We start from the raw sequence: 443,368 nt of genomic DNA, 5'->3' as shown, positions 1-443,368 counted from the left end.
TGCGTTGTGTTTGAGTGTTGCCAAAGCTCAAGGGTAACTTGAGGTCCCGGTAAAGGTATCAGAAAAGAGGAGGAGAAACCAGCTTATTTTAGGCAGAGACCACGTAGATTGTCATTCTTACCTAGCCACTAACCAGAATGGAATTAAGAAAATTTCCGCTTCATCCATGTTCATGTATCATCTAGAAGGGAACTCACTGGCTCTGTACTTAGGGAGTAAGTCACTTTGGAGGCAACTGCCGGAACTCAGCTGGCTTCGGTCCTTCTTTCCAGATGATAAACCCAACAGCCAAACCGACTTATGTTTGAAATCATGCTCTGTTCCTCACAGCCATATGAAAGGCAGGATACACTGATCAGTGATACCAGAAGCCCTGGATGATTTGCATTTAAGAAAAAAGGCTGTTTCTCGTGGGAAAGAGTTGCCATTTTATATAAAAGAAATAGAAAAGCACAATTTCAAGTCTGTTTGGAATAAGGCCAATTCTTCGTAGGTAGAAAAATAATTTGTGCTGGAAATAACTGCAGAAGTCTTGCATCATGGTATCTTCGAATCATCCTTATGATTCATTCTGTATATGTGAGTAGAAAATTGGAAAGGTAAGTTATGTGCAGCCATTTTTGATTTTCTGGACCTCCTAAGTACTTACCCACTTGGAACTTATACTAAAGGGGACAGAGCTCCTTACACGACCACACACATGCAGGCTCACGGTCATCAACACGTAGGGATTCTCCTTGCAGGCAGTGCCTGTGAGCAAAAAGTGACAGCCCCACAGTGTGCCTTCCACAACTTCCCAAATTCTCTCTGCACTTTGCCTCCTTGCATCTGCTCCCCAGGGACCCAAGGAGAGAAATGGGCCTGGTGAGAAGAGAAAGGTGGCTCAGTTCTCACTGCTACCTATGTGGCCACATCCATTCCCGGCTTCTTCACCTGGAGGACAAAGACAGTGGCCTTTCCATCTCTAACACTCTCTAATTCAATGACTGCAACCTCCCATGACCAGCCCTTTTCCCACCTCATTGTGAAAAAAATCCAAGAAGCAAGGCTCCTCACTCATTTGTCTTTACATAATGAATATTTTCTTAATATTTATTGTCAATCCTCCATCCCATCTTCAACTCCATCCCCTGTACACACTTGATGTCATTTATCAAAGAGGGGATTAGGGATATTGGTGACACCAATCAAAGCTATTCAGGGTCCCAGAGGAAGATTAATTTGAAGGGGCCAATTTGCTAAGACAATTAACCTCTTAAAACCCCAAACCAGAGGGATACCCATAGCCCTTTCCTCTGTGGCGTGAAAAAGAATAGAGAGTCTACAGGTTGAACAGTCGTGCTCCCAGGATCTTCCTTCTTCCCAATGGATGGAGTGTTGATCTTAGGAGACTGACTTGCCCAGCGATGGGTCTGCATTTCCCATTAACTGCTTATATATAAATATATTTAATATTGAGTGGTTCCATCTAGTTGTGGCTGAATAAACCTTGACCTTCCTAAACCCTGTCAGTGTGTTACGGATTGATTGCATGCTAGCTATAAGAAAAAACTGGGTATTTTACCATGCTATTAAAGCTTGGACTGTTATCAAACACACTCATTGTGTTGTTTAAAAATTCATCTGCTTCCGACCTCCTGGGAGTGCTTGGGTACTTCAGGCTTCCCAGGCCCTTGAAGGCTGTATTTAGCCTGAATGCCCTGGTCCCTAGAAAGGCTGTGGGATGGAGCATCAGGGCAGCCGGGAGCCTGCATCTGAAAGGGCGTGATGACATGTCACTCTGTGCTTCGGGACACTCGGCCCAGCATTTGTGCTGTGCTCACTTGAAAAATGCTCATTCCAGCTTTCAGATTTAATTATTTCAGCCCGTGAGAATGATGGGACATTTTCACACTGTGCCAACAAAACGCCCCATACCTGTTCTGGTCCCGGATCTTTTCGGAGCACTGCCCGACCCCTCTAAGTGCACTGTGATCTTCCCCTGTGGTGTTTAGGATGTCGACCAGGGTTCAAAACGAGAAGCAAACCCCATATTATGAGCCGTGTTCCTACTGAGAGATGAAAGGGTCAGGCCCTTCCTGTGGCTTTGAAAGCACTTAGCGCTTCATGCCCTGGGCCTGGGTCTTCTGATTCAACAGCAGGAGAAATGGGTTTGCCAAAATTGGCAGTGGTGTCCTCGGCGCTGGGGCTTGTGGTGGTATCTGCAGGGAAATACTGGAACCCGAGCCGTGTGGGGTCCCTGGCGCAGCCCTTTGGTGGGTGCAGAGGTGATGACGGGCTCCCCTGTGGGTCTCAGAGCCTCCCAGAGCCCCACCCAAGAAACACTTCTCTGTAACTTAACTGCTCCCTTCCAGAGCTCAGCCCACAAACCATACTCTTCACCAGCAACCCCGTGCTTCTCCGCCTTGCCTTATGGTTTTTGAGTTAGCTGAAAGGCGTCAGGGGTTTGAGCGAATAGTATAAGGAATATACTAAAGTTAGTTGTCTTTTATTTATCTACACTGGTTAGCCCGTTTAGTTCTTGATCAGGTAAGAGAAGAGAGTAAAGGGAATAAATGTTAAATATAGTTTTCTAATGAATGCCTTACAAGTGTTTTGAAGCTGAGCCTAAATCAAATCGATGTTTACATTTTTTATTAAGTTCCTGTGAGTCTTGCATGTTCGTGTCCAAATGAGAGAGCCTTTCAAACGAATTCTTAATTCTGCTGGTCCCCCTGCACCTGCCCCGGAGGCATGTGTATGGCGTTGTGTGTTGTTTTCCATGTTACCTCGTTAAAAAAAAAACTGCCTCTCATTTGTTCTCTTGAAATGTGTGTCTCTCTCAGTCTTATAAGAATAAGTTATCATTGGAATATCAAATAAGCTGAAGCATTGTTTTCTTGCAAAAAAAATGTCAAAGATACTAACAGTTTCGTAAATCGGTAAATCTTGTCTACTTGCCCATTGTACGTGGTCCTGATAATACAGCCAAGATGGATTTTCAAATACAAGTGGTTAGTACATTAATCCAGCGATTAAAAATAACTGGGAGGTTGGAGACTGGATTGTTTCTGGAGCAACCGAATTTGCAGCTGCTGCACAACTAGATAAATGGCCTCAACTGGAATTATTTTATTTTTTCAATCTCGTAAACCCCAGGAGTTACATACAGAATGGATTGGAAAGTGAGCATCTTGTGCTAAGGCAAAGACTTTTCTTCCATCAATTGTTGACTTTTTAAAAGGTACTTGGTATTGCTTATGAAGATATGAGTGAAAAACTCTAATTGCCCTTGATATTTTAAGATGGATTGTTAAATCAAGAGGCTGTATGGCATATCTAAAGAGACATGTTTTCTGGGTTCTATATAAATGGAGATGGTTTTAGCCTGCAGTTTAAAAAAAAAAAAAAAAAGAGTTGAAGCCTTGCTAATCATTTGCCCAGGGCATTCTGGGTTAGTATTTCACAGTAGTCAAACATTTTGGCATGGAAGAAGAAAAAAAAAGCAGTTTAAACTCTAGTGGATTCAAAGCCCTAAATCTAAACAATGTTGAACACAACATAACACACAACATTGCATGTTTTCAGAGATAATTATGCCTATTTAAATGCCTTTCATGTTTTAATCAATGTTTGCAGAATTGATCTTAAACCTGAAATGAATTAAGAAAGTATTTCCTCCTTCAATAAAAACTGCTAATGGCATCAAATGTAAACCTCAGTCTTCATAGGATAAACACTGGGTATTCAACAAAGTGTATGGGAGAGGAGGATTGACTTGCACTAATGAATTTGCACTGTGTAGACACCCATCTGGATAATACATGTAATGGGGTTTTCTGATCATGGATATCCAGATTGGTTTCCTACTGCTGTGATTCTCATATTTTTATATTTACTAATGACTTTAGAACGATGCAAACTTCAAACCCCGTAATCTACTTGTTCAATGTTCCACCTTCTAACACACACACATACACCAACTTTCAAACTCACCATATAGGAATCGTGTTTGGCTCTTAGGAACAAAACCCCCCAATAACAGTGGCTTAGACAAAAGGATGTCTTTCCTGTCATGCAAAATAAGTCCAGAGGTAGGCAGTGCAGGGTCAGAGTAATGGCTCCACAAGATCATCAGTGTCCTGACTTATTTCTCTTTCTGTCTTGCCATTCTTAGCACTGGCTTTCAGCCTCAAGGTCACCTTGTGGTCACAGAATTTCTGCTGCAGCTCCAGCCATCAAAGCCATATTCCAGGAAGGAAAGAAGAAGAGAGGGAGCAGAACAAAATGGACACATGAGACTTCAGATAGCTCCCTTTAATGAACTTTACTAGAAACCCACTCTGATTTCCCCATGGCCAAAGTTGAGTCACATGACCACCCCCAGCTGCAAAAGAGGCTGGGAAACGTGGTTTTTCAGCTGGGCACATTGCTGCCCCAAATAATATTGGGGTTCTGTTAGTAAGGAAGAAGAGGAAATGAGTATTTGCTACATAATCACAATAGATAACCTTGCTTCCCCCTCCAGCTTGAGCTCTCTCAATGCTTCTCCACCAAAAAGAGCTCTGTCTTCATCCACTTTGCTCTCCCTTTAGAGAGAGTTCCTGCTTGACAAAGTAGGCTTGACCCCTCTCTTCCATGACCTCTAGGATCCAGCCCCTTCTCTCTTGCATCTTCAATTTCTTTCTATTAGTTGCTTTTTCTACGCCACCAAATCATCTCTTATTTTAAAACAAACAAACAAAACCCAAAAAAACACCCAAGAACCTCTTCCTTGACCCTCATCCGCAGCTTCCCTGCATGGCACACTTCTGAGATGTGGTCTCCAGTGGACAAACCCAGTGGCCTCGGTCTGCGTTCTCTAACATCTCGGAGGCCCCTGAACCTCAGCGCGGCATCAGTGGGGTGAACCGCATGGGGAAGGCAAGCACACGGTGGGAGGATCTCAAGGCTCCTTCTCACGCAAGCCCTCTGTGCTTCTCCACGGGGCTCCCGCCCTTTGGCTCGGTGACAGGACTGTCTTTATTCCAGTTGGCATCTCCTTGCTCTCTGCTTTCTTCTCATGCCCCCTAAACGAGGACACGTGGCAGGCTTGGTCCCCGCCCTCTGCCCTTTGCCCTTCTCCCGTCATTCCCCTGCAGGGACTTCCCCGCCGCCATGCCTTTTGCTCTCGCCTCTGCTCTCGCCTCTGCTGTGGATTCCAAACTCCGCATCTCCATCTCGCCTCCCCCGGAGCACTGGCCCCGCATCTGAACCAGCTGCCTGGTAGGAGAGAGAGCTTCAGATGTGATTCTGGCTCCAGCGTGTCTACAACTAGCTCTGTAACCTTGGGCAAGGGGTAGAGCCTCTGAGCCTAGTTTTCAGATCTGTGAATGAGCTGCTTCTGCGTCGCCATGCTGTTGTTGGCTCAGTGCCCACTTAGTGTCTCCTCATCACCCCAAACCCAGAATGCCTAAAACTGAATTCAACGTCTTTGCCCCGAACCAGTCCTTAGTTTAGTTGCTCCTTTCCTAGTAGGGACCACGGCTGAAAACGCTGGAGTGGCCTTTGACTCTTCCGTGCTCTCCATATGCAATCAGGTATCAAGTCCCGTCGGCTCTTCCTTTACAATATCCATCAAATCTATTTTCTTTCCCGCTGCATTTCTACCTTCGCTGACTACCCCCAGAATGTTATGATGGCTGCCAAGAGGGCTCCTACTCTTAAATCTTTTCCTTTGCTTGTCCATCCCGTAAGACCCAGGCAAATTAATCTTCCCAAGCCATTGCTAGGCTCGCGTCAGTTCTCAGTGTTTTATAGAAAAGCCATTGAGTATACAGGTAATCCACAAGAAGCTTCAGAAGCTGTTTGACAATAGACTCCATTCGGAGATGATTTGCGTGGTGAGAAAGGAAGAAAATGCATTTGAGGGGACTAGGTTAGCCGCAAACCAAGGATGAGGCCCTCAAGTCATCCCAAGTGGAAAACTTTCTTAGTAAGACTCAGGTGCACACTTGGAGAGAATCAAGTGTTGATAATTTTTCTCAATTCACAGACCTGGGACGTCACTGACACACACGTAGTGGTGATGAGCAGTGAAGATCTCACGTGAATATCTTGGGTTGTTTTTTTTTTTTTTATCTTTATTGGAGTATAATTGCTTTATAATGTGTTAGTTTCTGCTGCACAACAAAGTGAATCAGCTATATGTATACATATATCCCCATATCCCCTCCCTCTTGCGTCTCCCTCCCACCCTCCCTATCCCACCCCTCTAGGTGGTGACAAAGCACTGAGCTGATCTCCCTGTGCTATGCGGCTGCTTCCCACTAGCTATCTGTTTTCCGTTGGGTAGTGTATATGTGTCAATGCTACTCTCACTTCATCCAAGCGTCCCCTTCCCCTCTTGTGTCCTCAAGTCCATTCTCTACATCTGTGTCTTTATTTCTGCCCTGCCACTAGGTTCATCAGTACCGTGTTTTTAGATTCCATATATATGTGTTAGCATACAGTGTTCGTTTTTCTCTTTCTGACTTACTTCACTCTGTGTGACAGACTCTAGGTCCATCCACCTCATTACAAATAACTCAATTTTGTTCCTTTCTATGGCTGAGTAATATTCCACTGTATATATGTGCCACATCTTCTTTATCCATTCATCTATTGATGGATATTAGGTTGCTTCCATGTCCTGACTATTGTAAATAGTGCTGCAATGAACATTGTGTTACATGACTTTTTTTGAATTATGGTTTTCTCAGGGTATATGCCCAGTAGTGGGATTGCTGGGTCATATGGTAGTGCTATTTGTAGTTTCTTCTTTTTTTTTTTTTTTTTTGGAATTTTTGAATTTTATTTTACTTAGTTTTTTATACAGCAGGTTCTCATTAGTCATCCATTTTACACACATCAGTGTATACATGTCAATCCCAATCTCCCAATTCATCACACCACCACCATGACCCCACCACTTTCCCCCCTTGGTGTCCATACGTTTGTTCTCTACATCTGTGTCTCTACTTCTGCCCTGAAAACCGGTTCATCTGTACCATTTTTCTAGGTTCCACATATATGCGTTAATATACGATATTTGTTTTTCTCTTTCTGACTTACTTCACTCTGTATGACAGTCTCTAGATCCATCCACGTCTCTACAAATGACCCAATTTCGTTCCTTTTTATGGCTGAGTACTATTCCATTGTATATATGTACCACATCTTCTTTATCCATTCATCTGTCGATGGGCATCTAGGTTGCTTCCATGACATGGCTATTGTAAATAGTGCTGCAATGAACATTGGGGTGCATGACTCTTTTTGAATTATGGTTTTCTCTGGGTATATGCCCAGTAGTGGGACTGCTGGATCATATGGTGGTTCTATTTTTAGTTTTTTAAGGAACCTCCATACTGTTCTCCATAGTGGCTGTATCAATTTACATTCCCACCAACGGTGCAAGAGGGTTCCCTTTTCTCCACACCCTCTCCAGCATTTATTGTTTCTAGATTTTTTTGATGATGGCCATTCTGACCGGGTGAGGTGATACCTCATTGTAGTTTTGATTAGCATTTCTCTAATGATTAGTGATGCTGAGTATCTTTTCATGTGTTTGTTGGCAATCTGTATATCTTCTTTGGAGAAATGTCTATTTAGGTCTTCTGCCCATTTTTGGATTGGGTTGTTTGTTTTTTTGATATTGAGCTTGCATGAGCTGCTTATATATTTTGGAGATTAAACCTTTGTCTGTTGCTTCATTTGCAAATATTTTCTCCCATTCTGAGGGTTGTCTTTTCGTCTTGTTTATGGTTTCCCTTGCTGTGCAAAAGCTTTTCCGTTTCATTAGGTCCCATTTGTTTATTTTTGTTTTTATTTCCATTACTCTAGGAGGCGGGTCAAAAAGGATCTTGCTGTGATTTATGCCATAGAGTGTTCTGTCTATGTTTTCCTCTAAGAGTTTTATAGTATCTGGCCTTACATGTAGGTCTTTAATCCATTTTGAGTTTATTTTTGTGTATGGTGTTAGGGAGTGTTCTAATTTCATTCTTTTACATGTAGCTGTCCAGTTTTCCCAGCACCACTTATTGAAGAGGCTGTCTTTTCTCCATTGTATATTCTTGCCTCCTTTGTCAAAGATAAGGTGACCGTATGTGCATGGGTTTTTCTCTGGGCTTTCTATCCTGTTCCATTGATCTATGTTTCTGTAGATTATACTCTGTAGATCTGTACCATACTCTCAGCTTCTGTAGATCTGTACCATACTCTCTTTTTTATTGTTTTAAAGCTTTTTCTGCATCTATTGAGATGATCATGTTTTTTTTAATTAATTTATTTATTTATTTTTGGCTGCATTGGGTCTTCGTTACTGCGTGCAGGCTGTCTCTAGTTGTGGAGAGCAGGGACTACTCTCTGTTGTGGTGCACGGGCTTCTCATTGTGGTGGCTTCTCTTGTTGCGGAGCACGGGATCTATGCATGCGGGCTTCAGTAGTTGTGGCACACAGGTTCAGTAGTTGTGGCTCGCAGGCTCTAGAGCACAGGCTCAGTAGTTGTGGCGCACGGGCTTAGTTGCTCCATGGCATGTGGGATCTTCCCAGACCAGGGATCAAACCTGTGTCTCCTGCATTGGCAGGTGGATTCTTTTTTTTTACATCTTTATTGGAGTATAATTGCTTTACAATGGTGTGTTAGTTTCTGCTTTATAACAAAGTGAATCAGTTATACATACACATATGTTCCCATATCTCTTCCCTCTTGCGTCTCCCCCCCCACCCTCCCTAGCCCACCCCTCCAGGCGGTCACAAAGCACAAATCTGATCTCCCTGTGCTATGCGGCTGCTTCCCACTAGCTACCTACCTTACGTTTTGTAGTGTATATATGTCCATGCCTCTCTCTCGCTTTGTTACAGCTTACCCTTCCCCCTCCCCATGTCCTCAAGTCCATTCTCTAGTAGGTCTGTGTCTTTATTCCTGTCTTACCCCTAGGTTCTTCATGACATTTTTTTTTTCTTAAATTCCATATATATGTGTTAGTATATGGTATTTGTCTTTCTTTTTCTGACTTACTTCACTCTGTATGACAGACTCTAGGTCTATCCACCTCATTACAAATAGCTCAATTTTGTTTCTTTTTATGGCTGAGTAATGTTCCATTGTATATATGTGCCACATCTTCTTTATCCATTCATCTGATGATGGACACTTAGGTTGTTTCCATCTCTGGGCTATTGTAAATAGAGCTGCAGTGAACATTTTGGTACATGACTCTTTTTGAATTATGGTTTTCTCAGGGTATATGCCCAATAGTGGGATTGCTGGGTCATATGGTAGTTCTATTTGTAGTTTTTTAAGGAACCTCCATACTGTTCTCCACAGTGGCTGTATCAATTTACATTCCCACCAACAGTGCAAGAGGGTTCCCTTTTCTCCACACCCTCTCCAGCATTTATTGTTTCTAGATTTTTTGATGATGGCCATTCTGACTGGTGTGAGATGATATCTCATTGTAGTTTTGATTTGCATTTCTCTAATGATTAATGAAGTTGAACATTCTTTCATGTGTTTGTTGGCAGTCTGTATATCTTCTTTGGAGAAATGTCTATTTAGGTCTTCTGCCCATTTTTGGATTGGGTTTTTTTTTTGTTATTGAGCTGCATGAGCTGCTTATAGGCAGGTGGATTCTTCACCATTGCACCACCAGGGAAGTCTCTACCATACTATCTTGATTACTGTAGCTTTGTAGTGTAGTCTGAAGTCAGAGAGCCTGATTCCTCCAGCTTCGTTCTTCTTTCTCAAGATTGCTTTGGCTATTCGGCGTCTTTCATGTTTCCATACAAATTGTAAAATTTTTTGTTCTAATTCTGTGAAAAATGCCATTGGTAGTTTGATAGGGATTGCACTGAATCTGTAGATTGCTTTGGGTAGTAGAGTCATTTTCACAATGTTGATTCTTCCAATCCAAGAACATGGTATGTCTCTCCATCTGTTTGTATCGTCTTTGATTTCTTTGTGTGTGTGTGTGTGTGTGTGTGTGTGTGTGTTACGCCTCTCACTGTTGTGGCCTCTCCCGTTGCGGATGCACAGGCTCAGCAGCCATGGCTCACGGGCCCAGCCGCTCCGCGGTATGGGGATCTTCCCGGACCGGGGCACGAACCCGTGTCCCCTGCATTGGCAGGCGGACTCTCAACCACTGCGCCACCAGGGAAGCCCTTCGTCTTTGATTTCTTTCATCAGTGTCTCATAGTTTTCTGCATACAGGTCTTTTGGCTCCTTAAGTAGGTTTATTCCTAGGTATTTTATTCTTTTTGTTGCAGTAGTAAATGGGAGTGTTTCCCTAGTTCCTCTTTCTGATTTTTTGTTGTTAGTGTATAGGAATGCAATAGATTTCTGTGTATTAATTTTGTATCCTGCTACTTTACCAAATTCATTGATTAGCCCTAGTAGTTTTCTGGTGGCATCTTTAGGATTTTCTGTGTATGGTATCATGTCATCTGCAAACAGTGAAAGTTCTACTTCTTGTTTTCCTATTTGGATTCCTTTTATTTTTCTTCTTCTCTGATTGCCATGGCTAAAACTTCCAAAACTATGTTGAATAATAGTGGTGAGAGTGGGCACCCTTGTCTTGTTCCTGGTCTTAGAGGAAATGCTTTCAGTTTTTCACCATTGAGAATGATGTTGGCTGTGGGTTTGTCATATATGGCTTTTATTATGTTGAGGTAGGTTGGGTTTTTAATTTTTGTTCTAAGGCATAAAGGAAGAAGATTCCCATGCAGTGCGGTCATAGAGAGCTGAGCAGCTATGAGCGTCTTAGTCCTCAGAGCTCTCCCAGCCAGCCCCGAGAAAGCCATTTCCCACTTCTCGGCTCACTTGGCCCCAAGCTCAGACACAGGGGAGTCTTGTTCAAGGGCCCTGTGGTGGCAGGAAGTCACTTTAAAGACCACCTAAGGCAGTGTTTCCCACCTCACGTTGGGTTCCATGAGCAGGTCACTGAATCAGTTTAGTGGCTCTGCAACCGTGGGTAAGCATCAGGTAAATTGATTTCACCTGTAACCTGCCTGCACTAATCAAGGTCCCTTTGCATGTCCTCCAAGCAGCAAGTGGCCGAAACAATAAGATGTTTGCCTGAGTCCTTTCCCAGGAACTTGGAGTCAGCTGCGTCTAGTTCAAGCTGAGCTGGTTAAGACTGGTTGGGACCACTGACCCTCCAACTGGGCATGCGCGAGTGTCCTCTTGGTGACCTTTTGACGTCAGCGCCCCCCCCCCCCCCGCCATAGCTTAGTTACACCTGCGCAGAATAACAATTATTGCACCTTTTTCTAATCACCTTTTCCTACACTCCCCATGCTCCCCGCACCCCACACACCTCAGATCGCCCTGCTGCTTTGTTCTTCATCTCATAAATATCCCAATCCCCTTTGCGTTCAGAGACGTGAATCTGAGATATGTTCCCTGTCTCTGCACTTGGCTGCCTTTTGAATAAAGTCTCTCTGCTGCAAACCTCGGCATCTCAGCAGTTGGGCCTGCTGTGTGTGGGGCAAAACGAACCTGGTCCAGTAACAGATCCAGACTCACTTTTCTTTTAGGTGGAATGGATGAGACTAGAAAGATTAGACCTGGAAGTGTCAAATTGCTTTGCCTGTAACAAGAACAAGCAATGCACTGGACCTGTACATCGATATAGATATTTTCTCACCGTGGGCCCCATAATGACTCCACAAACCTACCACATCTCCCCGCACACAGGCCGTAGCACCTAAAATTCCGTGTTGCAGACACTGATGTCCTCTCTCATGGAGCAAATACGTTATCTGACCATGACAGGAGTCACAAATATTTTAGCAAACGTTTTATTAAATTATATTAACTGGCAAAGAGTAAGATGCAGAGGGCAAATAGGTTTTAGTAGGAAAATGAGGGCCTGGCAGGATAAACTTTTTGGAGGTGTAAGACTTTAGAAATTTGGGAGTTTTGAGAAGAAAAACATTAAAAAAATAAACCCAGAGCAAATGTAAATAAACATAATGCTGACCCTAAAAACCTTTATACACCTAGACTCATTTGTTAGCTTAAAAAAAAAACACATGAAGGCTTCCCTGGTGGCACAGTGGTTGAGAGTCTGCCTGCTGATGCGGGGGACACGGGTTCGTCCCCCGGTCTGGGAAGATCCCACATGCCCCGGAGGGGCTGGGCCCGTGAGCCATGGCCGCTGAGCCTGCGCGTCCGGAGCCTGTGCTCCGCAATGGGAGAGGCCACAGCAGTGAGAGGCTCACGTACCGCAAAAAAACAAAAAAACACATGAAAACATTGCATGTACCTTGGTTTGTTCTTAACAACTGTCAAGTTTAACATATTTAGAAATATAAAAGAGTAGGGGGAATAAAGGCAGTTGTTTGGGGTTTTTCCTCCCAGTTTTCTAGGGAAAATGATAAAATCCTCTTTAAAAAAATAAATTGTTGACAATGTAAAGAGGTGTTGCAGGCCTTAGCGTTTTAAGATGTCAGCTGAGAGGAAAGAGCAGAGGGGCTGCGTCCGGGCAGATCCCGAACTTGGGCAGGGGGAGGTGGGCCCACAGCCGTGAGTCCAGGGCCGCACGTCGGTTCCCTTGAGGCCACTTTTTGCAAACCACACCTGTCTTCCTCTTGTTGCTCGGAAACGTGGCAGCTTGCTTGGCTGTAAACTGATGGCCAGGCCACACTCAGTGGATGACGCCTCGGAACCTTGCAGGACGCACACGGGGAAGACCTGTGTGTCACCTGTACAGTCCGCTCGCGTAGGGAACCGCTTCTAATTCCAAGGGTCTCCTTCGGGAACTGAAAACTTCTGTTGTGACGGTCACGCGCCAACGGCAAGGAACGGGGGACACACGGAGGGTAAAGGCAGGTGAGGCGGGAGTGCACGGGGCGCTTTCAGAACTCCCTGTGATGGAGAGGGAGCGACCTCCCTCAGTCTGGTTCTGTATAACCACTTCCTGGCTCCCCTCTGCCCGACTCTGATGGCAGCGAGCCGAGCCGGAGATGCTGCCACAGTCCTTTACAGCAGCACCTCTCAAATTTCCGGGGGGGCACCAGAATCCCCTGGAGAGCTGGATGGAACACAGACTGCTGGGCCCACCCGCAGAGTTTCTGACTCTGGGTCTGGCGTGCAGCCTGAGGATGTGCATTTCTAGTAAGTTTCCAGGTGATGTGAATGCCATGGCTCTGGACCACACTTTGAGAACCGCTACGCTGAAGTCTGGCTGGTTGGTCTGTTTCTGGGGAAGGGGTGAGGGATGCCAGGAATCAGAGCGATGAGGAGTCCACGGAAGAGAGGAGAGCAAAGGGGATGGACTCCAAAGCCACTTAAACCCACCGCCAGCACAGCTTCCACCCGGTGTCGCCAGTGTGCTGAGATTGTGTCGTCATGAATCGGGTGTCAACAAGTGCTGGGCGAGCAGGACTTACATTTACCAGTCATGTCTTTGTGCCCCACTAATCCCTGGAAGAATTCACAGCAAGATCAAAGATGATCTACAGGGTGTAAAACAAAGTGTTTTCTTCTCAATTCTTTGTCGTGCCAACGCCCTCCACTCATTGTGTCCATGGTCCCTCCAGGGGATCCTGGCACAGCCCAGAGGACAGAAGTCAATTCTTTTGTTGTCTTTTTCTTGGCCACGCCTTGTGCGCAGCATGTGGGATCTTAGTTCCCCGACCAGGGATCAACCCCGCGTCCCCTGCCGTGGAAGCGCGGAGTCTTAACCACTGGACCACCCGGGAAGTGCCCAGAAGTCAGTTCTTATCCTGGAGCTTCTACACAGACTTCCGCAAGGCCAGGCAGAGAAAATAACTTGAAGAAAAAGACCCACTGCGTCCAGGTATAAACAAAGGTTTAGGAGGATACCAACTGGCCAGTTTTTTCCACCACAAGGAAAAGCGTTTAGAATTCTGTCTGGACTGAAGGAGGGAGATTTTTGAGCAGTGGAGGGCAACCCTTGGTGGGGTCTCAGCACAGGAAGCTGCCCCTGTCCATGGCTTTGGGGGGAATCTGAGGGCAGAGGGGACCGGAACCTCGCTCCTTGGGTCAGCTCTAAGGAGACAGCTGGTCTCTGCCGGTCAGCATAAGAGCAGCTAGTGGAAATCGCAGAAGGTCCTCAAAAGCAGAGACACAGAGAGAGCCCCGTGCCCTCACTCCAAGGCCCCACTGGAGCACAGCGAAGCAGCTGGGTGTGTCCTGTGCCCCCAGCCAGGTGGAGCATCTATGCATAGATCAGGAAACGTGCCTTCAAGACCCATTTCTTCCATCTGTTGGGGAAATTCCTGATAACCTGGGTTTTGCAAGAAGACAGCGTTTTAGTGCCATATGCCACAGATTCTTCTGAGCAAACACATGGATCTGTAATGTTTATGGTGTGATCGTGACACTAGGGTGGCAGTGGCCCTCCCCGTGGTCAGATGGGGCGACCGCGAGCCGATACAGCCAGAGGCAGGGGCCACAGCCTCACTGCTGCTGCTGGAGACGCCAAAGACACCTCGTGGGTTGGGGGGGTCACATCTCTGCAGAGACATGATCCAGGACCAGAGGCTTGTTCCCAAGGTCCCCGCGACTAACGCCGCACAGATTCTAGAGGAGCTCCAGGTACTTTCAGTGGGATCGCTGTGGGCTCGAAGTTGGAAATTCGCTGTCTTACACCCCGGTTTGTGACTATGGCATCCGTACCTGCCACAGAGAGGGACTTGGTTCCCCCCCACGTGGAGGTGCTGCCTCACTGGCTGCAGGGCAACCCAGGGACGAATAGGCTCCCTGCCCAAACCCCCTGCCTCCTGGCCTTGTTCTGGTGACACAGCCTCTCCTCCTTGGTCCCTGGGCTTGGGACCCCACTCCCTCAACTCAAATCACTGTCTCTAAAACACCCACCCCATCAATCACCAGCCCCTTGCCTTGCTATTTAAATTTTTCATAGCAGTTTTTGCTTCCTGACGTTATGTTATATATGATATTGAAGTGGTTTATATCCTGTTTCCCCCGATAGAACATAACTTCCATAAAAACAGGGCCTGTGTCTTGCCCACTGCTGTATTCCCAGTGCCCGCAGCAATGCCGGACATGTAGTAGGCGCTCAGTGTTTTTAAACGGCTGAAAGGCCTTCACGTGGAGGAAACGCCACATCACAGCCACAGGAGCACAGACCCCAGAGCCCATCCTTCGGAGGCTGCGCTCACTGTGTTTGTCCCGCTGCCCTTGGCTCTGGCCTCAGAAGGCCCGTCGATGTATAATTTCCCGACTGACTGCAGGAGAGTTTGAGAAATACAACATCCTGCGTCTGGGGGGAGATTCTACATTTCTCTCCTTTGTGGATCTTTAGCACAGTCATCATAATTGCTGGGCTTAATGGTATGTAAATGCTGCTAGTTCGAGTTTAAAAAACAAAAACAAGCAGGCAGTGGGGGCCATCTCCCACCCTAAAGCAGGATGAAGCTCCCCGCCATCGTCCTCGCGTGGGTCCCTCGTGACGGCTGTTTATGGCCATTTCACGACTCATTGACCCTCCACCAGAGCGTGAGTCAGGGAGAGTGGAATCAATAACCCGAACCCAGCCTCTTAGAAATAGCTTGTCAGCAGCTCTTGGCCAAGCTCTGAGAGTGAAGAGAAGAGGTTTAAATTGTCCCTGAAGCCAGAGTTTGGATAATCTGCTGCTAGAGCAGAGGCCCTCGCAGGGCAGGGACTAGTGCTTCGTAAGCATTTGGATAAGGAACGCTGGGCCCGTGATCTGCAGATCCCACCCTCCACACCTACAGTTCCCTGCCTGCTTGCTCCGGAATAACAAACCCAGCCACGTCCTTTCCCTGTTTGAACCCTTGCTTCTGCATCCTCGAACCGGAAACTCCAACAGGCCTGAAATAGCAACCTCCAGCCTCTAGCCGCTAACCTCCCTCAGGGCTCTGGGCTGCCTCCTGCCAGGCCCGCCCTGTCCCCTCCCCTCTTCTCGGATTATAGCCCCTTTTTGAGGCTAGCACAGCACTCCCCTGCCACATACCCCTTAGGTGCTAATTGTCACTCCATTCTGGTCCTTCTCCCCCACTGGGCTGTGAGCTGCTTGAGGACACAGAAAGCATCCTTTATCTGAGCATCCCCAGTGCCAGGTCACTCAAAACCGTATTTGAGTAGTCAGTGAATGATGGACGTCTGAGTTAGTTCTCTTACACTTTTATTCAAGATGATCCCACTGCAGCATCCAAAGTCAGAACCTGAAACATTGCCCAAAATGTAATTAAGAGGAAACGCTGGCCTCCTCTTCATACCTATTAGGACAGCCAGTATCCAACACACTGACAGCAGCAAAGGCTGGAAAGGATGTGGAATGACGGGAACGCTTAGCATTGCTGGTGGGAAGGCAAAATTGTACAGCCACTCTGGAAAAGAGTTCGGTGATTTCTTACAAAACTAAACATACCCTTACCATAGGATTCATCAGTTACGCTCCTTGGTATTTACCCAAATGAATTTTAAACTTATGTCCATGGAAAAACCTGTACTCATATGTTTATAGCATTTTTACTCACAATTGCCAGAATATTATTTGGCCCTGAAAAGAAATGCGCTTTCAAGCCGTGAAAAGACAAAGAGGAAACTTAAATGCACAGTACTAAGTGAAAGAAGACAATCGGAAAGGGCTACATACTGTATGGTTTCAGTTATATGACATTCTGGAAAAGGCAAAACTATAGACAAAGTAAAAGAGCCAGTGATTCCCAAGGGTTGAGGGGAGGGAGGGAAAAATAGAACACAGAGGAATCTTAGGGCAGTGAAAATACTCTGTACGATATTATAATGATGGACACATGACATTATACATTTGTCCAAACCCACAGGATATACAACATAAAGAGTGAACCCTAAGGTAACTATGGACTTTGGATGTTACTAACGTGTCTGCGCAGGTTCATCTGTTGTAACAAATGTACCACTTGGGGCCGGAAGTTGATAGTGGAGGAGGCTGGGGAGGTCGGGGCAGAGGGATACGGAAAACCTCTGTACTTCCTGCTCATTGTGCTATGAATTGAAAACTGCTCTAAAAACTAAAGTCTAGCAATTAAAAACCAAAACCCAAAAACCGACAAAAAGACAAACACTGGCCACATCTTCAAGAAATTAATGATAGGCTATCAGTGATCAAAGCAAATATATACAGAGTGGATAAATCACGAAGCCGGCAAAGGGCACTCCCGAGGGCCTCTCCACGCAAAGTCACGGCAGGTACGAATGTCCCATCAGATGGCCTCGGTCCTGCGTCAGGCCCGTAGTAGCACCAAGAGGCTCTGTTTCCCATGGACTAGCCCCATCTCCCCACCCCCCGGCTAGTACCTAGTTCCTGTCTGAAGATGGGCTGGTGGATGGGGTGTCTCTCTGGGGAGCTGCACACGTTCACCGCATAAGCGAGCAGTCAGGAAAATCGGCTCAGGGTTTCCTGCGTTGAGGCTATTTTAGGCTCACTCTCCGGCGCTTGGTTTCCTTTGCCGAGTAAAAGCTCTATTTAGCCTTGTGCACATCCAGCTGCCTGATGTAGCAGGACTTCAGGGCATCTTAAGAGGAAATGTGTTTGGAAAATGTGACGACTCTATTGCTCCAAGAGGAAGAAGGAACTGAGCCGAGACTTCCCGCCTCTGTGTGTGATGATCTCCAAAGACCGCGAGGAAGTGAGGGCCTTCCTGCCCCTTTGCAACTTAGGCCTCCTTAGAACAGTTTTTCTAGAAACTTCGTAGTACAGAAATACACTCTCTTCTACAAATGACTCGATTTTCCTAAATCCCTAGCAAGGGAGTAAGACGTCCTCCAGTGCTGTGCTTCCCGCGTCGTGTCCTGAAAGTCCCTGCTTCTCAGAGGCCACAACAGCGTGAAAAGACCACCCTTAGAGCGCGTGGGGCTCAAGCACCGGGGGTCCCGCCCTGCGTGCGTTCACCACCCACATGTGTGGACGGACGTTCATTCTGTGGGCCTCAATTTCTAATCCAGTGTCTCTGACTTCAAAACAAGATAAAATGGTTGTGTAGAGTAACAGGAAAATCGTGATGAAGAAACAAGGCCTTTACAAGGTGAACTGTGATTCTAGCAAATTCCTCTGGGTGAACCCCTCCCTCCCCAAGGATCTGCAGAAGATAACTAGAGAGATGGAAAAGAACCCGAAAGAGCAGTTTGGAGCCCCACGGTCCCCGGAATGTGCAGTTCCTCCCTCCAATTATGAGCAAGGTGAGCACATTAGCCAGGACGTAAGTTAAGGTTCATTGGTTGCAACTGACAGAAACCCAAGGCAGAGTTGCTTAAGCAAAATCAAAGGATTTACTGCTTCACAGGGATAATCTAGTGTCAGACCAGCTTGAGCTGAGGGCCCAGTTGACATCATAAAGACTTGATTTCTCAACCTTTCTCTCTCTTTCCATCTCTCAGAGTGGTTCAGCAAAGCAAAGTCAAGGTGCACTGCCTGTGGGGCAGACAAAACAGCAACGGTCCCCTGCACTCCCTTATGTACAGCTGCGATACTAGTGAGTAGAAAACTTCAGGGATGCCGCAGCTTAACCAGTCTAACTTGGACTAGCCAAGACTGACGCTGGGGCTGAATAAAGAACAGGAGCCTGCAGAGCAACCAAGCCCCAAACCTGGCATCACCTACCTCCCTGACCCTCACACTCGGCCAGCCGCTGAGTTCTCTCAGCCTCGGAAATAACTCTGCTGTCCGTCCTTCCGTCTCCATCCCCCCCCCCCCCCCCACTGCCGAATCAGCCCTTCATCACCTGTATCTGTTTCCTAGGGCTGCTGTGACTGAGTACCACAGACCTAGAGGCTTAAGACAACAGAGATTTCTGCTCACAGTTCTGGAGACTAGAAGTCCGAAATCAAGGTGCCAGCAGGGCCGTGTCCCTCCGAGACACTGGGTGGAATCCCCCCGTGGCTCTCCCAGCTTCTGGTGGGGCCGCCAGTCCTTGGCCTTCCTTAGCTTGCAGCTGTATCACTCCCGGCTCTGCCTCTGTTGTCCCTCGGTGCTCCCCTGTGTGCTTGTATCCTCACATGGCATCTTCCTCTTCTTATAAGGACACCAGTCAGGTTGGATTAGGGCCCATCCTAAAGCCCTGATTCTAATTATCTGCAAAGACCCTATTTCCAAATAAGGTCACGTTTACAGGAACCAGAGGTTAGGACTTCAGTATATCTTAGAGGGACACAATTCAACCCACAGCATCACCTCCTGCCTAAATCATAGATGGCAACCTCCTCATGGCCCTTTCTCATCACAATCTTATTCTCTCCAATCTAGTCTTCAAACTACAGCCAGAATGGATTTCATAGAACACAAATCTGACCACGTTCCTCCCCTTCTAAAGCCCTTCACTGGCTCCCCGGCATCTACAGGGCAAATTCCAAACTCCTCAGGATGACATGTGTGTGGGATTGTCTATGAACATTCCCTCCCCTCTGTTGACATGAGCAGCTCCCCCAAGAAGAGGCACGGTCTTCCACACCTCCCCTTGAGTCTGCGCTGACCCTGTGACTTGCTTTAACCAACATAAGGCACCCAAATGGACACTGCCCCATTCCAGACCTTGAACTTTGGAGGGCTGGCAGCTCTGCTTTTGTTCTCTTGGAGCCCTGAGCCACCGTGCGGGAGACTGACTTCCTGATGGAGAGAGAGGCACAGTAAGCCCCAGCAATCCAGCCCCCCGCCAAGGTACCAGACACATGACTGAGGCCATTTAGGTGTTTCAGTTCCACCTGAGGCCCCAGCTATAGGCAGTCAGCACCACATGGAGCAGAAGAACCTGCCTTATGAGCCCGACCAACCCACAGAATTATGAAATACAATGAACCATAGTTATTTTATGCCACTAAGTTTTGGGACAGTTTGTTATGTAATTGAAACTAAGACAACATATAGGTCCTGCTTCTCCAGCTTCATCCATTTCTTGCATTTCAAACGCTCTTTGTTGGTTCCTCACTGGAGAATAATCACTTGTACATGAGGTAACCAGGGGAAGAAGGAGGTGTTTCTCTTACTCATTCCTTCCTGAACTCTGCTGGGCTCCCCAACGTTTCCTTAACTCCTGCAGATTTAAAAGACTAAAGGAGGTGCTTCCCTGGTGGTGCAGTGGGGTTAAGAATCCGCCTGCCAATGCAGGGGACACGGGTTCAAGCCCTGGTCCGGGAAGATCCCACATGCCATGGAGCAACGAAGCCCGTGCACCACAACTACTGAGCCTGCGCTCTAGAGCCCGTGAGCCACAATTACTGAGCCACGTGCCACAAATACTGAGCCCACGTGCCACAAATACTGAAGCCCGCACGCCTAGAGCCTGTGCTCCACGACAAGAGAAGCCACCACAATGAGAAGCCCGCACACCGCAACGAAGAGTAGCCCCTGCTCGCCGCAACTAGAGAAAGCCCGCGCACAGCAACAAAGACCCAATGCAGCCAAAAATAATAAATAAATAAAAACAAAACTTAAAAAAAATAAAAGACTAAAGGAACCTCTGAGACCTTGAGACTAGGTTATGGCGGACACTGCCCACGCCATGATAACCAGAAAGAGGTTGTCTAGTGCCCATTTCTTGTTCACTGGTGGAGGGGGAAAGAAAGACAAAGCAAGTATGAGGCATAGTGGGGAAACCTTGCTCAAAATAGCTCACCCCAAAACATCCCTTCCCTAGAGGAGCATCTCACTGGATGGTGCACCCTGATTGGCTAGCCTGGATTGATGGACCAATCACCGACAAGCAGCATGGGGTTACCATGATTGATTAGGTTTATCAGAATCCTCTTCTGAGACTGGATTCTGTTAGGAAGGAGGGAGGGAGCATGGTTGTTGGGCAGGTGACTGACAGTGTCTGCTGCCCAATCATGGAAGCCGCCTCAAAGCTGAAGGGAGTTGCCTGTCACTGAGCAGGAACTTGTGATGACCAGAAGAGACCTCCCGTGCAGGGTGGTCTGTACCTAGGAGAAGTGCCGTTGGGTCCGGGTTATTTGCACTCATGGCAGGGAATGCAATGTCAGGGTCAGGGACTGGTCTGGCAGACTCTTGGGACTAAGCCCGTTATCATCACCCATAGCTGCTGTGCTGTGCACAATACCTGCTGCGCCAGGAGGGGCGAGGAATCAGCTGTGCCTGGACCTGCTCACCTCTCCCTGTCTCTCATCCTGTAGTCCCCCCATGCACACTTCCATTCACCTCTGATTGCTTGTGGAAGCTCAGCCCTGGGAGAGAAGTTCTGCCTGCCAAGGGCTCCACCAGGTCAGCCTCAATCTAAAAACGGTGCCAGAGGACAGAGTGCCCAGCCCTGGGAGCCCTCAACACCGTCATCCCAAATGATAGCAGATGCCTGCTTCCTACCTGAATGAGCTTTGCTTTGATTGGCCTGTATTATCTTTGGAATTGTAGTGGCCTAACTAATTGGGAATGCATGACTTCAGAAAACAATTTCATCAACTCCTCTCTAAAATGGTTTTCTGGGTCAACTGCTATGTGAGAGCAGCTGATGGTTTGTGTATTAGAAGAGGATAGGTCATTCTGTACCCCAAGGTAGCTGATAACATCTCATCAATCCAGGCTCACATGATGGTCTGGCCTTCAGGGTAGTGACTGAAATTCATCCCTGATGTCTACACTGAAGGACTGTTGGTGACTAGCCAAAGGATTGGGTTGAGAAGGATTCTGAGGCTGCACCAGAAAGAGTGCTGTGTGCCATTTGCAATGTCTGCCATGAGCAAAGCATAGGAACAAGGCATATACCGTGAATTTGATATGCCTGGTCTAGCCTGCTACCTTCAATGGGCCTCCACTGTACATTCTAAGCCAAAGGAAATAGGTGCTCATATCCCAGCTGGATAGAGGCTTCCATTGAAACCACCCTTGCCAAGACTGAAGGAACTGTGACAGTGAATAAATGTTCTCTCCACATTATGCTTTTCTCATGCCCAATGTCTGTATCAAGAATGCTTTTCTGGGGCTTCCCTGGTGGCGCAGTGGTTGACAGTCCGCATGCCGATGCAGGGGACGCGGGTTCGTGCCCCGGTCCGGGAAGATCCCACATGCCGCGGAGCGGCTGGGCCAGTGAGCCATGGCCGCTGAGCCTGCGCGTCCGGAGCCTGTGCTCCGCAACGGGAGAGGCCACAGCGGTGAGAGGCCCGCGTACCGCAAAAAAAACAAAAACAAAAACAAACAAAGAATGCTTTTCTGCATTAAACCTCTTTCTAAGCCTTAGGGTACGACTGCCATAAAAAAAAAAAACCCTATCTGTATCTGTTTTTGTTATTCTCTTTTGTCAAGACTATGGGATAAATGACCCATAAACAGAAGAAAAAAATCAAGATGAAGTCTGAAAAGTAAGCATCCTGTCTGGTTTTGGTCAGCTCTTCTGTTTCTGCCGTGTGACTCATCTGTGAGAAAAACTCCAGTTACATTAAATTCATGAGTAACTCGATAGTGTGTGACCAAGGAATGAAGAAATCTTGCAACACAGCTTTGTTTTCCACAGCTGAGTGGACCAAACAGTGAGCTAGAACAACCCTCATGACCAAACTGACCAGGCCCTGCAGAGAGAACCCTGGGCTCTGAGCATCAAGGGCGGACCTCTGCTGTTTCAGCCTGGAAAATAGCCCCACCCAGCAAAGGGAATAGGCCGCCATTCCCAAAAAAGGAGACTGGGATGCTGGGAACCCATCCCCTGTCCAAAGCGTAACTGAAACCAGAGCAGGGTGGACCCCTCCCCACTGGGAATATCTCCGCAAATGACAGGAAGTCATCATGTGTTTTGTTATTTAATGAAGCAGAGACATTCCTTCGTGGGTTTTGTCCCTCTCATAGAAAGGAGGGAAGGCAAGGTAAGAATAAGGCAACAATGGCTGCCCCTGTTCTCTCGCCAGACAAGAGGAAGAAGTGGGTAAGGGAGCAGGGGACCTAAATTTAAAAACAACCATCATGATGGCTGCCATGTTTTCAGGAAAGGGCTGTCTTAAGTCCTTTGTAAGCTTTTCTCATTTATCACGTTTATCATAATCACAATTGCCCTTTTTTGGTCCATTGGATGGATGAGAAAACTGTGGCTCAAAGACAGAGCCGGGTCACTGCAAGGCGGCCGTGTCCTTTCCGCAGCTCCTGTAGGTGAGCTCTGAGTCTGATGATGGAGAGACCAGCCATCAGACAAGTGGTCAAGGCCTCCTAACGAGGAGGACGGAGAGCTCTCAGCTTGGAGGATTTTACTTCAAAAATGTTCAAAGCTCGTGCACTTTGCTGGAGGGATTTCCCCCTGCTGATGCCTTACATTCTAAATTCAATGCCCTAGAAGATGTCGAATAGACGGGACAAATCCATTCAGCTTGTTGATTTATGGCTTTTCAGCGTTTAGGAGCAGCGGCTTTCGGTGTGAAATTGGTTGCATGCTGCAGCCTATTTTACAAATTTGTCTCCTTTTGCCAGTAAGTGATTTATGCTGTGCTTCCATTATTGCCTCTTTTTGGAAGGAAGGAAAAAAATATCAACACAAAGAATCCGATGTCCAGTGTCTTTGTGAATCTTGCCCGACACCCCCACGGCCCATCTCGGCGTTTCACTGACGGAACAGTAATAGCTGAGGCATCACGTACATGGTCGACCGGAGGGCTCGAGCCGGGGTCCATCCACTAACGCCCACTTTCTTGAGTTCACGAGAGGAGAGCTTAGGGGATTGAACCCCCGTTGTGGCAGGCAGGGTATTGGAGTTACTCTTTATCATTCCTACTCATTTGGCGAAAGCAGCTTGTGCTCTGCAGGGCAGGCCTTCCTTAAGTCCAAATGCATGCCCTGCCCTCCTCTCCATCACCAGCCTGGGGAGGGAGAAACACACTTCTCTCCCCTTCCACACCTCCCCTGTCCCCCTGACAGACTCAGTGGTCGCTCCATCCTTGCACTGTTATTCCATTTGCCGCCTGGCGCTCCCTAGATGGGGAACACCCAGAAGGCGGCAGGTTTGCAAGGAACAGTCGTGCCTGATGTGAAGCCCTGCACACAGTAGGTGCTCCAGAAACGTTTTGTTAAAACAACAGGTCAGTGCTTCCCTGGTGGCGCAGTGGTTAAGAATCCGCCTGCCAGTGCAGGGGACACGGGTTCGAGCCCTGGTCTGGGAAGATCCCACATGCTGTGGAGCAACTAAGCCAATGTGCCACAACTACTGAGCCTGCGCTCTAGAGCCCGTGAGCCACAACTACTGAAGCCTGTGCACCTAGAGCCTGTGCTCTGCAACAAGAGAAGCCACCGCAATGAGAAGCCCGCGCACCGCAACAAAAAGTAGCCCCCGCTCGCCACAACTAGAGAAAAGCCCGCACGCAGCAACGAAGACCCAACGAAGCCAAAAATAAAATTAATTAATTAAAAAAAAAAGAAACAGGTCACATGCAAGTAATTGAGGCTGAGTGGGATGGAGCTGTGTGCCTTAGCTACAGAGATGCCACTTGAGTTTGTCACGGGCTTCTTTGAACTCAAATCCTGTTTCCGATAAAATTTAGACAGGTTTGGCATCACTCGTACTAGGCATGGGTAGCTAACTGTTTCATTGAACAAGCTTAACTTAGTATTGAACACTAAACAAATATGAAATTGAATTGCTTTATTTTTCTCATACATTTCCGGTCCTTTAATGATACTCTTCTGATTCCTTATATCTCTGATGACACAGGGTTATTTTATTTATTTATTTATTTATTTTTAATTTATTTTTGGCTGCGTTGGGTCTTTGTTGCTGCGTGCGGGCTTTCTCTAGGTGCGGTGAGCAGGGGCTACTCGTCGTTGCGGTGCACGGGCTTCTTATTGCGGGGGCTTCTCTTCTTGTGGAGCACGGGCTCTAGGCACACGAGCTTCAGTAGTTGCGGCACGCAGCCTCGTTAGTTGTGGCTCGTGGGCTCTAGAACGCAGGCTCAGTAGTTGTGGTGCACGGGCTTAGTTGCCCCGCGGCATGTGGGATCTTGCCGGACCAGGGCTCGAACCCATGTCCCCTGCTTTGGCAGGCAGACTCTCAACCACTGCGCCACCAGGGAAGTCCCAATACAGGGTTATTTTAAAAAACACAACTCTTGTCCAACCCATGTTTTTTTTGTTTTTGTTTTTGGTGGGGGTGGGGGCTTGTGAGATCCAGGGATCGAACCCCGGCCCCGAGCATTGGGAGCACAGAGTCCTAACCACTGGACCACCAGGGAATTCCCTTGTCCGACCCAAGTTAATCCACTTCTGTTTCACATCTGCACCTCCTTCTTGCCAGTAATGACAAGGCCCTTGCTTCAGAGATCCGGTGTGAGGATGGGCAGTGCTGGCTCTCTCCCCATCCTGCCGCCTTGCCCGTCTTCTTCCAACGGCTGTGAAGTGAGGAAAGAGGCAGAGGTGCCACCGTAACCCCCCTTGGCTGTCGGGGCTGCTGCGTGGCGGTGCTTCCTCTGAAGTCCTGCAGGGCCTCCTCGCCCCCAGCCCCCCCTCCCCCGGGCCCCCCCCCCCCCCGGCTTGGCCCACTGGGGACCACCCCCCAGGCCTTGCCCCCAGGGCACATCCTGCAGCCTCCTGCTTCCACGGCAACAGCAAAAGGGCTCCAGTCTGGCTGCCTCTCAGTTGTCCCTTGACCCAACAAAAATGCTCACCTGTTGGCTGGAGAGCAGAGACCCCAGCGTTGACCTCTCCTCCTCTGGCCGTTCATGTCAGGTGGGCACAGCTAGAAGGATGATAAGGCAAGATTTTCCAGAAGTGGCTCTGGGATCAAGAAAAAAGCGTTGCCTTCAACCTTTTCCAAGCTCAGGGTAAAGCTGTCTAATTCTTCCCCCCAGATTATGAGGTTATAGCTGTTGTATTAACGCACAAGGGCCAAAAGTCAGAAGATACAAAATCATGGTCAGTCCTAAAGCGCTTACGTTTCATTTTGGAATTAAGTCAAGGATTCAGAGTCAGAGGCAAACACATTTAGATACTGATTCAGGTTTGTCTTTTCCTGACCCAGTCTCAGTGTCTCCTGGGACCGAGAGAAGAAAATTCATTGAAGAGAACGTTGTGAAGGCAGAGTCACTATTAGGGCTAAAATATATACCATGTCAGGAGCTCAGTGATGCCGAAACAATAGAAAGAAAAACGCAGAAGTGAATTTCAGCTTCCAAAATGAATCTGAGTCGATACTTAAGTCTCCTGGTTCTTGAGTGTTCTTGAATATTCTTGAGTATGTCTGTTCACAAAGATTTGCTAACGAGATATATCATGAGGAATTTTGTTGTCCTTTAAAGAGCTCTCCCCTTCCAAAACGCTACAGTAGACGTGAGGGCAATCTGGCCGCAACATCTGTCACCCTGTTGGTCGCCAGGGTTGATTCAGCTGATCTGGCTGGCCTGCAGGTGTCCCTTCCCTCCCCCCCTGCTCCGTTTGCTTCTTCCTGAGGCACTCAGTCAAAGAGGATGACCTTCGCCGAAAGAGAGGGGCCGTCCTCTGTCCAGGGTAGTTGCTAGGACCTCCAAACAAGCTCCTCCAAACTCCTCGACGACAGAAGAGTCCTCCTGTCCTAATGTCTTGTGCGGGCCACCTTTGTTGATCGCATCTGGAATCCGTCCTCCCCTTTTGCTTTTGCTAAGGGAATTCAGATTTTCATCCTACCTCATGCAGCCCAGGGACTTTGGGAAAGGTGGACCCCCAAATAAGGAGGGCCCTGATTAGTCTGAGACAGAGAATGGGACAATTCTATCTCACGCCCTGCAGTTGTGGGTTCAGGCACAGAGAGTGGCATTCAGACAACCACGGCATTGGTTCAGCAGTGGCCTGTGACCCAGTTTGGGCTAATGAGACACGAGCAGAGATTTGCCGGAAGAGACCGTCTCTCTGGATGGTGTGTTGCGTGGATGGGACTCTGAGACAGCTGTGACAGTGTTGTCAGCCGGAGGGAAGCCAGGCTGTGGGCAGTGCGCACCCTCTGCGAGGCAGAGTAGAGACACAGGATGGTGAAGACACCATGGGACCAGGTTACAGCCAACCCTGCGGCTGCCCTCTCCCTGGCTGTCTCGGAAGGAGAGCCAGGAATCGCCCTTGCCGGCGGCAAGCTGGTCTGTTTGGTGTTCCGTAACAGCGATTAGAAACATTCTACCAAGAGCGAGCATATAATCCATTGCCCAAACTCATCCACTTTCGAGACTAAAAGAGGCACTCTTAACCTTCATACCAGGACCACAGATCTAAACGGGGACTGCTGTAGGCAAACTGGGATGCAGGGTCACTCTGACCCTAACTGATAAAAACCACAGCATTATCCAAATAAATCACTTAAGCTTGAAGAAGTAAAATCAGAGGTATTCAAAGGAATCAAGTAACCCGATTCAGGCCCTTCTCTAATTCATTCTTCAAACTTTAGCCAAAGTGATCTTTCCAACACCCCGATCTGATCATACCCTCCCCTGCTTACAACACTGCCACGGTGTCCCATTACCCTTGGGATGAAGCCATAAAGCCCTGTGGGGAGTCTATCCTCTCCATCCTCCCCGTGGGCTTTGCGAACGCTCGGCAGGGAATGCGGTCCCTCCCACCATTACCTCCCCTTCACGCTACAGCAGCCCTCCTGCCGGAGCGCCTCACCCCCAGGGCGTTCTGCCCATGGACCCCAGCCTCCAGCCCAACCCCAGCAGTTCCGGCTCCTGTGCTGTAGGACTCGGTGGACCCCGTTCTTGCGCTTCCTAGTGCTTCTCTTGGCTCTCCAGTGTGGTGACAGTGAGCAGGGATGTGTCTGTTCTCGTTCCTGGTGGTGTGAGCCCCTCGCACGATGCCTGGTCACAGAGAGATACTCAAAACACATGTGCTGATTGAATTAACGAATCCTAGGAATGCAAAGACCGAGGCAGCGGCAGAAATCCTGGAAGACCCAACTTCAGAGATCAAAGTGGTCCCTCCCTGTTCAGTGGAGCCTTTCCAAGTTCTCCAGGAGGACAGATCAGCTCTCCCCAATTACGGCTGTGATTCCAGGCACTGAAATTTGCAGCCTCTCCCTGGCAGCAGTGCCTGCGAGCCCACAGTTTCAAAGGCTCACCTGCAGGGAACAGGGCACTGGTGGAAATCCTTTACAACCATCGAATCTGATGATGCTTGAGACTCAAGAGGTAAAGTATTGTGATGTTTTCTTCCTATAACCTGAGCTGCAAAGGGTCAATTTTTTCTTATACTTTTAGTTATCCAGAGGTCAAATCTATTTCTCCAATAATTACCTCCTTTTTCCTGGCTGGTGTAAGTGAAGGTAAAACCATTTGTGTTACCTCCGTTGGCTAATGAGCTCCCTAACCAGGATTCCTTTAGAGGAATCAGTGTCAGCTCTCTAGACAAAAAACTTTTAAGTTTTGCCTGAGTCTGTGGTCACCATCTTAAATCTGTATTCTGGGAGTAACAGGGCTTCACATCCTCTATAATGACTTGTCACAAATTCACTTTTCTCTCCTTGTTCTCTTAACTCCAAGGATTACTGTCAGCTCCTCCTGCAGCCCTTTTTTTGTTGTTCTCATCCAGCAATTTTAGCAAAGGATTTCTCTTTGCCTTGTGAGATTGGCAGGGGTGAATGAATAAAAGCTCAGAGAAGGAAAGAATCTGTTCATCTTGCAAATTAACACCAAGGCTCGCTCAAGTTTTCTTTGTCTATTCTTTTTTTAAGTTTTTATACCTTTTACCAAGTGGCTGCAATGACATTATTGAAGCTACTCTCCAATGCCCCTCATATGAGGAATAAGACCCCCCAAAAAACCTCAGAAAATTCAGTGCCTGGAAAATATTCATCTCTCCAGAAGGTTTTCTCTAATCAGGCTATATGAACTGCACAATCTGTCATGAACACCTTTATGTCCTGAATTAGTAACTTCTAGAATGAGCACTAAATTCATCCACCTTGCCCTTAGCCCCTGACTTCTGAGCTTCTTCTTATCTCTGTTTTCACTGCCCTATTTTATACATGCTTTAATATTTTAAGCCACCTCAAAAACCCTTTTAAGGGTTTCCCTGGTGGCGCAGTGGTTGAGAGTCCGCCTGCCGATGCAGGGGACACGGGTTCGTGCCCCGGTCCGGGAGGATCCCACATGCTGCGGAGCAGCTGGGCCCGTGAGCCATGCCCGCTGAGCCTGCGCGTCTGTAGCCTGTGCTCCACAACGGGAGAGGCCACAACAGTGAGAGGCCCGCGTACCGCAAAAAAAAAAAAGTTTTCTTAATCTTATGAAACCACATTCTCTTAAAAGAGTGGTTCAGAATCACATTGTTTAAAAACCCCTGGGAGAGCTAAAGTCTCCCTGTGAACTAAGAACTTCAGGTCTGCTATGCAGCAAACTCGGTTTCTTGTCATTTAATTTCCTCGGACTCTGGATTTGCGTCTCCTGTACCAGATCTATCATTCGGGCTCAGCCTCGGAGGTGTCCTCCAGGCACCAAGAAAACCAGCATTCCAGAGGCTGCTCACAGCCTGGCAGGCTTTCCCTCTTTTGGTTTGAATGAATATTTTATACAAAACCTCTGAGCACCCTGCATAAACTGAGCCCAAGGACTCAAAGTCGAAGGAGAAAGGAGATCTAACTCCCAATACAACCCAATGACAAGGACATGTGTAGCTTTCAGGAGGTTCAAACTGCATCTAGGACAAGTACCCATGGGACACCCCCACCTTGGGGACAGAGGCTAGGTCCCTGCCTGACGGTCAGAGTCCAGGGGTGAAGCCTTCCAGGATGCTGACCATCTCCAGCTGGTGGTAGACGCCACACTCATTACGTCCCATCAACTCAACAGGATTGCCTTGAATTTTTAAATCAGTAATTGGATAATCATGCGACATGGGTAAAAGAAGTTGGAGCACGTTCAGTCAGAGCTTGTTATAATCAAAACTTTAATGACACAGTCTTGTGATTGTGTAATCATTATTATGCTTCTGGTCCTACTGGACTGTAAGCTTCATGAAGACAAGATTCTTCCCTTTATCATTCACAGCAAAGTGCATGGCACCTGGCGAACAGCACATGCTCAATATGTCTTTGCCAGAAAAGTGATCATGGTCATGAGCAGACGTAGTCATTGGTTCTCTTATATCACTATAATTGGTATTGCTTTTCCACAGTATAACCAAATGTTTAGTTTGTGTCCTTTTTTTAATCTTTTATATCTATAAATGGTACCACTGTTGATAGATTTCCTGATGCTAGAGACAGGTTGATTCTACACAGTCACTGACCCAAGTACACAGATACTCAGTAAGACATAAACATCTTTGATACATTTCCCCAGTATTCAGCATTCCAGGTCATCCCACACCTCCTCTTCTAAGTGGCCTGAGTTGACATTCCCCAAGCTTCACATGCACGCACCCCCTTGTTCAGCATAATCATTATAAACACAGACTGGGGCCAGATTGCCTGGGTTAAATCCTCTCTCCTGCATTTACTAGCTGTGCAATCTTGGGCAAGTTATTTAACCTGCTACTGTTTCCTTCCCTGTAAAATGAGGGTAATCACAGTACTAAATTGCAGTGGGTTGCAAAAATGACCACAGATTCTTCTCCCTGCACCTGCTTTGTCAGACCCTCCCATATTGACTCCGGATCCGGCCACATGACTTACTCTGGCCAATAGGATGACAGCAATAAAGAGCAAGCAGAGACTTGAAAAGCACTTTCCCACCGCGGCTTGCCCTCTTGCTGCCTTGGACCTCTGAGGCCAGGAGAGTCTGCTGGAGACTAACCCCACTCATCCCAGCCATCCTACCAAGGCCACCAGACACCAGCGAACCCCCAGTCAACCTGCCAGCTGAGCAGAGATGCACAGGTGAGTCCAGCCAACGTCTGCCAAGCCCAGCTCAGACCACACAAACTGCCCGGCAGAATCGTTAGTTAAGCTGAGACCACACAAACTGCCCGGCAGAATCGTTAGTGAAACGAACAGTTGTTATTTTAAGACAGTGGGTTTGGGGTTATGTGGCAGTGATAGAATATGGCCTCAAAAGTATTTGACAGGGCTTCCCTGGTGGCGCAGTGGTTGAGAGTCCGCCTGCCGATGCAGGAGACGCGGGTTCGTGCCCCGGTCCGGGAAGATCCCACATGCCGCGGAGCGGCTGGGCCCGTGAGCCATGGCCGCTGAGCCTGCGCGTCCGGAGCCTGTGCTGCGTAACGGGAGAGGCCACAACAGTGAGAGGCCCGCGTACCACAAAAAAAAAAAAAAGCATTTGACACTCTTCCCATTAGAGGTGGGGTCTACATGCATTGAATCTGAGTAGACTTTTGACTGTTTCAACCAATGGAATCCCGGAAGTATGATATTATTTCCAAGGCTAGTGTACAAGCAGCGATGCAGCTTCTCCTTCGTTCTCTTAGAATGCTTGCTCTCAGCACCCTTCCGTTAGGGATGCTTCCTTTGGGAACCCCAGCTGCCGGGCTGTGAGGACCCACGTGAGAAGCCACATGCAGGTGCTCCAGCCAACAGCCCCACCTGAGCCGAGACTGCGTTCCCAGCTCAGGTGTAAGACAGGAGTGAAGAAGCATTCCCAGCCCCCAGCCATTTGAGTTTTCCATACTGAGATCCAAGACATCATGGAGCAGAGACGAGCCATCCCTATGTTCTGTCACATAGATCCCATTCCCAGAACCTACACTTTTATTCTTGTGTAGGTTCCTATTTCCCTCTGGTATTTTTTTCCCTTCTGTGTGGAGGATATCCTTTGACACAGCACAGGTACACTGGTGATGAGTTCTGTTACTTTTGTGTCTTTGAAAGAATCTTTGTTTTGCCTGCCTTTTTGAAAGATATTTCACTGGGCATAGGATTTCTGGTTGACAGATTTTTTTTTCATTTAATACTTTAGATGTTGCCCTATTGACTCCTAGCTCGCATTGTTTCTGACAAGAAATCTACTTTTATCTTATCGTTGCTTCTCTGGACATAGTGTGTCTTTTTCTCTGGCTGCTTTAGGATTTTCTCTTTATCACAGGTTTTGAGCAATTTGATTATGGTGTGTTTTATTTTCTTCTTTTTTTTTTTTTTTTTTGTGCTTGAGGTTTGTTGAAATTCTTGCATCTATGAATTGATAGTTTTCAATTAAGTACCTTGATAGTTTTAATGTTAAGTACCTTTGTTCTCCAAAGTACCTTGATAGTTTACTCTAGGTGGGAAGTGAGGCTTCAGTTGTTCGTCTGGAAGAGGCAGTGAAAAAAACAGAGCCGAAGTGCTCTGCGTAAGAGGTTAGGAGACTTTTGGGTAAAGTGGAGAGAAGTGAATTCAGCAAGGGGAGAAGGTCAGGGAAGGGTGACGGCACTGAAGTGGGGAGAAATATGGGTGGTGAGACAGCCCATAGAACTCTTGATGAAATGGACAAAATACCAAATCTGGAATGTCTTATATTCAGTTCTAGATTTAATTTAGATTTGACTTCAGATTTAGACTGAGATGCTGATATAAAACTCTCAATGCTGATATAAATCTCTCAATGACCTCAAACTGTCAGCAAAATTCAGCTACATACACAGCCTTGGTCGACGGCATTTTGGAAAACAAAATTACCCAAATCACGGCCAGTTAGGGCAGGGAGGTGCAAGCTGGGATGAAGAGATGTTTCATAAACTGAATTGATTTTGTGGCATTGGGATTTCAAAGCTGTGGGTGACCAGGGGAAATGTAATACTTACAGCCCTAACCCTATGAATTCCTCAAAAAGCCTGAAAGGGATACTAGGTCTCCAACTACACTCGGGATGGAGGTACAAGTCAATGTCACTCAAAACTTTAAGCATAAAGCCATCTCCAGTTGACCTGTAGGTTAAACATAATTAATTCTCAAATTAGTGGCCTCAGCAATGAGCGGTGGGAGATCAGAGAGCATCTGTCGCTCTGACATGGTTTGGCTGCCTTAATCTGTATCTGAACGACACTTTTACCTTTGCCTTTGCATCTACCCTGAGAATGTTTTTTTAGCGTTTGCAGTATATAAATTCATGATGTTATCTGTTCTGCACGGCAAATATGACACCTGCACAGCAATATTATCTTTTCTCCCTCATGGTTAGATTGCTCCTGTAATTCCTCACTCCAGTACGAGTCCTGGATTCACTGAGATTTGTTTAGAATGTTGCGTTGCTATTTACAGAAGGCAGAATGGTTTCTTCTAAAAGGGACCTTCGTTGTCTTCCCCACAGCCCCTTAGCGTTCTAAGGAAGGCACAGCTGACGCTGGGCTTCAAGCAGGTTTTAAAGGTCTTCCTGCCTGTTAATCAGTGATCCTAGCAACAAAGTTTCAGCTGTGCCCTTGGTTGTTTTTCCTGGTGAAGATGAGGGACGTTGAGGCTACTTCCTCTTGCCTACTAATCTTCTCACCCCTTCCAAAGGTGATTGCTTTAAAATGCTCTATTAGAAGCCTGAGGTTAAAATTTTCAGTGACTTCAGGGGCTTCCCTGGTGGCGCAGTGCTTAAGAATCCTCCTGCCAAGGCAGGGGACACGGGTTCGAGCGTTGGTCCGGGAAGATCCCACATGCCGCGGAACAACTAAGCCCGTGCGCCACAATGACTGAGCCTGTGCTCTAGAGCCCACGAGCCACAACTACTGAGCCCGCGTGCCTAGAGCCCGTGCTCCGCAACAAGAGAAGCCACCGCAATGAGACGCCCGCGCACCGCAACGAAGAGGAGCCCCCGCTCGCCGCAACTAGAGAAAGCACAAGCGCAGCAATGAAGACCCAATGCAGCCAAAAATAAAAATAAAAAATAAATAAATTTATTAAAAAAAACCAATTTCAGTGACTCCAGTGTTTACTGAGCCTTGAGCAACCTACCTTCATGCTGAAGTGGTTCGAATCCCAGCACAGAAGACACGATGCAAAATCCTTCCCTGCTTTGCCTTTCTAATTTTAAAGTGGGAACTCTCTTAACGAGATAGCATAGTGTTGATATATATTCTGGAATTTAGAATGTAATAAAGGTAGAATTCCCATCATTCAAGAATCAAAGGTGCGGAACTTCCCTGGTGGTGCAGTAGTTAAAAATCCGCCTGCCAATGCAGGGGACATGGGTTCGAGCCCTGGTCAAGGAAGATCCTACATGCTGCGGAGCAAGTAAGCCCGTGCTCCACAACTACTGAGCCCGTGTGCCACAACTACGGAAGCCTGCACGCCTAGAGCCTGTGCTCCGCAACAAGAGAAACAAGAGTAGCCCCTGCTCACCGCAACTAGAGAAAGCCTTAGTGCAGCAACAAAGACCCAACACAGCCAAAAATAAATAAAACTAAATAAATTTTAAAAACAAAAGAATCAAAGGTGTTAGGAAAATGGCTATTTACATGGATCAAAACAAAGTTGCATTCCTAAGTCAAACAAAGGTTTAAACACTAAAACAGTGAAAGGGTTAGAGGAAAAGGTAATAGCTTCTTTTAATAAACTGAGAATGAGGAAGGCCTTTCCAGGCATGACCTCACTACCCCACCCCAATGCTACAATATGGATGGACCTCAAACACATCAAGCTAAGTGAGAGAAGACAGCCATAAAGGAGCACATCATGTATTTTTGACATGACATATCCAGAATAGGCAAATCTATAGAGACAGAAAGTAGATTATTGTTTGCCTAGAATTGGATGGGAGTGGGGAGTTGGGAGGTGAGGGCTAAGGGGTGCAGGGTTTCTTTTTGCAGTAACGAAAATATTCTAAATTTGATTGTGGTGACGGGTGCACAACTCTTGAATACACTAAAAGCATTTGAATTATACATTTTAAATGTCAACTACATCGTACATGAATTATATCCCAATTAAGCTCTTTTTAATGGTGGGATATAAACCAGATTATCAATAGTGGTTACCTCTGGGTAAAGGACATGGATGAGTTTCATTTTCCTTTTACTTATCAGTATTTTCAAAATTTTTCTGTAATAAAGAGGTGTTAATTGGGAGGGAGGGAAAGAGGGAGGGAGGGGAAAGGGAAGGTGGTTTCTTTTCCTAAGAAGCAAGAAGTGGGAATTTGATCTGAGTGTGCTCATGGTTCTGAGGACGACCTTCTTGTTTTGTTGAAGAACATGCTTCTTTAAGCATGTAAAGAACATGGTTCTTACATGCAACTAGAGTGATTTCCATGTTCAGTTTACAAGATGTTGTAAGAAGCTGTTCGCTCAGAATAAGTTACTACTCACAAGAAGTATAAGTGGGACCTCCAGGGATGCACCTGGTGGTCAGATCAAGTGGTTAGACTTAGGGATGATCCCTATTCGGTTTAAATCCCACGGATTATATTTAACCCGTCTTCTAAATGTTAGGTTTTGCGACATCTATTGTGAAATTCTAGAAAGGATATCCTTCCCTCTCAGAGATATGCTTCCCGTGTCCTGTGTTTAACTGGGCCCTTACAGCTGGGAGGCCGACTAGGTTTCCTAATGGAAATCTCAGTCCTATGGATGGAAATCTAATCAGCTGTGATCCCTGACCTTGAGGAACTCACAGTGTGGTGGAGATACAGAAGGAACCCAATCACCACGAGTGCCAAGGTGAACATGTGTACCTTGTCCTTTGTCAGCTAGGCTAGAAGGGCCCTACTGAAGGGTTTCAAGGAGAGACGTCCTGTTTATGTTTGAAAAGACCATCTTGACTCCTGGGTGGAGAGATGGATTGGTGTCAGGTGAGCCTGGATGCAGGGAGGGAGGGAGGCCACTGAGAAGTTCCAGCACTGAGGTCAGGTTGCAGATCGCTACAAAAACACCACATGTTCAACAGCTGAACGTCGCCAGTTCCTTTCAGCAGCAATATAGGACTTCACAAAGCAGTTCTCGTAGCACTTAGCACCTTCGAAGATTCTGTATTTACAGCATCCTCAGGGACTGAGGCTGGGCTGCCTGTCCAGCTGAGGCTGTTAATTCCGAGAGGGGGTCGGGGCCTTGCTGCCCAAAAGGGACCTGGGGTGCTGTTTCCAAAACAAGGGGCAGTCATTGCTGGTTAAACAAGAAAAGAGAAGTGTTCACTATAGAGGCTGAAGAAACTGCTCTTCTGTTCTAACACAAACCTTTTTTGAAAGGTTTCTAGTCTTCTTGGGCCTCTCCTGGTGGGGACATCTTGGTTCCCCAGTCTCCACCCCGGGCTGCTGGAGGGAATGGTCCTTGGTGTTTCCCGGCCATCATTCGTTCCAGGTTTTCCTTTAAAAATTCCAGGACTTGGGACTTCCCTGGTTGCGCAGTGGTTAAGAATCCGCCTGCCAATGTAGGGGACACGGGTTCGAGCCCAGGTCTGGGAAGATCCCACATGCCGCGGAGCAACTAAGCCCGTGCGCCACAACTACTGAGCTTGAGCTCTAGAGCCCGCGTGCCACAACTACTGAAGCCCGCGCACCTAGAGCCCGTGCTCCTCAACAAGAGAAGCCACCGCAACAAGCAGCCCGCGCACTGCGACCAAGAGTAGCCCCCGCTCGCCGCAACTAGAGAAAGCCCGCACACAGCAACGAAGACCCAGCACAGCCCAACATAAATAAAATTTTAAAAAGAAAATATTCCAGGACTTTAAAAGTTCTGAAGTTGGTCAAGTGGGCAATGCCCTCCCTGTGTCTTGCAGTGCAGCTCCAACCCTGTCTGGCCCCCTGAGGGGACTTAGAAAGTTTCCTAAGACTCAGGCCGTCCTAGAACAGACACCCAATGTGCACGTTTGTGGGCAATGGCTGCTCCCAGGCTTCCAAGTTGACTTAGAAAAATATTTGGAGGTGCTGGTGGTAGGTAATATTCTTTATTCCAGGTAATAAAGAGCAGTTCCTTTGCCTCCAAGCTTATTTAGAAAAAATGCAGAATCTCAGGAGGGCCAAGGGGACCATTCACAACCCCTCCAAACCTGCAGGAGCAGTTCCTGGGCCCCAAGTGGACCTAGGAATTTTGTGTTGGAAAGATTTGTCCTAGGAGGCCCTCTCTTTGGCTTGTAGGCCTGCATACTCTGTTTAATACAAGCGAACAAAAAAGTTCAACCGAGTAAATTTGAAGATCTAATTGTCTTTATTAGGTGATTCATGAATCAATTGGGCATCATCCCATCTAGCAACTAGAAGGTACTCCAAGGGATTATGCAAAGTGGAAGGTTTTTACAGGAAGAAGGGAGGGGCAAGGGAGCTGTTAGGGAAAGAAAAGAATTGTTTTTAGGTTGGGATGTGGGGTGGGCAGAGGGTAGGGGCTCCGGACAGCAAGGATTTTATCATGCAGATGCCTCTTCTTCCTCTATTGGTGCCGACCAGAAAATTCCAGACTGGCTGATTAAGATTACATTTCTTTCTTTCTTTCTTCTGTTTTTTGAAATTGGTTTTATTTATTTATTTGTGTATTTATTTTGGAGTATAGTTGATTTGCGATGTTGTATTAATCCCTGCTGTACAGTAAAGTGAGTCAGTTATACCTATCCACTCTTTTTTTTAGATAAGATTACATTTCTGGTGAAGGTCAAAACTGCAGTTAGGTTATTAAATCTAGGTTTTGTATCATGGGTTTTAGCACAAGTGATGCCATTTGGGGGCCTTTTTGTTTTGTTTGGTTTGACAATACAGTTGCTAGGATCATGAGGGGAGGGGGCTTCTAAATGTTTCCATAGGCTCAGGAAGGGACACAGCATCCCAAGTCTCTTCTGCAAGCATGAGGTGGCCCGTCTCCAGAGGAACCTGGAATATTTCAGGAGTCTCAACCTTCAAAGAGAACACCAGTTGGTACAGTGACAGACAGGGACCCGTGATGTGTAGCTATGTCTTAGGGGAAGCCTCCTAATCATCTTTGTTAAATCGGGTACCATTTCTGCACAGAGAAACTCTACCTAATGTTGTATAACAACCACCTCATTAATTATCTATGACAAGAACAATAATAATAAAAATAATGATGAGTAACAATAATAGTCATAATAATCATAAGTGGTAACAACTTTAATGGTGATAAAATATTAAACCGAGGAGATGGAAAATAAATGAGTAACTACTCAGCAGTCGTCCCCTCTGGGTGTCAGGATTACTTTGGTTTGGGATTCCCTTTGCGTATGGGTCCTCTCTGATGGTTTGCTCATTCTCTGCATTAAGCGTGTATACTGGCACTAATGGGAGAGGAAATTTGTATTTTTAAAAACCATTTTAAAAATCGTTTGCTACATTGTATTATGTTCAAGGAAAGCAGTCAGCATCTTTCAGAAGAATTTCTAACCTGGATTCAGGCTGAGAAACTACAGCAGTCTGGCAGAGGCCTGCCAGGAAGTGGAGGGTCGGGTGGGGGTCAGGGAAGGTTCTCTCCGTGGCGGCACAGAGATTCGCAGACCTCCTGCCCTGACAAGGAAGCTGGCTTTTCAAGATGAACGTCTTGAGGAAGCCGACAATTAAAGGCCGAGGGGAAATGAGGAAAGCGGAGAGCCGGGGTTTGCAAGTCTGGGGCGGAAGCTGAGCTCGCTGCCGGCAGAGGCTGGACCGGTCGGCCAGGGCCCAGCTGCTCCCTTGTGGGCCTTGCTGCCTGGAACTGCTCCGTGCTGGGCAGCCAGGGTCCCGCCAGATCCTCCCAAAGATTCCAAACGCAACATGTTTGTCGTCTCAGGAGAGCTTCAGGGTAAACTAACTGTAGGAGACTCCAGAACTTGGCAGTTGTTACATAGAGAGCAACACAGCTGAACCAGAAGGCCTACTTACCGTGCCTACGCAGTCTGTGTTTTCAAATCTTCATTCAGTTGACGTTAACATGTAAACCTGGGATTGGAAGTACCAGGAGATGCAAGTTTCAGGGAAACCCTCTCTCCACGCACAGCCAAGCTGCCCAACTCCAGGGGGGCGCCCTTCGCCTTGCTTTCGGGCTGAGCAGTATCCCTCGTGCAATCCCAAGGGGCTCTGTCCACATAGAATCCCGTGTGCTGGCGCCCCCTAGTGTTGTGCAACGTAGTAGCCCAGCCTCTTCCTATGGAGCAGCTCGAACGGCTTTTGGCAAGAGAGCCAACAGAAATCCCTCTCAGAAACCTCCCGGCAGACTTTCTCTCTCTCTCACTGACAAGAACTGGGTCACTTGCCCACTGCTGAATCACTGGCAAGCAGGATGGAATTCCCAGTGTAATTTAGCTAATTAGGAGTGACGCACCAGGGCTGTGGTGGGACCCTGTCCCTCCGTGAAGCACACGGTCACCCGACACTGGGAGGGGAGCAGACGGGGGTTGGATGGGTTCCCAATAGCATCTGCACACTCTGCTTCTACTCCTCAGAGTTTCCGAGAAAGACGGGTGTCCAGGGTCAGCTAAAGCACCCTGTCCAGTAGGGAGCATGGACTCCTGGGAGGTGTGAGCCCCCCACGGTTAAAAGGAGAATAAATACTGAAAAAAATACAGAGAAGAGAGGTCACAACTGCCATACCTCCCACAAAGTTAGAAGGGGCTCTCCCGCCCCCATTCCATGCTGTCTCTGTGACCACAAATATCACGGGCCACTTCAATGGCCTGGCAGACGTGGGACCTCTGTGGAAATGCGGGGGCAATTTGGAAAGGGCACAGGCTTTAGAATTAGGTGGATGTGGATTTGACTCCTAGCTTTCCCACTTCCTAGCTATGCGACCTTCGAAATGTTATTCAACTTCGCTAAGCTTTAGTTGAAAAGGGGAGATGATAATATCTACTTCATAAGCTTGTTTTGAAAATTTTTTTCTAGTAAGATAATGTCTCTAGCACATAATAGGTCCTCAGTCAAGGACTCTTTGGAATTCTTAAGAGTTACCTGAAAGTCTAGCTAAGCATGCAGATTCCTGGGCCTCACACCCCAGACATTCCAGGGGCACCTGAGCCCAGTAATCTGCATCTTCAACAACCACCCCAGGGGATTCTGATGTTGTTTTTTTTTTAAACAAATACTTTTATTGCTCATTTATAAGATCTGCATTGTCGTAGTAAGTGTTTTTCCCTCCCACGATTCCCTCATTAATCTTAAAATTTGGATACCCAATTTGGAGCCTTTTAAAAATGACCCACAGGGGATATTTCTCTCTCTACATATACATATATAGAGAGAGATTTTTTTTTCTTTTTACAAACCCACATCCCTTATTTTTTTTAAAGCAAAAAAGGGGAGGGGCATCAAAATGTTCTTCTGGGCCAGCCGCAGCCTTAGCCATGGGTTTTGACAATGTTCAGACACTAGAAATCACTGGCGCACAGCACATCACGGCCGGTGGTGTTATTTGTGCAGTTATAAGGCGAAATCTGAGCATGCTGAGTAGCTCACGCAATAAGAAAATTCATCTTAATTTTAATTATCTACCTATAATTCCATTACATTAGCTGCATCCCATTAAAAATAATGAAATCTGCAGTTTCTGAGGTATGCCATGGGCCTGTTGGTAAAGGCTGAATAGTTCCAGAGTCATTCTCCTTGCACAAGTCAACCGAGCACAAGGACCTCGAGGGCGGAAGTCCTCTCCCAGGGGAGAAAGGCAGTCACCTCGACCTTTGCAGCCAAAATAAAACTCTTACTAAAATTACCAAGCATCACATTTCCAGCAGACAACCTCCTTCCAAACTCCAGTCTGGAGTAGTAAAGAGTCGGGCCCCACCTGCCTCTAAAATTCTGTCATCCAGTTCACTTCCTGCCCAGGAAAGGGTGAAGTATCTGGAAGAGCACAGGCGAACCTCTCCCTCCCCCTCTTCCCTTCCCCCCACCCCCAACAGCTTTGGCTCTGCTGATGGTCTCAGGATATAACACTGCTTATTTCCTGTTTCCAGTCTCTTGACCTCCAGCAAGTATAGAGCTCTTACCCCGAAATCCCTGCTACTGCCCGTTATTGCAAAACGGGAATAGAAAACATATTGCAGAAGCTGTGACTTGGAACAAAAGAGCAGGCAAGAGCAGAGACGGGCCAGCCAGCATCTGAGAGTTGAGCAGGAAATTTAAGGACAGTGCAAAAGATTTGGTGGGGAAGGGCGTGTTGGGACGTAAATTCTTAGGGATTGGGAGGGCTTGAGAAGGAAAGGGCTGGAGACAAAGCCATGTCTGACTGTTATGAACGGCATTGGGCTTGCCCTACCTGGCTGAGAAAGACTTGGCAGCAGTCAAGTTCATGAAGAAATGACATTTATTCAGCTGTTCTTTTCCAAAAGGGCAAACCAAGGACAAAATGAAATGAAATGAGAGGGGGAGGAGCTCTGGCTAAAGTCCTGTGGTTGCCAAACCTCGCCTGTTAGAATCATTTGGGGCCGGTTAAAATACCCATTCCCAGGCACCACCCCGACTCTCTCCCCAGCAATTTCAATGACCGAGCAGGTCTGGGAACCACCGATTTCGTGGTTCCCAGAGGTTCCTGGCTGGTGGCCTTTGGGGCCAATGGCATTTCTTCTGTAGATCTTTCCAAGTACTTAATGCATTTTTCTACAATTCACTTATCACATACGTAAAGCCCTTAATCCTCACAGCTCCAGCCATTTTAAGATCACCCGGGGTCCTCAGACTCTGAGTTTTGGAGCTTCCCACATCACATACTGAAATGTACCCACATCCCACTTTAAGTAGAATTTTATCATATTACTTTGAAAGTTTTTGTTTTGCTCAAGTTATTTAATTTAGGGTCAGCAATCATTTCTTGGAGATCATCTAGATACTCAGGAATTTCTGCAAAGTAAAAAAAAAAAAATTTAACCCACAACTAATTTTCTAATGTACTGAGAGTTTCAAAAACACTAAACTTAACTACTAAAAAAGTTAAGCTAGGGCTTACCTGGTGGTGCAGTCATTAAGAATCCGCCTGCCAATGCAGGAGACACTGGTTCAAGCCCTGGTCCGGGAAGATCCCACATGGTGCGGAGCAACTAAGCCCGTGTGCTACAACTACTGAGCCTGCGCTCTAGAGCCCACGAGCCACAACTACTGAGCCTGCGTGCCACAACTACTGAGCCCGTGCTCTAGAGCCCGCGAGCCACAACTACTGAGCCTGCATGCCACAACTACTGAGCCCGCGCTCTAGAGCCCACGAGCCACAACTACTGAGCCCACGTGTCACAACTACTGAAGCCCGTGTGCCTAGAGCCCGTGCTCTGCAACAAGAGAAGCCACCACAACGAGAAGTTGGCACGCTGCAACAAAGAGTAGCCTCCGCTCGCCGCAACTAGAGAAAGCCCGTGTGCAGCCATGAAGACCCAACACAGCCAAAAATAAATAAATTAATTTAAAAAATAAAACAATAAAGATCCCGCGTGCCACAACTAAGACCCATTGCAGCCTAAATAATAAATAAATATTTTTTTAAAAAATTAATGTTATATTTTTCAGGCATTTAGTTATATTCTTATTAAATTTGATTTCAAAGCAGAGATGGGCCAGCCAGCATCTGAGAGTTGAGAAGGAAATTTAACGACAGTGAAAAAGATGATATTTGGTGGGGGCAGGGTGTGTTGGGACGTAAAGTCAGTTGGCAGTTAAGTCAGTGGGGATGCCTGGACTGCCCAGGGGGAGCATGGACCATGAGAAGTGAAGATCAAGCCCTGGAAACCCCGGCATCTCAGTTAAGGACAGGACAGAAGCAGAGGACCCTTCCTCAAAGAAGAATCAAGAGACTTGCTCAGAAAGTAGGAGAACAAGGACAGAATGTTTTTTAAAGTCAAGGAAGTTAACCTTTGCAGGAGGATCGTTTCTTACCCTCAGCATCTGTTCTCTTTTCTTCCGTTGCAATTAAGTTTTTCAACAAGGCACGTCGCCGCCCGAAATAAAGGCTGCATTTCCAAGCTTCTATTACAGCTAAATGTTGCTCTATGATTGAGATCTGGACATCAGGATAGAAGTGATTGCAGTGGTGTTGCAATTGGCAATACTATCAAAATCAAAAACACGTAAATCCATTGATATTATATATTTTTAATAATAAAAGATTGGGAACAACTAAATATATGCATCATTAGGGGACTAGATAAACAACTTATGGCACACCCAAACAAAAACATACTTTAGAACAAATTTTTTTTAGGGGAGATTCACGTGTACTAATGTGGAATGATTGCCAAGTGTTAATGTCTAAGTGAAAAAGCAAGGTCCTGGAGAGGATGTCCTGGAGAGACAGATGATATAGAATCCCAAACAGGAGTCAATAAAAAGGCACCAAATATCGGAATTAACAAATGGGATCCGGAAATCCAGTGTGCTGGGAGTTACTTTTTTTTTTTTTTTTTTTTTTGCGGTACGCGGGCCTCTCACTGTTGTGGCCTCTCCCGTTGCGGAGCAGAGGCTCTGGACGCGCAGGCTCAGCGGCCATGGCTCACGGGCCCAGCCGCTCCGCGGCATGGGGGATCCTCCCGGACCGCGGCACGAACCCGTGTCCCCTGCATCGGCAGGCGGACTCTCAACCACTGCACCACCAGGGAGGCCCCGGGAGTTACTTTTTAATTTGCAATTACATATCTTTTTTTTTTTTTAACATAAACCTGTAAAACCCTGAAACCTGTGAGGCGCGTTTCACCTAAAAGCTGAAGTATTCTAAGATTGCGCTTGTATATAATATTTATGGCACAAGTTGTTTCTCTTTCTTAAAAAAAAAGCATTAAAAATTCAAATATATAAAACAGGTGGTTTGTGGTAGTCAAGGAGAGTACGGAATGCTGGCATAAGCAGTTAACAGTCACCCTCCTGGGCTTCTGTCTCCAGGCACAGTGCTTCATATTATCCTCAAATACTGAGTATCAAGGGGCTGTGTTTCTGCCCATTGGGGTAATCTGTTTTCAGGAAGTTACTCTTCCTACCAAATGGAGAACAACAAAACACCCTCCCATCCTTGGCCCGGGGTGAGACTCAGAGTGAGGAGGAGGCTGGCAAGCAGGAGAGTGGGGAGCCTTTCCAGGTGGACCCGTAACAGCGGCAGACATTTCTGTAGAGTTTTTGGAGGGAGCCAGAGGCTCCTTGGTGATTAGATTAATAAAGACTGTTATTTGACATTTGAACTCTGAGAAAGCATATTCTCCGAAACACAAAATAAAGGCCAACCTACAAGACAGTAATGTCCTAGCACAGAACAGAAAAGGGTCTGAGGGAACTGGTCAAAACGAACACACAGGGCTTCCCTGGTGGCGCAGTGGTTGAGAGTCCGCCTGCCGATGCAGGGGACACGGGTTCGTGCCCCGGTCCGGGAAGATCCCACATGCCGCGGAGCGGCTGGGCCCGTGAGCCGTGGTCGCTGAGCCTGCGCGTCCGGAGCCTGTGCTCCGCAACGGGAGAGGCCACAACAGTGAGAGGCCCGCATACCACACACACACACAAAAAACGAACACACACATCATTTTTACTGAACAAAAATAGTCTATTTCTTAGCCACACCTGACCAAATAATGCCTTATCGCAATTCCACATTTTTTAAAAAGTGGTCAACAAATTCCGCCTTCACAAGCACACAGGGTAGAATTCAGTGGTCGGTGCCCCGACCTTGAAAGCAGCCAGGGTTGTTTTTTTTTTGTTGTTCCCTCTTCATTTTATCAGTTTGCACTAAGTACAAGAGTAAATAGGTAATGAAAAGTTATTCTTTCATTAATTCCAGCAATAATTGTATTAACTACTCGAGTGAGGGCAAATTTTAATACTGCTGTAAGTTTAGCTTATTTTCAGAAGACAAGGCTGTTTTACACTGTTACTGAGGGATGCCTCATCAACATTTGCACCCAAGGATTATTTGCTAACAGAGTTTGCTTAAATATCGGGGTTGACCATCTTGAATTTGAAAACAAAGTATTGAGGTTATTAATTCCATACAAAGCACACTTATGGAAAATAGGAATCTTCTCAATTAGCATTAATGAAGTGAGACAAATAACATTAGTAATAGCAACTAACGTTTATTGAGCCCCTATTATGTACTAGACGCTGTGCTAAGTAGTTGACAGATTTTACTGTTAGGGCCTAGGGCAGGTGCCCCCAAAATATGCCTCAATGGCATATTTTTCTCCCATGGGAAAGCTGCCCTCCCTGTACTAGGAGGTAGAAAGACATCCTTGTTACAAACAAACCTTGTCGATTCTTCACTAATTTATTACCCAAGCCCAAACTTTGCTTAAATTCTTTACTAATTAAGCACCCAAACCTCAATTTCTTTGTCCTGTCGGTTCCTCTCAAATTCATTGTTTCTTTGTCTAAAAAGTATAAAAGCTGCCTGCTTTGGCCACTTCTTAGGTCCCATTTCTATGACACCTCTGTGGGCACGAATTAAACATTTTTTTTTTTCTCCTGTTAATCTGTCTGGTGTCTATTATTAGTCCAGCCACAGAGCTCAAGAGGGAGAGAGAGGGAAATTTCCCCCTCTCCAACATTATCATCTTTAATCTTCACTAGAACTTTCTTCGATGACTGCTGTTATTATCTCCATTTTCCTGTTAAAAAAAACACAACAGAATCTCAGATTAAATAACTTGCCCACAGTCACATAGCTGGTAAGAGACAGAGTTGAGATTTTAACCCCGTCTGAGTCTAGAACTGGAACTCTAAAACTTCTAGAGTCAAACAAGAGTTTTCCTCTGTCAAACTTTTATTTCAACAAAACAACATCATCCATCATATTAAATTAATGTTAGTAGTCCAAATTTTATTGGTTTGGTCATTTCATTTTTACCGAATTTGTAAGTTTATCTCAGTTTTATAATTATACTAGATCTTCCAATATAAGGTCTCTGTACCTAGGTTTAATTTGTTCATATTTAAGTAACCTAATAAAAACTAATTTGTGTTGACACAGGATATCTGTAAGAAATATTTACTTTAAGAAAGGGTCCATCCTTTACACATTTTACAAACGCCTCTGTACAGTAGGAACAATGGCCCCTTACTTCACACAGCCTTGTCTTCTGTCCAGTGCGAAATCTTGTGCATTAAAGAACTTTTGGCCAGTAGCGGAAAATTCATCTGTTTTCTCATTCTCATTTTCACAGAGCCTTTCCTCCTGAGCGTTTAAAGAGCCGTATGGAAATTTTTCAACAAATTAAGATGTTCCATTACACTATGAACAGCGTAAGAGTTGGGAGGAGTTATTAAAATCACATTAACAGTGGCCTGGCTTTCTGTAGTACTTTTCCTCTCAATATTACAAAACGCTTTTAGATAAATTTTATCACATTTATCTTCTCATATCCTGAGGAAGTAGCCCGTGGAAAGTCTCTTTGTCACAGCCTCACAGATAGAGGCTCTAAAGTACAGAGAGGGTCGATAAAACTCACAAGAGAATTCATGTGGAACTGGGAAGTTTATATACTCTAATTACCTTTAGAGTCTAATTAGATTTCACATCTCCCGGGGAACTTGTGTATTGAGTCTGAGAAGCCACTGGGTGAAGGGGCCTCTGCCCCAAGCCGGCCTAGTGTTCCCACAATTAGTGAGTCGGGGAGAGTTCAGGGTAATGGACACGGGTGTGGCCAGTCTGGTTTGACCCTTAGCTCCGTCACTTACTAGCTTTGAGACCTTGGGAAAATTACTTAACTTTTATGACCTTCATTTTCCTCGTCTATCAAATGGGAATATATAGTCCCTACCTCATGGGGTCTTTTCGATAATTAACTAAGATAGTGTATGCAAAGGGCTTAGCGCTGGTCTCATACCGAGGATATGCTGAAGAAATGGGAGTAGTTACCATTAGTGGTGACAGTGGTGCTCATGTGTATTTCTGTTCTTCCAAGTGGGCTTCAGGCGTGGAGAACCCCTACATCTTAGAAAAACTGCTGTGTTGGAGGGTAGAAGAAATGATATAGGGGCAGAGGGATACAGCCACCTATGAATAGAGACAAGAGCTAATTATGGATTATTTAGGAAGCTTTCAGATTTAACTCAGTACGGTCTCAACAAGGATATTTAGTCTCGTATGACGAGAAGTTCAGAGGTAGAGCCGGTAGATTGATTCGGCAACGCAAAATTCTCAAGGACGCAAGTAATTTACATTTCTCTAATCTGCCATATTCAATAGGTCTGTTTTGCCCTCGGGCTGGTTCCCTTCATCTTCACAAGATGATTGCCGCATCCTAAGATTACAAATAAAATAGGTATGACAAAGTCTAGAGGAGGATGAGAGTTTATCTCTTTCTATGTCTGTTTTTTAAGAAACAAAGAAACCTTTGTTTCTTAACCTTCCCAGAAGCCTCCAGATTTTCCCCCATGTCTCACTGGCCAGAACTGGTCATATATTCACTCTAACCCAGTCACTGGGATCACTGTAATTGTCCCAGAGTCATAAAGATTCTGCTTCTGTGGCTGGAAATGGGAAACACCGGACAGAGACCTGGGCACAACCACAGTTCTCTTAGCAAAGAAGAAATAGGGTTGGCAGTTGGGTAGGCTACTTACTAACAATGTCTGCACTTAACAGATGCCTACTCTGACTTGAAACATAAAAGTGCTTTCTTGAAACGGGGCCTATACATACATAGCATGAAATGTGAAATGTTACGTGAAATGGGCATAACTCTGCCCTATGCATTTGAATATCTATAGCAAAATTTCTGAATAAGAACTCTGCCTCATAACTCTACAGCTGTCAGAACCTCAAAGCTTCAAATGCTGTAGTCAGAATAAGAGTGCAAGGGGACAAGGGGACATGCAGCCATCCGAGAAGGTAGACATACTGCTAGGGGCCTGTTTTAAAGGCTCGTCCCTTGATAGACTGAAGCCCAAGACCACCAGAACTGGAAGGACCGACCCAGAGGCAAGACTCAGGGAATTTCTTCCCCTTCTCCCACCTGGGCTGCCAACAAGCCTCACTTCTGCCCAGCGTTAAACATCTCCACTGGTCTGACTGTTCTCCAGTTACAGCTTCCTTCCGGGAAATTAGTTCAGGAGGCGAAGGCATTTCCGGAAAGAGTAAGAGTCTCAGGGAAAGGAAGTGCTGCCCCGCGCCTGATTCTTCTGAACCGCAGGGACCTCGCTTGTCTCGCCAGGCAGATGGATCCCGGAGAAAACAAACGCTAATTGTCCTGCGTTCGGCGGCTGCCCCTTGGAAAGTAAGGTCAAAAGGTTCATTTTACTTAGAACGTTCTTCTGACCCCACATCAGAGGACTTTGATTTTGGCTGAAAGTTGAAATCTGGGTTGATTATTCGGGCAATATCATTATGAGCCCCAGGGGCTGCCCAGATGCCCTGAGAGGATCTTTCCGCTGTTACGGAGAGTCATGTCATGGCGAGAAACCCAGCAAGCATTCTCTCTCCTGCTTGTTGTCCAGAGGGCTCCTGGAATTGAAGATTTTCCCCATGAGACCGTAAATTGTCCACATGCATATAAAGGGTATGTCCTGCTCTTCAAATCTGGAGTACGAATGTAATTGTGTCTCTTTTTTGGCTTTCATTTAATCACCAAAGACCTTCAATAAGAAGCGGAAAGCTCTCTGATCTGCCTAAAACCAAACAAACTTCTGGTCTGGCTACCAGTGTTTCCAGATACAGTATCCAAAATGGTGGTTAACTCCCCAATATCCATTCTACCCCAAAAGAATTGTCCAGTCCACTCACGGTAACCCATTTCCCCTGGCCACTGGGTGGTTTAGCAATAGACATGAAATGACATGTGATGCAGCCCTAACCACTGAGATGTAAGGGAAGCCGGGGGGCTGCTGGGAAAGGCGCTTTCTTTCCTGAAAATTAAGAGTATCTCACAATCTCCAGGGAGAAATTCTCTCTCTCAGTTGTCTCTTTCCTAGCGGCCTCTCTTGGCACCGTGTTCCTGAGTGTTAGTCATTCCTGGTAGGGAAGAGAATGCATCTGGGATAGAAAAACACCAGCTCAGATTTTGTGGCGATTTCTCTTTGAATGTGTGGAGCAACAGAGACTGCTGACGGACTGGCACAATTTCGGAGTTTGCCCTTGTTTTGGTCAAAGATTAAAGGAGGAAAAGGACCTTTCCCCACTCTTCGATTTAACTCACTCAAATAGATGATAATGTGACAAATGTCAACTGTGATTTAAGCTTGAATGTGAGGAATTTAAAAGCAGTTGCTTGAAAAAAGTTGTATTACATCTTAAAAAAACGCTTCGGAATGATTTTGATTTTCCATTCCTTTGAAGAAGCAAAGTTGAATGCCTTTCATCCTGAAAATGCCCTTTCATAATTTCTAGGATCCTGGTTGCAAGACACAAATTGAAAATCACCCACAGGAAACCTCTCCAGTAATTGCATCTATCTATACCCCACGCTTTGATCTCAGATGTTCCTGGTGAGGCGGGTAGAAAGCTCAGGTGCTACGGAAAGATAATGCTGGTGAGTCATATTCATGGGATTTTTTTCCTCTGAAACTAGACTGTCTCGTGTGTGACCTTTGGGATGAGATGTAACATCAGCTGACTGACAAGACGGTTGTCAGTAGCCACATCTGATGCTAGCGTGTCGGTCTATGATATTTTATCTCTACCATCCTCACTGGTGTGGTTGACAGGGTTAAATGAGAAAACGTGTGCTGCAGTTCTCTGTTAATTGCAAAGTGGTACATGAATACAATTCTTTGATCCATGCAGTCTCCCTCTAGGCACAGTAACTACATTGTACGGTGGGGTTCTTCTGGTTTTCGGTTCTGATTTATGCTTTTCCAAGATTATCAAAGTTCCTACCGCCTTGAACGTGGACATCATACCTTAAGGGTAGGCATCACTTTGGTACCCCTGCAGTTTCTAACAGCGCACAGGTAGGAGATAGTCCAGCCAGCGAGGAAATATTTATTGAAACTTGGGCCTGATCCATAAGGGGGCAACATAGTCAAACACATTGGGGAGGTCTGGCTGCAGCCAGCAAAGGGCAGCGACGATGAAGCCGAGCATCTCAGCAATGACGGAAGTGGTGCCAATATGCAAATGAGGCCGGGCTCCATGCCCTAAGGCTTGGGAATAGAGGGATAATTCAGGTGCTTTGACGGCCTTTCCCTTGGCTTTTAGCTGTCGTGTCTATGCTACATTACCTCACACATCACCACACTCAATCACACATCACCACACTCAATCACACATCCAACCCCGCCCCCATACACACACACACCCCGCCCCCATCCCCACCCTAAGAGCCAGCAGTTAAAAATACCTATAACATCAGGATTATGCCGCTTCTCTAGTGAAAATCAGGAAGATTAAGATGATGACAAACACGCCGATGAAAGGAGTCCATAAAAGTAAACTGAAAAGCACAACACAGAAGCTACTGAAGTGCCTAAAAATATTCAGTCGTTATAATAGTTGCCGTTTATTACCTACGTGCGGAGCGCTGGACAACCACTTTTGTCTCATAAGCCTCACACTCATGGTCTGAAGTAGCTGCTTTGTGGGGCGCTGTGCCCCAGTCACTCTACACGGGAGAGGCTGCACCAGGGTTCACTTGGGGTCCCGTGCCCTTGGCCACCTCACCGGGTTAACACTGTCACACTCGTTCATTCAACAAGAGGTTACTGATCGCTTACTGGGGCCCTGCACACTCCTCGTTGCCAGGAATTCAGAGATAAAAGACACAGCGTCCTCCGGCAAGAGCTCGTTTTCCAAAGAAGCATGGAGACTGGTAAACAGATGATTACCGTATGGCATGACACAGACTTGACAGAGAGAGGAGTCACCAAACACAGCCTGGGAGGGCCAGCGAACACCTCCAGGAGGAGGTGACAGGAGCAGCCCTGTGGAACAGCCATAGCGGCACACTTGCATCGGAGCAAGTTTGAAGGATGAGTAGGAAGAGCAGGCCGTCAAAGAAGGGACTGGGGATGGGGTGGCATGGGCGGGTGGAGGGATGCCAGCACAGGGAAGGGTCTGAGAAATGTCCCAAGGGGAACGGGGACAAGCAGACCAAGAGGTGGACAGGGCCCAGGTCACATGGCCTTTTCATGATGCCAAGAAGCATAGGATTTGTTCTGCAGGCTAAGAGGGTGTTTGGGAGAATGTTATACAGGGCAATGGCCATATCGTAAGTGTGGTTTCAGAAGTATTGTTAGGCCAGCGTAACAGAGAAAGGATTCGAATGCAGCAAGTCTCTGGATGTAAAGACCAGGGAGGGGCTCCCTGCATAATCCAGGAGAGAAATGATAAGGACCTGAGAAGACAGCCATGGTGGGAATGGAAGAGGAGGACAGGTTCCAGACTTGTTTAGGAGGAAGAAGAGGTTAGATTTACTGACCAAATGATAGTAAATAAGTGATGCGAGAGAGGCAGGGTCAAAGATGACTCCAGGGTTCTGGCCTAGGTCACTGGGTGGATGGAGATGAATAAGTTCCACGAGGACTGTGGCTTATTCAGCAGGTGGCACCGTGACTAGCGTGTAGTAGGTGTTCAGTAAATATTTACGGAACCAATGATGGCATGAATGCCTGGGTGAGGAATATAAAGAAAGAACAAGTAGTTTGGGGGGAGGGGTTGGAATGATGGTACATGCTGAGTGTGAGATGCTTATGAGATGGTCAGATAAAGATGTGCTGCAGACATTTACATCTATAAGACTGGAGTTCAAAAGAGACATCTGGGCCAAAGGTATGGATGTGGGAAACATCCACATTCACATTCAGAATAAGGAGACAGGAAGACCAAAAGGAATCATGGTCAGAAGCATCAACAGTTAAAGGGCCAGCAGAGGAAGAGGAGCCCTCAGAAGAGGTTTTAAAAATAATGGCAAGAAAGAATGGTGTCGAATTTCAAGATGGATGGGGTGTCACAGGCCCCTGGAAGGCCAAGTAGAATAACAGCTGGAATTTATGCCTTGAATTTAGCAACCGGGAGAACAAAAGTCACATGGCCCTGGCTAGAAGGAACACTGAGATTCTGCAGACTGCTGGCAGGGTGAGATGAAGCACAGCTGGAGCCGTGGGAGGGTGAGGCCCACAGGCACGGGGGAGTGCTGTGCAGCAGCGGACCCCGGACAGGAGCAAGCGAACCAGCTGTTACACTTGCAGGAATTCTGAGAGCTGGTATTAAACATAGCCGTTATTAAAAACTAAATTATATAAACCTGAAAATTGAATAAATTATACTAAAAACAAAAGTTATAAACACAGAAAACTCGTCACTTCCTGATTATTTACATTTTACTGTTTTCTCAGCTGTCAAGGTTATTAACACCTACGACATCTGGATGGCAGAAATACCGTATAACCGTGCGCTGCTGTACATACCTTCCCTACCCCGCGTTCAGTGATGTCATGGTGATGGCCTGAGACTGGCCGTGGTGGGAGTATTTATACCGGGTGCAAGTGCTACAGTTCTGGCTTCTTTTCTTCCAGAGAGCTGGTTGTTGCCACTTACCAGCACGCCACTGAAACCGGGCCAGCGGCTGCCTGCCCCCGGGCTTCCCCTTCAGGGAGTGGTGTTGATCCAGTCACCACAGTGAGGCTGGCGTAGGGGAGGCGCTGACCTCAGAGTGTTTAGACAAGGACAGTTCTTAGCGTCAGGGGGACGCCCGTGTCGCCTTTCTAGAGAGTTCTCTCCAGGTTGGTATAGGGGCCAGCCAGAGAGGGTTCAGAGGATTTGGGGGCAGGGAGGAAGTAGGTGGCAGGGATTGGGGTGCCAGTAACTGTCCTGACACTCAGGGCTGGATTTCAGGGCCAGAAAAAACCCAGGGTGGGGGCAGAGGCCCGCATGGTCGACTGGTCACCCACACTGGCTCAGGTGCAGATGACCCCAGCCCTGAGGGTTTTTCAGTTTTCATTGCCTCAGGCCTGGCTGACAGAGGAGCCTCAGGGCAGCTGGGGGAAACGAGACTAGGGAGGGCAGGATCTGGCAGCCAAGCAGGGGGAAGTGAGATTTATTTATTTAAGGGGAAAAAAGACCAATTAAAATAATTCCGAAAAAAATCCCATCTGATGGGTAACATGAATCACGGGTTACACTGGGCGGTGTACCGGGGGGGCGGGGGGAGCCGTGGGTGCTGGGGTGCACTGTCTGTAGAGAATTAACAAATAAGAGGAAAACCAACTCATAGGCCTGCTTATTATTATCGCCAGATGTGGCAATTCTAAACAACGGCAGTGATAAAATACACCTCCTTTGGGGCAGACTCCTCCCACGCACCCTCCACACATGTATTTTTGAGAACCTTCTATGTAATCAGTTGATTGTATTCGAACAGCTGACACATACTTCTTTAGTTCCTTTTTTGCGGTGTTTGTTTCATAGAATCACTTATTTTTAGAGTGTTGGAGGCATGTTTTGTTTTTCCATTCAGACACCAACATATATCAAGGGTCCCTGAGGAGCTGTCAGTTACGCTTGGAGTTTAAGGGCGTTCGGAACAATGTAATATGGTCTTCGGAAGAATCGGGAGACAGCCTTGTTTTGTATGTGCCGTGAGATAAGTCAGAAGTTGGTTATGAATCACCACTTTCCTATTATTCTAGCATTGTGCCCTGCAGAGCAGAAAGAGCTTTTAAGCATAAATATGGTTTTCTAAAAAGACATAAGCAAACAGGATGTAGAAGGTTTGACCTAGAAGCAAGTTCTCTTGCATTTCAACTGTGTGACCTTAGAAGTATTCTACTCAATTGCTCTGAGGCTCAGTTTTCCTGCTCGTAAAATGGGGTTAACAGTACCTGACCAGCTTCTTCCTGGGGCTGGTGAGACCAGGTGTAGGAAGGGGTGAGGCACCTCGTAAAGCTTGGTGCTGCGTGAGTTCCTCAGGATCCAGGAAGGGGGAGCGTGGAGCCCAGAGGGAGCCTATCTGAGGAGGTTAAATGAGGTTTAGATCGGCAACTTCAATTTCCACTGCAGATACAGTGTGCTCAGAAATGTCTGGGGACATCAGAGTGAAAACTGGAACTTGGAAACTGGGAAAACAGGTCAGTGGGGAAAGGAGACAGGTCAGGGCTCTCCCGGAGTGGGGCTCACCCCACGCACCCCACGCAGCCGTGATCACGTAGTAGGTCAGCACCTCGCACCGGCTCACATCTGCGATGTCTGGTCGGGAAGGAAAAGTCAGGTCTAGAAGCGGCTCTGGGAGCAGCAGTCCCAACACCACTTGCCAACTGGCAGATTCGATTTGAACCAGAAGCCTCTTCTCTTTTCATTGTCTTGGCTGCATTTTTGAAGAGTGGATGGTTCTCCTAGAAAGGAGGGTGGTAGAAATCCTATGAACCCCACCAAATCTCCCAAATCAAATGGAAAAGAAAACAAACAAAATGCCCAGTGGCCTCTTTGCAGCTCACTCTACACAGATTATATGCAGCAATGTAAAACACGGGCTTTTTCTTTACTACCTGAAAAGGGATGGAAAGTTATTTCCCGAGGGTGCTGATGTTGGCACGGTGACGAAGGATGATATACTGTCGCCCCTCCCAGGCGTGGTCCATCTGCCTACTTTGATGCTGAGCAGGGGCTGGGGTCTTTAGCCATAGGACAGGGAGGGAGGAGGGCCAGAGAAGCTGCCCAGTGCTCCCAGGTCAGACCCTCCCAACATGAAAGAGCTTTTCCACGTAGAGCTCTAATATTCCTCTGTGGAATTTAAATAACTAAAGGCAAAGACAGAAAAGGGTTTCCCCTTTCTATCTAATGCTTAATAAACAGGGTAAAGCTGAGAAGGGAACAGGACAAATCAGATTAGAAGAAACAAGCCTTTGAGACGGTCCTGGGCTTCAGATGGTTGGCCCAGGAGCAGGTCAGGCCAAGAGCTGTGAATCTAGTGTTGGGACCCAGGGCAGGCTGCCCCCAAAGTATACCTCAATGGCATATTGATTATTTAGAATTAAAGTTACTTAAGAAATGGCCAATGCAAGAAGGCCACTCTGACCTTCCTTTCTTTTCTCCCTGAAAGCAGAAAATAAATCTTTCATGTGAAAGGTGCTCTCCCTGTATCTGGAGGTAGAGGGACACTCTTATCGCCAAAGATAGGGAATTCAGGCCCAGAAGCCTATATAAACAAGCCTGTTACTTCTTTAATTTACTACCACAGCCCAAACTCTGTTTAGATTATTGACCAATTGAGCACCCAAAACCTAAGTTTCTTTGTCCTGTCAATTCCTCACAAATTTATGGTTTGTCTGAAAAGTATAAAAGCTGCCTGCTGCCTTCTCTGGTTACTTCTTAGGTCCCATTTCTTTTTCGTTTTTCTTTTGTTTTTGCTGCACTGCACGGGTTGCAGGATCTTAGTTCCCTTACCAGGGATTGAACCCGGGCCTGGCAGTGAAAACACAGAGTCCTAACCAGGGGACCGCCAGGAAATTCCCATAGGTCCCATTTCTATGAGACCCCCTTGTATGTGATTAAAATTATTTCCTTCTTCTCCTGTTAACCAGTCTTGTGTCAATTTTATTATTAGTCCAGCCACAAGAGGGGCAAAGGGGGACATTCCTCTCCCTGGCAGTAGTGACACACTTTTCCTACCTGGAGAGACACCAGATAAGATCCGCTCCCAGGTGGAACCCTGCCTTCTCCACAAGTCACCCCCCTCTACCCACCTGCCTGATTCCAGCAGCCCAGCCCACCGTGCCAGTTAACAGCCTACATTTCCCACAGGCCTGACAATCTGTATTACCGGCAATTCCTCAGAACACCGAGGTGAGGTAGTATGAAATTTTTATTTATTTATTTATTTATTTTTTGCGGTACACAGGCCTCTCACTGTTGTGGCCTCTCCCACCGCAGAGCACAGGCTCCGGACGCGCAGGCTCAGCGGCCATGGCTCACGGGCCCAGCCGCTCCACGACATGCGGGATCCTCCCGGACCAGGGCACGAACCCGCGTCCCCTGCATCGGCAGGCGGACTCTCAACCACTGCGCCACCAGGGAAGCCCAGTATGAAATTTTATCCTGGCAAACTTTGCAGGTTAAGAAACATGACCAAGTACCCCAATTAATTACTAGCAAATCTAGACTCACACGGTCTTGTGGGTTACACAAACAACCAGCCACTCTGCTTCTTGTTCTCCAAATATAGTATCTATGCAGCACGCCAGAATCTCACCAGGCAGGATTTTTACGGCAGAGGAAGAAAACAAAGCAGGTGTCAAGGGTCATTAACCTCACCCTGGTCTCTTTCTGAAAATCAGCACTCTGACATGTCCAGGCTACCTTTAAAGCGCCATGTGTATATGATGTAAATTTACGCTTGCTTTGCATATGCATTTTGGGGTCTGTTTTGAGCCAGTTGCTGCACTGAATCAAGATAGCTTTCATTCTGGTATTCTGGATCTGAAATAATGTGCTGTGGCATTCCCCATCCCTGTGCCCTCTCTGAACCTATTTCCAAACCATTATTTTGCTCGTGCTCATTGGCCTTCAAAGTTGGAGTGGCCAATGGATGCAGAGAAACACAACCTTCACATTTAACTGAGGCTAAGAAGGACTTTTCCTTGGTGATACTGAGGGGAAAGTGTAAATTACAGAAGCAATAACCAGAAAACAGACCTTCTATCAGAAGCTGGCTCTCTCCCCCAGCCGTGTCCAAAAACCTTCGCTATGAATGTATAGAGGAAGTAAACCTTAACCACACTGAGGCTTAAAAAAATTACACTGGTTTCTGTATGTGGCTTTTGTAAATCAGTTAAGTTACATCACATTTCCACCTCGAACGTGTGATAATAAGGTCAGGGTTCCCCGGTAGACAGCAGAAAAAACCATATGGTACCTTCCGACACAGTCTGCTTTTCCCTTCAAGCTGAAAATGAATCATTTGTTGACATCAGTGGGGCCATCACATGGCAGATACGAAATGTGAATAAATGTGCCTGGTGGAGCAGTAGTGTTGCTGGAGTGGAATGACCCTGGCACCTCCTTGTGGAGGCCAAACGTGACTAAGTCTCTTTCTCTGTACTGTATGGAATTAAATAACCACGTGTCAAAACCCAACAGCTCCTGCCTTGCAACCCTAAACCTGTAAAACATGCTGGCGGCGCCTAAAACCTCTTGCAGAATCTAATTACAGATACCAATGCTTTGAGACTTTGGACATAATCCAACTCAACTTAAAATAGTAACAAAGGCTCAGTGTAAAACCTGTGACATAGATTCTCTGAAAAGGGGCCAGGAGTCAGGCCAAGGGCTAATAAGCCCTTTAGGATCTGCTCCATTCAACGACAGCTGACCCTCCAACTCTGACCCTTCTCTCCACAGAGAATTAGATCTGAGATCCCTAAGGGCAAGTATTCTTGCCCATATTCCCAGTCCAACCATTGCAGAAATGAACTGAGGTGCACAGCTACAACCGTGGGAGCTTTGAGGTGTTCATTTCCTAATTTGTTTATCATTTGAATGTAGCTTGGTAATTTCCTGGAGGGAGAGGATCTGGGGTAGATTGGGCAGCACCCACCATCAGGAGACAAAGATTTCACAACTGCTCATCTTCCATCCTGACTCTCTTGCAAAAAGACTGTAATATTTATTCACAAGGGAGCTCTGGAAGCAAGTCGGCTCTTATCCGGGAAAGTCTATCGCGGCAGACTCCTTTGTACCAAGAAACTGGCACAAGGTCTTGGGCCCACCTTCGTAGCTGATTGTGAGTTGGGTTAGCACATTTCCCCACTATATTATCATTACAAAACTTTTGTGAAATTTAGAAACAGTTCATGGCAAGAATAAAGACAATATTTATAGTACATATTTTCTGGAAGATTTGGATGAAATAAATAGTTGATTAAGTATCTTGTCAGTAATTCAGGCACCACTTAACTGTGCCACGGTAATTGTCTAGATGTTATTATAATGCTTCATCCTAACTTCATTTGAATTCTGACACCTGGACACATGCTGGATCATCTGTCCAGTTTACAGCGATGCCCAGTTCTCTGGTAACCCTCATCCCTGTCCAAGGGGTTGGGCTGGTCTTGTTTGTCCTATGTCCCCCGTCCCCTGTCCACAGCAGTGTGGACCAGAGGTGCCCACCCCACATAGGCTTACTCACTCCCTGGCCCTTCTCCTGGAAAATGAAATGGAACAAAGAAATCTTTCCCATTAGCTGTACTTAGAATGTATAAAACGTGGGTACAGCCAGGGACCATGTCCCACCCGTGCACTGAGGAACAGGGGAAGTCGGTCTGCAAAACCCAGAGAGAAAGCCCTGATTTCTCTCTGTGTGCACTTCCTCCCCAAGGCCCAGCTGCAAGCTCATTCCTGACTCTGACACTCCTGAAAGCTTACATTTTCCCTGCTTGTTTAACTCTGGATGATTTCTGTCCCACACAACCAAATGATTCCTAGCTGGTACAAATTCCTATCTGGGAATCACATCATGTCATGGGGCTTTGGGCTCCAGGCTGATTTGCATCTAAAGCCTTTGCAGCATCGCAGGGTCACTGCCTCTGAGTTCTCTGTGCAGAGGCTTCTGGCAACTTGGGTATGAGTTCTGGGCCTGTTCATTCTAAGGATGTGAACTCAGCAAGTCTTCTAGCCTCAGTGCAGCTTAGTTTCCACACCTATAAAATGAGAAAAACTAACTAAACATTGATAATGTGATAAAGCACACAAATCTTGAGCTTTGGGCTTCCCTGGTGGCGCAGTGGTTGAGAGTCCGCCTGCCGATGCAGGGGACACGGGTTTGTGCCCCGGTCCGGCAAGATCCCACATGCTGCGGAGTGGCCGGGCCCATGAGCCATGGCCGCTGAGCCTGCGCGTCCGGAGCCTGTGCTCCGCAACGGGAGAGGCCACGACAGTGAGAGGCCCGCGTACCGCAAAAAAAAAAAAAAACTTGAGCTTTGAGGTGACTCTTGGGTTAAAGTCCTAGCTCTGTCACTTCTCAGAGCCTCAGTGTTTTCATTAGATTGTTTTAAAACTTAGGGGAAAAAAAAAAAGGTAAATGCTCCTGACATGAGACAAGTCCTGTGTAACAGGCACTTTTATTATTACTATTTCTGTTATTACTACTCCTGCTCTCCTTCTTCCCAACGAATGTGAAAATTCTCCATAATCTACAAAGAACAATTCCCTAAAGAAAGGGTATACTTAGAGAATCTTTCTTGAGTAATAACAAGCAGTTTCTGACATCTCTCTTACTCAGCCAGAGGTGTTCAGCTCTCTGACAATATAACTTCCCAGCTCTGATTGGCTGATCTAGCACGAGAGCTAGAAAACAGGAAGGAAATGGATGTTTTCCCCTCTCAGGAAGAGGAGCTGCAGCCTGGCCATAGCGGGAATGCTGCTGACTCTGGACACGGCCAGGCCTGGATGCCTGTCCTCAGGCCACTTAACTTTCTGAGTTTTATCTTGGTAGAACCAGAATGAAAATGTCATCTACTCCATGGGATCCTGAAAGTGTTGGAGGTAGTAGGTATGAAGTGGTACTCAACACAAATTATTTTTAGGACAGTCCTCACTTAGAACTTACCCTAACTCTCCGATCTTCCACCTAGAGCAGCAGAAAGAGAAAAATCATTCTGACAGCCATGCGTGTTTTTCAGCAATTTTCCTATTAGGTCATCATTTTAGGAAAATAGATAAATCAAACCTCCTTCCCTTAATATGAGTTGCATTATTTGGATTTTTTAGGAACTGAAATTTGCATTCAGTGCAACTTAAAGAGAACGATTTTGACAGTTCAAATGTATTAGAATTTCAGTTCAGACCAGGATCCTATTTTCTCTTTAATCACAAATCATTTTAAAACAAAGCTAAAGGGGTTTCATTCTAGAAAATACAAAACAAATGACATGCTAAAGATAAAACTAGGGTCTGGGTTCCCAACTTCAGGCCAAAGTTGATTCTCAAAATGGCTTTGGAAAGTGGCAGTGCTGTGAGGTCCTCAGGTGGAGACTGGGGAGGATACTGAGCCACGTGGCATCACAGTGGGGGCATCACACAGTGGGCCGGGCCTGGGAGATGCATGCTAGAACCACAGGCCATCAGGTGGTGGTAGGGTGATCAACTCATCCTGCTTTGTCCAGGACCACCTCAGTTTTACGCCCAGGGACCATATAACTCCTCAGTCCTGGGCAAACCAGGACCGTTGGTCACCCCATCAGGGGCTGCTCTGACCTGCCTCATATGCATCTAACCCTTTAGCCTTCCTAGACATTCTGATCCCTGACTAATCTGTTCCATAGATTTTTCTTAAATTTTCTTCCTTATTTTTTCTTATCTGTAGAGCAGAAGACAAACATAACAGGAGGGGGAAAGTGTTTGAGGACAGATAACCAGTGAGGCTATTAACCATTGCTTATATAGCCATGACCTTGGACTAGAAGGGACTTGCCCTCAATTTTCTCACAGCTCAGGACCTCAGAAGCAGGAAACACCATCCCTGGTGACCAGAAGCACTCATGTATGGCTGTACTTTTACATCAATTTATTAAAAGAAAATTGGCAACATCGACACTAGAGTTAACTTCCTCTTCATACCCTTTCTTTGGTGATGTGTGGAGCAGAGACGGAAGGATGTCTTCCCTTTCCCACCAGAGGAAATAGATTTGCAAAGAACATGAACCCCCAAAGGAAATTCCTCTTGCCTGATACTTTTTTTTTTAAAGCAAAAGTTGCTGGAGAGGGGTGGTTCCTTATGATGATCAAAGTAATACATGCATATTGTCACAAACTAAAAAAACAGAGGAGGAATAAAAAAAGCACACATAATCCCAGAACGTCACCTTTTAAAACACGCCGAATAGCAACACAAACAGTGGACGTATTCAATGAGCAGGAATTGTTCAGGAGGGTCACACTGTCATTCAACAGAGCCGCCAGCTGCGCTGAACATTCTCCTCTCTGCTGCCTTTTACACGGTAGCAGCAACAGCAAGCCCGTTACTAAATGACAGTACACAGTCTTCTTCCTCCAGGATGCTGAATTTGTGAGAGCCCATCTACCAACAAATACTTGTAAAGTTTCTACGACAGTGCAGGTACCCTGGGAACAAGGCAGGGGAGGACCCACACCCTCACGGACAGAAAATACACTGGGCAAGTGTAATGAATTATGCCAACTGGCAGAGAGAGTGCCGGGTGAGTGGGTAGCCAGGGGATCGCTCTTGTCTGAGAGGCAGGGAAATCTTCCTAAGGATGTTATACGTAAGTCAAGACTCGATGGCATCTACGAGTGAGGCAGGTGAAGACAGGAGGAAAGACGTAGGCCAAGGGGGCAGCCCGTGGGAAGGCCAGAAGTGGGGGCGTCCTATTTGAGGGGCAGCGGGGAGAGGGCCAGGTGACTAAACCACCCAGGGCCAGGGAGAACGAGGCATGAGCCACGGATGCTGGGGAAGGAGCAGGGACAGAATGGGTGAGGTCTGGAGGTCCATGTTCTGGTTCGGGGGCTTCCACCAAAAGCAACGAGAAGCCACCCCATGCTGGTCCATGGGGGCAGGATGGGACCTCTGCTGTGAGCAGGGTAGGGCTGCAGAGAGCAGGGCGGGGGTGTGTGGAAGGGGGTAACTGGAGGGAAGAGAAGTCTGGAGAGGGAGATGGGGAAATGGGCATGTTTGCGAGGTATCTAGGTGACAGAACCAGTAGAACTTGGTGACTGAATAAATATGGTGATGAGGGGGCCCAGATGGTAGGCTGCAGAAGGAAGGGTCTGAAAGCTGGAAGGACAGCCCCTAAGGCGGGGCTGGCTTCATGGGCATGTGGCCTGTGCAGTGGCACAAGCCTGTGCTTGGAAGGGCCCAGCACTTGGTCGAAGGCTCTGCTGTCACTGTCTTGAAATACTTCAATCATTTTTGCACAAGGGGCCCTGCCTTTTCATCCTGCACCAGGCCTTCAGATTACATCACCGGTCCTACGGAGGGCTAAATGTCTGCTACGTGTGTGTGCAGCATCTTCACTTGGCTAATGCGACCTGGACTCCATCCAAGGCTATTTATCCAAGATAAATCGAGATTGTCGATTTATCCCGTCAGGCAGGACACGAATCTAAAGAAGGCTTGGTGGGTCCCAGTCAGTGCAGTTTGTGTCTGCGAGCACATCAAGAAAGGTCTGTGGTTAAAGTTCATGAGAGCGAGAAGACAGAAGGCACACTGTGTACGAGCCTTGGAGACAGTCAGGAGACGGAGGGCATCTTAATAACGTGAGCTCCAAGCTTGTTGCTCGAGTGAAACAGGAATTTCCCTCACCCGAGTTTCGTTTAGTTTAGTAATGCAAGCTAAAAAATTCTGTCCGTTCAAGCCAAAGCTAAATGGGTATACCGTTTGGCAGAAAATAGTTTTTCAAATGAGTGGTTTATTATTTTATTTGGCTAAAAGTCTCAGGCTACACTAAATTTGTACTTAAAAGAAAATTATTATTGTAAGGGTTTAAAAGAAAATTTATGAATATTCCTATGCTTGAACTTCAAGAAAAAGAAAAAGGCAGTCCTTTACAAAATTTAAGGTATAACACCTTTAACTGATTATTCAAGGAACCATCTACAGATAGAATTGCTATGAGAGTTTATAGGCTCTGGACCAAATAATAATTATTACTTTCACTATTTTTTAAAATTTTATTTATTTTTGGCTGCGTTGGGTCTTCGTTGCTGCGCGCGGGCTTTCTCTAGTTGCAGCAAGCAGGGGCTACTCCTCGTTGCGGTGCGCGGGCTTCTCATTGCGGTGGCTTCTCTTGTTGCGGAGCATGGGCTCTAGGTGCGCGGGCTTCAGTAGTTGTGGCACGCAGGCTCAGTAGTTGTGGCTCACGGGCTCTAGAGCGCAGGCTCAGTAGTTGTGGTGCACGGGCTTAGTTGCTCTGAGGTATGTGGGATCTTCCCGGACCAGGAATCAAACCCACGTCCCCTGCATTGGCAGGCGGATTCTTAACTGCGCCACCAGGGAAGTCTCTACTTTCACTATTAAATGAGAAAATAAAGTATTAAGAATAACTGAGCTATAGATCACCACTCTGAGTTTCTTTGGTGTCTTATATCCACTTACAGCAGCAAATTTCTAAACAAATACTAATATTACAGGAAGAATAGGAGAAATCTGGCAAGCCCTTCCAAATATTTACAAGGCTACATCTTTTGAAGTTGACTTAGTAATACGCTTAAAAGGAAGGGCTTTGATGTCAGATGGTTTCGGTTTAAACCTCGGATCTGTCTTGGGAAAGTTGTTTAACCTGCCCGAGCCTCAGTTTCCCCACATGTAAATGGAGGTCATTCCTACTTGCTGTTTGTAATTTTCGTGTTGTTGTCATTCAACAACGTGTATTTTTTTAAGCTGTATTTTTAAAATAGCTGCTAACGGATGATTAAATGCAGTTATCTGCATGAACCTCTGTGTATTTCCTTAAAAACAGCCTCAATTCCTTTGATACGTCACTCAAGTGACTCTGAGGGCAGGAGGCAAGGCTAGGAATCGGCTGTACTGTTCTGCTTATGACAGAGGGTGAAGGAGTTGGTGTCTGTCCCTCAGAAGAGAAGAGGTAAAGAGAGGGGCCGAGGTCGGGGCACGGGGGAGGGAGAGTGGGGCCAGTGACCTGGTGTCACCGGCGGGGTTCACGGCGGGGAAGCGGCCTGGGACACATCCAGAGAAGCGGGCTGCCCATGGGTCTTTCAGGACCAAGATGCGTTTGCCTTTCTTTGATGTAAGCCAGTGTTTCCCTAAATGTATCTCACAGGTAAAGTGATACTGTTTGTACCACATCTGTATTTGCTTCTTGGGGCTTCTGCAACAAAGCACCACAGACTAGGGGGCTTACGACAGCAGAGATTTACTCTCCCATAGTTCTGGAGGCCAGAAGTCTGAAGCCAAGGTAGCGGCAGAGTTGGTTCCTTCTGCAGGCCCTGAGGGAGGCTCTGTCCCCTGTCGCTCCCCCAGCCTCTGGTGTTTCTTGGCCTGTCAAAGCAGCCCTCCGATCTCGGCCTCCATTGTCACACAGCCTTTTCCAGTGTGAGTGTTTCTGTCTCTTCACGTAGCACCTTGACATTTTTTGAAAATCAGGACCCAAACAGGCTTGCACTGGTCAATCTTTCTCCTCCAGGCCAGGGCCGGTGTTGTGAGACTTGGGCCCACTCCCCTCCGAGTCTGCACTCCGGTGGCCAGCACCCCGTCTCCTCCTGAAGTGGGATGGGCTCCCAGGGCAGCTCGGGACCCAGCTGTCAGGGTCATGCTCACGTTTCATCCTAGTTCGGAGGTGTGCTAACCACCGACCACATGTGGGGAGGCCAGGCCTTACCCAAGTCAAGGAGCCTGTTGTCTGGCTGCAGAGATAAAAGAAACACCTCCCTGTGTTCGTTTCCTTTTGCTGTCATAACAAATGACCACAACCTCCATGGCTTCAACCAACAGAAGTTTACTGTTGCACAGTTCTGGGGGTCAGAAGTCCAAAGTCAAGGTGTCATCAGAGTCACGTTCTCTCGGGAGGCTCTAAGGGAGACTCCTTCCTTGGCTCACCGTAGCTTCTGGTGGTTGTCAGCAATCCTTGGCCTGAAGGTGCATCCCTCCAGTGTCTTCCTCTGTTATCACACAGTGTCCTCCCTGTGTATCTATGTGTTTGTGTCCAAATTTCCTCTTCTTATAAGGACGCCAGTCATTGGATCCACTTAGAATCTATTCCAGTATGACCTCATCTTAACTTGATTACATCTGCAAAGGCTCTATTTCCAAATAAGGTCACATTTACAGGTACCAGGGGTTAGACTTGAACATATGTTTTTTTGGGGGTGGGGGCACAATGCAACCCACCACACTCCCTAGTGAATATGTCTTGTATTTACGAAAAAGAAAGCGAGGAAGCGAGGACTGGGTGCCACAGGGGTAAAATTCATTTTAAATCTAGATAAAGGGGAGATTGTCTTGAGCTGGTTGAAGGAGTAGGGGATTTTGAAGCATGGTTAGGAATTAAATAGAGACAAGGCTAAGGGCATAATAATAAAACCATTTATTGGTCACCTGCTCTGCACCAGGCACTGTGCTGGGTGTTTTAAATGCATGATCTCCAATCCCCCACTGTCTCTACTCTATTAGAAAATGCATTCTCCACGTAGAGTGTCTTTCCCAAAGTCACACAGTTGGGCAGTGGCAAAGAGAGTTGGAACCCAGGTCCAACGGGTACAAAAGCAATCTGGCTTCAAGCCTGGTCCACTGCACTGTACTGGCGCCTAGGAGGAGACAGCGGGCTGGAAGTGTGGGGGTGGGTTGTGTGGGCATTTTGTACAGGATGGACACCACCTGTCTGGCCTGACTGAGAGCTTCCTGCAGGGAAGGTAGGGAACGAGGATGGACGGGTTGGTCAGCGGAGAGTGGTGGGGGCTTCCATGTCACACCAGGAGTCGCTAGAACAAGGGAGCCCCTGACAGTGAATTGGCAGAGAGTCTTATCTCCAACTGTCCTGGGACAGGGCGTAGGAAACATATGTGAGAAAAAATGTGCATTACTCAAATTGCAGATTCGGGACAATTGCTGTAATTTTCTCAACCTTTTGACAAGGACATGGCTAGAGTCAAAAGATGTGTTCTGGTCCCATCTCTGGCCCTTGTGACATCAGGCAAATCCCTTAATTTTTCTGCAGATAAACTTCCTATCTCTCAAAGGAAGATAATGACACCTGCTCACTGGTTTTGTTGGGAGACCTGCCACGATAATGTTTGGGGAGCATTATTACACAGCTAGGAGCTTTGGCAAGATTCTCTAGGTGGCTGTGCGTGGCCCTTGCCCTGAGATTGCTTTAGAATTCACGAAAGAGACAAAACAGACAAAAATTAACTTAAATAGTATTAGAGGGACTTTCCTGGTGGCGCAGTGGTTGAGAATCCACCTGCCAGTGCAGGGGACACAGGTTCAAGCCCTGGTCCGGGAAGATCCCACATGCCGCAGAGCAACTAAGCCCGTGCGCTACCACTACTAAGCCTGCACTCTGGAGCCTGCGAGCCACGACCACTGAAGCCCGTGCACCTAGAGACTGTGCTCAGCAAGAAAGAGAAGCCACCGCAATGAGAAGCCCGCGCACCGCAATGAAGAGTAGCCCCCGCTCGCCGCAACTAGAGAAAGCCCACGCGCAGCAATGAAGACCCAACGCAGCCAAAATTAAATTAATTAGTTTTTTAAAAAATAAAAAGTAAATAGTATTAGAAAAGTCAAATAATTTAATTAGACTTGAGTGTACTGATTTTTTTCCCCATATGTGGGTGGAAAGTTCTACTCAGAAAATGGTACATGCACTACAGTCAGGCAGAGCCTGCGCTTGAATCTCACCTTCTCCACTTAACAGCAGTGTGCATCTCCGAAATGTCATGGACCCTCTGAACTTAAATCTTGCAATCAATAAAGTGGGGACAGTCAGTACATGCAGACTTGTTGCAAGGATTAAATTCCGTCAAACATGTAAACTGCCTGACATAGGAGATACTCAGTTAATGCTCTTCATTATTCCAGATGGGACAATTTTGCTTCTCTTATTATCTTCCTTTTCCAGGCACTGACAAGAAAATTCACAGCTGCTTGGGGAGAAACAAAGGGTCGGCAAGGGATCCCTTCTCTGGGGAAAAAAATCTGCCTTCAACAGTTCCCTTTCTACATCTTTTTGTTCTGGTCTATTTTATTTAACAGCGAAGGGGCTGTTTAGAATGTGGCGTCTTCACGGGTTTCAGAGCATCTTCTCTCTTCCTCTTCTCTGATTTTTATGTGGGCTGTCTCGTTGCTAGGGCTGGCTGTGGGTGAGCCTGCCGGCCGACCCACAGCACAAGACTCCAGGCCCCGCCTGCGCTCTCCTGCCTGGCCTCTCCCTGCTGGCTGGGCTGCCCTGTGAGTCAGCTTCCCCCTCTGTCCCTGTTTACTTCATCGCAAAATGAGGATAGTAGAATTATTTACCGACCACAACAGGGTGCTGTGGCAATGGACAAATGAGTGATTATAGAGACACTCATACATGAAGCCCCTGGTAGAGCTAAATGTTATTTTTATAGGCACTCTCAGAAGGAAGATTTTCTTGACTAGCGTCTGGGGGGTGACTCTCCGAGTTGCTCATGAACTTGGCCTCCCAGCTGGGTGTGCTTCTTCCTCCCAGGAATAGGACTGTGAACATCCAACTGGAGGCCCATTTCCCTATGAGGGTGGCCTTACAGGGCCAGAATTCTGTCCTGTTTGGCAGCACTGAATGGAGACCATGGAGTTGCCAGTTAAATTTGCCAGGACTCGCAGGTAAACTTAAATTTCAGGTCAATGCCATACAATTTTTTTAGTATAAGTACGCTTCATACAATAGTTGTAAGAGAAGCAAAACACTTATACTAAAAAATTATTGTCTGTTTATCTGAAATTCAAATTTGACTGGGCATCCTGTTTAAATTAATTCATTTGTTTGTTTTGGCTAAATCCGGCCACCCTAGGGTTCACAGTGTTTTAGTAGCACCACCTCAGGACCATGATATTTAGACATCACAGCCGTCAGCTCCTGCCTTCAAGAGATCACAAATATCTATTACTGGGGCTCATGTTAACGTGTATATATACCTACCTCAACAGTAACACCAAGTGTGTGTGAGAGGTGTGTGTCTGGTGTGTGGCTGTGTTCCAATAAATATATTTACAATAAGAGGCGTGGGGCTGGATTTGACCACAGGCTGAAGTTCGCCACCTCTGTTGTAGAAGATAAGACTGCACAAGCTTGGGAGCCACACTGCCTTGGTTCAAGTTCTGACTTTGCCATTTACTAGCTGTGTGACCTTGAGCAAGTGACTTAGCATCACTGCGTTCCCTCATCCATGAGATGAGAGTAATGATAGTACGTCTTCATAGGGTTGTTGTGTTAAATGAGTTAATAAACGTAAAACTCTTAAAACCCTGCCTGGGGCTTCCCTGGTGGTGCAGTGGTTGAGAGTCCGCCTGCCGATGCAGGGGACACAGGTTCGTGCCCCGGTCTGGGAAGATCCCACATGCCGCGGAGCGGCTGGGCCTGTGAGCCATGGCTGCTGAGCCTGCGCGTCCAGAGCCTGTGCTCCGCAATGGGAGAGGCCACAACAGTGAGCGGCCCGCGTACCGCAAAAAAAAAAAAAAAAAAAAAAAAAAAACCCTGCCTGGAACAGACTAAGTGCTCAAACAATGTTAGTTGTTAACTTAAAGCCAGTTACACCACATATATCAGTTAGGATTAGGTCTGAGTAACAGAAAACCCAAAATGACAAAGGCTGAAATAAGAGAGACTTTATTTGGCCCTCTGGTCAATTATGGCAGAGTCGCTAGGGCAGCTCCACAACTGGCCGGGACCCAGGCTCCTTCTAGCTTGTTGCTTCACCAGCCTCAACATCTGGTCTCACTGGTGCTTGAGTTCTAGCATCTTGCCCGTATTCCACATTACCGCCAGCAGGAAGCAGTAAGGAAGGGAGGAAGGGGATGTTCTCTCCCTTTGGAGATACTTCCCCGGAAGTTGCGTGCACCACTGCCGCTTATTTCCCATTGGCCAGGACTTAGTCACATGGCCACAGGGAGCTGCAAGGGATGCTGGGAGTTGTAGTCATTATTCTGGGTTTCCCCTGGGAGTTCTAGTACTAAGGAGAAAAAACATGTATGAGGGAAAACCAGCGGTCCCTAACACAGCAGTGCTTTCTAGAACCTGCTATATTAAAATCAAAACCCTTGGACTTCCCTGGTGGCTCAGTGGTTAAGAATCTACCTGCCAATGCAGGGGACACAGGTTCAACTCCTGGTCCCGGAGGATCCCACATGCCGTGGAGCAACTAAGGCCGTGTGCTACAACTACTGAGCCTGTGCTCTAGAGCCCGCAAGCCACAACTGCTGAGCCCGCATGCCACAACTACTGAAGCCTGCATGCCTAGAGCCCGTGCTCTGCAACAAGAGAAGCCACAGCAATGAGAAGCCCGCGCACTGCAATGAAGAGTAGCCCCTGCTCGCCACAACTAGAGAAAGCCCGCGCGCAGCAACGAAGACCCAACACAGCCAAAAATAAATAAATAAAAATAAATAAATCTATTCAAAAATTATTAAAAATAAAATAAAACCCCTTAATTTAGCAAAATCTCCTGATAGCCAGTGTAAAAAGGTGGCTGATAGAGAAGGGGAAATTTGAAACAAGAAGAGCACAACAAAGAAGAGAAGAGGCAGACTAAGGCCACATAGGTGGTTTCTTGGACTTTGTTCATTTGTGGTCTGCTTGTTGTGAGGTTGACAGGGAGGGTTGGGGCCCAGGAATCACGTCCAACAGCCTTCCTTCTCTGTCACCATTTACAAAGGAGTACGAGACATTGGCATCGAGACATTGGCATCTCCCCAGCTGCGGGTCCTCTCTTCCCGACCTAACCCAGGGCGGCAGTAGCTAAGCAGGAGTGGGTGTGGCTGCGGCAAGGAGACTCCAGGGAATGGCCTAGATCTCAGAGGAGCGGCCTGGCCCTGCTTCTGAGCTCTGCTTCCACTGTGCACTTGGGGCTTGTCTCTGCAACCACACCCCACCCCCAGCCAGTTGTGCCACCGATCGCCTCGCCCTGCCCCTCGTCCCTGTCCACTAGCAGCGGGGGGTGGGTCGTGAGGAGGAAACTCTGCCTTTCTGGCTCTCTCTCCACTCCCTACGTGGCGTGGCGGCAGCTTGCAGAGTTAGGTGCTTCAAAGGGTGGAATAGTTAGATCAGTTTAAACTCTGTTGGTTCTAGCTCCTAATCCTTTCAATAATCATTGTTGGATCCCTTTGGGAAACCATAAGATGAGAACACATTTTATTGGAGTCACTTTGATGTGTTTTAGGTCCATGATTGTGGGTTTTTTAGTAAGATTTTTTTCTCTGTCATTTTGTTTTGTTTACAAACAGACTTTTTAAGTGAGCATCTATGAGTTCTTACTTATGCTGCCAAACTACTTTGACATCATCTATAATTCTTCACCTTCCCAAACTGCATGTGCAGTTTAAATTAATTCAGTGAGTCTAAATTACTGATAACAATCTTCTATTCCTATTGTCTGTTCTATTGAGAAGAAGTCTCTGTAGTCTTAGTACATGCAATGGGAATTGCTTTTCCTAGTAGTGAAGCAAGAAATGAATTTAGTCTCTGTCTTTGAATGTCAACCAGTCCCCTCTAGGACTATGCAATCAGTCTCCTGTTTGGATTGACTGAGAACAACGAAATAGTCATAAACCATAGCCCTTAGGCCTGGTCCCTAGTAGGTTTTCAACTACTTTTTGAATAAATAAATGAGAATCATGATTATGCTAATTAATGTTTTTGAAAAGCTGTGCCTGTCTTCCTCAACAAATACTCGTCCAGCATTTGGCGATGTGACACCTCTCTTCTTGGCACAAACTGTGGTGATACATCAGTAAGGTGACAGCTGGGAGTCAGTCCACAACTATCAGCCCACTTCAGGGAGACACTTGATATGACCAGCAGGACAAGCTCCTGCAGCGCATGGGGTAGTGATGGCTTTTCTCTTTCCACTTTCTTAGCTGAGAGTCAGCACCATGTAACATCAACAAGTAACTAATTACTAAAATTTCCGGTCACCGTAAGAGATATTTATTGGTATGATTGGGAAGGAATCATTTAACAAAAGTCTTGGGAAAAAATAATCCAACAGAACTCTAACCCAACTGAAGACACCTGAACACTAGGTTATTTAATTTGGATTATCTGAAAGCACAAAAGTAGAAAAATTCCTTAATGCTATAAACCCTTCAATGTCCCTGCTTCTTAAAAGAGCATTTATTAATTTTTTAAATTACTGAATGTGTAATGTGTTTGTTTTGGCTTCAACCTTGCCAAGAGGATGCTCTGAACTTTCTAACTTCCAGCTATTGTTCATATCTCCACCCAGTGCTAGCCTGATGACACTAGTATCACTTTTGATTAACATCAAAGAGTTGCCTTATCAGCCTCAAAATATTGAGTTATGGTCTTCATACCGAAGAGGTCCCTTTCTCAAGCCCACGTATCTTAGCTTCAGGAATATTTTCTTTTCTTTTTTTGTTTTTCTTTTTTTTGCGGTACGCGGGCCTCTCACCGTTGTGGCCTCTCCCGTTGCGGAGCACAGGCTCCGGACGCGCAGGCTCACCGGCCATGGCTCACGGGCCCAGCCGCTCCGCGGCATGTGGGATCCTCCCGGACTGGGGCACGAACCCGCATCCCCTGCATCGGCAGGCGTACTCTCAACCACTGTGCCACCAGGGAAGCCGCAAGCTTCAGGAATATTAATGTTATGCTGAAGATATTCCCATTCCCCAAAGTTTTCATTCATTCCCTTTGATGGTTTTGTGCTTGTTTCCCCTCTCCAACCAGATGGCCAGTTTCTTAACAGGCAAGAACTTTTATTCATCTTAGTCCCCACGCTGCCTTGGCAACCCCAACGCCCAGGTGAGTTCTTCATGTAAGCAGCAAATCTGCAATAATGCTCACTAAGTAAAAGAGAAGATATGGCCACCAGGTAGTCGTGCTTATTTTATTGTGTGGCTTGTAAGCTGATTCTGAGAATATTTACAGAAATGCTTGAGGAGTGGCAGCATCAGGGAAAACATTTCAGGCTCCAAAGGGCCTGCTCTGAAGACAACCCTCATTGGATAGCCTAAGACCTGATATATTTGTTGGAGGGACAAAAGGGTTTCATTGTTTGTCAGTTACCTGGTATTATGAAATTATAGAATGTTACCTGTATAGCTTGTCTATCAACTAGGCCAACCTTCCTTACAAAGAAACCATGGCTTAGGGAACTTACAGTACTTATTCAAATCATTAGTTCATCGTAAAGGTGGGACTAAACCCAGGTCTTCTACCTCTCTAAATCTCTGCCAGTATTTTATTTTCTACCACTATCACGTTGTCTCTAGAGACTGCTAAAAACAAACAATATGTTTCTCTCTCGCGCGCGCTTTTTTTTTAATTTGATTATGTATTTTTTTAATTTTTGTTTACAATTAATTCTTAATATTTTTCTTGTATTTTACTCTGAAAAATCAGTTTGTTCGGTTTTTTTTTATAATTGTGTTTATTTATTTTTACTTGTTGACAGTTTGCTTTATTTATTTATCGCTGTGTTGGGTCTTCGTTTCTGTGCGAGGGCTTTCTCTAGTTGTGGCAAGCGGGGGCCACTCTTCATCGCGGTGCGTGGGCCTCTCACCCTCGTGGCCTCTCTTGTTGCGGAGCACAGGCTCCAGACGCGCAGGCTCAGTAGTTGTGGCTCACAGGCCCAGTTGCTCCGTGTCATGTGGGATCTTCCCAGACCAGGGCTCGAACCCGTGTCCCCTGCATTAGCAGGCAGATTCTCAACCACTGCGCCACCAGGGAAGCCTCGAAAAATCAGTTTTACTGTTATCTAATTTTGCCTTTTTTTTTTTTTTTTTTTTTTGTGGTACATGGGCTTCTCACTGTTGTGACCTCTCCCGTTGCGGAGCACAGACTCTGGACGTGCAGGCTCAGCGGCCATGGCTCACGGGCCCAGCCGCTCCGCGGCATGTGGGATCTTCCCGGACCGGGGCACGAGCCCGTGTCCCCTGCGTCGGCAGGCGGACTCTCAACCACTGTGCCACCAGGGAAGCCCAGCAACTTACTCTTAAATGGTTCAGGAGCAAAAGTTCTTTGTGCTATTTTTATAACTTTTCTCTAAATTTAAATAAATTTCAAATATAAAAAAGCTAGAGACAGATGGTGGTGATGGTTGCACAACAACGTGAATGTCCTTAATACCACTGAACTGTACACTTACAACAGGTAATTTTTATGTTATATGTATTTTATCATATTTTTTTAAAAGCTAGGAAAATGGTAAATGAAAAAGAGACTAAAATGGTTGCTCAGACTAAAATGCAAACTAGTTTGTCCTCCACACCAAAATTGCACCTGTGTGTGTGTGTGTGTGTGTGTGTGTGTGTGTTTGTAAGGATTTGTTCACGCTGGTGCTTGCCCATGTCCTGCAGAAGGAGTTAAATCAACTACCCTACATAGTTGTTATCCTTGGGGCAGCATCACCCTTGAGGGCTGTTTGGAATTTTGTGGGGACGTTTTTCTGTTGTCACTATTACTGGGGAAGGGGTGCATTACCGGCATTCAGGAGGGAGGGCTGGAGGTGCTAGACTTCCTGCCGTGTGGGGACCACACCCTGAAATACAGAATTGCCCCCATGTCTCCGTGAATCTCAAGTGTCCCACCAGGTGTTCATGAGGAGAAAAAAGCTTTTTGTAAATATCTGAGCCTAGAACTCCACTTTGCACATAAACGCAAAGTACTTTTCCCCCACAGTTTCCACATTCACTGAATTTTCCAGTCATGCATCCACCATGTAAATTAAGAGAAGACTGTGCATGTTTTGTTTGAAACTTTACCCAGACGCTGCTTGCTATTTGGGAAAAGTGAGGTCACCTATATCAATGCTGCCTGCCCATGGTATTGGAGTAGCCAATATACACACGTCCATCACTCTGCTTTTGCCATTTTCATATGTAGCTATGTCACTGAGCTGTCTTGAGTCTGCTTTTAAGTGCCTTACAACGAAAGCATTATTAAATTAGAGACATTAATTCAAAGATCCAGTTTAATTTCTCTAAAAGGATTCTTTCAGAATATTTCAAGGGATTTTTATCATGTGTATATTGATTTTTTTTTCACTCAGTGATAATAAACACACTGTGGATTTGCATACTGAGAGGATTTATTCTTTAGCTGCCCATTATTTTTCAGTCTCCCTCTCCCACTGTCCCCAGGGATCTACCTCAGGGCCTCTCTGTCCCCTCTACTGCTTCTCTTTCCAATCCAGTCTCCCTACCCATTGTCTACTGAAGCCTGAGTTCTCCAAGGCTCAGTTACTACAGAGTGAATTTATTTTGAAGTATAATTGATTCACAATGTTGTGTTAGTTTTAGGTGTACAGCAAAGTGATTCAGTTACATATATATATATATATATATATATATATATATTCTTTTTCAGATTCTTTTCCATTACAGGTTATTATAAGATACTGAATATAGATCCCTGTGCTATACAGTAGGATACCTTGTTTATCTGTTTCATATATAGTAGTGTGTATCTGTTAATCCCAAGCTCCTAATTTATCCCTCCCGCCTCCTTCCCCCTTTGGTAACTATAAGTTTCCTTTCTATGTCCTACAGAATGAATTTAAGGAGATCAAAATAGGAGATTTATTTTTGGCAATTCACTGTCCCATGTCAAAAGGCAGGAGTTTATTCTGACAGTACACTTACAGGCAAATTCACAGCTTGCCCGTGAGAATATTATACTTCCTCAATTTCACCCGTCTATAATTTGTTATGCCACATATCATGACTTTAAATAAGGCTTTTCCCTCTTTCTTTCATCATATTTAAATAATTTTGGCCTTTATTTGTCTAGTACATTCCTGTCCCTTTACTTTTTCATTTTCTGTACTTGTTCTGCAGAGGGTCTTCTAATCTTCTCACTCCTTATGAATACAAACACTGATTATAAGGAGGTGCAAATAACCATTTCATTATGTCTTCTAATGTAGCTATGCCTAAATATGTACATGTTATTTTTTCATAGATTACTTTCCTTTTATTCCTCCTTAATCTTAATTTAAGTAGGACATTATATTTGTTTTAATTATGTGTGTAGATAGCTGCATATATATATTCATATATACAGCTGTATATTATATATATACATATATATATATGAACTTTATTTATTGAGAGTAGGGGAGGTGTTACAGAATATTTGTGGTGAGAAGGAGGTGGGTATTGGGTCTGATAAAGATCAGATATTGTACTCTACCGTAAATAACTGATTGTCACATCAAAGATGGCTCCCACCATCTGAGGCACATTGTTAAGATGGGAAGCAGGATGACGGGGACACTTAAAAAACTGGGGGACAGTTGAGGGAATTGAGGATGCCTAGTCCAAAGCAGCCACAACGTTGGATCCTCAAATACATCAAAGGTAGTTGCGCAGACTGAGGTTTAGATGGGCTCAGGGTGGCCGCGGGGGACAGAAGACTGACCAGTGGGAGAATTGTCAGAGGCAGAGTTGAGCCCAATATACAGAATGATTTGCTGAGTTAAGGCTACCCAAATGGGATCATCTTCCCCCTCCAGCCACATTTGAAGATGTTCACATAGATGCTGGAGGCCATAGCGAGGGTGACCCCTGAGACGTCGTCTTAATCTGGATGACTGAGTATGGTACAGGTTAGGGGTATCAGCTCTGGAACCAGGCTGCTGAGGTCCAGATTCTGTGCCTGCAACCTCCAAATGGGGTGCCAATGGGACAACTTAACTTCTGTCTCAGTTCCCTCATAGGTACAGTGGAGATGATAAAAAATAACTTTCTCCAAGGGCTCTTGTAGCATAGACTAAATAATCAGTAGACGTCAACAATTTCTATTAATCATTATGAATAGCTGCATCAAGAAATAGAAATAAGAAACGGAGAGTCCTAAGAACTCTCCGTTTCTGTATTAAAACCCAGTTACCTTTTTACTCTTGTGTTCCATGAAACTCCTGTATTCTATGATAGTTCCTTTTTTTTTGTTTATGCTAAGTCAAGTTAGTTTTAGTTATCTGCAACCAACGAAGCTTGACTAATACACATGAAGAAAGTCTAAGAATCTAAAATAGCCTCTGAAAATAAGGCTAAGAAATTCAGAAGAGCTGACTAACACAGTGCCAGCAGTTGGGGGCAATATGGTGGCAGATCCCAGTGCTTACTTGTGAGACCCTTTCTGAACTTCCCACTAGAATATTTCTGAATGTACCCAAAAATATGTGAACCGGCAACACCACTGGACATTAAGGGGGAAAACCATGGCCAGATGTGGGGGAATTTCCACTATCTTCAGAGTGGATGAGGTTGGGTTGAAAATTACCCCTTTGAATCACACCTCTGTGTCCTCTAAACCAGCACAGTAACGGATGGCTGGAAAAAAAGTGGGGAGGGTCTGACTCACCTCCATTAGGAGTTCCTATTAATAGCTTGAGAACACGTCTCTGAGCAAACCAGCTTGTCATTCCTATGTGAAAGCAGCAAAGATGGCCTCAAATAGGCACAGGCTCAAAAAATACACTATCACATACCTTCCTGAAAACATCATTCAAAGAACATACATCAGTATTGGGTAAGACTATTAAGTGTCTGCGGTAATAGACACCCAGCTCACTGGTAGTCTGTGAGTTGAAATTTGTGATTTAAACATTTTATTGGAACTCCACACGCACAAAATTAATAAAGGCATGTTTATCTCTTTCATCTGACAATTAAGACAGATAAAGAGCCAAAACAGTGTCGGCCTAAAATTGAGCTACTCTGTAACTATTCGTCATTTTCAAAAGAAAAAAACAAAAGGCATCTCTTTCTCTTGGCTTCCTTTTCTGCTCAGTGTGGTAAATCCATCATGTAGGCTTTTTTCTGTCTCCTTATTTTCATTTCTCCATTTCTACATATGCCCTAGGTTACTGAGTCACTTGTCTTCAACAGATGTAGCCATTACTCAAGCTCTCCAAAATATCTGATAATTGTGGAGACAAGCACATTTGTGAAACATTATTCCATGGGTATAATCTTGGCTATGTGACTTTTAGAGGGAAAAATAAAGAAAATATCCTAAAGTTTCTGTCTAGACACCCAACAATCTCCCTTTTGGAAATATAAAGCAAACCAAACATCCTTCTCTACTAAATATTCTTTTAAAAAATATTTACTTAGTTGAGGTGTAGTCGATTTACAATGTTAGTTTCTTTTTTTAAACTTTATTTTATTTATTTAATTTTGGCCGTATTGGGTCTTCTTTGCTGCACGCTGGCTCCCTCTAGTTGCAGCGAGCGGGGGCCACCCTTCCCTGCAGTGCGCGGGCTTATTGCGGTGACTTGTTGCGCAGCTCGGGCTCTAGAGCACAGGCTCAGTAGTTGTGGCACACGGGCTTAGTTGCTCTGCGCCATGTGGGATCTTCCCGGACCAGGGCTCGAACCTGTGTCTCCTGCATTGGCAGCCAGACTCTTAACCACTGCACCAACAGGGAAGCCCTCTTTTTTTTTTTTTTTTACATTTTTTATTTCTTTAATGTTGTATCTATTTTATTTATTTATTTTTGGCTGCATTGGGCCTTTGTTGCTACATGCGGGCTTTCCCTAGTTGCCGAGAGTGGGGGCTACTCTTCGTTGCGGTGTGCAGGCTTCTCATTGTGGTGGCTTCTCTTGTTGTGGAGCACGGACTCTAGGTGTGCAGACTTAAGTAGTTGTGGCATGTGAGCTCAGTAGTTGTGGCGCATGTACTTAGTTGCTCTGTGGCATGTGGGATCTTCCCAGACCAGGGCTTGAACCCGTGTCCTCTGCATTGGCAGCCGGATTCCTAACCATTGTGCCACCAGGGAAGCCCCTCTACTAAATATTTTTTAAAAATGGCAGCTGGTAGCAACTACACTAACACTTTGTTTTGATGTAGTTGGAAGTGGGTTATTTGAATCAGTTGCCAAACATTTATTTTCTTTCTGAAATTTAAACTCAGATTGTGATGGCAACAGAACATTTGTATGATCTGAAGATTGGGACAACTAAATTTTTGGACCCAATTGCCTTCTTATGTTAATCTAAACAAAACATCCTTTTTTGCTTCTGCATTGGCAGAGCCCAGTACAATGTCTGCAAAAATGCTGTTAATAATCACCAACAATGAGAATTTCTATAGAGAATTAACTAGCCTTTCCAATCGGGTTCCTTTACGGTTGTTCCAAATACGTTCCACTGCTCCCTGCTTTCCGCCTTGTATGGTCAGGCTCTTCAAGATGGCTGTTTTCTTGCTCTCTGTCTGTCCTGCCCGAAGCAGTGCTTACTTCACCTATACCTACTCACATGACTGACCTCACATCTTTGCCCCAGGCCCCAGCTAATGATTGTTCTAGCTTTAGATCAGAACATCTCCACTATGATAGCTTATCAAAGGGGTGGCGAGGGGCATTCCCCTCTGCTGGTTTCCCTGGTAACTAATGAGCCAACTTGAAATCAATTCCCCTTATAACTGATAGCTTCCCACACCCCCACCCCCTACCAACTTTCCAGAATCATTTTCACTGGAATCCATCTTGGCTGAGCAATGCATGCGCCACCAGGAAGGACCCTGAGTCAGAATGATTGGCCAGAGACAACCCGGAAACCAACCCCACTACCATAAAACCCGAGACTGCGACCCGCATGGCCCCTCCTGGGTTTCCTGACCCTACTGCTCTCTGCTCAGGTGCCCCTTCCCCATAAAGTCTCTTGTTTTGTCAGCACGTGTGTCTCCTTGGACAATTCATTTCCGAGTGTTAGACAAGAGCCCACTCTCGGGCCCTGGAAGGAGTCCCTCTTCCTACAACACCTCACCATCTTTAAATCTTGACTCTTGCAATATCATTCTAACTGATCCTCTATCATGAATCACTTTCTTCTAAAATTCATCCTTAGATCTACCAGAGTTACTGTAAAATAAATTTGATCATGTCCCTCTCTGGCTTAAAATCTTCAGTTGTAAATTCCAGAAGGATGAAAGATCTAAAACTCAGTTTCCAGAAACATGGCAAATTGAGCTGATGTAGACCCCACTCCTAACTTACCTCATTTCCACAAACACATACAACCATTAAAGACAATATAACAAAAAAGTACTGATGTTTAAAATGCATAAATGGGTACAAAAGCTCCAGGTTTCAAAGTGAGTGGGAAACTTATAACTTGAGATCTCACTATACCGTGAAGTCAGGAATTGATCTGGATACAGGCCCTGAAGATTAGGGTGAGATTTTAACACTCACGCAAGGGCAGGAGATATAGTCTTGGGCCCACATGAGGAAACAAGCTGGAACTAGACCCTTAAATAGACTAAGGTCCTGCATGAGCTGTTCTTTCATTAAAAGGGGCCCTAAAATTCTCTCCCTGCTTTCCCAAGGAGGCAACAATAAAGGGTACCCTGCCCAGGGTCCTGGGAGGAAAAACACCTCCCGTGAACTATTGAAATTCCAAAGCTACACCATGCAGGGGTGTGGAGCTGGAATTTACAATACCTCCATTGTGTGGGAATTTCCACACTAAACTTTTAGTATGAAAATTGTCTCAGACTGGTTAAATCTCCAGTTGCCTAGAAGAAGAAATACAAACTACTCTCCAGGGATATTTTCTTAGTCAAAAATGCAAGTGACATGCTTAGAAACAGAATCTTAAAGAAATGAACTCACAAACAAAAATTATAAACCACAGGAGGAAATGACTCACCACAGACATGGATATCCTCATGACATAGCAGCTGGAATCCAGAAGAGAGAGAGAGAGCTATAGAGCACCCAAGATGGAAGCCACAGACTTTTTATAACCTAACTGTCGTGGTGGCGTCCATCCCTTTGGTCCTCTTCTGTTTAGTAAAAGCAAATCAATAAATTCAGCCCACATTCAAGGGGAGGGGATTATACGGGGGAATGAATACTAGGAGAAGGGGATCACTGGGGGCTATTTTAGAGGTCTAGTGGATTCTCCATGAATATGTGTTCAATGAATGAACAAGGTAGGAAATAGAGAAAAGGGAGTGAAACTGGGAGAAATTTTTGTAAGATGGGTTATGTATTCAGTGTTGGCATATACTGTTTTGGTCCCAGTATGTGATTATGACAGAGGCTGTGAGTTTACCAAACCCATTTCCTTTTTCCTTGGGCACACACGGCTGCATGTCCAGCCTTGCTTGCAATTACATGAGGCCAAGTGCTTGAATTTGGCCAATATAAAGTGGGTGTAAATGTGTTCCCTCCTCCCCTACATGCCAGGCAGATGCAGAGGACCCAGTGGGCACGGTAAACCCACTCAGTAGAAGAGCCTGAGTCCCTGACGGACTATGCAAAGCAGATGTGCCCCAAACTCCCAACTAACCCATACCTTGGTGAGTGGGGAAAGTAAACTGTGTTAATCCACTGAGATTTGGGGGTTATTTGCTACAATAGATGAGATGATATTGTAAAAATAGAGTAGCTAAGACAATGTGGCATTGAAATAGAGATAGAAAGTACACCAAGAGAATGGAATAGAGAAGCCAGAAACAAACCCATGCATGTAGTGTGATGGAGCTGGCACTGCAGATCAGAGAGGAAATGATCTCCTAGTCAGTGAACGGTGATTAACCATATTTAAGAAATTGAAAATGAATTCCTGCCACCATGCACAAAAGCAATCTCACAGTGACCTAAATGTTAGCACAGCTATTGTTTGTTAGGGACCACAATGATCTGTGTGCCCATCTACTTTTCCAAGTCTTCCTTGCAATTAGATTGGCCATATAATTATTTCTGGCCAATGGAACATGAGCAGAAGTAATATGTCACTCCTAACAAGATGGTTGAGTATTTGGTGGGCATCCCCAACAGTTGTTCTCCCCATCAGTTAGATGGATGATAGTGACCTCAAAGCGACAAGAGGGAGAAACCCCAATATGAGAGCAGCCTGGGTCCCTGAGTCACACTTTGAGCAGATATGCCTTGGAGAGCTACCCAATCAGGATCTTTCACACTGGGCTTTGGGTGAGCAATACATAAACTTTTATTGTGGTAAATGCCTAAAATATTGGGGCTTACTTGTTATTACAGTGGAGCATAGGATACCCTGACAAACACAAATATGAGAGGCAAAACTTTAAAGCTTTTAGGAGAAAATACAAATTATGACGTCAGAGTAAGGAAGAATTTCTCAAACAAGACACAAAAATCATAAACTGTAAATGAAAAAGCCAGATAATTGGAGCACATTAAAATTAAGAAATTTTATTCAACCACAGTTATAGAGTGAGAAACAAGCCCACCTTGGATCGAGATCTGTAACACATGTGACTAAGAGATGATTCCCAGAGTAAAAAGATCTAGTGTGAATCAATAAGAAAAAAGCAAATATCCCAGCAGAAAAATGGGCCAAAGAAATAAACAGGAATTTCACAGAAGAGAAAATATGAATGGCCCATAAACAAATAAAAAACATGGTTATCCTGATTTGTATGAGGGAAAAATGAAAAACACAGTTATAATACTGTATTATACCTATCACATTGGCAAAAATCAAGTAACTGGACAATACTAAGTGTCAGAGGCAATAAGAACTCATACAATCCTTTTGGGAAAAAAAATTGGTATTTCCTGGTAAAATTGAAAATATGCACATTCTGGAACCCAACAGTACCAGGCCTAAGTATATACATGTACAAGAAAGTTCAAAATAGTACTGTTTATTACAGCAAAAACTAGAGACAACCCTTGTCCATTCACAGTAAAGTTAATAAATACATTGTGGTATATTCAATGGAACAGCATATAGTAGCGAAAATGAATAAGGTATAGCTATGAATGAATTTCAAAAACATTAAAAAAATAAAGTCACATTAGAAAACATATATTTCATTTATTTAAAGTACAAAAACCAGGCAAAAATAAACAATATATTGTTTAGAGATACCTACCTAGAGTGAGACTATAAAAAGCACACATATGTTTACATATGTGTTTACACGCCAAAAAGGGAAAGCAGAGGATGTACTTGGGATGAAGCACATAGCTTCAGAGTGCTGGGAATGCTCTGTTCTTAAGCTGCGTGGTGTTAGCTTTTAAGCATTTTTTAATTTTCTTTTTTTTATTGTGGTAAAATACACATAACATAGAATTAGCTGTCTTAACCATTTTTAATTGTACAGTTCAGTGCTATTAAACACATTCACCTTGTTGTGCAACCACCACTGCCATCCATTTCTATAACTCTTTAGGTTTTTAAAATATTTTAAATTAAAATGCACATATATATTATACTCGCTCTTTTGCATACTGACACAGTTCTCATTTTTAAAAGGCAAAAAAAAATCATTGTAGAACTATATTTATTGTTCTGAAACTACATCCATTGTATATTCTAAAGATAAAATGGAATGATGTGGTGGTATGTATATACATACAATAAAATGTCATCCAGACATAAAAAAGAATGAAATTCTGATATGCACTATAACTTGGGCAGACCTTAAAAATATTATGCTGAGTGAAATAAACCAGACACAAAAGGACAAATATTGTATAATAACTGCACTTATATAAAATATCTAGAATAGGCAAATGTATAGAGACAGAAAGCAGATAAGCATTTACAAGGGACTGAGGGGGAGAAGAAAATGTGGAGAGATTGCTTAATGGGTACAGAGTTTCTATTTGGGGTTAGGAAAGGGTTTTGTAAACAGATAGTGGTAATGGTTGCGCAGCATTGTGAATGTAATTGATGACACTGAATCAAACAAGTAAGAATAGTTAAAATGGAAATATTATACTATACAGTATTGCTGCTGGGTATTGAATTCTGTTTTAACAGGCGATTTCTTTGCCACTTTAAAAATGGCGCTCCACTGATAGCTGTCTTATTTATGTTGAGACCTTAGGTATCAGCTTTTTTCTTGTTAATTTTCCCTCTGTAGTCTCTAAAGTCTTTCTTGCTATCTTCGGTTTTTAGACCATAGTTTGTGTAGCTCGTTACTGTTTCCTGTGTATTTACTTTGCTTAGGGGATGCTGAGTTACTTGAATCTGTGGATTGATGTCTTTCATCAATTTGGACCATGCTTGTGATTTTCACTTCTAATATCAATTGCTTTCTACATTCTCTCTACTCCCTTTTTAATCACATCCCACTTTTCTTTTAAATCTGTCCTGAATTTTCTGATGTTGTTCACCCTGTGCTTTTGTTGAGACATTTGCCCTCTTTTTTTAGCTTTATTTTTAAATTAAAATTTTTTTCCAGCTTTATTGAGGTGTAATTGACAAATAGAAATTATTTACATTTAGGATGTACAACATAATGATTTAATATATGTATACATTGTGAATCAGTGCTGCAATCAAGTTAATTAACACATTCATCACCCCACACAGTTACCATTTGTGTGTGTGTGTTGAGAACACTTAAGATCTACTCTATTAGCAAATTTCAAGTATACAATACAGTATCATTAACTGTAGTCACCATGCTGTACATTAGATCACAACAGAACACATTCAGCTTATAACTAAAACATCTCCTCATTCTCCATCCCAACCCCTCCCCAGCCCCTGGCAACCACCATTTTACTCTGTGGTTCTATGAGCTCAACTTTGTTAGATTCCACATGTAAGTGAGATCATACAGTATTTTTTTTCTGTGTCTGGCTTATTTTGCGTAGTATAATGTCCTTCAAGTTCATCCATGTTGTTGCACATGTCAGGATTTCCTTCTTTTCTATGGCTGAATAATATTCCTTCATATCACATTTCACATGTCAAAGAACATTTGGGTTGTTTTCATTTCTTGCCTATTTAGAATAATGCTACAATGAACATGGAAGTGCAGATATCTCTTTGGGATCGTGATTTCATTTCCTTTGAATGTATATTCAGAAGTGGGATTGCTGGATCACATGGTAGTTCTAATTTTAATTTTTTGAGGTGCTTCCATTACTGTTTTGCATAATGGCTGAACCAATTTACATTCTCATCAATAGTGCACAAGGGTTCCCTTTTCTTTACACCTTCACCAGCAGTTGTTATTTCTTATCTTTTTGATAATAGCTACCCTAAACAGTCTGAGGTGATATCTCATTGCAGTTTTGATTTAAATTTACCCACTGATTAGCAATGCTAAACACCTTTGCATATACCTGTTGGCCACTTGTATGTCTTCTTTGGAAAAATGTCTACTTAGACCCTTTGTCCATTTTAAAGTCAGGTTATTTGGTTTTTTGCTATTGAGTTGCATGAATTCCTTATATATTTTGAATATTAACGCCTTATCAGATATATATGGTTTGCAAATATTTTCTCCCATTTCATAGGTTGCCTTTTTCATTTTGTTGGTAGTTTCCTTGGATGTACAGAGCTTTTCAGTTTGATATAGTCCCTGTTCTTTATTTTATTTTATTTTATATTTTTTTGGCCATGCCGCAAAGCTTATGGGATTTTAGTTCCCCAACCAGGGACTGAACCCGCGCCCCCTGCATTGGAAGTGTGGAGTCTTAACCACTGGACTGCCAGGGAAGTCCCTCTTTTGAAATTCATAATCATTTTTGAACATTTTCCTTTTGATCTTGGACCTGCAAATTATGTAGCCAGGCCTAAGAACAGTGCCCACTGAAAGAGAACTTGGATGCCTGTTTCAGGTGACCCAGTCCTGCTCAGAGCACAGATACCTGATTTCTAGCAGAGTTAGTAACCGTGTTACAAAATCATTCACTTCCCCTTCATTTAAATGACTTCTATCTACTGAATATTTATCAGGTTGGTTTTACCCACGTTACCAATAGTTCCTTAATCCTCCCCCAAAACAATTACATTTTCAAAACAACATGCTAAATTAGTCTCTCATTGTCCCAGTGGGAGACAGGGGATGATTGCAAAGCACACCAGCCCTGGAGTGAGAGTATTAGGGTTTGAGGTCGGAGCAGTGTGGTTTGACTGACTCCCCAAAATTGTTCTGCTTTTCACAACTTTTCCCCTCTTTTTACTTCTGAAACCACAGCTTCTCTAAAACACAGGCATTTCTCCCAGTGGTTCTCACGGCAATAACATGAGAGTATTGTTTCTAGGAAGGAGCAGAGGACATTTGTCCAGTAAGAGTGAATAGAGAGCCAGGACTATGTTAGGGCCTCAGAGTGTGGTAGCACTTGTGATCTTTCTTGTGGTGTATCCTTGTGCTATTTCAAATTCTAGGGGAGCACAAAATGCATTTTTCATAACTTTGAGTTTATCTACCGCAACTCTTTGCACATAGCTCTCAATAAATATTTTTTGAATGAAATAAAAAGCAGCTAATAGACCAAACTAGCTCTAAAAAGAGCCACTGCTTCTTGAACACCTAGCGTGTGCCATGCGCTGGGCCTGGCCTCTTGTGTGCATTACTCCAGTCAACGACCTGACAATCGCCCCCTGAAAGCCACACCGTTACTTTACAGATGTTGGCATGGACAGGTGACTGGTAGATAGCGACTATTTATGAGAACCACATGTGTTTCCAAACAATTCTTTATTTAATACTTAAAAAATTTAAGCTTGGAATGTCTCCATTCCTACAAAGTATAACATAAAACTGGTTACTTATTTTGAAACTAACGCAGAGCTTATAAGAATTGTGAGTTTTTCTGTGCACTTATTTACTTAAAAGAATATTTTGCATTTTGACATTTCCTGACTTAATCAGAGATTAATGATCTTAAGAAGCAGAAAATTGCTGAGGTGCCTGTAAAAATTCTGAGAAACTAGGGTAGAGATGCTAGACACATTAGGGAAGAGATTAAATGTATCACATGACTAAATGAAACACAGTGAGGATGAAGAAAGAGAAGAATGACTGGGAAGGCAAAGAAGACAGAAGTGCTATAGGAGTCGACAAAGACAGGTCCTGGATGTGACTAATAAAACAGCTGTAATCATTGTGGGTCAGCATATTAGAATATTCATTATAGATCTGAGAACCACAATAAGAAATTGACACCCAGGAGTGAAGACCACCAAATGCATAGGTATTGATAACTATTTCACAGAATCTGCTAAGTAAGCTGCAGGGCAGTAACAGTATAAATGAGAAAATTCAGGATTGAGATGAAATAACCTGCTCAAATTCACACAGCTGGTGAGCAGCAGAAATGAGCTTCAAGCCAAGGACTGTCCAAGTCCAGGGCCATGTGCTCACCATTCAGCACTCAGCAGCGGTGGCCTTTCTGATCAAAGGCCTGGGGGAGAACAGGACTCCAAGGGACAGAGGCTGTAATTCACAACACCCGACTCTAAATAAGGGTAGTAGTGGCAAATGTCCTGCACTTGTGTCTCACAACCACTGTCACTAGAATTGCCTTTCACAAAGAAGAAATATAAGAGTGTGTGTTTGTGTGTGCTAGTGTGTTAGGTGGGACTTTAGCTTTAAAGTAACTCTGCATAGCCTGTGACTTGAGCAATGACACATGAGCTAATAAAATGTCCTTTGCCACCCAACTATTCCTACTCCCACTGTTGTCTACTTTGTGCCCAGTCACTGAGTGTAAGTTTGTTTCTGAGGACTCACACCAGAGTCCGTCCGTAACAGGTCAGAAAATCAAAGCGACATCCTAGGGTAAGGTTTTAGGGAACACCATTGATCCTGGAGGCTAGGAGCTCATTTGGGAAGCCAACTGGTTCGCCAGTCTTACCATTACTACCCTGATTTCATTCTTCTGTCCCAACCTTCCTTCTGGGAATCAGGGCTATCCAAACTGAGCAGTCTTTTATAGATCCCAGAGCAAACAGTCCCTGCTGAGGCCCAACCCTGGCTGCCCGTGCCACCCCTGCCATCTGTGCAGCCTCACCGACCTCCAGCCTCTTCCCGCCATTACCTTCTGCCCTTTCCTGCCTGCTCAGATCTTAGCAATCCGACTCCCACTAAATCTTCAGTTCTGGACACTATGTCCCATTATTATAGCATGGATTGAGTCTTCCAAACAGTGAAGAGAGAGAAGTGATGTAGTCAAAATGAAACAAAAATTAAAACCAACCCATCAGCCAACCAGCCAAAACAAAACCCCAACATTTTTATTCATACCTTGGGCTATCCTAACACCAAAGGCAAGCCTTCTATCAATATAGAATAACCTCTCCCACTTCTCTTTATATCCTTGCCTGGCTTGATTTTTCTTCAAAGGACTTGCTAAAACACCTGACATGTTGTATACTTACTTGTAGTTTATTGTTTTCCCCGACCCTCTGCAGAGCGTAAGTTCTAAGGGAGCAGGGACTTTTATCTCTAACACCTGTAACAGTGCCCAACGCTGGGTACAAGGTGAAGGCTTAAAACATTTATTGTGATTGGAAAAGCACCTGTTGCACCCCTTTCTGCTGTTTATTTTCAAGGCCACCCCTGAGGTTCACTTTAACCTCATTTAACTCATAAAGTGGGAGAAGATATATCCGTGTGCCGGACCCAGGCTGACTCTGCGGTCCGTACTATTCTCCACTCTTCCCATCCTCCAACATGTACAGTAGGTGACCATCCTGTTCACATTACTTTTCACAGTTTCATATTCCCACATTACTTTCACATTATTTGACTGTCGGCTGAAGAAAATTGCACAACCAGAAAGTTGTGAGTTAAGTTTTATTTGGGACCTTACTGAGGACAATAGCCTGGAAGAGAGCCTCTCAGATAGATCTGAGGAACTGCTCCGAAGAGGTAAGAGAGGAGCTGGGACGGAACCGAGCAGAACCCTGTGCCCCTCCCCCGACAAGTACAAAGGCCCTCCATGTCCCCTGCCTCTTGTTTGTAGAAAACTGAAGCCTCCCAGGCCTCCCTGAGTCCCAAAGGAGCAGGCTCAGGCACCTAATGATTAGGACAATAGAGTCCCAGACGCAGTGTCTGAGGCACACTCCTGAACTGTTTTACAGATACTGAAACTGCCGCCACAGGGAAAAAACGAACTGCATGATGACCAGACTGCAGCCATGACATAAGCGGCTCCATTGTGAGCAGTACTGAGTCCATGGGTAGCACAAGTCCAAAAACTGGCCTTAAGAGAATGGGATAGGGCTTCCCTGGTGGCGCAGTGGTTAAGAATCCGCCTGCCAGTGCAGGGGACACGGGTTCGAGCCCTGGTCCGGGAAGATTGCACATGCCGCGGAGCAACTAAGCCCGTGCACCACAGCTACTGAGTCCGTGAGCCACAACTATTGAGCCCACGTGCCACAACTACTGAAGCCCGCACGCCTAGAGCCCGTGCCCCGCAACAAGAGAAGCCACCGCAGTGAGAAGCCCGCGCACCGCAACGAAGAGTAGCCCCCGCTCGCCGCAACTAGAGAAAGCCCGCGCACAGCAACGAGGACCCAACTCAGCCAGAAAATTAATTAACTAAAAAAAAAGAGTATGGGATTAACACTCGTAATAATCTCTTTGTGAGCATCAAAATAATTGTAGCTTGTTCTGCCTGTATTTGTAAGCAAGCAGGCAACTAAAACTGTCAGCAAAGAGATGCTTCAACTCCATTTCTATATCTCACTCTAAGACCTCCACGCTCCTTCTCAGCATGAAGCAGTTACAGAAGATGGACCTTCATCCCTAATCCCAGAGAAATGGAATGATAGCTGATGGGGGGGATTTGTAAGCAGCTCTTTGCAGGAAACTGCTCTCAGAAGGAAGCCCCTTTTCTCGTCACTTCAGCAAAGCTACATTGTAACTAGCCTCAAACCAGGCGCCCCCCCACCCCGTGCTCTGCTCATCTCTGGCCCAAGCACACTTTTCAAATCTTAGGATCACACAATACCTTGCCTAACCTGTTGGTTCTTTCCGTAGATCAAAGAAGTAGAAATGAAGAATAAGTAATTAACAGATCTCTTCCCTAGCTTCCCCTTCAGTAATATCACGAACAGACTGTGTGAAGAAGATAACATCTAAAGAAACATCATGAGGAGTCGACAAGCCCACACGCAGTGGTAAATGGCTAGGAGTTTAATCCCCCGTCTCACTGATTAACTGAGATTACTTCCCCCTTCCCATTTAAAAACTTTCATGGCTCAGCAGAATCTTCGGAGTTGGTTTTTGGGGGACATGAGTCTGCCTTCTCCTCAGATTGTTGGCTTTCTGATTAAAAGCAACTTTCCTTTCTACCAACATTTGTCCCTCAGGTATTGATTTTTGAGTGGTGAGCAGCTGGACCTGAGTTCGGTTACAAGGATATATAGGAGTTTTTGCTGGGAAAAAAATCAAAAGATTACTGAAAAAAAAAATTACTGCTAATCACAAATAACAGGTGTTAATGATTAACATCTGTTAATCAAGTTAATGATTTTAGTGCTTTATGTATGGGAAGATGCAAGAGTGTGGATTCATTGATATTATTCCTTAGATATGTGTCTTATCTGGGCCAGTATCCAGGGCATAGAATGCTTCCTGTTGTTCTCCATCCTGAATTCCCACCAGGGCGCATCGTGGAGGGGTGAGGGCAGCTGCAGTGGCTGAAGGCTTGATGGCAGTAACATTCCTTGGTTAGTGGAATGGCAGGCAACATTCCCTTTCCACATGACCTAGCACTTAGTTGGGCTTTGAGTTATTGGAACATAAGGACAATCTAATTATGACATAAGAAAGAAACAAGAAGAATTATAACTAATATTTCTTGAGAGCTTATTCTGCTAAGTCCTATGAGCTCATTAGCTAGTTTAACCCATACAACAAAGCCATGCAGTAGGTACTGCTGTTACCCCCTTTTTATAGTTCAGGAAACTGAGGATGAGAGAAGTTAAGTCATGTACCTAAGGTCACATGGTATATAAGTAACAGAATCCAGATCTGTTGACACCAAAGTCTGGGGTCCTAAGGAAAAAAGAGAGAAGGGAAGTGGGATGGGGACTGTACTTGTGGTTTGCTGAATCATCATAGTTGTATCTAAGAAACTTCAAGTTCTTGAAAGATGACTTTTAAAAACGATCCTTTCAATGTGAAAAGCAACGAGTTTGGGGCTGGAGAGTTTCTGAGCTTCAACAAGGAAATTAATATTAATTTCTGCAGTTAAAACAAAGTGCTTTAACTTCCTAAGTGTATAGTCATAACATACAACCGTTACTGAACAAACCCATCGCCACCAGCTGTGTCACTAGCACAGGCTTCCTAGGAATACTTATCACTCCCTTTTCCTGGGCATAATAAAAAGAGCGCAAAGCCCAAACAGAGCGGCTCTGTTGCTCTGGCTACAGCTCTTTTTTCTTTTGATGGTGCAATCGAGTTATAACTGAAAGCGTCCGCAGATGCAAGTCAAATTCCTTAACTAATCAATTGTGTTCTCATCCCTAGGAGTAAAGGAAATAACTGAACTTGGCTGTAAAGGAAATAACTGAACTTGGCCTGTGCCAGGCTCAACGCCAGGGTTCTGGGATCTGAGGGCCAGGATGTAAGGCACCACCTCTGAGGAAGGTTGTCTAGGGAGGAGGAAGGGACAGAAGAAAGAGGTATGAATGGGTGATCAAGGTAAGCAGAAGAGGAAACCACCTACTTCCCAGCTTGGCCCAGGGCTCTTCATGATGATCCTGAGTGCAGTCAGCTTTCTAGTTAGGGAGAAGCTCCTGTCCCACTGGGTGGCTGGGCTCCATGAGGTGAGAGGAAAGGATGCCACACCTCCTCTGTCCTGCTAGTGTGGGTGGGTGGCTCCTACCACAGCTCAGGAGTCCTTGTCCTGTTTTTAGCAGTGACTGCCTTGACTGTCACAAAACGCCCTTCAAACCTCTTACCTAAAATATTTTTAATTTGAAAATGACATGTTTTGGAGACCTGTGATAAGAGAATTGGGCTCTTGTCTCCGCTCTGACTTAATTTGTGGCCATGGGTAAGTCATTTAACCGCCCTGGTCGCATTTTTACACCCATAAGTGAGAGGATTGCCATTTTATCATTTCATGTACGTGGTAATTACATCCAAGACAAATGCCAAGCAATAACTAGAAAGTACACAGGAGATGTGCACTTCAATGATGTCACACTAAAGAGTATCTAAAGAGTATTATCTTGAATACAATTTAATCTTTATTTATTTCATTTTAAATAATGAATTGGGTACTCCATCTCCAGTAAATACTACTTAATTTAGCATTTTCATTTTCAATTATAGCAATCAAAATCAACATTACCTTATAAAACATTGTCGTAGAGGATTAACACTTCTGAAGAGTATTTTTTTTTCTTTTTTTTAAAATGAATTTATTTATTTTTATTTTTGGCTATGTTGGGTCTTCATTGCTGCGCACGGGCTTTCTCTAGTTGTGGTGAGCGGGGGCTACTCTTCGTTGCGGTGCACGGGCTTCTCATTGCAGTGGCTTCTCTTGTTGCGGAGCATGGGCTCTAGGCGCGCAGGCTTCAGTAGTTGTAGTGCACGGGCTCAGTAGTTGTGGCATGAGGGCTCTAGAGCGCAGGCTCAGTAGTTGTGGCGCACGGGCTTAGCTGCTCCGTGGCATGTGGGATCTTGCCGGACCAGGGCTCAAACCCGTGTCCCCTGCATTGGCAGGTGGATTCTTAATCACTGTGCCACGAGGGAAGCCCTATTTTTTCAAAAAACACGATATCGAGTAATAAAACTTTCAGAAAACTTGTATCGTGTAATGTTTCACATTAACTTAGGTAATGATAGAGACGGTGGTTTTCAAACATGTTTCGTAGAATTCTATGAGTTGTTTGAAAGTAAACGCAGGCATTTGTGATTATTATTTGTGATTTGCAGCCCCTCTCATCCATTCATTTATTCATTCATTTCACAAAGTATTAGTGGGGGCTTACTCTGAGCTTGCTGTGATGCTAGAGGCAGGTGCAAGACAGGGGTACCGGGCCTCCTCTCCTTAACTTACAGTCTGATGGGGGAGGCGGGCAAATGGTCGCTCTAACGAATTACAGACTGAGATGTTTCCAAAGGCAAGGAAACCAGTACCATGAAAACTTATATCAGAAAACTTCTATCAATAGAACTTAACTTAGACTTGGGACAGCGAAGATGTCCCTGACAAATGTTAACTGCTGTGACAGTTCTGGGGAGCTCTGAAGGATGAGTGGAAGGTTAGCAAGGCGTGTGGGTGTGGTGGAGGGGGAGTGGATGGTGGATGGGTGGCAGGTATTTCAGACAAAGAAACAACATCAGCGACATAATTTGAGAGTCCCAGTGCAAAATGGAAATGTGAAGCCCCTTGTTCAAAACTATTAAGAATCTAAAGATGGCACAGGCAGAGCATTAACGCAAGGATGGGGCCCTGCGAGACTGCACAGGTCACACGCCCCAGAGCCAGTCCTGGTCCTCTCCGTGGAAGGGAGTGTGAAGGTCAGGAGTCAGGAGGAAGTGAGAGGCCAATGCGTCGGAGGAGAGCCCCAGGAGGGTGGTAGCAGATGGAGCTGGAGATCAGGTTCACTTGAGGATTATGTCAGTGACTACACCTCAGTAACACAGGTAGTGATCTCACCTTTATTTAAATACTTACATTAATTTGCATTGGTCATTCTCAGTTTGATGTCAATCTGGTTACTTCTTTTTTTTTTTTTTTACATCTTTATTGGAGTATAATTGCTTTACAATGGTGTGTTAGTTTCTGCTTTATAACAAAGTGAATCAGTTATACATATACATATGATCCCATATCTCTTCCCTCTTGCGTCTCCCTCCCTCCCACCCTCCCTATCCCACCCCTCCAGGCGGTCACAAAGCACTGAGCTGATCTCCCTGTGCCATGCAGCTGCTTCCCACTAGCTATCTACCTTACGTTTGGTAGTGTATATATGTCCATGCCTCTCTCTCGCTTTGTCACAGCTTACCCTTCCCCCTCCCTGTGTCCTCAAGTCCATTCTCCAGTAGGTCTGTGTCTTTATTCCTGTCTTACCCCTAGGTTCTTCATGACATTTTTTTTTCTTAAATTCTATATATATGTGTTAGCATATGGTATTTGTCTTTCTCTTTCTGACCTACTTTACTCTGTATGACAGACTCTAGGTCTATCCACCTCATTACAAATAGCTCAATTTCGTTTCTTTTTATGGCTGAGTAATAGTCCACTGTATATATGTGCCACATCTTCTTTATCCATTCATCCGATGATGGACACTTACAACCTGGTTACCTCTAAAAATGAAGCCAGGGTTACAGAAATTGTTCAAGTAGGGAAAGCTTGGACTCTCCTCCTGCTTTCTTTCTTTTCTTTTTTTTTTTGCCACACCACGTGCAGCATGTGGGATCATAGTTCCCAGCCAGGGATCAAACCCTGGCCCCCTGCATTGGAAGCACGGAGCTTTAACCACTGGACCGCCAGGGATGTCCCTGGTCCTGCTTTCTTGGTGCTGGGTGCCTAGGCTGATGGGTTGTCTAGAACTTGCATGCAGAAAGGCATAGGTCACAGGAGTGAACCTGACTTTGCACCTTCCTATCAAAATATGCATTGTTAAAAAAAAATGCATTGTTGAACTGTGGCAGGGAGCTGTAGCCAGCTTTCAAATTTAAAAGAATAAGGAAAATTCATTACTTACACTATTACCCAAGTTCAAATCTTGGCTTTCCCACGTACCACTGTGTACTCTTAGTCAACATATCTATTTAGTTGTTAAAATATAAACTTGTTTTTTAAGATAAAGTAACACATATACATATTCAAAAATTCTGACATTAGCCTCTGGTGAATCTTTTCAGCAATTTCCTAGGCATATACAATGTATTTTCATATTTTTTACACAATGGATTGTACTATACCTAATGTTCTTTTTACTTTTATTAATACCTCTTAAAATGTTAGCATTTTTATGGACTTCCTAGTATTTCATTTGTATGGATATACCATATTTATTGAAACCGTCAGATTAACAAACATATAGGTTACTTTCTGTTTGGGGTTATTATAGAACAATGCTTTACTGAAAGCACCTTTGCTCACTTAGACAAGTGTGCTGGCAGAATAAATTCCTAGAAGTAGAGCTGCTAGTTCCAAGGTTATGGTCATTTCTAATTTTGTTAAGTATTACCAAATCAGCCAAGTTATTTAAGTGAGACTTGATTTCTTCATGTCTGTAAATAGTGACCAACAACGACTTTCTCAAAGGTTTCCTATAAGGATCAAGTGAGATTAAGGCATGTTAAAAGTCTACTACATAGCAAGTAGGTTGTCAATAAATGTCAGCCTGCAACTTTACTTTTACTTAGAAAGACAACTATTTATGAATATTAGGATGATTATAGCTGTGGCCCTGAGCTCAGCAAACACAAAAATTCACAGAAAACATTGTAGTATCATATCCATTTTAAACCCCATTGTTGGACATAACCAATGAAATCTCTGGAAGTCAGAGTATTTTTGAGAGGACACAATTTGACATTAAATACCGCTTTCCTGGCCTGAAGTTGATTTTTGATAGTTGCCTATTTAAAAAATATATGTATATATATTCCTGATGATAAAAACAAGATTTACTGTGCTAATATATCCATCAAGATGTGTCTTCCAGTCATGGCTTTTGTACTTGAGTGAAAATCTTGCTGCTCATTTTAAGTCATTCATTTATTAATAAAGCCCATACATCCGACTCTGAAGAGAAACCTTTTGATAAGAAAATGGAAAATTTTAGACCTCTCGTTTCCATTTCAAGAAACCTGTTGTCTCCCCCAAACCTCTGGGGCCCTGAGACATTTTTAAATTTATCAACAGCCCAGAAGGAGGTTAATGGGGCGCCTCAGAACGAAATTCCCAAGCGTCCGGGCCCAGAAGCCCCAGCCGGGACCACAGCCCGCGGTCAGCTGCAGGCTGGAGGCAGATCCTCCTCGGAGGGCCAGTCGGACTAGGAAGCCATTGCTCCGCTCCGTGCCGGCTGTTTATTGAACACTCACTTCACTCAGCCCAGAGCTCGACCGGCCCCACAGCCATCCCGACGCGGGACAAAGATCCCGTCGGTGACTCGTGCCCGCGGGGGAACGCAGAGCTCTGGTCGCACCCCCGTGCATCTCGCACCGAAACTTCAACCGCGGTGGACGGCCGGAGGCGGTCGGGACTCGGCTCCCCGGGCAGGCGTTCCCTCAAAGCGTGTCCCCAGTCCCCTTCACCGTCCCCACGGGCGGCCAGGCGGGGAGCGGCCGGGGGCCGTGATCCGGCCCCAGCCGCCACTCGCGGACGCGGCCCGGAGCGCTGGAACAAAGGGCGCCCGGAGGCGCGGCCCGGGGCGGAGGCTCCGGGCGGGGGCGGAAAGTGGGAGAGGAGGCCGGGCCGGCCGAGGGCACCGGGCGCGCTTCCGCCGGCCGCGCCGCGCACGCCGCGGTAAATGGGAGGCTCGGCCGGCGGGGGCGGGGGCCGCGCAGCCGGGGAGTTTCAGGAACTGGAGGAGCGGGCGGCGGCTGGAGTCGCCCAGAGCCGAGACTCGGGGCCGAGGCGGAGCCGCCGCCGCGCCGGGGCCCAGCCGTAGCCGCCGCTGCCTTCGCCCTCGTCCGGCCGACTCGGGCCGACAGACGCGGCGCGGGAGAGGAGCCGGCCGTCCCGGGCCAGGGATCCGCCCGCCATGGCCACCAAGGTGAGGGGCGCGCGGCCCAGGCCCGGCCGGCCGGTCGGCCCAGCAGCGGCGCGGGAGGGTCGTGCCCGCGGGCACGGGCGGCGGCGCCGCCGGGGAGGCCGAGAGGTCGCGCCGGGGCCCACCCGGCCCCCGCAGGGCTCGGGTTACGCGGAGCGGGCGGGTGGCCGGGGCTCGGGCGCCCGGGGGCTCGGCTGGCGGCGCGGGAGGGTCTCGGGGCGGGACCCCGGCCGCTTGCGGCTCCGTCTGCAAAGTTTGCGCCTGAGCGTGGGCCGCGGCCGCCGGGAGAGAGAGAAGTTCCCGCAGCCCCGGCGCCCGCTCCGAGGAGCCGCCTGACAGCCGGGAGCCCCGACTCTTTCCCGAGTGGAGTCCACTCCTCACCTCCCCGCGCGTCCGGCCGCCGCGGGAGCAGCGTCCCCTCCTTCCGCAGAGGGTGGGACCCCGGCTCCACGGGCCGCTTTCGGGGGCCCGACCCCCGCCGGGGAGGACTGAGAATTTAAAATCCAGGCCGGTGAACGAGGGTTCCCGGGGAGGGAAAACGACAGTGGAACGCCCCGCTCCTCCACTTCCCTCAGTTTTCCTGTTTTTTTTCTTTTGTTTTGCTACCTTTTTGGTTTGAATGTTATTTCCAGCATGAATAAAATGCAAAGAGGGAAATGACTCTGCTTTCAATTACGTGTCTGCTTAAAAAAAGGGCCAGGCCCGAATTACGTGGTGGAACTTTGACTAGCGCTTGGTAATTGGCCAGGAGTGCTGATTTGCTTATTTTACGGTATTGTCGGTGGAATTAGCGGTCACCCCTTGCTACCTGAGTCTGCAGGAGCGTCCATCTCCCGCTCCCTGGGCTGGGGCGTTTTCTTTAGTTCTAGATGTCACCTAGTAATGGGAAAGCCACGCTCCCCTCCACGAGCCAGTGATGGGGTTTGAGTTGACTTTTTTATTTGATTGATTTTTGCAAATAGTTTTAGTAGTGTCCCCTTTATAAACATCAGCACCCTCTACCATATTTACTTTTGAAACCTCGAAGCTTCTCTTGGGTTGGTGAAAACCTTAGATTGTTGTTGTTGGGTTTTTGTTTTTGGTAGAGAGAGAACTTTGAAAGCTGATAAATTTCAAATCCCTTTGAAAGATCAGATTGATATTTCAGTCCGTGGAATTTTGTTCTGTATCTGCCTAGGTGTAGTGTTTATTTTTTTTAAAGTGGAGATTTTTAAGGGAACCTGTTGCCTGCTGTTACTGAAATAATTACCTTCTTGTTAATATATTATTGGCTATGCTCTTCCTTGGTTTTATTAGGTGTGATAGAACTTGCTGCCTTTTTAACGTATATCATTTTGTGTTGATATTTTTTAAAACAAAACTTAAGCCAGGGATTTCTAAGGAAATTTGATTTTGAGGTTTGTTGCCAAACATTCCAGAAATTACCAGTTACACATCCTATTTTATACTCATCTTGCAACCTTAAAAGCTGTTTGTGGTCGATACCTATTCAGAGGTGGTCAGTGTTTTGGTATTTTGCACCGTGATCTACTGATGCATATTAGATAGACTGTCCTTTGAGTGGGACCCAGCTTAGCAACTAGTGCTGGTATATGTCATGAAAATTTTATCTGATACTTAAACCTGAACTTAGTTTTTCTATAAAATTAGAAAGGAGAATAGTTCTTGTACTAAACTTGAATTGCATCTGTCCTCACTAAGCACAAGCCTTAAAGCATGTGTAAGCACTTCCTACTTTTTTTTTTTTTTTGCGGTACGCGGGCCTCTCACTGTTGTGGCCTCTCCCGTTGCAGAGCACAGGCTCCGGACGCGCAGGCTCAGCAGCCATGGCTCATGGGCCCAGCCGCTCCGCGGCATGTGGGATCTTCCCGGACCGGGACACGAACCCGTGTCCCCTGCATCGGCAGGCGGACTCTCAACCACTGCGCCACCAGGGAAGCCCGCACTTACTACTTTATTGTCTGCTCCTCCAAAGGCAGATTCCAGTAATTCTGAGTCTTGGTTTCTTTCACCTTTATAATCACTATTCCACACGGTACTCCTTTCCATATTTACACTGTGACAAACCACTTCTGGTTTAAAAAAAAGGAAGAGCAGAGAAGCACTTATATAGGAACCTTCTCAGTTCTCTGGTTTTCCTACTTCCTGATGATTCTTACATCAAACCAAAGTCTCATTTTTTAATTGTTCCCAGAGAGTAAATTTGTCCTTATTTTGTTACACCCCCCCCCACCCACTTCCCATCCCTGCCCTTACCAACATCTGAGTAGTTTGGGTTTTTTTCTTTAATTTAATCGGGTAGGTACTTTTTAGTAAGAGAGAATATACATATAGTAAGTAATAACATCTAACTTTTTTTAAAATTGAAGACTCATATGGCACTCAGGCTCCTGCTACAAGCATTAAGTGATAAGAAATAAATACGATATCTGGATATGTTAGGTAGTGTTGGGTTTCCCTTTGAATTAACCAGAAAATACCTTCAGTTCTCTTCAGATATAATTTTCTTATGTATTGCTCTTACATATTTTCTTGAAGATGCAGTTATCTTTGAACTATCATCCTTTTTAAAAAACTGCACTGGTATATTCACAATAGAAAGAAATTATCTTTTAGAAGAAAAATGAATTAGGTAGTTCTTCACTGCCAAAGAAAGTTAATCAGTAACTGCACATTTTAAAGAAATTATCTGTTCTTTGTTTCTAATCATTACTCAGGAGAATGCTGAATTCGCTTTGAGTCCCAGTCTTGTCTCATTTAGTAAATACAACGAAAGGCTAATATGAGTGTGTAGCCTTGACTTCCAATAGGAACTACAGGTTGTATTTTTACACTGTCATATGGTGCACTTAGGAATAAATTATTTATTTACTTATTAAGTCTTGGGAAAGGAATTCTTTTTTGGGGGGGCTAGATATAGCAAAAGGGACAGGAAGGAACTAGTTAACGAAGTTAATCCATAGCTATATAATTTAGCTGTAATTTCCATGTCACCGTTAACCTTTGGTAACTAATTTAAATCCTTTTGTGCTTAGGTAGTCACTTTTAGGAGTAATCATTAGAACCAGATTCTAGGAGTCCCTGATGCTTTTTTTTTTTTTTAACTTTTCTTTCCATCTCCAATGTCTAAAGTTGTATATTTGTGTTATAGTGCTTGTCTGGTTGAATGAAGTGAGTGTGGAATGTTGAAATTAGCGGTAGGAAAAGAGTGAATTGCTCAGGAGTGTTCCAATGATATACATTAGCGAGAAGAGTTTAGAAAGCATACTTTGTAGTCTTTCCTGAGCAAAAACCTCTTTTTTGAAGAGGTTTATTGAAGAAAAGAGTAGAAATATCTTTCTAAAGCGTCTTAAAGATTAAGTTGTTTTTGATAGTTTTTTTTAACAGTATGGAAAATGGTAGCATTCAGTTTAGCATAACAGTAATATTTTTTAAGTGTCTTCATAAATAGAATATCTAGACAGTATTTCTGTAGTCACAGAAAAATTCTATGACAGTAGGAACACCAACCGATTTCTTATTAAAGAAGGAATAGATGAGAAAGCATAAAAATTCTGCAAAGTTTTCTACTATACCCTGCTTCTGTGTTGACCATCTGAAAATTAGTTTTTTACTCTGATTGCCCACCAAAAACTTTGTAACTTTGCATATGCTGTTCCTCTTTTCTGGAATGCTGTTCTCTGGCCTTTTCCCCTACATACCTTCTTTTACACATTATGTCTCAGCTCAAAGCATTACTTCCTACAGAAAGCTTTCTGATCTCCCAGACCCCTGTTACAGGGTCACATCATACGTGCAGACTGCCGTTTTACATGTGTTTCTCTGCCCAGTGGCTGTCTCCTTTAGGATGCTGTCAGCCGCAGGAGGATGGACTGTGTGTTTGCTCCTCTGTGTATCTTATGTGACAGGCACAGACCAGGCTCTTGATAAACTGTTATTCCATGAATGAATGTTGATTTTCTTGTCCCTATTCCTCCCTCTCCAGTTTGAAAAAGCAAAAAGATTTTCCATTGAGATAGGTGGCTGTTAAAACTATTTAGCTCCACCTGTAAGCTTGTTTCTTTTAATTGTGCATTTTAGTAAAAACTTTTTAAAAGTGTGCATGCACAATGGAAAATAGACATCTACAGCTCAGTTATTGGCAATGTTTTTTAAATAAATCAGTTTTACTAATTATTACTTGAGAAATTGGTTATGTTTTAAGGTAATTGGAAAAAACTTAATGCTTCTGAGATTTTAAAAAGAGTTATCTTTGGGCTTCTCTGGTGGCGCAGTAGTTGAGAATCTGCCTGCCAATGCAGGGGACACGGGTTCAAGCCCTGGCCTGGGAAGATCCCACATGCCGCGGAGCAACTGGGCCCGTGAGCCACAACTACTGAGCCTGTGCATCTGGAGCCTGTGCTCCGCAACGAGAGGCCACGACAATGAGAGGCCCCCGCACTGCGATGAAGAGTGGCCCCTGCTTGCCACAAGTAGAGAAAGCCCTCTCACAGAAACGAAGACCCAACACAGCCAAAAATAAATAAATAAATTTTAAATAAATAAATAAAATAAAAAGAGTTATCTTTAACCCATGAATTGTTAGAAATGTGTTTAATTTCCAAAAGTATAGGGTTTTTCTATTTATCTTTTTGTTAATGATTTCAAACTTAATTTCATCATGATCAGGGAGTCTGATTGTTACTAATAACCATACCTGAAAATTTGTTGAGGCTAACTTTGTACCCAGTATATAGTCAGTTTTTATAAATGTTCCACCTGTGCATAAAAAGAATATATATATTCCCTAATCAATGTATGTATATTTTCTGTATATGTCCATATACACTTATTAACTATGCTGTTCCCATCTGTATCCTTACTAATTCTACTTGATCTGTTGTATCTTAATGTCTTTTGGTCTACTTGACAGAGATGTTAAAATGGTGAATTTAAAAAATCTCTCTAAGGTTAGGATTAGTATTATCTTCCAGGTGAATTGAACTTTTTATCATTATTAAATGACCCTCTTTATAGTGCATTTTTTCTCAAAGACGGTTTTGTCTAAAAGTTAATGTGGTTTCACTAGCTTTCTTTTGGTAAATATTTTCCTGGTATATAAAAGCCTGTAACTGAATTTTACCTTTTCGTCTTGTTTGGCGGTCTTCGTGGCTAGAGGGTTTTGTTTGCTTTATTTGTGTTTATTGATGTGTTTGGATTTCTGGCTACCATCGTATAGATTCACTGAGGATTCCCGCCCCTCAACTTTTTAGAAGGTTTAGTTCCTTACAGGCATACCTCAGAGATGTTGTGGGTTGGTTCCAGACTACTGCAGTAAAACAAATCGCATGGACTTTTTGCCCCCCAGTGCGTTTGAAAGTGATGTTTACACTATATGGTAGTCTGTTAAGTGTGCAATAGCATTATGTCTATAAAACAATGTATATACCTTGATTAAATAGTACTTTATTGCTAAAAATATTAAGAGTTACAGTAGTAACACCAAAGTTCGCTGGTCACCATAACACATACAATAATAATGAAAAAGTTTGTAGTATTGGGAGAATTACCAAAAGGTGACAGAGACACGAAGTGAGCAGGTACTGTTGGAAAAATGGTGTGTCAGTGGACTTGCTCTGCTCAGGGTTGCCACAGACCTTCAGTTTGTAAACACTGCAATATCTGCAAAGTGCAATAATGCAAAGCAAATAAAAGGAGGTATGCCTGTATGTCACTTTTTTCAATTGGTTGTCGTAAGCGTATATGTTACTATTTGTACGTTAAAGTCCAAAAGTCCTCACTATCATTACCCTCCTCCTGGGTTACAGGGACTTTAAGAAGCTCGGCTCCAGTCATCTCTCCCAACACACTTACTGCCCAGGATTTTCATTCTGTCTTCTCTACCACAAATTAGACATTATTTTTGTTTTTTATACAGTTAATGTTTACTTAGATTTAATCAACTTTTACCATATCTTTGCTTCCTATTCCTTTTTACGTTTCAGTTCTTTCCGGGATAATTTTTCTTTTGCCTGAAATGAATTCTTTGGAATTTCTATTAAGGAGAGTTTTTTGTTGGTAAATCTCTCATGTGTGAAAATGTGTTTTGCCCTGTGCTTGAAAGATAGTTTTCTAGGTATGGAGTTCTGTTATTTCCCCTGTTTCCTACCGTCTTACTGGGTTACTGCTCAGAAGTCAGCCATCTAATATTGTTCCTGAATAGTCTGATACTTCCCTCTGCCTGTTTTTAAGACCTTCCCCGCGTCTTCAGTATCTTACAGTTTCACCTTAGTATCTTACAGTTTCACCTTACAGTTTCATGTGTGGATTTTATTTATATAGCCTGGGATTTATGGGCAGCTTGGATCTTAGGATGGATGTTTCAGTACTTCTGCACCAGTGCAGTTCCGTAAAATAAACTTCCTGTGATAATGGAAATAATCCTACATCTGTGCAGTCCCGTGTGGCAGCCACCTGCCACGCATGGCTAAGGAAAACTTGCAGTGTGGTTAGTGTGACTGAGGAACTGTGCTTTTCATTTTAGTTTAAATAGTCACACGTGGCTACTGGCTATCATAGTGGGGAGTGCAATTGTAGAAAATTCCCAGTGATTGTGTTTCACGAATATTGCCTCTTCCCTGTTCTGTCTTTCTGGAACCCTAATTAGCATGAAAAGGTCCAACAGACATCTAACTTCCTAACTTTCAACTGCTGTGTTTTCTTTGTGCTGCATTCTAGATAATTTCTTTGACTCCTACCTTCAGTTTACTATTCTTTCTTTAGTTGGGCCTAATCTGTTCTTTGATCCATTTAATTTTCAATTATATTCTATTTTTAGAAATTGTTATTTGGTTTTGTTTCAAATCTGCTTGATCATTCTTTATATTCTCTAATTGCTCATATCTTTAAGCTTCTTTTAAGCATATTAAACATTGATTGTTTGTGTCTGTTCTAATGTCTGAGGTCTAGTTCAGCAGTTGTCTCCACTCATTCTCACTCATGGTGCCTTGTTTTCTTGTGCGTTTTGTGATTTTATTTTCTTCTGTGAGTTGCTCATTTTCCTTGGAACTTCATCTAAGGGTTTTGATCCCTAAACTGAGTTATATTCGTACACAGAGAATTTGTCCTTGCTTATGCCAGTCTCTTGGGGACACTACATCCTTGGGATCACTGTAACTTTAATTCCTGGCTTAATGTTTTTCCAGCCATACTCTATAGCATAAATATGGACCTCAGATCTCAGGGGAAATCTCCCTTATTCCCCTACTTTGGGTCAAAGATAAGACAGGTTTCCTTGCTGTTCCCTTCTGTACAATGTGTTCTTTTTCCTTATGTTGAGGTCCTTTTGGGGTCCAGCTTCGAGCTTAATACAGGAGTGTTCGTCTGTCACCTCCCGCCTTCCCCAGGGCAGCCTGCAGAGCAGGACCCAAACTCAGGCTCTCCGGGACATAGAGGAGACTCCTGGGGTGGAATCCTATCTCAGAACATTTTCCTTCCAGGGTTTCTGCTCTCATATCCTCTGACCTCTCTAGATCCTTTCCTTTTGTGCTGACTCAGCAGTGTGTGTTAAAAGGTGTTTGTGTGCTTGGGTGTGTCTTTGCTTTTAATATTTTATTCAGCACTTCAGTGTTTCAGTCTGGTGGTGGTTCATGGTATCAGCCTACCGTACGTGCTGGAACAAAATCCCAGTCAGAGCATCTTTATAACAGACTGTAAAGTGAAGGAATGGAATATCTGCACACAAAGTGTTAATCTGTTTTTTGGAGGGAGAAAGGTGGAAAAGCAAAGTTGTTAAGCATTTTAGTTGAAACCAAACCTTAAGCCATCAAAATAACAGGCTGGGCATTTCAGTTTCCAATTGGTATTTTTATTTTTGCTCCCCCTTTGATTATCAGAAACACATGATCGATTTAGCCCATCTTATTCATTTTTAGGTGTTGTAAAGACAGTGCTTGAGGATGTTATTCAGTATGACTCAATTTTTCTAAGCTATTTTTAGTATCTGAAAACTGAGTCATAGAGTAAGTAGTATTACCTGCAGAGGCAGGATTCAGAAGTTACCCGTTTGTGTCACGGGGGACAATAAGTCAAAGGGGCATGTGACTTTAGACATTAGTTAACTAGGCGAAAAATGGACTTTGTTCTGGGAACCGTTACCCATCATCATTCACTGACTGCTTCATTTGAGTATCGAATGAGCTCAGTGCCGGGTCTTCTGCTCCACGATGGAGTGTCAGTCTGAAAGGCCTGTCCTTACCCTGAAGCTCTATTGTTCTAGCTGAAGGTAGGTCTGCTGCAGGGCGCGGGGGCCTCCTGCTGCAGCTTCTCAGGCCAGCAAGGCTTTCCAAGGAGCTGAGTCTTGAAATGTATATTTTTTTCTTTAATTCGTTGAGTGAATTTTAACCCTTATCTGATCACATCAGTCATTTAAAAAATACTTAAATAGTACATCTTAACAGTCTGCAAGTCCAGACTTTGTCTTGTAGGATCCGATAATCAGTTTGGCAGACAGTTTTAGCGGTTCCTGTGTGCTTCTCTTACGCTGGATGTAAGGCTAAGATTTGGATCCTTGCCTAAGAGAGTAGACATTCAAAAATTAATGAGCTATTTAAAATGTACCAGTTAAATGCCATTTTTAATGTATATCTAATGCAAATTCACAGAAGAGGACTTAAAAATGTAAATTTGTGTGTTAATAGTAGTTGTCTATCTCACACTTAGGAACTTCTTTTTCATCTTTAAGCCTGTTTTGTATTCTCAAGATTTTGAGTAATGAACATTTATTGCTTTTGTAATAAGGAAGAAAACAAGTTAATTTTTTTTTAAACTTAAAAACGTATTGAGCTTCCCTGGTGGCGCAGTGGTTGAGAGTCCGCCTGCTGATGCAGGGGACACGGGTTCGTGCCCCGGTCCGGGAAGATCCCACATGCCGCAGAGTGGCTGGGCCCGTGAGCCATGGTCGCTGAGCCTGCGCGTCTGGAGCCTGTGCTCCGCAGTGGGAGAGGCCACAACAATGAGAGGCCCCGCGTACCGCAAAAAAAAAAAACAAAAACAAAAACTTATTGTCATTAGCCAGGCCTCTCAAGCAGACTCCTAAATTTATCCATCTTCTGTTAATTTCCTTTGAATTATGCTAAGATGAAAAAAAGGTTTTAATTAATGCTTATACATAGTAAGTGGCACTTTAATAGGAAAATGCTAATGCATTCAGTATTACAAAAAGAAACTTAAAATTTATTTTTCTTCCCTCAGCACCATATTTTCTTCTTCCAAAGGAGAAAAAGTATGCTTCTTAAACTTTTAAAAATACCTAAAAACTTACTGAATAACCAGCACTGAACCTGGAGTTCTTGAAAATTGCTCTTTTAAATACATTTATGTTTTACCTGCCTCTCTGCACGCGTTCCCTCAGGAGCTCAGAGGACTCCTTCGTGAGTCAGCAGCAGTTTCATCACTCTTGTACTTTCCCCACCTTCATAAGATTTTAAAGTCAGGAGTTGAATTTAAGATTTTACAGCCTTTTTGTTGATGTGTCAGGCTTACTTTGTCTCGTGATTGCTATTACCAGTAGGTATATTCAATTTCTTATAACCAATAGGCTTTCGACTACTGAGATCTGTAGTTACATCAGATTGATCCATCTTAATCGTTTAAAGCCATGATGATACCAAAAAATATGGAGATTGTTTTTTAAAATTCTAATATTTAAAGCTACTTCTGGTTCTAGTCTTTACCACTATATTTATAGTTTTTTAAAACCCATTTCCCTTTTTGATAAGTAAAAACATCTCATGCTTTTCCTGTAGTTTGTATTTAACAAGTGATAGATGGTTCTCTAAAATTTGAGTGCTAAATATGTTCCCCTAAACTCCCCTCTTCTCTGACGCGTTAGGAATCTCTGCTATAAGGAAGATGATGGCAATGGTAATAAGCTTCCATCTAAGAGAGAAATTGGACTCTTACTAAAGTGCATCACTATTTTATGAGTGGTGATCATGTTTCCTGAGTTTAGGCATTAATGGTGGAGCTGAGGTACCCCAGCTGCATCACAGTCCCCCGCCTGGAGAGCTCGTTAAATCACAATTGCTGTGCGATTTCTGAGTTTCTAGTTCAGGAGGTGGGCCCGGAACATGCACTTCTGCCAGTTTCAAGGTGATGCTGAGGCTGTTGGTCTAGGGACCACACTTGGAGAACCAATGTTGCAGAAGATTGAAAAAGAAAGTAAGAACCTGGGTTCGGTCCTAGGTTCATCTCTGGAATCTGTGGACTATAAAATTGGTGGGCTCTGACACACTGTGTGTAGTGAATACTTCGTTCTTGCTTAAAGTATTCTAATCTAACTGAGCTCAAGTGATGCTGAAAATTTTAAAAGCTGGTATTCTCAAAAACTGTTAAGCTGCTCATCAGCTTGTGGTTTTCAGTGTTGTATTGATTGGTTATTTGTGTTACGTGCAAAATGGCTTAATCTAGTAGAGTCTGATTATTACGGTGGTGAAGTGACTGTGACTCGTTATTACTTTTCCTGTTGCTTTTTGGTTAGCCAGAAAACATGCCCTACAATTTTGAATATCATTATAGTTCACAGTAATCAGTCCAGACTTAACGTGCTTTGTATCACATGTTCCTAAAGTGGTTGTATAATGAGAACAATTTTTTTTTTTTAAGAAGATATTGGGGGTAGGAGTTTGTTAATTAATTTATTTATTTTTGCTGCGTTGGGTCTTCGTTTCTGTGCGAGGGCTTTCTCTAGTTGTGGCAAGCGGGGGCCACTCTTCATTGCGGTGTGCGGGCCTCTCACTATCGCGGCCTCTCTTGTTGCGGAGCACAGGCTCCAGACGCGCAGGCTCAGTAGTTGTGGCTCACGGGCCTAGTTGCTCCGCGACATGTGGGATCCTCCCAGACCAGGGCTTGAACCCGTGTCCCCTGCATTAACAGGCAGATTCTCAACCACTGCGCCACCAGGGAAGCCCATTGAGAACAATTTTAATTCACTAGGGAAGATTATTATGTAAAAGAATCCTGTTTTTTAATTATTTTGTAACTTAGATAATCTATGATATTTGTGTAAATCCAGTTTTTTATCTTACTTGTGTGGTATGCACCTATACTTAATTTCGATGAATTTAAATTTCACCAGATTAAACTTTCCTGTTTGCCCACTTAGATGCCTCAAAGAAGTAAAATGACAGACGTTTTTAAAGCCAGAGAAAACAATGAATATAGTCCCTAAACTAGAAGAACCTACCTTTGAATAATTAAATTGATCTAGGACTCATGTATGAAGGCAGGGGTGTGCTTTAGAAAATAGCCTGTATTCATGCAACTTGCCTATGCACTATCAATAAGAGTTAATGTATGTCTGTATATGAACAGTGCAGAAAAATATTTTGAAATCCTTCTTGGCATTTATACCATTCAGAGTCTTTTTGTTGGTCTATAAATGGCATACACTGTTATGGAAGGAATACATTTGATTTTCACATTCTGTCGTTAACATCAGAATATTATTATACATAAATATCAAGGGTTATTTACGGGAAATGTTAAGTATGCTACCAAAAATCAAAAGCATGTTTTTTCATTCGACAGTCCCTCTCCAGAACTGATAAATACTGTAAGTGAACAGAGCATGCATTTTTCTTCTCTGAAAGAATTTGTAGTCTAATGGGGGAAACAGGCACTTGAATCTCTTCAATTCAGAGTTCTCGTTGCTGTGGTAGAAGTACATGCGATGTCCAGTGATGGCACAGAATCTAGGGTTGGAAATGAGACCCTTTCATCTGTTTTGCTGCATTTACTGTCATTGGAAACTTAAGAGTAAAACTGAGTTTATGTCAGTAAAGAGGCCACAGTTTGAAAAACTTATGTAAAAATAAAAACTAGTTAATTACTCTGACATACGTCAGCCATAGTGTAGAAGATCATTTCTCTGCTTGAGATGAGGGCGTAGTATTACATAAGTGAGGGCACATTTAGTTTGAGGTCTTTCAAACAGTTCCTTATCATAGTGACTGCCCTTGCAGGACAGAAAGTACATTTCAGAGAAGGCATACATTTCCAGTATGCCTAGTTGTGATCTAAAATTTTATCTGGGACTAGACACGAAGCCACTTTTGGGAACCAGTGAACAACACGTGCCATGCAGATAATGTTTCTATGACGTGGCTCCTTCTAAATCCCTGTGGCCTTGGACACAGCATCTGCGAATGGTTAAAACGGATCTGCTCCTTTCGATTTCCCCGTTAGCAGTTCAGTTAAAGTATTTGGAGTGTTTCATGTGCCTGGCTTGCAACACCTAGAGTTTATTCTAGATTAGAGATTCCCAGCTGGTGAGTTTTCAGGGGGTCTTTAAATCTAAATGAGCAAACATTGTTACAGACTGTTTATCTTCCTCACATTTGCAATACTGTTTTTAAAATATATGTAGATTTTGTTAGTAATAAAATACAGATACATTTCAAAATGCTAATGACTTCATAGTACCTCTTTGGCATTAAGTATTTCTCAATAAATTGTACTTTTATATGTTTACTGTTGTTTGTGGGGCGACATATGTATGTATGTAATGAATTGATCTTGAGGTTGTTGGCATTCTTTAATTGAAGTTAGCTATTACATAAAAGCTATTACATTTCCGTTATTGCTGTTTGATTTGCCTTGAATTTTACATTTGGAAAAGAAATTTTGTCATGTCTTCTATTAGAGATGCAATGAATGAAAAAATTAGTTCTATGTGATTATTAAATTTATGTATTTCAGTGCAGTAGTGGTGGAATAGCACAGAGAATGGGAGTCTGGGTTCAAATCCCAATCAAATCCAACTATATCACTTTGGCAAGTTACTTAATGCTTCGTTTTCCTCATCTGTAAAATACAAGTAATAATAGGAACTCAGGTGTGAGTTCCATTGCACAATCCAGGTAGGGCAAAAGAACAGAATTTTATTTTTCTGTAACAATTTACAGCGAATTATGTCCTTATCCTACTGGGAAAGTCAGCTATAACCTGTAGCTCACCGCCTCCTCCTCGTGCCCAGGGTTAGGTATAATTTGAGGGTGGGGATCCTTACATAATGCCTTGGGCGGAGGGTCGTGTCTTGCCCTGCAGCCGCCTCTCCTGCAGTCTGCGCCCTCAGGTGGGGAGTTCTGTCCCACTCCCTTGCTGTGCCTCAGGGAACCGGAGCCATTTTGCTGTTGTCCTGCTCTAGTGGGACACAAAGCTGCAAAACCCAGACACTTTCCATCCTAATGCAGTACAAGCTGTACCCCCTCCTGTCGATTTGTTGTTTCACCGGGGTTCTGGCACCGGGCTGAGGGCTCTCTCCAGGTCTCGCCATTGCCTCTGGCCTCCGCTCTGCACTTCCTCACTGTCTTTTCCCCCAGCTCAGTTCCTCTGGTCCAGGCTTTGAGAGTGGAGGTGGTGGTGGGAGAAACAGAGGCCACGCTGTGTCTCCCCATTGCAGTATTTCTCACCAGTGCTTTCTGTCTGGAGCCCAGAGTTCTCTCCATTCTCAGGGCCTTTGGAACTCACAGCCAGGAACCCTTTACAGTGTTCTCTCATGTCATAACCTCTCCTGGGACAGTGGACACAGTGGGCACTGCTGGTTCGGGTTGGGGAGGTGGGAGAAAAGGGGAGAAAACCCCCTAAAGATGAAAAAATAACATTTCAAAAATATTATCTCTACCAGATTATCTCAAGGAGTAAGTAAAAATTTATGTAAAGGGCTCACCGATGTGTCTGACTTTACAACAGGGGATAGTAGCTATGGTTGGATGGTGTTATTCGTATTATTATAAAAATAAACTATAAACTGGGATCTGTTAGACCCCAAGATCTAAGGTCTACCTTAACTGTGTTCGCGGAGTTGTAACAACTTTCTCCAATTTCAAGTTACTCTTGCGGAGGTGATGAACTTTCTATCTGCTTCTTACTTATCCCAGACTTTGTTAACCTACTTTTCCAAATCTGGGTGTCCGGCAATTTGAGTTTGATTCTTTCTGCCATTGCCTCAGTGTGCCTTGTTTTTTCTGGTAAATTACCTTTCATACATGAAAACAAGATAAAAACAAGGCAGAATGTTAGAGGCGTAGACAAAGGAATGAGATTTAAAAGCACCTTAGCATTGCTGGAAAGTCTGTGTTATAAAACCACTACATGTGTTTAGCAGATCTGTTTACTGAGGTCACAGATAATACATCTCATTGGATCCTCATGTGGTAGATCATTGTGTTGTTTTGTTACCTTCAGTAAATCGTTGAGCCCCTATCATGGGCCAGAAACTGTTGGACCACTAGGAATACAGCATTAAAGAAAATAATTTTAAATCCCTGCACTCAGACAAAAATCCCTGCTCTCATGGACCTTGCATTCTAGTGGAGGAGATGGAAGTAAACAAGGTCAATAAGGAGAAAAATAAAATAAGGAGAAACATACAGCTGGGAGAAGAGACCTTGCTAAGGGGTGCGTGCACGTGTGTGTGCGCGCATGTGCTTGCACACACACTGTTAGATGGGGTGGCCGAGGAGGCCTCTGAGAAGGTGACCCTCAAGTCCAGAGCTGAGGGAAGGTTGGTAAGTTGCACCTCTGAGGAAAGAGCATTGCCCTCAGGGAGAGTGTGCCTGGAGGTCAGTGAGGTCATGGAGGCCAGCTGAGCTGTGGGAGTGGCGAGGACCCTCAGGTCCACACTCACAGAGTGTGCCTGATGAGGAGGGCTTTGGCATTTATTACGAGATGTGAGACCACTGGAGGGTTTCCAACACACCAAGAGCAACTGACTCTTTTCTTTCCTTTCTCTCTCTCTTTCTTCCTTCCTTTCTTTCGTTTCGTTTCGTTTCTTTTTTTTTTGAGTTGAGCTTACCTTTATTAAGCCAAAGCTAACTGTAGGGAGTTAATGCTCTATTCACTTTTACATTGGACTGAAGTCTTATTTGATCCCTTCTTGAAACTTAATTGATTTTTATCTAATTAAAATCATGCTAGGAAAATCCTGTGCTCCACTTAAGCCAATCAGTGCACAAAAGGATCAGTAGATTATCCTTTTATATATGTATATATAAATATATATATATATGAATATCCCAATCCAGTCATTTGAAAATAATTTTTAAATAAAATTTAGAGCATCTCTAACATACTGAATTTTCAATTCTATCTTGTCTCCTGGTTATACTGAAATTAAATACATACGCCTATCAGACCATTTGCCCCTTTGGCCTATAAAGCAGTTCGTTTGGCTTTCACCATCCTGTTGACTTGACCGGTGTTCACCCAGAGACTAAGTAAAATAGTTCCAGACTGGCAGATTTTAAGCAGGTATAAAAATATTCATAACCAATTACAGCCAACTTCATTCCTTTTTTTTTTTTTTTGCGGTACACGGGCCTCTCACTGTTGTGGCCTCTCCCGTTGCGGAGCACAGGCTCCGGACGCGCGGGCTCAGCGGCCATGGCTCACGGGCCCAGCCGCTCCGCGGCATATGGGATCTTCCCGGACCGGGGCACGAACCTGCGTCCCCTGCATCTGCAGGCGGACTCTCAACCACTGCGCCACCAGGGAAGCCCTTCATTCCTTTTCTAACTGGAATCACTGCTTGCTAAAGCAGTTTCTTATGTAAACTTTGCAAAGCCTCAGCAATTTTGAGAACAACAGTGTAAGAAAGCAACTGGTACACTGAGAATTGGGTCAGAATGTTCTCATGGGCTTAGAAGAAACGGCATCGTCCTGGCCTAGGATTTCGAGATTCAGTGAATCTTTATTCTTTTCCTGGTTCCGTTAAGTGTTTCCGTTTTTTGTGATTTTTTTGGGTATGAAATATATTAATGAAATTTCATATTATTTGGGCTTAAAAACTCCATGTCTGGGAGGTTTAAAGATAGTATCTGGATAGCTTGGCATAATTCAATATTTTTTATTTTAACTTTTATTTATAAAAATTCCAACATAGACAAAAGAAGAATAGTACAGTAAACCCCCTATGTACCCATCGCCAGCCTCAGCAATTACCAGCTCCTGGCCAATTTTGTTTCCTCTAACCTTCCTCCCCCATTTTCCCCTTCCAGACATATTGTTTCATGATAAACATTTCAGTGTATATCTCCAAAAACAAGATTTTTAAAATACCAATACATAACAATTCCTGTTATCCTACTTAAAAATTCAGAATAAATCTTTAATATCTTGAAATATCCAGTCTGATGGTATGCAGTGTAAACATTTTCATAAATTAATAGTTGCTGTATTTATGTGGCTTGATATGCATTAAGGTAAAGACAGTGCCATCTAGTTTAGTTAGATGCTTAGTTGATGATGTTTAAAACTGTTAATAATTGGCATTTGTATGAATCTGCCAGTGTTGATGTAAGACGAATCTTGCCATAGGTAGTACGACTACAGCTAACGTACCTAAAGGTTTTAGGGTATGTGTGTGTGTTGCTTTCCTCTTGCCAACTACACACTTAACCAAAATCCTCAGCAGACAAGGCCCTTCTGAAGCCTGTCTGTGCAGTGTGGTTGGTGTGGGCAATTGGAGGACGCTTAGAACTAGTGCTGAGAAGAATGGGGTTACGTACGCATTTATCAGAGGTGAGAAGGACATACCTGGCCTTTAGCCTCCAGATGGTACCCGTAGTTGGTTAAAAAGTTGATGAAAATGAAGATTGAAAAGGAAATACTAACCATCTTATTTTAACTTAAAATATGTAAATATACATTTATTTATCAATCCTTGATAGGAAGCCAAGGTCTTTTCTTTGAGTATGTACCTAGTTCAGAGTGGTCCATCTTGTATACTGTAATGCATTGTCTGTGGTTTCCGTTTCTTTTAAAGAGTTTAAACAATTTAAAAACAATTTCAAAGTACCTGTGAATACGAAATCTTAGATTTAAAAAACTTGTTGCTTCCCATTTGTCTCAACTGTTGTCTCAGCTGCGCCTACTTTGACAGGAAGCTTTTTAGCAACTTATTTTTTTATCAAGGCTCCTCAAAACATTCAATTTAGTTTTCTTAGAAATAATTACTCTTTTTTCACACTCTTGTTTCATTGGCTTATGTAATAATTCAGTTGCTTGGCTACAGCAGTTAAGTACAGCTGCAACTGGTGGGATCAGAACTGCCCCTGTATATTAGGGAGTAGCCTGCTAAGTGCAAGAGTTCATTCAGCATGACACATGTTTTATACAGAGCACAGAGGGTGTCAGTAAACCTGGCACATGGGTTGTGTGGAATACAGGCTGCATGATACTCTCCTATTAATAAGTCAGATTGTTGATATTTGTGGCTGGTTACCTGGGATTGCTTAGGTTAGAGTATGGTTCTCATGGACCCATCTGGCTTTGAGGAGAATTGATGGTGGGTGATGAATTCAGTATTTGTTCCTTACTATTTTAACTTGGTCAGCTGCCTTTAGTAAATCAGTATCCTAGTGCCACATCACGATTTAAACAATTATCAGAAGTACTTTTGTAACATTTTCAGTGAATATGGATATTAGACAATTATCTAAAAAATAACAAAATGTAGTTTACTGAAGTAATGTGCCAGTTTCTGTTTTACAAAAGAAAATGGTATCATAACTCTTTAAATTTAGAGGATCTTACAAGAGTGGAGAACTTACAAGTTACAGTTTCTTTGTTAATCTTTCCTTCTACCCTAGAAGTAGGGAAGACTTAATCCTTCGGAACCAATATATTCTGCTGGTGGTAATGGGACATGATCTTTCTCTGCATTTCAATTTAGCCGATGTTCAGTGCTTATTATAATTTGCAACTGAAGTAACTAGGTTTACCATAGAGGCTGTAAAAGAAGTAAAGACAAACGTAGCTTCTATTCTTGAGGCCCTCGTGGTTTTAGTATTTTAAAAAACAAGTGTACGTACTCAATGGGAAAATAAAAGATATTGGCCAAATCATTTAAGGCTCAGAATACCCTCTCTCTGGCTTTCTCGGATCTGTGCCTCCCTGCCGACACCTCCTGCCCTGCCCACAGCTGAGTTCTCTGCCCGCTGTGCTTCTGTTCTACCTGTGCGTCCTCTGTCTCACACTGCTGCTGTTGTAACTGTTGCTCTTTCTGACTAGCCTTTGAGGGCAGTGGCTCTTCCTTGTTTGTTTTCATATCCTCATGGAGTGATTGGTAGTGGATATTCAGTAGATGATTTTTTGAGTAAGAGCTGGGAGCCTGCAGGGTGTACTGGAAAGGACAGTGCTGGGTTGCAGTCCCAGCTCTGCTATTATCTGGTTCTGTGACCGTAAGCAAATTAACCATTCCAGGCTATGGTTCCTCATCTGTAATTATGCCAGAGCCTATCTTATCCCTTGCAGGGATATTGAACTTTTTATGACTTGCAGGATAGTCCCAATGTGAAGAATTGTCCTCCCCTTGCCCCAGTGCTAACTGCACCACTGTGGAGAAACACTGGCTTCAGCTAATCAGGCCTAGATCAGTCCCTAGAGCTAGACATAGGGTTACCTTACCTGACTCACAAGAGGGAGGGATGAAAACCTGAACAAAAGGGTTTTTTTTTTTTTTGTTTTGTTTTATTGCGGTACGCGGGCCTCTCACCGTTGTGGCCTCTCCCGTTGCGGAGCACAGGCTCCGGACGCGCAGGCTCAGCGGCCATGGCTCACGGGCCCAGCCGCTCCGCGGCATGTGGGATCTTCCCAGACCGGGGCACGAACCCACGTCCCCTGCATCGGCAGGCGGACTCTCAACCACTGCGCCACCAGGGAAGCCCAAAAGGGGTTTTTTTAACCCCCCAGTGAAGAGGGAAGCGGAGGGCGTGAATGTTGCGAGCATTCCACCGTGCTGATTCCAGCGGCGTCTTACTGGGTGAGAGAAGAGAGTGGACTGGCACGGGTTTGGTGTTGCAGAGTGGGAGCCAGGGTTAGCTTTTTAGGGTGGAGTTAGATTATGGAGGATGGTGAATGCCAGGTAAATGGATCTGAACTTGATCCTAGGGAACAGGAAATCATTGGGACTTCTTGATACGTGACGTGATGCCAGTTTTATCGAGAGAGCCTCTGGCAGCGGTGGGCAGGATTGACTGGCCGAGAGGAAAGACTGTGGCAGGAAGATCAGTTAAGGGGCGGATCCGACCTACTCCAGGGTAACTGACATCACAGAAGGCGCAGAGCAGAGTGCTGGGTTAAAACTGCATTTCTCCCATTTGTCGGGCGTTCTACCTCAAGACAGGTTACTTGATGTATGTAATTGGTATGAGCTGCTGTTTCTCCTGCAGAACTGAGTGATACCACCATTGAGGGTTGCTTTGAAAATTAAGGAAGGACATATGTGAAGTACCTCCTGCCTCGAAACAGTTAGTCCCACCTTACCTTTCTCATCTGCCTGGTTTTCTCTTTTTGTAGTGTTTTTTAGGTTGCAGGAAGGACCACCTAGAAAGAGAAAAGAGGATGCTAGCAAAAACCTGGTTGGAGGTACATTTCCTGTGTCATAGAAGGTGTCTGGTTAGAAGGTTTCTGGCTTCTCCATTTTCGCATGTGATGACTCCCTCGTTCTGCATTTTTCCCGTCTCTTGGTCGCTGATTAGTCTAAATCTCTTCATTGGACTAAGTATGATTCAGTCTTCCATTTTTTGGTGTGATAAACACTGTCAGCTCTTCAAATTACATTGTATCTCCCTAACTTAATTCTCCTTGGCAGTCTTACTTTGCTGTATCTTTAACTTTACACTTGTGATCCCATGAAAACCAGCTGTAGTTCTGTGGTGAGTTATATATTAGCTGTATGAATTTAGAAGAGAAATTGCCCTGAAGAGGAACCACTGATGAAAATAAATCATAGTTAAGAGTACTGGCCTTCATCCAAGTGTCAGTTAAAAGCAGACACCCATGTTCCTCCTGTAACCCAGTTGTATGTGTGTTTATGTAGATGACTTTAAGAGGAAACATCATTTTGAGGAGTTTAATTTTAAAGATATGTACATTTCACTTAAGTATAGTAGTGTCCTTTAAATAGATTAAGATAGTTAATTTAAATTCTTTAAATAGGCCCAAAGGGACTTGCAGGTTGTCCTGTCATTTTTCATGTGTGAAAGGTGAGACCTAGAACTAGAAAATAAGTATCCAGTGTCTTCTGTCTTATCCAATAATACATGGTTAGGACGGAGACTCTGAGTCATTAAGAAAAGTCATTAAGAAAAGACTTTTCTTAATGAATTATACTTTTAATCTTTTTGAAACCAGGAAAATGTATCACACTTATAAAAGAAGCACCACGAGGCATACAGTCTTCAGGAGTTTTCTAACTTAAAAATTTTTTTTAAATTTTATCCATTTTGATTATTGAACTTTTAGGACAGAGATGGCAAGCAGAAGCTGCTAGGAGGACATTGCTGGGAGGGACTGAGGCCCTGTACAGACAGTGCTGATAGATTAGTCATTTGTACCAAGGGCCCAGGGAGAAGGAGGGAAGCCTACATAATACTACACGGCTTCTGCTCTGGTTTTAGTAGTGCTTAATTCCTATAACTCTTTTTCAGTATATTTTATTCATAGTTTATATAAATTATATACTTTTTTTTCTCCTGAATGCTAGTTTATTTACATAGACACAGCAGAGAAGCCTTGCTAAAAACAAAGCGTTAATTTTTAAAACTCTTTGTAAATGTACCTTTGTATTATTTGACCTCTGATTTGTATTTTTACCCTTGGCTTTGCATGGTGCTTCCTCGGGGCCTTTGCACTTGCTGCTCCTCCCATCGTACCTGGCCTTGCATCCTCCCACGGTCCCTGTTCTTCACCAGCTGGCACCCTCATTCGTAGGTCTCAGGTCACATGACGCCTCCTCAAGGTGACCTTCCCCAGCAACCTCATTTAAAGTAACCTCCGCCAGCCCCTTACTCTATCACATCACCTGACTAAGCTCTTTACCAGCACCTGCCACCACCTGCAAATACCTTGTGTGTTGAGTGGCTGTCTCCTCCTCCTAAAACAAGCACTTCTGAGGGAAGGTAGGCGCCTTTAGGCTTTTCACCACTGTGTCCACCTACGACGGAGCCCGGTGGTAGTAACTGCCTGTTACATATCTGTTGACAAAATGAATGCGTACCTGCCCCCTAGCTTCGGTCTGGTATCCGGCCATCAGCTTTAGCGACCACAGAGCATCCCAGGAGAGTGCAGACTCTAAACATGGCCTCTGATGGCTTTAACCAGAAAAACCTAGGATGCTGGAGGGAAATTCTTCCCCAAAGTCATGGTAGAGATTTAGGAAAAGTATAATTAAGAAACGTTCAGGATAAGCATTGGCATTTTGCAAAACAGAGTTTAGTTTATAAACTTAAGAGATGTATGATTGTCTGTTAAATGGTTTTTGGTTCTTAAGCTGGGGTGGTAAACCTAGACTAAATGAAGTTTTTCATCCCAAGAAAACTATGATTTCTATAATCTCAAAACTGAAATAGTGAGATGAGATTTATTTGGAAATGTTAACTTGAACATTAACTTGAACATCAGACACCTAGTAGGTAGTAGATACCATACTATGTGGTAAATGGATTTGTAATTCATTCATTTAACAAATATGCATTTGAGTGATTGCTGTGTCAGGCACTGTGCTGAACACTATAGAGAAGGAACTTACAGTTTAGTAGAGAATGCACCACAGGTAAACAAGCAAAAATAACACCGTGTAAGTACAATCATGGGGAAGTACGACGTAGGCCCAAAGGCAGGCTGTAGGAGAGATCCACAGCAGATGTCGGAGGTCACAGAATGTTTCCTACAAGTGAAATCTAAGTGAATTAAGGGGCATGAAACATGAATAGGATTTGATCAGGTGAAGAAAGAGGGAAGATATGTACAGGTCTGGGATTCATCAGTGTAAAGATGGCAAGTGGAAGTTGTCAGGGTGAATATCATGCAGGAAGAGTGTGTCCAGTAAGAAGAGCACAGGATCCTGGGGAGCATAAACTTTTATAGGGTGGCCTGTCTCCAAAAAGAAGCCTGAGAAAGGAGAGAAGGCAGAAAACCAGAAGAGGTCACGTGTGGCGAAACAAAGGGAAGAGTGTTTCAACAAGAAGTGGATGGCGGTGTCCTTTGCAGCCAGGAGGTGGAGTGAGCTGAGGGCCACGTAGGTCCACTGGGTTGGCCCCCACAGGAGGGTTGCTAGTGGCCTCGGCAGAGCCATTCCAGCAGGGTAACGCGGGCGAAGCTCAGCTGCTGTGGGGTGAAGAGTGAGTAGCAGATGAGGTCGACACAGTGAATGCGGACAGCGCTTCTTAACATTGAAATTTCTTTTGAATGGATAAAGAAGATGTGGTACATACATACAATGGAATACTACTCAGCCGTGAAAAAGAAAGAATGCCAATTACAGCAGCATGGATGGTCGGGATAGAGATGATCATACTAAGTGAAGTCAGTCAGGAAGAGAAAGACAAAGACCATATGCTATCACTTATATGTGGAATCTAAAATAAGACACAAATGAACTTATCTACAAAACAGAAACAGACTCACAGAGAGAACAGACTTGCAGTTGCCAAGGGGGTGGAGGGGTAGGAGAGGGATGGATTGGGAGTTTGGGGTTAGCAGATGCAAACTATTACATATAGGATGGATAAACGACAAGGTCCTACTGTAGAGCACAGGGAACTATATCCAATATCCTGTGATAAGCCATAATGGAAAAGAATATTAAAAAATTATATATATGTATAACTGAATCATGTATAACTGAATTTTTCTGTACGGCAGAAATTAACATTGTAAATCAACTATATGTCAATAAAAAAATAAAATAAATTGAAGTAATAAAAAAATTCAAATTTCTTAGAGATGTTAAGAGAAGGCATTGGTCAAAGGAATATTTGGGGTTGAGGTAGGAATTTTTTCTTTTTAAAGATGTGATGGACATGAGTGGTTTAAATGCTAATGGGAAGGAAAGAGCAGAGAAGTTTAAAATCATGGAGTAGTTAGAAAGTGTATCTGGCTGAGAGCCTCCCAGTATACAGTGTAGGGTGTGGTTATCTTTGTAGTTTGCTGAGGGAGTTTTCTCCTGGCCTCTCTCCTTTCTTTCTCTTCTTTTTGTTTTGTTTTTGTTTTGGCCACACTGAAGCTTGCGGGATCTTAGTTCCCCGACCAGGGATTGGACCCTCGCCCTCAGCAGTGAGAGCTTGGAGTCCTAACCACTGGACCGCTAGGGAAGTTCCTATTTTGTCTTTTGAAGTTAGAGCCAAGGTCATGTGCTTACATGTAACTCCCAAAAGCGCCCTAAAGCAACAGATTTAAAGTGGTTTTACAATGTGAAGCTCATCACATCTGCTCTGTTTGCTTGGCGTCTATATTTAAAGTATTTTACTTTGCTTAAGGCTTCTGGCAGAGCACTTTTGAGATCATATCTTTGTTTCTTTGACTTTTCAACCCGTATTACTACTAGCTGCTGGTGGCTGTGAATGTGTTTGGGTGTACCGTCAGCCACAGAAGGCTAATTCCGTAGAAGGAAGCCAGTGGAGTTAGCGTACCATTATTATTCTTTTTCCACAATTGTATTATTTATTTGTATGGACCTTTAAAAATTATGGTAAAATATATATAACATAAACTTACTATTTTACAGGCAATCATAAATCTCTTGAATTTATAAACTAAACTCTGTTTTGCGAAATGCTAATGTTATCCCAGATATTTCTTAATTACACTCGTGGAGGTTGTCCTACCTGCTCCTTCTGGTGGTTCTTCCTTGGGCAGTTTATTTGCTGCATGTGCTGATCAGGTCTCAGTTGGAGACTCTGAGGGAGGGTCCCTCTGCTGCAGATCTCCAGAACAGTGTCTGTGCAGCTCTTTCCTCTCCCACACTCCTACCTTGTGAGCGCTCACCTCTTGGGCCTCCCCTCACTCCCATCTTTGCGTCCGCAGTGCCGAGGTTGACAGCCTTTGCCTGGGTTTCCCTTCCCTGAGCTTCCGGAAAGCTGTGGCAGTTCTTGGGCTCGCCTGGTTTTCCCCCATCTCTCAGGGATCGCTGTCCTGTGCTGCCTGTTGTCCATTGCCTGAAAACTGTTGTTTCATAGATTTTGCTCAGTGTTTGAGGCATTTGAAGCTGGAGAGGATATCCAATGCCTGGTGTACCATTTCTTTCTGACATTGAAGTTTTGCCCACTATCTATTATGAAATTTTTGTCTACTTCCTGAAGTGTATATATTTTGTTAACTGGACCCAGAAAAAGGCCAACTTATCTTCAGAAAAAAAGGGCTCCAGTGTCCTTCTTCCGTCTTCACTGCTCACCCTTTCCTGTCTCTCGTGTGGGGTAGTTTTGTAGTGACACCTACCTGCCTGCTTCTTCCACGCACATCCAGAGTCAACTGTGCAGGCGTTCAGACATCCTGGATCTTGGTTCTACTATTAGGCATGTATTTGATGCAGTCACCCTGCCAGCTGGTGGTTCAGTCCTGGTGGAAAGTCTGCGTCCACTTCCTTCTGCTGCCCCATCCTGTATCCTAATGTGAGCTAGAGCCCCAGCAATAGTACTGCCATCTCTTCTTGCCTTTCATTCCTTTACTTTTAAGTCTTCTATCTCCTTATACTTAAAGTGCATTTCTCACAGATAACATATAGGCAGGGTCTTGTTTTTTATCAAGTTGACAATCTCTCTTTTAATTCGAGTGTTCAGACTACGTTTAATATAACTGTTGATTTGATTTTGTTCGTGTACCCTCTTGCTGTTTGTTTTTTATTTATTTGCCCCATCTATTCTTTGTTCCTTTTTTTTTCTTGCCTTCTTTTAGATTAGTTAATAGTATTCCTTTTTGTCGTCACCATTGGCTTACACATACATGTTTCTTCCCTCCCTCCTTCCCTCTCTCCCTCCCTCCCTCCCTCCCTCTCTCCCTCCCTCCCTCCCTCCCTGTGAGTGCCCTGAGGTTCATCGAATGAACTGGTTATCTTAACACATTCTGACTTCAAATAACATTACAGCACTTTGCATATAAGAACTCTGTAACAGTATATATCTCTTTCCTGTCCTTTGTGCTGTTTTTTTGTTGTGCATTTTATTTCTCAATATTATAAACCCCACAATACACTGTTGTTATTCTTGTTTCAAAAGTCAGTTATCCTTTTAAAGTCAGTTATCTTTTAGGGAAATTAAACAACAAGCATTTTTTTTTATATGGCCCACGTACTTTCATTTCTGATGCTCTTCTTTCTTTCGTGTAGATTCAGGTTTTTATCTAGTATAATTTTCCTTCTGGTTAAAGAGCTTCCTTTAACATTTCTGGTAGTGTCCGTTTGCTGGTGACAGATTCTCTCAGCTTCTGTTTGTCTGAAAATGTCTTTCTGTCACCTTTAGTTCTGAAGGATGTTTTTGATGGATGTAGAATTCTAGGTTGATATTTTTGCTGTTTTTCACCACTTTAAAGGTGGATTTTGTCTGTATTGTTTCTGATGAGAAGTCTGCAGTCATTCTTTGTTCATGTAGCCAGCTCCCGCCTCCACCTTTGGCTGTTTTTAAGATATTTCTCTTTATCGCTGATGTTCTGCAATTTCATTAGATCTCTTTGTGTCGTTTTTTGTTGGGTTTTGTGGGATTTATTCAGCTTCTTGGGTCTGTGGGTTGTGTTCTCATGAAACTGAAAACGTTCTGCCATCGTACTTCTTCCTTCTGTTCTGCCTCCCCACCCCTCTGGCATCGCAGTTGCATGTATGTTAGACTGCTTTCTGTTGTCTCACAGGCCACTGCCCAGGTTTTTATCCTCTTTTCTTTCTGCTAATAGTTTCAACTGCTGTTCAAGTTCACTGATCATTTCTTATGGAGTATCTAATCATCTTTTAAGTCCATCCAGTAAAATTCTTTCATTTGAGAAATTATAGTTTACAGTTCTGGTCATTCCATTTGGTTCTTTTTTATAACATGCATTTTTCTCCTTGTTATGATCATGTGTTCCTTTAAGTCCCTGAATATATTTATCATAGTTATTCTGAAGTGTCTGCTGGTTTTCTTACGTCTGTCATTTCTTGGTTTGTTTCTATTGACTGATGTTTTTGTCCTGTGTTACATTTTTCTGTTTATTGGCTTGTCTATTAATTTCTTGTTGATACTAGACATTGTGTTGGCATGTTGCTGAGTGTCTGGATTTTGCTGTCTCCCTTTAAAGGGTGTTAAAGTGTGTTTTGGTAGGCAATTAAGTTACCTTTGAATCAGTTCGATTCTTTCAAGGCTTACTTTTAAGTTTTGTTAGGATGGGTCCCGAGTAGCCTTACCCTGAGGTACATTTCACCCTACCCCAGCCTGAATGGGGTCTCTGCCTTGAATGCTTTGGGTGTATTCAGTGGAATTTCCCCACTCTGGCCAGTCAGAGCTCTAGTGTCTTGCAGTTCTGCCTGACCTCTGAGAATTTTTTCAGCCTGCGGCTCCCCTGGAGTTGTTCTTTGCTCAGCCTTAAAGCAGTTTGTCCAACTGTGTGCAGTTCAGTATCTATCAGCAGACTCAAGGAGACCTTTGTGCAGGTGTCTAGAGCTTTTTCTCTGAGTAGCTCCTTTCTGGTAGTTTGTCCTCAGGTTTCAGCTGCCTTAGCCTCCTGGAATTCTGGTCTCTGTCTCTTCAAGTTAGCAGGACCTATGCTTTCTGCTTGGAGCTCCCTGCTTCTCCCAGCATGTGTGTCAGAGAGTGCCACCAAGCAGAAAGCTGGAGCCTTCATGGGGCTCATCTCATGCTCCCCTTCTCTCAGCGTTCCCTCTCCCGTGCGGCCCTTTTGCTCAGTATCTGGAACCTGTTATTTTGTGTATTTTTCCCAGTTTCCTAGAGGTTTTTGTCTGTATGAGGTAACCGAGCAAGTCTAATACCAGTTACCCCATTGTGGCTTTTGCTCTTTGATTTTAATTAGTTGTTTTGGCTGTGCTGTGAGGCTTGTGGGATCTTAGCTCCCTGACCAGGGCTTGAGCCTGGGCCCTTGGCAATGAAAGCATGGAGTCCTAACCACTGGACCGCCAGGGAGTTCCCGTGATTAGTTGCTTTCACTACTAGATTTTGATGTATCACTTATTCATTTTATGTTCTAGTTTTTCTCTTCTCTTTTGATTTTAGTTGGTCTGTACTATAGCCTTTTTAACCCCTCCTTTTAATAGTTTTATCCTAAAAGGCCCTCGGTTGATTCAGGTTACACAAGGAAAATGATGAAGTTCTAGGGCACAAGTTTATTTTTTTGCCATTTTGCATATGTTCAGTGTTTCACAGTTTATCCACAGGGTCTCCAGATAGCAGTAAAGACTGCACTGTAGCGTGGACCCCCTTCCTGTGCTTTCCCCGGCACACAAGCGAGCTTTCTGAGACTCGGTATTGTTTGAAAAATATGGATTTAGGGGAAATTTCAGTCCACGTAAGGCATTTGAAGCACTGAGTATAATAGAATATTTTGATAGATTCCTTTGTGGGGACTTATTTCTCTTAACTTTTATGAGATAGTGTATTTTTTTCTACATGGGATTGTTGGAATATTCAGTACAAAGTAATCAGTGTAGTAAAGGGCTAAGTAGTACTTGCTGGTGATGACTAGCATAAGAAAAAGGAGACTAATAGCTAAAGCAGGAATTTGTTTTATGGGACAGTTTAATCTTTCAACCTAATGAGGAAAATAAGTAAGGTACTTTGTGCCATTTTGGAAACTATGCTGAGTTTGTATTAAAGAGCTGGATGAAAATGTTAAAAATCTGGGCTTCCCTGGTGGCGCAGTGGTTTGAGAGTCCGCCTGCCGATGTAGGGGACACGGGTTCGTGCCCCGGTCCGGGAAGATCCCACATGTCGTGGAGCGGCTGGGCCCGTGAGCCATGGCCACTGAGCCTGCACATCCGGAGCCTGTGCTCCGCAATGGGAGAGGCCACAACAGTGAGAGGCCCGCGTACCGCAAAAAAAAAAAAAAAAAAAAATAGTTTAAAATCTTTAACATACGGTCTCTGGCTATTGATTTTTGTTTGTGGCCTTAAAGTGCAGAAAATGAAGTTTTGTCATTCTTTGTTTTTCAAGTCATGGTATGTTTCAGGTACCCTTTTTTAAGTGAGCAGAATACATTTGGGACAAGTTCATTCACAATTTCTCAGAAAAAAAATCCCCTTGGGATTTTAGATGAAACAGCATTATATTTATAGACAGACATCTTTATGGTGTTTTACCTTTGTTCTCAGGAACACGGTGTGATTTATTGATAAGATTTTCTTTACTAAGGTTCTTCATGCTTTTGGTTATCGCTTCTGCTTTGTATTTTTTTGTTGTGGTTGCTCTTGGGAATAACCCCCAATTATTTATATATTTTTATATATATGTTTTTTAAAATCAAGTTATTATTTAGAGAGAGACTATTGATTTTTGCCACTTTATTTTAAAATTGGTCTCCTGATTGAATTTCATTATTCTAATATTTTTTCAAATGCTCGGGGTTGAGGGATTCCTCGTGGACCACCATCAGCATTACTGGATCACCCCTACCTTCATACACAAATTACACATGGGGGGGGTGCTGTTTCTGGTTGACCCCCCTCAGGTGGGTCTGGTTCTCATATAATCTGGTGCAATAACAGACTCCAGAACCGCCTTTTGTGGGAAAAAGTAACCTGACACTCAGCTCTTTCCTTTGAGCTTTCAGTCCAGTTCTAGAACCCATGGTGGGCTGGAAAGAAGACACAGTTAGGCAACAATTTTTAGCACATGCAGAATGTATATATAATGTTCAAAAAAGCCAAAGGTCATGATAGCTAACATTAATTGAGCCCTTTGTGTCACAAGGCACATGCTGTTGGCCTCATCATATTCTTGAGGAATCTGAGACAGAGACTTGAAGAAATTGAGCCAAGTTTACAAGGCTGGTAAAACGGTACAGTGGGGAGTTGAACCTGCATGGTCTGGCTCCAGAGCCAGCTCATAATTGTTGTGTTGCCAATAATTACATTTCATCCCCCTTTTGGGGGAGAAATGAAAAACATTGTCAACACACAGTGCTGGGCGGCAGGGGTGGCAGGGACAGACACAGTTCCTGGGAATGTTTATGTTTCCTACCTGTTGTCTCTGAGGTTTGGGATTTGGGGTACTGTTTGCTGTTAAACTTTTACCTTTTTTTCTACAATGCTCATGTCATTTTATAATCAGGAAAAACAGTAAAGCTATTTTAATTTGGAGTGGGGGTGAGGTTATTTTCTTAACCACAGCTAAGTAGGTTTTCCTGTGCTTTGCCCTGGAAGTTGAGTAGTAGATTGGTAACCTTGCAGCTGTGATAAAGAACAAGGTAGGGGACTTCCTTGGTGGCGCAGTAGTTAAGAATCCGCCTGCCAGTGCAGGGGACACGGGTTCGATCCCTGGTTCGGGAAGATCCCACATGCCGCGGAGCAGCTAAGCCCACGTGCCACAAGTACTGAGCCTGCACTCTAGAGCCCGTGAGCCACAACTGCTGAGCCCTCGTGCCACAACTGCTGAAGCCCATGCACCTAGAGCCCGTGCTCCGCAACAGCTCATCACAATGAGAAGCCTGTGCACTGCAACAAAGAGTAGCCCCCGCTTGCCGCAACTAGAGAAAGCCCACGCGCAGCAACGAAGACCCAGTGCAGCCAAAGAATAAATTAAAACAAAAAAAAAGAACAAGGTAGATGTGCTGATATGAAGAATCCTAAGATTGAATAAAACATGAAATGTAGAGGCGAACGTGAAATATAGAGGCTTACGTGTACTGTGGTTCTGATGGGTTCTGTGTGTGTGTGTGTGTGTGTGTGTGTGTGTGTGTGCGCGCAAATGCACATGTCAAATGCAGAACATTTTGAAGGATACTTTCAAATCTATTAGTACTTGTGCCCTTTGGGGAGAAGAGGAATATTTTCTAACTTTTCCTTTTTTAACTTCATTATATTTTTTTTATTGTTGTAAAAGTGCCTGTGAGTGTGTGTGGGTGTGTATCTATATATATAGTGAAATAACAGTACTCAGAATGAGAACTCCAGAAATATGTAGATTTTAATACAGATTCGGATTGCCCTTTTTTTTTTTTTTTTGCGGTACGCGGGCCTCTCACTGCTGTGGCCTCTCTCGTTGCGGAGCACAGGCTCCGGATGCGCAGGCCCAGTGGCCATGGCTCACGGGCCCAGCCGCTCCGCGGCATGTGGGATCCTCCTGGACCGGGGCACGAACCCGTGTCCCCTGCATTGGCAGGCGGACTCTCAACGACTGCACCACCAGGGGAGCCCTCGAATTGCCTTTTTTTGCGTTAAACTCTGGAGCATTTTGTGTTCTGTTGTAACTGGGGAAACATTCTCCAATAGAGTGTGGTATTTTCAACAAGATTATGAGCTTCCTGGGTAAAGATACAAGGCAGTGCTTTTAATTATTTTTTGACTAAACAATAAGTTCATGTTAAGAAAACACACACACTTAAAAAGGTATTGATATGAAAAGGATAACACTGAAAATTCCTCTTCTGTTCCTCCCTTCCCGCAGCCAGCTGTCTTCTCAGAGGCAGTGTTATCAATTTCTTCTATATCCTTACAGAGATATCCTATACATACACAAGCAGGTACATTTTCTTCCTTTTTTTTTTTTTTAACACAATGGTTATACCTTGCTTTATTTTCTCACTTAATATATGTACATTAGAGATGATTCCACATGTGAAAAATAAGCAAACCCTTCTTCTTTTTTGTTGGAGTACATGGTATTCCGTTCCATGGAGGTGCCCTACTTGACTAACCAGTCCCTACCTTTCAGGCTGGGCCTGGTCCTTTGCTCTTGTAAACAGTGCTGCAGTGAATAACCTTTTGCAAATGGGTATTTCTAGAGGAGGAATTCCTGGAGGTAGAGTCTCTGAGGAAGAGAGTTTGCGTGTTTGTGATTTTGATAGGCGTTACCAGGCTGCCTCTCACTGCCATCAGCACTACGTAAGAATTCCTGTTTCCCTGCACCTGCACCCTCACCCACGCAGTGTTGTGATCAGAGCTTTGGTTTTTTGCCAATCGATAGATGGGAAATATTTGTTTTATAAGAGAGGTTTTACATTTTTAAGAGCCTTTTATTTCTCACTGATTTGTAGTTACCCTTCATAGAGTAGGAGAACCAACCTTTTGTCTGTGATAAAAACTGTAAATATTTTTCCTGGTTTGTCATTTGTTTTTTATCTTGTTCACAATGGCTCTTGCCGGGCAAGGCAGGTATGTGTTATTTTGGGAGAAGAGGAGTTTCTCCATCTCTCTCTTTTAAGGACTTCAGGATTTTGTTCTGTACTTAAAGTCCTCCTCCACTGCAAGATTATGTTAAAAACTCACTTAAGATTTCCTTTGGTTCTTTTTATAGTTTCCTTAAAATCCTTTTTATTATGGAGAAAGTCAAACATACTCAAAAGTAGGATAGTATAATGAAGCCTCTGTACCCATCCCCCAGCTTTGGCAACTGTTGACTCACCTGGTTTTGTCTAGACCCCATCAGCTTCCTTTGCTCTTGCATTACGTTTGAAGAAATGCCAGATACTTTATCACTCCATCTGTAAATATTTTAATGGGTATCTCTAAAGATGGGAAGTCCTTTAAAAATATAACCACAATACTATTTTGATACTTGAAAATTGACTACTTTAAAATATCTCAGAGCCCTTAAGTGTTCAAATTCTCAATTGTCTCAAATATTATCATCTTTTTTGCATTTTGTTGGACTTAGAATCCAAATAAGGTGGGGAGGGACAAACTAGGAATTTAGGATCAACAGATACACAACACCACATATAAAATAAACAACAGGACCCACTGTATAACATAAGGAACTATATTTAATATCTTGTAATAACCTATAATGGAAAATAATATGAAAAAGAATCTCTCTATATAACTGAATCACTTTGCTGTACACCTGAAACATTGTAAATCAACTGTATTGCAATTTTAAAAAATGAAAAAACGAGTATGATGAAGAGAAATAGATTTAAAAAAATAAGAGTCCAAATGAGGTATATATAGCAGTCATAATCAATTGTCTAAGCCTCTCAATTTATAAGTTCCCTCACTTCCCTTCCTCTTTGCCCCCATACCTGGGCTTGTTTTTGTCTTTGAGATTTGTTTGTTAGAGAAAATGGGTTCTGTGATTTCCTACGTCTGGATTTTCTTACTGCATCCTCATTGCAGAGTGTAATATATTCCTTTGTATGTCTTGTAAATTGGTACTAGGATCTAGAGGGTCAATAAGATTCGAATTCTTTTTTCAAGTATGTGACTGGCATTGTATTCCATCAGAAGGCAAGTAGTGTCTGGTTGTCTTTTGGATGCACTGTGCTTAGATGCATTAAATTATTAAGGATTGAAAAACGATGTTCTAATTCTATTATTCCTTTTTCATTTATTTCATTTATTAACTGTCCTTCAGGATCATCCTTGCTTTTGCATATTGCACTAAATAATAACCTTGTACACACGTGCACAGGTGCAGCTAGAGAATGGATTCGCAAAATGCGACTTCTGGATCTAAGGGTAAATGTATCTTGAAAACTCTGTTGAAGTAGAATTTCTCACTTATAAGATGAGCAGAAATGCAAAAGTTGGGTAATTGATTCTGTTTGTGAGACTGCGGAGAACCATTACATTCATATATATTGCTGGCAGAGGTTTAAATGGTACAGTCCCCAGTGGAGGGAACTGTGGCTACATCTACCAAATTAATTTGTCTTCCTTTATGTGTGGAATTGAGCATTTTTTTCACACATAAATGGTGTAAGGGCCATTTATATTTTTCTATGAGCTGTGTATTCCTCTGCCCATTTTTTCTGATGGGTTGCTGAGCTTTTTCTTGAGTTCTAGATGCTTTTTAAGATTAAAACTTTGTGATAGGAATTGCAAAGATTCTTCTGTAGTTCACGTTTTATATATTTAGTGATTTTTGGTGAAAGTGATGGTATGTGTGATATGGCCAGTTTGATGCCACCACATCAAATAACTAATGCTTTCTTCTGATTATTCTTCTATAAAACACATAAAGAAGCTTTGATCTGGGTGAGTTTGGGTAGAAAGTTTCTTAAAATCATCCCAACCTCCAGCTGCTTGATTACAGCATGGCCTCAGTTCGGAGGATTCCCTTGGTCCAAGTATTCCCAGAATCGTTGTGCATGAGTGGAATAGAGGCTGGGAGGAGTAACATGGAAGTGGATGGTACAATTTGATTGGTTTATTGTAAGTATTCAGGATTTCTTCCCCCTTGCGATTGTATAATTGCCCTTTGTTACACACAGATTTAAGATTATTCTAAATGTTTCTTGGAAATATATTCCTACACTCAGTGAATTTCTGTTTACATTTCTGTTTGCCTTGGAAGTTTCTCAAGCTACTTGTCTGGTTGACCAGTTAGAACATTCCTCTAAGTGCATCATATTTCAGGATGACAGATACAAACCCATTTTAGGAAAAACATTTTTAAAAGAACATATCGATTTTACTGGTAGTTTTATTCTTGAAATTTTTACATAAGAAAATTAATTTTCAGCCATTCTTGATGGGTGCTACCGGTTCTTTTTTAGAAAATTCTTCTACTGGGAAAAGATCTTTTACTAGAACAACTGTTAAAATAAAACCTTCGTAGAACTCAATCATCTTCACTCTAATCCTGAATAGTTTATCAAGCACATTGCTTGTAAACATTTAAGGAAACAAACCAAGTTTATTTCCTTACTTGGAAATTTTAAGAGCAACATGCCCAAAACATAATTAATTGATCCATGTCTCCTTGGAAAGAGTTTTTTTATCATGTGCAGCTGTCTTGGACCTCAGCCGTGCCATATTTTAACAGTTTACTGATGGCACAGGTGAAACTATGGAAAGCATGCTTATCAGGCTTTCTAATGTCTCAGCAGAAAAGGATAAGGGATAATTGGATGGTGGTTTAGGAATTCAGAAAACTCTTAATAGGTTGGAGCAATGGGCTGAATCTAACAAGATGAAATTTTACGGGGATAATTTAAGATTCTTTATTTGATTCAAAATAACAAGGGAACAAGCACAGGCCAGGATTTAGCAACGGCTGTTGAAATCACAGATTGATAGAAACTGAAGAGCATTTACGCCTTAACCACTTATAAAAAAGACAAATACATCTACATATATCAGTGGTATAATAATGCTCTCAGGGTCTGTTAGAGTGAGTTCTGTTTCTTCTGATGATCTTGTGGATTAGGTAGAGACAAGGTATAGGAAGTCATTAAATATGTAAATTTTATATAAAGTGTCAAGAGTATCTTTAAGTAAAACAAGCTTGCCATTTAAAAAGATAAATTAATTTTATAGAAATATCACCTACATGCAAAACTTCAGTTCTCAAGGGTGTCAGATTAATAAGGGATCCTTCAGTCCCCGAATTTCTGAAGGTTTACATATTTTACTCATTTTTTTGATTGAGTGTCTCTGCTTTAAAGATGGGAGAGCTGCATCGCTGAAGGTTTACTGCTTTTTCCCAAGATTTAATTGTGATTTATGTGAAAGAAGCAGATGTGTAAGAATGGGAGCTTGTCTTCTAACCCCCATATGAAATTTTTTTGCTGCCAGTTTTTTTGCTATTTGGAACTGTTTAATTCTCTATTATTGTACATTTTAGGTTTTATTCTTCAAAATAGGAAATACAGCAATGAACTTATGTACAGTGTTTTTTTATTTAGGATGTTTTCTTAAAAAATTCTTTGGTTTGGGATTATTGGTTTGTATCAACTTGGACTCTCTAGATTGCAACTGACAGTCTGAACTCATAAGCACAAAAGGAGATGCACTCGTTACTGTGAGTGAACCGTCCACAAGGGGAGAAATGGCTTTGGGCTTGTCCTTCAGGTGCTCTCATCAGGATACTGCTTCTCTTCCTCATTCCATTCTGCATTCCCCCCACTTCATTCTTCAGACTTGTAGCCGCCGGCAACATTTTCAGAGAAAAAGACCCACTCTCCCAGCATCCCTGTCACATTCTGATTTTCCCTGTTTGGCTTATATGCTCACCAGTCATTTGGAGCCAGGCAGGAAGTTTCCAAAAGGAAGGGATGTGGAGCAAAGTAACAGATGTTTAAAGCATGGGTCCGAAAGAATGAGGTATGTTCAGGATGATGGGTTCTGCACACATCAGACAGGTGTGTGTGGCATACTTAGAATTCTGGAACGCTTAGCGCCTGGAACACTTAGATTAAAGCTGTGAATCCACTGTTTATCTTACTATATCTAGATGAAATAACTTATATATAGGATTGCTATCTACCAGCCATTCGCTTCCTCTGTAATACTTTTTGAAATCGCTGTTTGAAGAGATTAATTGTGGTTGACGGTATGTATTCAGTATACGGTATGAAGTTATCTACTGTGTGGAAATTTAGCTCTTGGATATACTTGGAGTCATTTTTTAATGTACAGCTAACATTGGAAAAGGCGGTGTAGAAAAATGACCTTTTCTTTCAAAGACCACATCAGAAAATAGTTGGGCAGATTGGCAGTTGAGGTCGAGGTCAGCATCTTTATCTGTGTGGGTCCTGTAGTGGCGGTGAAGGCAGGAAGGTGAGGAAACCTGGAAGCCAAGGAGGGACAGGAGAGAGAAGGAGTGGATAATAGGAGGGTGCCGGAGGTTTCCAGTCTGGCCTAAACTTTGTAAGAAGAGTTACTCTTATAGGCTGAATGGCCTTTTTTTTTCCTTCCTGTTGACATTCACGCTCATTTGGGGACGTGCTTTTTTTTTTTTTTTTTTTTTTTTTCCGGTACGCGGGCCTCTCACTGCTGTGGCCTCTCCCGTTGCGGAGCACAGGCTCCGGACGCGCAGGCTCAGCGGCCATGGCTCACGGGCCCAGCCCCTCCGGGGCATGTGGGATCTTCCCAGACCGGGACACAAACCCGTGTCCCCTGCATCGGCAGGCGGACTGTCAACCACTGCGCCGCCAGGGAAGCCCTTAAATCTTTTTGTTCTCCAAAGTTAGTCTCAGTTATAATTCTTAAGAAGCATCTCTAGGTTAAAAAAAAAAAGTCCTAAACCAACGTGTTAAATAAACCTATAGTGTTTATAGACATTTTCCACGGGTAAATGTTCAGTAATACTTAAATGTGTAAGGGAGTTTCCATTTTTTAATTTTTGGCTTGTTTCACATTCTGTTTCACCAAGTTGTAACTTTAGTAAAAAGAGGCTTTAGTTTTCTCTATCTGCGGGTTAGTTGGGTTTAACCCGATCAAAAAAGTTGTTAACCAGGATTCTTAAGGAACAGGAACAAAAAGCAGGTTCCTCATCTGGCTCTCCTCAGCTTGCCAGGCCCCGCCCCTCCCCGGGAAGCTCGCTGTCCTGGGGGGTGAGTCCTGGCCTGGGGACCCCTGTCTCCCTCCTCAGGCGTTTATCTCCTATCTGCCCTCATTGCACGAGGGATTGAGGTGGGTGTGGCATGTTTTAAAAAAATAGTCCCCAACGTGGCAAGCAGAACTCTTATCTACTTTTGCAGCTGTGTGATGAACATACCTCGGCTTCGTGTCGTTGTCCTTTGTAGTGACCTAAGGAAAGCTGGAATGCTTCCAGAATTCTCACTGTCCCTGAGCCTGGCTTTCAGTCCCCCTTCCCAGCCTCCCAGCCTATAGCAGTAAAGGATCTAATGCTATTTCTTTCTTTTTTTTTTTTTTTGCGGTACGCGGGCCTCTCACTGTTGTGGCCTCTCCCGTTGCGGAGCACAGGCTCCGCACGCGCAGGCTCAGCGGCCATGGCTCACGGGCCCAGCCGCTCCGCGGCATGTGGGATCTTCCCGGACCGGGGCACGACCCCGTGTCCCCTGCATCAGCAGGCGGACTCTCAACCACTGCGCCACCACGGAATCCCTGATGCTATTTCTTGACTGACAGACTGTACACTACCATTTGTTTCCTTCCAACATTTTATTATGAAAAATTTCAAGCATGTAGAAAAGTTGAACTCATTTTCCATTGGGCACTGTAAATCCACTATCTTGTAGATTCTATAAATAACATTTTACTTACTGTACCTGCTTTATCACATATTCCTCCATCAGTTCATCTTATTATTTTTGATGTATTTCAAAATAAATTAGTATTGGGGATTTTTTTCCCCCTAATCTTTTATCACAGGAGGTGAATCCTTGATTCCTGTTATAAGGATTTCAGACTCATTAAGCAGGTGTGGAGAAAGAGCCCTGGCCAGCAAAAGGGCCAGCACAGTTCTTGCCATATGGTCGGTGTGCAGCAAATACTTGTTAAAGGAATGCAGTTCCATTAGGCTAGTTTGTCTAGCCCTGTAGGCAGACTTCATTTTGCCTCATAGGACAATTACTTTTAAAACAAACCATGTTAGCTAGGTTCATGTGGCCTCCAATTTATAAGGTGGACTTGCTTCTATAAGATAGTCCATGAAAGACAGTTATTTAGAATTTGAAATGGATTAAATATATGTAATATATTTGTTATATATCATAAAAGTATATGTAAAGTATTTGTATTTTTACAACAGTGGTTGTCTCTCTTGGAATACGTGCCTGGCAGTTATTCCAAGGAACCCACATCTCTGGGTTGGTGCCTCAAGGATCCGCTTCAGGAAGACCCTGAAAGGGCAACCCCACCTCACATCAACCAGAACAGCTTCCCTTTAGTCTGTTTTCTATGAAATTCAGATTCCATTGCAAGGAGAAGTGTGAAAATCACAGCTGCTCAGGTTACCCGACCACTATACCAGAGCCCTAGGTAAGTCGTCGTATAGTAGGAAGTATTCTGGTAGAAGAGTATGGATGTATCTTGCTGCCCACATCTTACATTTCTGCGTTTAGCTGGCCAGGGATGCTGCACTCTCAAAATTTATCCTAGATAAAGAACAGTGAGAGTTTTCATAGCAAGGGATTAATCTGAAGATGATGAATCTGATGTGGGTACATATTTATGTGTCCGTGGAGATCCCTCAGGCCCTGAGATTGCGTGTTCCCAGAATGAACAGTATCTGTATTTCTACTTCTTACCTCCTAAAAGAAAGGCCATGCTCTTTTCCCCTTGATGAAATGGGTTTATTTTCAGTACGTTGGGGGCCGATGTCTAAATGCAGTGTGGGCAGCTACCAGAAACCTTCCCTGTTTCCAGAGCAGAGCAGGGCTCTCACCATTGGTTTCATTCTTCCTCACAGATAGGGCTGATGAATCATTTTGGTACTATGTCTTCCTTTCTTGCAAAACAACTGCAGTCACGGTCATGATGTGTTGTTCACACCAGCACACTTACGAAGTGAACGGTATAGGTGGTTCTTTTTTGACTGTTACGTTTACATTTGTAACTTCCTCTTTTCTTCTCTACTTCCAATAGGCTCGGGTTATGTATGATTTTGCTGCTGAACCTGGAAATAATGAACTGACAGTTAATGAAGGAGAAATCATCACAATTACAAATCCGGTAAGAGAACTGTTAGGTTTAAATCGGTCCCTTAAGGACTTACTTTTAAGATTTTATTTTTTTAACAGGTTGATCATTCAGACCCACATGAATTTCTTTCCTGTTGCTTGTGAAGTATTGATATTGAAGTAATAATCTATTACATAAACACTGAGAACAATTAAGACCCCCTAAAAAAAGCTGGATGGGGCTCCATCAGGCAGAACTGGAGCGACATCCGGGACAGATCCCAGCTGGACACAGGTATAGGGATCAGAAAGTGACCAGTGTTGGTTAGCAGCCTCAGCTACCATTTATTCATGGCCTGTGAGCCAAGTGTTTGGCTAAGTACTATGCATATATTTTTTGATGTATTTTCTCTGTGAACTGTGTGAGGTAGGTATTTTTAATCTCTTTTTACAAATGAGGGTAATGAGCCTTAGAGAGGTTAAGTAACTCGACCAAGACCCTTCTGCTTGTAAGTGGCAAAACGGGATTCAAAACCACATCCACTGGCCTGTAAGCCCTGCTTTTTCTTCTCTGCAGGGGACACTGCAAGTAAACAAGCGTCCCAGGAATACAGGTATATATACGCCAGTAGGAGATGGGCTGAGAAAACAGGCTCTTAGAGCCAAACAGACAGGACCTGAAGCCAGGCTACAGCCTTGGATTTCATTTGGGAAGCAGTGGATTCACCTAAGGGTTTTGCTTGGTTTTATTGTTGATATTGTTGTAGGGAGGTGACATGATGAGACCTGCACTTCAAGGAAGTTAATCTAGCGGAGGTGTATTGAATGAATTGGTGTGGCTGGAGCCTAGGATCATGACCTTGGGTAGTAGCGATAGGAGTAGAAAGAAGATGGATGCAGGAGGCTCTGGAGAGTCAGACCAGGAGGACTTGATGCCTCATTAGATACTATTGGTGAGAAATAGTCGGGGATCCCCCTGAGGTTTTTGGCCTTCACACCCAAGAGAATGGTGCAAATGAATTTATTAAAGTACGTAAGTCAGGAAGAAGAGCTTATTTTTTAAATGTTGAGTTTAAAGACTAATAAATAATCAACCCTGTCCTATAGCTTTGCATCAGTTTAGAAATAGAATTGCAGAGCTAGAGCTGAGGGCTGGAGATAGGCTGGCTCCCTGGACATCTTTGAGCAAGCATGTCAAGAAAGGTACCAGGAAGGCCAAGGAGACTCTGGAAGAGGAAGGAAGAGATGCACCTGTTCCACCAGGTGGGAGGGAGTGGGGACTATGGCAGCACAGAGACCAAGGAAGGAGAACAAGGAATGACCAAGAGGATTGCGGTTTCTTAATGTTGATAGTATTTTTTTAGACCTATTTTGTATGTTTTAGATTAAAAAAAAAATGACTGGTTATAAAAAGTATACGTAGTTTTATATAATATGCCAGGTATATATAAGTAAATAGGTTCTATTTTTAATCATAGAAGAGATTAAAGATTCTTTTATCTACTATTGATTTTTTTTTTTAAATGAAGAAGCATTCTTCATTTCTTGGTAAAATAGTATTTAAGTTGCTGTTGTGGTCAAGAAATGGACAAAGTTGTGGCTTAAAATGGCTTTTAAAAAGAATATGTCATCTAGATTCAGGTAGGTATTAACTAATTAGGGTATGATTCATGAATTTAAGATAACCCTTACTATTTTAAGAGGAAAAAGTAGGACTTTGCTGAAGTAACGTTGAAAACTGGGAATCCTGTTATAGAGTATGTTATTACTGATATTTAGTTTATTAATATTACTTATCCAGGAGAGCTAAGGGAGTATGGACCAGTTAGTTTTCCTAAACAACAGGCAATCCCAGAGCTTAGCGGCTTAAACAGATAATCGATGGCTGTTGCTCGGGAATCCACAAGTCAGCGGGTGGTTCTCCTCACCTGGGCTCGCCCGCCCGTGGGTCTGCAGTCACCCAGTGCAGGGCGGGGGCAGAGTACTCCAACATGGCCTCATCTGTTTGGCATTTCTCCTGCTGGGGGTTAGCTGGCAACGGGGAGGTTGGGCCTTGTCTCTGTCATCATCTGGCAGCTCACATTTATCCTCATAGTAGCTCTTTGGGAAAGAAGAGCGAGCTGAAGTGTACAAAGCTTCTGGAGGCCAGCTCTGAACTCACCCCATATTATCTCCACCTCATTCTGTTGGCCAACGAGGTCACAGAGGACAGCCCAGACTCTAGAAGCAGGGTGTGCATTCTATCTCTACCCCTTTGCTTTCTACCTCTCGACAGTCAGAGCTGCAAACCATTTTTGTGATCTACCACAGACCAGTAAATAGAAAGGAACTACAAAATGATGGCGTTCTATTAATAGACTGTTTTTCAATTTTTGATCGGTTGTTCAAGTTTGAGTTTTCTTTTTAGATTATATCATTTTCTGATGTAAAGAGAAGGCTTAAGAATTTAAAAATTTGAACAACGTTAGCTCTGCAGGAATGAAAAGGTTAATATTAATTACTTTTTTTAAAAAAATAAATTTATTTATTTATTTATTTTTGGCTGCGTTGGGTCTTTGTTGCTGCATGTGGGCCCCCTCTAGTTGCAGCGAGCGGGGGCCACTCCTCACTGGGGTGTGCAGGCTTCTCATTGTGCTGGCCTCTCTTGTTTTGGAGCACGGGCTCCAGTCGCGTGGGCTTCAGTAGTTGTGGCACGTGGGCTCTATGGCGCAGGCTCAGTAGCTGTGGCGCATGGGCCTAGTTGCTCCGCGGCATGTGGGATCCCCCCGGGCCAGGGCTCGAACCCATGTCCCCTACATTGGCAGGCGGATTCCTAACCACTGCGCCACCAGGGAAGTCCCTACTTTTTTATGTATAACAATTCCCAGAGCAAAATATCTGCAGGAGGGCTTCCCTGGTGGCACAGTGGTTGAGAGTCCGCCTGCCGATGCAGGAGACATGGGTTCGTGCCCCGGTCCGGGAAGATCCCACGTGCCGCGGAGCGGCTGGGCCCGTGAGCCATGGCCGCTGAGCCTGCGCGTCCGGAGCCTGCGCTCGCAATGGGAGAGGCCGCAACAGTGAGAGGCCCCCCCAAAAAAAAAAAGAAACTGCAGGAAATTCCAACTATAATCTTTTTTTTTTTTTTTAACCTTTTTGAGGATGTTGGTGGAGGATGGCTGGAAGGAAGAAACAGCAAAGGAGAACGAGGGCTTGTTCCCACAGACTACGTTGAGGTAAGAGCTTACTGTCATTTATTAATTAAATCTGGTCGTTGTCATATATCTTTTTATGAATTATCAACTTAAAGGACAGGACTGGAAGATAATGAAAAAATTCCATTGTAAGAGTAATACATGCTGATTATATAAAATGTAGAAAATACATTGAAGTAGAACCAAGAAGAAATATTACCTATAGACTTAGGCTCCAAAGAGTGACTTCAAATATTTAGATTAAGTTCCTTCCAAGGATAGCAACTTTTAATTATTCTGAATAAAAGTCTCTATTTTTCCCTTTGCTAATATTTTGTAGCAGCTGCTGCCTACAATACTGTTTACTGTAGAATTGATTCACAAAGTTTAAGTAGCAGACTGTTTGAAGTAGCTTTCCTCTCCCTGTGCTAATTTAGGACATCTCTCTCAGTTCCTTCTCCCACTCCCAAGGACGAAGGGTCTTGGATGGGCTGCTGTGAGCTATTGCCTGGTTTAAGCTCTGTTGTGATAGATGCCAAGGATAGTGCACAGCCCCTGAATGAGCCCTCCCTGCCTGGGACACACCCACTCAGCTGACAAACCCTCTCTGAGTCAGCCTCCTGGCACCCCCTGCTGGTTGTCCAGAGGTCACTGAGCTGAGTCCTGGGTACATGGTGAGCTTGCCTCTCATCCTGGGTGATAGAAAGAAACTAAGGCTGTCTGGTGCCCTGTGAGTAAAGTTGGAGTGAGATGAAGAACAAAGTTGCCTTGAGCTCCCCTCTAGTAGAGAGAAATAGTGCCCTGGGAGGATGTGTGCTGGGCACTGCCTGCAGAATGGGGAGGCTGTCTGTTGCTCCTGACTGAGAGTTGGCTGGGGGAGTTTTGAACACTCCGGAGAATCTGATGAAATCTCAGACACCCCACCTTTTCCAGACAGTTTCAGAGGGTTCCCAGGCCCCTGAACCCAGTCCACGTGTCTCATGTTTATGTCGTGTTTGACCTCTGTGCACTGTGCATTCAGGATCCTAAAAATTAACAAGAATGAGGAAAATGGGAGAATTTAAGTTGATACTGGCATAAGTTGCATTTCTAGAATTCTGCATACTGACAGAAAGGAATTATGACATCTTCTTGGGCTTGCTAACCCTTTAAGAATAGAAATCCCTTTTCCATATTAGTTGACAGTTCTTGCTTGCCCTCAGGGGCTCTAACTCTGAAATAACTCTCATCTGTGAAGATAACTGTGGTTCTTTCTCATGTTCAGATTTTGCCCAGTGATGGAAAAGATCAGTTTTCTTGTGGAAATTCAGTGGCCGACCAAGCCTTCCTCGATTCCCTCTCAGCAAGTACAGCTCAAGCCAGCTCATCAGCTGCCAGTAACAACCAGGTAACTCTTACCCCGTCATCCTGCTGGATGCGACTGGCTTTACTGAGCGCAAAGCACGTTTGTGAAAGCTTTTGCTGCATTATAGCTATTGCCATTCCTTGAAAGCGTAAACAGAGTAGCTGTTGACGTGTTATTTGTGTGGCATTTCTTGCTGGGTTTTAACAAAGACTGTTTTTAGAGTTGATGATTAACTAGAAGGCGGGGGTGTTCATTGAGAGTTGCTTGTAAAAGTCTGGCATGGTATGAATACAGACCCCATAGATTGCGAATATCCTCTCACTTGAGGGCGAGGAAGGAAAAGGGTCCTCTGCTGAGGCGCAGCGGTCAGGGTCAAAGGTCTGGCTGGAACAGGACCTGATTTCTGTGACCTTGGCACGTTACTTGCACTCTCAGCTCGAGCCCCCTCTTGCAGATGCAGTGCATGTACAAGTGGCTGTAGATCCAGCAGTTGGTACCGTTATGGTGCTGCTTCTAGAAAACTGAGAAGAATGGGATAATTTGAGAAAACTATGCTGCAAGTTCACAGTAGTTTTAAGGAATTTGACCAGTTCAGGTGACTCTGCCTGGTTCGGTTATTGCTCAGTGATTATCCAGAGCCAGTGTCTGTAAGAAAATTGAGAAGATGGATATGGAAGTGTTACTGCCTCCTACATCTTTAGAAATGAATGGCCTTTAGGAGATGTTACTTCTTGACATTTTTAACTACATAAAAGGCTTTAAATTAGGTAAAGCCTAATAATCATATCACTTATGATTATTTGCTTACAGCATATTTATATCTTAACCTTTTAAGAGAGTTTTTCAAAGTACTGTTACCATATGTTAACTGCAGATTTTATACATTTTTAAATAGCTTTTGTGGACATCCTAAATTACACATTGTCTGGCTCGGATATTTAAAATTCAGAGGCGAGGTTATCACCAGAGTTGAGCATTCTCCCATATTTTGTTAATCTGTAATACGTAAGGATATTGGTCAGTGACTGGGGTAGAGGTAGATAATGTGGCTGCATCATCCCAACCCCCATTATGATAAAGGGTGAAGAAATAGTAGCTAACCCTTACTTGGCGTTTTACCAGGGATTCTTAGCCTGGGAGCTGTTAACGTTTGGGGCCTGATGCTCCCTCCCTGTGATGACTAGCTGCGTCTCCGGCCTGCACTCACCGCTCTCCCTGCCTCCCCCCACCGCTGCCCCAACCCCGGTTCCAGTCACCAAAATTGTCTCCAGTTGTTGCCAAATGGGCAAAGTCAACCCAGCTGAGAGTCACTGAGTTTTACAAAAACATCAGTGAAAGGGTTTGCATTAAGTAAAAATGACATTTCAATGGAATTATAATGAGATGATCATAGAATAAGTGAAGGAAACAAAAGATGGGAATATTCATCTTATTTTAATTCGGGGCCTGTTGCAAATATCTCAAGGTAGACTGAAGTACTTTAGCTCATAAACACAAATTCAAAATCAGGCTCAAATTTTATGTTACGAAGAAGATTCCTCAGTATTTAAATGTAACAATATAAACTGATCAGCGTAAGTGTAATTTTTTTCTTCCAGGTTATCTTGAAGAAAATATAACTGACTTTTTTTTGAGGTTAGGTTTTACTAATCCAATCTGACATTAAATCTAATCAGATCCTTTGAAAGCAAAGAAAAAAATGAACCAAAACAAGGAGTAACAAAATACAGAAGGCATGACCATAATGAATTAATTAAAACATTTGAATAAAAATACTTTCAGCAGCCGTCTATGCTCTCAGTTATCCGGGATGTGAGAACAACTTAAATGGGCCAAAACTGTGGTACGTTCTATAAATACCATTATTAATTGGCAGCTTTTAAAAATGTGGCTGTCAGGTGTGCCCGTTATTTCATTTTCTGAATGTCAGTAAGAAAATACTATTTTTGTTCCAGGGATACGCCTCTTGGGCCTTTCTAGTTAGTCTGGCGTTGTGTTAGTTCCCAGAGGACAGTTTTATTTGGAGATAAGTGTGTCAGAGGAGCCAGGCCTCTCCTCTCTGCCGTCAGGCAGGCAGGGCCCCCCTTCAGCTCGGTACGCTGTGCACACTCTCTAGTCAGTATCCCTTGAGTCTCCTCAGCACCACTTGTTTTCAGTTTGGCCTTCTTCCTGCACAGGCAGGTTAAAGCCTCACATTCAGCTACTGGTTATCCAGCTTTCTGACTGTTGTATCTTTTAAACCGTATCTTTTTAGAGAGGTCTCTCTAAAAGGTAACATCCGTCTGCAGATGTTCTTGAATAACTTATTTTGAGCCTGTTATTTTTTGATTTGTCTGAGTCTTCACTGACTTTGTATTTTTAAGCTATACTGCATTTCACAGTAATTAGTTCATACATTTATTTATAACTTAATATGTAAAATAGCACTTCCTTTTGTTTTTCTTAAAACTCCTAATTTCAGGTTGCTTGGGCTACCTTCTGGTTCTAGCTTCTTACTGAGCAGTCACAGAGGTAAGTGCAGTGACTGGTATAGAGGTAGATAATGTTGGTGCATCATCCCAACCCCCGTTATGATCTCTTTCTTTCCTCTCTAGTATGTACGGGAACCCTTTACCTGTAAAACACAGTCCAGCCACTTGGCTGAGGTAGAGACGAGAACTGTAAATGTCAAAGGAGTATAATGCATTATTCTTTAAATGTGTTGGAACAATTTAATTTGAAAAATGATAGAGCTGTTTTATTTTTTTAAGTACTTGGAAAAAATATAGGTAACATTTTTTTTCATTAACTTTGGAATATAGAAGGTCTTTCTAAGCACAGCACAATTTCTAGCAGCCATTAAGGAAAGAATTGATATATTTAAGTCAAAAAGCAAGGGGCTTCCCTGGTGGCGCAGTGGTTAAGAATCCTCCTGCCAGTGCAGGGGACACGGGTTCGGGCCCTGGTCCAGGAAGATCCCACATGCCGCGGAGCAACTAAGCCTGTGCGCCACAACTACTGAGCCTGCACTCTAGAGCCCGCGAGCCACAACTACTGAGCCCGCGTGCCACAACTACTGAAGCCCACACGCCTATAGCCTGTGCTCTGCAACGAGAAGCCACCGCAATGAGAAGCCCATACACCGCAACGAAGAGTAGCCTCCGCTCGCCGCAACTAGAGAAAGCCCGCGTGCAGCAACGAAGACCCAACACGGCCAAAGATAAATAAATAAAAATTTTTTTAAAAAGTAATGTTCAACTAGGAAAAAAATTTCTGACATGCCAGAGATGTCAGCTAATTCTGTTAATATACAAAGAACTCTTGTAAATCTGTAGGAAAAAGGTAAACAACTCAGAAGAAATGGGCAAAGGATATGAACAGACTTTTCATTGGAAAAGAAATACGAAGAGCCAATAAACATAGGAAAATGCTCATTTTGAAATTCTTCTATCAAATGAGCAGAGAATTAATATGTTTTCACTCCTAGTGTGAAGAAAGGCGTGTTCAAATAGGCATTCTGGTATGAAGCTGGTAAAGGATAAATCGATGAAGCGTTTTGGAGGCCAGGTTGATAATATATATTAATATTTGAGGTGCATCTGCTCTTTGACCCAGCACTCTGAGTTGATCTTACAGCTCTACTCTCAGAACACAGCCATCTGGGCAGCAGAAGAGGTTTCCTGCAGCACTCTTGTAACAACAAAGCCTAGAATGTGTGCCTCATCAGTAGGGGCTGGTCAGATAGACTACAGGACAGCCACACCATGGGAAGCAGGGCTGCTTTTAGAAGAATGAGGGTAGCTTCAGATATACAGATATGGATGAATGGGCTTTTAAAAAGGCGTATCACTATGTGTAATGTTATCTTTATTGTGTTTAAATATATACACACCACAGATGCAAATTGTGTAGAAAAATTATTGAAGGATATCCAAGAAATGAGTCAGGTTCTTGTTTTCTTTTTCTATTACACATTTTAAGTTGGATGAGGACAGCTATTGCAGTACCTTTAGAAAAGAAGAATGGTTTTTAGTGGTTATTACTGGTTTCATTATTAGGCATTTATCTGATATTTTGCAGTTTCAGGAGCATTTCCTGTTAGTAGCTGTGCCGCTAGAATGAATTAACCCGCTGGTGGAAATGAATCTCAGGCATTATTACCAAACATGTGTTAATAGCCGTCCTCATTTGGGTTTTCTCCCAGCTATTAGTGTTTAAATTATAGCATTGATTATAAAAAGGTTCTCAGTGTAGATTTTTTTAAAGACTCTTAGATTACTGCCTCTTTGCAGAACTTACTTTTGAGAAATTAATGGGAAGTTTTTGTTTGTACCTTTAAAAGAACAATGGGGCTTAAACATTAATTGAAAGTTGTATAAACCTAGATGTTTTTTCTGAAGGTTTTTGACTTGAGGGATTTATTTTTCTATGCTTTTTAAACTAGAAAGGTGTACATACTTGGAATAAACTGCTTCTCCTTTTGTTAAAATTCTTGTTGCTTTCTTTATCACACTGTATCCCAGTTGCCCTTGGCTATATCTCTGTTCTTCTGTTTCACGGTTTCTCATCCCATCCTTCCCCCTCTCCACGTGGGTTGGTGCGGTGGGAAGCCTGGTGTAACGTTTGGTGTTAGAGCTGGGTTGACAGTCTGGCTGCACTTCGTAAGAGTCGTGGCTGCTTCCTGAACTATCGGAGGACCAGGCCACTGGTATAAAGTGGTGTCAGACTCACGGAAGACATTTAAGAAATATTTCCTTCTTTTTTCACCTCTTCCCTCTCCATGGAACAATCTCAATCCACTTACCCTTTTTTGTTCCAACCTGTCTCCTTCTTCTACCCTCTCTAACCGTGCAGAAGATTCCCTTAGAAATATCTCTCCAATGTTGAATTTTCTCTGCAGTTTGCTCAGTCTCCAGCTTCTTGTTCAGCATCGCTATCTGCCTGTCTCCTCTGTATCTCAGACTCTGCATGAACAGAATCACTCATTATTTCCCCACAAATCTAGTTTCTCTTCCTGACTTTCCCATTTCTGTTTCTCTGAAAGGTTGCTTTTTTTCTATGCTCTCTTTTTCATTCCACTTTAAAACCCTGAGTGCCTTTGCGAGCCATAGTTATTGATAGGAGTGTCCTGCATCCTTTAGATGTGTAAGGGCAGGAAAATGCTCGGTTTTAATCCCAGACCTTGCCTAGATTTTATTCCCGGATCTCATACTTGCTGTGTGACTCACAGTGAGCTTCTTAGCTTCTGTGTGCCTCAGTTTCCTCATCTGTAAGACCTCAAAGAATTGTTGGAAAGAGTAAATGGAAAAAAGTTCTGAAGTGTTTAGAACAATACGTGGCACTTAGTAGGGGTTTAATTATTTTTAACAGTTTGGATATTAAACAAATGCTCAAAGTTAAGTGGGTATTTAGGGACATAACATCTTTTTGATTATGTAGAGATTTTCAGTGTGATGGTATTTGTTATGAAGGAACTTTTATTTATTAAGGAATGAGAAAGGAAATAGTAATTTTATGTTGGAACTACATTTTGCTTTCGCATTTCTCAAAAAAAAGTCCATTTTTAGGCCATTTTGTAGTCCATTTAAAAATAAATCAGCAAAAGAAAACTTCACAAAGGCTTATTATTTCATTATCTCAAATAAGGTCTGTAATGCTGTGGACTTCTCATAATTGCTTACTGAGACTTTCTCTTTACAAAACCCCTGTTGCAAAGGTTCTCTCCATTTCCCCACCCTGTCTCCCAGCCACACAGGAATCCCTTTTACTCAGTTACAGGGCATTGTAAGGAACCCTCCTTACACAACCCGTGCTCATCTGTATACAGGATTTGTTGACATTTTTCTTCAAAACTGAATGAGGCTGGTGATGTTAACCTTCCATGCTTTCCTGATCCCAGACCCTTGCCTTACATAAGACAGCTTTGTGCATCTGGGACCCATTCAAAAATACACACTGGCGAAATTTATTTTTTAGGATGTTTTGTTGCTATTTGGCTTTATCTAACAGGAAACAAATGACAAAAGCAAAGGGTTTGTTTTGTTTTTACCTTATAACTGCCCTGGTGAAGGGCCAGTCAGCATTCTTATACGCCCAACCCATCATCAGAGGAATGTCTATAAAAGCCCATTTCACGTGGACCTTTATTAGACAGATCTATCATATTGTCTTCTGCTACTTATAGCATTATCCTGTTTGGCACATAAAGCTACCTATTTTAAAACTTTGTGCTAAAAAAATAAGTAAATTCTCGAAGCTAGTACAAATATTTTCCATTTTTTAAGGCAAATCTTATTCTTTTAGTTTTCTCTATTAAAAAAATAAATACCTGGAATTGTCATCTGTGGGTTCAGAATGTGAATTAATAAAGGATCTGTTAAGTCATTTAAGCTTTTTGGGAAGTAGTTTCCAGTCAGTAGTATTGATGTGACTGGCTACAAATTGATTTAATCTGTTGTGATCTAGCCTTATTTTTTAAAGAATGTACAAGTTTTATATTTCTATAAGGGGTTTTTTGAAATCAGTAGAGGTTCATCTGTAGAATTAGATGATGTGCTTTTAGCAAAAGATCTATAAATAACAAAACAGGAAATTTTACAAATTCTGTCTGTATTTTGAGCTGAAATAATTAGGCTTTTCACATAAGACAATTGTATACCTTCTGTAGGCCTTTTTGAGAACGAGAAACCTTTGTCAGAAACTGATTGAAATGTTCTCGGTTTATAGAGGAATCCCATTATTTGCTTTCTAGTCCCACTTCCTAACACAATTGGCACATGGTTATTAAACATTTCATGAATGAGAAATGTCAGATAAAGACAGTTATGCCTCAGTCATGCAGATAAGGTTCAGAAAACAAACAAAAACATCATAACCTCAGCTTTCACAAAACCAGTAACTTTCCATTCATTTTTGTTGTTTATCCCTGGCCAAAGTCTTACTCTGGAAGTTCCTTCCCTCCTTCTTTCCTTCCAAGCGTATATATTAGGGAATGGCAGTGTAATCGACCGTAGCAACATAACCGATAGGGTGTAGATGTATGTGACTGAGGATTTCCTTGTGTGGTAATAAGGGGGGCCCTCGAATGAGGCTTCCAGAGCCTTTCCCCTGAGAGGATAATACGCAAGGTAGTGAGCCCGTGATCAGCAACTCTTCTTACCTGGTAGACTTGTCAAACCGAATGGTCCGTGTTGACCTGTATTGAACTTTGGGCATCCTCTGTCAGGAACCAGGTGGGCAGCGGGAGCTCTACCTACTCATCAGTATCTTTTGAACCTTTATGTATTCTTTGTACTCTTGTTTGCTGGTTTGGTAGAACGCCAAACAGAAAGCAACCTTGATGAAATATAAGTTAACTTTCTCATTAATTCTCAGACCTAGATCACCCTTGGAGTCTGAACTAGTTCAAGTGGGCACAGAGAGAAATAAAGGCTCTGTTGCCCATCTCTCCATCTGCCCCCAGCCTCTCCCAGTGTTGTCTCATGATGTGTGCAGTGAAAGTTCTTCTTAGACCATGTCTTGAAGAACTGGGAAACCAGAAGAACTTATTTCGCCTGAAACCAGCAGAACATACTGGGAAACCAGTGAATCAAGTCGATCTAACTGTCGTTTCCAAACAGGCCCTTGCCCAGGTCTTACTGCATTTTCATTGATGCCTATTGTCAGAAGTAAGAGTTTGATTCTTACTCATCCTGGTGGCCCAAGGATGTCATATAAGAAGCAAAGTAACAACAAAGTAGCAAAATATAACAAAACCAGACCTATTGTCTTTGTGGTCAGCAGTTGCAGACTAGTGTTTTGTTTTGTTTTGTTTTTCTTTAAAAGAAAGTTACTTGGAAACAGTTTAATTCTTTCAGTTTAAGCTTTTTAGAGTGGGACCAGAGCAATGCTCAGTCTAGGGATATTTTTGCCTCTGTTGAAGCAAAAGCCTTTTCAGCGCTGTACCTGCTGTCACCCTTATGAATCATGAGGTTTTCCGTTTTGGCTGGTGAGAACCATCCTACTAAGGGGTTGATACTTAACCTTTCATATGGCAGCTCCCTCACGTGCGTACGCTGATCAGTACTCACCTAAGGCCCGGGGTCCCGTCCCGCCCCCCACTCATCTCCGGAGGTCTCTGTGTAGCTTTCTGCTTCTCAGTACTCTGCCCCAGACTCCCAGCTCTGTCTTCTTAATTCACAGAGACCAGTGGTCTCTGCATGGGTTCCCCGTCCCTGATCCATGGCCTGGAAAGTCTCTCTAGGCAGAGGTCAGGTCCTTTATTGCCTGACGTCTAATGATCTGAAGACAGTTTCACATATTTTGTCTTTTTTAGTTTTAAGTGGAAACGTAAACTGGATCCCAGTTACTCCATCTTGATTGTCTTCTTTGTGTATTACTAGTTGATTTCCAAAAACAAGTTTATTTACATCTACAAATGGTACAACTTTCTTCACAAGAAAGTTGTACATGAAAAGTGCATTCTCGTAACACTATATAAATGTTAATAGTAATGACTTCCCTACTAGAGAGTTGTGGGGCTGGGATTCGAAGCCTGGAAATTGGGCTCCAAGGTTGTCCTCCTAATAGCGATGCTGATTTGGCCATTGCCTAGCTCCACAGGGTGTATCAGTTATCTGTTCTCATGTTGACACTGCACACCAAGCCAGTCAGCTCAGGAGCACACAGAGTTCACGACCTCGCGGACTGTTCTGTGCTCTTAGCCGGTCTTGGTAGGTTCTCCGTGGCTCTGTGGTTCCAGGAAGCTTTGCTCATCTCACATGTCTGGTGGCTTTGAAAGCCCTGGTTCAACATTCTAACATTTTTAAAAGCTTGGCTATGTTTTTCCTCTGGAGTTTTTTTTCATTGGCTGTATGACTTGCATGATATTTGTTCCATTCCTTCTGTGCTGCTTATAATTATTTTTAGTGCTTCAGTGACACTGTGTTATGACAGCAAGAGTCTTTAGAATATATACTAATGCGCTGAAGACAAACCACTGCTATACAGGAAGGGCTTTGCTTTTTGCATGTAATCTTGGTGCATGGGTGGCATGCTGGAATTTTCCGGTGAACTTAGCCCTGCTATGCACTTGCTGCTGTTAGCTTTGGTATATACTCTTTTTTTCCCCTTCGTTTACCGAGCACCTTTTCTTATTTTAAGGTGGATATTTTGGCTCAGATTGGTTGTATTGAAAGTCTCAGCCAATCACCACCTACTTCATCTTCTCCTTCTCCTTCTTCTTCCGTAAATAAGGTAAAATTCAAACTTGAATGAAAGAGGAAATAAACATTTAAAACCCCTAGAAGTAATCCTTTTTTCCCCAAGTGAGGTGATTGTTTCAGCTAAAGTATCTTACTAAAGCTCTTCTTGGGGGCATGGCAACATAGAATGTGGGACGTATAGGAGTTGGAAGGGCAATTGGGATTTATACTTTGGAGACTTTTGATGAGACTCGATTGATGGATTTATTCCATGGACAGCAAGGTCTAATGAAGGACTTTTAATCACGGAGTTTACAGAATCTGGTTGGCTTTGGTACCGTAAAAGGTGGGGAAAGAAGAGAATGATGACATTGCTCAGTAGAAAGGAGGGGGCGGGGCTGGGAGAAGAGGATAGGAGAGCTCCCTCAGAGTTTGAAACCTTAGCGGAGGGACATAATGCATTATTGTGCGACCAAATGTCTGCAGGTGAGGGACAAAAGGGGTTCTTGGAATTGACGGCAAAGAAGTCAGAGGCCGAAGGATCATTAAACCAAATCGTTGTGTAGCTCAGTTTGTTGCAGTGGGGGTTAGGCTTTGAAGAAAAGCAAGATCTCAGCATTTAGCACACAGAAAATGTGCCAAGACCCCCAAGAATTATGAGTTGCTTTGGAACTTTATGGCAAAACAGTTCTGTCTTCTTCCCCTTTCTCTTATGTATCTGAAGGAAACAGATCTTTGGCTAAAATAGAAAGTATCCTAAGTGCCTATAATCACTTATTTAATTAAAAGTTTCTCTATTAATGTGATCTGTCATTGAAGCCATGTGGAAATATAACTGATCTTTTCCTTTAAAGCATAAACTAATGGGGATTTACTCAAAGATGACCAGTCTTCATTCTTCTCTGTATACTCTAGATGAGCCCCCGTGTCGTAAGGTAACCACTACTGAACGCATACCACGTGCCAGATATTGTTAGGTGCTTTATATGCATTACGTCATTGAATTCCTACAGAAATCTTATGAGGAAGTTTATGATGTTATATCCATTCTATAAGAGTGGAAACTAAGAGAGATGGAGTACATTGCCCAAGTTCATACAGCTAGTAAGTGGTAAAGCTGGGATTCAAACCCGGATAGACAGCCTCGAGAGCTTCAGCTCTTAACCGTTGCACCCGTGAGAAATTTACGTCAGTCAAATTTCTACAGTTTCATAAGGGATTTAAAATTCAACCAGTGGACCAATGTTCTTATCCTTGCCCCCTTTTACCCCATACTATGTATTTGTAAGATGCACAGCTTTGCTACGATTATCTCAGGAATACCCTTCTCTCCCCACCCCTCCATGGCCGCTCAGACTCCGTTCTCTGTCTTCCTGCTCTACAGGCTCCTTTCAGCGGATACATTCAGATTGTCTCATGATGTAAAGACAATGTAAATGTATTTCTTTGTTTTGTCTTATGAGGTTAGGATAGCTTTTAACTTTAGAGTGCCAGACGTAGAGAATGGACTTGAGGACACGGTGTGGGGAGGGTAAGCTGGGATGAAGTGAGAGAGTAGCATTGACATATATACGCTACCAAATGTAAAATGGATGGCTAGTGGGAAGCAGCCGCATGGCGCTTTGTGACCACCTAGAGGGGTGGGATAGGGAAAGTGGGAGGGAAACGCAAGAGGGAGGGGATATGGGGACATGTGTATGCATATGGCTGATTCACTTTGTTATACAGCACAAACTTAAGGAGACACTGTAAAGCAATTACACTCCAATAAAGATGTAAAAAAAAAATGAGAGTGCTAAAGGAGCAAATGTGTTGACTGCATGGCTTCTGGCATTAGGGAGTATTTAATTTAGTTAGAGTGGGAGTTAGGGGGCGAGTCGGACATAGTCAGTTCCAGTGCAAGGCAGGTGAAAATCCATTCATAATAGAGATCCAGACAAACACATGAGTGTTTGTGAGTGGTTTAATTTAGCAAGTAATTTACTAAACGCTTACTAAGTGTAGGCCCCATGTTCACAGGCAACAAGAAAGCACTGGTGAGCCTGATGGGCACAGACCTTCTCTTGTCCCTTGCATGCATCCTCATGGAGTTCAGAAGACGATGTTTGTACGTGCAAGTTTTGTTTGTTGGATTTTCCAACATTTGCTAAAACTTAAAGCATAGGAAAGTTAAGTGAACTTCATAGCGAATAATCATATACGCGCCTTCTAGATTTTACCATTAACATGTTACTGTTCTTCATCACACATATGTCCGTCCCTCTGTCCATCTGTACCTGTCAGCATCTTGCAGCTTTTCTACAGGGTACTGATAAGCTTTCATAACTGGGAAGGCACTGTTATTTTAAGAGCGTATGGCAGTGCTGAAAATCACTTATTCTGTGGTCGTCCACAGTGGTTATTTTCCTAGAAGAGACTCAAGTCAGTATACGTGAGGAAAATCTGATTTCCCTCTTTGTGAAATAATAGTAATGTCATGAAGGTTAGATGCATATCTAAAGAATCATAGATATAATAATCTATTATTATTAGAATAATACCTACTTCATACAAATGACCAAGAGGATCACAGTTAGCCACTTTAAGAAAAATAAAAAATTTGAGTCTTCGCCACTTTATGTAAGGCACTTTGAGAATCTTTTAGGGGAGATGTTTGCCCGTGACTTGCTACTGGGAATGACTAACCGATACGCCAATAACTCTAACGGAAGGCTAACTTTGGGAGAAAGTGGAAGGATGTGACTGAATGTCAGCCAGCAGGCGGAGGCCAGCGCCCTCCGTGGGGTGGGACTGGGCCAGAATCTAGGAAGGTGAGGTAGAAGGCTTTGCATGCAGATGGAGAGCAGAGCCTGAGCAAAGGCAAGGACACAGGAAGGTCTGGGAAACTGCGGGCTGAAGCACAGAGTGAGGGTTAGTGGCAAGTAGTGAGGACAGGCAATGTCATGGAAGGAAAAGTTAGGATCTTAATTGATGGCCTAAGGAGTTTGGAATCTGTTCTGTGGTCAGTGAGGTCTAATGAATGGTTTTTAATTAAAGTGGTTGATAGAATCGGGAGGGGTTTGGTGCCCTGAAAGGAGGGGAAAGAAAAGGATGAAGACATTGAAGGAAAGCTGGAAGAAAGTAGAGAAGAGGCGTGGACTATTGTGTGACCAGATGCCTGCAGTTAAGGGACAGACAGGTTATTGGGAGTTGAAAGCAAAGGAGCCAGAGGCCGAAGTGCAGGAAGGGTGGGTTCAGAGAGAAGCAGACCATGAAGGCTTTGTGAGCTGGTTGTTAGTTATTGATATTAGAGGAGGGACCCTGGAGGTCACCTGAGAGAGAGAGAGTGAGTAAAAAGTCAATGATAGAAGCTGGAGAGATTGCCAGTTGGTCAGGGTTTGAAAGATTTATCAGTAGGAGTCAAGTGGAAACAAAGTAGAAGGAATGTTCCAGGAAAAAAAACAGAGAAGCAAAGTTATTAGATTTGCCAACAAGGATTTCATAACCCAGGTAGAGAGCTAAGATCGTACACGTAACCAAATAAGATAGCAATTATTGTAAACAATGTATAGACAAAGTAGTTTTTAAAAGAACTATCATGTTACGTGTTTCTGTCCTAATAAGTTTTAGTTTTTTAAGGTTACTTGGTGATGAATTTCATATCCCATTTCTTCCTCAATATTGATGAAAACCTTCTTTGACAGTTTGCTAACACGATCTTACTGTCATGGCAGTGCTGAACTTTTACTCATCCTGTTGTTCTAGTTATGGCCCTTCTGTTCCTTTTCCTCAGTAGTTTATAGAAATGCTAGACAATGAATGCCTGTACTTACTGTCATCTTACTATCCAAAATTTCTGTACCTTTTGAAGTTTTTAATTGTAAAAACAAAACCTCATAGTTTAGTTTGGAAAGCACAGAGTATATATATTGCTGAATAAAACACCCCTACTTAAAGAAAACTATGGAAGGAAGGGCTTCTCTTAAATGAAGCGTGATTGTCAGGCCCTCAGCACGGCAGCCTTCATTTCCAGTCTGCCCTGGAGTGGCTTGAGAGTAACTCCTCATCAGCCGTATGTTCGAGAAATCCACAGTCATAAGGATGAATGTCTTTCTGCTATTAATATTTGACTTCAGGCAGAATCACTAGTAACTTCATTAATATTTCTTGAAGGTATAGAGATGTTAGAATGAAATCATAGTTCCTTTTGTAAAACATATACTGTTTTTGATGCTTCTGGTAGGTGGCAGGCAGTTATCCACCCTGTATGTCAATTGATGAAGAGTGAAGAAAAGACCAACCATGATAGCATTCTAAAACATTAGAGAGGTGTATGAGGCCGTTTGGGTAATTTTCTTACAAATCTCAATCTCTCTCTCTCTCTCTCTCTCTCTCTAACTAACCCCCAAATTTTTATGTGAGAAGGAAGACCTGAGTAAAGAGAAAAATTTGCTATTCCATGTTCTTGAATAAAATACATTCAGTATTGAAATTATTTTAAAGGCACTATTTGTTTTCCCTGAGTTTATCTGTAAATTTAAGGTGATTCAAATGAAAATCAGCACATTTTTTAAACTTGACATGCTAATGCTAAAACTAAAGATTGTTTTAGTTTTAAAACATGAAGCTGATGCTAAAGTTCACGTGTAAAAATAAACCAATAGAAGATGTTATGGTAAAGTACTAACGGTATTCTGTCTAGTGGACTCCAAAGTAGCGTGGTACTAGTATGAATAGATTCCTAGGATGGAATAGAGTCCAGAAATAGGCCCAAGTCCAGTATACGATAAAGGTGAATTTCAGATCAGTGGAGGAAAATGGATTGTTCATTAAGTGATGTCAGGACAACAGAATGACTACAGGAAAAAATTAAGCTGGCTTCCTATATTATTTCATATACTGAAGTAAATTCCATATAGGTTGAAGATTTAAAATTTAAAAATTAAGGAAACAAAAAACAAAAAAAACTGGTTGCCTCAGGGCTGGGTGAGCCAGGGGTGAGAGGTGGGTTACAGGTACTCTTACTGCAGCACTCCTTGATATTGAGTGCCATGTATTGCCCATTCCAAAATTTTTTTATAATATTAATAATTAAACTATAAAATTATACTAAGGAATAATGGGAGAAAATATTTTAAAAATAGTTTTGGAGTATGGTAGCCCCATTTTATGCAAGACAGCACCCCTTGGCGTGTAGAAGGAGTGTAGGAATGTGACTGTACAATCTCCTTGGAAAGCAGTTTGACAGAATCTATCCATTCTAAGTGCACACTTGTGTTAGCCCAGCAATTTTTCTTCTGGGAATTTCACATACATCTATTGGACATGTGAGGAAAGATTGTGCACTGCAGCATTATTTACAGTAGCAAAATACGGCAAACAAGATAAATGAGCATCAGCATATGCTGTTTAGATGATGGGAAATAAATACAGTGGAATTCTGGGGAGTCATGTAAAAGAATGATGTCATCCATGTGCTGCTGTACCTAGGAGAATGTTTTAGGCTATTAAATAGAAAAACAAAAGAAAAGTGCAGAGCAGAAAGTATAATTTGGGCTCACATAATACGTTTAAAAGCAAAAAGGCTCTCTCTGCATGGCATGTTTAAGTATATACAAGGAATTTGTTAGGAGTCATTATCTCTGAGAGAATGACTGGCCTTTTAAGGTGGTAGGAATATTTTTTAAATTTCATATCTTTTTATACTATTTGAATTTTTTTCTTACTGGGAACATATTACCTTTTCAAATAAAAATTAAAACAGTTAAAAATACAACTGATTACTATCAAGCAGTTAAAGTGAATAAAACATATTCTTACCAGCAAGTATAATCTCAAAAACATAATGTTAAGTGAAAGAAAAAGACAGCTTGCAAAGAGTTACATACAGTACAGTGTTGTTCAGGTCAGTTTGAAAAATATAAAGCATTTGTTATTTATGAATACGGTACATATTCCATTACATACGCAGTGGAAGTATAAGAACATGCACAGGAATGAGAACAGGTTCAGAAAAGTAGTTACTTGGGGGAAGGAAAAAGAAAGGGAGTTTCTTTGTTATTGTTGTAAAGTTCCTAAGCAAATATGGCAAACTGTTAACAATAAAATTCGGTTGATCCTGTCTTTTGTGCTTTCCTACGTGTTTCTAAAATTTTATTATTTAAATTGTAAATTGTTTTAAATTTCTATCAGTTTTTTCAGCACCCCAATTCAATTGTTATGTGATTCCTACTGAATTGAGTAATGCTTTCTAGAAGTCACGAATACTCTCTCCTTTTTTACCCCTAACATCAGGTCAGCAGTGGCAATGACCCCTGGTCAGCCTGGAATGCTCCCAAATCTGGAAACTGGGAAAGCTCGGATGGCTGGGGAGCCAAGCCCGAGGGGACTGCAGCCCAAAGAAACACCTCCAACAATTGGGACACTGCCTTTGGTCATCCCCAGGCCTACCAGGGACCAGGTGAGGAAGAGGGCTCTGCTGGTGATGGAGCCCACCCACCCTTAAAGGGCATCGGAGTAAAATAGATTTAATCAAAGGAACTGTTCTCAGGTGCTCTTATTCACTAATAGCAAACTCATTTTTCTGGGTCAAAATGTAGGTAGTTTTTAGTTACGGTCTTCAGTTCACTCTCAGTTACCTGTCAAGGAGTCCCAAATGCAAACGCTTGCAGTGGCCAGGTTCATAAAGCGGAACAGCAGCGCAGCCCCGTGGGGCGGGGCTGCGGAAGACGGAGGTGGGCAGCTCTGCTCCAGCCGGCGGGTTGATGCCGTTGCAGGAGAACTGAGCTAGTGCTCCTGGACCACCACAGTTCCAGAGAGAGTAGAAATCTCGATTTTCATCTCCTCTTCCCACTTTAACATCTTAGCTACTAACACACATTTGGGCCCCAAAAATGTGCACACGGGTTGAATATGGTTCATCGCCACATTCAGTGGTTTATGGCCACATGGTTGGTGACCTCTAACGTAGCTGTTCTGTCTTTTCCTTAACTACCTGTTTGACTCCCAGGTTCTTAATGGAAATACTGAGGCAAAAGAGGAATTTCTAAAAGGAGAAACAATTCAGGAATTAAGAAAGGCGATTTATGTCTGTTCTGAAATTAAGAGCTCCACCCGTTATTTTTTAATGATCCCTGTATGAGCAGATTTTGCCAAGAACTGAATGTGCTAAACAGCAGGAGACTTGCATGCAGGAGCCATAAAGGGCACAGGTGCTGGTTTCCAGCTCCCACTCCTGGACAGGAGCTGGGCTGCTGCAGGACCAGGAGTCGTGGGTAGAAACGTTGAGACTAGACTGCTGACTTCTGCTTCTGTAGTAACTTGGCGTGGCTCCGGGACTCTTGGCCCAGATCCTTCTAATACTTTCTATTCTCTTCTTTTTTTCGTTTTGGCATTTGTGTCTGGGCTTCTCGTGGTGGCACTCTTAGGGCAGAGATCCCAGGGCAATTTCCTGCCTAATGCTAAAGGGACTCCTCAGGCCATCAGAGGTGGGAGACAGAGGCACAGAACAGTGGAAGAAGAAAGGAGGGAGGGAGGAAAGCTGGCAGCTCCTCATCTGACACAGAGCTTGTTGTTAGAATATTAGGCTGCTCATGCTGGTCAGTTACTACTTATCTCTCGTTTCTTTCTCTTTCTCCTCCACCCCCTTGTCCTTCTCTCACCTTTATTAGTAGTAGTGTTAAACAATTCCTTTTTTTTTTTTTTTTTTTGCGGTATGCGGGCCTCTCACTGTTGTGGCCTCTCCCGCTGCGGAGCACAGGCTCTGGACGCGCAGGCTCAGCGGCCATGGCTCACGGACCCAGCCGCTCCGCGGCATGTGGGATCCTCCCGGACCGGGGCACGAACCCACGTCCCCTGCATCAGCAGGCGGACCCTCAACCACTGCGCCACCAGGGAAGCCCAACAATTCCTTTTTAAAACTCTTATCACCCTTTTGTCCTCCCCAGTCTCTTGGCTTAAAGGGTATTTGATCTGCTTAGTTGCAAGTGTATAAAGCTAGATTTATCAACGTAGAGGCCTCTAGAAGGCCTTCCCTATATACCACAGAGTGTTTTTATAGTTGGCATTTACCTGAAGTTACTTGGACTAACAGCCCTCTTGAAGTTGTTTCTAACTTGTCTTTTGTGCTAAAAGGCCGAATCGTCAAGCCCCCAAACTGTCTGACTATAGAGCCTATATTCTTCACATCTTTATTATAATCCTGACCTCCCCAGAAGGTTAAGTCATCCCATCTTTCTTTTGTCTTTCTTTACTGACGATCTTCTGTGCCCACCTCCAGCAACTGGTGACGATGACGACTGGGATGAAGACTGGGATGAGCCCAAGTCGTCTTCTCCCTACTTCAAGGATTCAGAGGCAGCGGAAGCAGGCGGTGCCCAGCGAGGAAACAGCCGTGCCGGCAGCTCCTCCATGAAGCTGCCGCTTAACAAGTAGGTGTAAGGTAGTTGGGGCAACGTGAACACTCTGTAGAAACAGATACAAGATACAAAGAGGCTTTTTCTCTTTTCAGTGATCTACAAAGCTTGGGGTGCGATTTGATCATGTTTATTTTTTATTTGGCTCCTAGCTTGGAAGCTTCTTTTAAAAAAATTTTTTTTCATTTTAAAGTGAAATATATGTTCCATTTAATCATCTGCTAAATACTGTTTTTTACCTTTTTTAACTCATGACATATTAAGGTTTTTATTGCTGATGTCACGGGAAAGCTAAAAATAATCCTGATAGCTTCCTTTTAAACGTTTTACTGTTTATTGATCTTTTACCATGTGCCAGGCTTTGTGCAAAGCAGTTTGTGTGTGTTCTCTCATGCGACCCTCATATCCCTTTTGTGGTACATATAATCTCTGTTTTCTCTGGGAAAATGAAGCCCAGAGAGGTTAAGTAACTGCCCAAGTTCACACAGGTGGTAAGTGATCTAGTCGGGATTCCAGTCCAGTCCCTCAGCTTCCTGAGCACACTCTCAACTACTATGTTTAATGTGTTTAGGACTTTGTTTTCACTTAGATTATTCATATATATATATATATATATATATATATATATATTTTTTTTTTTTTTTTTTGGTACGCGGGCCTCTCACTGTTTTGGCCTCTCCCGTTGTGGAGCACAGGCTCCGGACGCGCAGGCTCAGAGGCCATGGCTCACGGACCCAGCCGCTCAGCGGCATGTGGGATCTTCCCAGACCGGGGCACGAACCCGTGTCCCCTGCATCGGCAGGCGGACTCTCAACCACTGCGCCACCAGGGAGGCCCAGATTATTCTTATATTTTTTTAAAAAATGTTTCGAACGGTCCTTGTAGAAACAGTGCTTAGCAGGAAAGCATGTGGGAAAGGTGAATATGGACACAGCCCTATGGAATTCCCTAGTAGAGAGTTCTGGATGCGTCTGTAGTTTACACCAGTGTAGCTTGAAGGAGATGTAGTTTGTGACTTCCATATGATTTATCTTCAAGTACTCTTCTTACAGCAGTTATATTTAAAATAGTTTTTCTAAAATTACTCATACTTTTTCTCAGTGTTCCAAGTTCATGATTCCAAGCAGATATCAAGGAATGTTAATCTATGTCTGGAAAAAAATTGTAAACATGTTTGATATCTATCTAGATACCAAGTTTCTAGGTCTCGATGTACATGTGTATAAGTTTAATGAGCCCTGCAAGTTCTCCTTTAGTATTTAAATGCCGTCTGGTAATTAAATGAGTTATCTTTTAGCTCACACGTCTCCTGCATTTCTGTCCAGTTTCTTCCGTTGTGTATTTTCGTACTCAGTTGCATGCATAGTACAGTCAGTCATTATTGACTGTATCCTGTTTCTTAAAGTGAGATTTGAAGTTCTCAGTATGATCTGTAGTGACGTACCTTACCCTCAGTTGTTCTTTAAACCTAAATACAAAGTATATTTAAAACCCATTTTAATATAATGTATCCTTCAGCCCCATTTTGAAAATGAGGAAGCAGGACCCGTGAGACAAATACGGCTAGCTGAATTTTTGAGTTTTCGTAGCCAGTTCGTGAGGTTCTGGCTTGCGCCAGGCCTGTGACTCCTCTTTCCTGTGGTTTCCACTGCTCCATGCTTGCTCTCTGGCTTGCTATGTGATCATGGGGAAGTTGGATGACCTGTTTCAAACTCAACTTTCTTCCTCTCTAAAGTGAAGGATTGGCTTTAATTAAGAATTCTTTCTGCTCTAAAATTTCAGTCTAGGTTGAAACCAAATTGAAGGAGTCCTAACATGCACCTGCACCTTGGAGGCATCCCTCGCTTTCTGTGGTGCTGGGAGCCGTTTATACCCTACATATTTTTATTTAACTAGACTAATGTATAAATGACTTACTTATAACAGTTGTAAAAATTTTTTTAGTATTAACACTTTTCAGCGGTTAATCCATTTTATATGACAGCTATATTCCAGTCATGGAGCCTAAACCTTATGCTAGAAACAGAGATCAGACATTTAAGTATACTTGAGCATTACAAGAATACATCTTGATAATACTGAAAGGATTAATCAATTGCACTGCTGTTCAGTAAGTATTAAATGCGTTCATAGTCAGCTCTAGAGTTTTGCTGTGGTCACTAGGATACCAAAAGAAACATGACATGTGCTCTCTGCACTCGGAAGCTTACAGTCTAGTCAAGGAATTGTTGCTATGTGCAATGCCCCAATTTCTCCATCAGCGTTTTCTAGCAAAAGTGTAGGTTCTTTAACAAAAGTGTTCCAGGTTAGCCCATTAATTCATTAAGCATTTAGTATATTCCCATAATTCCTCTAGGTCCTGGAAATACAAATGCTTTCTCTAAGGTGCTTCTCGTCTGCTGTGATGTGCAAATGGATCATGGCAGTTGCAGCACCATAAGCTGAAGAGCAGAAGTGTGCTCAGAACACTGACGCAGCACAGAGAAGGCTGCACCTGAGGCTGTAGGGAGCACTTCCACAGAGCCGGTGGCGGCATTAGAAATCATTTTAATTTCTGAGTACGTACTAGGGCCTTTAGATTTATATAGATAACTCTTTACTTAAATCTTTTAATTCCCTTACCACCTTAAAGGTAGGTCGTATTGGTCCCATTCTTCACATAAGAAGACGCACTCTAAAAGTCACATAGCTATGAAGTGTTGGACTTGAAATTCAAACCCAAGGCCATCAAGCTCCTAGACACCCCTTTTACTCTGTTGTAGGATCTGTGTTTTAAAGCAGGTCCAGGGAAAAGAGAATGGAGGGAGGTCAGTCCAGAATGAAGGTAAAGATATGAGCCCCTGAGAGCATCACATTGGCCTTTAACTTGGTATAGGAATGAAATCAGAAGTAAGACAGCTGGTTTTTGTAGAAATAAGATTTCTTTTCCTATTTTAGGTATTTTGCTTTCTGAGGATTTTTTCCCCGTTTATTAAAAAAAAAAAATTCTAAAACCCAGATTAATCTTGTCTTCTTTAGAAGTAGCGCTTTGGATGGCCATGCATTTATTTCAGCTTTTCTTCAGTTTTAGAACTTCGCTTCGGATGTAGATTTGATTTCTGGAAATGGCCAAGTTTCTTATGTTTAGAGTCTCTTTACTAAGGAGACTGTTTTTTTGTTTGTGTCTCATAAACTGGTTCTCAAGGCAGTTCCCAAAGAAAATGGCACGAGCATTTATGAACAGTGGCGGTTTCTTTGGGATAATTGTGGCCACCCGAGGGAGAATGTTGAAAGGCAGCTTTAATTTGAATATAAAAATGCCAGCGTGTGGCCTTCACCCCATGTGGTCACCTCAAATTGATGCGCTCAGTACTTTCTACCTCTGTACCTGGGGGACATTTTCTAGTCTGCCCTTCACTCTTCATGTGGTGATAGAGTGTCTCAGATCAAGCAAATAGAGTGCCCATAAATATCACACCTTCTGGAGTCAAACTGTCCTCTTACCAGATAAAGCTTAATTAAATGACTAATTGGCCATTGAACAATCTGATTACATTAGGTTTCATTTACCATAGTTTCCTAGTTCTAGTACATGTGAAAGACAGAACAAGTTCAAACTGTCGTATTAAGTAAATGTGGATGAGCGCTGTAGAATCCTTATAAGGAAAAGCATAAGACTCACAAGCATTTATCCTCATGATTAGATTTCCTGGATTTGCAAAACCTGGAATGGAACAGTATTTGTTGGCCAAGCAACTAGCAAAACCCAAAGAGAAAATTCCTATCATTGTAAGTTTGTTCTTTTCTTTTTTTTTTTTGGCTTTGTTTCTGATTAAGCTCTTTTATAATACCTTAAAGCTAAGAGGGTTATTAGTCATTTGGAAAGTTTTTTGTTTTTGGAAAGTATTTTTAAACACGTTTAATGCTCGAAGTAAGTAACTGACAGTGTGTATTAGTATTTTAAGAGTACTAAAAATAATTGGCATGAATTAATGCCCATTATTATATTGTTTAGATATTCTTTACTTTTACCTTTCAGACTGTTAGTAATTGAACAAACAACACCCATAGTACATACGTATTTTTAATAATTTTTCTAAACTATCTTGAAGTATCGTTTACATGCTGTTTTTCTACTAGCCATACATATTTAGCTAAAAAACCCAATTCAAATATTTAGGTTTCTACCTTGACGAAGTACATGCATGTTATCAGAATAAGTTGCCTTTTCCACTATGTTGGTAATAGTTTTCTTTCAATAAACCAGCTGTCGAGTCGTGATAAGGAGCTAGTACGTAAAAGCTGGGAGTCAATGGCACCATTAAGTATATCTGTCTTTGAATAGCTTATTACATAACATGACACAGGCTCTGTGGTTTCACCTAAATGTTGATTGCTGATAGATTTTCTATCTAAATGTTATCTAGCTGTATATTTCCAGATGAAATTCTGGCAAAGAGAACTATAGCTATCTTCTGACCCTGTTGATTTAATCCTGTAACTGTAAGTTGGGGGCAGGGCAGGAGGGTAAGCGGCCTTGAATATAATCACCACGGACTCAAACAAGGAGGAAAGATCTGGTCTTATTCTATAATCTTTGGGTCCTGGGAAACTCGATAAAATTGCAAGAATGATACTGAATTTTTTATATTACTTGTTCCTACTTCTTTGAAAAGCTTGAAATCCTAGAAAACTCGAGAGAGAAGGGTTGTGACCCAGAGCCCTTTTATCCTTCTTCCCTCAAAGCAAACTTGGGATAATTATCTTCTGAGTAGTTAGGTTAGAGATTATTTTAGTTTTTTCCTTTAACTCACAGAATTAAGAGCCCATGGCCCTGCCCCTCAGATTCTCACAGGGGACTTTGTCATAAGCAGGAGAGTCCTGGAACAGAGCTAAAAGACCCCCGTGTTTGAGTTGTCCCGCACGTTTTAGGTGAAACTGGACCCATAGGCAGGCTTGCCTGTGTGGGCTTCCTGTGTGGAAAAGGAAGCTGAGGAGAGCCATTGAGCCTTCAGAAAACCAAGAGAAAGTAGAGACCTGGTCCTTTGCTTTTAAGGTGCAGTCCCCTACCCACTAATAAAATGTGACCCCGTGGGTATTGGGCCCTGGTTGATCAGACTCGCCTCTCTTGGTCCCAGTCACTAAGGGAGGTTCCCAAGAGGCCCCTGTTAAAGATTCCTGCTCTGCAGCTTTAAGAGAGTTTTCTGGATCTGGGCTCCCTCTTGGAGAATTATAATAACTTGTTGTCAGAGATCTTTAGTCCCTTACTAAAATTCTCTGGGCCTCAGTTACCGTCCTGACCTAGTAGCCTCTGAACTTTCATACCTCACCTCACTTTTTTCTCCTTTCACCTTTAAGAAGAATTAGAACTCTATAAAGAATTAGGTATACAGAAAATGAGAGGAAGTGTAGAGGAAGTTTGACGGCACTTTGGCATGGCTGAGACATCCAAGTGTGTAATTTTATATCTCACAGAACTCTTAGTCTGCAGTAGATTTGAAATTTTAAAAAACTAGCCCCTCATTACATATAACTAAGACAGCTGGACTAGAGAGAGATTGTGTTCCATCACTCTAGAGGAAAGGCAGATCGGCATCTCTCTGTGGCCTGCGATGCCCACATGGGAGCAGAAGGGCTTCTCCCATTAAGTGTTTTCTTTAAATATAACCTTAGTAGGAACAGAGAGCATTTATGTAAATAACTTCTCAAAGAAGAGCAAAAATGACCCTCCTAGGGACTTCTAGTCCTAAAAAGAATCATTTGATGATTTATATCAATTATACTTACTATTTTTCCATGTAACAAAATTAGCTCTCCCCGCAATGTTGTGTAGGTTGGAGATTACGGCCCGATGTGGGTTTATCCTACCTCTACATTCGACTGTGTGGTAGCAGACCCCAGGAAAGGCTCCAAAATGTACGGTCTGAAGAGCTACATTGAGTATCAGTTAACACCTACTGTAAGTATCCAAGTTCTCAAAGCAGAATCATGCTTGCATCGCTAGGAACAATTTGCTTTTTTCATTTCCTGTAGTTGGCATTGGTAACGTTTTTCTCTTTCCTTATTTTGTAGAACACTAATCGATCTGTAAACCACAGGTATAAGCACTTTGACTGGTTATATGAGCGTCTGCTGGTAAAGTTTGGGTCAGCCATTCCAATCCCTTCTCTTCCAGATAAGCAAGTCACAGGTGAGCATGTGCGACACTGCACTCAGGACAAGTAAAAAGACTCCAGTTAGAGTACCCTAACGTAAATCAGAAACAGCATTGTCCATCCTCTAGTGGAACAGGATGTAGGGGTTTGGAAACAGCAGCTAAAGATAGCCATATACATATATATATATGTATTGTACATGTATTTGGAAGTTACCTGAACACCTAACAAGAATATGTCATAAAATTTTCTGTTAGAGTTCCTGTATACATATGTATCTTTTTTTTTTTTTTTTTTTTGGTACGTGGGCCTCTCACTGTTGTGGCCTCTCCCGTTGTGGAGCACAGGCTCCGGACGCGCAGGCTCAGCGGCCACGGCTCACGGGCCCAGCCGCTCCGCGGCATGTGGGATCTTCCCGGACCGGGGCACGAACCCGCGTCCCCTGCATCAGCAGGCGGACTCTCAACCACTGCGCCACCAGGGAAGCCCTGGGAACTTTGTTTTTAAAGAACTTGTTTGGATTTTGATTTTGTGGAGAAAACTTTTCAAAACTTTCAAAGTGTCGTAGCAGAACGGAGAGTGGGGACTACGTTGCCAGGTTGGCAGACACATCCTCACCCTCAGATGGGGTGACTCCCAGGCAGTCCCTCTTGGAGCTGGGGCAGCTGAGTGGCGGCCCTGTCGGGGTGGCCTGGTTGGCGTAGATGGCTGCCTCCTGCCACTCGTGTGTCACCCCCACCCCTGCTTCTGTTCAGATACTCACTGCCCCTCCTTTCTGTCATCCTTATTGTTAAGTCACAGCTTCCTTTTTAAAAATTTAGATTTCTTTCCATGAAAACTTAAGTTCTGCCTTTCTCCACATTTTCAAATTTCAGACTGTCTCCTGAATTTTAAGCTCTCCTTTATCAACTTGATTAGCATAATATGTTCCCCGTGGTGTTTAAATAAATGGATTGATGAGCTGTCTTAGAGTCGTGGAGGTTTCTCCTGTTTTTTAGGTTTTAATACATTGTTTATTCGGAATCAAATAACCCAGGACTATCTGAAAGCATCATAGAGTCACAGTTCTCCCACAGTAAGGTTTGTATTTTTTTTAAAAAAAGGTCAGGACTGAAGCCAGGAGGATGTCATAGAAAAGCAAGGAAGCAACAGCTCCTCAGTCTGAAGAAAGTTGAGCTTTGATTCACTGACTGGGACGTGTGCCGAGGAAACTGAAAAGCCCAGGAGCCACTTTATTTCCCCCTTCTCTTGTTTGCCTCCTGCCTGAGATGCCCACAGGATCATTATTATATAGGTTCCTGTCTCATTTAAATCCTGGAGAAAAGAAAAAGGAATGCCAAATAGATGATGTCATGACATTTCTGTGGACTTGATAATCCATCCATGAAAAGCTTACAGCTAAGATTTTTTATTTGTTTATAGATTTTGTTCTTTGTGGAATAATAGTGAATGAATCTGGTTTTATTTCTGGCTGCCAAACTGATATATTCCCATACTTAGTGAAAACCTAAGTCAGGGTCCTAGAAAATGGGGAGATGGAAATCCCTCTTCTCCCTTTTTTATTTAGTTTTATGTATTTTTTTTTTTTTTTTTTTTTGGCTGCATTGGGTCTTCGTTGCAGCACGCGGACTTTCTCTAGTTGCAGTGAGCGGGGGCTGCTCTTCCTTGTGGTGCGTGGGCTTCTCATTGCGGTGGCTTCTCTTGTTGCGGAGCACAGGCTCTAGGCGCACAGGCTTCAGTAGTTGTGGCTCGCGGGCTTAGTTGCTCTGTGGCATCTTCCCAGACCAGGGCTCAAACCCGTGTCCCCTGCACTGGCAGGTGGATTCTTAACCACTGCACCACCAGGGAAAAATCCCCTCCTCTCCCTTTTTTTAATTCTCTGGAACCTGATAGGAAATTCCTAACAAGCACAAGGTAACATCTGAAGTCACAGTTTGTAAATAAACCAGCTGTGTCAGAAAAAGCTTCAGGAGGAATAAGAGTCAGTAATTAATTAATTCCAACCAATGAGTAGGTTATAAACTCTTGGTATAATTTACTTGCTCATAATGGGGAATTCAGTATAGCCCTTAGGTCCGTGCTGACTTACAGGGTCTTTTCTGTCCATGAGGTAGGCCATCTTCTGCACAGCTTACGCTTCTGTAGTGCTTAATCTCTACCCCTAGTAAGTGTAGAATTTGAAGTGTTTTAGTATACAGGAGGGTCTAGACCCCTGAAACTGTCCGATGGCCACTTTTTAGGAGTTTTTTGTTTGTTTGTTTTTTTGCGGTACGTGGGCCTCTCACTGTCGTGGCCTCTCCCGTGGCACAGGCTCCGGACGCGCAGGCTCAGCGGCCATGGCTCACGGGCCCAGCCGCTCCGTGGCATGTGGGATCTTCCCGGACCGGGGCACGAACCCGCGTCCCCTGCATCGGCAGGCGGACTCTCAACCACTGCGCCACCAGGGAAGCCCAGGAGTTTTTGATTTATGTGGATTTATAATACTCTTCTCATTAAAGGAAACTTGTACTTATTTGTACTTGCAGTTTCTTAGGGAAAATCCAGGCTGTGTTTTTTTGTTACTTATGTATAGTAAGTTCACTCCTTTTGGTGTACAGTTCTAAGAGTTTTAACAGGTACCACCACAGGCCTATCACTACATTCAAGGTACAGAAAGTTCCATCACCTCCCCCAAATTTCCTTGTGCTGTTCCTTTATATTCAGCCCCTCCCCCTAGTCCTAACCCATGGCAACACTGATCAGCTCTTTGTCCCTATAATTTTGCCTTGTCTAGAATATCCTTATAAATGGAAGCGGATAGTGTGTGTGTCGTCGGGCTTCTGGGTCTTTTGAGTCTGGCTTCTTTCACTTAGCATAATGCCTTTGAGATTCATCTCTCGTTGTGAGTATCAATAGTTTGTTTCTTTTCATTGCTGAGTAGTATTTCACTGTATTGGCTCTACCATAGTCTGCTTATCTACTCACTCTTTGCAGGATGTTTGGGTTTCTAGTTTTGGCCATTTATAAGTCTGCTATAAACATTTACATACAAGTTTTTGTATCAATATAAGTTTTCATTTCTCTTGGATAAATTCCTAGGAGTGGAATGACTGGGTCATATGGTAGGTGTATACTATTGAACGTTTAAGAAATTGCCAGGCTGTTTTCCGGAGTGGCTGTGCCACTTTGGGATCCCTGCCAGCAATGGATGGGATTGTCAGGGGCTCCACATCCTTACTTGCACTTTTGATAGTGTCTGTTTTTCTTTATTTTAGTAAGTATAATAGTCTAATGTTAGCGGTGTTGTCTCTTCATGGTCTCAATTTGCATTTCCCTAATGACTGGTGGTGTAGAGCATCTTTTCATTTGCTTATTTCTTTTCCATAAATTTTCTCTGGTAAAGTATCTTTTCAAATCTTTTGCCCATTTTTTTATTAGGTTGTTTTCTTATCATCGAATTTTGAAACAAGATTCTTTATATATTCTGGAAACATGTCCTCTCACAAATAATGTGATTTGTGAATAGTTTGTCCCAGGTGTGGCCTTTCTTTTAACAGTGTCTTTTGCATAACAACACCTTTTAATTTTAACGAAGTCCAGCGTGTCAGTTGTTTCTTTTATGGACTGTGCTTTAAGCATCACGATTAAGACCTCTTTGCCTAACCCAAGTTTACACTGATACTTGCTTCTAAAAGTTTTGTAGTTTTAGGTCTACGATACATTTTGAGTCAAGGTTTGTATAAGATGTGAGGTGGTAGAGGTATATGTTATAATACGTCTGGTTGTCTAGTGGTTCTTGCACTATCTGTTGAAGAGCGTATCCTTTCTTTATTGAGTTTACTTTGCATTTTGTTAAAAAATCAGTCGAACACATTTGTGTGGGTTTATTTCTGGACTCTGTTCCATTGATACATGTGTCCGTCCTTTTGCCAGTACCACACGGTCTTGATTAGTGTAGCTTTATAGTACAGTAAGTCTTGAAATCAGGTAGTGTAAATCCTTCAACTTGGTTCTATTTCAAAATCGTTTTTGGCTGTTCTTTTTCTTTTGCCTTTCCGTGTAAATTTAAGAGTCAGCATGATTGTTTCTAGTCAGATATCTATTAATAATCATGCTGGGATTTTTACTGGAGTTGCATTGATTCTGTAGACCAATTTTGGGAGAATTGAAAACAATGTGCATTCTTCTAATCCAAGAACATACATATATCGTATTTGATTTTCATATAGGGTTTTGTAGTTTTCAGCGTACAGATTCTGCACGTGTTCTCCTAGATTAATATGTAAGAATTTCATGGGGAAGGTTCTCCTGTAAATGGAATAGAATGGAATAGAGGGAGAGGGGTGCAGCCCCAGGCCAGAACGCCACAGATTCCCACTGTTCTGGCCTGAAGTTCAGCTGTTTGGGAGCGTATACACTTCTCACGTGGCTGTTTGCCTTTGGTTGATTTCCAGAGCCTTATATTTGTGGATTTTGTCCAGCTTTATAGTTGCTTCTGGGGACTAGGTTTAGCAATTAGCTAAATTAGTTTTTGTTTTAAAAAAATTATTATTTTGTTTAAAAGCAAGGCATGCTTGTGATGACTCTGTAACAGACTAATTTGGGTTGTTGAAGCTGCTCCTGGGTTCCACTCTGTCCAGTAATCTGGGATCTCTAGGGTTTTTTTTTTCCTTTTTTGGGGGGGGGGGCAGGGGAGTGTGTGTGGGATTTGCTTTCATTTAGTCGTTCTTTTAATTCATTAACCATTGGACAGCCCTTAAGGGGAAGAGGACGGATTGATTCCACATTCCACTTCCTAGATCTAGTTTAGAAAACGTGTTCCCCACCTGGTGCTCTTAGGAAGGAGTGTAGTAAACGCCTCATTTAATAATATACCCCTTTTTTTTCTTCAACATATTTATTGGAGTATAATTGCTTTACAGTGGTGTGTTAGTTTCTGCTGCATAACAAAGTGAATCAGCTATACATATACGTATATCCCCATATCTCCTCGCTCTTGTGTCTCCCTCCCACCCTCCCTATCCCACCCCTCTAGGTGGTCACAAAGCACCGAGCTGATCTCCCTGTGCTGTGTGGCTGCTTTCCACTAGCTATCTATTTTACATTTGGTAGCGAATATGCTCCTCTTTGAAAGTTGCCTTCTCTCTCTACCCTTGAGTAGGTCCAGTGTTTGATCAAACTCATGAAAGTGGGTGGAACCTGTCTTGCCCCTGCTCTGCACTCAGCTGTAGCCAGTATTTCCACCTCCAGAAGCCTTTTAACTGATAGTGATTTTGTTTGTTAGGCTTATAAAAATTCTCATTGTTCTCTTGATGTTTGGTATGTCAGGTTTGTTAAGCCGATTTTCCACTTTTAGAACAGAAATATCACCCATTAAGCTCCGTTTTTACGATGGTCATTAAGTTCTGGGATCACTTTCGTTTTTGCATTCATGGAAAAATTGCTTTTTCTGTTTTTCATTTAAGTAGTTTAAAAAACAAAACAGGAAAAAAACCCTACAGTTCTGAGTTACTTTTCAGAAATACTAAATTTAAATTTGTATGTCTGAGATTATGTTGCATTTAGGCACATTTTTATAACTGTAGAGATCTCACGTACTTTGTAAGAATTGCTTATTAATTCCCATTTTTATCACCCCTTTCTTGCCTATAAGGCTTCATGTGGCCACATAGGCACTGGCTTGTTAGTTTATAAGAAAGAAACGTTTTCATATTGAGATAAAATTTTCTTTCAAATTTGTTGGTTACCTTTCCTGTGGGCCTTAGAGCTGCACTGTGTTGTGTGTTTTTAGCTTAGTGAAACATTGCCATGATTTATCTTTTACTGAATAACTCTCTACAAGTGGCCAGCAGCTACATAAACAGTCTTTCAGTTGGGGTAACAGCGATTCGTCTTTGACAGAGCTGCACATCACTCTCGGGCGTGTCTCTTGCAGGTCGCTTTGAAGAAGAGTTCATCAAGATGCGCATGGAGAGGCTTCAGGCCTGGATGACCAGGATGTGTCGTCACCCAGTAATCTCAGAAAGTGAGGTTTTCCAGCAATTTCTAAATTTCCGAGATGAAAAGGTAGGACATTTTGTTGTGATCATCTTAGAGGATGTTGAGAATTATCACATTCACACCAATTTTTTGTCTAAAAGGAGTTAAGTTGTGTTGGTTAGTTGGTTGTTTCTAAATAATAGGAAATCAGCCCAGTGAAGGCGGGGCTGAAGGATATGATAGAATAAGGGACTTTTTCCTAGATGCTTTTAAAAATGGGATAGACCCAAAACTGTGTAGCATATTATCAGCGTGAAGTCAGGGAAATAGTGTGAATGATTTCCTATGATCACATTTTGACCTTGCGGTGTAAATAGTGTAATGAAGGGAAAGGTAGATTCAGAATTGAACCAGCTTTCTCAGAGCCACGTTGTTTTTCCAGTCCAAGTCTGCCCCTGCCCCGGCCCCATGGGCAGTCATTCTGCCAGTAGTTATCTGTTCTTTTTTGCAAATCGGCAAGAAATTGGCTGCTTGTCACCTCACTGATGTTATCTGCTTTGGAAATAGCGGTGTGTCACCTTAGGCTTCCACTGTATGTGATCATTTGTTTGGTCATGCCTGGTGTAATTTATAGGTTAGAGATCATTCCACGTAAACATTTGTAGTCTTTTTGCATTTCGTGGTGAATGATACATGTGAAAAAGTAATAGAGTTACAAGAACTACGGGGAACCCTGTCCAAGTTGGTGCCTTACTGCTTACCCATAGCTCTTTAACAAGGGCTTGTTCGATTGATTTGTCAAGGATTCTATTTAGGAAGCAATTCTAAAGGTTGTGTTTTATGCAGAATATTATTATTAAAAATAATAAATCTAGACCTTTTTTGGTGTTTTTGATATAAGAGAAGAAAGAACGAACTTGGGGCCAGGGCACTCAGTTTTAGTCTTGGGTTTGCTTCTAACTACCTCTGTGACCTTGACCAAAGCATTTAATGTCTTTGGGCCACAGTTTCCTCATCTGCTAAATGACAGTATAAAACTAGGAAGTTATGAAAACTTGTGATTCTCTGGGCAACGGTAGCTCACATAGATGGTTGGACGTAGAAAATCCCAAAGAATCTACAGGAAAATGTAGATCTACATAAAAAACTATGAAACACTGTTGAGAGAAATAAAAGAAGACCTAAATAAGTGTTCCAATACTGTGTTTCGTGGATTGAAGAACTGAAAAGATGTCATATGTAAAAAATTAAAGCTCCAAGAATAGCCAAGCTACTCTTAAAAAATGATGAAGTGGGAAGAGGACTTTTTTGGATATTAAGACTCATTATAAAGCTAAAATAATTTTAAAAGCAGACCAATAGAACCGAATAGAATGGACACTTGATTTATGACAAAGATGGTGCTCAGTACAATGGGGGAAGAGAAAAGAGCTAGCATTTCCGAAGCCCCTGTCCTGACCCTTCCCAGTCACTACCCCTTCCGTCCCCTACAAGGGTGACCATGATCCCCTCCTTTCTGGTTATCATTTCCTCACTTTATAGAGTTTCACCATGTGAGCCCCTGCACCATGGTTTTGCTCGTTTTGTGAACTAGCTGAGAACCCACCCTAAGCATTCTTTCGTGTCGGGCCTCTTTTGCTCAGCCTATTGAGTCAGCGGTGCTCAGTCAGTTGGATGGCATCACTGGGAAGAATGAAATGTGGTCACTGCCTCACAACAGTCTGTTGATTTTGTTAGGTTTGATATTGTGGTTATGTTTTTAAAACATGGCCTTATCTGTTAAAGATATATAATGAAGTATTTACAGGTAAAATGATATTATATCTGAGATTTGCATTAAAATAAACAAGAAAAAAAAGTAGGATGGGGGAGACTAGATAAAACAAGATTGGTAAAAAGTTGATAATTTTTGAAGCTGAATCTATAGGGGTTTATTAAAGTACTTTTCTTTCTACTTTTTTTTCTGGAAAGTTTCCATTGTATTAAGTTTAAAAAAAAATTAATTCCAGATGGTTCACAAGTCTAAATGTGAAAGACAACACAATCGAGCTTCTAGAAGGTAACGTAGGAGAAAATCTTCATACCCCTAGTGTAGGGAAGGATTTCTGAAATAAGGCACAAAACTGACTAACGGTACAAGAAGAGACTGACAAATTAGACTACATTAAAATTAGGAACTTCTGTTTATCACAGTAAGTCATTAAAAAAGAAAAACAAGTCAAAGATATGAACACGTATAACGAGCAAAGGGCTGGATTTTAGAAGATGGGCAAACCCATACAAACTGATAAGAAAGGTACACCAGTAGAAAAATAGGGGATTTGGTAACGTACCTCACAAAAGAATCTGAATCACCAATAAATGTATAGAAAAGTACCTATCTCATGAGTAATAAGAAATGCAAATTAAAACCACAGTGAATACACTTGCCAGAAGGCTAAAATTAGAAAGACTGACTGTACCAATTGTCTTCTTGGTGAGATGAGGAGTTTCTGGGACTCACGCACACTGCCGGTGGGTGTGAAAGCTGATGAGACAAGCTTGGAAAACAGTTTGGCATTATCTATTTAAACTTGAACAACTTTCCACTCCTGGGTAAATGCCTACAGAAACGCATGCACACATGCACCAGGAGACACGTACACAGCAGCTTCATCCGTAACTTGGCCAGGAGTGGGGGTGGCTACCAGTAGTAGAAAGGGGTAAATAAATCGGGGAACAGTCATTCGATGGAATATTATACAGCAGTGAAATGAATGAACTGCTGTGTAACAACAGTGTGAACGTAGCGTCTCAGCGTAGGCTGAGCAAAAGAGGCCAGACACGAAAGAATGCTTAGGGTAGCGTCTTAGCTAGTTAATAAAACTAGCAAAACCATGGTGTAGGGGCTCAGATGGTGAAACTCTATAAAGTGAGGAAATGATAACCAGAAAGGAGTGGATCATGGTCACCCTCGTAGGGGACGGAAGGGGTAGTGATTGGGAAGGGACAGGACAGGGGCTTCGGAGATGCTAGCTCTTTTCTCTTTCTTGGCTTTGGTGGTAGTTACACAAGAATTCACTTTGTGAGAATTCGTTGCAGTGCGTATTTCTGCTTTGGGTACTTTAGTGTGTGTGTATAACTTGCAATAATTTTTTAATAGTTTATAATATTGGTTCCTATCTTATATTATAGAAAAGCTTTAATCTTTTTTTAAAAACGACCTAAAAACTTGAGGCACTTCGTCGCATTCGTGGATGTGTTTATATGGGTGGGCCTTGGGAAAGGAAAGGTGCTGGGTCACCTCACTCTGGAAGGACTTGGGTTCATAAGGACCGTTCTGTGCAGTGACACTGTTTACGTATGAGATGACGTTGGAGATGTATAGGTGCCTGGCGCGTTTGCAGAGGGAGGTGGTGTGGGCGCTGCTTCCTGAAAGTTAGAAGGATAAAGATGACAGTGAGCCGATCCTAGGCGGGAAGTTTGAAAGACCAGTGTGGCTCTGCTCTGCACTTTAACATTACAATGTTCCTATTTACAGGAATGGAAAACCGGGAAAAGGAAGGCTGAGAAAGATGAGCTGGTGGGAGTTATGATATTTTCCACCATGGAGCCAGAGGCACCTGACCTGGACTTAGTAGAAATGTAAGAGATGCTGCCAAACTTCCCTTCTCCCCAAACTGAGTCCGCCTCCTTTGCTTACAGGTCTCGGCCAGTCGTCAGACTAGAGTGTGTAAAATGAGTGGGGCTTGTAGTCAGATGACAGGAGAGCATCGTTTGTTCATGAAACACTGTCTCTCTAACCATAACATCAGTTAAAGTCTGCTTCCCTTTTACCTTGAAGTCAGTGATTTCATAGTTGACATTGTGGTTAGGAGTTATTTCCAATAAAGTATGATGAGACAGGGTGGCACCCACAGAATGGTCCACGAGACAGAAATCTCTCTGAACATCGCCTTGAAGGGGGCAATCCCAAACCTGATTTTTCTGTTTTTTTCCTATCCTGTTTTTAATCTTGTCATCTTCTTTTTAATGTAGGCTTGGTTGAAAATCTGGAGTAGTTCCTTTGCTGCGTAAAGACTAAAAAGAAATCTTAGGCTTTTTTTTTTAATTTTAAGAAGCTTTTTTCTTAATGTAAAATCATTGCTTATGTGTTACCAAATATATAGATAGTCTTATAACTACCCAGAGAGAAAAATCAATGCTAATATGTTGACCTAGGTCTGTGGTCTTCCAAACCTTCCTCTGTTCATTTGTATCTGAAGGAAAAATTGTTTGTTTAAACGAAAGTGACCTCACACTATGCATTCTCTTTTATAATCTGCTTTTTTCATTTAAAAGTATATTGTGATGATTTTTTCAAGTTGGTGAAAACTTTTTACATCCTTAAGTACCTGGTATGTTCAGTATCACTTAGATGCTATGCGTCTGGGGTATTTTCTCTGACTCATTAAAGTACTTGTTGGAATGAATGAACAACTACCATTAGCAACCTGTACTATGTTTTTATAGATTCAGTGGTACCTGCAGTGATTGAATTTCACTAAGAAAGATACTCAAGAAATGAAGATTTTATTTACTTTAGAATAATTTTAGTTAAAATTCACAAGGAATTGAAGGGGGAAGGAAGCAGAGTTAAAATATAAATGGCAGATTTTGAAGTAGTTCATTAAAAACCAAATCCAGCCTGTTTTTTTGTTTGTTTGTTTTTTTGCGGTACGCCGGCCTCTCACTGCCGTGGCCTCTCCCATTGCAGAGCACAGGCTCCGGACGCGCAGGCTCAGCGGCCATGGCTCACGGGCCCAGTCGCTCTGCGGCATGTGGGATCTTCCCGGACCGGGGCACGAACCCGTGTCCCCTGCATCGGCAGGCGGACTCTCAACCACTGCGCCACCAGGGAAGCCCCAGCCTGTTTTTAAGACTGATTTAGTTAAAGTGCAGTTGTTATAAAGCAAGAAACAAGTACCCGTGGTCACGTTTGGTGTGAACTCCCCTGACCACATGAACTTTTCTCCTTACACCTCATACTGTTTGGATGTTTGATAGTGAAGTCAAGGACCCACCTCCTCATGTTTTTGCCCCACAGAGAACAGAAGTGTGATGCTGTCGGAAAATTCACCAAAGCCATGGATGATGGCGTGAAGGAGCTGCTAACCGTGGGGCAGGAGCACTGGAAGCGGTGCACGGGACGTAAGTGCCACCCTGGGCCGCGGCTGGCTTCTGTAGGTGGGGGTGCGGCCTCCGCCACGGCCTTTGTCACCCTGGGGAAGCTGACCACCTCAAACAGAAATGCGCTTAGTGAGCCAAAGTCACGTCATACCCACAGCTCTTGGAGGAACCTCACTTCTCAGCCCTCGTTAAACGACAGAAAACTGGCTCAAGCAAAGCCAGTTCAAGAGCTCCTGTGGAAAACACCATGTTCACTTAAATATTTCCAGTTATTTGGGGTTTGTCGTCTGTGGAAGATTAATCTTTTCTGCATGTTTAGAAAGTGCCTGTGGTTATTTTTAATCTCATGATTTTAGTTTTTAATATTCATCCGTTTGGTAAGATGGATGAATGTTAGTAAGTTGTATATTTGACTAAAGCTCTAATTTTTAGGCAAAACCAGTGGTAGGTGATAGCAGAAAGTGCGTACATGGGTCAGACTCGCACACTGCTGAGAAGAAAGTGGCGCTGTCACCCTTGCTTTCTGCCTGCCGTTCCACATCCTCAAGAACTTCCTGTCCTCCCTCCCTTCCCTTTGTTTGCAGACCGTCATTCTGCTGAACTGGTTTCCTGTATTCCCCAAACCCACGCCGCCCTGGCGTCAGATAGGCCGGGAGAGAAGCGCACACAGTCACGTGTCCAGCTGTGGGGATCAGGCCTTGGCTACTGTCACGTTGAGGGTGGCTGAGTTGAGTACTTTCAACAGAAACCTGCCACCTGGCAAAGCCTGAAATATTTCCCGTCTGGCCCTTTGGAGGATAAAGCCAGGCCTTACACTGAATGGCCCTCCACCATTCACATGACATTTTATATCAGCAGAACCATTTGTCGTGTACCAGCTGTTCATGCTTGAGGGGCAGACACCAGGAGTAATAACAGTTGCTCCTTTCCCAAGGCAAAGAAGTACTAAAAATAGAACTGAGCCTGAAAACATAACGTAGACAAATGCAACAGCAGAAAACAAAATCCGTTTCAAGCCTTTGGTCCCAGGGAACAACTCATGGGCCAAAAGGGGAGTGACACTTCTCTAAAATGTAAATGAAGTAATTTAATTTTTAAAATAATTTTAACTGTAAACTCAGCTGTTTCCCTTTTTTTTTAAACATCTTTATTGGAGTATAATTGCTTTACAATGTGTTTCCCTGTTTTTAAGAAAAATTTAAGTGAGTGCAAATATTACAATAAGATTTTTTTAAGGAGATCACAAAAAATCTGGGATTATGCCTTCTTTTAAAGAATCAAATCCCTTATGTCTAACATCTGGTCAGCTCCATGTCCTGTAAAATCCATGGGCCAAATTTATGAAATAGTAGTAACTCTAGGCTGCTCTCTTTTGCGGGGAAAGGGGGTGGAAGTATTTTGTTTAGAATTTGATTCAGGCATAATTTCTTTTTTCTCACAAAAGAATTTTTTAAAATTCCTAATCTGTGAAGTGAGAAATGTAGCACACACTCTGGTGAAGAAGAACTCTAGCACACACATGGTGAAGCACATGACAAGTATTTTTTAACCCCTGGTATGGAGGCAAAAGCTGAGTTACAAAAGGGTGAACAATTTATTAAAATCAAGCTGATATAGTTTGAATTTGTGTTTCCTGATTATTACAGCTTATAGACTATATGTCAAGTTTCTCTGGCCTAGATTCTTTTAAAGAAACATTTGAATCATTTTTCTTTATTAATATAACACTATCTTCAAATGAAAGTAATGGTTTCTTTTGAAAGGCAGCAGATGTGTTTCAGGGGACTATGTATAGATGCAAAAAAGGTAGCCTAAGATACGAGACTCTTCTCTAGGAAGTCCTCCAAAGTGATCCCAGAAGCCTAGAATTTTAGCACTAGAAAGAACCTTAGAGATGATTTAGTTAATCTTATTATTATACAGATGAGAAAACTGAAATCCCTCCTCCCTGATCCTGTGAGGTGCCACTGCCATTTTTCTGCACACCCCATTGCTTTCAGTTTTGTTTTTGTTTTGCAAATAATCATTCATACATACATAGCAGAGTGGGAAAAGCAATGGATTAGGAATCACAAGTGCCAGATGCACCATTTAGCCATATGACCCTTATTCTCCTAACCCATGAAATGAAGATGGTGTACCTGCGTTGGTAGAGGAGGTTGTTGTGATGATCAAGCTGGGGTGGTATACGTGAAAGGACTCTAACCTAGACGTCATCTTCTAAGTGAGCTCCTGGTGCACTTTGAGTTCATTCAGTGAATGAGAATGTGGGTGGTGGTGGTGTTCATAATAATAGTGTCCGCCATTGATTGAACAATTGATTAATTTAAAACTAAAAACATTAATTGAAGAAACAATCATTAATTTTTAAAAACAATCATTTTACATCAATATTTTATTAAGAATATAGACTATTTTGAATCGTTTCAAATTTCTTTTATTGTAATAGTACTTTTAGAAAATAATTGGATCCATTTCATTTTGCTCAGAGGACTAGTTAATGATTTATTCCTTTTTCTCTTTCAGCATTACCCAAGGAATATCAGAAGATAGGCAAGGCCTTACAGAGTTTAGCAACAGTCTTCAGCTCTAGTGGTTATCAAGGTACATCTTTATTTATTTATTCTTTGGGCCTTGAGTGTCTTATCCACACAGACTGGCCTCCTCAGGCTCTTGTAAACAAACAGTAACTGCAGTTAAGCACCCTCGTCAATGAAGTTTCATCTGCTCCACTGAGGACTTTTGCAACCTCACCTTACTACTTTTGAGAAAAGTGGTGGGTTGTTATAATTTGTTTTTTCTTACTAGCTTCTTTGCCTTTCTTGGGCTCAGATAGCTCTTGTGTTTTAGTAAAACAGGCCACTATGGTATGTGACACTCTGCCCTTGCTTCGTCTCTCTGCCAAACTCTGAAGTCAAGTCTGACTGTCAAAAGCCAGATCTTATCAAGGTATTTGGAGGAAAAATTTTTACTGAGTAACAAGTTCATGTTGCTTTTTGTCTCTCCATAACTCATAATTGCTTTCAACTTATCCCATATCGTATGTCTTACTTGTGGTATTTTGAGTTCATTGTGCATTTCCATTGACAACACTTATAAGAAGAAGTTGGCTGTTTTCTTTTATATTTTGGTTTATGTTTTCTTAATTTGGCCTGTGGAGCAGATAGGAAGTAAAAGTATTTGCCAGGTGAGTGACACCTATTCAATTTGAGGGCATCCTATCACTTACAGAAATGATAGACTTAGTATTTTCACCGTAGTGTTTATCCTGATACCCAGAGAAGGCATGTCTTTGGAGGTCAGTGTCTGAGTATTTTCAGGAAGAAGAAGTTAGTCTCTAACCAAAATGTAAGATCTGGGGCTCCCATATATGAATATTTCTTGTTGGCCTGGCTGAACTGTGTCTTATAATCAAAACTTTTAGTCTGGGTGGGAGTTTAGAGGATTCGTTAGCCTGGTCCCTCATTTTCGAGATGAGGAACCCCAGGCCTAGAAAGATAAGCATATCTTGTGGCCAACAGGCACATGAAAAGATGTTCAACATCACTAATTAGAGAAATGCAAATCAAAACTACAATGAGGTATCACTTCACACCAGTCAGAATGGCCATCATCAAAAAGTCTACAAATAATAAATGCTGGAGAGGGTGTGGAGAAAAGGGAACCCTCTTGCACTGTTGGTGGGAATGTAAATTGGTGCAGCCACTATGGAGAACAGTATGGAGGTTCCTTAAAAAACTAAAAATAGAGTTACCATATGATCCAGCAATCCCACTCCTGGGCATATATCCAAAAAAGACGAAAATTCTAGTTCAGAAAGATACATGTACCCCAGTGTTCATAGCAGCAGTGTTCATAGCAGCACTGTTTACAATAGCCAGGTCATGGAAACAACCTAAGTGTCCATCGACAGATGAATGGATAAAGAAGATGTGGTACATATATACAATGGAATATTACTCAGCCATAAAAAAGAATGAAATAATGCCATTTGCAGCAACATGGATGGGCCTAGAGATTATCATACTAAGTAAGTTAGACAGACAAAGACAAACATCATATGATATCACTTATATGTGGAATCTAAAAAAGCAATACAAACGAACTTATTCACAAAACAGAAACAGACTCATACACATAGAAATCAAACTTACGGTTACCAAAGGGGAGAGGTGAGGGGATAAATTAGGACTTTGGGATTAACAGATACACGCTTGGCTGTGTTCACTGGAAAGGCTTAGAAACAATTATCCAATCCAGTAACGAGAAGCACCCCTAGCACCACCCACATGGCGGTTTCTAAACATTATGTTCCCCTGAAATAAACGAGAGCTCCTAGCAGAACTCAGATGTCAGTTTGAAGAGCCTTCTGCTGTCCAATGAAGAGAAAATTTGAGCATTAGTGAAAATAATAACTGCTGTGGAATGTAGCATATCAAATATGTTTAAATTCAGACTTTGCAATGATACTTTTTTAAAACGCTAATCTCAGTTACATTTGGAGGATAGGAGAGAATCAACTTACTATTCTGAAAACTGTAGAGAGGAAAAAGCATTTAACCTGCTCTTCCTATTGCTATACCTGAAGGTAACCAAAAAGTTGATAAAGGGAAGTTTCTCTCTATAGAAGTATTTCAACTAATAAAGAAGGAGTGATAGAAGTAGAATAGCACCAGTTTGCAGACCTGTACCAAAATAAAAGAGCTAGGCAATACAGGGAGCAGAGGATTGTGTTATCACCACCGAGACTCAGTCAGCAAAACCCAGACTGTGGTACCAAGGTACACGACCTGGCTTATACACCTCCCAAAAAGAAATTTGCAAGAAAAAAGGATGGAGGAGAAAGAACTTATGTAGGAAACACATCAGCTCTGTGCCATGTGGGCTGTCTTTGCATCTTGATTCAAGCAGCCAACTTGATTGGAGATACCAAGCAGCTACACACTGGCTGGACAGTTTATACCAGGAACAATTTTCTTTTCTTAGGTGTGAGGTTGGTATCGTCCTTATTTTTTTTTATTTCTTATTTTTTTGTGGTACGCGGGCCTCTCACTGTTGTGGCCTCTCCCCGTTGCGGAGCACAGGCTACGGACGCGCAGGCTCAGCGGCCATGGCTCACGGGCCCAGCCGCTCCGCGGCATGTGGGATCTTCCCGGACCGGGGCACGAACCCGTGTCCCCTGCATCGGCAGGTGGACTCTCAACCACTGCGCCACCAGGGAAGCCCTGTCCTTATTTTTTAAAGAGTCCTTATCTTTTAGGTAAAATGTATGGATGAAGTGTTAAATGACCAGTGAAAGGGAGAGGTAGGGAGGAGACTAAAAGCTTGGCCGTGAGCCGTTAATTGGGACGTCGGTGATGGGTAAATGGGACGTCGGGTGATGGGTAAATGGGGGCTCGTTATACTATTCTGTAGATTTTAAAAGTTTGAAGTTTTCCATAATAAATTTTTAAAATAAAATAAATGAAAAGGAAATATAAGTTATAACCACTCATATAACTGTAATGATTTTCAGGTGAAACAGATCTCAATGATGCAATAACAGAAGCAGGAAAGACTTACGAAGAAATTGCCAGTCTTGTGGCAGAACAGGTATTGACATAACCCCACAGTTCCAATTAAGACTTTATGCTACCTCATCCACATATTTAACTTAAAACCTGTTTTAAGGCAAAGTTTCCAAATGGCTGTTCTCTTCTCTCCCTGTGTATCTTTGTTAATTACATTGGGTAATAGTATTTCTTAGGCCAAGCTAAAGTGATGGATAAATTCATCATCATGAAACCTAAATACCTTCCAGTGTTGATGGTTTGAATCCATTCTCAGCCATGAGGGGATTAAAACATACAGGAAAGCTTTGCTCAAGTCCCTGTTTGGACTCTTGCTCAGCCTGTCTGAGCCTTGGTTTCCTGGTCTGGTAAATGACGATGGCAGCACCTACCTGGAAAGGATCTCAGGCTCCAACAGCTAATAAAGAGAAAGCCCCTGGTGCAGTTCCCAGTATGGAGCAGGTTTTTGTTACAGACACATGGCTTTCATTGGAGCTTTTAATAGCCTGATTTCAATTATGTTCATCGATAACAGATAATAAGTTTCCTTAAGGAGAATAACCATCCAAGTTGTTTCAAATCCCTAAATTTAAAAACCTTTTTTTCAGATGATGACTTGAAATATATGTTTGTATGCATGTACATTCATGTGGTCATTAACTACTCTCCTGATACTTGTAAAAAAAAAAAAAAAAGATACATTTTTAGAATTGTGCATACCATAACTATTAAAAATTAAATCTAGAAAAATAGAAAAATTTAAAGTTGCCACTTTTAATGGTTACCACATTTTTAATAATTATTTTTATTCTCTGCTAAAATTTAGACATTAAACTATCTAAGGTCTTATTTGCTCGTATGTAAACGTACAGTATTAACCAGTTTTTTTTTGGTCTCACAGTGTTGTATTTTGGGCCACCTCAAAATAGCTAATTTTACCAACCAACCTAAAAATTTTCTGTTTTATCATTTTCTTCACAACCTGTGATGAGAGTATAGTTCTTGGGGATTATTTTCTTATAGGAAAACTAAGCTGAATGCTTGACACTCAGTAACTTAATGTAGTGCCTGGTGGATTTGGCTGATACAGTCCTCAGATATAACAGTTTTCTCTTCCTTGATTGTCTGAATTCCTCCGCCAATAATAACCAGTCTGTGTCTTGTTACAGCCAAAGAAAGATCTCCATTTCCTGATGGAATGTAATCATGAATATAAAGGTTTCCTTGGCTGCTTCCCTGACATTATTGGCGCTCACAAGGTAACTTGATCATAGAAGTTCACAGATGACATCCCGGGTGAATCAGAACCCGGGCGCACCGCCACCTGCCTGAGGCTGACCCTTCAGTGCCCCGCAGTCAGGAGCTGGTCTCTGAACCAGCTGGAACGGCTTGGAGTGTTTATAAATAGTGAGGTCCTAACATGTTTAGATACATGGATAGTTTTTTAGTTTCTTTTATTCCGTAAAAAGATTATTTTGAGAGAACCTAAAGTATGATAAATATTCCTTTATGGATATACTTGGGTCAGGTATCCAGCATAATCATCGTGGTGTTTGGTATTCAAGTCAGTGTCAGGAATGGTACTTTCCCTCATCAGTGAGACCCTGTGTGCTGGGTGGGCAGGTCCTCAAAGGTCCTTTCCTGTCCAGATGAAGTAAGTTGTTCTGTCCCCGAGCCTGACGAAGGGTCTCCCAATTAAAATCAAAATGGTCAATATCAATTTTATATGTTTATATTAATAAAAAGGAAACTATATCATTCCCATCATAAAGGTTTTTTAAACCTAAATAAAAGATTGGTTTGGGGTGTCCTCAGATTTTGATTCTTGTGAATTTTTCTCTCTTTCAAAATCTGTGTACTGCTTCACTACTGTGGGTACTTTATCAACTGCAGTACTCTGGAGTATTGCGACACACTTGGGTTTATTAAGAGATTCTCTACGAAGGCCTGGTCTGTGATCCTAACAGTCCTGGCAAGTGGGCATTTTAGCATTTGGCTTTGTAATTGAAGTATCATGAAGGGGTAGCATAGGTAAGTAAGCTTTATGCAACTTCAAATAGCTTAGTATAGAACTCACTTAGTATAGAACTCACTTAGTATAGAATCCACTGATTCATCAACGGACACTTAGGTTGTTCCCATATCTTGGCTGTTGTGAGTAATGCTGCCATGACCATGGGAGTGCAAGATATCTCTTTGAGATAGTGATTTTGTTTTCTTTGGATATATACCCAGAAGTGGAGTTGCAGGGAAAGTAGATCTTAAAAATTCTCATCACAAGAAAAAAAACGTTTGTGACTCAGTGAGGTGATGGATGTTAACATACTTACCATAGTAATCGTTTTGCATTATAAATATGTGTCAAATTCATGATGCTGTACATCTTAAACTAATACAATGTTATTTGCCAGTAAGACTGGCGGCGGGGGGAAAGGGGGATAAAATAAATAAAATGAAAACGAAAATCTCAGGAAAAATCTGAGAACAGTTAGCATGTTGTAGGAGTTTGCGCCTGCCATCCGAATTCTAGGCGGGGAGCCTGGCTAATACTCTCCAGACAGTGCCAGCAAGCAGTGCGCTGAGACGGGCGTGGGAAACGTTCGGCAACTTTTACACTTGTTTCCGTCTAAGTATTAATTTAAAATTAGTTCAGTGCCTCTTACAGAAATCACAGTAAAGCTTATGATCAGCCCACTTAGGCACCAGCTTATGAAGTATTCTACCTTGTAACAGAGACACAGTGCCCCAGTGCCTATGCTAGACTCACCTGGATCGGATGACTTCCTGAACCTAGTGCCTGTTTTCCCATCATGTACTACTCGTATCATGGCAGTGGCTTATACGTATTACAGAAGAGAGTGCTGTTTAGTTTTCTGCTGTGTGGTAGCATAAAATTGTAGCTTTCAGCTAAGTTATATTTTGCAAGAATAGCAACATTTTTGTCTCCAAGTGACTTATAGGAAGTTACATGTAGATGCTTACCTTATGTTCTTATTTTGTGGGACATTTTCCTATTCAGTAGCAAGTCAGTTATAGAATATGTTAGCTTTGTTATATTTTAAACTAATAATTGATCTTTTTAGATTTGTTTTATTGATACCACTGCATTTTGTATTTCACAGGGAGCAATAGAAAAAGTGAAAGAAAGTGATAAACTCGTTGCAACCAGTAAGATCACCCCACAGGACAAACAGAACATGGTGAAGCGTGTTGGGACAATGTCTTATGCTTTGCAAGGTAAGAAGGAAAGGTCTGTGGCTAACTAGTGGAGGTTTTTTCCTCAGCAAATTTTCTATCTTCCTTGCTGGAGAGAAACTCAAATGTGAACAGCAGTTAAATTAATAAGAACTGGGCTTCCCTGGTGGCGCAGTGGTTGAGAGTCCGCCTGCCGATGCAGGGGACACGGGTTCATACCCCGGTCCGGCAGGATCCCACATGCCGCAGAGCAGCTGGGCCCGTGAGCCATGGCCGCTGAGCCTGCGCGTCCGGAGCCTGTGCTCCGCAACGGGAGACGCCACAGCAGTGAAAGGCCCGCGTACCGCAAAAAAAAAAAAAAAAAAAAAATTAATAAGAACTGATTCAAAATATCTTCGTAAGCCTTTTGTTTGCAGGATCCCAGTGTTAATGAAAAGCTGTAATATTTATTTACTTTTTCACGCATTTACGTGACATAACTATGAATGACAGCTTGATTAAACCTGTACATTTTTATTATTTCTTGGAGACCTTGAAGATTCCTTTCATAACCTTTAATATCAGCCCCTATCCAGATTAGATTCCAGCGTTCAGCTTTCAGCAGCATGTAACCTCCCGAGACCATAGAATGTGAAGGGAGTTTGAACATGGCATTTTTGGCATAGTTTGACTGTAAATAAAGAGAAAATATTAATGTTTTGAGTGTTTTCCAGCAGATAGGAGCAGTGAATGGATTTTTCTTTTGGTGGATGGATAGAACATACATGGGCAAAGGAGGAAGGGGAAGGATGTTCCAGTATGAACAAAAGCACACAAAATAATGGTACCAGATTAGGTCATTGGCCTTTGGGAATGAAACACACTTGGAGAGTATTAGGGGAAAAATTCTGGTGATTGTGGAGGGCCTCGAAAGCCAGGCGGAAGAGTCTAGGCTTGCTGTGGGCATTAAAAAGCCATTAAAAGGTTTTGATGGAAAAATGAAACAAACAAAAAAGCACTGCTCAAGGGAGAGGGTTTGCTAGTGAGTGGGGGAGGGCGTGTGCAAATCGGGGGCTGACGTTAGTCGGACAGCCCGACCAGAGACCTGACTCCTGCCATCTGAGATTTTGAGAACCCGAAGAAGATGAGGTGCTAGGGGAGAGAATGAAGGGTATTTGTGGGCTTTTCTAAAGGACATCCTTCGGGACTAAGGAAGGTGTGGGAGAAGGGAAGAATGTGTGAAAGGCGTCCAGAAGTAAACAGGGAAGCCTGACTGAAGCTTTGGGCTTTGAAGGGTTTTGAACGGGGCAGTTGGTTTTGAACTTGTGTTTGGGGTTATCCAAATCAATAAACGAGAGGCTTTGTACAACTTTTGTAACAACATAAAACTCAGAACAGTGAGCTTTTTGTAGGAATTTATGCAGGCGGTTGGCTTTGTAGGTGTGGAGTATAAGTAAGGGAAAAGACGGGGTGCAGGGGGGTAGGCGATCAGGAGCCCTGATAAGGAGGCGTCTCCAGAGTTGGTGATGGGGTGAGGGTGCTGAGAGGCAAAGTTAGAGACGGGATTCATTTGCTGAATCGGTACATTCAGCAAACAGGAAGGATGGGCGTGTGACCCTCTGCCTGGAGAGAGCCTGAGTTCTGGCAGCCCTGGTGCTCAGCGGCACCAGGCTCCACTCTGAAGAGGGCCTTGCTCACGTCTCACTCCTCTGCCCAGCTTTTCAGAGTCCCTCAGGAGACCTGCCTGGGCAGTCTCTGTGCAGGAGGGGACATGGCAGCCAGCGGGCGCCTCGCTAGGTCCACTGTAAACAGACTTGACGTTCTGAGCTGCAGTCATCTGTAGACGGTGAGACCAAGTCGGTTTCCTGCTCAAACAGGAGTTGCCATTTGGGTGATTATCTGTATTGGGCTTTATAGGATTTTATTAACGTGCCAATCAACAGTAATTGTCCATCTACTGGAAAGCGTTGTTTGCCATTAACTGTTCAAATTGTTTTTCTAGGCTCTCTCTAGCATTTTGTCAGGAACTGTCACGGGCCAACCGGATTAAATCGGTTGATGATTAATCATAACCAAGCAGAGACACCAGTTGTGGCCGTTTGAAGTCCGGGGGGCACTGACTGTTGTCTTGGTTTTGGTTGTAGCTGAGATGAATCACTTCCACAGTAACCGGATCTATGACTACAACAGCGTCATCCGCCTGTACCTGGAGCAGCAGGTGCAGTTCTACGAGACGGTGAGTCGGCCCTGCTCCCAGGCCTCTGTGCACACGGGGAGGGCAGGGTTCCTGCTCACGTACGTTGACCCTATGAAGTTAATCTGCTTGTATTTTTTAACCCTAACTAATAAACCAAAGGTGGCTAAATATTGGGCAGGGGTTTTTCCAATCTCTTTTAATCAAATCCGCCTTTTCCTTTGAGTAACACTGGGTTAAAAGGGGGTTTATTTTTTTAAGAAGAAGATTATTGGATGCTGGTTGTGAGGCCCCAAGAAGCCCTTATTGTGTGGTCCCTTTCCCTCCCTCCAGCCCCTCTGTGCACAGGGAACACTGTGAATGAGATGAGGTCACCCTGCCGTCCCTGCCGGCTCTCAGCTGGGGAAGGAGCCTGGCACCATTGCAGGACAGCACAGACTGGCTTTGTTTGTGAGTGAGGTTTTCGCAGTGTACCAGAGGAATCTCAGAAAGAAAACGAAAACGAGAGGGAGGGTGAAACCATAGATATTTTCACTTAGGAACCAGTAATGAAAATGTTAACTTTTGTGCCTCAGCATAGCAATTCTGTTATTTACCAGAGTGTACAGAAAACAGAGATCTGGCATGTATTGAATAAATGGAAACTCAGACATCGAAGACAAGTTCTGTAACTTACACAGTGACCGTGTGTTGGCTGCCATGTTTCTTACTAAGTTTTCCACTGTTTCCATGGTGTCATCTCATGTATGTTCAGGGATAATGATAGGCAAGCCCCAGGCCCACATCCATGCACGCATCATCTTATCTTTGGGTGGACACTGCCACACGTGTCTCTCCAACAGTCATTCTTGGAAGGGAGCTGTGGCTGATGTGCTCTGTGCATATTGTCCATTGCGTGTTGGAAACAGTTGGTTTCCGAGACGAGCTGAAGGCGCATCCTGTCTCCACACTGTGTAGCAGCAGCTGGGCCCCGTGGGGAGCCGCTCGCCCGCCGAGTCTCAGGAGTTCACAGGTGTCCGCGAGGGCAGGGGAGTCTGGGCCAGCACGGAGACCGGATCCCCCGGATCCCTGGAGGACAGGCGGATGGTCTAGGAACGATGCTGCACAGCGTGGCAGCAGCTGCGCTGTGGGAAGGAAGGAGCGGGGCTTCCTGCAAGCCGGGCACCACCGCGACCGGGGTTTAGGAAGGCCTCTCCACTGCCCGGAGGCTGGGTTGGTGCTGGAGAGACTAGGAGCATCGACCAGTTCAAGGATTTGAAACTTTTGCCGTGTTTAACTCAGAAGACGTGGAAATGATAGAGTGCCATGAAGTCACGGTGGGGGATGTCTCACAGTTGTTCTGTTTTTCACCAGATTGCGGAAAAGCTGAGGCAGGCCCTCGCTCGCTTCCCGGTGATGTAGAACAGAACGAGCGTGAAGAAACGCGGAAGTGCTTCCTTCTGACTCGGGGCGACGCAGTTTAATTTTCTCCCTCCGTCATCCAAAAAGAAAGAAAGAAAACCAAAAAGAAATAGAGTTGGAAAAAACTGCATTTCCTTTAAGCGCCTAAATGCATCAGTGCTTTAGGGATAGTCTTTTGTTCACTTCCACATCCATTATTTAAACCAATGGAAGGAAATTGTCTATTTTTGGAAAGTACTCAAAGTTTGTCAGAATTTTGAATGGAAAATTAGGGGTTTCCCCAGGGATATTTTACATAAAAATGTAATCGATGAGTCACCCACGACCTTCCAGTTCTTGCCCAATGTCAGATAATTACTAATTGCTTTCTTAAAAATAGGAAATATGCCAGAGTAAAAAATATATATGTTTGTATATTTTTATAACTCTTTTCAGCCCTTTGGGATTCCTGTCTATTTAGGAAGATCTACATGCCTTTCGCTGAGATATTTATGACTCAAGTGCTTACATTTTCTGGAGAGAGAAAGCAAAGAGGGGCTCCCGGGGCTGCGGCCCCTCACATGCCCGTGACGCACGTGTCCCTTCAGAGGACAAAGCTTGGCCGAACCCCGGGATCAGAGCCCCTGTGCCCACTACCCTAAAGTGCCGTCTGCTGGGAGGAGCGCCTCCCTCCTCAGGCTTCTTCCCGAGCCCCGGCAAGGCTGGAAGAATTCACCGAGAAAGCTGGGGACGCCCTCTGCCTCTGCTCCCGGGGAAGGAGCGGCCGTGCTGACCCTGCACCCGGGAGGGCCGGCCCTGTGGGCAGACGTACCTCCCGAGCTTTCCACTCATTTTTAAGTCTCGAGGTGTTCGGTGAGACCTCGTGAAACATGCCAGGGAAAGCGAGATTTGCCGCTTGACCTGATTTAGACTAGCGGGCCAGTGGGAATTATCTGAAAAGATAAAGCACAGGTTAGCAAACCTCTCCCGGCCCCCCAAATGGAAGGAGTTTAGGGGCTGAGGAGGGCGGCAGCCCGCATAATGTGCGGTCATCCCGAGCTTTTATGTTTGAGAAAAAGCACAGAGCGATGTTATTCCTGACGGTACCCTAAACTTCAGACAGAATTTTCCTGATCACTAATACTTCCCTGAATGGCATAAAGCCAAACAGGATCTTTGCAAAGCGTCAGCTTTAACTCTGGACACTCGCAGACACGGTCTCACTCCTGCAGATGTCGGCGTCCTGCACAGCTGCCTTACTGCATCCTCTCCACCTGCTTTCACTCTTCTGACCTGATAGTTACATGATAGAAAATGGAAATTTTGGGCCAGCACAAATAAAGTGAAACCAAAAAATAAATACCAGAGGAAAACAAATCAACAGGAATATGAGAACTTCTTGCTCTTCAATATCACGGGTTTTTTGTTAATGTTTTATAAGAAATTTTCCCTACTTGATTTTTCTTTTATAAAATCTCATAGAACAGTGTTTATGTTACAGCCATTTAATGTATGTACAAATTGTAAAGAATATGTATAAATGTTTTACACAAATGTAAGAGCATGTAGAAGCCAACATATAAATAAATTGTTAAAAAACTGTACAGTAAATTCTCAAGCACTTTTTCAAAACACTTTTTGGTGTTTTCGTGTTTTTTTTTTTTTTTTTTGATAATTGTTTCTTGCTGCCGGCTGCTGAAAAGAGTGCAGGCAATGAGTTTTGCCCTAAAACTTATTGCTCCTGACATGAATTAATAATGCTAGTTCCTTAAATCAGAGTTATCAACCTGGGAAGCATGTCACAGTCACCTGGAGAGCAGTAAGAACACTGCTTACTGCTGCCCAGTGTGTTAGGGTTCTCTAGAGACACAGCACCTACGGGGTGTGTGTATTCATTCTTTACGTGAGGTTTACTTCTCTTGATACTCCATATCTTAATTCTGTGGTGTAAATTCCGTCACCTTGTCCTTCAGGGGTGTCCAGGGAGGGGCTGTGGCTCTGCAGCTGTCCACTGGGGGGGCGGTGTCCGCACATCGGGCAGAGCCCAGGCCCGTCTTCTCTTCCTCGGCCGCTCATCGCGGGGAGCTCCCCGTGAGGCCTTAGGTGCGGGCTGGGAGGAGAAGGCAGTGTTGCGGGAGTGGGGGCCGCGGCATTCGGCCACTTCCTCGTGTCACTTGAGCCTTCAGGGCCTTTAGCTATCACAGAAGAGCTTTAACTATAGAATAATTTATAATTTTTATAAATCTTGACAATGTAAAACTAGTAGATGAATGTCTGGAGGGGAGAGGTAAAGGCATGGTGGAGGAAAAGGTCAGTCCACTTGTCGATCGTGTGACACTGGTTGCCCATCCCCAGAAGCACCAGGTCCAGGATGTCAACCCCCTGTAAGGTTTGCAGGTGTTGAGGTCACCAAGAAACACACAACTCACACAGGCTCTGGATGGAATGTAAAGAAGAGACAGAGTAAGACCAGCCTCAGTGATGAGCGTTGGTCCCCATGACCAGCGGGAGATGGTCTGTACCCACCCCTCTACTGCAGCAGGTGACGGACTCCAACCCTCCTCACTGGGAACAGCTGGAGCAGTGGGACTGGCCAGGCGATTGAGCAGAACAAAGAAGCACACGTCCAGCCCGGAACAGGGTAAGACATTCCTGAGTAAAGAGGCTTGCCCAGGCTCTGAGGGCTCTTTATCTCCATGTATGGCGATGTTCCAGGCTCACTCTCTTGTGGCCACGCAGGAGTGGAAAGACTGTGCCCGGGAGACTCTGCCTTTCCCCACACTCCTGTCCACATCCGCAGTGGAGGGACTCAAGAGATCCTGTCTTAAAGGTTGGGAATCCAAACTATGAATGTCCATTGTTTAAAGTAGTAAAAGCACTCGAGTGACTATGTTTATGGCTGAGTAATTGCTGAGTGGAACTAATGACAATAATGAGGGAGGAAGGTACTTTTTTCCTATGTGTGTTTCTTAATTTTTTTCAGCCTGTTTGATTTAAAATCCTTTTCTCCAAGAAAGTAAGAATAATTTGAGTTCCTTTCCCAAGGTCCTCTTGCTCTCCAGCTGGCTTTGCCAGCTATGCCAAGAATGCAGAGTCCTCACTGCTTTTCACCTAGCCTGATGGTCAGCACTGTTGGCAGCAAACAGCCTTGGTGGATGAGGTAAAGGTCTTCTAGGAAGAAGAGCAGGTGTTCCTACTGCTTGCTATAAAATGCGGGTTTCCCAAGCTCCAGGTTCCTTTCCACAAGAAGGCGTCCCTCAGGCGCCCCCTAGTTGCCCCTGATGGACTTGCAAGGCAGGAAGGGGAGAACCAGCCTGTCAGCTGAAGCTCCCCGGCCGGCTGTGCCGCTGGAAATTGAATTACCCATTGTCTCTCACTCAGGGGTTTCATTCTTCTGCGGGCATCCATGAAACAGCAACAGACTAACTAATTTGCTTGTAAATAGAACAAAATCAAATCCCAGACCCAGTAGTTACTTCTGTAGGAAAACTTTTTTTTTTAATTTATTGAAGTATAGTTGATTTACAATGTGTTAATTTCTGCTGTACAGCAAAGTGATTCAGTTATACATATATACATTCTTTTTCATATTCTTTTCCATTATGGTTTATCACAGGATATTGAATATAGTTCCCTGTGCTGTACAGTAGGACCTTGTTGTCTATATATTTTATATACAGTAGTTTGCATCTGCTAACCCCAAACCCCCAGTCCATCCCTCCCGCACCCATCTCCCCCTTGGCAACCACACGTCTGTTCTCTATGTGAGTCTGTTTCTGTTTTGTAGATAAATTCATTTGTGTCGTATTTTAGATTCCACATATAAATGATATCATATGGTATTTGTTTTTCTGACTTCACTTAGTATGATCATCTCCAGGTCCATCCATGTTGCTGCAAATGGCATTATTTCATTCTTTTTTATGGCTGAGTAGTATTCCATTGTATATATAAACCACATCTTCTTTATCCGTTCATCTGTCTGTGGACATTTAGGTTGTTTCCATGTCTCAGCTATTGTGAATAGTGCTGCTATGAACATAGGGGTGCATGTATCTTTTTGAATTATAGTTTTGTCCAGATATATGCCCAGGAGTGGGATTGCTGGGTCATATGGCAACTCTAGTTTTAGCTTTTTGAGGAACCTCCATACTGTTTTCCATAGTGGCTGCACCAATGTAAAACATTTTTAAAAACAAAGAATAAGAAACCCAATCCAAAAATGGGCAAAAGACCTAAACAGACATTTCTCCAAAGAAGACATGTAGAGGGCCAAGAGGCACATGAAAAGATGTTCATCATCGCTAATTATTAGGGAAATGCAAATGAGAACTACAATGAGGTATCACCTCACACTGGTCAAAATGGCCATCATTAACAAGTCTACAAATAACAAATGCTGGAGAAGGTATGGAGAAAAGGGAACCCTCCTCCGCTGTTGGTGGGAATGTAAATTGGTGCAGTTGGGAACAAACTACAGTTCTAGCAAAGCAGAAGGAGATTTTTTCCCTAGCTTTATTGAGCTATAATTGACATATAAACTTGTGTGAGCTTAAGGTGTACAACGTCATGATTTGATATGTGTGTATATCTGCAAATGATTGCCAAGCTTAGTAAGGTTAGTGAACACATCGATCACCTCACATAGTTATACTTGTGCGTGTGTGAGGTGGGAAGTTTTAAGATCTGCCCTCTTACATAGCTTTCATATATATAACACAGTATTTTAACTGTACCCATGCTGTGTGAATGCTGTTGACAATTCAAAGGCCAACAGTGGGTGAGATTTTTTAGCTTCTGAGTCAAGAGTAAGTTCAAAGGTCTTTAGGTGGGAATACACGTCCGTATCTTAAGCCCAAAAAAAAGTTATAAAGTTCAATTAAGCAATCAGTTTGTAGGATTTTCAGAACTCTTTGAGGGGGAGAGAGAGAGAAATGTGTGTACCATGAAGCAGGAACCTGGGCCATGCACGACCAACTGCTTTTAAGTTTGAAGCACTGGTGTTTTTGGTTTTGGGATTTTTTTAATGGTTGAGGGCTTCTCACCTGGCTCATGTCTGGGAGCTGCCCTGTAGAGGGAGTGCCTGGAGCAAAGTTGGGGAGGCCCAGGGGGTGGGGTTGGTGGTGAGTCATCAATTCCAGAGAAAAGCCACTGACATAACTGAAAATGATGTTGGTTCACCAGAAAGCCAGAGTCCTGCACTTCTCTGGGTATAAAACAGTGTCGGGGCATGTGGTGGTGAGCATGGACATGGCGGCCGCCCACGGTCAGATGCCTGGGCCCAGAGGGAACACATAGCCCTGCCACTTGTCCTGAGAGCATCGGTTCTCAGTCATAGGTAACATTGCCCTCAGGAGACATTGGCAGTTCCTGGGGACATTTACTGAGGACTTACTGTCATCTGGTGGGTAGAAGCCAGAGCGACTGCTGAACACCCTCCAATGCACAGAACAGCCCCCATGAAAAATTATCCACCCAAAGTGTCAACGGTACGCAAACTGAGAAACGCTGCTTTAAAGCAGACACAACTGTGATTTGCCTTGGGACCGATAGGTGTTTTCAGGACACAGAGATGGCACTCAACAAATGCATGTGGATGAGGATAAAAACCTATTATCAATAAAATCTAGGAGTGCCCAGGGTAGTGCTGGAATAGAGCGTGCCCAGAGAGGCTTTAAGGCCGAGAATGCAAAACCTGAACCAGGAAGCAGCACATGGGCTGAGACTGAGCTTCTCCAGCGGTTCTTTGGGGGTAAGACGATGAGTGATCTTTATATAAGATTACATTTTTCTGAGTTTTTTAACGATGATCTTGTATTATAATTCAAAACAATGTAGTGAACCACATGGTAGCTCTAGCTAACACTGCTGTATGATATACCAGAAGGCTGTCAAAGAGAGTAGATCCAGAGAGTTCTCATCACAAGGAGAAAGTTTTTTCCTTTTTTCTTTTCTTTTTATCGTGTCCATATGAGATGATGGATGTCAGCTGAACCTATTATAATCATTTCATAATATGTGTAAATCAGGCTGTACACTTCAAACTTATACAGTGATGTGGGTCAATTATTTTTCTGTAAAACTGGGAAAATGAATAAAAATTTATTTGACATCACTAAAAAAATTTTTTTTGTAAGCTGTTAGAATGATCTAGTTTCCTAAACCATCTGTTTCCTGGGCAGTATTAGCACCACCCATTAGAAATGGGCTGATTCTCGCTGTATGTGCAGACCTCAGTTCATCTGCTAGTTCAACCTTGTGAGGTGGGAATCATCGAAAATTTGAAGACCTTCCTCCTGGTGAAGGAAACCCTTGGTAACGGAAAGAGGTCTGAATTATGAGTCGGATCCCTGGGCTGTGGTCCCAAGTCTGACACATCTGTCACCTTGAACAAGTCACGTGAGCTCTCTTGGACCCTAGTCCCCTCAGCCATGGAGTGGCTGGGCTAAGAACAGATGTGTCCCAGAGCCCTTCCCAGCCCTGGGCCCTTCTTGAGTCGCCCACACGAGGGCAGCGTGTGGGCGTGGGCCCACAACCCCGTGGCTTCAGTGGGGTCAGCCACCCCTGGACTGGCTCCCGAGTGACCCTTTGGGACCCAGTCCCAGTGAGTTTAAGGGGAGAGCAGCGTGTGTCCCAAACTTCATCACTCATCAACCCTGCCAATTCGAAAGCAGGACCTGGCCCCAACTTGCACCTGCTGCTCTAGGCACATCTCACCTGGCAGGAGACAGAGGTGAGCTCATGAGCAGATGCGATCCAGGGTGAGTGTCGGATTACCCTCTTTTTTTCCTACAAACCTTCTTGATCTCAAAGTGGTCAGCCAGAGTGAATCGACTCCACAGCAGTTGGTGAGGGGAGGTGCAGATGTCGATTCTGTCTTCTGTAATGGTCATTGTCACTGTCGTCACACATGGGTACATTGAAGTGCAGGAGTGACCCCCTCTGCTCCTGCCATGCACTTTCTGAGTTCCGAGCATCAGTCAGCACTCACTCGTGCCCTTTGCCTCGACAAACCCTGAGCCTTCATGAAATGATGAGCCTCTAAACTAATGAGGGAGTTCTGTAATCTTTCTGTTTCCTAGTGTGGGCGTTAGTTTGGCTACGAGAGAGGAGACTGGTTGTCTCCAAGGCTTTAAAAGTTATTGCTGGTGCTTCGGCATGCAGCTTCCTTCTAAGCAGCACTGTCTCTCAGAGAATCTTGGAGACACTGTGAGCTTATTATTTGAACATTAAATCCAATATCATGTGATGCACTTTGGCTGGAAAGCTAACGTGAGGCATGTGACAGGCCCGGAGTGAGGCCTGCGGCCTTGTTGAAATCGAGCCCGGGGCTGGGGGCAGGGCCCATCCCTCCTCCCAGCTGAGTGGTCAGCTCACCGCTTCTCACTCCTGCTGCCTAATGTGGATTGTTCTTTAAATCGATTCTGTTCTCCGAGTGGCACCCATACGTTTTTGGCTAATAGTGACTTTCTATTTTGCTTTTTAGCCATCAGATGTAGCTAATTCTCAAGTGAAGAGGGGAAGGGGGGCAGTTAATAACGGAAAGTCTGGACTCAGGGCTGCCCCTGGAGTTGCACGTAGGCTGTTCCCTTGGTCCAGGTCAACCTGCTCCCTAGCTCCTTCCCACGCAGATACAGAAACATCTCAGGCTGCATTCAGTTCACTCCTTCGTTTAATAACGTTGGCTGTTGTGATTACTGATTCACCTGGACCTCGAGGAGGTGCTGTGCCTTAGCCCTAGAGGACCTCAGGCCAAGGGACAGCAAGCAGAGAGGCCGCAGGCAGGCAGAGCAGGCTGGACGCACAGAACCGAAAGGCTGTGAGCAGAGGGACGACACATGGCCTGGCTCCGGGCTGACCATCCCGGCCTTGCTTCTGGAGTAACCGGAGCTCTGAGTGGACTTGCGTTTTTGACGCTCCCTCCAGTCAAGACGGGAGACTGGTCGTGGAGGACGCGCGTGAGCCCCTGCTGAGGGGGTGCCTTTCTGAGGACCCTGCCAGATGCCTGAGGCAGGATGTCGTCCCACTGCAGCTGCTGCCTCTCTGACCTATTCCCAGCCCCGTGTGAGTCCTGGGAATCGTTTGGCCCATTGATTTCTGCTGGTTGCATCACTGTTCTCACGTGGTGTCCTCACAGGGGTGCGTGGGGCAACGTTCAGCGAGAGCCTTGTCTCTAGGGGCTGGAGACAGCTAACAGCTGCAGCCGTTCTGCAGCTCTCCAGAACACAGTCTCTCTCTGTAGCTCCCTTCTCTCCTGAACTCCGCCCATCTAATCCTAGCAGCCTTCCTCTCCCAGAACTCTGATCTGTCTCTTCAACTCAGTGAGACCACGGAACTCTATGTGGTTCCCCCCCCGTACTGAGCCTAGAATCTGCATTCAGGCAGAATTTGGGGCCATAACGGGGCTCACCTATTTCTCTTCTCTCAGTGGTCAGAGTCCCGTGATGCCTGTTGTCTAAAGTCTGAACCCATTTTTCATATATTCTGTTTTTCTCTATTTAAGGAGAGGTAACCTGCCCTCTGTTACTTCATCAAGGCTGGAAGTGGAAAGCCTGTCATTTATTTTTAAAGTCTGAGGTGAGGGTAGTTCCCCATCCACAGAGAACATCTCAGCACACGTTCCTCAAAACGTACTTTAATTTTCAGCCATGTTCTAGCGGTCCCTGCACGTTACACCTTCATCATCATTTTGTTCTCATCTTCCTCTGCGCCCGCTGAGGGATCACGCTTCCCCATCTCCGTAGAATTAGGCATCACTGTGTGACTTGCTTTAGCCACAGAAACGTAGTTGGGAGCATCGAGGACACTTCCTACTGCTCATCTCTCAGCTCCTATTTTCCGTCACGCGATGACAGCGGGAGTAAGTGTTGACATGAGGGGGCTGAAGAGTTGAAGCACACAGAGGAGAGGTGGCCTGGAGAGCGGCTGGGACCCACAGCAGAATTTGCACGAGCAAGGAGGAGACTCCTCCACGTGGAGCCACTGAGGTCTGGAGCTGTTTTTTGTGCAGCATGAACTACGCCAGCCTGACCTGCCTGAGATAATCCCTCTTTATTGAGCCGGAGTATGCGTCCACCCTGACCCTAGACACGTGTCTACAAATATGTTGGTTTAATGAAGCAGGAGTTTTTGAAAACGTACCCTTTGGAAAACTATCAGTCCACCGGAAAATGAGGAGCCAGAGGAAGCAAAACCAAGCAAAACTGCAAAAGGAAACAGACCATTGTTTTGAGATTGAGTTCTTTGGTTGATGTGTTTAAATCACTTCCAGACGGATCGATCCATCGTAATTCAGAAGGATTTCTACTTCCCTTGCCACAAATCTAAACAGAATGGAAAACAAATTAGCATAAACTATAGGTATTTGTCTACAACAGGAGACTTGGCCCTGGTGAACTGAAATTTTCCTGTGAGGCACCATCTGTCTTTGACCCTCTTCTATTACATGAGGTTAGCTTTGCCTTTTTCAGGCGCCAGAGGAAATGCCTTCGTGGTTAAGATTTACTTCCCAACCACCTGTAGAGGTGCTTTTTCCCCCAGTTATATTGAGATATAATTGACACATAACACCGTATGAGTTTAAGGTGTACAGCAGAATGATTGATAAACGTGTATATTGTGAAACCATCACCAAAATACGTTTAGCTAACATCCATCACCTCACATAGTTACCAATTTGTTTTTTATTTTTCTTGTAATGAGAACTTTTAAGAGATACTTTTGGTAGCAGCTTCTTCTAACTTGCTTCCGAAAGAGGAATTCTTAACCTTTGGTCCATGTATTACTGGGGTGCGTGTGTCAGTGAATCACATGCGATTGGAGGCATATTATGTGTGTATTTTACATTTTTTCTGGGGAACAGGATTTGCACCTCTCCTCAGATTCTTAAAGGTCTAGGTGACTCACTTTAAAGACAAAATCAATTTCCTCACCTAAACAGAATCTCATCCCACATTTCATCAGCCGAGTCCTGTTCTTTTTCTTGTAATTGATTCTCCTTCTCTTTCGTTTTTCTTATAATACAGGAAATGAAGGAATGTCCTGAAGAGGGAGGGATGAGTAGTTTCACAAGTGGACGGGAGGTAGTTTCCACTTAGCCGTCGAGGTTCAGGCTGATCACCCAGGTCAGCTGTCTGAGCGGGACACAGGATTTTAATCCGAGCCATCGTCATGCAAAGTCCTCAGGGGCTCTTGAAACTCAGAACCACCGTGGTAGGTGATGGCAGAGCAAAGACCTACTGTCTCCCTTTGGCCAAAGGAGGGGAGAAATGGAAAGTCACCGAGCCTTGAGGAGAGAGGAGAGGAAGTCCTTCCTCTCACAGCTGACTGCCCTATTTGGTTCAGTGTGGAGTTTTAGATTTTTGTATAAAGCGTTTTGGAATGGGCAGGAGAAGTTGTGGCAGAGAGAATGAAAAGAGAGGAGAGAGGAAGTTATAAATATATCCTCACTACTTCCCGGCGAGTCCTGGCACTGAGAGGCAGAGAAAGCTTATTAGACTAACTGTGAGCAAACTTCCGGATAGAAAGAGACTGAAAAAAGTCTGGCTGTCCAGTCAATATTATTGTCTAAATAACTACGTGCGGGCCCCTGGGGGTCCGCAGGGCATCAGGAGGCAGCAGGCAAGTCCAGCTGAAAATAGCCACTGTGACTGAAGACCCTCTGTTCCCTTGGAGGTGACTTCGGAGCCTTCTGCCCACACATCACAAATACGCCTAAAAACAAAACACTGGGACATTTTCGTAGTACAAGAGCCATGTCCTCATGGAGAATCAAGCAGAATACCTTTTCTAATCTTAAAGTCATATAATGGTATCTGTCAATTCTATCTCAATAAAATAGTGGTGGGGAAACTTAACTACAAAGACATTTCCTCTGGCACTAAAAAAATGCAGAGCTAACCTCATGGAAAAGAAGAGGATCAAAGACAGATGGTGCCTCACAGAAGAATCTCAATTCACCAGGAAGCCACAGAAGTAAGGACTCCTAAGATGGGGATGAGCCAGGTGACCTGAGGTGACAGCTCCTTTATTCTTTCTATTGTGCTCACTAAACCGTGGCAGGTCCATTTTTAGTTACCGTTTTTTGTCACGTCTTACGTAGATTCGTGTTCACTTTTGTGGTTGAAATAGTCACACAGCTTGATCTGCAAAAATTCTGTGATATTTTTTCGGTTGCTGTCAGCTTTTTATGTGACTCCCCCTTTTTCTTCTACACTCCCTGTGGAAACCTGTCCATGGGGACAGCGACAAGTTGGCCTCCAGGCTCCAGAGCTATGCTGAAAATACCGGTGATCTGTGCGTTTCTCAGCAGACAAGGAAAACCACCTAAGCCTGCTAAATTTGTCAGCAGCCTAGTGGAAAAACAAGTTCACTCAAATAGATAAAATATGAAATTAGAGAGTCAGAGGCAGTGTAGCCAACAGAAAAAACTGTGGGTGAGAAGTTTGGAGACCTGGTATCTAATAGCAAGTCCTATCGGGACTTCAGTATTCAGTGAGCAAGTCACTTTCCTGTCCTTTCTATTTCACCATGATTGCCTTGGGAGGAGATACATGACATAAGGAAAAATTAAAATAATTTATAACTTTCTAGGCAGCATTAAGCCTTGTGCTAAAACAACAAGACAATCAGATGCTGGCTGTGCTAGACATGGCAGACATTGCTGGTCATCCAACCCAAAACCTGTTCCTTCCCAGCCCCTTTCTGTCTTGTCCATTTCAACTGAAGAGACTGGAAAAGTCTCTATTGTAGCTAATGGGGTTCACATGACACAGCTCTGACCAGTGAGTCTTAAGTGGAAATTTGTTCAGGGTGTCTGGAGAAGCTTTTGCCGTTTTTTGTTTTTTGTTTTTTTCAATAAAAGGGACACATGCAGCTGACCTAGATTCCTCTCTTCTTTCTACCTTGAATATTGGTGCAATGCCTGGAGCTGAAGCAACCATTTTGTGATTGTGAGACAACAGGGCAACACGTTAAGAATGATGGAAGAGAAAGAAGGACCTTGCCTTGATCTTTGATGACATTGCTGAGCTGCTACCCCAGCTCTAGATGACCTACCTTGAGACTTCTTGTTTATTTAAGACTTTTATAGTTGAGTTTTCTCTTACTTCCAGCCAAAGCATTGCTAAGTACCTATGATACACTGGCTATAATACGTTGTTACTAAGAGATTTAACTAAGTTAATTTTATTCGAAAGGGAATCACCATGTAGTAATTTAATTTTTAAAACTATATAAAAAAGCAAAATTTAAGAGCAAATTTTTTTTAATTTGTATTTTGATAATTTTTAAGCATTCAGAAAAGTTGAAAGAACAGTTTATTTTAGATGTATATTTTATTTGTAAAATTTGTATTTTATTTAAAAGTTATATTTTATTATATTTTAATCCATTAAAAATTTATATTTTGAAAGTTTTCAAATATACAGAAAAATAGAAACATAAAGAAAGTATCTCCTTTCTCACACTTCCACAGGATGGGTTCAGTATCCAGCCTCTGCCTGCATCCCTCCAAGGATGGGGAGCTTACATTTACACAGGCAGCCTTTTTAAAAAAACACACACAGAAAAGACAAAACTATTACACACATCTAGTTGCTATAAAGGTCTTCTGGATGTGGAACCAAAACTCACCCCTCTGTAACTTTTTTCTCCGCTCTCTGGAGTGACAATGTACAAATCTTACTATTAAACACTTGGCATTTTCTCCATCGATGGGTCTTGTACCAGTGGTCCCCAGCCTTTTTGGCACCAGGGGCCGGTTTCGTGGAAGACAGTTTTTCCACAGATGGCGGGGGGTGGGATGGTCCAGGTGGTAATGCGAGCGATGGGGGGCGAGCGTTAGGACCGCTACCGGTCTGCTGCCCCGGGGGTTGGGGACCCCTGTAGTAACCCACTCAGCAAAGGGGTATTTCTGGAGAAGAGTCAAGGATAGAAGGGGAAACAGGCCTCCCCATCCTGAAGTGGGAGCCCATTCGGGAGGCCTGCTCTTCCTCTCGTGCAGGAACGCTGGGGAGGAGGGACTTGGCAGCCATGCCCCCGCCCCCCCGCCCCCGCTCATCTATTGGCCCAGCTCTTGTGCAGGGCTGGGGCGTGCGGGGGACAGAGCTTCGCCGTCAGAGCTTGTTTAGGTGGCCGGACAGCCAGATTATTCATTAGTCTGAGCAATCATCCCACCCCTGGTAGGTTCTCCCTGAGTGTGGAATTGAACTGAACAACAGACCAGCAGGCCCTAACTGTTCTTGGCATGGGAAAGGCCCCGCCCCTGACCTGTGACAGCTGTGCCTTGGGTTGTTTTTACAGTTGGGGCGCTGAGTGCGGCCCAAGGCCCGGCTGGCAGCTGCCACACCTGTGTGTGGAGCTTGGTCTTGGCCACAGGAGTGAATAAAGCTCCCTGACCCCCAGGGCCACAGGTGCCCCCACGAACCATCTTTGTATCCACCCATCTAACATCAGGGGTCGCTGGCTTTCAGTAGGAGACCAGGAGGAAGGGCAGGCGCCACACAGACACACGCGAGATCCTGCATCACTGTGGCTGCTGGAGCTGCTGAGCTCGCCACGTCTGCGGGGTCGCCCAGCTGCTGGGCACACTCTGCTGGGCGTTCAGTTGGTGCCTGGGAGGCTCGGGTGCAGCCCTCCAAGAGGTCATGGTCTTGGGTTATGAGGAAAGCTGATGAGAGCCTGGACCCAGTTATCCTGACCTGAGGTCGTAAGTCCAGTCATGTGTGTGTGTGTGTGTGTGTGTGTGTGTAGATACACAGATCGGTGCCTCATGCTCCTTGTTTACAAAAGAAATTCCTTAATAAAATGAACTTCAAGGCCACCCCCCTATTAATGGTGCCCAACACCCGCCACGCAGCCCAGGCCAGCAGAGCCAGGCAAGCTTCCCCGGGGAGCTGAGCCAGGTGACTGCAGACCTCACCTGCACCGCGGGGCTTCCCAACCCCGGCAGGATGGACAGCGGCCAACACATAGCTGTTTCTGTGATGGTGACACCAGAGAGCTAGAAAGGGCCTCACAGCTGGGCAGCCCTGTTCTCCTGGGCGGGGAGCTGCCGGCCACAGAGAACACAGACCAACCTCCCACTCCTCCCATGACTGTGTCTGCTCTGTCTTTCTCTTGTGTATTTCAGTTCTAGCCTCTGGGAACGAAAGGGAAGGCCTGTATCACCCGAGCTGCCGTTGGCCCAGCGTCTGCGTAAGAGGCTCAGTTTCCCGGCCGGCTCCACACAGGTGTCCACATGTCCTTCATTCCCTCACTCAACAAGGACTCCAGGATGCCAGGTGCTGGACATCCAACAGTAACTCTACAGACGTGGCCCTGAAGCCTGTGGGACAGTGGGAGAGCGGGGTGGTGACTAACGCCAGCGTAGTCCCGCCGCGGGGCAGGCGCTGCCCCGCACCCTTTACGTGTATCTTAATGCCCACAGTGTCCTTCAGTCTCACATATAAAACGTGAGGAATCTGAGGCAGCAAGTTACGTATTAAATTGCTCAAGGTCGCCCGGCGTGGAAAGCGTGGCTCCAGGATTCGAACCCAGGCCGTCAGGCTGCCGAGTCCTGGCGTTTAACTCCTACAGGATTCTGTCGGAGTGACAGTAACCAGGTAAAGCACAGATGTGTGAAGGATTCAGACGTGAATCCCTGCTACCGAGGGAAAGAATAGGGACACCTGCTAGGGAGGGTAATAGTGTGGTGGGCTCCTCCTGAGGGGTCCCGTGGAGGCTGAAGAAAGCAAGCTGAGAAGGACGCAGACAGTGGACGACAGTTCACACTGGCTCCTTGACTTGGGGCTTGGTGTGGTCAGGGGACCGCTCGAGGGTGGCATGCCTCCTCGGGGGAGGAGGGGCATGGGTGGGAGGACGGCAGGGGCAGAGGGGGGACCACACTCAAGTGCCGTCAGAAGCCAGGACGAGGGGGTGACACGCCTCACCCTGCATGCTGGAGGTGGGGTGAGGAAGCAGGCCGGTTACTGCCATAGTCCAGGGAACGGTGGTCGCAGTGGTCCGGAGGAGAGGTGGGCCCAGGTGAGACTTACCTGTGGAAGCTGGACAGCTCCAGCTTGCTTCAACACCCCTGAACCGTGCTGAGAACCCCCCCCCCCACCCAAATCCTGCAGACTGGCTTCGTTCGAAGTTCATGACCTCTGAGAAGGGCCGTGGTAAGGGAGACGTGGGGTGGAGGGAGGGTCTCCTCTTTACAGTGGGAGACACTGGAGCGCATTTGCACCCTGCAGGGAACGATCCAGGAGAGAAGGGGAGATGGGTGACCTGGGACCGTAGGGCTAAGAGAAGGAACAGAGTCCTTGGGAAGGGAAGGTGGACGGGGTCTGAGCACATGGAGGGAAGCAGGGACTTGTATTGATGTAGAAACTCTGTTTTCCCCCCAAGACACTATTTTTGCAGCTGTTTGAAGTTCGTATATTTTCCGTCCTGCAGAGCTTATTGAGAAGGACGTAAGTTCAAGTTTTCCTCCCTGTCACTGCAGGAAAGAAGACGATGGGGAAGCTTCGGTGATGGAAGATGAGGGAATTCTCTTCTCGTGGCTCTACTCTCTCTAGGAGGTATTGAGGCCTAAACTGCTGAGAGTAGGGAGGGAAGGAGATGGGGTGTGTGAGGGAGGAGAAGGTTGAAACAATTGTCTTAGAGGAAATGAGCTTAACTGGGTGAAACTGTCCTGGATTAACAGGTAGTTAAGTTATGAGATCATGAGGCTAAAATTTATAAATGACCAACTGTGGTCTTGAGATTCCTTTTTCCACCAAAAAGAATCAGGGCTTCTTGAAGAAACGATTAATTCCAGGTCTTAGGAGTAAAAAATGTACAAGATGAGCTTGATATGGTCACACGAGAAGGCAAGGAACCAATCAATCCCAACCAACTGGGGTCCTGTCAAGAGGACCCTGGAACCAACTCCCGCTGGGGTTGGTTCCATCCCACAAAGATGCTCCCACTGGCCAAAGAGGGAACGTTTTGAGCATCAATAAAGATAAGACTGCGACGGACTGGGACACATCAAGTCCGTTTAAACTCAAATATGAGTTCGTAATGAAAGTGAAAAATGAAAAAACGAATTGGTCTCCATTGGAGGATGTTAATGGACCAATTCACTGAGCTCAAAATGACTCATTATTTTGAACACTAGTAAATAAAGGAAGAGATTCCTATTCTACCTCTCTTGTTTGCGTTACCATCGGGTAAACAAATAGTAGATGGGAATTTTCTGTTCTTTTAGAAGAATTTTAGCTACAAATGAAGAAAATGATAGAATAGAGCATGACTGTTTTGCAAAGACTATGGCACTGAGGCTCGATGGCTGCTACATCACAAAGAGAAAAAGTCAGACCTGTGCTTCCTGACGGGAAGAACACACCCACCCAGGAGACAGAATCTGCTAGAGCTTCTGTCTCCAGCCACTGAGCTGTATTATAGGTCATGCAGAGAGCAAGGGAACACGCTAAACGATACCACAGGGACACTCAGCAGGACGCACTCTGTGAGGGCTGCTACCTAGTTTTCTCAGTAAATAAATTGCAAGGGAAGAAAGAAATGAAAGGGAAACCTATGTATTTAAAGGAGGTTAAGAGACACATCGGTCTCATTGCATAAACGTTACTCGTGTGATGCACACAGACTATGGAAAGCGATTGATGACATTCACGAGACACTTAGAAACGTGAACACTAACAGAATATCTGATGATATTAAATAATTATCGTTTAGAAAAATGACACCAGTGTGCAAGCTTATGCAATTTCTTCGGTGACGTTGAGGATTCAGAGTTAAGGGAGTGAAAGGCCACTAAACAAGTTCATGGGAGATTGCAGTCTGGGTAAATGAATGAATTAGTTAATTAATGACTTGAGAATATTAGCTTTTAGCTTTACATATTCAGTGTCATTAATATCTAATGAAATACTGCATGTGAAAAGTACTTTGAAAAACGTTCAAGTTTTACTAAAACTGAGGGCTAGAAGCTTTGAAAGCCAGCCTGTCAGTACACATAGGGATCAATACAGCTCACCTTGCTGACGGGCTGATTTGCTTTGCCACTATACTTACGGTGATCACATTCTTCTGAAATCCCTAAAAGGGCGTGTGGTCTGACAAAAGGATATTTTCCAATTTGTGAATGCATTTAATTGAAAACTTGTATTAAGATATCAAATTTAAGTCATATTGTACGTTTAATGAATCCCTTTTAAGGAAAGTTCAAAGGTACATGAAACTGAAACGAACCCAGGAAAATCCTATTATCATCACCTTAATTATGCGTGAGTCAGTCACTTAATTATTACATGAGTCAGAGCCCTATTAGAGAATGGTGTCCGGTGTGTGCCACACTTTCAGAGGCAGGAAAACTGGAAGACGGTCCAAGTGTAATTAGAGCGATGGAGTGTTTTACGGGGAGAAGCTGAGAGGGTTCAAAATCACGGTCTCAAAGTGTATTGCATGCTTTTAATCACCTGGAGTCAATACCTAGATCCTTGACTGTACAAAGGGTCATGCAAGAAGAAACGGGCTGTAAAAAAGAACGACTTGTACCCCCTCCCATGTCCCAAAACTGCTCTCATAAGGGGCAGCCATGACCTCCATGTGACGAAACTCAAAGGACCAGTCCTCGTCCTACTGGACCCAGAGCAGCCTCTGGGGCCCCCTTCCTCCCCTTCAGTGCCCCAAATCAGAGCACCCGTGGGCTCAGCCCTCACTCCCTTTTCTGACTAGCACTCAGCCCTTGGTGAACTCACCCAGGCCATCACCATCGGGATGCTGAAAGCTTCCACACTTACTTCTCTGCCCAGACCTCGCCCTTGGACTCCAGACTTGCGTAACTTACTGCCCACTCAGCACCTCAACCTGGATTTTTAACGGGCATCTCAAAATTAACATGCCCTAATCTGCCCACCCACCCAGCCACCTGCTCCTCCCACGGCTGCCCTTATCTCAGATGATGGCAGTTCCATCCTTCCGGGTGCTCTGGCCAAGATCATGGCATCATCCAAACTCCTGCCTTTTCCTCTTATGCCACATCTGCTCTAACGGCAAATCCTGTGGGCTCACCCTTCACAGACCTATACCGAACCCAGCCGTTTCTCTCCACCCCACTCCCGATGCCCTTGTCCACGTACCGCCAGCGCCCCCGGGTTGTCAAAGCTGCCCCCTCCCTCTCTGGCGCCACTGCTCCCTCAAGTTTCATCCAGCAGCTAGGATGATCTGATATAAACATCATCTAAGCAGGCCTGGTCCATCTTAGAAAGGTCTCTTGTCCCTTCTGCCCACCATCCTATTTATTTTGTGATTTTTCCCAGCCAGGCTTCCAGAGTCAGCAGACTACGCTTACTGCCCCCATTTCTTCCTTAATTCTTTTTTTTTTTTTTTAATTTTTATTTTTGGCCGTGTTGGGTCTTCATTGCTACGCATGGGCTTTCTCTAGTTGCGGTGTACTCTTTGTTGTGGTGCGTAGGCTTCTCATTGCAGTGGCTTCTCTTGTTGTGGAGCACAGGCTCTAGGCACATGGGCTTCAGTAGTTGTGGCTTGTGGGCTCTAGAGTGCAGGCTCAGTAATTGTGGCGCACGGGCTTAGTTGCTCCACAGCATGTGGGATCTTCCCTAACCAGGGCTCAAACCTGTGTCCCCTGCATTGGCAGGTGGATTCTTAACCACTTCGCCACCAGGGAAGCCCTCTTCCTTAATTCTTTGCAAGCTTTTTTCCCAACCTCTAATTCAGAGGTCGCCATTACCTCCTCACCAAACCAAGGCTCTTTCCTGAGCCCTCATTGTTAGGGACCTTTCTGAGGGTCTCAACCAGTGACCATCCTGCTTCCCAGAGCATCCCCTGCCACACCTGGGCTTCCTTAATCTCAGGCCACTTCTTTCTAGTCTTTTCTTCCTGCCCCTCCCACACTCAGACTGGCCTTCACCCCCCAACCCCCTTTCAGAGAGCTCTTGCCCTCACAGCCTCCACTCTTCATTTCTGGCCTTTCTTGCTGGCTGACCCACATCATCTTAAACTCAGCACAAGCCAGACCAGGCCCACTTCCCCACCCCTAGTTCCTGTCTCTGGTCACACTGGCTTCCTCCCTCATTCTCCTGTCTCTGTCGATGGGACCACCACCTCCCCATTCTCTCAACGCTGGGCTCCTTTCTGACTTCTCGCTGTCCTTTTGCCTCTCATGCAATAGGCACCAGGTACAGTCTTTCGTGTGTCTCTCCCCTATTTCTCTCTCTGCTTTGATAACTTGCTGGGCTCCCTGGCTCCCCAGGTCCTGGCTGACTCCCCGGGCCACAGCCCCGTTGCATTTCCTGCCGTTGTCTACTCCAGGGGTGATGGAGCTGGCTTTTCCTTCCCGCCTCACCTCCTCCCCCTCCAATCATAGACCGCCAAGAGCTCTGCATCTCAGGAGTGGGATGTGCTCAAGCTTTCGCCACTCACATGGGTCCACTGGTCTTCCCAGGTTCCACTCATGGTTTAGGTATCAGAGCTGACCTTTTTCTCTAATGTCTCAAGATCTGATACTTTCTCCATCTGCTAAACGTGCCAGTGCCTGAATGACCCTCAGCCTATCAAGGCAGTGTGTATGTAAGGAAGGGGCTTCCTCTGCTGCCCCTGTGGACCATCCCACTCCAAACCATGACCTGAAAACACAGCAGGTGCCAATTCTCAGAGGCAGGGGAACACCCATTATTGGTGTCTAAGATGCACGTTATAGCATTGCTGAAATCAGGGCATTGCTAACGATTTAATTACATGGTTTAATTGGCACCATTTTTTCCTTCTCAGTGGTACATAAAATAGTGGTTCATCTTATTGTGTCTTAGATTCCATAAGCTGTAAAGCTCAAGTGCTGGTCTGGACTATAGGAAATTTTCTAAAATATGTTCAGCATGCCACTGTGCAGAGCTGTAAATTATGTGATACTAGGAAAGGCAGGAAAGAAGAGGAGAGAGAAAATTTTAAAAGACTTGGTCCCCTTCCTAAGATCTTATGACCTAATTTGTGAAACAGGGCTAAGAGAAATCTAAAAACACTTCTCAAGCAACATATGAGCAGGTGAGAGCTGAAGTGGACACCTGTGAATCTGAGGGTACATAAACACTGTTGTCTGGAACCTCAGCATCCCAGGAAGGCTTCCTGGAAGAAGTGAGCTTTGCATCTAAAAGGAAAGAAAAAATGGGCCAAAGGCTACTCTGCCTCATTTAATGGGCACACTGTTCTCAGAAGGAAATAATGTCTCCATTTTACAAGTGTTTGGATAGCGTATGAGCATCATACCCGGGATATCCACCACATAATTGAATTTGTGGCAAGGGGGCAGGAGGCTCAGGAATGACTTGAATCTCTGCTGTTGTTCACATTTCCTTTATTTCCCAAATCACTCCCTGAGAGGGTATCCACAGAGGATGGAATGTCTGGTGGTTCCTGGTCATTCTTTTTTTTGGGGGGGGCACCCCAAAGGGAAAACAGGTTTATTGCAGCTGTGGTCAGGCAATCAGTGGTTGAACTAGGCCACACGTTCCAGCTCATCCTTCTTGATAGTGTAGGAGTTGGAGGAGCCCTTGGCGGCACTGATGAGCTCGTCTGCCAGGCACTCGGCAATGGTCTTGATGTTCCGGAAGGTGGCCTCACGGGCACCTGTGCACAGCAGCCAGATGGCCTGATTCACACGGCGCGGCGGGGACACGTCCACGGCCTGCCGCCTCACTGTTCCAGCTCGCCCAATGCGGGTCGAGTCCTCCCGGGGGCCACTGTTGATGATGGCGTTCACCAGGACCTGCAGGGGGTTCTCGCCTGTGAGCAGACGGATGATCTCAAAGGCGTGCTCGATGATGCGCACAGTCATGAGCTTCTTGCCATTGTTGCGGCCATGCGTCATCATGGAGTTGGTGAGGCGCTCCACGATGGGGCGCTGCGCCTTGTGGAAGCGCTTGGCCGTGCAGCGCCCTGCACTGTGGGGCAGGTATTTGGCATACTTCTCCTTCACTGCGATGTAATCCTACAGGGAAATGCCATGGATCTGCACATCATCGGTGCTCCACTTCCCAAAGAGCTTGATGTCGGGGGTCTCTGCTACTGCAGGTGCAGCTGTCTCCCACTCCGTCATCCTGAAGGCGCAGCCGAGGCGTCTCGGCCGCTCGGCGTGGACCACGCGCGCCCTGGCACAGATGGGAAGTGTTCCTGGTCATTCTTGAGTGTTCTGCAAGGGCGCCACCATCCTGCTTGCCAACCGGGGGCTCTGCTCCTTCTGGAACTTGCCCGAGAGACAAATGGCTTACCCCACAGCCTTCTCCATGTGAGCAGAATGGGTGTGAGAGGAACCAACTGGGTGTGGGGCCTGATGGGAACATCCTGACGGAGGTCTCAGGGCCATCCATACACATCCCTTACAGGAGAAGGAAACAAGGCCCCCCAAACCCACCCAAAGGGCGATTCCAGGGAATCCCTCTCCTTCCTTCTCTCTCCCCTCCCCTGCAGACCATTCCCGACATCCTGGCTAAAACCCAGTGCCAAGAGGGGCCCTGCATAGCTGCCAGGTCCACGTACTCCAGTGGAGGATGCAGGGATATGTGCTGCTGTCCACATGTCTGAGTACAAACTGGCTTGTTGTAGTATCTACCCTTAAGTCAAGGACTGTACACACTCACCAGAGTGGGAGGAGGGGTTGCAAGATGGAGGGAAAGGGCGCGGGCAGGGAGAGGGAAGGGCCCCGCCCTGGCGCACCCACACCCATCAGCGTCTCACAGTTGGCCCTGCGCGTTACTCCCGAGCGTTAGGCTCCTCCGCACCCATCCTGTAAGCCGGTGGGGCAGGTGCCGGTCACCATCCGACAAAGGAGAAAAGCGGGCTCAGAGAAGTCAAGCTCACACGGTAAGTGGCAGGTCTAGAGATCAGGGTCTCAGTTCTCTCCGAGAAAACACACCTTTGATCCTCCCAAATTCTACCTGGGCGGGGGACAGTGGACCGCAGTACCCTCCGTACAGAAAGCTAGTAGAAGGCAACACTTACGGAACACTTTCCACTCGCCAGGCACTCACCAAGCCCTTTACACGAATTAACTCCATCCTCACCGCAACTTTACGAAGTAGGTACAGTTACTAATCCCGCTTCACCCGTAGGGCTACTGAAGCCCAGAGAAGCAGGGACTCGTCCAGGGTCGCAGAAGTTGACGAGAGAGGGAGGCGTGAGCGGGACTGGGAGGACCAGGGAGGACAGCGGAGGGCCCGGTGGTTTCCAGCCTCGCGGCGCCGGCCAGGCCCCGGCTGCCCATATAAGGCCGCGGGCGTCCTGTAACGTTTCAGGCGCATTAGGGCGCCCAGCAGACTGCAGCCTCCTCCGCGCCGAGGAATGTGTGGAATCCTCCTTCCTGACTGCCGCCCACCGCAGGGGGACTTCCCCTCCGCACCCGGGCCCCGGATTAGCCCCCGAGCGAGCCCGGAGGCCTCCCACCACTGCCTGGCCGCTGGGGGGAGCGCGGCGCCTCGGCGGAGCCGGCCGGGAGGCGGGGAGGCGACCGCGCGCCCTCACCTGCCCGGGGCGGCGCGCGCGGGCGCAGAGGAGGCGGCGGGGCGGAGGCCGGGGAGGAGCCGGGGAGGAGCCTGCGCCGGGCGGCGGCGTGGGCGCGAAGTGAAACTCCTGGAAGTTGCGGGAGCGCGGGGAGCCGCGGCGGCGGGCCGCGCGCCCATGGCTTTAAGCAAAGGGCTGCGGCTGCTCGGGCGGCTGGAGGCCTCGGGGGACAGCAGCATCCTTCTGGAGGCGCGCGGCCGCGGGGACTGCTTGCTCTTCGAGGCCGGCACGGTGGCCACGCTCGGTGAGTGCGGCAGGCGGCGCCGCCCGGGGCTCCGGGCCGGCGACTCCGCAACGGCGCCGGGGCTCGGGCTGCGCCCTGGTCCCCTGTCCCGGGGAGGATGCCGGGAGGGAAGGTCGCCTGGTCGCCGACCAGTCCCGGGCGGCGCGGAGGTGGCGGAGGCGTGGGCGTCGCACGCGCAGGGTGGCGGGTGGCCAGTTTGAATGAAGTGACGCCGGGGACGCCAGAAGACACGTGTGGCTGCTCCCGGGTGCACAGGGGTCTGCGGTCTGCGCGCCTGCCGGCGGGGTCCGTTCTTGGAGAGCCGCCTCTGGTCCCTTCTGCCCCGCGCTCCCCTGGGACCCGTTACAGATTCAAGATCATCCAGGAGGGGTGACTTAGGAGGCGGTCCGACCAAGTGCCTGGCGCTGTTTTTCTTTGGCACCTGTTGATGAAACCAGTGAATGCCCGTTCCCTTGTGATGGCCTCCTTCACTCCCGGGGAGCGGGGGGGGGGGGGGGGGGGGGGGATGGGGACGAAAGCACCGTAACATAGACTCCGGAGAAAGCGCTGATGGCACTTTTGCCTCATGTAAATACTTGGCTGAGAAGCATCAGTACTGCAAAGTATAGAACTTGGAGGCAAAAAAAAAAAAACCAAAAACCAGTGCTGGGTGTATTTGACATTAGGCGGTTGCCAAGTCAATGTATTTCACCTGTGAGCTCCAGGAAGTCTTGACACTAACATTGTGTCAAGGGCTTTAGAGACCATCTCATTTAATTTTCACAATTCTACAAAAGGACTAGTATTATCCCCATACTACAGAGGAGTAAACTGAGGCCTGAAGAGGCTAAGAAACGTGCTTGCCCAAGGTGACAAACAGCTCTACCTGACTTCCAGTGACTATTTCTGTATTGTTGTACAGTGTGCGGCTTCTTGGAATCACCTTGTTTTGTGGCTAACATTCATGATGAAGGCCAGGTAACAAAGGGAGCGAAACCAGGTAGAATTGTTAGAACTTCAACCTGAACAGTAGAGAGTAGGCTTACAACTGGTGTCCATCATCTCCCCTGTTTGTAGCTAAACAAAGCTCAGAGGAGGTTCACCAGTCCTTTAGGTAGATGACCTGTGCAGTCACGCCCACCACATTTTATAATTGAATCATCTTTTTTTTCAGATTGTATGCATCAATTCTTCAATTAGATTCTTCAGTATACATCTTGGAAGGACCATCTCTTCTCTTTCTGCTTCCCTAATCATTTCATTAGCATATAGTTATCTGGCTTGTTTTCAGTCACTTGGTTACTAAAACACATCTCCAGTATTGTCAGCACCATAAGTGTGCAGTAATCATGGATTAAATTATTATCAGATTATTCCAGTTTGTGCTCTGTCCCGAAAAGTCCAAGTTTGGTCATTTGCTAAGGTCTTGAAAGAAAACCACAAAAATCTCCATTCCATTTTAGATGTCTACTTCATACCACATGTATCAGAGCTGAGAGATTAAATTGCATGGTACAAAACTACTGCTTCATCAAAGAGATTAAAATATTATTCAGTGGGATGACAGCAACTTTAAGCAAGGTTCCTATATATTTGAATTCCTTTCAAGCCACTGGGATAAAAAGACTTTATTTTTTCAAAAGTGAAGATTTTAAAATGATTAATGAAAGGAATGCAATGCATATTTTCCGTTGGAAATTAGGTTTGGGCTGAAATCATGTACATTATGTTGGTGATTACAATAGTCTGGATTCTAGAACAGAGGGCGTAATGACAGGAATGGGCCTCAGCTCACGTGCAGTCCACATTTGTCACTTAACCTAGCATTCAATTTTCAGTAGACTTTGGGCTGAATACTTAACTTGTGAAGTCTTCTTAAATTAAGTGAAACTATTTTTATTTTGATTTATTTATTTTTTAAAACATCTTTATTGGAGTATAATTGCTCTACAATGGTGTGTTAGTTTCTGCTTTGTAACAAAGTGAATCAGCTGTACATATATCCCCATATCTCCTCCCTCTTCCGTCTCCCCCCCACCCTCCCTATCCCACCTCTCTAGGTGGTCACAAAGCACCAAGCTAATGTCCCTGTGCTATGCGGCTGCTTCCCACTAGCTATCTATTTTACTTTTGGTAATGTATATATGTACATGCCACTCTCTCACTTTGTCCCAGCTTACCCTTCCCCCTCCCCGTGTCCCCAAGTCCGTTCTCTATGTCTGCGTCTTTATTCCTGTCCTGCCCCTAGGTTCTTCAGAACCTTTTTTTGGTTTTTGTTTTTTTAGATTCCATATATATGTGTTAGCATACGGTATTTGTTTTTCTCTTTCTGACTTACTACACTCTGTATGACAGACTCTAGGTCCATCCACCTCACTGCAAATAACTTAATTTCATTTCTTTTTATGGCTGAGTAATATTCCATGTATATATGTGCCACATCTTCTTTATCCATTCATCTGTCGATGGACACTTAGGTTGCTTCCATGTCCTGGCTATTGTAAATAGAGCTGCAGTGAACACTGTGGTACATGACTCTTTAAATTATGGTTTTCTCAGGGTATATGCCCAGTAGTGGGATTGCTGGGTCGTAGGGTAGTTCTATTTTTAGTTTTTTGAGGAAACTCCATAGTGTTCTCCATAGTGGCTGTGTCAGTTTACATTCCCACCAGCAGTGCAAGAGGGCTCCCTTGTCTCCACACCCTCTCCAGAATTTATTGTTTGTAGATTTTTTGATGATGGCTATTCTGACTGGTGTGAGGTGATAACTCATTGTAGTTTCGATTTGCATTTCTCTAATGATTAGTGATGTTGAGCATCCTTTCATGTGTTTGTTGGCCATCTGTATATCTTCTTTGGAGAAATGTCTATTTAGGTCTTCTGGCCATTTTTGGATTGGGTTGTTTCTTTGTTTTTTTGATATTGAGCTGCATGAGCTGCTTGTAAATTTTGGAGATTAGTCCTTTGTCAGTTGCTTCATTTGCAAATATTTTCTCCCATTCTGAGGGTTGTCTTTTTGTCTTGTTTATGGTTTCCTTTGCTGTGCAAAAGCTTTTAAGTTTCATTAGGTCCCATTTGTTTATTTTTGTTTTTATTTCCATTTCTCTAGGAGGTGGGTCAAAAAGGATCTTGCTGTGATTTATGCCATAGAGTGTTCTGCCTGTGTTTTCCTCTAAGAGTTTTATAGTGTCTGGCCTTACATTTAGGTCTTTAATCCATTTTGAGTTCATTTTTGTGTGTGGTGTTAGGGAGTGTTCTAATTTCATTCTTTTACATGTAGCTGTCCAGTTTTCCTAGCACCACTTATTGAAGAGGCTGTCTTTTCTCCATTGTATATTCTTGCTTCCTTTATCAAAAATAAGGTGACCATATGTACATGGGTTTATCGCTGGGCTTTCTATCTTGTTCCGTTGATCTATATTTCTGTTTTTGTGCCAGTACCGTACTGTCTTGATTACTGTAGCTTTGTAGTGTAGTCTGAAGTCTAGGAGCCTGATTCCTCCAGCTCTGTTTTTCTTTCTCCAGATTGCTTGGACTATTCAGGGTCTTTTGTGTTTCCATACAAATTGTGAAATTTTTTGTTCTGGTTCTATGAAAAATGCCATTGATAGTTTGATAGGGATTACACTGAATCTGTAGATTGCTTTGGGCAGTATAGTCATTTTCACAATGTTGATTCTTCCAATCCAAGAACATGGTATATCTCTCCATCTGTTCGTATCATCTTTAATTTCTTTCATCAGTGTCTTATAGTTTTCTGCATACAGGTCTTTTGTCTCCTTAGGTAGGTTTATTCCTAGGTATTTTATTTTTTTTTGTTGCAATGGTAAATGGGAGTGTTTCCTTAATTTCTCTTGCAGATTTTTCATCATTAGTATATAGGAATGCAAGAGATTTCTGTGCATTAATTTGTATCCTGCTACTTTACCAAATTCATTGATTAGCTCTAGTAGTTTTCTGGTAGCATCTTTAGGATTCTCTATGTATAGTATCATGTCATCTGCAAACAGTGACAGCTTTACTTCTTCTTTTCCAATTTGGATTCCTTTTATTTCTTTTTCTTCTCTGATTGCTGTGGCTAAAACTTCCAAAACTATGTTGAATAATAGTGGTGAGAGTGGACAACCTTGTCTTGTTCCTGATCTTAGAAGAAATGGTTTCAGTTTTTCACCATTGTGAATGATGTTTGCTGTGGATTTGTCATATATGGTCTTTATTATGTTGAGGTAAGTTCCCTCTGTGCCTACTTTCTGCAGGGTTTTTATCATAAATGGGTGTTGAATTTTGTCAAAAGCTTTCTCTGCATCTACTGAGATGATCATATGGTTTTTCTCCTTCAGTTTGTGAATATGGTTTATCACATTGATTGATTTGCATATATTGAAGAATTCTTGCATTCCTGGAATAAACCCCACTTGATCATGGTGTATGATCCTTTTAATGTGCTGTTGGATTCTGTTTGCTAGTATTTTGTTGAGGAGTTTTGCATGTATGTTCATCAGTGATATTGGCCTGTAGTTTTCTTTCTTTGTGACATCTATGTCTGGTTTTGGTATCAGGGTGATGGTGGCCTCAAAGAATGAGTTTGGGAGTGTTCCTCCCTGTGCTATATTTTGGAAGAGTTTGAGAAGGATAGGTGTTAGCTCTTCTCTAAATGTTTGATAGAATTCGCCTGTGAAGCCATCTGGTCCTGGGAGTTTGTTTGCTGGAAGATTTTTAATCACAGTCTCAATTTCAGTGCTTGTGATTGTTCTGTTTATATTTTCTACTTCTTCCTGGTTCAATCTCAGAAGGTTGTGCTTTTCTAAGAATTTGTCCATTTCTTCCAGGTTTTCCATTTTATTGGCATGTAGTTGCTTATAGTAATCTCTCATGATCCTTTTTATTTCTGCAATGTCAGTTGTTACTTCTCCTTTTTCATTTCTAATTCTATTGATTTAAGTCTTCTCCCTTTTTTTCTTGATGAGTCTGGCTAATGGTTTATCAATTTTGTTTATTTTCTCAAAGAACCAGCTTTTAGTTTTATTGATCTTTGCTATCGTTTCCTTCATTTCTTTTTCATTTATTTCTGCTCTGATCATTATGATTTCTTTCCTTCCGCTAACTTTGGGGTTTTTTTGTTCTTTTTTCTCTAATTGCTTTAGGTATAAGGTTAGGTTGTTTGAGATTTTTTTGTTTCTTGAGGTAGGATTGTATTGCTATAAGCTTCCCTCTTAGAACTGCTTTTGCTGCATCCCATAGGTTTTGGGTCATTGTGTTTTCATTGTCATTTGTTTCTAGGTATTTTTTGACTTCCTCTTGATTTCTTCAGTGATCTCTTGGTTATTTAGTAGTGTGTTGTTTAGCCTCCATGTGTTTGTAGTTTTTACAGATTTTTTCCTGTAATTGATATCTAGTCTCACAGCGTAGTGGTCGGAAAAGGTACTTGATATGATTTCAGTTTTCTTAAATTTACCAAGGCTTGATTTGTGACCTAAGACATGATCTATCCTGGAGAATGTTCCATGAGCACTTGAGAAGAAAGTGTATTCTGTTGTTTTTGGATGGAATGTCCTATGAATATCAATTAAGTCCATCTTGTTTAATGTATCATTAGAACTTGTGTTTCCTTATTTATTTTCATTTTGAATGATCTGTACATTGGTGAAAGTGGGAAGTTAAACTCCCCTGCTATTATTGTGTCACTGTCGATTTCCACTTTTATGGCTGTTAGCATTTGCCTTATGTATTGAGGTGCTCCTATGTTGGATGCATAAATATTTACAATTGTTATATCTTCTTTGATTGATCCCTTGATCATTATGTAGTGTCCTTCTCTGTCTCTTGTAATAGTCTTTATTTTAAAGTCTATTTTGTGTGATATGAGAATTGCTACTCCAGCATTCTTTTGATTTCCATTTGCATGGAATATCTTTTTCCATCCCCTCACTTTCAGTCTGTATGTGTTCCTAGGTCTGAAGTGGGTCTCTTGTAAACAGCATATATACAGGTCTTGTTTTTGTATCCGTTCAACCAGTCTATGTCTTTTGGTTGGAACATTTAATCCATTTACATTTAAGGTAGTTATCAATATGTATGTTCCTATTATCATTTTGTTAATTGTTTTCGGTTTGTTATTGCAGGTCTTTTCCTTCTCTTGTGTTTCCTGCCTAGAGAATTTCCTTTAGCATTTGTTGTAAAGCTGGTTTGGTGGTGCTGAACTCTCTTAGCTTTTGCTTGTCTGTAAAGGTTTTAATTTCTCCATCGAATCTGACTGAGATCCTTGCTGGGTAGAGTAATCTTGATTGTAGGTTTTTCCCTTTCATCACTTTAAATATATTCCGCCACTCCCTTCTAGCTTGTAGAGTTTCTGCTGAAAGATCAGCTCTTAACCTTATGGGCATGCCCTTGTATGTTATTTATTTTTTGTTTTTCCCTTGCTGCTTTTAATATTTTTTCTTTGTATTTAATTTTTGATAGTTTTATTAACATGTGTCTTGGCGTGTTTCTCCTTGGTTTTATTCTGTATGGGACTCTCTGTGCTTCCTGGACTTGATTGACTATTTCCTTTCCCATATTAGGGAAGTTTTCAACTATAATCTCTTCAAATATTTTGTCAGTCCCTTTCTTTTTCTCTTCTTCTGGGACCCCTATAATTCGAATGTTGGTGTGTTTAATGTTGTCCCAGAAGTCTCTGAGACTGTCCTCAATTCTTTTCATTCTTTTTCTTTATTCTGCTCTGTGGTAGTTATTTCCACTATTTTATCTTCCAGGTCATTTATCCGTTCTTCTGCCTCAGTTATTCTGCTATTGATTCCTTGTAGAGAATTTTTAATTCCATTTTTTGTGTTGTTCATTACTGTTTGTTTGGTCTTTAGTTCTTCTAGGTCCTTGTTAAATGTTTCTTGTATTTTCTCCATTCTGTTTCCAAGAATTTGGATCATCTCTCCTATCATTACTCTGAATTCTTTTTCAGGTAGACTGCCTATTTCTCTTCATTTGTTTGGTCTGGTGGGTTTTTACCTTGCTCCTTCATCTGCTGTGTGTTTCTGTGTCTTCTCATTTTGCTTAACTTACTGTGTTTGGGGTCTCCTTTTTGCAGGCTGCAGGTTCGTAGTTCCCGTTGTTTTTGGTGTCTGCCCCCAGTGGCTAAGGTTGGTTCAGTGGGTTGTGTAGGCTTCCTGGTTTAGGGGACTGGTGCCAGCGTTCTGGTGGATGACGCTGGATCTTGTCTTACTGGTGGGCAGGACCACATCTGGTGGTGTGTCTTGGGGTGTCTGTGGACTTATTATGATTTTAGGCAGCCTCTCTGCTAATGGGTGGGGTTGTGTTCCTGTCTTGCTAATTGTCTGGCATAGGGTGTCCAACGCTGTAGCTTGCTGGTCATTGAGTGGAGCTGGGTCTTAGTATTGAGATGGAGATCTCTGGAGAGCTTTCACCATTTGATATTATGTGGAGCCGGGGAGGTCTCTGGTGGACCAGTGTCCTGAACTTAGCTCTCCTGCCTCAGAGGCACAGGCCTGACACCTAGCTGGAGCACCAAGACCTTGTCAGCCACATAGCTCAGAAGAAAAGGGAGAAAACAAAAAAGAAAATAAATAAACAAAGTTATTAAAATGAAACATTAAAAAAATTATTAAAAATAAAAAAATTTTAAAGTAATTAAAAGAAAAAGAAAGAAGAGCAATCAAACCAAAAAACAAATCCACCAATGGTAACAAGCGATAAAAACTATACGAAAAAAACCCCACAAAAAACAGACAGACAGAACTCTAGGACAAGTGGTAAAAGCAAGGCTATACCGACAAAATCACATAAAGAAGCATACACATACACACTCACAAAAAGAGAAAAAGGAAAAAAGAATTATATATATATGTTAAAAAAAAAAGGAAGAGAGCAACCAAATCAATAAACAAATCTACCATTGTTAATAAATTCTAAATACTAAACTATGATAAACACAACACCAGAAACAAATTAGATGGAGAAAGCAAACCCTAAGTCTACAGTTGCTCCCAAAGTCCACCACCTCAATTTGGGATGATTCATTGTCTATTCAGGTATTCCACAGATGCAGGTACATCAAGTTGATTGTGGAGCTTTAATCCGCTGCTCCTGAGGCTGCTGGGAGAGATTTCCCTTTCGCTTCTTTGTTTGCAGAGCTCCTGGGGTTCAGCTTTGGATTTGGACCCGCCTCTGTGTGTAGGTCACCTGAGGGCATCTGTTCTTGGCTCAGACAGGGCGGAGTTAAAGGAGCAGCTGATTAGGGGGCTCTGGCTCACTCAGGCCGGTGGGGAGGGAGGGGTACAGATGCGGGGTGAGCCTGCACGTCGCACTAGCCTGAGGCGCGCCATGCGTTCTCCCAGGGAAGTTGTCCCTGGATCCCGGGACCCTGGCGTTGGCGGGCTGCACAGCCTCCCGGGAGGGGAGGTGTGGAGAGTGACCTGTGCTCGCACACAGGATTTTTGGTGGTGGCAGCAGCAGCCTTAGCGTCTCATGCCCGTCTCTGGAGCTCGTTTAGGCAGTACTCTGAATCCCCTGTCCTCGTGCACTCCGAAACAATGGTCTCTTCAAGTGAAACTATTTTTAAAAGGCAGCTGTAGCATTTGGTGATGTTGCTGGTCCAGAGAAGGATTGTGGGAGCCTTCTGTTACTAGAAAGCTGTTGTCTCAGACTTTTAGAGTATTCTAAACACATCACAGTTGGATAGACCGGCTCTGAACTTGAAATTCCCATCTGTGTTCTAAAGGTCTAGCTTTTTGCTTTCCTTTTCTGGATAAGGTTAAGAGTGCTTTCATTTTTTTCCCCCAAGAAGGTTGCAGTCTCTACTTTTGCGAGGGGCAGTACACCTCTGGCAGCTGGCAAAGCTGGCAGTGGAACCCTGGCCATTCCATGAGGTTCAAGGTTGGGGGCAGCTTACTTTTCACATCAGCTGTGGTTTCCTGTGATGGGTCTCCCCAGTGAGGAATGAGAGGTCAAGCGGACTTAAGTCGAGGGTTTATTCCCACTGTCGAGGGCAGTGGTTTCTCCCTGGCCCCCGAGTGGTCCTAAATTCTGTGCAGCTGTGCGGCAGGTGCACGTTGCTGCTTTTACGGGGACTGGCGGGCGAGCTGGGTGGGCCCAACAGGCATAAGCACAGCTCTTCAAGGCACATTTCAACCCGTAAGGATCATACCTTGAAAAGGCTTCCCAGGGAAAGGGGCTCACCTTTGCTTGATGTTTTCAGGCAGTGCTGAGATAGGAGCTTGGGTTGGGTGGTGAGTTTAGGAAAAACTGATGATCGTTGATTGGCCGATTTCTAGGTTAGTCCTATTCCAACGTGACTTAGGCGGCCACCCTAAGGGTGCAGGTTTGCTGGAGGAATACTTCCAAGTTCCAGCTTCTAAAAGAATTAGGTTGAGAATCTGTCTTTAATGTGGATCAGCGGGAACAGGAATTCCAGAGGCAGAAAAGCCAAACAGGTTGGCACCAATTTCAAAGGTTTTTATAAAGTTTTCTCGATGACCTGATTCAACGGTAGGAGGCATCTCAAGTATAGATACAAAGCCAGAGCCTGGAACCGTTCCCCTGGGTCTGCCGTCCACAGTTAACACACAGATGTTCTCTTATTTGTGTACTGGGACAAAAAGCGCTTGCCGTCTTGTCTCTCTTGGTCGCTTTTAGACGTCGTGCAGACCAGATGAAGGGAACTGTGCCTGTTGTTCATGCATTTCGTCCATTTTTAGAGCCAGCAGCAATGCTCCAGAGTTCTCCAGACAGCCCCCCAGGAAGGGTGGTCTGCAAGTGCGTGTGTGTTTACACGTGGGTGTGAGTCGTGCAGCCCTGCCTCTCCCACCCCCAGCTGTGCATGCCGTGAAGCAGGGAGCGGGATGGGCAGGAGGCTCCGCGAGACTTAATGAAGCTAATTAGTGAGTGTCCCGAAATTACCTGAGCTGCTGGGGGAAGAGGTCCCGTGTGAACACGGGCCTGGGTTCTCCCAGCTGCTGTGGGAGAGGCCACAGTGTCAAGTTTTGTTTGACTTGGAGACGTGGCCATGGAGCCGAGCAAGGCTCTGTGTAAACTGCCACCTTGGCCACTTTGTCAGGCTTCGTGGCCTGGGTTTATTCGGTCCGTGACTTGAAGTTTGACCTGCCTGAGGGCATCTGAGAGAGTCGAGCGAATCCTCCTGGGTGACATCCTGCTGGGGGCTTCCGGCTCCGGTCTTGGGAAGCCTGGGTGGTGACCCCAGGTCGCAGCGGCCTGTTGTGTCCGTGGCTCACGAACAGGCCTTCCCCAGGTGTAGATTTGCTCCTCGTAAGGTTGACAAGATGGCAAACTGAGCAAGTGTGCTTCTGCCTGGCTTTTTTTTTGTAACTCACCAGGAGGAATGGGATATCAGATCTCGCCAGGCTCCTTTTTTGGGCTGCGTGGCTCCAAAACTTTTCCTTTAACTGTGAAAATGTTCAGATGTACACAAAAGTGGAAGGAAAAAGGAATCTGCTGTACCTGTCACTCACTGTGGATGGCTATCAGTACAGTTCAAGTCTATGTCACCCGTCCCTGTATTTTATATGAAAAATAAATTTCCTGAAATTTAGTTGGTGTATTGCCAGCAAGGTTTTAATTAATTTGGCTTGGCTTTTTTTTTTTTTCTTCCTGACTTGCATTTGTATGTGTGTAAGTTCAGATTTACTTGATGGATTGAAATGTGACCAACAACAGAAGTGGGGGTGTGAATTGATTCTGAGACTCTGGCCAAGATACATTTTTTTTTTTTTTTTTTGTGGTATGTGGGCCTCTCACTGTCGTGGCCTCTCCCGTTGTGGAGCACAGGCTCCGGATGCGCAGGCCCAGCGGCCAAGGCTCACGGGCCCGGGATCTTCCCGGATTGGGGCACGAACCCATGTCCCCTGCATCGGCAGGCAGACTCTCAACCACTGCGCCACCAGGGAAGCCCCAAGATACATTTTTAAGAGTGAAGTGATCACACGGAAAGAGTAAACCACAGCCTGGAAGAGCCGGGTGTCCCCCCTCTTGGGACAGCATTGATAGGCTCGAAGGAGATGGTCTGGACCCAGTGGAAGTACTGCCCCTAGACCACGGCAAGAGGGGGGGCTTCCCTGGTGGCGCAGTGGGTGAGAGTCCGCCTGCCGATGCAGGGGACACGGGTTCGTGCCCCGGTCCGGGAAGATCCCACATGCCGCGGAGCAGCTGGGCCCGTGAGCCATGGCCGCTGGGCCTGTGCGTCCAGAGCCTGTGCTCCACAACGGGAGAGGCCACAACAGTGAGAGGCCCGTGTACCACAAAAAAAAAAAAAAAAAAAAAAGAGGGGGCCTTGCCCTGTGCCTCTCACCAGAATGAGGAGTTGGGCCAAGGGGCTGTGTCCCGTGCTGTTTGTGGCCCTCTCCCTGACTACCTCTGGACCACAGTCCGGGTACACAGGATCCTGGAATCTCCTGCATAAATGGTGCCCAGCCTGCATCCAGCCTGCTCTGGTCTCCTCCCAGGGCCCCCGACAGACTGTGCAGTGGGTGTGTCTACCCAGGTCTGGAGGAGGGGTAGCAAGGGTGCAGGGTGTGAGTGGAAGTGGACGCACAGTTGCTGGGGTGTCCTCAGGTGTGTGCACGAGGCCCCTACAAGGTGGTATGAAGCCCAGAGGGGGCTGGGATCGGTGGAAGGAAAAGGGGGCCAGGCTGGGGGCGGCTCTCCCTCCTGGGCGCATTCTGGGCCTGGCCTTCCGGTTAGTCCCGGGCGTGTCCTTCTCAAGCCAAAGAATAAAACATATTTTACTTAACAGTTTGTGATCTTGATTGAAACCTTACAAATAGCTCCACGCAGGGGGTGCAGGGCTCCGACGGTACCCGGCTCAGACCCTGGAGGTGTGAGGCCAGGCGTGCCGAGGTCTTACTCTGGGGCGTTCCTTGGGCACCCAGGCACCCCTTTGTGATTTGTGGTTGCTCAGCTTCTGTTGATGGACGGTGTCACCTTTTCACCTGAGGATGATGTTTCTTTCCCCACTCAAAGTGTCCTTAAAGCCCTGGCAAACTGCCCCAGGCTCAGACCTGGGAATTAGATTGGGGTCCCTATTATTAGGGTGTGTGTGGTGGCCAGCCCATCTCCAGGGGAAAATCAAATCAGGCTGGCAAAGGTGCGTGCACCAAAGTAAGCTGAGGGCTTGAAAGCGAGGCCCTAGCGCTGCGCTGGCGTCTCCAGGCTGCAGTTACAGTGGGCGCTTTGCTAGATGGCGGATTCTCAGCGAAAGTCAACACAAAACAGCCCAGTTACAGGCATTTCCTGTTTCAAGGACTTGCTGGAAGGAGACCTGGGACCCTGTTACGTAAATGTAAGTCATTTTTGAGGACACTTTAATGAAACCCTTAAAAACATGCCCGTCCTTGATCCAGTATTCTATGGGTAGACTATCTCAGGAAATACACACATGAACTCATTTTGCTTCAAGGATACGTATTGCAAAGTGTTTTGAATTTTCGGCTGGTCAGGTAAGCGTTGGTTCACTTGGTCATAATAGCTAACACTTGCGCTTACCACGCACCCGGCACTGTTTGTGGTTTATATGTATTGACTTATTCAGTCCTCACAAAGAGGCAGGTCCTAATCATCTCCATTTACACTTGGAGAAACTGAGGCACGGGGAAGTGTAAGAACTTGCATGAGGTTCTGTTTCTAGTTAGTGGCCGAGCTGTGATTTGAACAAGTCCAGGAGGCTCCAGAGAGCAGTCTGTTTGCTAAAATCCCATGCTTAGAAAACAAGAAATTTCAGTGTGTGTATGAAAAACACCAGCAGTGTCCTGTTGTCTCTCTGCTTATCTTGGGTTTCAAAACACACGTGTAGTCAGTGGAGAGAAGGGCTGCCGGTGAGTGTGAGCATCACATGGCATCCCGACTGGCTTTCCATCTGACACCTTTTTATAGCGGGGTGTTCAGGCTTGGGGAAGCAGTCACCCACTTTGCGAGCAGTGCGTGTGATATTACAAGGGGGAGATCTTCAAGAGAAGTGTGTGGGCTTCAGTCCTGTGTTCTAGCAGAGCTGAGGCTTGTGTCGGGGCTTGTCCTTCTGAGTGGATGTCCCGACACCTAGAACAGGGCCTGGTTAGGACTCAAGGCTCTGAAGGAAGTGCTGGGTTCCTCGGTGTAGAGGTGGCAGTGGACCCCAGGCTCCCCAAGGACGTGCATCTCGATGTGAGGACAGTCAAACAGATGACACGTTGGTGTCGTCCTGAACCTCTCCTCAATTTGGAGTGGGGAAAGGTTCCTGAGTGAGTGTGCTGGGCGCCCTGCACACTTCCTGTCCTCCTGTCCTGTATCTTCCTGTCCTCTGTTCTGGGGCCCTGAGGACGGCTCTGCCACGTGGGTGGATAGACTGCTTTGCACCCAAGGTGGGCACTGGGCACATGTTGTGGAGCACAGGGCCCCGTCCAGGAAGGCTGGATGCATCTGGCCAGGTGCTGGGGGGCAGCAGTCTGAACTCGGGGCATAGGAAGCTGGAGGGTTGCCATTTGCTTATATAGCTTCTTGGTTCAGAAAATGACTCCGGGTGGGAGGATTCACTGAGCATATTAGCTGTGGAGGGTGGGCAGAACAGCTCCTTCCGGTGGCCCAGTTCATGCGAGCAATTCCAAAGTATGAATGCAGAAGGCTGAACTTAATTTTAAGGCAGTTTTTTGAGGATATGGGACTCTCCCGGCGAGGCTTCTGTAACATCACGGGAGCTGGTACTTAATTCTGTTCCTGCATCTGTGCCCATTTCCGCCCCTCCACCCCCCCTCCCCAGGCTGCTGGGGCGTGATGGGGCCGTCCCCCCGGCCCACCTGCTGGACCCTTGTGCTCTACTCTCCGACTCTTTCTTGTGTGTTTCACTGGAACCATATCCTCCCTGAGAACAGGGCATCGTCTTCTGCCACTTCTGCTCTTTGACAAGGTCTGAGGTGATGCCCAGGGCAAAACACGTGGTAAGAAAGGAAGAGGGACTTTTCCTATGCCCTTTAAAGCACTGTGAGGTCTCATGGAGCAGAACTTGGGCCACCAAATGCTCTCCCACTTACCGTGTTGACGTGGGATTTGGGGGTGGGGTAGGGAGAGGGCAGCGTGTTCAGGACTGATGCTCAGACCCAGCGGAGGACTGGGATGGGCCGGTCACCCATCAAGAGCGAGGAAAATGGCCACATTTAAGGTGAGCATAATGTACGGCTTATCTCCGCTGGCCGGCTGCCTTTTTGTATTCAACTTGTACCGACATTCCTGACAGGTGGTAGTAATCTGTACTCAGAAAAAGCAAACTCCTTTCCTCAGGTCTGACCCTGGAATGTTCTAGTGATAAGTCCTCCAAACCCTTCATCTGTTCCCTTACCTGAAGACCTGAATTCTAGCCCTGACTCCTTAAGCTCTTCCTTAGCTGGGGGAATTTAGTTAATTCCCCCAGGCCTCAGAATCCTAATCTGAAAACAAATGCATGACAACCTCTTCTGGCTTCCCTACGCTCAGATTCCATGTGTCTTTAAAAAAACAAAACAAAACAAAGAGTTAAACACTAAGCATGAGCAAATAAGAAACACCCCTACTTTACACACCTAGTTAAAATTATAAACCACCCAGAAATTTGAGAAATGACCTGGCAGAGTAAGATCTAAGATGGCTCAGATCTAAGTCTGAGCTAAACTTAGGAATCTGACGCTATACATTTTTTATTGGAGACTTATGAATTAATTAAAATGCATGAAATTCTCTCTCTTGATTCTGCCCCTTTACTGTAACCAGCCCCAAAAAATTTTAAGCCATAACAATTTAAGCTTAAATTAGGAACATACGGTATTTATTGAACTAAGCTATGCTAATTGAGTAGCTCTTTTAGCAGATTCTTATTAGTATCCACTGGCATTCTGAAAATCACACCTTTCCTCATACTGAATAACATGTTTTTAACAATCTGGATTGGAGTGGGGCAAGTGGTGCGTCTGGGGGTGAGTGGGCTTGTTTGTCTGTGTTGATTGCCTATACATTGCATGGACTTCGCTTCACCATGAATCTTATCCGTGGCTGATAAATATTGTATGTTGGAAAAACTCTTTAATCAGAGATGGTCCTCTGCCGCTCCTGCTTCCCGACCAGGCAGAGCTGAGGTCAGGCGGAGCTGAGCTGGATCCTGCTGGCGGAGGGGAGTGATGGAAGGCTATCAGTTGCAGCAGCAGTGCACAGGCTCCAGCTTAACAGAACAGTGACACTCGCCTCACGGCCTGTGTCAACAATGGACTTGTTTGTTTTCATTTAAATGGTGTGGATAGAGAAAGGAATATTGGAACACGAGGGCTGGAAATAACTTGCCATCCACTCAGGCCTGAGCCAGGCACTTATAACAATGTCCATCTGCCTAGTGGCACCTGCTTCTCTTTTCACTGGGACCACTAGGAGGGGAGGACCCCTTGGACCAGGGAGGAGGAGCCTGTGGACCAGGAGGGGAGGAGCCTGTGGACCAGGGAGAAGGAGCCTGTGGACTAGGAGGGGAGGAGCCTGTGGACCAGGGAGGAGGAGCCTGTGGACCAGGAGGGGAGGAGCCTGTGGACCAGGGAGGAGGAGCCTGTGGACCAGGAGGGGAGGAGCCTGTGGACCAGGGCCCTATGCTGCTGGACGAGGGGGCAAGAGCCATGGTTAGAGCACATCTGTGGGGGTAACACAAGAGGGCCAGCAGTAGAGCTGCAGGAGTGGAATTCCATGTTGAAACTGTAGGTCTCTGGAGTGGACAAACAGAATCTTACACTTCCCATTTCTAAGGGCTACTTTCTGCTTTCTCCAGACACAGTGCTTGGAGTGAGGACTCAGAGATTTCGTCTGATAGTATAAACTGATTTTAACCAGAAGTAACAGAACTTTATTGCTATTATTCTTTAAGTTTTGCTGTTTGTTGACAGGGAAAGAGGTATGATGTCCATTAGGGTGTTAAGAATATTGACATTTGCAAAGACCCCAGGAGTCTGGGATGGGAACACAGGGGAAAGGTCCAGGCCTCCGTGCCAGCTTCTGGGGTGAGGTGGTGAGGTGGGAGGGCTGGGAGAGGCGGGCTGAACTCCTGTCCCCTCCCAAGCTCCCCTGCTTTCCAAGCTGCGACTGTGGGTCTGAATCTGTCCAGAGGGGACGCTTTTTACTAATTCACAGAAAGGCACCATGCCAGCTGGAGACTGCCCTGGAAAAGTGGACAGGTCACGGCCTTTTCTAACTCATGTGGTAGTGATAAAATTTTAGTCCAGCCACAGAACTGGAACAAATGACCTCAGACACATATATGGAGCGAGAAATTGTAATGAAATACCACTGCCTGCACAGGGATGGCTCCAAGACTTCAGGGGTTTCTGGGTGTGTGTCTGATTTCAGCAGCGCTCCCCCTTTAGGTTTCTGGGTTAGTTTGCTGTTAGAAAAATTAGGTTACTGAGAGCTTATTAGAATTTTGTCTTACAAGAGAAAATAAACCCAGAATGAAAACTTGAGGAGCGATCCTGTGAGGAAGGTTTGCGAGCTGTAGAGGATGAACTTTGTGACTTCAGTTTGGTCCCTACCTTTCTCCTGGGTCTTGCAGGAAAGTCGTCACATTTGTGGCTTCTGTCTTCCCCTCTCCTGAACACTCTCAGGTCTTTGGGTGTGGATGATAAGATTGTGCACTTAGGAAATCCAGGAGACAGTCCCTGAAGTCTCTGTGAGTGCAGCAATATCACGTCTGGCACTTGTGTGGCAACCCTCCAGGAGACAGACAGGTGGACTCATGTGCACACACACAGTGGGGACACAACAGGTGAAATAAGATTGGGAAAATGTTGATGCCTGTTGGAGCTGGGTGATAGGCAGGTGATAGTTCATTAGACGTAGTGAATTAATAAACGAGCTGCTTTTCAAGCTCAACAGATGAAAATCGGTAGTTTTCCCACATACCGTCATTAGTCAATTAGAGTATGTAATAGGAAAAACAGGTTCCCCTCGCAGTGACAGCAGTTTCTGGGAATAAACATAATCAAATATGTAAAGCTATAAAACTTTATGGCTGCACTGAAGTGGAAAGGTACAGCGTATGCTTGGGAAAGGAACATCAACATTGTGAAAACGTTCTCAATAAATCTGTAAATGCAAGTACCTATGAGTAAAATGCAATCGACAGGAGTGTTTGGGTTTTTTTTAATATAAATTTACTCATTTATTTTCTTTTTGGCTGCATTGGGTCTTTGTTGCTGCACGCGGGCTTTCTCTGGTTGTGGTGAGTGGGGGCTACTCTTCGTTGCGGTGCGTGGGCTTCTCATTGCGGTGGCTTCTCGTTGCAGGGCTCTAGGCGCACAGGTTTCAGTAGTTGTGGCACGTGGGCTCAGTAGTCGTGGCACGTGGGCTCAGTAGTCGCGGCTCGCGGGCTCTAGAGCGCAGGCTCAGTAGTTGTGGCACGTGGGCTCAGTAGTTGTGGCTTGTGGGCTCTAGAGCGCAGGCTCAGTGGTTGTGGTGCACGGGCTTAGCCTGTTTTGAGTAATGGCAGCCCCCCATGGGTGGGCCTGTTGCTCCAGACAGAACCTGTGAGTCATCCAGATCCCTGTCTCCTCCTCAGTTCCGTCCAGTCCACCAGGACCTCCAGACCACTGCCTCCAAAATACGTCTGAATCCACCGGTTCCCCTGTTGCAGTTGCTACGGCACTAGTCCAGCCACTGCTTCTCTCCCTTGGACCACACGCCACCTCCTAAGTGGCCTCTTGGCTGCCACTCCCGGGCCGTCCCCTTGACCCCAGACAATGGCTTGACCGAGCCTGCATGGCCTGTGTCCTCTGCCCCGGCTCTTCCTCCAGACTGTCTCCCCCCTATTTCCCGGGCTCACTCTTCTTGAGTGACCCTGACCGGTTCCTGCCTCAGCGTCTCTGCACTGGCTGTGCCCTCTGCCCACAGTGCCCTTCCCAGACCTCTGCCTAGCCACCTTGTCCTCATTCAGGCCTAACTCGGTGACTTTGGCAAGACGTTCCGGACCACCCTTAGCCAAACCAGCCCACGGCCTCCACGCCTCAACTGTCTCCGTTCCCTCACCTGTTTTCTTGTCTCTATAGCACGTGTCACTGAAATTACCTTATTTATTTGCTTGCAACATCTGTTGGGTCTTAAGCATGCCAGCTCCTTGGGAGCAGGATGTTGTAGGTTGCACTGTCCACCTCAGAAGGATATGTTCAAGTCCTAACCCCTCTAACTGAATGTCACCTTACTTGGAAATAGGGTCTTTGTCGCCATAATTAAGGTGTGAATTAAGATTAAGGTCATCCTGAAGTAGGGTGGGCCCTTAATCCTGTAGGACTGGTGTCCTTGTAACAAGAGGAGACACAGAGACAGGTACTTACAGAGGGGAGAATGTCATGTGAAGACACACACACACAGAGGGGGGATGGCCACATGAAGACAGGCGGAGATGGAAGTGATGCTCCCACCAGCCAAGGAATGCCTGGGGCTCCCAGAAGCGGGAACAGGCAGGAAGGATCCTCCCTGGAGCCTCCAGAGGGAGCCTGGCCCTGCCCACAGCTGGATTTTGCAGTTGACTAATCAAGTGCGAGTTGCTTTAATTCTCCAGCTTGTGGTATTTTGTTCGGCAGCCCCAAGAAACTAATACGGGGGGGGGGTGTTCTCAACACTGTCTGACGTGAGAGGCTCGGGAAACACTGCCAAATGATGAAGAAATGGCCAGAATAGCCAAGAAGATTTTGAAAAAGATCAGGACAGTCTTGATCTCCTAGACAGTGAATCATGCTATAAAGCCTAAACAATGATCTAATAGGCAAAAATCAGTAGACTAGAGGAGAGGGCTCAAAGCAGACTCATGTAAATAGAGTAATTTAGTTTATTATTAAGGTAGCAGTTTAAATCATTGGGGGAAAAGGTGGACGCTCAGTAAAGGGTGTTTGTGCAGCTTGGCACTTGCTTTGTTCAGCCAGATATTTCAGAGCAGGTCCGCCTTGGCTGTCTGGTCAGAAGGGAGAAGGGCTTGCCCGCAGGTCCATGCCGGGCGGTTCCTCTTCCAGGGAGTGAGTGGTCTTTGCCGCAGGTCATGCAGGTGACTGTTCACACAGCTGTCTGTCGCTAGCTAGCATCTCGCCAGCTTACAGCCTTGTGCCCGCAGGAGCTAGGATCCCTTATAAAACCGCCATAGGTATAGTTTCCGGGGTTCACAAAGGGGCGTGCTCGGCTACAAAAGTTGTCACACTTAAGGAAGTGGCGTCCCCACTGGGGCTTCCTCATTCATGAAGTTCATTTTGACCATAAGCAGTGTTATCTAGTGACGTGGTTTACGTTCTACCGTTATGGGGTTCCCAGGAAACCAGAGCTGGAGAGTCAGGAAAAGGTTTTGTGAAGCCCATGTGGACACGAATTAAGTTAGAGCCCTACATGAAATCATATATAAATTCCAGAGATACTTAAGAGTTAAATGTAAAGAAATCCCACTTTTAAAGTTTTAGAAAAAAACATAGGAGAGGGCTTCCCTGGTGGCGCAGTGGTTGAGAGTCCGCCTGCCGATGCAGGGGACACGGGTTCGTGCCCCGGTCTGGGAAGATCCCACATGCCGCGGAGCAGCTGGGCCCGTGAGCCATGGCCGCTGAGCCTGCGCGTCCGGGGCCTGTGCTCCGCAACGGGAGAGACCACAACAGTGAGAGGCCCGTGTACCGCAAAAAAAAAAAAATAGGAGAAGCTTCCACAGTGTAATGGTACAGAAAGCTCTTCTAAGCAAAGCATAAAACTCAGAAGTCGTAAAGGAAAAAATAACCTGAGAGATTTAAGAACTGTTTTTTATTGAAGTATAACATATACATAAAAATGAACAAATCCTAAGCGGACAGTTCCGTGAATTTTCACCAAGTGAACATGTCGCATAACCAGCGTGAAGATCTGGAAACAGCGTTTCCCTAGGGCCTGTTTCCCTGGTACCCTAGGGCCCCCTGCTCCTCCTTTACCCCGTGTCAGACTGATAGATTTGACTACAGAAACATTTTAAACTCTGGGATATCAAAAACGCCATAAATATAGTTAAAAGACCAGCAGCAGGCTGGAAGGAAACTATGTCCAGCCCTTTGCAACATATACAGGGACATATACAGGACTGACGACCATTGTAGCTATAAAAACACGCCTACGGATCACGAAGAAGAAGGACCAATCATTCGACAGAAAAATTGGCAAAAGCCACACTAAGTAATTCTCAAGAGGAAAAATACAATGGTCCAGGCAGTGGAGCCAACACTGCCAGCTCTGCTGAGCGCCGTCATCCACGTTAGATGGATGAGTGCTTTTCTCTCTCTTGCTCCACTTCTCTTGCCTTCTCCCTCCTGAGGTTCAGTGGGAGCCCCGGGTGACAGATAATGTACTTCCTCAGCATCACCCCTCCTATCCACCCCTCCCCCCTGGCCTGCAGCTGTGCCCACATACCTGTCCGTCCCCTTAGGCTCATCCCTCTCCCAGCAGATGTTTGGTTCTCATGACTGGCTCCCCAGGTCAGCCCCGTGGGCTCCCAGACAAGCCCAGATTTAACTTGTCCTCTGGGGACACACCTGCCCAGCTCAGTGCTGGGAACGTCAGGGCAGGGCTCAGGTGCTTGGGACATGAACAACGGCTGTGGCCGGGCCAGGAGTGGCAGTAAGTAGGACGGGGCCACCATGGCCGGGGGTTGGGGCTGGTGAGAGGTGTGGCACCTGTCACAAAAAGCCAGGGTTGGGGAGGACAGAATTGGCCCCTGGAAGGAGTGTGGGACAGGCTTCAGAGGCATTCTGTAAAGGCAAACTTCCCCAGAAGGGATTTTGTGGCAAATGACTGGGGGAGTCTGGACACGGCGACCCCTTGGAGATGTCCAGCATTGAGTTAGCGTATGAAAGATGGCCAGGCCCTGCAGTAAAGCCACCTACTGAGACAGCCCTGCCTTCCCCAAACACCTTTGACCTTTAGTTCCAGAACATACATCAACACCTGCCGGTGACCAGTGTCCCTAGGGTCCACTTGGGGAATCCCTGCTGTGAGGGGATGAAGATTCTAAGGCCAGGTTCTGAGCCAGCCACAGGCTTCTCTGTTAGGAGACTAGAGCTAATTCCAGGTACAGAAAGCATTTGGCTGGAGGGTAGTTTGGAGGAGACAGTTTCCAAATCAACAAAACAGTGTAACTAGGTTCATTTGAGAAGGTTTCTTCCGCCCTTTTGTTAAAAAAAACAAAAAAACCTGTGACCGTTTCCTGTTGTTGTTGGGTGGGGGCCTCGTGAGTAAGCAGGTGTGTTTAGTTAATAGACGTATATGGAGAAAGAGGCCACACCTGTCACAAACTACGCCCCCAGATATTACCTATGGGTGGGGTGTCAGTAATAAAGCGATAATAACGTGTCTGCGCTGAGTTGAACTTCCCTCATCTTCCCTGGACCTCCGTGCTCCCGAGTTTGTCAGAGGTCAGAGGTCCCCAAAGAGCGTGGCTGCAGCGCTGGTGACAGTCTCTGAGCATCTAACACAGGTGAACAAACTGCTCTGTCAGATCCCTAATGAATCTGACCAAACAAAGAAGTTTTTAAATCAGAGAAGCCTAGGAAATGAATTATCGACTGTTGTCTGGATTCTGGATGAAAATAGTAGTAATCGACCTTGGGGAGGTTGATCAACTCTCACCCCAGCCTCCTGGAACTGTGTCCCGACCTCACCTTCATGCATTCCCCCAAACCCGGCGGCCTTGCTGGAGGCGGGGTCATTGTCTGTGTTCCTCACCGCTGCTCCCCCCCGCAGGTCCCTATCCCTTCCTGGAAGACTGCCTGCCTCTCTGCCATGCTCCCATTCATGGAGGGCTGGGCTCCTGGCTCACCCAGTTCTTCCGCCACCTCTCCTGTCCCATCCTAGCTATGGTCGTGCCCATTAGCTGCTCTCACCTCCTCACTGCCAAGTCTTTCCTTCCATCCCCCTTCACGCCGCCGGCCTTCTCATCACCAGTCATCATACCGCCCTGGAAGTGCAGCATCAAGCATCCTCTCTGCCACCTTCTGCCCTCCTAACCCGCTCAGGACCCCTACTCAGACCTTGAGTCTGTGGCCCGCGACCCTTCCCAGCACCTTCCCTCCCCTCACATCCTCTCTTGCCTCCTTGTCCTGCTTCGATTCCCATCCATGCTGATCATTCCTCTTGCACACGCTCTCCCCTCTTTCAACCACGCTCTCCTTCATACTTGCCAGGCAAAACCCCTGGCCCTGAGTTAGTCCTCTCCCCCGACTACGAGAACACCCTCATGTTGCTGGGCGCAGCTGGAGGAAAACCCGACCACACTGATCTGTCTGTCACAACTTCCTAAGGGTCTCCAGTGCTGGTTCGGTGGCCTGGTTGCATCTGCCTAGCCAGGTTTCTCTTCCGCCCTCCGGGATGACTGTTTCTCATCTCAGGCCTTCAACACCTTGTCCCTCTCCACTAATTTCACTCCCTGTTTCACTGAGAGAATGAAAGTAACTAAAACAGAACTCTGACAAACCCAGTCACCTCCTCCGCCTGCCCCGCGTCGGCGGCGCCGCCCCCCTTTGTTAGGGCGCGTGCCCTCTCTACCCCTTCTCTTCCTCCTTTGCTCTGCTCCCGTCCCCTCTCACCTCTGAAGACTCTGCTCCCCGGCCTCCTCCCTTCCCTTCCTAGCTGGATGATTTCCACCGGTACAACAGACAGTTCATGTTTAGAACACCCTCTCAACCCCAACGCCCCGCCTCCTTTCTCTGCTCCGTTCCCCCACGTGAAGGGGCTGTCTCCGCTCTCCCTCCTCCCACTCTCTGCGACGCAGTTTCAGCCAGGCTTTGGTGCTCGCCCTTTGGTACTCTGAAGCCCTCCATCAGGGTCACCAGAGATGGCTACCTTGCCGGATCCCACGCAGGTCTGCCCGTAGCATCACCCAGGTGATCACACCTGCTTCCTGAAGGATGCTTCTCCTCCTGGTCATATTCCTGCCTCACTGCTGCTTCCCCCAGTGCCTGGCATACAGTAGGCATCTAGGCATCTAGCGTCCATGTTGAGTGATGGGATTGAAGTGTGAAAGGGTGTGACTTTCCCCTTCTCTCCCCCTCCCTCCCTACACCTCATGTGGCATCAGAAGGTGTATGTGGATCACACGACAAGGTTTCTAAAGGTAAGGGTGTGTGTGTGGTTCTGTGTGTGTACATGCATGGAAATGGCTTCTTGGTGAGGGACGAGGCACTCCAGTGGGGTCGTAGCAGGGCTGGGAGGGGCACTCAGGTAGAGTAAGGAAGTACTTCTTCCTGAGTAAGGAAGAAAAGGGGAAAATAGTCAGCAACTGGCTGGGCTGGTCAGTTAGAGAAGAAACTGGGAAAGTAGCTGAGAGTGGAACCTTCAGCACCCAGCCCAGGCCTTGGGTCTAAGTTGTTAGTCAAGGGAAGCACACTGAAGGGTTTGTTATAGGAGGGAGTGACATGTTGGGACTTGCCCCGGGGGGCGGGGTCACTTTGGGGGCCTGGGAGGGGGACAGGAGGCCCAGGAGTGAGGTCTCTGGTCAGCCCGTGAACTCTGCCCTGAAGGATCTACCTCTCCCCCACGTCTAAAGATAGCTTGCACGCATTTGTGGAAAAGGGAATAATTGATGCTCATTCTTTTTTTTTTTTTTTTTTTTTTTTTTTGCGGTACGCGGGCCTCTCACTGTTGTGACCTCTCCCGTTGCGGAGCACAGGCTCCAGACGCGCAGGCCCAGCAGCCATGGCTCACGGGCCCAGCCGCTCCGCGGCATGTGGGATCTTCCCGGACCGGGGCACGAACCCGTGTCCCTGCATCGGCAGGCGGACTCTCAACCACTGTGCCACCAGGGAAGCCCTGTGTCAGTATGTTTTAAAGGCCCAGATCCCTTCTTTTTAGGGAAAAAAAAGACTCAACTCTAAAGGCTCAGTGTCCAGCCCAGCACTTGCCCCCTTGTCCGAGGAGCCGGCCTCCTCTTCCAGGCTGGTCACCTCAGCCACTGCTGACCTTGGTGCGGGGAGGGGAGTTTATCCAGCTGCTTCTCCAGCTGTGGCCGCAGCTGAGACCATACATTGTCTTCTTACTTCCTCTGGCTGGGTGGCGCACGTATGCACAGCCTTGCTGGGAGACAGTGCTTCTGCTTAGGTCGTGTTTTTGGGGTGCACTCCCCAACCCGCCCTTCACGTGGCTTGGACTTTTGGGAGAGGGAGAGGTGGTGGGGAGAGCAGGAAGGTTTCTTAGCGGGACTGATGTGTCTGCCCAGTTGGCTTTTGTCTGGGCTCTCCAGCTTCTGTTTCAGGCTGGTGTTTTGATTTCCACGTTGCTTAGCAACCCTCCAGCAGCCTCCATCCACCAGCCCGCCTGCCCGAGGAAAACCATTGTCTTTCTGGAGATCTGCTTTAGCTCCCAACTGATAACTCTGGAAGGAACGGCCACAAGCCAGTCTGAGCCGAGCTCAGAATTAGCACATGAAGAAGTCGTTGACCTTGATCTTGATGATTCTGTCCTCTTGAGACCTTGAAATAGAAGAAGCTGGTGTAAGGTCGGGCACAAGAACGCAGCCACAAATGGTACCTCAGACTTGGGCCGTCTGCGTTGTTAAATTGACCTACTTATTTTTCTGACCTGTGGGCTGGGCTTTGATGGAATTTCCTTAAGGGGCGTTATTGTGGAAAATATTATGGAAGAAAGAAGCACGCGTGGTTGGTTTGATTATTGATCCAGACTGCTGGCCTGCTGACCAGGAAGCCGGCCTGCTTGGCCTGGAGCAGAGCAGACTCTCGCTCAGCCTGTGGCTCCCACAAGACCTGCCCCGGCCCCCCAGCTCTGTCTGATGACAGAGGTCTGTCCTGAGAACCAGAATCCCGGGCCAGCTTTGCTCTGCTTTGGGGCAAGCACTGTCCCCCCTGCAGTGGAGCCCTTTCTCTTCCACTCCTCTTGGCCCACTGGACCCGGGGGTGGGATGCATGTCCCCCCAGGCTCCTCTTTGCTACCTCCAGGCCATCCTCCTTCCCTCCACCATAAAAGCAGTCAACTAGGAATATCATGTCCAGCGCCCACCAGGAGGTCTTCCTAGGCCCATCTAAACATCCAAACTGTCAGCACCCCACTTGGCATCCAGGACAGGAACCAGAGCTCGCTGGCGGGGCTGCACGGAGCGCTCTTCTCTGGAGTCATCCTCACAGCAGCTCTGTAAGGTCACTCACGGGGTGTGGACGCTGGGGAGGTGTGGATGCCGGGGCTGCCTTGCTGAGAAGCCTCACTCCCCGATAGGATCTAGTGTCGGTGGTCAGCTGAGCTTCCAGGTTACCTCAAAGGACAGCTCCATCCAAGAGTGTCCTGTGGCCTCATCGTTGTTCTGGTCACCTGTGGTTCCTCCCGGTCCAGTGCCTGCTACCAGACAGGTCTATTTTTATCATAAGCCATCTCATCTAGTATTGTAGACAGGGTTTATCAGGTTACCAGGGAAACAGGACTTGGAGGTTAATCTAGGGTCAAACTCTCTTGCAGGCTCTGTTGACCCTTTGTCCATGCACACCAAGGAACCTTGTTGCCCCCTGGCCCTCCTTGAAATTGCCTGGTTCCTTGACGATTTTACCTTCTTCCCTGTCGGCCCAGACACTCCATCCACCCTCTGTGTCAGACATCCCACTTTTCATCCTCCACCTTCATCTTTCCAGCTCATCCCTCACTTCCCCAATTCCAACCACCCTGACCCTGCTGGGACTGCGATCCCGTGAACCTGCCACCTCTTTTAAAATGTTGTTTTACATATACATGCATTCTTTTTCATATTCTTTTCCATTATGGTTTATCATAGGATATCAAATATAGTTCCCTGTGCTATACGGTAGGACCTTGTTGTTTAACCATTCTCTATATAATAGTTTGCATCTGCTAACCCCAAACTCCCAGTCCACCATCCATGTTGCTGAAAATGACATTATTTCATTCCTTTTTATGGCTGAGTAGTATTGCATGTGTGTGTGTGTGTGTGTGTGTGTGTGTGTGTGTGTATATATGTACCACATCTTTATCCATTCATCTGTCGATGGACATTTAGGTTGCTTCCATGTCTTGGCTATCGCAGACAGTGCTGCTATGAACATTGGGGTGCATATATCTTTTCAAATTAGAGTTTTGTCAGGGTATATGCCCAGGAGTGGGATTGCTGGATCATATGGTAGCTCTATTTTTAGCCTTTTGAGGAACCTCCACACTGTTTGCCATAGTGGCTGCACCAACTTACATTCCCACCAACAGTGCAGGAGGTGAACCTGCCACCTCTTCCAGTCGCTTCCCGACCCCCACGCCTCTCCTCCCTTCACACACCACCCCTGCCCTCTCCCTCCCACCCCTGTCCCTCTCTTGCTCGTTACTCACCTGGTAAGCCACTGGGTAGGTCCTCCTCTCCTCACCTGTACCTGCCTCTGTGTGGCTGGAAGTTTCTGGAGACAACCCACTACCACACCACCGGGTCTCATTGCCCCTTCAGGGTCCCCAGGCCCTTCAGTGATGCTCCTATATCCCGTTCACCCTCCCGCGTCCCCAGACAGCTCCTGCACACCTCCCCCTGCAGCTCTGCCTCACCCACCTACCATATCTGTCCCTGTGTCCTCCTTCTCTCGTGTTAAGTGGATGGACTCTGTGTTAAGGCAGCCCCCATTCACACATCGCCAGTCCAGGGCACTGCTGGCGGGTCCCCTCTCTCTCCTCCTCCAGCAGCTGTTACCTCCCTTGCATCAGTTCTACCAGCGTGCAAACCTTCGGGAAATCTTGAGACCCTACTTCCCGCTCTACAGCCTCCCATTTCTACACACACACACACACACACACACACACACACACACACACACACACACGTTCCTCAAGGAATTGTCTCTACTCACAGTCTCTGTTTTTTCTCTTCCTCTCCATTCAGGTTTTTGTCCCTCAACTTTTCGGAAACTGCTCTTTCCTGGTTCACCTGTGTGTACCTAGAGTGATGAATGCTCAGTCCTGGTGGGACGGGACTCAGGGCAGCATCCAACCTCACTGACCCTTCATGCCCCCTGTCAGCACTCTCCTCCGGGCTCCTGACACCACACACTGCTGGCTTTTCTTATATCTTTTTGGCTTCTTTTATATATATATATATATTTTTTTTTAAATACAAATTTTTTAAAAATTATTTATTTAATTTATTTATTTTTGGCTGCGTTGGGTCTTCGTTGCTGCGCGCGGGCTTTCTCTGGTTGCAGCGAGCGGGGGCTACTCTTCATTGTGGTACGCGTGCTTCTCATTGCGGTGGCTTCTCTTGTTGCGGAGCACGGGCTGTAGGCGTGTGGGCTTCAGTAGTTGTGGCGCGCATGCTTCAGTACTTGTGACACGCAGGCTCAGTAGTTGGGGCGCACGGGCCCAGCTGCTCCGCGGCATGTGGGATCTTCCCGGACCAGGGCTCGGACCCATGTCCCCTGCATTGGCGGGCGGATTCTTAACCATGTGTCACCAGGGAAGCCCATTTTTGGCTTCTTCTCCTCCGTCTCGCCAGCCTTTAGACATGCTGTCCCCTCCATGCACTCCCCAGACCATCTCCCCCACTCTCATGATTTTAAGTACCTTCTGTTTGCTGGGGGCGTCCAGTTTGTATCTTCAGCCGATGTCTCTGTGTAACTCCAGATGGCATGACTCCATCCTCGAAATCTGGGGCCTGTCTGAACTGAGCTCCCAGTGCCTTTCCGAGACCTGGCCCATCTGTCTTCACAGACACCGGGGGTCATGGCCACGCCATCCTGTCAGTTGTTCGGGAGCAAGACTTGGCGTCATCCTTGAACCCTGTCTTTCTCTCATGTCCCACATGCGGTCTGTCCACAGATCCTCTGGTTCTGCCTTCAGAATATCTGCAGATGTTTGATGATGTTAAGGAATTACGGTTACATTTTTTTTTTTTAGATTTGATCATGGTATTGTGCTCCCTTTTTAAAAAGAACCCTTTTCTTTTAGAAATTCGTACAGAAATATTTATAGATAAAATGACGTGAAGTCTGGGATTTACTTGGAATAATCTTGGGCAGTGGTTCTCACCCAGAGGACTTGTGAAAACACAGATTTCTGGGTCTTAAGGCCAGAGTTTCTGATTCAGTAGGGCCGGGATGGGGTCCCATAGTTTTTATTCCTGACACTGATTGATGCTTATTGTCTGAGGCCCACATTAGGAGACTGATCTGAGGTGTAGGAGAGTGGGTGACGGGTATGAATGAAGTAAGGTTGGGCGTGACTTGATAGCAGTCGGAGCTGTTGGATACGTAGGGTTTATTACACTAGTCTGCTCTTCTTTGGAAGTTTCAATAATAAAAAAGTGTGTGTGTGTGTGCGTGCATGTGCGCATGTTACCAGAATTTGACCGTTTCCCAGCACCTCTAGTCCTACCACCCTGGTCCAAGCATCCTCTCTTGCCTCGATCGTTGTAGGGCCTCCTAACTGGTCTCTTGCCTTTCCTTTGCCTCTCTAGGATCTGTTTTCAACAGGATAGCCGGAGTGATCCTCAAAACCCTGCAGTGCTTCCCTCTCGCTCAGAGTGAAACCCCAAGTCTCTTCATCACCTAGAAAGCACTTTGCAGTGTGTCCCCGACTCCATTTCCTCTGTCAGACACGCTGACCTCGCTAACCCTTGCATATGCCGAGAATGCTTCTGCCTCAGGACCTTTGCATGTGCTCTTCCGGACCCATCGTGCTCCCCGACTGTCCACTCAGCCATCTCTCTCTTTTCCTTCATCTACGTTCCAAGGTCGCCCCTGCAGTGAGGCCTTGTCAGACCCCACTGTAAAAGTTCACACTCCCCCACTTCCTGCCCCTCTTCCCTGCTCCCTTCTTCTCCTTAGCTCATATCACTGTCTGTATTGTGCTACGGATCTGATCTGTCCCCCTCGGCAGGAAGCTTGTGTGGTTCCTGGCACCGAGTAGGTGCCACCGCTCCACCACCTTTGTGGCAGCCTCGTCAGTGCCGCGGCTCCCAGCCCCGCCGGGTTGGCCTCCACTGTCATCGCTCATCCGTTCATGACATGTGTCCCTTCTTTGCCGCTGCCCAGCGTCTGCCTCGGCTGACTCTGGCGTAGGTGGGTTGGGGTCTGTTTGGATCCCTGCTGGGTCCCTGTGCCTGGGACAGTGCCAGCCGCATTTGGCTCTCAGATACATGCCCACTGAACGAATGGCTGAATCCCTGGGCAAGAGGTGGACGAGGATGAGGGTGGGAGTGTAAACGAGAGGACTTTCTGGAAAGTCATGGCCAATGTGGGGGCGGGGAGGGGGGATGTGGGTGGGGGAAGCAAAAACATTCTCACATGGAAAAACTTACCGGAAATGCAAAAAAGTGTGGAAGACAGGCGTAGTCTATTTTTGAGACATTAAGTAAGGAAGGACAGAAGTTGCCAACGGGCAGATCAAATACGGTCTGCAGAGGTGTGCAGCCCACACGGTGCTTAAAATAAATCTGGACTGGTTGCCAACACTGAAAAATCAGAAGTATCCTATTTCTCTTGAAAAACTGGAGGCTTGCTGGCGTTGTGCTGGCCTGTCCTCCTGGGGTAACAGGGTGGGAACGGACCGTGAGCCCCCATCAGCAAGGGCGTGTGTCCTCTGGTCGCCCAGGGCCCCTCCAGCAGCTTCACTCGTTCATTACCTGCCTGAGGCCTGTATGTATCTGATTTGTGAGCTCCCTCTTGAAGAGCAAAATGGATTTCTTCTTCCTTCGACACTAAGTGAGGAAACAGTTATTTGGGGCAGGCGGCATGTTGGGCAGTTTTAGAACAGGCTGCCTGGGAGGCCAGGCCTCCGGGAGTGCTGCAGGTGGGGCTGTGAGGGCCGCGAGGGGGCCTGCGTCACAGGGATGGGACGCATCCTGCTTCCACGTTGCAGGGGTCAGAAGGGGCCTCGGAGAGGAGGGCGTGGAGAAAAGGAGAGACGGTTTGCCGGGAGTCTGGGCTTTAAGAGGGTACCCCGGAATGTGACCTTATTTGGAAATAGGGTCATTGCAGGTGTAATTCGTTAGGTTGAATTGAGGTCATCCTGGAGGGGGCCCCAAATCCGGTGTGATGGGTGTCCTTACAAGAGGAGAGAGACACAGAGCCACACGGGGAGAAGACAGCCACGTGACGATGCAGGCAGGGGTTGGAGTGACGCAGCGGCAAGCTGAGGAAGGCCAAGATGGATGGCCACCGCCACAAGCCAGGACAAGGCGAGAGGACCCTCCCCGGGGGCCTCCAGAGGAAGTGTGGCCCGCTGACACCTTGCTTCCAGACTTCCAGGCTCCGGAACCGAGAGCTGCGAAAGTTCGATGTTTCAGGCCACCTGGTTGGTTTACCGTCAGTCTGTTTGTGGTGGAGCAAAAGCATCTCCCAGGACTGTCACGTGCACTAAGGTCGTGACCTGCCATGTGAACCACGTGTGAACGTCGGGGATAATGGTGTTGATTATATATTCAGGAGTCAATCATTTACAGGATTTGAATGGGACAAAGTGGCCTGGTGGCGTTGTGCTTCTTTGTTTTTAAAATAGGATGAAAAGTCTTTTTTGTTTGTGTTTGTTTAATTTTCCCAGCGCAGGGGTGGGGGACATGGTGTGCGGGCTTGTCCTCTGTGATCCAGCAGGGCAAGGGGTCAGTCTGTTTCCACGGCTTCTCCTGAAGCCCTGTTCCCACCTCTGAAGTGTGGATTTGACCACATTAACTTTGGCTGGCAGTTTCCCGGGGTTTTGTTTATTCGGTCGGGACTATTTGCAGAGGTGCGTGAATGCACAAAGACCACCATGCTTTAGGGTCAGCAAAGTGAGACCCAGACGATACTCCGGCTTCAGGGTTCTGTTCAAAGGCTTTGTAAGTCTCTGAGGGTTAAAATATGACTTTTTCGTGTCAGAATTATTCTCTTGCATTGAGTAACTTGTCCCCCGAGGTGAGGACCAGGCCTCTCCCTGGTTAGACTGGGAGACACCATGCGTGGCCCCGAACAGGGCCTGCAAGGGGCAGTTCGCTTCCATCTGTGGGGTTGGGATTTCACAGGCTTTACCTGTCCTAGGGCTTCACGTGTCCTAGAGCAGGGAGCAGGCCACTTCCAGGAGGGCTCCGTGGCCCAGGGCCCAGGGCCCGTCCCTTAATGGCGGGTTTGTCACCACCCTGGGCAGAGAATAGACTCGGGGAGGAGAGGCTCCAGGAACTGGGTTGTATCCATCTGGGGCCCCTCGGATGTCCACACCCTAATCCCCAGTTCCTGTGAAAGTTACTACACGTGGCAGAAGGGGCTTTGCAGATGTGATTACGTTAAGGGCCTTGAGATGGGAGATTGTTTGGGGTCATCTGGGGGCCCAGTGTACTCACAACGGTCCTTAACAGATGGAAGAGGGAGGCAGGAGAAGGAGAGAGAATGAGGTATGAAGATGGAAGCAGATATCAGAGTGATGCGATTGCTGGCTTTGGAGAGTAAGGAAGCAGCCAGTAGCCAAGGACTGCAGGGGACTCTAGAAGCTGCAAAAGGCAGGGGGATGGCTTCTCTTCTAGGGCCTCCAGAGGCAACCCCATCCTTTTGACCTCTCGATTTTAACCCGGTGAAACCCATTTCAGAGACTTCGGACAAGCAGAATTATAAGATCACAAATTTGTGTTGTCTTGGGCCACTGAGCATGTGGTGGGTCATTTGTTACCGCGGCGGTGGAGACTAATACATCATTCCACCGCCTCCCAGCCGTCCCGCATCCTCTGCGGCAAGTCGATGGAGTCGGCAGGGCTATGGTAGTTACCTTCAGGTTACTCTTCTCCCTGATCCCCCCCACCAAAAAAAAACCTAATCAATTAGAAAAATTCACATGACCGTTGGAGGAAAATGTCATTTATTGAACTGGTTTTTAACCCTATAACTTAACCATGTAACTCCTTGGAGATTCTGATGAAAATTATGGATCTAAGCCTCTTCTGAGAAAGGGGTACAAAGGCCTGGCCCCTGTAACAGCCAACGGCATCTCCAGTGGCGTCTGTGGCATCATCGTCAAGGTTCAGGGCTCCCTGCTTCTAACAGCCTTTCTCTCTGTCAGTTTTTCTGCCTTCGCTTTTGCACCGGGCTGGGTCTCGCCCTGGGCGTTCCCAGTAACTGCTGAAGACCCGGGGCCTCTGTTCATCAGCCTGCCTTGGGGTTCACTGGCCCCAGGCCTCCTGCTTAGCCCCCATGTGTTAGCTGGTCCCTGGGGGCAGGTGGGCACTTGAACAGCAGCCTCCGGTGGACGATAGTTAAGAAGGACGGTCCTCCCCATCAGGGAGTGATGACTCACTGCTGTTCCTGAGCATGTGGACTGCGGCGCAGAGGGACGGGGCCGGCCTGCAGCAACTGGCCCGGGCTCGAACCCTCACACTCACGTCTGCCAGCCGGGGACTCCCCTCTGCCTCTCCAGCCCGCAGGCAGCTGTCGGAGCTTCCAGAGAGCAAGCTTTTGGTGGGGAGGTCTGAGTTACTGCAGCTCAGTGATTTGCTGATCCTCAGACCTCCACAAATATTACTTGGGGCCGAGCTATTGTCTCTGCGTTTTCTTTTCCGAGTGGGTGGGAGCTGCATTGGAAGCTGCAGTGAATGAACTCCAACAGGAGGCTCAGCTGATGCTGTCTGTGCTGTGTTTCTTCCCCAGCTCCAGAAGAAAAGGAGGTCATTAAAGGCCAGTATGGAAAGCTCACTGATGCTTATGGCTGCCTGGGGGAGCTCAGGTTGAAGTCCGGTGAGTACCCACTCCGAGGGGCAGCAGCTGTCAGACCCCCCTGGCTAGATAGATTTCTGGTGCCGGGCAGAGCCTCTCTTATGTTAGTGTGGAAAGACTGTGGGATTTAGGCGTTCTATTTTAACTGTTATCATCCTTTAAAATGTTTCTTTCGCCGAGCCAGCTCCTCTGGGCAGGAGGTCCAGGTGAGCGCAGCCTGGTCCTGCCAGGGATGCTTCGTGCCCTGGCTGCAGAGGAAGCTCACCTTCATCGCGTGCCCACCAGGATCTAAGGTTTTCCAGCCTGGTCTGGAGGTGGAGGGCTCAACCCAGGGGCTTGTTTGTTGTTTACAAGAGATCTGTGTTCCAGACCGGGTGGCGGTCAGAGGCCCGGAGCCCCTGGACTTGCTGGGTGTGTCTTGAGGGAGAGGAGCTGGGACGGCGCGTTGTTGGCTAGGAGAGAAAAGCCACCAGCACCTGACTGTCGGGCACCAAGGGTGGGTGTGAGCGAGAGCAACGGAAAGAGCTTCAGAGCTGGGCTGTGTAGTGTGACTAGAAGGGACAGAGAATTACAGGAGCAAGTGGGCATCCTGCTCGGCGTGATACTCTAGGGGCGGAGCCGTAGGCTGGGGTGGGGTGCCACCGCCTCCGTGTGGGACCCCTGGCTCACCTCTGCGCTCCTAGACCTCTTGGGAGCCCTGGTGCACTTCTGGGGCTGCAGCCCCCGTGTCCTTCCTCCCCTCTCGGCTGCCTCATTTACAGCTGAGTGTCTCCGAGGACTTACGGGGCCAAGACCAGAAGAGGCTGTGAGTTCACCAAACGCAGGCTCTTCCCGAGCTGAGCGCGTGCATCTCCACGTCCACGGAGCAGCTGTTTTCCTGGATTGAGGATTTTGAAAGCTGACAGAACAGCCCTGTTGTTTGCTGTTACTTTTCTGGTCTTTTCTTTAGTGGGATGTTTTTTTTCTGAACTATGATGATGACATTGATCATCTCCCAACAGTGTTTAGGAAAAGCATTCAGTACCCTCGTGACAAAATGCACTTATTCAATGTCTATTTTGTGCCAATGGCTGAGTATACATTAGATTCTTTAATCCTAAAAACAAGTCAGTGTGATACGGCATCTTTATCCTCGTTTTCAGTAAAGGAAACAGACTCAGAGGGTAAAAGGAGCTTGCCTAAGAAGCTTAGGTAGGATTCAAACCTGGATCTAGCTGCCTCCAGACCCTTGCTTTTTTCATGAAGATGTGCTGCCTGCCAAGGGTTTCTGCAGATTTTTTCCCCTGCAGCAGTTTTTTTTCTGAGGTTATGAAAAATTCCTGTGGCCTTTCCTCAGTCATGAGGATATGAGGATGACAGCTAACCTTACATGGTGCTCACTCTGAGCTAGCACTGTTTTAAGTGTTTAAATTTATTAACTCAGCTCTCCCAACAACCTATGAGGTAGGGACTGTGACCGACAGAGAGCTTAAGCGTTGTATTTCATCTATGCTGTGACACAGTTTTTATATTACAACACCTGGACATTTAAGATATGTTACAGTTGTTGGCATCCTAGTTATACTTGGCAACATTCTTCCTGTACATAAATTAATGGTCCATTTCTCATATGTCACTAGCCCGAAGTCGGGCAGTCCTCAAGTGGCGACTGGGGTTTAAACTCTTGCTTTCTGGCTACAGCGGCTTCCTTCAACCACTAGGCTGTTCTGTCCTGGAAGGAACAGAAAGGCTGAGATTTCAAGGCCAGGAAGGCAGTACCTTCCCCACATCCCAGGGCAAAGCTTTTCTTCCTGGGCTATGATTTGAGGTCAGATCCAGGGAACTGGTCCTAACTGGGAAGGGTGGCAGCCCCCAGAGACATTGTCAGAGTGAGCCAGGGTGTCTGCGGGTGCCCAGCTGCAGCAGGCTCATCCCGGGGCAGGGAGTGGAGGGAGGTGACCAACTCCTAAAGCTGCCCTGGGCAAGGCCATCCTCCCCGCCTGCAGCCCTCCACCCTCCCCCGAGGGGTGAGTGAGCACAGCCTCTGGTCCCCAGCCCCCATTTCTGGTGTCCTCTGAATCCCCTCAGCCCTGCCCACCAGTGTCACCCTGCAGGGTGGGCTGTGAAGGTCCCCGAGCATGGTGAGAATGCGTTTGACTTTTGGAATGTCAGGATTATTCGGCCTTTCTCAACACATTTCTGAAAGTGCCCAGGGTATCTGAAGGATGGAAGGATTGGGCCTTGTTATCGAGTTTTTCAAATTCCCTTTGGCTGCACTGAGGAGTGTTTGGCTTTAACTTGAATTTCTTTTCCCACTGCAAGTCCCCACCCCAGGACTATGGTCTGTTTTGTTTTTTTCCCCCACCTGTGGAGGGTGTCAGCAGCACAGAGTGAAATTCCAACTTTCATTTGCTACGGAGACAACCAGCCCGAGTGGCAGTCGGCCGCCCCTTTTGATTTTCTTAGGCTGAAGGCCTCTGTACAAAGAGAGAGACTTCCCCTCAGGCTCTTAACTTGGGGCAGTTGTTCAGTTTCAATCTACCTCAGTGAAAATAGCCTCTTATGTTAGAAATTAAGAAACATATACAGGTTTGTAGATTTTCGTGGAGAGCCAAAGTCCCTCCTTCCTCTCTGAAATGGCAGCAGGAAGCGGGTGGAGCCCCCGCAGTAAGCCCCGGAGCTGGGCTTCCTGACACATACACAGTACAAAGCATAGAAAGTGAGAGTATAGCTATGGAAAGAATTTATCCCAATGATTATAGGGATTTAACTCCCTTTTCACCTAAGCTCTCAAGGCCTCCCTATTTCATAGCCTCAGGAGTTGAAGAAATTGAGGTCTCTAATGAATTGTGTCTCCTGGAGTTGTGCAGTGCACAGCCTGTGAAACTGTACATGCCCGTCCTGTAAACCTCCTGCCAGATAGCCCTCCTCAACTAGTTTCGGCTTCTCAACAGACTGACCTGAGTTAATTTAATTTCTAATTTCCTCTAAAAGCAGGAAAACTGCCTCAAGTCTATCTTACATAGTTCTGAAGGGGCTTACATGAGAGAATGAACATGGACTGAACTTGGGTACTGAGTGTTGGGGGAGGCTGTCCTGCAGGGGTTGGGTCTTTCTGGGAGAACTAGGTATGTGGCCCAGGCTGAGTGCCTTCCGGTCAGGGACTCCTGGTGGTGGTTAGTCTGCCCAGGCCAGTCGAGGGCTGACTTCTCTGGGCAGTCACCGCAGAATGGAACGTCTCTGGAGAGGGAATTTTGAGTCTCTGAGCCTTTGAGATTCGGGGAAGGCCGTGTCCTCCAGCAAGTCTTGAAAGGGGATGGCCATCAGTTGTAATAATTTATTTTAATCCTTACACCCAGTGGTGTGCTCTCCACTGTTTGACTTCCAGCTCTCTGGGGGGAACTCCCTGACAGGCCGCGTTTGCCAATTTCTGTGGTGTAAGTGCACCCACCGCGGCTGACTTCAGGCCAGTGTGGAATTGGGCTGTGATGTGCTCCGCTGGCTCCCGGGAGCTGGTGAAAGCTGCCAGCGCACCGCTGCCTTCACTGCTCTCATCTTCTTGGCAGGGAAGGATAAAGAGGTACTTGAGATGAGCAGGTGGATACAGATCATTAGAATTCTGAGCTCGTTGGTAAGGGGTAGGGGCGGGAGCTCCGGGCTCCTCCGGCCGCAGCTCATCACTTCACAGCTGGGGAAGCCTAGGCTCCCTGAGTCCCATGTTCACGGATCTGAGAGTATCCTCTACAAGCAGACGAGTAGGTAGGACAGTTTGTAGGCACCCAGGGTTGAGATCAGTACGCACCTGGCCGGGGAGAGAACTCCGAGGCCGAGCAAACACAGAGAAAACCCGGCACAGAAAATGCCCAGCCTTGTCCCTGAATGAACCATTGTGTCTGCCCCTGACTCATCGGGACTCCAGCGCCCGCCCTTCCCAGCCAGATGATGGACAACGGGTGGCCACAGAGGAGGCTCGGACCCTGGCACTGCAGGGGTCGGGGTTTCTCCTGGGCAGCTCTGACTTGGAGCTGGGCTTTGAGGGAGAGGATTTCTACATCGATATTGAGGTTTTGGAGGCTTTTTAAAATTGGGGTAAAATATTCATAAGATAAAATTTACCATTTTAAGCAGTTTTAAGCGTACAGGTCAGTGGCATGAAGGACATTCACATTGTTGTGCAACCGTCACCACCATCCGTCTCTTGAACGTTTTTCATCTTCCCAGACTGAAGCCCTGTCCCCGTGAACAAGTATATATATCGAGTTGGTTGCATTCCGTTGCCCCACGCTGCACACTCAGGCTGCCTCTGTGTGCGGGTGTGACCTCTCCTGGTTGTGGTGTGTCTTTTTGGCCTGTGACCCATTTCTTGCCCTCACCCCCTCCTCACCTGACTCTGGCCGGCAACCTCTCACCCAGGCATGGTCTTGCTTGGGCCAGAGCACTGGAATCAGAGTGTTGGAGCTGGAAGGGACGGGGAGCCCATCTGGTGCCCAGAGAGGGCCTGGGACTTGTCTGAGGCCCCAGAGGCCATTGGAGGCGTGCAGAGCCCAGAGCCCCATCTTCTGAGGCCAAGGCAAGCTTGGCTTTTGTCTTTGCCTTGCTACAAGGCCCTAACTGGTTTCAAGCCCCTGGACTCAGCCTTGACTAATGACTTCTGAGACATCCCCACCCCCGTCCCAGGCCCAGTTTACTTCTGGGCCGTGAGAAAATTGATCCTGGGTTACTGGAAACACAGCTTGGATCCCGTGCTCAAGGTGACGGCAGAGGGGATTTCTCACACGCCGGGGTGGGGGGTGGGGTGGCGCGTCCCACCGGCCTCACTTTTACCCCTAGAGACGCCTTCTGTGTGGGATCACAGGCTAACAGCATCCTCACGGTACCACCCCCAACCCCTGTCTCCTGCAGTGCATGAGAGCACAGGGGCTGTTACACAGATGGGTAGACGGGGTGATGCCAGGGCTGGAGTGACCCCTGCCAGGCTGAGCAGGCCGGGCAGGTCCCCCTCCTGGAGGGACGGAGGCCTAGGGCTGTTCTTCTGGGGGTCACAGAGACAGTCCACAGTGCAGGACATGGTTAGATCTGAGGAGAACAGTTTCCAAGCCCTCCTCTCCTTCCAGGAATCGGTTTGCCTAAACATGTCCTGTGATGAGGGGCCAGTTTCTCACCCTCTCTGTTCCATCCACAGCCACCTGTCTGCTCTCTTACCTTTCCCCTGCCCGGAATCTCACTGTGGTGAGCTGCTTCAGAAGTAAATGCCTCTAGGGTGCCAAACACAGGGACAGTTCAGAATACTGTCAGCAGTTGAGGAAGCCAGTCACCTCAATGACTAGGTAGCAGATTTGTTGACAAGCCAGATGATAGTCAGTTGTTTGCCTTCCACAAAATGGAAGTAGTTGGGGCATCAGCTGACAGCATTAACAGTAGCTTTGTTGATAGAGTATTGTGATTTCTTTTTCTTTAACGTGTAGCTCAGAAGGATTTTGAAGGGTTGAGTGACATTTCTATAATGAAGCTCTTTCTGTTCCCACCTATTAATGTAAACGAGGTCTCTTAGTGTTTACTGCTATAAAAATGGAAAATAGAACTAGACTTGCTATAGAATCTACTGATAGTTTCATTCCATCAATAAATAATATTTATCCACGAACTGTAAGTCCCATCCATCCCATTAAGAGAAGCCTTTCCGACAAATCTTTACTTTTTCTATTAAACAATTATTTAACAAAAATGTTTCGTTTACATCGTTTGACCAATCGTGTACTAAACATCATTGCCTGAGTGATAACTCAAGCCAAAAGCCACTCTTTTTGGAGACGTGGAGCTGCAGAATCAAATTGCTGTACAATATGGTCAGGTGAAGCACAAAATGTTACGTTAGGATGAAGCTCTGTGGGGAGAGTGGACTGGAAATAGGAGGGAAAATCCCGTCTGTTAAAGAAGATCTTGTTCATGGATTCCTTTAAACAATAGATGATGAGAGTACGAATCACCGTCTAGATTCCACCGGGTGCTGGTAAAGAGGCCCACGACGGTTTTACATGTCAGCATTTAGCACATGATGGAAAATGTATCACAACCATTTAAACTAATAGCGAACCCTTCTGGTGTCAATTTGAAAATGAGCGAGAGGTGCATTGGTCAATCACAGTTCTTAGAGAGACAACAGCCGAAGTTGTTGAAGGCCGCTGGACCTTATGGCCAGATGGAGCCTGGGCCAAGGTGAGACCCACATTTGCATCTTGGTCCAACACAGACCAGCTGTGCACCGGGCGGGTGATTCAGCTCCCCGGGGACAGTCTCTTGTGTCAGATAGCAGCGCTGCTAGGCAGGTTGGCCATACTTCTGCAAGGACACGGTTAAGAGCACCGGCTCTGGAACCAGACTTGGCTTGAGTAACTTGCCCGGGTGGGATAGCCAGAAAGTGGATTTGAATCCCACCTCCCCGCTGTGCCACCTCGGGCAGGCTACTCACCCTCCCTGTGCCTCTGTCTCCTTTCCTTTGAATGGGGCTAAAAATTGTACCTCCCTCATGGGGGTGCTGGGAGGAAGTGTGTGGAATGGTGCCCGGCACACGGTAAGCATCGCCCTGAGGATTAACTGTCGCTAAAGCATCTGCTTCCCGCGTGCTCCCACACGGTGGCTCTTCTTATTCTTCACCCTCTCCTGAGCCCCTCGTCCCAGGACTCGGGAGCCCGACGCCTCGGTGGCGGCGGCCCCTTCCCTTTGCTCTCATATATTTCAAGAGCCTTTTCACGCCTGCAGTTGCATGCCCGCCCCACGCCTCCCCAGGGCCACTGCCCTGCGCAGGAAGTGCGTGCTGTCTTCGGAGCACCCTGGAACTCTTGCCAGGGACTCGGCCCCCCGACGCAGAGGCTGTTGAGGAAATGGTACCAGAAACCCACTTCATGACTCGGAGGGAGAGACGTAAAGTAGAATTTTCCGTGCCGCCCCTGGAACCCACCCCCTCCAGGGTCTAATCTTGGGCTCGCAGCCTAGCCCACCGGGCTGTCCTCTGGCCACTGCAAGGGGACAGTTCTCGAACTCTGCTTCACCCCGTGCCGAGCCCACCGGAAGAGGCAGGTGGGATGCGTGGGCCTTGGTTCTAGGCTGGGGTAGTATTTGTATTTGTGAGGCTGAAATTTGAGGATGTCAACCCCACATAAACCCCACCTGTCTTCCAGAAACGAGGCCTGTTCTGCTTAAGAAACTCAGCCCCCTGACACCTGGCACTGTCCACAGCATAACTGCCTTATTCTTGTTGTTTCAAAATGATTTCCTGATCATGTGACTGGAGACGTGGGATACGAGCCAGTATGGTTGCCTATTGTATGTGACCCCCAACCCCCGGTAGGCCTGGTACGAGTGGTGACCTGTTTATCAAATGAAGGGCTCTTTAATAAAAACCGGATGTTACCCGACCCCCAGCAGGACTCTTTTTCTCATTCAGTGTGAGGAAGGAGCCTAGCATAAGTGAGCAGTGGAGTTGGCAGTCTTAGGGGTCTTAGCAAAATGTCCAGAGATCTAAGGACGCTGACCACCATTGCTCTGGATAATGACCACTGAACATTTGGAGTAGATCTGGGTGGGATCGGGTCCTTTAAACCTCAGTAGGCTGGGAGGAGTGTGCTCTGGACCAGAATCACACCAGCCCCTAAAGGCTCGTTACCCAACTTATCTCCTGGGCCTTCTCCTGAGAAAGGGGACTATGGGGCAGTGTCCCCACTGTCTCCAGAGTAAAGCATTGCCTTGGAACAGAAAACAGCCATGGATGGTGTGGTGGCATCCCCGGAGAGGGGTGTGTCCTCCTCCTGGCAGTGGGGTCCGCACTGGTTGGGGTAACCTTTCACCGGGGGAGGGGAGGCTCGAGCTGCTCTCTCATTGGCCTATTTAGGAAGTGTTCGTCAAACACTTGCCGTATGCAATGCCAGGATGCTGGGATATGACAACCAAACAGAGCCCTGCCCTTAAGGAACCCCCAATCTACTGGGGGACACACGCAGGGAAGGAGGCTGTTAGCTTTGTGTGTGACAAGGGCTACCACTTAGCCCTTAGAAGGGACACCCAGCAGTGTCTTGGGAGAGCAGGGAAGCCTCCCTGGAGGAGGTGCTGCCGACCTCACCCCAGGAGGGCGGAGAGGAGTTCTCCTGGGAAGGGGTCTGGGTAGAGGCATTGGGAAGGCTCTTGCTGGTCTAGAGGCTGAGGGTGGGAAGGTGATTGGGGAGGGAGCTGAGGAAGGCCTCGCTGGCAGAGGCCCAGGGGTGCAAGGGCGCATTTGAGGAGCTGCAGAGACGGCCTGTAAAAGCTGCTGGACCCTGCGCGCTGTGTGTGGGAAGGGGCAGGAGGTGGGCAGGAGGTGGGCAGGAGTGGCTCGGACCTCCCAGATGTTCCCACTTCAGCCTTGTGGGCAAGTGGGAGCCTGGAAGGATTTCAGCAAAGGAGGAGGTCTGCGATCAAGCGGGTTTGGGAGGCCGCTCCAGCGATGGAGCTTGGAGGACTGACTCCGGCTGGGGCCCTGAGGATTCGTGGGGAGGGTGGATTTGAGAGGCTTGAGGTGTGGGGCTGGGAAGGCTCCAGGCAGACTCTGGAGGGCAGCAGGACCACCTGGGCTTGGTAAGCGCAGCCTGCTGGCCCGGCCCCAGAGGCCTGGGTGGTGCCGAGAACTCACATTTCTAACAGGCTGCAGGTGACGCTGCCGCTGCTGGACAGGGGCCGGGCTCTGGAACCACGGCTCCAGGCTTCGGGCTCAGGTGACAGGGCGGACCCCTGAGCCACGGAGTTTAGGAAGGCGAGGTCTGGGGGATGCAAAGGCGAGAACAGGAAGTTGCGTGGTTGCAGCCGAAAGCCCGGCTGCCCATCACCCGCGTCACCGCCCGCCGCTCTGCCGCCCGTGATCCTCAGCCCCCACGTCTCACTCCCTTCCAGGTGGCACCTCCCTGAGCTTCCTGGTTTTGGTGACGGGCTGCACATCTGTGGGCAGAATTCCAGAGGCCGAAATCTACAAAATCACCGCCACCGACTTTTACCCACTTCAGGAAGAGGCCAAGGAGGAGGACCGCCTCACAGCCTTGAGGAAGATCCTCAACTCAGGGGTCTTCTACTTCTCGTGGCCCAACGATAGGTCTTGCTTCGACCTCACTGTCCGGGCACAGAAGCAGGGCGATGACAGCTCCGAGTGGGGCAACTCCTTCTTCTGGTGAGGCCCTGGGGCCCGGGCTCTCCTGCCCACAGCTGACATGGAGGGCGGGCTCCGATGGGCGCCTGCATCCTTGATCTCCACTTCGCACCATCCCCGGCACCTCGGTCACCTGTGAGAGCTGTGATCTGTGCCCGCTCACTCTCCGCACAATGAGAGGCGAACAAGCCCCACTCCCCACCAGGGGTCGGGGAGGGTGTTCAACATGGTTTAATGCAGACTTAGGAAGGAAAATCTGCTCCATAAGTAAAGAGCACAAGTGGCAGCATCTCTCGGTTTCTCCCAAGTGCCTGGGCCTGTGCTCAGTGCTTCCCTGGCCCCTGGGCCCCTCAGTTCTCCTGGCTACCCTCCAGCCTACAGACATTTACCACCGACATTTCTGAAGCACTGTTCTAAGTTCTCTGGGGGTCATAACTCACGTAATCCGCATAGTAACCAGTGAGGTAGGGTCTGTTATCCCCATTTTACAGGTAAGGAGACTGAGGCTTGAATAACAGAGGGAATTTGAACCCAGGCATCTGGCTCCAGATCCCACGCTGTTAATCACGAAACCAAACCAGTTGTATCAACGGCAAAACTGAGTCATCCTGCCAAGGTGGTGTGCAGTAGTGTGATAAGACAGACCAGAAGCCCAGGCAAAAGTGGTTGGGTTTCTGTATGTTTAGGGTCATCTGGGCGCTCCTTCAGGGACTAGCTAGTGTGGATGACCCTATAAATATGTAAATTATCTCCCTTTCTGGGCTCCAGGGGTCATGACCCTCACCAGTCCTGTGAAAGAGCCAGGGGGGTACAGCGATTCACATGCAATGGAGCTGTTCCCCTCAGATTTACCAGGAGATAAGAGTCAGAAGCAAAAGTGATGAAAATCCCGCTGTAGAAATTGTTCCAGTACACCTCACATAATGAGGCGTTCCTAGATTCCAGTGTTGGCCTTTGGGGCTACCCCAGTTTCTAGCCCTGAGTCAGGACTGATGAGGCTTCTTTGTGCCCTTTATTTATTCATCCCTCCCTTACCCAAACAGAGGAGGTCATAGGTTTCCATCACCAGGTAAGTGTACTTAGCTTGGTGCTTGGACTCCCACGAGTGAGTTCCTGACTTCCATTTGGAGAAAGGGGGTTCGCCATATCCTTCCATGTGTCCCCATACTCCCTGCCCCACCAAATCTTCTTAGGTTCTCTGGTTTTGTTGAGTTTGGGGGGCAGTAGCATGCTCAAACTTCAAGCGTGTGAGTCTCCTGCTGATCTTGTTAAAATGCAGATTTTGACGGAGCAGGGCTGGGCTGGGGCCCGAGACTCGGCATTTCTAGCAAGGAGCCAATGGTGACGCCATTGCTGCTGGTTTGAGGACCACACTCTGAGTAACAGGTGCAGGGGATGGTGTGTCTGTGAATCACTAGTTCCATTTTGCAGGTGCACGTGCCCCTGAAGGCAGCCAAGCTTAGGGACGCAGGGGCTGTGGGGTATGAGGGGTCTTTCTTAGGCCGGGGGCTCCTTTTCAGCTGGGACTGTCTGATGAGCCGAGGCTAGGGGTCTCAGAGGCTGTAACATTTGTTGGGTGCCTGGATTGCCCTTTGTACCTGCTCTTCTCAGGCCTCCTGATGCCAGCTCTGTGGTTGGAGATTTGAGATCCCCAAAGAAGACAAAGCAGAGAATCACAGGGTGAAGGCGGAAGGGGCTTGGGGAGCGGGAGGCCCCAAGTGCACACTAGACTGTCTTGGGCTCTGGAGGTGCGAGGCTGCTGGGCCATCCCACACTCCAGGGCGTGGTGTTTGGGCTCAGGGCGGCACCCATGGAGCTGACCACAGCTGAGTCAGCCCCAGCTTGCGTGGTCACGGGCTTGATGGCCTGAACCCACCATTTGGGGTGCGGTGTTCAAGGTCTGAACCCACATCTGGAGTCAGATGGGGTCAGCGCTGAACGTGGCTGGTGTACAGCGGGGTGAAGGCATTTTTCTGGGCTGGTTACTGTTCCCCACCGATCGTTGCTTCCTAGTACCATCCAGTCCTGGAAGGAGACGCAGGCTGTTTTCCTTTGTAGGTTTGGGTTTCTTCCTTCAAGGATGTGAGCTGTCCTCCCACAGGGGATCAGGCCAGTGTGACTACAGACAGGATTATTTAGAGCTGTCTGTTTGGCAAACGGTTCCTTCTCCTGACCCCTAGTGACTGATGGCAGCCATAGCCGTGTGGCTGGAAGACCCTGGAATATTCTGGAGGCCTTCCTTTGATGCTGATTTCATATGGGGATGACTAAAGATGGTTTATCATCTGAATTTTAGAGAGGGTTTCAGAAGAGGGGAAGGTGTTTTTGTAAAGTAATGCTTCATGCTCATCATTCTTTAGGCAGACCAGCGCCCTGGTGTGAGAGGTCAGGCATGGCCCTGCTCCTGGGGCGGGGGGTGTCTCTTAGTGCCCACGCGGTCACGTCGGGGAGGCTGGCCTGAGAGCAGGGAGTGGCTGCCTCTTGCCACTTGGAGAAGCCGCCTGAGACGTCAGAGCTCACGGCACACTTCTCCAGAAAGGAGAGAGCTGCTTAGGGCAGGAATCGTGCTGCCTTTTTTAAACAAATAGGGCATTGTGACCTAGATTAGCTTGCTACCCTGTGGTGGTTCCTGCCTCCTGGGGAGCGTGTTAGGGGCCTCGGAACGGCACTGCTTGGGTCCCCTGGGTGAACTGTGTGGAGCCCGGAAGAAGCCTGAGGCCCGTGCACGCCCTCCGAGCCCCACTTCTCAGAGCAACCACTTGCCTGCTCAGTAAGCTCCAGTGGGCGCTGGGGAGGCCGAGCGAGTGAGAGATGAGAGCAGGGTGTGGCCATGCACAGGTGCAGCTGTCAAGGTAGGGCCTTCAGCAGGAGAGGCTCGGGGTGAAGAGCACAGCTCCAACTCCATGCTACCGCTTCCTGGCGCTGTGACCTTGGGCGAGTACTTCTCTTCTGTGCCTCAGTTTCTTCATCTGTAAAATGGGGTGAATGATAACACCTGGTACACAGGGCTGTTTCAAGGATGAAGTGAGTTGATCCGTCCCAAAGCACGTAGAACGGTGCTCGGTGCCCTTGATAAACGTTGGCCTTTATCCCCATGATTATCACCGTGGATGCCAGGGACCCAGAACAATCCACTGGGTATGGGGAGGAAGTACTAGAACTTTCATTAGGTTTTATGTTCCTCTCATCCCATTTATTTATCATCCATTGCTTTGTAATGCTCTCATTACATTCACCTTGTGGGACCTGAATATAATTTAAGTAAGCATGTAAGCATGCATATATTTAATTATTTTATGATTTGTCATGTTATCATTTATCACTATCCTGTCATCGTAAAGCATGATTAAATTTTTACTGATGGGATTCATTATCAAAAACTGCAGAGGCCACCAGTGTAAACAGAGGCTTCTCTGAGATTCCCTGAAAGGCCTGTGACTGACTCACACCTGTACCTGGATTCCATTCACTGATACTGACGCCTGGGAGTAGCTTCAGGAAAGGACTCCTAGCCCTTTCCTGCTGCACGTGTCTCCGTGGCCCTGCCGTTTGGGGTGTCTCGGAAGCACACGCACGTCCTAGGCTGTGTGTCCCGAGTGTGGAGTTCATGGGGAGTGTGCAGTGTGGGAAGGCAGCCCCTGGGCACCTCCTCGACTTGCTTTGGGCACGGTGTTCCCTCGAGGATGTGAGGCGGCCTGAACCGCTGTGGGGCTCTGTTTTGCAGGAACCAGCTGCTGCACGTGCCCCTGAGGCAGCACCAGGTGCGCTGCTGTGACTGGCTGCTGAAGGTCATCTGCGGGGTGGTGGCCGTCCGCACGGTGTACGCCTCTCACAAGCAGGCCAAGGCCTGCCTCGTCTCCCGTATCAGCTGCGAGCGCGCCGGTGCTCGCTTCCACACCCGAGGCGTGAACGACGACGGCCATGTGTCCAACTTCGTGGAGACGGAGCAGGTCAGTAGTGCCTAGGCCGGCCCGTGGCCCCCGCTGGTTCAGAGCAGAGGAACCTGTGCAAACTTGTTTCCGTTGGAGGCGGGGGTGCTGGAGGCGTTTTCGTGGCTCCTCGCTCTCCCAGGAGCACATAGGGCTCTGTTTCCAAATGTGGCCTCGGGTTTGCATGCTGTATCTTTTCTTTTAATACATTTATCTATTTACTTATTTATGTATTTTTGGCCGCGTTGGGTCTTCGTTGCTGTGTGCGGGCTTTCTCTGGTTGTGGCGAGCGGGGGCTACTCTTTGTCGCTGTGCGCGGGCTTCTCATGGCGGTGGCTTTTCTTGTTGTGGAGCACGGGCTCTAGACACGTGGGCTTCAGTAGTTGTGGCACACGGGCTCAGTAGTTTGTGGCTTGGGGCTTAGTTGCTCTGCGGCACGTGGGATCTTCCCGGACCAGGGCTCGAACCCGTGTCCCCTGCATTGGCAGGCGGATTCTTAACCACTGCGCCACCAGAGAAGTCCCTGCATGCTGTATCTTTTTTGATTCTCTTCTCACGCTGGAAAAGCGTTGCTTACCCAGGGGTATTTCCTAAAAAGAAGAAGGAATTTTTGCCGTGATATCACGAAGGGTGGTGGTTATTCAGAGAGCAGCTGACAAATGAACCAATAAGGTTTGAAAATCTTTTTAAGACAAAAGTAAGTAGCTGAATAATGGCAGGATGAGAGAAGGAAGTTATTTTTCATTCTAGATCCACTGAAGCTTCCTCCTGGAAGCAAGTCTTAGCAGCTGGGAGTTGTGAAATCTGCATGTGAGGCAGCAGCTCCGTGGAATAGAACCTTCTGCTTAATTTCTCATTGACTTTTTCCCCCCTAAATTCTGTTCTCATTCCCAGAGATGCTGTCCTTACAGCTGCTTTATTTATTATTATTATTATTTTTTTGCTAACAGGTGATTTTTTTGCGAACATGCTAACATGCGATGTTATCCTACACAGTAGGATAATACCACCGTGTAGACTAACTGATAGAATAAATCAAAGGATAGCCCATGAAAGGCACAGCTGTAGTATTGCCGTGGGTGTCAAGCTGCAAGCAGCCCGTGTTTGTTTAGTGCTGATGGGACTTTGCATCCCCTCTTACGGCTGCAGCTGCGACAGGTGTTTCCTACCAGGGCTTTAGCCAGTTTAATTCAGCACAGATTTGAGCACTTGCCTTCCGTGTGTGAGCTGGACCTGCCTGGGCTTTCGGAGGGCACAGAGCGGGGAGGGTCCTCTTGGGGTCAGATGCTGAGTAGGGGGATGCCAGTCAGCAGCCTGAAGATGAGCAGAGGGGCAATTTCTTGCCTGTGACTTCAGCTCTCCTGGACATAGACGCGGCTGGTAAATAAACACCTGGTTAAAAATGACAGAGAAAACGCAGCCCCCAGATGGGGGCCTTCCTCACAGTGTTCCATCCCGGTCTTTATCCTTGTGTCATTAGTCTTTGCACCATTCAATTCATTCCACAGATCTTAATTACTTTTCACCTGCCACAGGCTGAGCGCTGTGCTGGGAAGTGGGGGCCAAAGATGCAAAGCATTTTTGGACGAATCAAAATACCAGAGACCCTGAACCTGGTAACTGAGCGGGATTTAGGAGGTTTCCGGGGGCAGCCCTGGAGCGAGCCCCTGCGGTTCAGCCTTCGCCTCGTTCCCCATCCCGCCCTCGGGCAGAGAGTACCTTGTTTAGTGCCCCTTAGATTTTTTTGGATTTCAACCAGTTTTTTAAAAATTGGGGTCCCATCTACTTGTCAAGCAAGTCATTGATAAAGCAACTGTCCTCCTTATCACTGTCTGTTCCTAAACGATAAGACGTTTTAACACTGAAAATGTAAGAAGACGTAGTGGTTTCCTGGAACTGCTGTAACGAGCACCGCAAATGGTGGGAGTGGGGGCAGTGCTGAAAAGGACTGAAATGTATTGTCTCCCAGTCCTGGAGGCCAGAGCCCGAGATCAGGGCGTGCGCACCGCCGCGCTCCTTCTGAAGCCTCTGGGGGAGGAGCCTTCCCACTGGCAGCTTCTGACGCCCCGGCGGTGGCAGCGTCACTCCCATCTGGCTCCAGCACCACGTGGCATCTTCTCCCTGCGTGTGTGTGTTTCTCCCCTTTACATAAGGACACCAGGCATATTGGATTGAGGGCCCAGCCTACTCCAACCTGACCTTTCTTAACTAATTGCATCTGCAACGGCTCTTATCTCCAAGTAAGGTCACATTCCCAGGTGTTGGGGGTTAGGCTTTCAACATACTGTTGTTTTTTGCGGTACGCGGGCCCCTCACTGTTGTGGCCTCTCCCGTTGCGGAGCACAGGCTCCGGACGCGCAGGCTCAGCGGCCATGGCTCACAGGCCCAGCCGCTCCACGGCATGTGGGATCTTCCCAGACCGGGGCACGAACCCGCGTCCCCTGCACCGGCAGGCGGACTTCCCGACCACTGTGCCACCAGGGAAACCCCTTCAACATATCTTTTTGAGGGGGGCCACAATTCAATCCAACACAAGGACATAACCTGACATTAACAGGTCAGGACTGTGCTTTCAATGCAGCGCGTTTAGCTTTATGAACAATCTCCCTATTGTCCTTGCTCTTCTCGTTTTTCTACAGACTAGGGTTGGGCCTCTGCTCTGGTTGTTCTAAGTGTGCCTGGTGACTTGCGCTTGTCTCCTGCCTGCCCCGTGTATGTGCTCGGAGGCAGGGACCCTGTCCCCTCCAGCAGCGTGCGGCCGGCCCGCGAGGCCTTAGAGCCCGCAGCGCCCTGCCCCCTCCCCCCCACCCCGCTCCTGCAGCCCACCCTGTTACTTAAATTGCCGGCACCTGCCTCCCTTCTTGGGCGCGGGGAGGGGTTTCTTGGCTCCTGTGAGCTTTGTGGGCTTCCGGGTTTGTGCTTTTCCTCCCTTTCTTCCTCCGCGCTGCTCTCGGGATGAGGCCCTCGCCCCGACTTTGCTCCCAGGAGCAGCGGATGAGCTGACAGTCAGCCAGACATCACCAGCTGCTGTCCTGCCGGGACCCAGAGGCTGCAAGTGAGCCCCACGGTGATTTCGTTTTCACAGACACACATGGGGCAGGAGGTCGTGGGCTTGCACCCAAAGCAGTTCCTCGTGGGGCGCGTGCGTTTCAGTCTGCTCCCAAGGGACCCCGTGCTCTCCACCACGGGAGGGAGGAGCCGGACGAGTCACACCAGCAGGGCCTCCAAACAGCGTGACCGCCCTGGCGTGTGGAGGAGAAGGTGACCCCAGGGGAGGGGTCGTTTCCCAGAGCCGATACAGGGGTGTCCTCGTCGGCAACACAGATGCACGTCCTGAGCCCCTCAGCTGAGTCTGAGCGGGAGCCTGCCGGGTGGGGTCACAGCAGGGAGGAGACAGACCAGCTGGCTCTCGGGGGTGCCTCCCACGGTAAGTGGTCAGTGCTCAGCTGTGAGCCTCCTACCTGGAGAGAGAAGGAAAGACAGCAGAGCAAGGGAGGGCAGGGAGAGGCCTGTGTGCTAGCGGAGGACCCTGCAAGGTGGGGAGTCTTGGAGGAGGGCCCTGGGAGGTGGGGAGTCTTGGAGGAGGACGCTGGGAGGTGGGGAGTCTTGGAGGAGGACCCTGGGAGGTGGGGAGTCTTGGAGGAGGACCTTGGGAGGTGGGGAGTCTTGGAGGAGGACGCTGGGAGGTGGGGAGTCTTGGAGGAGGACGCTGGGAGGTGGGGAGTCTTGCAGGAGGACCCAGGGAGGTGGGGAGTCTTGCAGGAGGACCTTGGGAGGTGGGGAGTCTTGGAGGAGGACGCTAGGAGGTGGGGAGTCTTGGAGGAGAACCCTGGGAGGTGGGGAGTCTTGCAGGAGGACCCAGGGAGGTGGGGAGTCTTGGAGGAGGACGCTGGGAGGTGGGGAGTCTTGGACGAGGACGCTGGGAGGTGGGGAGTCTTGGAGGAGGACGCTGGGAGGTGGGGAGTCTTGCAGGAGGACCCAGGGAGGTGGGGAGTCTTGGAGGAGGACGCTGGGAGGTGGGGAGTCTTGGACGAGGACGCTGGGAGGTGGGGAGTCTTGGAGGAGGACGCTGGGAGGTGGGGAGTCTTGCAGGAGGACCCAGGGAGGTGGGGAGTCTTGGAGGAGGACGCTGGGAGGTGGGGAGTCTTGCAGGAGGGCCCAGGGAGGTGGGGAGTCTTGCAGGAGGGCCCTGGGAGGTGGGGAGTCTTGGAGGAGGACCCTGGGAGGTGGGGAGTCTTGGAGGAGGACGCTGGGAGGTGGGGAGTCTTGGAGGAGGACCCCGGGAGGTGGGGAGTCTTGCAGGAGGACCCAGGGAGGTGGGGAGTCTTGCAGGAGGACCCAGGGAGGTGGGGAGTCTTGGAGGAGGACGCTGGGAGGTGGGGAGTCTTGGAGGAGGACGCTGGGAGGTGGGGAGTCTTGGAGGACGACGCTGGGAGGTGGGGAGTCTTGCAGGAGGACCCAGGGAGGTGGGGAGTCTTGGAGGAGGACGCTGGGAGGTGGGGAGTCTTGGAGGAGGACGCTGGGAGGTGGGGAGTCTTGCAGGAGGACCCAGGGAGGTGGGGAGTCTTGCAGGAGGACCCAGGGAGGTGGGGAGTCTTGGAGGAGGACTCTGGGAGGTGGGGAGTCTTGGAGGAGGACGCTGGGAGGTGGGGAGTCTTGGAGGAGGACCCAGGGAGGTGGGGAGTCTTGGAGGAGGACTCTGGGAGGTGGGGAGTCTTGGAGGAGGACCTAGGGAGGTGGGGAGTCTTGCAGGAGGGCCCTGGGAGGTGGGGAGTCTTGGAGGAGGACCCAGGGAGGTGGGGAGTCTTGGAGGAGGACGCTGGGAGGTGGGGAGTCTTGGAGGAGGACGCTGGGAGGTGGGGAGTCTTGGAGGAGGGCGCTGGGAGGTGGAGAGTCTTGGAGGAGGGCGCTGGGAGGTGGAGAGTCTTGGAGGAGGGCGCTGGGAGGTGAGGAGTCTTGGACGAGGACGCTGGGAGGTGGGGAGTCTTGGACGAGGACGCTGGGAGATGGGGAGTCTTGGATGAGGACGCTGGGAGGTGGGGAGTCTTGGATGAGGATGCTGGGAGGTGGAGAGTCTTGGAGGAGGACCCTGGGAGGTGGAGAACCACGGAGGAAGAGGAAGACACGAGGCGTCGCCTGCTTCGTGACCTGGCATTTAGAGAAATGGCAGGATCTGAAACCTCATGTCTGCACCTGAGGGTGCAGGCAGCAACTTGAGGACATTGGTACTGAGCCCGCGGCAGGAAGGAGCATTGGCTGGGGCAGCTTGGCCCCTCTTGTGTTGCCTGCAGGTCACCTCCAGCCTGTGCCCTCTGCTAAGGGACTGAGACCTCAGCCCCTGGGGAGGGGAGGTCCTGTAGCAGAGGCGCGAGGGCGGCTGACGGGCTGCTTGCCTCTGTCATTCAGGCCAGCGATGGCGCGAGACGGAGCAGGCTGGATCCCTGACGTGGAGACTAACTCTCAGGGAGCCAGAAAAGGGAGGTGTTTTCAAACCATCCACTCCTGCCTTGCTTTTATGTTTTTCCCTAAGAGAACAGTCTTTCTCCTCCAAGGCAGGCTGTGTATGTGTGCCCGTTTGTGGGTAGGGGGGTTTTGTGTGGGCGTGCAGGCATATGTGTGTTGTGTATTTGCTCGTGTGCACACACGTATATGTTGTGTGCACATTTGTGTTGTGTAGATGCATGTGTGCGCAGGTGTGGACGGCATCTTGGTCTCCCTGGGCGGAGTCTGCAGTCTTTTCGGCTCTGCTGGGAGTCCCACCTGGTGGGCTCGCTCTGCCGCCATGACTCGCGGCACAGAAAGTCCCCTCATTTACCCAAAGAAAACAAAAGATAACGATTTGGCTACTGAAGATAAGGCCCCTGGTTCATCAGGGAGGTTAGGATGACCGTGAGTGTTCTCCCGGGAATGCAGACCTGGAAGGAATTGGTTTGCAAACACCTCATCCTGGACCAGAAGTTCAGCAAAAAGCCTTGTGGAGAAAAGTGTCTCTATCCAGTGGCGAGGCTTCCTGCTTTGTCCCTTTCTCGTTACGGTTGTTGGGCTGCTGCTCCCCCACTCTGTGAAAGGGGCACGCTCGGTGCCAGGCCTGGCCTCGAGCCACACGCCGCGGTGGCTCCCCCTTCCTGAAGCCCCTCCTGCTCTGCGTTTCCCTCCCACCTCTGTCTGTCCCCTCCTAGATCCCCTCTCCTGCCCGCGGCCTGAACCCTGTTCCCATGTTCTGCGGGGCAGGAGGCTTTTCCGAGCTGAACGGGAAGGAGTGACCGCCCTGGGCCCCAGAACGCTCCCTCCTTTGCTTCACGGCACGTCACCCCTCTGTGATCAGGTGACGCTAACTCCGTTGAGAGAGGGAAACCGAGGCAGGAGGTGGTTAAGGAACAGAGCCTGGGTCACCCCGCTGGGCAGAGGGGAGTGGGACCCGGGTCGGCGGTGTCCCAGAGCTCACGTGCTGACCTGCGTTCACTCTCCATCCTGTCCCTCCCCCCCCCAGGGCCCCCAAGTGCCCTCTGTTAAAACTGCCTCGGTGAGGTCAGGCCAGGTGTTGAAGCTCCCGCTAGTTTTAAAACCTGTGTTCTTTCGCCCAGAAAGGAAAGCACTTTAAATCCATCACTACTGTGTGATGATGGGGGTGGTCCTACCACCTCGGGAACAAAGAGGTGGGTGTTCCTGGTGATAGGGTGGGCACAGAACTAGAATATTTTCATGTGGGAGGAGGAATAGAGAAATCTGGAGGCATCTTTTCTTTCTGCCCCGGGGGTGGGGTCCGGAGTGCTGGGACCGCTTGTCGGTGTTTTTCTGAAGCGGGTTCTGTGTTAAGTTCCAGCTCGAGAGGGGCGTGGTCTAATGCCGGAAGTAGCGCTTTTAGCACGTATTAAGTAAAGTGAAGGGTAATCGTTCCTTAGCTTCCGTCAGGTCCCGGGCACTGTTATGAGTTGTCTTTACATAGGGATATTGGCTGAATTGGTGACTCTCAGCAATGTGGACACAGGCAGGGAGGCTGTATACCTTTAATCTCGCAGTAGCCTGTGCTCCCCGCAGTAGCTTACATAGCCGCCACTTTCTTCTGCTTTTGTCAGTGGAATAATGGAGCGTAACCAATTTGCTGGTGATCAGTATCTGAAAACAGACGAGTTCTTCACCCAGTACATTTTTTTCCTTTGGAGATTAAAGGATAGAGTTTCAGCTCAACATTATGACTCCCAGGCTCATGTAATTCCTGAAGTTCAGGGAACCTTCAGGTCTAATATTCAGGTCCTCCACTGCAGAATTACTAATGCATGTGTGATCTGAGCGTGATCTAGCCGCATGGAAAGCTGCCCTGTAAGGGAGCAGGCCGCTAAGAAATGGAAAGGGCCAGTAGCATCGCCTGAGGCCAGCCCTGCCAGGCCAGGGTAGAGTTACTCAGATAAAGGGCAGCAACTGATAGCTGCCGCAGCCCTCACCCTCGTGATGCTGGGGACTGTACTTTTTGTCCCTTTAGACCTCCCTGGCACTAGAGCATCAGTAAGGGCCTGCAGACGGGTGAGGAGTTGGTACAGCCTGGAAGAACTGTGTGTGGGGTAGGAAGGAGATACATTCCTTAACTTGTAAAGGATGGTCTGTGTCTGTGCAGGTGCTGTCACCCTGGAAGTTTGTGGAGGCTGTGTGTGTGTGTGTGTGTGTGGACTCCCTGACACGTTCAAGAACACAGTGGTGTAGGGCCAGGACCAACTGTGAGTTCAGGTCAAGTCTTGACTTGCATTGTCAAGTGCAGGACCGACTAGTGCAGCTAACTAGGGCTTTGGGCTACAGCTGGTTCATTTCATTTCCTCCAGTCCCTTTCCAGTCGCTGTCTGCTACTTCGCCAGTTGACAGGGTGACAGTAGAGGGCTCCCAGGAAGGTCTTAGTTAAATCCCAGAGCCCATTTGCCTCTGTTCCTAAAATTGGTGGGGAGGGGACTGCTGGGCTTTTCGGGGAGGTCGCTCAGGTTGTGGGATTTCCATCCACCCACACCCTCCTCCTCGGAGGCTGGGGGGCAGCGGAGCAAGCCTGTGAGCGCCAGCCTGCGGGGCGGGGAGCCGCTCGGCCAGGCTGGGAGAGGGGCAGAGGGCGCTCAAGCCCGCCGTCGCCCTTCGCTCTGGCTGGTGTCGGGTCTCAGGCAGCCGGATCCCGTTACCGGCCCCAGGACATTCGGTTTCATTGAAGAATACCTTTCCCTTTCTGTCTCCTTGTGGTGTAGATGATCTACATGGATGATGGAGTGTCGTCTTTTGTTCAGATCAGAGGCTCCGTTCCGCTGTTTTGGGAGCAGCCAGGGCTTCAGGTAGGTAATAAAAAGCCTGTCCGCGTGTGTCTCTTCTCTTCTAAACGGCTGTGAGTTGTTTCTTTTAGTCATATTTCTTTCATGGCAGTTTCTGGTCTTTTTCCCCAGCCCAGTTGGATTGAGCTGAGTTGTCACAGTGTGTGTGCACGTGTGTGTGAGCGTGCACGTGTGTGTGTGTGTGCGCATGTGTGTGGTGTCGTACGCAGAGACATACACGTTGTGTGATTTTCCGATCTCGAGCTCACTGATGACACTGGTGAGGTGAAAGGTCTTTGCAAGTAAGTGGACCACATCGTGTGATTGCAGTTACCTTCACTTAGACCCAAGTTCAGTGTGTTGAGAGCGTGGCCTAAGATGTCTTTTTTTTTTTTTTTGCGGTACGTGGGCCTCTCGCTGTTGTGGCCTCTCCCGTTGCGGAGCACAGGCTCCGGACGCGCAGGCTCAGCGGCCATGGCTCACGGGCCCAGCCGCTCCGCGGCATGTGGGATCTTCCCGGACCGGGGCACGAACCTGCATCCCCTGCATCGGCAGACGGACTCTCAACCACTGCGCCACCAGGGAAGGCCCCCTAAGATGTCTTTAGAGAGTCGCGACTCTCCTGGAAAGCTTTGAAAGGTTTTGGGGGCCCCAGCGGCCGTGTGGCAGGTCTGGCGTTTGGAGGTGCTTGTTGTGGGACCGCGTGCCAACTGCGCGGAACTTTCATGTGATTTCTAAAAATACTCCTTGCCGTCCCAACAGGGCACTGGCCGGTGCCAGAGGTATTTGGCCTTCTGTCTCCTGGGACGAGTTCAGGGTGTGGGTCCAAGAGCACGTCTGTCGTCAGTGGAGGGGCACACTGCTTTCCTACCTGGGAGGGTCACGGCCGAGGGGACCTGATTCCTCCACACCAATCCCGGTGTTCCCGCCTGGCTGGAGGGGACGTGGGTGCCCTCAGGAGACCCCTGTGCCCAAGCCTGCGTCGCCTTGGCTCTCCTTCCCGAGCGCTCTGTGTGACGGTGGCTGGGTCACCAGCCGGTGGCTAGAGAGGCCCAGGGCCACCTGCCAGGCTCTTGGAGTGTTTGACGCGCTGGGTCTCACCCGCCCTTGACTTGACCCAGCCTCAGCCGTGGGCACTTTGTCCTCATGCTGTCATCGTGCGGTTGGAAGCCGTGGAAAGGAACCTTGTCAGCCCTTAGGTGAGACGGGTGGATGAGTGTCTCAGTTCTGTGGGCAAAAGCTCAATTAACATTCATTGTTTCCACGAGAAAGGAACAGCTAAGACGTGTGCAGCAGCTGATGGCATTAAGTGGTGGCAGAAGGGTGCACCCCTGAGGATGGGTGGAGATCTCCTCTGGAGGCCATCCCAAGAGAGCTTTGTTTTTAAACAGCTCTACTGAGATATAATTTGCATACCTAAACCTCACCCATATAAAGTGTACAATTCTATGGTTTTTAATGCATTCGCAGAGTTGTGTAACCATCACCATCATCTAATGTTAGAACACTTTCATCACCACTAAGAAAACCATGGGCCCATCAGTGGTCACCCCCCATTCCCTCCCCGAGGCCTGGGCAACTGTTCTACTTTCTGTCTCTATAATTTGCCTATTCGGGACATTCGCAAAGGGGTTTTGAAACTTGATTTTCTTTAGATTTGGAGTTTTCCTTTGATTTGTAAGAAACCCCCAAACTGGGAGATGGTTATGATAGAGTATTAGAATTTGGGAAGGACCCTTTGAAATTCATCTGTTTTACCCTCACGCAGTTTGGGATGGCTCCATTATTATTATTATTAGCTAGTTTCTCCTTGCTTTGCACACCGTCTGTCTCTACAGGGTGTTCCAGGGGACGTGCCACACCAAGTCTGAATTCTCAGACCTTCAGGAACCTTCGTGGTTCCCCCTTTCTCCATTTCGTCTTCTCCAGGGCCTTCCTTTGGCCATTTCTGTCTTATTTCTAGGACTCTCCACACTCTGGTCTCCCTCTTCTAAAAACAAGACAAAACTTGTCAGTCCCCTCTTTAATTTTGGTCTCCAGCTTGACTCCTCTGGTGCTCCAGACACAGCCTGACCCTGCATGGGAACACCTGTCCCCCAGTCTGACTTGGGTCCGCATGCATGGACCTTGGGTGGCTTGCTTTTCTGTAGCTGTAGCATCTTTTAGACTCATAACACTTGTTAAGCCTCTTCCACAGCCTCCGTGGTTTCTTCAAAATAAGTTGCAAAAGGCTTTAGCGTTCATGAATCTTAAGGATTTGCTAACCTTTGGGTTTGATACCCGTGTTTATCCTCTAAATACAATCCCTCATCAAAGAGAGATGAGGTCATCTTCCTAGGGCACAGGAGGGCAACTTTCAGTCACCCTACCCGAACTATCAATAGCAAGCCTGAAGAGCAGTTCTGGTTGTTTTTCTCTATTTTGAAAAATTCCCCCTCCTTCTTCACTTAGGTTAGATGAAAAGTGCAAAGATTTGGGGGTAAATAGCTGCTTTTTAAGTTGCAGTGTTGCGCCTTCGCCCTTTTGCAGTTACCCCAAGGGAGTGGATGAGCCCCGCCGGGGTTGGGGCACGGAGGTGCGCAGAGAGGACCGTGGGATGATGATTTGTCTGCACGTTATCACGGGCGTAGTGCCTTCCTTACAAACTCCTGGATCCTGACTGCATTTCCAGCAACCATGTACCTTTAGCAGTTCATCTTTATCTTGTTAATAGGTTGTGCAGATGATAAATAGCCTTAGTCTACTCTTCTGTAAAATGGGATTGACGATAACAATCTCCTAGGGTTATGGAGAGGATTAAATATCATAGGATGTATTAGAATTTAGCTCAGTATCTAGAATCTAAAAAGTACTAAAAAAGGTGGCTCTTAGTGGTATTAATAACGTAAGTTATAGCATGTAAGAGACAAAAAGCACAAGTTGGCATTTGCATCAGGAGAAGCACGGCTCTTTGCGTCCTGCAAGCGGAGTAGGAGTTTCCTGTGAAGGCCCCACGAGGACACCATGCGGTGTAGTGACAGTGTCCTCACGTTTTTGCATTCATGTGTGGCACAAGCACCAGTCTTCTAGGCTCTTCCACTTCCCAGCCCTCATACACACCCCGGGGAAGCCATTTATTCATCCTACAGACACTCATCACCTGGTACATGTAGGCACCTGACATCAGATGTCGCCCCCAACTTCGGGGTGGAGGTGACAGGACATAACAGTGTTGTACGAATAGAGCTGGGAGAGAGGAAGGCTGAGATCCCTGTGGCAGCTCTGGGGACGGACAGGCCACTCAGGCTGCAGGGGTGGGTGTCTGAACTGACCTGAGAGGGATTGGGTGGAATCACCCAGGCCAGGAAGGCAGCCTGCAGAGGGAACCACAGATGCAGGTGTTGCAACTGCTGCGTCAGAGCACATCTGGGGACCTGTGCTGGCTGTGCTCCCTGCAGCCCGGGCATGGGGGACAGGGGTCCTGGTGAAAGGTGAGACTGGAGAGGCTGGCGAGGCCCAGATGAACATGGGTTTTGTATGTTACGCTAAGGAGTTTGACTTTTACCCCGGTGGTGCCCAAACTGCTGCACATTAGAATCACCTGGGCAGCTCATAAAATTCCTGGCACTCGGGGTGCATGCCATCCCAGGTACATCAGCACGTCTGCAGGTGGGAGCAGGCATCAGTACTGTTCTGAAGACCCTTAGATGACTCCAATGTGCAGAAGGCTTGGGAATCACTCAAGGTTATGCTGGTAAAACAGTTTTTTTTGGGCCAGGATGGAGAAGTTTTGGTTTGTAGCATTTGCCCATTTCTGTGGTGTAAATACTCCCATCAGAGCTGATTTCAAGCCAACAGCTTGAACTCGGAGCTGGGAAGAGGTGTGCGTACCGTGGCTTGTGAGCCGGGAGGAGCTGGCTCTGCGCGCTCTGGACGCTGCGCCAAAGGGTTCAGGGGGTGGGTGATGAGGCCTAAGTAAGCTTTGGAGTTTGGAGGAAGAAGATGGAAGGTAAGGGCACCAGGTAGGACGGTGGCATGGATCCAGGTCAGAGATGCTGCCGGCTTTAACTAGGGGAGGCCGTGGAGGGGGAGGGAGAGGTTCGGAGATGCCGTCTGTGGCCCTGGGACCCTCTCAAGTGCTCAGGGAGGCTCTGTGTGGACTCAGCCAGGCATTCTTCTTCCAGCCACTCCCTCCGGCTCAGCCTGGAATCTTTGGGATTGAACCTCTGACTTCAGGGACCAGACAGGAGTGAGTGGCTGATGTCCACCTGGCCGGGGGAGGAGGGAGACTAAAAAAAGCAGCGCGGTCAGTTCCTGAGTGCCGGGGCCAGCAGCGGTTTCATTTCAGCCCCGCGTGAAGCTGCTCCCTGAGGCTCTGACAGACTGTGGCCTCAGGACTAGGTGACACCAGAGAGGAGAGATTCAGGTCAGTGTCGGGACGTGCGGCCTTAGGCAGCTGGACTAACGGGTTGTCGAGCTGATGGACGAATGACCTCCCGGAGAGTGTCCGAGGCCCCCCTTCTGCCCACGCCCCGTCCACTTAGGAGGCGGGGGGACATGGCTGTGGGCAGGGTGCCCCGTGTGCGGGTGTAGACACAGACCCCCGGGCTGCTCTCGTCCCGCTGCCTTGTCCCCTCACAGGCATTCAAACCCCCAGCAAAAAGGGAACGACGACGATGATTAGGTAGAAACCAGCACCTCTCAGACCGTAGCATGGGGGGCGTGTGTGTGCATATGTGAGCCACCTTGTGCAGGAGTCACCTGGGTACTTGTTAAAACACAGGTTCCTGGCCCCACCCCCGGAGACCTTCATTCAGTAGGTCTGAGGTGGGCCCTCAAATCTGCATTTCTAACAAGCTCTCAGGGCACACTGATGCTGCCGGTCCGGGGACCACACTTTGAGAACCACTGGAGTCAGGGATCCTTTCTGCCCATTTACTGCCCTGGTCATTCACTGTGGGTGGTGCCCTTAGTGTCATCAGCAGTGACGTTGGACTGACTGCTGTGGGGATGGGAACACGCCTCCAAGGGTCCTTCCTTGCCCTGTCCACGCAGAGAGTCTGGGTGAGGGAGAAAGGGCCGAGGCATCCGAAGGGCCGTGCCCTGTCCCAGGGCTGGGCCGTGTCCTCTCCTGCTGTGGGCTGCTGCCTCCTGACTGGCCCCCAGCTTCCCCGAGTCCTGCAGATGCAGTCATGCAGACTCGTTAGAAACACTTACGTGTGTTTTGGGGTCTTTGCACAGCGACCCAGTTGGTGGGAGTCAGCCAGGGACGGGAATTCAGGGTCTCCCGTCCCTTTGCCATCTCCACAGCACCCAGTGCCGTGTGGACCCAGGTGTCAGGCTCACTAACTCAGGCCTGCATGGGTTATGCAGTTCGTAACGGGACTTAGGTAATTCTTATCTCAGGGGAAGTTTAGAGCCAGAGATGAAGCTTCTGAGCCCCGAACCATTTTCTGATTCTCTTACTTGCTCCCATGGGAGTGAGTGTGAAAACAGCCGCACCTTCTTCCTGAAGCCAGGGGCGATTTCTTGCGGTGACTGACAGGCAGACGTGGAGCAAGTGGCCCCCGGGGCTCAGGGTCCCCTCAGAGGGTGGCTGGAGGAGCGTGGACTCGCTTTCCGCCGGCACCTTCCTTGTAAGTTCAGAAGAAAGACGGGCTGACCTGCCTTGGGTGCAGGACATGACCGTCTTCTGGGAGCCCAGGGGCTGTGATGGTTTTGGGGGTTAAGTAACTGGCATTTCGTCAGCCAGGTGTCAATGGCCGTCAGGAAAGGAGGGCAGAATACACACAAGATGAAGGTGTTTGGGTTGAGCCTTTCTTAGGAGCACCCACAGTTAAGAGCAAGATGCCTCCTTTTCGATGCCTTAGTTTACTGGCTCATTTCCTTCGTGACCAACGTTTCTTAGGACCAGAAGGGACTACAGACTTTATTTGTAGAGTCATTTATGTGGACAGACCTAATCCCAGTAATTTCTAAATCTATTGCTGAGACACTAGTTTGCTAGATGGGTACTTTCCTCACGTATGGAGAGGGACAGAGGTATTATCTGCAATGTTAAGGGTCATAAAATAATGCTTCTCCCATGTTCAGTAATATCTACATCTGATGATATGGATGAATCCAAGGACACCACTTTACAACCTTCAATACCAAGCAAAACTGAGCAGTACCTTTGAAGAAACTTTTTATCTTGAAATGATTTCAGACCTACAGAAAAGTTGTAAGAACGGTGGAAAGGACCCTTACACATCATTACCCGGATTCACTCAATGTTAACATCTTGCCACACACACCTATGCTTTATTTATTTCTGAATCACTTGAGAGTAGGTTGCATACATCTGTTTAGTCTGTTTACTTGTTAATGTTTCAGGATGTTTTCCCAAGGAGCAAATATGTTCTCTTACATCACCACAGGGTAGGTACACATTCAGGAAATTTAACGTGGACACAGGACTTTAATCAGATCTGCAGCCTGTATTCCAGGTTTATCAATTTTCTCAGTAATTAGTGTCCATCGTGGCTCCTTTCCCCCTTCAGTCCAGGATCCAGGCCAGCATCACATCCTGCATTTAGTTCTCACATTTCCAGTCTCCTTTAATCTGGACCAGTTCCTCTGCCTTTCTGTCTTTCCTGAAGTTGATGTTTTTGGAGAATGTAGGTCTTCTTTTTCTGTAAATTGAATGTTCCTCATCTGGGAGTTTCCTGGTATTTCATTATGACCAGGCTCGGGGTACTGATCCCTGGCCAGAATGCCGATCGACCGTGTCCTTCTCAGAGGTCCTTCCCATCTGGAAGTCCCCAGTGTCCCTCTGCCCCTCATTAGTGATGTTAGTTTTGAAAACTTGGGCAAGGTGTTCTTCAGTTTCTCCACTTATGCTTAATATGTGTTGTTGTTTTTTTGCGGTACGCGGGCCTCTCACTGTTGTGGCCTCTCCCGTCGCGGAGCACAGGCTCCAGACGCGCAGGCCCAGCGGCCATGGCTCACGGGCCCAGCTGCTCCGCGGCACGTGGGATCTTCCCAGACCGGGGCACGAACCCGTGTCCCCTGCATCGGCAGGCGGACTCTCAGCCACTGCGCCACCAGGGAAGCCCAATATGATTTTTTTTTTTTTTTTTTTTTTTTTGCGGTACGTGGGCCTCTCACCTCTGTGGCCTCTCCCATTGTGGAGCACAGGCTCCAGACTCGCAGGCTCAGCGGCCATGGCTCACGGGCCCAGCCGCTCCGCGGCATGTGGGATCTTCTCAGACCGGGGCACGAACCCGTGTCCCCTGCATCGGCAGGCGGACTCTCAACCACTGCGCCACCAGGGAAGCCCAATATGTTTTACTTTTCAACTAACAAGTGATTTATGGAGACACTTTGAGACCATGCAAGTACCCTACTCCTCATCAAATTTTCCCCCAAGATTTATGGCCAATGGATGATTTTTGCTGAATAAGTTTTTACTATGATTGATATAAGATGATGATTTTCCACCATTCCCTCCATGTTTATCAGTTGGTATTTTCCGTAAGGAAGAACCCTCTCTTCTCCCTGTCCCACACGCGCCCCCCGGCTAGCCATCTACCCAGGTAGCCACCTACCCATGCACCTGCCCACCCATCCATCTGTCCATCCACTCATCCACCCATCCATCCAGCTCTCATCTGTATAGATTCATGGATTCCTATTTTATTCATCAGGTCATAATCCACTGCTGTTCTTACATTATTTATTTATTTTTTAACATCTTTATTGGAGTATAATTGCTTTACAATGGTGTGTTAGTTTCTGCTTTATAACAAAGTGAATCAGTTATACATATGTCCCCGTATCTCTTCCCTCTTGCGTCTCCGTCCCTCCCACCCTCCCTGTGTCCTTACATTATTCGATGTTCAGATTGTCCCAGATCTGTTCAGAGAGAGTCCCCTCAGGCAATAACAATAAGTAGTTTTAAGTTTGTTTTTTAAGCTTCCAGTGTTAAATAGGTAGTTCTAAACAATAAGGCAAGGTCGTTTGCAGGTAGTCATGACAGCTCAGATTTTAGGGGCAGTCAAGATCCCTGGAGTTGCAGAAGAGACTGGAAGCGGTTTCTTTCTCCCGGTTGGCTTAGCCTTACCTCTGCACCACAGAAGCGTTTGTGGATCTGATGTGGGCCTCATGGTCTTACCCTGAAGTTTGTCTTCTGTTTGTAGAAGAGCCCAGCCGGCGTGGTCCATGCTGCAGTTAGGACGGGGCTGAAGCAGAGCCAGACGCAGGCTGCGGGACCTGCATTCAGGGCCCGGCCGTCCTGAGCTGTACATTGGCCATGGAGGGGCCGAGTGGCTCCTACGTGTGGCCTGGCTGGCAGCAAGAGGGCGAGTGGGAAGGCCATCGCGTTCTGGGTTCGCAGGGCGGGAGGAGTCACCGGTGTCCTTTCTCTTTGATTTAGGTGGGTTCCCATCATCTGAGACTCAACAGAGGCCTGGAAGCCAACGCCCCTGCTTTCGACAGGTAGGGTCCTCCGGCCGCATCCGGAGTCTGTTGTCTTTCCTTCCATCAGACAGTAGTACAGGAGCCAGGGTGCCATGGGAAATGGGAGACCCCAAATCTGGAATCTGAATCTGCTTTTTACTTTGGTTCTTTATACAAAAAGGCAGCTTACAAAATGGAATGTTTACTTGCTTTCAGTTTTCCGTGAAGGTTCATTCATAAATGCTCAGGTAACACTTTGCAATTATTTTATCTTATCAGTTCCTTCTGCATTGAAGCTTTATCCATTTGTCCTGGTTAATAAGGGATCATCTAAACTATAGGATATTTCTAAGCTGGTTTGTTTGTGTTTTTAAGGTAACATATTCCCAGGCTTTAAAAAGTCACAGTGTGGAAAGGTATAAAGGAAGACGTAGAAGTACCCTAACTCTCAATTCCCACTGTTAGTTAGTTTTCTATATATAGTTCTAGAAAAGATTCTGACTTATACATAGTTCTTTTTTGTTTTTTTGGTTTTTTTTGCTTCATTGGGTCTTCGTTGCTGCGCGCGGGCTTTCTCTAGTTGCGGCGAGCGGGGGCTACTCTTCATTGCGGTGCACGGGCTTCTCATTGCGGTGGCTTCTCTTGTTGCAGAACACAGGCTCAAGGCGCACGGGCTTCAGTAGTTGTGGCGTGTGGGCTCAGTAGTTGTGGCTCGCAGGCTCAGTAGTCGTGACGCACGGGCTTAGTCACTCCGCGGTATGTGCGATCTTCCCGGACCAGGGCTCGAACCCGTGTCCCCTGCATTGGCAGGCAGATTCTTAACCAATGCGCCACTAGGAAAGTCCCCATAGTTCATTTTTTAAAACACAAATTGGATCATTACACACTTACTGTTTTACAACTCGCTTAAGAAAAGCCATCGCTAACCTGAACTCTTGGTAATTTGTACTTGAAATAGTTAATAGCTTTTTAAAATATTTGTTTTTTTACTCTAAATGTTAATTTTAAAATAATCTTAATGGGTGTAAAATACTTGTCAAAGTAATTTTTTTTTTAATTTACTTTATTATTTATTTACTTTTGGATGCGTTGGGTCTTCATTGCCGCGCACGGCTTTCTCTTGTTGAGGCGAGTGGGGGCTGCTCTTCGTGCGGTCCGCGGGCTTCCCATTGCGGTGGCTTCTCTTGCTGCAGAGCATGGGCTCTAGGTGCGCGGGCTTCAGTAGTTGTGGCTTGTGGGCTCTAGAGCGCAGGCTCAGTAGTTGTGGCGCGTGGGCTTAGTTGCTCCGCAGCATGTGGGATCTTCCCGGACCAGGGCTCGAACCCGTGTCCCCTGCATTGGCAGGCGGATTCTTAACCACTGCACCACCAGGGAAGTCCTCAAAGTAATTTTTTAAAATGTTAGAATCCTTCTAGCCGAAGCTTCATTTGGACTTTAAACTTGCTTGCAGCCTTCTTATTTACCTTAAGATTGGTGACACCAGCCCCCCTCATTAGCATGTTACACACAGGGCACACTCAGCGCTGAGCAGCTCAGACTCCCCACCTGAGCAGGGCCTGCTCTGTCTGCACCTGTCAGACCTCAGGCCAGGATGCACCTTCTCTGGGGAGGCGGAACCAAAAGAGCCCGGAGGGGCCAGGCCACACACGTTGTTTCTTCTGGCACCTTCCCCCGGGGCTTCCACATAGCATGGCTCCAGGGGCCGTGCACAGCCTACCGGCTGTGAGGAGGCCCTGATCTCCCAGATTTGACCCAGCCCTGCATCCTCCCCCTGGGAGGGACTGCAGACAGGACAGGGCTGCCAGGAGCATGGCCCTGGGAGAATGCTTCTTCATGGGGGCGGAGCTTGTCTCCAGCTGTCTGCAAAGGGACATAAACTGCCCACTTCAGGATCCACATTCCTCTGCGCAGTGCTGTCCCTCCGAGTTAGTAAGAGAGTCCCTTTTTCTCTTATTGGGCTAAAAATGGTTCTTTTGTGATAATTAACTTTAAAAAATTCCATTTATGAGACAAACATGTTACTGTAGAAATTTGGAAAGTACAAAAAATGTTTAAAAGAAGGAAAGAACTTAAAATCACATGAAATTCTACCACTTTTAACATTGTGGTGTGTTATTTTTTTCTCGTGTTAGATGTTAAGATTGCAGTATTAAATTAATTTTACATTTGCTTTTTGCATTGTGTATTTCCCCTTTTTAAAAAAGCTACATTTGAATATTTCTAACAGTATTAAAATTATAAAGTTACTTTTCAAAAGCTGCTGGTAAAAGACAACTATTAGAGTCTCTCCTGCTATTTCAACGTATGTATTTAAAAATAGTCTCTGGTATACAGAGAATTTTCCTAAAGACCGAAATTTCCTTATACCTTCTGGTTGAGGTTAAACATCATGAAGTGCAGCACTTAGATGAAAAACTTGATGAGGTTGATGCCTCTCCTCCCAGTTTTTCTAGTTCTGAGAAGGTACCAAGTGAAGTGGGTTAACTTCAGAGATACGCACGTCACATTTCTGAGGCCCTGTTAATGAAAGGCCAGGTTAGCTGTTCTGGGTTTAATGGAGGACTTTACAGAAAGTCCAGCGTATCCTCCACCTGATACCATGTGTGTTTAGAAGTTTGATGTGCTGTGTACTCTTGGCCAGTGCCTTTCGTGGGGAACAGCTCATCCAGGACCTCCAGTGCCTGGCAGGTCCCCTCAAGGGCGGGGCCGTCAGCGTGTGTCGCGGGGACATGGCATCATGCGTGGCCCTGCTCTGTTGCAGGCACATGGTGCTTCTCAAGGAGCAATATGGGAAGCAAGTGGTCGTGAACCTGCTGGGGAGCAGAGGCGGAGAGGAGGTGCTCAACAGAGCCTTCAAGGTAACTGGCTTCCCCGCCTGGGAGGGCAGGGAATGAGGGAGCCGAGGGGCCCCTGCTCAGGGTGGGCTTCCATGGGGACGGGGGACAACAGCCCTGCTTTCCCCACGTTGGGGGAGGCTTTTTCCATCAGAGCTTCCGCATCAGGTGATTTGGGCTACTGACATGCAGTTTAATTTTTGTGAAGCAATGGTTGGGAGAATTTGCTCAGAATGAAAACAGAGCATCTCCCATCTCCAGCTGCACTTCCTCCACTGCTCCCCACTGGGGCATCGACCACTCAGGACGGCCGGGCCTTTCCCTGGCTCTCTTGGACGGACACACACACGCGTGAACGCACACATGCATGCACGTGCACGCGTACGTTTGGGCTTCACCCCACACATCCCTGACCTGCTCGGGGAGCCAGAGTTCCCTCTTCCCTTGTTGGTCTGGCCCAGCTGCTGGCCAGCACCTTGCGGCACGTTCACACAGACACCCGCAGGGCACTTGTGCCTACGTGGCTCTTCAGAGCCCCTGCTCGCTTTAAAGCAAGCAACCCTAGATAATTTCCTCCGGTGAACATGGAGCCTTCAAGTCATCCATCCTTGTGTGGGCTGCCCCTGAGAGCTGCTTCCTGTGTCCAGCTTTCCGTGGGCTCCCCGCGGCTTCCGGCACACGTTCAAGGGAGATGCGTGGAGAAACCCTGGGCGGGGAGGGAGCCGTGAGCAAAAGGCTCCGCCCACCTCGCCTGCATCTCTCCGTTCCCAGTGCTCCCACGTGTATTTGGTCTACTGTAGGCCAAGCTGCAGAATGAGCTGTGGGCTGTGGGCCTCCACAGTCCTTTCCCAGCAGCCCATGTTCCCTGCTGAATGGGAAAAAAAACCCTGTGGTTGTTCAGAGCTCAAGGAAGCCCCTTATGGAGAGAGTTTGAAGTCACACCTCACTTCACGGAAAGAGTGTTCCCTGTGGTCCTGGCCCCTGGCCAGTAGAAGCTGAATCCAGCTGGGTGCTTATTTCCCTCTGTTTAGGGAAGCCATGTGCTTGGAGCTGAGACTTGCTGGTGGCCAGTTTCACTTGGCCAGACCTGCTTTTCCTGTTTGGTTTGTTGCTATTGGCAACAAGCTCGCAAAGCATCTCCACTGCCACCCATCTTGGCAGCCGTGTGGGCAGTTTATTTTAAGGAAGAAGAAGGGGAAAAAAAACCCTCAAGAATTTTTCCCCTTTATGCCTTGATGTTGGGGAGAAGGTGTCCTCAGCACGCCCCCATCAGCTGGTGGGCCCCTGCGCTGGAAAGGCAGGAGGTGACTGCAGGCCTCTGGCCCAGCAGGGGAGACCAGACCCCTGGGCAGGTAGGAGGTAAGAGGTGGACCTTACCTGGAGAGACCTGGGTCGAGATGACTGCAGGCCTCTGGCCCAGCAGGGGAGACCAGACCCCTGGGCAGGTAGGAGGTAAGAGGTGGACCTTACCTGGAGAGACCTGGGTCATGGTCCCAACTGGGGTATCACATAGAAGGCGCTCCCTCAGCCTGTCAGCTCTGCCACGCTGAGGGCCACGCACAGGCAGCCGGCCTGTGACCCGTGGTTATCAGGCCACAGGGGGCCAGGCACTTGCTCCAGATCGTGAAGCCACCGAGTGTGAATGCTTCAGCCTGGCCGACTGCTTCCCAGCAAGACCTTCTTGATGACGGCAGCGGAGCGTTGACTTGCGTTCTAGCGCAGGAGGGACGGGCGCTCAGAGTCCTCGGGACCAGATGGCCTGAAGCCCTTCTAGTCCTTCAGAGTCACTCGTCTCTGGCTGGGCAAATGCTGGACAAGGCTGACCTGAAGCCGCACAGGAGGGTGTGGTTGGCGGCCCGAGGCTGGGTGCCCTGGGAAGGCAGTGGTTCATCCTCTGCCCCGGGGCTGCCTGGTGAGGGTGCTGAGGAGTTGCTGGCTGGGGCTCCTGGTGTGGAAGGCAGACCTCGGCCAGGGCACCATGCCTGCCAGGCACCCACCGGCCGTGCTTCCTCATGTCTGGCTCCGCCTTCAGTCCAGCTCACGTGCTGGCCCCGGGCCCGAGTGGGCCCTGAGCCCCTGTCTCCCCCACCCTGGAGTTTCACTGGGCTGCGCCTCCCCTCACTGGGCGGCCTGGAGGACTTGCCGAGGGACCTGGCCGCCTCTGAGCACACCCTCCCGGAGTCTTGCCTTGTCAGGGCGGGACTGGTTACCAGGGCAACAGGAGCTGGATTATGAGCTCCGCAGCCTGCTGTGCTGCCCTGTACCTGGTGTGCCTGTGGCACTCGGGTGCCTGCAGAACAGAGCAGTCCTTCCCCGTGGGCGTCCTCCAGAGAGCCCTCTGGGAGGTGATGTTGGTGCAGGGCCCTGGGCTGCCCCGGGGAGCCACACCCACTCTGGCTGTCTTTTGTCCAAGGTGGACCTTGTGCCCTTCAGGCAAGATGCTCTTTGTGGTTTTGGCCCCAGGGCCTTTGTTCTGTGCTGCCCTTTCCGGGTCGGGGCTGGTAAACCACAGGGTCCACCGTAAGCCTTCAAGCTAAGCCCTGCACCGTGTCGAGTGACACAGTTGGCCGCTCAGATGCCCTGCCACCCTCTCCCTTCCGTCCCCTTTCAGAAGCTGCTCTGGGCTTCTTGCCACGCTGGCGACACGCCTATGATCAACTTTGACTTCCATCAGTTTGCCAAAGGCGGGAAGCTAGAGAAATTGGAGAACCTGCTGAGGCCACAGTTGAAGCTGCACTGGGATGACTTTGATGTGTTTGCCAGGGGCAAGAATGTAAGTCCACGGTGAGTCTCACCTGCATCTTGTCGTCCCGCCGGGTGAGCTGCCGAGTGGCAGGGGCTCTGCTGGGAGTGCGCCCTCCCTCGCCGCTCCTACACTTGCAGTTTCTGGGGCCGCGGGCTCGGTGATATCGGGCATCTTGGATTCTGGCCTTCTCCTTTCCCTTCCCACAATCGGAGATGCTTGTGAATTTTGTGAGCAGATGATAAATCATGGTTTTCTGGCAAAATGGACTGATGGCGGGGACCGGGTTAAATGGTGGAGCCGTGGTGACCATATAACTTATCATCTGAACTGTGATGAAAATTAGCAAGAGTGAAGCGGGGGCAGCTGGCATAAACCCATTGCCTAAGGGAACTGGGATGTGGATTCCCTGCTCAGAGTGGAGGAGAAGGAAGTCCAGTTTCCGCGATTCCATATTTGCAGATTTGCCCACTTGCTGAAGTTTATTTGTGACCCCAAACTCCTGGAGCGTTCACGGTCACTCACCAGACCTGCTCAGAACAGTGAGAAAGTCGAGGCGCCTGCCGTGCACGTTCCCGGCTGAGGTGGGGCCGGGCCCCGCTCGGCCTTCTTGTTTCAACTCCCCTGCAAACAGGTGTTCCCGTACTGTCTGCAGGGTGCCGCGTCTTCGCTATTTTGTGCATCTTGTCGGAGATTTCACTGTTTAAAATGCCCCCCCAGGCGTGGTGCTAAGTGCTGTCCAGGGTCCTAAGCCCAGGAAGGGTGTGACGTGCCTCAGGGAGAGAGTACGTGTGTTCGTTCAGGCACGAGTTACAGCGCTGATGGCCAAGACTTGATTGTGGATGAATCAACAATATATATTAAATTAGGTGTCTTTAAACAGAGACACACATAAAACAAGGTTATGTATGGATTAGTCGATGAAAATACGCGAGTAGAGGCTCACGGGAACATAGCCCCCCAGGAGCAGTGGCTCCGCGGCTGCTGCTTTGCTGACAGTTCAGTTCGCTAACGGTTCACGCAACTTTCTAGAACGTAACTAGGGTGACAACGAGATTTGACTGTCTTTGTGACGGCCCTGGTGTGCAGGCTGCCGAGAGCGCGCTCTGGACTCGGCCACCCCTCCAGCAGTGCTGGGACCCACCGCGCCGCGTGCCGTTGGGGAGCCCCCGCTGGGGTTTCCGTGGGAAAGACAAACAGCTTAGGATCCACCGGGCTGAGTAATCTGGTGGCTTTGGGCTGCCCGGGTGGGCTCTAGTTGGCAGGCGGCCTCCCAGGGAGGAGGTGAGGGGTTCTTTCTCGGGACGAGGCTCCTTGGGGGCCTGCAGTCAGATGGGCCGTTGTGCCACGGGCAGTGCTCCTTCCAGCAGAACTTGTAACTTGTGTGTGTTGTTTCCCAAAGTTTTCAGAAAGGCACTTTGCGGATGAACTGTCTCGACTGCCTGGACCGAACCAACACGGTGCAGAGCTTCATCGCCCTCGAGGTCTGTCTCTCGGGCCGTCTGTGTCCTGTCCTGTGCCTTCAGGGGGATGGGCTGGGCTCAGCACCCTTGTCGGCAAGATGAGGGAGGCCTCACTGGGCTGGCGTTCCCACTGTGGGGAGGGGACAGTGACGTGTCCGGCATCTAGAGAGAGGTCTCCCTGGGTAGCTGGCTTGCCGATGCCGTGAGATGCCTTTGGCCTATCACAGGCACACTTTCACACACTCTTTGGAATGCACCCCGGACATGGTGGCCCAAAGGTGCTACCATGGCCCAAAGGAGAAACGGTAGCCGTGGGTAGTGATTATTGTGAACGTTCCCTTAGAGGAAGGCAGGGTGAGACCGCCTGAGATGAGGCTGGGTTTGAAGCCTGGGAGGGAGTTTGAAGCCTGTGGTCTGCTGCCTGGGTGGCCTGTCCTGGCTGACCGCTGGGAGGAGGAGTGGGGTCCGCGCCGCCTGCCGTCCATCCCTTGCTGTCCTGTTTTGCGGGTAGTATGGGGGAGGGAGGGGGAGGGTGTCAGAGGAGGGCTGGGTGAAGTATAGGTAAAGTTGGGTGAGCCGTAGAAGCCCCATTCTCTGCTGCGAGGGTGCCCTGTCCTCTGGGGGCACAGAGTCACCCACAGCAACCCTCTGAGTAGGAACTCATGGGGATGGTGCCTGGTGGTGTCCCCTGGGCCTCTGCGGGGCAGCTTCCGGGTGAGAAGTTAGTGACCACTGTCCGCTCCTCTCCCAGGTCCTCCACCTGCAGCTTGAGAGCCTAGGGCTGAATTCAAAGCCCATTGCCGACCGCTTCGTGGAGTCCTTCAAAGCCATGTGGTCTCTGAACGGGCACAGCCTGAGCAAGATGTTCACGGGCAGCCGGGCCCTGGAAGGGAAGGCCAAGGTAAGGGCAGGCCGCGGGGGCGGGGGGCGGGTGGTGCCCGTGTGGGCCCCTCTCACGGCCTGTCGTCCGGCCCGTGGCAGGTGGGGAAGCTGAAGGACGGGGCCCGGTCTGTGTCTCGCACAATCCAGTCCAACTTCTTCGACGGGGTGAAGCAGGAGGCCATCAAGCTGCTGCTGGTCGGGGACGTCTACACTGAAGAGTCTGCGGACAAAGGAAGGATGCTGCTGGACAACCAGGCCCTGCTGGGTGAGGGGCTCCCGCTCTGCCTGGGGAGATCCAGAGGGCGATGGTTGGGGGGTGCTAGCCAGCCTTCCCACCCCTCACGTCATCCCAGATGGTGGGTGGCAGGCGCCTCCCTGAGCTGCGGGGCAGCGGGAGGGAGCTTCTGTGCTCAGATCTGATCCTTGACTGTTCTCAGAGTGTCCATGTCTTTGAACGTTAACCCATCCAGGAATCTTTCTCAGCTTGAATGCGTTCTTGGTCCCATTGCCAACCCTCATTTAAGGAGTCTTCCATGAGGGTGGCCTGCTGTTTCTATTACGGCTCCAGCGTGATCAGTCTCATGGTCTGACCAGCTGATCTAAGCAAATGCCGCTGTGTTTCGTATTTTAGGAGATGCTCAGCTGGGTGCAGCCCCACGAGGAGGCAGAGGAGAGGCTCAGGAAAAAACAAAGTTAATACACTCACAGGTCCTAGAAATGCCACTCGGGACCACATGGCAGACGCCAGGGTGGTCAGGAGGCAGAAGGGCACTTAGGCCACAGCCTTGATTGGGGTTTCCATAGGGAAGGCCGGGCAAGGTGTAGGCATGGCTAGTTGGAGTAACCGTGGGGCTTTGGGCTAGGGATGGGCTCTAGTTGGACGGGACTTGGTCCTAGGATGATTAAGGCAGAGGAACGTCCCCTCCGGGGTATGCGGCCAGAAGGAGGAGGTACGGCTCTGGGTGGCTTGTTTGCGTGTAGCAGGCTCTGGCTGGGTCTGAGAGTTGGCTTAGCCCCGGGAGGGGCAGTCTCTCCCCAGCCAGCAGGTCAGACACCACAATATACAGAAGATAAAAACGTGTCCCCAGGGCTTCGCTGGTGGCGCAGTGGTTGAGAGTCCGCCTGCCGGTGCAGGGGACGCGGGTTCGTGCCCCGGTCCAGGAAGATCCCACGTGCCGCGGAGCGGCTGGGCCCGTGAGCCATGGCCGCTGAGCCTGCACGTCCGGAGCCTGTGCTCCGCAACGGGAGAGGCCACAACAGTGAGAGGCCCGCGTACCTCAAAAAAACAAACAAAAAACAAACAAACAAAAAACTGTGTCCACAATACCAGCTGTCACTGTGGTTCCCGGTGCTTTCTGGACTCACGTGAGAGCTCACTCTTCTACTTTCTTAATTTGCACCATTTCCAAACCGAGAGGCGGGGAGAAGTGGAGAAGGGTCCACTGGGGTCAGAGTCGATGTCTTTGAGTGTTAACTCATCCAGGAATCTTTCTCAGCTTGAAAGGGTTCTTGTTCCCATTGCCAGGTATCATTTGTGGGGAGTCTTCCATGAGGGTGGCCTCCTGTTTCTGTTCTGGCCCCAGAACCCTGTAGAACTCTCCCAGGGATGAGGACACCTTCCACTCTCAGGGGCAGGACTGTCATGATTCCCTCAATAGCTAGAGGTTTCCTTTTTTCTTTCTTCTTTACTTGAGATATATTTGATATATAGCATTACATTAGTTTCAGGTATACAACATAATGATTTGATATTTGTATATGTTTCAAAATCATTAGCACAGTAAGTCTAGTTAACATCATCACCACACACAGTTACAGTTTTTTCTCTTGTGATGAGAACTTTTAAGAACGACTCTCTTAGCGCCTTTCAAATATACAACGCGGTATTGTTAACTGTAGTCACCACGCTGTACCTTATATTCCCAGGACTTGTTTAACAGGAAGTTTCTACCTTTTGACCACCTTCACCCACCTCGCCACACCCACACCCCAACCTCTGACAACTGTTCTCTGTATCTATGAGTTCATTGTGTGTGTGTGTGTGTGTGTGTGTGTGTGTGTGTGTGTGTGTGTGTAAGATTCCACATGTAAGTGAGCTAGAGGTTTCTTTGGGGAAATTTTAGTGGCATCTTATCCCGTAGAGCCTGTAAACATTACAGGGCTCATGGAAAAGAAGGGGAGACCCGCCATTTTTCCTTAGAAAAATGTATAACTCTTGGTTTAGAAATTTTTGGTGTTTTTGAAAAATTAGTTTGCCCGTGCTTAAAATGACTTCACACCCCTTTTCTACTTTTTTTATTTTTTATTATTTTATTGGGGGAACTCCTGTTTGGCTTCTGGTAGCCCAGGTGACATTTGTGTCAGCCCTGGAGACAAGGCCAGCTCAATAAGTGTGGAAAGAAGCTCTGAGTAGGACAGAGAGTCTTGTTTCATAGCAAAGTAAATGTGATAGATATTTGGGCTAAGCCCCTAGTTTAAAAAATGGACTGTATTTCGGCCATCTAAGAGGGTGGACTTGGCTCAGAGTAATGATTTTTAAAGGTCTAAGGTAAAACAAAACATTTCAGGCGTGCGGATTGGTAGGTGGAAAGTGCAGAGGTGGGTGTCAGACCCTTAAAGTCCCGTGTGTGTATATTTAATATGGAAAGTTGCAGTGTCCCCTTGATGAAATTCCCACGGGATCGTGCGTGCCCGCCGAGGATGGGATTCCCTGTGATCTGACGTCGCAGCCTCTGTGGCTGTGTTGGGGGAAGGGTGCGGAGGGGACATTATGGCAGAAGTGCCACAGGAACGTGTTCGTGGGTGGCTTTTAGCCTCTTAGCACCTTTATAAGGAGCACCCATTGGTCCATATAGATGGGATCGTGCATCCCCCTCTGATGGAGAGCCTGGCCATGTTTCGGGGGGAGGTGCGTGGGGATAGGGGTGCAAACATGGCCTTTCTGTGCCCCCAACAGTGACTCCCAGGATCCTGCAAGCCATGTCGGAGCGCCAGTCGGAGTTCACGAATTTCAAGCCGGTGCGCGTCGCCGTGGGCACCTGGAACGTGAATGGAGGGAAGCAGTTCCGGAGCAACCTGCTGGGCACTGCCGAGCTGGCTGAGTGGCTGCTGGACGCGCCCGTGTCTTCCGGAGTCTCTGGATCCCAGGGTGAGTGTGGCCAGGACAGGGCGACAGGTGCAGACCCCCGGCCGCCATCTCGCCTCGTCCGAAGGTGGACTTGGCAAGTTGGGTATTTGGCCTTCTTGCTCCTTGGAATGTTTAGAAAGCTCTGTGGAAGGTTAGATCACAGACACTTGGTTTGTTTTTTTTTTTTTGGGCCGCGGCTTGCGGGATCTTAGTACCCCGACCAGGGATCGAACCCAGGCCCTTGGCAGCGAAAGTGTGGAGTTCTAACCACTGGACTGCCAGGGAATTCCCTGTGTACCTTTTAAGAATAAAACAATTCCAGGGTTGACACCTCACCTTTTGTCTTCTATCGTGCAAGGTAATATTTAGTGGCCTGAGAACTCAGGATTCGAACATGTACTTTTTCTCCAGTCAGCGTTTACGTAGGGGTTTCGCTTTTTCCCGCTTGCTTGGATTCTGGAAAGACTCGTGGTCCGGTTCCCTGTTGATGTGCGGTGGAGGGCGGGGTCAGCTCTGCTTACGTACCTTGATCGACAGCCGTCCGGGTCGGTGCCCAGAGCCCCGTCCCCGCTCTCTGTGCGCTGTCCGCATGTGGCAGGGGCTTGGGGGCAGCGTAGCTCGAGGACCTGGTTCCGAGTCCCTGGGATGCCTCAGGCAGCTAAGCGTCAGGACACATCGGGAGGCAGGCAGCAGGTGGCTGCAGGGCTTCTATTAACCTAAGATTCCCTGTTAAAGGGGACAGAGAGAACGGATGAGCAACCCTTCTGCTCGCTGTGCTTCCTGTAAACCAGGCATTTCTGGGGCAGATTTCATCCGAGCGGGTCCCAAGCAGGGCTGGATGTCCCCTTCTCTGACCACCAGGACAACAGTGCCCTGGGACAGGACCACGGTCAGACATGATCCCAGCAAGGCTGGCCCAGCGCTGTGAAAAGTGCTGAGGGACACAACCAAGTATGAGCCAGTTCTGCCCCCTGGCAACTTAGGGTCTGGTTGGGGGGGGCGGTGTCTGCTGCGTGTGGGAGTTATCGGTCCAGGCACTCTACACGTGTTCTCTGATTTACGCTTTACGACCACCCTGCGAGGTGGCCGCTACCGTCCCTTTTGCAGAGCAAGCAGCAGAGTTTGGAGAGGTTAGTGACACGCCCAGGATGTAGCCAGGGAAGAGCCGTGGGCACAGTGGGAGCTGGAAGGAGGTTGGCGCGTGGAGCTCACCACGTGGTCTGAGGGGTCCCCCAGGCCGTGGGCCAGCACAGGCCTCCGTGGGTCTGACTTCCCTCGTCTTCTGCTTGTTCTGCAGATGACAGCAGCCCAGCTGACATATTTGCCGTGGGGTTTGAAGAGATGGTGGAACTGAGTGCAGGGAATATCGTCAATGCCAGGTAGGCGGCCAGGCGCGGTGGGGTGGGATCCTGAGCCGGGAGTTTCTGCATTCTGACTGTGCTCCCACCACGACCTCACGGACATACGCCTCTCCCTTCCTCTCTCTTTGCTGATTAAGGAAATAGAAGGAAGGGTGGGATAGGCTCAGTGCTCCGTGGGTGCTGCTGCCTCGGCCACGAGTCCAGGCTGATTCACGCTGCGAGCTGGCATGTGTGAGCCCCGAGGGCATGGGCCGGGCTGGGCGGGGGCTGACTCACGTTTCCTGTGTGTGAGTGTAAGAAAGAAACAAAGGAAAGAAAACCACTGGATTAACATTTGGTGTGAGGCCAGCAGGACTCTTTCTTTCCTAGTCCATTTCAAGGTACTTTCTGAACAAATAATAAAACCTGGTTCTATGGAGGTCTTATGAGCAAGGCCCTGTGCTGGGGGTTCAGGTGGCAGGGGTTGGGTGGGGCACATGTTTGATGTGTACAACACAACCAGAAATATGCGGATAGCCCATTGCAGGGATTAAGGCTCACATGGCACTAGTGCAGGAGCGCAGGCAGCATGACGTCAATAAAGACCCAACTAAGGGCTAGAGGAGTTTATAGGTGGGAGAGCCTGCTTCCAGCTCACACTCAACAGCATCCTTCTTTTCTCCAGTACCACCAACAGGAAGATGTGGGGGGAGCAGCTTCAGAAAGCCATCTCACGCTCTCATAGGTACATTCTCTTGACTTCGGCACAGCTGGTGGGCGTCTGTCTTTATATCTTTGTACGTCCGTACCACGTCCCCTTCATCAGGTAAGAACATTTCGCTTACGCACATCTGGGGGAACACGGGATTGTTTGATTCTGACTTCCTTCCCCCCACCCCCTTCCTGCAACAGGAATCAGGACCTGCCATGATTTTAGATAAATGTAGCAAAACCCCCAAGGAAAAACCGAGCTGAATAGAATATTGTCCAGCATTTAAAAAGCCACGGTGGGAACCTTCTAGCTCAGGAAGCTGGACCCTTTTAGAAAGACTGTTTCATGATCGTTGTTACCCAGGCTCAGTTTTGCACAAGGAAAGGGATTCCTTGCTGAAATGTTAGACAGGAAACCTCTGACCAAGAGCTGGGTAACTCATCAGGAAATGCCAATTCTTTTGTCTCTTTTTAAAAGAATTCTAAATAAGATGTGTGGGCAGAAAGCCTCTACCACTGTCACCCCACTATTGGGTCTCCAAAGTGACAGTTTTGTGAATGTCAGAAAGGGGAAAAGCTTAGGAAAAGCGTGTCTTTTAGGAAAGCCCATATGTGTGTGTGTGTGTGTCTGTGTGTGTGTGTGTCTGTGTGTGTGCGTGTGCGTGCGTGCACGCGTGTCTGTGTGTGTGCGTGTGCGTGCGTGCACGCGTGTCTGTGTGTGTGCGTGTGCGTGCGTGCACGCGTGTCTCTGCGTGTGCGTGTGCGTGCGTGCACGCGTGTCTGTGTGTGTGCGTGCGTGCACGCGTGTCTCTGCGTGTGCGTGCGTGCACGCGTGTCTCTGTGTGTGCGTGCGCGTGCGTGCACGCGTGTGTGTGTGCGTGCGCGTGCGTGCACGCGTGTGTGTGTGTGCGTGTGCGTGCGTGCACGCGTGTCTGTGTGCGTGTGCGTGTGCGTGCGTGCACGCGTGTCTGTGTGTGTGCACGTGTGCGTGCGTGCACGCGTGTCTGTGTGCGTGTGCGTGCGTGCCTGGGGATTTTAAGGTTTGGGAGGAGCACGCATTGCTCCCTGGTCTCATTCATGTTGTTGGAACGTCCTCTGGTCTTTGCCTTTGCCTGCACCAGACAGATACTTGGAGAGCAAGACTGCGCTCTGTGCTCATAATCCTCTTCTGTGGCCTTCGGGAAACGTTAAAGTCTTTGTGCCCCAACTGTTCGCTGCGACAGTCTGGCAGTGTCCACAGTGAGTGGCTAAAGTCAGTTACGGTCAGAGTAGAGGAGAGGTTAGGGTCAAGGTCAGAGATACAACATGAAGAAGGGAGTGAGGCCGAGGGGCTCCGGATTTCCCGGGTGCCAACGAAGGTCCCAACACCTGTGTCCCTTTAGCCTCAAGCTCACACACTGTGGCAGGTTATCCCCATCCCTTGTCTGCTGGGTGACAGTTGCTTCGGCCCCTGGTCCCGTGGACCTACGCGCTCACCTGTGTGCATTGTAAGCTGGCATTTTAACGCCAGGCGTCTGCTTGGAAACCACCCGCCCAGCCCAGCATAGAGAACTGGGTGGTTTCTGTTGTTTCAAATGCGTCGATTACCTGATGGCAACCCCTATACCTTGCAGAAGAGCCGTGTGGGATGGGGCTGGGGGCGGGGAACTCCACGCTGTTTCTGCCGCAGCAGCGAGATGGGCAGCGGAGGGCCGTGTGGGATGGGGCTGGGGGCGGGGAACTCCACGCTGCTTCTGCCGCAGCAGCAGCGAGACCGGCAGCGGAGGGCCGGGGTGGAGGTGATTCAGCTGCTTTGTGGGGTGCTCATGTGAGCACCTCGGAGCTGGGGCCGTGGAGAGGATGCTCCAGCCTCTCCCACGGGGCAGCTGCCCACGATGAGAGGAGGGTCAGGAGTGATGCGGAGCTGATGGCAGTCGCGCTGTCCCCGTGCGGCCTGGCCGCTGAAGATGGGATGAGCCAGCCTCTGAGCCGATGTCTTTGAGGCTCTCAGATCCGCAAGCCTCGCGCTGCCGCCCGGATCTTCTCTGTAGCAAAGCTGCTCATGCTTTGCCTTCGGAGCCACTGAGAGGCCCCCCCGCGTGTGCATTCTCTGTTCCAGGGACGTGGCGATCGACACAGTGAAGACGGGCATGGGGGGAAAGGCGGGGAACAAGGGCGCCGTGGCCATCCGCTTCCAGTTCCACAGCAGCAGCTTCTGCTTCGTCTGCAGCCACCTGACGGCCGGGCAGTCCCAGGTGAAGGAGAGGAACGAGGACTACAGGGAGATCACCCAGAGGCTGAGCTTCCCGATGGTGAGCAGCGAGGCAGTGGCGTGTGAGGGCCCCCTGCTCGGGTCCGCCCCCCACACGGTATTCTGAGCTGCTGTTACGGGCAGGCGGTGGCGATACGACCGTAGGAGGGTCCCTGCCCCTGGGGGCTCAGCACTGGTGGCAGGGAGATGACCAGGGGTGCTGCAGTAGCGGTGAGCAGGGAGTCCGGCTCAGGAGCGTTCTGCCTCCTGTAACTCTGTGCGTTTCCGGAATGTCCCGACGTGCCCTGCGTTTTCTTATTCTAATTCAACTGTATGCAATGGGGAAAGAAAACCAGTGCGTCCATGCTTTGTCCAAGTTGGTGAAGAACATTTGAATCCAACCAGTATAAGACTTGGTTTTCTTGAGACTCACGCATACATTCTGTTGTGGCTCAGAAGAGAATACACGTTTTTGAAACCAGTGAATTCTTGGCTCGGGAGCTCTGGGTCCCGGTATGGTCTCGCGGTTGCCAGTACCATGCGTCGTGCCGCCCTCTAGTGGTGGTCCAGAGGCTTTCATTCTGAAGCCGGGGGATCTTTTTGAATTCAGATTTGAATGTTTTCCTTTCTGTGCAAAGATGATGGTCCCGCACACCTTCACCCTGGTGCAGACACCTATTTCCCAGCAGTGAGGGTAGACTTTAGCCGTTCCTGCCACACATTCTGCGCGTGCCTGAGACAAGGTTGGCTGGGTCACGGAGCTCTTCCCTGTGAGGCCAGATCCCTTAAAACTGACACCCTGTTCGCTGGGCTACCCTCAAGGCAAAAATTCCTTAGTTTTCATTAAGAAGTGCTGTAATCCTTGTTGGAGGTTTTATTTCTTGGATTATAAAATAAATGAGTTGGGAAATTTGCAATTGTAGTTTTCCAGATTATGTAGGACTAATATTTTCTTTCTGGGTCTATGTAGTTAAAAAAGAAAAGTCCAACCCTTCTCACTTAAAAAGTGCTGTTTCAAAGTAGCAAACGTGGGACACATTTAAAATAATTAAAGGGTTTATACTATAGCTATTTTCCACAGAAGTATTGACGGTACCTATAAGTTAATACTCTGTACCTGTTCAGTAGAGTAGCCACTAGCCACAAGTAGCTATTTAAATGTAAAATAACTCACATTAAATAAAACTAAAAATCCCTCGGTCACACTGGCCACATGTCAGGTGTTCGATGGCTACATGTGGCTGGTGGCTCGTGTTCTGCACAGCACGGGTAGAGAACATGTCCATCACTACGGAGTGTTCTGTTAGGCAGTGATGCTCTGCACATTCATTTTATTGGGCTGCGATCATTTCAGCCTTTTGTATAACGGAAACAGATTTTGGAGCTTGGCAGATCTGAGTTCATGTCTTATCTTTATCAGGTACTAGCGGTGTAACCGTCAGCAAAGTTTCTGCACTTCTTTTTTTAATCTGTAAGAGCCATTAGTGTGTGCCTCACAGGGCTGCTGGGAGAACAGTGTGCCGCAGAACAGAGCCCAGCATTGTAGACAGCTGATATCGTGCTGCTGCTGTTGTCGTGATTCCTGGGGAAGGGAGGGGAAGATGCCACAGCTCTCCAGGGCTGCCCTGGGCAAGGTGGGGGAGGGGGAGAGAGAGAGGTGGAGGGTCACAGGATGAAAATGTATGAAATCCACCAGGTTTTACGAAGTTGCGTGTCCTGAGCGTTTATATTTATTTTCTTAAACCGCGTTCTCGTAACACTGAATGTTTGGGCAATGCGTCTTAGGATACAGACATAACAAAGCAGGGGTACATCCTGATGGCTGAGATCCACTCGGCAGAGTGAATACCAATATTAGTAGTCATGCTTCCTCTGTTACAGTTGGAGCTTTCTCCAAACCACTCGAAAACACTATTTAAAATTTGAAAATTAAGCCAATGGAAAGTCCCTCAGTAAGTTTATGGGATTAGTGAAAAATGAGATGCTCTAGCAGACTTTTCTTAAGTAACATTTTAAGAAAAACACATCTGCTTATCATCTGTACGGTGAGTTTATTTTTCTCCCTTCTCCCACCTTCCTTGCAATGGGCCGAATCAGCTTTTTTTTTTTTATGACTTAGGGAAGAAACATTTTTTCTCACGATTATGTGTTTTGGTGCGGAGATTTCAACTACCGCATTGATCTCACTTACGAAGAAGTCTTCTATTTTGTTAAACGCCAAGACTGGAAGAAGCTCCTGGAATTTGATCAGCTACAGCTACAGAAATCAAGTGGAAAAGTAAGTTGTGCTTTTAAAATAGTTTTTAACACCTGCTCCAACATGGAATAGCTTCTGCTAAATGTACATGCTAGCATTCGCAAATTAAGCTTCATGGGTGAATTTAACTGATTCTGATAATGGTAAAAAAAAAAAGGTGTCTGGCGTAAGAAGTTAGAGAAACGTGAGCGTCCATCCGCACTCACGTCCTGTTCCTCCTTTCGGTGGCCACGGTCAGGGTCTGTGTCTTCTCATGCCCAGAGGGGCCATTGCTCTATGAAAGGACACTGGACACACGTAAGCCACCGCAGGAGCTCAGGGCGACAGGATCCTCTCTGCGCACACTCTGTGGTTGGAGGGGGGGCCAGCTGTCCCTTCCTCCTTCGCACAAGCTGAGCCCTGGTCCAGCTGTGCCCAGTTTGAGTCCAAGCTGCTTCAGACAGCCCCATGTCAGCATCTGAGCACATGGCCGGTGAGGCTGGTGGGTGTGATGTACGCAGTCCACGTGCCCTGTATGCAGGGTGACGCTCGTAGGGACGGCTGTGTGTCAAGTACACTAAACCAGCAAGTGACACGCTAGATTCTGCTCAAAACATTTTATTTTGGTGATATCTCTGTTTCTTGTTAGTGAACATACTAACAAATAAATTAATACACTAACAAGATCTAATACACTTTACACACCAATTTGTACACATAATCCTCAAGACCATCCTACAGATTAGGTATCACACCCATTTTATAGATAAGAAGACTGAGGCCAAGGTCAAACACCGTGTCCAAGGTCACACAGTCCGTAAACAGAGGCATGACAGAGCCCAAGACTGTCACGCTTCCGATGAGACTTCCCCTCCCTGACCTGGTGTGGTCTTTTAGTGCCTCCTTAGGCCATGATGTAATAGGGAAGATTCAACTATAGAATCTGTCCTCAGTTCTTCAGGGTCACACTGGCTAGCCCCCACATGACTCAAAACTTATCTTCTCTCCCACCTGAAACTGTTTGTTGTTTTGGTGCCTGTTTGCTTCCTAGCAGGACAGGCTGAGGGGAGGGAGGCACAGCTAAGTTCCATCTACCTGGTGAAAATGCAGTGGGTTAGATGGTGCAGGCAGGGAGGTTAAGGCTCCTCCTGCAGTGAGACCTGGATGTTCCTCGAGGTTTTCTGTCGTCCCCCCTCAGTGACACGGGTCGCTGGGGGTGGCCAGAGGGCAGAGTAGCCACACTACTCCTTCCTGCACAGGGTCTCTCTCCCTCCTGCCAATATTCTCCACACCCTTCCCCTCGGGCGCTGAGTGAATGTCTGTTCCTGGGTCTTCCCGCAGCATCAGGGCTGGACCAGGGCTAAGTGAAGACGGAGGAGGGCCGGACTTCAGTTCTGGGCTGCTTTTTACCCAGTTGGTTTTGTTAACAAATACGGATCAAGGCCTTGCTGGGGCTGGGCCAGGCGTTCCCCTCGGCCTGTGCGTGTCAGTGTCACACGGGCGCTGACACAGGCGTGTGACAGATGGGGTGCTGAGGTGGTGGGAGACCCAACGGTGTGTAAGTCAGCAGAACAAAGTGATAATCATCATTATTTTTGCCAATTAAGAGGCACACATATGTCCAGTTTTTGATATATTTGCAAATACGATATAGCTTCTGTTACTTTAGGAATAAAAACCACTCTGGAACGTGCCTTCTATTTGCATGTAATGTACGTGATCTAGGAGAACTAAGAGGGTCCTGTGACTTCTCCCAACAGATTTTTAAAGACTTTCACGAAGGCACCATTGACTTTGGACCCACCTACAAGTATGATGTTGGCTCTGCTGCCTACGACACAAGTGACAAATGCCGCACCCCGGCCTGGACGGACAGGGTCCTGTGGTGGAGGAAGAGGCATCCTTTCGACAGAACAGGTGCCTGAGATGTGTGCGCTTTCAGAGCTGGAAGAGGGCAAGTGATCAGTACCATAGAAGGAAGATCACTTTTCTTTAGTCCAGCGCTCTTTGTTATATAAATAGCAATTCTCTGGATAACCCAGAACTACTCAAAAGTCATCCCGGATGTTAGCCCTAAGCTTTGGGAGTTGCTCCTGGCTCCCGCAATCCCTGCCTCACGGCTGTCCCCCTGCACCACCCTGCCACCTTCTGTTCCCGGCAGGGGTGAGGAGAGAGGCTACAGCTCTTCCTCTCCGGCGCTTCTGCCTCTCACGCTCGTGCCTTTTCTCCAGCCCATTTTGCTCAGCCGAACTCTATCTGCTTAAAGCCCCGATTCCAAACCAAATATGAGCGAGACACAGGAAAGATGAGAGGGTTTTTTGTTTGTTTTTTTGTTTTTTTAATCAATTAGTAGTCTATCATGTTTTGAACAATTATTGATACCCAGCTAGGAAGTGCAGTTTGTTTAAAATTTGAATGCCTATAAACTAATACATAAACAACTAAGCTTTTCTGGCGAGACGGATGCTGAGATTTCAAGGCCCAGAAATCTCACCCGCAGATTGAGAAGATGCGTATTTGTTCAGATCACTTTTGTGGACGTCTGTGCAGGAGGCTGGATGCCCTCAGGTTCTTAGTCTCTGCATCTCCTGCTGTACAAAGAGCTGCACATCTCCTGCTTCCCCTGGGCCTGAGGCAAAATCCCCGCAGCAGCGGTTTCTGTGTTCTCACCCAGTTTGCCCGCTGGGGTGGAGTTTTCACCCCAGGCCCCAGGGCCACTTTGACAGGGTTTCAAGCCCAGGGGGTTAGAACGACTGAGTCTGAGACAGGAGGTGGTCCGTGACGCAGCTCCCTGGTGCACGTGTCTGTAATCGGCCTTCATGAGTGTTGATACAATTTTGTGTTGTATGTGTGTCTCTTGATTGGAATCCCCGTGAGTAGCTGGAGAACTCAACCTTCTGGACAACGATCTGGACGCTGACACCAAGGTCGGACATGCCTGGTCTCCTGGTGCCCTCAAGTATTACGGCCGAGCAGAGCTGCAAGCGTCTGACCACAGGTACGGTCCTGGCTGCCGTGGGCACATCCTCTGCTGAGGAAGGCGGGGTCAGCTGCTCCCCGCAGAGAACGGCCCTGGCTTCCCTATCCGAATGCATGTGTGTGCGTGTGTGACACACAGTAAAGAGCAAAGAACAGTATGATAAGTAGCTGTGTACTTGCCACTAAGAATTAATCACTGTTAACACTTAGTCATTGCTCCATGTCACAGGTAACATCTATTATGAAAATTGCGAAGACACAACCTGTGGTATTTTATGTCTTTTAAATTCTGATACATTATGTCATCGTGCAACTTGCTTTTTTTGTTACTTACCATTTTTGAGATACAGTCACGTCATTACTAGAGATCTGACTCTTGCATTTGTAACCGCTGTCCGGTATTCCGCTGACTCTATCCACGTGATTTGCCCATTCATCTACCGATGAATATTTTTCCCAATGTTTCATTGTTACAAACACCATAGGGTTTTACAGAGTTGCATTCAGGGTTTTGGATGCTCTGAGCTGTTGCTTTGGCCTAGTGCCTTGTGGATTAAGGATGGAACAGAGCAGCAGAGGTCTGTCAGCTCGGCATGCACTGGGACTGGCCACAGAGGGAGGTTATTCTTGTAGAACACCTTTAAAGACAGAAGATGGCATTTGACCTTCCCAAGGCTGCTGCCAAAACTATCATGTCAGTTTCAACTTTTACAAGAAAAGAAATTAAGAAAGAGAGTTGGTGGTGAGCAGTTGGTCAGTCACTAGGTCGAAATCTTTCCATGTTTCTGATTTCTAGTTGCTGTTGCAAATACATACCTAGAGATGAGCGTGGGGAAATCTACAGATGTATGACTTTCAGGTTTGCTAGTTCAGCGAGTATATTTAGAAGCATTCATTTAACCAGTATTTATTGGGGGGCCTTATATTGATATATAGGCCCCGTTCCTGGCACTGAGGAAAAGCAGTGAAAACAGATGATACCGTGCTCTCAAGGAATTTTCTAGTGAGGACAGACAGACAAGAAACAGAAGTGTCATGAATGAAAAAAAAAGTAGTGGCCGGGGTCAGTCAAGGGGTTGGTGCTATTACACACCCGGTGTTCAGGGAAGGTGCCTCTGGTGACCTTGGAGCCGAGACCTGAAGGAAGTGAGAGTGGGAGCCGTGTGGGTATGAGGGAGAGAGCATTCCAGAGCGGGAGTGTGGAGTGAACATCTAGGAGTTCGGAGAAGAGAGAGGCTGGAGAGAGAAGAGTGAGGGGAAGAGTCATAGGAAACGAGGTGAGATGAACAAGAGTCAGCCTGCGTGGAACCCTGTGGGCCATAAAAAGGGCATTGGGCTTCACTCTGAGTGTGGTGGCATTGTGTGGCCAGGTTAGAACAGAGTCACCTGAAGAAACTCCAGCGGGGCCAGCATGGAAGGAGGGAGGCAGGGAGGAAGCTAGGGACGGGGTGGCTTTGGGCCAGGGTGGTCGTGGGTTGCCATGGTGAGCAGTGGGGGGTTCTGGATAGGTTTTGAAAGTGGAGCCTGCAGAACTGGCTGATGGAGTGGATGTGGGGTGTGGGAGAGACGAGGTGAGGATGAGTCCAGAGTTTCTGGCCTCAGCAGCTACCAGGATGAAGTAGCATTTACTTAGCTGGGAAGACTGGGCAGTGCGGATCTGAGCATCCTGGTCTGAGACGCATCTCAGACATTTATTGATTTTTCTAATTACAAAACCAGAACATCTTGGTTCTTGACACTTAGGGGAAATATACACAGACAAATCGTCCATAGGCCCAAGCCCGGAGACCATGCCTGGTGACAGTTCGTTATGTGTCTTTCCACCGCATTTTCCACGTACATTTTGCACCGAAACGTTAACCTGTGTGTAGTGTGTGTGCACGTGCACGCAAGCTTGTAGATGTTTAAATGTGGGTAAGAAAATTAGGACTATGTTATGTGAACTGTTAGCATTTGCTTTCTTACTTGCTACATTAGTTTTTTTAATTAAGCTTTTGACTGTGAGGTAGTTACAGACTCGCATGCAGTTACAGGGGATAATGTAGGGATCCCGTGCACACTTCACCCAGCTCCCCACAGCGGTAAGGCCCTGTAATCTACAGCGCAGCCTCACACCCAGATGTTGGCTTAGATATGGTCGGGACAGAACGTCTGTCACCACGGGGACCCTCGTTTCCCTCCCTCCCACACTCCTTCCTAACCCCTGTCAACCACTCGTCTTTTCTCCTTTTCCAGCATTTTGTCGTTTCAAGAATGTTATAAAATGGAGCAGAATTGGGGCACCGGCTTTTTTCTCTGGAGCTTCTTCCAGTTGCTGGTGTGTCAGTAATTGATCCCTTTTCATTGCTGAGTGAGTGAGGCTGCCTTCCCGTGTCCGTACCCACTTTCATCAGAGATGCTCCGCTTCTAACACATGAGGCTCCTCGGGAAAGTTTTTCTCCCACAAAAAGTTTTTAAAAAACCCTCAGCGCATATTCCTGTGTCAGATTTTTCTCCGTCTTCTTTTTTCTTGCTTCTAGAGGCAAAAAAAAATCTAATAGTAGTAATATGAATTTGGGGGGGTACGACGGATTTACCACCCATATCTCTTCATTTTTTCAATGTTCCCTGGCTTTAAAGGTTGCCACCGTATTCTATGCTATTTTGTATTATGCTTTGTTTCCACCTGATATTGTAAATGTCTTCAATAAGATTACATAATCTTCATAAGAAAGGATTTTCTAAATTTTTTGTAGAGTAAACCCATCCCTGTATAAAAATTACAACAAGGTTTGCATTATTTCCTGCTGATCTGTTTTTCTGTGTATGTCAGATTTCTACAACATTATTCGTAATGAGTGCATGGCATATGGTCGTGTGGCTGCATCGTAACCTAACGCATTCCCTATCCTGGGACAGTTAGATTGTTTCCCCTTTGTCCCTTCCATCAGCAGTGCTGTAGTGATCAACCTCGTGTATAAATCTTTGTCTGACCGTCTGGTCATTTCCTTAGAACAAAGTTCTAGAATTGAGAGTCGTTGGTCGAAAGATGAACATTTTTGAGTTTCCTAACACAGGTTGCCAAACAGCCCCCCAAAAAGCTTGAACCCCTAGCCCAGGGAGAATCCCCTCTTCTCGGCAGTCCTGGGGCTGCACGTAAAGAAGCTTTGCTCATGGCTGGTGTGGTTTTCTCTCACATCATCCGTAGATAGAAATGCCGAGAGAGTAAGGTTGGGGAAAGACAGACTGAAACCCCGGGACCGGAGAGCTTAGTTCCGGGGACCGTGGCATGGGGAGGGGGCCACATACACAGGCTGTGTCATGGTGTAGGTTTACTGTTGACAGTGGTGTCAGGACGGAGCCAGGGCTGGGGGATGTCTTGTCCCGAGTTAACGGTGCCCCGTCTTCCCTCCGTGTCTGACGCAGACCCGTGCTGGCCATCGTGGAGGTGGAAGTGCAAGAAGTCGATGTGGGTGCTCGGGACAGGGTGTTCCAGGAAGTGTCCTCTTTCCAGGGCCCCAGGGACGCCACCGTCGTCGTCAACCTTCAGTCGCCAACCTCCGAAGAGAAAAACGAATTTCCCGAGGACGTGCGCACGGAGCTCATGCAGACCTTGGGCAGTTACGGGACGATCCTGCTTGTCAGGTAGGGACGCGCGCATGGCGGGGCTGGTGCGCGCCTCGCTGGAGGGCACACTCCCGGGGCTGACCTGGCAAATCTCATTTCTCCCAGGATCAACCAAGGGCAGATGCTGGTGACTTTTGCAGACAGTCACTCGGCGCTCAGCGTCCTGGATGTGGACGGAATGAAGGTGAGTTGTGCTTGGTCACCCGGGGAGCGGGGCTGCTTGTCCCCGTGGGCTTCTTGTGCTTTCACGTGGCCGGGTCTGCGGGTGTAGACGCCACAGGAGGGTGGGAGCTGGGTCTCTTCATGCCGGCATCTGATTCTGGTAGCTTCGTCGAGGTGTCTACTCTCCAGCCCTGGCTCCTCGCAGAACTGGGGAGAAAGAGCAGGTTTGGGAGCACAGCCCCGCCGTGTTACTGGGTCTGTCTGCGCTCGCACCCTCCCATGGGAGTGTTGTGAGCCTTCTCTTCAGAGCACGTGGTTTGGGACATGCAGCTCATAGGTAGTTTCCATTTTGATAATATCGTGGTTTTAAGTTCACGTGGAATGAAAAGTGACAGTTCAACTTTTCTTCGGGCCAAATGTGAGCTGTGCTGGGCCCGCCTGAGGTCTAGACCCTCGGCCTTCCTTGGCAAAAGTGAAGGTGGGCCAGGCTCCCGATGCATGCGTTGGAGCGAGAAGCACTTTGGGGTCAGAGGGTCTGACGTCTGCGCTCATTCACAGGCGGCCTCTCTGTCCTCACAGGTGAAAGGCAGAGCTGTGAAGATTCGACCGAAGACCAAGGACTGGCTGCAAGGTTTGCAAGAGGAGATCATTGGAAAGCGAGACAGCGTGGCCTCCGCCTCCCCCACCGCCAACTCCTGTCTGCTGGAGGAAAACTTCGACTTCACGAGTCTGGACTATGAGTCAGAAGGTGAGTCATCCTGCGAGTGAGGACTTCCCGGTGCGTGGGGTGAGGCGGGCAGGCGAGACGTTCTCCCAGCAGCCGACACGAGAGCCCCAGGCTCCGTTCTAAGACCCGCCCTCGGGAAGATCAGAGAGGATGCTTAAGTTCAGGCTGGCTCTCCATGCCAGAGCTGGGCGGTATTCACACGTAGGAGTGGTGCACGCGATGACAAGTAAGATGGGAGGCGTCTAAAATGACACTGAAGGCAGTCTGGAGATGTCAGGGCTGTGGGCTTGTCCTGTGTCTCAGGCATCCGTGGAACTGGGGTCCCAGCCCTGCTGCCACGTGGGTGCCCTGGGCCGCTGGCGGCTAGGCCCTTTCCCCCTAACTGTTCGCTGTGACGTTTCCTTCTCCGAGGGGATATTCTCGAAGACGACGAGGACTATTTGGTGGATGAGCTGAGCCAGCCCGGGGTCTCAGATAGTGAAGCGGGCGGAGACGAGCTCGCCGACGCCCCCAGCTCCATGGCAGTGGCGCCGCCCAGCCGGTCACCGGCACTCACCAAAAAGAAGCAGCATCCAACCTACAGAGGTAGCTTGGACCTTCCTTTTCTAAATCACCTCTGGTGTAGCGATCACTCTCTCCGCAGCCGGGCATCCCGTAATGCCGATCAAGTATGCATGGCCCACAAACCAAGGGGTAAAAGAGGTCACAGCAAGGGGTGAAAACTGGGCTCGGAGAAGGAATCCAGCTGCCGCCACACTCATTTCCTCTAGTGATTTAAGTTTTTTCCAACAGCTGGTACCCCTATAATGTACCGGATTCATGATCATTAGTTTCCTCTGTGCAATTTAAACTGTCATAGCTCTGAACTGGTTTTACATTTGTGATTTTTTTCCCTCTCCAAAACTTTTCTGATTCAGTCCCATAAGAGGCATATTCAATATCTGTGTCCTGAGTTGCTGGTGTCTGGTTATATTCATATAACATTATATTATTATACAGTAATAGTACACCTTAGCATCCTTATGTCATTTTAGACTTAAGAGGGACTGAAAGTCGTTGGGATTGAACTCCAGGTCCCTAGATAATTAGAGTAGTTCAGATTCCACATCAGACTGTTCAGCTCAGTTTCAGCCACAGCCACGAGTACCTTCCAGCTGCTGGACATTGTGTCTCCCCCTTGGAGGAGAGCAGGTGCAGGGGCTTAGCCACGTGTCAGGACCCTTTGAGCTGCGGCTGAGAACAGAGAACAGAATTGACAATAAGATGCTTCCCAGGAAAGGTACTTCACTGGGACAGGTACAAAGAACCCCCAAGCCTTTTTGACTGTATTTGGTCCCAAACCCGGTCCGTAGCCTGGCTGCGTTGAACCAGAGGGGCCTTTTAAACTTACAAGTGGCTGAGCCCCGTCACAGAGATGTGGGTTTGGCAGGTGTGGGCCGGGACCCTGGAAATCTGGCAACTCATGAAGCTCCGCAGGTGACTGGGAACACATGTCCAGGTTTGGGGACTGGATTCATCAGCAAATCCAGGGGGTTCTGCATGTTGCACGTCCAGAGGGCTCCTGCCCCGGAGTGAAAGTGGCTGGAGGGATGTGCTCTTGAGACAAGAAGCAGTCCTCTTCTCCAGCGTGGCCATCATTCAGGCATCCTCTCAAGGGCTGGGCAGATGCGCCCCTTGGAATGAAGAATTCATAGAGCAGCATGGGGCTCTCACATGTGAGCAGCCTTGCCCCCTGGTGGACGTCAAGGGAACATCTCCTCAGTGCTGTAGGGCGTTCAGGCACTCCCTTCAGAAGGAGAAATCCTGCCTGTCCCCAACAGAACGCCAGAGACACATGAGGTTGAGTTATTGGATTTGAGGGATGGGGTGTATGAGCCAAAATGAAATGAATCAGAGTGTGTCGTAGTGTGGGAGAGAAGACCTACAATCGTCCTGAATTTAAATGTAACAAACGTACACGTAATAAAACAGAAGCCGTCACCTCCCCACACCCCTCTTAGCCTTAGAAGGACTTTGCAGGGCGAGTCAGGACGGCGAATGCTTGGGCAGTAGCTGGCATGGGCTGGAGGATTTGGGGTTGAATGAGCAGGGCCGCTGCATGCTGGGCCTTGGCAAGGGATCGGCAGGCTGCCCTGCTGGCAGAGAAGTGAAAATATTCTCAAGTTCAGAACTCTTGTCCTGCTTCAGAATGAGGTATTAAGAGTGAGGGGCTCTGGTTTTCAACTGTCTGCTCTGTGTGGAAGTCTTGTGGATTATTTCAGAAGGAAGCATGCCTACACTTTAAAATATTTCAGTGTCTCTCGTGTCTGGACAGCACACCTTGTCCACGGTTCACTGAATGTTCCAAGCAGGCATTGGGTACCCTCCCCCCGCCCCCCATGCCAGCAGAGAGGGACCCTGAAGCTGTCCTGTGGGAGGAGTTCCTGCCACTGCCGGGTCCCTGCAGACCTGAGTCTGACTCATCTGACTCACGCCCTGCCATGTCCTCCAGATGATGCTGACCTGGTGGTGTTAAAGCAGGAGCTGGAAGCAGTTGGGGACTTCCGCCACCGCTCTCCAAGTCGGTCTCTGTCGGTTCCCAATAGGCCTCGGGCACCTCACCCACCGCAGAGACCCCCCCCTCCAAGTAAGACTTCGCTTGCTTTCCGCTCACCACGATGCCTGCTGGGAATAATTGCGTACTTCCTGCTACTGCACAGACGGCTCTAAATCTAGCCTTTGAGTTTCCACAGTGCTTTTTTCCCCTCCTCGGGCTCCTTTTTGTCTTAAATCCATGGCAAGTTTGATATCAGAGATAGCTGTGTTTCTCACGGCAAATCACGTGAGTCCTTTAGAAAGCTGTTCTTCGTCCTCCCGGAGCTGTGCTTTTGCTTTAAGCTGCTTTCAGTTTGAAACCTTATGGGATGGAAAACTTGGGGCCACAGACAAGCTAGGGACATTTTGAGCTCCTTCCTCCGCCGCCCGCCATGGCTTCTTTCCACGTCTTCTCTCCTGGACTGCTGCCCACCCTCTCTCTGCATATGAGGACTCGAGTAAGCCCAGGTGCTCTGACCCATAAGGTGACCACACGCCCACCTCTAAGCAGGAGCCGTCCCGTCTGTGAGCCCGAGCCTGCTGAGAACAGCACCTCCTAGCCCGGGTCTCAGGATAGCACTTTTCTTCCTGGCTCCTCAAAAAAAGCAGTGCTTTGTCCCTGAGACATTCCTTGGCAATCTGAAATAAAGTCATGCCGTGCTTTTGATCAGTTTCTGTTTACCTCCACTGTTCACTTCTCCCCCTCCCCCACACCCCCAGTGTGACGGTAAACATTTTTCTAAGACTGTACTTTCAGAATTGGGTTCATCTTGGCTTATATCACAATAGTAATCAATGGCAAGCCAGAAACACGTGACTCGTTAAGCATATTTTTTTTTACTTTTCTGAGTTGATACTCAGAAAAGAAAATATTAAATAAATAAAAAACAAATTTATGTCCTATATGATTGTAGAGATTTACAAAGAGATAAATCTAAACAATAAACGTTTTAATTTTACCTACCTAGAGATAATAGTTGTTAACCAAAAGATTTCCATCCTTTTTCCAATTAGATATATCTATATCTACACACAATTTTTAAAAATTAATTAATTTCTGGCTGTGTTGGCTCTTTGTTGCTGCGCGTGGGCTTTCTCTGGTTGCGGTGAGGGGGGGCTACTGTTTGTTGCGGTGCGCGGGCTTCTCATTGCGGTGGCTTCTCTTGTTGCGGAGCACGGGCTCTAGACGCGCGGGCTCAGTAGTTGTGGCTCGCAGGCTGTAGAGCGCAGGCTCAGTAGTTGTGGCGCACGGGCTTCGTTGCTCTGCGGCATGTGGGATCTTCCGGAGCAGGGCTCGAACCCATGTCCCCTGCATTGGCAAGCAGACTCTCAACCACTGCACCACCAGGGAAGTCCTCTATACACAATTTTTCATTTTTTTTTTTTTTTTTTTTTTACAGAATTAGTGTCCGTTTTGTTTGGTCATTTGTGTTTCATCTAATGTCTCTGAATTAACTGTTGTTGTAAAACATGACTTGTTAATGGCTGCAGGTATTATTTAATCTAGCTTATTCCCCTGCTTTGGGATTTTTTTTTGTTAGATTTTGCCCACAAAGTCTTTTAAAAATTTGGTCCTAATAATAGTAGTGTATTTTAAACCACTTAAAAATGATTGATCAGAGTTTATATCAGATTTAACTCCTCCAGGATGTTAGATTAAAATTTTCATTCAAACAGTGCTTCTCCAGAGAATCTACATTAAGAAGCCCAGGTTATTAGAGAATCACAAGAGAAACTCAGTAGCGCCTCTGAATCCCCAAAAGCCATGGATGTACTGAGACCCTAACTGTGACCTTGCTCTCAGTTGGCTGGGAATTTGCATCGAAGCAGCTGCGACTTCACTGAGATTGAGACTCTGCCCTCCTTGGTCTTTACAGCTGGTCTAATGGTGAAAAAGTCAGCCTCGGATGTGTCCATCTCCTCTGGCACCCACGGGCAGTATTCGATTTTGCAGACCGCAAAACTTCTGCCAGGAGCACCTCAGCAAGCAGTGAGTTCTCCTGTATTCAGATCATAGTGAAATGGGTCAGCATTTCAAACCCAAGAGATTTGCCCCGTGGTTCATCCTCAGCCCCTAACATTATGCGGGATCACCTCTTTTCAGTGAATATATACATGTCTGTCTCTTTAACCCTCTGCCTGTCCACCATTCATCCCCAAACCCCATAACTTGGTACCAGGCCCTTTATAGGGTTTTTAAATGGTCGTACAGAGCATGAGAGAGAAAATCACGTTTGATGAAAACTCCCAAGTGCCCCTTCAGGGAGGGAATGTTGGTTTCCAGACCCACCTGCTTCTCTCCCCTCCGATGCTTGCCTATGACCTTGGTGTATAGAGCAGGGGCTGACAGAAGGGGAAATAAGAGAAGTTCAGATCAGTTGTCTTGAGAGAAGAGGCTAAAAAGAGATCTAATGGGGCCTAAATAACGCAGTAGGGACATTACTAATCATAACAGTCATGTAGGGTTCTGGATGGCTGTGAGACCTAAAGAAGACGGTAGGTGAAGGTCAATGGACTAGAGGTGAGGGAGGGGGGAGGTGCAGCAGGGGGCTGGGTGGAAGCTAACGTGTCCCAGGAGAGTGTGTAGAGCTGGGCCAGCCTATGGTCACGGTCACTGCAGGAGTAGGCGGTTGACTTCACCTCAGTGGTTTGTAGTAATGAAAGCAGGTTCTCAAAGGCGACCCAGAGGTCACAGTTAAGAGGCGGCAGAAAAGCGAAGAGGTAGAAAGAGCACTTTTGAGAAAACATCTGGAAAAGTGTTTTAATGACTCCGCTGGACCATGGAAGGAGTAGCTTCTGACTGTGTTTTCTGGCTTTTACCTGATTATTGAAATAAAGATAGAGGATGGTTTGTTCACGTTGCAAAATCCTGGAATCGTCCAGTTTAGGAGACGAGGGTCGTCTAAACTTTATTGTGTTCCCCCCACGCTTGATATGTGAGTGCTGGGCGGGGGGAAGAGGCTTGAGGGATGCGGTTTGGGTTGAAGTTGTGTTTTGATCACCGTCTGAAGGAGCTCTGTCAACTTCACGCTCCTGTACAGATGGGTAGGCAGAGAACTCACCAGGTGAGGCTGTTTCCTACCTGTGCTAATACGCTTTTTTTCCTGATTTTGTCCTCAAGCCTAAAGCTAGGACTGGGATAAGTAAGCCTTATAACGTCAAGCAGATCAAAACTACCAACGCTCAGGAGGCGGAAGCAGCAATCCGATGTCTCCTGGAAGCCAGAGGAGGTGGGTGTTCCCCTGGGGCTCTCCTGCCAATTCTGCTTTTCTATTCATCTTCCTACTAAAAGGGGCCTAGAAGAGAAAAACACTCTTTTTTCTGGAGGCAGTATTCAGCGAAAGTACCCTTGAGCAACATTTTATAAAATTCAGCTACTAAGACTTATTGTCCATTTAAAACTATATATTTAAAATTCAGTAAGTATGTAAAAATAATCCCAATATTATTAGGCAGCATTTAAGGGAGAGACTGAAATAAACAAGGAGAGACTGAAATAAACAAAAACGAGTTTTAGAAGAGGTTGGTGCCCCAGGCACTAACTCATTCTGCTGGCTCTGTAACTAGAGATAGGTAGGTAGGCGTCCTCTTTCAGGCAAAACATCTGTTTTTTTAAATCGCCAGCAATTGTAGATTCTCTCAGGCAGGGACACTGTCAGGCAGGGACCTCTTCGTTGCCGTACTGCCTATTAATTTTTTGTTGCTGTTACTTCACCTAACCCATGTTAACCGTGTTTTAACTTGGAATCTCCTCTGTGCATTCAAAATCACTGGTTATTAACATATTTTGGTTTTTCGTTGCGATTTTATTCTAGAATCTCTTTTGCAGAGGGAAAATTATGCCCTCTGAAAAGCCAGGTGCAGTTACAGTTGCCTGATTTGCTTATAGCGCAGGTACTTAGTTTATCTGGAATTCCCAAACAACATTTAAGGAGGGCATGGACTAAGAGATTGAGAAACACTGTTGTAGGATAACACCGTGGTTTCTTTTTTATTAAAAACAATAACTCAAATTGTATGGATGTAACAACCCAAGTGTCCATCAACTGATGAATGGATAAAATGGGGTCTATCCATACCATGGAATATTATTCAGCCATTAAAAGAATGAAGTACTAACACATGCTGTATCATGGGTGAATCATGAAAATAGTGTGCTAAGCGAAAGAAACCAAACACAAAAGGCCACGTATTGTGTGATTCCATTTATGTTCAGTGTCCAGAGTAGTCAGGTCTAGACAGAGAGAAAGTTATAGTGGTTTCCAGAGGCTGGAGAGAGGAGGGTGTGGGGAGTGACTGCTATGGGAATGTGCGGGGTTTCTTTCTGGGGTGATGGAAGATACTCCGCTGATTAGATAGTGGTGATAGTTGTACAACTTTGTGACTACACTAACAACCACCAAATTATATCCTTAAAAAGCATAGATTTTACGGTATGTGAATTATATTGTAGTAAAGGTTTTTTGTTTTTTGTTTTAAAGTCTATAGATGCAGAGGTTTGAGGTTTGAAATCTACCCAGGGTCCCAGCTTAACATTTTCGTGGTCATGGGCCCTGCTGAGATTTTGAGTTTTGCATCATCTACCCTGAGAAACACAGGGACACGTTAAACTTTGCACGTGATGTCAGGGCCTCACTGCTCCTCCCCTCCACAGACCCTACATCACCATCCCTGTTGAGAAGGTGGGAATGAGAAGCTGGGGGCCAAACCTAGCTGGTTGGTCCTGACAACCTTGAAAGATTTATTTTTAGATAGCAAAGAAATACATTGCATTAGTAAATTATCCTTAGAATAAGGATAATTCGATGCCTTGTCCTTTACACTTTAGCTGTGCAATTGTATGTTTCAGGCGCCCCAGGAGAAGCCCTAAATGCCACAGCCTTGACGGACCAGGGATCTTCCAAACCAGAGCCCACAGCGGGGGTGGCCCCACTCCTGCCCCGTCGGCCCGCACCCAGAGTTCCTGCCATCAAGAAGCCAACCTTGAGGAGGACAGGAAAGGTAAGAACCTGGTTGCACAAGCCTGTTGCTCCTGGGTTGCTCAAATGTCTTGTTAGATAAGAATTCCGTCTCCGATGGGTCTGGTCTCTTTACACATGTTCACGAGTCCCAGACACAGCCCCATCCTTGAGGAAAATGCCCAGCAGTCGCTTTCTTCTTCGCATTCCTGCTGCTTCTTGGCTCAAGCTGAGCAGAAACATTGGGAATTTCTCACCAAGACAGGAAGAGCTTGGCGGTATCACGCCGCCCAAATGTTCCATTTCAGTTCCCAAACCGAACCACCATGGGGTGCTTTATTCCAGGTGTCCCAGTGATTCCCATTTGTGTGTGGTCTGTGTCCTATGCCCACGGTTTGACTTGTACAGACTTTTATTTGCATTAGAAAAACAATCACCGGTTCCTGGATTGGCCATGTTGACAAGCGCTTGTGCGGCCCCGCACCCTGGAGGCTCGACAGCTTTTCTTGCCACTTTTCTTGCAGATTGTTTTTTGCTCTCGCTCTCAAGCTTCTCAGCCTTGCTTGCTGCTTCAAAGACATGAGTTTGTCAGGACAGTAGCAGCCCAAAGACTGGCACCTCTAGAGGCATCTGGATCTTCCGTGTGAGCTCAGTGTGCTAGTCACGGACACCCGGTAATCCCTCGGCTGGTCATTACAGAATGGCTGCTTTTCCACCTGTACAAAGCATGAGCGTGGTTTGGGCGTGTGGTTCTTACAGAGCCTGCTCTGTGTTTTTTGGGTTGCTCGCTGTCCCACGTCTGCACATGCATCTGCCTATTTTCCACGCCTCCTTACACAACACACCTCTTTCCTCCTCTTCTCTATTCTCGGTTTGTCTTCAAAGCCAGGGGTAGAAACGGATTCAGTTTCCCCACCCACTGCCCAGGAGCTGCAGTTAAAGGCCATCGGAGAAAGGGTTGTTTCTGCAGCTAGTTTTCTAAAGAACCAGCGGAAATACTGAAATGCGGATGCTTAAGCTACCGACAGCCGTGTGTGTACAAAAGCTTCCTCTGGCCTCGTGCAGTTGTTTTCTTTGTGATCCTTTTGAATCAGAACCAAGGAAGTGAAGTTCCTGTATGAAATTTTCCATTCTTCTATATTTAAATATCAAAGATTCAAGGAGCAAGTGTACCCATTAGTCCTTCTGTTAGCTTAATGCCGTGACAGAAGCTACTTCATCTTAGTGTGGTACAGACTGAATTATCAAAGCTGCGGCCTCGAAGAAAAGTTTTCAGAGGTTCGCTGTTAATAAAGGAAGAGCATCACCCCGTTTCCTAGGTAACAGAAACTTGTTTCAGATTGTTCACGGTGGCCCTGGTTTGAAAGCTCCCACTCATATTTCATCGGACCTGCTGGTCCTCCTTGATACGTGTGTTTCTCCCATGCTCCTTCCTGCCTGGTCACACTCGCGCATCCCAGACATTCTCAAATCCCGAATTTGCTAGAATGTCCGCTTGTCCCCTCCTCTGTTCGCCTGTGGACAGCGTCTGTGTGCTCTGATTCCCAGCTCCCGGGGGCGGGCTGCTTATTGACGCTCTTTGTCGTGCCTTTTCTTAGCCCGCGTCACCAGAAGAACAGTTTGGGCATCAAGCTGTCCATTTTACAATCGGGCCCCCGGAGACGAACCTTGACACCCCTCCTCTAGCAACAGTCCCTCCCGTTCCCAAACCGAGAACACTTCAGCCCGGGAAAGGTGCCGCTGCCTCCGGGAAGCCAGCGCCAGATGAGGCCCCGACCGCGGCCGCCCCGCCCCCTCCGGAGGCCCCGCCCCTCGTGCCCCAGGTGCCCCCGCGGAGGAAGAAGTCGGCGCCGGCGGCCTTGCACCTGCAGGTGCTGCAGAGCAACTGCCAGCTTCTCCAGGGGCGCCCCTGCAGCAGCCCCAGCAGCGACTGTCCGCCCGCACCCCTGCCTGCTGGGGGCGCGCTCTTCCCCCAGCCGGCTTTCCTTGGCCCTTCATCACTTGCAAGCCCTGAGGCTGATGGCACCAAGGACACGAAGTCGGAGGCCACGCCCCTCCTCGGTGATTATCAGGACCCCTTCTGGAGCCTTCTCCACCACCGTAACCTGTTGAATAACTCCTGGCTTCCCAAGAGCCCTGACCCCCTGGACTCGGGGAACAGGAACCTCGGAAGAGCACACGCAGCCCCCCAGCAAGTCAGTGCCTCACCTGCCCAGGAGCCGCCACTGGAGCACAGAGAAAAAGACTTCGGTCACTGGGTGACAACCAGTGACAAGGACAAGAGGACGGTGCTGCAGGTGTTTGACCCACTGGCGAAATCATGACTGGGAAACTCCGACAGCAGCTCTCCCACAGGATGTGTGCCTTCTCCCCCTGGCCTCACCTTAACAGGGGAAAGCCCATTGGTCTCAACTCCCCAGTTGAAAGAGACATCTAGTTAAAGGCACACTGAAAAAACATTGATACTCTTGTGTAGTTTACAAAAATTGCGTCTCTTATTCAGTCAGATTATTATTCAGTCACCAAAATATGTTTTATTCCAGACTTGTGCATGTTAAGTTTCCTCTCAGGGTGTGAGAAACCTCCGGGTAGATTCAGTATGCGGATTTTAGGAAAGAGAATCTAGCCGATAATGCTCAAGAGGTTCCCTCCCATTGAATTTTAAACGGTTGTTCAAGTTATGTTTGTATGTGGTGAGTTTGTTTTTAAATATTGTTTGTATTTTACAGACTTGGAATAACTTTTTGGTGACCCACCTGAAGGTTGATGCATAATGTAAGGATTCCACTAAAAGGTGGTTGGGACCACTAAGAGCTGTACCTGGCCGCTGACACCAGGTTAAAAAAGATATCAGAGTAGGAAGCAGCAAATAGGTCAACCAAAAGGTTAGACTGTACATCCCTGGGGGCCCTTGTGTTTATTTATGTACGTGTATATTAGCCGTGATTATGTGTGCGTCCCGGGGGAGATGGTGTCATTCCCTGCTGTGGTTCCGGAGCGTATACCATTAGCTTCACCTGAGCTCCAACTGCCTAAGTCTCCTGTACCATGTCTTAGACTTTGCATGTCCCGTAAATTGCTACAGTCCTGAGCTCTGGTGTGCTACCAGTTTTCACACACTGTCTGTTCCCTATTAAATAAAACCTCATGGCTTTCTTTTTCTCCTTATATTCCATATTCAGAAAAAGCATAAAATGTGAAAACTCATACGGGTACATACAAGTACTGATTTTCATTATTATAATTTGAAGAATATCTGTTTTAGTCTGGTCTACCTAGCTGTGGCTTCAGGAAGGAAAGTTACCACATGTCCCCATATATAAGAAACCTCAGGCTATTCTGAGTTAGCTTATCTACAGTTTTATTAGGTTTTGTTTTCCTGTACATTTCCAACACCACTTCTTACCTATTCAGTCTTTAAAAAAGACATCACCATACTGCTTTACATTTTTAAAAGAATGTTATAAGGCCTAGAACTCATTTGGAGCAGATATCATAATTTTGCTGATAAGAAATTTACTGGCAAAATCTCAGTGTGCCACTTACTATGTTTAGGAGTCTTTCATGTCATAGAATCATACAGCAATGGTTCTGTGTTATCCCTAATGTGACCGGCGAACTCCTGTACTCAAAGCTAATGGTTAGGATGGCAGGCTCCTTTTACTGATCAGACCTCTGGGATTTCAGAATTAACTCTCATTGCCACTATCAAGATACATTACAGGTTATACAAAAACAAAACTGTATCTCACTTCATCTGAAAACTAATAAAAGAAAAAGATATTAGTGACCCATAGAGATAAATAGATAATACGAGTAGTTAACCAGTAGTAAAAGATGGTGTTTTTAGCCTTAGCTGATTAGGACACCTTCTCTAGCACTTACATGCTTTATATCATTTTTACCTCTCTGAGAAATGCAAGAAGTAAACAGCGTGATCCTTGAAAGCGTTAGGAGGAGAAAGGAAGCAAGATGGGTAAGAGGCTCTGGAAAGGTAAATCATTTACCAGGATTCGCGTCACTTCTAAAGGGCATAGTTGGGAATGGAATCGAAGATTTCTTAATTTAAACACTCTTTTCTCCATAACCTCTTTTCCTACTAAAAAGGAGGTGAATTTGAAGGCATATCTATGTAACAGTGAGTCAGAAAAGCAGGGGGAAAGTAAGCACCACAAAAGTTGCTTCCAGTGCTTAATTTTCAGGTTTCTTCTTTGTTCTAGATAGCGAATAGCCAATAAATGGTACACAGAACAGAATTTCATTTAAGATAGCTGTTCATCACACAAATAGTTCTTAAGAATCTGACAGTAAGTATTAACACACAGAACTGTATTGAGGCAGGTCACAGGAAAAATTACAAGTAGTTTAACATTAAGAAATGAATATTATTTGCTCACGGCTGTTGAGGTTTAATGAATAACAGAGACTGGATTTTGAGTTGATAATATGTAAGGTTCTTGTACTAACATTCACTTTTTTAAAAAAAAAAAGGACAATTGGAATTGCCTTATTTTTTTAAATCAGTGCTTAACAGTGGGTATCTTTCCTAGGTTAGCAGTAGAGTTGGTTGAATAATCTCGACAATGAGCAGCTGCTATCCTGGGGATTTCATTCCGTGGTTTTTATTTTTAATCTTTCTCTGATGTTCCCACACCAGCCTTTTTATTGTGACCTTGCAGTTTATTTCATTACTGAAATAAGGTGTTACAGTTCACCACAGTATTTTAGGCACAGACTTTACAATTCGGCATTGTCTCCCTGACCCCAATTAGATTCTCTTTTTACAGTATAATCTTCCTGGACTTCTTGCCAATTTAAAAATATTTGTTCCAGTAAATTATTGAAACAAGGACATCTGCCCAAGAAAGTCCTGTAAAAGTTTAAAGGTGTTGAAGTTCACGACACTTAAAATTCTCCTGACCCGTGTATAAGCGAGGTAATGTATTAAAACATTTGCTTTATAATGAAGTAATTCTATTAGAAAGGACTGCAGAAATTACTTATTGGATCTTACTGGATGACTAGCAATGAATAAAAACCCTTATGTTTATTTGAAGTGATAATTTGTACTGAAATTGTAAAAAAAAACATTAAATGTTTTATCTTTTTTTTTAATGTGGCTTATTTCTTTTCAGATATGAAGAGAACCTTGGGATATCTTCCTTGGCTAGCCTTTTATTCTGGATGAAATGCGATTACTAGTTATTCCTCTGAGTTTTTGGTTTTGTTTCTTTTTTCAACCATCCAATTAAGTTGAAGCAACATAAAAGTAATAATTTGGTTCAGAATTTATGAGTTGAAGGCTGCTAGCAGGGACCACAGCCATAACATATATAATAACTTTATGCTATAATGTTGAGAGATGCTGGGATTCATTTTCTATAGGATCTTATAGCAAACTTAGATTGCTGGGGTGGCTTGAGTACATTACTTCATAGAAGACTGAAGAAAGGAGTAAACAATCTTCCAGTTCTGTCTAGGTTTGTTCTTAGCTAATTAATAGACAAAATTTAGGTCATAAATGTTCTCTGATGCCTTTCAGGAATAAGAATATACTGACAGTCTCCACATCATAAAGATGCCCAGTCCTTCCTGACCAGTAAGGACTATATTGAATTCATTTAATCTGAGTGCCTGGGACTTGGATGGAGAAGAAGGAAAGGGCTGGTTACGGTACCTTGCTTTCCCAAGGTCATGGATTGAAACTCATTCTCATACAGGGCAAACTGTTTGCAGTTATATAATCAGCTCTATCTCGATGAGGTAGGAGAGTACAAATGAGAGAGTGATTACTTGTGAACAGAGGGCCAGGGGAGATTTGAGAGAAGAGGATTAAGAATATGACATGTAGCAAAGTGGATTTATGTACATGGAAAGAATGAGCCGATGGGAAAGAATTTCAGAGGAATGGTGTCCGTACAGGGGATGCAGCCTGTCACGGAGGGTCAGAGTCCAGAGGGCGGTCCAACATCCTCCTCAGTGATAGTTATACTATACCATTTATTAAATAACAAACCATTGCTCTCTCTTTCTTAATTGGGTTTCTCTAGGTGTTAGCCAGTTTTTATTGACATTTTCAAATAACAGCATTGGTATTTGTATATCCTTTATATTGTTTATTTTTATTTTGTTATGTCGGTTTTTAAAACATTTTTCATTAACTTCAACTTATCTTTAATTTGCATCCTTTTCTACTTTTTGTTTAGTTTTGTTATTTTCCTAATTTCTTAATTAAAGCTAGCACCAGGTTTCATTATTTTTAGTCTTGCTTAACAATAAAGACATTTAAAGTTATATATTTTCCCCTGATTGTAACTTTAACTGCACCCTACACATATTAGCATGAAATAGTCTTTTTCATTAATCTCTAGACTGTAATTTGCTTTTAGTTTCTCTTTGATTCAACGGAGACTGTGCAATTTTCCGATAGTTAAGAGTTTGTTTGGCATTTTAAAATTGTTTCCTCCTAATTTTATTGGATTATGACCTGAGAATATGGCCTAGATAAACATCTGCTTTCTAAAATTTATTGAGGTTTGTTCCATGGTCAAGTGCAGGATTGAGTTTTCTAGTGATTTCATCAATACAAAATAAAAATGTTTTTTAGTTGTAGGGTAAAGAAGTGTGTGGTGTGTGACATACAACGTGTTCGTTCCACTGTCCCCCAATGGAACAGGTCTTTCTGGAAGGCACTTCTGTCAGGGGATGGGTGCAGGCTCTAGTTCTAACTCTAATACAGTGGCCTCCCATTGTTCTTACTGAGAATCCTTACTTAGATTTTGTTGAATAAAAGGCTTCTCAATTTGTTGTAAGTCTTTTGATCAATCTTTAGACATCTGAATGATTGCCTTTGCTACCCTTGACTAGTTTAATAGATCTCTTTCTCTGGGGGAGAGGTTTCCTTAGCTGCTCACACTGCCATTACAGTCTCTGCTTCCTGGGCTCTCTGTTCTTGTGCCACTGGTCTACCTGTCAATCTCTGTGTCAATATCATGTTGTATTATTTCTTAGATATCTGGTAAAACAAGCCCTTCTATTCTTGATCCTTAGCATTCTCATATAAAAATTTTGGAATCAAGTCCTATTTAAAAACTAAAACCTATTGGAATTTTTTACTGGGACTTCACGAAATAGAATGGACATCTTTACAGTATTGACCCTTCAATCTAAGAACATGGTATATTTCTCCACTTAAGTATTTCATTAATGTTTCTCAAAGTTTTTAACTTATAAAATTTTTCAAACATACATGAAATCAGAGTGAATAATTTGAACTCTCATATATCCATCACCAGGATTTAATAGTAATTTAACATTTTGCTATATTTGGTTTATTTTTTTCCTTTGCTGAAATTTTTTTTAAAATTCTGCTATCGTGATATTTGACTCCTAAATACTTTCTTATCTCTAAATAACATTTTCTTTTATAACCTTAATACCATGGTTTTATCTAACAGTTAACAATAATTCTTACTTTAAAATTCATTTGCTATTTTTTGCTAGTATACTTAAATATAAAAGTTTGTGTATTGACTGCATCAAACAACCTTGCTTTTATATAAACTGTCATAAAAATCTAACAATTTACTGTATTTCAATATACCACCAATTATGAGATACACATTTACATGCTATTTTTTAAAATTTTTATTGGAGTATAGTTGTTTTACAATGTTGTGTTAGTTTCTGCTGTATAGTAAAGTGAATGAGTTATACATATATCCATTCTTTTTTTGGATTGTTTTGCCACATAGGTCTTAAGAAAGTGCTATGGTCTGAATGTTTGTTTCCTCCCAAAACTCATATGCTGAAAACTTAACCCCTAAAGATGATAGTATTAGGAGGTAGAGCCTTTGGAATGTTCTAAGTCATGAGGATAGAGCCCTAACGAGTGGGATTAGTGTTCCTATTAAAAGAGACCCCATGAGATCCCTCACCCCTTTCACCATGTGAGGACACAGTGAGGTCCCAGCTGTGAAACAGGAGGAGGGCCCTCACCAGAACGTGACGATGCTGCTGTCTTGTTGGACCTCCAGCCTCCAGAACTGTGAGAAATAAATGTTTGTTGTTTGTAAGCCACCCAGTCTGTGATGGTTTGTTACAGCAGCCTGAACAGACTAAGCCAGAAGGCTTCCAACTTAATTATGACTCATCTGTTGTGAGATGTAGCCCACCCACAGAGATGTTAAATGTATTTAATGTATCTTTAAATGGATAAAATATGGTGTATGTGGATTCTTTGGATGTTCTTTGTAGACAGTTACCTGCAAATAATGAGTTTTGTTTCTTCCTTTCCCATCCTTGTAACTTTTATGTCTTTTTCTCGCCTTACAGAGCTGGCTAGGACATTTAGTACAACGTTAAATAAAGACATTGGTAATAGGCGTTCTTGTGTTACTCTTCTTCTCTAAGGGAAAATGTTACTATTTTTGCCATTAAGTATGATGTTTATCGTTTTTTGTTCTTTAGACACCCTTTACTATATTAAGGAAGTTCTCTTTCTGGATTACTAAATTTATCTTTTTCATGAATGGTGGTTAAATTTTATCAAAGACATTTTCTACGTGTACTGAAATGATTGATTTTTTTTCTCCTTTTGTTTGTTAGTATGGCAAATTACACTGACCAATTCTCCAATGCTCAACAACCTTGCATTCTTGGTATAAATCCACCTTGGACAGATTACCTTTTAAAATATTGCTGCACTTAGTTTGTCAATATTTTTGTTTAGGATTTTTGCAACTATATTATTGAGATTGGCCTGTAACTTTTTTTTTCTGCTGACTTTGTATGGTTTAGGTATCAAAGTTACACTAACCTCAAGAGTTGGGGAGTACACTCTTTTCTATTAACTGAAAGAATATGATAACATTGAAATTATTTCCTCCTTAAATTTTTGGTAGAGTTCACCAGGAAAGTAAACTGTGTCTATAGTTTTTATTTTGAACCTCTTGGTGCCCTCATGCTTCAGATGGTCTCTTATAAACAGCATATAACTGAGTGTTGTTTTATTATCTAGCCTGGCATATTTATCTTCTAACTAGGGTATTTAGTCCATTACATTTAATGTAATAATTGCTATATTTGGGCTTAAATTTAACATCCAATTTTACGCTTTCTCTTTTTACTATCTGTTTCTTGTTTCTTTTCCCGTCTTTTCATGCCTTCTTTTGAATTTTTGTCATTCTTCTTTTTGTCCTCTCCTAATTTGGAAGTCATTATACCCTATTTTTGTTGGTTACATTTTTATTGGTTATTTTAGAAATTACAACATGTATTATTAACATTATACTTTCAGAATTTAATCATTATTTTTACCTTCCTCCTGAATAATGTGATGACTTTGGAAAACTTTAACTCCATTTATACCATCCCAACTGTAGTTACTGTATATTTTAATTTTACATATTTTAACACCTACTCAAGACATTATTATTGTTTTATACAATCAGTGTTCATTTATTTTATCCAAATAGTTGCCTCTTTTTTCACTCTACATTTCTTGAATCTCAGCATCTCTGGCTAGATCATTCATTTACCTTCTACCTGAAGTACATCCCTTAACATTTCCATTAATGAAGGTCTGCTGGTGGTACAATTTTAATTTATATAAAATATCTATTTTGTTTTAATATTTTAAATGACTTATTTTTTTACTGAATGTATTATTCTAACGTGGGAGTGGTTTTTGGCAATACTGCAGGTGGTGTTCTAGCTTCCATTGACTGATGACTTCTCAACAGTAGCAATCTTAACTGTTATTCCTTTACACTTTTTTTACTCTGACTACTTTTAAGGTTTTCCTCTTGTGTTGGCTTTTCTGCCGTTTCACTGTGCTGTGTATAGATGTGAATTTATTTTTATTTGCTCTGCTTTGAATTAGTTGAACTTTTTGAATCTGTGGATTTGTGCCTTTCATCAGTTCTGGAAACTTTAACCATTATCTCTTCAAATATTGCCTCTGGGACATGCTTTTTTCTTCTCCTTTTGGTACTCAAATGAAACATAGAATTTGTTATCATCTTACTTGACAACATCCTTAGTCTTCTGTATTTTCCATCTTTTTTGTCTCTCTGTGCTGCATTCTGGATAAATTTTTCTGACCTCTCTTCCAGTTCACTAATTATCTTTGGTTGTAGCTAATCTAATTTCAGCCTTCTTTTGAGAAGCTATTTTTGGCACTTTCTAAAATCTAAGTCACTGAATATTTTCTTATTTCTGAAGATATTTCAACCTTGTATTCTTTTTTTTATTTTTATAAATTTATTTATTTATTTATTTTTGGCTGTGTTGGGTCTTCATTGCTGCGTGCAGGCTTTCTCTAGTTGCAGCGAGCAGGGGCTATTCTTCATTGTGGTGCATGGGCTTCTCATTGCGGTGGCTTCTCTTGTGGCGGAGCACAGGCTCTAGGCACATGGGCTTCAGTAGCTGTGGCTCGCAGACTCTAGAGCGCAGGCTCAGTAGTTGTGGCGCACAGGCTTAGTTGCTCCGCGGCATGTGGGATCTTCCAAGACCAGGGCTCAAACTCGTGTCCCTTGCATTGGCAGGCAGATTCTTAACCACTGTGCCACCAGGGAAGTCCCTTTTCGTCAGTTTTTAAAGTTAATGTGTGAAACTTTCTGTGACTATATTGCAATGCACATGCATAGGTTTTAAAATAAAACCTGGGTTTAACCTTAACTCTCACTAGCTTTGAGACTTTGGGCCAGTTTTATGAATTTTTTTTTAATGCTTGGTTTTTCTATCTCTGAAATATGGCTAATAAAGCTACCTTGTATTCTTCTATAAAGCAACACTTGGTGTGTAAGTACTCAAAATGTGTTCACTGAATTACAGTTCTGTTTTATCATTAGGATGAGGAACCAATTAGGAGGGTATTACAGTCCAGGCCAAATGTGAAAATCTGAACTGGAGTCTGAGCAGTAGAAATGGAAAAGCATTCTGGGACCTTTGGAGTAGAGTGGACAGCATTTGGTAATTAATCATATGTGGGGAGGAGAAGTCAAAACTACTGAAAAAGGTCCTGCTTGAGTGAAATGTAATGAATTACCTGAAATAGAGGAGAAATGGACTTGAGGGAGAATAAACAGATACAATTCTTAGAAGCTATCAATGTGTTAAATTTTTTTAATTAAAATTTTAAAAATTTAGCTTTATTGATGTATATAAAACTAAGATATTTAAAGTGTACATTGTGATGATTTGATATATGTATATATTGTGGAAGAATACTTCCCATCTAGTTAACTAACACATCAATCACCTCACACATTTTTTTCTTTTTTTGATAAGAACATTTAAGTTTTATACTCTGCTAATTTCAGTTATACAATAGAATATAGTGTTATCAACAATAGCCACCATTTCACCATGTTTTACATTAGATCCTCAGACCTTATTCAACTTTAAAGTTTTTGTACCCTTTTATGAACCTCTCCCCACTTCCCATCCCGCCCCTCACCGAGGCCCTGGCAACCACTCTTTCTGTTTCTATGTGTTTGACTTTTTTTTTTTTTTTCCAGATTCCACATGTAAGTGATACTGTGCAGTATTTGTCTTTCTCTGTCTGGCTTATTTCACTTAGCACAATGCTCTCAAGGTCCAACCATGTTGCAAATGGCAGGGCTTCCTTCTTTCTCATGGCTGAATAATATTCCACTGTATGTATATACTACACCTTCTTTATCCCTTCATCCATTGATGGACACTTAGGTTCCATACCTTGGTTATTGTGAATAATGTAGCAATGAACATGGGAGTGCAGATATCTGTTCAATATCCTGTTTGCATTTCCTTTGGATATATACCTAGAAGTGGGATTGCTGAATCATATGGTAGTTCTTTTTTTAATTTTTTGAGGAACTTCCATACTGTTTTCCATAGTGACTGCAACAATTTACATTCCCACCAACAGTGTGCAGTGTTCCCTTTTCTCTACATCCTTACCAACACTTGATATCCTTTGTCTTTTTGATGATTACCATTCTAACAGATGTATTGGGGTATCTCATTGTGGTTTTGATTTGCATTTCCCTGATGATTAGTGATGTTAAGCACTTTTTCATGTACCTGTTGGCCATTGTGTATCTTGTTTGGAAAAATATTCAGTTCCTCTGCCCATTTTTAAATCATATTGTTTGATGTTTGCTATTAAGTTGAATGAGTTCTTTATAGTTTTAAAATATTAACCCCTTATCAAATATAAGATTTGCAAATATTTTCTCCCATTCTGTAGGTTGCCTTTTCGTTTTGTTGATGGTTTCTTTTGCTGTGCAGAAGCTTTTTAGTTTGATGTAGTCCTACTTGTTTATTTTTGTTTTTGTTGCCTTTGTTTTTACGGTCAAATCTAAAAAATCATTGCCAAGACTGGTGTCAAGGGGCTTACCTTTGTTCCCTTCTAGGAGTTTTATGGTTTCAGGTCTTAAGTTCAAGTCTTTAATCCATTTTTAGTTGATTTTTATGTGTGGTGTAGCATAGTTGTCGTTTTATTCTTTTGCATGTGGCTGTCCAGTTTTCCCACCCTTTTCCCACTGTGTATTCTTGGCTCCTTTGTCATAAATTAATTGACCATATGTGCATGAGTTTGTTTCTGTGCTCTATATTCTGTTCCATTGATCTATTATCTGTTTTGATGCCAAACCATAGTGTTTTGATTACTATAGCTTTGAAATGTAGTTTGAAATCAGGAAGAGTGATGCCTCCAGCCTTTTCTTTTTCAAAGTTGCTATGGCTATTCAGGGTCTTTTGTGGTTCCATACAATTTTCTTCTGATGTCTGATCTTATTTATTCATTACTCTCAGAACATTGCATTTTTGACTGGACTCAAGACTTAGAGGTCAAAACTCTCAGAGACATCAGCCTCCATCTCTTGGCAGTCTGTTCCTGGCGTTTTGCTTTGGCTTCCTTCATTCCCTTGGCCAAAGGCATAGCGTATCCTGCAGCCTCTTTCTTATTTTCCTTAGTACACTGTTTCTTCAGAGCAATACACCAATGTGTGTGTTGCACAACATGTGGAGTAACAAGACACTGAATCTTGGGTGCTTTGGTCCCAGGTTTCTCACCTTCTTTGTTTAAGGGCTTTCTCTCAACATATGGGCAAACGCTATCCTCTTTAGAGAGACTGAAAAGTTTCTGGATTCCACCAACTCTTTTGGGCCTCAGGTGACAAGGCACAGTAGTATTAATGAGTCCAGGAATATCCTTCTCCCTATTTTTTTATGATGACCAAATTGAGAACACTCAGATTGACAACTGCAGTGCAACCCTGTACAGATCTGTGCTTTCTTTCTCCAGCCCTCCTTGATCTGTAATAGAAATGCCTCTTACTTAGTAGCAGGCCGACATGGCCATGGGTCAATGTATGATGGGGTTACATCCTGATAAATCCATCGTAAATTGAAAATATTATAATTTGAAAATGCATTTAAAACACGTAACCTGCTGAAAATCATAGCTTAGCCTAGCCTACCTTAAATGTGCTCACAACACTTACATTAGCCTACAGTTGGGCAAAATCATCTAACACAAAGCCTATGTTATAATAAAGTGTTGAATATCTCATGTAATTTATGGAATACTGAAAGTAAAAAACAGAATGATTGTATGGGTACAGAACGGTTTTAAGTGTATCAGTTGTTTACCCTTGTGATCATGTGGCTGATAAGAGAGTATCGTACCATAAATTGGTAGCCCAGGAAAAGATCAAAATTTGAAGTACGGTTTCTACCGAATGCACACCACTTTGCACCATCATAAAATCGAAAAATCATTAAGTTGAACCATTGTGAGTTGGAGACCATCTGTATTTACATTTGCTAGTGAGATTTATGCTTTCATATGTTTTCCTGTTACTAAATAGTGTCCTTTCATTTCAGCATGAAGAAGTCCCTTTAACATTCCTTGTAAGTCTGGTCTGGTAGTGATGAACTCCTTCAGCTTTTGCTTGTCTGAAAAACTCCATCCCTTCTTCCACTCTGAAGAACAACTTTGCCAGGTAGAGTATTCTTGGTAATATATCAGCACTTGTAATATATTGTGTCACTCCTCTCTGGCCTGCAAAAGTTATGCAAAATATCTGCTGGTAGTTTTATGGGGTTCTCTTGTACATAACAAGTTGTTTTTCTCTTGCTGCTTTTAAGATTCTCTCGTTTTGACAGTTTAATTATAATGTGTCTCAGTGTGGGGCTCTTTTTTTTTTTTTTTTGGCCCTGCCATGTGGCTTGTGGGATCTTAATTCCCTGACCAGGGATCGAACCTGTGCCCCATGCAGTGGAAGCACAGAGTCTTAACCACTGGACTGCCAGGGAATTCCCTGGGGCTTTGTTTTTTTGTTTTTCTAAAAGTTTTTATTGGAGTATAGTTGATTTACAATGTTGTGTTAGTTTCCAGTGTACAGCAAAGTTTGTGGGGCTCTTTGAATTCATCTTATTTGGAATCCTTTGGGATTCCTGCTTAGGAAAGATTTTACCCTTTATTTCTTTGAATAAGCTTTCTGACCCTTTTTTCTCTCTTCTCCTTCTGGAACCTCTATAATGCAAGTATCAAGTCTGCTTGATGGTATCCCATAGGTCCCTTAAGCTATCTTCATTCTTTTTCACTTTTTTTTTGGTCCTCTGGATGCATTCCACTGCCCTCTTTTTGAGTTTGCTGATCCTTTCTTCCCCATGATCTGGTCTGCCATTGAACCCCCTACTACGTTTTTCAGTTAGTATTCTTCAGCTCTGTGATTTCTGATTGATTCTTTCTTATATTTTCTATGTTTGGGCTGAAATTCTCACGCTATTCATGCATTACTCTCCTGACCATGGTGAGCATCTTTATGACCATTATTTGGAACTTATTTATCTCTCTTTCATTAAGGTCTGTTTTTGGAGTTTCATCTTTTTGTTTGCAACATATTCCTCTGTTTCTTCATTTTCCTTGACTCTCTGTGTTGGCTTCTGTGCATTAGATAAAATAGCCACCTCTCCCAGTCTTTTTTTTCTGGGCGGGGGGTCTTCATTACATGCAGGCTTTCTCTAGTTGTGGTGAGCGGGGGCTACTCTTTGTTGCAGTGCACGGGCTTCTTATTGCAGTGGCTTCTCTTGTTGTGGAGCATGGGCTCTAGGCACACAGGCTTCAGTAGTTGCAGCGTATGGGCTCTAGGGCGCATGGGCTTCAGTAGTTGTGGCACGCGGGCCCTAGAGCACGTGGGCTTCAGTAGTTGTGGTGCATGGGCTCAATAGTTGTGGCACACGGGCTCTAGGGCATGGGCTCAGTAGTTGCAGCACACAGGCTCAGTAGTTGTGGCACGTGGGCCCTAGAGCACGTGGGCTCTAGGGTGCGCTGGCTCAGTAGTTGTGGCACACGGGCTCAGTAGCTGTGGCTCGCAGGCTGTAGAGCACAGGCTCAGTAGTTGTGGCACACGGGCTTAGCTGCTCTATGGCATGTGGGATCTTCCCAGACCAGGGATTGAACCCGTGTCCCCTGCATTGGCAGGCGGATTCTTAACCACTGCGCCACCAGGGAAGTCCCCAGTCTTGACAGAGTGGTCTCGTGTAGGAGATGAACCTAGGATTCAGCCCATCAAGCTCTTGGTTATCTCTCAAACTCTGTGACTGTCTGAACCTCCTTCTTTGTTCTTAGTGGCTCCCGGGAGTTGAGGTTCTGCTAGGACCTCTCAGTGTTCCAAAGGGAACATTCTCAGTCAGTACCTAGATGCAGGCTGATTGGAAACTGAACCCTCAGGCAGCAGCTTTTCAAGTATACAGATAGACCCTTCCAGGGGAAGACTGGAAGATGGGTGTTTCTGTCTGCTCCCTCTGTGCTGAGCAATAGGGGGATGGAACTGTTTCTTTGTACAGTCCTGTGGGATCCACAAACACAGGGCTTGCTGGCCATCAGAGGCAAGTAATCAAGCGGTGCACTCCCTGGGTAACAGCCACAAAAGACAGGGCACTAGAGATGTGTCGAAGCTCCTTCCAGGAAGACACCAGCAACCTCGAGTGGGCAAGAGGGAGAATGCAGAGACAGAACCACCAGCCTCCCTGGTCCCCAGGGAAGATCACAGTCATCCTCTAGATGTGTGCTGAATTAGAAGCCTGACCCTCAGGCCGCAGCTTTTAAGATAAGCAAATGGGCACCTTTCAGGAAAAGGCTGGGAGATGGGCATTTCTGTCTGCTGCCCTTGTGCTGAGCCCTGCGGGGAGAGCCACTGTGAGTCCTTGCAAGCCCATTTCGAACTGTTTTTTCTTTGCTGTAGACTTGTGGGTCTTGTGTATGCAAGCCCTGCTGGCTTTCAAAGCTAGGTGTTTTGGTGTGGTGGGGGAGGTCCATCCTTCAGGTGGAAGACTTGAAAGTTGGGGCACTGGATGTTGGGCCCAAACCCTTCACTCCTCAGGCAGAAGCTGTGAGTTGTGTGTTCCCTCCTGATTGTATCTCACTGTGCCAAGGGTGAGATTTATGGTGACAGTATGTCTCAGTCTTTCTTATCCATTTCAACATGGGCATTTTCTCGTTCACCCAATGTGTAAGAGTTGCTCAGCTAGTTTCTGAACTTCTCTCTGAGGGAACTGTTCCGTGTGTAGCTGTAAATTTGGTGTCTGTGGAGCAGGCGAGTTCAGGAGCCTCCTATGTCACCATCCTGGTCCAGAACTCTCAAAAATGTTTTAATCTGGTAATCCAAGATGTCAAAATATTCTAAAACCCATCTAGATGTATACATACCCAAAGCTTTTTATGCTTAGAGATTACATTCATATCCAGAACTCTCTAATGATCCTAGGAATCGGTGAGTATCCAGCTTTCAATATAAACTAGCTTTAACAATCCTGAAATAGTTTGGATTAAATTAAAAATCAAAGGTTCTAGTAAGCTTAGTGTTTTCAAACTTTGGAACCAGCTGTTGAATTCCATGACACTGTTTCTAAACTCCAAGGCCAAGCTAAAAGCGGATTAAGAACTGGAATTTTTACAAGAATGGCTTTTTCTAAATTTGGAAACTTCTTGGATATTAAACTGCCTTTTTATGTCTTCTGCTTTATTAAGGCAATTTATAATTATACAATGAATTTCTAATAGATTTTAAGTGATTAGCTTTGGGGAGTGTTCAACATCCAATATAAGGGCACAATCAGTTTTACTGAGTACATTAAAATTGCATTTATTGAACATGTTTAAATTTTTTTCATGGACATAATTTTTATACCAAATGTCAATAAAAGCGAAACCATACATTAACATATTTAATATAACAAAGAGATGAAAATTCAGGAGGGTATGCCTAAAAGTCAAATTCTAGGAATTAGAAATAATTTGAGGGGCACTGTAAATTATGAGCCAAGCTCAAAAGATATACACACGTCACTCTGTGACTGTGCTGTGTTTCTCAACAACAGGAAACCAGTGCTGGCATCCACTACCATGGGCGCCCCGACCTGAGCAGAGGGCCGCGTCCTCCACCATATTATGCCTGTTGCTGTGACCTTGGGTGAATGGTTGAGATGGAGTCAAGAAAGGCATCACGATCCTCCATTTGTAGTCTGACTCTCTCTATGGTGACATTTAAACAGTGGAGTAAAGGGGGGACTCGGTGCCCTTAACTTTTAGGGTTGACAACGTAATCAGAAAGAAGTAAAGGGCTTATAGATAAGGATAATTAATTTTTCATCTGAATTTTATTTACAGCTTGTTTTCAGTAGTCTGCTAACACCTGTATTCTGTTTATTTCCTTCCTGGATAGATCATTTAAAGAGACTTTTCCCATAAGGGGAAAGGTAATAGGAAGCTTCGTTTGAAATTTTTTCCAGAAAGGATATTTAAACAAGGCTGATTGAACTAGGAGAACCATTTTACTGATGGTCTAAGTTTAAAACTATTTCAAATGTGTATGTTTTCATACTTTGTGTTCTTAGAGTTTTTCAGGTGATGATTATTTTTAAAACATTATTGACTTAAATCTTACAGGACTGATGAAGTGAATCTGTATACATCATATCCATTTCATAAACAGAATGAACAGAAATGGTAAGTGACTTGCCTGAAAAGCTATAGTCATTCAGAAGTACACTGGATCTCTCTCCCAGACCTTATTTTTAAAGCACAGCTGTAATGGCTATATTGAGATTTTACGAAGTGGGGTTTCATTTCATTACTCTAAGTTAATGAACAGATATTCCAGCCATGGTATATCTGCCATGGTTCATGGAAAACAGAAAAAGAAAACGAACCAAGCCTATCTACACCCCTCTCCCCACGTGATCCCATTAGCTAGAGTTTATTGTTGATAGCTAACTAGCACACTCTATAGCTACATAACAAAACAGGTAGTTAAGTCACTTGTTAGGTTTTTGCATAATTAAACAATTAGATGTTGTTAAGGTTCACTGATGCCCCCAGTTTACCTTCAGATGCTGTACTCCTTTTAGCTTTGACTATCCCATTCTACAAATGTCCATCATTTTCAAAATGGTAGACATAAGCTTAACATGACCCAGCAATTCCACTCCTAGTATATACCCAAGAGAATGGAAAACATGTCCACACAAAAACTTGTACGTGAATGTTAACAGCAGCATTATTCATAACAGCCCCAACATTGAAAGAACCTAAATGTCCCTCAAATGATGAATGGATAAACAAATGTGGTACATCCATACAATGGACTATTATTTGGCCATAAAAAGGAACGAAGTCCTACTACATGTATACATGCTACACCATGGATGAACCTTCAAAACATTATGCTAAGAGAAAGAAGCCAGACACAGAAGGCCACGTGTTGTAATTTTTTTAAAACTTGTCATTCATATGAAATGCCCATAATGGGCAAATCCATAGAGACAGAAGATTAGTGCTGACCAGTGGCTGGGGGAGAGGAGAGGAGTGATTGCTAATGGCTGTGGGGTTATCTGGAGGGATGATGAAATGTTCTGAAACTAGATAGTGGTGACGGTTGCACAACTCTGTAAACACACTAAAAATCAATGAGCTGTGCATTTAAAAGGGTGAAGTTTATGGTGTGTGAATTATATCTCAATAATGCTGTTACTTAAAAAAAAGTCATCAGTATGATTTCCTATTTCTCACATGCTGGAGACCAATTAATACCATTTCCTAATGAGCAAGAAATAATGGTATACTTTAGCTAAAAAGAATCTGAGAATCTTGATATTAAGTATTGCTAATATATATATAATAGCTTAGAATAGTTTTAGTTCACACTTCGATCAATAATGGATTTATTATTCTTATCTGGGAAAAATTAAAAGTATAGGTAGCTACAGTCTGGAAAGAATTATTATAGGCTAGAAATTTTTTTAAAAGAGAAATATTTGTTCTCAGCAATATGAAAATAAAAACTTACAAGGAAATGACCCAGGGATGACAAGGCGTGTAACAAAGCTAACATGTTACACAAAGGTTTACACTGACAAGTTTTAAAAACTTACAGCACATGGAAACCCTGACCCAAAACAGAGTCTTTATGTTCTAGTTCATTCTTTCTCTCTCCATTTTAGGCACCCTCCAACAGGCATTTCTGTGGTAAACTGGTGATGGCTCTCCCTTCAGAAGCCATCAGCGCTGCTCCCAGCATGAGCCAGGGACAGTCACAGATGACAAAAGTCACAGATCACATCCTTTAGCCATAGCAGCTTGCTCCCTATCACCAGGGACAACACTGCAAAACATAAACTGGCACATATGGAAGTTTTTTAAATCAGAAGAATCCAGTCTAGCCCTTCTTTCTTTGATTGACACTTCTGGGTTTGTGTTTTACAGAACAATATTCTGTTGCCTGCAACATACTCCAGGCCACATTAATGCCATAATGACTACATTTGCATGATTGCGTAGAGCTTAAAAAGAGAGAACACCACGTTTCTTGCACTGTGTTCATGTGTGAAAACAGAAAAAGACAATTGTCAGTTTTCCAGGTCTTTGGCTAACGTGTCACGGATGAATTGTAAGGTACGTTGGTACAAAAAAGCATCCTTTTTCTTTGGCTTACAAATGTTCAAATGGTTAACATCCACAGGAATTAGATCTCCAATGCCTAGATCTGAAGAAAACAAAAATGTCAATAAAATTTAAGTAAAAATATAAGCTGCCCCCTGTCAACAGTGAAAGAGGCCAAATGCGTACTGGTAAATGTTGATTTGGTCGTGATCGAGAACCAAATCAGAGATAAAGGAACTTAAAGTTTGTAACTAAACTGCATTTGACTAATCACGTGACAATGGAGTCTCAGTAGGTGTAATTATAACTTTATGCTTTTCTCATAAATTCTGTGTGTGTGCTGCCGATTTCCTAATTCAATAGTGAACAGAGCCTGAGCACTGTCACCTTCAAAACGTTTACACACTGCAGGTTATTACTAAGTTATTCCACACTTCTCTGAACCACTTCTCTTCCTAGAGCTAATATTAGAAACTTGATAATGAGCTCCCGTGCCCTGATGAAACGAATGGGAACGTCTCACATGGAATCCCTTCTATACCCGACCCTCCACGCTCACTCTACCAGGGAAGGAGATGATGTGGTGCTTGAGAGAGCTGGTTGAGTTTTTGATGTTTCAGCCTAACCAAGTCCACCTAGATGGAAGTGACAGGAGGTACTAGTGAAGCCAGCCAGGTGAGGAAGTGCAGCTGGTGGTTATAAAGGAAGACAGGCCACCTGGTGACACAGAAGAAGGGGTGGACAGAATGATGACAAGGCTATGTCACTACCAGCAGGTGGTCCACAATATTAATTTTGCTTTAAGCTCCCAAATTCATCTTAAAAGAAAACAAAAAACTGGCCACTGTTCTTTGAACTCTTCAGATTCTTCAACTACCAAACAGCAGTTCCTCACCCTATGGCATATTGCTTTAAGGTAAAGTCTCTTCAGATTCCACTATAGGATATCAAGCCTTTTTCATTTTATATAGATAATAATGAAGTAGGACAAAACTTGTTACGCAGACAGAAGAACCATCTGGCAGGCGCTCCAGATACGCACCATGCCTGGCTGCCAGGAGCTCTCAGTAATGGCAGAGTGCTACCAGGACAGCACCTGACCCAGCCCCCCGAAGTGATCAGAAAAGGGTCTGACAAGCAAACTAAAGGGTTAGCCAGGTTGAGGGGAAAGCCTTTCAGGGAGTGAAATGTACGGGCTCTTCACTATGCTCAGAGTAACACAGGAGGCTATGAGGAGAACTGAGATGTGGGCTCTGCCCTCGAAGAGCCTACAGTAGACTACAGTGCTCTGCAGTAGCAGGTATTGGTCATTTCCCTCAGTCCCAGGATTAGGAAGACACTGAACTTTAACACTAGTTTTTTCCTTCACAATCTCTGTTGCTTGAATATTACTAAGCTTCCACACCTTTAGCTGATTTCTTTAAGGTTCCTGCAGGCGGCTATCAATCTGTGAAATGAAATGCTCCTTTTAATCTAGCTGATAGAAAAGCTCTGATTCTTACCTTAATGCAGCAGATTTCACTGTTGAGAGCTAATGCAGAGTTAGCCGATTAACCTTTGCTGTCTAATCAGTTAAATGAAAGGAGGGAAGGGGAATGCCAAGGTTAAATGTTTGCAGAGAAGTTTTACTCTATGGCTTAAAAGAATAACAGAATCTAAATCTTCATAAAACTGTCTCCTAAAACTGAGAAACTGGATATAAAAGTTGACGTTTATGATTACCACCAACCAGGAAACTAAGGACAAACAAGTTTCAAAAGAGTGAATACCTGCTGATTCCAGGGGCACCACGTGGAGTTTAATCATGCTACCAATGTAGGTTGGTAGTGTTTCTACAAAACTCAGCACCTGGAAGTTTCTATCTTTTGCAAACTCCAGAAAGTCATCCTGTAGTGTTTTAAGTGCAGGAGAATCTGTAAAATTATAGAGAGCGAGATTGTAACAAGATCTGTTTATCTAGTTCATAATAAAATGCATCAACCTTCCAAATTTAGAGAGGAAATTAGGGTTCTGATTCAAGATGGTGGCTTATTTTCTCTTTTTCCTAAGAAGCCATTAAGATGAGAGAAAAGGGCTGAAACCAATCTAGAACTCAGAGGCCAGTGTCAGCGGGAGAGTTTTTCTCACATTGCTGGCTGACCAGAAGCAGTACCCAGGGCAGTTTGGTGTGTGGGGCTGAGGGGTCCCTCGGTGTGCTGGCTGGCACTTCCACGTCCACTCTGAAGCACAGCCTCCCATCAACAGAGCCTGTCTATAATCACAGAGCACCCATCCCCTTCCTGTCCCCCATCCTCAAGTATCAAAGGGTGACCAAGAAGCACCAGGTCTTAGAGGAAAGCCTACCACCTGAGAGAGACAGACCAGGTGAGCAAACAGAAAACCTGGGCACAGAAGACACTTTTTTTAAAAAAAAACCTCTAGTTAGTATCTTTAGAATGATTTCAAAAGAAAATGGATCACAGAACAAGAAAGAGCTTGTGGAAGGTAAAGTTTGACTGCAAAAAAAATCAAATTCAACAAAAGGTTTGAAGATAAAGTCCAATTACTCTCCATAAAGCAGAACAAAGAGCATATGAGCAAAAAGACAATGGTATACTAAAGCTCAAGCCAAGGGTCCCAAAATTCTGATTAACAGGTAGGTGTTCCAGAGAAAGAGAAGATGCTTATTAACCCCAAACAAATATAGTGCCTTATAATTAATATGAATATCTGTAAAGCTCGTGTATATTTTAACAGTTGATGATTTTCCAAACTTGTGGAAAGAGCAGTTCTTTGGTAATTTGGAATAATACTTAATGCAAAACATTATGTAACTTTAAAAATTTTAACTAAGATAGTGTTAAAATTATTGTTATATTTCTTAAGCAGATAATGGCTTAAGAACAAAAAGGGAATGTATCAAAGAAAAATTAACCCCAAACTAAAAAGTTTCCATGATAGTCTAAACACAATTGATGTACAAATAGTAAAATGAGGTAATACAGCCAAGTTAAAACTGTTAGTCAAATCTGTTCTTCTCCTTCTCCTGTATAACTGGTGTTAATACAATGCCAATTCCCTTTAGAAAAAAAGTATTACCCTTGCTGAGTTCTTTGACTTCCAAAGAGGGAAAGAGAAGATAACGAATATTAACAGAGTATTCAGCCAGGTGGGATCCATGATGAGGGACACTATAAAAAATTATTCCTCTGGTATTGTTTATAATAGTACTCATTTCTGGCTTCTTAGAGGCTTCCAACAGCATCTTTTTGACAAGAAGACCTAGCCATAGAGAAGAAAAACAATGCATAAGCTATTTTCCTTCCCTTATTAAAAAAAAGGCAAACAAGAAATACAGAAAAAGAGATGCTTTCTTTAAAAAAGTTTAAACAATAATTCTCTGTAGTCCAACAAACAGGGCCTTAAAATATTAACACTTAGTAATGCGCCCAATCCTCTAAAATATATAGCACAAGACTACGAACAGGTAAGATTCTAGAAACTCATTTGTAAAGCAGATGTTACATCACAGGATGCACTCTCCCGGAGAAGAGAGTTAGGCACTGCATGTTGGGTGTCCATCAATGACGTGCATAGGCAGCAGCCAGCCTCCCCACCTACCCGCAGCAGCCCACTAACGACCACTCCGTTAGGACAGTACTAATATTTAAAGAACACATAGTCTCACATATCCACTGGGGAGAAAACAAAGCTGCTGTGGGAAAATCCACCTAGGAAGGCACCTTCTTTTCTGTCCCCCAACCTGGGCTTGGAGCTGATAGGGAAACACAAAGGTAACATGGATGGTAACAGTCGGTCTCTGAGGATATAAAGGGCTACATCCACCTTTCTCTCAGCAAAAAGCCCAGACTCAAGAGTTAGCAGTCCTGAGCATTTCATCAGCTAAACTAGGCCAAGGGCTGCTGAAAGGCCCTCTGCAAGGTGGATGGTGAACATTTAGCACCGGACTGGGAGTGGGTTGGGAGAAGCAGGGGATGTGGCTTAGCAAGCAAGCACTGGGACCAAAGAGGGGACACCTGTGATCACACCGCCACTTCTGCAGGCCTTGGGCAAGGGGTAAGCAGGCATGCTGGGGCTGTGGGCACAGGAGCAGTGACGGACTCTGTGGTGGTTGGAGAAACAGGGAAGAAAGGGGGGGGGCCCTGGGACCAGCCAGGAACGCTGAGAGATATTGACAAGTTGGGCTTACATACGCCATGGACAGCTTCTGATATTTACTCATTATCAAGCGTAGTGCTTAACTCATTTTCTTTTTATATGGTTTTTTACTAGTTGTCCCCTCTTAGAAAAACAAATAGCAGGGAAGGAGCCATAGCCAAAAACATTAATTTGGGGGGAAAAGGGCTACCAGTAAACAAAACAGAGAGCTCCATAGCTGACGACCTCACAATGCTTGTTTGGCAGCAATGAAACATACTTACCTCCCATGCTGTGTGATACCCAAATCATTGGCCTATCCCCAACACCAGCAGCTCTGAGCTTCCTCAGAAGTTCGTTGCTCCTGAATGCAATGGACTTTCTGAACAAAATGAAAACAGCGGGTATGACAGGAGGCTACTGATTCCCCCTGCCCCAATTTTGCTATCCACGTTTTAAGGCAAGATCTTTTGTTTATTGGACCAATTCTACATGCTACATTTTGGAGTCAGGAATACCTCTATTCTCTCCGGTTGATTCCCGCAATTGCTCATTCCCCATTTCTAACTTAGTTACACTGGCACAGGTGGGAATATTTATGAAACAAGCATTGTTTAGGCATCTAAAACGTATCGGGCAATTTTCACGGGTCAAACTGGGGTCTTACCCCATTGCCCCCACCACTTAGGGTGTGCATCCCTCCTCATTAGGTGGCCTGACAAGACAAGGATCAGCGGAGACCATGCTGTCCTTTGCGAGTTCACCTGTGGAGTCAGCTGTCATTGCTGTTTAGTTCTACTTGTATTTATGTTACAAACACTAAGCTTTCATCATTTTGGTTTGTTACTTAGAAACAGCACAAAGCTATTAGAATCAGACTTCAAATAAGTAATTTTCAAACTAAAAGGGAACTCTAAAGCTGTCTGGTCTGGTAGTTTTAAACTGTGTATGTGGAGAATCCTTTCTTTGAAATAAAGGTTTATGCGAGCTCCTCTGGGTGACCTGGGGAAGGAGCCCTGGGGTCTCGCCCGCTGACCCTCAGCACCATTCCTCTGGCACCTAGGTGGGCGTCACTCATATATAACACTCAGTTTGATAACACAGATCAGACCAACTCCCTCCATTTGCAGACCAGACTTCCCAGACCAGTTTAATGACCTAAGATGGCTAGTGAGTCAAAGGCAGAGTTGGCTACAGTCTAGGTCCTGAAGTCCAGAAATCGAGCGCTCTCTCCTGTATATACAATTGGCACATACGATGTACAAGTGACATAAGGAGCCTACGTTGCTCAGCATCTCTCTTGGCTTCCTTTAGGTGGTATGCTTGTGAACACAAAAGCCAAAAGCCCCATGTTTACTTCCAGGAATTAAGGAAACTTTGCTCTCGAATCCATGGTCCTTACTATGAGAATAGTTTTAAGCGAACCATGTTAGAAGCCCAACATTGACACTATATCTAAGCCTTATACAGTTTCATTATTTATAGCTAATTTCCTCTATAAGGAAGAGAAGAAAGGTTATGTTAGTTTTCCATAAGAAAATCCTGTCTGTGGCCTCAAAGATAAAACACCCCTCCATCCCAGAGGGCCCACTTGTGGCCTGGACCCTTCCCCCTCTTACCTTTCCATAGGGCACCTTGCTCTCCAGTCGCTAAGGCTGGTGTCATACTCCACAGATATAATTCGGAGAGCGGGACAGTCTCTTGCTAACCACGACTATGTAAAATAAAAGGTACAAAAGGGAAGATATGAATTTCCACTGTTCCACTTATTTCCTAGCAATTGAAATTTGTAACTAAAGGACCCTTGTAATACTGACAACTAGTAAAAGACTGCACTGGAGTAAAGTATAAAGGTGACTAGAAAAATAACTCCAGCATTTTATCTTTTTATATCTCTGCTCATAAGGTGATATTGCATAAGGTCTATGCAGGTTTCAAGAGAATATTCTCAATTTTAATCTGCTATAGCCAAAAGCAGGGCCTGTTTTTGGAGTCTAGATCAAATTGGCTTTTTGAAAGCATTTAATAGAAAGCTGTGATCTCAGGACAGACAGAAGAGTGTGACGGAGGTTAGAGATTTGACCTGAGAGCTCAGATACTAATTACAGTTACAGTTCTGTCTCTGTGGAGCCGAGGTTTATCGTCATCTCCATATTTCAGTGTCTCCAGAGAAAGAGTGCCAACCACTCTTTCTGCTGATACGCCCTTGTGAAGGTGGATAAGCGGAAGTGGGACAAAGCCCCAGGAACTATTTATACATATTTACAGCATCAATTTTCACTGAGCTTTAGATAAATTTCATTCAATAAATTAATGCCGAAGTTTAGGCTCTTTAGAAGAAATAATGTCAAAGAAATCCAAAGCAGAATTACTTCTTCAAAGTCTTTCTATTTTATAATTATTAAAATCACAGAACTAGCCAGCTGTTATTAATATATTATTTATTGAATTATATATATATATATTTTTTGAATTATATTTTTAACGGAAGTGGACTATTTTACTGGCCCTTGCCCTTTGCCCATTTTTTACTTAACAGAATACTCTTTTAGAGTCATAGAATGTACCGTAAATTATACAACACAGAGTGATAAGCCCAGTTGTTCATGTAACATATTATAAGTGTCCCTAAGGAAAAGAAAAACTGCATGGAAAAAAAATCCCAGTAAAAAGAGAAAAGTAAGCGTGTCACAGTGAGGACTCTAAAGGCCGGTGACACAGCAGTGTGTCGGGATAAGGGTGGCCTACCAGAGGTAGCCGCTTCCTTACCTTGGGCCAACATGTTGTATACTTGGTTTCATCCTCTGAAACCTTTCCAGTTAAATTCTGATCATTGTCCTGCTGGCGCCACGTTTTGAATGCTGCTCCCATAAGGCCATGAATAAACAGGACATCTGCTTTAATGGGCTGACTAACAGGGGAGAGAGTTTTTAAAAGAAGCAGAAAAAATGCATTATTACTTTGATAAGAATCTACACAGCACTCTCTTTGGATGGTGCTTATTTTAGCAGGTTTATATGACATAAAATAAACTTAATTAAGGCAAGCTTTATAAGCACAGGTTTGCTGAGGAGCCCTAAAGGAGTTCTGGCAAAGACATATATGCAGTGTGCTCACTGCTCTCTCTGTAAGGATGGAAACACAACTAGGCAGGCAGACCAACCAAAATCAACTGTAATGCGCTTAGTGATCAATGAAGTGACAGATGTCATAGATTACCCTCCAAAGAGTTCCATGAGAATATTACACAAATCAATAAAAGTATTTAAGAAATTAAATCATATGCTAGTGTAGTTTCAAACTCAGTATGCATGAAAAAGATTGTTTTTATCAAGGAAAATGATGTTTATCAGAAACAGAGCAAATGAGATTTTAAAGTAACATTCTTTCTTTGTATATGCCATTTAAAAAAATTGCAATAGTATATTACTTGCAAGCTATTTATAACACACACCCAATTATGTAACACATATAAAATACATTACCATATTATTTTATTTACAAATTAGAATTAACCAGGAAATCTATTTTTCAAGTTAAAAAAAAGTTCTTGCTATTTTCTGAGGTATTAAAGTGCCTGACAAAAATCTAAGAAATGTGTAATTTTTTCATTGTGGTATATTTATTGTCTTAGCAACGATACGACTGGAAATAGTGACCAGAAATAACCTTAAGAAAACAAACAAACAAAAAAAGAAATAACCTTAAGAAGGAGTATGAGTCAAATTTATTACAACTTATTCCTTCCGATACATGCTTTTATAACCTCGCCTAAGCTTTCTCTAGTTCCTTGAGTTCTAGGCCCAGGCTGATTTGGTTGCCTGCATGTAATAATGTCCTAGCTCCTTCTCATCCAGATCAACCTCTACAACCCTAATCAGTTAATAACTTAGATTTACATGAAAAATGTAATGAAACAAAGAAGAAATATGCATTACAGAGTTTATGTGAGACATGTTATAAAAGGTGAATGCAGCCTTCCTGAAGGTAAGCCGCTGGTATAAAATAACCCTGGTTCCATACTTTCACGACAGCTTGCAATTCTTCTGAGGTTATTAGGGGAAAACTGTTTCAGTAAATAAGGTATTTGACTTATTTGTAAGGTATTTAACTTATCTAAATTATGCAGAAAGAAGTTAGAATATTAAGCCCTTGAAGCATTACGTCCCCACAGGGACAAAGCGGCTCTACCCTGCCTTCTTACCTTGTGCGGTACTGGGGGTGCAGCACGTACACGCCGTCCTGGTACTTATCTTGCACAGTCTCTCGGTCTAGATTAGCCAGTGTTCTGGCGGCGTGTGAGGCCTCCATAATGTGGTGGGACTTTATTGCTTCTACCAGTATCGAAACCCAGCCTGGTGAAAGAACACATTCCCTAAACACCAGCACTAATCCGTCTCAGACTATTGAGAGGTTTTCAGGCTGAAAATGATGGGAGGAAGGCAAACCTCAGCATCTGTCTACGAGAAAAAGCCCTACCACCACAATTACATTCTTCCCTAAGGCCCCCTGGGTCCCACAACACAATGCCATGATGTCCCCAGCCAGGTACTCCTTAGGGATCTCAACGAAGGTTAAGAGCCATTTTCTTTATTTAGAAAATCTAACAGAAGTTGTAATTACTAGAGATGAGGCCATAAATGGTAAGAAAATGTCATATTTTGCTTTAGCAAAAATTATTAAACTCAGTGAGTTAACACTAGTTATTTCATTCTGATTGGCATATTAGCAGCCCTTAATAATACATGAGTGAGTAGTTTCTTAATAATGAACTTGTTTGACAGACAAAAAACTTATAAAACCTGAGGTTCAGGAAGGAAAAATTCATTTTTTTAAATTGAAGTATAGTTGATTTACAATGTTGTGTTAATTTCTGCGGTGCAGCAAAGTGACTCACTTATACCTACATATACATTCTTTTTCATATTCTTTTCCATTATGGTTTATCTCAGGATATTGGGTATAATTCCCTGTGCTATACAGTAGGACCTTGTTGTTTATCCATTCTATATGTAACAGTTTGGAAGAACTATTTCTTAAAGGGAGACAAAGAAATACTTTGTGCAGTACAATTTCATTTATTTTTTATGTTTTTGTTGTTTAAAACAGTGTATTGCTTTATGAACATAAATATGTAGGCAAAGTTTATGCTTGTGTGTGCATGCACACACACACACACACACATACACACACACACAAACACACAAAGATCTAGAAAGAGGCACCAAACTATTAAAGTCACTGCCTCTTAGGAGGGAGTTGGGGTTGTGGAGGGCTCTGTTTAAAGCTGGGTTTAATTTTTTGCTATATCTGTGTTCTCCGAAGTATTTACAATGAGAGTCTATTCATGTATTATTTAATTTAAAATAAAACAAAATATGGGCTTTGAGGTCAGAGAGACTTGAGCTCAAATTTCTGTCCCTTGCTTACTTGCTATGGAAACTCAGTCAAGTTACGTGGTTCATTTGACCTGAAGGAAGGTTCTAATAAATTAATCTATATAAAAACTTCCATTTCCAAGCGCAGCAGGTGCTCAATAGAGAGCAGCTTGTCCTCCCTCTTTCATCCTCCCACTTTCTGTGGCAAAAGTGTTGAGAAACACTGTGATGATAGGAGGCCATTATTTAATAATCCAAAAGAAATTTCAGACCCAATAATTCTTTAACAATACTCTAATTTGTAATATTAGAAAATCCCTCTTCAAAATCTCTTATAGAATGCTTTATAATAATTAATGTTTTAAAATTCTACCTATAGAGATATACAAGTATGTTACTGGTATGTACAAAAATATGGCTTTATTTTTAACGGAGTCACAAGAAAGGAAACACAAGAGAAAGCACGGCACAAGCCATTTCTACAGCATTTTTTAGTTGGCAAAGTATTTTTACAATGCCTGAGATGCTTCACCTAATGCTCCTTGGAAAACTTGTGTCTTTCTTAAATATTTACTGTTTTTTAATTACATAACTTCTGAATACATTTTAATTGTAAAAATAAACAAAAATTGCACTTAATAATGAACATCCCACTTTAGCACTCCCATCATTTCCCAATTCCCACTTATATCCTCAGAAGTAATCAAAGTTAAAAGTCTGGTGGACACCCTTCCAAACCTTTTTAAAAATTCAGTTACATACCTATAATTTATGCATATACACTATAGCTCCATATGCTTTTTTTTTTTTTTTGCCTAAATGGAATTATACTATTCCTACTGGCCTGTGACTTGATTTTATACTTCAGCCATGTACACAGACCAGTTACCAATAATGAAATTGAATCAGTAATAAAAAAAAAAACTCCCAACAAACAAAAGTCCGGGACCAGATGGCTTCACAAGTGAGTTCTACCAAACATTTAGAGAAGCATTAACACCTATCCTGCTCAATCTGTTCCAAAAAATTGCAGAGGAAGGAACGCTTCTGAACTCAAGCAAAAAGGCCAGCATCACCCCGACACCAAAACCAGACAAAGATATCACTAAAAAATAAAATTACAGACCAATATCACTGATGAACATAGAAGCAAAAATTCTCAACAAAATATTAGTAAGCTGAATTTGATGACACATTAAAAGGATCATACACCATGTATCAAGTGTGATTTATCCCAGAGATGCAAAGATGGTTCAATATCTTCAAATCTATCAGTGTGATACACCACATTAACAAACTGAAGAATAAAAACCATATGATCATCTCAAAAGATGAAGAAAAAGCTACTGACAGAATTCAACAGCCAGGGGACTTCCCTGGTGGCACAGTGGTTAAGAATCCACCTGCCAATGCAGGGGACATGGGTTCAATCCCTGGTCCAGGAAGATCCCACATGCCACAGAGCAACTAAGCCCGTGTGCCACAACTACTGAGCCTGTGCTCTAGAGCCCACAAGCCACAACTACTGAAGCCCACATGCCTAGAGCCTGTGCTCCGCAACAAGAAAAGCACCGCAATGAGAAGCCCATGTGCAACAAGACCCAACACAGCCAAAAATAAATAAATTTATTTTAAAAAATAAAATAATAAAAATAATTCAACATCCATTTATAATAAAAACTCCAAAAAATGGGTATAGAGGGAACATACCTCAACATAATAAAGGCCATATATGACAAGTCCACATCTAACATCATACTCAATGGTGAAAAGCTGAAAGTATTTTCTCTGAGATTAGGAACAAGACAAGGATTCCCACTCTCTCCACTTTTATTCAACATAGTTTTGGAAGTCCTAGTCACACCAATCAGATAAGAAATAAAAGGAATTCATATTGGAAAGGAAGAAGTAAAACTGTCATTGTTTGCAGATGACTTGATACTTTATACATAAAAAAATCCTAAGGTGCCACCAAAAAAACTACTAGAGTTCAACAATGAATTCAATAAAGCTGCAGGATACAAAATTAATATCCAAAAATCTGTTGCTTCTATACACTAACAATGAACTGTCAGAGAAATTAAGGATTTACCACTTACCACTGCATCAAAAAGTATAAAATACCTAGAAATAAACCTACCTAAGGAGGTAAAATACCTGTACTCAGAAAACTATATATAAGACACTGATGAAAGAAACTGAAGATGACACATACAGATGGAAAGATATACTGTATTCATGGATTGGAAGAATTCATATTGTTTAAATGACCGTACTACCCAAGGCAATCTACACATTCAATCCAATCCCTATCAAAATACCAATGGCATTTTTCACAGAACTAGATCAAATAATTTAAAAATTTGTATTGAAACACAAAAGACCCTGAATAGCCAAAACAATCTTGAGGAAAATAAACAGAGCTGGAGGAACCATGCTCCCTGACTTCAGACTCTACTACAAAGCTACATTAATCAAAACAGTATGGTACTGGCACAAAAAGAGACATACAGATCAGTGGAACAGAATAGAGAGCCCAGAAATAAACCCACACAATTATGGTCAATTAATCTACAACAGAGGAGGCAAGAATATTCAATGGACAAAAGACAGTCTCTTCAATAAGTGGTGCTGGGAAACTGGACAGCTACATGTAAAAGGATGAAATTAAAACATTTTCTTACACCATATACAAAAATAAAGTAAAAATGGATTAAAGACCTAAATGTAAGACTTGAAACCATAAAATCCCTAGAAGAAAACATAGGTGGAATACTCTTTGACATAAATCATAGCAATATTTTTTTTGGACCTGTCCCCTAAGGCAAAGGAAACAAAAGCAAAAATAAACAGCACCTAATTAAACTTAAAAGCTTTTGTACAGCAAAGGAAACCATCAACAAAAGGAAAAGACAGGGCTTCCCTGGTGGCGCAGTGGTTGAGAGTCTGCCTCCCGGTGCAGGGGACACGGGTTCGTGCCCCGGTCCAGGAAGATCCCACATGCCGTGGAGCAGCTGGGCCCGTGAGCCATGGCCACTGAGCCTGCGTGTCCAGAGCCTGTGCTCCGCAATGGGAGAGGCCACAACAGTGAGAGGCCCGCGTACCGCAAAAAAAACCCGAAAAGACAACCTACTGAATGGGAGAAAACATTTGCAAATGATATGACCCATAGGGGTTAATATCCAAAATATATAAACAGCTCATACAACTCAACATCAAAAAAACCCAAAACAACCTGATTAAAAAATGGGCAGAAGACAGGAATAGACATTTTTCCAAAGAAGACGTACAGATGGCCAACAGGTACATGAAACAATGCTCAACACTGGGAAATGCAAATCAAAACCACAATGAGATTATCACTTCACACCTGTCAGAATGGCTACCATCAAAAAGAACACAGCTAACAAATACTGGCAGGGATGTGGAGAAAAGGGAACGCTTCTAAATTGTTGGTGGAAACGTAAATTGGTGCAGCCACTGTGAAAAACAGTATGGAGGTTCCTCAGAAACTACAAACAGAATTACCATATGACCCCACAATTCCATTCCTGGGTATATATCCAAATAAAACTAAAACACTAATTTGAAAAGATACATGCACCCCAATGTCATAGAAGCACTGTTTACAATAGCCAAGATACGGAAGCAACCTAAGTGTCCATCAGTAGATGACTGGGTAAAGAAGATATAGTGTGTGTGTGTGTGTGTGTGTGTATATACACACACACACACACACACACACTGGAGCACTACTCAGCCATAAAAAGAACGAAATTTTGCCATTTGCAACAACATGGATGGACTTGGAGGGTATTATGCTTAGTGAAATTAGTCAGGTAACAGAAACACAAACACTGCATGATACAACAGAAAGACAAACACTGTATGATATCATTTATATGCGGCATCTAAAAAATAAACTAGCGAACCTAACAAAAAAGAAAAAGACTTACGGACACAGAGAACAACAAACTAGCAGTTACCAGTGGAGAGAGGGAAGGGGGGAAGGGCAAGATAGGGGTATGGAATTAAGAGGTACAAATTACTATGTATAAGATAAATAAGCTACAAGGATATATTGTACAGCACTGGGAATATAGCTGATATTTTACAATAACTATAAATGAAGTGTTATCTTTAAAAACTGTGAATTAGTATGTTGTATACCTGAAACTTCAGCTATACCTCAATTTAAAAATACATTAAAAAAGGGCTTCCCTGGTGGCGCAGTGGTTGAGAGTCGGCCTGCCGATGCAGGGGACACGGGTTCGTGCCCCGGTCCGGGAGGATCCCACATGCCGCGGAGCGGCTGGGCCTGTGAGCCATGGCCGCTAAGCCTGCGTGTCCGGAGCCCGTGCTCTGCAACGGGAGAGGCCACAACAGTGAGAGGCCCGCGTACGGCAAAAAAAAAAAAAAAAAAATACATTAAAAAAAGAAAGGTAAAGCACAGAGAAAAAAAATTTTGGGAAAGACATGGACAGAGTCTCAATGACCTGTGGAACAGAATCAAGAGATTTAATATACATAATTGAAGTCCCAAGAGGAAAGAAGAGAGAAAAAGGGACAAAAAAAAGAATATCTAAAGATAGACAAGCTGGAAAGTTTCCAAATTTGCTCAAAAACATCAACTCACAGATTCAGTCAGCTCAGTAGACCCAGTAGATAGAAAAGAAGGAAGAGCGCTGTATATTATAAACATGTAAATAAAAAGTTTTCTTATATTCTTTAAATACCACTTGACTGTTAAAACAAAAATAACAACAATATATTGTGAGGTCTATAACATATGTGGTCTATAACATATTATGGTCTATAATTATGACAATACCACAAAGGATGGCAGAGTGTATAAACTGAATTATACTGTTGTGAGACTCTCACGTTATATACAAAATGGTATAATATGCATTTAAGATAGACTGTAAAGGAGAAAAAAAGAAACAAAAACCAGAGAGGGGACAAATTGCAAGAGCAAGACAACAGACACAACCAAACTATCAATAATTACATTAGAGCTAAAGAGACAAAACACTTCAATTAAAAGGGATTATCAAGCTGAACTTTTTAAAAAAGATGCAAGTATGTGCTGTCTTAGAGACGTACTTATTTTTAGTCGCAGAAAAATGAAAGCAAAAGAAGGGAAAAAGACAAAAGATATGCAATGCAAACAGCAAGCATAAAAAAAAAAGCCAGTATGGCTATTTTAATACCTGACAAAGCAGACTTGAAGAAAAGGAGTATTACCAGTGATAGAGACAATACTTAATAATAAAAAAATGAACATTTCACAAGGAAGAAAAATCTGATAGAACTAAAGGGAGAAACAAATTCACAATCACAGTTGAAGAATTTAACACGTCTCAGTAATTCATTAAACTAGACAAAACTTGGTAAAGATCTGGAGAAGATTTGAATAATATGATCAACCAACTTGGTTGAACTGTTATGTATAGAACACTTCATCCAACAACTACAGAATATTCCTTCATTTCAAGTGCACATAGAACATTCACCAAGATAGACCATAAAATGGGCCATCAAATAAGTGTCACATTTCCAAAAACTAAAATCTTACAGGGTGTGTTCTTTGAATGCATGGAATATTAAACTAGAAATCAAAGACATACGACATCTAGAAAGCCATTAATATTTGTAAGTTACGCAGCACACTTTTAAGTAACCCATGAGACAAAGAAGAAATCATAAGGGAAATTAGAAAATATTTCAAACTGAATAATGATGAAAATACAATATATCCAAAATTTGAGGGATGCATCTAAAGCAGGTTAGAGGAAATTTACAGCTCTAAATACCTATATTAGAAAATAACTGTAATGACTTTAAAACACGTCTTCAAATTCTTTTGACACCATTCTCATCAAGAGGTGATGGGTCTAAACCCCTTCTAAATCCCTTCTCCTCAAATATGAGCTAGCCTTGGTGACTAACTTTTAATCAATAGATCATGGCAAAACTTACTTCCAGTGCTTGACTATAAAAGGCAAAAGAGCTTATACCTGTCTCTCTCTTGGAACATTTGCCCTTGGAACCGAGCCATCAGGCTTTAAGGAAGCCCAAGGCGAGTGTTGAAAGAAGCCAGTGCCCCCAGCCCCCGCTGAGCTCCCAGTTGAGAACCAGTACCAATTTGCAAGCCATGTGCACGAGCAATCTTCAAAATGTATCCTCCATCTCACAGCTGAGCTGCCCAGCTCATGCTGCATATAGCACATAAAGGCCCTCTCTACTGAATCTTGCCCAAATTTCAGATTCATGAACAAAATATATGGCTGCTGTTTTAACCAGTGAGTTTTAGGGTGGTCTGTTACACAGCAACAGATTAACTGAAACAAGAAAAAAGGTTAAAATCAGTGATCTAAGTTTCTACCTTAATAATCCATAAAAAAAGAGGAACAAATTAAACCAATACAGTAAGTGGTCCTTTATAGAAAAGTCTGCTGATCCCCGAATCAGATTTCAGCAAGTTAAAAACTTCTGCTGATCAAGACACTCTTAAATGTAAATTAAAAAAAAAAACAAAAACAGAGTGATACAAGAAAAAAAATGTAAATTCATCGTTTCTAATAAATATTGTTGAACATATGCATGTATATGTGCACATAGGTATGTATATTTATTTGTGTATATGCATACATATATTTGTATATATCACCCTGCTTTTTCCACTGAAAGAGCCCAGAAGCAAAGACACCCCAGGAGCAATAAGCACAGCTAGACAGTACCCAGATCTTGGTCTCTAAAATTCATTCTCTACTAAAAGGAAACAGGATTCTTTGAACAAATGAGCCTAGAACATCTTGTTATACTGGAAAGTAAGGAATGCCTCCCAAAATGATGTGGGCATATCAAAGGACACAGGAGCCAATTTGCCGGGCTCCTACTAACCAAAGCTGAGACAATCTGGCATCAAATTTTTAAGTACAATAATAAGTTATAAACTATTAAAAAATAGGAAACCATGTGCCCATACTGATAGGGAGGGAGGGAGGGAGGGAGGGAGGGAGAGAGAAGGAAAGGAGGGAGGAGAGGGAAGAAAGGAAGGAAAGAGAGAAGGAAGGAGTGAGAGGGAAGAGCTCTTGCTTACAGTAGAATGCCAGATGCTGAAAAGCAAACGAGGAAGGGATGCTGCAGTTGGAAAATCACCGTTGTGCAACCATCATGATAAAGACTGGATCAGGCAGGAATTTTCATCTAAAGTACTTCCCCACAGGTGGTTTATTAGTTGCAAGGGGGAAAATCAATTATACAGTGGACTTCTTTTTAGTCTTACTATGCCTCTTGGTTAACCAGATCATATAAAAGATACTATAAACAATTAGATGGTCATCATGGCAAAAACTGCTCTCCTGTGACTGTCCACACACTGATTATCTTAGGTGTGGACTACCCACGTCTCAAGCAATTCCTTGCCCTTCTAAAATGACATGCTCTAAGGAACCAAAGGTAACCCTAAGCAAAGTCTTAAGCCTATTGAAAAATTAGCGTAGCATGAATGAGGGGCGGAGGTGGGAGAAGAACAAAGGACTGGATCCAAAATACTCGGTATGTAAAGTTGTTACCTGAGCGAACTATAGTAGAATGAAGATGTTCATTCAAAGCCATATTTCCAAGGATACGCATTATATTTCTCTGTACTTTAGGACAGTCCTTGTGAAGTTGGTACAGCCTCTGCAGTAGTTGTAAGCCTCCATTTGCTTCAATTTTATCACAATGTGTGGGTATCTAGCACAATAAATTAATGAAAGCTCACTTTATGTTGCACAAATTCACTAACCAGGTGACACAGCATGCTGGGGGGCAGCCAGGTGGCTCCTGCTCAAGGAAGAGACCCAGAGAGACCCCCCCAAAACTCTCAGCTCAGCTCAAATAAATAAGCAAACCCCTATCTGTGTGGGAAGTGCTTTAAAATCACTGAAAAATTAAGGCCACTAGGACTTGTGACATTTTTATTCTTAACGTTATTCTGCTTAGTTCTTGGTTGGATGTAACTACAATGTCATTATTACAGAATTGTTTCAATTTATACTGATACTTTGACTGGCTTGAAACTACCTTAAAAGGTTCTCTACCTTGAGAAATCCGCCACCTGATAACAGGAAATAATCCCCCTGTGTAAGTGGCACATTTTGCTTCTGCCTACAAGAACTCCCATATAGAGATAAGCAACATCTGTGGCCCTACACACTACCCCACACAAGCCCACAGCTATGGGGCTCTCCTAAAATTCAAGAGTTGGAATTTTTTTTTAAAGAGGAAGATCAAGTAAAAATTAAAAAGAAAGAAAGAGGGATGTGAATTTTTAATGGAGAAAAGAGATAAAAGAAAGCCAAAGGAAATATATACATTAAGGTAAGGTGACATAACTGATCAACAAGCCATTACAGTCTGCCAACGTCACCAGCACAGCCTTGCCTCTCCCCAGCACTTAGTTTTATCACTTATATCACTTATGTGATATCATGTCATGTATATGCAATGATTTTCACTCTCTAAATTTTTATTAAATTTTACCACATTTTATATGCATTTAAAAAGTATGCCTTTTAGACATATATCAAGTGAGATATTAATATGTTGAGAAGTTTCTGGAAAGGTAACTATTACATTCCATGCACTGGACATTCTACTGCAGATGCACCTATTGTTTCGGAAATCAGTCATAAGTCACAAAAAAATCAAGCTTACTTTCCCACATTCCCTTTTTAGTGTGTTACCACACTAAAGACTGCTTTGTGCTTGATTCCTGATTCCACCCGAGGGAACTGAGATGACCAGAGAGCACCATGCTTTTGTGCCACGTCTAATGGTTCCCAATTAAACTGGAGCGTTTAGAACCTCTAGGATGGTGTTTCTCATGATGTGGGACGAACCAACTACATCGGCCTCACCAGGGATGCCTGTTACAAATGCAAGCTCCTGGACTCCACCTCACATCTACTAAATTACAACTGCTAACTGTGAGCAGGAATGTGCATTTTAACACGCTTCCTGGATGATTTTTATGCACTGATGCTTGAGCACCACAAAGTTTGTTGCTTTTTTCTTTTTAAAATCAAACTATGATGATAGAAAAGTTGTCATAATGCCAAATTTTTTTTTTAATCATTGACATATGTATGCTGTGGTTAAAAATCAAGACTATGGTCAAATAAATACTTTTTCCAAGTATTTACCTTTTTTCTATCTTAACACATCTTTTGCAGATATTTTACTGGAAATTAACTCCCTGGTAATATTACTTGTAAAAATTATCTGAGAAAGGTAACGCAAGACAGCATAACACAAAGGTAAATGCCATATTTAGACAACAGGTTGCTTTATGAGCAATTAAGATTAAATCCATTTTTAGAAATACTTAGCAAAAGTGAAATTCATGTATTGGTGCTAAATCATGATTATCAATTCTGACAATTGAGAAAAAAGCAGAAATTTAAAAACAAGCGAAAAGTTTTTTTTCTTTTATAAAAAATGAGAATTATTTCCCTTGAATGAACCAACATGTATAATGTTTTCAATGTGATCTTAAAAAGTAAACCATATTTTGAAAATGTAAATTACCTCAGAATGTTTTACTAAAGCTTCCAAACAGAACATTTCCACTGTAGCTGAAGGAACTTCTCCAAAACTTTCAGCATAAGGAAGTCCATTTCCTCCAAAACACCATAAACCACCCTGAAAGTGAGATAATTAAAATTCTTAGTGAAAAAGGTGTCTAATATTTTTTGTTTGACAAAAAAAAAAAAAAAAACCTCTGTACTATATACAGTATTAGAAAGAACTAATATGTAAGACTCAAAATATTCTGGAAACTTACAGGGAACTTTCATTATGCAAACTGTTGCTAGACTAGAAAACATATGGAATTATTCTTAGAAGAGAGCAGTCTTTGAGACTTTCTCAATTCTTTCCTCTGTGTCCTCTTATCTGAAAGTATGGAGACTAACACATAAATCTTGACCAGTAAGAAAAGCCCAGAGCCGAACAATGTTCTAGTGTCAGATTATGCCAGTTGAGTCTACTTAAAAATCTATCAATCAAAATAACAGAAAAGGCATTACTGGAAAAATTTAAAATAAAGACAATGATAACAATGATCAGAGAGCTTTTAATTTTAAAAAAAAAGGGAATTCCCTGGCAGTCCAGTGGTTAGGACTCGGAGCTTTTGCTGCCATGGCTTGGGTTCAGTCCCTGGTTGGGTTCAGTCCCTGGCTGCGCAGCGCGGCCAGAAAAACAAGAGAGAGAGCTTTTAATTTTTCTTAAATTGAAATTCAAGTTCACATGGAAGAATAAACAGAAGAGTTAGGAAAATTATGAAACAGAATAGTGGGGACTAGTCTTAATAGATGTTAAAACATATTATAAGAATAAATGGGGAAAAGAAAATTTCAACTATTAACCACGGGTCAGTAACATGCAATAATCTCCTAAAAATCAGTGAAAAATACCAACAAGGCTATAGAAAAATGAGCAACAGTCATGTTGCTCTAAATGCCTCTAAAATAGATAAGAAAGGATATTTTACATCTATCAGACAGGTGGGGAAATAAGACGTTCTCATTACCCTGCTGCTGGTAATATCAACGGGCTACTTCTATGGAGGACAATTTAGCGACAGCTGTCAAAATTACAAGTGCCCATGCCCTTCAACAATTTATCCTACAGGACACTCACACACTGGCAAAGTGATATAGGTACAAGTTTGTTCATTGCAGCTTTGTTTGTAAGAACAAAAGATTGAAGCTCCCTAATGTCCTTCAATAGGGGGTTGGTTAAATAAAAGATGGTACAATTATACAATGGAATGCTATGTGAGTCTCTTCATATATTGATATACATCACTCTCTAAGATGAACCCTTAGGTGAGAAAAAGAAGGAGCAGAGAGTGTGCACCATATGCTACCATTTGTGTAAAAAGGTGTGTTAACTACATGTGTATATTGGGGTGGGGAGATACAAGGGAAGATTTATTACTGTATCTTCTTTTGAAGCGCTTTGTATTTGAACTAGGGGTCATAATTGTGTGCACACAGACCACCTGCTGGCAAAAGAGGACAACTACAAGGTAGTGTCTTTCAAAAATGTATATATAAAGCCCAGTGTTTCCTGTAGGAAATACAGTCCATAAGTTTCTGCGTTCTGAGTTAATTTATAGGGTTCATGGTTCAGTAAACCTAGTAAATGTTCAAAATGTTTGGCCACTCTATAATTCTTATTCATGCTGTCTTCTCTGATATAATAATCTTCTTTTTTTCTGAGTTTAAACATGCTTGGATCTCAAAGATTCATGCTATTTAAATGGAGGACTGGGGGCTTCCCTGGTGGCGCAGTGGTTAAGAATCCGTCTGCCAATGCAGGGGACACGGGTTTGAGCCCTGGTCCGGGACAATCCCACATGCCGCAGAGCAACTAAGCCCATGTGCCACAACTACTGAGCCTGCACTCTAGAGCCCATGAGCCACAACTACTGAAGCCCACGTGCCTAGATCCTGTGCTCTGCAATAAGAGAAGCCACCGCACTGCAATGAAGAGTAGCCTCTGCTTGCCGCAACTAGAGAAAGCCCGTGTGCAGCAACAAAGACCCAATGCAGCCAAAAATAAATAAATAAAATAAATAAAATTTTAAAATAATAAAATAAAATAAATGGAGGACTGGGAAGGACTAACTCATTGACAGTCCTTGCCTCCTCCAGCAGAGATAAGGGTAGAAGGTGGACTGGTGGGCTTTGGGGGGTGGGAAATTTTTCTTAAAAACCTACCACCACAACCTGCCTCCCCCAAACCCCTCTCCTTACATCACAGCTTCAAATCATCTGACCTCTTTCCAACCTAAATGTTCCAAGGAAAGAACAGGGAGAAGGAAGAGAAAAACGATCCAGGATTTTCCTTTTTCTTGATCATTTTTAAAGTGGGATATAAGGGTGCAGTTCAATTTTATCCTTGTTGGCAAAGCTTTAAGTTATTTATGAACTGCCAAATTGTGTGGCAGTAGGAAGCATACGCAAAAAGCAATAAATAAAATGTATAAATTCATAGTGTGATCATACAAAGTATTTTCCAACTCCTAACACAAAAGTCAATATACATGGGTACTGCTTCTTTATCACTGGATTAAGATATACTGAAAAACAATTTCTTAAGGATCAAAGAAATCCAGAGGAAGAGGTGGAGAGAGTGACAATGTTAAAAATAATAATAATGGGTAAGGCATAAAAATTAAAAGGAAACGATAATAATAAAAGCATAAAAGGAAATGTCAACTAATCAAGTTAGTAAAGAACTTATATCCATACTATATATGAATTATAGGTGTATAACAAAGCTTTTTACGTATCATTTTCTTATTATGATACTCAGAGACACAACGTTACTATGAGTTAATGTGGTATTTTTCCAATGCATTTCAACAGGTTTATACCAGCCAAATAATTTAATACATAATAGGTATTTTCTTACCATATAATCTACCTTCCAATTAAACATAACCCTTAGAGCTATCTCTGTTTTTTCTTTGTCATACACAAATGCTTTGACTCACAACAGAAATGTGCCAGTTGTTATTTAAGTATATATAAGTTTGTGTACAGCTGGCTCTTTTAGCAATGTCATGATTCATCCATTCATTATTCAGTAAATATTTATTGAGAGCATATTGTGTCTGAGGTACTGTACTTGGTACTGGGGAGATTATAAGAGAAATCAGAAGAAGAAAGAGAAAAACAGAAGAGAAAAACAAATAAGCAAGCAAATAAATATATAAAATAGTTACAGAATGGGAATAATGCTATGAAGGGCAATAAATGCAACAAACATTTGAGATAAAGAGGAAGGTCTCTCTGAGGAGCTGACAAGCAGAGATCTGAAGGACAAGAAGGAGGCAGCCATGTGACAAGCCAGTGGCAAAGCAGTCCAGGCAGAGGGAACACAAGTAGATACACAATGAGCAAGTTTAAGGAATGGAAAGAAAAGGCCAGTGTGGCTGGTGCAGTGTGCATGAGGGAGGGAGGGGAGGGGAGGGTCAGAAAGGTGGTAAAGAAACAGAGTCAGGCAAGCTGACGCTGAGGGCTGCTAAGAGACGCAATGTCTGAAAATAATGATCTATTCTCCTACAAACACTTAGAAATGAGCTGGGTTTGCTTTGTCTCTGTACTTACACCTGATGAGCAGATTTACCCATAACCAAAGTCGGAAGGAGGGAAGGTACAGGGAGTTCGCAGATGACAATGATGGGTTCATCCCAACAGAAGGAATCCTTGATCTGCGCAGCTGTACATCATGAGGAACTTGCAGAACCTTGGAAGCCTATCCATCCCTCTGAAAGCAAGCGGCATAGTCTCCTGTTTTGTGTAAGCATCTCTGTAGGTTTCCAAATCCTCTGGCATTAAAGAAATCTCCCATCCTTAAACCCCATCTATTGGCATCTTCCTCTCAATCACAACCCATTGCTATACTTATGCAGATGGATGTTAGAAGTGTCTTGATGCAAGGACTTCAGACCTTAATGGCTTAGCTGATTTCAGAGAGACTCTGGGAAATTACAAGGGAAGATGATAATACTAGAAATGCAAGATTTTAGCTGGATTGTCCTTAGCCAAGACCACAAAAGCTTTATGATGGGAAATCATTTCAATGCACCATACCCACTGTTCTCTTGACTCCAGGCAGTTTGCCACATTAGATCAAAAAGAAATCACAATCTAAAATGTCCAAACTTCTGCATCCCTGGTTGCATCCTTAGGCTCTAGGTCACGTTCACCTGAGGTCCTCTAACCAGTGTTGAAACTGGAGACAAGCTGACTGATGGGGAGTGTCCAGATGGTAACAAAAACCAAAACCAGACTGAAACCCGGATCCTGACATCAAAGAAGGAGCGATCTTGATAGTTATATCTGGGATAGTAGAAGACCAAGGACCACCCTGGCCTGTCCCCCGACCTCCCACCAGAACTGCAGTCAACAAATTCCCAGGCAGATCTTGGACAGCTACCAAGGCTTTAGATGTGGGAGGAGGTGACAGATGTGGGAGAAGTGCTTTCACTCTCACTGACCCAGTTCTCCCAATGAACAGAAAGAATAAAAGGAGGGAAGGCAAATCACTGCCAGGGTGGGTGGGGCGCAGGGAGGATGGGGAGTTTTGATACTGCTTCTAGCTGTGGTTGTGGGTCCCTTTGTTTTAATATGTGTGAGAGCTAATCTCTGTGTTTCTTCATAAAAAATTACAACCTTAGAGCTCTGCAACTTGTGCAAACTAACGGCGTAAATGACGTTCACTGTAAAGCATGAGTTTGTAACCCAAGTCATCCTTAAGGGTCTGGGTAGATAGAATTCAGGGGAGAGAGGAAGTAAGCTTGGCTGGGAAAAAATTACATCTTTATCTTCCTAACACTTAACTAAAATTTTTCATTGTATTCAATTATAAACACAGACAATAAACCACAGAAACAGCTGCAGTCTGTGTGACTCTCAACAGAAAGCGCAGCTATTTCCCCACCGCATGTCACTTGCTGCAGCTATCTGAAAGGAACATTATGCTCATCGTTCCTTTGCATGCCAACTGCACATTCTCACACTGGTGACCTAAAATCGACACTGCATCTAACTCTCAAAAGGTTCAGGGTGGAAACAGCAAATGTGTGTAAATAGACATATAAAAATATATCTATAGAAAGAGGGAGAGTAAATGGGGAATGATAAAACAAATGGGATAAAATATGAATAATTGGCAAATCTAATGAAATGTATTATTGTTGCAATTCTTTAAGTTTGAAATTGAAGTACATGTATTAATTATATTACAAGTTTTTTATTTTGATAACAATATTTCAATATAATTGGTCTCCCACGTAATGCTATGAATTGTATTTTATGCATCTAGAAATGAGTTCATAGACTTTACCAAATCACCAAAGGGATGCAACTTTGGGAGTACAGAGATTAAGAAGCCCTGCTCTAAACCCGATCATAACTGTAGGCTATCTGCCAAAGCCCAGAGGAAGCTCTTCACGTGAGCAGTTTTGTACAGAAGCAGCTCACTCCACTTGAAGGGAGCCTGGGGATTATCACGGGACAGGTTTGTCATAAACTGATCAGATCACTAAAAGCCAGATGGATGCCCCTCCCACTCCTTCATCCCCAACTTACTGGCATATAAAAAAATCCAGAGCCTGACTCAACTGGGGAGGGGGTGGGGAAATAAGAGTAACTACGATGGAGTTGCTTACTGATCTGATGAGACGGAACCTCAGAATGGAAATTAAACATTTATTTCAATATTAAACTAACTAAAGATGTGCTCCTTCTTTAAACTGCAGGCTGAGGCCATGACTTCTGGGCAGAAAAGAAGTGGCATAGCGTATTCAACCACTCTCCTCTTCACTTAGCAAAAGGTACGGAAACACTGTAGAAGGTGACAGAACACTATCAAAGGCAGAGGGATGGTAACTGAATAGTAATGAGCAGAACATCTTCTGTGCTGAAAATGAGGAACATCAGGCCAGGTACCAGGAGCTCTGGCACGGGAGTGAGGAGAGAAGTGAGTGACAGCAGTGGGAGAGGGCAGTGGGTGGGATGCCTTGCAGGAGCAGCGGACGCTCTTTGCAGGGCAGGAGAATCAAGAAGAGCCAGGGACATCTTACTCTCAGAAAACAAAGGTGCTCTCACTGCCACCTTGGGGATGGAATTTAAAAGGATAATGAGGTCAGCCTAAGGAACAGGTTCTGGTGGCCAGGCAGTGGCGCTCCGAGCATCAAAAGGAAAACAATGACTACACTTCACTGGAGCGACTCCAAGACATGGTCGAAAGGAGGAATTATAAAAAGTGTACTAGAGAAGTCATATCTACTGATATGTCCCGAATTTTTCATAAAAACAGAGATGAGGAAAAGATAAATCATTCTGTTGACTGAAAAAAATGAACAACGTGAGAGTTGTGAGTTACGTTTTATTTGGAGCAAAATGAGGACTATAGCCCAGGGAGACAGCGTCTCAGACAGCTTGGAGGAAGTGCTCCGAAGAGGTCAGGGGAAAAGGTCAGTATTGTGTATGATTTTAGAGAAGGGGGACGTGCTGTCAAGCACACATGTTGCCCGAGGCTTGCTGCTCATCACGAGGAGCAGTTGTCACCACTAACGATTTCAGTGCTTTTCTAGATACGAGGAGATGCAAGAACCTGGGCTCATAAAATCTTCTCCTGAAAATGTCTAACTATCTGAAGGCCTGTTCTGCCAGTTTTTCCCAGAGCACCGAGCACCTCATTCCCGATCTCCGCCCTGAACTCCTTTCAGGGTGTGTTGATGGTCAGTGGCTGCAGTGGCCAGTGACTTAATCCTTGTAGAGGCAGATGGTGAGTGCCAATTTTTAGTTGGCAATTCAATTGGTAAAAGAATGTAAAATACTATGATTTGTTTTGCTGATAAAATACTTTCTCCTCACTGAGTTGATTAGTTATTATAGTAATAGTGATAATAATTTGTTTTGATTTCTCTTAGAGATATAAGAGATATTTTACGAAGACAAAAGTCTTGCTGAAATGGTACCACAAGAATAATGGCATTCAGTAGTCACCCTCGGGCGGGCCGGAGTTGGAGTCTGTTTAGGATGCTACGCCTAGGACGCTGCTTTGATTCACTCAGAAGCCCTCTGCTGTGTGTGGGTAGTTGTCTGCCAGGTATTTACATCTAGTCAATGGGAGTAAGAGATGTGGGGAGAGAACACCAACACCTCCATCAGAAGGGGCGCCTTTTCCCATCTGAAGGCAGCCTTATTCCAAAGGAGTGGAGCTTCCCCGTGGAGCACTCAGAGCTCTGATGACACTGCAGACACTGCCTTCCTCACCTAATGCATGGTTTCCTTCAGTTTTCACACTCCTTGCCACCAAACAAACTTTACACTCTGTAACTGTGCCTAGTGGCACCTTCCTGTCAATCTTCTCACCACCCCCAGGGGCAGGCACAGCAGTAAACAAGGGCCAGTCCATGCCTGGATCACAAAAAGTAAAGGGCTCAGACTTAACATGTAATGGGAAGCCATTGGAGGGCTTCAAGCAGGAGTATGACTGGATCTAACTTGTGTTTTTAAAACGTCACCCTGGCTGCTGTGAGGACACAGAACTGGAGAGGTAAACTGGAGGCTAGAGGTTGATGTGGTGTCTGCAGCTCACAGAGGTGATGGAGACGCGATAAGGAAGCTTTCTGGATCCAGCAAGATGGTGAACTTGGCTTCCAGTTGTGGACAAAGAACGTAGCCTGCCATTACAGAAAACAAACAATGCGCCCGCCATCAAGCCTTCAGCCACGGCAGCACCCCCACCCGCTGTGTGCCTGAGGGGAATTCAGGACGGAGGGAAACGTGAAAGATTCTGTGCTCAATACTGGCCCTAGATGGTTAAGGTACATACCTAAGGAATAATTTCAGTGAGCCCAGATTCTTGCATCTTCCCCTACATAAAATCATTAACTTGAGATGTCTGTTCTTTGTGATTAGCAGTAATCTATGATGTTCAACTACGTGGCTTTTTTTTCCAACAAAATTCAATATTTCTGGCTCCTTCCTTACCTCTATGGAGCAGTTCCTCAGAGTTATATGAGACGCTGTTTCCTGGGCTACAGTCCTAAGTAAGGTCCCCTGAATAAAACTTAACTCACAACTTTAGGTTGTGTGTTTTTCTTTAGTTGACATAGTGAGCACCTCCCATGACAAACATGTTTAATAAAATATAACAAAAGCTGGGCTTCCCTGGTGGCGCAGTGGTTGAGAGTCCGCCTGCTGATGCAGGGGATGCGGGTTCGTGCCCCGGTCCAGGAAGATCCCACATGCCGCGGAGCGGCTGTGAGCCATGGCCGCTGAGCCTACGCGTCTGGAGCCTGTGCTCCGCAACGGGAGAGGCCACAACAGTGAGAGGCCCACGTGCAGCAAAAATAAATAAATAAATAAATAACAAAAGCTATTTTAAAACAAAGTCAAGCGCAGGGACTTCCCTAGTGGTCCAGTGGTAAAGAATCCGCCTTACAATGCAGGGGACGCGGCTTCAATCCCTGGTCAGGGAACTAAGATCCCACATGCCGCGGGGCAACTAAGCCCGTGCGCCACAGTTACTGAGCTCGTGTGCCTCAGCTAGAGCCCACATGCCACAAACTACAGAGCCCATGCGCCCTGGAGCCTGCATGCCACAACTAGCGAAGAGAAAACCCGCACGCCACGACTAGAGAAGAAGCCCACGCACCTCAATGAGAGATCCTGCATGCCTCAACGAAGATCCCGCGTGCTGCAACTAAGACCCGATGCAGCCAAAAATAAACAATAAATAAATCTTTTAAAAAAATGAAATAAAACAAAATCAAGCTCTAAAGAAAATAAAAATAAATAAAGGGAAACCCTTGGGTGCTAGAATAGAAAACAGAACATTCAGCAGAAGCGATAAGCACATAGCTGATGATGTAAAATTCCTGCAGGCACCTCAGGATAGGCTTTTAACACTTGTTCAGTGCAGAAGGTGTGGTTTTGAGTCTCACATTCTATGGGAGCTAGATTTGAGATCCCTATATAAAGGCAGAACCTTGGAAAGATTGCCTCCTTGTCTATAAGAAAGTCTAGAAAAACTCTGCCTAGCAGCCCATGAAAGCAACAAGAAGCCTGTTTCTGCTTGGGGCTTTGAGTGAGAAATCACAATCCTAAGACTCTGCCATCCATAGATATATCTGAATTTATACTACCTATGTGCTACAGAAATTCCAAACTAAGGAATCAATATAAAAAACTAGTCCCTAACAGTGAACTCCTAGGGTATCCAAAAGAAGCAAACACAAAAACTGCTCTGTAGAGATAAATTTAGAATCTGAGGTGCTTGGGACTCCCATAGAAAACAATCAATCTGGCTAAAGATAAGCTCACAGTAAAAATGATTAACACATGTTAATCTACAATGTAACATAAGGGGGAGTCTGTGCCACCACAAACAGGAATTAACCCCCAATAAACTGAAATAATAAAAGACTATGAAAGAGACTCTAAAATTATTTTTAAATGAAAGGAAGAAGAGAAAGCAAGATGAACAGGACACTACGAAGAAAAGATGATGGTGGCCAGGAGTAAGTGGCTACAGTGAAGGTGGTGAGACAAAGGGATTCAAGGTATACTTGAAGGAACAGCTCACAGTAACTGCTGATTAGGTGAACCTGGAAGAAAGGAATCCAGAATTCCTAGGCTTTAGATTAAGCAACTAGGTGGGTGCTCTGCCCTCTACCAAAATGAAAAAGACTAGAGGAGGAAGAGCTTTGCAGAGTGTGGGTGGGTTTGGCATGTAAAGTTGGGATGCCTATTACACATCCAAGTAGAGACGTCAAGAAGGAGGTTGAATATTCAAATCTAGAGCTTAGACGAGAACACAGGGCTAGAGATATTGAATTTAGGTATCACCAACATAGAGGTAATATTTTAAAGCCTTGTCAATTACTATTCATTCTTCAAGATGCGACTTCAGAGTACTTCCTATGAAGCCTTTTTTTTTTTTTTTTTTTTTGTGGTACGCGGGCCTCTCAATGTTGTGGCCTCTCCCATTGCGGAGCACAGGCTCCGGACGCGCAGGCTCAGTGGCCATGGCTCACGGGCCCAGCCACTCCGCGGCGTGTGGGATCTTCCCGGACCGGGGCAGGAACCCACGTCCCCTGCACCGGCAGGCGGACTCTCAACCACTGCGCCACCAGGGAAGCCCCCATGAAGCCTTTTTAAAATGGTCTTTTTTTTTTTTTACATCTTTATTGGACTATAATTGCTTTACAATGGTGTTGGTTTCTGCTTTATAACAAAGTGAATCAGTTATACATACACATATGTTCCCATATCTCTTCCCTCTTGCGTCTCCCTCCCACCCTCCCTATCCCACCCTTCTAGGTGGTCACAAAGCACCGAGCTGATTTCCCTGTGCCATGCGGCTGCTTCCCACTAGCTATCTACCTTACGTTTGGTAGTGTATATATGTCCATGCCACTCTCTCACTTTGTCACAGCTTACCCTTCCCCCTCCCCATATCCTCAAGTCCATTCTCTAGTAGGTCTGTGTCTTTATTCCTGTCTTACCCCTAGGTTCTTCATGACATTTTTTTTTCCTTAGATTCCATATATATGTGTTAGCATACGGTATTTGTCTTTCTCTTTCTGACTTACTTCACTCTGTATGACAGACTCTAGGTCCATCCACCTCACTACAAATAACTCAATTTCATTTCTTTTTATGGCTGAGTGATATTCCATTGTATATATGCGCCACATCTTCTTTATCCATTCATCCGATGATGGACACTTAGGTTGTTTCCATCTCCTGGCTACTGTAAATAGAGCTGCAATGAACATTTTGGTACATGACTCTTTTTGAATTATGGTTTAAACAGAGTGATGGGCTCTTAGAGTAACCTCTTACACACTCTGTGACTTTGTTTATTTACCTGTCTCCCCATTATCCTGAACACCTAGCCCATTGTGTGGCACACAACCAGGAATCAGTATGTTTATTCAGTTCATGGATGAATGACTATTCTGAAGTTCTAAGTGTGAGTCCCTGGCACAATATCTTGGAAAAGTGGGCACTCAAAACTATTTACTGAATGAATAAATGAACTAACCTTCTGAGCAGCTAGACTTTGACTGCTTTCACTCAGAGCCAAAGATGTAAAATACTGGATACACTCATCTAGGTCTGTTTGAGGTAAAGAAGCCAGCAACTGTCTGAGCTCTTCTTCAACGGAAGAATCCTGAAATAAAGGAAAAGAAATTCTTCATAATTAAACTCCACAATTGAGTATAACAAAAAGTACCCAAAGAATAAAGCCAAAACAAAACAGGAGAGGTAAATCAGTGCTTTTAGTCTTGAAAACAGTCACCACCCTGGTAAGCAGAGAATCATTTAATTTTGAATTCTATACTTTCATGTCTGCTAACTCAATCTGAAAGACCTATTGCAAAGCATAGCTCAAGATTTTCACCTCATAGGCTACTTCACATCTTGACCCAAAATGAATTATTACATTCTTTCTAACTAAAGCTGGCTTTTTAATATGCAGAACTTGTTCCTATCTGATTTTTTCTAATAACTAATATCTAGAATAATTTGTTTTTCTATTTTTCAAAAATGCATTGCAAGTTTTCAGATTTTCATTTTCTAGAAAAGTCTGAGAAAAGCACTCAAGGAACATGCTCTAATATCTATATTAGTAGTTAACAATTAATATCCATGTATATTAGTACATTAATATCTATACGTAGTAGTTCTCCAGAGACTGTTTTGCACCCCAGGAAATATTCAGCAATATCTGAGACATTTTTGGTTGTTACAACTCAGGGGTGCTACTGTCATCCAATGAGTAGATGCCAGGGATGCTGCTACAGTGTACAGAACAGCTTCCAACAACAAAGAATTACTTGGCCCAAAATGTCAGTAGTGTTGAGAAAAACTGTTCTATAGCAACCTTAGAACAAAGGACCAATTTATGGATGCTGATATGCTAAGAAGCCACCCTCTGGTGTATAGAGACTCCCGACTCCACATAGGGGAAAATAATTTAGGAGAAATAGCACCTCCTGTGGAATCAAGAAATCTTGGAATGGAAACTACAATTGCAGGTTTAAACCCTAGTTTACCTGCTTGTGACAAGTAGCCAACAAACTGCTTTTTGAATGGTTATTTTGCACCCAAAGTGAAGATGATATATTAAACATTTTTTACTCACTGGATTATTTTATTTACTTACTTCTTTTAAAGATGGCAAAGGAGGTGGGCAGAGAAAAAAACGAAGATCACTATCTTTGCTTCGTGCCAGACCAATAAGAGTTCTCAGATCACAGGCTTGAGCAATTATCCTATACTGGTAATCTATTGTAAAAGTATATTGCGAGTACCCAAATTAGCTTATGGCTGTTTCAAAGGTTAAATGAACAACTTAACTTTTAAACGACAAGTTTGTAATTCAAAATTTCCCAGTTTTTTTTCTAACTGCAACTGCATTTACAATACCGTAAGCTAAATATCCAACATTTCCGTGACTGATCTCATAATTCTCAACCTATATCTAGATATATCACAAACTAACCTTTTTGAGAAAAATAAACCTCAAATGTGAAAAGTGATAGGTCAGAACCAATTTAACTTCTCCTTAAAAAAAAAATTCCATCATCCAAAAGCTATTTTGATCACTACTCAAAAAACCTGAGTTCTGTTTAAATCTGTCATCCTCTGGTACCTACATGGTGCTTTGACATTCCATGAAGCCCATGAATAATCTGAGGTTCCAGACAGTAGTACTTTGTTTTAGCCTTCATGATTTCACCATTCCATTCTTATGTATTGCTATAGACTGAATGTTTGTGTCCCTCCCAAATTCATGTGTTGAAACCTAATCCCCAATGTATTTGGAGGTAGCACCTTTGTGAGGTGATTAGGTCAAGATGGTGGAGCCCTCATGACTGGGATTAGTGCTCTTATAAAAGAGACCCCAGAGAGCTCCCTCAGTCCTCACCAGACACAGAATCTGCTGGCACCCAGATCTTATATTTCCCAGCTTCCAGTAAACTGTGAGAAATAGATTTCTGTTGTTTATAAGCTACCCGGTCTAAGGTATTTTGTTATAGCATCCCAAATGGACTAAGGACATGTATCAAAAAAAAACTGCAGCCACTGAAGGAGACATTTTTTAATAATAGCACTATATAACTTGGGTGAGTTCTTCAGAATCAAGTGGGGAACTTTTAAAAAATCTACATGCCAGGGCTCCAACTTTGATTTTTCTGATACAGTAGAAGTCTGAAATGGAGTCCTGGAAGGCAGATTTTGAAACAGATCAGATTTTTATTCTAAGTCTCCACTCGCATTAAATAAGCTTATTTTTACATTACAAATTATTATAGCCACCACTCAATCAAACTAATTAACTTGTATGAAGACAGAGATCTTATTCTGAGACTAAATTTTTCTTTGAAAACATTCTTTTTTGTTTACCCATTTTTACAAGATGACTCTACTAACAAAGTGTACTTTAGCCCCTGTACTCAGAGCAGATCTGATCTCTTGCTCATGTACTTTTACTGCAGAACTTGCGATTTTAAATACAACTAAATATTTAAAATCTTCCTTAAAAAACAAATATACACACGCAAATTAGGCACATTTGACCAAGTATTAGTATTAAAGCCAAACAGACTGTCAAAGTGAATGCAAATGTAACTTTGATGCAGCCAGCAATTAAAAAATATTTTATTAAATAGGAACCAAAAAAAACACAGACACATTAGGCCATAACTATCAGAATCAAGAGTTTCTCCAATCAAGTAAAAGTTCATTCTGGTAGAAAGTTATACAAATATATCTACCTCAGTTTTGAGGGTGTTCTTACCAAACACAATATGACTACAAGGCCAGCAGGTTTTACACTTTCTCTATCACTAGAGTTTCTTTTAAATTTTTTTGAAAATATTTTTTACATATATTAATATTTCCTGAATTATTTTCCTTCCTTAGTATCTCCTTCCCTTCTCTTTTACATCAGAAATCAAGAGCTAGCTGACGGTGTGCCATGTGTTCAGATGGTTTCATTACCATGCCAGTGACGGGACTCTGCCATTTCCTGCACAGCCTGCAGTCGTGCTGCTCTGTCATCGGACTTACTTTTCCTCAGGAGCAGCCACACAGCACATTCGTGATCTTCTATGTCAATTGTACTAAAGGTGTCTTTGTTAAAAAAAAAAAAAAAAAAGACAATGTGAACAGTTAAAACAACATTTTCATCCTCACGTTTAAGACAGTAATTTATAAATATTTTAAATCTACAATAGGAAAGTTATATCCATCTCCAGGTGTTGATAATGACTGATAGGTTTGTTCTCAGTTCTGTCATATTATTTTGTTACATATATTTTGTATGTGCTTTTGTTTTATATATTATGTTGCTTTCACAATGAGATCTTTTTTTTGGCTCCTTTTCCCTAAAAAACTTTTTATTATGAGAAATATCAAGCATATGGGATAGATTAAAAGAATAATTGACATCCAATTGACATTGACATCCACATGCTTACCACAACTAGATTTAATAAATGTTATTATTTTGCCATATTTGCTTAATCTATATGGAAGTGTGTTTTTTTTTTGTTTGTTTGTTTGTTTTTGCCATGCTGCATGGCTTGTGGGATCTTAGTTCCCCAACCAGAGATCGAACCCAGGCCCTCAGCAGTGAAAGCGTGAAGTCCTAACCACTGGACTACCAGGGAATTCCCCAGGATGATTGTGTATTTTTTTCTGAACTATGTGAAAGAAAGGCGCAGAAATAATGACATTCCACCCTTTCATAGTTCAACATGCATCTCCTAAGAATAAGCCTGCATTCTCCTATATAATCACAATGCCATTTTAACACCCAAAAATACTAACAAAAATCTGCCAAATCATCTAAAATTCATTCCAACTCCATATTCAAATTTTTCCAATTGTCTTCAAAATATCTTTAGAGCTGGTTTTTTATAAAGCAGGATTTGATTAAGTCTCTTTAGTATCTTAATTCTAGAAAGTTTTCCCACCTTTTTTTTTCATGATGCCAACTTTTTAAAGAGATCAGGTCAGCTCTTTTATAGCTAGCTTCACAATGCAGATTTGCCTGATTGTGAAATCTACATTTTTGATGCAATATTCTCATTATGAGAAAGCGTGGGAGTGATTTTCTAACAAATTTTAAATTTTGAAATATTCATCAAGAGTCTCAATATTTATTTACAACTATCTAACAAACAACAATGCATCCATAAAGATAGAAGGAAGAAAACAGTCCAAGGCATCAAGCCCTTAAATATAGCCCAACAGAATAATGTTCCTCAATTTTCCATAGGTATAATAAATGTTAGTATAAGAAATGGGAAAAAAATCTCAGGTTGATCATCAAATGACTTTCAGATTACTGATAAGGAGTCTCAGTTAAATATGTGATACTTACCAGCAAATGGACCCCGTAATATCCTGGCTGATGTTGCCAATACTTTTCTTACTGCTTTGTGAAGCTCTTTTCTTGCCTGGTAGGTGATTCCTAAAATGATTACAAATTTAAATAAAACCAGGTAGGTACTCTTAATGCTATGTATGCTCCAATACTTCAAAGAAAAAAATGTATAAACTAAACCCCAATTTTTTCAAAAAGAAAACATAAAACAGCATCTTTCTCTTCTTACTGTCACTATTTAAAGCAACTAAAACCATTATGGGAACACAGAACTCTAGATCCCCCAAAAAACACTGCTTTCCTAGTCAGCGAAAAAGTAAAAACAAATCAAAAGCAAAAACACTAACTAAAACTAACAAAAATCCTCATATACAACATAGGATTAACTACATTCAGGAAAATGTCACTTAAAAATACCACTCTCAAAGTGAAATTTAGAGATACCTTACTAATGAGATTAAGCTTTACTATATAGGTAAATTATATGCTATAAAAATTATCTGTGTAATTGAAATTGTAACACACGATAAAAGCACGTTGAAATAGGAAGGTGAAATAACAATAAACACAAACAGGAGAGAGTGGTGATACATATAGCTGTAGACAGGGGAGCAGCAGAACCTGCCCACTCAGGGAATGTAAAGTGCTCACAGGCATGCTTATTCTGGCTGACAGTGTAGAACAGGCAGCTGTAAATCTAGTGTGATGACTCCCCAAGCTACCCATATCCTGATGAAAAGACACTCCTCTGCCCCAAAATCTCATGTTCACCAAGCAATCATCTGATTACTAATTGGGTTTCCATGTGACCAAAATATGGAGAAGGGGAGTGTTCTGACTAGTAAAGACAGGTTTTCCAGCCTTAACGACAGATTTTTTCCCTCTGTAAATAAGTTGGTATTCATACTTGTGAATCCATCTCATGAGTTTAGTGTGCATGAATAAATGCCTTAGAGCAAAAATACCTCTGAGCTAAGTGACAAAATCATGTTTTTATGCTTGCTAAACTGAGGACAAGCCTCCAAACCGACAGGTCTCATGAAGGTGAGGAACTCCAAGTTTAGATTAAAAAAGCTGGCTAGGGCTTCCCTAATGGCGCAGTGGTTGAGAGTCTGCCTGCCGATGCAGGGGACACGGGTTCGTGCCCCGGTCTGGGAAGATGCCACATGCCGCGCAGCGGCTGGGCCCGTGAGCCATGGCCGCTGGGCCTGCGCGTCTGGAGCCTGTGCTCTGCAATGGGAGAGGCCACAACAGTGAGAGGCCCACGTAACGCAAAAAAAAAAAAAGCTGGCTAGTCTTCACCTGACTTAGTTATAGGACAGCTGCAAATATGGGTTAAATATGAAAGTCCAAAATTTTATCTTCAATTAATTCTTTAGGAACTTGGTTCTCATAGGGTTTGGTGATTCATAGAGTTAGCTGAACCTATTTTATTAATATTATGCTTTAAATACTCATTTTTTATTTTTTATAGTTTTTTTCTTCCAGTTTTCCTAAAATACAATTGACATACAGCTCTGCATAACTTTAAGGTAAACAGCATAATGATTTGACTTACAAACATCATGAAATGATTACCACAACAAGTTTAGTGAACATCTATCATCTCATATGGATACAAAATCAAAGAAAAAGAAAAAAAATGTTTTCCTTGTAATGAGAACTTCTTAGGATTCACTCTCTTAACAACTTTCATATATAACATACAGCAGTGTTAATTACATTTATATTTATTAATGTTATACATGACATCCTTAGTACTTATTTACCTTATAACTGCAAGTTTGTACATTTTGACCCCCTTCATCCAATTCCCCTTCCCCCACATGCCCCACCTCTGGTAACCACAAACTCGATCCCTGTTTCTATGAGTTTGTTTGTTTTTGAAGTATAATGACCTACAACACTGTGTTAGTTCTTGGTATACAACACAGTGATTCCATATTTCTATACATTTCAAAATGATCACCATGCTCAGTCCAGTTATTATCTGTTACCATACAAAGGTATTGCATAATTATGGACCACATTCCCCACACTTCATACCCATAATTCATTTATTTTGTAACCAGAAGTCTGTACCTCTTAACTGCCCTCACCTATTTCTCTCCTCCCCTCACCCCACCCCTCTGGCAACCACCTCTTTGTTCTCTGTAGAAACGATTCTGTTTCTGTTTTGTTATGTTTATTCATGTTTTATTTTTAGATTCCACATATAAGTGAAATAATACAGCATTTGTCCTTCTCTGACTTATTTCACTTAGCATAATATCCTCTGGGTTCATCCATGTTGTTGCAAATGGCAAGGTTTCATTCCTTTTTATGGCTGAGTAATATTCCATTGTATATATGTACCACATCCTCTTTACCCATTCATCTACTGATGGGCACTTAGGGTGCTTTCCTATCTTGACTATTGTAAATAATGCTGCAGTGAATAGAGGGGTGCATAATCTTTTAGAATTGTCTTTGGATAAATACCCAGGAGTGGCATTGCTGGTTCTATTGTAGTTCTATTTTTAATTTTTTAAGGAATCTCAATACTGTTTTCCATAGTGTTTGTATCAATTTACATTCCTAAATACTCATTTTTTTTTCTAAATACTCATTTTTAAATTCAATAAGTAGCTTCCATTTTTCACAAAGATGGGATTACTTTACCATAAACTTACCGTGATTTTCTCTTTTATCTAAAGAAACTGTGTGCACATATATATATGACTTCATTTTTTCTTTTTCTACCACTTGAGTATCTAATGTCAAAGACTTCTTCAAGGCCAGAACTTCATATGTAATAAATAAAGAACCTCTTAAAAAGAAACAAAAAATTCATCATAAATATATGATCTAAATATAACACAGGAGCCACTCTTTTTTTTATTAAGCTTTTTGTAGAACTTTTTCTTTCTTTTTTATTGGGAAACATAACGTATATACAGTAATGAGCATATAACATACATTATACATATATATGTATAAATGTATACACACATTTCAGCTTACAAATAATAAATAGCTGCAATACCATACCCAGGCAAAAAAAACATTAACAGTACCTAGAAGCCCACAGTGCATCCCTCTCTGATCCTGACCCACTCTCTCATCTCTATAGCTAACTATTATTCTGGGTCTTATTATAGTAATATCCTTGCTATTCTTTATAGTTCACCACCTAAACATGAACCTTTAAACAACGGGGCTTAGTTTTGTCTGTCTGTGAACTTCACAGGAATGAAATCACACTGTATGTATTCTTTAGTTCACCTTCTGTTTGCGAGATTCATCCATGTTGTTACATGTATCTGGAGTTCATGCATTTATATTTTCACATGGTATGTGATTCATCCATTGTATAGCTATACTACAACTTATTTATCCATTCTACCACAGACGGGCAATTTAGGGAATTTCTATCGATAGCTTGAGTCTATTACAAATAATACTGTTACACATTGTATACATCTACACTGTATGCATGTGTATATGTTCCTCTAGGATACATATCTAGAAGTAAAACTGCAGACTTTCTGAAAGTATATATATCGTTCAACTTTACTAGATAGTGCCAAACTTTTTTCCCAAAGATTAGCCAATTTGTACTCCTTATCACCAGCATATAAAAATGTCTCCTCTCCTAAGAGTTATACCTAAAATCAAATATTAAAAGTGAAATACAGGGGACGCAGTGGTGTCTCAGTGGTTAAGAATCCACCTGCCAATGCAGGGGACACGGGTTCGAACCCTGGTCTGGGAAGATCCCACATACCACGGGGCAAGTAAGCCCGTGCGCCACAACTACTGAGCCTGTGCTCTAGAGCCCGCGAGCCACAGCTACTGAAGGCTGTGTGCCTAAAGCCAGTGCTCCACAACAGGAGAAGCCACCGCAATAAGAAGCCCCGCGCACCACAAGGAAGAGTAGCCCCCGCTCACCGCAACTAGAGAAAGCCCACGCACAGCAAAGAAGACCCAACGCAGCCAAAAATAAATAAATAAATATATATTTTTTTAAAAAGTGAAATACAGGGAATTCCTGTATTACTGCACTGTAATTCCATGCAGTGGTTAGGACTCCGCGCTTTCACTCCCGAGGGCCCGCGTTCAACCCTGTTTGGGGAATTAAAATCCTGTTAGCTGCACGGTGCAGCCAAAAAAAAAAAAAAAGAAAACTGGAAAGAAAAAAAAAAAATGAAATACAATGTTGTGTATCCTAAAATGAAGGATTTTCCCCTAATCAGATTGACCTACACTAAATCCAGACACAAAGGCTGCACTCTGTCTGGATTCACAACTTAGAAACACACAGTTTTATGAAGTCTTTTTCTGAGCCTCCCACCCTAAAGCAAAAGCAAGTAAGACAGAAAGGCCAGACACTGGCCAGTACCAGAGAATAGAGAGAAAGCTCTCAAGAATCATCACCTCTCCTGGGGAATCTATCTGAGCAGCCAAAAAGAACAAATCTATTCAGTATTTTTATCATGCTTTCCATGAAAGACAAAACTCTTTACCAGAAATTGTGATTAATTTTCACTATATTCCTGAATATAACTGTGATATAAACAAAGAAATTGCACTATAGAAAAGAATATACATTTATCTTTTGCCTGGAATGAGTCAAAAGAAAAAATCATCTAAATATGTTTTGTCTTACCTTACAATGTCATGGAGAAATGTACGTATTTGGATAAAATGCCAAATATATTTCCTTTATCATTTTAGCATCTAAGAGTTGATTTTATATTTATACTAATGAAAAAGAATATTATTAACAAAAACACTAGAACAGTATTAGACATAAACTTAACATATATATCCTCCGCCCCCCCAAAAAAAGGAAAGAAAAGAGAATGAAAAATAACAATTTTGGGGAAGATAGTCACTCCAATCATTAAGCATGTGCCTCTGAGACAGCATGAGATGAGAGTGTCAATCTATTGGTTTTCTCAGTCAATCTCAATTTCCTTTCATAAGAGCTTTATGGTGACTTAAAGGATGTTCAAAAGTAATTCTGACTATAGTTGATTTTTACCTTCTTCACCCTCTTTATAACCTAACACAAGATGTGATTTTAGGTGTGTGAAAGCTAATTAGTGAGTGCCTGCTCTGTACATGCCAAGTGCTTCCCTCAGAGAAACAGTGCCAGATGGGCAGAATCCCCATCGTACACCTCGATCCAAGAGAAAACATTCCTCAGGAGTTAGAGTAACCGGATCAAGACAACACTGAAGTGGTAGAACCAGTGATTAACCAGGGATGAATCCACATGTTTATAGATTCCAAAATCTGTACCCTTCCAGTGCCCCATGCTACTTGTAAATCACTTCCACTGAGATTTCAAACAGTAGTATCATAAAGCCAGTAATTATTTCACAGTTGACACTTACCCTAAAATAAGTGATCCAGTAAACTTTATTATATTTCCTTCAAAAAGAAAGGGGAAAAAAAGTCAATGTGATGAATATCAATTGGAAAAATTGATATCTTTCCATTAATATAATCATTTACTATCAACACATGGCTTCCTATTCCCAGATACAAAAAGTGAACTAATAACCACTGAGTCCAAAATATAATCTATATTTCATACTAATTCTCCCCTTCCTCCACCTCTTCTTATTCTGCCATCCTCCACACTAAATCAGTAAGAAATCCTCGTTTTGCTGCACTACTGATACTGCCAGGCCTAAAGTGCTTTCACTGAATGCAATGTCCAGGGAGCTAACTGTCCTGACTTTTTTTTAGTTCACAACCAGTTAAATAAAGGAATGGGAAGAATTCTCCATATCACTACCTAAGACTATATTAAGGGATTATGTTTGTGAAGTGGGACACAAAATGATTCTTCCCAAAGAAATTATGTTATAATTGGTGGTTAAGTGCCATATATAGGTAGTCCCATTTAAAATATAGGTTAGGGACTTCCCTGGTGGTCCAGTGGTTAAGACTTCTCCTTCCAATGCAGGGGGTGCGGGTTTGATCCCTATTCAGGGAGCTAAGATCCCACATGCCTCACAGCCAAAAAACCAAAACATAAAACAGAAGCAATATTGTAACAAATTCAATAAAGACTTTAAAAATGGTCCACATCAAAAAAATCTTTAAAAATATATAGGTTACTTTCTACAAGTTTATTTATAAATTTTTTGTTTGGAACTTGGAAAAAATTTTTTTAATATTAAAAAAAGAAGTCCTAGTGGCAGACACAGCTAGCTGCCTATTCAATACACATAAGCCCCTTAATTCTTACTAACACAACCTGATTACTACCTAAAGATATTCAAATTTCTTTACTACCTAAAGATATTCAAAGATACCTGATTACTACCTAAAGACTCCTCTGCAGGTAGGGCTGGCTGTGCAACACAGCTGTAGCCAATATATATATACACATATATAGAGAGAGATATAATACATCTATATAAACATACAGATGGAAGTCTATAGGGAGAGTTCCCTCCCCAAAGAAAAAGACAAAGCCTCGTAACATGGCTTTTGGTCTTTCTGCCTTCTTGATGTCCTGGGATTCAGCAACAACTTGTGACCATGAGGACAATAAGATAATAGAGCAGGAAGACGAGAGAATTGCTAAACTGTGATTCCTGCCCTAAATTGTCTCCATCTTGACTTCCTGTTATGTAAGAAAAATGAAAACCTTACTAATTTAAGCCATTATAGTCTAGTTTCTGTTATATGTACTGAACACAATGTTAACTAATATTACCCATGATGGTTAGGGACTGCAGGCAGCTCATGAATATCTATGGAACCTATAATTAGTTGGATGTATAGAGGTAGGTAGCCCTCTGTTCAGACCTTCAACTTATGCTGCCAAGAACACACTTCTCCATACTGAGGGATAAGGAACTTTCCTCCATCAACTTCCCTATGCATCAGCCAAGGGAGATGGAAATTCCTCCCAAACTCTAGGACCCAGTGGTTCCAGAACAGGAAAGAGGGCAGTTCCAGAAACTCTGCAGGGATGAGACCGAAAGTTGTGACACACAGAGCTTCTTGACTGTGCAACCCCTCTGGGACCTTTTTCATTCCAAGATGGCTTCCTGGACTTCCCAGGGAACGGCCAGTTTATTTCCTCCTATACTGCTGCCATCTGTTTCTTCTTACTAGGATGTTTCCTTTTCACTAAGCCCTGGAAACAGAATACAGACTCACAGCCTTTTCTCCTACCCCAAAGTGTATTTACTACTCTTGAGTGTGTTTTGCTAGAAATGATGAGAGAATAAAAGCTCCCTTCTCTGTCCCACTCCTCTTTTTATTTTTAAAATACAAAATCACAGAATTTTCTAGATGAAAAAGATCTATCCTAAAAACTGATCTTTCTTACCGATCAAAAGGAAGCTCCATGAGGACAGAGACTTCATCTTATTCAATACTGTATCCTCTGGGCCTAGTAATAGTACCTGGCACATAGTAGAATGAATGAAAGATGGCCTAGGCCAATATTCTCATTTTACAAATAAAGATTAGTAATAAGTAATATAAATAAAGATTTACAAATAAAGACAGTAGATTAGTGCTAGATCCTAAGTTCCTGTAGGGCAAGCAAAACATCTTCCTGGTTCACCACTGAATTCCCAGAACCTAATACATGTGCCTGGCACCATGTTTTACAGAAGCTTAATAAATGGCTGCTGAAAAAGAATGCAGTGACACTTGAGTTTAAAAGGATGAGTATGAATCTGACAGGAAACATAGGGGAGGGAAAAGATTCCCAAGAAAAAGGAGTATGCATGGCTCTGGGCGTACAAATTTGGGGTGAACCTTTAGTACAGAAAAGACATAAACAACTTTGAGATTTATCATGGATTAAATAAGTTTTTGTGGACAACCCTGGAAAGTTAACCACAATTCTATCACTGTTTCTACAAGAAGATATTGTTGTTTGAACTGTACTCACTGACATCTCTCCAATACGTGTTGCTTTTTGGCGGAGGAGTTGAGGTTCCCATTCTTCTGCAACAGATGACGCAATAAGCAGCCAGGGACATTCTGTGTGCTTAGAACAATTATAACACGTTTAATTTAGCATGTAATTAAAAACATTTCTCTTAACTATAAGAACATGTCACAATCACAGTAGACTGCCCACAGAGTTAGATTATTCAAGACCTGGAAAAAAAGTTTTCAATTAAAGAAAAAAAATTTCTCCCCTAAAAATTTAAAGCAGACTTATTAGAATAGTATTTTGCTAGTACCTCAATGATTATTCTTCAAACTGTGTCCAACTGTGAACAATGATTAGTAGGAAAAAGGAAAAGAGATTATTAATCAGAATATCAATATAGGAATCAAAAAATGTTAATGCCTTCTAAAAATATATATATGCATATAGATAGATATATTTATCTTTAGTGACTGAAGTCCCTATAGAAATGAAAAGCAGCTCTGAATGGAAGATATACTTAGGACCCATAGAAGTGTTTAGCTTTTCTCCAAGGCCTTCAAGAGGGTACCCAACATTGTTTAAAATCTTTGAAATGTAATCGTTACTTGTTGGCATCCTGTCAAAGAAGGAGATGTTGCCCAACTATTTAATCACTATTCTTTTGCTCAACTATTTCATCAACTGAGTAAAGATGATCTAAATATGATGCAATGGTTTCTAGAACAACTCAGTATTCTAGAATCATAGATTGTCTTTGGATGAGACGTTTCTTTCTTCTTTTTTCTTTTGCAATAAGAGAAAAGAAAGAAGATGCCTTGAGGAACTCATGTGAGAAATGGTCTTTGGTTTAATACATTAAAAACTTCTGGCAGCTTTACAGGGATTAAGGGGAAAATTGCTTGGTGTACATGTGTAAGAAAATCTGTTAGCAATAACACAAAATAAAAAGCTTAAACATTTTTTCTTGTAATTCTAGTACCTCAATTGATGACTAAGCAAACTAGTTTAGGCAACAGATAAACTTGTAAAGGTCACTGTTTTAAAGGTCATTGTATCTTATTTTCTCACTGTTTAAAGGGTTGCTGCTACTTCTCTATGAGACACAGGATAATGGTAAAAATGATACAAAGACAGCAACGAAGTAGGTGCTTATAAAACCAAGGCAGAATGCGATGTAAACTAAGAGTTTATGTATAGATTTTCATTTTAGTTACTACATGAAAACTTTTGACTAAAACAAAAATGCAGAGCAAAAATATACTGCTTCCTTCAATCCCAACATCTACTATGAAAGTGGTCAACTATAAAACATTATACGAATATTGTTTACTATTACTTCTCTGGCCTAAAAACCTTCACGGTATTAACTTAAACAAACCACCTGCCAGCAGGTTCCCCTCCCACCAAGTCCTAGATCTGAATGAGTATAGTGGAAATATACTTCCTCATCTTATTTCCCTCTAGATTTCCTCAAATGACATCACTGGCTCTTTCAGCTTTTTCCAGAATAAACTAACTCTAACTCTCTTTCAACTCTCTCAGCGTCTTGACTATTTCCAGCTCACTGTTCTCCAGTCTCAATAAACCATCCATCCTTGCTTTCTGGGGGTGAGCATCCATCCCATGGTTGTACTTCCTTCCCCACCCAGCCTCGACTCCAGGGTGCATCACTGCAACCTCTCTCTCTACCTGCTTCCTCAACATACCAGAGTCCTCCTCCTACTATCCTGCAGCCCCAACCTGAAACATGTGTTTTCTCTGTTCTTACACTTGGACAGCCAAAATTGGGGGCAGGGGGACAAAAGGCAAACTGGGAGTGTGCTCTCAGAATGACTTTGCCTGTCCTTAATCAGTTTTCTTCTCATCCCCATGATGACTGCTCTAAATACCCACATACTCTGCCAAGCATCCTACCCTGCCTGCATCCTTTTCAAATGATCTTGTCTCTTATTTCACTCAGAAAATTACAACTCTGAACCCCCTCAACTTCTGCCCCCATACCTACAAGCAGGGATTGATCCAGGTATTGAAGGAATCAACATTTATTCAAATAGTGGGGAGAGGGGAGGTTCCTTTAAAAAAAAAAACACCACAAAACCACAAATATCAAATTAGGTACTAAAATGAAAGTGATTCAGAATGAGAAAAGATATCACAATAAATTACTGGAGTCTTAGAAATTTTGATACCTTTCTTCTGGGATTTCATTAGCTAATTTGTCAGAAATGCTTACATAGAAATACTTCAGGATTACACTCTGGTGTTCCTCCCTCCCTAAGACATTACAACTCCTAGTAACTCCTAGCACTCACAGGGGCCCATGCAAGTAAGGCACCCTCAAGCCGACGCTTCCTAATATCACAGGAAATCTATGCTGGCCGACTTGCATATCTTTATCTGCATCGCCTTTTCCAGATTCCAAATGGATTTTTATCTGCACTGTTCTTTCCTGTTTCTGAGGAAAAGGTCTCATCCCTTTTTCAAAGGGAAGTGTACCATCTATGTTCTAGATATCATTTTTTCCCTTCCATGTGGACCTTGATTCATTATCTGTCTTTCTCTTCTTAATTTTCACACACGCCCTCTCTATCAGCTCTTTCTACTCCTCCCCACTAAATACTGGATGTCCAATATGCTCCCATCAAAACACAAAAACAAACAATTGGAAAAAAAAAAAGTAAAACCTCAGTCTACCCAAGTGCCCTCCAGCTATTGCCACTTCTCTCACCTCCCTTTCCTAAGATTCTTTCCCCAGTGTGTCTTCCTCCAGCGCTGAAACAGCCCTCCCCAAGGTCACCAGTCAGTGACATCTTTGCTGCTAAATCCACTTTTCAGTCACCATCCTACTGTCTTTGTCTAAAGCATTTGACTACTCCCTCCTTGTCTCCTCTAGCTACTATGACACCTGGTTTCTAGTTTGATTCCCCTATTACTGGCTGCTCCATCCCATTACTCATTCAGCAAAGAGTTATTCAGTTATTGAGCACCTACCACCTGTCAGTGATGGACACCTGAGATGTGAATAAAGCAGCACAACTCCCTGCTCTTACTGAGCTTACAGTTGTCTCTGCTGCCTCTACCCAGCCCTTAAATATTAGTGTTTCAGTGGGTTCCACCTGTGCTCTTCTTTTTTCCTCATGTTATATTCTCATGCTAAATAATTTCAGTGTTTTCATCACAAAGCTTTACCTGTAAGCTTTTGATTCCCAAGTCTCTATAACTAACTCAAGTCTCTCTGCTAAGCACATATATTCAACTGCCTAATGCATATTTGCACCTTGAAGCACCACAAACACCTAAAACCCAGGATGTCTAAAGTCAAATCATCATACTCTAGAAATCAAATATCCCAAGACCATTTATTACTAAACCATAGTTTCCCTATTGATTAGAAATGACTTTTCCCTACACCAAGGTCTAATCTACCTAGGGTCCATTTCTGGAGAATTCTGTTCCACTAACACATTTGTCTAACCCTGCATCAATAATATAACACCTTTCTTAATTATTATACCTTTAAAATAAGCCTTGATAGGTTCTAGAGTGAGTACCCCTGCCCCCATTCTTGGCAGGATTATCTTGGCTATTGGGAATTATTTTTTTTGGCAATCTCCTACATTTTAAATTTTTTTTAATTTTTAAATTTTATTTTACTTATTTTTTTATACAGCAGGTTCTCATTAGTTATCCATTTTATACATATTAGTGTTTATATGTCAATCCCAATCTCACAATTCATCACACCAACACCAACACCCCCCCACCGCTTTGCCCCTTTGCCCCTACATTTGTTCTCTACGTCTGTGTCTCAATTTCTGCCCTGCAAACTGGTTCATCTGTACCATTTTTCTAGGTTCCACATATATGCATTAATATACGATAGTTGTTTTTCTCTTTCTGACATACTTCACTCTGTATGACAGTCTCTAGATTCATCCACGTCTCTACAAATGACCCAGTTTCATTCCTTTTGATGGTTGAGTACTATTCCATTGTATATATGTACCACATCTTCTTTAACCATTCGTGTGCCGATAGGCATTTAGGTTGCTTCAATGACCTGGTTGTTGTAAATAGCGCTGCAATGAACATCAGGGTGCATGTGTCTTTTTGAATTGTGGTTTTCTCTGGGTATATGCCCAGTAGTGGGATTGCTGGATCACATGGTAATTCTATTTTTAGTTTTTGAAGGAACCTCCATAATGTTCTCCATAGTGGCTGTATCCATTTACATTCCCACCAACAGTGCAAGAGGGTTCCCCTTTTTCCACACCATCTCCAGCAGTTATTATGTGTAGATTTTCTGATGATGCCCATTCTAACTGGTGTGAGGTGATACCTCATTGTAGTTTTGATTTGCATTTCTCTAATAATTAGTGATGTTGAGCAGCTTTTCATGTGCTTCTTGGCCATCTGTATGTCTTCTTTGGAGAAATGTCTATTTAAGTCTTCTGTCCATTTTTTGATTGGGTTGTTTGCTTTTTTTAATATTGAGCTGCATGAGCTGTTTATATATTTTAGAGATTAATCCTTTGTCTGTTGACTGGTTTGCAAATATTTTCTCCCATTCTGAGGGTTGTCTTTTCGTCTTGTTTGTAGTTTCCTTTGCTTTGCAAAAGCTTTTAAGTTTCATTAGGTCCCATTTGTTTATTTTTGTTTTTATTTCCATTACTCTAGGAGGTGGATCAAAAAAGATCCTGCTGTGATTTATGTCAAAGAGTGTTCTTCCTATGTTTTCCTCTAAGAATTTTATAGTGTCCAGTCTTACATTTAGGTCTCTAATCCATTTTGAGTGTATTTTTGTGTATGGTGTTAGGGAGAGTTCTAACTTCATTCTTTTACATGTAGCTGTCCAGTTTTCCCAGCACCACTTATTGAAGAGACTGTCTTTTATCCATTGTATATCCTTGCCTCCTTTGTCATAGATTAGTTGACCATAGGTGTGTGGGTTTATCTCTGGGCTTTCTATCCTGTTCCATTGATCTATATTTCTGTTTCTGTGCCAGTACCATATTGTCTTGATTGATGTAGCTTTGTAGTATAGTATGAAGTCAGGGAGTCTGATTCCTCCAGCTCCGTTTTTTTCCCTCAAGACCGCTTTGGCTATTCAGGGTCTTTTGTGTGCCATACAAATTTTAAGATTTTTTGTTCTAGCTCTGTAAAAAATGCCATTGGTAATTTGATAGGGATTGCATTCAATCTGTAGATTGCTTTGGGTAGTGCAGTCATTTCCACAGTATTGATTATTCCAATCCAAGTACATGGAATATCTCTCCATCTGTTTGTATCATCTTTAATTTCTTTCAGCAGTGTCTTATAGTTTTCTGCATACAGGTCTTTTATCTCTCAGGTAGGTTTATTCCTAGGTATTTTATTCTTTTTCTTGCAATGGTAAAAAGAAGTGTTTCCTTAATTTCTCGTTCAGATTTTCCAGCATTAGTGTATAGGAATGCAAGAGATCTGTGCATTAATTTTTTATCCTGCAACTTTACCAAATTCACTGATTAGCTCTAGTAGTTTTCTGGTGGCATCTTTAGGATTCTCTATGTATAGTATCATGTCATGTGCAAACAGTGACAGTTTTACTTCTTCTTTTCCAATTTGTATTCCTTTTATTTCTTTTTCTTCTCTGATTGCCGTGGCTAGAACTTTCAAAACTATGTCGAATAACAGTTGTGAGAGTGGACATCCTTGTCTTGTTCCTGATCTGAGAGGAAATGCTTTCAGTTTTTACCATTGAGAATGATGTTTGCTGTGGGTTTGTTTTTTAATTCTTCTAGGTCTCTGTTAAACATTTCTTGCATCTTCTCGATCTTTGCCTCCATTATTTTTCCAAGGTCCTGGATCATCTTCATTATCATTTTTCTGAATTCTTTTTCTGGAAGGTTGCCTATCTCCACCTCATTTAGTTGTTTTTCTGGGATTTCATCTTGTTCCTTCATCTGGTACATAGCTCTCTGCCTTTTCATCTTATCTATCTTTCTGTGAATGTGGTGTTTGTTCCACAGGCTGCAGGATTGTAGTTCTCCTTGTTTCTGCTGTTTGCCCTCGCTATTGGGTTTTTTATTGGAACTGAATTGAATTTACAGATTAGTTTGGAGAGAACTGGTATCATGTGGGGTGCCTCCATTCATGAAAGGTGTATCTTCAATTCTTCTTTTAGATCTTTTGTAATTTTCTCCACAAAGGTCATGCATGGTTTTTCTTTGTTTCTTCTTTTCATGGAAAATTTCAAATATATACAAATAGAGACAGAATAATAAACTCAACCCCATCACTCAGCTTCAAAAATTGTCAACACATGGTCAATCTTGTTTCATCTACACCTGCTCTATCCAATAGAACTTCTGCATGATAGACATTTCCTATTTATACACCACTAGGTGAAAATATGCTAATGTGACTGAGGAACTGAAATTTCAGTCTTTTAAGTTTTAATTAATTTTAATTTAAATACCCACATGGTTAGTGGCTATGGTACTGAACAGTGAAATCTATACTGTAACCCACATTCACTTTCCACCACCATAACACTCAATTATTTTGAAGCAAATCCATAATGTCATGTAATATATAACCTGTAAATACTGCAGAATGTTACTGATGGTTAAAAAAAAATTAACCATCATTATGTCCCCCTTGAAAAAAATTCCTTAGTATCATCAAATATCCAACAAATGTTTCAATTATTTCATAAACTTCTGTTATGCACTATTGGCCTGTTAGAATTAGGATCTAAACAAGGTCCACATATTGCATTTGGTTGCTAATGTGCCTCTTTTTTTTTTTCTTGCGGTACGCGGGCCTCTCATTGTTGTGGCCTCTCCCGTTGCGGAGCACAGGCTCCGGACGCGCAGGCTCAGCGGCCATGGCTCACGGGCCCAGCCGCTCCGCGGCCTGTGGGATCTTCCCAGACCGGGGCATGAACCCGTGTCCCCTGCATCGGCAGGCGGACTCTCAACCACTGTGCCACCAGCGAAGTCCAATGTGCCTCTTTTTAGAGTCACTTATTTTTACTTTTATTTAATTAATTAATTTATTTGTTTGTTTGTTTATGGCTGCATTGGGTCTTCGTTGCTGTGTGCAGGCTTTCTCTAGTTGCAGCGAGCCGGTGCTACTCTTCCTGTGGTGCGCAGGCTTCTCATTGTGGTGGCTTCTCTTGTTGCGGAGTATGGGCTCTAGGTGCGTGGGCTCAGTAGTTGTGGCTCGTGGCTCTAGAACACAGGCTCAGTAGCTGTGGTGCACGGGTTTAGTTGCTCTGCAGCATGTGGGATCTTGCCGGATCAGGGTTCGAACCCGTGTCCCTTGCATTAGCAGGCAGATTCTTAACCACTGTACTACCAGGGAAGTCCCAGAGTCACTTATTTTTTAAATTACTAGTTTAGATTTTCTTTTTTCTTGAATTAGTCTTGATAATATCTATTTTTCAAGAAAATGGGCATTTAAGTTTTCAAAATCATTAGCATAAAGCTGTTCATGCTATTCCTATGATCTTTTTATCCCAAAATTGCCTACCATTTTGTTCCTAGCATTATTTGTGCCTCTTCTTTTTTACTCTTGAGCAGTCTTCTAAAAGCTTATTAATAGAAAAAAAATCATTTATTAATTTTTATCATCTACTGCTTTTGCTGAGCATCTCTATTTTATTTTGTTTTTTTTTCTATTTCTGCTCTTCACTATTTTCTTCTTTCTTTGGATTCACTCTGTTCTTTTTGCATCTTCTTCAGTAATACTTAACATATTATGAGCATTTCCTGCTGTTTCATAAATGCATTTAAGACCATAAATTCCCCTCTAAGTTTTGCTTTACTTCAATTTCACAAGTCCTGATACTTCCACTGTGATTTTCTCTAATCCACGGATTAGTTTGTTTTTAGTCTCTAAACATACAAAATTTCTAAAGATTATCTTTTTATCGTGCTATATGACATAGATTCTTTGGAATTATGGAGACTTGCTTTGTTACCTAGTTGCAATCAATATTTATAAATGTATCATATAAACTTACTCTTCGTTATGGGCAAAATTTAGTAAATCCATTATATCAAGCTTGTTAACTATGTTGTATAAAAAGGGATTCAACCCTACCCATTTGGAACCCAGAATGCGGCTGGTTAATAACCAAGTAAAGGTTTTGATTCCTGAAAGTTTAATGGAAGAAGTGTTTAGCTCTTTCCATCAGAACACCCACTATGGGAGGGACGCCACCCTATAATGGATACAAGATTTTATGCAAGGACCTATTATGTCCAGGACTGTTCAAAGGGTTATACAGAAGTACTTGACTTGTGTTAAAAATAACACCAGAAATAGGCCTCCTCCCCCTCATATGGAATTCAGGAGGTTGGGGGTGGTGAGGGGGGAAGCCCAGGGAAAGACTGGCAGGTAGATTTCATGGTTATGCCCAAGACTAAAGGAAACTTTCATTATCTACTGGTAATGGTAGACACTTTTACAGGCTGAGTGAAAGCACTCCTGTGTCAGACAGAAAGGGCTTCTGAGGGAATGAAGTCCTTACTTAAAGAAATAATTCCCAGGTTTGGACTCTCCAGTTCAATTCAGAGTGACAACAGATGAGCTTTTGTTGACAGTAGTACACAAGGGGTTTCAGAGCAACCTGGAATAAAATGGAATTCCCAGTCAACTGGGAAAATGGAGAAGAGGAATTATACTTTGAAAGGACTGTAGACAAAATCTGTCAAAAAACTGATTTAACATGGGACAAAATATTGTCACTTGCACTGTTTAGAATCAGGGTGGCCCCTAGAAGCAGACTCCAATTGAGTCCTTATGAGATACTGTACAAGAGACCATTCCTCTATTCTGAGTTGCTAGGCAGACAAATTTCTGATCAGAAGTAAAAGAATTAGATACTATGAGGTATGTACAAACACTGGAATTAGTTTTGAATGCTATTCATAGATTTGCCAATAACAGGATGAAGTACCCTACAGATTTCCCCCATCATCAGATAAAACCTGGGGAAGAGGGAGCTTTGAAAAACCTGGAAAGAAGAACTCCCAGAAAACCAACCACAACCCCAGTGGGTGGGGCCTTATCAGGTTTTGCTAGTAACTAACTCTTCTGTCAAACTTGAAGATGTTAAGCTTCGGATACACTCCCAAGTGAAGGGGCGACCCCTCTTGCCCATCACCACAATAAAGGAGAAAACTGCTGCTGAAAGCCATTAACAGATCCTGAAGTCCTCTTTAGAAGAAACAGTAAGAAACAACGGGGATGGCTCCTTACATTAAGGTAAGGACTGTAATTTTTCTGTTGCTGGAGGAAAGTCATATTATCTGTGTACCAAAACCCTGCCTTTGTTTGATCCTGGAGGCTAGTTCTGACTCCTTCTCAAGATAGTTACTTTACTCCTTCACTATAATTACACTACTCTGGAACTGAAGTACCCACTTCTTTCACACTCGCATTCAGACCTAGAAAATAATGGCGAAAAGGCCAAGTACCTCCTCTGGGAACAGGCCTATGTAAACCCCCAGCAAAGCTTGTTGAGCATGCTGATCCAACTGGAAGCCAAAGTGGCAAGTAAGCAATGGTCCACTATACTGGGGTGCAGAAAGCCAGAAAGCCAAGCTTTGGAAAACCTACGGCCCCACCCTGGGCGATGGGATATTTTGAGCAGTAACTGTAAGTTACACCACTGCGCCTTGATGGCCTCAGCTCCCTGGATTAATAAAAAGGGGCTATATCAGGTAGTACAACTGGTAGGCAAAGGTGACAGGAACATTTTCCAGAGATAGCACATACTGCCTATGGGAAGCCACTGGGCCCTGGTGAATAATGAAGCTGTGCCCCACATTTGGACGCAGTCTCCATGTTGAGCTGCACTTTGAAAAGCAACATTTGGTTCTGCCCTCAAACCCAGTGGGACTCAGAGACCACTCTGACTTGGCCTACAAGAAAGACCCCCATACAAGATAACATATGGTGGGCTTCCTTGGTGGCGCAGTGGTTGAGAGTCTGCCTGCCGATGCAGGGGACACGGGTTTGTGCCCCGGTCCGGGAGGATCCCACATGCTGCAGAGCGGCTGGGCCCATGAGCCATGGCCGCTGAGCCTGCGCCTCTGGAGCCTGTGCTCCATAACGGGAGAGGCCACAACGGTGAGAGGCCCGCATACCGCAAAAAATAAAGGTAACATATGGTATATGGGAAAAGGAACGTTCCACTGAGAAAGAGTCAGTAATGAGACAGGCGTTCTATCTGATGGGTATTGTAACAATAACACCTTTAGTATGAATGACACAGGAATTTGGTGCAATTATGGTACAGTCAGGAAACTGTAATGTAAAAAAATAAATGTATGGTAACACTGATGTAGGTGACTATATGTACAGGAACTGGAACTAACTCCCCCACCCCCCACTCTACTGTGTAAGTTGAGGACAGTTGGATTGGAGGAAAAATCTGAACTAGTCCAGCAGGTCTTGCAAGAGAGTGCTAAAAATTCCACTGAGTACAGATAATGGTAGACAAGGGAGAAAAGAGAATAGTGCAACGAACAAGAGACTATGCAAACACCGTTCAGGAATCATCGGTTGGTTTTCTTCTTTTCCAGTCCGTGGGAAATTTTTATTACATTAAAGAGAAGGCTGCTCTCTTTCTGACAGTCATTCTCTCATTTTTCTTACAGAAATGTTATTGTAAGAGAAGGATATGGCAAGCTAAGAAAAAGAAATTTTAATGTTAAGCCCTGAGGCATCACCTGGTCACCTCACCACCTACCAAACAGAAAATTGTGCACAAGCTGATCACATTTCCCAGGGCCACCTCCCTCACCTTGCCTTTAAAACCCCTTCCCTGGACTTCCCTCGTGGCACAGTGGTTAGGAATCTGCCTACCAATGCAGGGGACACGGGTTCAAGCCCTGGTGCAGGAAGATCTCACATGCCATGGAGCAACTAAGCCTGTGCACCACAACCACTCAGCCCACGTGCCACAACTACTGAAGCCCACACGCCTAGAGCCTGCGCTCCACAATAAGAGAAGCCACTTCAATGAGAAGCCCACGCATTACACTGAAGAGTAGCCCCCGCTCGCCGCAACTAGAGAAAGCCCGTGCGCAGCAACAAAGACCCAACACAGCCAGAAATTAATTAATCAGTTAATTAATTAATTTAAAAAAACCTTTTTTTTTAATGGCTTCCCTGAAAGCCATCACAGAGTTAGGGTCTTCTGACCATTAGAGGCGCCTGTACTACTTTCTTGGTATCTCACAATAAATGCTGTACTTTCCTTCACCACAACCTGGGCCAGCAGACTAGGTTCACTGTATGTGAGGTGAGTGGACCCAAGTTTGGTTCAGTAACACACACTTAAACAGCACATACAAAATCTCATGCCCTCTGGGACCCAGGGCAGAAGCAGTAATTTGAAGGGAGCCTGGGTCAGACCTACATGCTGATCTTGGAGAATCTCCCACAGAGGCAGGAGAAATATAATATAATATAATAACCAGAAAATATAAACCAGCTTTACAAAAAATGTTAAAGTGACTTCTCTAAGCGAAAAAGAAAACTCCACAACTAGAAACATTAAAATTACGAAAGAAAAAGCTCATTGTATAGACAAATATACAGTAAAGGCAGCAGATCATCCACACACAAAAAGCTATAGGAAGGTTAAAAGACAAAAGTAGTAAAATCATCTGTATCCACAATAAGCAGCTAAGGGATACACAAAACAATTGGATGTAAAATATGATGTCAAAAACAGTAATCATAGGCACAGGGGCCTATGATTAAGCCCTGGGGCATCATTTGGTCACCTCACCTCCTACCAAACAGAAAATTGTGCACAAGCTGACCACATTCCCCAGGGCCCCCCCCTCACCTTGCCTTTAAAACCCCTTCCCTGGACTTCCCTGGTGGTGCAGTGGTTAAGAATCTGCCTGCCAATGCAGGGGACACAAGTTCGAGCCCTGTGCTTAATCATAGGCACATCTCTTGAAATGAAGAGATCAGCAACTTGAAACAATCACACACTATATATAGATTGTTATACATAAACCACATGATAACAACAAACCAAAAATCTATGATACACACACAAAAAAAGAGAAAGGAATCCAAGCAAAACACTAAAGACAGTCATCAAATAACAAGAAGCGAATAAGAAAGGAACAAAAAACAACTACAAAAAACAAGCTAAAAACAATTACCAAAACGGCAATAAAGACATACATATCAATAATTACTTAAAATGTAAGTGAACTAAGTGGTCCCATCAAAAGACACAGAGTGGATGAGTGGATTCAAAAACAAGACCTGTATATATGTTGCCTACAAGAGACTCATGGTAGATCTAAAGACATGCAAAGACTGAAAGTGAGGGGATAGTAAAAGGTATTCCATGCAAATGGAAAGAAAAGAAAGCCAGGGTAATGATATTTAAATGAGACAAAATAGACTTTAAAACAAAGACTGTTACAGGAGACAAAGAAGGACATTACATAATGAATAAGGGAATCAATCCAAGAACATTTAACAATTATAAATATATATGCACCCAACATAGGAGCATTTACATACATAAAGCAAATATTAACAGACGTAAAGGGAGAAATCAATGGTAATAATAGTAGGGGACTTCAACACCCCACTTCCATCAATAGAGAGATCATCCAGACAGAAAATCAATAAGGAAATACTGGCCTTAAATGACACATTACACCAGATGGACTATATATACATATATAAAACATTCCATCCAAAAGCAGAAGAATGTACGTTCTTTCCAAGTATACATGGAACATTCACCAGGATAGATCACATGCCAGGCCAGAAAACAAGCTTCAGTGAATTTTTAAAAAGATCAAGCATCTTTTCTGACCACACTCTATAAGACTAGAAATCAACTACAAGGGACTTCCCTGGTGGTGCAGTGGTTAAGAATACACCTGCCAATGCAGGGAACACGGGTTCAAGCCCTGGTCCGGGAAGATCCCACATGCCACAGAGCAACTAAGCCCATGTGCCACAACTACTGAGCCTGCGCTCTAGAGCCCACAAAAGCTACAACTACTGAAGCCCACACGCCTAGAGCCCATGCTCCACAACAAGAAAAGCCACTGGAATCAGACACCCGTGCACCTCAATGAAGAGCAGCCCCTGCTCACCACAATTAGAAAAAGCCCATGCACCTCAATGAAAAGTAGCCACTGCTCTCCACAACTAGAAAAATCCCACATGCAGCAACAAAGACCCAACACAGCCAAAAATAAATAACTAAATAAATTTATTACAAGAAAAAAAATCAACTACAAGAAAAAAACTGCATAAAACCTCCACAAATGTGTAGAGGCTAAACAATATGCTACTAAACAACCAATGGATCGCTGAAGGAATCAAAGAGGAAATCAGAAAAATACCTGGAGGCTAATGAAAACAAAAACACAATGATCCAAAATCCATGAGACGCAGCAAAAGCAATTCTAAGAGGGAAGTTTATAGCAATACAAGATTACCACAGGAAACAAGAAAGAAAACAAATAAACAACCTAACCTTACACCTAAAGGAACTAGAAAAAGAAGAACAAACAAAACCCAAAATTAGTAGAAGGAAAGAAATCATAAAGATCAGAGCATATTTAAATGAAATACAGACTAAGAAAACAATAGAAAAGATCAATGAAACTAAGAGCTGGTTCTTAGAAAAGCTAAACAAAATCAATAAACCTTTAGCTAGACTCGTCAAGAAAAAAAGAGGGTCCAAATCAATAAAATTAGAACTCAGACGCTACAACTGACACCGCAGAAATACAAAGGATCATAAGAGACTACTATGCACAACTGTATGTCAATAAAATGGACAACCTAGAAGAAACAGACAAATTACTAGTAATGTACAATCTCCCAAGATTGAACCAGGAAGAAATAGAAAATATGGACAGACCAATTACCAGTAATGAAATTGAATCAGTAATTTTTAAAAAAACCTCTCAATGAACAAAAGTCCAGGACCAGATAGCTTCACAGGTGAATTCTACCAAACATTTAGAGAAGAGTTAACACCTACCCTTTCAAACTATTGCAAAAAACTGCAGAGGAAGGAATGTTTCCCAACTCATGCTACAAGGCCAGCATCACCCTGATACCAAAACCAAACAAAGATATCACAAAACAATAATGTTACAGACCAATATCACCGATGAACACAGATGCAAAAATTCTCAACAAAATATTAGGAAACCGAATCCAACAGTACATTGAAAAGATCATATACCATGATCAAGTGGCATTTATCCCAGGGAGGCAAGGATTTTTCAATACCCACAAATCAATCAACGTGATACACCATATTAACAAATTGAAGGCGAAAAACCATATGATCATCTCAATAGATGCAGAGAAAGCTTTCGACAAAATTCAACACCCATTTATGATAAAAACCCTGCAGAAAGTAGGCATAGAGGGAACTTTCCTCAACATAATAAAGGCCATATATGACAAGCCCACAGCAAACATCATCCTCAATGGTGAAAAACTGAAAGCATTTGCACTAAGATCAGGAACAAGACAAGGTTGCCCACTCTCACCACTCTTATTCAACATAGTTTTGGAAGTTTTAGCCACAGCAATCAGAGAAGAAAAGGAAATAAAAGGAATCCAAATCGGAAAAGAAGAAGTAAAGCTGTCACTGTTTGCAGATGACATGATCCTATACATAGAGAATCCTAAAGATGCTACCAGAAAAATACTAGAGCTAATCAATGAATTTGGTAAAGTGGCAGGATACAAAATTAATGCACAGAAATCTCTGGCATTCCTATATACTAATGATGAAAAATCTGAAAGTGAAATCAAGAAAACACTCCCATTTACCACTGCAACAAAAAAGTAAAAATATCTAGGAATAAACCTACCTAAGGAGACAAAAGACCTGTATGCAGAAAATTATAAGACACTGATGAAAGAAATTAAAGATGATACAAATAGATGGAGAGATATACCATGTTCTTGGATTGGAAGAATCAACATTGTGAAAATGACTCTACTACCCAAAACAATCTATAGATTCAATGCAATCCCTATCAAACTACCACTGGCATTTTTCACAGAACTAGAACAAAAAATCTCGCAATTTGTATGGAAACACAAAAGACCCCGAATAGCCAAAGCAATCTTGAGAACGAAAAAAGGAACTGGAGGAATCAGGCTCCCTGACTTCAGACTATACTACAAAGCTACAGTAATCAAGACAGTATGGTACTGGCACAAAAACAGAAAGATAGATCAATGGAACAGGATAGAAAGCCAAGAGATAAACCCACGCACATATGGACACCTTATCTTTGATAAAGGTGGCAGGAATGTACAGTGGAGAAAGGACAGCCTCTTCAATAAGTGGTGCTGGGAAAACTGGACAGGTATATGTAAAAGTATGAGATTAGATCACTCCCTAACATCATACACAAAAATAAGCTCAAAATGGATTAAAGACCTAAATGTAAGGCCAGAAACTATCAAACTCTTAGAGGAAAACATAGGCAGGACACTCTATGACATAAATCACAGCAAGATCCTTTCCGACCCACCTCCTAGAGTAATGGAAATAAAAACGAAAATAAACAAATGGGACCTAATGAAACTTCAAAGGTTTTGCACAGCAAAGAAACCATAAACAAGACCAAAAGACAACCCTCAGAATGGGAGAAAATATTTGCAAATGAAGCAACAGACAAAGGATTAATCTCCAAAATTTACAAGCAGCTCATGCAGCTCAATAACAAAAAAACAAACAAACAACCCAATCCAAAAATGGGCAGAAGACCTAAGTAGACACTTCTCCAAAGATGATATACAGACTGCCAACAAACACATGAAAGAATGCTCAACATCATTAATCATTAGAGAAATGCAAATCAAAACTACAATGAGATATCATCTCACACCAGTCAGAATGGCCATCATCAAAAAATCTAGAAACAATAAATGCTGGAGAGGGTGTGGAGAAAAGGGAACACTCTTGCACTGCTGGTGGGCATGTGAATTGGTTCAGCCACTATGGAGAACAGTATGGAGGTTCCTTAAAAACCTACAAATAGAACTACCATATGACCCAGCAATCCCACTACTGGGCATATACCCTGAGAAAACCAAAATTCAAAAAGAGTCATGTACCAAAATGTTCATTGCAGCTCTACTTACAATAGCCCAGAGATGGAAACAACCTAAGTGCCCATCATCGGATGAATGGATAAATAAGATGTGGCACATATATACAATGGAATATTACTCAGCCATAAAAAGAAACGAAATTGAGCTATTTGTAATGAGGTGGATAGACCTAGAGTCTGTCATACAGAGTGAAGTAAGTCAGAAAGAAAAAGACAAATACCATATGCTAACACATATATATGGAATTTAAGAAAAAAAAATTTCATGAAGAACCTAGGGGTAAGGCAGGAATAAAGACGCAGACCTACTAGAGAACGGACTTGAGGTTATGGGGAGGGGGAAGGGTGAGCTGTGACAGGGCGAGAGAGAGTCATGAACATATACACATTAACAAACGTAGTAAGGTAGATAGCTAGTGGGAAGCAGCCGAATGGCACAGGGATATTGGCTCGGTGCTTTGTGACAGCCTGGAGGGGTGGGATAGGGAGGGCGGGAGTGAGGGAGATGCAAGAGGGAAGACATATGGGAACATATGTATATGTATAACTGATTCACTTTGTTATAAAGCAGAAACTAACACACCATTGTAAAGCAACTATACCCCAATAAAGATGTTAAAAAAACAAAACTACAATGAGGTATCACCTCACACCAGTTAGAATGGGCATCATCAGAAAATCTACACACAATAAATGCTGGAGAGGGTGTGGAGAAAAGGGAATCCTCTTGCACTGTTGGTGGGAATGTAAATTCATACAGCCACTATGGAGAACAGTATGGAGGTTCCTTAAAAAACTAAAAATAGAATTACCATGTGACCCAGCAATCCCACTACTGGGCATGTACCCAGAGAAAACCATAGTTCAAAATGACACATGCACCCCAATATTCACTGCAGCACTATTTACTATAGCCAGGTCATGGAAGCAACCTAAATGCCCATCAACAGACGAATGGGTAAAGAAGATGTGGTACATATATACAATGGAATAGTACTCAGCCATAAAAAGGAACGAAATTGGGTCGTTTGTAGAGATGTGGAAGAATCTAGAGACTGTCATACAGAGTGAAGTAAGTCAGAAAGAGAAAGACATATATCGTATATTAATGCATATATATGGAACCTGGAAAAATGGTATAGATGAACCAGTTTGCAGGGCAGAAATAAGAGACACAGATGTAGAGAACACACATATGGACACCAAGGGGGGAAAGTGGTGGGGTCATGGTGGTGGTGTGATGAATTGGGAGATTGGCATGGACACATATAAACTAATATGTATAAAATGGATAACTAATAAGAACCTGCTGTGTAAAAAAATAAAATTCAAAAAAAATTTTGAATCATTATGGTGTACACCTGAAACAAATATAATATTGTAAATCAACTGTACCTCAATAAAAATAAATAAATTAAATGTTTTATATTTCACTCTGTCCTAAAATATAGTTAGCTGGGTTTAGAATTCTAAATTAATAGTAGGTTTCCTTAAGCATGTTCATGCTACTTCTAGTGACATTTCATCTGATATTTATTGATGCTCATAAGAAATCTGTTGTAAGTCTACTTTTTGTTTCTTTGCAGGCAAAATATAAAGAGGTTTATAATATTCTCTGTAGAACCACACTGCCTAGTTTCAAATCCAGTTCCGCCAACAACCTATATTAGTTGTGTCTTTTATGATGCTCTGACATCTTGGGGCCTTGAGGACCCAGGAGGTGACTTCCCCTTCCAGGGTTACCTAATTCTTAGAAACTGTGAAGAATTTTGCTTCTAAGCACACCTTTCACAGGCAAACCCACCAATCCTTAGTCTCTACTCTGCAATGCCTCCTTTATTTATCATACACCATGCCAATATTCCCCTTACCCTGAATCAACCCAGGGCCAGGTATCAGACAACTAGGGACCTCCCGTACAGCCCAGAGGCTGCCAAAATTATTCAATCTATCCAACCCTAAACTTGTTCAGCTTATCTATCCTGTCTTATCCATTCCTTCCCATGAAAATCACAACAAAGGCTCTGGCCCATGGTTTCCCTCTAACTCCTTCTACACCGGGGAACCCTAATGTTTCCCCAGGTGGCTGTGCACGGCATGGCACATCCCTCCTCTTGGAAACAACACTAAACTCTTCTTTCAAGGCAGCTGTCTTTGTGTCACCTTACCATCCATGATTAAAAAGAAATCCTGAGTACATTTTAAAACACAACTAGACATATGATTATGGACTAACTAACCTCTCTGTGCCTCACTTTCCTCATCTACAAAATGGCAGTAGCAATAGGACTACTTTAAAGGGTTATTATAAATATTATATGAGTTGATACATGTAAAACACACAGAATAGTGTCTATTCCAAGTTAAGTGCTCAATAAATTTTATCATTATCATGATTATTTTATTTCATCCACCAATTTTAAGATCTTTTATTTCTGATGTTCTTAAATGTCCCAATTTTATGGGTGTTTTACATATACTGCTCAGGATTTGGTGTGCTCCATTCTATTTTTTCCTTCTGGTACTCCTATTAGATGTATGTTAGACTTTCTTACTCTATACTCCAAATATCAGTTTCTTCCATATTTTCTACCTTTTTCTGTCCCTGACATGCATTATGGATTGTTTCCTCAAATCTATCTTCCAATTCATCCTTTATTTAGCTGTATTTAGCTTGCCATTCAATCTATCTACTGATTATTTCAGTTACTTTTATTTCTAAAACTTCTATTTGGCTTACTTTCACACTTGTCTGCTCTTTTTACACACTATTCTGTTTCTGTCTTAAATTATGACAGATTGTAAAAATGGCCACAAGTTATTCCTTTTCCTGTGTGAATGTTCCTTGCTAGTGCCTTCCCATACTGACTAGGGACTGGCCTTACAACTGACTTTGGCCATAAGACAACAGAAACATGATGCAGGCAGAGACTTGAGAAGCACTTGCACACTGAGGCTTCTGTCTTTGCTGCTCTTGGGAACTGTGTGACCTCCACCATGAAAAGATGCCCAGCTTACTCTGCTGAATGAAAAGAGAAATGCTGCCGAATATCCCCATTTGCCCAAACACCAGTACAAACTGACAGCCAGCACCAGCTGACAGGCGTATGAGGTAATCTCTAGCTAACTAGCCCCTAGCTGACCCTACAAAACCCATATTCAACCCTTAGACTTATAAGCAATAATAAAATGGTTGTTTTAGTAAACTGAGCTTTGGAATAGTTTACAGTGCAGCAAAAAGCTAGCTGGTACATGTGGTTTCTAAACCTTCCTTTACAGTTGAAACATACTTATTTTAAAGTTTGTCTGTTGGACCACTATTTCTAATAATTAGGGCTGGCTATCTTTCACAGTGGTTTGTCTATATGCTTTGTAATCTTTGATTGAGAGCTCATCTTCAGTGGGAATATTTTCTGTGGGAGTCCTATGTGCTCTGGGTCAACTGTGCACACAGCAGTTTTAAACTTTCTTGGTCAAAGTATGACAGGTATTACAAATTTCTGGATATCTCAACCTGGGTTCCCAGCACTATGAGGACAGTGTGAATTCAAACCCCACAACCATAAGTGGTTTTAATCAGAGTTCCAATTTCCACTCTTTAATGCTCTTGGTAAAAGAAAGTTTTCATGCTGCTTCTATAGTCTAATGGAAAAAATCTGCTAGTCCCTATTTCCTTGAATGTGTACACCTTCAAGACAATCACCTTTAAGCTAGGCTGACTTTAACTCTGTTGCATATAAGGTCCAAGTAATTAAGGTCTCTTATCAGTTTCTGATAACCCAATAACTTGCTTCAAGCTTTCCCTCAGTGCTACAACTTTTCCTGAGTTTCCTCTTCTCTTCCTTCTCACAATTCCAAGTTCTTTCACTGCATCCTAACTAAAAAGTTTCATGTGTATGGAAGGAGCAGAGGATGCTGCCTGGAAGTAAAAGTAACTTCTTAAATCTGAGCACGTTATTCCCCTGCTTCAAATCTTTCAATAATTCCCCATTGCCCACATCAGTGTTTCTTAATATCTAGAAAATTAGTGGTCCTAAGTTGTCTATCAAGAGTGCTACAGGTTTGCCTCTCAGTTTCAGAGGAAGAAGTGATAAAATAATTTTTTTTTTTTTTGGCTGCATTGGGTCTTCGCTGCTATGCATGTGCTTTCTCTGGTTGCAGCGAGCAGGGGTTACTCTTTGTTGCGGTGTGCAGGTTTCTCACTGTGGTGGCTTCTCTTGTTGCACAGCACAAGCTCTAGGCATGCAGGCTCAGCAGTTGCGGCACACAGGCCCTAGAGCACGCGGGCTTTAGTAGTTGTGGCATGTGGGCTCAGTATTTGTGGCACACAGGCTTTAGTAGTTGTGGCACACAGGCTCAGTAGTTGTGGCTCGCAGGCTCTAGAGCGCAGGCTCAGTAGTTGTGGCACCTGGACCTAGTTGCTCCGTGGTGTGTGGGATCTTGCCAGACCAGGGATTGAACCCATGTCCCCTGCACTGGCAGGCAGATTCTCAACCACTGTGCCACCAGGGAAGTCCCTGATAAAAAAATTTTGTTCATATACTTTTTTTTCCATTTTTAAGGTGTTTTAGACATAGTAATATTAACCCTTTAAACGTACAGCTCTAAGGTTTTGATAAATGCCATCAAATCAAAATTTAAAACAGTCTTATCAACCCAAACAATTCTTTCCCCTTTTGTAGTCAAATCTCTTCCACACCTAGCTCTTGAAACCGCTGATCTGTTTTCTGTCACTATAGTTTTGCCTTTGCAAAGATGCCATGTAAACGAAATCATACAGTATGTAGCCTATGAGTCTGGTTTCCTTCACTTAGCAAAAGGCAACTGAGAATCATCGGTGTTGTTGTATTAGTAATTTATTTTTTTTATTGCTTAGTACCATTCCATCCTATGGATATACTAGTTTGTTTATACATTCCCCAGCTGAAGGATATTTGGCTTGTTTTCAGTTTCTGGTGATTATGAACAAAGTAGCTATAAACACTTGCATACAGATTTTTTTGTGTTAATATAAGTTTTCACTTCACTTGGGTAAAAACCTAGATGTGAGTCATAAGGTAAATGTAGTTTAACTTTATAAGAAACTTTTCCAAAATGGATGTACCATTTTGTATTACCAACAGTAAATTATTAGAGATCCAGTTGTACTGCATCTTCATTCACACTTGACAGGGTCAGTCACTTTAATTTTATGCATTCTAATAGGTGTATAATAATATCTCATTATGGTTTTAACTTGCATTTCTGTAAGATATATTTTTTTATGTGGACCATTTTTAAAGTCTCTACTGAATTTATTACAATACTGCTATTTTATGTTTTTGGTTTTTCGGCCACGAGGCATGTGGGATCTTAGCTCCCCAACCAGGGACTGAACTTGTACCTCCTGCAACAGAAGGCAAAGTCCTAACCACGGGACCACCAGGGAAGTCCCACTTTCATTTTTTTTAATGACCAGTGATGTTGAGCATCTTTTCATGGGTTTATCTGCCATCTCTATTTATTCTTTGGTGAAGAGTCTGTAAAAAAATGTTTGCCCCTTTTTTTTGGCTGCACCACATGGAATGCGGGATCTTAGTTCCCCGACTAGGGATCAAACCCTTGCCCTCTGCAGTGGAAGTGCAGAGTCTTAACCACTGGACCGCCAGGGAAGTCCCTGACCATTTTTAATAAGGTTGTTTGTTTCCTATTTATTGAGTTTTGGGAGTATTTTATATATACTCTGGATAAATGGTCTTTGTTAGACATGTGATTTGTAAATATGTTCTTCCAGCCTACAGCTTGTCTTTTCATTCTCTTAAATGTGTTTTCAAAGAGCAAAAGTTCTCAATTTTGATGAAGTCAAATTAATCAACTTTTAACTTTATGGATCATGATTTTGGTGTGTCATAAAAGAAATCTTTCCTTCATCCAAGGTCACCAAGTTATTCTCCTATACTTTTCTCTAGGAGATTAACAGTTTTAGGTTTTACATTTAGGTTTATGATCCATGCTGAGTGGATTTTTGTATAGAGTGAAAGTTATAGATTAGGGTTCTTTTTTTGCATATGCATATGCAATTGTTCTAGAATCATTTGTTGAAAGGACTGTTTCCCCATTTAATTGCCTTTGCATCTTTGCCAAAAATCAGTTGACTGACCACATGTATACATGTCTATTACTGTTTCATTGATCTATACGTTGACGCAATCTTTGTTCCAATGCCACATTCATCCTGACTCCTGTATATTTACAGTAGACTTGAAATCAGGTAATGTGTATCTTTGAACTTTGTTGTTTTTTTGTTTTGTATTGTTAATTAATTTATTAATTTATTTATTTTTGGTTGTGTTGGGTCCTCATTTCTGTGAGAGGGCTTTCTCTAGCTGCAGCAAGCGAGGGCCACTCTTCATCGCGGTGTGCAGGCCTCTCACTATTGCGGCCTCTCTTGTTGTGGAGCTCAGGCTCCAGACATGCAGGCTCAGTAGTTGTGGCTCATGGGCCTAGTTGCTCCGTGACATGTGAGATCTTCCCAGACCAGGGCTCGAACCCGTGTCCCCTGCATTGGCAGGCAGATTCTCAACCAATGCACCACCAGGGAAGCCCTGTTGTGTTTTTTCAAAATTGTGTTTGCTACTCCAGTTTGCCCTTCCATATAAATTTTAGAATCAGCTTGTCTATTTCTACAAAAAAATTCTTCTGAAATTTCGATTGAGTCTTCCAATCCATTAATATGGATTATCTATTTGTTCAATCATCTATCATGTTTTTCACATATGTTTGGTAATTTCCAGCATACAAATATTGTATATACTTTTAAAGAGTTATACCAAAGTATTTTATGGTTTTTAGTACAATTATAAATAATTATTTGGGTTTTAATTTCAATTTCCAGTTGTTCACTACTAGTATATAAAAATGATTGAGTTTTGTGTATTTCCTTGTATCCTGTGACCTTGCTAAGCTCATTTATTAATTTTGGGACCTTTATTTGTAGATTGTTTTGGATTTTTCTACATAGACAGTTATGTTGCCTGTGAATAGAGACAGTTCAATTTCTTCCTTTCCAACCAATATGCCTTCTATTTCTTTACCTGGCTTTACTTCACAGGCTAGGACCTACAATACAATGCTGAATAAAAATAGTGAGAGCAAATATCCTTGTATTGTTCCTGACCTTAGGAGAAAAGTATTCAGTCTTTCACCATTAAGGATGATGTTAGCTGTAGACTCTTTGTAGCTGTCCTTTTTCTCTTTGAGGACATTCCCTTCTATTCCTGAACTGCTGAATTTTGTCAGAAGCATTTTGTGCATTAATTAAGGTGAACATATGATGTTTCTGTAGTCTGTTAATATAATACATTTCCCCAATTAATATTCCCAGAATGAACCTAAGTCACGATACAATATCCTTTTTAAATATTGTTTTGGATTTGCTAATTTTTTTTTTTTTAATTTTTGGCTACATTGGGTCTTTGTTGCTGTGCGCGGACTTCCTCTAGTTGCGGTGAGCAGGGGTTACTCTTCATGTGGTACGCAGTCTTCTCATTGCGGTGGCTTCTCTTGTTGCGGAGCATGGGCTCTAGGCACGCAGGCTTCAGTACTTGTGCCTCGCAGGCTCCAGAGCACAGGCTCAGTAGTTGGGGCACACAGGCTTAGTTGCTCCACGGCATGTGGAATCTTCCTGGACCAGGGCTCAAACCCATGTCACCTGCATTGGCAGGCGGATTCTTAACCACTGCGCCACTAGGGAAGCCCCTGCTAGTATTTTGTTAATATTTTTTGTGTCTATGTTCACAAGAGATACTAATATCTAGTTTTCTTCTGATGTAGTTGGTTTTCACATCAAGGTATTGCTGGTCTCATAAAATAAGTAGGCAAGTGTTCCATCTTCTTTTATGTTCTGGAACAGTTTATGTAGTATGTTTATACTACATACTGGGTATGTAGTATACCCAGTTTATGTATGTATTCTTTCTTCCTTAAAAAGTTTTAAGTAGGATTCCCACATTATCTTTTTAAGGTCTTAGGGTCTAAAGTGACATGTTCTCTTTCATTCCTGAGTTTTGACAATTTGTGTCTTTTTTTTTCCTCACCATTTTCTTTTTTTTTTTTAATTGGGTTATAGTTGTTTTACAATGTTGTGTTAGTTTCTACTGTACAGCGAAGTAGAGTTCCCTGTGCTATACAGCAGGTTCTTATTAGTCATCTATTTTATATATATTAGTGTATATATATCAATCCCAATATCTCCCAATTCATCCCACCACCTCCCCAACCCCTCTGCTTTCACCCCCTTGGTATCCATACATTTGTTCTCTACATCCGTGTCTCTTCTCTCTTTTTTTTCTGCCAGTCTAGCTAGAGATTTCTCAATTTCATTGATATTTTCAAAGACTCAGGTTTTAGTTTCATTGAATTACTCTCCTGTTTTTCCATTATCAATTTCATTACTTTGTGCTCTTAATAGTCTCTGCCTTGTGCTTATTTTGATTTCAAATAGCTCTTTTTTCTCAAGCTTCTTAAAATTGAAGCTTAGATCACTAATCTAAAATTTCCTTTTTCCTAATGTAAATATTTAATGCCAAAAATTTCCCTCTAAGTATTGATTTGACTGCATCCTTCACATTTTGATATGCTGTTTTTTTTCTTTCATTCAATTAAAAATATTTTCTAATTGCACTGTGACTTCCTCTTTGACCCATGGGATATTTAGAAGTATCTTAATGTCCAAATATTTGGGAATTTCCAGGTATCTTTGTTATTGATTTTTAGTTTAATTTCATTGTGGTTGGAGAACAGGCTTTGTATACTTTCAATTCTTTTAAATCTTGGCTTGCTTTATGATACAGAATATGGTCTCTCTTGATGAATATTCCATACTCACTTGAAAAGAATGTATATTCTGTTGTTGCTGGGTAGAGGGACCTACAAATGACTATTAGTTGATGGTGCTTTTGAGGTGTTTTCTTTCTTACTGATTTTATGTCAAGTCATTTTATTGATTACTAACAGAGGAGTGTTGAAGGCAGGGGCCAGTCAATCATGAAAGTCCTTTTTAGCTAAATTAAGGAGTATGAAGCTTACCCTGAGTTATGGAAGCTGACGGGAGATTAACTTTAAGAAAGAGAATAATAAGATTAAAAAACTTTTTTTAGAAAACTTGACAAGATTGAAAATAGGTTGGAGGAGAGCTAAAGTAGAGATGGGGAGAACCAATAGGGAGGCTTTTAACAATAATCAAGGAGAAACATGTACTTGAATTAAGGCAGTGGCTCTGAGAATAATCAAGAAAAAAACAGACTTAAGGAGATAATAAGAGAAAAGAATCTGATAAACAACTGGGTGAGAGATGGAGAGGAATGGGTAAAAGGGAAGAGGCAATTATGATTCTCAGTTTCTGGTTTGGATTAGTTAGTATATAAGGGATAACATTTACCAAAATAGAAAAATACAAGAAGAGAAATGGATTTGAGGGAAATTCCCAATTTCAACATGCTAAGATGAAGGTTCTTATAAAATATTCATGAAAGATGTCCATTAAGCTATGTGGGCTCGGCAGAGAGGTCTACACTATAGATATAGATTTATGTCATCTATTATAGATTTGTGTCATCGGCACATATTATTAATTGAAACCATAGTTTTGGATGAAGTTATTGAAGATCAGCATATAAACCAGTGTTTCTCTAAATGTCACCCTAAAATTATCTGCAGATTATTAAAACGCAGATTCCTAGACACCATTTTAGATTAAATTTATCTAAGACTCATAGGCTGAAACCAAGGTGTTAGCAGGGCTGTATCACTTATTGAAAGCTCTGAGGGAGACTGCACTTCCAGGCTCATTCAGGCTGTTGGCAGAATTCAGTTCTATGCAGCTGCAGGACTGAGGTCCTTGTTTCCTTGCTAGTTGTTGTCTGAGTGCCACCCTTCACTCTCAGAGCCTTCCCTCTAGTCTTTGCAGGTAGCCCCTTACATCTGAGAACCAGCAACAGCTTATCCTTCTCACATTGCCACATCTCTGACTCTTCTGCTTTCCTCTTCCACTTTAAAGGGTCTGTGTGATTACATTAGTCTCTCCTAGAACATCTAAAATAATCTCCCTACCCTAAAATCTGTAACCTTAATTCCATCTGCAAAGTCCCCTTTTCCTTGTAATGTAACATATTCACAGGTTCCAGGGATTTGGGAATGGACATCTTTGGGGCGCCAGTATTCTGCCTACCACAAGCGGTCTGATACAAGTCATTTTGTAGACATATATTTTCATTTCTCTTGGGTAAATATCTAGGAGTGGAATTGCTGGTTCATAGTGCAGATACATGTGTAACTCTATAAAACACTGGGCACACAGCTGAATAAAGACTACATCACCTATCTTTCCTTCTTGTTAGTGTGTCACTGACTAAGAACTGGTTAATGGGTTGTAAGTGGATGTGTCATATGCAACACCTGAGAAGTGTCCTTAAAGAGAAAAGTATGTGCCTTTCCATCAAGCTTCCCTCTTGCTATGAGCAGGTGGCATTTGGAATTAAAGCAGTCATCTCAATCATGAGGTAGCATGCTAAGGATGGCAGAACAGCAAGACAGAGGAATCTGAATCCCTGATGATCACAGAGCTGCTGCCATACCATCTGTGGCCTGCCTACCTATAGAATCATATGCATATTTAAGCCATTATTATATTTTCTATGTAATGAAACCAAATCCAATTCTAACACATCACAGTTTTAAATATCTATATGCTAGTGATCCCAAAGTGGTACCTTCAGCCACAATCTTTCCAGACTCATGTATCCAACAGCTACTGGAACATTTCCACTTGGATGTAAAACAGGCCTTTCAAACTTAACTGTCCAAAACAGAATTCTTTATTTTTTCTCCCTGAACTCTTCCTCCTCTCATTCTCCTCATCAGCACCAAACAAATAGTAAACGGTTTTTTATGATAAATGGTGAATGATCTACCTCAGAGCTCAAGCAAAAAACACATATGTTGGCCTTGATTCCTTGTTTTCCCCTCACCTCGTATCCAAACCATGCACAATTCTTGTTCTCTGCCATCAAAATATAAGCCAAATCCTGCCACTTTTTTCCATCCTCACTGTTACTACTCTAGTGCAAGTCACCATCATCTCTCATTTGCAATGGCATCCTCAATGTGCTTTTGTAGCTTAAAAAATCCTTCCCAGAGAGATGAAAAAGTTCTGGAGATAGGTAGTAGTAATGGTTGCATGATAACATGAATATCACTGAACTGTACACCTAAAAGTGGCTAAAATGGTAAATCTTATGTTACGTGTATTTAACCCAAATAAAACAAACAAAAAAGAAATCTTTCCTAGAGACAACATAGCCTCCTATATTTCCTTTTTTTTCCTAAATATTTTTCATGTGTGTCTTTCACACTTAGGTCTTCAATCCATTTGGAAATTACTATTGTGAACGGTGTGAAGTAGGAATCTAATTTGTCTTCAATCTATGCGGATATCACATATCTCAGCATCATTTATTGAATACTCTGTGCTTTTGTAATACCAAAGCTTACCAAAGCTAACCTTATACTTAGCTTCCATATGTATGTGGACGTGTTTCTAAGCTCTCTATTCTGTTCCATGAGTCTACTTACCTGTCCCTAAACCAATACCAGTAATTAAGACAGTAGTCTCAATTATCATGGCTTTATATTGTTTTGATATCTGGGAGGAAGAGACTTTATTTTTCTTCAAAATTGAGTTAGCAATTCTGGGTGCTTTGCCTTTTCATATACATGTTAGGTTCAGCATGTCAAGTTCCATGAAAAACTATACAGCAATTTTAATTGGAATTGCAGTGAATCTGTAGAATTGGAGAAAACTGACATCTTTATGATACTGAGTCTTCCTATCCCTGAATATGGTATATCTCTCCATTTACCTGGGTCTTCTTTTATGTGTTTCAGTAGAGCATTATAATTCTCTCCTTAAAGGACTATGCAGCTTTAGTCTGATTTATTTCCAGATACCTTCAGTTTTTAATACAGTTATGAATAGTATCTTTTTTATTATTAAAATTCCTAGTTAGTTATTGCTGGTGTGTAGAAGTTACTGTTTTACTCAGAAATCTGCTTGAACTGAAGGCCATTTCTGATGACCTCCTAACCAAAGAAGCCCTCCCAGTCATTCTTTATAACTTCACATCAGTTACCCCTTCTTGTTAACTGATTTTTAGTGTCCCTCTCCCCCACTATAATTAGTTGCTTGTTCACCATTGTATAGAATAGGGTCTGTGCAATACATAATTGTGCAAAATCTCTGCTGAATAAATAAATAAGGTCTTAAATCTGGATGATTTGGAAAAATACAGGAAGAAAAGCAGATTTTGAAGTGAGGGTGGAGTGAGAACTAGTTCAGTTTGAGAGGCGGTGTTTAGAGTTCTCACAGGTCATTAATGTGCAGGCATCAGGCCAGCACCTGGAGCACAAGAATGGAGGTTTGATGTGATGGAAGTGATGAGACCGTCAAGGAGGAGAATGCATTCAAGAAGGAAAAAAAGAAAATATACTTGAGAAGAACTATACCTGGGTCAGATTAAAGAGAGAGGGAGCGAGCATGCACAACAACATGGAAACCAACCGGACGGGAAAGATTTGAAGCACAGGAAGAGGGAAATAAATGGAAGAGCTAGGTTCGTAAATCACATGAACACACAATTAGAGAAGTACAATTTCATCTGAGGAACAGAAAGCAAGAACCTCATTTCTCCATTGGTAAAGCCAATTGGAGAAAGAGACCGCTCTATTAGCCCACAGATCCGAATTTGGGGAAGAGAGTAATTTTACTTTACTCTGGGTCTTTCACTTTAATATGACAATTACCGGGCTTGGAGGACCTATCAGCATTCAATCTATTCAACCTCTCGGGTCCCAGCTAGACGCTGCCTTCTGAAAGGTTCGGATTTAAACGAGGAGACTGTTTCCTCCTCATTTTCATCGTCTTGCCGTGACCACCGCGCCCGGGCTAATGGTACCGGCAGGTGCTCTTTAGGCCTTGGATTGTAACTAGAGAAGAGTGGCAACCGGGAAAGAAGAGTAGGGCTGCCGAGGCTGCGAGAGAGGCCCTCACCTCACGCCCAGCGGCGGGTCAGCGGGTCAGTCAGGGGCCGCGCCCCGTCGCCGCCCTCCCCACTCCCCGCCGTGCCGGGCTTCGCCAGGGCCCCAGCCCGCACCCACGAGCCCAGCCTTCCCTTCCTACCTGCCGGCACGCGGACTCAGCCAGCCCCGAGCTGTTCACCCGGGTCCAGGTCGGCAGGGAGACCACCACTCTCCGCTGCTCCCTGCCCGCGCGCGTCCCCAACCAGCGGCTGGCTGCACGTGACCCCGCCCTCACCGCACGCCGCCCCGCCCCCTCAGCCGAGCCCACGCCCCGCCTCCCGCCGGCGTGCTCCACCCACGAGCCCGTCGCTGTCGCGATGACGTAATCGGCGCAAGCGCACTCTGTCGGCGACGCTGAAGTGCTGCTGCATCTGTGGGCGGAGGTTCGTGGCGTTGGCTCTTGGCGCAAGAGGGGAGAGTGGGGTGCCTGGAAGGTAGAGGGGTCTCAAAGAAAAAGAGGAGGAGGGGGAAAGTCCCAGAAGCCTGTCTTTCAGGTGCGGGGGTGTAGGGCGGTGTTCTGCCCCCTTTCTGGGCCCTTTCTGACGAGGACGGGCGGCTGCCCCGCGGGAATTGAACGGTGGATTTCCTTCGGGGAGGCACTGCCCGGTACCCAAGTGTAGAAATTTAAGAAGGGTTAACTTCGCGTGCGCTGAGTGGTTTCTTTTCCTTCAAGCGCACATCATTGGGGAACATATTTTGTTTGGCAGAGGAACACAGATCTGGAGACATGGATTGTACTTTTTTTTTTTTTTTTTTTTGTCGGGAGCTGCGGCTTAATCTTTCGCTCCTTTTCGTCTACAAAACGAGGTGGTCGGACTCACCATGTAATTTTTAGGTCCCCTTTCAGAGCTACCATCCTGTGATTCCTGTCTCCAAGGATATTACCTTTTCTCATACTCCTGAGTAGGAAAAGAAATCTTTTGATTAGTGGACATGTTTTAGACCTGGATTGGGCACACTGCTGTGGACTTAGGGCCCATGCTTTCATTAGGATTGACAGCGGGCAGAATTTTTTGCAAGTAAGATTTATGCGTTGTTAATATTCCAAATAGACTTACTTTAATTTTGCTTAAAGATCAGAATATCTGTATGTTTTCCTAATGTTAGCTTTATGTCTTTCATAGACTTCTATGTTTAGTCTTGGCATTTAATTTTTTGCCTCTTTTCAGAAGTAAATCACCAAAGAATATTGAAGTTGATGCTTTTGTGTTTTGTCGCCTTATCCTTTTATTAGCATTTTTAAGGTCATCTGCACCTTCTGACTTGGAAAAGATGGTCAACGTCTTGAAAGGAGTGCTTATAGAATGGTTAGTAGTTTTGATACTTAACAAATTTTAAATCTGCACATTGAATCTTGATTTGTATGTGTATCCCTTCCAAAGTACATTTTTTTCTTTTGTTCTTAAGATTTGAATGAATCAAGTTTTTCAGCTTTCTCAACTGCATTTTTCTTACTTAATAACAAGTGGGACAGATGGTGGGTTTTTTTGGATTTTTAGAATTTTATTTTTTTTATACAGCAGGTTCTTATTAGTTATCCATTTTATACATATTAGTGTATATATGTCAATCCCAATCTCCCAGTTTCCCGGTTCATCAAATGGGACAGATTTCGTTGCTAAGTTTCTTCCTGGTGCCAGATTTCAATGTTTCTGTTGAATAGATGCAATTGGCATTATTTCCAAGAAGTTTTGGTCAGCGGTAGCATGTTTGTTACATTAACCCTCTTTAGGGGAACAGTGCTTGTATTCTCAAATCGTCAGGGATTGACTAGAATTTTAGGGTCTGCCTAAGTCACACAAACTTTGGTCTTTAAAAAAGAGAAAAAAACAAGAGAGCGAGTTGAAGGTTTCTTAAACTAGGCACACATTCCAAAGGAGAAACTAGAAACTATGGGTAGAGTTGAGCTCCTCAAAGCTAATGTAGGGCTTAATAATCCCTAGTCTGAAAATCTGAACTGTTGGACCAGTCTTGCTCAGTCTCCACTTGTTTGTTTGCCCCACCAAACAATTCTGTCTCATCTGGGAGTCCTGCCCAGTGGACACTCCCATTGTTTGAAATTACTACTGTCTACATTTCTCTGCCTCTAATGTGAGCCATTATGTGGATGACCGTACTGTTTCTGTGATGGCAAGCCTGGGGGAGGAGCAAGACCAAACCCTGGGGATCTCTGGCATTTAGAGTAGCACTGTCCAGTAGAAATATAATGTGAGCCACATATGTAGTCTTAAATTTTCTAGTAGCCACACTAAAAAGTAAAATGAAACAGGTGAAATTAATTTCTTAACTCTATACCCAAAGTATTTCACCAGGTACTAAAATACACATTGGATTTTGAAGCTCTAGTATGAAAAAAGACAATACAATAAATTGTATTGTCGGTGAAGCCAGTGAAGTAGGAGGGAAACCAAGGGAATGGTTGATGAAAGCGAGTTGGCTGTGTCAAGTGCTGATGAGAGGTGGGGTAAGATGAAGACACACTGGAGGTCATCGGTTTTTTATGAGAGCTTTTTAATGGAGAGGTGGGATAGATGCCAGATTGGAGTACTTTGGAAAGGGAAAGGGGGGCAAGGAAGTAGAGACCAGGTGGAGGAGTTTTGTTGTGATAATGAGCAAAGGAATAAAGAAGTGGGTGGGTAGCTGAAGAAGGATATGTTAAGGAACTCTGGTTCTTGTTATTTTCATTGTTTTAAGGTGAGAGACTACAATGTATGTTGATAAAAATAAACCGCCAGAGAGGAGAGAGGTGTTCACTTGGGAAAGCCAAGAGGCGGATTGAGATCCCAGAAATTCTAAGCATGCTCTGCTGTTGTCTTTTGGAAAACACTTCTAAGCTAATTTTTGTATTTTATTTTTCTTATTACTTTGTCATAATTAATAGAAACATTTTCCTGGTTGGTCTTTTTTTTAATTATTTAATTTATTTATTTACTTATTTTTGGTCAAGTCGGGTCTTTGTTGCTGTGCACGGGCTTTCTCTAATTGTGGTGAGCGGGGGCTACTCTTCGTTGCAGTGGCTTCTCTTGTTGTGGAGCGCGGGCTCTAGGCGTGCGGGCTTCAGTAGGTGTGGCTCGCGGGCTCTAGAGCGCAGGCTCAATAGTTGTGGCGCACGGACTTAGCTGCTCCGCAGCATGCGGGATCTTCCCGGACCAGGACTCAAACACGTGTCTCCTGCATTAGCAGGCGGATTCTTAACCATTGTGCTACCAGGGAAGCCTCCGGTTGGTCTTTTAACATTATTTTTAACACAGAGGATACACACACACACAGTGTCGGCTATCAGTTTTTTCCCTTTTGTTTCTTCTGATTTTTCTAAAGTTAATCTTCATTCTGGATTTGATCAATATTCACCTCTGTCCTAGGGTTTTCATATTTTTATTTTCATTGATATTTTGAGTTTCATTCATCTAGAATTTATTGAGAGGAGGGGCATATTATGAGGTGAAGATCTAAATTAGCTGCCTTTTTTTTTTGGTCAAATAGCTGAATAATTTTCCAACACCATTTATTTCCTTCCCTAATGATGTGTGATGACTCCTTTATCACAGAGTTTCACTCCCCTTGCTACTCTCCCTAATCCCATCCCACATCCATTTTTTTCTTTGTCATTGTTACCTATTCGAGAATATCCTTGGAATAATTTAGTCTAGTTCCAAAATAATCCTTTTGGAATGATGGTTGGGATTGTATTACACCTATATTTTATTTTTTTTTAATAATGCTAGGCTGCATTTTAAGGAGCAAAACTTTGGGAAACTCAAAATTTCGGTGGTAGACTTGCAGTTTAGCCATAAGAACAAAGAGTACAGATTTGTAAGAGGAACTGAGGTTTAGTTTTCTTTCCTGATCCGGCAAGCTCTCTGCTAGTTTGCTTGTTACCAGCCTCTGAATTCTGCCTGGGTGCTGAACAACTTGCTTTTCCATGTATTCTCCAGACTAGCAGCAGCAGCAGCATCTGGAGCTTGTTAGAAATGAAAATTTTCAGACCTCACCCCCTATCTACTAAATCAGAATTGTGCATAAAAAAGGATCTTGACACAGTGCATTTTAAGTTTGAAAAGCACTTAATCAGCTTAAGTTTGAAAATCAGTTCCCCTATGGAGAATGGTTTTGCAGCAAGACTACAGTGTACTTAAATTTTATTTTGCAGATGGATACTATCCTTGCAAAACTATTTTTTCCCTTCAAAGTGAAATCTAAGGTGTAGCCTGCACAACTTTTCAAAAGGGTAACTGTCTTCCCAAAGATATAGATCTTCCAAGAAGACTCCAGGCCTAAGCAATAATAGATTCATAAAGGGCATGGCCAGGGCCTGTGGGTCCTCCTTCATGTGTAGGTGCACATGTTGGGATGATGGTAACTAAAGTCCTTCAGTTTCCCTCATGTCTATATTTGATTCCAGAGAGAAGATTGTTAATAATACAGTATCAGCATCAGTCAGTTCTTATCTCATAATATCCATAGATTATATGAAGCATTTAGGTGTATTGGAATGCAGATCTACATTAAAACAAATAAACCAGAGTATAATGTTGGCCATCTATGCCCAACTATCAGTGAATTGAAAAATCAAAGTACTTGGATATAATAAGGTTCTCTCCTCCCAAGGCTTATCAAATACCACAAACTAAAGTTTTTGGGGGGTTTTTTTGTGGTGTTTTTTTTTTGCGGTACGCGGGCCTCTCACTGTTGTGGTCTCTCCCGTTGCGGAGCACAGGCTCCGGACGCGCAGGCTCAGCGGCCATGGCTCACGGGCCCAGCCGCTCCGTGGCATGTGGGATCCTCCCGGACCGGGGCACGAACCCGTGTCCCCTGCATCGGCAGGCGGACTCTCAACCACTGTGCCACCAGGGAAGCCCAGTTTTTTGTATTTTTATGTCAAAATGAGATTGTTGAAAACTTCCTCTTTGTTGGGATCCACCACTATCGACTGCCAGCCTCACACCAAGTGTTTTCCCGAGTCTAGCCAACCATAGCAGTTACCGAAGCAAGCAGCATATGCTCAACAAATGTCTGCGTCCAATTCCAGGTGCTAGAGCAGACCTCTGGTGTGACATTTATCACAGTTGGTTTGGCAGGTGCTTCAGCCAGGAAGATTTGTTGTACAGCTGCAAATTCCAGCCAGTTTATAGCACAACAGCAAAGAATCCGGAGAAACAGGTATTATTAGACCAGTCTTGTCCTTATGGGTTTGGCTTCCAAACCTCTACTGTGTATGAAAAGCAAGTAAGAACTAAGGCAAAACCAGTCTAACTGTTGTCCTGTTCTTTAACAGCATTTATATATCTTTTGTGAGCCTTTGCTTCTCATTCTTTGCAGGGCTGCATTCACTGAAGTTTCTTGGGCACCCAGAACAGTGCCTGAGATACATATAGAGGTGCTTAGTAAATATTTTTTACTGAAAGAATTTTGTTAATAAAATTGAACCAAGGAGTGTAATCTCACCCTAAATTCCAGGTTATTAGAGCTCTACTACCACAGTGAGAAGCAGAGTGGATAAGAAGAGGTTCTTGATAAATTGAATTCAAGTTTCAGTACAGAAAAGGTTCATACACTAGGCCTCCTTTTTGGCAAGTTACATCAGAGTAGCTTTTATTTTTTACTTTTTAAATTTTTATTGTATATAAAATAGTTGATTTACAATGTATTAGTTTCAGGGGTACAGTAAAGTGATTTAGTTATACATGTATCTATTCTTTTTCCGATTCTTTTCCCATATAGGTTATTACAGAGTATTGAGTAGAGTTCCCTGTGCTATACAGTAGGTCCTTGTTGATTATCTGTTCAGTATTTTGTATATAGTAGTGTGTATATGTTAATCCCAGCTTTCTAATTTATCCTTCCCCACCCCCAACCAGAGTAGCTTTTAAATGAGGTGACTGTTACCTTCCAGTCCGTAGCTTTTAAAAAGCAGACTCTCACCAAGCTGCTGACATGGATGATGGAAGTGCAGTCTTAAGAAGCATCTGATCTAGGGCTTCCCTGGTGGCACAGTGGTTGAGAGTCCGCCTGCTGATGCAGGGGACACAGGTTCGTGCCCCGGTCCGGGAAGATCCCACATGCCGCGGAGTGGCTGGGCCCGTGAGCCATGGCCGCTGAGCCTGCGCGTCCGGAGCCTGTGCTCCGCAACGGGGAGGCCACAACAGTGAGAGGCCCGCGTACCACACACACACAAAAAAGAAGCAACTGATCTAGAAAGTAATTTGTGATAGGTCTTTTGAGCTTTTATGTGCTTTAACACAATAATTCCATTTCTAGATGTTTATCTTAAGGAAGTGATCCAAGCTGCAGATAAAATTGTAGGTAGTTGATTATTCTAATTAAACAAAGTGTTGTGACATTTTTATCATCAAACAATATAGCTATTAAAATATTTGAAAATATTTTACGTGATATGAACAAAGGCATTTTCACATTCAGTAACAATTTTCTAAAACATTCCACTATCAGGACATAACAGTATTTATGGAGAAATACTTGTAAAATTTTAAAGTAATTATATCTGTTAACTAATTACTATCAGGAAGGATAGTTTATTATTGACTAAGACAAGATTATCATTCTGATTGGATAGACAGTATTGACAACTTTATCCAACTGACCGATTAATTTTATGGTCTCTTTCATAGCTAACTGCATCATTCTAGTAGGCCTCTCATGGTGTAATACTTTTTTTAACAATCATATTTTATAGGAGGTATACCAAGGTTCTTTTTTTTTTTTTTACTAGATCTTTATTGGAGCATAATTGCTTCACAATACCATGTTAGTTTCTGTTGCACAGCAAAGTGAATCAGCCATATGCATACACATGTCTCCATATCCCCTGCCTCGTGAGCCTCCCTCCCATGCTCCCTATCCCACCCCTCTAGGTCATCGCAAAGCGCTGAGCTGATCTCCCTGTGCTATGCTGCTGCTTCCCACCAGCCAACTGTTTTACATTCGGTAGTGTACATATGTCGATGCTACTCTCACTTCGCCCTCCCACCCCATGTCATCAAGTCCATTCTCTATATCTACCTCTTTATTCTTGCCCTGCAACTAGGTTCATCAGTACCATTTTTTTTCCTGAGATCCCACATATATGCGTTAGCATGCAGCATTTGTTTTTCTCTTTCTGACTTACTTCACTCTGTATGACAGACTCTAGGTCCATCCAGCTCACTACAAATAACTCAGTTTCTTTTCTTTTTATGGCTGAGTAATATTCCATTGTATATATGTGCCACATCTTTATCCATTCGTCTGTCAGTGGACATTTAGGTTGGTTCCATGTCCTGACTATTGTAAATAGTGCTGCAGTGAACATTGTGGTGCATGTCTCTTTTTGAATTATAGTTTCCTCAGGGTATATGCCCAGTAGTGGGATTGCTGGGTCATATGATAGTTCTATTTTTAGTTTTTTACCAACAGTGCAGGAGGGTTCCCTTTTCACCACACCCTTTCCAGCATTTATTATTTCTAGATTTTTTGATAATGGCCATTCTGACCAGCGTGAGGTGATACCTCATTGTAGTTTTGATTTGCATTTCTCTAATAATTTTTGACATTGAGCATCTTTTCATGTGCCTCTTGGCCATCTGCATGTCTTCTTGGTGAAATGTCCATTTAGGTCTTCCGCCCATTTTTTAACTGGATTGGGTTTTTTTTGATATTGAGCTCCATGAGCTGTTCGTATATTTTGGAGATTAATACTTTGTCTGTTGTTTCATTTGCAAGTATTTTCTCCCATTCTGAGGTTTGTCTTTTTGTCTTGTTTATGGTTACCTTTGCTGTGCAAAAGCTTTTAAGTTTAATTAAGTCCCATTTGTTTTTTTTGTTTTTACTTCTGTTACTCTAGGTGGTGGGTCAAAAAAGATCTTGCTGTGGTTTATGTCAAAGAGTGTTTTTCCTGATTTCCTCTAAAAGTTTTATGCTGTCTGGTCTTATGTTTAAGTCTTTAATCCATTTTGAGTTTATTTTTGTGTATGGTGTTAGGTAATGTTCTGATTTCATTCTTTTACATGTAGCTGTGTAGTTTTCCCAGCACCACTTTTTGAAGAGGCTGTCTTTTCTCCATTGTATGTTCCTGCCTCCCTTGTCGAAAATTAGGTGCCCATATGTGCATGGGTTTATCTCTGGGCATTCTTTCCTGTACCATTGATCTATATTTCTGTCTTTGTGCCAGTACCATACTGTCTTGATGACTGTAGCTTTGTGGTACAGTTTGAAGTCAGGGAGGCTGATTCCTCCAACTCCATTTTTCTTTCTCAAGAGTGCTTTGGCTATTCGGGGTCTTTTGTGTTTCCATACAAATTGTAAGATTTTTTGTTCTAATTCTGTGAAGAATGCCATTGATAGTTTGATAGGGATTGCACTGAATCTGAAGGTTGCTTTGGGTAGGATAGTCATTTTAACAATATTGATTCTTCCAATACAAGAACATGGTATATTTCTCCATCTGTTTATGTCATGTTTGATTTCTTTCATCAGTGTTTTATAGTTTTCTGAGTACAAGTCTTTCGCCTCCTTAGGCAGGTTTATTCCTAGGTATTTTATTCTTTTTGTTGCAATGGTAAATGGGAGTGTTTCCTTAATTTCTCTTTCTGATTTTTTGTTGGTGGTGTATAGGAATGCCAGAGATTTCTGTGCATTAATTTTGTATCCTGCAACCTTACCAAATTCGTTGATTAGTTCTAGTAGTTTTCTGATGACATCTTTAGGATTTTCTATGTATAGTATCATGTCATTGGCAAATAGTGACAGTTTTACTTCTTCTTTTCCAATTTGGATTCCTTTTATTTCTTTGCCTTCTCTGATTGCTGTGGCTAGGACTTCCAAAACTATGTTGAATAATAGTGGCAAGAGTGGACATCATTCTCTTGTTCCTGATCCTAGTGGAAATGCTTTCAGTTTTTCACCATTGAGTATGTTGCTTGCTGTGGGTTTGTCATATATGGCCTTTATTATGTTGAGGTAGTTTCCCTCTATGCCCATTTTCTGGAGAGTTTTTATCATAAATGGGTGTTGAATTTTGTCAAAAGCTTTTCCTGCATCTATTGAGATGATCATATAGTTTTTATTCCTTAATTTGTTAATGTGGTGCATCACATTGATTGATTTGTGTCTAATTTGTTATCAGGGTGATGCTGGCTTTGTAGAATGAATTTGGGAGTGTTTCTCCCTCTGCATTTTTTTGAAAGAGTTTGAGAAGTATCGATGTTAGCTCTTCTCTAAATGTTTGATAGAATTCGCCTGTGAAGCCATCTGGTCCTGGACTTTTGTTTGTTGGAAGATTTTTAATTACAGTTTCAATTTCATTACTTGTGATAGGTCTGTTTATATTTTCTAAATCTTCCTGGTTCAGTCTTGGAAAATTGTACCTTTCCAAGAATTTGTCCATTTCTTTGTGGTTGTCCATTTTATTGGCATATAGTTGTTTGTAGAAGCCTCTTATAATCCTTTGTATTTCTGCAGTGTCAGTTGTGATTTCTCCTTTTTCGTTTCTAATTTTATTGATTTGCATCCTCTCCCTTTTTTTCTTGATGAGTCTGGCTAAGGGTTTATCAATTTTGTTTGTCTTCTCAAAGAAGCAGCTTTTAGTTTTTTTGTCTTTGCTATTGTTTTCTTCGTTTCTGTTTCATTTATTTCTGTTCTGATCTTTATGATTTCTTTCTTTCTACTGACTTTGGGTTTTCTTTGTTCTTCTTTCTCTAGTTGTTTTAAATGTAGGGTTAGATTGTTTATTTGAGATTTTTTTCTTGTTTCTTAAGGTGAAATTGAATTGCTGTAAACTTCCCTCTTAGAACTGCTTTTTCTGAGTCCCATAGGTTTTGGGTCATCGTGTTTTTGTTGTCATTTGTTTCTGTGTATTTTTTATTTCTTCTTTGATTTCTTCAGTGATCTATTATTTATTTAGTAGCATTTAGCCTCCATGTATTTGTGTTTTTTACAGGTTTTTTTTCCTGTAATTGATTTCCAATCTCATGGCGTTGTGGTCAGAAAAGATGCTTGGTACAATTTCAATTTTCTTAAATTTTCCGAGGCTTGATTTGTGACCCAAGATGTGATCTGTCCTGAAGAATGTTCCTTGTGCACTTGAGAAGAAAGTGTATTCTGGCACTTTTGGGTGGAATGTTCTATAAATATCAATTAGATCTATCTGGTCTATTGTGTCATTTAAAGCTTGTGTTTCCTTTTTTATTTTTTGTTTGGATGATCTGTCCATTGGTGTAAGTGGGGTGTTAAAGTCCCCTACTATGATTGTGTTACTGTTGATTTCTCCTTTCATGACCTTATGTATTGAGGTGCTCCTATGTTGGGTGCATAAACATTTATAATTGTTATATCTTCTTCTTGGATTGATCCTTTGATCATTATGTAGTCTCCCTCCTTATCTCTTGTAACAGTCTTTATTGTAAAGTCTATTTTATCTGATACGAGTATTGCTACTCCAGCTTTCTTTTGATTTCCTTTTTCATGGAATATCTTTTTCCATCCCTTCACTTTCAGTCTGTATATGTCCCTAGGTCTGAAGTGGGTCTCTTGTAGACAGCATATATATGGGTCTTGGTTTTGTATCCATTCAGCCAGTCTGTGTCTTTAGGTTGGGTCATTTAATGTCTTTACATTCAAGGTTATTATCGATATACATGTTCCTGTTACCATTTTCTTAATTGTTTTATGTTTGTTTTTGTGGGTCTTTTTCTTCTCTTGTGTTTCCTGCTTAGAGAAGTTTCTTTAGCATTTGTTGTAAAGCTGGTTTGGTGGTGCTGAATTCTCTTAGCTTTGGTTTGGCTGAAGAGCTTTCGATTTCTCCACTGAATCTGAATGAGATCCTTGCTGGGTAGAGTGATCTTGGTTGTAGGTTTTTCTCTTTCATCACTTTAAGTATATCCTGCCACTACCTTCTGGCCTGCAGAGTTTCCACTGAAAAATCAGCTGATAACCTTATAAGGATCCTTTGTGTGTAATTTTTTAGTTTTCTCTTGCTGCTTTTAATATTTTTTCTTTGAATGTAATTTTTGTTAGTTTGATTAATATGTGTCTTGGTGTATTTTTCCTAGGGTTTATACTGTATGGGACTCTCTGTGCCTCCTGGACTTGGGTGATTATTTCCTTTCCCATGTTAGGGAACTTTTCCAGTATAATCTCTTCAAATATTTTCTCAGACCCTTTCTTGTTCTCTTCTTCTCTGGGACCCCTGTAATTTGAATGTTGTTGCATTTAGTGTTGTCCCAGAGGTCTCTGAGATTGTCTTCAATTCTTTTCATTCTTTTTTCTTTATTCTGCTCCTGGGCAGTTATTTCTACCATTTTGTCTTCCAGCTCACTTGTTCGTTCTTTTGCCTCCATTATTCTGTTATTGATTCCTCTAGTGTATTTTTCATTTCAGTTTTTGTGTTGTTCATCTCTGTTTGTTTGTTCTTTAGTTCTTCTAGATCTTTGTTAAACATTTCTTGTATTTTCTCAATCCGTGCCTCCATTCTATTTCCGAGATTCTGGATCATCTTTACTTCATTACTCTGAATTCTTTTTCAGGTAGATTGCCTACTTCCTCTTCATTTATTTGGTCTTATAGGTTTTTACCTTGCTTCTTCATCTGTGACATATTTTTTTGCTGTCTCCTTTTTTTTTTTTTTAAATTAGTGGGATTGTTTTCCTGTTTCACTGATCGTTTGGCCTGAGGCATCCAACAATGGAGTTTGTAGGCTGTTGGGTAGAGCTGGGTCTTGGTGCTGAGATGAGGACCTCATCTGATGAATATTCATGAGACCTCACTCCTATGAATATTCCCTGGGGTCTGAGTTTCTCTGTTAGTCCACTGGTTCGGACTCGGCGCTCCCACCGCAGGAGCTTCCACCTGACCCCAGGCGCGCAAATCAAGATCCTGCAAACCACGTGGGTGACAAAAAAAAAGAGAGAGGGCGAGAACACTAACAAAGTAAAAAATAAAATTAGACTAGGAAACTAACAGATATGTTAAAAAGAACGTAAAAATAAAAACATAGAGAATCAACAACCGGAAGGTACATCAGTACCACAATAGTAAAAAGAGGAGGAGGGAAAAGAAAAAAGGGAGGGGGGAAGGCCTTGGATGTGGAGAGCGGGGCGTAAGGAAGGGCGAGGTTTGGGTGGTGGGCAGGGCCAATGCTCAGGACGCACAGGGCTGGAAAAGGCTCTGGGGACTGTGGGGGGTGGGGCTTAGGCTCAAGGAACAGAAGGGCTCCAGGCGTACCTCCCATCCCTGGTCTTAGAGGGCAGGGGACCTCACCTGGGCCCCTCCCGCCTGCCTCTCCTGATCTCCCTGGCCTCCCTCCTATGCCTCCAAGCACCCACGCAGCCTGGAGGGGGCTTTGGATCACAGGGGACCAGCCTGGGAGCTCAGCAGGCTCCCCAGGGCCCAGTGGGCAGGGCAGTCGCCCTCCACTCCACTCCCACTCCTCTTCTGCTTGCCACTTCTGATCTCCCCAGCCTCCCTCCTATGCCCCCAGGACCCACATGGCCTGGATGGGGCTTTGGTAGGGGGGCAAGTGGTTTGGGAGCTCAGCAGGCTCCCCGGCTTGAGTGGGCCAGGCGATCGCCCTCAGCTCCTCTCCCGCTTTTCCTGGAGAGTCCCTCCCTCCTGCCTCTCCTGATCTCCCCGGCCTCAGGGGCCCTGATCTTATCTGACCTCCACTTTTTCTCCCCACCTCCGTCCCCCTACGTTCTACTGGTTCACTCTGGGATTCCTCCTGTCTCCTTGGGGATCAGAGTCCCGCACCAGCAGCCGGCAGGCGCCCTAGTTCTATACTAAGTTTCTTTAGGAGGGGGTTGATAATACCTCCCCTTTACGTTTCCAGGACAGAGACATTTTTTCTTGCTCACTAGCCCTGATCCCAGGACTTTAACCAAGTATGTACATGGGCACTTGGTTTTGGTTTTTTTGCTGCCAGCAGGTTCTCCCAGAGAAACTCCCATGTAGAATAGTCCTATGTTCAGGCAAGATATTCTAGGCCCTCAACATATGCTAACAAAGTGCCCCTTAAACTTTGAGTGTCTTTTTGAATCATTACAGATTACATTTCAAATACATGCTTGAGAATTCATTCTCAAATTGACTGCTTTCCATCTCCTTTCAAAAAATTTAATTGAAGCAATTGATATTAGAAGCAGTTATTTCAGTGTGTCACGGACCGTTTTCTAAGTTCTCATCTCATTTGTGTTAGCAGTGTTTCCTCAGGTATAAGGAGTACAGTTTGTGTACCTGATGATTGGGAGTAGCACAGATTTTGCAGCAATAGAACACAGAAATACTTTTTCTATGACCATCTTAATTTATCTGAGAAAAAAATAAAACTAACATCAAGATGACTGGTGATTTTGTACCAGATGAAGTTAAGGTGAAAAGTTAATTTAAAGGCAATTTAAAGAAAAAAATTGAGTAATATGTAGTGCAGATGTTACAAGAGATGGCTAAAATGGCAAGGGTAGATGCAAATGGTAAAAATTTTGAAAGCACTGACCTGTTGGTTAAAAGCACAGGTGTGAGTCCCCTGGCACTTCTTGGCTTCAGTTGTTCAGCTTTTACTTAATTGAAAGTATGTAAATTTCTTTTATTTAGAGAGTTGCTGGAGATAAAAGTCTTCATAACCACTTAACCCTTGCTATCTCTAATACCTCCTAGTAGCAGCCAATTACTAGAGTAAATTGGTGTCATCTGTGAACACACTGCACTCGAACAGTAACAAGATAATGTATCACATTTGGACAGCAGATTTTATAATGTCCTTGTTTTTTGTCATTATTGAACCATTTAAACCCAAAATTTATATTAAAGGGTTAACAAAAAAACTACCATTTGTCCTGTCACCTAAAGTATATGTTTCTAAGCAACCTCTCTGAGTGTGTGACTTTTGTAGAAAGTATTGAAATTCTTGTGGGGTCTAAGACAGTGCAGCACAATAAAGGTTGTGAGGGTAAAGTGGGCACCACACGAGAGTCAAAGGCAAGTCCCTCCTTGCAGGGAAGGGAGGAAGCAGTGTGGTTGTAGAACAGTAAAGCAGAGGGGTTTTTTCTGTCCACCACACCTGTGTACTGTTAAATTGCTCTCCTTTTATTCTCCACCCCTGTCCCACCCAACCCCCTTTTATTTGTATAGACACGGAGCAATATAGGGAAACAACTGAGGTTTCAAAAAGAAACCTTTGAGAGCAGGAACCTGTTCAAAAGAACCTGTTTGAGCAGGAAAACGATAGTTTTAAAGATGCTGAAGCTTTGTTTCCCTGTCCTATGGGCCTCCCCATTTTCAGTTCTGTAATATCTGAAAGAACCCTGTTCAGCCTGCTTCATTACCCCCAGATTCTTTCTAGAATTGCTCTTTAAACTCTTTTTCTTGGCTGCATTGGGTCTTCGTTACTGCACGTGGACTTTCTCTAGTTGCTGTGAGCAGGGGCTACTCTTCGTTGCGGGGCGTGGGCTTCTCCTTGCAGTGGCTTCTCTTGTTGTGGAACCCAGGCTCTAGGCATGTGGGCTTCAGTAGTTGCAACACACTCAGTAGTTATGGATCGCGGGCTCTAGAGCACAGGCTCAGTAGTTGTGGCACACAGGCTTAGTTGCTCCATGACATGTGGGATCCTCCCAGACCAGGGCTTGAACCCGTGTCGCCTGCATTGGTAGGTGGATTCTTTTTTTTTTTTTTAAGTATTTATTTATTTATTTATTTTTGGCTGCATCGAGTCTTAGTTGCAGCATGCGGGCTCCACAGTGCATGGGCTCTCTAGTTGCAGCACCTGGGCTTAGTTGCCCCGTGGCATGTGGGATCTTAGTTCCCCGACCAGGGATTGAACCCATGTTCCCTGCTTTGGAAGGTGGATTCTTAACCACTGGACTACCAGGGCAGTCCCTGGCAGGTGGATTCTTAACCACTGTGCCACCAGGGAAGTCCCTCCATCGACTTTTAAATTCACCCCTACCCCATCATGTCCCACTTTGCCCTTAGAACCTAGTAAGATAGCAGCAGAATCCCTTATATCCTCAGCCTCTTCTCAGAACTTTCCCTCTATCTTCCCCCAATACCCCTTTTTTGTTGTTGTCATAATAAAAACCTAGCTTTCCCCTGAGCCTGCTATGTTGACTTTTCTCTAATACCTCTTGTACCACTGGGCCAAGAAGTGGGATGGGTATCTACCTTGTTCCTCATTGCCACTTCCAGAAATCCTCCCTCCCTCTTCCACAGAAACCCCCCAGTTCTGAATCTGACAAGACCACCCACTAATCCTCCTCTTTGTAACCATCTACAAACACCCAAGTCTTTCCTTGAAAGTTATTCTTTGAAGGCTACTTGTCACTCTTCAAGAGTTCTCCACAAATTCTTAACGATTTCGTATGTATAGTCCTTTCAGTACCCTGGCCTTTTCTTCCAATGAGCTTTTCTCTGTCCTGTCATAGTCATTCATTCACATTGTCACACCTACCCACATCCCTACCAATACTGCCATCTCTTCAAAATCTCCATTTTAGGCATCTAACTGACCACTACCTCCTCTTTCCAGTTCACTCCCTCTAATACCCTAGCTCTATAATTCCTTTGATTCTACCAGACCTGCAGTCTGTTGATTCTCCCAGCATTTCCATCCTGACTCATCCCAGCATCCTCACTTTCCTCCATACCCAGTCCATCAGTATACTCGTTCTCTTAAAGACACTCAACTCCCTGCCCCTCTCAGTCACACCAACCAGGTCGGGTTCAATCCGGCTCTCTACCTATTCTGAACCTTTACCTCCACAACTCTAATGGCTGGAGAAAAACATACAAACATACTGATTGGTCTCACTTTAAATTCATGACTATTAAATTCATGTGAGCCTTAATGCTAGCCTGCAAACCAGCTAAATTTCCTAGTCCATTTATTGTCCCACTTTCCTAATAAAGCTGTTAGATTTCATCAAATTAAGATTTCATCAGTTTTAAAACTTAGCAGTATTTTATGTACCTATAAGAAAAATCACTGCCAGTTGTACTGTAACATGCCATGAAATGTAAGACCCATCCCAATTTTGGAGATGGTAAGATGTGGGGGGAATGTGCTTCTTAGAACGGGTGGAATATGGTATTCCATACCTTCACCTTCTCTTAGCTCAGAAAACGTCCCTGTCCTCACTTCAGCTGATTTCTTTGTTCCTCATTTCCCTGAGAAAACAGAAGCAACCAGAAGAGAATGTCCACAGTCTTCATCGCCTGGACCTGGGCCCATACACTCTTCCCTTCCTCACACTTACTGTGGGCGACTTGTCTATTCTCTTGTCTCAAGCCAGCCTCCCTCCTTGGGAACCGGATCCCAGCCTCCCTGGCCTATTTAAAGACACCTTTTCAGCAGTTTCCCTCTTTTTCTCCCGCATTATCCACTTTTCTTTCTCTACTAGATCATTCCCAGCAGAACTACAAACATGCTGTAACACTACCCCTCCCCAGGTGGGCGGCCCTGTGGGGCAGAAACTCTTGCTTCCACATCCGTCTCCAGCTCCCACTTGACTTTCCTGCTCTTTGTAGCAGGATTTCTCAGAAGATACGTATGTAGTCACTTTCTCCGATTTCACTCCTTGCAGTCTGAAAACCACTTCAGTCAGGCCCTGTCCTCTGTAGCCATAGTCCTGAAGCTGCTCTTGGGAAAGTCCAGTAACTTTCTGAACCCAGTAGTCAGTTCTCAGTCCTTCTCTTGCTCTTCCTCTTAACAACATTTGGCCCAGCTGATCTCTTCCTCTTCCTGGAGATCCTTCGTTTACTTAGCTTCCAGTCTCTTCAAGTTTTCTTCCGACCTCAGTGGTCATTTTATAGGCTGATTTGCTGGTTCATCCTTTTCTTCCTAACCTTTTGATATTGGAGTATCCAGGGCTTGGTCCTTGGACTCTCCTCTGTAGCTCTGCTCACTCCTTTGTCATAGCTTTAAATGCCGTCTATACATTGATGACTGACTGACTCCTCATTCTGGACTTCACTGCTGAAATCCAGAATTGTATATCCAGCTTCCTGCTCAACTTCTTCACTTGGGTGGCATCTCCGATGTAACTTGCCTAAAGCCAGACTCTCGATCTTAACTACACCCCTGTTCTTCTGTGTTCCTCCTCATCTCAGTGAAAGACAACTCCATCCCTTCATTTGCTCAGACCAGAAATCTTGGCGTCTCCTTAATTCCTCTCAAAGCTCAAGTCCAGTCTCAGCAAGTTATGTGGGCTTTACGTTTGGTGTATATCTAGAGTTGAGCCACTGCTCAACTTCCCTGGTACCACCTAGGTCCAAATCATTGTGTCTTGTCATTATTACTGCATTCACCTTCTAATTGGTCTCCCTGTTTCCACCGTTGCCTCCACCACCCACCAGCCTCTTCTCAACCCAGTATGATCTTTACATTTAAAATTAAAGTCATTTTGTAAGTTAAATCAAGATGGAGTTCTAACCCATATCCCACTGCTCTCCCCTCCACTTTCCCCTCTCCAGCTCTGTGGCCTTGCTGTTCACTCCGCGTAGGATGTTCTACCCCACGTCACTTCATGGTTTGCTCACTACCTCCTTCTGATGTGTATTCAGACATCACCTGCTCAGTAAGGCCTCCCCTGAGTCCCCTGCTTAAACTTGCAAGATCATATCACTGTCGTCACTGCCATTTCTCATTCGCTTCCTTTGTTTTCTGTGTGTTTGTCATAGTGTTACCACTAGAATGTAAATTGTCTTCACTGCTGAATCCCCCAGACCAGAATAGCACCAGGCACATGATGGGTACTCAGTTTATTGAATGAGTGAATAAAACTTAACAGAGCAAGTTTACCACTTCTGAACAAATCAATTTCCCACATTAGTATGGTCATTATAATACTGCAACTATAGAATTTAACTGAATTTTGCCAAACTTAAGTGGATCAATAGAACCTAACTTTTCTGAACCTAAGGTAACAAGCATACTAGAAACTAAATTTAAAATGTGTCACTTCTGGGCTTCCCTGGTGGCGCAGTGGTTGACAGTCCGCCTGCCGATGCAGGGGACACGGGTTCGTGCCCCGGTCCAGGAAGATCCCACATGCCGTGGAGTGGCTGGGCTCCTGAGCCATGGCCGCTGAACCTGCGCTCCACAACGGGAGGGGCCACAACAGTGAGAGGCCCGCGTACTGCAAAAAAAAAAACAAAAAAAAGTGTCATTTCTGACATGGGGAGACCTACTTATTTATTCACATTATTTTATAGCATAGCAAATTGTTAATAAAATTATTTTAAAGGTAAGCTGTTGAAAGTAATTAAGACAATCGTTTTTTCAGGAAGGCTTGACTTTATTCATAGTTAATATATACCATAAACCATACTCATTTAGCTATTGAAATAAATCCTTTACTTTGTTAGCTTCACTTGTACCTATGTTTGTACTTGAAAGAAATAAAATGTATATGGTTTTCAGTAAATTACACTGACCTCTTTTGAATTAAATTATTATCTTTGTGATTGATGTTGACATCCCTCAAGAAACCAAAAGATTGTGTAAGATTATGTTTTCTCTAAGAATTAAAAATATCTGTATGCAAATTGACATTTTTATATTCATCTTTTGCTGAACACAGTATTGTATATTATATTAGATCTAAAGTGTGCCTTTGTTATAATTCAGGTTTTTATTAAAAAGACTCATTTCTATAAATCTAGGAAATTTTATCTCTTTCCCTTATGGCTGTCCTATTCATTCCAAACTAAAAACCACAAATAAATAGAATTGAATTTAGATCTCATTTTGAACTCACTGTTCTCAGAGAGACTTGGTTAGAATTTCCTTTAAAGATTCTGAATGTTAGGAGGTTCAGAATTTTAAGGAAGGAAAAAAAGTTGAATATTTACTGCAAGCCAAAGACTATTGTTGGCATTTTTAAAATCAGTTAACAGGGCTGTGCTTCGAGTCCCTATTACAAAGCTGTGAACATTGCTTTACTTTTTCACTTGTCGGTGACAAATTATTCTTTTAAAATCTCATCATTGGCCTCTTTCCTCTAAACTTGCACTAACAGTTCTAAAATGAAGCTGTCTGTTAATCATCAACACTGTGTCTGTTAATCATCAACACTTGAGGCAGAGAAGGAGTGAGGAATTGGTTAACAGTTTAGAACTTTTAAACTTATCCTAAAACTCTCCATGCTCAATTCTAATTGTTCAGATCTCTGGTAATTTGACAGTAAGGTGTCTCATCATCATGTGTTTATCTCGACAGTGACCCTGCCATGAAGCAATTTCTGCTGTACTTGGATGAGTCAAATGCCCTAGGGAAGAAGTTCATCATTCAAGACATTGATGACACTCACATCTTCGTAATAGCAGAGTTGGTTAATGTCCTCCAGGAGCGAGTAGGTGAATTAATGGACCAAAATGCCTTTTCTCTTACCCAGAAGTGAAAATATTAGATAATAACCACTTAGGAATTAAAAGTAACAAATGTGAGACACTCACCATTCGATGTCTTGTGTGACTGATTAGATTTACAGAATTGCTCGGAAGCATGTGACAGGGAAGACTGTGATATCATTTGTTTATAAGAAAGCCCCTGAACTGACTTTCTTGTTCTGTTTTTTTCAGTGTGTGTACCCTAGAATTTAAAAAAAAAAAAAAAAAATGCTTTAACAGTTGGCTATAATTTGGCTTTTATTAACCTATATTAAAATATGAATGTAATTGGTTTTCCTGCTTCTTAATGCCAATTTAATACATTAAGAATATAATGGAATATGCTTTTAAATCATCAGTCTAACCTACATACCACCTATATATTATCTTTGCTTATTCGTATTAGTAATTGGGGGTTTGGTAGTGTAGGTATGGTTTGTTTTGTTTCCACTAGAAACTTCACAGACTGTTTAGATAAATATGCCAAGGTGGGAACTTCAGTAATATTTATACCTTACAAATAGTATCTGCATGCCAGCCAGCTCTGTTGGTGAAGAAGATGTGGAAGAGAAAGAACCCTGTAACATTAACGTAAACTGCAGTTTGCATTTCCCTAAAAATGCAGTTTTTTAAAAGCACAGAGGGTTAGAAACAACCAAATGGGAAAGGTACATGCTGCTTTGCAGCTTTCATCTTTCCTTGTTCAGACTTTGTTGGTCACATTTTCCCATCAAGGCAAGTGCTCTTTTATTGAGAAGTCAGTTTTCCTTGGGCCTTATTCCCTATGAGAATCCCTGTTTAAATTTGTCTAAAAAAGAAAGGTAGGAACAGATAGAAGCAAAGTCAGTCTTGGGGGAGGTTAAGATGTGTTGCATCTAGTTCTATGGTTGATCGAGGCAGAAACAATAACACTGATGGGGGCTTTGCTTCCCTTCCTGAACATAGTGGTACTAGGATGGGTTCATGGGGTGGGAATTTTCCAAGAGAAAAGATAACTTTCATGATGTTAAGTGGAATCGTATCAAACCCACTTTACCTGCCTCCTTGTGGTGTGTTTATTCAGAGCATCTGTGTACCATAGTCACTTACTTACACATGCGTTCCCTAAAGCTGGAAATTTCCATAGGTATATTTATCATGGTTCCCACCCATGTAACTCAAGCCACCCAATTTTGATTTTCACATAACAATGCAAACAATTTTGATGAGTTATTGGTACATCTGGTACTAAAACTTGCTCAATACAGTACATTTCTTTAGGATTTCCAGCGGTACTGAAGTGTTACTGACTCTTGTATTTCAGGCATGTCTAAATCAATTTCTAACATGCCTCAGGTGTTTGTCACCTAATACCTTTTAACATGAAACTTAGAGAAAATTTTTCTTACAATCTCAGAGTTTAAGAGGTACTGGCAAGACTATTGGACAGTGAGTACAAAGAGTGTTAAGTGAAGGAAAATCTTTATTTCATTAGCCCTTATTGTTTAAAAGTTGAGTTAGGGCAAATGTTCGATATCTTTTTCTGGAAGTACATTAGAAAGATGGGACAGTGTGGTGCTGGGAGCCGTACTTGGAGCCACTGAGTTGGCTCATCCAACTATGAGAGCAGCTGGGAGAGAACAGAAAATATCCAAGTGACATTTTCTCCAGGCTCTGCTGCTTGGAATCTGCTTGACATTATTCGATTTAGCACACTTTAGATGTCTAGAACAAGATATGTTGGCTGCTGAGTACTGGAGAAATTGACTACTGTCTTTTTATTTTTAACAAAGTCCTTAATACTGTGAAAAGGTAGTATTAACTTAAATTTTCCTAATTGCATAAAAGAGTCTATTTTAATTTGAGATAGTTGACCAGTCACAAATATCCATGTACTAAAATTGTGATATTTAGAATTATATTAACTTCTTGAGAAAGGTTTTTTTTTTTTTTAATACCATATAAGGTCAAAACTTCTGTATTCGGGCTTCCCTGGTGGCGCAGTGGTTGAGAGTCCGCCTGTCGATGCAGGGGACACAGGTTCGTGCCCCAGTCCGGGAAGATCCAACATGCCGCGGAGTGGCTGGGCCCGTGAGCTATGGCCACTGACCCTGTGTGTCCGGAGCCTGTGCTCCACAACGGGAGAGGCCACAGCAGTGAGAGGCCCGCACACAGAAAAAAAAAAAAAAAAAAACTTCTGTATTCTTTGAACCCCAATTTCCTTGTGAAATTTAATGTGATTATTTTAAAATTCCAGGCATCCTAAGTATGCATAAGAGTTAATGTAAAAATGTTTATTGAGACATTGTTTTTGATGAACACTAACTAAACATTACTGATAATAAGCAACAAAGGCTACTCTCTTTTATTTCTGATAAACACTATAGGTGGCAGTCAAAGTTATTAACGATTATATTGCTCTTAACATTATGTATAATAGAGGTGATTTGACATAATTGTACTTCTTTTCTGGAAAGATGGTAAATAATGTGCGTACTCTATTTTGTAGTTACACATTAAACCTCACTTAGCTCTAAAGAAACTAAATAAAACCTTTTTTTTTTTTTTTTTTTTTTTTTGCGGTACGCGGGCCTTTCGCTGCTGTGACCTCTCCCGTTGCGGAGCGCAGGCTCAGCGGCCATGGCTCACGGGCCCAGCCGCTCCGCGGCATGTGGGATCTTCCCAGACTGGGGCACGAATCCGTGTCACCTGCATTGGCAGGCGGACTCTCAACCACTGCGCCACCAGGGAAGCCCTACGTTATACTTTTTTAAACTATTCCTTGTCATAGCCTGTTTAATGAAGATAAGGTCCACTGGTATCTTTATTTTTAATTGAAGTTACCTTTTTTATGAGCAATACACTTTCATTGCAGGTAGACTGGAAAAGGGAAGCAAAAGAAGAAAAATATAACTCGTCCACAATCCCACCATTCAGGAATAACCACAATTAAAATTTTGATGGCAATCTTCAAACCTTTTTCTGAGAGTAGAAAAAATGGTCTCCACTCTCCCATCCCAGTGAGATCACACTGCTTTTACACTTGCTTTTCCACTTAATCTTTTTTTTTTTTTTTAAACATCTTTATTATAGGGCTTCCCTGGTGGCACAGTGGTTGAGAGTCCACCTGCCGATGCAGGGGACACGGGTTCGTGCCCCGGTCCGGGAAAATCCCACATGCCGCGGAGCGGCTGTGCCCGTGAGCCATGGCCGCTGAGCCTGCGCGTCCGGAGCCTGTTGCTCCGCAACGGAAGAGGCCACAACAGTGAGAGGCCCGCGTACCGCAAAAAAAAAAACAAAAAAACATCTTTATTGGAGTATAATTGCTTGACAATGGTGTGTTAGTTTCTGCTTTATAATAAAGTGAATAAGCTATACATATACATATATCCCCATATCTCCTCCCTCTTGCATCTCCCTCCACCCTCCCTATCACACCCCCAGGTGGTCACAAAGCACCGAGCTGATCTGCCTGTGCCATGCGGCTCCTTCCCACTAGCTTTTACAGTTGGTAGTGTATATATGTCCATACCACTCTCTCACTACGTCCCAGCTTACCCTTCCCCCTCCCTGAGTCCTCAAGTCTATTCTCTATGTCTGCATCTTTATTCCTGTACTGCCCCTAGGTTCTTCAGAACCTTTTTTTGTTTTTCAGATTCCATACATATGTGTTAGCATATGGTATTTGTTTTTCTCTTTCTGACTTACTTCACTCTGTATGACACACTCAAGGTCCATCCACCTAACTACACATAACTCCATTTCTTCTTATGGCTGAGTAATATTCCATTGTATATATGTGCCACATCTTCTTTATCCATTCCTCTGTCGATGGACACTTAGGTTGCTTCCATGTCCTGACTATTGTAAACAGAGCTGCAATGAGCATTGTGGTACATGACTCTTTGAATTATGGTTTTCTCACGGTATATGCCCACTAGTGGGATTGCTGGGTTGTATGGTAGTTCTATTTTTAGTTTTTTAAGGAACCTCCATACTGTTCTCCATAGTGGCTGTATCAATTTACATTCCCACCAACAGTGCAAGAGGGTTCCCTTTTCTCCACACCCTCTCCAGCATTTATTGTTTCTAGATTTTTTGATGATGGCCATTCTGACTGGTGTGAGATGATATCTCATTGTAGTTTTGATTTGCATTTCTCTAATGATTAATGATGTTGAGCATTCTTTCATGTGTTTGTTGGCAATCTGTATATCCTCTTTGGAGAAGTGTCTATTTAGGTCTTCTGCCCATTTTTGGATTGGGTTGTTTGTTTTTTTGTTATTGAGCTGCATGAGCTGCTTCTGTATTTTGGAGATTAATCGTTTGTCAGTTGCTTCATTTGCAAATCTTTTCTCCCATTCTGAGGGTTGTCTTTTGGTCTTGTTTATGGTTTCCTTTGCTGTGCAAAAGTTTTGAAGTTTCATTAGGTCCCATTTGTTTATTTTTGTTTTTATTTCCATTTCTCTAGGAGGTGGGTCAGAAAGGTTCTTGCTGTTATTTATGTCATAGAGTGTTCTGCCTGTGTTTTCCTCTAAGAGTTTTATAGTGTCTGGCCTTATATTTAGGTCTTTAATCCATTTTGAGTTTATTTTTGTGTATGTTGTTAGGGAGTGTTCTAATTTCATTCCTTTACTTGTGCCGTCCAGTTTTCCCAGCACCACTTATTGAAGAGGCTGTCTTTTCTCCACTGTATATTCTTGCCTCTTTTAGCAAAGATAAGGTGACCATTTGTGCATGGGTTTATCTCTGGGCTTTCTATCCTGTTCCATTGATTTATATTTCTGTTTTTGGGCCAGTACCATACTGTCTTGATTACTGTAGCTTTGTAGTATAGTCTGAAGTCAGGGAGCCTGATTCCTCCAGCTCCATTTTTTGTTCTCAAGATTGCTTTGGCTATTCGGGGTCTTTTGTGTTTCCATACAAATTTTTTGTTCTAGTTCTGTGAAAAATGCCATTGGTGGTTTGATAGGGATTGCACTGAATCTGTACATTGCTTTGGGTAGTAGAGTCATTTTCACAATGTTGATTTCTTCCAATCCAAGAACATGGTATATTTCTCCATCTGTTTGTATCATCTTTAATTTCTTTCATCAGTGTCTGTAGTTTTCTGCATACAGGTCTTTTGTCTCCTTAGGTAGGTTTATTCCTAGGTATTTTATTTTTTTTGTTGCAATGGTAAATGGGAGTGTTTCCTTAGTTTCACTTTCAGATTTTTCATCATTAGTGTGCAGGAATGCAAGAGATTTCTTTGCATTAATTTTGTATCCTGCCACTTTACCAAATTCATTGATTAGCTCTAGTATTTTTCTGGTAGCATCTTTAGGATTCTCTGTGTATAGGATCATGTCATCTGCAAACAGTGACAGCTTTACATCCTCTTTTCCGATTTGGATTCCTTTTCTTTCTTTTTCTTCTTTGATTGCTGTGGCTAAAACTGTCTAAACTATGTTGAATAATAGTGGTGAGAGTGGAGAACCTTGTCTTGTTCCTGATCTTAGAGGAAATGCTTTCAGTTTTTCACCATTGAGAATGATGTTGGCTATGGGTTTGTCATATATGGCCTTTATTATATGTTGAGGTAAGTTCCCTCTGTGCCTACTACTTTCTGGGGAGTTTTTATCATAAATGGGTGTTGAATTTTGTTGAAAGCTTTCTCTGCATCTATTGAGATGATCATATGGTTTTTCTCCTTCAGTTTGTTAATATGGTTTATCACATTGATTGATTTGCATATATTGAAGAATCCTTGCATCCCTGGGATAAATCCCACTTGATCATGGTGTATGATCCTTTTAATGTGTTGTTGGATTCTGTTTGCTAGTATTTTGTTGAGGATTTTTGCATCTATGTTCATCAGTGATATTGGCCTGTAGTTTTCTTTCTTTGTGACATCTTTGTCTGGTTTTGGTATCAGGGTGATGGTGGCCTCATAACATGAGTTTGGGAGTGTTCCTCCCTCTGCTATATTTTGGAAGAGTTTGAGAAGGATGGGTGTTAGCTCTTCTCTAAATGTTTGATAGAATTTGCCTGTGAAGCCATCTGGTCCTGGGCTTTTGTTTGTTGGAAGGTTTTTAATCACAGTCTCAATTTCAGTGCTTGTGATTCATCTGTTTAAATTTTCTGTTTCTTCCTGGTTTAGTCTCAGAAGCTTGTGCTTTTCTAAGAATTTGTCCATTTCTTCCAGGTTGTCCGTTTTATTGGCATAGAGTTGCTTGTAGTAATCTCTCATGATCCTTTGTATTTCTGTAGTGTCAGTTGTTACTTCTCCTTTTTCATTTCTAATTCTGTTGATTTGAGTCTTCTCCCTTTTTTTCTTGATGAGTCTGGCTAATGGTTTATCAATTTTGTTTATCTTCTCCAAGAAGCAGCTTTTAGTTTTATTGATCTTTGCTATTGTTTCCTTCTTTTCTTTTTCATTTATTTCTGATCTGATCTTTATGATTTCTTTCCTCCTGCTGACTTTGGGGGTTTTTTGTTCTTTCTCTAATTGCTTTAGGTGTAAGGTTAGGTTTTTTATTTGAGATGTTTCTTGTTTCTTGAGCTAAGATTGTATTGCTATAAGCTTCCCTCTTAGAACTGCTTTTGCTGAATCCTGTAGGTTTTGGGTCATTGTGTTTTCATTGTCATTTGTTTCTAGGTATTTTTTGATTTCCTCTTTGTTTTCTTCAGTGATCTCTTGGTTATTTAGTAGGGTATTGTTTAGCCTCCATATGTTTGTGTTTTTTTACAGTTTTTTTCCTGTAATTCTTATCTAGTCTCATAGGGTTGTGGTCAGAAATGATACTTGATATGATTTCAGTTTTCTTCAATTTATGAAGGCTTGATTTGTGACCCAGGATATGATCTGTCTTGGAGAATGTTTCATGAGTGCTTGAGAAGAGAGTGTATCCTGTTATTTTTGGATGGAATGTCCTATAAATATCAATTAAGTCCATCTTGTTTAATGTATCATTTAAAGCTTGTGTTTATTTATTTTCATTTTGGATGATCTGTCCATTGGTTAAAGTGGGGTGTTGAAAGTCCCCTACTATGGTTGTTTTACTGTTGATTTCCCGTTTTATGGCTGTTAGCATTTGACTTATGTATTGAAGTTCTCCTATGTTGGGTGAATAAATATTTACAATTGTCATATCTTCTTTTTGGATTGATCCCCTGAACATTATGTAGTGTAGTGTCCTTCTTTGTCTCTTTGTCATTATTTACATTTACATGTGGCAGAATTTTTTTAGTGAAACAAACTATTAAGCTGTGTCAGTGTATCAGCTCTCAGGACGCATCTCGCTGAGGGGGAACTCCAATATTCAACTTTATAATAGTCACTCCTCTGTCTCCCCAAAACCTTTAATAACATCTTCACTTACCACAAGCTCTCTGGATGTATATAATATATATTTTGTTAAATTAAGAAGAGAAGTTGAGTTTCTCATTCAGAAAGGCAGGGAGAGCAGAGGCAGGACTGTGAAAGATGTGTAAACAGAATTGATTTAGTGACATGAAGAAATCACAGAAATCTTGATGAACTTCCCATAGGAGATATTTCAGTCTTATAAAGCCATTACATCATACGGTATTTACAGCTACAATTTGCAATTAATACATCTTGGAAATTTTAGTAGAAGCTGCCTTTGTCTAAAAGTAAATGTTCTTTGAGTGCTTAAAGCTTTAACTATGGCTGTACTAGGTGATTGGTTCAAAAGCTACTCTGAAAATTTTCCAGAATAAAATTATCTTGGTCATGATCTAGACAGATATGCTATTGAGAGCTGCTGCTTCTGTATGAGGGCTTTTCAGACCTCAGTGTGCCATCTGGCAGTCTTGTTAAAATGCAAATTCTCATTGAGCAGGTCTGGGCTGGGGCCTGACATTCTGCGTTTCTAACAAGCTCCCAGGTGGCGTCAATGCTACTCCTTTGGCAGGTTGCACTTTTGAGTGCCAAAGCTCTATCCCACAATAGCTGAAGACCCAGAAGAGGAGAAACCTCTCAATACTTCGCAAGAGCAAAGGTGCATTCCTCCTAAACTATTTTATTGCTTTATTTTGTTTTTTAATCTTGCAGATACTGCTAAAGAACTAATTAGCTAACTGTCCCTGGAAACTATATAGGTCTTATAATATGCATCTCAGTGTGTTAATTTAGCTGAGGCTTTTAATTTCATATCCTGACTTTTCCTTCATTCCAAATTCCTCATTTCTTTTATTCTTTGTATGAAAGCATTCAAACACACATAAATATATTGAATCATATAAGAATATATGTACTAGTCAATGTTAACATTCATATTTGATTCTGATTTTTTTAAAGAAATAAAACAGTAGAGAATTGAATTCCCTTGTGTGCTCCTCCTCAATCACAGTCCTCTTTTTTTACTCTCCCAATACGAGTACAACAGGAAGCTGATGTATCATCATTTACATTTCTTTAATTTATATTACTTAGTAAGTATCCATAAAAGATATCTACTATCATTTTTATACATACATGATACATAAATGGTATCACGATGAAAACCATCATTCTATAATTCTTTTCACACTAATTTTGAGATCCACATTATACACGTGGTTTCAGTTCATTCATTATAGCTATTATTTACTGTTCAGTTATGAGTACATACAATTTACATGTCTCTTCCTTTTTTGATGGACATTTAGGTGTTTCCAAATGTTAGGAACAATAAATTCTGCAGTAAACATCTTTTTTTATATATGCATACACACACATATATAATATATCTGTCCTCCTGCACCTGTACAAGTGTTCTTTTACATTATTTCCCAGAAATGGAGTTATCGAGTCAGAGGTTAGGCACATTTTCAACTTCAAGTAATCTTGCCAGAGTATTCTCCAAAACAGTTGAATCAGTTAGCACTGACCAACAATAGGTGAAAATTCCTGTTTCTCTACATCCTTGCTAACACTTTACTTTTACTAATCTGATGGATTTAAAATGGAATATAATCACAATTATGTTTTTATCTTTTTATATCTTTGAAAGTTGTTTCAGTCTTGTGTATGTGTAACAGGGGTAATTATATGCCTGTATTTAATAGGAAATATACAGCATTTCTACTTCATTATTCTTACCAGTCGGCATTTACCCTAAGCGTTATTCTAACACTGAACCTATGTGAAAATATTGTTTATAACAACTGAATTACAAGTGAGCTATCATACATACAAAGACATTCATAAATTGGGGACTTCCCGCAATAAGCTAGTCCCTCCCACCCCAGTCTAAATTTTACTACAAATAGTGAACCATTTTGTGCTGTTTGTAAATAAGCATTGCTTAAGAGGTTTATCTGCTCCCGAAGTTGATCAATGAGATGCTAGAGATAGACATTTTCAGGGTGAATTTTTTTTTAATTTTATTTATTTATTTATTTTTGCTGTGTTCTGTCTTCGTTTCTGTGCGAGCACTTTCTCTCTTTGAGGCAAGCGGGGGCCATTCTTCATCGCGGTGCGCGGGCCTCTCACTATCGTGGCCTCTCTTGTTGCGGAGCACAGGCTCCAGACGCGCAGGCTCAGTAGTTGTGGCTCACGGGCCTAGTTGCTCCGCGGCATGTGGGATCTTCCCAGACCAGGGCTCGAACCTGTGTCCCCTGCATTGGCAGGCGGACTCTCAACCACTGCGCCACCAGGGAAGCCCAGGGTGAATTTTTAAAACAAACTTTATTGAAGTATAACATACATACAGAAAAGTGCATGGCATAAATGTACAAATCTCTGAATTGCCACAAATTGAAAACACCTCTATAACCAGCGCCACGATCAAGAAGAAGGAAATTATCACCATCCTAGAAGCCCTTTCATAGAAAGCCTTTCTGTCACTACCCACTCAAGGGTAAACACTGTCCTGACTTTGACCAGTGATTAGTTTTGCTTATTTTTAAATTTTGTATCAGTATAATCATGCAACATGTATGTGTGTGTCTGGCATCTATTACTCAACATTATACTTGTGAGATTCGTCCATGCTGTTGCATAATATAATAGTATTTTCATTCTCATCGCTATGTGGTAGGCATTCCATTATTTGCCTCAATCATACTAGCAATATATTGATTAATAAATCCTAATAAATATATGTGCATTAAACTTCAATCTGAACTTGATAAACATCAAAAATTTTTACTGCTGTCAACTAGTCATACTAATAAATTTTTCCCCAGTGACAGAATGCATACAACTCTATTGTATTTGTTTGAGAGAAGAAATAGAAGTATAGAATCTAATTGCCAAGTATACTGGCATTAAAGACATTGATATTTTATGGTTATTATAATAGCTTCTTCATTTAGTCCTTCACTTACTCATTTAAAATGAGTAAGATGTGGAGGAGACAAGTCCTAGATGTGGAGGCTAGCTACAGTTGTAAAAACAAGATGAGGCACCTGCATCAATTGGAAATGCATTTGACTTCAAGTAACAGAACAGCAACTAAGTGACATAACAGTAAAGAAGTAATTGTCCATATAACAAGAAAGCTGGAGGTAGTTTCAAGGGTTTCAGCCCTCTTCTAACTCTGCCATCCCAATAACTTTGGCTTTCCATCCCTGGCTTATCGCCTCATGGCCACAAGATGGTGGCTGCCACTCCAAGGATTGCATGCTCATAGCAGCAACCCACACAAGGAAAGGAAGCCTCCACTTGCCTGCAGAAACAAGGAAGAGCTTCCTCCTAGTATAATTATTTCTTTTTTATCATGGAGAAAAATCTTTCCTAGAATTGTCACACATGTCCATCCCTAGACCACTTACTGGCAAAGAAGAATGGAATAATCATAACTGGCTTAGATTGGTGATTCTCAACTCTTAAAATCACTTGGGGCCTTTCTTACAGAAGAAATCAAAATTTATGTAGGTACTGTCCAGTCCAGGTGGAGCTGATTCCCTATCATGAGTGTGGGTTGTACTTAGTGACTTGATTCCAAAGAATAGATTGGGACAGGGTGAAAAAGTAACTGTACAGTGGAGAAACCCAGACAATATTGCCTTAGCCAGGTGGTCAGGATTAACATCAGAAATAAAGTCATGTTGACACCATGTACCCCTATATGTGATGAGACGGGCACATCACCTCTGTGGTTTTCTTCCTTAAAAACTATAACCCCAGGCTTACCATGAGAAGAGCATCCGACAAACACAAATTTAAGGAAATGCTACAAAATACCTGATCAGCACTCTTCAAAACCATTAAGGCCAAGAAAAACGAGGCAAGTCTGAGAAACTTATAGACCAGGAGAGACTAAGGAGACACCATGACTAAATGTGAAGCAGTATCCCTGATGGGATCAGGGAACAGGAAAGGGACATTAGGTGAAACCTAAGAAAACCTGTGTAAAACCTGCAGTTTAGTTAATAAAATGTACCAATCTTGATTTTTCAGTTGTGACAAGCGTACCCTGTTAGTGTAAAATTGTAAGACATTAATCATAGTTAGAAGCTTGGGGTGGGGAGGGTTAGATGAGCCAAGATTGGCAAAATGTTGGTAAATGTTGAAGCTGGGCCATGGATCAGTGGGACTTACACTGTTTTGTCTGCTTTTGTATATCTTTGAAGATTTCCATCCTTGGAGTTTTACAATGTGAGTATTTTGTTCTAGTACATAATATGCCTATATTTGTTTCAATAATCTATAAAGTACAGCATAATGGTTAATAGCATAGGTTTTTGTATCAAAAATTCTGTTTGAATCTCAGTTTTGCCATTTAATAGATGGTGATTTGGGACAAATTACTAAATATTTCTAAATCTTGGTGGTTTTATCCATAAAATGCAGGTAATAATAATCATGGTAATACCTCCCTCATGGGGTTAGTTTTAAGGATTAAATAACATAAAGCATGCGTTGCTACAGCGCATGACACATAGTAAGCACTGAACAACTTGAAAGTTTCCTCACCAGCATATAAATTTAGTCGCTTTTAGTTCTAATTAACAGAAATACAATTCAGTTAGATTAAGCAAAAAAAGCAGAATTTATGGGCCTCCCTGGTGGCGCAGTGGTTGAGAATCTGCCTGCTAATGCAGGGGACACGGGTTCGAGCCCTGGTCTGTGGAGGATCCCACATGCCACGGAGCAACTAGGCCCGTGAGCCACAACTACTGAGCCTGCACGTCTGGAGCCTGTGCTCTGCAACAAGAGAGGCCACAACAGTGAGAGGGCCGCACACCGCGATGAAGAGTGGCCCCCGCTTGCCACAACTAGAGAAAGCCCTCGCACAGAAACAAAGACCCAACACAGCAAAAATAAATAAATTAATAAACTCCTACCCCCAACATCTTCTTTAAAAATAAAAAAAAAAGCAGAATTTATTGTCAAGGTGACTCACAAAACCCAAGGACAGGGATGCAGCTGAGCTTCACAAATAAGCTAGAAACAGAGACCTTCCAGCTCCTCTCCAAGCACATCTTCCTTCTAGCCGAGGACCAGCTTTCTCTGCTTCTTACTCTTGACTTCAAGAGGGAATGTTGTGTCCCGTAGCTGTAAGGTTCCTACCTGTACATTCAGAATGCCTGTTAAAATTGATATTTTGGTTTATGTATCAGTATTGGAAATTCTAAAATGAAAATAGAAGGCTAGCAGAAGCCAGAAAGGAAGAGTATTCAATAATGAAGCAGGTCCAGCCAAAAATATTAACACAGGCTTAGGATTCTAATTCTGATGAAGTGAACAGGTCACATTTTCTAAATAATATCCTTAGGAAGGATTAATGAAGACGGAATAATATAATGAAGGCATAATGTGGGAAAATATAACTCCTTTGTAGATCTTAATGTTTTTTTTCCTTAAAACCCAGATTAGATCCAATTAGGTACTTAATAAAGTTCGTAAGAAAAATAGAAATTTATTCTGTTTGGTGATTATTCTGCCATCCCCAAACATATAGTGGGTTATTTCTTCACATGACACTTCTATTTGGGAAGAACAAAAGCAGCTTAGCACATTAGTTCTTACAAGCTTAATATTAGCTCTAACAGCTGATCTTGAGATCCACACATTGCCAGTTTGGAAAGCCCTGTAGAAGGGCTTCCAAATGCACAAGAAGTTAGGCAGTGGGGTTATTTTTAAATAATTATTCCTCAGGGACAGGAAGTGTCTGGTCTTTTTCTCTCTTGTGGTCTCCAGGTGAGCACCCCTTCTTAGGAATCCTCAGCACTTCCAAAGCCCCCAAACTCTGCAACCTTAATCTGATGAGCAGAACGCTTTCTCTCCCCCTCCCCTGTGCACCTTCCTCCCTCCTTGTAAAGACAGGAGCCTCAGATTCACCACCGCAGGGGCCTCTTCCTGGAAAGCCAAGTTTGGGTGACTGCTAGACTCGTGTTCTGTGATGCCCCAAACACGAGTCCATAGTCTGCTCTGAGAAGCAGAGGCCCCCACGGGGGAAGTACCCTCTTCGTCCAGTAACCAGACTTTGGGGAGCCCCCAGTTCCTTTCCAGCCTCTGCCCCAGATGTCTGGAAGGCCCTGGAGCCCCGATAAACCACGGTGATGCGTAGACGAGCAGCATCGGCCACACCTGGCAGCGCACTCCAAACTTGCTGAATCAGAATCACACTCTAATGAGTTTCCAAGATGATTCTTACACACATTGAAGGTGGAGAAGAACTACCCTGAAGGAGCCACCCTGGGGCCAGGGAGAGAGGATTCGAACACCCACTTGGGCAGCCAGAGGGGTAGCAGATAAGGGATCAGATGAGGGTCTTCCCAGCACACATTATGTGGCTGTTAATCATCTTAGTATGATACAAGCTGTGGCCCGACACGCTCCCTTCTGCTCCCACCCCAATTCAGGGGAGAAACCTGGGGATTAACAACAGTGATACGGCTATGGTGTTCTGTGAAGAAGCTTCATAATATCACCCGGTCCAGACAGGGGCAAAGACACCTTCACCAAAATAAAATCAGCCTCATTACTTCACAAGAAATAGGGTCGAATTTCTATTAGTAAAAGAAATACAGATTCTGAGATGCCCCACTTTGCAGATGGGAAGCACAGAACTGCCCTGTCCAGTGCCTTTGTGCAACTCAGAGAGAGGTGGCAGGTACTGGCTTTGCTACTGGTCAGGGCCTTTGGGTGAAGAAAAAGACACCTCTCCTTCCACAGGACTTCAGCCCTCGCTTACCCTGTCAGCAGGATGTCACAGTAAGCAGTGACCTGGAAACCCACAGCACAGAAAAGAACTGACGCTGTGACAGGGTGACAGGGCAGCTGACTCCTGCCTACCAGATCACTCGAGTTCCCGCAGGCTATGCCGGTCAGGTAAACTGCTTCATTTGCTGATCTTACACGACACTGGGACAGGATTTAGCCTGTTACTGCATCTAGAATCATTAGATGTCCACTTCTTATTTTTAAATGTTAATTTTGTCCTTTTAAAAGCTGTATGTCATATTACAGAAAATTTTTTTAAATATTAGCCAACACCTCACCATCCTCACCCCAAAATTAGCCTTTTGGTGTATCTCGAGCAAATCTCAGGTGTGCTCTACAGCTCTGTGGATGTCCCCTGGCTCAGTGAAACAGCCCAGGCAGTCAACAACTTAGGCTCCCATCCCAGCTTGTGACACACACACCCTCCACCTCCTGGTTGCCAACTTGCTTTCTCCCACATAGCCCAGTGCCTCTTCAGACCTGGAGACCTGGAGAGAATTACCATTTGGTTCAATCCAGAGCCCAGCTCACCATGAACTCTACTTTCTTTAAATGGTATAATCCAGAACCATTCCCTCTGTGCCTTGAACCCAGAGGGTGGAATCTGGGTCCTTTTTCCCTTATGCATCTATTGTCTTACTTAATCCAGAACCATTCCCTCCGTGCCTTGAACCCAGAGGGTGGAATCTGGGTCCTTTTTCCCTTATGCATCTATTGTCTTTACTTAATTGCTGTTTGCCTTGGCTCTGTGCTTTAACTCATTTCAACTTCAGCGCCTCAGAAGACCAACAGCTTTCACAGCAAGTACCCAGACTCTCCTGTTTTTACCCACTCTGCCTTCATTGCAACCACTGATTCTCTTTTTCAAGATTGCATTGTTCTGGGACTTCCCTGATGGCACAGTGGTTAAGAATCCGCCCGCCATGCAGGGGTCACAGGTTGGAGTCCTGGTCCGGGAAGATCCCACATGCCGCGGAACAACTAAGCCCGTGTGCCACAGCTACTGAGCCTGCACTCTAGAGCCTGTGAACCACAACTACTGAGCCTGCACTCTAGAGCCCACGTGCCACAATTACTGAAGCCTGCACGCCTAGAGCCCATGCTCCGCAACAAAAGAAGCCACCACAATGAGAAGCCCGTGCACTGCAACGAGGAGTAGCCCCCGTTCACCACAACTAGAGAAAGCCTGTGCGCGTCAATGAAGGCCCAACGCAGCCAAAAATAAAATATAAATTAATTAAATTTTTTAAATGCCTTTTCAAAAAAAGAAAAAAGATTGCATCGTTCTTTTTGAACTTAGCAATTGTGCCTAGTTTCTCTGGCTTCTGACTTTCAGCTCCCTTTGAAGGATTTCGGTTTGGACTCAAATTACTCAAGTTGATTAGTTCTGCCTGTTGCAGACAATCCTGGAAGCAGACCTAAGTCTTAGCTAGGTCCTGGTGTAGTGTCCAGTGGTGTTGTAATATAAGCAGTTTTCTATGTTGCCCAGTATTTAGCTAAAAATCACACATTTTAATGACTGCACTTTGTCTTAATATGTCATAATTAGCCATCTTCCTATTGCTGGAATTTAGGTGGTTTCCAGTATTTTGAGTACCTAAGTAATACAGTGATGAATAACTTGTACAAAGAGTTTTGGATTATTTCCTTAAGAAAGATTCCTAGATGTAGATTCACTGGGTTAAAGAATATCAATACTTTTATGGTCCTTCATCTATGTTTCTAAAGTGCCATCAGCTGTGTGTAAGTGTACCAGCTCCACAGCACCCTGACCAGAATGTCTTCATTTCATTATACAACCAAGTGTTGCGTTAGGTGCAGGTTAGGGTGTGGGGAGATAGACATAATATCCTTGCTGCCACAGAGCTCAGATTCCAGTGCAGGAAAGAGAGGTCAACGTGATAAACACAGAAAATGTAAGTTATTATAGCATGCCATGTGAAAGAGGTGGGAACACCTAATTCTGCCTGAAACTTCACAGAGGAGGTGACATTCATACTGAAACTTAAGGATGAGTAGTTCATCAGGAAACAGGACAGGAGAGGGATTTCAGGCAGAAACGACAACATGGGCAAAGCAATGGAGGTGTGCAACAGTGTGCCACATTCGAAGAGCTACAAGCTATTTAGTTAGGCTAGAGGACAGACAGGGTGTGTTTGGGAGAATGGCAAGAGAGCAGATCCCGTAGAACTTTGTAGTTTTCTGATGGAGTATCTGCATTTCATCCTGGAGGCAATGGGAAGCCCCAGAAAAGTTTTAAGCAAAATAATTTCATGATTTGCCTTCATTTATTTTGATAAATGAATATCTGGTATCTGTTTAGAAGGCTCAAGGAACAGTTGGCAGGAGTGTGAACTGGAGCGGGAGTGGACCAAAGGCAGAAGATCTGGGTAAGAAGTTGTCTCAACATACCAAGTGAAAAATGAGGGGGTCTCAACTATTGAGGTTGCAATGGAGATGGAAAAGAGAAAAAGGCATCTAGCAGGTTGAGTTGACAGGAGCTAGTAAGTGGTTGTGGTTGGGAGGAGAGAGAGAGGATTTGTTAACCCATTTACCGAGACAAGCAAGAGAAGAGGGTTACGGAAGAAGATGTGTTTGACTTTGGAATGTAGAAGTTGAGTCCATGCAGGTGGAGAGATCCAAGGGCACTAGGTTACATGTTTTACTATTCAGGAGGAAAAACATGGGGTGGCAATAGAAATTTGGACATTTTTATGGGACGTAGCTATAGCTTTGACTACTCCCTCTTATGAATTAATTGGCATGTTCTTTGCCTATTTATCTTTTGGGGGGGTCTTGATATTTTTCTTACAAATTTGGGTGAACTTATTTTATAATATTGTCTTTCGTACTAGCCCAAAACTAGATGTCCCTTTAAACCTTTCATTTCTATTTTAATCCTTTCATGTTGAGTGAAAATAAAGATATGATAAATTAATGTTGTCTATGGGGACAATAAGTAGTGTGAGCTGCAAATACAGAGACAGAGATAGGAAATAGCTATTAAAATATTTTAGCCAAAAACATGAGAGATGAAGATTTATAGTACACATCTTACATTCAGCCACAAAAGAGAAAAAAGCTATGTGGAATGATACCAGTTCAGGGCACAGAACCATAGGTGTTGTCTGTCAGCAAGTTGGATCCTGTGTTCTTAATCAAGGGGTAGCATATGAAGACAGGGGTTTATGGAGCAAAGTCCTAGACAACACAACAACCCACAGCTTGCTCCCCTGACCCCACTCCTTCTCTTATGGTATCACTGGCTCCACACAGCCTGGAGCTTTGGACCTTTGCCCCATTTTTATTCCCCTGCTCCAGTGGATGCATCCCTTTGCTTCTCTAATGATGTGAAAGGTTTGGACAATAAGGAGGTAGGAACAAGGACTTCTTGTATTTTAACAAAAGATTATTTTATGGGCCGTTTTAATCTGAATATTATATATTATATATACACATATATATTAATTCAAAATAAAAATTTGTATCATAAACTTTTCAGATCAAACAAAATTTCAAGATTAAAAACATATTTTAACTTCTAGTTCCACTTAGTAAAAGTTGTAAGACAACATCACTCTCACTCTAACAATGAGGAGAAGCTAGCTAAGGTAAAAAAAAAATCATTTGTTTCATAAACTCATCAGGCAGCTGAGGTAACAAAGAAACCTAAATGAACTAAATTCCGGAAAGTGATGAGCCCTTCCTAGGACAGAAGAGATCTACAACCACTTTCACTCTCTGCGTAGTGACATGAGTAGGAGGAACCTGCTATGGATGGACGTATGGAGAAATCAGCCTAACTTTTAATAAACTTGATGGCCATGTGTCGGCTGGCATGAGGGATTGAGCTCCAGTCATCCAGCAAGTCTGCACCCATTCGCCAGCTGTCTTCCACAGGCCTTCACCAAAGTGCACAAGGGTAGTATGTTGGAGGCTGGGGGCAGGGCAGGAAACCTGAGAAAGATCCTGCTGAAGCATCTGGGCCTGTGCCTAGTGAACTCCCGTGATCCTCCAAAGTCTGGGGGCAAGCAGCAGAGCAGAAAGCAATTCCTGTCTGGCCTTCACCAGGTACAGTATAGTGGCCTTGTGAAAAACTGGGCTTAGGGCAGCAGGATGAAGAGAGACCTCCCGAACACAGAGAGCCAGGAACAGGACTTGAGAAAAAAGAGAACCCTCTAGCAGCCACAAAGCTAGCAGCCAGGCTATTATTTAACTATAAAGCACACAGAGCTGCAGGTCAGGGAGCCACTGGCTGGGTTGCAAAGCATAAAGAGATCTCTGGAGTCTCACTGGTGCTCAGATTACAAACCCGATCAAAAGGAAAGTCCTAATTCTGATCTCAAAACATTGAAGATAATGGAAAATCTAACCAAAGCTGCCACAAAGCCCAGACCTAGCTCAGCTACAGATTATTTTCACTCAGTCTCCTCCCTCATTCGTGGCATGACAGGAGAAGGGCATATCCCTTTCTGGGACTGAATATTTTTTATTTCAGTCTCTGTTGTTCTTTTGCTCATACTGTCAATCATACAATATGACACATGTAAATGAAAATGTGACAGATGTTACAACACATGTAAAGAAGCAAGAACATGTGGCTCATAGTCAAGAGAAGAAATGATTAATAGAAATAGACATAGAAATGCCTGAATGTTAGAATTATCAGACAGAGAACTTAAATATATTATCATAAATATGTTAAAAGAGCAAGTAAAAAATGGACAACATGCATGGACAAATGGGGATATACAGCAAAGAGATGGTAACTGCAAAAGTGGAAATGCTAAAATATTTTTTTTAATATCAGAAACTAAAATTCAATGGGTTAATAGAAAACTGAATACAACAGAGGAAAGGATCCATTGACATGAATACAGATTAATAGGATGTTTCTAGGCTGAGATACTAAGACAAAGAATTAAAGAAAAAAAGGAACAGAGCCCGTAAGATCTGCAAAACAATATCAAATGGTTTAACAGATGTGTAAAGGAGAATGAGAAGGAGAGGAAGGGGAAAATTGTGCAGAAGAAATATTCGAGCACAGAAGGGCTGAGAATTTTCAAAAATTGTTGGAGGACATCAACTCACAGATCTAAGAGTTTCAAGGAACTCCAAGCAGGATAGGTGCAAAGAAAAGTCATATGTATGCACAATATAGTCAAAATGCTGAAACCAAAGATAAAGGAAAATAATTTAAGTAGCCAGAGGGGAAAAAAATATTTATTACATACATCATCAGAAACAATGGAAACCAGAGGACAGGAATGTTGGATTGGAATTGGAAATAGGATATAAACTCATGATATGTATATATTATATACATCCACATAGTTCTAGAAATAATTACAGATGTATGTAGAGAATTTCCTATCTCTGTCTCCAGAAACAGACTAGAAGCAATGACATCCTCATAGCAAAAGCACCAGATCTTGGTTTCTAAATGCTATCCTATACTAATAAGTTCCTTGAGAAATGGCTGATGCTAGAGTTGAGGTAAAGAAAGTATAAGATGAGTAAGGGGGCTTCCCTGGTGGCACAGTGGTTAAGAATCCACCTGCTAATGCAGGGGACACGGGTTTGAGCCCTGGTCCAGAAAGATCCCACATGCTTCAGAGCAGCTAAGCCCACGCACCGCAACTACTGAGCCCACGCACCACAACTACTGAAGGCTGCATGCCTAGAGCCTGTGCTCTGCAACAACAGAAGCTACCACGAGAAGCCCACACACTGCAACGAAGAGTAGCTCCCACTCACTACAACTAGAGAAAGCCTACACGCAGCAACAAAGACCCAATGCAACCAAAAATAAATAAAATAAATAAATTTTAAAAAAAGAAGAAAGGATACAGAAGATTTGAATAACACTCTCAATGTTTGATATTTACAGAACATTTCACCCAACAAAAGCAGAATACACATTCTTTTTAAGTATGTACACAACATTCACCAAGATACAGCATATGCTGGTTCATAAAACAAGTTTTAATAAACTTCAAAGGTTAAAAAAAGAGAGGAAACAAATTAGAAATATCAGGAGTGAAAGAGGGAATATCATTAGAGATCCTACAGACATTGAAAGCTTAATAAAGAAAATTACAAAGAACATTATGCCAATCAATTTGAAAATGTAGGTGAAATATACAAATTTCTTGAAAAATGTGATGGATCAAAACCAACACCAGATAAAATATGAAAGCTAAACAGCCCAATACTATTGAGAAAAGTGAATGTTTAATCAAAATCATTCCACAGATAAAACTCTAGGCCCAGTTGAAGTTCTATTAAACATTTAAGGAATAAATAACACCCTTCTTACACACACTCTTTGAGAAAATAGTAGAGAACACTTCCCATCTCATTTTATGAGGCTAACATAACCCTGACACCAAACCAGGACAAATATTACCACAAAAATGATCAATTAAAATCTTCCATGAGAATAGACACAAAAATCCTTTAAAAATACTACCCAGTGGAATCTAGCAATATAAAACAAGCATATTTATACATATGATATATGTATAAAATAAATAAATATATATATATAACCAGTAATATATAACGAGAATAATACATCATGACCAATTGAACAACATTTGAAAATATTAGTGTTGGAAATTCTCTGGTGGTCCAGTGGCTAGGACTCGGCGCTTTCACGGCTGGGGCCCAGGTTTGATCCCTGGTCGGGGAACTAAGAAAAACAATCAGTGTAACTCATAACTCACTACATTAGCAGAATGCAGAAGAAAAACCATATGATCATCAAATATATGTCAAAAAGTATTTGATAAAATTTAACACTCATCCATGATAGAAACTCTGTACGAACCAGGAGAATATGGGAATGTCCTCAACCTGATAAATGCATCTATTGACATAACTACAATTGACATATAATAGCAAAGACTGAATGCTTCCATTCTAAAATTGGGGACAAGCAAGAATATCCACTTGTACCATTCCTACTCAACATTATACTGGAAATCCTAGCTGGTGCAATTAGTAAGAAAAAGAAATAACAGGCATGCAGGTTGTAAAGGAATAAGTAAAACGGTTGTATTAACAGACAACATGATTATGTATGTTGAAAACCTTATGAAATCTTAAAAAAAAGACAATTTAGCAAAGTCATAGGATGCTAGATCAATAAACAGAAAACATTTTTTTACATACTAGCAATGAAAAATGAAATTTTAGAAATGCCATTTCCAATAGCATGAAAAATATCAGTTACCTAGGAAATAGAGCCATCCATGTATCTCAGTTTCCTCACCCATGAAATGAAGATGATAGCAGTCCTCCCTCATATAGTTGTTGTGAGAATTAAATGAATACCTATATTTAAGTACTTAGAATACTGCCAGACAGGTCATAAGTCCCATGTAAATGTTAACCAAAGTCTCAATGTAAACACCAACTATGGGGTAAATGGAAGATGTGATATGGACCTTTTAAATCAGCACTTAATGTGAAATTTTTCTCCCTGCCACAAAAAAAAAAATTTGTGACTTATTGAATATGCAACACTGTGTTAGGCTTGTTAAAAATTTGAATCTTAGGACTTCCCTGGTGGCACAGTGGTTAAGAACCGGCCTGCCAATGCAGTGGTCATGGGTTCGAGCCCTGGTCCAGGAAGATCCCACATGCTGTGGAGCAACTAAGCCCGTGCGCCACAACTAATGAGCCCACGTGCCACAACTACTGAAGCCCGTGCACCTGGAGCCCGTGCGCCTGGAGCCCGTGCTCCGCAACAAGAGAAGCCACCGCAATGAGAAGCACACGCACCGCAACGAAGAGTAGCTCCTGCTTAACGCAACTAGAGAAAGCCCGCGCGCAGCAACGAAGACCCAGTGCAGCCGAAAATAAATAATAAATAAATAAATAAACAAAAATTTGAATCTTGACCAGGAGTCTGATATCATGGTACTGAATAAGTTATTCCAGTAGGAGGAGCCCTGACCAAGAGTTTTAAAAGCACAGACACGTATTATCTCTGCTTTGAGGATCCAGACCTTCCATGCCCTAGAATTTGTCCTTCCTTGCTCCCTGTGTCACGTCAGTGAAATAAAATACTGCTGCAAACTATATTTTTTCCTCCTTAGAAGCAGTACATTGGAATAAATGAACTCCATTTGGATTTCAGATTTAATTTCTACCAGAGAAATAGTGCAATTATCTTGTTTTGCCAAAAAAGCATAATTTCTTACTTTAATAAACATCCACATTTGAGGATTTCAAACAGTATATATACTTATATATATTTCCTTCCTTTAAGACCACTGTATAGAAAATTTTACAAATGCTTTCTTGGCCTCAGACCTCAAATTTGTCCTTATGTTTCCACACTCCCTTTACTATTAAAAAAAAACAAAAACAAAAAACAAAGCCCCACACAGAGATTCTGGAGAAACACACCTTCATCAGCAAGAGCCATTTTTTGTAGTTGTGTTTTAATTTTTATTAAATTCAAAATATTTTTCCTATTTTATTTTGACTTCTTAACCTATGTAGTCTTTAGAAGTGTGATTTTTTGTTTTTATTGAGGTGTATTTGATAATTAAGTTGTATGTATTTATGGTGTACAGTTTGATGATTTGATATAGCTATACATTGTGAAATAATCAACACATTCGAGCTAATTAACATATTCAACTAACTCTTCAGATAGTTCCACTTTAGCAAGTGCCGTTTTACATAAGTATAATCACTACAGGGAAAAGGGAGAGTATTCCAGAGTAAAATTAATATTTTCCAAACTAACCTCAATATCCTAACACAGTGACAACATAGGTAGTTTGTTCCTAACGATCATTGCCCTATGCTAGCATTATGAGTTCTTACATTTTTGTCGTTTATCTCATAGTTGCCCTTGAAGAGCCTGATTTAAAATCAAGTCAATGGGGCTTCCCTGGTGGCGCAGTGGTTGGGGGTCCGCCTGCTGATGCAGGGCACACGGGTTCGTGCCCCGGTCTGGGAGGATCCCACATGCCGCAGAGTGGCTGGGCCCGTGAGCCATGGCTGCTGAGCCTGCGCGTCCAGAGCCTGTGCTCCACAACGGGAGAGGCCACAACAGTGAGAGGCCCACGTACTGTGAAAAATAAATAAATAAAATAAAATAAAATAAAGTCAATGAAAGAGGACATGTCCCATAATCTCAGGTTGCTAAGCAACAAGTCTACTTCTCCACAGCATCTCTTCTTTTGTTCAGGAGATTCTGGAAGGTTAGCAGAAAGTATGTACCATTTAAGACAAATATATATATGTATATATGTGCGTGTCTATATATAATATTAAATTATTATAATTATATTGAATATATATTATATTGATCATATTTACATATCACAAATATATATATTTTAATAGAATAATTTCTAGGAAAACTATCCAATCTGTGGACTTTGTGTTCTCTTATTTCTCCAAGCCAACTACCTATTCCATCTTTCAACCTTATTAAGACAAATAAAATTAATATTTAGAATTCTTCTTTAGAGAAATGAATGTCAATGCATATTTTCTCAGGACTTCCCTGGTGGTCCAGTGGGTAAGCCTCCACGCTCCCAATGCAGGGGGCCTGGGTTCGATCCCTGGTCGGGGAACTAGATCCCGCATGCATGCTGCAACTAAGAGTCCACATGCCGCAACTAAGAAGCCCACATGCCGCAACTAAAGATCCCACATGCTGCAATGAAGATCCAGTGTGCCGCAACTAAGACCCTTCGCAGCCTAAATAAATATTTTTTAAAAATGTATATCTTTTTTCTCTCATCCTTTAAAAATTTTCATATAAGTTTTAAGTTTTTTGGGGGTCCCCTGGTGACCTAGTGGTTAGGATTCCGGGCTTTCACTGTCCATGGCCAGGGTTCAACCCCTGGTCGGGGAACTGAGATCCTGCAAGCCGTGCAACACGGCCAAAAAAAAAAAAAAAAAAGGTTAAAGTTTTTCTTAAAACTAATATCAAAACCAAACGTTTTTCTTACTGTCATACCAGTTGATATTCATAATTGTCACTGTATGTGTTTAGGATTGCAAGGTCAGAACTCCAGAAGCTGATGATTTCCTGTAGGGTAGCTTGCCTATAATTATATGTACTTAATTTATAATGATTTCTCATCTCGTATACTTTTACTTCTTAAAATAATAATTAAAAGACTTAAAATAGTACTCATATTAAAATAGATAAATACAGAATCTTTAACTAATATATCTAATCACTCATTTAAAAGATCAGAAAATAGCAAGATAAAACTCATCGTCCAATCACCTTTCCAAGCTGAACCTTCTCTATCACATCTCACACCCCTGCCAAGTGGTTGCCCAGTCTATTTATTCTTTAATACCTCCAGTTATTCGTTTACTCAAAATATCCAGAAATAAATACTAGTTAACGTGAACATTTCCCACAAATACTTAGTGTTATTTTTTTCCAAACTATTACAGTTTTCACATGAACACAATTTATTCATGCATCATCCACCCATCAATTTTTTCATTCATTCATTCATTCATTTAATCATCACATATTTAATCACTACCTGCTACCACTCTAGGCACTGGAGATGGGGATACAATAGTAAACCATGAGACTTGCTCTTTTTCCTCCTAAAGTAAAAAAATTTTCTGATGTCTACTTAGAGCTTCAACAGTTCAAGATAGCCGAGCATCTATGTTAACATTAGCTGCAGTTTTCAGAAGCTTAACAAAATGAAATTTATTTTGTACTCCTTTAGCAGTCCCACGTAGGTATTTCTTGTTGGCAGTCAGCTCTCCATCATGAGTGATTCAGAAGTCCAGGCCCTTTCCATCTGGTGGCTTTGTTTCCTGGGGCCTCAAGTTCTTTGTGTTGAGCTGGCAGCCAGGGGAAGAGTTAGGGTGGAGAAGCACACCCATTTCTTAACTGCTGTGGCCAGAAGTGACACATGTTACTTCTTCTCACATTTCATTGGCAAGCAGCAGTCATATGGCCCCAATTAGGTAGAGAGGGGTTCTGGGAAATGTTGTCCCTGGCCAGGCAGAGACTTCCCAGTTACAGCCTTATCTTAGGGTAGACAACTAGCCACCTCTGAGGCACTATCCCAAACTCTTGCATTATTTTTCAGGTGTGAGTAAGTTTACTTCACTGTGAGCAATGGGGATCACTTGCCTATTTCAATGTAATGTTGCTGGGATGCATCTCTTTTGTAGCCTGGTACTTAAACAGTACATAAATACTTAAATCTTTCAGAGCTTCTCTCCTTCTAATTTTTTTTATATAACAAAAATTATTGAGTATCTAATAAGTGATTCTCTTTGGAGCAATGCTTAATTATATAGGTATGACTTCATATTTGTATTCATTGGTCTTGTTGGTAAACATCACTTTCATCAGGGTCTCTGATTCTCAGAATTATCAGTTACAAAATCTAAGCTTTTACAGAGCTAAACTGAAAATGGCTAGCATTCACATAGAAGTTATCGATTTTACAACACAGAGACTGTAATGGTTTAATACATGGTCTTAATCAGAGATTTATTTTCCTAAATGTGTGTGGGTTCTAGTATATTTTCACTGATTTGGCTATATAGAGTGCTGATAATTTCCGTTAACTTTCATGAATGACAACTTTATCACATTTTATTCTCTATTCAATTTTTGTCTCGGGGCTTCACTGTCTTCATTTTGTAAGTAATGCCACTGATTTGTTTATGGAAACATAAGCAAAATGGATGTAAACGTCACTGAGGTCCTCAGAGCTAAATGTAAATTACAATGGTTGGGAAGATTTTTCAGCTAGCAAGAGGAAACCCAACCTAAAACTGCTTAAGCAAGAAGGGGATTTATCATCTCAGAGAACAGGAAGTTTAAGATAGTGAAAGACTGTAGAATACACACCAGGGTTGGGTCTTCAGAGGGTCAAAGTGGCCTCACAGACCAGTTCTCGCTACCCTGCCGTCCTGGCTGTGTGAGCTGACGCCTCTGGTGGTCACAAGATGGCAGCAGCAGCCCCAGACACTGCATCCTCGCCCAAAGGAGCAGCCTTCGGACTTTCTCAGGACTTCAGCCTTTACATTCTTAAGAATTAAGGGCCCCAAAGAGCTTTTAAAATATAATTATATGGGTTATATCTATCGATGTTTACCATTTTATAAATTAAAACTGAGAAACTTTAAAAAATATTTATTAGTTTATCGAACCCATGTCCCCTGCACTGGCAGGCAGATTCTTAACCACTGCGCCACCAGGGAAGTCCTGTAATGTCTTTCTTAATAGAGAACAAGTGGGTTCTCATATCTACTTCTGCACCCAATCTGTTGTGATATTGCACAGCATGTAACCTCTGGATAAGACCAATGTACATTCACGAGGGAATGCGAGTGAAAATGCAAACAACATCTTAGTATTATTAAGAAATCAGACCCACAACTTGCCTGGGAAAATGTCCTCATATTTTTTTTAGGAGCTAAAAAGCTGTTTTCAAAAGGCTTCCCTTGCAGACTATCACTCGGGTTTAATTGGCCAGAACAGGATCACTCGCCTATTTCTAAGAAAAGAGAATAGAATTGTCAAGATTGGTTTATACCAGTGATTCTTCCGTGTGGGTCAGAATCACCTGTGGAGTGTGTTAAAACACAGGATGCTCAGCCCCCAACATGAGGGTTTCCATCAGAAAGTTTGAGGTGGAGGCTAAGAATGTGTGTTTCTAACAATTCCCAGGTGCTGCTGTGGCTGGCCTGGGATCCACTGTGAGAACCAGTGGCTGAGACCCGGATGGGGGTGGGCAGTGGCCAGGCTTCCGGGAGCACTGGTCAGTGGAGGACATGGACAGCTTAACACACTGGGTTTTGTTAGCAAGCAAGAGGGGAGAACGGTGGTTGGTCCAACCGTGTTTGCTGTACTTATAGCCTCAGAAAGTTTATGGTAGATGCCTGCAAAATGGAGAAATACTTGAACATTGGTCCTGTTCGTGACCTCATACTGGTTACCAAGTATATTTTGGATTCATGGTCAAGGGAAGAAAAGGGTGAGTGAGGGAGGAGGGACAGAAAAGGAGAGGATGGGGTAGAGACAGAAATTTGATTTTAAAATGCTCGCTCTTTCTTCTTCTACAGCTTTCCTAGCTTAAGAAATGTAAATTGGGTGAATTTGACATGGAGAAACTAAATGTTAGGGGGGAGGTCTACGCTTTGCAAACTCATTTTGGCACTTTATACTTTAACAAGTCCACTGAGGTCTACAATTGCGTGCAGCCAAGCCCCCACCCCCTGGCAGTTCATTTTGTCCTTCACTTAGCACGGCCAAGTTAAATGAAATATTCCTGACAGTGGGTTGTTATGAATATTCCAAACTATAGAGAAGCCACAGGTTAGGAAAGGGTCCTATGCATTTCTCTCTATTAACAAATCTCATTGAAAGAGTCATAGAGTTTTAGAGTGGGGAAGGATCAGGGACCAACACCCCCTCCCCCTTTTACAGGCTGAGCAGTGAAGATCGGAGAGGCGGAGTATGTGTCCAAGCTCACCCAGTCACCAAGTGATGGTACGGATGATAACCCTGGGCCTTGTGATGATGTCTGTTCTTCCCAAGTTCCAACTAGTTCTTCCATGTGGTGGCTAAAGCAAAGACAAAAAGAAGATATAACAAACAGGTTATATACGACAGAGTAACAGCTGAGACGCAAGTGTTTAAGGCATTTGATATTGGAGTAAAGTCGTTTCTGCTGTATTATGTTTTGGCTACCAGACTTACACCCTGATCATCTTCAGTCCCAACCGACAGCCCTCGGCTCTCAGCTCCACGACTGTCATCCCCAGCAGCTTCCTGGAGGGCAGCCAACCTTGTGAGGTTTGAGACCAAGCTGGTTCCAGCCCAGCCCCGGCTGTGCGCGCAGCTGCCCCTGGCCAGCCCCGGGTGAGGCCACGATTCCATCTTCTCTGCACTCTTGGCACCTTCACCTCCGAGGCCTCCCGGCTGTGGCTGGCCTGTCATGGCCCTGACACTGAGCCTGGAAGAAGCTGTGTGTGTGTGGGGGCGCTGCTCTCCACTCACTCCTCCTCCTTCAACAGTGAGGCAGTTTTAGGACCTCACTAGAAAAAAAAAAAGTTTGCCCAAGACAACGATGTACTTTAAACACAACAAAATTAGAATTGTTGGACCAGGGGGTTTCAAAGGCCAGTGGTAGGGTCCGCATTGCCAAATCTCCTTCTTAATGGCCCCCAGCTGCCTCAGATTTCTAAATTATAGTCAATTTTTATTTCATAATTTGAAAGGTTTTTTTTTAAGCTTAAAATGCTGATTCACAACTGATTCAATAGATTTCTGTAAATGAGCCTTCAAGTTAAAATGGCTTAAGGAAACCATTTTCCTTCTGAAAAGGCAGAGAGAGGGAATAGGGAAGGTGGTGGTGGTGGTACGGCGGGGGATGAAGGGCACCCACCCTGAGTAACAGGGAACAGAAAGAATAGTAAAAATAAGAACCAGCAAGGCACAGCATTTGGCTCGTGGCAAGCATTTAATACACTGGAGCTCTTATTTTTGGTTGAGTACCTATTATGTATCAGGCACTATACTCAGTGCTTTACATAAATTATTTTATTTAATTCTTTCAGCAGCCCTGTGAGGTAGATATTGTTATTTGAATGTACTGTTAAAGAAGTGGTGTTAGGGGCTTCCCTGGTGGTGCAGTGGTTGAGAGTCCGCCTGCCGATGCAGGGGACACGGGTTTGTGCCCCGGTCTGGGAGGATCCCACATGCCGCGGAGCGGCTGGGCCCGTGAGCCATGGCCGCTGAGCCTGCGCGTCCAGAGCCTGTGCTCCGCAACGGGAGAGGCCACAACAGTGAGAGGCCCGCGTACCGCAAAAAAAAAAAAAAAGACAAAAAAGAAAAAGAAGAAGTGGTGTTAGGTATGTTGTTCTTGTTATCACTTGTTCTAAGTGGTAGAAGCAGGACTTCAATGAATATAGTTGCTTCGGAGACCATTCACACCACCGCTCACGCTGTGGGAAACTGCAGAGGTGGAAGACAGACCCGAGAGCCTTTGCAGTTTTGCTGAGAGTTGGCTGCATTTGTGCCAAACAGTGCTTGAATAAAAGAGAGTTTGCACATGTGAGCCATAAGGAAAACTATGGTATTAGGAGAAGAGTGGTTTCAAATTTAATATTTTGCAGAAGAAAGAACACCCACATTGTTCAGTCTTAATGGTATTTGTTAAATCATTTTTAGGCTGTTATATCCATTGCATTTGTTAGGTCAAGAAAAGTTCTTCAGGGCTTTCCTGGTGGCGCAGTGGTTGAGAGTCCGCCTGCCGATGCAGGGGACACGGGTTCGTGCCCCGGTCCGGGAGGATCCCACATGCCGTGGAGCGGCTGTGCCCGTGAGCCACGGCCGCTGAGCCTGCGCGTCCGGAGCCTGTGCTCCGCAACAGGAGAGGCCACAGCGGTGAGAGGCCCGCATACCAAAAAAAAAAAAAAAAAGAAAAGAAAAGTTCTTCAACTGCGTATTTTCATCTTTCATCAGTTTACGAACTATTTAAGGTCTAACAGTCAGGGTCAGATTTTTCAAAATTTGCTCCAGGTCCTGATTGCTGACCCCAGTTAATGCAGTTGAAGCAAAATACTCATTACATTGCAATGAGGGAGGATTATCTTTTATGGTTAAGGTACTCTAAGACTTGAATGTAGTTTTACTTCTGAAAGGTGTCAAAATTAATTTTAGAGATGTTATAAAATGCGATTAAATAATGCTCATATTAATACTTCTCTTGAACACATTATACTTATGTGCATATGTTAATGAGGCAAATATTATCGTTTAAAAACTTTTTAAAAATTAAAACAATCTAGGCAGCACTTGCCAACATTGGTGAAATTGTAGGTATGTAATTTCAGGATTTAAAGACTCTAGTCCAACTCTTTTATTTTCTTTCTAACAACCAGAAATTCACGGAAGCCGGAATTCTTAACTCTGAAGCCGAAGCTGATGTGAAAATTTTGGCAAATAGGCAAAACAGAAAAAAGTGCGGAACACTTGCAAAGATTAGCTGCT

The 443,368-nt window shown here is 44.2% G+C and overlaps 5 protein-coding genes, 4 long non-coding RNA genes and 2 pseudogenes across 20 annotated transcripts; 6 read left to right on the top strand and 5 right to left on the bottom strand.

Annotated features, from left to right (window-relative positions):
* Positions 1 to 23,999: 23,999 nt before the first annotated feature.
* On the bottom strand, positions 24,000 to 39,016 carry LOC137204401 (uncharacterized). Its single transcript, XR_010933597.1, has 3 exons — positions 38,561 to 39,016; positions 25,571 to 25,679; positions 24,000 to 25,294 (listed from the first exon to the last, which is right to left on the bottom strand). It is a non-coding gene; the product is annotated as an uncharacterized lncRNA (long non-coding RNA).
* A 6,188-nt stretch (positions 39,017 to 45,204) lies between these two features.
* On the bottom strand, positions 45,205 to 52,545 carry LOC137204402 (uncharacterized). 2 transcript variants are annotated; one of them, XR_010933599.1, is made up of 3 exons: positions 51,977 to 52,545; positions 49,912 to 50,004; positions 45,205 to 46,628 (listed from the first exon to the last, which is right to left on the bottom strand). It is a non-coding gene; the product is annotated as an uncharacterized lncRNA (long non-coding RNA). The 2 variants fall into 2 exon arrangements; XR_010933598.1 differs by lacking the exon at positions 45,205 to 46,628 and adding an exon at positions 46,813 to 48,077.
* Positions 49,081 to 186,115, top strand: SNX9 (sorting nexin 9). 4 transcript variants are annotated; one of them, XM_067701677.1, is made up of 20 exons: positions 94,344 to 94,616; positions 132,005 to 132,234; positions 132,841 to 132,927; positions 136,013 to 136,087; positions 137,310 to 137,432; positions 146,511 to 146,603; positions 152,825 to 152,990; positions 154,809 to 154,959; positions 158,628 to 158,712; positions 160,757 to 160,882; positions 160,996 to 161,113; positions 166,993 to 167,123; positions 170,557 to 170,660; positions 172,102 to 172,205; positions 174,711 to 174,788; positions 177,700 to 177,776; positions 178,903 to 178,992; positions 180,856 to 180,970; positions 183,052 to 183,143; positions 184,455 to 186,115. In XM_067701677.1, the coding sequence occupies exons 3-20, from the start codon at positions 132,850 to 132,852 to the stop codon at positions 184,500 to 184,502; spliced, it is 1,854 nt and encodes a 617-aa protein (XP_067557778.1). In that variant the 5' UTR covers positions 94,344 to 94,616; positions 132,005 to 132,234; positions 132,841 to 132,849; the 3' UTR covers positions 184,503 to 186,115. The 4 variants fall into 4 exon arrangements, with proteins under 4 accessions (XP_067557777.1, XP_067557778.1, XP_067557776.1 ...); XM_067701676.1 differs by lacking the exons at positions 94,344 to 94,616; positions 132,005 to 132,234 and adding an exon at positions 49,081 to 49,101; XM_067701675.1 differs by lacking the exon at positions 132,005 to 132,234.
* An 18,705-nt stretch (positions 186,116 to 204,820) lies between these two features.
* On the bottom strand, positions 204,821 to 206,976 carry LOC137204398 (small ribosomal subunit protein uS7-like; annotated as a pseudogene).
* A 95-nt stretch (positions 206,977 to 207,071) lies between these two features.
* Positions 207,072 to 307,359, top strand: SYNJ2 (synaptojanin 2). Of its 5 annotated transcripts, none has more exons than XM_067701668.1 (28): positions 207,073 to 207,282; positions 239,835 to 239,921; positions 248,799 to 249,069; positions 252,773 to 252,998; positions 261,197 to 261,280; positions 269,652 to 269,713; positions 272,436 to 272,532; positions 275,120 to 275,292; positions 276,654 to 276,735; positions 277,466 to 277,615; positions 277,696 to 277,861; positions 280,553 to 280,744; positions 282,021 to 282,102; positions 282,749 to 282,889; positions 284,873 to 285,065; positions 287,124 to 287,282; positions 289,001 to 289,157; positions 290,121 to 290,238; positions 293,625 to 293,843; positions 293,931 to 294,009; positions 294,567 to 294,735; positions 295,126 to 295,299; positions 297,206 to 297,340; positions 299,166 to 299,278; positions 300,410 to 300,518; positions 302,138 to 302,289; positions 302,771 to 302,889; positions 303,845 to 304,082. In XM_067701668.1, the coding sequence occupies exons 1-28, from the start codon at positions 207,156 to 207,158 to the stop codon at positions 303,930 to 303,932; spliced, it is 3,924 nt and encodes a 1,307-aa protein (XP_067557769.1). In that variant the 5' UTR covers positions 207,073 to 207,155; the 3' UTR covers positions 303,933 to 304,082. The 5 variants fall into 5 exon arrangements, with proteins under 5 accessions (XP_067557766.1, XP_067557769.1, XP_067557770.1 ...); XM_067701669.1 differs by having other exon boundaries at positions 302,771 to 302,920; positions 303,845 to 303,983; XM_067701665.1 differs by lacking the exon at positions 302,771 to 302,889 and having other exon boundaries at positions 207,072 to 207,282; positions 277,744 to 277,861; positions 303,845 to 307,359.
* LOC137205085 (involucrin-like) lies at positions 255,928 to 261,146 on the top strand. The gene is given in 2 exon segments (XM_067702980.1): positions 255,928 to 256,573; positions 256,604 to 261,146. Coding segments are annotated over 2 exon segments (1,863 nt in total). The 5' UTR covers positions 255,928 to 256,301; the 3' UTR covers positions 258,195 to 261,146.
* Positions 305,115 to 315,613, bottom strand: LOC137205113 (small ribosomal subunit protein eS6-like; annotated as a pseudogene).
* Positions 315,614 to 316,426: 813 nt separating this feature from the next.
* On the bottom strand, positions 316,427 to 394,069 carry SERAC1 (serine active site containing 1). Of its 4 annotated transcripts, none has more exons than XM_067701671.1 (17): positions 393,934 to 394,069; positions 364,597 to 364,695; positions 362,066 to 362,102; positions 359,357 to 359,493; positions 356,682 to 356,771; positions 355,295 to 355,426; positions 353,454 to 353,575; positions 352,329 to 352,457; positions 341,277 to 341,390; positions 339,278 to 339,440; positions 330,524 to 330,674; positions 329,089 to 329,230; positions 327,939 to 328,033; positions 326,604 to 326,701; positions 325,261 to 325,443; positions 323,952 to 324,095; positions 316,427 to 322,285 (listed from the first exon to the last, which is right to left on the bottom strand). In XM_067701671.1, the coding sequence occupies exons 2-17, from the start codon at positions 364,685 to 364,687 to the stop codon at positions 322,149 to 322,151; spliced, it is 1,965 nt and encodes a 654-aa protein (XP_067557772.1). In that variant the 5' UTR covers positions 364,688 to 364,695; positions 393,934 to 394,069; the 3' UTR covers positions 316,427 to 322,148. The 4 variants fall into 4 exon arrangements, with proteins under 4 accessions (XP_067557772.1, XP_067557774.1, XP_067557773.1 ...); XM_067701673.1 differs by having other exon boundaries at positions 364,601 to 364,695; positions 393,934 to 394,058; XM_067701672.1 differs by having other exon boundaries at positions 322,145 to 323,746.
* LOC137204399 (uncharacterized) lies at positions 344,723 to 349,436 on the top strand. Its single transcript, XR_010933596.1, has 3 exons — positions 344,723 to 347,100; positions 347,863 to 348,056; positions 348,202 to 349,436. It is a non-coding gene; the product is annotated as an uncharacterized lncRNA (long non-coding RNA).
* Positions 394,070 to 394,195: 126 nt separating the features above from the next.
* Positions 394,196 to 413,269, top strand: GTF2H5 (general transcription factor IIH subunit 5). The gene is made up of 3 exons (XM_067701663.1): positions 394,196 to 394,267; positions 395,068 to 395,140; positions 413,035 to 413,269. Exons 2-3 carry the CDS (start codon positions 395,106 to 395,108, stop codon positions 413,213 to 413,215), a joined length of 216 nt encoding a protein of 71 aa, XP_067557764.1. The 5' UTR covers positions 394,196 to 394,267; positions 395,068 to 395,105; the 3' UTR covers positions 413,216 to 413,269.
* A 15,747-nt stretch (positions 413,270 to 429,016) lies between these two features.
* LOC137204933 (uncharacterized) lies at positions 429,017 to 435,245 on the top strand. The gene is made up of 2 exons (XR_010933912.1): positions 429,017 to 429,734; positions 434,907 to 435,245. It is a non-coding gene; the product is annotated as an uncharacterized lncRNA (long non-coding RNA).
* Positions 435,246 to 443,368: the final 8,123 nt, after the last annotated feature.

This window comes from Pseudorca crassidens, chromosome 13 (genome assembly GCF_039906515.1).
Source record: "Pseudorca crassidens isolate mPseCra1 chromosome 13, mPseCra1.hap1, whole genome shotgun sequence".
NCBI lineage: Eukaryota > Metazoa > Chordata > Mammalia > Artiodactyla > Delphinidae > Pseudorca > Pseudorca crassidens.
This window is presented reverse-complemented; position numbering and strand designations above follow the sequence as displayed.

Bases quoted from the DNA above. Each gene is read 5' to 3' on its own strand.
- SNX9 (XM_067701675.1), top strand. The intron at 152,991-154,808 runs GTGAGGAAGAGG...GCCCACCTCCAG, and splicing joins CCAGGCCTACCAGGGACCAG to CAACTGGTGACGATGACGAC. The intron at 178,993-180,855 runs GTAACTTGATCA...TGTATTTCACAG, and splicing joins ACATTATTGGCGCTCACAAG to GGAGCAATAGAAAAAGTGAA.
- SYNJ2 (XM_067701664.1), top strand. From the start codon at position 207,156: ATGGCTTTAAGCAAAGGGCTGCGGCTGCTCGGGCGGCTGGAGGCCTCG. The intron at 282,103-282,748 runs GTAGGCGGCCAG...TCTTTTCTCCAG, and splicing joins GGGAATATCGTCAATGCCAG to TACCACCAACAGGAAGATGT. The intron at 289,158-290,120 runs GTGCCTGAGATG...CCCCGTGAGTAG, and splicing joins GCATCCTTTCGACAGAACAG to CTGGAGAACTCAACCTTCTG.
- SERAC1 (XM_067701670.1), bottom strand. From the start codon at position 364,687: ATGTCCCTGGCTGCTTATTGCGTCATCTGTTGCAGAAGAATGGGAACC. The intron at 359,494-362,065 runs GTAAGTGTCAAC...TTTCTTTTTAAG, and splicing joins ACTGGATCACTTATTTTAGG to AGGTTCTTTATTTATTACAT. The intron at 325,444-326,603 runs GTAAGTATGTTT...CTCTATGGCTAG, and splicing joins GGTATCACACAGCATGGGAG to GTCTTCTTGTCAAAAAGATG.
- GTF2H5 (XM_067701663.1), top strand. From the start codon at position 395,106: ATGGTCAACGTCTTGAAAGGAGTGCTTATAGAATG. The intron at 395,141-413,034 runs GTTAGTAGTTTT...TTATCTCGACAG, and splicing joins AAAGGAGTGCTTATAGAATG to TGACCCTGCCATGAAGCAAT.